At 41.3% G+C, this 539571-nt stretch overlaps 12 protein-coding genes across 44 annotated transcripts; 5 read left to right on the top strand and 7 right to left on the bottom strand.

The window, feature by feature from the left end:
- Positions 1 to 5499: 5499 nt before the first annotated feature.
- Positions 5500 to 10173, bottom strand: LOC117206686 (cytochrome P450 6k1-like). Of its 2 annotated transcripts, none has more exons than XM_033446226.1 (6): positions 10077 to 10173; positions 7997 to 8530; positions 7393 to 7764; positions 6907 to 7091; positions 6505 to 6793; positions 5500 to 5862 (listed from the first exon to the last, which is right to left on the bottom strand). In XM_033446226.1, the coding sequence occupies exons 2-6, from the start codon at positions 8517 to 8519 to the stop codon at positions 5684 to 5686; spliced, it is 1548 nt and encodes a 515-aa protein (XP_033302117.1). In that variant the 5' UTR covers positions 8520 to 8530; positions 10077 to 10173; the 3' UTR covers positions 5500 to 5683. The 2 variants fall into 2 exon arrangements, with proteins under 2 accessions (XP_033302117.1, XP_033302118.1); XM_033446227.1 differs by having other exon boundaries at positions 10090 to 10173.
- A 136768-nt stretch (positions 10174 to 146941) lies between these two features.
- On the top strand, positions 146942 to 301579 carry LOC117206840 (irregular chiasm C-roughest protein-like). Of its 5 annotated transcripts, none has more exons than XM_033446556.1 (13): positions 146942 to 147884; positions 249139 to 249479; positions 270795 to 271027; positions 284493 to 284693; positions 285497 to 285624; positions 287879 to 288030; positions 288968 to 289278; positions 290446 to 290686; positions 291730 to 291873; positions 292470 to 292717; positions 293409 to 293644; positions 294316 to 294445; positions 294741 to 301579. In XM_033446556.1, the coding sequence occupies exons 1-13, from the start codon at positions 147757 to 147759 to the stop codon at positions 294837 to 294839; spliced, it is 2592 nt and encodes an 863-aa protein (XP_033302447.1). In that variant the 5' UTR covers positions 146942 to 147756; the 3' UTR covers positions 294840 to 301579. The 5 variants fall into 5 exon arrangements, with proteins under 5 accessions (XP_033302447.1, XP_033302446.1, XP_033302448.1 ...); XM_033446555.1 differs by having other exon boundaries at positions 291718 to 291873; XM_033446557.1 differs by lacking the exon at positions 146942 to 147884 and adding an exon at positions 236652 to 236719 and having other exon boundaries at positions 291718 to 291873.
- A 3723-nt stretch (positions 301580 to 305302) lies between these two features.
- Positions 305303 to 306604, bottom strand: LOC117206846 (GPI mannosyltransferase 1). The gene has a single exon (XM_033446567.1). The coding sequence runs from the start codon at positions 306574 to 306576 to the stop codon at positions 305425 to 305427; it is 1152 nt and encodes a 383-aa protein (XP_033302458.1). The 5' UTR covers positions 306577 to 306604; the 3' UTR covers positions 305303 to 305424.
- Positions 306605 to 306636: 32 nt separating this feature from the next.
- LOC117206849 lies at positions 306637 to 306866 on the bottom strand. The gene has a single exon (XM_033446570.1). It carries the CDS (start codon positions 306833 to 306835, stop codon positions 306638 to 306640), a length of 198 nt encoding a protein of 65 aa, XP_033302461.1. The 5' UTR covers positions 306836 to 306866; the 3' UTR covers position 306637.
- LOC117206848 (cx9C motif-containing protein 4) lies at positions 306866 to 307778 on the bottom strand. The gene is made up of 4 exons (XM_033446569.1): positions 307689 to 307778; positions 307417 to 307575; positions 307188 to 307324; positions 306866 to 307109 (listed from the first exon to the last, which is right to left on the bottom strand). Exons 2-4 carry the CDS (start codon positions 307472 to 307474, stop codon positions 307092 to 307094), a joined length of 213 nt encoding a protein of 70 aa, XP_033302460.1. The 5' UTR covers positions 307475 to 307575; positions 307689 to 307778; the 3' UTR covers positions 306866 to 307091.
- LOC117206847 (ER membrane protein complex subunit 6) lies at positions 307771 to 309029 on the top strand. Its single transcript, XM_033446568.1, has 5 exons — positions 307771 to 307942; positions 308242 to 308402; positions 308469 to 308561; positions 308668 to 308687; positions 308807 to 309029. Exons 1-5 carry the CDS (start codon positions 307906 to 307908, stop codon positions 308835 to 308837), a joined length of 342 nt encoding a protein of 113 aa, XP_033302459.1. The 5' UTR covers positions 307771 to 307905; the 3' UTR covers positions 308838 to 309029.
- A 203-nt stretch (positions 309030 to 309232) lies between these two features.
- LOC117206842 (excitatory amino acid transporter-like) lies at positions 309233 to 312479 on the bottom strand. Of its 2 annotated transcripts, none has more exons than XM_033446561.1 (10): positions 312273 to 312479; positions 311871 to 312069; positions 311719 to 311809; positions 311441 to 311639; positions 311162 to 311372; positions 310825 to 311103; positions 310475 to 310708; positions 310202 to 310396; positions 309995 to 310129; positions 309233 to 309919 (listed from the first exon to the last, which is right to left on the bottom strand). In XM_033446561.1, the coding sequence occupies exons 2-10, from the start codon at positions 311942 to 311944 to the stop codon at positions 309712 to 309714; spliced, it is 1626 nt and encodes a 541-aa protein (XP_033302452.1). In that variant the 5' UTR covers positions 311945 to 312069; positions 312273 to 312479; the 3' UTR covers positions 309233 to 309711. The 2 variants fall into 2 exon arrangements, with proteins under 2 accessions (XP_033302452.1, XP_033302454.1); XM_033446563.1 differs by lacking the exon at positions 312273 to 312479 and adding an exon at positions 312227 to 312243.
- Positions 312480 to 313525: 1046 nt separating this feature from the next.
- LOC117206841 (transforming growth factor-beta-induced protein ig-h3-like) lies at positions 313526 to 316986 on the top strand. Its single transcript, XM_033446560.1, has 14 exons — positions 313526 to 313677; positions 313874 to 314138; positions 314238 to 314336; positions 314406 to 314470; positions 314547 to 314692; positions 314769 to 314942; positions 315013 to 315313; positions 315381 to 315590; positions 315666 to 315803; positions 315882 to 315997; positions 316069 to 316259; positions 316325 to 316496; positions 316563 to 316685; positions 316809 to 316986. Exons 2-14 carry the CDS (start codon positions 314029 to 314031, stop codon positions 316962 to 316964), a joined length of 2001 nt encoding a protein of 666 aa, XP_033302451.1. The 5' UTR covers positions 313526 to 313677; positions 313874 to 314028; the 3' UTR covers positions 316965 to 316986.
- Positions 316987 to 317102: 116 nt separating this feature from the next.
- On the top strand, positions 317103 to 320148 carry LOC117206844 (5'-nucleotidase domain-containing protein 1). Its single transcript, XM_033446564.1, has 2 exons — positions 317103 to 317453; positions 317523 to 320148. The coding sequence occupies exon 2, from the start codon at positions 318115 to 318117 to the stop codon at positions 319594 to 319596; it is 1482 nt and encodes a 493-aa protein (XP_033302455.1). The 5' UTR covers positions 317103 to 317453; positions 317523 to 318114; the 3' UTR covers positions 319597 to 320148.
- On the bottom strand, positions 320084 to 323001 carry LOC117206845 (acetyl-CoA acetyltransferase, cytosolic). The gene is made up of 8 exons (XM_033446565.1): positions 322866 to 323001; positions 322189 to 322310; positions 321842 to 321954; positions 321382 to 321581; positions 321068 to 321297; positions 320810 to 320998; positions 320584 to 320746; positions 320084 to 320508 (listed from the first exon to the last, which is right to left on the bottom strand). Exons 1-8 carry the CDS (start codon positions 322912 to 322914, stop codon positions 320390 to 320392), a joined length of 1185 nt encoding a protein of 394 aa, XP_033302456.1. The 5' UTR covers positions 322915 to 323001; the 3' UTR covers positions 320084 to 320389.
- Positions 323002 to 323300: 299 nt separating this feature from the next.
- Positions 323301 to 531077, top strand: LOC117206837 (MAP7 domain-containing protein 1-like). 27 transcript variants are annotated; one of them, XM_033446531.1, is made up of 19 exons: positions 458668 to 458822; positions 463059 to 463627; positions 464480 to 464742; positions 506397 to 506465; positions 513855 to 513914; positions 515345 to 515413; positions 515737 to 515926; positions 516591 to 516937; positions 518519 to 518701; positions 520636 to 521070; positions 522525 to 522704; positions 523172 to 523479; positions 523562 to 523775; positions 523841 to 523962; positions 524046 to 524287; positions 524382 to 524505; positions 524611 to 524942; positions 525055 to 525120; positions 528362 to 528500. In XM_033446531.1, the coding sequence occupies exons 2-18, from the start codon at positions 463329 to 463331 to the stop codon at positions 525077 to 525079; spliced, it is 3462 nt and encodes a 1153-aa protein (XP_033302422.1). In that variant the 5' UTR covers positions 458668 to 458822; positions 463059 to 463328; the 3' UTR covers positions 525080 to 525120; positions 528362 to 528500. The 27 variants fall into 27 exon arrangements, with proteins under 27 accessions (XP_033302433.1, XP_033302438.1, XP_033302444.1 ...); XM_033446532.1 differs by lacking the exon at positions 525055 to 525120 and adding an exon at positions 528701 to 531077 and having other exon boundaries at positions 458669 to 458822; positions 520636 to 520791; positions 528362 to 528618; XM_033446526.1 differs by lacking the exon at positions 525055 to 525120 and adding an exon at positions 528701 to 531077 and having other exon boundaries at positions 458669 to 458822; positions 528362 to 528618.
- On the bottom strand, positions 352263 to 354444 carry LOC117206850. The gene is made up of 2 exons (XM_033446571.1): positions 353470 to 354444; positions 352263 to 352497 (listed from the first exon to the last, which is right to left on the bottom strand). The coding sequence occupies exons 1-2, from the start codon at positions 353605 to 353607 to the stop codon at positions 352300 to 352302; spliced, it is 336 nt and encodes a 111-aa protein (XP_033302462.1). The 5' UTR covers positions 353608 to 354444; the 3' UTR covers positions 352263 to 352299.
- Positions 531078 to 539571: the final 8494 nt, after the last annotated feature.

Genomic DNA, 539571 nt, shown 5'->3' with positions numbered 1-539571 from the left:
AGAACGCGCGTAGGTATTTTTGTCGTCCCACCGCACCGAGAGAATAAAAGTTGGTGACATTGGTGGAAATATAAAACTTTTCCTTCACGCGTCTTATGTGTCACTCGACGAATACATGGTTGATACGGTGCATGTAACATGCAGCTTGACGCAAAGAGCGCTCTCCCGTGAATATGAAAGTTTAATGCTTGAAAGATAGGGTCAACTTGGAAATTTAATGACGTTTTATCCGCGGCTATGGCCTGGAATTTTTGTAGCTCGTTACAACGATAGGGAGGATGCTTTTAAAGCGGGGGGAGGGAGGGGCGTCTATGAATTCGCCCTTCCCTCGCGATACACTTATACATATACAATATATCGACATGTCTGAACGCAATTACATCGAACCACTTTCGTGCAATTGATGCTCTAACAAAATTTAATTGCATTTATGGTTATGGCACTAGCCTCTGAAACTACTGTTGAGAAGAGGCAGGCTGACGGGGCAAGGGAGGGAACAAATAAAATATCAATACATTCAAACCGTCCTCGAAAATATAATTGAGTATCATCGAATGTTTTCAAATCTACTGGCACACGTGAGCGCATGCGTGCACGACCAAAAGGTATTTTCTCTTTTCTTTCTCATTTTTTTTTTTTTTTATTTTTCGAAATATGCAGGGAAATTTCATTACGTATATTGCTAAATATTTCCACGAATTGCGCGTCCGTTCCGATTCAGTCGTCACATTAACGCAAATCGAAAATCCCATCCGAGGGATTAATAATGATAATAGCAACGCGCAACGCGGGGAAGAAAATCGGCATAAAATGTCGAAACTCTCACGTCATATATCGCCACAGTTCCTTTTTTTTTTCTTTTTTTGTAACTATCGCAATTTCGACGTGTAAGTTTCAAGATAAACAAGGGACGTACAAGTAATGAGATGCTCACAGGCATGTTGCGTCGAGCACTGACACATTAACGTTTTCCGTCCGCCAACGCGGAACATTAACTTTTCCGGGGGATTTCGAAGCTGCGGTATGCTAGACGTGGCCTTGCTTGCGGCTCATTCGGTGGCAAGAGACAGACGTGACAGAGAAAATACGTGCAAATTTCAGAGAAGGGGAGAGTAACGGAACTCCTGCTGGCAAATTTCGAAAGTTTCATATCTCATATAACCGGGCCCGTCTGTGATTTTGGACAGCTATTTTCCAGTATCTCGCTTATGTAATTAAATTTAAGCTTCGTCATAATGCCGTCAAGCTTTCTCTCTCGCTTAAACCTCCCGTGATATTATTGGATTAAAAATGATACGAAATGTGCAAAAAAGGGGAGAGGAAGAAGGACAAAAAGGAGGTACAGAGGAAACTAAAATATACAGTACGAAGAATACAAAAACGTTAATCCTACAATTCAAGCGCCATTGTGGTACGCAGCTGTCGAGTCTCGTATATACGTTTTAATTTGTCTCGTAACAGCTTGATATTCTGAAATTGAATGTTCCCTGTTGATTTGGTTGAATTGGATAGCACAATTTTCCATGAAAAAGCTTTCTCGATAATTGGATCGACGCATATATGTAAGTAGGTTTACTGTAAATATATGTGGTTTAGTTCCGCGTTTCTGATTGCAACGGAGCGATAAATTGTCCGGCAAATAATGAGATAACAAATTGGGGACGGGGTTTCTTTGAAGTCTCTCCCCCCCGCCCCCTCCCCGATAGACGCGTCGTACTAATTATGTTCCGACGCGCATGCGATATTTGGTCAACTTTCGCGAACGGTTTATTTCATATTGACCGTTGGAGAATGAATAAAAACGGGTAAATAATCGGGTTAAATGGTCAACCTTTAACCAAATCTTTGGCAGGAACGTATATTTTGTATGCTGTTATTTCACAAATATAAATTATAATCTTTGTATGTGCGGCGAAATTGGTAATTCCAGGCGGTTACTTTTTTATCCTGCGCGATTTAAGTAAATTTTATTTAATGTATTTAGCCGTGCAGCGAAACTAATTAAAAATTTACCCGCCCCGTTTATGTTTATTCGCGTTTAATTCCTCCGTAGTTAATAGCTAGAATGGGGAAAAATTGTACTATATTCAAGTCAATAATTGCTCGGAGGGTTTGATTACTTGCTTATGGTTTAGCGGAAAATTGTCGAATCGAATTCAAACGGATCGTGAGATCGTTCGCTTCGAATAAAATCAAACGTTCGAAACATATTCGAATAAATACCCTACCGTTCGATCAAAATTTTATTATTTTCGATGTCGTGTCATTGATAATGGTATCAAGCAACCAGGTGAACCGACGAAGAAAATGTAACCATATATCATTCTCTCGCTCGAATGTATTTCGCTGTTAGGTTCTTTCGAACGTGCACTCGTAATCCCCGTAGCCGCGATTCATAGCTTTTCAACAACGGTCAAAACCTGCAACATCGAGATGCGATTTGTGGCATTCTAACTGACACGATCGCCGTAAAAGTGACATCGATAATGCGCCCGTGAGCGCGTACGAGAAATGCAAATTTGATTAAAGCCACGAACACAAACGTTCTAGCCTGGTCGGCTGGAATCAATGGAACGCAAACTGAAATGGGAAACCGCGAGCAATATTTTTTTTCATCACGCTTACACACGTTTTCGTTGATTATACGCCGTCGGAATCGTAGTTAAGCCGGTTGTTACATTGGATTGATTTTCTGGATTTTACGTTGTTCCCCTATTGTAGTAGCTGTTATCATCGTACCGGCTGCAGTCCGGTGCTCTGGTGCTCTGCATTCACTGGCCAAACGAAACAAAGGGTCGAGGGAAAAGAAAAGAAAGGGATATAATCGTTGGGAGTACGATCGTTAGATAGGGCGTTGGTACAATTTACCATTTACATAAGCAAACTAATTTCAACGAAATTTTATATCGCAGAAGAACATTTGAATTCTAATTGCTTAATGCAGCGAGACGAGCGCGAGTTTGTTAGATTTAACCGTGCCACGTGGGCGTGCGCCTTTCGCAATCTTGCTTCCGTTATTAACACTGGATGTCTTTGAAAATGGACTCGCGATTCGCGGACCTTGAAACAGTCTCGCGGAGGGATTTAAACGTGCCTGGGGTAAATGAAATCGCGCTGGATGTAGTTAAACGGCATTACTCCCTGATATACACCGAATATAATGGAGAACTGCAGACATTAAGGATCCAACAATGTTCTCTTAATTTCTCGGCAAGCTTAATCGTTCGTAGTTATGCATTAAGGGGAGGCCAGCATATGTGTGCGCGTACTGCAGGGTGCGAGGAAGCACGATTTAGGAAGTATTATAGTCACGTGAAACAATTGCGAACGGAAATGCTCTCGGTTTCATCGATCATCCTGCAGACACTTAGTAATTAAGAGCGTGGATAGCTCGTGCCGGTTTTAAGTGCACGTATTCCAATTTCCACTTGCGCTTCCATCGTCTGACAAATAATTTTTCACTGTCTTTTAATTTATTTCCACTTGATTTCTTGTGTTGTTTCGGGCGTGCGATTAATTGCCTCGAAAGCGAGAAAGAAATCGATTCGAGCCAAACTTTCGTTATATATCATTTTAGTTGTGATGGTGCGCCTTAAGCTTCGGTCTTTCAATTTTATAAATCAGTTGCACTTTCATCTTAACTTTTCGAGAAAACTCTCCTTTGTCTTCGGGGATAATTTAAATTGGTAATGGTATTACCATTTAGCGAATAACTCCGAGCATTAAAACATAATATTCTCTTCCAAGAAGGTAGGCTATTAATCCGCGTATGAGAGGATTTATTTTAACAAATACATTGTCATACAGTTTTCGTTGATTATTAAACTTAGATTGAAAAGAAACTGACTAATCGGTTGTTTGGTCGACTAGATGGTTTATACCAGCTACGCACTCCCTACGTAACATTAGACATGTAAATATCTCATGCAAGAGCAGTCAGTATCATTTCACGTGTAAGTCCCGTGATCGCCTCTGGCAGCGAGGTTCCTCGCATAGCGCGCAACAGCTCGTAAGTCTATGAGTTATCGTTTCAAGGAGACCGAGTCTCTGCTGTATCGAGTACCTTTGCATCTAATAAAAGACGAATTAGACTAGAAATTTTTTTTTTTTTTTTTGCCACCGCCTTTTTACAACGTACCGTAATCGTGAATAAATTAGCAATGAATGTACTTTAGGAAACGCCTTTGGAAGAAATCGCAACTTTCTTTCTTAATCGATGCAAATGAATACGTTCATAATTTTAAAATATATCACTGATCGACCATCGATCGCAGGGAAATTACGTAAACATTCGTTGATCCCTGTCAATAAATTATGCGTATCCTCGAATAAACACGTACTCGTCCGTCTGTCTGCACAATTTTAGAAATATTCGCACCGTTTCTTTCGGTTTATCATTGCGGCGTGAAAAATATAACCGACGATATTTTATAATAATATTTACGCGTCGTAATAAGAGCAAACACAATTAGTTTGAAGCCGAACAAACAGAGTTTAAGAAGAGAAGGAAAGCGTTCGCGAGAGTTTAATAAGCTAATCTAGAGGCAACTGCTCCGTAAACGGACATGCGAGAGATAAGGTTCGTCAGGTGGAAGCCGCAAGTCGCTCCGAAGAGCACCACCGTTGGCAATTCTGTGTCTCTTGGCGAGAGATCCCGTAATGACATTCGCCGTCCTTTGCCATCGGATTGTGCCCGCCATTCTTTCTTCCGTCGCTTCTCTCTTGACATTTGTTTCATGGCACTTTATCTATCCGTTATTTTTTTAAGCGCTATTACGTATAATAGCGCAATTTGTGTAATAGCTAGACTCGGCAGTTTCCGTGGTCGCTCGGTTCGACTCGGCCACGCGAGCAACACGCGATCGCCAACCTGCCTGGACCAGTTCGAGATCTTCTAGGTAGGTCTGGTGGGGAAAATAACCGGCCGGATCTCCTCTGTGCGTGTGATTCCACGCTTAAGGCTGTATACGTGTCCGTTACTTTTTTACCACGAAGCTGCCGAAGAAACCGAAGAATGAGGCCCAAGATAAGCAGCAAGATGGTAGTAAGGAGGATGGAGAGCCGTTCTCGGAGATGCCGGGAGGCTTGACCCCGCCAAGAATCTTGCATCTGCTCTGTCCTTTCTTCTTCATCCTTTGGCTCGTTTGCTTTCCATCCTTCTCGGCTGTGCTTTTCTCTTCTGTCCCTATCTAGCTTAATCTACTTTGATCTTCTTCTCCTTTCTCCTGTCTCTCTTCCCCAGCTCATACCACACACACACACACATACACACTCTCTCTCTCCTTTGCTCTACCCTTTCTCAACCTGATGCTGCTCAGGGACTAATTTACCGACTCCAAGTCGGTTCTACCTGCCAGCTTCGCAACGTCCGTATCGTATACGGGCAGGGCTGGCGTGACCTTTTGCGGGACCGGGTTCAAAAATTTTGCGGGCCCTAAACACACATTCAAATTCTACACTTAAATTTTGCAATGAAGAATTATTTATTTACAGATTTATTTACATATTTATATATGTTTTAAGATGAATATTAAATAATAATGCAAGCTAATAATAATATTAAGTAATTTTCCTCGCTTTTTTCGACGCCAAATCTTTGATAATCTCATGAAAATCGATTATTTGCTACTTCATTCTCCGGAACAGTCCTTTCATAACGCGATTCGTAAATCTTTAGCTTCCTTTAACCAGCAGTAGTGGCAGTCTTTCGAATGTTGAGATTGATTCCTCCTAAAGGTGTTGTGGTGAATCCGGTGGGAGTATGGACCGTTGGAATTATGGTTTCTTCACAAGGAAAAACTTCGTGGTCCTTCATTATTTGTACTACTCCAAGTTTGGATTGCATGAGTCCCAATCGCATACCTGAAACGAAGAGTAAAAGAGAGAAATTATCGTGAGTAAAATTAAAAGTGACAGCCAACAGAAAGTTGAAAGATACAAACTGGTACTGGAATGCGTAAATGTTCTACCACATTCGTGAGAGGAAAAATTTTTAATTACGTATAATACGAACGGGTCTTTCGAGTGTTTTGTAACTGTTAATATATTTTTTAACTTTTTAAATTATATTAGTTACAATTTTATATTTATTAGATTATGGGCAATCAGGGCATGCACACAGTGAGATTTAGAACCGCGTAAAGATTGTTGACAAGTGGAATGGAAGATATTTATGACGATATGATTATCTTTTCATAAAAGTAATGTCGCTAAGTGACTACCGCGAGATTGATGAAAGTTGAGATTAAGATTTCCTCTTATAACATTTTATATATCTTAATAAAACTGAGCGCAAATTATTCTGGGACAAAAGCATATACGTCATCCTTAGAAAAATAGATATTCTTTAAAGAAAGAATACTCTTGAAATATATGTCCTTGTAGTACGTATTTCTGCATATATATGTATTTCATTTCGACTCTTTAAATACTACTTTCATACCTTTGCCATTGATAGTTCTAAGGTTAAAGATGTTAGAAAATATTTTGACAAATTTTACTAACCAACGCATGAGTGGGGTCCCTCACCAAAGGGAAAGTAGACGAAATTTTGCCTGGCTCTTTTGGCTTCCTCGGTGAATCGGAGTGGATCGTATTTTTCCGGATTTGGAAAGTATCGCGGATCGTGGTGCGCACCCACATTCGAAATGAATATTGGGGTATCTTTCTCTATCACCAGATCGAAATTAGGCACTTTGTAATCGGCAAGGGTAATTCGATCCAAGAATGTTAGAGGTGGATATTTACGAAGAGTTTCCGAAATAACCATATCGAGATATGGTAACGTCATAACCTGCGAAAAAATTATATTTATCATTGTGTTTAGAATTACGTTTTAACAATCTTCACGCGCTATTTATTTGCCTCTCGCGTGTTTTTAAATTAATATCTTTGTTGTGGCCGTACTATATCGTATGTGATTTTGCCATCAGTTTCCGCCAGAGCATCCTGGAGTTCTGCCCTAAGTGTCTTCTGTATATCTGGGTTCAATGCAAGTTCTTGCAGTGTGTAAGAGATGGTAGTAGAAGATGTTTCGAAACCAGCAATAAAAAATATGCTCGCTTGTGATACTAAATCGTCACCGTCAAATTCTGAGACATGCAAATTAAACTTCATCGCAAAAGTTCTGCAAAACGATCTAGTATATCCAGTACAATTGGAAACTAACTTGAAAGCAAATTAGCAAATATGAATATCTGGGCATAATTTTCAATTTGTAACACGAATACAATTATTTTTGAAGTAGTAGTCACGTTATTTTTCGTCTGTTTCACTGGGAGTTCACGAAATAAGGATAGGAAACAGAACTTGTTATTCGAAATTTTCGATTTTTGACGATTCACAAATAATTTTATCAATAAAAATTAGTAAAATAATCCAGCAAATACAAACTGTAATCCTTCAGATTTTCGTCGTTCTTGTATTTCTCCCTCATCTCGATCAGCAGATCGGTGACATCATTCCTCTTCTGACCCGATTTAATTCGTTCTTCAATCGCATTCCAGAAAACAGATCGGAAGAAGTTATTCGCTTCTTTTCCAAAGAACTTCGGTTTAAGATACTTGACTAACCAAGGGCAGAAGAATATGGTAAGTAAATCTAAGTTACGATAGAAATTAAAATCGAAGACCGCCTTGCCATATTCACGGAACGCTGCTTTTGGATTTTGCAATGAACCAACTTTTAAGCCAAACGCAATGCTACCGATTATATCGGTGGTGAAATTCCCGCACATATCCGTGAACTCGATTACTTTTCCGTTACCTGAAGCAGATATTAGATTTCCTATGATGTGTCTAGCATTGTTGTATTTTTAATCAAGAAACAATAATTGCAAAATTTAAAAAGTCCTCTCGCACCAAGAGGATTGACTTTTAATTTTGTTAAACGTTTCTATTAAGTAAGAATTATTGTTTTAAAAATATATATTGAACTAACAACAGTTTCTCATGGTCAATCTGTGTTATTATGTAAATGCATTAGAAATGCGGTTTACCTTCCAAATGCAACGAATCGAGATACTTTCCAAGATCGTCAGAGACCACCAGCATTAACTCGAACATTTTCTTTATCTTGCCCGTGGTAAACATCGGCGTTAATTTTGACCTAAGAGATTTCCATCCTGGGTTTTTCATCATGAACAGATTTGCGTATCCAAGACGATCATCCTTCTCATCTGCAGTTGCGTATCTATTAGCGAAATAGTTAAAGTCGCTCACTAGGACGTGCTTCACGAGTTCTGGATCGCGAATTAACAGATAAGGTTTGTCGAAGATGTAAAATCCCAAGAAAGGTAAACCTTCTCCGTAATTGTATAGGTTCTTGACAAAGATTGCGGCTGGTATTCTTGACAAAAGACAGTCCATGAAGTTGCCTACGAAGGGCGTAGGTGGCATCTGTTTCACGCCCCGTTTCGTCCAGTAGTTGAAATTCCGAGTCATGTACAAATAAGCGGCAATCATCAGTGACCACACAATCAGGATACCATCCAGACTCCAGTATGGCGTTAACAAGGCCATTTTGAATGTGTCTGACAAGGAAAAATGCTTTCGTTGATCCCGAAAGATAATATTTATCGACAATTTTTTGATTGCGGATTTTTATGCATTTGAGGAAAATGTAAAAGTATAGAAAGTGTAGTAGGAAGATGGTGTAGAATATGGAAAATAATATATTTGGTAAAATGAGCAGCGTATCGCGGAACACGAAGATACAGCGATGTTTACAGAACTTCCAACTCTTCACATATAAATGACTGTTCTGACTGAAACATTTGCAATGACACAATACTTCGCAGTACAATACGTGGAAATACAATCTCTCTCGAGGCTCAGCATCCCTCTTAAGTTGTGGGGAATGTAGGCAGTCTTTCATTCAAATTCGGTGTCCGTTTTTCCCAAAAATCGATGCCATCCCGTGTCCCGAGTGAAACGGGGTACGCATCGCGATATCACAGCGACTATTTGAAGGCTTGGACCTCGGTGACAAGGTTTACGAAACGTCGATTGGGGCATTCATATCGGCAACTAGTTAATGTTGTAAATAATTTCTCTCGGTACGTTTCAAAACTCGACGTCACGTTTTCATCGCAAACCTTGTACTTTGGCCAACCCCTTGTTTGCATCTTGGGGATTGCGACCTCTATGTATAATAAAAAATGCCTAGAATAGGATGCACATAATACACGAATGTCTCAAATAAAACAGTCGTTATGACATTCTATTTAATGATTGTAAAATAAATCATTATTTATGTTTTATTTCATTCATAAAAATACGAAATTTCATACAAATACAAATATCTGGAGGTCTGTTAATATATAATGAATGAAATATGTTATTAGTCTCTGGTTAAAAAAAATTACTAATGTCAGTTCTTTTAAAACTCTAAGAGTTTGTTGACCTATGACAAAACTTATTTAGTCAATTACCAATTTAATAGGAACACTTTTCTGATGTTTTTATAAAGAAGATGAAATATAATAGTAGAATCGGCTTTCTTTTTGGATACAATTGTATATTATTTAATCAACGAGTAATTTGCTGGCACAGAATATTGAATATTCTGGCGTTCCGCGTGGAATGATTCAAAATTAGAGTTTTCATCAAGGAGCGGAGAATATTAGAAAAGGAATAGCATTTAAGAAAACTATATTCTATGCGATGGACGTAGTTTTTTCAAATGGTAGAATAGTTGGAAGATAAATGTAAATCATTTTCTCAAAACGAATCATTTCAGTGAAAGTCTAATGATTGTATCCGTGATTGATCTGTATGATTGTTTGGATTCGATGAAATCTGTCTCCTTTTCCACGAGAATGCCGATTAATGAAAGAAGAAACAGTAAAATTTTAGTGTAATTAACAGAATACTATTCGATTAAAGCTAAGTAAATTATTCAGAAAAGAGGGAAATGATAACAAATTGCAGTATGCATAACATCGAGAATCAGAGTCGCGTCATATTTGAATTTAATTTACAAGATAAAGAACGAAAATTATTTGTAACTGATAGAAGATTAGAAGAAATAGCTTAATTCTGTCGTGTATGTTTTACAGTGAAATATACAGTACGTACCACTATGACTTACTTCAGTCGTCACAAGCACTATAAAATAACAGATATCAAATTCAGATTTACGCAGAATGAGAAAACGTTTCCGAATCTTGCAACGTAAGTTGCTTAAATGAGCTTTGTATCGTCGGCAGCATTATATATATGTCTCATTATGCGAATAACGTAATATTTGCGCGACGATGTGTCAGGGTTTGGAAGGTGGGGTTTGGATTTATGCCTTATAGAAGTTGTGAGGTTGAAGGTGACAGTCTTTCTGATGTTTTTTCACAAGATTTATCGTTGATTTGAGTGCAAAACAAGCGCTTTATATTCCAGATAATAATAATTTCTGCGTTTCTCGAAAGATTTCTACCTGAATGGTATTTTTCCTTCCTATCTATTTTACTATTTAATCAAAAATCTTCTTATTGAAGGAGATGAGCACGCGTTTATACTGTTGTATACACGCGTGACGATGGGAATTTAATTATATAAATAGACCTCGCAGATACGATGTTACGTTTGTGCCGGTGAAAGTTCACGTTCGTTCACGGCGCGCCTTCATCCTGATCAAAGAAAGTGTCGTCCTTTACTTTTCAGCTTTTCTACCCGTTGTTTCTCCACTCTCTTTCGAGTTCTTTTGGCGAGACCGCAAGCGAGTACGCAGAGAAGGTACGAGAAAGCGAAAAGGAACGAAAGAAATAGAAAAGAAAAGAATAGAAAAGGAAGGGAAGAAAGAGAAAGACAAAAACGACGTACTATTCAGGTGGTCGTACGCGTCTCCGTGTTCTGAACTGAATAAGAGCGGCGACGATGAACGGGAACTTCTCTTTAATTCATTAAAACTTTACGCATGACGTTTTAGATATTTATCTCGGCAACCCCTTTTATCCGCTATGACTTCGTGTACTTTGAGTCTGCCTCAGAGGCTCGACTACTACACTTTTATTTCTGCACCGCGGTTTCTCTTTCCTTTTTCTATACCCCTTTTACGGTTATATCTCATCTCTCTTCCCTCCTGCTTCTGTTTTACTCTCAACCTTGCTTTTTCTTTCGTATCCTCTTTTTCCAGTTTATCCATTTTCTATCCTCCATCCCTGTCTTTCCTTCGATCTCCTCTTTATCATTTGTCCCTCCTTCTCTCCTCTCCCACTTTGCAATTTCTTTTTGCGCTATCGCGTTGTTTCTTCTTCGATGCTGGCCGAGCTGCATCGTCGTTTATAGGTTCTCAGGATTCGAGAATGCAGCTGGGTCCTCCAGCTTCTCGTACCGTCGATTCGTCTGTCACTTTCGAACCATCGCGTCTTTTCTCATCGTAAATTTATGGCATTGTAAAAGCGGAACGAAATTTGGCACCAAAGGGAGCGTGAACTTGAAAAAAGAGAAAAAACGAAAAGCACACACATCGACGTTCTGATTGGAAATGTGGTTCCTAACGATGTGATTTTATGTTGCAGGTATGGCTCTCGTTTCTCGAAGACAGAGGATCGAGACGTTACCTCGGGTAAGCAGACAAAATCAATTTTTGAAATTCTTTAAACTGGCAGGCGCGTGCATGTTCGATCGTCCGATTTACATTCAAATTTCCAGCTGATGTTATTGCCGAAGGGAAGGAATTTGTCTTACGATTTTCAGTCCTCTTCCGCCCCCCGTTGTTTCTTTTTCGATCTGTGAACACATTGCACACGGCAAAGCTGCATCGATATTTACAGTTGCCTTGTAGAGAAGAGAGTACGCCTGAAACCACTTCTCGATCGTACTTTCAATCGACAATCCTATGTTGAGATTTCATTGTGATAGTGTAGGTATTGATACAGAAAGCGGAAGAAAAGAGAGCTTTCTTTTGTACGGAACACGCTAGAGACTCAAGATATCTAAATATCCTTTTATACGACTGTACTGGAACTTTTTGTTAATAACAGCTATAATTTAACTGTTTTCAAAATATATATTTTTTCCAATGTATATTTAACCATATATTTCCAAATTATTTATACATTATAATTGCTACAGATACACGACTGTGTATTATAACATTGCGCGTATGAAATCCTTCACGGCTATTATTTCACAATCATTTCCTGCTTTAGGTTCCACTCGAATCTACCAAACAATCGTCTCGTCTGGAAAGAGTTACGCTCTCAATTTTTTTCTCGTCATTTTTTTTTTTTGCCTTAAACCCGAGGCGCACGATATTACCGAACGATATTCGATTCGCTGAAACCAAGCCTTTAAACGAAGGACGAACAAGTTTCTTATTCGTAACCTGCTGTTATGCTCCCGCTGAGGGCTTAGCCGGTTTTGCAGGTTGAAATTGGCTAGCCGTCCGCATTACGGTGTATCATTATGTTGTTTCTTTTGCGGTAATCCGGTTGCCGCTTCGAAATTTGAGCTATGATACGGAATAACCTAGGAGACTCACGAAAATCAATCGATCTGAATAATTATATCTTTGTATCGTCGTAACGTTTCATCTTACGTTGCGGTTCCTCTATTCCCTTACAATAATTACCTATCGTTTTGTGACTCGAACACCTATCGACGTTTTTGATAGTTACCTTAATGTTCGATGGAATTGAATTTCGACCATCGATAACGTAAAAGGCGTTTTATTAGTTGGCCTAATGATCGGTGGCGCAGTTGAATGCACTATCATTTGGCACGATTCTCTTTGCATGCGTGCCGATGCCTCTGCTCGAAAACGTACGTATGACTTTCGCTGATTTTAGAACGATTAGAGCTCCGAGTATTAGATACCAGGACAGCCGATATATGGGACCGTGTTAATAATCATAGTCGGTTTAATAATTACACGTGTTAGGCGACATATATTCTGCGTTAATATCCGGCCATCAATTGAAAATACGATGCGAAATCAATGCTAATCGATTAACGAAACGTACATACATCGTCCGGGAAACGAATATTGTATCTCATGCTGCCAGACTCATGCACCGCGTGTCCCTACGCGAACGCGTACCTTCGTTGGCAATATTATAATTACGCGCTCAATTATTTTTAAGCTAATTACTGCGTCCGTCGCTGAACAATAGCTGGCAATTCTAGTTTATTATCCAGTTATGAATCCGTTTTTGTTGACGAACAATGGATTCGAACAGTTTTCCTCATACGTTTGATACGAATGCCCTTCATCGATGGAACGAAGATAATTATTTAATTTTGGAATATGTCGATACATCGTCGAGTTGAAATCCGTTCGAGTTGAGATCCATTAGATATAGGCATCTTTTTTTTTTTTGACTTGCAAAGCCCAATCAAGCCCAATCAATCAATATTTATTTTGTTGGATTTTTAACCGTCTATAAATTAAATAACGTCGTGTTAGAAATTCGCAAGTACGCAACGCGTAATGTTAAAAAAATATGTACGATTTATAAAAGACGTTTAATGTCAATTTTATTTTACGCAGCGAATACAAAATATGTAACTTTAATTGTAGCTAAAAGAATATCTTTTCCATTTGTAGCCATCTTCAGTGACCAATTTTTCTTTTCATCGCGCTACTTGTATTTCTTGGCTAATGGGCTATGCTTCAACCCTTAAGATGACGCGCTTTAGAACATCAACAAGTCTTGTGTTTGTAAACCGCAATATTCGTTACGACTTTTGCTCATTAACGCGTTTTTATCATTACGAAACAGAATTGAGGGATTTGTACTAATAAAGAGGTAGCTTCAATGTTCAGACTTGATTACGTATTTATAGCACGTCTCGAGAAATTACCTTACTAAAATCATTGGAAAGTAACATTACCTCTTTATTGCAGCAATCCCTTCGATTGTTAGTTTATAGACAGTTAAAATTCAACATTCAATGATATCTATCGAGAGAACGATCGTTAACATCGTGTAAGTTTTATGGAATAACGTATCGTATCGCAATTTGGTACCAGGAGGAATTTTTGATGGTGTACGCGGGTCAGTTCGGAGAATTCGCAACAAGATTCCGCATCGAGTTACAAGGCGCGTGATATAACTTCTCGTGCAGATGGTTACTAAGCATTCTGCGTCGTGTGGCGGTTTTCCGTCTGCCACGAAACGGCACGTATTCAGACTAATCGGCCTAAAAGCATTTCAAGAGTGACTCATCGTCATTGCGAAAGGAAGGGGCAGAAGCGAAAGGGAAAATAAACAGGGAAAAATCACAAAGTTCAAATATGCTAGTTTTTCCAACCATTTGAAAGTAAGCCTCTTGGTGACAGAGATTCGCTCTCGTTGCGCAGTATAAATTCGCCATTTATTGATTCACTCCACGGTTTACCTTCTTTATTTAATTAATCATTTACTTTCTTTTGTCCACGCTCGCCGAGTCATGTGCAGATATGCAGATATAGCATAAAACTTGTTTCATATATAAATCTGTTTCACTGTCTTCTCAGTGTAAAAGATTACACCCTATATATATGGGGTTAGGGCCGTGTAACGAATCTTCATTTGGATTAGCCATCGTTGTTTTACAATATGGATGATATTTACTGGTACAAACATGATTAGTGGCGATTAGATATTCTATATTTTCAACTTCTTTTTTCGCGTAGGATCACCCCCTTTCCGCTTGTACCATCAGTTACCAACCACCCTGTATAAATGGTTTCATTTTAAATGATAAAAGATCGGAAATTATTTACATGTTAGTTGGCTCGCCTCTATAAATTCTAATTCATCCAAGTTTTATTTGTCACGGTGTTTGCAAATACATATACTCGTGATTCTTACTCCACCAGCACATCAATTAGCTTTATTCTTTAAAAAGTCTTCTCGTGGCAATTTAGGTTCGTTCTACCTCCGTAAAGGTGTCCCAGAGGGACGAGCGTAAAGAAAAGCAAACAGAGAGACGTATCCTTTCCCGATTTCCTCGGGTAGTTTCACGATGTTTCGTTGAAACTGAAGAATTCTTCGTAAGAAAGAAAAATAAGAGAGAGACGGATAATTTTCTAACTCTTTCTCTAGAAGCGTAAGAAACATAGGGGATGAAAAGACACGTAACCGTTTCCAAGATCATTCGTTCGGAATTCTTTATCATTTTATTCATATTTTGAACACAAGCCTGTATTTCTCTTTGCATCGTATATTCTTTTCATATTTTCATTCATCGTTCATTTTGATTTCTTCGCTATAAATTTTATAATTTAGTCGACAGTAATGTTAATATTAACGAACGAAACTTTGCCTTGCAATTGTGACTTGTCGCTCTTGAAAAGTATATCGAATCAACTCCATAAAGGTAACTGTAATCGACTACAAATGAGGCGAGAGGCGCTAATAGAAGCTGTCGTCACTTTTTTTTGGCCATTTTCATAATGATTATCATAATGGTGAGAGATGCAACGAAATTCGTTTAGAGAAGAAATTTTTATTTTGCGGAAGTGTTTGTGCAACGAATGGTAACTCGTCGACGATATTTCGCATACCGAATCGCGTAGCAGAAACGTTCTGCGAATATACCGAGCATAGTAGAACGGACGTACATACAGTTATGCGAGTTCGCGTTGTCTCGTAGCAGAACCGGTACCGTTACGCCTTGAAAATGGACTTTTGCAATTTCCTTAAACGTAACGGTGTGAAATTCAGTCTGCCTACCCTTTACCGCGAACCTATTAGCGGGAGAATCGATAGTGTCTCCTCGCGGTGGTGTTTGCATCGTTTTCAATTCCGTTTTCCAATGGTTCGTTCGCACTATCGCGACGTACAGTTGCCGATTCGAACACGAGCAACCGAGCGTTTCTTTGTGTTCTACTTATTCGCCGAAGTAACTTCGAAATTGAGAAATTCAGCAGCGCATCTGCTCGAAACGTCGATTCGTTCAACATTTATATCGTGTCTCGTTAAAATCTATGATATAATAGTCAAAGAGAGGAAGAAAATTCGCGGGGAAATTCTAATCTGTCGGGTAAATCGTAACGCAAAATTTCCTGTTCGCTGATACGTGGATCGTTTTCGTAACTACAGTAAATATGCAGAACTTTACATTAAGATTTACATAATCAGTGTACGTATATTTGCCTGGATTCAATTCACGCTAGACAATTTCGGTGATATTCCACGTAGTCGGGTAGAGGGAGGGGGCGCACTGCGAATCAGCAACGTCGTCAAGAGAGGATGAAAAGGGAGGAGCGGGGGAAAGCAGAATTAATTCTTTGTGGTTGGCACATTTGCTGCGCGGAATTCGCCCGGATTACCAAGACTTCCGTCGGTGGTAAACGAACCCGCAGAGTGGACTGATCTGCCGGAGATCCGTATGCACGTGGCGTTGCATTTCATTAAAGCGAAAGGTGGTCGCGAATGGAAAAAGAAACTCGGGGGGGTGGCCCGCAAGGAAAGAGCGTTGGTCCACGTTGATCCAATTACCTCGCCTTCGTGAAATTCACCGGCCATCCTTGTTAACAAAGGACCGGCACCGTCCACAGAGCATAATAAATTTCAATGTTTTTTCCACATAATTATAATTTGGAAACTTTTTCTATTTCGTTAGAGGCTGTAAATTAATGTGGCGCCAGCCGCCGCTTCTCTCGTCATATCGTGCTCTTACTGAGCTATGGTACCCTCCTTTTCTTACCACCTTTTATTACGCTAGTATACCGAGCTTGATAATTTTATACCGCTGAGTAATAGGGCGTCTTCCGGCGGCAACTTTCGACGAAAACCAACCCTCTGACGAAATTGTGCTTTAACTTTCCTTCTTTTTCATCATCTTGGCCGCCTTTGGTCTCTCCGTCGTTTCGCCTGTTTTACTTTAACCACAAAGCCGAGTCGCTAAGGTCCACGGTACTTTTTTACGTTTCTCGAAGAAACATGGCGATATACGTCGCCTTCTTTACAACGCAACGGTTGGTTTCGCGGAAGCTCGAGATTCCTCGCGAAACGCTGAAAGCATCTGTTTCCCTTTCTGAAAATATCGAGACACACGGTTGGCGCGTGTTTTTGTTTGTTCAATTGCAAGCCAGCACGGGATATCGCACGCTCGCAGGCCAGGGAAACGCAGACAGCGGGATTGCTGGCGTAAAGGGAAAACTAGATTTTCGTGTGTTCCACTGTGAAACATTTAGCTCGGAACCACCTCGCGCTTGTACCAACGGTATTTATTCGAAAACTTAATTATTCTCGCAATTACTTGCGAACTTCCACGTACGGGGGTTGAGCGTGCTTGCTCCACGTAAATTTACATTGTGATGCTGTTTCGAAAGTTCTTCATAGTAACCGAAGATGACGGGAACTTCGCTGTTTCAGCGACGAACGTTATATGAGAAATTATTGTCGAAAGTTCGCGCATTTCGACCTTCTATCAGTTCTTTCTTTCCGTTGCCGTGTGTACTCACGACGATGGTCGTTGCAGTTGCGTTCGAAAGTTCGCGCATTGCCAACTCGAAAGCTACGAGGTTGTAACTTTGCATATTCATAGACTGCGAAAAGGAAACAGAGAAATCTTTAACATAATTGTACCATAAACAGAAATATATACTTAAACTGCAATTTTCCCTCGATTCACTTCAAGTCGTTTAGATCGCTACAATTCACTGCAATTCGCTCGAGCCCAGCTTCGACTCGCCTCTTTCGATCAAGTACAAACCGTCTAGCAAGAACAGAGAGTTGCATATCGATTTTTCCGTACGTATCTCGGTTACGTACACGCAATTCTACTCGCTACCGGAAGATATCGTGCTGGCACCAGAAATATACCGAGATACAGATTTAAATATTCATACGGCCATGAAAAATGGTAGAATACTATTTATTACGGTTCGTATCTAACACATAGTTTGGTGGAGTACATGTATGCACATCTTCCACAGGTCCTTTTCGTCTGAAAGAGTCTTGCTCTTGCGAGTTGCTCTTGTTTCAAACAAAAAGCCCATGGGAAGGGGATGGAACTATTCTCCGAGTTTAAGGAATTTACTTTGAAATCCTTTTGTTCTTGTTGCCGCGACGGAGGCAAGGTCTGCCGTATAAAAGGGACACAAACGGAAAGCTCTGTGGCTTTGAAAAATGGATTCGTTCTGCCTTCGCGCTAACATGGACGTATTTAAAAGCGCCGCGAAATAACAGAGAGAAGACACGACGGCTACTTAGTTGGCGCAAATCGGTTCGAAATTCGTTGTAATTAAGTAACGAGTTAACACGACTGTCGGCACCGACGCGAAAACAAAGTGTTAAATGTTGCTAGCGAGTAACAAACGAAGACCGATGGGAATGAACGTTCTTTCTTTCGTTTCCTTCAAAAAGGCAACAAAACCGGATACGCTCGGTCGAGTGTGTCATTACAGAAGCTAAGCGAAATGCGCCAGTTTGCCTCTGCTACAGTTATACTACAACTGAGAAAAAGACGAGAAACTGTCTAGGGAAGGATAATGTTTTGGCCAGTGGTAATGCGTTACCAGAGACAACAGCACAGACAGGAAAAACGTAAACGCAATATGTTTTCGGGTGCCTTCGGTCAATCTCAGTGATATTGTCGATATTCCAATAAATATTAACGATATCATATTGACAATATATATTGATCCTTTTAGTCGAGAACGAGCATATTGACAGTATAAAGGCACCGTTCGAGAACAGTTTGGGATGTTCCCAGTACGTATACTGTAGAGATTATGGTTGTAGATGGTGGTTTTTGCTGCGTTCGCGATTTTCGTTACATAGCGAAACTCGAAAACTTCCTGGATTCTCCACCCGATTCTAAATTCGAGCCGAGATGAAAGGTCTGCCCAACGATCTCCCCCTTCGAAAAGCGTTCAAAGTTATCCGAAGTCGCGCACCTTTGTTTTCTTCGAAAGCATCGGAGGAATTTGTTAATCCACCGTCGTCCTCTCGCTGTAAGCGATTCTACGCTCGCTTCCTCCTCGGTCGGATACGAAAGAATTTGCAGGAGTGCGAAACAAAAATTACGTAATCGTGGCGGCTCGATCTCGTGGCCACCGGCCACATTAGAGGAGGGCAAAGAACTTTCCGAAGAATGTTCGTTGGCTCACTTGGTGTCTCCTTTGATTATCGATAATGTCCTTTCTTAAAGGAAGGTTCGTATTCTGTCGACCTAATTGGCCGTGGCGAGCAACTATTGTATACGTATTTGATCACAAGATTAGGTACGAAGAGTATATAATATAGAAGAAGAACGCGATAAGTATACTTCAAAATTTTCAAAATATTTCCCCTCTTAATGTTAAATCTCGAGGACCTTAAAAGGAGGACCATTGTTTGTCTTAACAGCTATGTTCGAACGTAACAGGTTCTTTTCGCTTTGAAACTTTTTATATCGATATATTCCTGTTTTATTACAAAGCGCCACTTAAATCAGAAAATCAATAAGAACGTACCTATTGTGTTTTTACCTGTAATCTTCATATGAAATTTGTAAAACCATCAGTGTGTCGTTACTATCGTTTGAATAAAACTTTGGTTACATCTGAACAGGAAGTATAGCAACGCGGTCGAGCGATAAAATTCTCTTGAACTTGGGGATTTCTTATTTTAGAAGATTCTGTTCTCTTCGCTGTCCTTGGCCCTGTCGCTGCGCGTCATCCTTTCGTTTCTCGTCTTTCTCGTTCGTTTCCTCCTCCGTGATTCGCTCTTAAGAGGCTTATTTTCAATACGAGAAACTGGAAACTCACGCATTGGGGAGATTCCGTGATCGCTGCTCTTGTCTCGTCTTTGAATGTCCGTCTCGCTTGCCTCATTTTTCTCCCCCTCTTCGCTCCACCCGCCTTCGTCTTTTGTCTCTTCTTCGAGACCCTCGCTCATCAGTGGCTCGTGATTCCCGTAGTTACTCTCCTTTGTCCTTCGATCTATCCTGCTCTCTTCATCGATATCTAGTTGTTTCAAACTGTCGCTCGTTGACTCGAAACTTCTCGATCGACTTATTTTGATTCCTCTACCGTGATATATCGTCGTTCATCTTGAATTCAAGATGACACGTGTATCCTATGTGATCATTAACTTATTCGTATAACCTGTCTTCCTCTCGTTCGTCTCCTGCAAGTACGTCATACGAGCAGGTCACCGTGTACGGATATAGCTCTCAATTACGAACGATCGGTGTATCGCCGCGTTAACTTTCGCTCGAGCTAAATGCAATTAACCAGGGTTTCCCTTGGATTTCTTCGATTACGTGACCAAGCATACACGTTCGAGCGGATACATTTAAAAGCCGCGTGTCTTTTACTTGTTGCGTCCATGTGAATGCAAACAGGCTACAAATTGATTGCCTAGTAGCGTAATGTAGGTAGCGAGATTCACATTTCGACGTGGAACTCGCTTATCGTCTCAATTTATTCGTTTGTAATACAACGCTGCTTCCATTGATCTCTTACATGCGCCTCTCTTACTATTTTCTTATTTCCATCGCGTCTGTTTCTCGTGTTCTCGTGTTATTCTTACCGAGAAACTTCGCGACATTATGCGTTAGTAAGTCTGTAGCGTGTATCGTTTATCCACGACTCGCGAACAAACCGTTCTACGTCGAAAGTTTCATTCGCTCGTGGTTAGGTTGTATTTTTCCAAGGAGTACGAGGTTTCGTCCGACTGCGAGAAAGCTTTATCTGTTGTATAATTTATAGGTAAGATCGATTGGAGATGATCGGTCGTGAGGAGGATCGGACAGTTTCGAGTCGAGAGAAAATCGCGATAAGGAAGGAAGTTGTGATAGGAATAACGAGCTTTCTTGACCGCGCGTCACGTCTGCGTTAAGGAACAGGAATCGCGATGAACTCTTGTATACGATCGTTCGCGTTATTAATTGTAATGATCGTTCGAATTACGACGGGATACTTATCGGGACGAAGAAAGCAGCAGTCGTTGAAAGTTAGCAAATACCCTGTGAGCAAGCTTTCGTTCCGGATGTTTCTGTCGAATTCCCGATCTTATTTCACGTTTACGACAGGATTGTAAATATTTTTAACAGTCTCTTAAAGACTCGTGAAAATTCGTCGAAGTTTGCAGCTAACGGCGACGTAAAAAGAAACTAAAGCAAAGAAAATCAATACTCGAACGAAAGCTGATGAAATTCCGGATTCTATCCTACTATTATCCTTTATACTCTTTGTTCTTGTTCGAATTAAAGTTCCACGAAAACTGGGATTTAGATGTTCAAACACCAAACGGTATTGCAGTTTTTAAGTTTTATTTATTTTCACGCGGAACCACAACGATACAATAATACTTACATCCGATAAAGTGCAACAATAGTCTTGGATCGTATAACCAACGTAAATCCACTTATTCGTACATCAATGTATCCCAGCCTGCCATAAATCATTCCGACATTCTGTAACATACCATGGCGTGGTCGATTAACGCGGCATTAATGTGGCAATTAGAGCCCGATTCCTATTATTCCAACATGTTATAATTAACGTGTCAAGAGCTGCATATTCGACCGACAACCTTTTCCTTCGAAGACAGCTCGCAACGATGCGACTCATTTTGAATCTCGGTAGGGATAATGACTAATGCGTGTACGGACAACCGAGATAATAGTATTCGCGATGTTATGAACATTTTTAACGCTATGAAGATCGGCGAAGCGACCGCGTGAGCGTTAACTATTGCTGCCCGATGTACGTCTAATATTTATTTATCTATTTTAATATTTCTTGAAAATTGCGTATTTATTATTTGTATCTTTGCTCTTTCAAATGTTCAAATTTTCCTCTTGATTATTCACATGGAAGTAGCGTCAGAGACGAGTCAGTCGTTGTACCGTTAAGGTCGCGAGGAATCTCCAAATGTTGAGAATCCTGAAACCCACGAGGACCATCGAGGCCATGGGGACTCTCGAGGTCATGGAGATTCTAGAAATGTGCAGACCCGTTGAGGTTTCAGGGTTCTTAAATACCTTCGTGGTTCCAAAATTCTCCATAGTGTTTGAGATGTTCAAAACGAGATAATATCGGGTTCCAACAAACATGAAATAATTTGTATCAGATTCCACGAGTCCGGTGAGAACCAAGTTGAGGAGTTAATGCTGATTTTGTATCGTATTCTACAAATTCAGAAGTCTGGCATTTAAAGTCTGAAGTTGTTTGTATCGGTCTACAAGATCTCGGTCATCAAGATCGATCGTTTTACTGATCACAGGCTGTCAAGATCACGATTTGTGATTTGAAAAATCTTTTGTTCGCTAACAGGAGCACTTACCGAGTAACTTATCCGTAGTTTGTGCGACAATGTGAACGAGCCTTCACGATGCTTATAGGAACATGCGATCGCCTTCTCGTATGCGTGTGTACTATTACGTCTAGCGCGAATCTCGCTGCGTTGTTCACGCGATCATTAGGGTACCGGCTGACGTCTTATTACGCTCTTTCTACCATTTCCACTTACCAGTTCTGGCATATTAATGACCTTGGTAGGCGTCATTAAGAAAACACAGGCAGAAGAATAGCGGAGATCTTAATCGAAGGTCGTCTTAAGCGATCGTATAGCACGTCCTGCGTTTAACAGGGATATTTCGCCAATGTTTTACATCGAAGAAAGGAACTGTTATATCAGGTGATCACCGCGGATATCTTGCATCGAACGCTCTCTGTGGGTGGTATACTGATCTTCTCTAACGAGGAGCTTTTATTAAAATGCTAAACATTTTGCTGATCTTCGCATCGAGATATGTAATTACGAGATGTTACACGGTGCTCGAGAGCGTACAATCACTGGACGGGGTGCGGTGTGGCGAACGCGAAGAAAACCGTAAGCGCAATTTGTACCGCGAATAGCAATATATTCTTCGTGTCACAATGTACAAGCGCGCTTCGTTTGTTCTTTTATGTTTCCGACGACGTCGCTTCGTTTCCCCTTAATGACTTGGCGGATGAACACGCGCAGACGATTATTAATAGACGTTGCATGTTCTGTATCTTAAACAAATAGCGCCAATAATTCAATAACACGGCGCGTATCGCCGCGAATGGAAAATCTCCTGCCTTATCGTGCACTACATTTCCGTTTCCAACGATGCCGCTCCCGGTTCCGTTTTACTATTAAAAGCAAGCTAGTTGGGTTCTAACGCGTTCACGGAAACTACGAACGATTTTTGTTTCTATTGGGAGGAGCAGTGTTTTCAATGTTCATGTAGATACACCGGTATGTACGCTGTTATACCTTGACAATTTGAGCCGTTATTCGATACAAACTGCATCGGATATTCTGGAATTTTGCACGGCCGTGCGATATGCATGAGGAACACGATATCCTTGTAATAGTATTTGCTCGAATGAGAATCGCCTATAGCAAGGGAGAAAACTAGCAACGACAACGAATGAACTAAACGCGTCTACGGTTCGCCGAAGCGAGCTCTTTCGCTTCTAATTTGTCTTTCGGTGTTGGCATCTGTCTGGCGACAATGTTGTACGCTCTAAACTGCGTTATACCGATCTTATTAACAATCAGATACATTTTGCATTCCGTGTCACGATCCACCTCACCTTCCCTCTTCCCCGACGCTATTAACGAAACCGTGTAACATTTAAATATATAGCATTTTGCTACGTGCCATGGATACCACGATCGTCGTTCTCTCATCGTTGAATCGCTCTTTCGTTTCGACTCGTTGATATCGTCGTGGTTGAGATACGAACCAGGAAAGGGTATGTTTATTGTATCGGATCTCCTGTGTGTTTGTTTTTCGGTTAACTAAAATGCGATTCGTCGAGTGAACACGATACGTGTACTTTTCAAGGAATTCGGTCGATTTGATCGTTGAAACGCGAAATACAGGATAGAACGCAACGGTGAGGAGGGAAATATTGCAGCACGCTCGGTTATAAACGCGGCAGGCATTACGTAATAATTTTCACGAAATTAGTTAGATTGCAGCAGTTGAAATAAAATTCCACCGTTACCGTTTTCCCCCGTTTTTTTCTTTTTCGATGCGTTTCAACGAGCTTCCCTCGGTTCTTCGTTTGCTACTCGATGGAAACTAATTTCAAGGTATCGCGGGTTACTCCGCGAAATTCCGTGAAATTATGTTTCAAACGGTCCGGGTGAAGTTACACGAGATATTGAGCAAAGAAGAAAAAAAAAAAAAAAGAAAAAGATAAGGGAGAGAAAAAAGGGGGCGGGGAAGGAAAAACAGGAGGGAAAAAAGATAGGGTAAGGTCAGACATTTTCGCATACGTCAGCTCGTTATGAAGGAATATGCTAAAACGTTCGTATTTGTCGAATCGGTTTTTGTTGAATCGGTTTATTTAACGGAGTTTCACGCAATAGCGACTCGTCGCTTCGCAAACACGCTGTCTGTCAAACGACACCGACTCTTTCGCTGAGAATTATCGGGAAAGTAATGTTCTGCTTTTTTTTGCCAGTCGACAGGGCAAATAGAATTGTTTCAAAATTCCTCCTTTATGTGGTCGGTACTATGGTTACTGTTTTTATGCTGTAACGGTGCGTTGTTCATTCGGTTACGACGCTCTTGTTAAACGATATTATGTTGTAATTGAAAACAATTTGGGCACGCTTTTCCCGTGTTCGAAGGGACCGATTTAATGGATTAGCAACTGTATAATTCTTCGAACATATGAGAAAATATATCATTCTCTATGGAGGATGATAGTTTACGATACTCCGTGGTAACATTATCAGCAGTTACATCGTGTCTTCACGCGAATGCAATGCATAGTTGGGTTCAGTTATTTCAGCAAAATCACGTGGTATTACTGGGACCATTAGAAACCGTTTATTCGAAGCCGACATTATTCATGTCTTGAGCGAGGCAATAGTAACGGTTTGGAACAAGCGTTGTTGTCTGTGTCAACGCGGCCTGAACTCGACGACACGCGAAAAAATCGCGACGGAGGTGGAAAAAAGAAAGAGGACGTTAGACGGCAATCCGAAATGTCGATGCGAGACATTGGAATGCAAATTGCAGATAGGTCGAGCGTGGTGGATACAGTGAACGGGATACGTATCGAACCTCGGGACCGATAAAAATTGCAGTCTGACGATCGGAGAAGAGATACCGTGGCAAGGGAGAAAATTTCTCCGACGAAGTTTTCCTCTCGTGTCAGTGATCTTACGTGAAGCATGTTTCACAGGTATAACGACAGCAAAGAGGAAACTGCAGGAACTCGAGGAACTCGTCTGCTCGCTTATCGACTGCCATACATTTTTGAACTCACACGGGAACCCGGTCGACTGTGATCTTCAAATCCTCCTTATATTGACCACGTCTATAAAGCTTTGTCGCTTCAATTTCCCGCATCAACTTCTGCTGGTCGTTTACTGCGAGGAATTTTCCTTTGAAATATTTCGGTCTATCCGTGTTTTAGTTAATCGAGTTAAAAAATTTACAGTCATCGGGCTAATCTGCCGAATCAGACAAAGAGACGAGGACAGGATCAGAGATGGTAACCGACAAATGAGATAGGTCGAGTGGACATAGTTGAGTGAACGAATGTAAACATTGAAATTAAACAGCTTGATTAGCAGAATAATTGCAATAAATTTGAGATTTTGTAAATTCGTTTGACGGGTAGTAAATATGTTATGGCTGTGACCTTGTTGACACGCATATTACAAATTCTTGGCGATCTTTCGTGTTTGTCCACTAACGGCAAGACGTTTTCAAGGATATAAAACGTATCCACTACAAATATACGTGTTTATACACTCGTGAGTCTCTTTCTTACGCATATGCGCGTGCTAGAAGCCCGGAACGAGTTTTACCGTGTCACCAACGAAATTCTCTTGGCAAAAGAGTACGAATACTTTACTAAGATTTTTCCAGAATTCGCTTAAGTTTCGTTTCTTACTACAATAAAGTACACGGTAGAAAATGGGCAACGAAGGAGAAAGTTCGTGTCACGTCGATTATTTTTGATTCGTTTACCCTGGAGCTTGCTCTTTCTCCGTTTACTTTTCTTTTCTATTTTCTTTTTCTTTTTTTTTTGTTACCTCTTGAGAAGCTTAGCATGATTAAGTTTCAAGTTTGGTTGTAAATTACACGCGAACGAACAACGCTCCTTTGATTAAGGAATTCGCCCAAGGGATTTAGCAAGTCGTAAGGAAACAGAGCAAGGAGATGCGAGGGAGCAAACGGAGCGAGAAAATTAATGTAGCCGGCGAAATAACGAAGAAATAAATTAGGATAGCAAGGAATATTGGACGGAGGCAACACGAGCTTGTGATTTTAGGAATAATAAATTTCGATATCTTTACGAGCGAACGTAAATTTAATAGGTAAGAGAGCTGGCCACGTCCCAACTTCATCCTCCGTTTCTTCTTCGCTCCGATTTCTCTATAAATGTGTCTGTCGGACGTTCGCGAAACTACTTTAATTCACCGACTCCCTTACTACGAGATATCCTTACTTACTGAGCCGTTCGTGTCCACGGAAACGTGTCCCGGTGATATCCCATCGTTCTTGCATTACGCGGAATACGCGTTAAAAGGTCTTTAACGACTTGAACCAAAGCCTGTTCCTCGAGTCGTTTCTGCACGTAATCGTATCGCGCGTTCGATCTTTCGTAAACCTCTAACCGGGCAGACCAATTAGTACCAATCCTGTCATTATCGTGTTTCTCAATAATTCGATTTATTCGTTTCAAAATCTTCACGAAATCAGCGACTTCATACTCTGTTAGGATCGTTTTTATTACTTGCCTTCTTTGGACGGTTCTTCGATTTCTCCACGTGTTGGTTGGATTTTTTTAGAGAAAAAAAGAGATACGACGTGCGTGCAGTTTTACGGCAGTCGTTGGGAAGGTTGGGCATCTTGTAGGGAAGATATTTCGAAAGTCGTTAAGGGACCTCGAAAATGATACATAGTCTACGTCTAGACGAGTCGTAGAATTGTGAGTTATATTTCAAAGCACCGTAGGCTGAGCCTTGAAAATGTTAGCTTTGAAAACGAGCTGTCCCTTCGTGCTATCTTCAGACTATTATCAAGACCGTGTGATCTACTTGAAACACGGTATTCTTCAAACGTTGTTCCCTCGGTGGTTTTGCGAGCACGCCACGTCGAACGTTGTATCTTTCTAGTACTGTAGACAAATCGCTAAGAACAGGGTATGGAGATTAATGGCGACTTTCGTTCGCGATGGATCAAACGTAATGCATAAACAACGCCCTTCGCAGGGATTTAACAATTTACAAGCACCGGTTATTACCTCGGTGCAACCGGCGTTTTTCAAAATGGAAAGTCTGCTTGAAATTAACCGGACTATCCCCGCTATTAAACAACAATAATTGCAAAGCACCTGCGTTACCGCGTAAATCAATTTCGTGGATGCTTATGATGCAGAAGTGCAATTGCCTGTGTATAAACGTTTTTATTCATTTCCACGTGGTTAGACTATTTTATTAACGTATAACGCGAAAGGCGGCCCGGCGCAATAATGTTCCAGTACTTTTCCATTTCGCGCGGGTTACGGAACCGCCGACTGAACGTTCACCTACGTTCGTATCTCTTTCTACCATTTGTTGCACGAGAAAGAAAGAGAAATAAGATAAAAAATCAATTCACTTTACCATCTTCCAGAAACATTATGTTTACGGCGGTACTATCACGATATCATTATCAAGGACCCTGATACTCGATCGCTTGGACCTCGTACGTTCTAAGCGTATTTCATCATCGTTGCGCCGTGCTGTTGCACCGTGTACGTACAACGTCCCCGCAATGATCGACTAGAAATTATCCGATGGACGAAGTTATGAACAGACCTAAGGTACACATTAACAGAGCCGGTTGTTTCCTTGGTACGCGACCACAATTTACATTCTTCTTTATCCTGCTGCTCGCCACGTTTACGGATCGCGATCAATCGTACATGCTGTATATTGCGTAAACATACGGAGAGAGTCGAACAGGTAATGGTAGTGGCGGGCAACGGAGAAAGCCGCGGGAAGGAGGCCGTTGCACGTGAGAGGGAACGGGCAAAGGAGGAATAAGGAAGGGTATAAGAGAAAAGGGAAGCTGAAGAGAGGAGAGAAGACAGGTAACAGCAGCATCAACAGCAGCAACAGCAGCATGGAGAAGAAGCTGCAGAAGGGGCGATAGGATGTTGCGCACCTGCTTACCTCGAGGCGGCATGATACTTCTTGTCTAAGCTATTCCTGCTCCCTATGTTCTTCCTTCTTTAGCCTTCTGCAGTCGACACTGTTCCGATCGAGCAGCAACACGCTCTCCTTCGTCGTGATCTGGTTACGCAGGATAGAACCTGGCAGGGTCGTGCGCCCGCTACTCCACCGATGCGTCACGGTGATGTTGTCCTAGGCATTAGCACGATGTTGAACAAACTATAGCGGCTGCGTTCGATGCGCTTTTATAGAAGATTAAAACTGTACGTGGTGGATACCTTGAACGCGTGATGATATCTATCACGATACTGTTTCGATGTTCATCGAACGTAACAACGTGTCGTCGAAGACGAGCTCTGTGACACTTTTTCCCGACGCAGTTTTTACGTTCGGTTGTACGTTCGGTCTTCAAAGGTATTTCGAACGTATTTAGTCATTTGATAAGTAAAGTGGGTTTTATGAGAGTTAAATTTAGCGGGACTCGCGCTAATAAGAGTTTTATAAAACGTGAATGGAAAGTTTAATCCTCCAATTTCCATAGCTCGGATTATGACGGATGCAGGTAAATTTTTGGATATTTCTCTCTCTATTGAAACGAAACAACAGCTTTTAAAGGTTTAAAATACCTCGTTTTGTTGTTTTTATTACGCATGGTAAATTATTTTATCGTATCTTATTATTGTTACGAACAACAATGAAGTTTCACTAAAAAATAAACGAGACAATACAGACAGCAATATGAAATCATAATACTTGACACCCAAAGGCATCTGGACATTTATTGATGCCAGCATTTTCAAAACATAATATAAAAACTCAAATATTGAAAAAACATTGCTAAATTCTATACGAATTTATGATACAGACCTCGTATGATGATCGAGCAACACGAAACGTACTTTTTTGCAAAAAAAACAAACAAAGAGAAATTGAAGAATGGACGAAACTAAAAATCCTGCTGACAGTATTATGAACGAACATATTGATACGGATGTTACTGAACAAAATCTAGTATCGATAAAATTAGTAAAAAATTCGTACATGATTCTAAAATATATGTAGAGTAACTAAATGGTGGAAATTGGAGACTTAAACGTAACAGGACGATCGTAATTGTAAAAAATGAAAAAAAAATATCTGCAATAAAAATCACCGATCGATACAACCCAATACAAAGGAAACAAAAAAGAAACCGCATTACTGATAGGATTACCTAACTCTTCGTCGAAATTTTAGTTTACCAAATTAACGAGACATGCTTCTTTGAGAATCACAGACTTTTTTTGTCGGGCAAGATTGATGTTCCTTTCAACAGAACAATATTTTAACGCGTAAACGTCCACACATGATGATACGAAGATGTAACTGGTCAAACAATATCGACTGTGTGTGAGAGGATAACGACAATTCAGTCGCTACACGGAGTAAAGTTTACTGTACAGGATTCAAGTAAAAAGCGGCTTTGAAAACAGAGTAAATAAAACACGGAACTTGGCAATCATCCGAGCGGTTACGCCGGTGCGTCGTATTGCTTTGGGATGAGTTAATAAGCGGCATTAGGCCGTCCGCTCACGGTATAAATCATTGAATCCCAACAAAATCACAGACTCAGTGGCAGAAGCTTGATAATTTCGCCTGGTATTCGAAAAATTAATCGACTGTCGTAATTATCGACTTTATTTATTTGAGTGGAAAATCTGGTCTGCAAAGTAGTCTGTGCGCGTATACACCAACGTTTCTCTAATTTTTAATCAAATTTCCTTTGGTTTTTCGTGTTGTTTCGCGCAATGTTTTTTGACGACTGACGGCTATTAATAACATAATATTGAAGCTTATTGAAATTTCGCATCTGTTATAAGCGATTACGACGAAACGCGAGAATGCTTCTTGAAAGATTAGAGTTTCCTGTAACTCGACGGATTCTTTGCCAATTTTGCGATCGATTTATGGTTTCCACTATGATTCGAGCCTCGAGCGTCTTAATCGACGAGTGTAAGCGAGTTGTGTTTAACAAAGAAAGCATAATGAGACGGCATTGATGGTCTCTCATGGAATGAGATGGGAAAAAGGCTCATAAAACAAAATGATGGATTGAGCAAATTGCGTTTCAGCTTTAGCTTTTTCGTATTACCTACGTCTGAATTGATAATTCTAATGGCTCCTAAGGTATATACTTTCTTCTTCTTATATTGACAAAATGAATTAAAATTTCATAATAATTCAATTATTTATATAGAAAGCACAGGGATTATATATTTGCAATAGGTTTACATTTAACTATAATGTAATAAGCGCTAAAATGTAATAGGCACTTTTTCAGAAAGTTGCTCGATTCAATCTTGATAAGGAGTTTAATGGACATTGAAGCAAGTCCTTGTACGTTGCAATTACCACGAGTTTACACATAGTTCACCACTGTTCCTCTTAATTATCCTGCAAACGGTCCGAGACAAAGCAACGTTTCAGTGTAGTGACGCGCAGAAAGTACCTTTTTTCAAGCCAGTTGTCATAAACAACCTGTCTTTGTCTGGCGCAGAATTTCTTTCAGTTCTATGACGAGAGATAATGTAGAGCGTCTTCTAACGCGAGAGTCGACTTATTCGTTGTCCGACTTCCGTTCATGGCGCATTAACCCCATTCTTAACTTTCCCCTAGCGAATTCTTCGTTGACGAAACAAACGTCATATTCTTTAATAATATAATCTTCTTCTTAAGGCTACTGTTGTGCGTGAGACGATAGTTTGGATTTTCAACGTGTTTTGTGACACCCAAGACTTTATGAAGAATTTGATCTCTCAATTACATTTAAAATTCTTTATTTGGAAATCTATCTATTTCGAATTAATACAAAAATTAATAGATTTATCGGTACAACTGGATTTCTCATTCTAGCTAATTAAAACAAACAACACTTTCACGTGATTTAGCTCATTCAGCCACAAATTCACAATTACACTCACACTCTCTCATTCGCTTACTCATTCAGTTTTTCGTTTGATTGGCAGGATGATCGTGACCAGGTAGAATTACGAGTTATGTGTAATCGAAGGAACGGGTGACTACGTCAGCATCAAAGGAAGAGACGTAACAAGTTGTAGCTAATGGGTAAGTAATTGAAAGTTTCAAGGCTTTGATTTTTACTATTTATATGAAATTATATTGTCATTCTTCAAGTTAGTAGACACGCACGATTTATCGAAAATAACAGGATCTTCCTTATTATACTATACGTTCTTTTTATTTCTTTTTTCGTACACTAAGGGCAGAATAATATACGCATAAATTACAAACGACACGATAAAAAGATACAGAACAGAGCGTAATTCTATATATAAAAGCGATTGAGAATCTATTTCTCCGATCAACGCAAATATACACGTTTTCATGCATATTTATTTATGCGCTCATAATTGACAACATGACACCATCAAATATTTCCTGGAGTATTCAATATTCACGGTGTGTATTAAAGAAACAACGATGTTTCACGAAAGAAGAAATTCCTCCGTTTTGTCGACCGACTCCCTGGTATTTAACATTCCATCTTCAAAGCAAGTTTGGCGGATTAGCAAACATCTCACGCGTTCACGGTGCCAATTTCGTTGCTAAAAGCGGGCCTTTAGACGCTGGCAATGAATTTTTATCGTCTTAACGCCAGTCATTTGTTCCACCTTGAACGAGAAATGGTAATACTTAATCTCACTAAAAACTCAACCGCAGTCGGTTCACGTAGATTCTTTTCTAGAAAGGATATTTAAATGTATTACCGTGGCACCGCGTCGGCGAGCTCGTGAGAAAATTTCTGAAATTTCTTCTTATTTGCGACCGCGAGAAACGCGAAAGAAAATTATTCACCCCCCTTTATCCATCTTGTCGTGCCCGAGGAAGAAGCTTCTTACGTTATCGTATCAAGCAGCCTATGTTCTTTGTCCTGCAAGAGGATCGTTCAGATGAATCTTAAATAAGATTAGCATGCTTCCTTCCTCTTTGCTCTGTTCTGCCAGACTCCTAAGGATTTCCACGTTGTCGGCGAAATTTCTCTTTCTATTCCAGTTGCCGGCATTTTTCCTTATTTCTGCACTGCTTCTCGTGGTTACGCTCAAAGGACGGATGTTTCTTGACATTAATACTCTTTCGCTCGGTACATCATTAAGGAACAATCGATAAAAGTCCATGATCTTCTCCTTTTCGTGGCAATAAAATCACCGAGAGAGAGAGAGAGAGAGAGAGAGAGAGAGGGAGAGAGCCAGAAACATGAAAAGAGCGGATGGGTAAATGAAAGGACAGCGAACCACGAAGAAAACGTTCGAGATGAATTTTTCAGACCGCAGTAAACGATGTGCTTTCGCGATGTATAATTAGGTTCGCTTGAGAAACTCGTCGAGCGTAGATAGTTACGATATTCCTACACTAGCGTGTAGCGACAGAGGCGAAAAAAGTTGATCAGATTTTTTAGTGACATGCGACAGATCGCGATATTGATTTCCGTAAAAGCCGGAGAGCTCTGGAATTCCTGTTACGAGGATGAAATTTGTACTAGTCACGACGAACCTCTAGGATTTTCACTTTACGGCCTGCTTGGCAGCCGTTTCGTACCCTCTTTATGCCAAGGCCTTTCTTCCAATTTTCTCTCTTTTTCCAATCATCTTTCCTTTCTCTCTTTCGCTTCCTTTTTCTCCACCTTTTCCCATCACCGTTTTCGCTACAAAGAGGGTGGTTGTGCTCATTCACGCCGCGAGTTTGCTTCGCCATTATCTCATCCCCGGCTCCTATTGACCCGACGAAACGCGTATAAAGAGAAACAAACGATAGCCTTCTGGTTTTGCTATATATACATGTGTGTGTGTGTGTTCGTGTCCTGTCTGCCGCTTGTGGTTGACTCGTACGACCTCGGTCACGTCGAGATGAAGAGAGGAGAGCAACCGTAGGCAGAGGAGTAGCCGGTAAACTCGTAAGTCACCCTTCTAATTTCGTTTGCCTCCGGAAGACTCCAACCTGCCATCCCATGCTAGGATGAAGATTTATAGACTGGTTTGAATAGGTAGGTCGGGACGGTCTTTATGAAAGTGCCGGCTGTCGAAAATCTTGTACGCCGTATCGCGAGTCGAGGTGGGATCGATTTTCCTTGGATGTCAGCGCGATGAGAATTTTGTTCAACTACCAAAAGCGGGGGTCCCGTTATCGTCGCTTAACGAGCACCGTTTTAAGTTTGCCGATAATCGGGCTCGTTTAAGTATGCAGGTTAATGGAATTAGTTCGTCGTGGCAGTACAGTAGAGTTTTACATGTCGATAATTGGAAGGATTAATTATGTTTAGCCTGTCGATTTCGCATCGCTCCAAGAGATCCTGCACTATTTGTAGATTTTACTCTTTCGATAACTTCTCTTTTCTTTCTTTCTTCCCCTCTCTTTCCGTCTCTTTCTATCTCGCGAGGAAAGCTCCGTTTCTACAGCACGTCATTAAACATTCCTTTTCTCATATCCATTTTCGATTGAATATTTTACGAGGCCTTTTTAAAGGTGATTCAGAAAATTCCTGATGAAGCTCAGGAAAAAGTTTCTTCGTCCCTTCTCGATCCTCGTTACCGCCATTCTCCATCCCTTCCATGGCACCGGAATTCGTGCTTTGTATCGCGAACGAAGAGGGAGAGGAAGGTTCGTTCGGCGGAAACTCTCTGCTAGCGTTCCCGACGATAATTATTGAATTACCAGCTGTATCAACACCTCGCCGTTCTCGCAACCGCTCATGCATATATATGTATGTTCATATTTATTGGAATTTGAATACCCCGCCGATGATAATGTACATACGTGTTCGATTATGAGTTTACTATTATAACCGCGTTCATACGATGTTGCATTAATCAATGCGACAATGGATACAAAACGCGAGATGTTCCATTCGATTTGCAGCAAAGAGAAACACAGAGAACAAAGAAATGGGAAGAAAGTCAGACAGAGAGGGAGAGACTAAAGTAGACAGTCAAAAAGCAACGTCTCGATTATACAGAAAATTATATTATTTTATTTTTCATTCGAATTCATTTATACGACAGCTACTCGAAATGTTTAATTTCTTCTAATGAAAATATTTTCTGCAGGTCATATTATAGGGGAACGTATACGTATTTCAATGGAAAATACAATACCAATTAAAACTGGATTTTTGTAGTATCTAATAATTCTATAATATCGACTAATTTGATATTAATTTAAAATTAGTATTGCAGATATCTATCGTAATTAAAATATATTGAAACAGAATTCAAAGGTGAATTTGTTTGAAATTTTTAGACTCGATGAAACACACAGTGATTCCAGATTTCTGGTCAATAGATTTGTTCTGACAAATGTTATTATTTCATGTTGCGCGGTATATTCAATTAATTCAGTGAACTTTTATCCCCTTCCTTCGATTCATTTGGAATTTTTCCTAAAAAGAAAATTTTTCCCTTTTATCGATAACGAAGAACAGATTCGTTTCGACAAATGCTATCGATCCACGTCCCACGGTATATTTAATTAATCAAAAGTACAAATACATTCTCTTTCTTTGATTGACTTTTGATTTTTTGTAATGTGGAGTCTTCTCGAAAAAGCAAGCGCGAATCAAACGAACAAAAAATATATTACACGTAATAGAGAAGAAATTCCTTTCCATCCATGGTATATATTCATGATATGATTAATCAAATGGAAATACGATCGATTTTTATTCCCTTTCTTCGGTTCGAATGATTCATTCTGGCTATGCTTCAAAAACATCGTGCATCGACACGTTCTCGAACCGTGTTATTTTTCTCAAGAGACCAACTTGCGCCGCTCGTCGACCGCAAATTATCCATCAGTCGCAGACAGCCCCTGTGAAAATTGATTTATTTCGATAGGGAGCGAGCAGTGATAGAAGATAAAAGTTTACTCGACAGGCGTCAATCTGTTCCGCTGTTTGAATATTTCCGAGGCAATTTATGGCTTCTTTTGCATGTCGGAATTTTTGGGTATCGACTATAAAAGTCGAACCGGAACGTGTTTTAAGAAGCACGTATTAATATTAACGCGATTAAAAACCTGTTTCGAGCGCATAACCGCGTTTCACCGTATCGATTTTACCGAACGATACGATCGATCGTCTCATCGAGAAGCATCGTCTCCATACAAATTAGAGAAACGATTCAAAAATGAATATGCGATTTGAACGAAATTAATGACATCGCGCTCCACGTTCCCTCGTTGCAATTTCTTCTTGAATTTCTACGTACGAATTGGAATTTTATTGGCGTAAAACGCATCGAGAAACTGGTTTTCCAGGTGTTAGGTTTGCGCAACTATCGCACGCTATAATCACGGGGTTCAAAGATTATCGTCCTTTCATTTCCGTCCCTTCGAGCTAATGAGCGATGCCACGGTACAGCTCGAATAGTGGAAAGAACGAAAATATAAAAGAAGAGGATCGTAAGAACACGCCTGGGAATATCCGTCAAACGGGAACAAAAAGCGTACGGATGTTACGTTTGCGTTTATACAAACTTGGCTGAATCATCGATGGTTAGGTTAATTATAATTCATAACCGTCAAGCTGATCATTGGCTTTAGTTATAATTGATACTTGGCAATAATCATTAGGAGAACGAATTATAAGCTGTCCGTGCTTTGGGAGAATACGAAGCGGAATGCTATTATATTGAAAAATCTGCTCGAAAGCAACTGTGTGTAAACTGATCGAGAATCTGGTACGAGTGAAAAATCGTCCGACAACAACCATGAGATCGCGCAAATTTTATGGAACAGTCGGTGCATAGTGTAACCGGTTAGAAACACTTATATTTACCGGAGTTAATCAATTTTCTTCGCTCGCAATTTAGCGATGGGTACTCCAAAGTATTCTCGTTAAGAGTATTAAATTATATATAATAAATGCCTCTTTAAAACGCAAGTCATTAAATCACTGTCAAATTTCCCACTGTCTGACGTGTAATTAATGATATCCGCGTGAAAAGTCTTTAAGTGTGTAATTGATTTATTCGGGAAAGTAGCAGTTGAGATGAATACAAGTCGCTTGTTATACGACACGTTGTACGATTAAAAGACCTGCCTCACGTTTAACAGCATTGCGTTATATTGATGCGCTTAACATGTTGACAAGGATACATCATTGATATTACATTAACTGTTCACACACGTTTTATAGAATGGGACATATTAGCATTTGGTATTGGAGAAATTGCTATTTGTTTATGAGAATGTATTATTTGTTTACTATTACCAATATGTGACTTTATTATTATTTACTGTGTATTATTACTTCTATTGTTACTTATTAGCACTTGCTTTTATCGTTACTTACTGTCTACTCGAAGCTTGTAAAATGATTTTTATGCAAAGATTACTACTGTATCGTAAATTAAAGTCTGTCCGATACACTAATTTTTTCATCTCATTGCGTAAATGAATTTTTAAATGAGTTTTTAATTTCCTAAATCTACCTCGTGGAAATTGTAATTACGTGGCATTTGAAAATTGAAATTTCTTGTTTAAAATAAAACGATAAAGTCTTAGAGTTGTAATGAAAAACTTAAGATTGTCTGGCTCTAAGGCAATATTCTACTTAAGGTAGTTTATGCTGTTAAACGTGGTTTATTTGTAGCATAACTTGAATATCTTTTTATTACCTGATAAAGTAAAAGATAAAATAAAGAGCAGTAAGCTGGCGCGTACACGTGTAACCTAATATCGAATAAAGTAGATTTGGATTTGGCTTTTCAATATAAAAAGCGAATACGTCGATGTGGGTCTGATGGAATTTAAGTGCTATGTTGTTAAATGGACGACAGGCTTAAATCGATTTAACTTTACATCAAGTCCACTTAGACTTCTTGCTTGTCGTTGGGAGTAATTACAGTTTTTCAGGCACGGCGATACGACACGCATTAAGATCGTAATATCAGGTACGAGCTTGCGCTTTGACAGTTCGTTTTATTAATTGATTTTGAGAAAATTTATGGTTTTACAGTCGTCGGATATAATTATACATAATACGGAAGTTATTACACTGATAACGGTTTGACAAAGCAACGTTTCATTCAATGAAAAATAATGAAATAAAACACCGAGCTATCGTATCAACGATTAGGTATAATTACTTTAATATCGTAGGAATTACTGAAACATCCGTTAGAAGAGACACTCAATTTAATTTATTATTATACGACTTGAGAGATCGTGAATTATGAATGAAACGTTGTTCGTTTGTAAAAATCGATACTATTCTTACATTTAAGAGCAGAAAATTTGCCCAAGTGTAGTTAACGCGATATTAAAATAAATACGAATTTCAATGTATATGATTATTAAAAAATTCCCACATGGAAACAATCGTGAAACAAATCCTCGAAATTAACGATAGACAAACCTAAAAACTTTCCATGTTCGTCCAAACAATCTTACTGCTTCCATCATATCTACGCAAGTCCATAAACTTCGTGACAGTCCAACATGCAACAGTCTAACACACAAGGGAAAAGAGCTGATAAAATGTATCATCGGTGATCGATGCGAAACGTTTCGCGGTGTCTCGAGCGACAAGTGCAACGCGAGCGTGAAACGCTGGCGAAAGGAAAGATTTCGAAGCGTGGAGTGCTCTGCTCGGATGGAAAATGGATTTTTCGTGGCACAGGAAATAACACTGCGAATCGATTGACATCTCGACCGAGCGTGCGACGTAGCACATTTACGATACGTAAATGCGTACTTGCGCGGGTGAATCCTAGCGAGGGTAGCAGTCAGAGGGAGAACTAGATCGAGGCCACGAAAGGGAGATAATGAGGAAGGAGGTCGCGTGGTTTGCACAAGCCGCAAAGGATTCGTTGCCACTCTCGTAGAAGCCACCACCTGTCGCGATAGCGAAAGACCGGGTCGTAAAGGCAAACGGACTGAGAGGAAAGGAAGAGTGCGAGGTAGTGTGGCAAGGACAAAGAGAAAGCGACAGAAAGGGTGGAAAACGGTGAACACCGTATAAATGAAATTTCGCCAGGGTATTGGCGAAGTACGAGGTAGAAAGCTCCGCTGACGACTGATTTCTCTCTTTCTGTCTTTTGCCAGGATTCACGAGCTTCAACGTCAAAGGGAGCACCTCGATAACAGTTTCGGATTTTTGCGACATGGGCACGGACCACGAGGACGACTCTTATCGGTGGCAATTTCGATTGAAACATTCGTATAAATAGCGCGCTTGTTGAGAGTAGAGCGGTCGCCAGATGAGGCTGTTTCCTGGTATAAAAGTACAAAGGACATTCGGCGAGACGGCAACCGTGATACAGAGTGGCAGCTTAACGATATGCACGCGATAACGATTATTGTAATGACAATAGGAATGGCGTTGCTCGTGTCACTCGCATTTACCAGTGGCAAGAGTAAAGGAATGACGTCCAGTTCCAGTTGGTTGACTATTAGCTCCGACGTTTAATACAATCTGCACGTTCCTGTTCTAATAGGAATGAACGTTACGATCGCTCTTTGTTAACTGTTTCCTATTAACATCGACTATCAAAAATTGTTTCTCTCTCTTTCTCTCTTTTGTTCGAATTATTTCCGATCTCAGGTACGATCAAGTAAGAGATTTCGCCATCTCGTTTTAGTCTCAACGTAAAACTAAATCGATAACCTTGACCGGAAGAGCGATCGCTAATGCAGTTATCCAAGCTGCGCGTCGATAAAATCCGATCGGATATCCTCACCTCTGACGATCTTCCAGTTAAAACTACTTTCGTGATGATTCTCTTTCCGCTGTTTCCCATGCCTGTATTCGCCACTCAGTGACGTCAGAGGAAAATCGTTGGTAACATGGAAATTACGTTGTATTCTCGTTTCTGGAAACGAGAGGTACCGGACACAATGAAATTGCAGCGCATAGCGTGCATCCTAAATATTTACCCGGCTCTTGCAGTTACATCGTGCAAATATGTCGTTTGCGACTGAGAAAACACGCACGTCTATCGCAGCGACGCGACGGTCTGTCGTCGTAACACTCGAGACAGGCTTGATGGCTCCTCCGAGTGGCTTGCCCGATGCCGAAGGTGCAAATAGCTTGTCTTTTCGACTTCCAACGACGACAGCTTAGCATGGGTAACTGCTTTCAGTTACGGTGGTCACTTGTTCCTCGGTTAGGGACTAATGAGATCGCTGGTGTCGGCTGTCGCGTTAACTTCGCTGCCACGATTGTTAATACCTAGCCTGACATCGTTAACAGAATCGTTGATGAAATTGTTATTAACCGCACGAAAGGGGGTCGTGGAAAAAGTAGCGAACGTTTAAGCAAACTAACGACCGCTTGTTTTCGAACATGAATCGGGCAATAAGTAACGTTGATGTCTTTTGGATCGATATTCCTTCGCTGCTAATAAGCAGGTATTCTTCATGAAAAGTGTACAATAGAATTATAATATAGATCGTGAAATTACACGCACACGGATTTTGATCAGCGAAACAAAAAGGGAAACAAAATCGTGAAATGTCAATCGAAAACTATTTTTTCCTTTTTTAGGAAATTCATGTTTGTCGATATAATAATTACTATAGAGCAGAAAACGATAGATAGTAGGTTCGTACAGCGTAATTCTGTTAGAGAGTTTAAAGTGATAGTTTTAAACATCAATCTGTAAGTAACTTTTGCAACTTGAAATACGCGCCTAGCTGCAGCTTTAATACTTTAATTTATGATCTCATTACATCTACTTCGTCAAGCGTATACGATTCTATTTTCCAAATTCATAAGAAAGATCAATTTTTCCGCTTCGCTGTGAGTATGCCAACATATCGATAATTGGCGGTATTAAAATAGTCGCTGCGTTAATTGGCAATACTCTCGTCTTCGTTAGCTTGGACGCGTCGCGACGTTTTAAATACAACGAAGATTTCTATCGACGAACCACTTAGACTCGGTGCAGACGAACTACTTTTTCACTTTGCTTTCTCGGTGTATACGTTTTTCTTTGTTTATCCAGTTAAGAACGCCGAAGACAGACTTTTTGACGCGACAAAAACGCAGCGTGAAAACGTAGCAAGTTTGTACCAGGTCTAAATGGATATTTTATAAACTATCGTAAAGAGGGAAATACGATAGATCATCCCCGATTATTTTATCATCACCCGCGTTATACGAATATCATCGATATCGGAGCAGTACTCCATTAACGATTAGCCAATTAATTATCAATTAATCTGAATAAGTCTGTTATAAATTAGAGCACCGAATAAATATAACTGATTGATCATTATTCTAATGAGGGTGATTCGATCCGGTTATCGGTTGAAGGTCCGAATTCGAATGTAGGGTGGTTTCCTGATATCTCTTTCCGATAATTTATTCCCATTAAAGCATTAAACCTTACAATTTATAATCTCTCCGAGCAAACTATATCTCGCCGTGCTATTCTTCTATTCGCGTGATAATGGGTCACGAAGTTTGTTCGAATAATGGCCAGACAGAGCCGAGAAAGAGAGAAAGAGAGAAAGAGAGAGAGAGAGAGAGAAAGAGAGAGTTACAGAAACAGAATTCGAATCAAGGAGCAGTTTCGATCGAGGATCGAACTTCGTTGGAGCGTGCATGGTCTTTTACAAAAAATCATCCCTTCGGTCCTTCACGCGTCAGAATTATAAAGTTAGAAGCTCGTCTCCTCAACGAGCTCCCCTTGGAATCGTGCAATCGACAGAGACAATCCTTCGACGTCGACCAGCAGCTGACTTCCCCGATAATATAATGATCCGACTTTGAGCGGCTTAAAGGTTATTTCGAAAACTGTCGGGTCACCTGAATTCGTTCGAACAGTAGGTTTTCTTTGCTGGCTGACCGTCGTCGATCCACTCGAACTTCCCTTAAAGTGCTTGTGTAATGAAAGCCTTTAACACTGGTGGCGTGACACTAGGAAGTTCCCTGCAGGAAATTCGAACGGTTACTTTGAGGGATATCTCCAAGCAGAGCAACTTCAGGGAGCTTAGGTCAACGGCCGAATTAATGTGCAAACTTCAACATAATAGTTGCTCCTCTCGGGGGTCTTAACTATCGGGTGGTTCTCTAAACTCTCTCGGACAAGTTCATTAACTGCTCGCGCACGTTATACCATTCTTTGTTCTTTGATCGTTCGACAATAATTTCTGTCGTTGATCGTCCTCCGTGTAATTTCGCCGGCTGTCGGTCGAATGTCGGCGATCTTCCGATTCCCGCGGAGCGTACATTTTTCATTCGTCGTATTAACGATTCAGCAGCGACCGATCAATTTCCGAGAGTCGTCGAGGATGCAATTATTTCCTTCTCTTCTATCTTGGTCGCGAGCGGCATTTAAAATTGATCGAGATCGGATACGATTCGTCTCGCTGCTTCTTCTCTCGCTTACGGCTCGCTTCTGCGCGTGTCTCTCTGTATCGGAGGAAATTAAAGTGCGCGAACTGATTCCGAAAATTGGCGAACATGGCATAAAGTAGCGAACATTCTGATGCGGTCGGCAGCAACGTAGAAATTCCAGGTGACACCGGTGTTAATTACGCGGCTCGTTGCAAAATAAATTATCGCGTATCGACGTAAAATTCCTGCGGAAAATTCGTGCGATGTTCGCGGAACGCCAGCAAGAACGCGTTCATAATCGTACGTCCTAATTGCGATAACTTTGCCCGATTGTTGATCGACAGCCTATGTTAACGCTCGTTCGTCGTATTAATCGCTCGGACACATACGTATGAATAGCTTTGAATTCGTTCGACCCATCGAGACGAGTTCGATTGGTTGCACTCTGACCGGTCGTGAATTAATAAAGGTCAGAAATAGTGAGCAGAAATTACGGGCGTAATTTTCACGGCAATTATGTAAAACACAGCGGGTTTTGTTAGCCAATGCTCGCGTTTGTAGCTCGGCAGAATAAACCAGGAACGATTCGTTCGCTGGCAAAATCAATTAGGCGCGAACAATGGTCGACGATGCGCGACGATCGTCGTTGCGCATTTGCAAATTGTTTATTATGTATATATCTGAATTATAATGGGCGATCGGTGTATCGATTGGCTCCATTGACAACCTACGAAGACCATTTAAACGCGTCTTTGAGTGGCCAGAAAACAGGAGTTCCATCGGGTAATTCTATCGATACTTGCAATTTATCGAGAATAATTTCCTCCGTTTAGTTTATCAACGTTATATCGAATTCTTTTCATTTGCATGCCTTGTATGAACGATCGCGGTACGATCGAACGAGCGGCATTTTTTGCCTCTTTGCAATCTTCACATACCGAGAGACACCCTATAAATATGGTAACCTCATCTCGAGACTACTCGAAGCGCGTTCGTCCTAATTGAGCGATTCGCTTCACAAGGTTCTCAGTGAAACAGTGCTCTCTATCTGTTTCTTGATAAAGTTCAACGCGCTACTGATACAATTCATATTCAACAAGTCTAATATTCGGTAGTCAAACGATCTCGAATCTGCGAGGACACGACTGTATCGCATAGCAAACAATAGCGCGGATTAAATTAGGTAACTACTCTCTATAGCCGGTGCAATAGGGAGATACCGAATGAAATAATCCCTTGCATCTACGATAGCTTTGTCGAGAGTCAAACAGCCGGCTTTTATCGTGTTCCAACGTCGCATGATTATGTAAATAAAAGTACGCTTCTTCGTTAAAGAATCGAAGTCAGGTTAAAAATAGCCGCATCATTGACTTGTCGAAAATTACACATTGTTTTTCAGCCTTTTATTTTTTCCCTCTTCCACTTTTATTTCGTTTCATGCGTCGAATATAAATAAATATTTTCGTTTGCGCGGTAAATCTGCGTTCGAAAAATCAATGTACATTCGGTGTTTAGTATCACCCGTACTGGACGCGGCATTACCAGTTTTTGGAGGCACAGCCGGCGACTTTTTTTTGTAACGATGCTCGTATAATACCTAATGTATCCAGGCATTCTCACGCAATTTGGTGAAATTTAAAACAGCCATGGCCGTCACTGATTTCCTATTTATTTAAATCGTAGCGAACGATAAAAACAGCCGGCGCTGCTGAAAATAAATTATCAACAATTACGACGACCCTCTATTCACTCAGAACGACCGGTCGTTTCGTATTACGAGCGTGAAAAATAGTCGACGGTTAATGCAAAGGTGGAGAGCGATGAATGGCAGGGTAGATAAGGGGTGAGAGGGGTAAGGGATGGAGGAAGTTCGAGTCTCGTTCGGCCTCGTCGATACTTATTATCGGGCGATTTTCATTTTCAATCGGCGTTCGAATCAACCGAAATGACGCGTTAAACAAGGGTAGCCGAGTTAACGAGTTCTTAATGAAGTTTCGCATCCACGAATAATACAGTTAATCGGGTCGTTCAGCGTGCGTTGTAATTCAATGCGATTGGATATATGCAGGTTCGCGTGCAAATTTCACCGGAATTACAATTTTTTCATGCGTGTCCTCGCGCGCCCCGGCTTTCCATTCGACGTGTGTGCACAGGTTCTCCGTTAACCGTTTAATTTCCCTGTTTTTTGGTTACGGATACCGAGTGGTTTTCGCGGAATTCCATCCATCTCCTCGGTTCGTGTGTTTTCCTGTTGCGTTGTTTTGTTTGCCGAAACAAGCCATACACGCGAGTATTGGCCGCCACGTAGCGATGCGATAGGCTGGTCGAGATGGTGGGAGAAAAATGAAAATTAGTATTCCGACGGCAATGCACTCGAGTGTTAGGGACACGTGGGGTGTCAGCATCGACGCATTCGGCGCGTCGACACGTTTTGTCCTGCAGCCCTGTGTCAGCTCAGTCAATTAACGTGCTCCGTCTTTCTATTTTATTTCCGTTGGTTTTGTTTTGCACCCAGCACACCACGTGCCACTGCCACCACACTATTTCCACCTTCGGTTCTCCGGCTCTTGTCGCAATCGTTCACTCTTGTTCGCGCGCTCGCGCTCGCGCACACGATTCGCACAAGCCCACACTTTGTTTTGATCACGTCACACCGCCAGGACGCACAGACTGTCGGCTTCCCTGGGGATACACGGCGCAGCTTTTAATTGCGCTCCCAATTAGTGCACGCGCCCGATCAAGAAGTACTTCACCTGCTGCCGGGTTGCAACGAAACACGTGTCCAATTATCAACTCCCACGATCCCCCAATCACCGAGGATAGTCTTTAGTTTTGTTCGTTTTAATCCGTAGCGTTTCGTACGCGATTCTTACGCAAAGACATCTCCTCCTTCAGCATTTTAATCGCGCTCCTTCCTTCGGTCGTTCGATGGCATTGCCTCTGGTTTCCCCTTAGACTGCTCTCCGTAATTATCGAGAAAATTTATGTTATATACTCGTCTCTTTCTCTTTGGTTTATTTTGTGGGAATCCCCGGAGTCGCTTAATAAGAAGCTGGTAATTACGTTTTGCAAGGAGAGACTGTTTATCGCTAGTCCAACGTTAACTTCATTAATTATTCTGCTCAAAGGGCAGAGAGACTCTTTTATTTCCGTTCCTCTTAACGGTAGCGACGATCTTCCTTCCCCTGTAGAAAGCATCTTAATATCATTTATTGATGCTGCGCTATAGTAAACGGCAGTGCTGTTTAGCCGAATATTCCTGAAAATATGAAAAGATATTTTTCTTCTTCAACGCAAACTTTTTTACAAGCAACATGCTTCGTTACTTCATGGTCTGTTTACAATGCCCACAAGTCATCCCTGGGATTAAACGGATCGGTCTGAATACCGGGCAAGCTGTAATATTAAATTTTATTCCGCTAACATTCCTTTCGGTTCGTAAATTTTCTTCAGAGACATTGTCATGCATCGTGCAGCGAGTACTCTATGTACAGGCTGCATAATTCCGGCAACCTTTCTACAGGAAAATTCTCTTGTATCGTAATAGGCAATCGATGGGTTCGCAAGAATGCCGTAAATTTGAGTTAGCGTACGTTAATTAATTCTTTGCCTGTTCAAGAGCACGACGCAACGGCCGATCATACATAGTCACGACAGAAATGCATGAATTTTATGTTTTAGTTTTTTTTTTTTTTTTTTTGCAGCCCGATACGATGGAACAGTTTAGCGAATTCTTTCTGCTTAGAACTTCAAGTACCAGGTGCTGTAGCGGCAAATGCATCCCGTAAAATACACGCACCTGTAAACGAACAAGCACTCGACGCACTTAATACGGAGTTAGCCCGAGTTGCATTGTGCAGCGGTGCGTGTCGCGATACAGTAACGTCCACTGTTCGAAATAAAAATATTTTATAGAATTACAGGCTTGTGGACGTTATACATACTCTGCTCGCTGGAGCGCATTATACCGTACTCTTCGACTAACCAGCGAAAATATTTCGCTCGAGAAAATTATCGAGGTAAAGCAAAAAGCTCTCGAGCAATCGTGGATTCTGCGTTTAAAACGAGATATAGAAAGTTTCGTGACTTCTAGTTGCTATATTCCGACGGTCCATTTATAACGCAGATTTCTCGCTGCTATATCGAAAGATATTTCGGGAATCGTCGGGGAACAAATTAATTGCGTTCACGAAATTGACGTGAAACGTGTCGCGTCGCGTTGCACACGACAACGACATCGATGTAGTACTTTATTAAAGCCTTAATCCAATGAGAAGCGGTGTACCAAATTCGCTTACTCGTGCATTATTAAAGGCGTCGGTTTCTACTATAGCCGCTGCATAAACTAACGTTTCCGCTTGATTAAAACTTGCATCGCTTTATATTCATCGTTCTTTGATCAACTATTAAAGACAAACACCGTAGCACAGAAACTTTTTGTCGCGGTTTCCCCCAAGGGATCGAAACTCGCTTCTCTCGCTGCACCGAATTCATTCATCGCTCCTCCATTTACCATCTTTTTGCGACAAGCGTCGAGAACGTGTATTTTCTTTTTTTTTTTTTTATCGGATGCTTCGACTCGAAAGAGTCGCGTTTGAATTCTCGATTCGTTCGACCATATTCTTATATTTTGACTTTTCGTGTCGAACGTTCCTCTCGCATGACTCGCTTGCATTCGATACACTTTCTTGCCTGACACCAACCAATAGAGATAAAAGAGAAAGAAAAACAAAAGGGTCGTTAGGTCGGTTGGCACGACCATACAGGCTACACTAACTAGTCTGCTTATTATCGCGTATGAGACGGGCAACATCGGCCGTAGAACAGTGCTAGCTTCGCAACGAGGGTGGTAGAGTAGAGTGGCGGGTTATAGAACAGTAGGGACGCCAGGATGACATTAACAAATGACTGCATGGCTGAGCTTCTGCCGCCCATTCCCCTTCCGTCACCTCTGCCTGCACACCCAGTAACCCTTCTGACTGGTTCTCTCTTTCCCTCTCTCTCTCTCTCTCTTTCTCTCTCTCTAGGTTCAACCCCTGCGACCAGGCCTCCGCAGCTTAACCGAGGCGGGACCGCGTATTCGCGAAATCTGGGCAAACTTTCGTCATAAATAAAGGGTAAACAACGCCGCCTATCCCCCACCTGAAACCGTGACTCCAGTCTCGTAAGTCACTCTGCCTCGCTCCTTGCATCGGTTCGCCTTTCTAACTTCTTCCTTTCAGCCGCGATACCATTCGACGAACTTTCATGGCACTCCAAAGAGACTCGAAAGGTGGAAGTTCGATGTCGTTTCTAGATATCGTTTAATTGATACGATTTTCACAATACTCCGTTCAGCGTCGTGTACCTTTTTCTCGTCTTTTTACTCCGTAAGTCTCTTAGGTTTATAGGATCGACAAATGTTTTCTATACTTCGCGGCAGTTCGGACGCGGATACCGCGCAGATCGGAATGAATTTTCACTGTACGAGCATCGATGGTATAATATTGCATATTTGTGCAACCTGATTAAAAGTTCTACGTATCTGCGAAGCATGGTAAAAGTGCTTCGATGGCAGAGGGTCAACGTACGATCGTTAAGAACAAATATACGGATCGATGATTTTGCTCCTACGAATTATCTGTTATTTCCTTCCATTTTTTTCTCGAGGATAATGATCATCCTCCGGTATTGTTGTTTCGTAGGAGATTGACGAGAATCCAGAGGCATTTGTCGCGACTACGCGACCGTGCTAGATTTTTCCAGGGGTCCACTTAAGGAACGAAAACAAGGGTCGCTCCTGATGAGTATGACAGATGGGTTAGGGAGTAACAGGAGCACGCCGCGTGAGAATGCTTGGCGAAGTCGTTTAATCGTGGCATCCCCGTTGCTCTGGAAATCCCTCGGAATCATCGGGTTGTAAAGGAATAATGGAAGAAACAAAGAAAAATCGGTACTTGGATACTGGAAGAAAAAAGTATCCGAGAATAGAAGAAGCTTGAACGGTGATGCTTATCTCGTCGCCGTGTCGCGTCGGTCGGGATAATGATTCGATGTTCAACAGGGTTGACGAGACAATTCTCGTTCTAGGAATGGCGGAGAGGACGGTATATATCGTGGAGGACGGTGTAGGTGAATGAAAAAGCACGGGAAACTGTAGCTCGCGCAGGGTGGCGGCCAGAAAAAGCCGACTTTCGAGTCTGTTACGTTGTGTCGCGTCACTTTGGCGGATTAATTCCTGGCCGTCAGACAAATAAACTCGGTCTCAATGCTCCGGGATCTTCCATCTACATTGAGGAGTCTATGCAGATTAATTGAAGTGTAGTAGTCGAGGCAGCGTCGTAATCATGCCGGGCAAAGGGGATGACGAGGATGAATTTGAAGAAAAAGAGGGGCTTGCCGGAGATTAATTGAAACGCTCTTGCCCGAGACGACGTGGCGATCATTGCGGAAACGATGTTACTCCTCTCGTCGAACTCGGCATCTTCTTCTCTCATTGTCGGTGTCCGACTTTGACCGATCACGCGAGTTATTAAGAATATAATTCCCTCGCGATTTAAATAGGAAGCAAGAGACTCGATACTGTCAATTTTCTACTTCGAGCAACCTCCTATTAACCCGAGTGGCTATTGTCTTCTAATTTCGATCGTTGTTTCTTGTTTTATCAGTAGAGTGAAAGATAAAAAAGGTATATAATACTTTGTTTGATCTGGCTGTCGGTCAGAGACTGGAGAGCGTGCTCGAATCAGAAAACGAAAACAGGTGGAAATTGATGTTGCACAATTAAGATCGATTGTTCGATCAGCGTCCACAACGGTACAAACGTAATTTTGTTGTCGACGTTTCTCATCCGCCGTTGACGGTCGATCGCGTTCATTTTCTTGAGTGCTCGAGTTCGTTCGAATCGGTTGAAAACTCGTCCGGGTCGCATTATCGGAGAGCCATGGGCCCGGGATACGACTACAGAAAGACGAGGTAATCTGGAAATGGAAGTCTCGAAATATAATAAATATCTTCACAGTAGAGTATTCCGATCATTTCACGACGATGGAACGTAGAATTATGGCTTGTTCACGTTGTATTCTCGATTGTGGGCGAGAGAAAGTTTTATTAGCTGTATATTACCAACTTTGGGTTCGTTGCTTCGTAGAATTTCATGTTCTCACGATTCACCAACGATCTTAATTAATCCCTGAACTGTAAATCTTTCAGCGATACTCGACCGGGCATTTATAATTTAACACTAGAACCAGTGACCTGTGTACATGTACCTAACTATATTAATACAGCAATGATCATATAATTAAAACAATATGGAGTTAAATAAAGAGTTGTAATACGTGATACGTAACTGTGTCAAAACTAGTGCATATTTGTAGCACTTTTAAAAATGGAAAATCCGTAATCTAAGTCGAGTATGTTATCCTTTTGTCCTCGTTTATACCGCTTAATGTCTAATTCGATAACACGAAAACTAAGATATATTAATAATCGCGGGGACTCGAACTTTCGAAGGATCAACTTTTGCCCCATCCCCTGGAGAGCGACATCGCACCTGCGATCCCTCGAAATTTTTCCCGGGTAATGCTTTTACCGTGTCGAAGGGCCAGAGGGGTTGGAAAACAGGTTGAAGACGCGGATGAGCGGTGTTCGGTTACACGTGCGACGTTTATCGGAGCGGATAGCGGACGCGGAAACGCGTTCCTCACGTTTCAAAAAACGTGCTGCATTTTTTCCGCGCGTCCGTGCTCTAAGCAATTTTTTCGCTATTAATTTCACCGTTCCCTTGGTGGACGCTTGGTATGCGGTTACGAGACGGCTATGAAATCAAGGATGGACGCGGACCAAGAGGAAAGAGAACGTGTTCGTCGCGTTTTGCGGTCCACGCCACTATTGTGCGACTGTCTGGTACTTCTGACAGCAGGCCTTTCAAATTCATAATGCTTTTCCAATAGTCGCCGAATGACATGCCATACGAGTACCTACGGTTTCTCTCCTTACCCTACCTCGTCATTCGTTCGCTTTCCTTTCTGCTATACCAATGACATTTACGGCCCAAGCAAATGCATGCCGCTTTTCGAAAGGGACGACAAATTAGACGGTAATTTGCACCTTTTCCATCCTACTTGCGGTTGAATGCTAGAGAAGCTCGCAGGATTCCCAAATGAATATAGCATATTCCCGGTTGATAGTAGGATTTTCTCTTCTCGAATACTCTGCCCATATATCTATATATATATCGAATCGTTCGCGCCGAAACGACGAGTATTTATATTGAAATACCGTAAATTCCTTTGTTACCTCTCGCAGAGGGTTCAGTATCGAAGTTCAGATTTATTAATTCGTAGCCGCCATCCCCTCTCGCCTTTTTCCACTCTTGCCTGTTTCGCATAAAAATTTCGCCGAGATTTATGAAGCCTGGGTAGGCACAAATTGCCCCCGGGGATCGAGGAATGTTCCTCTGATAGAAGGATCCTCGTTTCGAGGGAAGTCCCTATTTGTGTGGGTCGTAGGTCGAAGCCCTAAGAACGACGATCCTGCGGTGAAAAATGAGGCTTCGTGTGGCCGCTGCTTGCCAGATCACTAGCTCCAACGACCGACCAGCTTTTTCCTTTTCCTTCCTTTCTCTCTCTCGCTCTCTCTCTCTCTCTCGTCCCATTACGATCTTTGTACTTCAGTCGTATCGTCGCGATCGCCACGCCTGTTTATCGATGAAAAGTAACTTCGTCGCAGGGAAATATTTGTCGAGCAAATGCTGACCGAGTCGACGTTGTTTGTTCGAGTCGACGACAAATACAGTTCATAATCGGTTCTTCGCAATGACGCGGTTAATTTCAGTTAAAACAGAAAACACGCGAAACAATTCGTAGGATCGAGTCGTTCGGTTGAGGATTCCATTCTAATGGAACGACTCGTGATCGAAGATAACCACGTACGTACTTCTTATCCTTTCCGCCAATTAAGCTCTCCATCTTGTCGATGAATCTCTCCAGTTATCGGATTGGCTATCGACTAATGCCGCTTTTTGTTTCTTTCCATCCTACAATTTACCATTTATCGGAGGTAATTAATTAACAAGAACCGCGGGAAACGATCGATTCGCGAAGGAAAGATAGATTGTAACAAACGTCGAAAGATGGAGAATCGAGTGGAAAGTTTATGCTTTCGAAAATAATTCTTTAATCCGGTAAAGTTTTTGTCGAGCTTCGACAGCGGTCGAGGAACGAAGGAAAAGTACTGAAAGATTGTGTCATGAGAATAGTGGCGACGATTGTAGGAAAAGTTGCCGGGATTAATGTACGACGAGGAGATGGGTTTATAGCGATATCACTGGCGATTAATTAGCAGAGTGAACCCGACTTGATTCGCAAGGGAAGACCGTGTCCATTTTTCCTTTTTTTCTTCGGCCGCTCTTCGGCTTCGCTTTGCCATCTGTTGCGACTAAGGGTCGATTGGGCGACGTTATACGTACTCAACTTTTTCTGCGATATTGCGATCGATGACACGACTGAAAGGAAAAAGAGGTAAGAGGTGAGTGCAGGTGACAAGAGAGGCAGAGATGGAAAAGGATAAGAGAGAAAGGGAGACAGATAAAGGAAGAAAGAGATGCTTTCACGGCGAAAACAGAAGAGAAATAAGAGCTGAGAAGTAACCGGGTGAATTCAACGTACCATGTGATATCCGATCATACTGATTCAGTGTTTCCATCAGGATGGAACTAGGAAGAAGGTTATCGCGATGATAAAGTTCGCGAGGGGTCAGGAGAATTTCTAGCCACTTGTCCTCCGACCGTTTTACTTCGAGGAAGATGGTGGAAAAAATATTCCGCACGGTGGAACGAAAATTTCGAAAAACGACGCTCCGTGGAAGTCGTTGATTTATGCCGACGGGAATCTTAGAGGAGTAGCAGGTCGGTGCATATGTTCATCCTTAAAATTATGGGATCCTTGGCAAACTACCGGCTTTTTAAAAAGAACCCTTTAATAACCCGGAACGCGAAACGCGTTTTCTCGTCGGTTTTACTTTCAAATTGTACGTACACGATACGTTCCGTGTTAAATGGCGAATTATCAACGCCATGGTAATAACTCGGTGGTTCTAACGAACCATGTATGTCACCGGGAGCAGGAAATCGACAACGGTGTTTCACGATTCAATCAAAGGCTGAACGTTTACCCTCGTGCTCTAATGTGGTGTTCAACTTTGACGCGTTCAATTTCGGAAATCTTGCTGTTTGACTTTGATATCCGCTTTATGTCGGTCATTGATCTTTCGTGAAAACTGTACCACGGTATAACATTTTCCGAGAATCAACTTCGCCCCGACAATCGATGAGCTGTGCGTGTGGCAAGCTACTAGAACAATAGCAAAGAACCACACGATACACACGTGAGGGTGAAACGATTGAAGTGGACGACGCGCAATATAAACGGCAAAGAAAGTTGAACGTTCGTTTCCCGTGCATTGAAAAGGAGGCCACAACCAAGTTCCAGATCGAAAATGAGATTATCTAGACGGAGAAGCGGGTACGGTACTCGCGAGCTCAACAGTTACGTTTACCTGGATAGAAGCGGATCCACTTCTACGCAGCGCGTACGTTCTGGTTAAAACTGATTTTAATTAGAAAGCCTGCGGGGGGCATTTTAGTGCGTTTTTACCTTCCATTTTAAACTGGTTGGCTGGAAAATGCATTTCGCGTCATTAAATGCGCAGCGGCGCCGTCGCTTTCGCTTTTAGCGAAAGCTGCGCGGCATACGAGTAGAAAGCATTTCGTCCCTCGTATCTGGCCAGGCCGCGTATCTGCTTTCTCATTTTTACATTATCGTCTACCAACCTACGCCAACGTTTTTTCTTCGTCATCCGAGCTTCGCACGCTTTTCCACGGACGACGAGGTCAAGCTTGAAGAAAAGGTAGTTTCGTTGTAACACCGTAAATGAATATTTTTCCCGTCGTATCTTTATCGTTTGTTTCCTTTATTCTTTCCTATTTTATTTCTTTGCACTGCCAACGTCTGTGAGAAGAAATAGTAAATAAAAAGCCGATAACGAACCAACATTCGGCCAACGTAATACACGTTCAGTAAGGTAGGATTATCTGACTCGAACGTCTAGCTGCAACGTCTTAATATTCAATTTTGAAGTTTGCACAGAACAACCAAGCTTGTACGTTATGGCACACTATTAAGTCTTTGATATAACGAGCGAACGAGAGAGCATGGTGCGTTTCATGTTCGGCGAGAGGAAATACGAAAAACCTGAAAATTATTCAAACCCTATGATATATAGTTTATTTGGTAGCGAGAAGGTATGAATAAACGACAGAAAGGTTCATTCCCACGCATAAAATAATTACGATAATTATAATTGAAAGCAAAGACATTATTTCAAGAAACGTTCTTCTCTTTGATAAGTGGAAGTTAGGTTTTCAAGACAGATCTCTTAGAAATTGATCGAACTTGGTGAACTGTAAGGAAAATTACTTAACTCGACTAAGATATCTTACCTCGCGTGAAATTTCGCCATTCTCTTTTATTACTGTGTCGTGGAATGAACGGGATCGAATAGGCGATTGGTATATCGGTGATATATCGCATGGTGTATCAATGGTACTCGTTCGTTCTCGAGACCGTCGCTGTTCGACTTTTACTAGTGAATCAGCCGAGAATATAGGTTTTCCTTGATGTCACTCGTCCTCGCTGAATGCTCGTAAAACGAAAGGGTTACATCAGCTTCGACGAAACCACCTATACACCTTCGATATCACCGTAAACTGGTTTTCCACAGGCCGCAGCCCGTGGCGATGTATCGGAATCAAGGTATTACGACGTGCAGCTGCGCCCCTGTCCTTTCATCGTCTCCTGCAAATCTCGCCCGTTCGTTTCTCTTCCTACGTGTTTTTCCCTCTGCGAAAGGAATTCGTAATAACTCGTCGAATAGTTTGGAAAACTGGGTCAACCTTTACGCGGAATCGCGCTGGCGAACTTCGTACAATAGGCGAGCGTAAAACTTACAAGTAAATACCTCGTACAGACGGAACGAGCGTGCTTTTTCTTTCAAGAAAGAATTTAATTTCCGTTCCGGCCACAGGGGTGAAGGTCCGCGTCGATGCATGGATTACGTTTACCTTCGTAATGAAACCGTTATACAAAATGGAAAATAATCGGTAAATTAGAGGGAAATAATATTTAATGGAATGAGACGAGAAACAGAAGGCCAAGACACGATAATTTTGATAACTCAAGCTTGAAAATTCGGTACCTTGTTAATTAATCACATGCTACGAGTATCGTAACATTTTTATTAAGTTCGGTTATAGCGCTCTATTTGAAAAATATCTGTATGAAAAACATCGATCCTCTTGATACAAGATGATAACGATCTCTCGGGAAAAATATTGGTTTTGAGATATTGGTTGTCAGATTTGAAATATTACGTCGCTAGCTTTCTCTGCGTCCAGCTTGTCCTATATTAGTTTTCTTTTTATATTAAAATCCATCCTTTTAACGAAACTAAATCAGATAAAAATCAACAAACTTCTGTTTGTCGTATTTTTCTCCTCTAATATTCATATAGATACTAGTTCCGGTGGAAAACAATTTTTATCCAATAAGGAATGTAACGAGTCGATTAGGGACTCGGCAATTTCGAACGAAATTCGATTCACCGTTAATGGTGAATAACGTTTACCTCTTGAAATATAGTTATAACGAAATCGTTATGGTAGGGTGGCGCGTATCAGCGTCGTTCGACAGAGGGATATCGTGATACTTGAAGCTGTTTCGGCTCGTAAAATCATGTTCGCGTAATTCCTGGAGGCATGTCGCGCTCGTTTGAGGTCAAGCCCTTAAGCTCGCCGCGGCTTAAATCGTTTTACAAGGCGAGAGGGGTGAACTACGTTAAGGAGAGATTGCGAGCGGCAACGAGACCGCTGTGTGCACTCGTTTCGCCAGCAATCTTCCGAGCTTTATCGTTATTATCCATAAACGGTATTAACGAAATTATACGAAAACGTTCGGACGTTTTGAACATTTCCCGTTCTAAGGTAATTTTCTTTTCATCGGGAAACCGAGTGACCGAAAGGGAAAGAAAAATCGTGCTCGATCCAAGTGTCGCTCGATTTAAATCAACACTGAGGCGGAATATTTTTTACGAGTTTTACAAAAGTTCAAAACGGTAGGAAAAGAGAGAAAACAAGTTAAGAAACGGACACTCGCCGAGAAATTTCTACGGTTTATCTTGACCCGTTCTCTGAGTCACATTTAAGGCTGTGCACGATTCGTGTTGAATATTCTTCGTTCTTAGGCCGTGTCGTACTTTCCAGGAACGCGGGAATAAAAGTAGGGCATAACTCACAAGCTGAACACCGCCGCTCCAAAGCGATCGTACTTCTGCTCGAATATCATTGTTTTCAACTACCGGATGATAGTTGCGCCCGACAAATTTCTCCCGTTTTGTTCTCTTCCTTCTCTTTCCGTCGTTCGCAGCGTTCTATCCGCAAAATTGTTCCGTTATAAATGAATTTCCATTGACCGTTGCTGTTTATCAGTCGTGGAACATGGTAGAGCCACGATCGGAGAAGCTTCTCATTTAAAAGTTCCACGCGACCGAGGAATCTCGCAACGAGTCCCATTGTAAACCGAGCGAACGCGACGTCTCGGAAATACCTTCGTTGGAAACGATTCCGTTTGATCGTCGTCGCGCATTTCCTCCAGTTCTTACAAATCGAAGTTGCCTGTCTGTGCAAGACTAAACAAACAAAAGGGGGAGGATGAATTTATTCCGCGTTTAATAATCTTCGTTGTGGATAATATTGGATAATAACGCGTTAGCATTATTACACAGCGAATCGTCTCGACTCGCGTCCATTATAAAGCACGTACGCACCCGGGGCTGGTTGACAAAGAGAGTCGTCGTACAATCAGTCTCTGAAGCGACGTTCCACGCGGATAGCCGGTCGCTTTGTATATACTCATAATTGATTTCTAGTCACGTGCCGGAAAAACACGGTCTCGCGGCCCTTCGACCGATCGCGTATTCTTGCAAAAGCAATTTCATCGCTCTTCCCCTCGAAACGACCATGATTCGCGAATTGCCTTCCGTCCCCCGCTTTATTTATTTTATTGTTCGCCAGCCTTCCGCGTACACAATGATGCTCCGACTGCTAGCCTATTTCCGATCGGCTTTGTACGATGGTCAGTTGCAAATATCATTGACAAATCCGGTTCGCGCGGTGTGGCGCGGCGCCTCACCGTCTCCCAGATCCGAATTCGTTGTGTTTTTTTCACGTATCCGTTCGTTTCGTCTCGTTGTCACGTATAGCCGGAGTCAGAGATATTTTGTTTTTCCTATTTTATTCAAATTCACGGGTTCCCATATGTTTCGTTCCATTTTCTTTTTCTCTTTAAGCATATGTTGATCATTCGTGAATAAATTATCTCTGATTTTTGTACAGACTCCGGATGCAAATATATCTGAGTTCTATTTATAAGCGAGTAGTAGGTCGTTTGAGAAGTTCATGGCGTATTTGACATTTCATATACGTTTCATGAAAATGGAGAAAATACGATAAAAGAAAAAAGGTACTATTAGAGCGGATTCTTTCATGATTATTTAATTACAGTTATTTTATGTTACATGCTATTTTTACGATTTATAATATAACGAGGAACGTGTTTGCGGTATAAAATCCTGAAAATGTCTTACAGTTCTCTTGCATTTGATCGATATCCGGGATATCGATAAGGATCGATCGTTTTCTTCATGTTCTATCGTTTACCGCGATACACATAGGATTTGACATTCCACGCGGTAGCTGTCACATGCTCGCTACACTATCAAGTTCTCTGCTCCTAGTTGAACAGAGAAATATGCGGAATTGATTAACTATTTAATTCCGTTCGCAGAACGTAGTATACTCGTACTATCATCGATTTCGATTTTTATAAAGCTCTTTTTATTACGAGATATTAAACGCTTTAAGGATTTGAAGGATTTCGTTGTGGATTAGCAGTTTCTTGAAAAAGATTCCTGAAACTACCATATAAAAAAGTCACCAAAGAGAAAAAGAAAAATACATACATTATTTAATTATTTAATAAAATATAACAATGTTCTCTCGTATAATCGATATTTCCACTTCGACTCTCATTTAAGAAAAGTAGATGGAATAGATAATGAGAATTCCAACGAAATAATAAATGCTTCCAGTAATTTGAATAATTGACAAGCCTCATTCACGATTCCCTGGAAGGATCGTAATTTCTATTCGACAGTAGAATTTCGAGTACGAATACCGTCGTTAATAAGACGACTTTAATTCAACGGAAGCTTTTCGTCCAGCCCTCTCAATAATTTAATTTGTCCGTATGCAGGCTGGTGTCGTATGCCAGGTAATAATGCAATTTGTTAACCGCGGCAATTTGTTGAGCCCGCAGACAACGGTTAGGGACGCTTGGATAGACCTTTTAGCGAAAGGTATGCACCTTGAACGTTAAGACACCTCCTCCGCAGTCAGCGAAGTGTTCTCGCTCCAGGTATAATACCATTCGTATTTACCTATTCGCCATCGTCCTCGTCGCAGTCAGCATCTTAGGGCCGCAAACGCGTCGACGGTGGCCCGGGCAATAATAAGAAATTGATAGTAAAGGAGGCATAATTCCGAGTATACCGGCACTCGACCTCATGAATTTTTCATGAATTCCAAGGCTGTATATATGCAAATCGGACTATTTTCACGATTCGGAATGCTTTAAACGGTTTAAATATACGACTGGGAATAGAACGTAACACGGTTTGCCTCTCGAGGCCATTAAGTTTTCACTTAACCCTGGCTTTCTTCCCATTATCTTGTGTCACAACGCCACCAAATTACGCGTCCCATTGTCTCGACCTATGGCTTTTTTTCGTTCGACCGTGACCATCATGCAACTTTTCAGATAATTGTGCTACGAAGTATTCTCGGCTACACCTTGAAATAGCTGTACACTGACATTCGTACGTATTAGGATACCTTCTAGTGTATATGTAAGACTCGATATGATTATCGCCAAAGAATCGACGAATCGATGACGATTTTGCATTTATGCAAAGTAACGATGGGAAAATTCATAAAAGCTAACTGTGAGAATTGAATCGTTCGGAAGCCACATTGATCGACTCCATAAATTGTTACAGGGAAGTAATACCGTCACGATTATTGTTATTAGTTTATGTTAAGAATAACTCTTTTAATAGTTTCCTAATTATCTCTAATATTAACCTCGCTCTCTGTCAGTATACCGATATTTATGAACAGTGGTGTACGTTTCATAATATCGTTTCACTCAAGAACGAACGTTCGATCTATAGTTACTCGATTTTGAAGCCAATATGTGTGTTGTATATATGTGTAGCTATATCCGAGAGATCATCGAGCAGCACGTTTGAAATTCGTGTCGGATTGCAGTTTCGTGAGCCTGGTAACGCTAGACGAATTCTGTCAGGATGGAACATCGGCAACAGGATATCCTGCTGCCTATGCTTGGTCTTCCATCATGTCGGAATTTAACGAAAGTTTACGTATCGTGAACAACGAAAAAGACTAGAATCGGTTGGTGTAGTTCACTTTGCGCGCGCCACTACGATGTTAACGGCCCCATAAGGATACGCGTAAACCATGGAACGCGTAGCCGGCTGACGTGCATACACCTTAAACGTTAACGACTTCATAAGGATATAGGAGATGCGAAGAAACTGTCTGCGTTTTATTGGCAGTAAAATCGGCGGGTGAAAAACGAACGAAAGGGAACTTTTAATAAATAGATCGCAGAAACGTAGTTATCGACGTACCCGACAACGAGCTTCTCTTTCCGTCTCGAATATTACAACCGAAAGATAGCGCCGTCTCATAGTCTGCAGCTGACTTCGTAATTTACTGGAGAAGTAATTTGTTTAATTAAAGAACCTCTATAAAAGAGGAAAAACTGTGTGATAAAACTGATGGCGAAAAGAAAGACGAAACTTGTCGAAGGTTGACAAGCTGTATACGAGAAATAATTTAGTCAAGTTGAAGGAGAGGAGAGGGGCGTAATTAGAGTAGAAATCGTAAAGTTCCTTGCGGTTCACGGTACCACGTCGCGTTACGAGTTTGCGAATTTTATTTCTCTCCGAATACCACGCTGCTACGAGACGATCGTGCGCGGCTGAATAGCATGATCAAGCGTGTCCGGTATATTCGGCTCACGTGGTATTGATTAAAGGGCCCTCTTTGAACTCTTTCACCCGGTTCTTCTCTTCTTCGATCCATCGTCAGAATTCTCGAAAACCTTTTTACTACCCGTTCCTTGTGTATTGCGAAATCTGCGGTTTCGAAGGTAACAGTTTGGAAGGCAGCATGCATAGCCGAAACGTAGCATCGGTTATTTGGCCCTGCAAATAGCGGTACAGATTTAAACGTTCCCTCTGACGTAAAATCGTGATCGCGTGCAGTACCTACGTAAGATTACCGTAATTTTCGGATTTTCTGTTCCGTCCAGAGGTTTTCGAGTATTCACCACCTAACAGACGATCCTTCTCGAGAGCATGTTACCTGGAAGAATCGAACCGCAGCTTCTTATCTTCGAATCGCACGAAAAATTCGATGCCCGAGAAATAGACGATGGCTTGAATTAATAAAAAATCCGATCGTTCCCAGCACGCGCCTTGGACGTAATAAAAGATCCGTTGGATAAATAAAACGACCCGGAGAAGAACACGCGGTAACTTCGAGATAGTCTGGTGCAGATCGATCGAAATACTTTAGCGGAGGAACGTTCGCCCGCGGCGAGCCAAACCCCTTCCCACTCTTTCCATACTAACTGGAGGATCCATAAACGCAGCGATCTTCTGAAGGTATTGTGCAAACCGAGAAATCTGGCCGGATAGAGGGTGGGGTTTTAGAAGGGGTGGCCCGGTCGCCGGTTAAAGACGGCACCGATTAGGGTAAGCGATCCCAGAGGATTTCTAAACTACCTTCATCGATACGACCTTCCAATCTTGTTCACAAATTGACATTAAAACTTCTTCGAATGTCGGAACGCGTCTGTTTTCAGAACATCTTGCTATTGTCGCGATATACGACCCGATCCTAATTTTTCATCCCTCATCTCCAACTAGATCGGCTCGTGTACTTTGCGTGGATTAGAACGTCTATCCGATTTTCTGAGATATTTACCCTCCGATTTGCATAGCGATCTGGTCTCGTTCGCCGATTCCATTAAAAAGTCTCCGTTACGTACCTACCGTGTCCACTAGGCGGGAAATTTATCCGGTTATTACTGTTTCGAACATCTTTACGATCGACCATTGCGACTCGTTATACTTTGTTACGATGTTATTCCGCGGAACAACATAGATTAAAGGAACAAAGCTGGTAACAACGAGGTCACCGGGGGTTGTATTTCGCGGGGTATATTTCACAGTATATCGGGTTGAAATATTTGCGGAAGAAAATATGGAAACAAAAATTGTGTTTGCGAGCAACCAGGCGCCTTGTTTCCTATCCGAATCAGCGTAGTGTTTCCTTAGTTTGACGAAACTCACTCGTCGCTCGTGATACGCTTTGCAGCGGAAAGTTCGTTGCGAGAACTGAGCTTGTTATTGGTTATCCACGTAATTCGTTCGTTTAACGATACTTTAAACTCCATATCAACTAACACCGTACGATTCGATGAAAGTTCATCGAGCTGGATTTTTGCGTTGGTTGACGTCGAACGCGAGGAAGGATCCTGGTCTTGCGCGTGCAAAAGGACGCGTGCGGTTGCAAGATGCGGTCCTTTTTTCGGTCTTTGAGTCCGGACATAATTCGCGGCGTGCTTTTCATCTTTTCGAAGAAATCCGTTTCTCGCGGTATGCGAATTTTTCAAAACCGCGTGTCTGTTGCGCGACTATGCACGGGCAAATTACTTTGCCGAATGAAACTTTTATTCGACGTTTCGAAGTTTGTCAGTGATGTATGACTTCGAATTTAGTTTTTTAATTTGGTACTCGCGGCTGTGTATTTGAGTTCGGTTGTTTTCGCTACACGCGTAGAGTTTGGAAATGCTACGTGGCGAATTCTCCCTCGCGTTATAAACGTTATGAGAAATTCTTCTGGAGTTAATAACTTTGTGAGTAACCGCAACTTTGCTCAGGAGCCAAGTTCTTATCACCTGTTTTGGAATAGGGTATTGTAGAGCCACACAGCCATGTTTCCTGTTAATAGAAAATTACCTTATTCGTAGAAGAAATACAACTTACTATTAACTACAGATCATTTGATTTTCAATCGTCGAAAATACAACAGTCTCTGTGAGAAATAAATTAATGCTGGAACTACTAAACCACTCAAAATTCTGGTCACCTTTTTACAGATATTTTATAGGTTTATAATAGGTATTCGAGAGCTTGTTTCCCTCTTCGCGTTATATACTTAATTCATTCGATTTACTTAGATTTCAAATTGATTTTTTGACCACAAATAGTGGGATATCTAGTGGTCGGTAGTTTCAGAAATAAAGCTCTATCGCAATGATAATTTAGAAAACGAAATATTCCACAGATTATAACGACGTTGACAAATAATCTTTCACCTTATACGATATTAAACGCTAAATTAAAATTTAGAAAAAAATCCAAATGGTTGACGTTACACCGCGAAAAATAATCTCGGAGAAAGCTGTTCATGCGAATAATTGAACACAGCGCCTCCGCGCCGTTTGTTTGAAGGACCGCGACATGGACGCTTGAAACACGGCAGAATTTCTCTCCTCGAAATTCAATTTTACCGATGTATTTCCGTAGCTATGGCACGAAACCGTTGGAAGAAGATTCTTTTCTCTCGTACAATCAGCCGCGTACGTGTGCACAAGGCCGTGCTCGTAAGTTGCCGCGCCAAGAACTTTCTCCTTTTTTTTTTCGCTCTTTCCTCCTTCTTTCTCTCGCCCTACCTTCCCTTTATTCCGCGTCTTCTTCTTCTCTCCGTGTATACTTCTTTTTTACCCTTGAGTGCGAGACGTGAAATACGCGATATGCATTGCTTCCTCCAGGAAAAACAGTGGAGCTGCTTTTGTGCGAACCACGACGTCGATAGGCGAGAGTCGACTCCGCAACTCGTGTACGGCGGCAGCCATCTGAAAGCAAAACAAATGTTTTCGCAATCACAGCCTTTGTGACGGGGCGCAAGATTTTTACCCCGACCTCCCCTCATCCCCTGCCGGGAGAAACTGGAGCGCACCGAGAATTCGTTTATTCGATAGAATTGCAAGGAACCAGGCGCCACCGAGCGAAAGAGGTAGTTCAGAGGGTGGAAAAAGGTTAGGAAGGGGTTGAAAAAGGAAACACGCGGTGTAAACGCGTTTTCCCCGGCTACCGGAAAGAAATATCATTCATGAAGACCTTATGAATGGAAACAGCGATTCGTCGCTCTAATAGGATTCCATATCGGATCCGTCTGTAAGCCTTGAATATTTCTTTTCGAGGATCGAGCGTCTTTGACGATGCCGCCGTGCGAGTGAAACGAGGAAAGTCGTAGAACCGCCGGAAACGCCTTTTGTAGGTAGAAAAGCTCGCTGTCAGGGTGAACGACGATATTTATGGAGTGGTACTAATATTTCACGCAGCCCCACTTTCCTCCCTGCGGTGTCATTAATAATAAAATACCTTGCGATTATTTCGCGATATTATTCGCGAACGAGTCGTATAAATAATATATGTATTCGAGGGGAAGTAAGCAACAAAGGACCATGGAAAATATATATGACGGTTAATTTATGAAGCAGAACCCCGCCAACCACTCTCTGTCCACTCATTTTTTCCAATGAGAACGAAAGAATCGTTGATGGATTTTAGAATTTTCTAGCGAGATCTTATTAACGTGTAACCATTTGCCCACCTCTGTCTGTCTGTCTGTCTCTCTCTCTCTCTTTGTGTTCTTGTTGGATGATTTATTTTACATTCTGTTTGGCCGATTCAACTAATTAAAATGAAATTGACCGCATATATCTAATTGTAATCATGGCGGAGGAGAAATTCGGGCTGGCGTTGCAACGTGCCATTGAATAAATCAATATTTCGATATCGTTTTCACACAAAGGAAGCAAACGGTGAAAGGTTTACGATGGCTATTGTAACTGGCATTTGGTAAATGAGGAATAGGCAGCGTTATGTATCCTGTTCGTTTATTATTTCGAAAGAACCTGTGGATAGGAGAATATAATACGAATAACAACGCGGAATCGGCTGTGGAATATTATTTAAATCGAATCGACGATTTAAATCGGCCACCGTGGCGTTACGTAATCCCAATCATTTCGAGTTATTATTAAATTAAGCGTGAAAACGATCCGTAACTTCGCAGCCAACATCATCTTATATCTCTCTTTGCTAACAGGTTGAAAGCGACAACGCTGTGGTAGCGGTATCTCTGAACATTGTTACACGATCGTTGATTGTACACGATTCCGCACTTACTTTTAATTCCTTTCTATGTGGAGAACTCACTTTCCTCGTCAGGATTAATTTTTACACGTCAAACGATTCCACTAGCGAGTCGATCCAATTATATAGCTATTCTATATAATAAAACGTGAATCAAATAGTCTATAATATAAAGTTTCGCAAAAGACGAGTAACGGAGATGCGAGGCGAAGGGGCGAACCGTTCGAAATGCAATCCACGAGCGGTAATTATCTGTAAAGTAAAAATCTATCTTTAATCACGCCGGTTCTGGTGAGTTGTTAATTGCAAGCCAATCGCCGGTATACCTCCCTATGGAAAATATAATTGAAACGTCGAGAGCTCGTACACGATCGAACCTCCGTGTAACAAACAAAAGGTGACCATTTTCGTGCTTCCATTCTCTTTCGTGTATTTCTTTGGACATGGTCAGAAGACAGATAGGAGAGAAGCCGAACGATCGCGTGTTGTATCATTGAAAAACCGTAGATCGTGAAGGATGAATGATGGGAATTGGAAGAAAAGGCGTGACCGTTACACTCCTTCGATGATATTCTTCAGGCGAAACGAAGGAGCGCGTGTACGCGTCCGATATGGAAAATTGTATTGCGCTTTGCACGCGATAACTAAACGTTTAACTTAAATTAATACTAATTTCCAGAGTAAACGCGTTGTCGCGACTGTCGTCGTACGTGATATTGACTGTCGCTATCTGAAATTAAATGTCCACCGACTAATTTCCTAAAGTGAACCCGGTCGAAACGTATACGAAGGGGAGTAAAAGGATTTGATGTCGTGCACCGATGGCAGTGACGGGACGCGAAGAAATGAAACGTTCTGTCCCTCGGAAAGATATCATCTTATTCGAAGACGCGGTACATATCACGTGTCGTTCGATACAACGATGCGTATCGATTTTGACAGCGAAACGACATCGCGCGGAATTGCATATAAGGAAACGATAGCGCGAAATTTCAATTGTAAATAATCAATAGACGATTCTAGAGGAACGGCGCGTTTAAAACCAATCGAAGCAGTCCATAAATTTCGAACTTTGTGTGCATTCATAGCGCATTCATAAATTTCGATATGAATATTTATGTGTATATATATGGTCTTGCAGGATTTTAACAACTGTATGGTAAAACGAGGCAGGTGTTAATTTTGTTCTGGAAGAGCGTCAATTGGAGCGACACAATTTTAATGCAGACGAATACTGTTCATGGTAAACTAGGATATGTGAACCTTCGTGGGTCCTGTACATGCTCTGCTGATCAGAAATATCACAACATGTACTCATTTACATTTTTTAACAAAATTTGTTTTGCTCGATATTCCATGTTATACGGCGTACATAATACAAATGAAACAAAGAAATTTCTAATACAATAACAAGAGAGGATTCGATTCATACTCAGCAGGTATCAGTTAGGTATTCTAACACCCATTGCTGAAATTGGTTTTTAGATGATAGTTTTAAGATTCTTACTATGTTCTTAAGAACATAAATACAGAAGAACATCAAAAGAGTATTTAACCAAAATCGACAATTTACGCAATTCGATCTTCGTGCAATATCGTCCACGCTGGTACAACAAAATACTCCTGAAAACGAACATGATCGGAATTCGATAGACGATTTAGAACAAGGAGTCGGATGTTGTTGACGCGAGTCAGATATCAGTGCTCGGGAAAGCATCAGGTAAAAAGATACCTTCCACGAGAAAGACGGTTAGAGGGACGATAATTAATTTCAGTTTCGGAACCAGGGCTTTCTCGTTTTACTTCCCATTATACTTGGTGGCTTCTCCGCTATATTGTCCTACATAGCCGAACACCGATGATTGAACAGGAGAAGCTACACAAACGAGAAAATCCGTTCATAGGAGAGAATCAGGACGATAAAGGAAAAGAACAGGTCAGAATTCTCGCGAATCGCAAACTCTTTGTTATTATCCTAATAGTCGTTATAATTAAATTTATCGTTCGAATCGGCTTCTGTGTATATACCTGTATACATACGTATAGGGCAATAGCAACGATTACGGTCGTTGATCGCCTTGGCGTTTCCTTTACGCGCTTTCATACCGTTAATCACGTAACGCTACGAATCTCGATTGATTCCTGTTCGGAGTTCCGCGCTGAATCGAGCATCGTCGACGCCACGTCGCCCATTTCGCGTTCAGGAAACATTTTCGTTGGAACCACGCCGGAAATGATCGCGTCCCAGTGCTATTATGGAACCGAGGGTGCGGATCGACCGATCACAGAGAGGGGAGACGGCGTATTAGCGAATACATGCCCGTACACATCATAGTCCTGAATTCGTGTTATGATTGAAACCAGACAGATTCTATGGGCCGAAATTAGAGGAAACTTAAGAATAATAAAACTACGTCGAAGACGTATATTTTCAAGAAAATCGGGTATGAAAATTTGCCGAGTGTACTTGAATTCGTCCTAACTTGGAAGAAGAGAGGTGCAGAGAATCGAGAGAAGATTATTCGATATGCGACGTATGAATTAAATTTTCAATTAATTTTCATTTGTAGAATAATCTCCTGTCGTGTATTTATATCAGCGTAGTTAAGAATTGAACAAATTCACGCATACTTGATAAACCTGCAAGCTCGATTTTCTAGAAAATAATATCTTCCATGTAATTTTATTATCCTCCATGTTATTTTCAACCGTACGATTTTCCTGGCTCCAATTGTGCATATTACGAATATAGGAGCAGGCTGTGTAACGGTAGTCTGGTCGATACGTTTGATTGGATGTTAGAAACAGTTACAAAACACGACCAGCGAAACAAATTTTGTAGAAGATACCTGTTAAATTTTCATCGTTACCGTACCGCACTGAACAACGCTGAAATAAAAGGCAGAATGGCTGAAACGTGTTACGATATTTTGCAGCAAACTTTTCGTCCGATTGCCGTCGTTATTACGATCATTGCCGCTTCTCCCGTTCTTATTTCTCGCTGGGATCCTGTTCAGAGTCTCTTTTATCCAATCTAGCGAAGCGCATCTCGAAAATCCCTTCGCTTATACAGTCGCTCAACGATACTTCGCCCCACTTCTTCTCAGCTTTTCTTATGCTGTGTCTCTTTCTGTCGACGCTGGTCCGATCCCAACGTTGTCGTACTGGAAGCAAGCTTCTTAACAGAGTTTTCGCAAGAATCTCGTAAATGCTGGGTTTCCAAGCTAGACGCGCAGCAACAAGAAAGCACGCACGTCCGAAATGGAGGTGGGGTAACGTGAAGAATGGCGTGTTACGGTGTCCGTAGAGGGATGCTCGAAAGGGTAAATGGACGGGCGCGTTGGAAGCCCCGGCGAAGCGCCAGAACCAGCAGGGATGCTTGAAGAAGAGGAGCTGAGACTAGGGGAAAGACGAAAGACAGGAGAGAGAGAGAGAGAGAGAGAGAGAGTGAGAGGGACAGAGAGGGCGAGGAGGGGTTAGGCAAGAGGATATGGAGGCTTCGTTCGCAAAGGAATGATGTATGATCTATCCGTGCCACGCTCTGCGGTAGCGAGATTTTCAACCCCTTCATCTTCGCAAAAGGCTGTGCCGTAGCCAGCCATCGGACGAATTGATGGTGACGCCGCTCATAAAAATGGCTCTAATGTATCCTCGTCCAAAAATTTATCCGCTTTTGTATTCGATACACTTGTGGGCCATTCTTATTTGTTGGCCAATTCGAGAAATTCGTAACACCGAGAACGATCCGCGTCTTTATCTATCGGGTGGTTTGAGGTAACTCGACCGAAACAGATTTAACTCTGACTAGCCTCTTAATGCTCGCATTTCTCTCGATAAAACTCTCCTTTTTCCGAGTGGGATTTTTTCTTGTTTTTCTCTTCAAAATTATAACTTCGTATCGTATACGCTTATGACGATTCGTTCTCGCTATAAAACATAATTTTTAATTGCTATAACGTAAACGTTGAAATTCAAATCACAGCGGAAAACACGAATCAACATTAGTTTTCGGTAACGATATCGTATTTTTCTGCAACCAGGTTTCACGTTGATTACTAGAATAATTATTAATTGTTTATCGATACGTTAATATAATATGAGAGGAAAAAGGAGACTTTAAAATATATGAATCTACAACCTCAAACTACGATACACAGGAGCTTACTCCGAGAGCTGGAATAAATGAACCGCTAATAAAAGAGCTTATATATCAACTGCAGTTCGCGTGGGAGCGGAACATGCACATTTTGTATGCATTGCAGGGGATAGAGCGTTAAGAGGTTAAACGTGTTGTGCGATTCACGGATTCAAGAAACAAGGAGTTACGCAAGGAACGCGCTATTTATTACCGGTGACGAGCGTTCATTAAGGTTGTACAGCAGAGGTAGTGGGCAGGTGGAAACGTAATTACTCGACAACAATTTCATTTGCCGCGTGAAAGCGGGCCTTCCATAAAATTTGTCCGGATGCTTTCAACCGTGACATTCACCAGTATCGTTTAACGCGGTTCGCATACTTATATTTTCCGCGGCGCTTAATTTGATAACTAATGCCGTGCGGCTTTCGATAAATCGTGCAGCGGTCGGACGTCCGTTTGCACGCGGAGAATTTTGCCGGCTCGCTTGCTCGGCCGTTGTCAACTGGATACACCATTAAAATGTGTAATTGAGCCGGTTATTCTAGATGCATTGCGGTTTTCTAACGAACCAGGTTCGTATCAACTTATTGGTGTGCACCATTCTCCGTGTTTTATCCAGTTATTTTGCATTTGAGAGATTTCATATCGTAACGAACGCCGGCCATGTTCCAATCGACGAGTTTTTAATTGCATATTTTCGCGGAAAGCCCGGCCCCATGCTGCGTTACACGTGTCAACCGTTTGATATCCGCAGATGGATAACGCACACAATCGAGGAATATTCAAATCATAACGAATTCGTTATTTCAACGGCACCGTGGCTTTAATTTCGTATCCTTTCGAAAATTGAACTCGTCTCGCTACGTTTTGCGCCGACCCGCGAATCAGGCTATTTTTAGATGGCAAATGGCTGAATTTGCCCCCGATGGGGCGGTCGCGACCCGAAAAGCCGCGCTTTTTAATTGTTTCGAGTCCCAGTGCCGCCATAAAAGCCGTGCCAGTTAATCATACTTGATTAGTCCGTTTGTGCCGAGATATCTGTCAGTCGATACCGCGTAAACCAGGCCGCCGCTGGCCAGTGCTCCATAAATTCCAAAGGGAATAAACGTGTCAGCATATTATATGGGCGTTCCGCCGGCTGAGAAAGTCGTTTTTAATGTCGACCTCGCGAAACTGACAATTCTTTTTTCCAATTTAATGGACAAATAACGAGTCGTAATGAAGTTCCTGCGTCGAGCTCGCGTGAAAATAATAGCGTCCCTGGCGGGATGCCACGCTATCTCGGAAATTTCCAACCGGTCCTGTGTTTCGACGTATTTTAAAAGTAAAAGTTCCTGCGGTACGTGCTGTTCCAATACGTTCGCGAATAAATATCGCTGACCGTTTTCATAGTTTTCTTTGTCGAACGTAAGGAACATCGTCGAAAAACACGCAACGATATCCCCATTTAAAGATATTCCGCGTCGCGTGCTCGGTTTCTCGACGATCGGCTTCGAATTAACAGCGGCGAAACGAATCAACGATATTCAGAGAAACGAGACCGGTCGGAGTCATCGATTCCGTGACACAAAGCTTCAAGATCGTCGATGCAACAAGAAAGAAGGGGGAGAGAAAAAAGCAGAAAGGAAAGAAAGGCATAGAGAGATAGCTCTGTATAACGAACGCGGGATTTGAATTTTTGCGGCTCGTGGATGAACGATTAACGAGAACGAAAAAGGGGAAGAAAACAGATACCGCGGCAACGTCAGAGGTGAAAGGGTGAAAAGGTGGAGTGGGTTAAAAGGGGCTTCCGGATGTGTACAAAGAGACAGACAGTGGAGTATCGCACAAAGCTCCAAATCTTCAGGCCACCATGAATGAGTCGTCGAAGGGATGAGAAAATGGAATATAACCCTTTGTGCAACACGACATTGGTGTTTCCGTCGGCATGGGATTTGTGCGCTGCATGCAGCTAACATAATACAGGAAGATTGTAGATACAACATACCTGTAGGTCTGTAGGACGTGTGGCGTATATCGTTTGAAGGGTGGCTGGCGAGATAGGGGTGTATTGGGTGGCAAGAGGTGGTCGTGGGAGTCAACAGTGGGTGTCGAACGGAGAGTTAAAGTGATCCCAGGCATAGGACGACCAGGGATAGTACAGAAGTAATGGAATCAGGTGCCGCGTGCCGTGAATGGTATACGTTTGTAGGGGGTTCTCATTTATAGACAATGGTCGTATCAGTCGCAATTCCACCGTCTAATTACCAGAGTAACTACCATGGATGATTAAAAAAAAAAGTTTTATAAACAGTTGCCTGTAGCCGTTGTGCCTAATATCCTTCGCGCTCGAGTTCATTCGATCGTCGATTCCACGATCAGAGCTTCGATTCAGAACCAGTCGACGAGTCAAGATTGATATTCTCGTTGTTTCGAGGACGTCTTTTGTCGCGTTTCATTCGGACCGATGTTTTCATCGCTGTTTATCAGTTTATGTATGCATCGCGAACACGTTTCAGGGTTCTCGTGAATACTGCGATTTTTTCGAAAGATACGTGATGATTACGTGGACCGCGGTATTGTGCAGCTTGAATCCTTCAAACAAGCGGAATTTTCTTCTTTATCTGTTCGGTATGGTTTAATCGCGCAGCTTCAACGGCGATAACCTACTTTCTCGAACGATAACCGATGACGTTTTTTCTTTCAATGACAAAGACTCGCGTTCGATTCGATGACATATCGAAGTCTTGACAACAGGCGAGCTCTTTACGCCGCTATGGCGGTTGAAACGCCGTTATCGCGGTTAGAAGCGTCGCGCCTAGAACGTGAAGCCTACCGTGAAACGCGATCATGCGTTCGCTAAGTGCACTCGTTTGCGCCGCCGCTATTTCAATGACGATCCGACCGCTTGGAAACGTTTTGCAAAACGCGCGATCGAGTCATTGACGTGACGTCGAATACGCTTGCTGTGAAATCACTCGTCCCCGTTTTCTACTGTTACTTATTCGTGGGCGCTATTAAACTCGTTCAGTTTCGATCGAATCGATGGCTGCAAAATTGCTCCGCCGGAAAAATCTATCTCGCACCTCTCACCCTCACTTGCTTTTTCCAATTTAAACCTGATTTCAGGTCGTAAACTAAGCGAGCGTTATACCGTCGAAATAATGAAATTATTCTGGTTAACGGTGGTGGATGTCACCTTATATTACGACGTGCCACTATAATGGCTCACTCTACTGACTCATTCGTTCACCGTTTGAACTGAATGATCCATTTCATTTGTCGTACTTCATACTTTTCTTGTTCTCGCAATGTTTTATAACAGTGTTAACAATATACAGGTAGAATATGTAGTCTTTGTTTTTGATACGCCAGTGTCAGATATCAGTTGTTGTTTTCTGTTAAAATAAACATACCATTATTGGATGCTCTTTTTAACATGTCGATCCGTATCCTAATAATTTTTTAGAATCTTCAAGCTGAAAATGTCGCTACAAAATAGAAAACGAATAGCAATTTGAAAAACACTATCGCGCTATGAGTGTGAAAATTGTGACGTGGGTCTATGTGTCGTACCGTGCTTTAAAATATATCACACTCAATTGTATTGTTAATTATTAAAGTAAATTATTCAAGTTAAAGTATATACACCATATCTTTAAGAAAAATTATAATTCAGTTAATTATACGAAAATTTCATTCCAATGTGCCTGTATAGAGAATATCACTATCCGTCATACATCGCAGTGCTGCTGTATCGTTTACGCGTAATTCCCGTCAAACTCTGCCGTACAGAGAAACAGCCTCGCACAAAATTCAACTGTACCTAAGAGGTTAACAGCGTCGAGATATCGCCTGTCTCGTAAACTCGACTTCGCAATAAGTTTTATGAAACGTCGTCTAAGAAACGATTCATGGCGACAAATTACAACTTTGACTATGCCAACCATCGTACCTTAGGACAAAGCGTACCACGATACGCTATAGTCGCATGATCTCGACGATATGTATCTAAAACGCATTATTGGAAAGTATGTTGTTTTTTTCACGGAGGTTGTCGCGTCTTAGGAACCACAGAAAGAGGCATGAAACATGTAACGCACAGTGAAAAGCAAAATTTTATGGAGTAACGAGGGTTCTTTAAACTTTATGTTACGATTTCTTCGCGTAATCCTTTAGATGGCCGTTTTCTCACGTTCTTAAATCGCCGTGAAAAACTGTTGTATTACGATATTAAAAGCTATAGCTATGTTTATATCGCTGTTTGCTTTACAAAGAGAACAAAATTTACATCGTAGCGCGTATGCCTTTTAGATATTTCGATCGTAAAATATTCAACGATAGAGAAGGCAATAGCAAGAATAAAAAAAAAGCGGGAAAGGAAACAGAGGAAAACCCGCGTATCGCGTTGGATTCGAGGAAAATTCGTCGTTTAACGCGACCCGTTTTATCGATGAATCATTTAATAGAACAGAATTTATCATCTCGTGGGCAAAGGTGTGCGGGAACCGGAAAGCTCCGAATACCCAGATGGGTTTTGTTGGACGGTTTCCTGTCGGAAACCCGAAAGTTTCTGGCTTTAAATTTTAGCTAGCCGTTCCGGGCCAGGCTGAATGTTTCGGATTTGCAGTTTTCCCGTTGCCCCCTGTAACGACGATTCGCGTCACACCGGCAACTTTACAACGGTAAAACTTTATAATATAAAATAATATTTTTTATTAGTGGTGCTGCGTTTTTATTCGCCACGCCAAGCCGTCTGCGCGTTCCCGTCCGCTTCAGTTCTCGCTCGTTCCCCGGCGTGTTCTTCGTTCTATTCTTTTTCTGTCTTTTCTTTCCATCTTTTTTTTCCATACCGCCTCAGTCTCCTCCGGTTTCTCCCTGCTGTGGCTAGTTCTCGAAGCACCGCGAAAGTTTCGAGCCGACCTAGTCGCCATGCCACACCGGGGTCGAAACTGGCGAGCGAGCAGAAGCTCGAACGATCCCACGGTGGTACACGGCCCGCATTATTTAATGAAACGCGAACTATCGGTCTTTGAGTGTGTTTCGAGTTTGAATTTGCATGATGAAGTCAGTCAGCGTGCACAGAGCAGCGCGCCATGCGGCCGCAATTTCCGTGTCATTGACATTATTCCCGGCGAAGACTATAAATACAGGGAGTCGATGCGCGACCTATTCATACAGCCGTAAAACTGAATTTATCGAAACTGTTGGTTAACCCATCCTTCCGCTAAAATCGCCCTGTCGTTCCTTTCCCGAATCTCATCCTTCTTTCATGAGAATCTCCTGAAATATTTTATAGTGGTTAAATTACGTAAAATCTCGTTTGGCAATGTTCTGTCATCCTTTTCAATTCTGCATATCCGGATATTTTCGGTTGTCCGGCTGTCTCTTCTTCTTTTTACGGTAGCACCTGCTTTTCTCGCTGTTGCATCATTTGCTATTCCCGCGTCTCGTCTCTCTGGGGTTGGGACGAGAACCGAAACGTCACCCATAATTCCTCTGTGGCCGCGTATCCTTCGTTTTCCACGAACTCGATCTCATTTTCGACACGACTTTCCTCTTTTAAATGTTTCCTGTTACGCGATCGCCACGCTCATACTGTAAGAGACCGACTTCGTGACTGGCGCGAAGTTTCTTTTCAACTTGTTACCGGTAGCTATACTCCCGTATCGGACTCTTGGCTTTAAATTTTTAAAAAGAGCAGATAAAACCTGCTGACCTTCTTAATACTTTTTCCAAATCATCTCATATTTCCACAGCAACTGACGCGTCGATAAGGTTTCTCCTTTTGGTATACACCCGGTCGAATTTGTTCGTATACCTTCAAAAGGACGACGTACAGTCATAACACGAGAATTATTATCTTATCGGATCGCTGACAAGGGCCCTGTTCCCGTCAACGTCCCGAGACTGGCTGCTTCGATGAAGTAAGGTCGCTTCATCTTGCCCCTGTAATCTGTCCGCTTCCTTTTCAGCCCTCGGGCCTCTGACACCTCGAATTTCCGCTTCTCTCTCCGCTTCTCCCTTTCATACTCTCTCATAACCTCTTTCTTTCTTCCCTCGGACAGATCTAGCTGTTCTCTTCAGCTTCTCGAACAATGTTACTACCCAGTGAATGCGTGACGTTCGCCCATGTCCCATTTCACATTTGATAATCTTAGGATAATCCCGGCTATATCTCGACGCTCGAGGAATTTTCGATTAAGGGTTTTCAGAGTGAGTCGCGTCATTGTTCTCTCGTTGAGTGCTCATTTTTTTTTCTTTTCGAATTCGCCGACGCGTGTGACATCGAAATCAGCGAGAGAGAGAGAGAGAGAGAGAGAAAAGAGAGAGAAAAGAGAACTGAGACGCAATAAACGAAAAAGAAAATCGATGTCACGCGGAAAGCGTAATCAAGAGTTTCCACGCAACGAGTGGGAAATTTCTTTTATTTCTAGTGGACTGTTTGTCGTGTAGATAACGAAACGACCTTCTAGGCCGACTTGATTCTCTCTGATCAAGCGGCGCATCCGCTGCTCTCGGTTTTTCATCTCGTGTCAGGGTAATCTGCCTCGAGGTACAGCCAACTAGAATTCCCGTTCCTCTTCCTTTTTCTTAACGTTTTCTCTGCCACGCCTTAGTGTTCTCCTTTACTCCCCCTTGCTGTAATGTACGTCGAGTTAATTGGATGAGGCGGCCTCATCATGACTGTGTTCAGGCCATTTCTATGGCCGGTCGCCAGGTTAAAGTCGCAGAGACTCGCGATTCTTAAGCACGTTACCGTTCCCCGCTGTGATGGAGCAGTCGAACCTATTAAAAGACTGCGCTCGACATTAGCGAAAAAAGGTAATTAGCTCTAATTTGATGTTTCTGCATTTAATTTTTAACGTCTGGGACCAATTACGAGATGTTCGAATTTACCGTTAACCAATGCGTAAATGTTTGAATAATGCGACGCTCTTCTTGGTTAGCGTCTTATTTTTCTCTTTTCATCATCTCGATATACAGGTAATAAATTCGTAACGACAAGCAAAAGTTCGATGACCATTATCGCGTAATACTTATTTAATAAATTTCTATCGAAGTTATTTGTTCCAGAATTATCGTCAATATCATTCCCTGCTAATGTTTTGAGTGACGTTGACAGAAATAAGATACGTTTCCGATAACGAATTTAACTCTGCCACGATTCTTTTTTGTACCGTAATCTCGTTGCACACCTTTCCCGTTTCGTCGAACGAGATGACTTTTCATATTAAGGGAAAACATTGGAACAAAATTGAAACGTATAGGTATTAATCTTTTCTAGGCAAACTGAATTGTCAACGATCAAAATGAAATTTTATTTGAGCTGTGTCGGAAAATGTTTCAAATATTAGTTAGATATTATTTGGTATCGCTGATTAATGTCTAACCTTTTTTTAGTCTCATTCCCGATGAGGTAGATTTCTACGTTGTAATTTGACAAAATCGCGTATTTCGATAGAAATTAACATCGAAGAATCATCATTCGCTCGCGACAACATTACGTCGTGCTTGCTTCCTGTATCGCTTTACATTTTTACCATAATACTCGGTTGGAAATTATATAAAGCGTACGAGAATATCCTAAAATCGTTTCAAATATTGTACATAAGGAAACCCATAAAGAAAAGCATCTGCTGCACGAGTACAAAACGGTCAATAACCTACAGATCGATCTAATATCGTTTTTAATATCTTTGATTTGAAAATAACAATATACAACGTGTATATCAATTTTATACGTTTTAGATAACTTTTTAGATCGTAGGACTGGGATATTAAAGGGTTAACGATAGAAAGGCGATTGGATCGAAAACGATTGAACGAGTATAGCAGGGTTAATCTGAACCTTCGAGCTTCATAAACGTATCAAGACTTTCAGCTGCTATTGGCTATTGACCAGTTGGCGTTCTTCTTAATGCGACCCTTGTCTCTCTTCGCAGTCCTGTTAACGATTCAGGCTATCTCGACTTCGATCTGGCCGTAAATCGGCCAGTTGGAAACGGTTCGACGGGAAAACGAGCCCGATAGAATTTGCGGACCGGAGCGGAAACGCGCGCGGAATTCTTCCTCGTTCAAAGGCCGTCGAAATTAACCAAGGTTTTATCGGTTCGTAAAACGGAGGAAAGATAAATTCGCTTTTAATGCGGCACGATCGCGATCCTCTCGTTTTAAAATTCCCTTCGGCCGTGGCGGCGCGGGCGTGCCGAATGTGGCCAACCGCGAATTCATTTTCGCGAATCCGTTTACTCCCGGTTAGCACGTTTCGCGGACGATTTTCTTTCGTTAACAAGCTACACTCTGAACTAGTAAAAACTTGCACTCTTCCGCGAATCGTTTCCCATTGGGACTATCCCACCGGGCAATCATCGCGGGACGTCGGAAAGTGTCGTTCGTTGTGTTCTCACGGCCACACACGGATTAAGTTATTCCGACTGGTATAGTAGTAGTTTTACTTCTGCTATACGCTCCAGGGAAACGAATGTTTTATGAGCCTGTTATTATTATTCATCTCGTTGCTGTTAATACGTACTTGCGATTGAGATACAGTGGCTTGTGAAAGTATTTGAATATTTGCACATAAAAGATCTTTTATATATACTATCGTCCATAATCTATTTGGACGGTCTGGCAAACTGTTGAAAATATGTATATGAAATGTATTTCTCGACTAAAACTCTGATCTAATATTGATGTTATTCCAGGGAACTACATATTTGTAGGTAGATAGTAGATCGATAAAAACAATATCTAGTTAATACCAATCGATCTAAATAAAGGAGCGACGATGGAACAGTAAAATATTTTATTTCTTCTTTTTCGTCGTATTATTAATATGTCTATAATAATAAAGGTTCAATATTTGAAAGGCTATTACAAACTGAATTTTATCCGTACTTCACGGCAATTTTGTTTCAATACTATCGACCCGTAATAATTCTATCGTAAGATTATTTACTGCGAAAACTGTGAAAAATAACTTCTCTTATTCTCGTGTAGATAAATATTGAATAATAAGAGATTGAATTACATTTGTTTATTCATATTGCTGAAATAAAAGTACATATAATAAGGTACAATTTCGTTCAGAAATGCTACTGCTAGCTTCACAGACATGTCGATGAAGTTTCGAACAGGCATTTCTATTTACGTGATTATTCGTTGTCGACGAGCATCGGGAACACGTAGCTTCCGTAATTTGTTCCTTTGTTCCTCAGAAAAATTATATTAGCCGCTGGTTGTTCCAATAACAAACTGGCGAGTATCGGTCAAAGAGGGATCGAGAGGGGATTTTATTTAGAGTTTTTTCTCTTTCGATGTCGCTTCTGTTGCCCAGCCGCAATGGAAGCAAACTCGCCTTGTGCATTCTGGCGGTAGGTTGTCACTGTTGTCAACGTGACAACACGCGTCGTTGTTACATCGCTAAAGTATTGGGCGTACGTGTTTACATAGGCAGATCTCGTAAGCGATGGATATCAACCGTCAGGCGGCCGCGCGCAAAATTGCTTCGTGACGTGTTTGTCGTTTCGTTCTGTACTGTGTGCGAGCTGCGGCGAAATCACAAACCATTCGTCGATAGGAAGTGAGCCAACGGGACAGAGGAACGCGCGTACCATGGGAGGCAGGGAATGAAAAGCTGCATGGGGGAAAACGAGCCCACGACCTTCCAGTTCGAAGCACCCGCTCGACCTGACCATCCAATCATCCCTTTATGCCAAGACGTCTCGTTCTTCATGCGTTTTATACGATATCTCTTTACATACATATAGCTTGTGTACGTTTATGGAGTATATAAACGTGCGAGACACTGTTGACCCCATCTCGTTCTTCGATATTTCGGGATGGAGCGGTAAAGCTGTTTGCTAACGTAGTTTGCTGTCGTAGCGATGCCGTCGACTTTACGAAAGGTGCTCTCGTATTGTGTTATATGTTTGCTGGATACGCGTGTGATAACCGTGACGAATATCAAAGAAAGGAGAATTTATCGACGTCTCCTGTATAGCTTAATAATTGTGAATAGAAAGGAAACACGTTGTCCAAGTATGCGGTAGGTTATACGATGGAAAGACGTGCATATACACGTTTATAGTTCGTTAGCCAGTCTTCGGTGACCAGACAGATGCGCTCTTCGTCGTCTATCATCTAGTTGCTATGGTAGTCGAGGAATACATTATCGACGATGCAATCTCCCGGTGGTTAAGACAGATATATTGGGACGAGGGGCGCGTCGATCTATCCATAGATTGAAATCTTCGCTGACGAAAATTGCCGCACGGAAGCTACGTACGATCAGCTTTATTGAAACGTTCGCGTGTTTGGAGACCCGACCTTGCCGATCCCCGCGAGATTGCCGTCGATTAAGTTGTTATCCGCGCCAGGACGTATTTATTAGGTAGGGACTGCGATCTTTTCTACCGATCAGGAAACGATTAAGATGGATCAATGCGTGCAACGAGTTCTGTGTGTCTCGGGAAACGAAATCGCAGATAAAACGAGCTGCAAAGTGTTTAACTAATGAACGCGTACGTTCGTACGTGCTGTATTATCCGTTTACGATCTCGATATCGCCAACGTAGGTCATCAGATTCTACGTTCATTTAACGATATTGCACGTCTCTTCGAATGAAAGTTTATTATTACATTGATGTCGATGCGCGTATTAATTCACCGTGTAACTCACGGAATGAGCATTCACAGCCCATCCATTGAAGCACGTCGCTTAAATAGGCCGGATGTTTCGTTTATTTAAGCGGATGTCCTGCCTTCTCTACGAGCTGCTTCTTCTTTCCTTGCTTTTACTTTTTTCCACCAGTGTACGTTTTATAAATAATATCTTCCTGCGCCTTTGACGTAGTTGCGTAGAATTAACGATGTGGCCGTAGAAGTAGATTGGAAATAATAAATAATTCATTTATTTTCATATGTATACGTTGTGTCATAATATAAAATCATTGTTATTCCGTCTTGTACCCTTTACGTCATAATTAATTACGCAAGCCATTTAAATAATCACGCGTGTATTTTTTTCGTATTAAAAAGCACACGACACAAAAGTAATCCAGACAGATGAGAAATACATAGGAGGGACTGTTTGTTTAATCGCTAGCACGTTTGTCCGCGCATATTATTTTCCTTTCTCCTTTTGCTCCAGCTATTCTTTTATTCTTCTACCTATGCAGCAACAGCTCCAAGGGTACCGTAACGAAGGGGTTAATTGCGCGTTGTACCTTTGTCTAAACGCACATCGTATCCGATCAAACCACCGAACATCAACTACCAAAGAGAGAGAGTCATTATAACCCAACCGCTCCTCTTCTTCTTTAGTACTTTAAATATGAAACATAATTAAACACGACGAAGTAACTTACTAAGGGCGTCCTTTGAATTTTCAATTACATCCTTCGAGGTACCTCGACGCCGGTCGTTTATGACATAAGCGGCGCCGCGAGCGACCGACCAACCCTTTCACCTGGTCTCCGTTGAAAACGCAACATACGTTTTTACGCTCTCGTTTCACCGAATTGCTCATCTTGCGATTCGCTTATTCCGCAGGACAACGAGCTCGTTGTAAGGGTTGGACCGCTACTGACATCGGCGCAACATGGTTTCCGGTTCCGATACGCGGCTTCGTTCGCGATAAACTAAACCCGCGTGACTCGTCTTCTACATGCTACAACCTTACGGTCCCGTTATAATTCATCCCTTATGTCTCGTCATTTCCATTTCATCTAGTGGGCGAAGAAAAAAGAAATGTACGGTGGAAGTCAGAGCAAATTACAGGGACGTAATTGGAGAGAAATACACGTTGCGGGAGGAGAGCGTGTCGATTAATCGAATTAGTAAGAGTAGCTTGTTGTCAAAATACACCACCGCAAATCGTACCCCGACCAGTGTAAACGCGCGCCCGTCGCGTTTATTTTCCAGTTACAGTTCGTATCGGCATTTCTGCTTCAATCAACGCTTCGGATGTTCGATTTTCGCGCGATTGACCGTGCCGTTGTTTCGTGGCAAGATATATCTGTACACGCGGTGGGATCATGGTATGTAGCGATTAATGGGAAAGGAAAGGGAAGTTAAATAGGGTCATAAGATCGCGTGAACTGGAAAATATTTAAGGGACGGGAAGAGCTATAACATTGTTACGAGTTGTCGATATTCGGTTTGAATGGCTGAAAGTTTAACGATCATCGATTGATGTGTTCCCTGTGTCCATCGCGGATTCTCATCGGCACATATTTAAATTATACGTACGATATCAATTTTAATATAGGACGCGAATCAAAAATTACAGCATTCTGCAATCAGAATTTTATAATAATTTATATCAAACATGTAATCGATCTCATAAGCATCCATTGATATACGGTAATCGACATTTTCGATACATTATGATATCTCATTCGATGTCTTGCATATTATATAACAAGAATGAATGAATCTCCCGTATGAATTTCACAGAACGTTGCTTCTTTTCTATGTCAATAAAGAATAACTTCTGTACTTTTTACGTGCATACGTTTGTATAATATACAGTGGCTGACAAAAGTATTCCATCATTGACCATAAGAAACTTTTACGTATTTACTGTATATTTTTTCAAAATTTCATCAACACTGTAAGGAGAAATGGCTATCGTGATCGTACTGGACAAATACGAAACAAATCTGGAAATGTATATAGAAATTACAAATCGGATTAGTAGCAAACGCGTGAAATCAGAGAAATCGATCTGCGATTCGATGTCCTACCGGAAAGAGGCGAGATTATCGGCACTGCACGATTATCAAGGGATCAAGATATCCCTGATTTACATCTTCGAACACATCGACTGTCAACGTGGCCGTAAATCTATCCGTTTGTTATCTCTGTTCAGACACCGAATCAATCCACGGGTTTGTTGTTTTATGCAAGTTCGGTGAAACTTGTCGCGAAGATGCGATTAAAACGGAGCTTGGTGTTAACCTGAATGTTATTAAAGTTACTACACTGTGTCGTTATCGCTTTCCGTGGATCGTATAATCGGACCGATAAGTCGGTCGTTCGAAAATGACAGAAAAGGAGAAAAAGGAAAAGAAAAGAATAAGCGGATCGGAGAAACGTGGCTGTTGCGATAAGTAAATGAAGGAAGCCGCGATCAAATTGACTTAGAGAAATTTCCGATTCTTCTGAAGCAACGACGTTTGAGAGGATTCTAAAGACGCCTCGCGACAGACATCGATTTCCTCTTGGCCACTAGTGGAACGCAATAATTCCGTGTACTTTTCTCGATCCTCTGTCTAAAGCCTCGACGACGAATCAATCGCTTTAGAGTTCATTTCCTCTACGACCCGATCTTTCGCGCTCAATTTCCGAACGCTTGACGCGAGCCACGCGGAAACAGATCAACGCATTCCCATCGTGACTCTTTCAACGACTTCGACGACTGACTATCTTCATTGCATTAGTTAAAACTGCTCGCTTACTTTTATCGCGTAACTATTGGATTGGAAATTAAGTGATTGCGGATTTTGTCATTAGGTGGTATTGACAAAATTCGCAATCACTTAGTTGCCAACCCAATATTTCTATCGCTTATTACCTTTCATTTGTCATAAGCAAATGCGATTTTATCGAGTTCGAGTTGAGGAACCAAACTTTTCTGTAATTCGAAGTATATATGTCTGTATACATGTGTATATGTATATGTATATGTACAGAGATTTTAGGTGGTCAGCTGAGCAATTGAAAAATATAAAGAGAGGGTAGCCTAAGCTGAATCAGCTATCCAAGAGTACTTGGTATCACGGGTTTGGTCGAATAATCCATTATCTAAAATTGTTCGTTTATAATTAATTCATCGACGGAAAGATTGAAATCTATGATCACCATGGCCAATACCGATGTTGTTAAAGTTGCATATCCATTTTCTGATGAAACTAGCTGCAATGCGTACAATGAAAAGCTTCGGATATTATTGATTAGTAGATACGTCCTTCGAAATAATTAAACTATTGCATTTCATGGTTGATGCAACAGTTAAGTACATGTTAGAATTATAGATACGTTTCGATTTTTTTACATTCATAATTTATATTCTACTGGGCATAAATTCGTAATCATTTTGCTCGGTGTACCTATATTGAATGTACTGGTAATTTTATTATTAACTCAAATTATAAATTTATTATTATATAAACTAATCCTGCGAAAATATTCACAGTAATTTATTTTAATTCCTCTTTCAAGACTTCATCAATTTCCGATGAAAAGATGTTCAGAGATAGCAGAATTCTGAGTTGATATTTTTTCAAATTTTTTACTTTTGTAGAACACACAGCAGTTCCAAACTTTTGGACGTCCATGTATGTGTATGTATATTTGCCATTGATTTATTTTGTTTCAATTTGTTGCGTGATATGGAAATACTCAACTTTAATTATCAATATCGTAGAAATCGGAAAATGGATATGGTGTATCGAGTTGTACAAACTGGCTCGTTAAAAAGTTGAGTCCTCTCTTCTCGTAAAACCACCTTTTCGATAATAATTAAGTTTTACACGGGAAAACCCGTTTTTCTTTGGCCACGAGCAGCAAACCGTAAAAACGAGCCACGTTTCTGTTGTGTACCGGGCGTAACGAGGCGCAACGAGATGCAACGGTACAAAGTAACGAGAAAGAGTAACGCTGTCTTCGAGGTGCGCGTAAACTTCCGGTCGCGGAGGTGGCAGTGCATGATCGGTCGCACGACCTGACGAACAGTTTCGTGGCCATTTTTACCCATGAATTTCATTGTGATTTTTATGACTTTTCTGGTCGTGATGAAATCTACTTTCATTATTTTTCATTTCTTCCTGATTGGTTTTCGATTTTTAAATAGAGCTTTCGAATAACGTGACGAATGAGTCAGAGGTTATTACTACTATTTCGGAATAATTTATCTATCCTGTCGAAGAAAACAGTATGAGTCTTTTTCCTATATGTATACACGTAGATCACCTTTTCTTATATATAGTAATTAATTTTTCTATCTCTGATCTATAAAATCTGTCTGATCTAGAAATTGGTCAAAATTTTGTGGTTAAAATTGTGTGGTATCTATAAAAATTTGGCATCAAGGATCAGGAAAATCATCGTCGTGCAAAGTCCAAAGCAGAGCTAACTCACCTGTATAACTTAAGCTTTTGGTTGTCATTCTTTCGTTAACTCGTTAATCTTGTTGAAATTTGCATTAATTGAGGACCGAGTACTAATTTTAAAAAGTACGCAATTAAAAGACGATTTATATTATAGAACGCATAATATGAAATCAACAGAACAACAGAAATTTTAAATATCCCCTTATTAATACGAGGTGGATTTTATCTCGAGCATTTCCTGCAACGAGCAACAACTCTGCAGGAAATATTCCGCATAGACTGAGGATATTCGTGAATCTTCGAGGCAGAATACGCGAGACTAACAACTCGTTATCGTCATCGAGAAATTTATAGGACTTTAAAAAGTTTAATCTTTCCTAAACGGTCGTGTTCGACGTGCTGGTGCGAGAAACGCGTTTCCTCGTAAGTGGTATGGTGTGCGCTCGTATTCCACGGGGAATTATCTGGCAAGTATCTTCGAACGAGCAAAGAACGTTTCATAATAAAACAAGGTCTCTTTGAAAAATTTCACTTCGCCAGACAAGATATTCTAAGGAATTATCAAGGCATTCGTCGCACGAACAATCGTAAAAGTGAAACACCTTGCACTCCTCTTCTGCGAGGTGATGAAATTATGCAAATATCGCGTCTCCGATTCGAAATAGTAGAAAATCTACCATTGAAAGAAAAATATTCTCACTTAACTGTTACATTATCGTCCATAAGGCCTCAGCTATCTTTATTTTGCGGGAAATATACAAAATAAAATTGAAGATTTTCTAATGTAATTTTTGCCATTGTTTCTATCTTACGTGGGTCTTTCATATATAGTAATTAATAACAATTAATAATATAGATATTGAAACAATAAAATATATTTTATAAAGTCTAGACAAAAATGAATTCGATGAAGGTATGAAGTATGACGATTCCAAGCGTGCCTTTAGAAACATATCGATAGATGAAATTGTCCAAAATCAGGAAAGTAGTCGTGGATATGTTACAGGTCATCCGAGAAGTCACATTAAAGGTAGACAGATTAAAGAAATTTGTTGTTAGATCATTTCGAATCGTAAACGGTATTGGTATTTAGCGTGATGAATATAAGTACATAAATATGTATACATGAACAAAATATTTAATAACTTTCGTAAATCTGTAATACATTCTATATTTCGACACGTCTGTAACACAAATTGCTAATCGTTATACTGAGAAATATTCATATTATTATAACAACGATATAAATCTTGTAATCTAATTTCATCCAGTGGCAAGATATTTAGCACGTGTCATCCGAAAGTCTTTCGCAAATGATTAATATCACTTCGGAAATTTTCGAGGCGAATCGCAAACCAAATTCCAAAGTAACATGAAAGAAGATTCACGGGAAAGTGAAAATTGGAGGAGAACTGGAAACGTTGGGAACGGTGAGTCGTCGGAGCGCACGTTTACGCGTTACCGGATCCCTTCAGCCGAGAGTTCACGAAGTGTCGCAACGCAGAAGGGAGGATTTGAATGTTAAGGATGCTCTGGGCGAGATTAGCGAAATCTTGGAGCCAAAGTGTACAACGATTTTCGGCTCTTAGCAGGCGTCGGTAATCTACGGGCAAGTCCGCTAGAAGAGACCGGAAGACTACGAAGAGGAGAAGAGTAGAAGACTCTTTGCGCTCTGGGAAGTCCAACTAAGTTTCAAACTAAGTTAGTAACGTAGATCCTATTAACTAGTAGGGTAATATGGGCCAAGAGTCTTATCGTGAAAATTATCTTCGCCTTATACGATTCTTTTTTAAACTCCACTTCTTAAGCTTTGCTTCTACCCCTTCTTTCTTTCTCTCTTTCTGCCCCCCCCCATCTCTTTCTCTCTGTCTCTTGTCTATTTTTCTTCATTCGTTCTTCTTTTCGGCCGAAGAAACGAAAGTTTCCTTTCCCTGAAAGGCAATCCAGAAATACGTTTTTCTTTGAGCTTCCTTTCGCGCATAAATTGAATAGACGCGATTTATCGCGAGTGACACCTGGTAATTGCGAATAGAAACACGATCTTCGACTTTTTTTCTTTCAGCCACTCTAGAAGCTAGGCAAGATTCTAGAAAGATTGAAAGAGAACCGGTTGAAATTGACTGTAACATCGTCGCCCATAATTTACTTTCCTGACACTTATATTCGAAATTGTACTTCGCCTGTACCGTTCTCTTGATACCTTCTTTTTCATTTTAAAGCTATAAAAGCAATGATTTTATACGCTTTCGGCTTGAACCAAGAACATGGAATAACGTTAAATTCGTTTTCGTGAAAATTGAATAAGCAATTTGTCGCAAGAGACTATGTCTACGTTTACGTTTATCCAGCATATTTCTAGCTCGCCCTTAAACGTACAAAAAATTGGAAAATCCGAGTATGGTAATAGTTATGACGGTGGTGGCGTTCCACGCTAATCTAACGAAGCCCGGCTTCTTTGGTTTCAGGATTAATTAAAGCAGGCTTGTAGCTTCGGTTGCGGGACAGCGGCCGTTCCGCTCGCGTATATTTTATCGATTCTTGGTAATTCGGTCGAAACGTCCGAGGAAAAAGGGAGGAAACGCCAGCGAAAAAAAAAAGACGACTATGTTAGTCCACCGACTCTTTGCGATCCAATGAAACGGGGGCTTTCCAATCTTCGACCAATTAAGGATTCGATTGCCTCGCGGTTTAGCCAGCGAATTCCAGCGATTTCCGTTTCCACGTTTTCGGCTTCTAAAAGACGACGTTAATCGATGGTATACGATAATAGAATATTCTCGGGACGGTGGAACCGCGCTAGACGATCCGATAAATCGGAGTTTCTCGATTAATTCGCTATTCGAATTCGTATTGCCCGAGACCGCTGTACGTGTGTGTCGGTGTGTACGTATCGGACGAGTGTGAGTGCGGCAGTAGTGAAAAGCAAGTTTTTCAGGAACCCCCATGGTCGATGATAAATTCCGTCCGTTCTTCGGCTTCGTACTTTTGTGCACGCTCGGTGCCGGGGTCAGGACGATTCCGGTTGTCAGGTAGGATTCATGGTGACGCAGGTGGCGGACGAAAAAAGTGAATTTTCGGCGTGACATCGGTTATTCCGGTCGTGGCTCCGACGACATAAATCGTAAGCCACCGACTGCCGAGCAATCAATACCAAGTGTCTGGTCGCGTGTATTCCTACGCGCGTCGATATACGTATATATGGCTGTGTTACGCGTACGTACGCCTATGCGCGTGTCACGTTCGTATGTGGATCGCTCGACAATCAGACCTGCAGATCCCCGGAGATAAGACCGGGCAAAATGTAACCGGAGAGTCCATCATCTTCGATATGTTCGAGCTGGATATTCGCGAACCGATCGATGCACGACCTGCTCGCATCAGTCGCCGGAAAGTACAGACGATCTGATCGTAAACAAAGAACAGAATCACCTATGGCGAGCAACGCAATTCGCGCATTCTCGAAAGCAAAACGCTCGTTCGACGTTATTTCTGTACGGTATTCGACGGGTGAAACAGATTTACGACGATCGAAACGTCTGGCGAGCTCATTTCGTAGTCATTCTTCCCCTTTTCATTAGTCTCCTCGAATCGTTTGGAGAAAATCGTCAGAAGTTCTCTCCTTACCCAGGACTTTCTTCTTTCTCTGGCACGCACCATGGGCGCCCAGCGTCTCCGTTTCCCGCCACTCGAGCAGAAACGCTGCCGCGGCACTCGCCACCCTCGCTCGCCGCTCTTTCCAGCCCTTCACCATCCTCTGTACCAGACCTCTCTCCCTCCCGAGACCCTTCACATCCAGCGTCGTCGACGCCGTTACCACGACTAACACCCTCTTTTCCTCTCTTCTATTCCACACCCTCTCTCGGACTTGCCGTCACTACTAGTCATTTCAGGGGCCACCACTCGCGCTATCGAGCACGGCTGAAGCGCGTCTGAAACCTCGCCGACGTCTGCGAGGTTTTTTACGATTGCATCGAGAAAAAGTAGAAAACTCTTGTTCTTTCTCTCTCTCCCTTGATCCACCCTCGCGCTGGTACGCGCCTCGAGCGCGCCGCTAAACGCGACGGTAAACGTCAAGGGCAACCGGTTACGGAGGGGCGTCGAACGAAGTGCAGGCTGTTTTGTAATTGGAAGATTATTAAGCTGCCACGCTTGTCCGACACAATACGAATTCTCTACTTTCTTTCTTTTCGTTCTTTCTCTTCATTTCGGCTGACTTTTTCGCATGATAGCGCAAGATGCGGCGCCACGTTGCATTTCGTTAATTGAAACGCGCGAAGAACGTTATCAATCGGAAAGATGAAGGTGTCCCGGAGCAACGCCAACGGAATAAACTACCACGTTGATTCTGGAAGGCGTACGAGAAAGTCTACTTGGCTCGCTGTTAATTGAGATGAAATCGCGCCGTTTCTCTGACATCTCCACGAACCCAGGCACACTCGCAGCTTCTTACAACTCTACAACCGTGTAATTTCATTCGGCGACTGACGTTTGATACAGGCCATGCCGAAACGAGCAAAGTTTTTTCATTCGTATTGGAGTTCGACCACCTCCGTTTGGTGAACACGCTCGCGCAAACGTTATCAAAACTCGTAGTTTATTCTTGCTGAAAGCACTTCTGGTTAATCCGTTCCATATCCCTAAGCTTTTTCGTTTCGCGACTGGACCACCGACCGAAAGCTCTTCGAATTTTTAATGTGGCTTATTTTACAGAGAGTAAATGCTTTGTAAATCCGCTTTTCGCCAAATCGCCGTTTAAACTGTTCGCTTCGCGTCGTTCCATGAATCCAGTATTTAGAGTCGTACAATTGGATGATAAAATTCTTTTTCTTTCTCTTCCATTCTCTCTCCCCCCCCCCCTCTCACTCTCTCTTTATTTTCTACGTTTTTTAAACGAACTTCTCTATCAAAAAGTTCGCCGGAAAGCCTCCGTCGAGTGTATTTCTTCGATCGACCATCGAATGGCTAGTGCAGCGGGTGTGCGTCTTCATCGACGAGAAAAGAATTCGGACGAAAGAAGGAAATGCTGTAGGTTTTTCAAGATCCTCTCGTCAGCCTCTTCGTCGACCCTTTTACATCCACTCATTTCCGGCATGCTGGTCTTTGCCAGTCGTTTCATGGACGAGAACCTGGTGCTCGAAACCGAACCCTGTATATACAGGGATTCGCGCGATTGCACCGGTACGCGTAAGTCGCTCGCGTCACTACTCTCGTTATTAGCCGAAGGATTTAACGGTCGCATGGAAAAATCGTGGCCCACTCGAAGAAAGATGAAAGGAGAGAAGAACAGACGAGAAGAACACGGAGTAGAGTAGTCCAGTGGATAGACGATGATGGGATAAGGGAAGAGGGACGTTGTCTGTTTCGCGAGGGTCGTTCGAAAGTTCGGGAACCCGCGTAATCCAGCGGGCGTTCGCTGAATGGCGTAATCGGGACTCGTTTGAATTTAAAATGCCCTCCCTGTGAATGTTTTTCCCCTCTTTCCGGAATGCACGCTAAAAGGACCAACGACCTATTTGCCAGTCTTGACGAGGGAAAAGGGAGAGAGAGAGAGAGAGAGAGAAAAGGGGGTGGAGAGAGATGGTTTGGATCGTAGAAACCTGCTGAAGCTTCCGACATTCTCTTCCGCGCCTTCACTCCGGCCAACGTTATCTCTCCTCATCGCTATTAAAGTAACCACCGGTTACAGGCGGCGCGATTTGAATACTAGGATACGTTTAAAAGTTTACGCTCACCGAAGGTAGGTCTCTACCGAAAGCGGGACAAAGGGGATACGCGAGGAGAAAACCCTGTCGCGGGGTGGCCGAAGGGAGGAGAAAAAAGTTATGGGACGAAAACAACGTCGATCGGTTTCGAGGGCCTGCCGGGGCGAGATCGAAGCATCGATATGATTGCAATTTGCATCTAAATTGCGTCCCTTTTTTTCTCTCTGACGTTTTTCGAGGAATACGCTACGAATTTTCCTGCGACCAACTATCTCGCTACACCGAGAGTTCTGCATGTTGGTTAACACGATACGGAACCGGTATATATGTATTCCCATTGCATTTTGTACTTTGAAAGCGAGAAGTGTGTACGCTATTTCCGAGTATATCGATTATAAATAATAGAAAACGTACGCTCGATCCGGAGTCGTGTGTTGAAACATGCTTCGTTGAAAACATACGTCGACAAACGAACGAAAAATTGATGCCACGTCGCGCTAATAAAACGTTCGCCAAAACAATTTCGCTAGATCGTCCAGCGATCGTTTTACGCGTCGAGTACACCTTCTTTATATTCCGCCAACATTCGTCCCCGGAGCGACTTCCCGCGTGGCCGATAAGATTCTTCGTTTTATAACTCGACGAGGAATCGAGAGACCAAACTTAATACTTCCGGCAAACCGATATACGAACCGTTGCGAACTTTCTGTCATCTAGTTGACCTCTCGGACTATCGAACGGGACGCACCGTCGCATGTCTATATTCAGTCGTATTTACGGCTAAACTGCTCGTAAACACGAGGAAGCCGCTCGTAAAGCAGCCAGTTATTCGCGATTTCGATCACTGGATTCTCTACTCTTCGAATCTGCTCGACCATACGCGTGCACGCGAGTTCCGTTTTCTACGTGTCGTTCGAGGATTGGAAGGTTGTTCAGAGACATCTACGTTATAGATCAGGTGCGTTTTATCGCGGCTACATCAGCTGCGTCCGCTTCGCAACTTCGTGGTATTCAATTTGCAACACGCTCGAGTGGAACGCAATCGAGGTTACTTTGCTATGGTAGAAAATGACCGCTGTCGACACACATTGCGAGTAAGTTAGTCGAGCGTTTCTCAGATTATTCGCGATAAGCGTTCGTTTTATTTACTTTAAAGCGTATAAAGTAGAATCGACCTTTGTTTCGATACGTAGACGTTTGTTGGAAACGTATTCGAAACGTATAGAAATACATACGTAATATTATAGTATACATAACAAATATAAGTTAAAGTTACGTAGGTTACTTTATGTTATAAAGGCTAATTTATATCGTAGACAGATTGTAGGAAGAAAGTTCGACCGATATTCCGCGTAATTACATAATTGAGATTCGCTTTAGGAACACTCGAGACAGAATATTACGTAATTTCCATACTAGCTTGTGCATCATGCTATTAAGCATCGCTTTAAAACCGTCGAACGTAAATTCCTCGGGCTCGTTTTTCATAGATCGGCCGTTATACGAGAACGGAGCGTCACCTGAACGGTATAACGTTCCGAGGAGACTCAATACGTTACGTTTCGCATATTATAAACATATCGCGACACGTTTCCTCTTGCTCTCTATTAATATCTCGTCCGTACGATATCTCTTGATAATTTCGCCATAACATCGTCGAATAAACAAACGCATGCTTTTTCAAAGTTTTCGTGAGATCAGCAGGATAAGAAGATCCATTGGTAACGGGTTATGGCTTTCGAAATGAGTAAATCACGAGGAGCCTCCGGTGAAAATAATCGACGCCCGACGATCGGCAGAGAACTTATTCTCGAAACAGCTGTTCTCGCGACGCGAACGACGTTCGTGCTCGTTGCTGGAAAACTCATGGAGTTTCTTCCCTCCCGAAGAAGGAAAAAGACCCGAGGGTGGTGAGAGAGAAACGGAGGTTGGTTAACTCGTCGAGGTCAGCCCCTTTTCCCTATGAAAGACAACCCTTCGATAAATCTACCACGAAAGACCTTTGACTTAACACGGTGTTAGCCGGCTGGAGAGAGGAGAGTGTACAGTCAACGCGAAAATCCAACCCCTGCGGCCCTGTCTAGACGCTTACCCCTCTATTATTGATCCTGCCGCGGCAATGGGATGAAAATCCCATTGACGTAAAGCGTCGAATTTGTGGGAATTTCTAACACGGTGGATAGAATACACAAACCGCGGGATTTCGCGAATTCCGCGGCTTGGACGAACAACCCTCTTTACAATGCCAGATTTTCTACGTTTATACATTTATTCGTTTATTTATCTATTTATCTGTTTGTTTCTTCTCTGTTCTAGCCGGTGGTCAATTTCCTTTGTACGCGAATTCGTCCAACCTGAGACCTCAAAGAACACTTTGTATCCGTACACCCTCCTTGCAGCGCAATCTCGCGATGATCGCCTCGAGCGTCGCTCGGTTTACGAACTTTACCCTGGACGATGAAAGACCCCGACGTGGAGTTAACGAGCAACTTCTTGATGGAATTTTGCGTGTTTTTAAGAAAAGACCAAGGTAAGGGTAGCTCGGGCTAGTTTCTTTTGCCCGTTACGAGGGTTGAATCTAAAAAGGTAGAATCGGAGCCCGAGGTCCCACCTGTTTGATGCGTTCCTTGAAACGACCTGGGCGGGATGGAAACCTACACAGGGACTTGGTTTACGATTATTGTCCGTTTCGAATTGGCGCCATCGGCTCTGCCATTTGTTAGTTACTTTATCGTGCTTTAGTAGCGCTATGTAAGCCTATGCTTCTTTTCTTTTTTTCTTTTTTTTTTTTTTTTGAATACAGGAAGGACGTTCGATCTCTGTATTCTTATCTGATCTTCGTATTTCCCATTTATATTTACAAATTTTTGCGTTATGTTCAATATTCTTTCAAGAAAGAAATAAAAGTAGGATTCACGGAGGAGGCCAATTCGGGATACGTTTACGTATCCGTCATTCGATAAATTCGAAGGTAGCGACGTTTACTACACAACAACCAACCATCCGAGTCGCGGAAGTTACGTCGTCGGAAAGAAAAACGAGAAACTTTTCGGTGTTTGTTCCCGCCGCGCGGTCGGGCGCGAATTCGTTTCAAACTCGGAAGTTTATCGTCGTTTTAACGACGAACCTCTTACTCGAAGATTCCGCGCATGTGTCGCGTATTTAATCCTCGAGGAGCATCGTTGTCGTCGCTCGAATCGCACCGAGGATACATTTCCTTGATATATCATCTCGTGAAACGGAGCAACGTTGTCGGCCATTATCGTTGGCCATTATGGTCGAGCAAGTTGTCAGGGCTAATCGACGCCTCTTCGTAGCCGACGATCGTTTTGTAACGGTGGCGCGTCCGCAACAGAGGCACGGCGAAATCGCGCGTACGCGCGAGAGAGGAGATTTGTTTCGAAAGGTCGGTTGACAGAGCCGCCCCGTTGCCCCGTTGGGAAATGGGATCTCGATTGAATGGAAATGACGTTCGTACCAGACACGTGTATGCCGCGCGGAATGCACGTGAATAGTACTAATCGGTGTCTATAGCAAACGGCCGCGGCTACGTGTTCCCTTCGTGGAGTGTTAATTTCGGAAACAACATTCAGCATGCCCTTACACCTTGTTCTACAGCTACTAAAGCCTGCTTGATAACGATAATGCCGTCGGTTTTCGACAGTAATACGATTTCACTGATAACCCTATATTATACGTTGTATCCTCGTTTGTGATTCCTCCGCTATGGTTCCTGGTCATCGAATTAGAATCACGTTCGAAAACTGCAATTTTCTAATCGCGATACCACGTCACATAAGTGGTATTCTCCTTGAGTATCTAAATTGTTGTTAAATATATGGACGACGCATATATGGAAATTATTTAATTTGTCTAATTTATTGTTATACCATCTCGTTAAAGAATATCATTGCAGTGTCAATTCATCCTGATTCGATGAGAATAGAAATTTCTCTCTCTGCCAGCGATATTTTTTTTTTTTAATTATTTAATTTGTACTTTACAATTTGTCCAGCTGGATATTCGATAAATTTTTCTAGCTTAACTGCCAAATAACATGTGGATGGCTACTCCCAGCGGGATACCATCTTCGAGTTTGTCTATTTTATTTCTTTAGTGAGGTCAGTGGGCTGTTTTCCCTTTAGTCTTCTTCTGTTACCTATATTATCCAATTTAAAAATACAAGTTTTGTTCGTTAAGGTTTTTTTTATTATTATTTAATTTGTACTTTACAATTTGTCCAGCTAGATATTCGGTAAATTTTTCTAGCTTAATTGCCAAATAACATGTGGATGGCTACCCCCAGCGGGATACCATCTTCCAGTTTGTCTATTTTATTTCTTTAGTGAGGTCAGTGGGCTGTTTTCCCTTTAGTCTTCTTCTGCTACCGATATTACCCAATTTAAAGATACAAGTTTTGTTCGTCAAGGTTTTTTTTATTATTTAATTTCTACTTTATAATTTGTCCAGCTAGACGTTTGTTAAATTTTTTTATCTTAATCGTCAAGGTGATGAGAATTAGCGAAAAGTGTGAAACTGGCAAGCATAAATAATGCGTATCTGTAATACTTTAGTAATCCATAAACTTTATCATTAGAATTCGTTCGTGTTTCTTAATTTAAAAAATTGAAAAATAGCGGAAATTTTCAATGATCCTAATTTGATAATCGGAGGCTATACCAAAACAATTTGAATCAAAATGATCTGTTAATAGATCAGCAAATTTTACTTGTCACAATTGCAACATTTTGACTTCAGGAGCATACAAAATGTTCTTCTATAACGTTTAAAGATAACAAGAAATTATATTTTCACACGGAAAATCCTTTCTCTCGTAATAATTTTAAAAAAGATCTACTTGATGATAATACTTGCTGATAGTATAAAGATGTAATTACTATTCTCACTGAGATAGTAATTGGTATATTTGATAGAACTAAATGAAACGCTGGTATTTCTAGTATTAACGACGATTGATTCGCGACCCAGAGATATTTCTTGAAGGAAATTTCTTCTGCTTCTTGAAATCTCTGGTTCATATACTTACAGAATATTATATAACGCTCAGCTAGGAGCTTGGCGCCCTAGTGTACGAAGGACATCCACGGCTCGCTGCACATTCTCGAATGACACTTTGGGGAAACAACCTCGAGACTCCACGTGTTTCTTCATAAATCAGCCCGATAATTCTTTCAACGCTACTTTCCTTCGACCGTCGAATAGCCTTGGTAAAATTCCTGGAATGTCTGAGCCATTGTAATCGAAAGCCTGTGACGCTAAACGGGCAAGCAAAAGTTTCAACCGAGCTCGATACTTTCCGAAGAATCCGAGGTTTCGTCCGGCGATTCGACGAAGCGCAGATCGAAATCGATGTCGATGCAATCGGGGTGCAGAGTTTCCAATTGGCTACTCGATCAATTTCTAAAGCTTCCCTGAAGCCAAGAGGACGTCGTTCAAAAACGTAGCTCGCGCTATTTGAAGACGATAACTTGTCTGTTAAAAAGAAAATCTGATGGAAGTTGTAGGTTCGAGCAACGTTCGGAACAACGTTCGCGGATATTTTTCAACAGGAAGAATTTGCAATTAAAGAAAAGAATTGAAGTAACTCGAGCTATTTGCCAATAAACATCGAAACGAATAAAATTACGTAGAGTTCTTGCTGAATGTGCTCTCGAGATAACGAATACTTAAACATTGCCGTGTAACAGGTACATCGGCCGAAGACTCTTACCCCCCTAAGGTTCGGTTTCTCGGCTTGGCGCATTATCGAGTTGCGGTTAACACGCACAGACAATGTAACGCAGTTAGTAACGTCAATATTAATTTGTGCCGATGTGCAATTTGATTACGGCACCAGGGTGTTCGGTTAACACGCTATAATAGCGGGTTGCATTAATATCCACGCCCAGTCGTAAGATCCCCCTCTTCCCTCAGCTCGCTGACAAACACGAGAACGAGAGCGTGCAACGTAATTTTTAGCTTGGCAGGCCGGGCCCGGTTCACCGTTGCTATTTGCATAATTCTCTTCGCCGCAATACACCACCTTCTTCTGCTAGCAATACACCGGTCCGCGACGATCCTCCAGGTTTGGAAAGAGGTTGTCCATGACAGCGGAAGAAGCGAAAAGTATGACGAAAATTTTTCATCGTTTTAAAGAGGACTTGGCGATGTCAACGGTACAACAACGAAGGGATTGTTCTCGTTGATACTCGAGCTATTCGTTAAAAGTTTTTCGTTGTCGTACTTTCGTGGCCTCGTTTTAATTTCATTTTACCGCTGAGATCGTCGAATGGGAGGTTTGTTCGAACGCGTGCTCAAACGTGTCAAAGTTCGAGAAGCTCGTCGGAAGGTAGAAGTAGTTGGAAAAGTGTACGTTAAAATTCACTTAGCCGCGACTCGCGTTATGCAATTCGCACGATTTCGCCCGACTTCCTCGTCCCGGTTACGTCCTCTTCCGTCTAGTCGCGACCGCTCGTTAAACATTCCTCGCGCGTCCTCGCGTCACGTACTTCGCTTGCTATCTTTGCCGATGCATCCGTGGAACACCTTCCGAGCGAGATTCCTTGTAAAACATCAGCCCAGCCGCTCGTTCGCCACCGTCTTTCCCTTTTATCTAACGGCTCGACTGTGTTTAAATGGATCCCCTTGCTCTCTGGTTTTGCAAAGTGCAGCCGAAGACGTGGCATCGGTAAACAGGGTGATAAGGGATGAGAAAGGCAGCGGGAAAGATCAATCGTTACGAAACAAGTAAAAGTCGCAAAAACAAAAGACATCGTCTTATTTAGTCAGCGGACGAAGATTTCTCGCAATAGCGAAATTTATAAGGTAAGATCCTCGTGATAAATCCGTACTTCTTTATTTTTCTTGATCCCATTTTCGTTCCTCGTTGCTTGGTATCGGTCTTCCTGTCGGTATTTTTTCAAGCACCGCGTGCCAGGATAAATACGGAGAGAATAGTCTACGGCCTTCTACGTACGTGGGTGAACGTAGTAAGAAATTAGGACGCAGCTGTTACGGTGTCACGTTACACTGAAAATCTTTGGCGTTTTCGGTGGGTTCTGATTCTCTGTCCCCTGTCATTCGATTGCCACACAACGAACGATAAACGAAAGATGGAGAAAGGATCGATGGGAAAAATCGGGCCACGCGTTTTCCATACAAGGTTTCCGTTTGTTCGTCCAGTCGGTTCGTTTAATGCCCTTATCTAAATGCTAACTACTTTTAATCTCGACCAGTTTCCACGAAGGGCGAAACTACGAACGCCGGATATTGGCTTCGTACCGGTAACCAATGGTTCTCACGCAACTGCGGTTTCACACGATATTGGAAACGGGCATAAGCCTGTAAAGGAGCCGGTCGTAGCGGCACGGATACGTTCGTATCGGGGAACTCGCTGTTAAACAATGCAAACGGACTGCTTCCAATTGAGCGGAAGCCGCTAGGAAAAATTGATTTATTCAGGATGGACGATTTATCGGCGATGCTGGGCTTCGAGACACGCTCGAATAGAGACACGTTGCTTTCACCAGTGTTATACGTGTTCTTTATATTGGAATGAATTTGTTTGTCCGGCGAAAATTTACGCGGTGTTACGTTCTCGTTACTCATCGCTCTTGGATAATTTACACGGTGTAATTCCTCTTCGATATTCATGAAAAGGAGTTATCCGTCGTTGATCGGCAGGAGAATGCTTTCTAATTATGCGTTCGCGATTTGACGCGATTACAATCGAAGAAATTGATCTTTAGACCAGCAGTCGATGATCGGATGCTACATTTTGAATGCTAAATTATTCAGCAAACCAGTTTAGGAAAAATTGCTTCGAAGATAAATGCAGCAGATTATAAATACATATATCGGTGCATTCCGAAGCAAATTGCCGTTAAAACGACTGACACGATCGCGGTGAATTGTTCGTAGAAATTAAAAAGGCCACGAAATTTGGCAGGTCGCCAAGATTAATTATTGAGAAACATTATCGTCGAGGCGGAAAGAATTCACAGACATTTAACCGGAATATTACGCAGGCTGTTTAATGGCGGAATAATGCAACCTTTTGTTGCCTGGGTTATTATAATGATTGAGGACACGTTAGCTATTTTACCTCTGCTGGTTTTTTAATTGTACGTCGTAATGAAGCATTGGGCGTGACGCGTAATAAAAGCCAGGACAGACGTATCACGTAACACGAGAAAGATACGTAAAAATTTATGAACGACGCGGGAGCAGAGAGTTTGGCGTCTGTGTTTCTCGTGGGATTTCGCGCGCTCCCAACGTAGATTTTCACGTTCCACCGGTCTTATCTGACGATCGTAATTCATTGTGACCGTTCTCGATGATAAGGTTAAGCTAATTAGGGCATTTATCGTTGAGTCCGGGATAATTATGGGGTTCATGCGGTTCATGGGGCGCAGTACGAAAGAAACGGAGGCGTGTTATCTTATCGAGGGTGGATTTGTCGCGAGTTTGTCCGATGTATCTCGGTCACGAGCTTCTTTCGTTTCGCTTGTGGCCTCCATCGAGTTTCCATTAAACGACGCGGCGCCCAATTACGAGCGTCTTCCTGGCTATCGCAACAGAAATAAACGATCGGTGTTTCGTTTGTTCAACGCCGCGCACGCGTGTTGCGTTAATTAATGATACTCTTATTTTTTTTGCCGATCGCCGCTGCAAAGTTTAATTACGGCATTCATAGACTGTCGTAATTAAACTACGCGCGATCAAACATTATACGAGCCTGACCAGCGTCTTCTCCAGCTAGAGATACCTTCGGTAGCCGCGTTATTTGTCATTCTGCAAGTAGAAAATTATCATTTCACGGCTAATAAATCCCGCAGCTTCGAGTATGCCTTGGAGAACGAGTCGATTCCCTCGTATTAATTTTTCAAGCTGACTCAAAGAATTTAACGTGGGTGTTCTCATTAATAGCGAAAAACGCGTACATCAGCCGCGATCGATATTATCAAGCTTCCTATCGATAATATCGGAGCAGCAGTCTTTCTATCGGTACGTTAGGATACCTCGCCGATGATTCTGTGATTTCAATTTGTCGATCGCCCGTCTATCATCCGTAGAACACCCATGGAGAGTCCGAGGCTAGCCAACAGAGAATCGAATAGCCCGTTTCGCGACTCACAGCCATTTATATTCAGCCGACGCCAATGTCGAAAAGAAACAAGTTGGATCGTTGGCGAGATCAGAGCACGCTCGAGGCCATAATTCTCAGCTGCCCCTCGCGACGTTTCCACGTCCGTACGCAGAAATAGAAGTTCGGGTAAGTTCAGGGTCGTAGCCACGGTCTATGCCCAGACCTATCCCTATGCAAAGTTTAAACGATACGCGATACTCGGAGCGTCGGATCGAGCTCACAGTCGCATTTAACTTTCTCTCCCGTGTATATACTCCTTGGCTTAAAGAAACCTACTCACACGCGCCCCACATAGAACACATGTGTTCACACAGACACGACCGGAGTCCATCTTCTGTCTGAAGAACATCGTCACATCCGTCGCATCTGTGCATCACCATTCACTTCTCTTTTTTTCGGGGTCTTTCCTCTTCCCTTGTCTCGCACCCCACCCACTTACCACCACATGACGCCCTTCTCTCGTGCCACGACCCCGTACCCTTAAACGTTCCATCAGCGCGGTCCGTACAGGTCCGTACAAAAGAGACGCTCCCGCCACTCGACATTGAAAGGAGCTACCAATAAAGAAGGAAGGACATGGTTCAGCTAGCCCTTGCTCGCGCCCTCGCGGTGTTAATGCTTTTTATGGACCTTGACGCGCCTAGTCACCTCCCGTTGCACCTGCAATATGCACTCTCAATGGGGAATTCACGGTCCCTCCCTCGCCTCCTCTCTTTTTTTTTTTTCTCTTTTCAAGAACACCCGTCCTCTCTCTATCATCGTACTCCCTTTTGGGGTCTCGATGCGTGCATGCTTCTTTTTCGTTAATATTTACGCGCGTCTCTCGTTGGCTGAATTTTCTCTTTTTCAGATGCCGCGTTCCACCCTCGGTAGTTGGGTTCGTGACGAGTTAATTAGCAGCGGATGCGCATTGAATCCGCAAGGTTCTCGTACCGCTAGATTTATTACGTATTCGACTACTTTAATCGCTTTTTCTGCTGGTCAATACGAATAGATACGTTCTTTTTAAAGCCAATAGAGCGGACTAGACCCTGGATCCTTTCGTGGATAAAGTTCTTGTTCCGTGTATTTCGAACTGTATTGTAAATTGACGTGAATTAAGCGGCGTTAGAACGGCCGAAGGCGGAACGTTTAATGCATTCTTCGTTGATTTATTCGCGTTGATTAGGAATTTCACACCGGCGACTTTATCTAGCAATTACTCTTTGTTACCGAAGCAAATATTTCACTGGCGAAGTTTCAAGCGGCCGCGATAAATAGGGAGCGAAATGAAAAAGCACGAAAGTTTGATGACACGGTTAGCTCGGTGCTACCTTTGAAAGTAAGTTAGCACGAACAGACTATAGAGAAGGCAGAGCGGGGTACGGTGAGGCGGCCAGAAATTTTAACAGGCCGGCAACCCGGTAGACATCCGCTTTCATGAAAATGAATACGCGACGTCCATTCGCTGTGAACGCGAGCGAGCCTTCAGCTTTCAGCCGTATTCGATTTATTTACATTAAACCCGGGCTTGTACATAAATTTGTCCTTTTTGGTTGTCTTTCCTTCTTTTTTCCTCTCTGTCTCTCTTTTTTTATGTTTGTTTTCCTCTCCTTTTTTCGTTTCATTTTTTATTTCGTTAAAACTCTGTGCGCCATAAATGACGCATCGCGTAAACGTCAGTCAAGTGGCGCGTAGACACAAGCCGAAATATAAGCGCGATATCATTTCCCCTTCGACACGGCTGCAATTTAATATTTCAACGATGCAACTAGTAGGCATCTCGTTCCGTGCAAATGAATTCGTCGGCCTCTCGCCGCGATCCGGAACATCGGTTTAAATTTTAACCATCCTCTCTCCCTTCGCGTTTCCCAAAGCTCTCGTGTTTTATTTCGTTCGAGCTGCCAAGCAGAATAGAGATTGGGCGGAGTAAAAAAAGAAAGAAAAAGAACAAATGAGCGAAAAAGGGAATCGGCCGAGGCCGCCTTTGATAGCAATTTTTCGCTTCCATAGTCCTCCATGAGAGCCTTCGTTTCCTGTACAACGCGTACTCCGCACGTTCTAGCTTTTCTACCGGGTAATTCGACTTTTTGATTTCTCTTCGGTCTTGTGCTCGCTGTCCAGGCACAATTTGCCCCGATACCTTTAATTTTCCCTCGGTTGTTATTATTTTGTGAAAGGATTTCGGGTAAGTTAGACCTTTGAAAATATCACCGGACGAAAGGAAAGGCGTCGTAGCGAGAAGCTGTGAGAAAACGTCAACGAAATATTATACCCGCGTGAAAATAACGGCGCAATATCGCAGCCGGCAACTGCTTGATATTTTAACAGAACATCTAGTAGATGTCCGGCCACACGAGAATGAATGCGCAGTCCTGCTGGCAAGTACCGTGGCCATGAAGAGCACGCTGTTTCGTGCCAGTTCATGGCACTTTTTGCACCGACCGTTACCCTCTCCAGGCTTCGTACGATCAACCAAGCCAGCCCGAATTGTCGTAAACGCTGGTTACGCTATTACGTTTATTAGTACTTTTATCGTCGTCGTCGTTACCATTGATAACATTTTTCTGGCTCCCGAGATGAATTATTTCTACTTGCATCTTTTTTCGAACGTATTATGATATTCAGAAAAAATTTATAGATACTAATCGAGGTGTAAAGTTAAGAGAGAATTTAGTTTTTTTTTTTTTTTTTGGAGCGAAGGGGGATCAGTTGATCCATTTACTTTGACGATGGCTTTCAAAAGGTAACGTTCATCGGCTTACTTTCTGTTTTGAAGGACTAAATCCGTGCGAAGTCTGACTCGTTCACTTACAGCAGCTGACGGCTCGGGGTATCCTTTCCCCTTTAAATACTCTAGCATTCATCTGTCTGCGAAAGCAGTGCTCCTCTCTTACTCAGTCACCGTCAACAGCAGTTAGCTCGTGTCAGAAATTCGTCAGATTGACTTAGCCTTCGAACTTTGCCGTAACCCTCGTTATCGTAGGACGCCGTTACTGAAACACACTTTCTTATTGGAACATAAATTACCTTCTCTTATATCCGATGAACCAGTTTTGCACCTCCCGCGTCGATTCAATTGTTCCTAGCCCCTTTTAGCTTTTTTTAGATAACTAAATATCTGCCACTGTTGCAATTATTTATAGCGTTTTTATTTGAGGCGAAAGAATTCAAATAGGAATCTATCTGCCAATCGGAAGAATTTTATTAAAAACGTCCACGTTAATCCATTTTTACGTCGATGAAATTACGTTAATTATTTCATAGTACTTACTTTCATATCGATTAAATTAAATTAATTACTTTATGGGCAGTTCTTTCCATATGAAATTATTTTGCTCGTTCATTATTAATTAAAAGCATCGCATTAAAGTTATTCTTCTCATATGAAATATCAATAATTCGAAAAAGGTAGGATCCTTCCGTTCGTAAAAAAGTAATACGTGTTCAAGGGAATGAAATTAACACTCGCAGAAGGGAAGGACCTCTTTTGATACGGTACGGTTTTAAAAGGGCGCGCGAGAAACGATTGAGCGTCGGCGTCGTCGCGTGGTACCGCGGCAAAGTCGCAGCGTCAACATTTTCTGTGACAGGCTGGCAGAAAAATTTGCCGAGGAAGCTCGTTACTTTCGTTTCCGCGGAGCTCCCCCTTTTGCCTTGCTTCCTTCGCGTTCTTGAATAAGCGAGCCCAAAAATAATTCCAGTTCTCAGTCATTGCGAGGGCAGCGCGCCGAGACCATCGCTATCCATGAAACGTTTCTTGCGAAACGTCGAACGACAACTACAGGAAATGAATCCTCGAGCGTGGCAGTTTCGTGGAGGAACTCTTCAGGAACTCTTTTCCACGGTCGCTGCGCCTCTGCAACGTTTCTGCAGCGCTTCTGCAGCGAGCGAACGATGTCTGGCGTACGCTGATCTTTTCGACTTCTTTTTTCTTTTTTCCTTTCTCTCTCTCTCTCCCTCGTTCTTCTTCCAAAAGGAAGGGAATTCCCCTGGACGAAATTATTGAACCGAAGCACATCTTCTCGATTCGGGTTTTCTTCCCTTCTCGAAGTCACGGATAGTACGTGTCGGTTCGCGATCGAAGCGAACAGACATAGAGAGATGCTAATGGCATCTCGATAAAGCCTCGAATTGTTTTACGAGGACGCGACTGTGACGTTTAAAAGGATTCTTTTACTGTACTATTGTCGCTGTTACCTTCAAACGACGCGTTAGAGGGTAACAGCGATGCTTTAAAAATAATATCGACGAATGAAAGAAAAATGAGACGGGAAAACCGAGAAGGAATAGGAACGAAGAAAAGAGAGAATGCGGTCGTTACGAGCGTAATAATGGAACCGTCAACTACTACTACGTATCAAATGGGCCTGAGCGCAAAATGAATACGAGGAATAGCCGAGGAAATAAAACACTCGAAGGTCGGTGGGAAACGACTTTATCCAGCATTACGTACGCGCAGCATCGGCCTCGCCCGCGCTGTTTATTACATTTTGAATACAAAGCGAAACAAATTGCCGCGGCGCATTCGACGATGTTATCGATTTAGCCGCCGAGTGCCGGACTCGTTCGGCGAGAATGAAATAAAAAGGAAAAAATGAAAAAAAAAAAACGCGCCAGACTTTTCGGCTAGCAGTTCGTTTCATTATACGGCTCGCGGGATTTTTCCACGACTATTAAAGCGCGAGCCATCGAAAACGGCGAAGAATAAAAAGAGGCGGCTCACGCGCGTTTCGTTGTATCGAGTGGCCGAAGAAGAATCGATTTTATCGGCGCGCCGCACCGCGCCGCTTGCTCGCGTCTTCAAGGTTTTATTCGACAAACAAGCTCGATGAACGGTGGCTCGCGCCGCTCTTAAACGAGCCGCGATTAAATCCGTCGGCGTGCAAACATTTGCCTCTCGATCCTCAAGCTCCTCCATCGTTCCACGAGCGCACTCGCAACCACACAGATTTTTAAGCCGATCGAAAAAGATCTTGACGGCGTTTCTAAATAGACGACGGTGACACTGGCCGAAGGATGAAACCGATAAAGCATCATGGATTCGTTGGCTGAATCCGTTGATAAAACCGAAGCGCGCCTTTTTATCGTGTGCTCCATTTGAAACGACATGGGGGATTTTTAGCTTTCTCTGCCTCTCCTTTTCCCTCTGCCTTCCGCTTTCGCCATTCTCCATCAGATCCCTTTTCTTTCACCCTCTCGCTCCTTGCCTGTCCCCTCGAGTCGGCTCAACTCGACTTCACTCTCTGCTCGCCATTCGCCAACTTTCTCGAGGACTTTCTTGCCAAGCCAGAGAGAGAGACAGAGCGAGAGAGAGAGAGAGAGAGAGAGAGAGAGAGAGAGAAACGAGGGAAGAATCGAGAGAAATAGGACGATAAAGGGGTGCAATGGACGCGGAGGATAGGGAAAGGAGCATAGGAGAGCGACGAAGCTGGAAGGCGAAGGGGGAAGAACGAGCAAGGAGAAAGGAAGAAGGAAGAGGGCGCAATTAATCTCGAGGCTGAAGTTTTCTGGTGCAAGTCGGTCAACTAACCGGGCCAGGCAAAAGGGCTCCCTTTGTTTTAGCCAGAAAATAATAAAAAGGGGTAATGGTCCAACAGGGTGAGCCTTGGCTCCGGTACCGAGTACCGGCTCTGTCAGTTGTACGCCATTCACCACCACCACTTGCTCCCCCCATTCTCATCCCTTCCCCCAAGTTCCTCGTCGTCTCGTTTCTTTTTCCTTCTCTGTTCTTCTTTTTCTTCTTCCCTTCGCTTCCTTTGCTTCTTTTTTAATGGCTTCTCTCGTGGCGTAGGTATTACCGACGCGGCCTATTTTATACACTCTGTATATTTATCCGCCTTTTTCGTTCTTCGAAGACGCTGACTGTCGTTGCTCCGAGTTTTATTGTCCCAGCGTTTCGCATTGCAACGCCACGAAAGACGTCGGGTGAATCGGCTCGAAAGGAAAGAGAGGAAGACGCACGGCACGGCATCCCTTGAATACATCTCTGTGAAACAAACAGCGAATACGGGCTGGCTCGTGTTTCTCTTGAATAAGCGCTGAAAGATCCCGTTCGTCGAACGTTCCGCTCTGTGTTCTCTCCTCTACGTTCCCTCGATATTATCGCTCACCCCATTATACCACATAGGTATCGTCTCGTATCCTTTTCGCATACACATCGAACTTTGCAATATCACGTCAACGAAGCGCGATCGTTTAAACTTTTGTATTTATCATTTCATGATTACGATGTCGATGTTGACGGGCTCGTATCAGGATTAATTTATTTCCTACCGTCCCCTCGTTATTAAACGTCGGATCGGCGAAATAACGGGCGATAATTCGAAAATATTTGCGTAATTATCGGTAACGTGGCATTGCGCGCGCGTTACTCGATCGCATTAATCCAGCCACGATAGAAGGCAACCATTGCAACTCGAAACGTCCGAAATCCCGTTCAATATCAATTATGGATTACGAAATCGTACGCCAGCTTTTCACAGTCTCGGCTATATGACCGTCCACCCTCCCCACCCTCTTCACCCTCTCTGCCATCTCCGGTTGCCGCCTCTCACTCGTAGTTTCATATTGCTCGTGTATTCGAAACTAACCAGCGCTGCTGGCCGCAGTATAATTTGCTTAATTCTCGCGGTGCACCGGCAACGAGCTAACTTACGTCTCAGGTGTAACGACCTAACGATAACTCGGTTTCCATCGGAGAACACGTCGTGGCTGGGCAGCTTCGGTGAACTCAACTATTTGATAAGGCTCTCTGTGCGGTTTCGCGACTGGATCGGCACGACCCGTGCACGAGTATTGGTGGAAACGCATTCGCTGTTCACGCGGGACGCAGCACCGCGGAATTATTCATCGAGGTCCGATCAACAATGGGAGAACGGTCGACGTCCTGTGGAGAAGAGGGGGATGCACACATATACAGAACGTGCCTTTCCAGAGGAAAGCAATTTTTAATTGTCCGAGCGCTGGGTCGCTTTTGCGTCACATCGTCGCTCTAATTAACTCGCGACCGCGTTGCCACGGAATAAAATTAACCGTCACAAATTACGCGAAGCCCTAAAGGTAATTTTCGCGAATGTTGCACGCGTCAACCCGAAGGATGAAAGGGAAAGTAACGATGGTCTTTTGTCGTTCGGCGCTGCGATCCCAACGATCCGGCAACGTTGAACTTTTCAGCTAGCCCGTCGTCGCAACGTGAACAGGTTGTCTCGGAAAAAATACTCGGTGTCGCTCTGTCTACCGTTTGTGAAGTGCCCGTTGCTTTAATGATACCGCCGTCGAGGCTGGTTCAGATAGTTCACCGTATCGGAGATTAAGTCGAAAGTTGCCTAACAGGATCCTACAGGATGGGTTGGTTCGATGTTGTTGCTGGACCAGATTTGGCTTCGGTTTATCCGACGATCGGTCTCGACTAATTCACCGAATCTGCCAGCCAATTCCGTACGATCGATTTTCTCTTTCTCTCTCTCTCTCTTTTTCTCTCTCTTTGCTCGGTATCTTTTCACATTTCTGTATTTCGGTATCGATCGATGCTCTATAATAGTTTTCGAGTTTCAAGGTTGTGACGTGTCTCGTTCGTACAATATCTTTAGCAAGCTTTTCCGAATCTCAACAGAAAAAGATTCCAAATTCTCGACGACTTTTAAATCTCATACGTGGCGGCGGATTGGAATTTACGAGATACCGCCGCGACCCATACGGAACGTAATTTCGACGCCGTTTTAAAAAGTATCGATCGAGGTGGAAGAGGGAAATTGAACTGTAGACGAACATCGGGGGGAAGCTATCGCGTTGGTTTTACGGGACTTCCTTCGCATCGCGGAGAAGAGAGGGTGGATCTGTTTAAATGGTATCGCCGTGCTGGAGCCATCAATAGCGAGCAAAAGCAAAAAAAAGAACGATATATAAATATCGTTTTCGCGTAAGCGAGGCTCCTCTCGGTTCGAACCAGTCGCCTTTCATAGAAATTCCGCGGCGATATTGAGAGGCCTGCGTACACTTTATGCCTTAAACTTCGATATAATGCATCTATATTTAATCTTTCTATACCGTGTCAATTACGAAGTTAAATTACTTCATTCGCGTTTCGCGGTGGATTATTTATTTTTTCCTCTTTTCTTTAATCACTTAAACCATTCGTGTGGCGAACATGAGAACGTGGCTCGACGTTTCGACTAAGACGGATTAATTACCGAAGACGCTGTGTAACCAGTCTTTGAGGATGTCGAAGGGAATGGGTCGCCACTGAAAACGAAGAATCACTGGCGTCGAGAGGAAAAAAAGTAGGTGGAATTGGAGCAAGGATTTAAAAAAAAAAAAAGAGAGAAGGTTAGCGATGGAGAGGAAGGCGATGGAAAACGAGAAGTCCAGACTTTGTTCGTAGCATTCAGACTCGTTCTCGGAGCATTGGAATCCTTGCGACTCATCTAAGGAACAACAGCAGACGGGACTGGTTGAATTCGTTTAATTACCCTCATTATTCATTTTAGCTTTGTCCGATTCAAACGAGACTTAGGCCACGCTTCGTCTGCGAAGCATCGTCACGGATGGTAATTACATCGGCCTTCCGGCTTGCAGTTAGATCGCGCGCGATCCGACGATTTTTCCAAACGAACGTTTCCTTCGTTGCTAACTATGTAGAAATAAAACGAGAAGGCCGAATTATGGAATTTCACGTATAAAAATGTCCAATAGTCGAATTAATTTCAGACAGCTAGATATCGAAACGTTATCGTTCAATTCACTGAGACGCGGCTGTGTTGTAAATAAAATACGAGAGCTGCGGTGTTTTTAATATTGGAAATTAAATGTGAAATAATATACTGATTGGTGAACTGATGAAGTGTAGTTGAAATAAATGAAAATAAAATTGGAAAATTAACGGTTTGTAATTTAAGCGTATGGAGATGCAAAGTCACTGACCGATAGAAGTTCATTTACGGGCTCGAACGAGAAGGAAATGTTTCGCTTAAAAATAACATTTCGTTATATTCCGTTATATCATAAATTAATACTCGTCAATCTTTGAGTAAGAAATAAACGACCGACCTTTCGTATAAATTTCCATTACTTTGGAGTAATTCGAAATTTCTAGCATGACCTAGAATCGACTGGAAAGAAATGTCGCGTGTTGTCACAGGTTTTTTCATGCTCCATTTTCGTCGCAAGTCGTACACTTGCAAGTGAGTGCGCGTATTTCGTTCAGATTTTTGAATCGTGGGACGAGCATATTGTCCCATCGTTGTTTTGTCCTTAAACGTTGATACGTTTTCGCGTGACGACCGAATGAGTCAACCATGGATAGAATATCGTCATAAACTACGGGCAAAAATATGGCGTTCGATGAGGAACACTCACCCTCGCTGTGAGTCACGACTTGGTCGCCGCTACACTCGTTAATTCGCCGAAAGATTCGCACACGAAGCACCGATGAAAAGATCGCGAAATAATTACGCCACTACCGATCATTTGAACATGGCGCGGGGTAAAGAAATATCTAGAAAAAAGAACAAGTATAAAGAAAATATATAATATATGAAATATATGAATAAATATATAATCATCATAGATGGTCGTAGAATATTCGTATTAATTTATTTCCGCACATTTTTGTACCTTTTCCCTCGCCTCGGTCGCTGCCTGGTTAGTCGTTAATTAATGGGAACGTTACGATGAGATTCCACGAGCCAAACGATATTAATGCCGAAACGAGCACGAAATTACATTTTGCGGATTTTCAAAAGCTTTCGGTTTGTAAACCAAATTAATATCGTAAGGTAAATACTAGCGGAAACAGCGTTTAAAAGGTATGACGGCTGATTAGCCCGGCACAGGTATTATCAAATCTATTCGATCCGTTCGTTGATACGCACGATATTTTCTATTCCACGCGATTCACCAAACACAATTCCCTATCAACCAAAAACTACCTAATTTTTCGCAAACACCAAAGGAATGGTTAACTTTTCTCTTTGTATTGCGAAATCGTGAAAACAATCGTAAAACGGACGTCGAAAATCCCTGATTCTATCGAGTTTCCGAGCAATTTGTTCTTAACACGAGCTCTGTTCGGCGCGATTGATCGGCCAGCAGGAAGCATTACCGCGATTCGCTCCAAACGATTCGACATCGGTGTCCGTGGTCGATGTCCGAACGGCACGCATCGTCTGTTATGACTCATTACTTTGGCCCGTGTGTACACGTTAATGGGCCGACAGAAGGAGGCGCGCTGCGGACAGCGTACGCGAGACCGGGTGTAATCACTTACGCCTCCGCGTTCGCTAGATGGTGGCTCGTCCGAGACAGGGCCAGTTGGGGTGAGACAGAACGTGGAGGGGTGAGTCAGAGGCGCTCGTGCTGTCACGCACGTGACGTGTTGCGCGATTATCATATAGCGAAACCTCACGTTGGCCGTGTAGTCGCCGACGAGGAAAGTGACACGCGACACATTTCCGAAGGTCGGACGATACAGTGTTTGTCGTTCCGTGTTATAGACAAGTCGAAGAAAGGGTGGTTACGTTAATTGGGTGGCACGTGCACGTGGTTGGTTGAAATTACCTCCCCGTTGTTGAACGTCGAATGTATTACACGCATTTGAGGTTAATTTTGAATTGAAATCGTAACGTGGAATCAATCGATAACGTGATTTTATTAATTAGACAATTAATACTTAATTAATATTGGCCGCGTTAATACGATACGATGAACGATAATTAAAGCTACATTTAGTTATTAATTGCACAGCCTTCAATTCTTCAGCCGTTTACACGAAACCGCACGATATTCGTTAATTACGCTCGTCGAGCAAACTTTATCTTCCTGAACGGCGCGTGTTTGTTGAATCACGCGTGCATACTTTTACCACCCTCTTTTTTCTACAAATATATGTACATTTCTCCCTCTCTCGGCCCTTTTTATATTCTAATTTCACTTATCGACAAACCTTTATTCACGTTGCCAGCGATATGTCCATTCTCGGGGTTCGCCACGCGAGCCAACACAAAGGAAATTACAAGGCTGAGCCTTGAAGATAATATCGAAGCTAAATATTTGAGCAGAAATAGCGCGCGATCGCTTGTTTGTCCTCCATGTTTAAAATAGATTTAAATCGTCACGATTTGAAAACCAGCGAAAATCAAGATTTTACCCTTTGAAGATTCTGTTCTGCTTTCGTTCTCCGACGTATTCGACTTTTTTCCTTTCTGACTCTAACCGCGGTGCGTTCGTACGCCCGCACCGTGTAACTATCGTGTGAGTATTAATAACGCACAGAAGCAGGTAAATTTTGGAATTATTAACCAACGGGATGGAACGCACGTATAAGCGCAAGTATATTTAGCAGTCGTTATATTCGGGTTAACGCGGTAAACGTCGTTAAGCAAAGCTAGTAGCTGCAAGTGTCGTAACTCCGTAGACTGGACCGCGTTGTCAAAGGACATTATCGATCGAATCGATGGCGAATCGATATTCTAGCAGCGTTATCGGTGCCAAAGGAGAGGAGAGCTTCTTTCGTATAGTTCCTCTGGCTCCACTCTACGAAGGGTTGATTCTTCAAAGATCAATTTCGCGGTCCCAAGGACTCATGGTCGAGGATTTATTAACGCTGTAAACTGTGTCCTGGTCCCGTTTACGTGAAATTTAACGGTGGCACGTTCAATCGGTGAATAAAAGCTCTTAAAATACCTTACCCGATAGCCGCGAAAGCGGTTTTGGTGCATCGTGGTACGCGCGAACTATGGCACGCGATGTATCCGGCAGTGAATTATTTTTTCTCTCCTCTCTCCTCTTCCTCGTCCTCCACTTGCCACTGCCGCCACCCCTCCTCCCCCCACCCTTTGCTCAACCATTTCCATTCGCTTCGTTTTCATACCGTTGATCGAATCAATTTGCCATGCGTCGCCTGTGTATTCCGTGTTTATTAAATGGCCTCGTCGAGCATTTGCATGAAAATGTTAAAAAATCCAAATTGGCCGAATTATCTGCGAGCACGATCTGCCCAGGCCGTCGTGGTCCGCCTCGCAATTACTTTGCACTGGTAATGCATTTCCGCTGGCCGCGTGACTCGCCAACGAAAAACGAGGCGTCCGACCAAAAGAACAGAGTAGAAGACAAATAAAATAAAAGAAAAATACGTGTAGAAAAGAATCTGGAAAAAACGAGAAACACAGGCGGTCACGAAAGTATCCGGCTACCTGGGAATTTCACATTATCACTTAAAATGTAATTTTGCACCTTATAGTCTTTGTTCTCCGATCGTTAGACCGTCGCTGTTTAGCGAAACAACAAGTAATTATCAAAAATGGATTTTCATTAATTTTCTCTTCGTCATTCGTGTACAGTTCTTCGTAACAGTAGTTCGTCAGTGTTTTTCCTTTCCTATTATGCGATATGAGTATTCTCCCGTTTAGTCATAAAGCCAGGTTAATCAGAAAATCAACAAAAATGTACTCGTTGTGCGCGTCTCTCCCGTGATTCTCATGTATGTCAAATACGCTATCTGTTCAAGTACTAATACGTTCCTGCAGCGCATATTATTTTCATTTTCTTTTTTTCGTCGAGCCGTTCTTCCGTTCGGGAGTTGCAACTGTCAATGGGCGCGTTTCGATCAATATTCAGGAGGAGTCGTTGCGGTCGTAAATCAGTATCCACTCGGTGCACCGAATCATGTTCGATCTTGAAAATTGGTTAACCGCTGGTCCTGAAAAAGCCAAAAGTCAACCTCCGATAAGTCGCGGGTCGCGCGCGCAATACGTTCAAATCTCAATTTGGACTTTCATATTTTACACGAGAGAATATAAACGGCGCTTAATACGCGTTGGAAATCGCGCACGTTGTCGATCTCCATTGCTTGCTGCTTGCGATAAGATATTTCTAACATACGAGTCTGTTAGGTCCATACGTTCCGCTCGATTATGTGCTCGATAGTAACTGTTGCGCCAAAATGGGCTCGCGAATGGACGATGATTGACTCGTTTCATGGCTGCTGTTACGATCAATTAATATCCTCGCCGTGTATGGTTACGGCGTAACGAATTGATCGTTTAAGATCATCAGGAAGCGAATTTCCAAATTGTTACTCCGTCACCGTTGAGATTTAAGTGCACTGTTTTCGAATATATCTTGAAGTAGTTTCGGAAGCGATAGTAAACTTGCGAGCGAGGGAAAAAATGGTCACGCGTGGCACCGTTCACGGTGGGTGGCTGGCTGGCTTTGAATTCACTCGATGCGAAGCAAACAAGCATTGTATTGTAACGATACACGAATGTTTAAACTGTAGGAAATTAAAACACGTTTGCCGAGTCTTGATTCATTTGTTTTATCGACTCTATTTTGTTTTATTTTTATCTTCTTTCGAGTTCCATCAAGTGTACAAAATTCCTCATGGTTTTTTCATCCTCGGTACTTTTAGTCGGTCGCGTTTCCTATAGCAGATTGCTTTTAATATACGTTTCCAGATTTGGTTTATACTTCGACAACAATAGGACCAATTACTTTCGTAATTTCTATTGATTTTCTGATTTTATGATTAAGGAAGAACGTTTTAATTTTTAAAAGCGAGAAGAATCTGTTATAGCGAAAGATATAGTTAATGAATTTTTGCTGAAGATATCGGTATACGTATTGGGCTGAGTAATATTTTAACGCTAACGGTCTTTTATAATATTTCGAAAATTTTTGACGAGATAAAATGGCGCACTTTAAACTCTAAAATCAAATGTAAAGACAATTTGGTGATATAAGATCGATTAACAACGTAATGAATCTCAAAACTGCTTCTCTGTACAAGAATAGGAAATATAACGTATAATCGTTTTCTTGCTTTGCAGTCTCTATATTATATCGATATAAGAAATATTTGGAAGAATTTGACAATCGCCGCGAGAAAGATGATTACACACGCCGGCCCGTAATGCCTTTAATAATTATCTCGATGATATTTCAATTTCCAACGACAATGTGGTAAAATGGCGAAAGAATTTCACGTGGCTTTTCGGGGATTTGTCGGGGATGTAAGGCGCGCGACTTCAATTTCTTCGTTTCGTCGGCTGGAACAACGTATTCCCGCGGCGTGTATTCACGGCATATTCGAGGAAAATGAAAACGCCCACGCGACATTGGCTACGAACTGACGTATTTCCCCGTGTATTGGGAAATATCCCGGTGATTCTCCTCCTCCCATCCTCCCGTCCATCGTCGTCTCTTCAAAGCCGCGTTTCCAACTAGAAATCATTCGCACCGTCAGCTTGGAGAAGAAATCCGGGAAAGTCAAGTGTCTCGGTTGAAGATTATACTCTTACGTCTGTGTCGCGAGGAAATACGGGAAAAACATCGAAAAACGTCAAACTTGCAGTATGACGCACGCTCTCTGGCAATACTCACATGTCATGTTAACAGTTTGCTGAGACACGAGGCTGTGGATAGGATGCTGTTCGATCTTCTCTGTGGATGCTGCCTAGGCGTCCCTGTGATGGATTGATCCAGCAGGGATAATGGGTGAAGACCTGTCTAAATTTCCAGATTGACAGAATTCGTGTGTTTATAGAACGTGCGTGGTGTAATATTGGATGAACCAGGTGCGTCTGTGATGCGCGTGGAATCAGAATCTGCCACGAGGTTTAGCCAAGCCACGACTGGGATTTTTGTGTCCGAATGTCGATCTCATTTTTCCTTTCAACGGGCGATGCTTTTGGAAAATTCGTATGCATAATTGGAAAGGGAATTGATACGTTAACGACATTCACGATAATTCTTATATATTTTTCTCGGAAAGAATTTCTTAACGATAGAAACACGCTACATAACTGAGATAAAAGGACCCCTAGAAATATTAAAAGCGATCTTTCATTTTATAATGCTTCTTCAAACGATATCAAACTAGCTACAAGAAGAAAAGGCACGATAAAAGGAATTGAATTTAAAGTTTAAGAAAAATAGCATATAATTGGATCGATAAGTCAAGATATGTTAATAATAATACTTCTTCGATATTTTCCTCTAAGACTGAGAAATGTTTTAACAATAAAAATAAAGTTGAGAGTGCCTTAAAGAACGTAGCAGGCCTAAGGACCTATAAATGTTAAGAACGTTCTTTCCTTTTATAATTCTTATTCGAATAGCATGAAAGCACGCGGTGAAGTAACAAGGGAAAAAGAACTAAATTCGAACGATCGGCAATTGTAGTCGTTCCGTTGATAACACTCGCAACGGTCGAGCGTTGTCCCGGCCCGGTTTGACGAGTTTATCAGTGACACGCCTCCGGACATTTCGCCGGAGTTACTAATAGATCCGAAAGCGCAATGCTCCGTCATTTCCATGATTAAGCTGCCGTTGGCGGTGTTCCTCGAACGAGCCTGAACGCGAACCGCGTAATTGCGGTGTTGCGACGAGCGAATGGGTCTGGCGATGCCATTTGGCTCATTATGATCGCTTTTGCGAGATAGTTGCCTTCTCTAGTGGAGCAACGTGTATATTTTCGTGCGAAGATTATCTAATCGATGATGTCTAGCACTTTACGAAAGAATTTATATTAAACTTCTTAATTCGTTATTTTCAATTTTCCTCGATAGCGATTCTTACCCAAACCAATCGTAGAAATTGATAGTCGATCGAACAATTCAGTCAGCGATCGTGACAGTTATCGTATCATGATTGAACGAAACGACTAGTTAATTTTAAAATCGACTCGTCTGCCAGTTGATGGATCCGACGAAGAATTGAACAATCGTTCAAGTAAAACGCCCCAAACGTTTGAATTATATAACTGGACAGATTGTATCGTATTTGACTCTAAATCGAGTCGTACCGATGAAATTTACGTCTGACAATTGTTGAAGCGACATTTAGTGAATGAAAAAAGTAAGTGATCGAGGTCGGAGAATACGATTTCATTTAGACCTCGTAGAAAGTGAAATTCCCATGATTTGTGTATTTAATGAAACGTCAATCTCTGTCTTCTTGACAGACGAACGACATAGACGTGGTGGCTGATGATTTATCGATAGCACACGTTCGACACGATGCTGGCTACATCTTCGACGAGCATCGAATCGAAGCGCGAATTAATCGTCGTCGAAACGGAGTGAAATTTCCAACTCTTCGTTGATTTTCAACCGATGCATTCTGGCGGCTATTGTTTCGTTGCGACTTATTAGCACCGAGTCAGTTGAGAAATGTTCGAGAGCACCGTTTTGCAAGAATCGAAATCCCCTGTCTCTCATTCTCTGTTGCTGCCTCCATTTTCGGCATGAACGAGCACCAGCGTTGCTTATTCCGCGTGTGACCGCGCTGAGGTACGAAAATTTTCCAATCGAACTTTTTCCCGCTCCCCTCTTTTCTTTCTCGTAGAGTGACGGCCAGAAAAACTAACCGACAGACATTGATTGTTCTCGCGCGACCCGAAATTCGATTTCGCGCTCCCTCCGTCTCTACAACCTCTAACCGTACATTGCCGCTGTTAATTGATCCATTTACGATTTGACGTTCGATCGAAGTGGATTTTAAACGACGTTTGCGACGCTGCAAATATTTTCTAGTCGATTCGTATCATAACGACCGTAATCTTCCGCGTGGGCTCGTCTGGTTGTTAACGAAGCTGAAAATAAACGAATTGAACTTCTTCGATATACAAATAGGAATTTGTCGAGACGTTATTTTTTGAATAACGACAAAAACTATAGTTAAAGGATAGGAAGATTATAGAGCAAATAGCAGTTCCTAACAATTTCGATCTTCAGACGTTAAATAATGGAAAGATAATGTTAGACGTTAAGTTAGTAAGTAAAGTAGTTAAATGTTTTATATCATGTTTAGATATTATCGAATTTATTCCCTTGAGATATATCATCAAGACGCTAAAGTTCTCTTTCATGCATACGGAACAGCATCGTGCAACATACAGATATTTCATTTATGCAAATTGTATGACTAATCAAATCAACCTTGTCCATCAGCCAGATTTATCTACCTGATCAATCCCTATTACCTTTGAAGCGACTATTTCTTTACGAGTATATCATAGTAATTTATACGTAACTTATTTTTTATTCCATCTTTTATGGCCCCCCAGAATTTATCCTGTAAATAAGTAAATAAATAAATGAATAATAATAGTAGAGATGTACCGAATAGAGCTTAATAGACGTAACGAATAGCTGACACCTTTTGAGGTTTTGTTATCTCGAAAGATGCACAAGATGACCGAGTAGATTATTCGGTTGTACGTCGAGTGACTTGTTTCGAATTCTCTAGAGACTAGAGGGGTTAGTCTAACCTTATCTTATGTAATTTGCCTTTCCCAAAGGACTTCTTTGGTCAGTTGCTCGAATCGAGTGTATCTTCAGAAATGGAAATACCAAGCGATACGGTTACCTTTGAAGCGTTATGGACGGATTCTATCTTTATCTCAAAAGTGATCCGAATTTTCCAAGCTGTATTTTATATGCACTTGTTGGCAAAAAAAAGTGTTCGAATACTCAACATATTATATTATTAATAACATATTACGTTGACAATTTTTATGAATATACCACGTACATTGTGCAAGACATTGAAATTTCATTAGCGTTAGCAGACTACAGTGGAGAATCAAAATGTATATACAGGTTACAAAGCGTTTATCACAAACATACGATTAACAGAAAGTTACTGTATAGTGTGAATAATTGCCTTAATGGTTGCATTAAATATTGAGATTTATATAGTGGGTAATTAACTGATATTTAAACTAATGTTAAAAACACACTTTATCAATATGTCATACAACTTTTCTTTACGTCCCTTTTAATTAAATTTCGTACATTTCATTTTCAAAGTATCAAATAATTTTTGTAATTATACAAAAGTACCTACCGTTAAAGTGATACCAAGAATAATATTTAAATTAGACTTAATTAATACGCAAGTAAAATGGTATGCAATATTCCAAGTACAGTCACTGTAGCCATATCAAAGTAAGTTTCCACACATGTTCAAATACTTTCACGAACATGTATTTAATCTCGACTGTTTGAACTCTACCACGTTTGATCAATTCTAACGTCTTGTTATAACCTGTATGTAACTTCTAATGTAACTTGAAATATACGAAATCCTTCGGGCCCAATTTATCGTAATATCGATACCTGCATGGGATAGGCAATGATACGCGCAATATGTGCGCGCAAACACCATCTGCATCATTCGCTGACGTATAACTACCGCGTTTACGGCTCGTTATTTCGCACCGTCGTCGTCGTGTCACGTATACTTCACGCGTATTTCGAAAACCAGCCCTCGTGTCACGGCTTTCTCGCGAAACGTAATGCCGCGGCCTGTTTATAGCGTTCGCAGCGTCGACTCGTTTTCCCTAGTCGGCTCTTTTGCTTACTTTTTCAATCTTCGTCGTGTGGAAATACGACCCACGGCTTCTCTTCCTGTGGAACTTGTTCCAGTCGATACCGGTTCATGCGAGTCACTCGACGTCTTAGACTAGTCTGGACAATGTGTCGTTTTCTCTACTTCTAGCTGGTTACCTGTAATCACGCATTATGCCGCGTTCACGTTGATCGGAAGTATCCTGAAACAGTTGATAAGCTGCTTGCGTATTGGTTGTCAATGAAGGAAACATTGTGTTCACGTCTAGAGTAGAAACTAGAGTGCGCAACATAAACTTCGATACACAGTAGAATTCCATGTATATGAATCCATAGGGCATAACTGATCGTATAACTGGAGTTTATGCAATAAGAGTTCGGTGTTCGAAATTATCGAGAACTTTAGTTACATTCATACACTTGGGACGCTCGTACAAACGATTTACACGCTCGTGCTACGTCTAGAACTACAACGTCTTTTCTATATTTCAGTAGCAACGCCGCACGAAACTTTATAGCAGTTTTGCTAAGATAAATAGGGTGCATACTAAAAACCAGTAATTCCAGTGTTAACGAACGCTATTCGCGACCTGTTTGCTAATACCACTTTAGTTTTCCTGAAAGCGCATAACGAGCATCCTCGCACTTCCCTTTCTTTCGAAATAATTGAATTGCGCATCGTTAACCACGTAGCGCTACGTACGGACTACCAGCCTTCGCAATAACATCCATCCAACATAACGCCGCCAAAACTCTATGTCGTAAATCCTACTTTGCCCGTGAACGAAAGACACGAACGAGCCGGTCGATCGACGGCCCGAAATTTCGTCCAGAAACGTTTCGCGCTTTTACGACGTCGAACAGGGTGGTGGAACTCGTTGGCCCGGCTCGTTTACCGTTCACCGGATTACTGGGTCCGTAAACGTTCTCGGGCCGCCGCTTAACGGCGAGATCCTGGCTGTATTTAAGCCCATAGGATATTACTCGGTTCGGTGGAACGCTAATTACGACCACCGTGTTCGTGGTAATTAGAATTTACTTTCTTCCTAAGGGTGCCACGGCTTCGGGTCGCGCAATTCGTACGCTACCTCTCCTCTCTCCCTTTTTCTCTCTCTCTCTCCTTCTGTCTCTTTCTCTGTCGCGCGAATAGTGGCGAGTTTCATGCAAGCTCGTCTCGGAGCACCGCTGGGAACGCGGCATTATTTCGTAGATTAAGCGGTAACGCGAGAAGGCAACGGCGCGGTAACGCGAGCCCCTGAGTTCACGGTGGCGCGGATTTTCGCGACTCAAGGAAAGGAGGGGTCAGCTCGAAAAGATCTTGGAGTTTTTAATTCCGGTATAATTGTCTCTCGGGGTCTGCGGGTTTCGTGGCCAGCCTGGGACGAGTAATCCCCTCGGTGAAACCGGCCGTCTCGATTGTTAAAGTTTCTAGCCGGCCGGATGGTGGGAGAACAAACGAAACTCCGGAAAACGGAATATCGAGTTGAGGAACAGCGTGCTGTCCGTTAATCCCGGCGCAAACGAAAGCGTTTTGCGATAATATTAAATAACTCCGGAGCTTTGTTCGTTGTCGTTGTCGTTTGATCTGGCGACAAACGTTTGCCCTTTGTAACGAAACATGTTTCGGTGTTGGAGGAACGGGCGCGGCTCCAATCCTCTGATTCTGAACGAAATTTCATCGTAGGATTAGTCGTGTTCCTACTTCGTTCTTGCAAAACATTGTATCTTTTTGTATTTTGGCGAAACGAAGCTTAGGAATCGCGAGATCTTTCGAGTTTCCAACTTTCCGCCAATCGACGCGCAGTTCTCGCGCTATCACCGCGACTCTACCGGCTTGCTTTGAAATGCGACGTGGAAATCCTGCGGCTGACCCTATTCTCGCCCGCTTTCCAGGTTACGTCACCTTTCTTGATCGCTTTTTGAATGTTTCCGAGAAGAGAATTCGACCGTGTGGCCTGGCGCCGCGCTGGTTATTTACTATCGTAACTTGGGGAGGAAAAGGTTCGGGGTCGAAAACCCGAAGGAAGACACGGGCGGGAAGACGAGAGCGGGAAGAAAAAACGGGGTGCTGAAAATCGTTAGTTCCGTGGAACGCTACCAACTCTTGGTATTTCAGACGTCGAACGCGTGATTGAAAAGACAAATAATTTAAGATTCGTTCCCGGTTTCTAGGCAAATTCATTGACAACGAGAATCAGTAATATCATCCTCACTATACCAATTTTAGACTATAAAATTCCAGTCTCGGTCTAAACATTTCACACGAGTCAGGAATTTCAAACAAACCACGGAACAATTTACATTCCGTACGAAGTAGAGCCCACGCCAAAATTCCATCCAATCAAACAACGTCTATAGACATTTGTTTATTTTCAAACAGTATTTCAACGTGTTTCACTTGTAAATAAATTTGCAGTTCGTAAAGGGTAGAGTTGGTTTTGTGAAGGAATGTCGATTTTGTTCGTGGCTCGTTCTCCATAGCCGTGGAAGCGCCTCGTCTAGGGGTAAATGGTTAACGGCTGAGGAAGCTTAAAAGGGCATCGGTTTGAACGGGATTCCGTGCAAGCAGCTGATCGACTCGAGCCCCGTAGGGTTGTCGGAGCGTCTGGCCTGGTTATTTTCGGAGTTCTCTCGCCTCGAGGAAAGGAAACGGAGACGGATGGCGCGAGACGGGGATCGCGAGCCGAACGTCTCACGGATTTCCGGACAGCGAAGACCGTTCGCCTGTAACCCGCGACGGAAATAAAAGCAACCGGCGCGGCGAGCAGGGAACCTGGCATACGTGTACGTGATGTCCTTTACGTGAGCCGCAGCTAGAAAAAGCCTCCCTCCACGTACGTACGCGCGCTTCGCATTTATTATCGTTCGAGTCTCGAGGTTTCGACGTTTAGTTTCCCCGAAACGCAAGCGCGTGTCTATTTTCGAACGGGCGAGATTTGCGTTGCTTTCGGGCCAAGTTGGATGAAATTAGGGCTCCCTTGCGATCAGGCAAGGAGATTTCGATGGAAACCAAAGTGAACTCTCTGTGGAAGCTCGAGCATTCGTGCGAGACTAATTTGGGATGAGCGATGTTAGCATCTTATTGTTTATTTATTATCACATTTACGACGGGCTATGCTAATTGGAGTTTTGTGTGAAACGATCACGTTGGCTCGAAATATTTCAAGATTTACTTGAAGAATCTTTCGTGAATGTATCGTTCGTGTTACTCGAGGTATATTACTCGAAGAACACATTTTGAAATTTCATCGATGGAACAACGACTCTTCTAATTATATTAACGAAACGTATCGTTATATTAATAAGGTTTAATAACATGCAGTGAAACCATCTTCAGCACTAATTAGGTACATGTATGTTTAAGATAACTTTCACCAATGCTGTATTTAACACATAGCTACATTACTTCCACGGAATCTACGTTTGCGGTGGATCTTGTAACTTCTAATCCTAGGTATATATGCACGTATCCAGATTTGTGTAAAATCTTCTCGATACAATCACGATATTCGTGTCTTATTACAATATTAACGCAGCTTTAAAAAGTTTTACATGGAACACTATATTTCGTTTCTATATATATATATATATATACATGAAGATTTCTGTAATAATGTTGAAATTATTACAGTTGTTTTGCATATTAAATAATAGAATCCTTTTTAACGTATCCTTAAATTTTCATACTAATGGATCGATTAATTTAATGGCGATAATATAATTAATTACGTTCGTACACGAATCAATTGTTAATAACGTAATAACGCAATAGTAAAAAGCGCCTTAGAAGTGATAAACAAGAAATAATTAAGCAATAAATAACATACAAGTAATAAAACAGGGTATAAAAACGTGAAAAATAAAGCACTGTAAACGAAACAAACTTTATACAACAGCGAAGAGACAAAAACTAAAATAGATAGCGTGGGTTGATATAATACGTCCGGTCTATTTTCTTTCTACCTTCTTCCTTGCGTACTTCCGCTGGATTCGCAGAAAATCTTATAAAAAGCACAGGTTAAAATTTGCTATCGTTTCCAGAGCATTGTACCAGACGATTGTCTCTCGGCGATGTATTGGTTGCTATTCTAATTTCAGTGATTATTACTCATCAGTTAATATCCAGTGATTATTCTGATCGTTACTAATTTATTGGAATGGTTAAATCGCGATAAAAAGTTCTTCTCAGAGAGTTTTATACTTAGCCGACCTTGACTGACGGAATCGAAATAACTTGCACGATGTTTGCTGACTCGTACAGTCGCACACGTTCGACTTCATTTACGTATACCGCGGCTACGTTTATATTCGTATCAATGTCAGTAGGATCATCGATACTATTTCGTATTACAGTGTGATTCGAATTATCGTATTATCGATCGTTTAAAGAAATCCTTTTCGTCAATGTTGCGCCATTTAGGTGTAATCGCGAGGCGAATCTAAGAAAAAAAAGAAAAAAAGGAATGAAAATGGACAGAATGAACGCAACTCTCGTTGAAATGAATCGTCCACGATTTCATCTGTTAAAATTCCACGAATCTTCGATGCTGTGGATCATCGTCAGGCCTTTTGAAATCTCAATTATCGTTTAACGTAATCAACAAACGAGCAACCAATCCGACTGTTTGCAATTGTCGTGATAACGTATCGTGGACCCTGTAATATCGGTGGGCGTTCTCTGGCGTTGGTAACTGGATCGTGTCTCTCTTTTCGTCGCTCTTTCCTCTCCACGTTCTCTTCTCTGTTTCGTTTATCTCTGTTCATCTGAAATCGGTGCGACCCTCCGAAAATCTGCAGGTGACAGGTCGTCCCTGATCGTATCACTCGTAATTAAATGAGTCACGTGCATCCTATGTCCGTGAATATTCGAACGAACGAATATTCGTTCATCAGTGAACTTTGTAACGCGTTCTCTAATTCATCAGAGCGTCGGATAGCCTTATATTAGTTGAGTTAAGCCAGCTACCAGTGACGCAGCTGACCCTTTTGAAATCGCAGCCATGGTATGGCACGAATGATTCGAGAGTAGAGAATAATTGGTTTAATACTATGTTTGTGTCTCGAGGCGTGATGTTTTTGCACGTTTGCGGAAAACGTATCCTCTTAAGATTAAACGAACGATCACCGCGAATCGAGTTAATAGTTTCAACTTGCTCTCGTGAGAATCGCGCGGTCTTTCAAACAACAATTTACCTTAAACATCGCGATGATGTTTATCAAAAAACGAGTACGTAGAATCTGAGCGCGTTTCTTGACGCTTTTCTAGTCGCGTTTCTTTGCGCGTTTCTTTCCATGCACACGCGGCTGGAAATCTTCGGATGATGATTCTTTGGAATCACGTATCGTACGACACGGGGCGAACGTTGGCCCCGCAATTACGATTTGAGAAACGCATTGCAACGCGAAACATTTTATTGCCGTACGTGACAAATCCCGCGGCACGTCGCCTTAACTCCGGTGAACTCATAAAACTCGCGAAATGATTTTATAGCTCGAAGTTTCCGCGACTTACGGCCCGGCGTCTGGTTAAATCGTCGAGGGAAGCACGAGAGAAGGCTCCGTGAAATTGTGCCGTGACCAATGGTAAATAGCTATCGGCCGATCTTGTACGCCGCTTTATACGTTTATCTTTATATCGTCGTGTGTCGGTAACATAAATCGTCGATTTGTTTGTCTACTAAGCGAGGAAAAATATCGCTTGATTATATACAATCGGCGAACAATGCTACGTCGATTAACCTATTTTCGGTGTGGCGAAACACGAATAGGGGAAAAACAGCAAACCGCCCTGCTTTTTTTTTTAAGAATAAAACGAACCGACATATACTAGGAGCGCGATATCGATAATCCTTGACGGATTCGTTGTATTTTTTAAAATTGAAACTGTGTTGCGATTTAAAAGGATTACGATGTAAAAATAATTCGAAAATGGAACGCGCGCTTGCTCTATGTTGAAATTTATCAGCGTCGGAAACCACTTCGTACGCAAGGTAGTGCGAGAGGTATTGGTAAATGGATGCGACAGGTCACTGATCGGAGAGAGAGAGAGAGAGAGAGAGAGAGAGAAAGAGAAAGAGAGAAACTTCTTTTTTAGATAACAAATACATAAAAGGATGAATGCCGCCCAGGCTCCAATTTTAGGATTTCAATTTACTAAATCAATAAATCCACGAAGCTGATTATTCTCTTTGATAAAGTACGTTAATACATCGACAGAGATAACGATTAAAGACAAGAGAATTTTTTTAATTTGCGCATCCAATGATGGTGACGCGTAGTTCAGGCACAGTTCAGTCCGAGGAGTCATTAACAGCACGTAGCACAATATAGTTGTAGCTGATTGTAGTTCTCGTTCCTTGCTCTTTGCACTTGGCAGTGCAAAATTTCTGCTAGACGCGTTAAAACGCCTATCCGTTGGCGAGAGTAACGCGGGGGCGGTATGCCAAGTACACTGGCCAGATGAAAAAAAGACGTGGAAGAGAGTAAACGGAGACGAAGGGGACGAGCAGGGGCAGGAAGGAGGGACAAAGTTTATCGTCCGACAAACGACACGGACTTCGCGCCGACGAAAATATCCCGGAGCAGAGGAATTCGTTACCGCGAGCATCTCGTCGTATCCTACTCTTTTTCTCCTCGGTGTGTGGCGGCCGTTGGTTTCGCGCGGTTTTAAGCGACCCTCCGGCTCTTTGATGCACGCTTTCCGGTACCTTTTTTTTCCGGTCTTGGTTAATTACTCGCGTTCGGTAAAAATACTCGACGCTGGAGGAGATTTAAGGATATATGCACGGCCGATCGTCAGAGTTCGACATTCACCTTGGGTTCGCTACTGTCGTTAACCTTTGCCCCGGCCAGTTCAGCATTGGCGAATTTTATTCATAGATTCGCGGCGAGGAAGATGAAAGATTCATTTTTTTCAAAGGAATTCGCGTGAACGCCGGGCGCTTTCACGAATTCCTAGCCTTCTCGCGTGTTCGTTTAAATTCAGAGCGCCTCGCCCACGTGAAGAGCGAGTCGACGTTGACGAGAACGTTCCAAAGCGGAGACCCAGATTTCAGCGAGGCGTGAAAGCCCAATAAAGCGGTGCCATCCGTCAAAACGGATGTTTACCAGCGCCACGTGTCCGCGAGACGTTTCTCGATCAGGCGTGCACCCGCGCTGCGGAAGATTCGTCAAACGTCTGAGGATGCCTCGGGATTCCTCCGATCGCAGGAATTCTCTATTAACTCGGTGAAGAGCGATAGGAATTCCGCGTTATCGAACGGTTTGTTCATCCTTACGTGAATCAAATACTCGAGTTATTAGCAGTCTTGCGGAGTTCTAAAAAGCGACTGAAATGCGAGGCGCCACCGTGGGTGACACGCGACGAGAATCGCGAGACGCAGAGGAGAAGTGGGAAGCTGGAAGAGGAAAAAATGGATCGCTGGTCGAAAGCCGGTTGTTCATGGAGGAACGAAGACAGTTGGAGAGATAATTTTAGGCCACCCTCCTTTTCCGCGTTTCCCCTCAACTTGCTTTTTTTCCGATCTTCGCATCCGGCTTCAGCCACGAATATTTGTAGAAGTATCGTTGACGCGATCGTCCGATGCTCTCGATGGATATTTTAAGTTGAATGACCTTGAATGGTAGTAAAAAGTAACATATTAAATTCGCCCATACGTTTGTAGGGTTTCTAGAAATTAATTAAATAGTTACATAGATATCTCTCACTATCGTTTACAACTTCTCTTGAACGTTTCGACAGCTTTCGAACTTGTTGGTTGAAAAATGCTGTTCTTTTTAACGCAAACCAATTTCCAAAGCATCTTTGGAATTTCACATCGTCGTGAAAGGTAAGAAGATTTGAAACATTATGGAAGGAAGAAATAAGATAGTAGTCCACCAAAACGAGAATGTTAGAAAGCTTCTCATCCAAGATCCTGGAAAGCCACTTTCGTTAAATTGTCGTCGTATGTGTCGTTGATACGAATGTTGTCGACAATTGTACGACATTCAAACGTCGACATGAAATTTATATCTTATCATTAAAATAAAAGAACGACTCGAAAGATATCGAACGGTGTATAATAGATGGATAAATATTCCATACAGTGCGATAAATATTCCAAGCCATGCGAAATTATGGACCAATCTAACGGTACGAGCGGTAATAAGCAATGACTATAATATTATCTAAAGAAGAAAGTATTCAGCCTAATAGTCGTGGAGAGTCGGTGACATCAGGACCGACGGTCGTAACCTTCCACTTACAGTCCAAGCATCCACTTAAACCGTCCGTCTTATTAAAACGATCTCGAGAAATCCGACACGGTTGCAACAGCTGAAAAACGTTAAAAAGTTAGACCGACTACGCTATCTTTACTGTGCCGATTCAAACTTCCTTATAACTTCAATCGCGTGCCTGCGAGATTTTAACCTACCGCCAGTTCCCAAGAACTCGCGAGTTTCCCTAAAAACTCGAAGGTGGCCAAAGTTTGATTGCTCGGAAACCTTCTTCCACGTTCTACGCTTCCAAGTGTCTCCAGCTTCCTGTGGCACAACCACCCTCGTTCATCCCTCGAAAACGTCATCGAGGTCTATAGCTTTTATTTCACGCGTTTCCTTGCGACAGCCTCCGGTACGTTCTATTCTCGTTCATTGGGGGAAACACGACGACAAGAGACAGATTCCAACAGCCGGCGATGAACTCCCTAAAAGGCGGCGAGGAACGCGTAACGAGCGCGTGCCACGCTGGTATTTACGAGATAGCGGGTGTTCCCGCGTCGATCGTTCCCGGGTTCTTGCGACTATTCTCCTGGAATTTCGGTCTTTTCGAAACAGGAACGCTAAGCGTTTGAAGAATCGGTGAGAATACGCGGTTAAAAAGAAATTACCGGGCAGACTGTATTTTTAAGCAAGAACCTGTTGTTTAGGCGAGTGGCGAGTGGAGACGATTCGAGTTTGGAAAGATGAGAGAGTAAATGTCCTTGTTAAAATTCCATAAAGGCTCGTTGGAGAGATGTTTCGCTTTGTCTATCGTAGTATCACTGTTCCACCTCGGCGACGATTATTGTCGTGTGACGCGTGCTACACTCGTAAAAAGCAGCCGGAGAACGTGGTTATTTAGAACGTCGCGGCGCAAGTATGGCCTCTCGTGATTTATTGTCAACGTAAAATCCAACGCTTCATCCTCTTGCATTTCCCTGATGCTTAGATTCTCTTAGATTCCGACCTTTGTTTTTAACGTACACGTACACAGAAATTCACGTGTAATTTAGACAATCTCACGCGTGTTCTATCGTACGTATCTAAACGAATTGGAAACGCAGCATGTGCGACATTGGAAAAGTAGTCAGAAATTAGATCATAGCAGCTGTATCGCCGATAAAACCAAGCAAAATACACGCAATCTGATTCACAGCCATCAGAAGTTCGCGATGCCGGTCAAAATTGTCTTTCGACTGGACACCTGTTCGGACCGAATCGATTAGAATATTCAAAGAGATTTTCATGGTTATTCGTTACGTGCACCTCGATTGGATCGATTAGGTCCAAAACTGAATGTATCCAAGAGCAATCTCCCGGCTCGCTTTCGGTTGAGTCAACGAGCGATATCCACGTAACAGTACAATTACGATCGTAGACGCGGGCCGTAACTTGTCCGCTTGCCTCCGCTCAATCATTGCCAAGATCTCTGCCGTGTATTCAGCTGGGCATGGGATGAGAGGCAGCGACGTTCCGTGTCGTTGAGCGCGTCGTCCACGTGCACGAGAAGGGACACGCGATTCGCTGCGACGGCTAGGCTGTCCGAATTCGCCGAAGCAATTACTTCGGAGGCGAGAGTTAAGGTAGGCCGCGCACGAAGATGAATTTCACGCGGCTTCTTTCAACAGGTTGTCCTTATACGGGCAAAAACTTGATTGCATCCGAGAATATACAGCGGTTAGCTGGATGGCCTGGATTAGACGAACCGGCGGATGGCCAGCGGATAGAGTAAATCTCGGTGGTGCGGCGAGTCGCGCGACCCGCGAGCAAAAACCTTCCCCTAATTAACGCGAATGAATCACGCAATGCTTGGTCGGCGGCGTTTGATCACGCGTTTCCCACTGGCCACCGCTTCTGGGGGGCTTTTATAGTCGATAGCGTCTAAGGAGTCTCGCAAATGCTTCCGGCGGCGGGCATATCGCCTTGCCACCGCTTGATAAACGGTTCGCTGGCAGAACGAAAGAGACAAAGCGTTTCGTTTATTACGTGTGAGATTGCCTCGACGAACGAAAGACGACCGTGCAACGGATGAGAGTCACTGGCTCTGCAGACCGATTGATTAACGATGCGACTCCTTTCTCAGCACCGTTTCCACCATCCGAAACCAAGAAACAGATTAAAATCGCTAATCGGTTTTGATTCGCGATAAATCGTTCGGGAATCCTTTGTTCACCGCCGATACGCTCGACCTATTCGTTGTCTTACCGCTTGCAGGTTTATTTTCCCCTGGTTGATCGTCGTGCCTCGTTTTACCGTGATTTAGGACGAAGTGGGAGGTTAGATACTTGAATGGCTTGGTCGCGTTCGGCCCCTCGACTCGACGAATCGCTGATCGAGGAAACGATCTATTTCCATTTTCTTGACCGTTTTCTTCGGACAATAGCGGTCTAGTTTAGCTTGGCCGGTAACGATCACGTATCTTTCAGATTTTAGACCCTTCTCCTTACGATTAAACGTAAACGTAAACGAGTCATGGAATTCAACGAGTGACATTTTACGGTTTCTACGCTGATAAAATACGGCAAACGCTCGGTGATTTATGTTTTCTAGCGTAGTTTCCAGCAGGAATATTACTCTTTACTCTGCTTTAGTATCGCGAACTAGATCGAACCGGTGCGCGACTACGAGGGACGCCCGATAGGCCGAGACGTTTACCAAGAGAGAGAGAATCGAGGGGGGTAGTTTGGAAATCACGAACCACGATACCTTGTTTGCGAGCGTTCGGAACGGTCTAGTTACCGGACTCGGATTCGAGCAGTCGTAAAATACCCATGTCCCCGGGGGCGAATAAGATCGATACCGTGATGGCTAATTAAGGAAGAAAGGCAACGGTACGGGTTCAATATTTATACTTGTTTGGTAGTATGAAAGGCCGGAACAGAGACCGAAGTCAGACTGAAAGAAGAGGTGGAAAATATTCTGAGAAGAAGAAAAATTGAATTGCTCCATTAACGTAATTCGCGTGACTATTTTTCTTTCGCTCCGTAATTATTTGTATTTTACTTTCGCCACGGCTTCTCTCTCTCTATATATATTATACGTGGCGTCCCTTTCATCGGCGACCCTAACGAAGTTAATAGCTCTATTTACACGACGCTTGAAGTTATTTCAATACGCATACTGCACGGGCAATCAGGACGCGCGTTTTATACCGCGAAAACTCATTTCATGCATGTACCACGGTTGTAACATTGTTTCGTTTATTAGTGGATCAATGCCACGCGCAATATCGCCAGATTTTACCGTGGCAATCGCGCGACTGCCACGGAAATGCAATTAATTCATCTCTTTCGCCCTTTTGCGTATTGTCGCGAACGTTGTCGCGTTGTTACGATCGGAAGCTCGTTCCTAAATGAACGGTGTTCCAGCTTTCTATCCTCCGTCGTTTTGTTATTATTTTTTTTAATCATTTTTCTCTTTCTCCCTCTTCCTCGCTACCATCCCATTTCTTTTTCACTGCTTCGTTTTGCGTCGTGTTTCTTTTTTCTCGCCTTTTTCACCAGCTACCACCGCTTCAATGGACTTTCGATTCTAATTGAAGCTGGCTTACTCGCGCGAGCCGCGAAACACAGAAATGCTTATAAAATTTCAATTAATCGACACCCGGAGGGCCGAGCGTTGCTATTTCTGGTCGCGCGTACGAAGGCAAAACTTTTCGATTACGTAATAGGATTACCAGCTGCTCCAGTTATCATCGTTGCCGCCGTTTTATCGTCATTACGGACCAACAGCTACTTTCGCCAATAGCCAGATATCTTCCACGGTACCCTCCTTCTAACGAGCTTGCAGAGAGCGCGTAGACAACGATTGTTTCTGTGTTACAGGGACGAGGACCGCGCTGCGTTGTTGGAAACGAAACATTCCACGGAAGACCCGCTACGGCATTTCCTACGAAATCCAACAGAGATCCAATCCTCGTCATGGAAACGTTGCACTTTCAGGTAAGCTCCTCATCATCCTGCAGCGAGACAAGTTTCTGAATTCGCAAATTGCGGCCCGCCCGCAGATCCTCCAACCGAATTCCAGTTTTCGTATTATTTACATTTTACACGTAAATGCCTCCTGTCTCTTCCGAAATGAGAGCTCGAAAATACGCATGGCGCTACTCTATTGCGAGAACTGCTTCTTTCTTTCGCTTCTTTGATACATTTGGAATATGACATTATGAGAATAACCGTGGAGGTCGGATGACACGCGAAAGGATTTTCAACGACAATATTTGGGTAGGTTTTCAGCCACGGTTATCGACAGAAAGACAGACATCAGCTTTTTTATTCGATCTAGATCGTCGAATGACTCGTTACTCTTCGTTCGAGACGTCTCACGCCGAGGCATCTGAACGAGGATTCAGGACAAAGACGAAGAGACGCATGTTGTAGTGTGCAGTTTGTTCGAAAATTGATATCAGGGGATCCGACGCGAATAAAAATTTGTTTATCAAATCTTTTTTAGTATTTTCCCTACTTCCTGCCTCAGTTGAAATATCTTCTTTCCATCGCTCAAAAAAAACCTACCTTAAGAACAAATTCTAATACGTAACGAGGATCGTGCGCTTGCGAAATTCCGATCGTTTTTACACTCTTGCGTTTTTCTCGACACACGTTTAGGATACTTGGCGTAAGTTCGGTTATTAGTTTGATATTGGCGAGTGCGGTGGAAGAATTGATCGATCGACGATATAAAAAAAAAAGTATGATTAATGGTAGAAGCTGGTGACGTATGGGTGATAGGTACTAGGTGGAAGTTAGCGCGCGTGTGGCTTTTTTGAAGGACATAGCTTACCTCGGCTGATCTAAATTACTTTTCGAGGATATATGCACGTACTGTGCTCGAAGCGACGAGTTTACCGCAAGTGCTTAAAACGTCGTCCAGCGAGGTTTAATGCATGCACGGACACGTGTCTTCGTAAAGTACCGAATCAGATCAAAACTGCCGGAATGGTTATTGAGACGCTTTGGTGAGTCAGGATAATGCAACATCACGAGCAAAAGTTCGATCGTGTTGAATCAGGAATATTCGAGGGTTTGATACCGACTGAAAATAGTTTTTGATTTAATACTCACGAACGACTCGTATTAAAGAAATATTTGCCTGAAATTATAAGGCAGAATTATATATCGATGCTTTGCAAAGTAACTAACCTGTATTCCAGCATTTTTAATCTACTTTTTACTATTAAACGACACTAGTCTGCGTTTGACAGATCGTACGTGTATTGTTATTTCACACCTGTCGATTATATTTCAAGAGTGGCCAGTTAACTGAATCTCAAATAGCGATTATTTGTATAAAATATTTGCACTGCGGAACTCAATGGCTAGCCGTTTAAACAGTCCGAACACGTTTAAACAAGATCTTCCCATCGAGCTAGACCATCCTTCGGTTGATCTGACGCGAAACCATCGTCTCGCTTTGTTGAGTTCTTCGTCCATCGTCGATCAAACCTGCGTTATACACACACACGTATATTCTTTTTGCATACGTGAAATGAACGGCAGATGTTACACGGTTTAATAAAATCGCTGAAACGAGGAAAACAGAGATAATTCGGGGCGTTAAAACCATCGACATAAATCTTCTCGAACGATTTTTGCAATTAGCCCAGCCCATACCGTTTGTTAACCGGTTCGGTAAAATACGACGGAACTTTCGGTGAATTATGTCTCTCCAGGTTGGTCCTGACGATCTTTAACTAAAACTTCTCTAAGGCGCTAGAAAAGATGCCGCTTAATTCGCTCTACAAATTAACCTCTCTTGCCTCGGTAAATTCGTAATTAGGACACCGTTACGGCGACGAACTACAGCCAAAAAAGAAAAGAGAGAAAAGGAAAGACGATGACCGTATGTATGTTTCTCGGTCGCGAGACTATGCCGATGATTTTTGGCAGACGACGCGATGCGGCGCGGTTATCCTCGAGATCCTCGATCGATAAATCTTTGAAGAAACGAGAAGGAAAAATGTCTCGTGTTGTCAGACGATCGCGAGGGGATATAAACGGAGGGATCACGAGAGAGTTGGGCGTCGTTTCAGCGCTCTGAATTTCCATTTAAACTCCTAATTAATTTTCATCGCTCATACGGCCTGAGCCAGTGGTATTTATTACATGGTCTCGTGGGCGGAGCGCAAAGGTTGTTTCTCGAAGCTAGGCGGTTTCGTGAATCGTAAATAAAATTCGTCGCGCGATATTATCGCGTAAACGGGCTGGCTGGACCGGCCATTAGTATTCTTTCGGATTACAGAAACGTCCCCTGGTGTGTTTCTCAGCGGCCCCAGGGTATAATACCCCCCTCCCCCCTCTCGGTTAATGGCGAGCAAGCTCAGAGAGATAGATTCTTCGGTTAGCGTCTTAATGAATGCTCGTGCGAGCCTGGTGGATTCGTGGTTCGTCACAGGAAATAGAGGAGGATGAGAAGGAAACAAATAATCGAGCGACAGGAGACGCGCGAGGCGCAGGGGAATCAGCAATGAATATTCAAGCTGATTATTTTGCAGTTATTCATCGGTTAAGTTCGGGAGACGAGACTACCAGCAAGTTAGTTACAGTGGCGCAGTTAAGAAGTTTGTCGTCTCGTGCTCCACCACGGCAAACCGATCCTGGATTTAACCAACCTAGCGGAGCCGCTTAATTTATCGCGATCTAATATCGCGACAACGGGACCCAACGCGGGTACTAGCTTAAGGTTTCACGGTATTTCGTTGTATGTCGATCGACATAGGCTAAGAAGACAATGAGGTCGAACACGCGAAACGAGGTAGAGCGTTCGACTTTCGTCGCGGAACAGGCATCGAGGCAGCCAGGCATATCGGTGCAGTTTCGATGTTAAATTCAGAGGCAAGAGGGACGAGATGCACTCGAGACGTCTCCAAGGTGGAGACTAAAGTTTCTCTTGGCTCCGAGGAGACCCTTCTTCCCTTTGAACTCGCTCACCGGGAGTAAATCATGGATTTAGCGCATGGGCGTAGGAGCCGTCCGATCGTCGACTGGCTAACCGGTTCATCGTATGAGATGGTGCTGCTTGTTCGTTTCTACTTCGGTATCATTGTTTTTCTTCTTTCTTCGCTTCCTTTTCGTCATGTTACGCATTATTTTCTTTTTCGACGCGATTAGCAAACTAATGAATACCAGAGTTTATTCGGATCTCGTGGAAACTTTGGAAAAAGGGAGGGGAGAGAGAGATAATTCCGCGCGCGCTTTTTGCGAAATTCCCGGTGGAAATTTTATTTTCGTACGTTTCGAGAAACTCGCGGCTCGACTGTATGTCGTCTAGGTTCGTTTGGAGAAGTTTGAAGCGGCTAGAATTGAAAAAGTTGCGGCTCGTCTCCGCGGTCGAAGCTACGGGGGATTTTAATAATTCGCGAGGTGACAGAGGGCCAGGTAAAACGGAAAGTGAACGAAAGAACCGTTCCAAATGCGACGAGGCTGGAATAGAAGAAATCAAAAGTTAGCCGGTGCCAACCCTCTTCGCCTTTCCCATCCCCCCGGCGACTGTCACCTCGTATGAAACAAGTAGCGAATCGTCTATGCACAAGTTCGAAAACTACGTGGCGATGAAAGAGTTTACCTTTGGGGATATTCGTTCTAACCCGACGTGTTGCAAAAAAGAAACGGAATGGGAAAAAGCTACGAAAGTAGAGCACACTGGACGGGTTTCGTCGAGTAATTGACGTATCTACTCGCGCGGCTACTACGTTCAAGTTGCTCGATATCGTAGTACGGTGCCTGAAGTATCGCGAAAATTCTGTTGGTCATCGCTGTTATTTACCGGAACAAACAAGAAAGGAGCGGAAAATATAGGATCAATAAAAAAAGAAAAACCATACATATATTATAAAAAGAGGCACGAGAAAGCACGGAGCTTCTGGTGGTAGCATTTTATCTTTTGAAAACACATATACATACATATGTATGCAAGCGCACACGTACAAACGCGTATCTACGTTTCGACTGAGGTATGTACGCGTAACAAGCGACGTAAATCAACGGGAAAATTTGTATCGTGCAGAGTCCAGGATTCGCGGAGATCCCCGGACGAGACAGAGTTGCGGAGAGCATCGACGTTATCCCAGAAGAGGCAAATCGATTCGATCCGAATAGAGGAAACCCGGTCGACTGCGAAAGCTTCCGTTCGCTTTTCGATCGGTGTTCCTTTTTGTTTGAAACTTCCCGCCCGAACCTCCCTCTTTCATCACTGACTCCTCTCTTCCTGCCCGCTGTTCAGCCATCCGCCCCACATCTCCTCTATCTTTCTCTTTATCCAAGAATAGCTCGACTGCCATAATAACCGCGTGGAAAGAATACACGAGAGGAGAGTAATTTCTGCTCTGTGAAGAGTCGCGTCGCGATATATATTCATCCTCTCGGCTCTCTCTGGCTCTCCTTCTCCCATCTCTCTGGACCGCTGGCCCGCTCGACCGGCCCCTACCTCACCCCATTGCGCGTTTGCGCCCCTCTGCCACCTCTTTGCTGGCTGCAGTCCACTGTTTGTCACCGCAGTCTCTCCGGCTAGCATTGTGCTCGCTTTTCCCCTTCTTCGTATTTCCCTTCCCTCTGGCCCGCACCCCGAACTCAGCCCTCTTGCCGCGATCGTTGCCGTCGTTCCTTCGTTCTCTTGTCGTCTGCGTTACGTTTCTCGTTACGACTCTGTCGTTCCTCCCTGATTCCCCGTGTATTTTTGGACGCGGACCCGAAGAAACGGTTCAACGACCCCATTCGTCCCCGAACTGGGACGTGTACGTATGCGCCGACTGACGAGCACCGAGGAAAATCGTGATTGATCGTCGTTTTACCAACCACGTTTTCGCCAGGCTCGCCCTTAACGAGGCCTTGATACGATTCCTTGCTTCTTGCGACCGACTGTCCCGCTTCGACGCTTCTATCGTCGTCGTCGTTCTCAACGCCCGACGAAAAATAATCGCCCGATCTCCACACCTCTACTAATTAGGCGGAAGTCATAGTTATGATCCGAGAAATCCACTGATTGGTGTTCTTCGATCGAGTAGAATCCCGCGTCGATCGAATCGATCATCGATGCAAATAATCTGCTTTCACATTGTTCCTGATATCCTGGCGCTTTAGTTTTGCTTTACTTTTGAAACGCGTTTAAAAGTCGCTCATCTCCGTTGCTTAAGATTGTCCCAAATATCTTCGGTTATCCAAAGTTCCACCCTTCCGCTTTTTAATTTTATTCTTCGACGAAATTCTACGTAAATCCAAATTTTCTTTGGATTCGGTATTTTTAGACTCGGCAGAGGAAATGACGAGAAATAAAGGGTTTCTTTTATTCCATTTTTCTTTGTCAGCCAACCTCTTCTCCGGTATCGTTGAACGTGACGATTTCGACGATTACAGTCGTCGCGGTTACATTCCTCGCGTGTAGACAATTTAACAGTTGAAAAAAAGAAAGGAAAGGAAGAGTAGGGAAATAAAACGTGGCGACATTGCAAAATCACCGCGCCCACAAAACCGTCAGAAGTTAGACAGGCATCATGGAATTACATCTAACTTGGCGAAAAGCTGGGAAAGTCTGCTAGTGGCACTTTTTCCGCGTGCATCGCGATTTCTCCACTAACACACGCAAACCGGACACGTAGCGTGTTTTCTAAATTTTCCTCGCTGCCGAGCTGCTGTCACGTAACCGATAAATAATCCTCGATTCTCTCGTTCGACGATGACTGGCGAGAAAAAGAGCACCGAAACGAATCGTACTTGCTCGTTTCCTCCACGTATTTGCGATTTGCATTCAATAAACGCGCTCGTCGCAAAAATTATCGTTCGTCGCTAACGTTAGCAGTCCCGGGAAACGTGTTTCCCTCGAAATTTTCCATCTCATCGTCGAGTGTCCATGTCTATCATCGCGATACAAGTGGTTTCTCAAATATTTGAGTATGACTCCACTCGAATACCTTTTCCCCTTTGCGATACACGCGTGTATTTTAAAATATATGCGTTTCATCCAACCGAAAGCCATTTTCAAATAAAATTCATGATACCGCGGGAAAGTCGAGCGAAATCAACTTGTACGAGAATGGGTTGCATAATTAAAATCCGTATTTTCAGCTTTGGGCGGAGTCATGCGCCTCGCTATATGAAACGCAAAATTGATATTACGGGTCGTTCGCCCGTCACGATGACGAGTAATTAAATTCCATTAACGTGTATCTAAAGATACGAGCATAAAGTAGAACTTCAGTTTGAATTTTCTAGTCGAAAGTGACGTTTCAGTGATAACGTTGCCTTGTTCTTACAGTATAGCAGTGTTGTAAGCTCAAACATCTTAACATTCGATCTTGCAGTGTGATCCAACCTATCGTATGAGACACCATTGATGCTTGTGAGTGAACTAATACGATGCTATTTATTGGATTGGCAACTAAGTGATTGCGGATTTTGTCATTAGGTGGTAATGACACATTGTTGTCAACCCAATAGATCTAGCAAGAAATACCGTCAGAAAGGTTAGGGTTATTTGAGTCAATGACAAGATGTTATATAAGAACTAATAAAATAAACAATAAAATAACTTTCAGAAATAAGGTAATACATACGTACTATTAAATTATGATAATTACAATTAGTAAATAGATGTTACGTTCTGGTAAAAAAAAACTATGATCTTCTAGCTTGCAATGTATGTATTATTTGTATTGCGCTACAAATAATAAGCTAATTAACCTTTTTTCAAGATGGCTCAGATTTTTCTATTAGAATTCAGCGAATTACAAGATTAATGGCTTTATCCATTTGTTTCTGTTCTGAAATTTGTTTATACTGAAGAATATCTGATACGAATAAACTTGTGTTATTTATTTATTTTTCTACCGATAATAACGTACGAGCAAGATATTGAAATATGAGGTCCCAATTTGAATCGTTAAAGGGTATCCTGCGGAGAGTAAATCGATAAGATTTCACGTTTCAATGTCTCGTCATACGTCCATTCTCCGAGTGAACGTTCCTTCGCGGACGTGGTACCGATCGCGAAACAGCGTGCCGGCCACGTTTATCGATCTAGCATCAGATTAATGCGGAGGGAACAAGTGTAATCTCGTGCATGAAGTCCGCCGCCGCCGTTGGCCTCTGCCTGTCTCTTTTCCGCCGGGGATAGAGGGACGTAATTCCGGGTCTGTACGCGTTCCGGACAAATTGACCCCATAGTTTAATGGCGCGCCGAGTTTCGAGTAGTTGCGCCGCGCCAGATAATGGAGTCCCGGGCTATATTCGAATGATAATATTCGAAAGGCGGCCTCTGCCTTCTATTTCGAACGAGTGGAAATGGGTCGTGGCGGAACCGCTTCGTTGCCGCGCCATCGTCGATGGCGAAACGGACCGTAAATGACTCGTATAATCGGATCCGCCGTTAATTCGTGGTCCTGAAAGCAAGGATAACAAAACGACCTGACCATCGAGGTTGGTACGTACGCCCGCACGTAACCTTCCTCGTTCGATTTTCGAACGTCCCGACCCAGAAGATGGTTGGAGAAAGGAAAAATAGGTCGGTGAATGGTTTTCGTTCGGCTAGGAAATTGAGAGAGGATGAAGGTGGCACAACACATGCCGCTTTTTACGAGGACATTTACGATCGCAGGCGATTCGCGTGTACAGTTTTTTATACGTTCAACGGTACGAAGGATAAAGCATTTAAGAGTGGTGTTTATGGATTCGAATCGAACGATAATTTGCCGTGGTTCGGTTCGTACGCTCGTGATCCGAAGAATCGTTAGATGTTCTCATGTAGTGGATGTTAACGTGTGCACGTGTGCAACGAGCGAAGGAAAAAAGGAGAAAGAAGCAGAAGGCGCAAAAGAGAATACCGGCTAGTCGTTCGTCGAATGTACGATACTTAAATCTCGATAATCACGATCGGTCGGGGAACTTGTATTTCTCGGCTATCGACGGTCCCGATCGTTAAATCCACGTAGGAGGCGAGAGAGAAGGGAAAAAAAAGGAGAGAATAGGGGGAAACAAAATGGTCTTGCTTAATAACGTGCACGTAATGAAAGTAACAGAGGTAGAAGAGTAGCATGCTTGATAAGAAATACCTTTGCGAAGAGTTAAGAACGATAGAGTGAGTGAGTGAGTGAGTGAGAGAGAGAGAGAGAGAGAGAGAGAGAGAGAAAGAGAGAGAGAGTGAGAGAGGATGAAAATACCGAGGGCGGCTGCCGTTTAACCTCGACGAAGAGAACGAGCCGTGTAATCGGACTGTCTACTAATTCAAACTACTTAACACTCGATAGACGTACCCCGTGGAACTTGCGTTGCTAATTACTTCGGAACTTTCGATAACTTTGATTATCCTTTTGAATAATTCCATTAAAATCTCGTAACTAGACCCCTCATAGTTAATGCATACGCGCTGCGTCTCGTGAACGAATCATACGCCGACCATTACGTTCACTTTCATCGAACAAGTTGTTATTAAACTTGAGTGACACCGATGAAACTGCTACACTTCGAACTCAAACCCGTATCTTCTACTTGTTAGACAACTGCTTTAGCCAATTAAACTCTCTTTCTCTCTCTCTCTCTCTCTCTCGAATTGTCGACGAAATTCCTTCGCAACAAACAACGTTCAGTATGTACAACGAGGAGCAAACTTTATTTTGTTGCCTACGAGACGAGGACTCTTCAACGTCTGCCGGTTATGTTTTAACACACCTCACGCAGCTTATCCTAACCGTCCTAATCACCGATTTAGCATCGTTTCCGTCGCATTTGCCGCGTCTCCCCTTTCTGTGTCCTCCTGTTTAATTTAATGGCCAGCAGATAACGATTTAACGTGAGATATTTTAAGCAAATTAGTTTTCGCGGAAACGCACCGTGTCATCTCGCTCGAGGGTTAACAGTCGTGTACTTCGATCGAGCGACGCGGCGTAATGTGTCGCGCGTGCACGCATAGAAAATCAGCGACGACGCGTACTTATGGGAGCACACGGTTCGTTCCTCGTGACTTGGTCCCGCTACGCGTCAAAAGAGTTCTTTGGAATTTCGATAACGGGCACGGATCACGCGACCACCGGCATGCACGCAAGGACGAGGGTGGCGCGAATTTCAGGGGAAACCACGCTCTCGTCCGCATCTCTGGATCTTCTCGTTCGGGAATAACAGTGATCCTCGACAAAAGAGCCACGCTTCTCTCGATATACCTGCCTCGAATTTCTGGCATTACGGTATCAAATTGCAGCCTTCGTACCCGTGGCTTTGATCCCGCGTAATCATTTTTCCCTTCCCGTTTCTTTTTTCACCTCTTTTTTCCTTTTACCCTTCTCCCTGCTTTCTCCTTTTTTTCTCTCTTGTTTCGTGGAGTTATCACAAAGGAGAATCCGGCAATATCAGTGTCCACGGGCGCTTATTAATAGGCGAACATCGAGATAGGGAGAGGAGAAGCAAGCGAGACGAGAAGGAAAAGAGGGTCACTGGCGTGTCCCACTAAAAGAATTCATTAACGCGGAAACCACGCGACGGTGACCGATCAAAGTGTCCGTCGTTCCTTTCAAAAATCGTGGTTTAACTTGTTATCGTACCTCTGTCGTGCCACGTGTACACAGATTCCCCAGAACTATTATTTTTTGCTTCCTTTGACTTGCCCGACTTTCGATTCGATCCTCCCTTTGCCTCTACGAGGTACACTTTCCACCAGGTTACCTACTAATGACTTCAAGATCTGTAACTCTTTCTTGAATTGGTAATTTATTCGCCAACACTCTTTCGAAATAATGTACAGTACCGAGAAGTTGCCGACGACGAACGTAGAAAGAGAATGTTTGATTCGCGACGGGCGTTGATAGAAAAGGGGGCGAGGCCCGTCGCGAGGGGTGGTAAAAGAGCAAGGGAACTGCAAATAGAGTGTGGCAGGGATAATTGCTCTCGTGATGTCATGGCATTTATCAAATCCACTCCCCGAGGCTTGTTCGAACCCCTTCCGACCAACTGCCCCGACCAGAACAAACTCGATGCTTTCCTTCGCCTTTGCCAACTACCCTATCGCAGCCCTTAACGATAAGGCCAATTCTCCCTTCGACGCAGTCGGCCGATCGTTTTCTCTTTCCTCCCTCCATTTTTTTCGCGTTGTTCAGCCGTCAAACTTTCATCCTCGTCGCTTATTCCGCGATTAGCGTCGTTACGTGTCACCAGAAACCGAGATGGCGTCAAACGAGCCATCTGGTCTCGGAAAATTTGTGAAGGCTTAAGAAGACAAACGGCTACTCTGTGTCTTGCTACGTAACGTATGGCTGCGGCCGACGAAAGTGTATAAAGACTCGGTAACGATTTAGATTTAGAAGAGTATTTCTCGAGAAGAGACTGCAGGACGCGTTACATATCAAACAGTCGGAGTCTTTCATGTCCTCGACTATATGCGATCTTCGACGTTCTTTCCCGAGTATGGAAACTAAAATTAGTCAGATCGACGAAGACACGTGTGATTCTCGTGCAGCGAAATAGTTTGGATCGCTTGGAAATTTGGCAAGTTTGAAAGTGTCGTTGGAAGGGGAATGCGCCAACCATGGTCAGACTCGTTTTAACAAGTAGTCACGGTCGACTATCGACACCGGCTTCCTTTCGCTCTGTCGCCCCACTTCCAGGCCAGTTTGTTCGAACCGTTTCACCTGCGATTCATTGGCGTCACGTGCTGCCTTCAATTAAGATACAGAGGAACGTGTTCCCCGCTGATATTAGGATCAGGGATTAAAGAAATCGTGCACGGCTAGGCTGGCTTGATTGGTGGAGCAAACAAATGGTTACTTGTGCAGAGAGATTCGTTTCTAGATCGGATGAAATATCTTCTTTGTTTCGAGGAAACAATTATTAATTGTGAAGGAGATTTTCTTGGATGATTTCCAGCAGAGTGAAAAAGGTTAATCCAGGAAGAGTTAAAACAATTCCAAAATAAAAAATACTGAAAAGTTGTGCTCGCTCCTACTCCGATTCGTAAATATAACTATTTCATCTAATAACGAAAATACGTATACTTTATTTTTAAGATTTTGCCATGGAATGTGACTGTATTACGTTGAAAACCAATCAGACCTACGTAACTTCCATTAGTCAACTTTCCAGTCACGGATGGGACAATGTAAGTTGATAAATCTCGACTACTACTGTTCGTGGATTATATCAAGTACGCATCTTTAATAAATTCACGCGCACATTTTTCTTCTTGTATCACATTTTCTTTCGCTTATTTCAAACAAGCTACGCTCTCGCTGCATTCTCACAATACATTCCACTTATGCCCATCCAAAGCCTCGAATAACCTCATCTTTCCTACCCTAACTCCAAATATGTACTTTCAGTCGTTCTTCTTCTTCCCACTCATCCTGAAACTCACAATCAGTATTTGAAATTCGATACTCGAAACTGATCCGAAATAAACAGTACAAAATTCCCATTTCGACAGTCGTAATATTTTTCAACAGATACATTTTTATACGATCATCGGCACTCGAAAACGATTCGAACGATTGCAATATTCTCGAACAGGGAGAACAGTATTAAGCAGAGCCATTAAAAATGATGCTCAGCCCATTTTTCCCCTCTCATTAACATGAAGTATTCGCGTGATTCGCGCGTTTCCATGATTCTCGGCCGTGCTGATTTCGGATGCTTAATTGAAGTGGACGTAATTGGTTGGAGCGAGAAAGGAAGTTTCCGGTCGCGGAACAATGGAGAACAGTTCCAATACGACCGCATTATCTGACATTTAGTCCCGACGAGTTGCGCATCGCTGCTGTAGCTTCGATCGCTTTCTCGTTATTCTATTGCACGTTTGCGATTGGGCATCTCGCTGGATCTGTCGATTGATAATTAATTTACGGTTACCCCGAAAATACCTGGGGCGTAACTTCTTGATCGGTTACCGTAGAAATCATGTTCGTTGTAAAATGATTTCGCTCGTGAAACAGAATTTCTCTTGATCCACGTACGTTCACCGAAAATTCATATTATCGACTTGTTGTATCGTAATACGTGTCAAAAATCGGCAATTTTTTAATATTTGAAAAAATTAACTTTAAAAACGAGCTACTTATTATCATAGCAGTATCATAATTCGCTCTGAAAATTATGCTGTATATAACAAGAATAACTTTACAACTCGATTACTAAATTTATTGAAAAGATTGAAACGAGACGTATATATGAAAACATATATTTTAGGAAAATCCATTTAAGAAAACAAAATTGTTAAATTGTTCAAATGGTTCTATACAATGGATACGTTGAATCGTTGGTAGTACTTGTAAATTAGGAGTTGTCGCTATAAATGTTGTTTGTTTATGTTCGCTACGTTTCGCGTAGTTATGCAGTAAATGGTCTCGACGATATATGAAAGATTATCTGGATAATGGGATAAATAACAGGACAAAGATTACGAAGTAGTCACTGTAGTAGCACTCGTGAGTGTAGATTATCGCGCAACGTGACAAATACGAATGGCACTCGTAGCGCGTAGCAACGAATTCTCTTGCCATCTGCCATAATTCGAGCCGCACGACTGGTGGAAATGTAATTTTTTTCACTACTGTCTTTATCTCGTCATGCATTATTCAAGAGGCTTGGTCGCGAAAAAATTCGCGAGGCAACAGGTTAACGGAACATACGAAGCTGTAAAAACGACGAAAAAAGAATAATGCATAATCGTGAGGAGAAGGAGGAGGCAAGCGAAGGATCGTTTACAGAGTTTTAAGAAAGGCTCGAGGGGTTAAAAATCCGAGACAAATACATTACCACCGCATCTATAACCGATGAAACGGCCACTCGAGAAACTACACAAAGTCGTTAAAGAAAACTCGCGGACAAAAGTAATAAGCGGTTTTATCGTCTACTCGATGCGAGCGCCGATTGGCTTTTCAACTTTATCGAAACTACTTTCGAGTCGTAATATTAATTTCGACTTATCCGGAGTTCAGCTGGAACGTCTGTGTCGCGCGGAGCGTCTTTGGCGCGAGGAAATGGGAAACGATTAGGAGAAGAGGCGAACGAAACGGTTGTCTCGCGCATAAAAGTCGGGAACAGAACTGAGCGACCCTTTTGAACGCAATAATTCGACAAATTGGTATTTCTTTGAAAGCGCGCCACCGAGCGCGTCGCATCGGGGAATGGTAGGCGAATAAAGGGATGGATAAGACGGCGGTAAGAGGCGAAGGCAAAGGGAAACGCGAAGCGTCTCGAGGCCGACAGAAACGGTAGGCAGAAGGAAGAAGCTCGAAACGTATCCAACGCCACTCGACACAGTTCTCCAGTCGAGAAGAGGGTTGTAGAGGTGGAAACGAGCGACGCTGAGTCGTAACATTGCCGCAAGAGATCGCGGTGAAAATGAAATGGATGAATCGTTGGTGATATATCGTTACGGAAATCGTTTTCCCGGCTGTCGATAATATAACTTTCAATAAAAGCTAGCCCATTGTTCGTGCTCTTGATCGGACGAGAATAGAAGTAAAAAATGAAAAAAAATAAAAAGAAAAAGAACGGAGTGTAAAGATGAAGAAAAAACTGCTATTGTTTCTCGCGAAGATGCTACGATTCGGTAACTTGAACAAAACCGCGTTTATTCGTCGAACAAAGTTTTCCTGACACGCTTTTTACCACTTTTTATATACGTTATTCCTTCTGCTCCTCGTGTCTTTCTCACCACGAGAAAGAAAATAATGGTTTCTCTTTGATAAAATGAAAACTGCTCTCGGCGCGCAACGCCAAGTACGTTGCGTACGTTGCGTGAGTACGATCCGAATCTGTTTTTACAGGATCGCTGCCGCGATGTTTGCTATCGACGCCGGTAAAGGATTACTACCGAGCTGCGAAGCCTCAGCGCCAGGCGGAAATTCGGTTTAATTCCTCCCCGAACACATCTTCGCCCGTTAATTAACTTGCAGCAGTGTAACTTCCATGAAAATGCGGCGCATTAATAAAGCTTATATCAATAGACGATGATAACGAAAGATTCCGAATGGAGATACACGTACGGTCCGCGTACGGTATCATTACACATATTTGAGCACGGTAGAATAATATTGACTAGAGAAAATTGCGAAAATCGCCGATTAATAATTCATCGTACTCGACGAACTGAATGGTCCAAAGTCAAACAGGAAAAACGGAAACGATACGAAAAGGAGAGAAGGAGGGAAAGAAAGTACGATAGGCGAGAGGAATGGTTATTATAGGTGCATTAAGGACAACCACAAGTTGGCTTCTGAATGATCGTCTCTTCGAATACACAGCACCGAGGAAATCTGTGAGAATTATTCAACGTCGAAATGCACGATCAAATTTATGTCGGCCTCGGAATACGCAGCGAAGCGTGATACACGAGAAAATGTAGTTAGGAAATGGCGTGCATGCTACCGAGTGACGACAAAATAGCTCGATTAAGAGCCTATAACCCTACAAGGAAATATATATTTCTCCCCTCTATAGCTTAGCGTTATTGGCTATCATCCCCGTTTCAACCTGAAAAGCTTCGGAAATGCGAAAGCTCCTCTTATCGGGAATAAGAAATCAAACGTATCGTAAAATAAATATATATTCGGCACGAAATAACGATGAATTTCGAGACAGATATAGATCTTTCGCATAGGATCTGGAAAGAAAAAGGGAAGGGACGAAAAAATCCATGACACTGAAAAGGGAGCGATCGTCGTGTTAGGAATCGATAAAAGTCAGTTTCGTTCGCCCTCTGATTTTATTATTTTGGAGAAAAGAGCAGCAGCAGCAGCAGGCTTTCTGTAGTCGAGACCAAGCTCGATTGAATATCCAGTGCGGGGGTTGATATTGCGATCGAACGTGGCCCGTAATCGAGTTCTTTGGTCCCATTCGTTCGGTGACATTACGATGGCTCCGTTGCAGAGCAGATCTCGAATTATCAGAGGCTCGAATTTATAATATTATCGGAAAACACTCCGATTCTCTCGGGAATCCTAGTACCTCTTATCTCGATAATACGTTGGCCAGTACGTTAGGTGTCCAGAAGGACGCCGAAACACACCTACGTAATCACTCCAACTATTGGCAAAGATTAGACACGAATAAAAGCCAATAGCTTGGCATCGGACGAGCCATAAACATACTTTCGTATCTATCCAGAAGACACGGCATGCATCGATTGAATTCACGTGCGACCGAGTCGCGAACGAAATTCCAAGTTGGCCTTCTGCCACAATGGCAATATGTCCGAGCGTTTTTTCGTTCGTCGACTCGTTTCTTGCCGTCCAAGTCCTTAGGCAAATACGGACGAAGTTTATATGGAGGCGCGTGCTGCAAAAATCCTTGTCCCAGAATCACCGTGGCTGACCACGTTTCTCGTTCTTGCCGTCTACCCCTCGAATAGAGCGATTTCGAGGCGTGACCTGGAATTTGTCCGACTTTTGAAATTTACTCCGGTGTACGTCGCGCCAGGAAAGAAAAATTCTTCATGGAATAAGTAGTTTTAAATCTGGCTTACGACTAACGCTCTCCTGTAACATATTGTTCCAGTATAAATTCGCTGTTTTAATAGGCGCGTCGCGATATTTCACCGGCAGTTGCGCCGGAACTACCGGATATACAGGGGATGAACATTACAAATAACGATCCACCGTCGTGACACAGGGGCAACCATTAATTTATGAGACCGCGAATATTCTTGTTAAGGAAGCTGAATAAAAGATGAGCGAAGAAATGCAGCGATACGAATGAAGACGTTCCTTCGTTAGGAAATGTGACGGGTGAACAGAACGAACTTGAGATTCTCGTTTCTTTATTAATTCTTCCTTTATCGTGGAATTCTTCCTTTATCGTAGAGAAATTGTTAGTATCTTAATACGGTAGCTGGTGAATTTAATAGAATCAAATTCTGTTACCGATAAAATCGATGTTAGGTGAATATGTCAAGTCATCGATTTACAAACCCTGCTAAACGGTTCTGTCGTCGCGTTTGTATCGATTGTATTAATCGTCTATGATGATGCTTGTCTGACGGGAGATATCTTGGTGATGCTGGAGTGCCCGGAGCAAAACAGGAAGACGACGCACGGCGCTATCTTTTTAAATCATTGGATCGTAGATGGAGAATCTACCTGGTACAATATCGCGAATCGATCTTAAACGCTTGGACGGCGTGGCAACGATCGTTGAACGTTCCCGTGATGAAATCTCTGCGTGATCTAAAGTGCACCTTCTAATGTATCGAGTCACGTTACACGTTGCATTACAGCGGAACGGGCGCACTCCCGAGGCCCGCAAAATGTTTCTGGCACGATCGGTTTTAATGGCGTCGCTCGGGACCACTTTTACGCTCTGCCTGTCGATTTCCACGGTACGGAGATGAATAGTACGGGGAAGGATGGAACGGAGGGCAAGCAACAAGAAATATCGGAACAGATTTCAAAGAAAACATCGAGAACAAGCAAGAGTGACGAGTGAGCAATAAACAGTTTGAAAATTCAAATCGTACGGAACGTTCGGGCGGATACCATTAAGTCGAAGAAATTCGCTCCAAGTATCTGTAATATTTAAGACTAAGCCGAGCCGAACGAAATACGTAGTATTTTTCCACGAAGGAACAGTAGAAGAAAGCGAGAGTTCTCGGTGAAAGCTGTTAGGCTAACAAGCAGTTGTCACTTTTTATAGACGGAAGCGGAAGCGTTCTTCGCATTTATGACGGAAAATCGTGCAGCCGCGAAGCGATGTTCCTCGTGTTTGTCACCTGACAAATACCGGTCGAATAAAAATTTCCTCGTCGTTGAAGAAAATCGAGGAAGAAGTCTCCTTGTTACGAGAAATCGAATGGGATTAAAAAGAGATTGCGTATTAAATTAATTGCAGTATTAAAGTAACAGAATTTTCGTGGCATTACGTCGTTTCTTGTGACGTGGTCGTTACTTTCGGATAATTACTCGTCGTTTCGCGCGGTTCATCGGTTCTATGTCGCTGAGAGCGATAGGTAGGTGGCTGAATGATTTCTAAGGACTGGCGTGTAGGTGGGTAAAGGGTCGATATTCCCGTTGGTCGAACGCGCGACAATAGCAAACTTCGAGGTCGTCGCCTCGGATCAATCCATTAATACGGCACATTAGAAAATCAATTAAGCCGCAGTCCCGCTTAATCTCGTGTCCGAGGATTTGCCTGGTAACCTCCCAGCCAGGAAAAGGATGGAGGAACTCCACGTCGTCGAGAGCTGACGGTTCTCACCGTTCGGGGCAAAAAGAGAGAGTGGTGTTCCAGAAGAGATCGAGACTTAACCTTACTCTCTCTCTCCCTCTCTCTCTCTCTCTCTCTCTCTCTCTCATCCTCTCTTCCTTTATCCCATACATTTTTACGATCCCGCAGGAGTTCACTGCGCAAGCGTTGTTCGCCTCTTACGAAAATAGAAGAAGTAAATCACTTCGTTGCTCGAGATTTAAAAAGGGAAATTATGCGGTAAAAGAGAAAAAGCCAGGAAATATGAAATTGCGTTTAATTAAAGAAACTATCTAACTACATACGTTTACAAAGATTGTCGCAGATCTGATTTCCTCTAATCATTATGTTGTTGTTTTACGTTCGAAAGCATCCTATTATCGGTATTCTGTCTAACAAGACAGACGCACGACAGACATCGAGTCAGTATCCCTCAATCAATTGATACGGCTGGTAACATTTTAATCGAGAAGACCAGGATCGATAAGGTGCAGTGTCCCGATCGAGTGTATTGACAGTATTCATGAGGGTGAATTTCAATGAAACTGGTTGCTATCGCGAACGCCAGAGTTGCAAGTTCAGATCCCCTGTCGCAGTACGCGGCGCGCCTTCCTCTTCCTTGGCCTCCGATATCTCTGTGTCTGCATCGCAGTACGCAAACTTGGAAGATCCAGGCAAGCTGAGTGCATCATTACGGATTAATATCCTCTCGAGGAAACACGTAACCTAGCACTACCACTTCTCGTTATCACCGTCGGTTACGTCAAACGAAATGTCATTTTACGGTTCCCTCTACCGTCTCATGGTCCTCTGTTGAAGTGGCTACTACTCAAACTAAATTAAACAAGATCGTGGGTTTCTTCTAAATTCTTAACATAAAGTTTTCCGATTAGCCGAGTAACCTTCCAGGCGAACGGCGTTCCTTTTCAAAGTAAAAATACTTCGACTCTTTCTTTCGTTTCGCTCTACATTAGCCGACGTTGATCTATAAATATCCTGGCAAAGTGAAATTTGAATTACAAAAAGAAAACCGTAGAACGGATAACATCTCTATTTGTTCTCGAACGGTGATTTCGAGCCATTCAGTAGAAATCGAAGCATTTCCCGTCAGGCGTTGTCTGTCCTTACCATCGCGTATGAATGTAAAATATTCAACGGCGCGGAGTTGCCGGTTACGAGATGATATTCCCTCTAGACAGCGCGTAACACCGGCGTAACTCTCGTTATCATCGTCGTCGCTGTCGCTGAAGAGCTTCCCACTGGCACGATCCCCGTCATCGTCACCGTCGACGTCGACATCCCTGTCATTCTCCTACCTATACGCGTTTACCTACATTTCTTCCGGAGGACGCATGCCGCAGGATCGAACGGCGCACGCGCGCCGATCCTCCCGTTACAAGCGCACGGCCAAACGATACCGAATGTATTCGAAATTTAATGACGAGCCTCCGTACGAGTCAGACACGTTTTGGTCCGAAGGAAACGGCCAAGTATCCTTGCCGCGAACGTTGACAAATATTTGTCGATGGCAAACGTTTACCCTTCGGCAGAGCGAAACCTAAGCTCTAAAGACATATCGCGCTCAAGGCTGCGCTATTATACGAGCAAACTTCTACCCAGCCTGTTTGACATTCCTCTACGTCCACCGAGCAGACGCTAGGAATTCTCTTGTCCACCGTCTTGTCCAATGCTCGAACAGTACGCCACGAGGCGCGAACGTAGTTCGAACGGGACATCTCGGCTTTCGATACTTTCATCGGTAGTCGTGGCGGTTCATTTAAAAATCCCACGAGCGAATCAGCTGGCTGTTTTTTAACCTTTAAACATTTCAAGAACATGGATCATGGTATACGCTGTATACGGTACAATGGTGTCTGTACGCCATCAGTGGCGTAGACCGTAGTAGAGGTCTCTGCACCCCACGGTCTTCGTTATCCCGTACGTACTTACCGTACATTTCACGGGGATACATTCCCGCAGAAGAGCAGTACGCCTGCGCGAACGCGCCGTGTCTACGTATCTCTCTCGTACCGCGTGTCGCTCCCTTTTCGTACGGATTGTACCCCTTGCCCTCTCTACCCCCACGCGAGAGCAGCCCGCCACGCGACCATTGCCCCCACCAGAAGCGTGAGCGTGTGTCACGCTCCGGGTAGCTCGGTGCGTGCCCATTAGAAGGAGGGGGTAAGGGGCGCGTGTGCCCTACGCGAGGCCAGTGGTGGGGTGCAGTTGCGCGACCAGTGGTGGGGATGCAAGTACGCTCGACGAAGAACTCGCGAGTAGTTTCCTACCAACTCTCGCGCGAGTCGGATGACGGGTTACTTATGTTGAGCTCGTTCCGTTGACGTCGTAGCTCCGAACAAACAATCGTATTCGAGGGAGCACGAAACCACGCTAAAGAAACTTGTTCGCCGATCGGACGCGTCACTTACCGTGTTCTCATCTTTCGTGTTGTGTACCAGTCTTTGGATCTTTGCCTCCGTCCGTCAGTAGAAACGCGTAGTCGACGTCGAGTGCGATTTCGTGTGACCCCCATCGATACGATCTACGGAAGACACGCGAGTGTGAGAAAGTTCCGCGACGCGAATGCCGTGATGCTGCACGGTGGTGGCGAAAGAAGATCGTCGGGGCCGCTCGACACCGTCTCGATCGCTTCCTCCTGACAGTATGAGCCTCGTGCATCGTCCTCGCCGATGAGATAGAGTGGCGTACTCGCTCCTGGGACGATGTCATTGCAGTGATTTACACACACGACACAGTGGAGAGGTTCCGATTCTCGAGGTTTTGTGTGAATGGATCGGGACTACGTCGCGGACAAGTGGCACTGAAGTGAGAAGCGAACAGTGTGTCCGCGACGTCGGATAGTGATTTGCGTACAACCATATAGTGAACCGTGGTAACTCTGTAACACGTGTGACAGTTCCCCGTGAGGGATAGAGCATATCCGGGGTGTCGGGAGGTTGGCTAGCGAAGGAGTTGATTTCGGACGTGGCTGTATCGTGTCTGTCTGTCGTGAGATTACATTCTCTGATGATCTGGTTAAGTCGGTGCCGGTTCAAACGCCGATCGTGTCACGTTATGCAATGTTGATATAGTGCGTTAAACGTTGATTTCCAGTGAACAATGGTCGGATTCCTCGCGGCGTACACCATGGATTTCTCTATTTTCAACGCGGTGCCGACGCGACGCACTACGACCAGGGATAACACGGATCTTGCAAGAAGTAGATCGAGACGACACACGACCGGCAGGTAAGTGCAACATTCTTCTTTAATCGATCAATGCGAATGGTTATCGGCGTTCTCGTTGGTTTGGAGGGTTAAGACTGTTATTGCGGCGCCACGCCAATGTCCCTATATATACTGCTGTGGTATTTTGAACGGGAATTCCTTTCCGGACAAGTAACTCCATTGACAATTCTCCGATACTCGTTCTCGCGGATATTTTGGAGCGCATGTGTGGTCGTAGGGAACATACGGCACACCGTGCAACCGCGTGCTGACATACACGTGATAGCAGAACGGTACTTGAGAAAATCTCACGTCATTCGTAGTCTTTCAGACGATCGAGGAATATAAAAACATATAAAAAGATATCACCCGATCCAGTTACCGCGTTCGTTCGCCGATGGTATATAAAAACGCGAAATACACGAAAAACGCGCGAGAGGTCTTTCACAACAACGATTTCCGGCGGCTGGTACAACGCACGTTCGTGCCGCGCGTGTTAAAACATTCACGCAGGATCGATATTCAACGATTGTCGCGATACGTGACTTAGACTAAGGTATATAGGACCGAGCGTAGAGATTGCGTTTTCGGCGATTCCAGGACAAGGGATAGCGAGACTACGACAGGGAGATAAATGTAAGGCACGCGTCGTTATGGTATCGATTTCTGTGTGGAATAGGCTGGCGCTGCATACAGGGCGCGGGAATTAAATGGCGCGCAAGGGAATTTAATGCCATTAGCCTGCGAAGAAATTTACGCGGTCGATATGAAAACGCGTAGCCCGTTAGATACGCCACGGGCAAGACGTGCTTTAGATTTTCGCCCCGTTGATTAATGGTTGCGTTAATGCTTGGCGTATAATTAACGAGAAGAAGGATTTGTCGAAAACGATCTCGCCAATTTTCTACGTGCTCATCCTCCCACTACTTCGATGTACGAGAAGACGCGTAGTCTCTCAAGGGAATAATCACTTCGCCGTGTTGTCGTCAAATATTTTCAATTTGCCCTATGGAACGGCGAATCGAAATTCCATGGAACGACAAATTTCAATTGATAGATATATATATATATATGTACGAGATATGTCACACCGTGCTCCTAGAGTCTTTAATAAGCGCTGCACGTAGATACGTCAAAAATCCCTGATAAGCTCCTTTGGAATCGTTTTTGAAAAGGAATCAACGAGAAAGCTCGTATCCGGAGCATTTTATTGCTTCAATAACGAACTCACGTCGGTCGTTTCAGTTCCGTAGAAAATCCTGAGTCACCGGATTACTAAAGCAGTTTCACGGCAGCGTGCACGTACAGAGATAGGAGAAGATACGTGGTGCGCGCGATGTGTTTCGTCCGCGTCAAAGCCACCGGGAGTTGGTCAAATTTTAATTTCATTCGTTCTCCACGATATTAAACGACGGCTCGAACGAGGGCATCGTGTAATCTCACCTTAAAGATACAGGATTAGGTCTGGCCGCGTGCGGCGAAAAAGCCGCGGGAGCCTTGAATAATTTCAGAACAAAGGCAACACGAAAGCTGCGGTTGTTCTCGGCTGTTCGCCGCCGCGTCAGTGTACCCTTTTTGCTCCGGGGCCACGAATGTCAATGCGTCCTCTGCGTATCGCATTTGCCTAATGCTTGAAACCCTCATGACCCGGCATCTCGTAATCCGACCGTGTATTTTAATTGGCTCACCGCGGCTACATTTTCGGTGACGCGACACGAAATGACGTCAGAGAAGATGTAACCCTGGTTTTAACTCCTTCGTTGCACGACCCCCAGCTTATTTCATCCTCTTTTTCCGACTCTGTCTCTCCCCGAGTGCTTTTCTTTTTTTGTTCTCTTCAAATTTGCGTACTTACACGCAGTACTCGTATGCGTAGTTGCTTCGCACGATGGCGAAACACGGACGAAGCTCTCTGTAGCGCTCGCGTCTCGCAATCCCATAGTTTCAATTGTATTATAAGAAAAAGGAGTTTTTCGAAACATCGACATTTTTTCCCGCGTAGCTGAATTTCTGCGTGAAATCAACCGAACAAACGAAACGAAAGGAGATAATCCAATTTTCGTTACCGCCAGTTTTATCGACGTATCGCCGTATTAACTTTTGCTTTTCCTTTTTTTGAAGCCGCGTATTGTTCCGGCGGTTCGATGATAAAAAAGAGGCAAATAAATAGGAAATAGATTTTCAGACTGCACCGAGCCACCGGGTTCCCATCCTATGTTCTCCTATGTACACGAGGTCGTTATATCATCTCCTTTTTGTCGATTCACTATTCCCGACCCAAAGAAAGTCTCCGCGTATACACGAGATTGATTAACAAAGTTCTCTTGTACTAGCATCATCCGTACATGGATGAGAAGGATGGATGAATGCAAATAAACTCGTCGTACGAGCGCCAATAACGGATCATACGTATTGATAAGTATATTATCCGCCCATTACCGCTTCGAGAAACATCCATTATATTTTCTGAAAACTTTAGTAAAATAGGACGGTACGGTACCGAGTGGCGTAGCAACCGTAAGGATAATTATTATTCGCTTTTATTTGAGAATAATAAGTCACGTTGCGTAAAAATCAACAGGGCGGTCAATGCTGATGAGCGCGATACCCGCGCTTATCTCTCCGAAAGTATAAATATTTTCATTTTCAATACAGCAGATTGGTTTCACCGCAGCACCTAGTTATTTACAGTCGTGTCGCAGAAAAAATAAAAAATAGCAGGGGGACAGAGACAGAAAGAGAAAGATAGAAAATAGGGGAAAAGCTCGGAGAAACATACGCGCAGGGATAGAACGATACAGAACAGAGGAACGAACGTAATACGCAAGGGGAATGGGATATTACTGGGACATTTTAACGGGCAACAAAGACTCGTCTCTGCTGAAAATTTGAACTTGGATACGACCCTCTCGTTTCGCGAAAACGCGCCCTGCCCCGTATCACCCCCAATACGATTGCAAGGGACGATGACACGCAGTATGCTCGAATCACTGTGCCAAAGCTCGTGCTCTCACGAACAGGAGCAATTTCGAATCGAAAATAATCCATTTATCTCGCTCGACTCGTGGATATTCGGAACTCTCTTGGCCAGAGCCAAATCCTTTCGCAGGCGTCCCTCGGCGAATCAAGTTAGGAAATATAATCATTTAGGAGAAAGAAATAAAGACAGGGAAGGGTGGGGCCAAAGTGGGTAGGATACAAAAACGAAGTTGCTCGTGATAAAACAAGGAAAAGGAAAACGCGCCCGACGTACTCGAGCGTCGAAAGTTTGACCTGGTTTCGCGAAATTATCCCTCCATTTGGCAGCGATGCAGTCAAAGGCTTCCGTTGCGCCGTAAAAGCTTACGAAAAGAAGGGTAGAGGAAGCACGATGCGTCTGGAAGTAGTAGAAGTGGAAGCGGGGTTTACATTTCGTCTGGAACCAAACGAAAGGAATCGTAAAGTAACATATGTCGTCGCAAAGCTAACGTAACGTCGCTAACTTGGCAATTCTTTTATGGTATAGACAAACGGTCCAGCGTCTTCCTACTTCTTACTGGCCAGGCTGTTACTCTATCACCAACGTACAATGCATTGAAAGCTACGAGAAGCAAAATTAAAACGAAACGTTTTATCACGAAACTCTGGTCATCGTGAAAATCATCAACAGCGTAGATACATCATTATTGGTGTTCGATGGACGAATGACGGCATCCTACAATGGAGTATCGAGGATTGGCGATACCCGTGGATACGCAATTTCGAAATCGAAGGGAACTCTGTGTGTTAGCGCGTTATTAACACAGCTCAAATTCGCCTTAACGCGTTGCGTTTCTAACGGCTGCGTATTTCCGCTGTACAGAATTCGAGCTATATAGAACGAAAGGGAGAGAGAAAGACAGAGACATGTTGCATAGTTGCAAAACATTTCATTGGTTAGGCCGAATGAAACGTTGTCGGAATATCTATCGCGGTGGGAACTAGCGCAAATTATGTGCGGATTTGAATGATACCGATGGAAACACCGTTGCGAACAGAAGTTACCGAAAGTTGGAAACCACCACCGCGATCGAGCCGAGTAAGGGAGGTGTTTCATTGGGAACGAGAAGTTGCATCGGCCCGATCGAGCGCACGAAAACCTTCGGTTTGTTATTTTCGGCCAGCGAATTTGTGAAACAATTTTCAACCGGCCAGCGATAAACAGGTTAAACTGTGTTTGTAACTCGAACACGATCTTCCTGCCTGCTAACTTTAATTTCATTCCGCAAATTGTTTCAATTCTGAACATTCGTTAACGGGTATTCTCGATGAGCTTCACCGAATCTCTCCGTTTCTATCGATATATCCCTCTCCTATTCATAACGTCGACGTCCTCAAGAACGTACCGAAGAAGTATCTGCACCTTACTACCGTGTCAGCGTTCACGATATCATCGATTGAGTTTCGTACGCGTCCCGTATCGTGATCCGGTTGCCGGATATTTCGAGCGCGGCGAAGAGTAAAGAAAATCGAGCAGCAACGAATGAGAAGATGGAAAGCGGAAGGATGGATGGAAGAAGAACGCGGAAGTAGATCGACGGGACTATCGAAAACATTGATAAACGAAACATTATGAAGACGGCCACGTTCGAGCGAACATTATATTACAGTAATTCGGTGGAGAGTGCGGCGAGGCGACGAACCGTGAAACGCCAGACAGAGAGAACGAGAAGCAGAGAGAAGCGACGGGTGAGACTGAGAGGGTAAAGATCGGTGGCTATGTTCGGGCCGATTTGTCTGCGTAAATTCACGGCCTCGAAGGAAGTAGACGATGATATAACGTTAGAGAAGCGAAAGGCCGGCGGGGTAGTGAGGCCACGTAACTCTTGGGTTCGCTTTGCCAGGGTTGCCGGTGACCCAGCAACCTCTCTTCTTCTCTGCCTCTTGGCCCAGCCTCTTTCCTCCGTCTTCCGTGGTCGATCGATTCGCTAAAAGTAAATAAAATTCACCCCTTCGATTGCTGGCGTAGCAGGCCGTGTGCGTCGGTGTAAGTGTCAGTGCTAGTTGTAATGCAATAAATCAAGTCGATGGAGAGCCGAAAGTCATCGAACAACCGAGGTGCACCTGATTCTCGGTTTCGCTTCGCGCACCGCTGAACAAAGAGAGGGGCAACATCCGCAGATAGGTTTTTGCCACTATGGTAACCATCGATGATTCTTCTTGTAAAAGCAAATCAAGTAAAAGCACATAAAAACGGATCCTCGGCATGGTCGAGTTGACCCAGCTTGTTAAGGTTCGAGTTTAAAAGATGTTTCGTACCGCGTCACGTTTACTGGCTCTTTGCTACTTTACGATCGAACAGACGTCACTGTTGCGCCGTTTTACTTACAAAGTCGTTTCGATAGTTAGGCCTTAAAGGGCAACGAATTCGTCGATGGCCTAGATGGCTCAATTGGCTCAATCCTTCGTCGGAGAACGAGCCACGTTTATATCTAATAATTCAACTGATTAATTTCTTTTCTTCTGGCGGGGCAGGCTGCTGTGTTTTTCCTTATCTCGGTCTCTCTCTCTCTCTCTCGTTCTGTCTTTCTACTCGATTGTCGAGGAACTTTTCTTCCAATACTACGTTTCCAAGTAACGAATTTACCTAGGTTATTCCACGGTGCAATCCAGTTTGGCGAATTGAGTTTTAAACTTGATTACCGGGCCGACAGATATTCTCCAATATTCATGAAACACTTGTTCAACGAAAACCGCGTTATGAGGCGAATTAATTTCACACACGGTTAAAACACGCGCAGGCCCATCATTTATGGATTAATAATAGTGAACTTATCGTCTATTTGTCAACGTCACGACGCGTTAGAATTTAGCACAATTTTTATAAGAAGCTTTTAATATCCGTGCATTTCGCGGCAGACTGCGCTCGATTTCCGAGCTCGTTGAAACGTCGGATAAAGGGGCAAAAGGAAAAGAAAAGTAACTCGCAAGCCCGCCGGGATGCAGTTCGCGGTACGGGCGAGAAGAGGAACGCTTGTTTCTTCCAATTCCTCTGGTTGTTATTCTTCTGCGACGACAACCCGCACCGCGCCAGGTATCGCGCGCCAGAATACCCGTCGATAAATCAGGCTGCGAACGAAAAGTCGAGTGTCGTCGAGAACATCAACCGACGAGTGCATTTCGCGCTGAGGTGCGACTGAAAAGATGAAACAAGTCACAGACGAAACAACCTGTCGAAATAATATTACGCGAGCACGATCGCAAATCGTGTAGACGTTTATCCATTTATTAGTTTTCCAACGTAACTGTCGGAATTTCTTTTCTTTTTAGAATGAAATTGTTTCTTTAATTATATAGTAATATGTTTTCCTGTAATATTTGTATTCTACATTTTTTTATATAATCGTACTGTAAGTATTAGAAGTTTAGTTGTGCATTTATTTTCATGTGATTACACTTTATAACGATTGGTAGAAGGATAACCCGATATATTAATGTCAGAAATAGTCGAAATTATTAGAGTTCATATATCTCGTCCGTAGATATATTTTCTCAAAGAATCATATACGCTACTTATTTCAACGACTAGAATAAATAAAAACGTATGAATTGCTATCCGTGTGTCACAGGGATTAAGAACCAAGCAATGAAATTGTGCATAAAAATTGCACATACATAAAAGCAACGTTATTGGAGGACATAAATAAAGTAAATTTAAACATCGTTTTGTCTAGATACGAGATATGCATTAGCATAGTGGATACCCTGAAAAATCTACTATGGAATTTAGAGACAAAAAGTATGTTCACGATTTGAAAAAAGAAATTATCAAGGTGTTATAAATATTTTAATTTCTCCATGATATTATACATGGAACAAGAAACGATGTTAAAATGTGAAACCACGAATAAAATATTAAACATTCACTTTAAATGTTAAATAAAAAATTTATAACGTTGAATATCCCGCTTCATAAGCACGATATCAAAAAGCAGAATTCAATAATGTAAATTGATTGAAGAAAAGCTGCGTTAATACACCGTTGGTCTGAACGAGTTAAAACGATTAATGGATTAAAGCGAACGACGAAAGAAGGAATGTCATTTGAAATAACACTTCGTTCTGATAAAATACAAAGATCCACGTCCACCTTGGACTTTTCCATCGTCCTCGCACAGCCGCTTGATCGATATTTGACGAATAGCAAATACATTAAGAATTGACGCGTTAATTTCTACGTATTAATAAAGTTTAAACAATTGGCATGGTTATTCTCGTATGAAACAATATTTTACGAATACATAAGAAACATAAGTCCGCTTCACGTCAGGCGCACGGTTTGCGTAACAGGTGGTTCTTCGTGGAATGAAATAAAATTAATTTTTGGTTCGGGACAGCACGGTATAACCAGTGTACGGCACAGTTCGTCACTGTCGGTGTTAATGGAATTACGGCCGCGAAATGCCAACGATCGAAGGTTGGTTGATTTCTTTTCGAAGGAAAGGGACAGCTTGAAAGGTCGACGAAATTAGTTTCTCACAATACGATAAATTGCAATAAAAGAGCGATGGTGGCGGTTGGAAAAAACGTCAGCCCGAAAATCTATTGAGATCGATAGCTTCAGGGATGCGCGATAAAACCAGTCGTCGTACCTTTTTCCTACTTTGTCGATAATCTTGACTTTAACTCTATATATATTAAGAATTCAATGTATGAATTTTCCATTACTTACCATACGATAAACATTCAAATTCTCCCGATTAGTTTGATAAACGTTGGTCTAACAACCTCTATTCGACTGAAATTCGTCAGTGAAAAGAGAGAAATGCAATGATCCGAAGTGTGACTGTTTGCTTCCAATCCTTACGCAACGTCTCGGTTGAATTTGCATAAATCGAGGAAAATTCAACAACCGGTTCACCGGCTCCCGGAACGAAATGCAAATATCCCCTGGCCTGGTCACGAACTTATAAATCGAGATCTCGAATCCAGACTCTACTGGTAGTGGTGGAGTAAAAGTCATCGAATGCGGCGGGCTAACTTGATTCCGGCACGAAGGGGAAAACTTGCTGGCGAACGGTTTGATTTTCGTCGAGATTCGATTCGCGTCCGGCGGATTCGCGCGGGGCTAAACGACTTACCTGGCGACCCAATGTATGGACGCTGATCGAATGTGTGTACTTTGAACGGGTGCTCGAAAGGAAGGTGTCGAGGAGATGAAAGCGTCAGGATATGGAAAGAGATTCGTTTCGAAAAGAAGAGAAAATTCATGCACGATGAACTGAACGCATGTGGTTTAACGCGCGACCAAACGACCGAGAGATTTGTCGAATAAAGAAATGGCGTAGCATTGGAAATATAGCAAAAGCAACCACTGGATGAAATTAACGTTCATTTGTTTAATAGTTGTGCCAGTTCTTATTAAACGGTACGAGAGCTTGTTCCGCATATCATCGCTTTTCTTCGGTCGTCGTTTTAATACCATATGAGTGTCCTATTTTTTCAGTGATTAACTAGTTGAAACAAGCTTCCGATCGTTAGTTGAGAGTTCAGACCAGTAGAATTTCTTTCGACGATCGACGAAGCACGGAAAAGCTTTCCCGCAGGTAACGATTTTGTCCTAATGATCAACTGGCTTGGTGTTCCAACATGGGATGACAATTACGCGTAATCGATTAATTTGCGAATACTAAATATCCTCGTGGCTCGCGTTATATTCCCATTCCCAGTCGCGCGAACAGCATAGCCGCGTGCTCGTCCATCACTTTGTCCAGCCGCAAATTAATTATCTCGTAAGCATTATTTTAATTAACGCGGCCACCTCGAAAGCCCAGCCCGGCTTTTTTAACCCAACCAACGTTTCCGCTTTTCGTCCAACGCTATCATTCTTCTCATTTTCTTCTCCTTTCTCTCTCTCTCTCTCTCTCTCTCTCTCTCTCTCCCTCCCTCTCTCTTTCTATGTCTTTCGCCTCATTTGTTCATTCTTGATGACTTTTCATGGAAATAAAAATAAACGATATCGCGGAAGAATTAGTACGTTCATTTCTTCCACTTTAAAACGAGATCAATCATGTATAAACGGGAGTCGTCAGACGGACGATGAAACATTTGCTCGACTTTGTCGTCTGCGAGTCTTTTCTCCGGCCGCAAAGGGAATAACTATAATTAAATGAAATCAAATAAAGCGGCTCATACGTTTTGTTGTGTTTGTCCTATACGTTTTCTTTCTTTCTTTTCGCCTTCCTCTCTTTTTCTCCCGGTTTTCCCTCTTGCTTTCCGCTTTACGCAATACAGAACATCACAGAGAGGAAGACGAGCCATACGCGCAGCGTAGTGCTCTGTGACTCGTCGTCGTTAGAAGACGCTAATTGCAAGTTAGGCACGAGGATGCTCCATCTCTGAGAACAACGTCACTTTATCGTCGAAAGAGAAAGGAAAGAAAGGCTGGCGAATCGCAAACGTCCAACGTAGACGACGACTTTGCGACGATTTACTCGTAGCAAAGAAAAAAGGAGATGAAAGGGAAGGTAAAAACGAGGGGAAAAAGAAAACTAGAGTGCGACGGAACGTTTGCGAAGGAAACGTCTACATTTTTAATTTCTATCCGTCGTCGCTCGACGATCGCACACGTGTGTGTTAACCGTAACATGCTTCTATACACGATGAAATATGTTCTATCGTTATTACGTGTCTCTCTCGTTGTTACTTTAATTATCGATATTTAATGTATTAATAATTATCGCGACTCGCGGTAGCGACGCGTAATCAATTACACATGTTAAACGAACATGCTTAATTGAGAATAAGCGAGTAGAACAGAGCGAGAGAAAGAGGGGAAAGAAGAGAGAGAGAGGGGTCTCTTTTCAAGCAGGGTCGTTACACGAATAATTCCATTTAATGCCGTTTCACGTAACTCGAAACGAAGCAGAGACAGGAATAATAGAGCGGAGAACAGGGTGGTTAAAGGTTAAGGCTACCTTCGAAACATAAATAAATGTTTGTATGGATTACTTGCATAAACATACATTTTCTCATCGTATATTCCGGCTGTTTGCATAAATAACGAACCGGGAAATATGGAATGTAAAATAGCTCCGATATAGTTTCCTCTGGCGCGCTAGTTTCCACTCGAGGGATGCAACACTTGAATTAATCGTAAACCAAGAAGGACGCATGGTTTTTGCCTGCGTCTGCTATTCTCGTTTTTATTTGACGCCCCCCGCCCTCTCCCTCTCTCTCCTCACTGCCAGATCGATCACGAAACAACACGTTTATTGAAGCTGCTCCAGCCTAAATGCTGGAGTTTAAGAGTACGCGCAACGTGCGCCGAATCGAGTCGTCGTTGATATCGTAATCGTGACGTGGCTTTCCAACTGGTTGACCGTTGATTACTTGTCTCTCCACGCGTAGCCAAGCTCGTTCACATTCGAATGGAAATCGTACGGTATACCAGTAGAGTTTGCGACGACCAACTGTAAGATAATTTTGTAGTCTATCCGATCTTCGATGGCTGAGAATCATGACCGTTAATCACTAAAATCGCATTCCAGATAATCTTTTGCTAAAAGTAACGTAGATAAACGGATAAGAATAAGACACTTCCTGTTTGTACCGCTTCTCTTCAAACGTTCTGTTTTTATATCTCGTTGACATTTCCCATCGTTGTACATCTATAATCGTGATTAAAAATAGTAAGATAACAGGTTACTGACTAATCGGGATTTTCAATCAGGAAACAAAGGGAACAAAAATTCGCGTCTTTACCAACGAGTCAGATCTCTTGCTTTCTCGGTGATGATCATTTAGATTTAAATGCGCAAGTTACAATTCCCTGTCGACGAATCGAAAATGTTGGTAATTTCATATCGATGAATTAAATTACGCCTGGTCTCATAAGTTGTTTGGAAGTTGAGCAAAGGTTTACGCTAACACAGCTGGATCGTGGTCATTGATAAGGTCGTGAAACCGGGGCGGGTCGAGAAGTTGGAGGAAAATAACGGCGCGGGAAAGTTGCTCAAGGCAGGGTGGCAATTACCGGAAGGTCGGTCAGAAAAACCATCAGCGCCTGGGCTAGCGCGGATTGTTCAAAGTGTGCCGAGGTAAAGTAACTATTCTCATTGCGGTGCGATAAATGGCGATCGTTTAAGCGTCCACTTTTTCCCATCCTTCCGGCCACGGCGATAAATGACCGGGCGTTCCAAGCGTCTTAGCATCGGTTTGCATTTCCGGCCAAGGCTAGCTTAAGATCACAGAACTCGAGCATCGAGAGCGTTCCTTTCGAGGACTCGTCCCTTCCCACGCTTTCGACCCGAGACGCCATTGAATCCTCGGCTAATCCGTGACACTTATTATCCTCCTACCCTTCCTGCTTACGGATAAATCGATCGTGTTGGCATCTCCTGGCAAATATTCGATTAACAAAACACCCTCAATGATCGTCGCGTAAAAGAAAAGAAAACGCTGCAACGAACTGTCTTTCTGTCTCTCTACCATCCTGCTTTCCCTTTCGTTGCTTCATCCCACATCGACGTTCTCCCACTTTCCATTTCGAGGGAATTTTCTACGTCGTGGTCCCAGGGAACGATATATCAAATGAGCACGCCGCTTTCTGAAGTCCGCCTTATCGTGACGGCTCGCGTGCTCAGACGCGTTCGGGTAAATCGATCAATTGCCGTGAATTGGCCCTTTCGTTGTAATATCGCGGCGTTGGTCGTTAATCAGCTGGCAACTGCCACCCACGCGGTGCACCTGGTAATTTTCGAAAGGACGAACAACACGAGACTGAAATGTGTGGAACGAGCTCGTGTGCTACCATTTCCAGTCATTTCGTAAACCGAAATCTGATTATTTTTTTTTTTTCTCCTTTCTTTTCATTTTTAGCCAATGTGACACGTGGTTTCTCGACCTGCTTTTTTCCCACTCTGTGTATATAGAGCCTGAAATCGATTCGTTGGAACAATCCGAGGCGACGCGTGAATCGTTGTTCGTTGTTGTCGCTCGACGAAGCAACCCCTTTCGTTCTCTTTTTTTCTTCTCTCTGTCCTGCCCGCCCTGCTACCGCTCCTCCACCTCCGGCTGCCTCTTTTATCGGTGGCCGTGTCTCGTTTTCAACGGATGTATGTATACCCTTCGATAATTCATTGGCCGTCGATACTACAACAGGTTCCACGCAGCGGTCGCGACAGATCAATACGCTTTTACAATCGCTGCATGGAACAATAATTATTGCTACACGCGCGATAATTCACGACGATGTCCCTCGGTAGCCGTATATCGGTGCGCATCGACGATAGAAAGAGACACAGAGAGGAAGCAAATTATAGAGCGCCGGTGTATAGCACGGTACATTGTATTTTATTAACGTCAACGTATTAACGCGACGATGCCCGGGTTATCGATGCTCGTGACGCTCGAATTTTGCGGCGTAATCTCCAGACGAACTTACCACCGACCCGACGATACATATCTCTATAACTATCGTAACCGTGTTTCGGTGATTCTAGAGTATGCATACTTGCAATTTTCAGCCCCGAATCGCCGACTAAATTTTAATATCGCTAATTGAAAGCGTATTACCGCAAATTTCCAAGGATTTCACGTAAATTGGTTGGATCGTGATGATGGTATAGTATAGACAGCATCTTGGTCGCAGATAATTTTGATTAAAAATTCACAGCGATAGAATATACATCGTAATCCTACATTCGTGGCACAGATGCAGTCAGGGAAATTCTATGATTGAAAATATGACGAACATAAAAAATAACAAGAATACGAATTTCTTTACTTGGCTGGTAATACGAATTTTAAGAGCGACGTGTAGATACGCGTTCATGTCGTGGGCGGTCGATCAAAGTGAAACGTTATCAGCGTTCATTTACTAAGAATCAAAAGTCCCCTCGAGTACTCGATTCGTCGTCAGCGGAGATTCGTTTCTTTAGTCAATAATCGAATCGTCGTTTGCGAATGATAATCGTCTTCGCGTCCTTCCGTTTCGACGAGAGACGAACGAGCAATTTCACAGATAATACCGTACGATAGGAGCAACAGAAGATCCTTCTCCCTAAAGACCATCAGCAAACGGTGATTTATCAGAATGTACGAAAGGATGGTTTGAGGCGTGCATTCGCGTTAGGCACCCATCAGCTTTATCCGTTTTCTCCGTGACGCCTTCTCCCCGTAATCGGCGAACGATTTATTCCGGATTCTCTCTCGATCGCAGCTACACGTTTCACAGCCCGCGTTTCATTCTGGTATAAAGACCCGTATACTCGTATCGATTCGTTTGTATTCAATCAACTCGTTAAGTGGTCTCGTCCGTTGATTCTAAGTCGTTCCAAGAAGATAATTATGAAACTTCAACTAGGCAACCGGTCCTGTTTGCGCAACTCAAATGCCATATCGTGGATAACGTGTTTCGTATAGAAATAATGATTTAATGTACAGAATCATTTGCTAGAAACATTCCTAAATCTTGATAAACTTGCAACAAATAGCAGCATGAAGTAGAATTTTATTGACATTGGTTTTTTAATTCTCGAATGTAGCATAAGCGACAAATCTACCAGTTTTATGACTTTATTTCCCACCGTACTTCTCAGTTCACCGCTTCTTTCTATACTTTTTACGTCTGATACAAGCCAATTTCATTTACAAGATTTTCTATCTAATCGAAGGTTGTCGACTCTGTCGTTTGACAAAACTTCACGTTCTTTTCTATATATTTTATAACGTTCGCAGCATAATATGTTGTTGTAATTTTCTTATTTTAATTATTTACTATATTATATTATTTAATCAATTATTATACGTATGATATACAAGCCTGCACATATTTTTATATTCTGTATTACACATTTTTATATTTTTTATTACATAGTGTTATATTTTGTCCGTAACAACATACATATAACATCGTAGTAATATAATCTTCGTTTCAAGGCTTTGACAAAGCTGTGTTCGCAAACCTGGTGTTTTTACACACGAAAAAAAATTACTCTATTGTGCGAAAATATGAATATCTCATACAGTATAATAATAATAATTAAAATATAATAACTAGACTACAGAACCTTTATGCAAATTCGTATTATCATAATCACACTCGAAGAAACGGAACCAAACCAGGCATTTCCTCCGTTCTCTAAATATTTTAACGAGTATTTTAACTTTAATCTGAATATTTCATATATTATGCGCATCCTGCATATTTTCGCACATTTAAATTTCCCACAAGCGTGTAAATATCCACGGTTTAATAATAACATGACAATTACAAATTCGTTTTTTAATATTTCCTAGAATTTCTAAGAGTCCAAAAAAGAGTATTCACCCGATCGAACATTCATATATTCATGTGTATTGTTACCAGATCTGCATTAATAGAGCGGTTCCAGTTACCATGAAAAATTATCACTGGAAATGTAAAGCGTTCTTCAAAATCCCGATAAACCAATGCTACTCGTCTCTCAGTTGTCTAATAAGTGGAATCACATTAATCATTCCTTTTTAGTTTCCCGCATACTTTTTCTCGGTCGAAGAAAGGTCTCGTCGTGAGGAAATATAACGGGCTGCTATTCCGGCCAGATTGCATCCGACGTCTCGTATTTATGGCGCGGATCGGCAGAAAGTATTGCAGCGTTGCATGCGCGGCCAATATGCATATCGCGTTGAACGTATAATTAACAAGCCCGCGAGAAACGGGATTTCAGTGTGGTAATCGAATTACTTGGTTCTACTTGGAAGAGCGTGGCGGGTACGCGGCCGCCGATAGGCTCTCGGACCACTGTCGTCCGATCGATTTTGCGGCCGCTCGTCGCTGTCGAGTCTAGCCAACCTATTACCCGACGTATCTATGCAGTCTATCATAAAAGAAGGAACAAGTTCGCCAGAAAGTGAGTTCCCCTCCCTTCGAATCAATAATCACGTTCTAACCTTCGTAAAAAAGTGACAAAAAAAAGAAAAAGAAAGAAAGAAAAGCGAGATGGTTTCGTGGTCAGCTATCATCGGTTCTTTTCGTAATGTACGAAACATGTCTCTGGAGTCGAACATAATTATTATGACGGTCATTCGACCATAATCTACGATCGACGATTATTTCAGGCAAAGTTACCAATCCAGTCCAAACCGCGAATTAAACGTACCGGTAATACCTGTTAAGCGTTCTCTGTCGTCCATGTAAATTGACGTTAAGCGACCTTGATCATCCGACATTACTCGCTCGTCGAATCGTTCTTGGATACTTAACAGTTTAATGGACTTCTATCATCTCCTGGGGAAACTTTATTCTAAATGCGAGCAAACGTAACTCGTACGTCTGCTAATGAATATCGCTAGGTCGATTTATATTCCAACGACGTTGATCCGTAAAACGCTTCTACGATATTTAGTTCGTGACAGATAGTACAAATAACTCGTAGGGGAACGAACATCTCATCCTGGTAGCCGTTCGAATCACAAGCAATTCCGAGTACGACGGACGGTCGTTTCGTTCGATTTTCGTTGCGCGATACACGAGTTTGCGGGCGCAGGGCACACGGGCCTCGCGTGCGCTACAATCCAGCGAGAGAAAAAAGAGGCAATGGGAAGGGAAGGGGGAACAGGGCAAAAAAAATCGGAATGGAGGAAGGGATATATATATATATAGAAAGAGAGAGGGGATTGAGAGAAAGATGAATGGCAATAAAACGTATAGGATTCGAATAACAAAGCGGTGGAACCAAATTGATCGTTAAGTGCGTGGACTGCGTGACTCGACTGATCGGTCTGTTCGATGGTCGAACAAGAGGCGCGGCTCTTCATGCCTGCAAACCTCTGGAGATGCTTGATCATAGGGACGAGCCAATTAACAGTGGATTATGCGAATCAAAATTAGCGCGTGCATCAATTTCTGCGTGGCTACCGGGACTGCGATAGCGGAGGGGAGGGACCAGCAGCGTTGTTAATTACACGCCGTTAATTGCATAGATATCCATGATACACGGGCAATCTCGGTTGGAGAAGGCGCGGAGCGTACGATCGTGTGCGAGGAAACGTACACTTAAACGACGATTCGTTGTTCGACCGATTATCTATTCGCTGGTCGGAAAAGGGTTGGAATTCGCAGCACGTCGCCCGTACGCGATATCCTTGGTTTATATTGTGTATTTTAGGTTTGTTTGATCTGCCTGCAAGGCGTTCGCGAATTGGATGACATCGGGACCACAATGTAACTTACGATTACGGTTTTCATCTCGCTGGTATTAACCAGAAGATTTCGCAGACACACTCACGTAAGGTAACGAATGGTTCATCTAACTTGTTACTCCTCGAGATGGAAGCTGCTCCAGTAGAGTGTTCGGTAGAGGGAAGATCCTTTAGTCCTTTAGATCCTTGGGAAGACTACTTCAGAGGAATTTGTAACACGCTGTTTGTCTCGTGAAATAGAAATTTTCAAGCGAAGTCAAAAGTACCAACCGATATCTCGTCAGATTAACCATCGGTATACTTATATTTACCATGCAAGAAATTGCATCAAATATTTCTGCTTGCACGACCGTAGAACCGTGCCAAACGGTTTGAATTCCAAGGCGCGAATGCAACCGATCTTATCGTCGGGCTGTTCTCGTACACGAGAACGATTGTTTCGACCGATAGTGAAGGCAGAGCCGCGGTGTGTGCCGTGTTCGCGGAGAGTTCTCGAGTCTTCCTGCGTGGAGCAAGAAGCGCACGCCTTTTCGTGGGCCAGCGTTGTAGTAGCACGGCCGATAGAAACTGCCGGCTGGGTATACCGCCATCCATCTCGAGTAGAAATAGAGCGGAGGATAGAACGGTGAAACTAAGCGAACGTCAGGTCCGCTGGACATACCCGGAGGATATTCGATAGTCCGATTGTAAAGCTGGTTCGGGACGTGGAACAAATAGAGAGCACGTCTGTGCGTCGTTGGAACTCTCTGCCTAGAGATAGATATATATGTGTGTGTTTCCACACGTTGAACGTGCACGCGAAAGTGGGAGAATTCGGAATGGCGCAGCGCGTACCCAGACCGCGTCTATTGTACTACCATCGATAATTTCCACGAAACCAATTCGAGAATTCTCTCGAGGATCCCACGCGAACTTATCAAGGAACGAAGGAAAAACCGCGAGTCGTTCGGAAGAAATCAGATAATTAGCCGCGTAACGAGCGATGACATTTATTAGCGCGAAACAGTGGATGTTCGGTCTGCTAGCCATATTTAGCTATGCTACGCACATTCCTCTCATCCCGGATAGGCGAAACCAGTTTTTCCAAGGAGATTCGTCTTCGGCCATGGAACACTTAATGAGAACCTTTCCATCCGATATCGATAAGATATTCTCGTATTCGTAATGCGTATGTCTTCGTTCCATTCACGGTGTGCTCGTAATCCTGATTTTCTCTTCTACTAGTCTCGTGGGAAGAGACGAGCGCCAAGCACCGAGAAGAGCTCTATTCTTTCTATAGGTATCCCTTGGTCTTTCGTCCGCAGCTTGTTTCGTTGGCAAAAGTGAAAAGTCGCGCGAAGCTATGAAAGGTAGGAGAATGGGAATACGGGAACGGGAACGCGACGAAACCGAGTATAAAAACGCGAGCTCCATTACGTCCCAGTGGATATATCCGCGTTTGGCCAGCAGAGAGTATCCAGCGCGCTTCGTCATAAAACACTTTAAACGGAAAACATTGTACAGCTTTTCGTCGGTGGGAGTAGCTAACACAACGCAGCTGGCTCGGTTGACCAGTTGAAAATTTATCGGCGAGCGACGCCACTATGCCAGACCACCCTCTTCCTCTTTGCTCTCCTTTCGAGTCAGCTTTATGAGTCGGTGCCAGCACGACGACGACGTGCCTCGTTTCTTCACCAACCGCCACCAACAGATGCATTTTTATCGCTGCTCGTTCGTCTCGCGTAATTCCGTAGAGTTACGAGGAAAAATTGCCACGGCGCGGCGCCAACGTCGATCGAACAAAGTATTTCATACTTCGCGGGAGACATAGACAAAGTTTGAAATAATCGAGAAATTAAACGAGACGTCGTTAATCTTTTTCTCTCTATCCCCGTTTTCGCCTCTTTCTCGAGGTTCCATGTAATCTCGTCGAACGATCGATCCGTCCCTTTTGAAAATTCATCGTGAAATAAAATACGTTGAGCGTGGTCAACGTAAAGGCTCTGTCACGCGCATTTTTATCATACCTCCATCATCCCACGTACATTTTGTCGTCGAACGTTCACAGGCTACCCAAGCGACCGGGCAAGTGGCGCGTGTGTCAGTTGAGTGCATCCTCATTATGGTCACGTTGTGTAATGTGTCGCCGAGAACGTGAAATTTTCACGTCGGAATCCATCCACGTCGTACTACCTACGCTCATTCAGAAACATCGATTCGTTCAGACATTCGTAGTTCCGGAGAACTAACTCGTACATATGATCGATACGAGCGTGAAACGTCTAAAGTTGTACGCGAAATTCGTAAACGAAGATAGTTCTCTCGAACCATCGAATAGAACGTTATTCGAACTTTCGTGGTGTAACCGTTGCCGCTATTTTCCGCATTCAACGCAAATTCGTCGGCGCGTCCTTGCGTTCCTACGTGGTGCGATGCGATCGAACGGATTCGAACGCATTCTTATTATTCATAGCAGTGCACTCGGAGCAGTCACCCGGTGCACGAGCGAACGCGTGAAATTTTCACACCGTTGCTAGCTTCCTCGTTCACTTTAGCCGCGTTCTCCCTTTTTCTCTCTCATATGGTAACACCACCCATATCCGATTCTATTCCGCACGCCGGATATTCCGGGACTAGCAACGCCAGATATCATTCGCCTTATTTTAGCCCATCCACCTACCCGTCATGAATTTCCACGCGAACGATGCCGCACCCTGCCACGTTTCTCTGTCCAACGCATGCCGTTCATTCTCTGCTGCATCCTGTCCTTTTCACGATACCCGGCCGGTCGAAACACGGCCATCTACGCGGCCCGGAATCGGTCAAAGGGAGCGGCGAGTTCCAATCGATCCACACCTTCATTATCCGTCGCGGACGATTCGCCGTCACACGAATGCCGATTGCGTGAAATTTTCATCCCGGTTTTCTCTGTGCTCCCTGTGTACGGCAAATTTTCCATGCTGTAACGAAACGATGATCCATGTGGCATCGCATCGATCTCTTGTCAGCGATGCATCTGTACACTCCCTCTGTCTCTCGAAAGTTTCCCTCTTTGTCTTTCTCTCTCAAAAGTTTCTACCTCTATCTTCGCGTAATGTCGATGAATCGAGCCACTAATCTCTGCGGCAAATACGTTTCATGCTCTGACGTTTCGCACGGAGTCCTCCTGAAACGTTTCTCGCGAAGCAACTCGTTACAAACGCGATCCATTTGCGTCACCGTGCTTTCGAAAGCTTTCCTTGCAATCTCGATCCTGTCATTCGAGAGACACGCTGCAACCCGAGTTTTCAGGAGGAGGAGCATCGCTCGACGGCTCTAGATGATCGAACGCCTCCTCGATCGAGGATAGAACGATCATCGCGACAGTTTCCTCGTTCATTGTATAGTAATGAATTGTCACTTTTACGATATGTCATTGGGCATATATTACAGGTATACAGGAGCAGTTTCGATCTTTCGTCTGTCTTCCTTGTCGCAGTCGACGATGGTGGAACCGAGAGGAGAATCCATTGAGCGATTGTATCTCGGATATTCGAAACTCGAGCAATTCTGATACATCGTAGGAAATGTATCACGTTGTTAGCACATTTTTCCTGTAAATTTCTATAACGTGATATCTAGATATTTTTGATGAAATTTTAGTAATAATTTGACGATAATCGCCACTCCATGATACATGGTCTCGATTTAGTATTCTGTACCACGTATTTAACGAAAATTGATACTTTGGTAACGAAACCTATTATACGTAAATAGATCAGTATACATATAGTCTATATAATAATAATTCATTGACGTCATATACCAGGATAAAGTGTCATTATAAAATAGGTGTAAAATACGTGTAAATAAAAAGATGCAAAAGTTTAATTACGTACGTATGCTTTAAAAAAGTTTGTAGATGGAAATTCTGAAGACATTGGTAGAACCGAAGTAAAGATCTAATATATTGCCAAATAATATATTCACGGCATTACATAAGCGATTCGTTCTCAGTGTCTGAGATAAAAAATGTTGATTTACAATGACAAGGGAGGAACGGAGATTGTGAGAATTTACGCGATCTTACGAGAAGCATAAAGACGAAGAATAATATACCGAACACGTTGACCAGATTTATCGATCATCATCACACAGAACACTCTGTATATCGCAACGAGTTTAAAAGTAATCGGAGCAAAACATTGGCCCGTATAACGTCGTTATTCTAAACCATTCCAAACTACTCTGGATGCCTCTCGATCTCTCCCAGAAGCTCATCGAAACCATCCTATGTCACTGTTAACAAATTCCATTTGTTTCGCTCGTTACTCGAGTCCAGTGTTCTGACAGGCTCATACACTGATAATTGGTTCCCTTGAATAGTCGCGAGATACGAGACCCGTCGATTGTGTCCATTGTACCGCGAAGAGAGCTCGATGCCAATCACCGTTGACCAGCGTGACACGAGGAACGTCGCGTTAGAGAGCCCTTCGAAAAACGCGGGCAACGCGCGAGGATCGTGCGCCTCGAATCGATCAATCGAAGCGTGTCGCAGTGCCAAGACGAGCCGCGCCGCTAACAATGGGTTAAAAACAATTATCGAGCGACGCGGCGGGAACGAGACCAACCTCGCACACCCTATCCTTGTTGATCCCAGCCGGACGATCGTAATTGTCCGTCGTGGCAATTAATAGTCGTCGGACCGAGCCAGTTATGCGGGACGCGAGCAAACGGGCCAAAGGTAAATATAATTACAGTTGTATTATTCCTGTAAAATCGAGTGTACGTATGGCGAGAACGCTAGAGGGTGGTTTAGAATGTAGACGAGAATAGGCGAGAGAGCAGAAACGAGCGGGTCCTCGAAAATTATGAGTCCGCGCGTTTTCCGTAACCACCTTTCCACCACGTCACTTCCCACCCCCCAGAGCTTTACGTTCTTCGTTCGGCCTGTTCCAACGGGCGGTGCATTCATGCGTCGTGCTCGTGCAACTGCAGCACAAAATCTCCCTCTGGCAGATCTCGCCCCTCACAGCCCATGGTCGCCATTGTACTCTACTCCCCGCGAATTTTTCATCACTTCTCTCTACTCTTCTCTCCTTTCCTCTTTTGTTTTTCCTTTCCTTTTTTTCCTTTTTTTTTTTTATTTTTGTACAGGCTCCTTCTTTCATCGTAGACGTTTGTTCGTGTCATTGTGACTAGGTTTAACCCCTTCGAGTGAGTAATTGCAGCGGAGATTTGACATATTGGCCATCGTTTTTATTAGAATCTTCGTGAGAACGACTTTTTGTCGAATGTTAGCGCTCTTATGTACGATAAGATGGTGACACGGATATAAATATTTTATGCAGGAATTGAGTCGTTGAAAGAGACAACCTGTAGGGCTTTGAATGGCAGACGCGAATATCAGGCTGTTTGGAAAGGCGAGGCGAAACGATGGCGTGTTAACGAAGTTTACAACGTAACACGGCAACGTTATCGCGACTCGTTACAAGGGAATTAAAACCGCGAGATAAACGAGTCACCTGCACGTACGCTCCGTAGAATGTATCCGACGCTTTAGTCCGTAACTCAACTCCGTAATTCCGCGTAATTAAAGCTTTCGATTTCGTACGTGTCCCCGATTCAACGGGTTTTCAGCCGAGCATCGATGGAACCACGGATTGAAATCAATCTCGTGTACTTTTCTTCTCGTTTTAACGCGCGATTCGTCGTGGATAGCGATCCACGCTCCCATGAACAGCAGCCACTCGAAACTACCGCACTCTCAGTCTCGTTACTGTATCGCGAAACTTTCACCCACAACCCCCGTTGCTGGCATTGTCCCTGCTACGTCGCTCGAAATTCCTCTGCAGTAATTCGCGATCTAGTTCCGCGAGTCGACCAATTATCAGCGAGGAAAGTTAAACCTCTTTCCTACTGAAACACGCACGAACGTCGAACGAGCGACACACCGCGATCGTAGATAGAAGCGTAAACGAGTATCTTGTAAAAGCAGCGAAGCGACAGTCGTGAAAAACGAATTAAATAGAAAACGTTACTGCTATACGTTTTAGTAAGCCGCGTTCACAGAGTTTTTTATACTTGACTTATTCAAGTATTCGATTCTTCGTACTCGTAACGATTGCCACTTATCGTCTGTAAAGCGAAAAAGGCAACGGTTATATCGATTGTGGGAGTATTACGAATGGTACGTTTTAAAGCGATTTCGACGCAATACCGGAAACTTGTCGGATAGAATGCGTATCGATAACACTCGAATTCGAGAAACTTTTCCAGGTAGCTTACAAAGGGGAACCAGTATTAGAAAAGTTGACCTCCTTGGAATGTATACCACATTTTTTCGACCTCTCTCTATTATGACCTCTCAACCGGAAGCCAAGACATTATTGCTAAAGGCAAGACGAAAAGCGTCCACTTCGAATCGAACGACAAAGGGATTTCTCCGGATGCAGAGACTAACAATAGCAATTTTTTATCGTATTCTCTACCGGTACCCTTCTAATGCTTCACGTCGTATCAATGAAATGGACGATCTCTCTGATTAACGAACCGCGATACATCTGTGAACTTGGACCGCGGAAACTTACTTTCAAAGCCGTGTGTGTACCGCTGACGGCGTGGCAGAACCTAAGGTCGCTTTCCCTTCCATTTCATTCGGGCCGGACGTGACTTTTCACGTCTCAACAATGGTGCAAGCTGTGTTTCCGCAGTAGCACGTGATACGAAAGCGTACGCGGCTCGTTCGTGTTCCGAGAGACGCGGTATGGCGACCAGCACACGTAGCAACGGCCGCTAATTTCCACCCTTCGCCCAAAGAAGTTCGGTAGAAGTTACTTTACTTATGTTTCAGGTCGTGGCACGAGAGCCACGCTTATCGTCATACTTTTTCCCCTTGTCTCCGTCGTTTCGTTTCGTTTCGTTTCTCTTCCGACCGGCGCGGCGCTTGTTTTCTCTCGTTCCGGCGGCCCATTTCCTTCCGTGACGCCGGATGTTGGCACTTGTTGCAGAAATTACGAGTTAATCCGATAATTAGTCGGGCAGGACCTTGCACTTCCGCTTCTGTTTCTCTCGTGGTCTCTGCCTTCGTCGCGCCATTTACGCGATACCTACGTGTCTCAGAATGGCCCAGTTTCCTCTTGGTCTCGCGTCTCCAAACACGCCCGTTCATTTTTCAAACTTTTAACGACGCAATCTCGCGACGAGTCACGGAAACGCGAGCTTCGCCTTCCGCGTTCCTTGGAGAAGCTGTCGTGGATACGCGCGCCTCGAACTCCGAGACTCGTACACGTTCGGAATAATGGTGAATTGTGCGCTCCAACATGCCATAGAACGCGCAATTGAAACGCTATCCTCATTTCTGTACACCGCGGAAAATTCGTTCCGCGGTTTACAAGTTTCGCGGTATTCTACGGATTCGTTAGATCGTGCAGCTTCTTGCATTATGCTCGCAATAACGATAGTATTACTCGGTCGTCGAGTTTCTCGTCTTGTAAGCGAACGAAGCGAACATTACTAGTTTATTGCGCGGAGATGGCAACAGTTCCAAGAATGCGTTGCGCCAAACGGAATTCGAGTGTATGGGATGATGATCTTCTTACATTTCGCATCTTACGAATAAGTATACCGTATGTATCGCGTCATACATAGAATGTCTTTTAGAAACGCGAAGCTTTTATCACTTTTATACAGAAACCTATATATATCGGTTAGACATCTTTTGTTCTTTTCTCAACGAATGCTACGTACATTTCCAAAATCCTAAATCCTTGTTCTTCGGTAGCATTCTGTACGACCAATGTTTCACTATTTCATTTCAGTCCAATTCTAGATGTTTCTTAAACCTCATCAGATCGTGACCTGCGTATCGACAATTCGTTTCGTTACCAACGTTTCCGACGAACAATCGTCTCAATTAACCCCCCTCCCCCGCGCGCATCCGATCGAATCGATTTCGGAAGCTTCGAAGACCAAATAGTTACAGAAGTAGTTTACCTTAATCAAGATCCGCGATTGCCTATTACCGCACAAACGGCGTTCGATATTATTGGCATTATCAGGTAGAAATTGTGACGCGACTCGTGGGGGTCCGCCGCAGGCTTCTTAACGCGATCTCGGATCTCGAGAGATCCCACGACCGCGGTTATCAACGCTGCTTCCACTGTAATTGGATCGTTTCGTCGCAGCCGGAACGCGACCGGATGAACTGGAAAGCTCGTTCGAAAGAACCAAGCTCCCCTACCAGGTTGTTCCGTTTTTAATTACGATCTCGTCGGACGTTAAGGAAGAAACCGACTTGAGGATGATGGGACAAGTTTCTTTCGGTAAACGTTACGGGAATGTCCTGATAATCGACTCGGACTTCGACGTTGGATGAAATAATTAATTTGCACGCTAAATCGTGTAAATCGAGGAATCTTATCGAAATCGTACGACAATAATTGGAGACTCGTTCAGCCTTGCTTCTAACTTTAAGTTACAATAAATATAACGAAACAAGTTATTTCTCTATAATTGTCGTTAATTAGATAATAAACTGTGGAGAAAAACGGGAAAGTTGGGAAAGAGACGGTCGCTTCTCTTCAAGCACGTACTTTAAAACCTCGATTATCGTGTTTCTTATTCGAGTGGATGTTAGAATTCACGGCAACACGGAAGAAATTTTTAACCGTATTCCGATCGTATCCCGTCAAAGTTCATCGACGCGTGGCGGGAATACGAGATCGCGATCGCGATATGTATGCTGTTGAAGGCCAATTAAAATTACAAAGAGAAACTGATGCGCGCTGAATCAGTGGACATTAACGAGTGAGACCTAATTCGGTGGTTCTAAAGCCAGCAAGTTCCATTCGATCAAGCGTATCCTCGTTTTCAGCTAGTTAAACTTGCCAGAATCTGGCGAGCAAAGGGCGTATCAACGGACGTTTCCGATCCAGTTGATCCGCGAATGAGAAGGAAATCAACGCTCGTTCACCACCAAGTATTCCTCTTTTCACGCGCGTAATAGAGCGATCTTTTCTTTTAATTATCGTGGTTCCTTCGGGAGTCGAGAGAAGAATCAACGTAAACTTGGTCAAGTTCCAACCTCGCGAATTTTCTTTCTATCTTGATAGTACTTGCGTGTGAATTGTTACCGATAACGTTAATTAGGTCCTCGTTTCAATTAAAAATTTGCAGATTTTTCAAAGTTATTGCCGTTGTGGAAGATTTTAGTCTGAGAATGGGTCGTTGATGTAGAAGTTTAATATTTTAAATGAATATAGATGACGATGAATAAATCTGAAATTTATTTCTTGAAATAATAAGGAGGAAGGAAGAGATATAATAAGAGAAGATTAAACGTAACGATTAGAAATAAACGAATACTTTGAATGTAGGGATGCTCTATAGATCTTTCTGTTGCTTCTTTCCGCAGCAAAAGACTCTACTTTCTTTACATTTGTCCGCGTTAGCCTACAGTCAAGATCCCAAGTAAGGGAAGATACGCAAAGAATGTTTTATTTGAGCATCCTTTACGTAAAATTATAATCTATGATTTTTCACCCGTGATACGATCCTTGCACGATTCAAATACCCATCAGAGTTCGTCCCTATTCTTAGACTTCAATTAGACAAAATTCTCTTTTAGGCAGCCCGAATAGAGCAAACGGAATATCAGAAGACACATCTACGTCAGTTGGAACTTTTAACTATTCGGTGTAATTGTGGTCATTAAAATTATATCAACAGGGAAGTTTCAATTTTAAATAAAGCTCCTTTAAAACATTCTAAATATACTAAATATTCGCTATCGATTCCCATCCACGAATTTTTAATCATCCGCCATCCATTTGCAAACCATATATAGAACTCCATCGACATTTATCACATTCTACATTCTATAAATACATTCTACGTAATACACATCCTATAGTAACTAAAAATTCAATCGAATTGACCTATCTGTCTCTGATCTATTTGCAAACTATATATAGTAGTTCTACAGGCATTTACCACACTTCACATAAATTAATAATCACGCAAATCAAGTGTGTTTGTTTCTACATTTCGTTCGACCAAAAATAGAACGAATTATTTTTATCACAGCCATAGATGCTCGCTACCTGACGAGGAATAAAATCACGATAAGATATTGCGAGAGAACGAAAGAACGCACTAATTTTTAATGCTCTGCCGAGAGAAAAGAGGAAGGAGAAGACACTTTGGCACGACTTTCTGAAGGGTTGCGACCGTGTCTGGTATGATTTATTCAGACGACCAAGCGTATACGAATAAATAATTCGCGGACTTGCAACGACAACGAGCCAGCGGATAAGAAAGCATCGGAGTTTCATAAACAACAGGCTCAACCGGTCGAGCAAAAACGCTCGTTCCCGGAGTACTTGTATCGATTTCGTTACCGGTAAAACCATAGCCCATTGAACGTCGGATCGAATCGCCAAGATATTAAATTCAATTACGTGTTTATCGGAAAAAAGAGGATGGTCCGTCGACAACGGAGGTTAGATCAAATCCGCGATTCAGCTCGCATCTTCGGTCGCCATATTCGATGCGGTTGCATTATCAACGCAATTTTCGGTGGATTTCGCTGAATCAGGGGAAAATAAGGAAGATTAGAAGCAATTCGACGGGAGCAGAATAAAAATAGAAATAAGGATGCCTGGTTATAGAAGAAAATATTTGGAACAAAACGGTAGGAACCGAATGATCGCGTTCTCGAACGGTTTTGCTCCGTTCCAAGTAATTATTTGCCAATACGTTCCCCAGTGGTTGTTTATATTGGTATTTTATCCCGTTCGTGCCGTTTCTTCGATAATTTGTTCGATACCCTTTTTGTTCGATAATATAACAACGTGGAGTTTCAATAACAATGGGAATAATCCATGAAAATCACGTGAATAAAAGGTAATTACCTAGACGGGGGGATAGGTAATCGAAATAACCAACAACAAATTTGCCCGACGATATCCAATGTACATAAGATAACAAAATTATTCGATTCGTTGGCTGAGCACGAGGGCTAATATTAATGAATTCTGCTCGGCTCGAGAAATAAAAGAATTGCCGACCGATCGGAATCGATGCGGCACGAAATTTATCAAACGATTTGTTCTGGAAATCTAGTTTGTACGGTTCTCTATCCCTGGAAAACGGAGGTACATAGCGAGAGCGCTTAAAAGGAATCAACGAAAATTTGACGTCCCTTCTCTGCGTTTTTGCACTCTGGTAGGATTTATTTCTCGGTGTCGGATTTAACTACAACTAGAAAATCGCTGCGATTTTTTATTCCCGTTTCCGCGCGAACTCGCGACACCGGTTCGTTGCTTTCGATAATAAAAATTTAGTGCAGTTACCGCAAACGCGATCCCCATTGTTACCGGTGCGCGGACATCCGCGCGAAATTGCCTTCGATTCGGTCCACCTCTCGATACAGGCCAGCTCGAAAATGGTGCCTGTGCGACGTGTTTCCCAGTTATATTTTACGCCTGGAAACTAGGCAAAATGCCTCCAATAAGCGTGAATACGCTTACTCTTCGTTTGCATTGCGTCGGGTATTTTAAAAGATAAACGCCCGTTAATCCGTGGATTTAGGAATCAATTTTCGTATATTCATAGTTCAGGATTGGAAAATGCATTCAAATCGGATGTTAATCATTTTTTAATAATTTTCAGCTTTAAACTGTTAAATTTCCAATATCTGAACTACCAATTTCGTAACCCAGTTTATCGTCAAATTTGTCCGATAACTTGTTAACTGCAGCAGATGAGTTAACTCTACGGCCAGGTTGCTAATCTTTTAAACACGGTCATTTTTTATTTGGAAATCTCCTCTACCTTGTTTTATTTTCCTTAAAATGTCGTCATACGTATAACGAATTCACATTTGCAAGGACGAAAATATTGATCTAACTTTTAATTCTCTGATTATAGATATTTCTATTTAACCCTCTCACGTGTCACTATTATTACGTCTTCTTCGCAAAGACATCGGAAAAGACGCGTCTCTACGATTAATAATTCATAAACAAAAATTGTTGTCACAACGCGTGAAACATCAAATCTTTAAACTGGTTAAGAGCCCAGTTGTCTGGTTAGCCGAATACAGACCTGTAACTTGTTCCTCCAATATAAGTCACTTTAAAGTTCCACGTAATCTGTTTCCTATAAAATTTAATCACAAGAAGGGATCATCTGAAAACATCTTAACCTTCTTGAAGTGATCCTAATTTTAATATATTACCTTTTCTCTACAAGTACGCCGGGAGAAGCGTGTTTCTATCATTAATAATTCCCCAAAACATCGAATGTCTCGGTTCGCAGATTAACCAAGCTCAGATTCTTTTCTCTTCGAACACACATCATCGTGAAGCCTTCTCTGTATGATGTGGTTCTTACGAAACTTAGCCACAGGAAGGGATCATCTGAAAACACTTTAACATCCTCGAAACAGCAGGGTCTTGGAACCCTAGCTTCAACCTCGATACACACAATACCTCAAATTCCCTATATCAGTGCTCAAGGCGCAATCAACCGACAAACGAGGGACTCGGGTCCGGCTGTCTGTCAAGCACGGATCGTAATACCTATCTCCGCCTATATCGCACGCTCGATTAGGCTCACAGTCGGCGTACGATAGTAAATACCCTTGTCGACTTGCCATCAGTTTGCGGAGAGAACTTGGCGCGAGCCGAAGCTTCGCGAGCTTCGAGAACGAAGTTTTCCAGCCTCACCGCGAACGCGTTTAAGCGATAGAACCGACAGCGATACCGCGAGCAACTCGGTAAATACGATAATAGACAATGTCGGCGATGTAAGTTGCACCGCTGTCGAGCTATAAATTTCCCAAAGTTACTGCCAGTTAAGAATTTCTATACGGCCAGCTCCGTGCGTCCTGGATACTCTCGGTTCCGGGACCGTCGATCGTTCTCCCAAACGAGCCTCTCAAAAATGTTCGATCGATGGCAAAAATGAAATAAGCCGCAGCACTACGCGCCTGAAAGTCGTCAGTTCTTGCTTCGTTAATGTGTGCCAATAATAAGCTTCATGTGGGACAAGCCTTTTCAATCCCTTTAACGAACCGTCCTTTCCGGTATATAATTTCACGCGAAATTAATACTTTACTCTTAAAGTCGAAGCTCGGCTTCTTGTTTGTGTAGAGATAGTTCCGTGTCAAATATTGAGACTGGATATTTCCAAATTGGGCATTCTCTTGTGCGATGGAATTTAATATTCTTAGAGAAATTGTATACGTCGCCAGTTACAAGTTACCAGCGCTGATAAATTCTCTTGCGTAAGAGGAGCAAGATAATTTTACAAATTATTATAATATATGAAATACCTATCTACGTTAACAAGTCGTACTTCATCGGATCCTAAAAAGGATGTACAGAAAATAGGAAATTGGTAATTTTCAAACGATATGTAAAGAGATCTGATCGTTGAAAAAAGAAGATCGTTCGGAAAACGGATACAGCAAAATCGGACATTTTATACGACACTATTTAATACAGGATAGTAAGTTAGATCGTAGATACTATCGATATAAAATTATGAAATTTTCCACACAGATCTACGATTTCCAACTGCTCACTTTTCAATTGACCTATTCTATTAGTTACTAAATTAGTGTGCAAGAGGGTCTCCATCGATTTTGGACGATCAAGGGGTCGCTAGAAATCCATGCAAAGCATCAAGAATTAGAACGGGGTTTCTACACGCCACTGTTCTCTCCGATCTGTGCGATGAAGCTAATTGTAAGACAGATCGCGTGATAGTCCCGTTCCCGTGGTTTCCGACGTAGTGTAGTGTTCGGGCTGAAAGGAAGGGCGCGTTTGATCGAGCAACGGGGCCGCTCGCAAATCAGTGAGCGTCCGGGTTAAATGTATGCACGAGACCTGGTAAACTCGTTCCATGCTGGTCCTGTGAATACGTGGCACTTGTTAACCGAAGAGGCCATTTCGGCCGTGGCGCAAAACACGCGTGACCGCTTTTGCAGCCGATGGAATTGCGACAGCAAAGATGACCAATCGCGGAGGATAGGTGGAATGGTCGTTGACCTTGAGGTAGTGGAAGAATTTCGGTCGACCTGTAAACGGGTTTCGAAATAATGAAACGTGTCCTCTCCTCTCTCTCTCCCTCTCGTCCTCTTTCACTCGTTTAGTTACTCTCTCCGTTTCACGATCAGTTGGCTGAAGAGGTACGTGTTGCATCGGCGTAGCCACGGTCAAAGTATAGTCGAAGCTTTGTCGAGGCTTTTGCGGCACTTTTTGCGAGCGGAGCTTTTAATTAAGGCGAGATATCGAGCTTTTCCTTTTGCCTACGGGCTGGTCAGCTTGGCTGTTTCGGTGTTCGATAAATCGAGCACAGGGATAGGCGCCATGGTCTTTCCAACTTCCACCGGGAATTTGTTACTTCAGAGACAACGATAAATTTCAACCCGGCAAAAACAGCACGAGCTTCGTAAATCGCAAAACGATTGGAGAGGCGAGAAACTGAAACGTATCTGCATATGTATACTTGGTGTGTAACAGCGTGTACTCTTGGGACACGTTTCTGCAATTTCGTTTTGCGGGTATTATATATAAAAAGAAAAGAAGTGTGTGCCAGTTGATCGATAAGATCGGAAAGCAGTACGGTTTGTATCTCAACGACGAGCATTAACGGGCACAACGTTATCGATAGATCCATTCGGAATATTCCATGTCGCCGTTTTCTTCTTTTTTTTCTTTCCTCGTTTTATTCGTTTCGTTTGTCATCTCATTCTCGCCTTCTCCCTCTCTCTCTCGCTCTCTCTCTCTCTCTCTCTCTCTCTTGCTTTCTCTTCCCCACTCATGGCCTTTGATCGAATCGTTTCGCGGTAAAATTAGCAATGTCCTAGCTTCGTTCTTCTGCTCCTTTTTATTCCATGTCCATCTTTTCAACGAGGTATTCTTTCTCGCTCCGATGGTCCCTTTTTTTCTTCTTGTGCCTTTGTCCGAGTTGGGGACAAAAGGAGAATGTAATTTCTCCAGCTTGCGTTATTTCTACGACCCTCTGGGCACTCGCGTTGAAAAGAGACCACCGATTCTTCTCTCCTCTCTCTTCCACTTTCACCAACCTCGCTCCTTCTCTCCCGCCATTCACCCGCTCGTTTTTCTCGTTTCCTTCTTTTTTCCTCCACCCTTCCTGCCTTCCCTCCCTTTCTCTCCTCTTTCCTTTTTTCGTCTCTTTTTTTTGTTTTAGTCCTTTTCTCTTTGCAGACGGTTGTTGTTCCCGTCGCTATTACCGTGCTCGTCGTTGTCGATGACAAGATTCACGGAATCACCGGCGTCAAACGCTTCATGCCGCGATGGGCGACTTTTATTTCAGCCCGCCGACAGCTTTGGCTTCGTTCTTGCTTGAAAGAAACCCACCCTCGTTTCCACCTGCGTCCTCTCGTCTCTACCTTCTAACTACCTTCGTATTTAACCGAGACTTGAAATTTGTTTTACTTCTCCACCCTCTAATAGCGACGAGACGGAATCTTAAAAAATACGACGAAATGTCTAGTACGTTGGATTTCGCGAAAAATTACTCCCCCGACTATATGTTTCCCTTGTAAACTTTCAACCTTGTTACTCCAGTAAACAGTTCACCTCGTTTTGAGAAAGGAAAGAAAAGATTGAATTTTTCTTTTTTGTGTTTTTTATTCACACTTTTGTGGCAATGTCAAATAAGGATAAGGTATCCGAAGAGCGGGACAAGCCAAGCACAGACGTGTACGAATCGTCTTTCGCAATGAAGAGACGAATGGAATGCGTTGAAAGCTTGAAAATGCGAGGTTCTTGCTTTCTTCGTGACAAATTTTTCTCGATCGTATCAACATTTAAATGTAAGTAGCCTGTTACGTTAAAATCTGTCGAGTTTATAAATTGTTGCATTTGATTTGTTAAGTTAAGTTTCAATATTTTATATTTCAATTATATCGGTTTGTCAATTATATCATATACTGTTATGTATATTAAATGAATATTAAATGTCAGGCAGCGATCAACGAACGATCTTCATCGATATTTTAAAGGATATCATAGACAAATTTTTATCTTCGCATAAATACTTTCGATAAATATGAAATAAAATTTTTGTTCGTCGTATTACTTCGTATTTCACTTCTATCATATTTTTACTGTATCGCTCAATCTCAAAAATCTGTAGCACGCATTTTCAATGATAAATAAATAATTATTATATTAAATTCAGTGTTAACATAGTATGTAAATTATCCGACCAAATGCATACATAAAATACATATCAAATACATTTTTATGTAATAAAAAAAATGCGCGTCTTGTTAAACGTAGTGTACTCTCGAATAAATAATTATACTTTTAATGCCGAAAGTGTTAAAATCGTTTATCGAAAGCAACGATTTTCTGGATACGAACTTTTAGTTTCTTGAATGTAGTTACTTTCATTTCCAGCTAAGTGTTTCATTATCTCAGCGATTGTAGAAATTATGAAACTCTGTGTTCAAGCTTGACCGATCATGCAGGACGTGACTACATGGTGAGCGGACAAACCGTTATACTGAGACTATTTGCGAGATTAATCGAGTTTGGAAACGAGCTAACGGTGATGCAATCATCTTTTTTTTTTTTTTTTTTATCTATACACCTTTCTTAGCTCGAACCGAATATCTTAATATTTCATTGAAAATAAAAGGAACAACGTGGGCCGTGTTGAAAAATGACGGAGAATAGAGTTTGATACCGGTCGTTGCTGTCTCGTCAGGTTCCCTCCACGGCCTTCGTAATATATTTTACTTGGTCTCGTTTTATTTCGTCCCCGTCATCGATCAAGACACTCTCCAAGGCTCGAGGTGGAACGAAAAGCCTCCTGGCGAAAGAGTAAACCTCTTGCACCGAGAAGTAAATCGAGCAGGGAGAATAAATTTCCGCAATTTGCGCGGTATGATCACCGTGCCACGTGATTCATTAATCATCACGAAGCATTCGAATTCGGATTTACCAATAACACCATCCATCTTGACAAATCCTATCTCTCTTAAAACTACTTAATCAGAACGGCTATTGGTACACGTTGGTTACTTTCAAGCAACTGCCATATTTCCCATATAGATCCAAGTTAATTCTCGAAATCATCAGTAATATCATCCATCTTGAGAAATTCTCTTTTCGTAAAGCTTCTTTAATAAAGCGGTTCCCAACACATGTTGACCATTTTCTAAAAACAAGTTCTTCTTTCATCGTCATCTATCACGAGAACATTTTTCTTTTAAATTCTTCAACCTCCTTAACCAAAAGTATTGCCAACACGCTTTGATTATTTCAGAGAAAAAAATGATCATTTCTCTAGGAGCAAAATTTCATTCTTAGATTCATCGATGAAACTATCCGTCTCAACATATTCTTTTCTTCCAAACCTTCTTAATCAAAACGTTCACAATAGGCGTTGGTTGTCCTCAAGAAACAACCACCTTCCTATCTGGATCGAAGTTAATTCTCGAAATCACATCGTTCAAAGGATTTCCACCTTTTTACCAGGACGCTGGTGGACGTCTGGCATCCGGTTCCGAGTCCCCTGTAACCGGCTGCCCGTAATCTTGATGGTCACCGGTCTGATCGACCGCCCGCGGCTAGAACGAAGCTAGAACAGAGGGAAGTCAAAGAGAGGATGATCTTCTAACGAAGGGAATCGATCTTCGGACGACGTGTCCCGTCGATCCTTCGTCAGCCACCCATCCAACGTTTCCTGTTCTCGCGTTTACCCTTCGTGCGGCGTCAGGTCGCTTATAAAAGTGGCGCAGCATCTGCCGGAGGACTTGAGGGACGACTACAGTTCCTACGACCAGCTGTACGCTTTTCCGTCTTTAATAGACGTCGTAAAACATTTTACAACGGCCTTCCTGGGAACCGACTTTTCCACCATACGAAAGCATCATCGCACCGAGCTGTCTGTTTTTTTTCCATCCACGAGGACCACCGACAGCTTCAGAGAAGATACGACAAGGATTATCCCGCTCTATCGATGGAAATATGGCTGTCACGTATGGACGACTCTTTCACGACTCACGTACTTGTAATTCGAAAGGTTACGGTTACGGTATTTGTCAGCTATCGAGATTCAGTTGCAGTACGATCGTAAAGCTTGCTGCGAGATGGTGAAAACCGTTGAAAATATTTCCCAGAGATATAGGGACTAGAGATGTAATCGGTGACCGACAGTGGATTTCACTGGGGGCTGGCGATTTCTATCTCGTTTAACGCTAGAACTACCAAATCCCTCAAAATGGCGAATATCAATTATTACTAAGGGTGTGCACATATAGATTCCGGGCGAATTAGAGCCACAAAGTTAAGGGTAACTACAACATCATGTCATGAATGACAAATTGTGCTTAGTTGGCCAACTTGATACTAAATACGAAATGATAGTAACTAATTTATTACTATACCGTGTTTCGGTGCTAAACCTGTCACAGAGTTCCTTTCAGCGTAGGATATTCCAATACTCTCATTGCCAAGCAATTTACTCAACTTAAGTGCTATTAGAAATGTCTACAGCTTGTTCAGATCATTTGTATACTAAAACTCCAGACCATTGTATTACCTGGTTTGAAAGGAAAGAAATTCAACAGGTTTGATAAAATAGTAGGGAAGTAAATCACTTAATACGGTAGAGCGTATTGTATTGCGTGGAACATGTTAGAAAGAGTATAAGCTTTAATCTCCGTGCTAGAGAAGAGAACGTAAATTATTAACGCGTATATATATAACACCTTAGATTAATAATAAACTTGGTTAATAGAATTCTCAATTTTGCAAAAAAAAAAACCTAAAAAATGTTGAAAATACAGACAGCGTCAATACTTATTCTCATTCAAATGAAATTTATTTGTAGCATAACATTTTCATTAATTACAATCGTCTACGTACAATATACCTACTCGGGTACGTATCAGAGGTCGGTAGTTTTTAGTTTTGCTAACAACTGAACTACTTTCCTTTTTATTCCCGCAATTGAATAGTAGCAACAGAAAGTCGTCACTTCGTTTTCATTCGCCTTCATCCAGCCATGGCGTTGTCCCGCGTAGAAAATAAATGTCATCAGCCGTACTTCTCGTCCGTTTGTAACGTGATTACGCGCAAGGTTCCTCTTAATCCTCCATAGACCGCGGTGCCGTTGATCAAACTGGCCGGACAGTTTTTAATTCGTCGACTCGCCGCGGCCTGTGCGTCGAATACGGCGCACGAACGAAACCAAATTACCGCGTGGGTAATGAACGCGAAATTATGGCAATCCGATGTCGGTAATTCAGCCTCGCAGTCACCGTGTGCGTAGAGAGAGGCCTCTCCGAATCGTGCACGCGTGAAAGACCATCCCCGTAATTGACATGTTCAAAGCGTCCCGACTCGAACGCATAGAAGTCGTCCGATAATTGAAGAAATTACGCCGCGTTTTTTCGCTGTCTCATACCATCGCAATCATCCCCTCTGTTATTACGAACTTAGCTCGCTTAACTGCGAACGATATTTGTTCAGCGGCACGGCGCGACCGTGAGTCGTGACCAATTTGTGCGAACGAATCGATTGGTCGTGCAGGATCGTTGCTCAATGCGGATTAAGAAGCAACGGAAGCGCAAAATTGCCACGAATCGTGGCCAAGATAAGGCCGTGATGGCGTGTCGAGCATTCGTTGAGAATGCCAGGCTCGATCATTGCGGCTTGACCACAACGAACGGGGCAACGCGTTCAGGACGAGGCACTAGATTCCAGAGTTATGCGCTGGCTATTCGAAACGATGGATCGAGCAAGGGGAAAAAGAATCAGGTCGATCGGATTGCTGGAATCGAGGATTCCCTGCTCTGCATCTTTCGACTGCTCTAACGATCCAGTTGCGAATATTGGGTTGGTTGAAACATTCCTTCTTATCGAAAAGAGAACATTCCTGCGCGATACGACTACTGTTGGAATAAACTCGACAATTTCGTAAGCTTAAATTGTAGCTAACGGTTAATATGACGATATTACTCGCTAAATTTAATGTAGATATGTTATGTACGTAGAATTAAATGGTTTGCTAGAAGAAATGGAGAAATTAAAGTAGAGGATGATAAACCAATGCAATTTAAAATTCGTAATCTACGTAAAATAGCGAAATCTTTATAGAAATAAAAGATATTGCATGATTTTTTAAGCGAAAGTGTGCATGTGCATGTATATAGATACCCTTTTTCTTGAAATTAGATAGCTTCAATAAAAGGAAATCCACTTATCGATCGCTTGATATTTAATTATGGAATAAATCGGCAAAGAGGAAGAAAGTAATTACGATATCGTGGACCGATGGTTCTCTAAAATGTACGTTATAAACAACCGCGACGGCTTTTGTTTTAATTAGACGAAATAAAGAATGATAGATAACTGAATGACAGTGGCAATAAAGTGCAGACTGGCGACCGAATGAAATAACGTTGAATAACCATAGGCCAGGGGATGAACTAGGAATTACGCGGTGATTTGAGTGAGTTACATGCTGTATCGGCGCGACCGTATGAAAAATTAGTCCGTGGTCGACATTGAATTTTCAACAGCCGACTGAACTAATCGATCACTCGTTTGTATGACACGCGATACATATCTCAATGTTTATATATATGCATTTTATTAGCTCTCCCGTGAAACTAATTATCAAGGCCACCTTATACAATTGAACTACTGTCATTAGCGAAGTTTTATAAATCACAAGCTATAAATTATCATTATTAATTACTTTCGCATAAAATCAACAAGTTTGATAATAAATAACGTGGAATTTCACAAGTAAATTTTACAAATTATACCGAGTTATCTGATTATCGTATTCGATGAAAAATCATAAATTCGTCGGAAGAGAGGTTCATAATCTACACAGGCTGATGAAAATATTCGAACATTTGTAGAAATTTATTCTGAATATGGTGTTCGTGCTATATCAACCAGTTTATATGAAATATAGTTTATGTGATATAATTATCACATCGATAAAGTTTGAAACAAACCCGAAAATGTATACTTACTGAAATCACAAGATATTTATTGCGAACATACAGTTGACAAAGGTTAGAAAATTATTTAAACAATGAATGAATCATTATAGCAAGAATACTATGTACTAGAATACTATGTTTATACTACGTACTAATTTTCTAATAAGTGTGTGTTTACGATAAACACCTTGTAACTTATATACACATTTCGAGATTGGCTTCAAATTTTACTATAACTATGGCAGTCATACACATATTCATAAAAATTGTTTATAAGTGTTCGAATGCTATACTATATAAGTGTTCACGAATCACTGCACATATTATTGTCACATATTATTGTCACATATTATTGTCACATATTATTGTATAATATTAACATGTTTATGTTAATTACGTTTGCATTAATCGCATTTAAATACATTAATCGCATTTACGTTAATCACATTAATTGACATTGTATTATTAGTGAATAAATCATCATACACGAGAGGCGAGAATATACCATTACAACTACAATCTCCAATTTCGCAGCGAAGATTGGTCGTAGTAGAGCCCGCGCAGTCAAAGTAGAAGTAGAAGTTACTAGGTCAGACAGCGCGCTACAGGAGCTTCCTTCTCACTAATAAAACGTGTATTACGACGTTGAAACGCGGGGTAATATTAAACATGGACCGCCAACGTTGCCCTCGCCAGCAAATACGCTGTCTCTCTCCCGAAACAACTCTTGTAGCCCAACTAGAAAGTTACTTCCCGAACAGGGCAGCGCCTCCGTTTTCGCAGACGTTAAATGTTAATCCGACAAATCCACAGAACTCGTTTGTTTCACCGTGTCGATTCGTCGAAGAAACTTTACCCGCCGAGGCAAGTTAAACATTGCCTCGCTAAGAAAACCTTTGACGAAGGATGAGGATAAAGAAAGAAGGCAGAGGAATAACGCGCTATTCTGCTTCTTCCCGCTTGACCACGAGCGTATAAACCGTGCCACGGTTTCGCGTCCACCTTCACGCTTCCTTGGGCATCGAAGCAAACGAACGCTCTCGTATATCGCGAAGTTCACTAGACTTCGGCCCGTAAAAAGAAGAATCGAATGGTTTCGCTTCGAACTGGTGGAAACTACCCCCGGTTAAAGAGAAGAAAAAAAGGGAAAAGATGGGTGCGCCGAACGATACTCGTGGCGCCATGTGTAGAATCGAATTAACACCGGTTAACGTAGTTACAATTACTATGTCGATCTGACGGTAATTCATTGGAACTAGCCCGGCTGTTGCGGCACGTTTACGAGAATGTCGAATATCGAGAACAGCGTCGAAGACAGACGGTTGTCATGAATGGCGGCGGTAATGACGATAATTCATCGCGTTCTATGTCACGCTTATGAAAAGCTGGAATATCGAGAGAGAGAGAGAGAGAGAGAGAGAGAAAGAGAGAGAGCGTGCTTGTCTAGTCGTCGCGGCTGTGTAACGCGTGGCAGACTTCATGCAGAGAAAGGGATGAGGGAATGAGAATGTAGAGAAGGAGAGGCAGCGGAATAGAAGGGACAGAGAGGAATTGGAACAGGGAGAGAAAGAGAGAGAGAAACGGGGAGCCATCGACTCAGTCCGGCGTAACGAAATATCCAAGTCCCGAGGGCGAAATAAAAGCAAGATCGTTTCCTCGATGGGATACGATCGGAGGAGGAAAAGAAGCGCGGGAACGAACGGAAAAACCGGCATTTGGAAATCGATACTTCCGATGTCGTTCAGAGACCGATGCCTTTGAACCAACTTATTTCCTTCGTTGGTTCTTGCGGTGAAAATTCCCTCCCATTGTACGCTCCCATAATTGGCTACTTCCGTGCGTCGCTGTACCCACTCTGGGTTTGCCAAAAACTCGTCGAATCGAAAAACCAATGAACTTCCTCTTGTCTCAACGCCATCTGTATCTTTCTATGCACAACTCTGCGAAACTTCTCCGCTGATTTCTCCGATCCTTTCCCTCTCTCTCTCTCTCTCTCTCTCTCTCCCTCTGATCCTTTCCCTGACGTTGCTTAGTTTCACTCTTCTTCTATTTCTTAGGATTTTTCCATGAACGATGTTAATTCATTTTTGAAATAATATTTCGAAATACCGTAACAGGAAAGTCAGATGGCATTAAAGCATCGAAAGCCAACAGTGTATTCTCTGCAAACTGTATACACTGGCGGACCGTACAGATTTAAGTGATTGCCATCGGGAGAGTTCCGACAACAACACCCCGATCGATCGTGATCCATCTCTTTTATTGTCATCTCGACCGATCTCTCTCTGAAATGCTCTCGTCTGCTGCCAGAGTCAAACGATACTTAGCTATCGTTGGCGTTGATCCGTTCGTGGGAGACGGCTTCGAAGCGACAGGTGCTGAAATTTTTGACCTTCGGCTTATTCACGTGCCACCTGTTCAAGGTTCGTTTGTTATACGTTTTTCGACCTTGCATGTCCTTGGCGAAGTTGTTCCACTGGTTTTTCGACGTAGCGACAACCTTCTCCGTATCGAACGCTATACATACACACACACGCGCTTTCTACTCTACGAACAGGCCTTCGATACAATTTACCAAGTTTAGGTATCCTGTGATAATAATCATCGACCATCCAACAATAAGTACTTATATGTTATTTTCTTTTTCAACGAGAACCAATTTCATTTTCAATTAAAGAAATTATCTTTGTTGAATCTTTCCAAGCTTATTGACCGAGAACAGTACTCGACCGAGTTTCAATTTCAGCCTCTACACACTGCTCTCATTTCACTCGATTCGCTCGAACACAATACTTCTTCTTTAGTGTATTCTACGAATTCGTGGTCACGTATCGTTTAACGCCTCCTGGATCGTAGATCGCACGGCCGTACGTACGTCCAGTCGTCGTCCGTTACGATCGATACACAGCCCGTCTCTTTATAATACACAACATTCGATTTATGCACTGTTCGCGCTGCTTAGGTATATCGTTCGATAACATTGTCGGTGAATATCTAATTCGGCCGATGTTGTAGCTCGTTCGTTTCCATTGCGTTTCGGCCGCGACGACGCCTCTGTTCGAGCTTTGTATTCGTGGAATATCGCATTTTGACTGTTCGTGCAACACAATTCGTGATAGCAATTATGCAGCCATACAAATACCAATATACGTATACGTATATACGTATATACGTGTAATCGTAGTACAACCGGACAAGAAACGTTTCCTTGTGGAAAAATATACACGTCGAAAATATACAGTGAGGTTTTTCCAATGGAAGGAGGCTTGGTTTTTGAACAAATATTTTGTCTATTTTAAAAATTTGCTCCGTCCAGTTGCCAGTAATTGTAAGTTTCGCTGAATTTCTGTTTCTACTCGTGTTTGTATTTCTAGGCACGGACAACATCATTTTATCTGCTTTCTTGTCCTTGCTACTATCATACTTCTCGTCGATCTGTACTACAAGTTCCTTTTATAGTATTCAATCCGAATAATTTCATGAATAAGAATAAGGCTGTCGCTTCTCGAAATTCATTTAGTTAATGTAAAAACTATCGCGAACAAAATGTTGTCTTTGTAGCGTATAATTTGCATTTTTAATTCTCCGAAAACAAAAGCTTTTGCTATTTTCTCTATTACGGTTCTCTGACATTCTCATTATCTCTAAAATATTCTCTTGATTTCATGAAACTCCATAAACAGAAGTCCGGCAAATCGGATTGGCACACGTGTACCCGGCAAATTTTCGCAGTAGCTTTCCCCGGAAACAAAGCTTCATATGGAGAAGCTTCATTGTACATTTTCTGCGTATTTCTTCGCGAGGAACCACTCCTGAACCAATTATACCGCTAATATTTTATATCTGCAATATTAATTGTACTACGAACATTACGTGGTAGATCGCGTTTCAACATCACCGATAGGCTTTCGCAAAAGATCGGAGGAAAATTCGTGTCCTCGACGATGCTCGACGGTGCTCGCCGCGGCTCGAGTGGTTCGACCTCTCAAGCTGATTTAATGAGGAGAGTGGCTGAGGACAAGAGGCGGTTTTCGGTCGCGTTGCGCTTTCCTCGCAGCTTTTGCTAAAGCGTCTCGACGATGCCGTGGAAAATCAAGAAAATCCAACCAATCCTGGTACGCCGCGACGCTTTGTAATTTCTTCTATTTTTCTTCCTCTTTCCTCCGGCTGATATTCCAGGAAAATATTCGTAGAGTCAGAATGCATGCCAAGGGTAAAAATTCCAAGAGGGTAGGGTGTGTGGGCGATGACAAGATCTGGATGTCTCCAGGACATGACATTCGTCGGTATAACCGAGCGACGCCTACCAACTGGGCTAACGGAATAATCGGGCGTATTTGACAGGTTAATCCAATGGATAATGAGGACAAAAGTTGAGAAAGACTTTCGGTGTCCGTTAAGCTCGACGTTAGACGAATAATTCAGCGTGGCGGCCTGTCGGCTTTCGTTATTGGCATGGCAGTAACCCCGTAATGGATTCTTACTTAATAATGAGGATCGACGCGACGCTTCCACTTCTTTCGGCCGTGTCTGGTTATCAATTCTGTCGAACAACTTCTGCGCGATAAGTTTCCTCTGCATACCCTCTTTGCCGAAGATTCTCGATTTATTTGACAGAGAAAAACACACAGAAGGATAGAGGGAGAGAGAGGGGGAGGGGGAAGGGGTAGAGACGGAGAGCGAACAAAGAAGAGAAAAGAGGTTTCCTAGGGTCGTAGAAGCTAAAGACCTTTTCACTGTTCCTCGTAAAAAAAAAGAAAGAAAGAAAGAGGGGAAAAAAAAGATCGTAGGAGGCGGTGGATAAAGAAGGGTCGCTCGCGTTTTACAGTCGATGAGGGTGCGTGCCGGTGCAGCGTAATTCGGTCTGATAAAATTTATCGCCCGACGGGAGTTTCGTAAAAACAAATCGAAAGAAGGCCGATTAAAAGAGTTATCGGCGCACGTACGAAAGTCCTGTGACGCGACAAAATTTGCGTTTGCGTTTTCACGTTTATTTATCGAAGGAGCGCCAAAGGAAAACTGAAAGAACCGCGTTGCGGTCGGAGAACGCCGGACAATTACCCCGGGAATGTTTTAATTGAAAGGAAATAATCCCGAGCACCGTTTTTGTCCGCGCTCGCTCCCCCGGCAAACGACCTGTTCTCACGCTGCATAGAGACACATGGGATCTCTATTTAGATTGAGACGCCTTGTCCCGTCGCGCGCCTCCGTGTTTAACCGTGCATCCACTGGCGTCGACACCAATGAAGAACGAGAGAGACAGAGCGCATTTACCGGGGTCGCTTTTAATTCGAATGTCGCGGCGTCGGTCGCGCGAGCCTCAAAGCCGCGAGCGGTCCAGAGGTCGTAATGGGTTGCGCGGTACAAGAAAATGCGCAGGATACAAATTGCTTTTGTACTACTATGCGCCCCGGTGAATGAAGAAGAGAGAGAGAGAGAGAGAGAGAAGCTCGTAGTGCAAGGAGGAAGAAGAAGGGACGAACTTAGCCAGTGTCTTCCAAAAAACGCTTTTAATTCGACGTCTCTCGCGAAACGCGTTCGTCGCGGTTCTGTTCATCGTTGGACGTGGTTATTTTTCGTGTTGAACAACGTTTTAACAGGACGGTCTTTACATCGTGGTAAAAAGCTTCGCAGGGAGACTTGAAAGCGGTTGTTCTTCGTGTCCTCTGGAGATTTTCCTCGTCCTACAGAAACAGTGACGAAGAAAGTGGGAGGAAAAGGAGAACGAGAGAAAAGGTCCGCCGTATAATTTCACCCGCGTCTTCTTGTTGCAATTTTTATTCGAGTAATTAAAAAAATTCGGAGCAGAATAAAGGCGAGTCTCTTAACCACGGTGCGGCGCAAGAGCACAGTTTGCCGCGAGTTATTTTATCGCGAAAGCTGGACGACGAGCCTTGGCCAGAGTGTGCAGGAAGAGGGAGAGTACATCATCGTATTTCGTGGCGAACCAACCCTCGAGAATCGATACTCCACGCCGCTTTACGCCTATGTGCTTCGCGATTTCTGCCCGCTGCCAGCGCGTCTGGCCAAAAATACGCTCGTTCACGCGGTTGTTGATCCTGCAGACAGACGCGCGAGGATCGTGTAATCTCGTGTGCGTGCGCCCGGCTGTGGTAAACACGTACGTGTAAGGTTTCCGTTACTTGGAGTCGAGTGGCGCTCGCGCTGTGCAAAAACCAAGCGAGATTTGAGATTTTCTAGAGTCCTTCAACGAAATTACGTTTGAGGGCTAGCAGCTGCCGCGTACGCGCGCGATAATTGAAGAATTCTACGTCCGCCAACTTCTATAGTCTTTTAGTCTTGACGTGAAATTCGCTGGGTCGATGCATTCTACCGATCGCTCGATCGCAGTTTAGCTTCCGTGAAAAACGTTGAAAGCCGACCAGCAGTTTTGTTCGCTTTGTTTTCGTTATTTGATTTCATGCAGATTCGTGTATTCGTTCGTATTTACTCCTGTCAACGATAAAACGTTGTATTATACATTGCGTAAATTGGATCGATAAAAGTCTACAACCGGACTATTTAATTTTTCCTCCTTTTATCAATCTACTTTTAGCAGTTGAAATCTTACGAAAGTTACATGCTCGCCGTGCTTTATGACTGTTAGATCGTAGTGCGTTGCATTTATGACTGATTCTTTCTTTATAGAGTTTGCAACGTTGGTTGTATCACAGTTCATTCGTCACGGCACAGTATTCGTGGTATTTTCATTTATTCGCCTCTTTCTTTCGCTTATTGATTTATATTTGCCATGTGAGCGACTGTATAGCCTAATGAAGTTCACGTCGTTCCTGTATTCGTCGTAGTTTTCATCAAATATTGGTCTTGTCTCGAACACAATAAAATATGCTCGCTTGATTTTCAGGCGCATAGTTATCAGCCGCAAATATCGGCAACTCAAATATTCTACGATTCATTAAAAGTTCCTGAAATTGACATGATGGGTTAGTCAGAAAATGACAAAGCTGCCGATCTCAGTTCGTTATTAACTATATGGTTTTGTAGAGTATTTATATTTGATATTTGCAGCGTATTCATCGCGTGACTCTCTAACTACGCGGAAACAAAAAAAAATGATTCGAGTAAATGTTATTCAGCTCGATAAGAGCAACTCAAATAACAGAAAATTAATTTCCGTTTCCATCAAAAAGAGGAAAGAAAGGTTCTTTCTTTATCTCGCTAGCGGCCGTATTTAAAAAAAGTTTATTGCACTCTAAAAGAATAGCCCTCCTACTCGTTTAATTTAACTCGGCGACGGTGAAATAAGGATATGACATATCTCCAACGCTTCTAAAAATAGTATTATACGTACCTTCTTACTAGACATTTTCAGTGCTGATAATTTTTAGTATCTTTCTTTTATACCATGTCCTTTTATTTCAACAAGTGTGTGCTATGATACAGTCGAGGTTACAAATATAATTTATCGAATCACAGCTCCGATAGAACTTACTAACTTCAAACTTTTCCATCTTCTCGACACACTGTTATTTAACCCATTATGAAGCAATCAATATTTTTTCATAACGTTATAAATACTTCGATCTTCTTTAATTTCATACAAATTGTCAAATCTAAGCGAAAGATGACCAAGAAAATATTAAACGAATCCTTGGAATTCCAAAAGTGGAATTTCACAATGTAAATTAATTGAAAATAAGCTACAAGTGAAATGTATTTACGCAACGTTGGCTCTTCCTGGCTATCTGCAGTAATTTGATAATTGTTTAACATAATCGTTCAATCCATCCTGTATACATTGAACTTAACGAAGATAAAGATACGCGATTTCCTGTTTTTCACCTTTCGAAATTGTGCTTCCACTTTAAGATCTATATTCGCGGAGGAAACGAGCAAGCGACTGCCCGAACCGCTTCTTGTTGCTGGTCGAAACGTGGCCTCCCCCTCCTTGGCATTTCATTTTCCGTTCCGGGAACGGCAGATCTTGAATCAGGATTAAATTGACCCGAATTGGCTGCGCCGTGGCTGCGTCTCGCGTTGGGCGCGATCGACGAGGTTCTTCTTTCTGGCGGGACGACGACTCGGTCGAAGTAGCTGTTCTCGGAGGAAGGAAAAAGGGCCCCGGAGCAAAGCCCCTATAATCCGTTTACGGAAGCGCTGGCGAGAGGATAGGCTGGCCTGGGTGGGGCACCAAGAAGAAAGCTAATAATCGTGCACTTTTCATCCAGCAACTCGCTGCGCTTGCAAAACGTCATCTTTGTCCCTCTTTCCCTCTCTCTTTCTCTTTCACTCTCACTATCTCTTTCTCTGTCCCACACACACATACACACACACTCTCTCTCTACGTTATTCCTCTTCTTCCTCTCGTCTCTTTTGTTCTATTTTGCGCTTACTCTTCTTAGCTCCTTTCCCATTCCTTTCGTTGGCCCGCCTTTATCCTATGGCTGTCTCTTCCGTTAGGGTAACTCTGGTTTATATTTGGAACGCCACTCAGGGCGACAGACCTTTCGTCGGTCCCTTTTAACGCAGAATTGACTTACACCCGCGCATAGTAGACAGAAATTACTGGGAATTATTAAGCGTAAACTGATTCTGCGGGAAATTCGAGTCACGGTGGAAACGGGGGAAAAAGTTGCATCGCAGGGTTGGGAGAAAATTGGGGAAGCGAGGCTAACGAAGATCGGCTTGAACTTCGTTCCGTGTTACCGGGACAGGTAAGTCGATAGTTTCTCAGGCAACGAACGACGGAGTAAAACGGTCGAAGGTAGAAAAAGGTGGAAAATTCAGTCGCGTGGAAGTCGACGGCGACAACCTAGTTAGTATGATTCGTGTTACGAAAGCGCAGGAGGGTTAGCTTCTGATTCGCGAACCGCGATACGCGATCGCATCGATAATACATTTACGACACATCACGCTAGAAAACGAACACACATACACCTGCTGATAAACATTCGATGGATCCGTCGATTGCTGATTATAACAAGGCTCAACGTAGAATATGCAATAATGTGATTAGTCGAGGGTACTACACGTTATTATTCCGATGGTAAATGAAACTGGACTCTCAAGCTTATCGATGACGTGCATGTTTTACAGATTCGACCGTAACTGTTTCTTTTACGTGCGATCGATCGTAAATTTTATAAACAGCTGCCATCCGCAGTTGCATTTGTTGTAGGGAAAAAAGAGAAATTCTACGGTTTTGCTTTTTAGTTCCATTTGTAGAGTTATCGAAAAGTGGGCTATGGTTACGTTTTTAGCGCTAGAAATATCAGAGTGATCAAAATGATCAATTCGTATCTTTCCGTGAAAATTTTACAGATTTACAATCACGCGATCTGAACGATCCCCCCTCCTTTTTTTTTTTTTTTTACTAAAGCACAGAGATGAAAGTTTATTGTTTCCCTCGTATATTCCTAATATTTCATATAGTTAGCCATAAGAATATCAAGTACATCAGATCAAGCATACATCGATGAAGAAGAGAAAATAGTTAAAAATTTACTCTCAATTGATATTCATTATTCTAATTCACATGTATGATCAATTACATTCTAGAAACTGAATATAGTAGATCTCGTAATGCTTCGAAACTTAAGTCGCAGTATTCGTGGTGCTAACGATCTCTGGTTCGAGAATAGCTAAAACAGGCCATTCCCATAATCGATTGTACGCGAATGGAATTCGTAACTGGAGCTTGTGGTAATCAGCTTCTGATAAATAATCGATCGTCGAAATGCGACCGATTCTTTCGTAGCCGTAGGCATAATGGAACACTGCGGAGGGAGTCTCGGATTCGGTTTAACCGGTTGAAAAGCAATTAACAGAGATTGTTCAGCTGCGTTTGCCGTCGCTTTTCATCTAGAATTTCGAATACGGGCCGCAAGGTGGCTGCACGAAAATGGCCAGAAAGTCAATATCGCGGCAACGAGCGGTCGCGTGAAAGATTAATGAAAGTCCCGGAACTTGTCCAGGACATTTGTCCGGCGGGGTTGGTTCGCGTTTCTCCCGGCGTCTCCCGATTCCACGAAGGCCCGGGTCGTTCACGAGCAGGATGAAAAAACAAAATCGAATGGAATCGAATCGGATGGAACCGAGTTAGATGGTGGGACACGAGAACCAAGAAAAGAAGAGAGGATGATACCCGTTAGCGAAACTCTTTCGAAGCGACAAATGAATGAACGTCTGTGGCACGAACCGACGTTGGCCATTGTCTCGTACTAGAACTCGTCTCTCGTCTATCGGTCGACCGTCATTGATTTTTCTCGGCTTTTACGCGAGCTCAGAGCTCACGTAAGACACGCGGCAAATCGACCAGCATCTTGTTCGCCGGCTTTTGTTCGCCCTACTCGGCCGACAGATTCGACTCCTACAATAAATCGCGCACGCTACTTTTTTCGCCTTCGGGGCGAATATATCGACTTATGATACGTGAAACAGGACGCTTTGTTACGCGTAACGAATGGAAGGGAATCTAGCCGAGGCTTTAAATTAAAGTACGGATTTACTGGAAAATCGCGTGGGTCGCGTGTTTCGTTATTTACCAGGGCCGCGCGGCTCGGGATTTATTGTTGTCGTTTTAAAAAGGAAACGGGGGATGCGCGAGGGAGTTGTAAATCCTCGGACAGTGTCGGGCGAACTCCAAGCTCGAGGAATTCCTTTCGAGCACCTGTTTTTTTCCTCATTTCGACTTCTTACCCTCTTTTTTGTATCCTAATCGCGTTTCCTGCTTCGATTTCGCGGCGTTGTCGAGGTAATCGCCAACGAAGCTATGCAACTTGGACGTCGCATTTTTTCGTCAACTCGAAATCTCAACAATCTTGTCGAGGCATCCTTTGTAAATTGCCGTCATGGAAACTACATCCGAGGAAACAGCCAGGGGGTGCGAAATAACAACGGTTCGTCTCGTCCCGTACGTACAATTTTTAATGCTGATTTCGAACACGACTAGCTACTTCGGTCGATGGTCGTTTTGGTCGTCCGTGAAACCGTGTGATCGCGTAATCTCGTGGCTGTGCGTCGTCTTTCGCTTTCAAGCAATAGCACGACGGCACTAGATACGCGTGTCTCGTTTTTGTAATTAAAATTTTTGTCACTACAAGAATGTCGTTCGTGCCGTTCTCTTTTCTTTCAAACATCGTTGCTCTTGTTTTTTCACCATTCTCGCTGAACTTCGTTTCGCTCTTTAACCTGCCGGCGGTAAAAAGGAAACGCGTGTCGCGCGGAAGAAAAGAGGACTGTCCGAAGCGAAATAGCTTCAGGTGGCCGTGGAAGTATTCTGTTTTACTTGTATTAGCAATTTCAACGCGGCTGGCTGACTTTTAGCTAGAAAGGAACCGAGTCAAGGGGATTACCTCGACTCGTTACTTCCGTTCGTCATTTTTTCTTTCCTCATCTTCTCTCCTCTTCTCTTCTCCGCCCCAAGATTTCTCCGTCCGGTGTTTTTCTATTTTTCTTTTTTTTCTTTTTTCTAATTTGAACGCCGCTGTAATATCGCGGCTCACGCGCATATAGAGCGGCGTAAAACCGAGTTTCCCGTAGCAGAAAATCTTTTAAGGAAACTCGAGGCGCGACTGCTAAAATCAGCGGCGGAAAAAGCGTTAAATTAAAGCTCCCAGAACACTCGAGCTACCGCAACATCCGACTTAGTCGCAGTTTACTCTTTCTAATAACAGCTCCCTCTCTCTCCCTCTCCTGCTCTCTTTCATCTCTTTTTTCATCTCTTTCTCATTCTCTTCTATTTCTTCGCTTGGCACTTGGGCCGCTGATAACGCAGCATCTCGCATTGAAAGCGAACAACGAGTAAGGTGAATGAAAGAAACAACCTTGTTACGGAAGTCGTTTGAATCTGACAGTTTGAAGCTGTATAAGCGTTGACTCAGGCGTTCGGGATGCCGTGTACTTACAGAAAATATTGCAGTAACTATGCTATGAAAAGTCTTGTGTTTTACTGGAAAATACAAAGTGGAACAATAGCAAATTGCATACTCTGTAAGTAATGATTTTAATGAAAAATGTTTCAGATAAAAGTTGAATATTTTCGAAAGAAACATAATTCCACGTAATTAGATTCTTCGCAAGTGGATGTGTAAAGGACATAAAATTAACGAACCTGTCCCATTTAATGGAATTATATTTTTTATATACTTTTTATTTCATAAATCAATCTTGCTTTTCAATAACTTTATATCCGCTAATAACAACAACCTTTATTATTCGCAACATTTGCTTTGAAGAAAATTTCCATTAAAAAAGTTGAAAATTGCTTGTTGAAAATACTATGTGACCCGAAATTACGTCAAATTACATTTCCTTCGAAAAGCTTTTATAATAAAATATGCGTCATTAAAATCGCCACTTATAACGTAATTGACATTCTCAGCTTGTACGTACGTTGAGCTCCATTAACAAAATGCTTAAAATTCATCGACATCCTTGGCCAAACTGTATCACCATATTTATAAAACGCCATGAAACTTTATCAGTTACATTTTTCCTTGTTCATTCCCATACGCTTTAAACGCGCATTATTAAAGGACGACGAAACAATGAGAAACGATCTATTCCTCGTTTTTCCCCCATATATATCGTCGAACGAGGAATCACGACGATCTGATTACCCCCGAAACGGGGACAGACATTTCTTGTCGGCGGGTTTTTTTTGCCCAGGCGCCCATTTTCCCGTGACGAGCAGCCAGTATGAAAAATATTTCCAGTATTGCCACGCAGAATTAAATCGACTGCGAGTAATTACGATACCCGTTGTCGCCCGAAAACGGTGGCGCGCAGACAGCTAAAAAGGGGTCGTCTGGTGTGGGTAGTAAGGGAAAGACAGAAAGAGAGAGAAATGGAAAGAGAGAGAAATGGAAAGAGAGAGAAATGGAAAGAGAGAGAAAGAGAAAGAGAGAGAGAGAGAGAGATACATATTATACCGACGATAAGAACATTTTACTTGAGCCGTCGTTATTCCTCCCTCCCTCTTTTTGTTTCCTACCTCCTATACCATTCATTCTCTCTCTCTTTTTTCTTTATTTATCCTTGGCCATTCCAAAGAATAATTTCCTGCGCGAAACTACTCGTCCCCGGCGTCTTTTCCTTTCGCCGTGCTGCAGACCGCCGATCGATATATTCAAAAGGAACGCCGGTACAATGCGTAGATTCACGTGTATCACCGTCACCAGAAGCGAAATTCATTTTCCCGGTGAACCAATTTCTGTGATTACGCCTTCCACCAAAATAGCGGGAAAAAAATGAAAGAAATAAGGAAAAAATCACATCGACTCGTACGAATGCGAGACGGGGCCGTCTCGACCAGTCGTGAATACGTGGAAACGAGCTACGGAATTAAATTTCTTTCTGCCCGGTATATAGTTCCGTTCTTTCTTAAGGTTAATGCCTTGTCGTTGGTTAGCTCTGATACGAAACGACGAAGCGGGAAACGAGAAGGAATTTTCATCCGGTATTACAGCACTTGCTGGTTTAACGTGCCGGTTTCAACCAACTGATCGGACGAAAGCACGCTATTAGCATACGTTCAACGTGTATTTCGTGGAATCACGATTTATTTCATGGTTGTCGGTCGATGATCGTGTAAACACAGGGAAATCGATCGCGGCGACAAGAACGCACCAGGGGTTGCGATTTGTATCGGTGCAGTGGCAGTCGCAGATGGTGTCACACGTCGTTACGATGAAACGCGATTTTTCCCACTGGATATAGTATCTGCATGGTAGACGACACAACCGCGACTAATACCATGCGGTGCACGTGTCTATATTATACGTACTTGTTTCTACGTATGAATACGCGGAACTCGTGTTAGTTTCTCGGAAAACGTGGAACGTAATGGAATACAAAAATTGGCCGAAGGCGATTTTCGCGGGGTTAAGGGTCGCGGTTCGTGATTAAACGCAACGACTCGATCTCACGGCGTAACGATAATTGTTTGGCAAGCTTCCAAACGAAGAGAGCACCGAAGGTAAACGATACGTTGTTACTGCTTTAAATTGCCCAATAAAACTGGCGCTGCAAGTTCGTTAATATTAAGTGAAAAAAGGGTTTGCGAGAAAGAACGCGTAGTCCTGCTTGCCAGGATTTAATATTCCGGCAGAGAAGGTTAGGTCAATTTCTATTTACGAGGATATTTCACGTTTATACTTCGTAATCTACATTTGTATATCGTTATTCTACGAAACTACGTATAATTTGATTTTTTCAGTGAATCGGGACAGACTGTTTTCATTTCGCTGTTCGTTTTATTGGTCTGGAAATGCTTGTGACGAACATGACAAATAACCTTTGTCAGACGAGGATTATCTATTTGTAGTTAGAAAAAAAATTGTATTCGTTCTATTTAATATGACTCATACCCAATAAAGAACTATTTAAACTTTTTCACAATCTCGACGAGTTTCCATATTTTCGTAACCTACTTTTATTAAATTGATAACATAAAAGGGATGTATTTCTTATGTATTGAAACATCAGAAAAGAAACAGCGGAAAGAATCGAATAAAGTACAATATCGGATTTAATCGAACTTATCGTTCGAATCGCAAAGATTTAAGCTACGACGATAACAGACGATGTAAGATCGCCAGCCGAATTTCCAAATAATAAGAAAGGAACGATTGGTAGTTGATAAGAGACAAGCAAACGGAGCGTTCGCGAACGTCTTGGCACTTACACGATCGGAATCTTGTCGACACACTTAATCCGGTATGCTCTTGTCGTCGTTATCCTCCGGGCTAACGTACACCGTCCAGACACGTATATTTGCGATGCTGCTGCATAATCATCTTGCTATATATCAAAGGGGTACGGATGGAGCGGCCGATGCGATGGGTTCAAAGGGACTAGCCGATGCGTTTTCGCGAAAGGTACTCAAAGCCTGGACGCGGAGAACGGTCGTGTACATGATCTCGACATTCCCGGCGCCGTACAGCTGGCTAAATGGAGTGGCGTTAGCGCTAGTACCGCCACGTGGTACGCGTTACTGGTCTACGGAGGGATAAGACGGACGAATACGAGGAGACAGAGGAGGATAAGCGCACGATGATGGAGAGCGAAGACTGCGCTAGGGTAAACGAGTGAAGACCGACCAGGTTGAAGGAGACGCGCGACCCAAAATGCGAGTTAGAAAGAGAAATCGGTTGGAGAAACGGACCGAGGGGGAGAACGAGACAGTGAGAGGTTGGACTCGTTCGAGTGAACATAGCAGCGAGTAGAGCGCTATAATACTCCCTAGAGGAGGTTCGCAGTGTGGGTGGATGATGTAGGCAGGGTGGGTCGAGCACAGTAGGGGCAAAAGGGGTACGGTAGGAACGAAAGGTGGGGTTACCGCTCGATACCACTGCGGCACAGCCAAAGTTGAAGCTATATCGCTACGGCTCTCCTTCTCTTTCTCTGTCAGCTACCCTCTTCGTCCATCTTTTCCATCTCTCTCCCTCTTTCCTTTCCGGTCGTATAACTTTCTCTTTCTCACACGATCTCACCGTCTCCGTCCTACTGTGTATATTTACCTTTCCGTTTCTCTCTCTCTCTCTTTCCGTTCCTATCGTTCGTTCTCCTGCTTGTTTCTCTTTCTCTCGGTTCTCTCGCCTTTCCTCGTACATACGAGGCGCTATAGTAAACGGCCTACAGCCTTTGCCCGGTATCTACCCCCGAAATCTACCCTCCGCTTCCTCCGTCACTCCTCTCGCGCTCAACCGCCCCATCCCTCGGCATCCCTCGAGGGGATCTACCGACTGCGCTCTTTAAACAACGAGACACCTTTCCCTCGACTACGTCTCAATCCTCGCCCGGAAGAGGCCTGATCTGCCTCGTCTTCCGGGTAACTTGCACACACACCCCATCGCATTCGTCGTCTCCGTGTACGACTCCCTTATCCTTCCATCTTTCTCTTCTTCTCAACCTCCTGTTTCATTTTACGCTTCCTCCTGTCACTTTTTCTCGATCACGATCTCGATCCCGTGTCTCGTCACTCGGTCGCATTCGCTTTCACCCTTTATTCCTTTGCGATCTCTACGACCTGGCCTTTCTAGTTCCTCTACCTACGAGGATCGATTTCTGTAATTCCGGAAAAGAGCATCGTCGTGAGATCTGCCTGTCGCACTTTGAACGTTCAGACGACGCGAGAACAACGTTTCTCTCGCTGCTTCCTCTCGCCTGTTCCTTTGTTTTCGCAGCTACGGCAGCGACGCGCGACGATAGCTTCTTTCGAGGATGGATAATTACAGATGAGACGATTCGAGAAGGCTCGAGAGCGCATGGATGATGGTATTCCGCGTTAGTCTCGGGACTTGTGTAATTGCTGAAAGAACATCGTCGGGTGTCGAACGCGAAGAACAGCCATCCGGGTTAAACGAGAACGCAACGTCACTCTCTTACGTTACGACGTCGCAGGGGGTCGTTAACCGCGCTAAACGCGCGCCGAGGCGAGTAAACCGCCACGAAACGCAAACTTTTGATGCGATCGCGGCTAACGTTGGTAAATCATGTTTTAACGCGAAACACTCGAATCACCAGGGAACGAAACCGGGAACGTATATTTACGCGTGACTAGTTCGTTTGCAACGATGGATGCGTGTTTGTCCGGTTGACGGTCGATAATTCGACCGGTACATTTTCATATAAATGAAAGATATTTAGGAGACCAACGATACCCTATAAAATCGAACATATCAATCATCGCCGCGTGACCGTATAACATCAATCCAGAATCTTTTCCAACCGCTTCTCGCTCTTTTAACCATATCTTTCTTTCTCCTTTCTTTTCTCTTTTTCCCCCCTTTCCATACTTTCCCTCGTTCCACCCTACCAAATTTATCGGAAATTTATATTTGCGGAGCGTGAATTATACCCGGCGTCAGGTGCTCGATTTTTCTTCGCCGCGAGGAGCTCGCCCGTACGCTCGTCCTATTTTTCACGTACACGCGTTGCTCCCTGTTCCGAAAATTCTTCCCTACCATCATCGACTGCTTTCCTCCGGCCTCTACACACACTCAGCCCTGCTCCTCGTTCTCGCTCTCCAGGGAGCAACGGAGCCTCGTGTGCGATGCGTCCAAGTCGGCAACGGAATTTTCGCGGTGTACCTTGCGCCACTCGACTCGATCCGCCGGTTTTCAACACATGGAAACCAACAACAGTAAAATTCTACTGATTAAATTCTCCCGATTCTCTAGCCGTTGTAGAACTTTCCTGTATTTAACTTGAAGCTTTAATGGGGTACATTTGCAATATACACGTTACAATGTACGTCGACTCGATCAAATTTCCCCGTGGAATTTATATCGAGTGTCGTAAAAGGAATTTTGCTTTGTTTTTAAATAATGTTTCAGTATAATATACATATATATATCTTTGATCAATAGTTTTTGAATCATTCCAATTACGTGTAATGTATGATATCGATCAAATGACCACCCCTAGCTGCGTGTGGCCAGCACCACAAACGTGCACCCTTTCGATAATATTTTTAATAACATTTTTCATAATATTTTGATATTTTTTCTATATTATTTGTTCAGTTTCCTTGCGAATATTATTCTACAACTACTCAGCTGCCTGCTTGCGTAGACCTTCCCTTTTAAATGTATTCAAAGAAAAAGTCTGAATTCAAGCGAATGAGGGTGTCAATCAATGTCATTTCTTTTTTGCATAATTCGGATGATCTATTCTGATAATAAGAATGGTTCACACTGTGCGAGTGTTATCACAAACCTACCATAACATCAGCAGAAAAAAAAATTACGACGGAACGATAAGCTTACGTTTCTTTCATGACACACTGTATTAGATCATCCCATGAATAATGCGGTCGTTGGTTTTCCTATACCAAATGAAAATAAATTACCTGTTGGAAACTGATCACCGGTGATCTTTCCTGTATCTTCTATCTTATTTAGCTTTTCTATTCCAATTTTATAAAGCTTCGATAGTAACAACTTCCATTGCTTGAAACTTAGCTTCCAAAGAAATCTTATTACTTATTGGCTGACCTAATATTTACAATATTTGCCGGTGTTACGAACTACTATCCCCTCTTGGCGGCTTTCTCCTACTCGATGGCCCCGCGCACATTTTTCTCTGGCAATCTCGTGCACGTTCACCCTCGCTTTTGCTTACTCTCACTCGAATTCTGCTTCGATCACCCTTCCATCCCTTTCACTCTCTTTTGCCCTCTCGCATTCTTTCGCCTTTCTCGTCTCTCGTGGCGGAGCCCCTTCGCTCTTGATAGCAGCGTCAGGAGGTCTGAACCCTCTCGTTTCACGTTTCGCAAACCGTTCCCCGTTTTCTTTGTTCCAACGATTCCTCAACCCTGTGATTTTTTCTTTCTCGACGACCATCGTGTACGTTAGGCGTATGCACTCGCGAATTATACAGCACTGCTCGAAAGTAGCATGGTGGCTAATTTGATTCACGGGCGAGACGCGGGGAACATCATGCATGCAATGAAGCGAATACCAAGATCAAATAGCTCGCAGCGTTTCCCTCGGCGACCGCGTGACTCGGCGCTAAGTTCAAGTAACGTGCACCACACGTTTTCCAAGGGTAGATGCGAAACAGCGCATTAACACCGGCTAATTACCCTTTAGGTGCTCCGTTATTTAAATTCAGCATTAGAAAACGCAATAGCTTCAGGAAGAAATAGGGCTAGTCTGTGTTAAAACGTTCCCTGTTCTATACATACAGCACACACGTAATCAAACAAAAATTCATCAGATCACGTTAAAACATATTATTTCCGTAGAAAGTCTCCGTGAAATTCTACAACCACATGCTGTGAGTCTCATACGGTAAAAGCAAATATTTAATAGAAAATCATATATTACGATAATAAAATATTTTTTAATTAACGCCAAAGTCTAGATAACGAAGAAAACATGACCTACGTCATTTTCATAATCACGAGTACCTTTCAGCAATAGCGTACAACACGCATGAGGTAACAGACTTACAATGAAATAATTAAAAAACAAAATCGATGAACAGCATTACATAATACAATTCAACATCAGTATAATATATCAGTAATAGATCAGTATAATATCAGTAAATGCTCTAATACTTACGACCAGCGGTGTGGGTACGAATGTTAGATATGCATCTCCAGCGATTCCGAAACAATAACCAAAGCGAAACTTGATTCGTTCGGCACAAGCCATTCATCGGTTCGAGGCGAATCCATCCAGATAAAATTCCTCTATTCGGCATTAAAATCAACGTTAATCCATCGCGTGGAATCAACGGGGTTCCGAAATCGAGTGGATCGGATCCACCTAACTCGGTGCTCGATGCAGATTCGAATGGCCGCTCGCGTGGCTATCGGACGATTTATTTCGCACCGCGACAGAATCGTCGGACACGTCGCTGCCAACGGCGTGGACGCTGATTGTTTTTTTTCTTCCTCTTTTTTTTTCTTTTTGGTTGCACAGGCACGGCTGTTTCACTTGCCGGAACAAAGCGGTGGAAACAAAAGCGACTAGCATTTTGCCGGCAAAGGTAAAGGGGTGAAACGGCGGTAGCGGCCAGCGTTGTTTTCTTGCTCGTTATATTTCCAGCCGCTTTATGTGCCAGCTCTCTCGCTATCTGTGTATCCCGGTCTCTCGCTCGCGCGAGTCTGCCCGGCCTCCTCTCCCTTCCACCAGGATGGGAGGGCTCGATAACGATTAATAATTTTTTCATCGCGCTTCACCCGGCCAATGGATCTCAAAGGGAGATAACAGCGAGTCGTAGCGATGCCGGGGAAACCGTCGAAGCAAGGGTGTTACAGCGCGAGTCTGCGGAAAATCTTGCACTGTGTTTTCTCGTACAAACCATCCCAGCATGCCCCCGTTTGTTCAGGTTAAAATGTTTTTTTTCCACTCGATAGATGGTGAATGGCGTTCGCGTTTGCGAAGATTGGATCCACGTATCTAGATTAATTGTTTGACCATTCTACAATAGATGGCGAACACTTTCAGCTGCCTGACGAGTCAGCAAGGAACTATTTTCCTTTCGTAAGAGCGAGGATCGTTGAATTTCATTGGATTAAAATTGACTTGCAGTACTTTTCGTATGTTTTCGTTGATTGGTGGAAACTATTTGATTAAAGCGTGCAAATTGGATCTGAAGTAATTTATAGAAGCAACATTTGCCTCCAGAGACCTATAAAAAGACATAGTAAGAAAGTAGATACTATATGTAATTTTTACGCTGGAAGTCTGAGTATATTTAGAAGAACGCTCTTGATCTGATTTATACTTTATTAGAGCCGATTAAAGAATCTATAGATAAAGAGCTTCTCAAGTAGCAAAATCTGCGAAGTCGACGATTACAGCCGTCAGCTTTCATACGTATTGATCTATACTGGCTTCTAAAAGTAAACTTAATCTCGTAATAGTATTCTATTATACGTTACTATAATGCTTATTTAAAACTTAATACCTAATACTGTAATGTAGTACTTCGTAAAGGATAGAACGGTAGTCTAATCTATCCGTAATTTGGTAATTAGAATGCACATTGTCAAGTACGAGAAAAAATTCGGATACTTTTAAACGATACTGTACATCGTTTATTCAGAGAGATTCCAGGTTTATTTAAACGTATGTAATTACGGATAAGCGAGCCGTGCTAAAGAAGAGATTGCCTAAGTACGTGTCTGATACGTGGAAACTGCACAGCACTTTGAACGAAGCGAGTTACGATACCGACTAATTAATCGCCGCAATTCCGAAAGGAATATATCATTAACGAATCAGTTGGTACAATTTTAAAAAGCTTCCCCGGAAATGCGGACCTGCGAAAGCTCCGGCCGATCAAACTCTCCAAATTATTCAGATCATCGATCTTACCAGAGAATATCGCTGGGAGCGACGCGCCGGATATTTCCGTGAAATTTCTATCGTCGTTTTCTTTCCTCGATTCGTTCGCGCAAAAGATGATGGAACGATCATGTCGCGAAGTAAATCACGGCTGTCTGACGAGAAGTTGGCCAGCCCCGATGATCGATCATAGTCCGGTCGAACGCTTTTCAAATATGCAACCCGACAAATACGAAGTCGCCGTGAAATCAATGGTACAGCACGCGCATCGGTGGCAGACCGCGTTTGTACACGAGCAATTCGCCTTGTTAGCGAACGTTTATCGAAACGTTTGAACCGCGTTTCGGGTTAAGGGTCGAACGCGCGTCACGTGCACCCACGATCGTACGACGTGTTCCATTACGATTGTGCCGACGGTCATCCATCGAATTCGCCAACTTTGTGCACTGCAGCGAGTTTTCTTCGATCTTCGTCACGAACATTCGATACGAACGTCATTAAGGCTTGCACGCACTTCGTGAAGCTGTATAGCAAATAAATAAAGACTCGTCTGGTAATTGCTTCTCAATGCTTTAATTTACAACCGCTTTATGTCATTCCCATTTAGTATAGTCCGTAATCATCCTTTTGGTAGTACGATAGGCGTATCTGGGTTAAGCACCGAGGCCACAAGGACTAGACACCTTTCAAGTGTCTTGACCCTCCCATTTTAGGTCAGCAGGAGTCTTCATTGTTCCTGTTAAAGACCTACTTCAAATTCTTCGAGATGCCAACACTCCTCTCAACCTTACCATAAACTTGTCAAACCTTTAGCAGACATTTTCGAAGAGATTAAAAGATCGCTGGAAATTTTCACTTACACATGCGTATTTCTTGCACGTGTCATTTTTCAGGCTGTAAGAAATCTCTGTTCTTGTATCGTTCGCAAGATTTCCAAGTAACAGCAACGCTCTTCAGCAAGCGTAAACAAGGGTTGGCGATGCGTGGATGTTTCATGGGAGGAGCAACGTGGGAGAAATCGTGAGGGAACGGTGAAGTATCGGCAAATATTTAAATAAGCCGACGAAGACGGATTCTATTTTACTCTCCGTCACGCAGCTTCGTCCCACTCGTCTATTTTCTTGAATATAAGCGACTAGACGCGACACATGTTTATGCAGCGGGGAGCGTCTCTCGAAAGTACCACCGAATGTGGATGGTTTGGGTTAAAAAGAAAACTACAGATGGAGAGCTAAGGCGCATTTGGAATCTTTATGTATGTAAACTACTCGGTACTCGATGATCTGTGGCAGATGTGTGTCTTTGAATCTGCGTTGGATGATTCTTGGTGTAATTTCAAGATGTTAGTTCACACAAGACACAGATGACAATTTATTCGTCGATGCTTCGTTCAATCCATTTTCAATCGAAGGGCGGTTGATCCATTCGAGTGAAATACAAAGTTTTTCTTTTAAGTCCCTTTCTTTCGTGGACTTTCCTTTGGAACCATTTGGAATTTACATAACGTTCATCGATAAGGTGATTTATACCTTTTTTTCAAATATCTTTTAAATCTTCTCATTTTCTAAAAGCTAAAAAATTCCTTTTAGACCGAAATTCAATTTGGAAAAGATTCGTTTTACATTTCCAGCAGCATTCTACAATTCCTATTACAAGATACAAGGCGAAAATTTTCATTCGTATTAAATCAAGGATCACAGAAATCAGCCATTTCTTCCCAAAGAAACACGAATTCGTGACTTTAACCTCGCTGAAACGAAGACCATCGATCGTAAACGTTTCCAAGATTCACGCCATCGTTCAAACGTTTTACGATACCGTCAGAGCAAATCGACTCGACCTGGTGCTAGACCGAACGACTCTTTTTATCATGGAGTCTCACTCACGAAGATCGAACAGTGCTTTAATAATTGCAAAATTAATACTCGTTCACCCCTCAACCTGCGATCGATCGTTTTCCTTCTCGTGCTATCCGGACAAGTTCGATGCCAGACTTTTGATTCACGAATCAAACTATTCGATCAATCAACATCGGCGAGTTATCCATGTTTTCTTCATTTCCATTCGATAGTTTGGATCGATGACTAACTAAATGGCATTCCGTGCGATTTAATAACGTGGAATTCTTGGTAACGTCGAGGAAAGGAAAGGAAAGGACGACGTAACCAGAACGCTGAAAAAGAAAAGCGCGGCAAAAAGGAAATATTGGAGAAGGGGCAGGACGAAATAGCGAATTCTCCGATTTCTCGGTTGAAAGGGCAGATTTCTCTCCGGGCTCTATTCTATTTTTACACGGCGACTCTCCGTAGAACTTTCGATGCATTGTGCATTGTTCAGCAAGTTCGCCGCGGCTCATTTCGACCAAGTTTCCACAGCTTATTGGATTCGCGAGTCGCGCGACACGTTTCCGCCTTGCTTTCCGGTTCGCGTAGCCCGGAGGAATGAAATTCTATCTCCGGAACCAGGATAGAGAAGTAGGACCAAAACGGTGTCCGTTCGCGTAGAACATTTGTTCGCGTTCATCGATTGATGACTCGATGATTAGCCGATGGAAATACGCGAGCGTGGTCCTTTAATTAGCTTCGAAGGATTCTTCGTTACCTGTAGTACCTATATAAGAAAATATTCTGCGAATAAAAAATACTGTAATGTAACGTAATAATATAATACTTTAATAGTAATAATTGTTGAAGTGGTCACCACTTCTAAGAAAACTCTACGTCTGGTCTTTTTAGTTTTCTCAAGCACCGAAGCCATCGACAGCGTATAGACAAAAGACTGGGACTAAGGCAGACCATAAACAGTAAACAGGCGACGTTGGCTTGGGGGTTTTCAGTTATAGGGTAACACTACTAGCCATACTTGTACACTTACGTTACACTTCCGTATTAAGATATATTTTTACCTTACAATTTATCCACGCGTTTCTCTGTTTATACGTCTAATAACCTCGATAATAATAATACAATATTCTAATAACAATAACGCACAACAACGAAACAAACATATTTCCAGGTAAAAAATCCAAAAATATGAAGAAATATTATATCTACGACTGATTAATATAAATTGTAGTTAAAAAAATTTTCTCTCGCTTTCTCTCTCTCTTTAAAGGACAAAACAGCTTCCCCATCAACCTGACGTTTTCTTCGGCCAATCTCGTATTTATCGAACATTCTTCCTCAGCTTTCGCTTGCATCCCTTGACAATACAACGTATAATAGTTCCAGCAAGGTAACTGCAGAATCGCAGATGAAAATCACTAGTGAATATTTCCGCCGGGACCTCCGTTGTATTTGGAGTCTGCAGAAGTCTTTCGCAGCGAAGGATCGTCGATAATTTAGGAGCGCATAATTAATAGCTGAAGGCGGTGCGGCCAGTTGCCAGGTTGGCAGTCTGTCGTACACGGGCCCACGTTGAGAAAATTCGTGGACGGAAAGGAGTTGGGACCACGCGCAGCAGAGGAGAGAAAAGACGGCAAAGATTGCTGCGATTTGCATAATTTATCGAGTACTGGCATTTGGATTACTCGCGGCTATATATTCCGCGAGAAAAAGTAGCAGGACGCCTGGGTGTTGGCCGAGAGGGAGAAGCTCGGCGCCGTGCTGTGAACAATACTTTCTCTTCCTGGTTTGCGAGGACCAGGTCCCCGGTTACAAAAGAAAATAGACCGTGCCCTGCCACCGTTTCCTCCTCCATCCGGTGCTCCGTAGCTTTTTCAAATATTATGAAGTCCGTAACTTGTGAAAAATTCAAAATCCAACCGAGTTTTCCGCTATTATCCCACGGTTTTTCCAGTGCTCTATCTTTGGGAGGACCCAACGTGCACGAGAACGAAAGAAATAGGAGAAGAAAAAGGGGAAATAAGGAGACGGAGAGTGTCTGGAATACGTCTTCGATCCCTCGTCGATGATGGAACGACACACAATCGGTGACTAGAACCGAGAATTGTCGAATTCCGAGCCGAGTGACATCGGCTTTCAAAGTTTGTCACGATGTACGCGCCGAGGGTGCCGAGTGTGTACGTGTCACACGCGACACGGCATCTTGTAACGCGAGTCCTGAATCCGGGTTAAAAGCTGTGTACACCTCTCGCGTGCGAGTTGCACAGTTGGAAAAAAGAGACGACCGCCCGGTGAGAGAGTGGAAGGAAAGGTTTCTAGACAAAGAAGTCGCAAGAAAAACGAAATGTCAGACAGATGGAAGAGGAAAAGATAAGATGCAGGAATTCTGTGACAAAAGAGGGTATACGGTATCTGAATCTTGAGGACTATGCGAGCGCGATGTACGATTGGATCGAGAACGGAACAAAGGGCTTGAAGTTTTTTGAGAATACAACGAGGAGCATCGTCAGGAAACGAAGAAAATCTTGCAGTGGCTCGTGGAAAGGAAACGACGCACGGGATAGAAATTAAAAGAGAGACGGTAAGAAAGAAAGAGACTAGAAAAGCGCGACGCGGAGAAACGACACGATCGGGTAAATAGTGGAAAGCAGAGAATTAATAGAATGGCGAGGGTAAGGAGGAAGGCGGAAGGTTCACGTGAAACACATGGCATCAGTGCCGGGGCGTACTTCTCCCTGGTTTGGCTGGCAAATGTTTCGGGACTCGCGCGGAAAATGTTTACCGACAAGAGGCTGCCTCGCGCGAGTACCTTTCTCTCTCTCTCTCTCTCTCTCTCTCTCTCTCTCCCTCCATCTGTTTTATCCGTCTAGTCATGGTTTAATACTGAGAGACGCGAAACGAGAAAAGTATGGAAACAAAAAAATGCAAAACTGCGAACGATTCGCGGTCGACTCAACTCCGACGGAAGTGTGTTGATATTTCGCTCGTAATGAGCTCGTCGAACTTTTACGTCTAGTTGTGCCTGGTTGCGTTACTCGTATGTCGGTTAGAGACGTATCTACCTACGTGTTTGGAAGGTGGGGATAGTAGAAGGTGAAGGAGGTCGAGGTTGGCAGGCACGTACGTATCGTTCGTACGTATATCCACCTCGCCAGAATCCACGGGATAAGCTCGCGACGACCGAAGCGTTTCCGTGGTTGCGCGAACCGCCGCTGTGAAATTAACAGAATTTCGCTAGACGCTCCTCCAGATCCGCCTCCGACCTTCCTCCTTCCCCTCTCTTCATTAACCCGCCACTGTGTTTCTCTAATTCGTTTTACAGGGTAATGAAAACTACGGCTGGAAATTGCGCGACGTGACGCTTTGTCTTGGTCCCGTGAAAATCGAGCCTCGAACCCAAACTTGCGAACCACTTCATAATTTCGGGGTAACGGTAGTGCATTGATGACAACCAACTACATCGAGCACATCTTTTACCTCGTTTTATCACGCACCGTTTCACCAGTTTGCCGTGTTCCTCGAGACGCAGCTCGTATCGAAACAATAGCGATCCGACGTTATCTAACAGAGACTTCTTGCTCTGCCGATGCGAGGCTGTTTGTAAGGTGTATGGCTTATGGAAATATTTAGACTGGGGTGTCTGTCGGTTAGTTTTGATTCAATGCGTTTGTTTGGTTGCGTAGATGCCCTGAGATTCTCAGATTCTGGAGGCTAGAAGTTGCAGTTTATTTTCTTATGCATCTCGCAACGTTAGGTATTTCGAACTTTCACGTTCGTTAATTATCAGGCACCCGGTGGGTATCTCCGGGGCACCGAGAATCCAGATTTAACTACCCTTTCTTCGTAGTTTCTCTGGCGAAGATACGGCTGTTGTGGAATTCTCCGGGTATTTCCAGAAAAGTGTGCAAAGGGTGCACGGAGTCACCAATGCGACGATTTATTCTTTTCTTCTGGCTCGTGGTGTACGTTTCTCGTTTCGTCGACGCATCCCGCGCGCGCCACCCGTAATTTCTTTCTTTTGTGGCGTAAATGAAATCGCGCGGCGTGACATCCAGTCGAGAAAGGGGACAGACGGGACGTACCTTCGTTCTGTTTAGAATACTGGCACGTTTCTTTTGCCCTCCGACCGTGCTGGGATTTTTACGAGTTAAATTCCGAAGGCTAGCTGCCGATGCTCCCCATCGGGCTACCGGTCCTTTTGTCTCTCCGCGTCGTTAATTATAGTCTGACCACGTACACGGGACGTTCCACTACAGTCGAGGCGCAAGAGTCGGAAGTAAGAACAAAAGAAGGAAAGAACATAGCAAACGAACCGATAAGAAGTACCTACAGTGATTGGTTTTTCTAATTTTGCGATGTTCTGCGAACGAAGTTAAGAAATTGATGTCACCTAGTTTTGAATCACACGATGTTCGATACGTTAAGCTGTATTCACACTGATGTCTGTAAACAGATCATGGTCCGTGTTCATTAGCGGTGTAGATAGTTTCGTGAAGAGCGTTCAGCGAACTTGTCGACGAATAGAGAGAACGTTGCTCTAGAGACCGTATAGTGGATGGAATCGATATAGCGAAATTGTGAAATAGATCAAGGGTTAAAGTTCATATCTCTATATATTTCGAAGACAAGTAATTCGAAATAGTCTGAGGGATCAAGAATTTAGAGCTTCGTTCAAGAAAATCTATCCGTTAATAGAACAATCGATTGTTGAAGCACCGATTGATAGAAAATTTGACAATGGATCTTTTAAGAGAGATTGAAAAGCAAAAATAGAAAACGATAGAAACTGTTTCACTTTTTTCAAAATTATTCTTTCCGTTTGCCTTCAGAGTATTTCGGAAGATGTACAATCGAAAACATCGAATCCTACGTTCTCAGATAATCCAACTAAAAGAGTACTTTGACACGAATATTGATATTTGTGTAAAAGTAGAAACGTCATACTGTATAGCTCATTATTCAGATACCTATCACTTGTGCTGTAAATATCGATTTATATGGATTACCTATACGAAGAAACGGGAAGTTAGGCGAGCAAATAGCGAAAACGAAGAGAGTATCTTCGTTTACGTATCAGCATACACGGTTCACTCGAATTCAGCCAGACATCATTCGCTGCTTGAACTGGAAAAATTCGACTGTTCGATTCGGACGATCGAGCGACCGGCTCAACGTGTCGATATTGGTCGACGCCTTTTCAATTAAATCGGCACCGGTAGCAGGTCCGAAAGCACACCTATCATTGATATCGAGGCGCCTCTAAATCCATGAAAAGGGACAGGGGGACAGGGCGTTAAAGAGAAAAAGGAAAAGCGGAAAGCACACACACATACATGCTTTATATATATACAGTCGGAGACAAGAGTGAGTGAACAAGTAGTGGAAATAGATATCGTTGAAGTTTCGTTAAATAACGCTTGTTTATACAGCATCGCAAATACTAATTTCAATTTTCCTAAATAATCTATCTGCTATAAAGATACGTAATAAATCAAACTTCGGTATACGACACTAGTATAGTTCGATTAAACTTTATCGTTACTTACCTCTACTATCTGTCCACTTATTTCTGTCTCAGACTATACATCCACTTGTATATATATATATATACGTATATACAAGATCCAAATGGAGGAAATAAATCGTTTATCGGCAAAGACACCCATCGCGAGCGAATCTTCACGGTTCAGAAGGATCGGGCCACGTTTCTCCTCGGCCTGCATCCTTTTCTCTTCGATAAAATATATTTAAACCGCGCTTCGTCGAACTGTTCTCTCTTACCCTTTCTCTTTTCTTCATCGGTTCGCTTTTGCCTTGAAAAATATATGTGTATCGCCATTGCTTGAAGAAACACAAGGCAAAAGAAGACACCGATGCAACCTAGGTGTGCAAAGCCGACTGTGGAGGATCGTCTCTTTATACGTACACCGTGCGCTTGAATTTACGATACAAGCGAAGTCAGGGAGATACAGTGACTCGAAATAACACGAAAATCAAGAATAACAAAATTGCTTTGAAAGTACTATTTTTAAGAAAAATCGAACTTAAAAAATTGTCACTCGTTTAGATAGAAGCGGATAATTGACAGGAGGTCATTCTTCGTATGTGCGAAAATAATTGAAATTTTTTCGTTCGATGTCTCGTTTCCTTTTTGTTTTAAGAAAATTCAAAATCGAACACACTCGATGGCTTAATTTTCGAATTCAACTTTCACAATTTTCTCGTTTTGATGTCCAGAATCGATCTCATAGCGTGCCTCCACGTATTTTGTCACATCCCGTATATAAGTTTATGTATGTGTAAGCGTTCCAGGCATCGTTGGTTGCACGGAATTTCTTCGACTCGGTTGGAAATTGAGGGCGAATCGACGCGAAGGCGAGTCGACGTCATACCCCGCCGGAACGGTGCAATAAATATCCATCGGACGGGCCAGGTGTTAAGAAAATGGATCAACTTAGTGTGGCGGATAAAATTGAGTGCAGCCAGCGAGTGCGTTTGATTTATAGCCCGATCCGCGGGATATTACTCACTCGACGCTGACGCGCGTCTTTTGCCTGACCTTACGACGCCAGCCTCGTCTTCTCGTCGCTTCGTTTCCTCTTTTCTTTTCACCTTCTTTCCATTCTTATCGTCTCCTGCTCCTCTTCTTTCTTGCGTTTCACGCGAGGCGATTACCACCGTCAACGCGTCTCGGCAAGGAAATAACGCGCGGTTTCTTTCGTCCATTTCGCTCGAAGGCGGAGGATGTCGCGGAAGATAATTTATCGCGACGAATTCTCGCGACGGTATTGCTCGACGTCGCAACCTTCGGGACAGCGATAACGCGACCCGACACGTTTAGATGCGCGTCGCGTTGAGTCGATCGCGAATAACAAATAATTCAGCCTTAGCGACGAACAGCTGCTCCATGATCGTCGGAACGACTAATCGCACAGAGGGAAACGCGCTCGAGTATGACGTGAGAAATTAGCAAAAAAATGGCGGGTAATTACGGACCTTGGCTTGGAAAAAAGGTACGCGAGCCAGTCACCGAGTGCGCTGGTTATTATTCCAAGGATGGACTCGTGCGACGTGATTAAATCAGAACTCTGGCGCACTGCTTTTGGAAAAACAACGAGATCCGATGTTTAGCTGGCTCCCTTTGAATTCGTCGTTAAATCATGCACCATCCAGCTGCTCGTTCCACGAGGATTAACCACGCCCCTATGACATTTTTTACCTGCAGCGCAGGATGAAAATAACGAAGTTCACGCTGTGAACTCTTCTTTTCAAAATCTGTTACTCCTGCCGAACTGAATAATGAATTTAATTAATCGCGGTTCTTTTGATCAATATTTTTCTATTTCCTTGCTTTAGCACGCTACAAAGAAGCTTCTCGCGAGCTAAACTGATTAATTCTACTCGTGCATTCTTCAACTTTATTGCTTGGATTATTGCGTGATTACCGCCCAACTTTTCAAAATATCGGTTTCATTTTATAACTTTCTTTATCGTACGCACATAGCGTATGATTCGGATTTAGTTCCCTCTGCTACGATAGATGCTGAACGAAAAAAGTTTTTCAAGATAAATAATTATTAGTACAAATAATCGTAGTATGATAATTCCAAGATTATAGGTAAATATTTACAAAATTATTACTTTTCTCTATTTTTCAATTTCTTTTTTTTGCGGCAATCCAGTATAATTTCCGTGCTGAAATATCGGCAACGTAAACTGTTACAAGCAAAGAATATAACAGAAACGTCGTTATACCGACGGACTTAAACAATTTGTCGCAGCGGTTCCTCGAGATGCGCCTAGGAAATCTCGTTGCACAAACTCCTGAAGCTTGCAAATTTGTAGGCGTGTCGGTATCAAAGACGCGGGTTATATGAAGAGGAACGAAAGAGCAGCGTTTAAGCTCGTGGAGCGTGGCAAAGCTCGTGGGATCGTCGAGACAGTGGCGCAAACGGCGTCGCCGGATTACAAATTAAGAAGAACTGTAATCCCAGCCTCGCGTTCACGACCCAGCGCAAACGATCTAAAGTGGACAAGGCGAAAGCTCCGTCGTAAATTTGCGCTGATGTTCGGAAACGCTTTTTCGAGCGACGCTCTTTGATGTTTCGTTTAGTTTAATGATTCGAACGAATTTCCTCATATTATACCTACTCAACATATTTTCTGCTATTAAAATATCATCAGCCATCTCTGAATCTTTTTCCTATCAGAAATTTCCTTATTTCATGCAATAATTCTGCTACTGTACGAACATATTTTCAAGTTGAAAACCTATCTGCTAAATCTTTTGTCATCATTTAAGCTGGACATCTTTTAAGCTGCAAATCCATCTTATTTATCTATCGTCTAACTGTCTGCCTTTCTATAATTGTAATTTATTTTATTCGAATCAATAGCAGCTAAAATATAACGATAGTGTCAACAATATTACTTAAATAACTGAATCAACGCGACATATGCGTCAATGTTGGCAAATGGTTTAAACCGGATTTAAATTTCATTAAAAAAATTCGATATTGGAAATTCGTTAAATTAATATTCTGGCAGTTCAAATCATAACAACGCATTGAAACGGGCAGATTCAAATCGCCGTCTGTTTGCTGTCATTCTTATAATTCTCGCATCACGATGTAGCGCATTAAAACATGACGAACGACTGCGCCCATTTATTACTACGAATAATCAGTCTTTCGAGATGAAATAATAAAAGTACACGGTGTTCCTCGTATAATACGAGCCGGCAGATCGAGAAGGACAATTTCTATCGATCGTGGTTTTGCGTAGTGGCTCGAGTACCCTCTTACCAAGCGGGGGGTGTCAAGTCGCCTGGGGTCGTTCCTGTCTGTCGTGTAAAAACGTCCCTCAGTACACACGTGTGTTTTTGCTCTGTCTGACGTATCCTGACGGTTGCAGACTCGTCACGTGGAACGTGACGTTGTAACAATCACCGTAATCAACCCCTTGGTCGTTCTTCGATAGGGAAACCAGTGGCATCCCAGGATGAGAATTCTTCCGCGTTATCACATACTCCTTCTCTACTCTTCAGCGCATCTCGCGTGAGCGCCGCTCATTCCCCGTTCGTTTCGTTGCCTTTACGACACACGCTTCTGGAATCTTGCGACAAATTTCAGCCCGCTCGACCCTCGCTTTCTCCACTTTCGTTTTCGTTCCGTTACGAATGCCTGGGTTGTGGAAAAAAAAAAAGAAAATGACAAATAGGCCAAACATTGGGTTGGCAACTAAATGATTGCGGATTTTGTCATTACCACCTAATGACAAAATCATTTAGTTGCCAACTCAATAGTAAAGAAATGAAGTTTCTGGAACGGGCGAATGTATTCACGAGGGTGGAAAATCGGGTCTTTGGCCTTTCCAAGAATCGCATTCGCCTGGCAAGTAGTTTGGAATTGTCTTAGTCAGACCTCAAATTATCGAGAATTTCCTGGAGGCTTTGACGACCGACCAAAAGCGTCTGTCCATGGTCGATAGGCGGAGAAATGATAATTTCGAGCATCCCCTCTTCCACCACTATCGTTCCCTTAATCGTGTTCTATAACAGTAGTTCACTTGCAGTCTTCTCGTCGTATTATCGTTCCAGCCCGATAAATGAAGGTATAGATCGATCATCGATTACTACGTTTGTCTCTGCAACGGATAAATCGAAGAAGTCTTGGTACACGTCTCTCGTTCTTTCTTCCGTGCAAAGATATTTTCGTTTAAAGGCGAATCATTAGAAAAAAAAGCATTAGTTTCTTGCCGCAGAGAAAAGTACAGGAGCGCGGGTTCTCGACTCAAAGGATACCCTCTGACCGTTAGAGGGTCGTTCCATGGGACGTGACACTCTAACAATCGCCATAGTGCCTTCATCCCCACCTCCCATCCCAGTGGCGTCCTTTTTCGAAGAGGAAAATTGCGACGTGTCCTAGCGAAAACGTGACACGCCGTCTCGTTCTTCCTTCTACATTCTTCTTGCGATCTTTTCCTCCTCTTACGAGTGCCGGGCACGATCCTTGCTGCGTAACCCCGTCGTTTCTTTATTCCGGCTACGTTGTGTCTCGAGAGGACCGGTTACACTAAATGTTTCTCTCGATATTGACTCAGCCTCGATAACGACGGGCGAGTGTCGTTGCCACGCGAAATTCACTTTGGTCCTGTCTCGACCCGCCTCCACGAAGAGAATGTTCCCGCGAGAATGCTAATAACGGCCACTGCGAGACCAATCGGGAACGCGGCGAACCAGAGGATGGTTTTTCACGGTGGGGCCGTGCCAAGCCCGATAACCTCGAAGCATATTTTACCCATTAGGGGTAGCTGGCACGTTTTAACGTACATCGGTAGACCGTTGCACCAGAAAGAGAAAATTATCTCCCAACGCGAACGTGACGCGTCCCCCGATGTGCACATCTTCTGGTTTCAACCTCCTGATCGTTTAGCCGCCCTTTCTCCTTCCTCCGTTAAAGAAAAGAATGAAAATCAGGCGTTCGTGTCAGATCGCAAAAAGATAGACGAGCGTATTCAACATTTAAGTCACGATCTAATTCAGCCGGTGGCCAAACACCGGCTGGATTTGAGTAATTAAACGCGACTCGGCCGATGTTATACGACGAGGAACCAGGTCGGCTTATCCAAACGGTGGAACATTCCGCGACGACGAACGCGTAGTCTTGTCGCTGCCGTCTCTTCCCAGCCAGCCAACACGAGCCTCGTAAATCTTCGCCGGCTGGATTATTAAATATACTTGGCATGTCTTAAGCGAATGTTATTCCGACCTTGAACCGTTGTCAACGCTCCCCGTGAACAATTCTCGAGGGTGCTTGGCGAGATTCAGGTAATTGAATGTAAGATTTCGGCGGAATACTTTTATGAAAGCAATTAACCCAATTTCGTGGTACACATGAGCGAAAAATGTTATACCTCTATAACTGTATAAAAATTATCTTCGTTATATCTATATACAAATATTTCAATGCATTTAAAAATGCCGAAGCATATTTCAATGATTTGTGGACGACATATTTGAAGAAAGAAATATCTATATATAGGTACATACATATTTACGTGTATGCCGACTATAATGTAGATAATTAATTTTGTACACTATGAAGGTATTTAAAGTGATCAATACATCAAACTATTTAATAGTTGTATCGATATATTGTAGGTTTGCTTTAAAGACGGGTAATCATTATACTTTTTCCATGAAATCATGTGCATGAGTCGTCATGTGCATCATCTATAATCAGAATTACTAATTTTATTTAAAAGAACCCACCTTTTTATGCTATCTAGTGACAATTGCTAGTGTAGTTCAAAAATATTTATACGAGTTTCAGTTGCGAGTAGTTTGATGTCTGATCCTTGAAACTTGATTTTAATTTTATAATTCGTGTACCTGAAGACGTACTCAATTCGAAAGTACGATGAATCTCGATCGATCTTGAATATCTTTGACGACATCCCAGCCTTATTGACATTGTTTCCAAGTATTGTGCTTGTACTCCTGAGGTTCTGAATTCCTAAAACACGAGCGGACCCAAATCTCTATAGATCTTGCCGTGTTCCATACAGGTTGTCCAATCAAACTTGTAACCAGAGGAGAGGAACGCCATAACCGACGTAGAAGGTACTGTTCCATGCCTTAGCACTTCCCGTAACCAAAGCGAGTCCTGCAAGAGTCAGTGGAGACAGTTAATTGTACATTTTCTAGCTCCGCTTTGTAACGCAAGCATAAGCTTTCACCGCAATTGCGTTCGCTTTGCTGCGTTTCGGAAACGGAAGATGCTAGTTACTTAAGCCAAAAGGCCTGTTTGCTACTCGAGCTCACCACGTTCCCAACTACGAATTAATTCCAACGTAATAATCTCAGCAATATCGCCGTCGGAAATTGTTAAAAAGTCTACCTTCATCTTGATCTCAAACATGCCGCGAATAAGCAACCTTAATGGAATCGAAACCATGACAAATCCTCTTCTTCGTCCAGCGCCGGTGTATCTTCGTAGCTTCACCTCTTCCTTTGCATGAATTTGCAATTTTTCCAGCCAGAAACCACTCCGATTCCTCTGAAGCGAACGAGAAAGCAAACAAGCTTCCGTTTCACAGTTTCATCCTGATGCTCCCGAGACCGCGGTGATTTCTCAGAAACGTTATTTCCTACTGCGAAAGTGGAGCGCGACGTGGCTGTTTCTGACGATAAATCGACGCTCAAAGAGCCGCTCAAGAGCCTGAAAACATCCGGTTCGCCGACGTGGCGTCCGCGTCCGACTCGAATCGGCGGTGGCGGCCTCGAAAAACGATTAAAATTCATTGTAGCTGTGAATCGAAATTCCAGCGCGGTTCATGACTTCGATCCGTACAATTAAATGCTCGTCGCATTGCGCGTACTTTTTCACAGCCGTGTGAAAGTCGAGCATGTGCGTGCAATGCCTCCACGTTCTTGCAAAGCTGTGCAATATAAGCGCGATGCTTGCCGAGCTTTAATCGCGAATAAATCGCGTTTCCTCGATGCGCGTCTTCGTTACTGCGAAAATTAAGGTGTTTGTAGGTTAATTTTCATGACTCGGCTCTAACTACTTGGCTTAAGATTTAATTAACGAATATATGACTTAGCGTCTATTTAATTTTGGAAAATTTGGTTGAGAACGATCTGAGATTCTTGCGGAATATAGTAGAATAATATTACATTGCGTAGAGCGAAAGAAATTACAATTTTGATCGACTGCGTTGTACAAATTAAAATCGAGTTGTATAGTAGAAATATTCGGAAATATTAAGGATAGATAACAAGATATACATTTAGATATAGATATCTATAAGTATATCGTACAAATTATTTTTAAATTCCACTAAAATCTTCGTAAGTATGTTAGGAATACGTAGAAATAAATTTTAACGCGAGAAAATTGCTAATTTTATTCAGCGTGATATACAATATCTTAAAAGAGTGGGAAATAAATATACAAAACGTCAAATGGTTGTTGGCATTTCCAGGTAATCTCGTTCCCCTTTCTCAAAATTTAGAAGAGTGGAATACGCGCAATTTACTTATATCCTGAGATTTCAATCACGCGTGAGAACTTTATTCCGTGTGGTTAAACAATTAGCCGGAGAACGAAAAACAAGGAACCAAAGCAATCGTTCGTATCCGTTTCGAGGTAACGGGATTAGTCGTGTTAGATAAGGAAATATTTAACTACGAGAAACACGTAGAACTGCGGAACTCCAGAACTGTTACTATAGAATATTATCTCGAAGACGGACTTAGAGTATTATCTTAAAGCTTTACAAATGGCTGTGAACGTAGACAGCGGCTGTTACAACAGAGAGGAACGCTTCTCTCCTTCGTCGACACGGTTCAATAAAAATGGCAAACCCGCTAACCGGCGCGGCGATACGCGCAGAGCAAAAATCACGCTCGTCACCGGATATCTTTACGGTCTCCATCTGGCCGCGAGGAGCTTTCGCGCGCGTCTTTACGACCGCCGCGAACGATGCTATCCGTTTTCGCCGGTACGCGATATCGCCAGCGTCGGCGCCGCGAATACGATCGCGTGTTACCGGGAGCCGCTTTCTTCGAGACGAAGGAACGAGCTCTCTTCGCTGCTTCACCAGCCAGCCGGTCTTTACTCCAGACGCGTTTTAAAGGCGTGCGAACAACGTGCGAAATGCATCGCGACCAGTGTTCATTCGACGTGTTAATTTTCTTCGTATATCTCCCAGCGACGCTTCGATAACATCGTAAAGGACTTTACGGTGTTGTCGCGGTAAAGGGGTGATGTATCATTCAGCGATTTCTCGGTGATAAAAGTTTCCAGACAAGTTGGAAGTTCGGCGACTTTATGAAAGTCGCTTAAATTATCGGTTTAAACGCTACAACTGTATTATGTAAATGCACATTAACATTGACGGACAAATGAAAATTAAAAATTGTTGCTGATGGAGGGGCAGATAAAGTGAGATTATAAAATCGAAGGGGCTTAGGGGCAAAGCTTACGTATTTCGGAAATTGGCACAGAGATTTGCGAGATATATGTATAATATATGCGAAGAAGGAGATAAGGAATACTGTAAACCTTGTGCGGAATTGTGTGCTATCGATTTAGAATTGTTTCTTCTTTTATAATATACATATTCTAATAAATCGTATATAACCTACAAATTTAGAAAGCGGATATTATGGCATTTATAGAAGTTTATATACACTTGGTTTCAAATATAATTTCGTATCGTTTAGTAATGATTTCATGTAGCTGCAAAAATTGGATATCTGCTGTGAAAATGGAATGCAGAGAACTTAATAAAGAAACGCTTAATTGGAAAATAAGATGTGCACTTATATTTATTGTATGAAACATACATATCGTAAGGAAATTTGCTAGATGAGAATAAAATTTTCTACCTGAGATTCAAGATGTTTCCATAAATAATTGTAGTTATCATCTCATATATGTAATTATTTAAAACTCTGAATACGTCTAAGTTATTTTCTGCCACCGATGAATAATTCAACCAATTGGTACTAATTAGTACTAGATAATTTAAACGCACAGAAATATACAGAATACCCAGGATAAGGTTCTCGTTGTAATCTTCAATGCGTGTAAAAGATCTCTACTTAAGTTCCATTTATTTAATTGCTACTAAAAATATGAAAACTCGGCAATCTAATTACATCTGTCTTGCTAAATGTAATTTACTTTTGTAAAATTACATTCTTCCTTTCTTTTCTATGAAGCTTGTTTCTGTCCGCCACAAGTATGCCAGTCCAGTATAGACTGTTTCTACTGACGGACGTTTGCTAGAAATCGTAAAGCTGCAGTACGGTAGTAATCTGAAAACAGTGAGCATCCATAATCTCGGTTAAGGGGTAGTTATTAAACGCGAGATACAACTCGCGAGTTGCCTTTTCCACCATCCGGATCCCATGAAGCATTGAACGTTGAACCGCGATAGAACGCGAAGCTTTTAATAACAGCGATCATCGAGGAACGGATGTACAAGTGTTGTTTGGAGGAATTTTTAACGAGCAGCGAAACCGGAGTCTGTCGCTGGAAATTTATAGTCTGATCGTTTATTAATACCGAGGAAGATTTCCCCAGGCTGTGATCATTGTTTATGCAAAAGACGGCCACAGAATGTGAGCGCGGCTGCGGCTGTCTTGTTGGTGCACGGAGGCTGCAGGCGTTTCGAGGCCCAATTAACGGCGTGTCATGCGGTCTGCAAACGAGTTTTCGTCGGCGGAGAAGCGTCAAAAGGTGGCCGGCTTGCCCGTTCAACCCTATAACATAGTTACGCGTTAATTGCGAAAACCGCTTGAAACGGGATAAGAATTAACATGCGAGCAGCAGCCGCTATCCTCGCGAATTTGAATCAATGCTGATCGTACCGCGTGTTTCCACTTTACTGTTGATTCTACGGTCCGTTTGGGGAATGTATTTCGTAGGATTTGACGGGGTTGGTTAATTCTCCTTCAAAGGGATAAGTTGAAAATCTATCTTGTACATAGAATGTCCCGGGATTTCACAGCTTTTCGTCAATATTTTCTATGACGTATAATGAAGCAAAAACGTTATACGAACATGCGCCGTTTCAAGCTTTATGAAAAAGTTACAATAAAAAAGAAAAGAAAAACAAAGTGCATAGAGAACATTACTTTGGCCTGCAATATCGTTTCCAATTTCGCGTCATTGGACTTTTATGTATGTATAACTTTCAAAAAGAGATATATTTCGAACGAAAATGACACGAACGATGGACACTTTAAAACGGTTTACCAACAGCTAATAATTACGTTGATTATGCACATATTGTTGTTTCGCAGTATAGTAACTGGACGTCTATTATCGTTCCCTCTGCATTATATACCTTCGTCACAACTTTTTGACGAAGCTTCAAATGACCCACGTTTATACAATTTACTTGACTATACCCATAAAATACATGTACAAAGTTTTGCCATTAAACTTTGGACACTCTATATATATTATAAGGCCTTCCAGCCGAATGCTTGATTATAAAGTAGTTTGTACATCCTCTTGATTGGTTTTCTGCACGTTTGAGGTTTATAAATCGCATCCCGGTATTCCACGTTTTTATTGGAAAAGAATCGCTCCACTTGAGAATCCAATTCACATCGCGTTCCAACGGACCCCGTAATAGACGTATTGTCGATCACGGAAGAAAATCGACGATACGCCGCTTTATGCCCCGCCGCGCCGCGCTGTCGGGAAACTCGAATGAATTAGCTGGATCCAAGCGAGAACCGGAGATATTCAACGAGTTTCCGTAAACCGTTTGAATGTGAATAGCCGGCGATGAACAAGCGAACGAGAGAACAAGCGAACTTCGACTTCGCCGCGGTCTTGTCTCAGTGAAAAATTAATATCTCCCGGGCGCGCGTCATCGTTTAAGCTACAAAACATTAATGGAAGACGTTTCGATGGAATTACGGAATAGAAAGACGGAGAAAGCTATTAAAATGAATTTATTGAAGGCATTTGGCCGACGTTCAGCTTTAAAACCAGTAATTCTGAGTCATTTATGGATGGTTCCGCAGTCGAGACAGTACGGACAGATTCGTCGCTACGGCGAATTATCTTTCGTCGACATACGTATTCGTAGGTGAATGACATTCTACTAGGCTGCCAGGGCATATTGGCAGCGAAACAATTTCTCGCCCCGAGGTCGTTAACCATCCCCACCGAAGCATAGTTTTCACGGCGACCGAGTGAAACCGAAGGCCAACGACGCCGACGATGATAGCGGTAGCGGAGGTTACACGACGAGGATGACGGTCGATCTGAAAGTACTCGCGTCCGCTAAAAGATTCATCGTTGAGAGGGAAATGGCGCGAAAAGAGAAGCGAGACGAGAGACTAGACGAGAATGAAAAAAGGAAGCGTAAGGTCTCGGCGAGATTCAATCGTTCCTTCAGTCTGCAGGCAGCTTAATAGCAGACCGGTCACTCCGGCATCACCAAATACCTATATACGCTTGTGTCTGTGTCAGAAAATGGTGAATTTCATTCAATATAATCTATTCTTCGATTTCTTTAAAATTGATCTGTCGCTTCATATAATCGGCAATTCCATTAATATGGCGCAAGACACACGATAGTAGACAGAGAACGTGTAAGGTTGAATGGCCTCTCCGCTTGCAAGCTATTCATTCTTTTCCAAGTCTTCCGCGTGTTTAATGTTGCATCGATATTCTCCAACGTCGGTTGAAGAATGGAAGCTAGCCCGAGTAACGTCTGCCAGGACGAGAATAAGTATTCCGCGTAACGATCCGGTTCGGGCTAATTCCGACCGCGATAACGAGAATAATGCTCGACAATGAAACTCGAAGTAGAGGCGGCCGTGTCACGGCATAATAATCATTCCAGGAGCAAGCCGTGGCTCAACGTCCACTTTCCCTGACCTGAAAACTTGCACAATTTTTTTATACTCTGGCAGAGAGTGCAGTCATTCTTCCTCGCCATGATGGCTAGACTACCAAATTAGACTATAGACGAGTAATCGTCTCGATTCTCGGAGGGTGCGCTGTTTACTCGCGTTACACGACCACTGGTATCGGCCCCGGATTGTCTAATGGGGTCCGAGACGACGCGGTGCGAGTACGACTATCTGCAATTCTCTTTTCCACCAAGCTTTAGCTACCGCCAACCCCTATGGGACACTCTCTCTTCAGTCGGTGGACAACGCTGCTGTTTTCCAAGCTGGTTAGGTTACTCGCGATAGATTGCGAAAAAGGACAGGTCTCGACATGTGTCTCGTCGTACGAGGGATTACCGGTGTATCGTTCCTGAACCGGGTAGTTTGCGGGGTTCTGCGGTTGTTCCGTGATCTATCGATCAGTGCACCAGCAGTAACGATACGTTTAACGTTAAGAATATTCACAGTTTCTTTAATTCGTCGAATTAGGACGATAGACGAAGACATATCACTTTTTTATCTACAGTGTTATATCATGCAAGACGTTCGAACGTTACATTGATTAATTTCATAAATTGAAGAATAGGCTTACTTTCGCATTATAAATTTAACATTCTACAAACTTATATAGGTCAATATGAGATTAATTCTAACTTGGAAGAGAGCGTGTTCCAAATTTATGATCTCTAATCTGTTCTCCGATATTAGAACACCAGTGATAAATTTGAAGGATTTCTTGATTTTGTCTTTCAGCCTGGATATTTCGCTTGGATACATTCAAGTTCAACGAACCATAGTTCCGTGTAGTTCGCTTAAGCAATCAAGCAAGTTCCGTAGCCGGGCTGCTTACATTCGAATCGACTGTCGTGGGTCATTGTTGACAGAGATACAACTCCGCCGTGGTAATCATCGTAGTTTGCACGAGCATGCAGCTGTGATGACTAGTTGCGCTGCAGTCAACCTCTCGAATCCCACCGAATCGTCTCGAAACGGAGATTTCGTGCGGTTATAGGCGAAATGTGTGGCTAAACGCGTCATCCTGGCGAAATCAAGGGAATTCCGATCGTCGATTGCTCGTCTAGTAACTCGTAATCCACGCTTCAACTGCCAAGTATGCTAATTGATCGAAAAAAAAGCACGTAACAATGGGGGAGAGGGAAAAAGAAAAAGGAACGAACGTAGAATCAAGGAAAATGGAAAACGACGGTGCGTTTCATCTCGAGAAAAGGCGTACAGATAGGCAGCCGCAATGCGTCGAATAATGCACCGATGAGGAAAAAAAATAAGCGAAGAGAAAGGGGAAGAAGAGCGAATGTCACGCTCCACGAACTGCCAGCTCTTTTTACTCGTTGCACGCGAATGCATTCCTGTCAAGCATACCGCACGCGTGTGTATTATGTGTTCGAATAAATTTGAATACGAATGAGAGTACGATGAAAAAGAACAGGGGCGGTCGGGGAGGCAAAGAGAGAAAGCAGGGCGCGGTGGTCAAGGTAGAAAGGGAAGAGAAATGATAAAGAGGAACGGAGAAAGAGCGAAAGATAGCAGGGGTGGAAAAAAAAATACGAGAGGATCGAGTGGTTGTTTCTCTCTAGATCCGGAGAGTCACTATCGCTGCCGAGGGGAAAATTAAAATAAATCGCGGTTCGCTTGGAAATCGACGGTCGAAATCGACAGCTGCCAATTAATCGACCGACTGTATCCTTTCGTTCTCGAGCTGTGTTGCCCGGATTTTATCTTTTAATTGGCGGGGGACATTGGCCTCGGCCGGATTAGCCGTTACTCTCCAGACTTTGAAAGATCAATAAAGCCTGCTGCGCTCGTGGTACACTCGAAACCTCGCTATCTTCCAGCTACGGCAATGCTCGACTTCGTGCAAGATTGCGTCCAGCGTACGTCAATATTTTTCTGTGTCACGAAAACCTGGTGGGTAGAAGGGAGAGAAAGCAAGGGGTTGCAGCGGGAAAAGAGAAAATACCCGAAACCCGGGAATCACCGACATCGTCTCCTCTTTCCATACGAATTTACGCAACAATTCGCTCGTGTTGTTCGTCGTTTCTCGACCGAATGCCACGCGGCGCTTGTCTCTGCTCGTTGACACGAGAACGTCACTTTAGAAATCAGCGTCTGATTCATCCGAATTTTCTCCGTTCGATGGTTATTTTTAATCACGAAGCATTTAATCATTCGACCATTGAAACGTCTTTTCAATCGAAATATTTTATCGTTTGGCATTAAACCGTGGCACATATTTTCTACAAACGGTAGACATCGTTTCAAAAATCGACGTATGATAACGCGCTGATTAAAAACCCGTCCCAGCTCGAGGAGGCTAGTGAACTGTCAAAAGGGGTAATTGCTCGCGGTGGAAAGGACGAAAAATGGTCGCATTTAAATGCCAAAGCGAGGAGTGATAAATTAATCGACGCCGGACAGCGAGTTAATTGTTCCCTTCAGCGGTAACAAATGGGAATGCAGAGGGTATTATCGTTAGGCTGGGAAAAATATCACCGGATAAAACCGTGCAGTCGGCTTATAGAGATATATATTTAATTAGCGGCAACGTGCCGCCTCGATCCGCTGCCAGAGAGAGGGGTTCGTTCCTTTCTTACCGCAGGCCCTTTTGTTTCACCGTTATTCCATATAACACGCACACAACGATATACCACGATACGGGATATCGCCTGAACTACGAGGGTGAAACCACCATATTGTGAACGTGCGTGAAGGGTATACCTGAACACGCTGTTTCCATTTCGTTCGACAAAATAGACCGTCCCCTCTCGCTAACGCGACAATGTACTGTACTACCAATTGGAGACCTCTGCGCTATTCTTCGCGCATAAACGTGCGCTCAGAGATACACTGGGGTGAATTTATGGATTGATATCTTCGTGATAGTCTCGAACGCTACGCCTCTCGAATGTCGCAACCGTGTCAGAAAGTTTATGTTTTCGTGGGTTCCTCCCTATTCTTCCTACTACAAATGGATTGCCGATACTACATCGACTGGGGTTCGTTTTATTGCGAGATGTATAACGTTTTCGTTAATATATTTTCTATAGAGATTCTGATTTATTAGTAAATAGATTTGCGGTCACGCATTTTTCAAAATGTGCTTCATGTTTAAGAAGCGTAGTATCGTAAATATAATATTATAATGACGATTTATTTACGATGAATGGATTGTACAGATGTTGATTAATCGCAATAACTTATTATGGTCTAGACAACGCAATAGTTATTTTGTAACTCTCGTCACAACGGATCCAACACTCTCTCTCTCTCGCGCGCGCGCGCAGACCACACTCTCACGACAACGTTGGCAACACTCTCACTTCTTGATTTGCACTCTCCGACTGCTCAAAATTGTACTGCCTGCCCTTCGATCTTTTTTGTCTTCTCTCGGAGAGGACCCGCACTACGCTCGGGTCACGCCACCATTCGCGCCTATGATCGCGTATGCACCTTCCTTGTGTATGTGAAAAAAAACGGACCGAGGGCGAATCGACGTTTCTGGAACTATACGCTAGTCGCTACATTGTATGCATTTCGCCGGTCCTATACGACGATCTGTCTGCGGCACAGCATTATACTATCCCGAGAAACTCGAACTTAAATATATGATGGACCAAGCGTATGCCCCCTCCCCTTTTTTTTGATATTACAGGAGATACACGGAAAATAATTAGTCGTCTGATCTCGTCTAGATTTCTATACTCGTATCCCTTCTGACTTTACCGAACTTGATTTACTTCGAAGATCAGTCACGATTGATAACTGATTCATAGCTGGCGCGCGTTGCGCTCTCTCCTAATTAAGCCGCAAGCCTTAGCCGCGATTTGCATACATGCATAAGCACGTGCGTGTGCACAGCCTGCATAATCTCCAAGTTCGGAAGATTCTCGACGTGCCTTCGAAGGAACTGCCTATGAAGATGGTGGTACGTGCGTCGCAACAATCTATGTGCATTAATGTGGAATCACGTGTCAGATAGGTGCTTGATATACATATGAGTCGTTCACAGGGCAAAGTGGTCGACTTGTTGGAATTATCCAAATTTTAGTAGCAAAACGCTTGATCGTTTGATGAGTCCTTTATATGATCTTATCGATTTTCTCTATCTTTTGTTTGGTGGAAGCAACCAATTTGACAAATAAGCGATTCGTATGCAATTGCTGACGAAAGTATACGAACAATTGTCGAGTAAATATGACGTCTTAATGATTCTCTTAATCTATTATTATAATCTATTATTGTAAGCCTAAATTTCTAAATGCGTATATAAAACGTACAATATAATATATCGATAAGTATCCAAAAATACTTCCATAAGCCATTGTATAGAGAATGTTTGTGTTAGTATATTAATAGCATTTTATATATAATAGCAAAGAGTAAAATTCGCAAGGCTGGTATAATTGATTGGCTATAAAATTCTGTATGAACCGTTTCGAGAGCACATAGAATTATCCTTAGAGTTAGTACCGTTTCATTATTGAATATTCCATTTCAAGAACAATTCGACAGGAATTGTTTGATAGATCGAGAAAGTTTTATACGTTCTCCTTTGTTACCAACATAGCACTTTTCGTTTTATTTTACATTTAACGAATGAAAATCTATTCGCAACCGAACTCTGACAGCTTCTACGGTTGCAACGTTCGAGATGAACAACAGAACGCTCGGCGCCACGTACGATTTGGCCGGGAAAGGGACTTGTTCCAGACGAAAACGGGAATCCCTGAGGGATCGATGCAAGGAATGCATAGGAGGAGCCGCCAGCACGGGTCACCAACGACACAGGAAGTCGGTGAACGATCGTCGAACAAAATCACGGTGCGCGCAGCGATGCAGAAAACTCCGGGGCTCGTCCGTAGCGAACGCAGACACATTGTGGTCGAGGAAAGATCCGGTCCGTGGAGCTCGTGCGTTATAACTTTTTTGGGACGAGCATCGATGAGAACGAAAAGAACGGTGCCAGTATCCGGGGTCAACATTTTCGAATCCGTGCCAGATTTCCGCGGTCGCGTTAGTCACGTATACAGCGAATTAATCGGGTTACACGAATTCTCGGAACCATACAGCCAGAGTCGATCCAGGAAATCTCCAACCCCCTGTTCCACTTTTGTAGGAGATAAATTATTTGATCGTCGCGACGGGTTTAATGGATCGTCGAAATTTTTCGTCTCGATAAGCCCTGAGCGATTCTCGCTTGTAATTTCCTCGAAGAAGAAGGGCAATCGAAATTTTCGAACGTAATTCCGCGGAGCAACGATCCCAAGGAACGATCATATGTCCGGCTGCCGATGGTATTGCTCGTGGACAAAACGCCGAGGAATTCAGCTCCTTTTCTTGCTGGAATTGAATAAATGAATCAGAACGATAACTGGTCGAGATATTACTTCGTTAGGTGATCGTTGCCTGTATTCGCCAGTTCTTGCAACTGATTTCGCGATGTAAGACTTTGCGGTTGTATGTAACATGTACAAATATTCCGTACAAACGAAGAGGCACTACTATACCGAAATTCGGGTACGCGAAGTTAGAATATCGAAACGTATTGAAATTGCACGTTGTAGAATGTACATAACTATGGAGACGTACGAAACTGATATGATAAAGTATGCTCGGTCAACTGTAGCTAGAGTTGGGAATCGTCAGAGCGGAATCGCTATGTATATCGCGTTTCTCGCAACAAGGGAACGTTGAAACACACGCGGATATCGGGAACGAAAATAAAAATGCATTAGAGACGTATATCTCCCGCTGAAGGAAACATGTTCTTTAAACGGGCGAGTCTGAGGATCGCGGTGGAAGACAAAGCTTGAAAAGGAGAACGCGGTGGATTTCTGAAAAGAATCCATATACCGGTTTTATTCCGGAAAGCCGCAATGAGCTCACGTCCCATCGATTTCTATGGTACACTATACACAAAGACTACTGTTCAGTTTGTACGTAGTCCTTCCTCTTCTGGTGGAACTATTTTCTACCTTGGAATCTCTCCCGACCACGACTCTTCGTCTATTCGCAAGTGTACTGTACGAAACATCGTGCGGACTGATTTCGACCAGTCGATAGAGGTGGTCGAAATTAGAAAATACCGACACGCCTCGAGTGGAAACAATTATTTCGCTCCAAAGTCTCATGAAGTACGTGCAATGACTGAAGAAACATGGCATTGCCGCCACCCGTCTGGACTAAATAGATCTCTTATTGTTTTCTATTTCGCACACGACTCTCTCTTTCTACCTCTCTCCTTCCCTCTCTCTCTCTCTACCTCTTTCTTTTTCTCTCCGCTCTTTATTCGTCTCTTCTGTAACATTCAGAGCGTGCTAAAATATTTACAAATTCCTTAGACGAAACTTCTGAAAGAGAATAGGAAGAAAAGAGAGAAATACGATGCAGATGGTGAAGAGGAGGTGACTTTCGTATATCCTTCGTTGGTCCGTGCATCAAGTTGCTTCTCAGTTGCCAGGGTTAACAGAAACAAAGAGCTTACGAATTTCTTGCGACTATGGCCCTTGTTCAGCTTTGCAAACAAGTCTAACTTGTTTCTCGAACCGCGTGTTATTTGCCGTACGTTTCTTCTGTTTGCGGATAAATATTGAACCGTGTGCCCTATCCGATGACCGGTTGCTAGGACGAAACATGTGACTTCCTTGCCATGAATACAAGCAACCACGTAGGATTTCAATAAACGAGCGGGCAAGCTCCCCGGTGATGTTGAGAAGAGATAGCGTGAACCGGCACGCGGTAGGTTCCCGTGAAATATATCGAAACCCCCTCGTGGGTTTTAATGGCAATCTTAAATATACGACCTTCATGCGAACTTCTCTTTTTCACGTGGTTATGTAACGGAGACCCGGCTAACCCGGCCCCGGTTGGGTTTATTTTAATAGGAGAGCCCTGCAAAGTTGAAACTTTCATCGATAACATTGCCTGTTCCAACGGACGGTTATAAAGTAGTTAAGTCCCGCTCGTGTGATTTATGGACGACACAGCAAATCTCATTTCGCCTCTCCTTTTTTTCTTTCGCTTTTCTTTCTCCTTCTCCCCCCCTTCCCTTTTTCTATCTTTTATTTCCCATTTATTCTTTTTACTTTTGCCTTGCCGTTTTCCTTTCGCTTTTTACTTCCATTCTCGCACACCGATATCAGGCAATACGCACGGGAAAAGTTAGCGAGCAACGCTCCGTTGGGAGCTTAATTTGGTATCGAGGATAGATTATCAATCATTAAACAATTTTCCCTGGCAAGCGCGCGAAATCATAGACGAATACCTCGGCGGAACAGGAACCCATTAATCTTCGACCGGTCGCGCCAAATAAAAACGTTTCGGTGCATTCTTTCCGCGCCGCAGCGGGCTACGCGAGTATCCACGCCAACGTGGCTGTCGTTTATCGCGTTTTCTAATAGAATCTGTGAATACCGGAAGAACTTACGATCTCTATGATGCCACAGGATGGAGAGTCTTCTTTTTGTTTGAAATCTCTGAGTGAAAATTAGTTTTAGTACCACTTGAGGCACAATCAATAGTCAGTTGGTGAATTATTTCGTGTCAGCGTGATAGCACGGTGTAAAACGGTCATCGACTTCGGTTAACCGGAAATACGCGTGGTTATTTCTATTTGGAATAATGGCAAGCTGGCAGCCGATACTTTTAAATAAAAGGTCAATGACATTCGAAACGTCCAGTCCTTAACAAACTATACTTTATAAATTTCAAAACAAATGTATTATATTCGTAAATGTTGGACAATTAAACTCGCATATATAAAAGGAAAGTTTCACCTTACAATGAATATATTATTAAAACTTCAAAGATTCATATAATTGATGCGATAAGTCTGACATTTTATATATTACGATCTATTAACTGCGTTTAATAATATAGAATAATACTTTATTCCTATTTCTTTAAATACATAATTTGAATTTCTAGTCTCTTTACTTCATAATAAATTACTAAGTATTAATTTACCATTAATTATTTAATCCGATTGTTTTAAATACTGTTGTCAAATACAAATGCGCTCTTTATCTCTAATCTTTTTCAAATTTAATATCAGAATATTTGCGAATGATAGTATACGCTTACGTAATGCTTACTGTGCCGGACCGAATTAGCTGCAAGTGGAAAGAAAGATGACTCGAGTTTACAGTAGAAACGGACGGCGCGTTGTCAGACACAGTTAAACGCGGTCGACGGAGGATCGCGCTATTCTTGGAAGTACACGATCGCCGCAACGCGTTCAAGCGCATGTACGTCGTCGCCATAATTCGTTCAACATCTTTTGTCCAATTTTATACGATGTAATTGGAAAGAATGAGGAAAGAAGATCGCGTCCGCGTAATTCGTAAAACGTACACCAAGTGGTATTTAATAATGTTCAATGCAATTGACACTCGAGTAGTCGCGTAATAAGATCTCATTAAAGCGTGTACGACGCTTTCAACTCAAACCGGAAACATTTCACGCTCCGTTTCTTTCGTTTCTTCATCTTTTGCCGGTTCGTTCAAACGGAGATTGCATTCATCCAAACCAATGAGATCATTATTTCTGGGAATCAATCGAATAATTTTCTTTTTTCCGCCTTGAATAAAACGTTTGACAAGAATATGCACGATTTTGCGGTTCAGAGGGTCGCTGCATAAAGACGCGCGGAATACATTTTATCGCGGTCGTTCCTCTTTCGCGACGTTCTCCTTTTTCTTTCATTCGTTAAAGGCGCGCTTCCTTCCTGTTCGTAGGTTTCGTAGTAATTTTCTGGTAACCTTTCGATTCTCAATGTTTCCGCCATGATTTATTCATAACGATGCCAAGCATCACCAAAAGTTACGTGATACGTTAAATATTTGTAAATATTCATTGTAACCGGTTGAGATTTTTGCATGCTTCCTATGTGGGTGTAGCCGTATCACATTTGTTAGTCGACCATTGAGAAAACCAAGTTATCGCCGAACATCAAAGCCACTGCGAGACACGGAAGGCACACGACCACGAGGATCAATTAAATATTCAACGACGTCTACTTCAGTCTCGTGACCCAGTAACGTGATGCCGATATGCAGTGATGCGATACCGTGCAACAGTATATGTAGCTTATTGTGCTTTTTTCTCTTTCCAAATCGAGACAATGATCAGCAAATGTATACGCGGCACGTATTTACCTTCTTTTTTCCACGAATACCGACGCTTCGCTAAGACCAGGCTTATTTTTAATTATCCCGGTTGGCGGAACGAGTGGATAAAGAGAAAGAGAGAGGGGGGGAAAACGCGAAGAGAGATAAAACGGAAGAGGAGGCAGTCGGCGTAAAAAGAAGGGGAGAAACGTCAAGTAGCGAGGGAAAACGGACACCATACGCGGCCCTTCATAATCTTCCAAATATCTACGAATTACGGTTTTTAATTCGGCCGTACCGATTATGTCGACAGATACCGCCGCGTGTCTGCTTGAATTTTTATTCTCGTTCCTGGGAAGGCTTCTTTCCAACATCGTGTGTGACGCGATTCCGTCGTGATCGTACTCCGAAAACAAGTATTATTCATGGCCTGTCTTCCACGAGTTCCCTTGCATCCTTCTTTAGTCACGGAAACAAAGAGAAGACAATGGAAAGCACGCGAAAATTGGAGCAGTGCTCCATCGAAATCGCGGAAATTGTCGCGTTGCTTGCCCGACGCTCTTCGAATTTTCCGACGACAATTTTCGGCATTCAGGTAACGGTTGGAGAAGTCGACTTCTCAAGAAATTTCCCAGAGAAAATTCCCGGTTAGTTAGATATTTTAAACGAGACGGAGCGAATGTATCCCATTCAACCTTTGTAGATTGTAAACAGCATAATAATGACCATTCTTATTAACATCCGGAATGGAACGGGGAATTTGGCGAAAACTTGCCAGGATTCGCGAAGCAGCTCGCGGAAGCAGTCTAATTAGCAATGCTAACGAAAGTTGGCGAAATAACGGAGGCCGAAATCCATATCGAATTAAGTGGTGTTGGATAGGCGAACACGTCATCAGTGCTACGGCACGATACTCGAGACATGGTTGAAATGTCCGAAACGCCACGATATACTCTTCCTTCTTCGTCCTTTCCGCGTTTCTATCATGTTCTTTTCACTATCCTCTTCTTTACCTTCTCTTTCTCGTGCTTCGTTACGAACGAACGCGACGTTAGCTGCCGGAAGGAACAAGAAATTAATAGCAGTGGCTGCTAAGCAAAATTGTGCGCGGTATTACCTTCTTTAAAAGGTGCGCTGATTAAGAGCACCCTCGACCTACTTAACTCTTTTTCCAGAATAAAATAATCGTGAAATTAAACTCGCGATGACTGAAGCTATTTGAAAGTTAAATCCGCGTCGTGATGAGCTAGAAGGGCAATCGTGTAACGTAACTAAATGTTCCTCCTGCTCTTCTTAACCTCTCCCATTTACCTACCTTTTGCCACCTTTCGGACAGTTTCTCTCCCTTTTCTGTCGAGTTTCATTCAAGCGTGCGAAGTGCTTTTTACGATACCGCTAGTCGCGTCTAAGACGGCCATACCAACCGCGAAGTAAAACGCAACGAAAACAAAGTTTCTACGACGTCGTTGAGTGCTCGTACCGCGTTATTGTTCGCATAAATAAATACCATATATATATATGTATATATATATGTATATATAATAGAAGTGCCTAGCCATCTTCGATAATGGAAGTCTATTTATGTCGCGTTTCTTCTACGACCATCCTGTCATAGGGTAATTCTTTCGCTTCGTTGCATCTACATTTTTTGTCCCTTCCTTGCTCTTCGGACGACGTGTTAATCTATTACTGGGTCGGCAAAATTAGCCATACTGTGAAAGCCTCTTCGTCGTTCAATTATTTTCAGTCGAGAAAAAAACGTTCATTCATAATCCATTTAATTTTATCGTGCACGTGTATCCGCTTCGTAATCGATTCAAAGAGAGTAGCTAGGCGTTACGGCCGTCGCAGAAACCAACCATTCCGATTAATTAGCCGCTAAGGCAAATCCTTAACAAGTTTTAACCGAGAAATCCTTTTTAATCACCGCATCGAATATCGTTACTCGGCGGGGATTAGCAGTCGTGACTCGACGAGACGACATTGCGACGCGAACGATGGCGCCGTGGCACCTCGACAAATTGAGAATCTTCGCGAAGCTAGCCAATGAAGCGTGCTCTCGCGAACCACTTGTCCGCGCGAAACGGATTATCGATACTTGGTTTACTTCACTTGCGCGACCTAACGATGTTATTGTACGATCAATCGTTTGTTTGAACAGCGGCGATGCTGACGCGGTTCGAAATCACTCTCTGCTCTGCCCTATCGTTCCGTGATCCTTCGTCCTTCACCTAGTTCGCATGGGCTGCTCGGTTCGTTATCGAGCTCGTTAAATATCTTGGAAAACCGCTGAACTCGCGGATCGATCGAACGCTCGCGACACTCGAGGCGAACGTGTTACCGGAGACAAGTCGATTTGTTCGATGCCGAGAAAATGAAATGGAATGAAGAGAACGATGCGTTAATTTTGCAGGCACCTGCGCTTGATTAAGTAACACCGATCGATTTCGTCTCCTTCCAGGGATATCCTTGGACTGATCATAGCGTATATATAATCACCTTCGACTATTTGCAAAACGGTCCATTAAGTATGGCGTCACGTCTGGAATTTACTCGGATGAAACCGCAGCCACCCCTCGAGCGGTAAGCCCGAACGTTATTCTCTTCGCAGACACTTAAGTCATCCGCAATAAAGAATTTTCTCGTTCCAAGGGTACGCCCTCGTAGTTTGTTTCAACCTTTCATCATTGCGATCCGACGTAAGAAGCTTACGTCGACGAGAGGTGAATTGCTACGCGTATGTACTTCTGTCTTGTAACGTATACAATCGTTGCTAGTAATCGTTGCTATGTTAGCATTCGCGGCGCAAACCATTATGTACGAATTAATTACGATGCGAAGCTCGTAATTAATAGAGAATCAATGGAATTAGTTGGTATTGCAGTGGCCATGATAGCTTCGAGTCGATCGAAATGTCAGTTCGAAAGGACATCGAGTCCGAAGCTGGAACGTTGGTTAATCGGCTTGGCTAAGAGCGTCGACACGCCTCGCTTAGGAAGGGAGAACAATGAGAAACGCTATAGGCGACGACGATCCACGATGGTAACCGGAAAGCTTTACGGGATAACCGATTCATTCCGGCGGTCGTTTTCGAAGTTAAAATAATTTGCGACGTAAATGGAAGCGCACGCCCGCGTGGATCATAATGGAATAACGAAGCGCTGTTCTATGATAATGGAGTGTAAGGTAGTAGAAATGGGTAGCGTAGCCGTCGTAACGAGCGGCACACAGTCGTTTAAGCAGCGAGCAAAATAACGCTGGACGCGCAATAACTTTATTCCGCGCAGAAGTATTTCATATTTCCGCCGGTGGATAAGATGAAGCGCGCGCGGACCCGCCACCGTTGCTCTTCTACCTCTTTTTACAGGGCGCCGCGTTAAATTTTCATCCCGCTAAAAGAATTACTCGCGACGAGACGTTGCTCTGTTTCTACTCATCCTTGCGTTTATTAAAATCACAGAAAGACGGTGTAATTACCCCGAGACAGCTTTCTCCGGCTATACAAAAACGGAAACCGAGACAGATTTTTCGTTTCTTCAATTCTACGTATTTCTACGTTTTACCTTTTCTTCGCTCAATATAATATGCAAGTATATACATACATGCATACCAGTTATATACCTACATATATACGTATGTATGTGAACGTATAGATACGTATTTGGCATACAGTAGTTTCGCATGAATCATTCTGGCGGGCGACGCAACGCGCACCGGTAATAGACAATCCCCATTTTTCCGGGCTTTTTCCCAAATTCGTGGCAGACGCGCGCGACGCGAACAACCTAGAATAGGTTGCGTGCTCGCAGCGGGGGTCAAGCGACGACGAGACGCGTCTGACCGTTTTTTCGGCGAGGAAATTTATACACCCGCCGCGAACCGAGGTGGCAGCGCGCGACTGTAATGAGGAAATATCGTTTCACGATATCGATCCACGCGGCGAAAGGTCAACCCTAGAAGGGGTTGCCGGCTGACAAACCCTCCGTCACAGAGGCGCACACGTACACGGGCCGGCGAGCACACGCGCGGCCATGCGCCCCTGCCACCTATCTACATACTTACACGCCGCGCCGCAGCGTATCATACGCTCCGATACGAGCATTGCGTCTCTTACGGATATTTTGATTCTCGTAATGAGACAGCCTCCTGCGAGTGATTAACACGAAAGCTCGCGGTAACAAGTACTCGATCGAAGGACCGTGTTCTACGTGTCACGTTCTTTTTCTTTCTTCCGTCTCTTTCTCCGCCCCTTCTCTCTTTCGTTGTTCGCGCCAGGCGATGCCACCATTTAAATATGAATTAACCGATCGATCGACAACTACGACGCCACGTATATATACGTACTCGGGTTTCGGCTGGAAGAGAATTTCGCGTATACACCGATCGTGGCGCTATAAAAATTCAAGGGGATAGCCCGACGAATGTCTGGAACGTCGGTAGAGTTTTTCATCGAATATTCGACGAAATCCACGATTATACCGTGATACAAGAGCAAAATACGCGGGGCCGCTAGAAAGTTTGCCACGTTCGACCGTTATCGCGCTATTTTCACGTAGAAATGATCTACTCGTTGAAACTGCAAACCGCTCCATCACCGACACTGTCGTCTTCCATCGTATATGCTATATACGAAAGCTTCTCTCTCTTAAGTATCCGACTATCGTTCCCTCCGCGAAATGATCATTCCATCACGGCGCAAATATTGAATTTACATGGTCGTCTCGTTTCTGCATTGCAGATGTATACGCTCTAGGGATGTGAACCGCGGCCTCGTACATATGTACCATATGCATGTACTAGGACACGTAGAGAGAGAGAGAGAGAGAGAGAGATGGATGCGAATACGAAGATAGATGGTAGGGGGTACTGTAGTGGTGTTTACTGCCTCTTTGCGACCAAGTCTCGCGGTCTCGTTGTATCAACTCGTGTCTAATGAAATCTGACTCACGGAACGAATCCCCCTCCCTTGCCCCCACCTTCTGTCTCGCTACGATTTAATTCCGCCCTCGAGTACCATCGCAAACCGACGACCGTTCTTTAAGCAGCCTTGATTACAACGTTAGCAATATTTATCGTCGTATCGCGTAACTTTCCACCCTTTGACAGCGTCTCAGTAACGGCACTGGTTTACGCGTTCATAATTTACATCCACGTGGTTCGCCATCGTATCTGCCCGAATTACGAAGTTGAAGCAATATTTCGACCGTTTCATTCGCCAACATACTTGTAAACCTTTTGTACTTGCCGTTTCTCGTATCAATCATATCAATTAATTAGCAACAGCGGGAACGAGAGAATTAATCAATTGGATTAATAGGTTGTAGTTTAACGAGGGAAGCTGTTTCGTACGCCTAACGATCCAGCTTGCAGGAATCGAGCCAGATATCTAGGTCACCGACAGGTTCCTTTCCTCTCCGTTGAATATTCGAAAATTGCTGCCGCCTCCTATAATTTGGAATATTAAACTCGGAAAACGAGAAGTCTAGCGACGGCTTGAATAACCTCCATTAGTCAGCCATTCTGCCGCGCGACCGTTCCACTTACAACCATGGGAAATCTTCGTATCGATACCGTTATATCTTTCCACGTATGACGCGTATACGCTCGTACACATGCACGTTCCCTTTTATTTGTTTCCTAAATACTACTGGAAAAACAATGAGAAACATCCTCGTCTAGAGAACAGAGAACGGAGTGACGAAGAGGAAGCGAAAGAGAGTCGACGCTACGTTCTCCTGAACGATCGATATCCGCTTCGCGAGTTCACGATCTTAAATCACCGGGCGCAGCTTGAGCCCGGACAAGCAAGGATTCCCTCATTGTGAGGCAGCCAGCGTACTGTCACGGTGCATAACTTCGATATTATATGTGTCCTGGGTGTGCGCGCGGCTTCCCCAGTCTCCTGTAACTCGGTTCGTCCCGTCGAATCACGACGTCCAAGAAAAGGATACGACGCGACCCGACGGTGGAACGGTTAGCGGTCGAAGGATGTTTTCTGGTGCATAAAGGGAACACGTAACGCGCTTAAGCCCCTCAACATACGCGTGGAATGGAGCACGGAATCCGTCTGTCCATTGTCCCGTGTCCCACGGAATGTCTTGTCAGGTGTCTCCTTCCGAACTCGAGAACCCCCTCTCTCCTTCTCTCTCTTTCTCTGTAGGAAACGATTCCACCAGATAAAATAGGGATCATAGTGTCTCCTAAGCTTAATTCTTCTTACTTCGTGATTCACTTACGATGTAAGTGAGCTCACGTTGAAGATAAAACGGGATATCTTTAACTTGTTTGTCAAATCTTACGCTTAACTTCTTCTTTCGTCGCGAAATTGGAAATTAATAGGAACAGATTAATTTCCGCGAGGTCCTGATGCTTGCGAATGATGCTCTTATGGGAAAGATGAGGTCGATTTGTGTAATTTTCTAACTTTTGTGACATTTCGTGGCCATGAAATAGTCGAAGAAGAGAGACTCGAATACGTAAGTCTTCGGAGAATAAGTGAAAAATCCATCTGTATAGCTTTAATCATTGCGTTAGTTTAATTCAATTAATATTAATCTGCGTAACTAATGTTATCAATATCTTTTAAACATTCAAGGAGATGAAAACAACACATATTCAATCCCAAAATCGAATGAGAAAATTGTGAAAGCTTCGATGAATAGATAGAGAAATATAACTTATCAGGTTTTCACCTGTAGTCTTCAAATATTTTTTATAGAAATAAAACATCAGCTGAGAAGATAAAACATCTAACTATTATGTTCAAAAGATTGACGATCTAAAAATGACAAATTAACTCGTCTTTCCTGGGTAATAGGTTAAAGGACTGTTCAAAGTCAGTATGTGTTTTAAAGGATGGTTTGCTTTTTTACTTGCAAAAGTTTGTAACTCGAGCATCTTGTTCCCTGCGTATTTTCTGTTAGCTTGTGTCGCTTTTTCTAACGGAGTTACCACAACGTCGTGAATAGCGTACGTGACATTTACACAAACCGGCCAGCAGCTTCTTTACGGTGCACCTGTATGTTTCCAAGGGTCACAGGGTAATTGTTGAAAGGCCAACTTAAAGCTGTCGATCGCCGACAAAGCGGTGCCGTACACACGACACACCTAGCTTCGTATCTTCCAATGAACCGTGGTATCGAGTTATAAGCTATACCGACGAGCCATGTTAAAAGCTATCGTTAAAAAGGGAATTCGAGCGAGATTCGGTGTACGATGGATCGTCACTGGAACGACGTTATTAGAATGAGAGTGTTGAAAGAAAGAAAAGTCAATAAAAAGAACGCGATCGTTATATCTGAGGAACGCAAACCTTGCCCTATTTCGATCTGAATTGTCTCTCTTAAATGGGAAGGATAGAAATCTAAAAATTACTAATAAGGCCAATATCATAGACATATGGAATCATCGAGTTCGTAATATGAGTTGCAAACGTTAAAGGAATTATAATGACCGCAAATGGAATTCTACAGTTGGAAGAATTAAATACAGCCGCAATTACAACTTATTCCTTTGGCATGATTTTAATTCGTGACACGATTAGATGTCGATTAAAGTCGAACTCGGATGCATAACGGGGCATTTGCTAATTTTAAACATTAGCTTTAATAAAATAACATTATAATTAAGTTAATACACACGGTTAATAAGTATCAACGTCATGTTATAATTACAACATCCATTTACGTCTATACTACGTGTACGTAGTAAAGTGAATGTCCAGTGAATTATGGGTTATGATAGTGTGCAGCATTTCACGCCCTTCTCCTCTGCTCAGCTTTCCCTGCAGGGTGTAGACGCGTTCCGTGTATAACGTGTATGACGTGTTCCGGTATCATCTGTAATAGAAACAGAGTTATCGAAGGCTAAAACTTTCGATGTTTATGGATTCCGTAAAAATAGTAGTTCGCAGCCGAACTGGTATCGGATCTCACCCACGTTAGTACAACAGTCGTCGCTTAAATAAACAACGAAACCGGGCCGCTGCTTGTGAACCGCGTAACAGCCGCGAGCGTCAAGGTACCGCGCTACTTCCGGTGCGGTTGCAGCGCGCGTTACAGACAGTAGAAAATAGTCGAGCGCGATGTTAATTAAAACGAGATCGAACGGAACCAGGGGAACTCCCTGGAGGAGGCCGGCGAACTCTGCAACGCCTGCGTCCTTTTTACGGAATCGAGGGCTTGGCCAGAAACAGCGGAAACCGCAACAGCTCTCGATACCTCGTGCTCGTTCCGAGCTCTATGACTTTGTCGGTCGTTCGAGATTGTGCCTCGAGTTTTCGCGTACGAAGCTCCTGGTTGTATCGGCATTTCTTGTATACGCATCCACACACACACACACACACACACACACACACACACACACACACAAACTTATATATGTATACACTGTTGCACAGAGACGCGTGTCAATTTGGCATTGTGGTGTCCGTATGCAACGGCGGACCACACACAGCCAATGTTGATTGTTGTGTGAGCACACAATGCGTCCCCGTTGTAACAGTCAGCCGCATCTAGCCCGACCAGACTGCGTACGGGCAGGCTTGACAGTTTTCGTTGCACCATGAATACTGATACGGGCAAACATGGTCCGGGAAAACGGTTACGCGATAATAAATCAATTTTCCGGTGACACGTGCGCCTTGGGAGCCGAATTGGAAAAAACAATCGTGGCGCAACGTGGTAACGCACGAAATGACTGGGACCGTTGTAAGAACATCGAGTTCGAAGGGGACCTTTCGTAAAATCCCTGGTCTGACCTAGTTTTATCCTCTATGTGCTTTTTGCTGCATCAGTCAAAAATCTCCCAGTTAATAGATATTTAATCGGGATCCGTCGAACCGATTATAGATTATCGCTGGAAGGAGGAGCCCGGTAGCTCGATAAAAATGATATATTTCAGCCGGTTCTCGAAGCTGAGGGTTTTTCGCGCGTCAGCTGGTCGTTGGCGAGGAACTCCGTTGCTCGTGGAATCCGCCTGAACGGCTATGCTGCAAAGTTAAGAAAGTACTAATGGCTTCGTTAATGCCGTGCAATCGGTCGGAGAACGGAGCTCGAATTTTCAGCTCTTCACCGCAAAAGCGTAATATCTGCCGGTCTGCTTGTAGATGCGATTTTGTGGTCGTAGATGACGCGTTATTTCGAGTTCGATCAAAAATTAGGCGACACTCGGGGGATTGGCCCAGAAACGTTTGACGACGAATAGAGAAAAAGCGAGAGATCACCAAACGGCACGTTGCGATTGTAACGGGCTGTATGGTCGGGTAAATTTATTCATCGGATTATTCAAATTGAAAGCCGTACACGCCAGAGGTATTGCGGTTTCGTAGTTATCGGCGTTTGGCGTGCCAAGGCTGAAGCGAAACTGAAGGGAAAGGTAGCCGAGGATACATCATCGTGGACGACCAACAATTTCATCCCTTTCGAAGAGGATGATGAGTAGCGCGTAGGCGAAATTAAGAGGATCTGGTGTTCGACCCACGCAAACAGGAACATTTTTCGGATTGTCAGTGGAAATGATTGGACTCTTGTAATAAAAAGCAACGAACGGTGAGAACGAGTGTGGTGTATCTCTTTCATAAATGATATAGTTTAGAAGGGGGAATTGTAGCTTGAATTTATGAAGGCTAAAATAAACAAATGGCCAAGTACTTGTCAACTGAATAATGAAAATGAGCGTGATATATCCTTTGTAGAATATAAACTTTAGCGTGAGATATCGTAGTTTAAGTTCGTAATAATCAATAGATAAGATAAGCAAATTGTCAAACAGTTGTACAATTTTGCAATTTAAAATGTGATATCATAGCTGAAATTCGTAAACAACAGTGGTTAAAATAAGCGAATTATCAAATATGTTTCAATTGCTACGGCTATTTCCGTGCATGACATAGTCGCTATTCGTAGCCACTTACTGTTTTAAATTCGTCCAGATTATAGAGTTCAACAACCTGTCGTAATATTAGATTTCTCATATCTTCCCGCCTATTTCTTTTTTTCGTGACACATTTGGTTAAAATAACGTTAACCCGATTTTATTAGAAAATGATCGTACACTGTATTTAATTTACCTCGTGGCAACCGCTGCGATCGCTAGCCGGGGACCCATAGTTTCAGATGAGTTCCAAAACACTAATATCAGTAGCACACGAAGTTCCCAGATGATCAACCATATTGCCGGTAACTGTGACCAAACATGCCTTAACTTTACCGATCAAACGACAATCGTAGTCGTTAGCTGACGATACTTAAAAACGCAACACAACATGTCGCGTTAACAAATTTCGTCCGGTAACAAACTGATCGACAATAACCGTATTCCATTTAGCTAGCTCAGATCAGATTACTATACAAGATAAAAAAAAAAAAAATAAACGAAAATCGGTTACGATTGATCGTATCATCGTTTATAGAGCTATGAAACGAGAGTAGGTGGAGTCAGGCATCGAAATCGACCGCTTTGTGTGTATCGTTTCCAACAGGCTCTGTCGATCCCCACGAATATCGAACAGCAGTCCGATTGCGAAGCGCGTGTACACATCAATCGGACGTTTCCAGAAACGACGACCCGTGGGACTCGTATCTTTGATTCTGGGTCATGCGATGACAAATTGATCAGAGACGCACTGTCTCTGTTCGACGACTCGAGGACGGCTACGACCGTGTTTCCAGTGACCCGGTCGGGTTTGTGCACGACTTCGATTTTCAGCTGTCAAACGCAGTCGCTGTACCGCGTCGCCTGGCTATACGTCGACGTGGATTTTTCCATGCGGAAAAACGCGTCACCATTATCGAGACACGATGAGATTACACAATTTCCGTAGCGAGAATGTCGTTCTTCGGCGTGTTTCACGATGACTACTTGATTACGAACCTCTAGATGAACCTTTTTACAGGGAAATACGAAGGGAAAAAGGGATGGAAAAGTCGCGCGAGACAGGGTAGACTCGTCAAAATTTCGATGACAATGGGCAAGCAACCACGCGACAAACGAGTGCGTTTGTTCAACGGCGAGCGTCATCCCTGCGGCACGCTGATAATTGCCGCGGCATTCAGGTGTAATTGTTCGGATGAACAGCGGCCAATTAATTATCACGAGGCACCGACCGGGCAGCGCCGTTTTATCGGCGGCGCATGATCTACGAATACATGGTGGTTGGCAGGAATATCTATACTCAGGGACGTGTTAGCGTATGTAATAACCAAGTGGTATATACGTGGCTAGGAAAAGCAAGAGACCCGATCGAACACGTGCCCTGCAATCGCACGAAATTTTAACGCGGGTCAACGATATAAAGTAAAGGGGACGTGCAAACGAATTCCATCTCGATAACAAACGGATAGACGCGTGCCGACGCCACTTGGTTCGCCTCGACGATTTACAGTCATCGACGGATTATATTCCGATAAAATTGAAATCCGTACTTGACTTTTATAAACTCCCTCCATGATGTATCATATTATCTTCGTTACGTGTATCGTCGAAACTTTTAATTACCTTACAGGCGACCGTTGCGTAACAGAGTAACGAATGTGTCTCATTTGTTTAATTCCCTTTATCATTATGCCGCATATTTTCCTTGTTTCTCTTACATCTGGCGGGTACGTGCATCGGGAATTTTCGTTAACTATTCGTCGAAACGCTTGTTTACCGAGCTCGGCGCGATTATGCCAAAATTCCCGAACGTATAATGAACGATCGTATCGAAATTCGGGATCGCGGTGGCTGGTATAATGGTTAAAAATCGTTGATTTGCGAACCATCGTTTCGTAGGTTGGGATATCGATGTAACGGAGCGGGATAAAAAGTACTGATCGCTGGACGATAAATATTCTGAAATTTTTGCCTCCGGTCCGATGATTATTTATCACGCCACAGAGGAGATACACCGTTATCCCTGAATTATGATGTCTGACCGGTTGATGTTCGGTTTAGATTGAAATTAATTAAAAGTATTAAACGTGATTATAACGAATGAACAGGTAATCCGTGATCGAGCTTTGTTTTAACAAGCACTTTCGAATCGTTACTTCGTGCTCCGGTTAGAACGGGTTAGTACCGGTTTGAGGAAAAAAAAATCCCGCCGGCAATTAAAATTTGGAAAATGGAACGAAAAATGTTGCACGTTGATAACATTTTGTGTGACGGTGTTTGACGATAACATTGGAAAGACGAACGTTCGAAATGGTAAAACGTGGTATTTCTAAATTAAATATCAGACAACGGTTAACCGACTGTCAGCCGGAATTCAATTTTTATCAATTTTAATATGAACGAAAAATCGAATGATTCTCTGTTATTGTTGTATTCCGTTAATGGACTGTTTCGTAATTCGCCCACAGGCTGATTCGCGACCGACCGTGACGCGATTATTTTCACTGTGAAAATAGGAGGAAAATATCGCGGAATTTATTAAAATCCCACTTTAACCTCAAACTTTTTTACTTTCCGCGGATTGAAACGTAGACTCGGTTATGAGATCGGTATTTCTCTCGCCTTTCTCCTATTTCCTTCTTATTTCTTTAAAACTCCTCGACAAGACTGCGAGAGGTTTCGTTCGGGTAAGGTGACTGTTTCGTGTGATATTTTCATTTCCCACGGCGCTAGACGGGAATAGGTTGGTAAAACGAGAGAAACATCGGCGAACGCGTTAAAGTGGCGCTTATCGATTCAAGCCGCAAAGCCGCAGCCGATCCAGGCATTTGTCAACGACGACAGGAAACGTGGCCCACATAGGACGCGTCGCGTTACCCGGACACATTTCAAAGTTCCGTGGTGCGTACAGAGTCGAGGCAGCTTGCAGGGGCAAACAGCAACGACGAAACCGAGAGGCACAAGCGCAATTATTATTACGTCCATTAGGCTTGTATTCCATTGAAATGGTTCGACTGGTAACGACCAGGCTGAGGTTATTATCCTATTGAGCTCGTAAGCAGTTGAGCCGCACGATGTCGTACGACCGTCTTACGACATCCTCCCCCTGGTCGAGCAAACGGAACATGGCGCGACAAGAAACGTCCGCCTCCTCCTTGCTAACGTCGTCTAACTCGTTCAACGAGAAACACGAACGCGACGTGTAACGAGCGGGGCCGTTTTCTTAAAGGGTGCGAGCACCACGATTCACTGCCGGAACGAAAGCCACGGAGGAAGTTGGTGTGCCCGGACAGGACGGGATAAGGCGGATGGGGATTGCTTTCGTACTCGAAATATCGTGGTTGACAGTGTCTAAAATTTAAAGGTGTATTTTGGTCTGAATTGTTCGCTGAAGACGGGATATCGCTACGTTAAAAACTCGAGAGCGATCATCTTCTCTTCGTTCCGTCTGAAGAACTCGCACGATGAAGATGCAACGTGGTCCGATTCAAGCGTAAGCCAGACGAATAAAAGTTAATTGAGAGGTCGATGAAACGATTAAACGAACGCTTCGTCGGCTGACTGGCGCGTTTCTCGACGTGACCACGTTGAACGTGTTCGCGTCACTCGATAAGGAACAAGGGGGAACACTTCACCGAGGAGAAATTGTCGCGTAAATTGCAACGCGAGAAACGTGTTCACGTATGTTATTAGAGCGCCGAGGCGAACATGTCCGTGGATATATTCGATTCGAGTGATAGAAGATCGAACATCGTCGATCGGCGTGCTTCTTTGGTCGTTGGAGATAGGAAGTACGTACGTCGCGCGGGGCCGTCCCGACCAAGAATTTCAATATCGATCACCGCTCACGCCGAGTCTCGAATAAAATTGTCGCAGCAACAACGATGAAAGTGGAAGAAAGCGAATTGATCGAGTTTTATTAAAGCGTTTCTCAATCGTTTAACGCGTGCTCATCCTCTCGTCTTCCTTCTCCTCGACAACATGCCACCGTTCCCTTTGTCGTCGTAAAACGGCTACCGTAATAATTGCCAGCAACGGGTATATTTTTTTTTTTTCGTTGCATCGACGAAACGGTATTACCGTCGTAAAAGAAGCGGAAGAGAAAAAAAACAGAGAATAGAGGAGGAAGAAGAAGGATATAGTCTCACCTGGTCATAACAGTGGCATCACGTGTACTAACAGCTATATATGCTCTAAAAACGCAATAATAAATTGCTGTACTGGCTATAGTTTTATCGTTTCATTTACGGCGACGACTTCTTGGTCTCCGCTCTTCTAATCCGATGGGACTATAAAGATAAATAAGGACGGTTCGAAGGTAAACGGGCGGAGCAGCGTACGGCCGTCTGCAAGGTCGTTAAACAATCCTCGGCTAGAGGACTAGGCGGTGCGCGAAAGCGAAGAGAAAGAGACAGAAAGAAAAGGGCGGGGTAGGGAGAAAAGTTAAATAACGAACTTAGACGCTTTTTACTTCTTATCGACAACCAACCCTGGAATATCATTGCGATGCCGTAAGTGCGTTATCGCCGCTCCGCTATTAATTCTACCCTTTATTTTCCCCTCTGATCCGTAATTCGACTATCGACTGTTCTGCCCCCGTTGCTCTGCCGGCGGTCCAAGTCATAATTTACGACAGCTCGTTCTCGCGCAATCAACCGTAAAGTTTAACGTGGTAATGTAGTTCCACGCTTACATAAGGCACCTGGGGTGATTTTTACGCGACGAAGAGGGTTCAGTTATAGTATAGTGCGAGGAAAGTATATTGCGTGGATTAGGAACCGGTTGTAATTATTGGAATCGCTTTATTTCTTTTTTCTCTCTTTTTTTCCATCGTGAAGGGTACTTGGAATAAAATTATTTTCTGCAATTCCTTCGGCATCGAATATTTTTCGGCGTGTTGGAAAAACGTTTTAAACTATTAATGATAGAATCGTGTTTTCTCTAAGGCTTTTATAGACAGAATATAACAAATATTAGAATTGGTCTTACTCGGAAGAAATACATTTATAGCTTTGTTAGTAACTTGTTGCGTTGCAGTTTTATCGTTTATTTAATTACTAACTTGTTGAAATACAATATCGCGTTACGTAAAACGAAGGAGTACAGAATTATTTCGTTTCTGCTTTCAGCACGAGAACAAGAGGCGTAGCAAGATCAACGCCATCTATAATCTGGCTATCGTTGCTACTGACGCTAGGAACGAGGGTAACGTCATCAGCGACGAACATAACGAACGTGTCACCATTGGCCTCGACGGTGAAGCCGATCACGACCACGGAAGTAGTTTATCAGCGATTCGCGATTGAACCGATGGATCAGACCGCCGTGATTGGCAGCCGAGTGACGCTTCCTTGCCGGGTCCTCGACCAGAAGGGACCTATTCAATGGACAAAGGACGACTTCGGTCTTGGCGCCGTCAGAAACCTCACGGGATACGAGCGTTACGCCATGATCGGCAGCGACGAAGAGGGTAAGTGAAATTCACTTAACTAACTCGATCCAATATAAAGATCATAGGAGAAAAATGCAATAAGTCACAATTTTTATGTTTTATAGAAGTAGAATTTAAAAATTCAACATGTTGTCTGTTAATTTTACATTACCAATTTTTCTCATTTTATATGGTTTTAATATTAAATGCAATGTGTATTTGACACTTTTTTAGACATTTGAAAGATACTGATTATCATAAGATTATACCACTGATTTCTTATGAAACTTTGTAGATTTATCAGCTATTTTTAAAAAGTTGTATGTTTGGATTTAAGACATCCCTCTCCAACTATGTAAGTATATGAAAATATTCACTTCTTGCCGGCAAATAGCATCAGAATTAGAAAATCAAAACGAACAAACTTATCATGTATTTTCTCTTTGGTCTTCATATACCTATAGAAATTTCTCTGTTCTATTCTTACCTGTATAGCTAAATCTAAGATTAGAATATTATAGTCTAAGCTATATATTACTAGGCCGATATACATATATGCGTGAAAATAAAGCTTGCATGCGGGAATGAGTGGAGCGAGTTTCACGAGAACGCATGTTTGTAAGTTCCCAATCGATTTGCATAATGATTATGGAGTATACGTGATTGGTTATTTCCTGATAGAGCCAGTACAATTATAAATATAGACACGCCTACGGGCCGAAAAAAATCTACGAATAAGATCGTAATGTAATAACTAAACCGCAAATTTTTATGCATTTATTGGAAAATTTAAAGCTGCGAAAATGCACAGAATGCAAGTAATATCGAAAAATACTATATATAATATAGTATTTATATAATACATACAAATATATATAACGTTAATCAATAGCTATTTAAAGTAAAACACTGGTTAGAATATTTAACGAATGAAACTTGAAAATCAATAGTGTTCGAAAAATACAAATTTATATAGATATCCGGGATCTAATAACAATATTATTATCATGTTGTTAGTCATCCTCTTATTTTTCCATACTACACTATGTATATGCGCGTGAAACCTCGCGAACTTTCGTGACGCATACGAGAATTAATGAGGATTGTAATGATGAGAATTAATGAGAAAATTTTTATACGAAGATGACTTCCCGTCGTTCGGTGAAAATTCGGTAGTCGAGATCTCTCCAATGCATATTCTAATTAAAAAGGACAGTCAAATAGTCTGATATCGAGCAAAGCAATTGGCCAAATGCCCTCTGTATCGCCGCTTGTTTTTAATCCGCTACGACTGACTAGAAAATCCATCCTTTCTTCTTTCGTGCAGTCTGTAAAAAGGAAGGGAACGAAGCGTTCCACTTTTCCGATGTGTTTGTTGCGTTTAAATTACACGATGTCCTTAAGGAGAGGCGGTATCTCCGCAGGCATTCGCGAAATTGCTTTCCCCTTTGTTGCACGTAGGAGACGAGGAAGGAACAGCGATATTGGAAAATGCTTATGTGCACGAACAAATTGAAACTCCGTATTTGCAAACAAGCGGGACAAGAAAACGGCCAAGACGTTGTTCTCCCTGTTTCGCTCTCTCCTTTATTTCTTCGGTCGTACAAGAGGAGGCTCTTTTTCGGTTTAAGCTAAACTTACTTCCGCGAGGCCCACGTATTTAAAGTTTCTCCGAAACTAGGAGATTACCGTTTCGTTTGCCTAATTCTGAATTTCACGGCGTTGCGATAACCCCCCCCCCCTCCTCTCTTCCGAAGTCTAAACTCATTCCGGGGATAAAGCTTCGGCTCAGGATAACGACCCACCCTAGCGAACCGCCCGATGAAATTAACCGCAGATTTCGAGGGGAAAGCCAGAGAAGTGTCGATATAATCGAATCGAATACGCGTCCACAGATATGCCGTACGAAGGATAAAAAATGAAAAAGAAAATAGTTCCCTTTTCATCCATCGTATTCAGCACCGTATTTCGCGATGCAAGGGATCAGTGTGGGAATATATATCCAACTGAATGACCGGTAACAGACGTACGGATGCAAAGGGTAGAACATATTTTCAGGGGTGAGTTAGAAATCGAATGAATCTCGATGGAGGCTTGGTCGCGTTCGACCGACAGCGCCATTTCCTTCGCGCTCGTTTTCCGTTTTTTCCCCGGCGCCGTTGGCCAGCGGCGGCACGCAGCTGCGATACACGACGGGTCAGTTTGCACGGACCAAATTCAATTTCCTGCGGCCTATTGATTTTTTCCTTTTTTTTCTTTTTTTTTTCTTTTTTTAGCTGTTCTTTTTGCCTTTTTCCCGTAGCGTCGTGGAATTGCGAAAAAGAAGGAAGAACGAAAAAAATATGAGCGACTGAGTGAGTAGGAAAGAAAGGTAGAACGAAAGGGGTGAGAAGAAGAGGAAAAGTTGCACGATGCGACGAAATATTTTATGTAGAGCGTGTACACGGGTCGGTTCGGGAGGTCGAATCGTCGTGCGAAATTCATACGGGACGGACGACGAACGACCTGACGTTTCACACAGAATGGAATCGTACGTTCGCCCATCTTGTTTCGTTCATGACTCTTCGCGTAACGTTTTAACTCGATTGTATTTCGATATATACATGGGCGAATCGAACGGTGAAATAAATAAAAAAAAAAAGTATCTATACGTGTATTTCAAAAGAAGAAGCAAGATTGGGTGGTAGAGGATCATAGAATGCAAGACGTGGCCGAAGTGTGGAGAGAAAAATTCAAATGGATTCCCTTCGAACATTATTTGGAATAACAGTATACTCGCGAGGGCAAAGTTCGAAGCGGGAAAGTCGCGGAGAGAGTCGATAACGCGGTGGTATTAATGGGCCGCAAGCGGCAAGTTAAATTGCCTTTTTAACGAGTTCCGAAAAATGTGTGCTCCGCTGACGTAACATTTGCTCGTCCGCGTTCGAGCGTTCATCGTAGCATCGCGTCGTGGCCCGGAGCGAGCGTTGCTCTCGAACGAACGCAGTCAGCCATCAACGAGGCGGGTACGTTGAAGGGTGGTATCGGTCAGGGTTGGAATTAACGACGATTCACCGGCGAAAGTTTTCTTTGGTTCGTTCGAGATCGCTGAATCGGTAAAATTGAAAGGCCCCCGAGGGATCTTTTTCAGGCCGTATCAGGCAATTGGAAATTGGCCGGTTACGCTCATCCAGCAAGGATGGACCGACCGTTTATTCGATTACCTGCCAATTAACCACCGTGCGCGGCCGCAAAGAATTCCTTTGGCAGAACGCGGAACGGCCAATCTAATCGATTCGCAGCCGCAGGCTATTTTGCACGGCGTCGCTCGTGCTGGCCGACAGATTTAGCAATTTCTCCGTGACCGACGTGCGGCTGCGAATGTGTGTCATTGCGCGGCCATCCTACCGATACCGTAATATCATAATACACGGGGAACTATCGTGGCTGCTCGGTCGCGATTTAACGAGCGAACGCGCGCACGCGTCGTTCTGTCGCGTTTTCGTGTTCGTCTCGGCTCGACAGCTAAATTCACGCGACGCTTTTTCCCTCCTCTCGTCCGTATCTAATGCCGCAAAAAGCGAGGCTACAAAAAGCTGCAACGTTTCGAGGTTTATCCAGTGAAAAATTTCCACGTTCCGCCACGATAAAACATCGCTTGCCGTACGGTACACGCGTATCGGCCAGAGCTTTGGCCCTTTTTCCCTCTCCTCGATACCAGTTACGCCATACGCTCTCCTTTGCCTTCTATTTACACGCTGCTACCCATTTCGCGCGGCAAGGATTAGTCCAACAACCGATTCTACGATACACACTCTATGCGCATTTTCTCTCTCTCTCTCTCTCTCTGTATCGATATTATGTAAGCAGTGCTCGCGTACAACTCACCGTATATACGTGTACGCCAAACGCGAGCGAAAGCCAGCAGCGTAGAGCGGAGCGACGTATCAACGGCACGCCATGCAGCCGCCGCCGTGTGCTCTCGTAACAATCACGCCGGCTCGAAACGATAAGATTCGTGGCAGGCGAGAGGCAATTTAAACCAACGCCACCTGATATACAAGGTGTACCAGCTAACTCTATTATCCGAGCTATTCCCTTTACTTTTCGAGTTTCCAGACGATACGAACCTTTGGTTCGCGGAAGTTGCGTGCGTGGCCCCGTTGCACGCCGAACATTTTCGTTGCCATTAAGCTCCGATATCGGGGTCACCGCGCCGTTTTATTTCGCGCGATTTTTATTTTCAACAAAGACAGCGACTCGCGAGTACATCGTACTGTTAGTTTCCTAATTCTGTAGAGTTGCAAGGAAAACGTAGATCTTGTTATGAGAAGCCTTACCCTGCAACTTTCTTATTAGATATACCTATATAAAAATACAAGCGGTCTGCGTTCACCTAGGAAGCACCTTAGAATCATCGGCCATTCAACTTGTCTTAAAAATTCCATCGGACACTCCTACGTTCATGGAAGAAAGAAGATATCCACTCAATGGCTCAATAGCTGTACCCGGAGCGAAAGCACTTTAGCCGATAAGGTCAGCTGGGACACCCTATACTCTTCTCCTTTAGCGAGTTTCGTTGGTAACAAGGGAAACGATGTGTTACTCTCAGTTTCCATAACATTACTGCAACCCTCACAGTGACCATTCGTACGGTAAACGTAGAACGCACACAACACGATCCATATTGGTTCCTGTTGTTTGTCCGACGATCGACAGCGGTCTTTAACTTGGTCGAGTTCTGTTGTCGGAAAGGTAACATCCCAGTACCGTGGCTGCAAAGTTGATAAGAGTCTGTCCCGGCAAAGTTCCCGCCGTTTAACTCCTCTTAATTCCACCGGGATTAATTAATTTAGAAGCGTTTCGTTGCAACGGAGGAAGAATCGTCGGGTTTCGGTTTTACGAATTCCCGATAGGGACACCGTAGCGTCGAATCGACCGTAAATTGTGACGCGTCCTGTTTGTTTCTTCCAGTTAACGCGAGTCTTGATTTTCTTCCCCCAAAGACAGTGTATCTTCCGTATAGAATAGAACCAAGGTATACCTCGGTTTGTGTACAGAGAATTTCGGTTAAATAAGTTCCTTTAAACGTCGGTTCCTCCATTCTTCCGCAAATAGTACGGCACAGTGACCAAAATGTCTTCGGTACTACACAACTCGTAACTTCCCATCAGACTCGAAACACGGGAACAAATATTTTCTCCGCGTCTCGCCTTGCTTGCGATTTGCCTGCGGTAAACAAATCCTCGAGCGCAGAGTATCGAAGCTTGGAAAACTGTCGATACAAGCGGCGACGCTTCCAAAAGTCGATATCGGAAAGTCGAAGGCACAGAGCACGATCCCTGCGGCTCGTCGATTTCGCTGGCTCGGTCGCGAGTTCCGACCAAGTAATCGCAATCAAGCGCGCTTAAAGATGCAAACATCGGTTCGAGAGGGTGGCGGAACTCAGCAGTTCCGGTTCCGGGACCGCACTACTACCGGTCCCTCCTAGATTGTGCCCACGACACGAGTTCGCGAACAATGGAGTTCGAACCTTCCTTACGCTCGAGTTACTCTCAATTTGCGCGGTCCCGTGCAGATTAGTAAACAGCTGCAGTGCTACGGCTGAGCAAAGCGAAGCAAAACGATAACGGAGACACGCGAAGGCGACGAAGTAACTTGCCGGCGAAGTTGAACGAGCTGTCGACAGTGTCGCAGAGCATATCGATGCATCGACGTGGTTGCGAGAGGTCTGGCTGGATGATCGGTGGCGCAGTTTCTGATTCATCCGGTCGATCGCAGCCGGTGTCATGTACGTGTCTCTATTTTTAATCGACGGAGTCGCACATATCCGTTACACGTTGCTTTCTCTGCAAAATCCTCGAAAGAAATAGGTACGCGACGTGTGTTGGCCGGGCTACGCCGAACCCGCGGATAACTTTAAATTAGTTCCGAAACATTTGTCGCGTATACGCTGCACCCGGCTAATGCAGCCCGCTGGAGATCGATAGGGGAGATCGCGGAATGTTGGAAATGGCCGTGTTACGAGGATGAGGGTAGCGCTAATCGCTTGGCAGCCGCGTCAAGCTGCAACCGGTTGCCCCACCGGATGTCCTTCGATCTGTCTCTAAGCGGGGATTAGAAGAGGACAGGGTCGATCGCGGAGAGGATCGGTAACTAAGATCGATATATATCTCCTACAGGATACGTCCGCGGACAGCTCGTTCGGCAAACGAGGCATTATCGTGATCATATCGAGAAGGACGTTGCAGCCATTGCCAGTACCTCCCATTGGCTTATATCTATAGGCGATTAAATTTCTAACAACTTTTTCTTCTTTCTTCTACCGTGTCTTATTTGCCCATTAATCAGACGAGATAGTTTTTATCTCTGAAACATGCCTCGATTTCGTGATCACTCGTCGTAGTTCGTTCGTGCTCTCGTTCACGAACTCGAGAAGAGGACGATGGAGTTCGCGTCTGGCCTCGCGTAGAAATGGATTGCACCACAGTTGCGGTGCGGCAGTCCCGTAACAGGATGCGAAACCGGCACGACCGGCTTCGTCGGTTTCCGCGGAGATTGACGAGAAATCATCGAGGAAGGCCGCCGTTCGTGTACGAAGAACGAAACGCTACGCGGACCTGAATATCATCATCCTTTTCGCCAGCTGTTTCCACCGTAAGACTGTGAAAGGAGCGTAATTTTCTACGGCCACTTAACGTCGCAATGGTTGTTTATTTATTAAGCTAAATCCGCAAAGAGAACAGATCGTCGAACACAGCAGCATAAAATAAAAGCCCTTGAAACGGTGATTTCCTATAAATAAGCGAGTTATTGCTCGTTAATACCTGGTGGAACGCTATGCCAGGACTGATGGTTTCGAGCGTGCTTTTATTCATCCGGCTCGTTATCGATCGGGGCCCAATAAATACGATTAATTAACACCGGTATCTTTACATTTGCCGGGTAACAGAGAAATTTGTGGTCGGAACGAGGCAATCTACGAACGCGATCCCACACGGGCATAAATTCTCTAACTGACGTGTATATTAATTGCCGCGGCTCTATAGCCTTACCAAGGTAATCCAAGGATTTTTCGATCGGCTGGCCAACCGGTCGATTGGAGTATCAATTACCCGCGTCCGCGCAGCTTAGACGGTGGCAGGGCTGCGCGAACGGCAGCAGAAAACGGCAGCAACATCGTCAGCAAGCTCGGTAGGAGCGGTGGTTGCGGGTCGAGCAACCTGCACGACCGGCTCCGCCCGCTTCTGCTGCTGCAACCGACTCGATTAATCGGTCTTACCGGTTTTCACCGAGCGTCTCTCTCATTGCCAGCGGCTCTCTCGACAGGTACCACATCTGCACCGTGTCTTGCCCTTTTAAATTGCCATCTCCCTTTCCTCCACCTCCTTTTCCTGTTCTTTGTCCCTCTGTTGCTGCTACGTGACGAACGAGAAAAACGGCATGGAAAGCTACGGAACAAATACCGTAAAAAGTGCCATAGTGGCCGTGAACTATTACAATGGAAAGAAAAATACGAAGCAGGTGAGACAATGTGACCCGATGCAAATCCTCGGCCATTTATCCAACCGTGCTCGATCTCCTTTTATAGCACCGTGAAATCTACGCTTCGTGTGAATAACAGATTAACTTCTTTGTTCCGAAACCTTTTATTTGTTCAAATGATCTTTCGATTGCGCGTTACTGCGATCACAGCGTGTCACAGGCATAACGACGATCGCTTGATAGAACCAACTCTGTTAAGGAACAGGCGGTTAGTCGAGAACTGTTTTTATCGACCGCACGGTTAACGAATTTTTGTTCCGTTGATTTAGTGGAAAATGGCATAAATTGTTTGAGCAATTCAGAATAGTAACTCCCAATATCGCAAAGGCACAGGTCAAAACATGATTGCTAGGTTCAGATGTGGGACCGAAGAAAAGGGAAATACGTATTGGAAGAAGATTACAATCTGCAGACTACGTGAATGGGCAAGAGAGTCACTAGAACATATGCTGCCTGAATGTAAAGAGCCGAAAGGAAGTTAACAGTAACAGAAATACTAAAGAGAGAGGAAAAAGTAGCGGAATGGATGCATTTAGTGCTGAAAAAAAGGAGAATTAAGGAAGGATAATTCGAAGGAAAGGAAGAAACAGAATTAAACTCTTGGAATTAGATCTCCTTTCTCCCCACACACACACTTACTCGAGTAACAAATGTAAACTCCCCATTTTGAAACTGCAAGGAATCAAATAAACCTAATTACTACTACTAATCTCCATTATTGATTTTTCGAGGGAAACAAGCTTTCGTGAAATGGCGAATATTCGGTGTAAAAGAATATCATCTCTTTTAACACGGTCGAAGTACTACGTATAAAGATACTTCGTTTTTATACTAATATTTAAAAATTGTCTTCAACATGTACATTGCATTTTACGCAGCTCGCGTTAAAAGAATCCTCAACCTTTCATTGAATCACCACCGAGTAGTACCTTCCTCGAATCGCTTCGCATTTTCTCTCTCTCTCTCTCTCTCTCTCTCTCTCTTTCGATCCTCCATATTCGTTAACGACTTGGCCGATACATATCCAATTCCTCGTAACACCTACCAATGTTGTTTATTCTTGGAAAATCCGACGCCACGCTAGAGAATATTTTATACCACGATTTCACAGTAAACTCGGTTTTAAAACTTGCGGTAGCCAGACTGAAAAAAAATTTCGCTACTTCGTTGGTGTGGTGGCCGAGGGGTAGAGCGTGGCGGGCGAAACAAAAGCTCCATTTAAGCGTTTCAACGCAATTTTATGAGCAGTGCCGGTAATGAAACGTAAGAGGGGAAAACAGCAACGGATAAGACTGTCTCGTTTTCGAGATTTCAACGGAACGATGAAGAGGCGGGAGAGGAGTACCGTGCGAACGCGGCCCGATTAATCGTGCTATCTCTCCTGGAAAAATGCCAGTGTGAGGAAGTACGGAGCCGAAAAACAAGAAATTGCGACCGGTAACAATTGGTTCCGCGAATAATAGGTTGCGCGGTTCCGTAATCGCAGATTTGCCGTGATAAAGCGAGACCGGATGTCGGACGGTTATCATGCTCTCTTCATATTGACGCCACTAAAGTTCCTCTTGATTTCACGGCCGTTTCAACCGCGAGATATCACTGAAATCTAGCGTCTCCCTATGCATATGCTAATGTCTGAAAGTCATTCGGCCTGCAGCGACGATGGTGCATTTTTATATACCGGGGTTGGTGTATAAGTCCGTATAAATTCTGACACTTAAATCAGTAGCGATAACCGTAACAGATCGGTATCGCTGCGACCTACGACTGCTCTAATTATCCGTTATCACGTCCGCCATAAATCTGTGGACAATGTCCAACAACGACGAAGCCTGATCTTCAGAAGGCATCCGTTATTAGATACACCGCGGTCGGCAATATTCCAGTAGCGTAGCGCGCGTCCGTGCGATATCTGATTAATATCGCACGCTCCCGAATATGGCACGTGTTTGCTGGTGGCAACAATATTTGGACACCCGATAGGTATCTGCTACAAGCGGCTGGTATAATTGCCGGCAGCCAACACGTGTCACATTCGCGATCGAACATTCTATGAATTGTTCGTCTGGCGAAGAATTCGTTACGGTGGCATTTAAATACGAGCAAATTGTGGTTACTGGAAAAACGAATGGTTTTAAGAGATATTGATGGAAAGGTAATTTAACCTCTTGACGCTGGTATTCGTATTTTGTATACGAGCTACGAATCGTTCATTTTTGTACAATAGCACGAATCAATTATCTAATTTATCTTTCAAGTCATAATTTAAAATTGAGAGTGAAACTGTTTAAAAGTTTATTAACAAATCCCGTAAATATGATACTTGAATCTCTGCTTAGTGATAGCGAGCTAATTGGAATAAAAGTACGTAATACGCAATACGAAAACACGACTTATGAAACATTGAAAATTTATACAGCTTTATGTTCAAGGGAAGCAACATAAATGTGACTGAGATGGAAGGCATGGATTAGTAATACGCATAGTTTTCTGAGTATCGGTTTCCCTCTCTGCTCCTCTGCTTCCATATCCTCGTTAGAGCCACGTGTCAAAACTCGTCATGTTCTCCGTAAGCCTTGCTCTATTAGAAAAATTCTAAATATTATTTCATTTACACTGAGAGAAAAAAAGTTTATCACTCTTCTGTTATGGACACAGTCAGGCATCGTAATATCGAAATTCTTCAAAAATTCCAATCTGAAATACGTTACCAATAAAAGAATTCATTGTGACTTAAAGATGTCCACGGTGAAAGAAGAAATTTCGAAATTCAGCAACCGATATACCGCACGCTTAACGAATCATTCGAACCCTTTGTCGTTAATCACTCGGCTGACAGACAGTACAGAAAAACCCATAGACTAACCATCAGACATAATCATTAGAATTACATAATAGGTTTCATCGTATAAATTAATCTGTTTCGCGTCAACTTAAATTGCCTATAATTCTTCACAACAATCGACTGTAATTAATCCAAAGAGAATAGAAGAAATTAATCGTCGAAATTGTTATCCCAAAATTTGGCTCTATATAAACTTTCTGTCTCACAGTGACTGTCACAAGGTTTCATGATTTTCCTATAAAAAATTCCTCGTTATCTTCTCGTGATCCCACGAGTGATCACGAGTTGCACAAAGCGATCCATGGATGTTCTATTAAACGTCTCGAAATCCGATGCAGCACTATCTGAATTTCCATTACCCTCGAGTAAGTTATCTCCTCGGCATTCTTGGACGGGATTAAAAAACCATCTCCGTGGATCGACGTTCCGGAGGAACGTTTAACCTCGAAGGAGGACCGGATGTCTTTATCTAACATTTACGCTGAGAAGTTCCCGGAAGAAATGGAGCAAAGCCGAGGGAAACCCCTAATCGCTGGCTCCTGCTGCACCGTTTCCAATTCTCGATTTTCAGGGTTCGATGATCAACGATGGTAGTAGGATCGCGTCGAGCAGGCGGGGCCAGTGTTTTCATGTCGTCGATCAGCTACTAGCCCGTACTCCTGGCGATGTGCTCGCGCGTACACCTAGTTGCGTTCCAAGTACAGAGACCTATGCCGACCGTGCTTTCCTGAAATTTACAGACGCGATTAATGTCACGACTGGCTCGTCCGGCGCAGTGGTCACTCGTTTGCTTAAATGCCGTTTGTAGGCCTAACTGTTACTAATTTCCTTGTCGAATTATTGCCTGGCCGCGTATACTCGCTTTTCATGCATAAAACGTTGCTTTGATATGCAGGAGGATTCTTGTCACAGCTTTTGAAATAATGTAATGTCTCTTACATAGTAGGTATTAGATATTTTGTTACGAACTATTGGAAATTCGGTGATACAAATCGTAAGATATTTAAAGAATTAATAGAAAACTTGAAAAGAGTAAAATTTCAATTGCTTCTTGATATAGAATTGACGATGTCAAAGTCGAATGTTATGGCTTATTTTTATATCTTCATCACAATTTACGTATTTGTACTACGATCACATTTATCTGTTACATATATATTTTGTTATATAATTTACACGAAATACTTGAGTTTTATAAAAATAGGTGTTTTAAAACTTTCGAGAAACGTAACTCTATTTATTTGAATCCATCGATGAATAAATTATCTACGTATACTGGAGTGGGTGTAATGGGAGTCCGATTAATCTAAAATTTTTCATTCATATAACAGAAATTCTCCATTTATACTTACCAAAATTTCATTGCGATAAATAGACCACGAATGAATAGGGGATTACGACGTATATACATATATGTATACTTCCGTATATAGGTGGAAATGTAGGTCCATCGAAGTTTAAAATAATCGATGAGAGACAGAATTCATTGGCCATCTATCAATAAATAACTAGTAAAAGCCTAATTCGAATCCCATTTTTCTCCTACAATATTTTAAAATATGATCGTTCTGTTCTATCTTCCTTTTCTCTATTTTGAATTTGAAATATGAAGAATTTGAATTTAATCGTTCGAATTTTTGATAGTTCAGAAATTCAAGTACGTCGTATGGAACGTCTTACAAAATGTAAAGGAAAGTTCAAAAGAATAGCGAGTAGAATAACCGAGACGGTTTTTGCATCTTTTTGCAAGCTTACATCGATCAGAATAAGAGAAATAATGCATGCATTGAAAGTTACATGAGAAAATACGCGATCGACGGTTAGGCCGTGAGTCAGAAGCGGAAAAAGCAGACGGATCGTTCATTGTCAGACGCATTTGCCTCGCCAAGCTAAGAAGGAATATACCTGGCTGATTCTAATGCATGCATTATTTAAAAACCGTTTCGAGTAACGCTTGTAACGCGCAGAAGCGCGATGTCGACATGAATATTTCGTAGAGCACCGTTCCGTACAGCAGAGAATTTTGCACTCTATATAAAATAAAAAACTTCGAACGAAGTTGATGAAAAATTTACGCGCTTCATTCAAAATATATTAATCCATGTAATATACTTTCGGAATTGTTTTCAAGAGGATCCGTACGAAAAATGTTTCGTAGAAGCGCAACAAAACGTACGATCTATTGTTTGTACTTACTTTAACGGTTGCGAATGGACGAGAAATTCGGCATGCGCGTGAAAAACCGGCAGTCAGGTCGCTATTTCGATACACGTTTGAAACTGATATCTTTGCGTTTGAAAATATAGCTTTGTTTTCTATCCAATTTTTATCTTGACAGTGTAAATTACAATTTTCAATAACTATTTTCTCTGTTCGAAAAGTGTTGTTAATCAATATTTGGATGGAAAAAGCAAGCGTATTTATGATGTACAGATGCATGATTTAATTGAAACCAAATATGCGTCATAAATTTATAAAATACATATACGATATTACTAAAATATTCGATAAAAATATACGCGACATCACCGCGCCATTAATCATGCATTTTTCCTTGAAATAAATTCCATAAAAGAAATCTAGAAAACAGTGAGCATCTTTTCGAATTCTCGCGAATTTTCACGTCAAGTGTATACTATTGTAACTGTGGGTTGTCGAACAAGGAACCTTTGAGTGTAGTAAAGCAACAGGACAGGAAACTGCAGAAAGTTAGAACAGCGCAGAAAGTAAATATTTGAGAAAAAACAGAAAACGATGTAGCAACATACTAACAAGGATACTTACACGTTTCCCCGTTGCTGGTTCGATAGATACGAGCTGCGAAATACAGTGTTTCTCAGTTGTTTGCTCGCTTGCGTGCCACCGATCAAATGTGCCGTTTTCTTATCGCTCGTTGTATGACAAGGAGAGTCAGTAGAAATAGCGAGAGTAAGCGAGATCAATCGATTGTAATGCCAAGTACCGGCTCACGCTCTGAAATACCACCAACGAATACGTACTTTCGACGAATACAACGCAAAAGAATAAGGATCGGAATTAATCCAACTTTGTCAGTAGAGAGTTGATGCGGCAGAGCATAAAGAAACTGTGTATATGAAGAGTCGCACATTATACCAGAGAGTACACTTTCCACTTAGAACGAAGATTATGAGGGTTATATCTCCGAAACTTTTAACGCTTATACTCGAGTGAAACTTATTCGGATTAATAATTCATTAATTTCAAATTCCATTTAAAGTTCACGAACAACTCGCACGTGCCTTTGGCTCTCGTGCGAGAAAAACTTGAATGTGTTTCTCGTTCCGCGTATAAAGAGGAGCATAGAAAAATCTTGGTGATGTAAATCGGTAAACTGGCTAATGAAACAGGCTATACACCTGTCGTGATGAGTTATCAACGGCTCGTTGATTTATTCTCGGTTGAAAAGCTTCCTTCTCTCTAGTCACTGTACCTCGTTCGTTCTAGAGTGTCGCAAATTTTCGCTCCAGCTTTAAAATTTTCGATGACGCCCGAATAACGTAGTCGATTAAACAGTGGGAGAAACGATTGCCTTTTAATTTCTGTTGGTCGAATCACGATACGATCGTTAACCGAGGAAATTAGCGGTGATCGATTTCTCATTTGGCACCGATTCGTTCCAGCATTTCACGCGATATCAAATCGGCAAGCCGTGAGTCGTAGGTTCTTTTCCAACGAAGGGGAGGAAGCGAGGAAAATCAAGGTATCGATTCGACGATAGGTCGGAGCTAAGAAATTATCACGGCCGTTTCGAAATTTACGACGCTAGCCTGCCCCTTATAGGTAAGGTCAACTGTGCATTATCGAGATCCGTTTGATTTACCGTAGCAATAAATGCTATGCGTAGCCCTGGCGTGCCGTTAGTATAGACGTTGTTTGCCCAGTTGCGGCACCAAACGGTCGATGATTATGCCAGGCGAACCAGAGCTACGTTCCTGATTAAAGGATTAGTGGGTCTGTGCCAAGAGATTCGTGATTATACATCGTGATGTCGGTGATTCGGTCAGGATCGCCTCGATCGGCGAGAGAACGGATGTCACACATACACACACACACACATACACACGATGATGATGATTCGACGTTTCTCTACGATTTCATCTACGATAAAAGCAACCCAGCACATCAGGGCAAGGACTTAATACCTCCGGCAGTGAACACGTCGACACCGTTTAATGGATATCGCGCCGGTTCGATCGACTCAACCGCTTAGTTCACCTCGAGTAACACGATATCGCGATATAGCCGCGAGAATATTAGCATTTCATAACGGCTAATTGCCGATCGCGGAAGGTGCCACGAAGAAACGGGCCACTTTACGGGGCGTTAAGTAAACACGCTATGCTACAGTTTCTCTTTAATGGTAGTCGTGTAGCACTATCGTAACCCTGTCTGCTCCTGACGTGTGTACGTTTCATTATCGAGTAACGAAAAAATCATCGAAACGTTTCCATTGGTTCTTTCGTTATTTTCTCGAGTATTCGTAGGCGGGCATGTTGCTTTTTTTCTTTTTTCTTTTTAATGGTTCCATTCGTTCCATTTCTTTTTAATGGAACGCACGTGATTCCGCTGACGGTGTAATTATACCAAACGACAAAAAAAGTGCGAAAAAAAGGTGGAAAAAAGAAGCAGCAGGGGAAAAAAGGAAAAAAAAGGCGAGAAATGGCCAGACGGAGGCCGCGGCACGACTGCGTCGCGGTTTCTCTCAGTATGGCGAGATTCAAAACGATAATACCATATAATTCCTGGTGTATGCGATTGTAACGGAAAATTGCGATCCAATTAACCGAAATAATAATGATGGTAATAGCTACGCTGATTGACATACCGCCGCGGCAAATCTGGATTATTCGTTTTCGTATATGTATAAAACGGGACACGGATTAGTAATCTATATATATATATATATGTACATAACCTATGTATACACGCGCGTATCCGCGTTGTCCATTTCGGAGAAAATGCGAGCTATGCAAACCCAGCCATTTTCGACGTTTATTTAAATTTTTCGTCCTCCGATTATTGGACCGGCGCCATCGAAATCTGGCCGGAAAAATCGTCCGATTTTGAATACGAAATTTCCGGATATTGCGGCTCCCCGCGTGCACGTCCTTCGTTTTCTATCGGATAAAAGCGACCTTGGCCTATATCTTCTACCTCGGAACTTCGAAGAATCTCGCTGGAAATTTTCTCCGTTCGTTCTTGGTTCGTGCGAGCCAAGCTCAAAGTCTTTTCAAGGGAGAAACGTGACCCGAAGAGATAGGAGAATAGTGTCCGGTCGTTTTTCGGTTCGTTTTTAAAGCGGTCTTCGCGTTTTAAGCGATCTCGAGCTGAAACCGTTCCTCGTTGAGATCGAAGGGGAGGGAATCGTCTGCGATTGGTTCCTTGAACAAGAGAGCTCGAACCAATTGAGTAATTCTAAGCCAACCGTGGATGGATTCCTTTCCTGTAACCGACTAAGCTTTGTAATTCCTCGGGCGAGTTAATTTTCTCGATTTCCTCTAAACCTCGATGGTAATCGAAGCGTAGTTATATCGAAATGTCGGAACGTTGAAAGGTTCACGAGCTTAATGTCCCTCGTATAAAATTGCTATTTAAAGTCGCTTATGAGCGTGACAATCGATTAACCGGCCGCGTTTCGCTTTAACCGTAATACTAGCTTCTATCTGATAATGGATGTCGTCTATAAAACTGAGGAATAAGCTTGGAAAACATCGGTGACAGCAAGACGAGTGAACTATTAAGACGCGTGGGTTAACCTAAACGTATAACGTAGAAACGTTCCAGCGGATCCAGGCAACGATCTATGCCTTCCAGCTTGACTATACGCAATTAATCATAGTTGTCTGTAGTGGAGTGCTCGTTACCTGTTCCGTATAATTAAAATTAATTATGGCCGTTTGTAATATCACCGACTGCGCCCGCACTAACTAATTGTTAGTGATGCATTGTTTCGCCGCATCCAGTTAGTCGTTAAAGCTCTTCTAGTGCCTTCTCCACGTAAAGGGTTGCGTCTCTCGCTTTCCGCTCATCCGTTTTGCCTCATCCTCGCCTTCCTTCCTCGCTTTGTCCACCTTTGTCCAAACACGTGGTCGGAAATTTCTGGAATTGTATCTCAGAGAGCAAGGATTTCTGACCTGAATTGCTTGTTGTCCGTTCTATGTCGAGCTATATGAATACCGTACTTTTCGTGAATACGTTCAGCTTCTGCTGCAAGCCATTCGCTCACTTTAAGATCTGGCGCAGACGAACGACGGCGACGTCGTTGCAATTCCTGGGTGATTCGTTGCATTTATGTTTCCAATAATGCAAAAGTGCGATTCCGCTGTTAGAAACATTACATGGATCGGATTCGATCGGTAGATTTTACTTTCCTACACTTGTTACATTTATTTTATTTTACCGTGTTTACAAATTCATTTAAGTATTTTCATAAATTCTGAATAGTTGAAATGCATGTACACTTTACTTCTTAAATATCAATTAAATTGAAATAAAAAGGTGGTGTAATATCGGTGCAGAGATAACTGCCGAGAAAAGTTGAAAATTTCACTGCAAATTAACATGTAACGATACTCGTAGTTGTCTTTCTTTCTTTTTCTTTCTTCCACCGACTCTCTTTAGTTAATGACGTTGCATGTTTCGAGAAATTCCTCGCGGACTTTTAGCGAGACTTCCGATCGTGCCAGTGACCGCCAGCTTTGTTTACGCGAAAGTTATGTTCGTCGGGAAGTTCCAGCTGGTTCTTCGAGTCATTGGCCCTCGTCGTCGGTGTCGTCGTCGTCGTTTGCGAGAAACGCGAGCACCTCCGTGCGCGCACCAGCAATTACCAAAGCAGGGCTGCAAGGAGACGTCGCGCCGAGCTGCTTCCACCGAAGTTACCAAAGTTGGCTAAATGAGCTCCAGAGGAGCGCTAATTATTGTCCCTCATAATGCAACGGAATCCCTTCGAGCTGCATTCGCGCGCTAGAAAGGCCAAGAGTTATTTTTGTGTTCCGCTAGACAGAGACACCGTATAAATACAAAAGATCGCACAAAACGATAACGTCATGGCGAATTCTCGCTAGGAGAACCCTTCTACCTTGCTGCAGTTATAGATTCGTATCTATTTGTTTAATATTTCCATATTATCATTTGATGATACAATGCAACGATTTATAACTTTGCTTCATACCATAACTGCGTATTTCAAGACAGAAGATACTGGTTTGAAAATGTACGGGAAAGATTTTAGTTTCTTCCGAAACTATGCATAGCGAGTTCATCGCTCCAGTTAGTTACCGATTCACACATTCTAATTTATTTTGCATCCATATTTTACATCGGTATTTCGTATTTGGTTTCGCACTCGTACAATTAACGATGCGAAAGTTTGCGAAGACTGTCTGTCGCAATAGCAGGAAGAATATGGCAAATTAAGAATCGTACGTGTTGGTCCTTGCAATCCCCTAATCTAAATCTCATTGAAAAAGTTTACGGAAGAAAACAGATAGAAAAAGAATTAATAACACGAGTGTAGGAATTGTATAGAGCAATGAATTAATATAAATAAACGAGAGGAAAATTATGTATGTACATATACATGTATAAATATGAGGAGCCTGTATATAAACATCGAGCCTCCTAAATAATAATTCTTAAAAGTTGTATTAATTTCCTAATCTCCTTTTCTGTAAACGCCTTGATAATTACGAACAAGTATTTACATTGATATTACACGATGATACAATACACGGATACGTAAGAAATGCATATTGTACTTACGATATTGTATATTCGATCGATGCTATTGCTTTATCATGATAGCGTACACAGAACAAACAAATAAACGAATAGAATGCAATAACGGATGAGAATGAAAATTCTATCTGTTCCTCACGGCGTCTAGTCTGCTATACGATAACGCGCGCCTTTATCGTCAACGTGAAACGTTTTCCGTTCAATCTTCCGTGATATTGCAGCGGAACAGTCAGACTCCGCAGCTGAAATCCTTTTTCGTTCGCAATGGCACGCTAATACGCATCTCGTGGTGTTTTCAGCCCTGTGCCGCGCATGAAAGGAACGCAGATGCGATGTTTATTGCCTCGTTGGCTAGTAAGCCCATGCAACCCCTATGAATATTTGCGTTTCGTGCGAGAAACCTTGCGGCCCCGGTTGATCCACTTTCAAACAACTCTTTATGCACTGCTAAAACAGGTCTATAGCCCCGCAAATGGTATGCCGTTTGTAGGATTAGTGTGGCGTAAGTGGTTAGGCGAATACGATACACGTGGCTTCTATTAAAAAAATACGCTGAGACGTGGCTAAATCACTCACGCTATCGTTTGACTTAAAACAGAGAAACGTGTGAACAAAATAAACCGTGTTTTATATAACCGTGTTATTTCTTTGATATCTCATCGCGTTTTTAATAATTTTACAAATAGCGTTAAAGGATAAGAATTAAAGGAATAGCTAAAGCGATGTAGCGACTGAGAAAACGAAAGCTCTTTACAACTATCCTTTCTGCCGATAACGTGGATTTATCTGTTAGAAAATTCTATTTTTCTAGAAAATAATATACGTATTTACATTTGAGAATCAGAATAATCCGTACATCCATTCTTCTGTTTCCCCATAAAGATTGTATTCTAAACAAGTAATTTAAAATTTCAAAAGTCCGATTACAAGTCCGCAAAGACAGCTGCCCGTTCAGCGAAAGAAACTTCTCGTCACTGTGCAGATCGCTGTTCTAAGAACGCCCACTTTTCCTATCCTTTCTTCTCCTGCTTCTTTCGCGTTCTTTTTCTTTTCCCTTGCCTCCTTATTCCTTCCCTTGCTTCATTCCAATATCGCTATTAGATATCACCTTAGTAGATGTATCTAAGTAGACGAAAGCACCGATCGAACAGTACAAAGACAAATCCCTGAAAAAATCTCGCGACGAAGCTCGTACCACTTGAAATCAGCGAGAGACGAACGACTATGGACAAAAGCCGAAAAACGAGAGCGAAAGTTAGGTCCGCAAGGGCGCGATTTATCGCTGGAACGATCAGCCGCTGCGTACAAGTGAGACGATTCCATTTTTCCATTTACTGGTAGCGGCCCACTCGTCACCGCAGCCCGTTGTCCTCCCGAACGTCAACCCCATCTCCGCATCTGGATCCACGTCCATCGGGATCGTCCGGTTGTACGTACCGTTCATTCGTTCGTTTCGGTTTCATTCGTTCGTTCGAGCCGAAGCACAATTGCTTCGTCGTGCATGCCACGAAGAGAAGCGGCTCGTGAAAGTTGCATGAATGGAATGAAAGAAACGCGAGAGGGAATTGGGTGGATAGATGAGACGAAGCTGTGGCACGGCAATAGGGATAAGAGGAGGAGGATGGGGGGGACAGAATGATAGATGTTTAGATGGATAGATGGATGGATGGATAGCGGCTGATAGAAGTGGTAAGAGAGGAGTGAGACGAGGAGGGGGAGGAGGGGGATGCTCGGTGCAAATAAATCACGCGCCAGACGAATTTACTTGATCGCGATCGGTTGTTGCTGGCGGCGATAATCGGTGCCCGAGATACTTTCTCGCGGAAAAGTTCGAACACTTGCGGTCTCGTGGTGTATCCTGGTGATTCAACGATCGAGAACCTGGACCGTCGGACGGGAATGATAGGAAAAGGAAGAAATCAACGAGTGGATGGAACCAGGACGAAAGTGGAGAAGGAAAGAGGACGAAGTAGGTGGAAGGGGAGGAAGGTTGCGGAAGAGAGAAAAATTGGAATTTTGCTGACGCGGCCGGCAACGGGCCGTTCTAATTCGCGTCGATTCGCGCACTGCACAGCAGCCGCGTTGTTTCTGACAGCTTACACGTATATGTGGAGATTTCAAAATAAAACCGTCAGTCGGAGAAATTTCCTACGTACGGGCCGACACGATACGATCGAGCAGACGCTCGTAAACCGTTAGTTTCAATCAACGGGGGTAAATGGTTTTCTATCCGAGCACACCCCCATTCCCGTCACCTCGTCTCACCCTGGTCCACCTCTCCTCCACCGTTTCTCGTTCCTAGTACCCGATGTTGCGATACCGGCCGCGTATAAAGTGAAAATCTCCGGCTGGTTCAATTTGCACGCGGTCCAACCCCGAACTTTTGGAATTCCGCTGGTGGCCTGACACCTGGCCCGGCTAAAAATTCATCGGCCCGAACGTGCTGGTCAGACAGCTCGATCGGAGCTTGTGGACCGAAGAAGTTGGATTTTGAATTGGATTTAAATTTAGATTTCGGGAGATAGAGTTGTTTCGGATTCTATATTTGCACGAGACACGATTTATTCGAAGCGAATGAACGAAAGATACATCAAAGTAGAGACGTAATGCGAGCACCAGCTTAGATGGTTATCTCTCGCGTAGCTTTCATTGAGTTTCAAGTATTATGGATCTGTGGAAAAAGCGTATGCTTGAATTTACGGAATGAAAAGCGAACGTATAGCGAAGCCGAAATATTCCAGTCGCTGAATACGTTTCGAAAATGCCTGCGTAGTTTATCCGAAGTGAGTGAAAGAGATTGTAATATACGGATAAAGAGAATATACGAATAGTGGAAAGAGATGCGTAGCGTGCGACAATTTCTAAACTATAATCATTGAATTGCTTTATACCTTTACCCAAAAATTCTCTCAACGTTAGATAAACCGGCAATGACATGAAAATATGCAACAAAGAAATCAAAATGACATGCATTGTGACAAAATACAACGAGAAAAATGTTCATTAACTTCTACTCGTATGTTTTCTAAAAATTCCTCCGAATCTCTAAAAATTCAGCGGATCTATAAAATTTCCACGAGAAATGAGGATTTACTATTTTCGCGCTATTCTAACAATCCTGGGGTTAGTAACGTATTCTGACATTTTCACATTTCCAAAAAATGTATGAAACAGATTCCTACGCTAATGTACAACAACTGAAAAAGATCGTGTCTGTCTTTGTGTTCCAGGTGATTTCTCGTTACATATTTATCCGGTGGAACTGGAGGACGATGGCACATACCAATGCCAGGCATCGCCCACGAACGACGGCCAGCCAGCATTACGCTCGAGATTCGCCAAGCTGAGCGTGCTGGTTCCGCCTCAGAAACCAAAGATCCTTCAGGGCGACTTTCTTATCACGACCGAGGACCGGGAATTGGTGATCGAGTGCGTCAGCGTGGCTGGCAAACCGCCCGCGGAGGTAAGTCTCTCGTTTCTCTTTTACTTTGAATATCGATTGAACCGGATGGTAAGAAGTGGAAGATTGTACGAGGATTTACGAACACCGACGTAGGTGAGCTGTTTGCTGAGAGAGATAAAAGAGGAACTTGTACGAGTTCAAACGTTTCTATCTCGTTGAGCATCTCGCGAACAGCAAAGGGTATATACACTGTCTAAAAGTATCAGAGAATCCCTATTAATGATTCTGTTGCATCAATCAGACGGCATTAGCGAAAAAATATTCTACAGGTATCATAGATCGATGCGTTATTTGTACGAGACTGTCGTAAAGATTGGTTTTAAGATAATTGTTGCTCCTTACGAGACATTCGACAAGATAGAAACGTTTGAAGCAGATTCCTTGTTACATCGGTCAACAATTTGTAGGTACCGACACATTGTAGTACGAAAATCGATCGTTCTACGATCCTGCATCTCCATGAATTTGATCGAACTAATTATGTCGTGTTATATTTTTGAATATATAACCACGTGAAAATTAATCGTCGAAGAAGGAAGGATTTCTTAATGCTCAATCGTGGTGTCATTGTTGGAGTAAGATCCTGCGCAGAGCGCGAAGAAATTCACATAAACTTCGAGTAAAAACTCTATAAGAACAGCAGAGAGCCAGTTAGTCCTGGCTCGTAAAACGAGTAGGTACTAATTTAAAAGCGGAGAAAAGAGCTGCTCGGCAACGAAAATGCATAAATCTAGGAGCCGCAATAACGCGTTAAACCGCATTACGCCAGACACATAATTACCGGAGCAAAGGCTTTGTCCTTTCCACGGAGCGTATCGTAAAAGGCTCCTTCTCTCCGAGCGCTTGTGCCACGAGTCGAAAAATCTTCGCGAAAGCAACCCGAGGCGAGATTGTTCGGGTTTGTCGACGTTGGTACAACCAGCTAGAGACCGCGATACCTTTTGATGGATGTGTTGGCGTTCGTCTCGCGGCGATGACGGGACAGCGCGCCGAAACGCTTTTAAACCGGCAAGTAGAAGTGACTCGACGATATGGCGGCTTGACCGACTTCGGATCTGCTTCGCGGCTCGAACTACTACGTACGGTTGGATCATGCGAGAAAAAAGAGAAGAAAAAGAGAAAGGGGAACGCAAAAGAGATCTTTAAAGGCGCTGCAGAGGGACTGCGTGCATCGCGTTGGGAGGAGAAAAAACCGGCACGAGGTAAAAAGCGCCGGGGAAAAAGCGACCACCCAGCTTCGATCCGCTCGTCTTTGTCTATTTACTTTGACGGCGGTGTTTTTGAGCTCGTAGGTACGTGTGCACGGTGAAATGGCGAAGCGCGACGCGGCGCCACACTAGGAACACCCTTTCGATTCCACCTAGACGCGATGACGCTCGAATAATGGTATCATTAATCCCTCGGCGAGCTAGCGGTGCACGTACGCTAGCGCCATCGGAGCCAGCTTCGATCGAATTATCGAATTATCGAGCACGCAGGCGAGAAACCTTCGGGAAACACTTTGGACGTTAGAGACCTATTTGCTGATTAAAAATCGAACGTTAGATATCGAGGAATATTAACCTGGAAATCCTAAATCTTCATCTGAGCCTATTTTCTTTTCTTATCTTCGATAACTCTAACACAACGTGGATATCAAGGTGATAGAAAGATATGTACGGTAATGGTCGCTTAAATCTCAGCGAGTTAAGGTGTTATTAATGATATTACTGAGAACAGAAATGTTATTTCTCGCCCTTTGGCGGAATCACCATACAAAGAAGACGACAGCGCCTTCGCGAAAGCAAAGATTCACCAATAGCAACACGCCAATAGCGATAAAAGTCAAAGAAGACTGAGAAATAGACAATTGAAACAGACATCACTTATAGAACGCTTTCGAATTTATTCGGTAGCCACATATTTCAATCGAAGCCAATCTATCATATATTTGTCTTATATTGTTGCGCATGCGAAGCGGCAATAACTTAGTTATAGATAGACAATATAAATATATTGATAATAAAAATACCTCGTATAGGTAGTTAGTTATAACGAAAACTCGTCAAGCTTTCATCCGCGAGCTTATTGAACCCCCGTCGTAATAAAGATCAGGTCGAGGGTGAGAGGGTAGGAATATCGATGATGCGGCGATAATGCGCTGGCCGATTCGCGACACCGCGAACAATTTCGCGGTGGGCCAGCCTCGCCGCTAATTCACCGTTCGTTCGGTCGCGATTGTAGTCACTTTAATACAGAAATCCGCTTTCGATGGCGGTCGAACCGTTCAAGCCGCTGTTCCTTTCGGCCTAGATAAATAACGAGTTGCCGGGATTGTCGTCGACGCGGGGAATCGAGCCGCGGCGCCAACCGGTGAAAAATTAATTAAATTTGTTTCATGGTCGTTCGCAGGTCTGGCGCGGTTTTTAATTAAAATTACGCGAATCCCTTGATTAATGTCGTTACACGGGGATTCGTGATGCGAACGATACTCAAAACGTGCTGGCAAACATTGCCCCTACCCCTCCCCTTGCCCGGAACATCGCCGAATCTGAAAATCCACCGATTTATCCGATTTCGGAAAGTTTCTTTCGGATCGAAGTACCCAAAGTGCGAACGCGATACGCGAGTGCCTCGTTGCGAATCGACCCGTGAACGAGATTCAATTATCACCGACCGCTGTGTGTTATAATCGTTTGCCTGGTCATTCGAAGCCTGGCGCTTCGCCGATTTCGTAAATATTATCGACGCGCGACCCTCGTCCGGCGAGTCGTGTTATTCCATACCTTCGAAATTAACTCGTTGCAAACGAAAGGTTATACCGAAATTTCTAAACTAAAAGGCGGAAACTCATGGTATAGCGATCGGTTACATCATTATACCGGTAACATGTAAATTGAGAAAGCGATTGAACTTGCGGTTCGTGGATCTGTTACACGGCTATGTATATAGTAGGTGTTGTTCGCGTATGGTAGTAGTACCGTTTCCAATAGTGAAATGTTAGCTGGAAAGATAATTTTCTTGTTTTCATTCGTTTCAATAAGAAAGAGTTATTGCGCACGGATTTCCTAATAGATACCTTACCTAGTTTAAATCACAGATTATTCAGTGATTAATTTTCATACAGACGGTTCTGTTCTTTTATAGTAGCGTGTCACGCGATTGAACGTTATTTAGTTTAGTCGAAAAAACAAGGAAAACATGTTGCAACATGGAGGATGGATCGTACAGCGAATGATCCATTGCAGTCGGTCCGGAAACAGTGATTTTATTCACCGTCCCCTCTTCAAAATCGGCTTCACGCCGCGAGGTGAAAAAAATATCATTGCCCAACATACGGTAACACACGTGGAAAGATAGTTATTCTCTGGTTTGCGTTATACAAAAAAAAAAAAAAGGAATAGCCTCTACATATCCGAACTCTCGATTCCATTCTCTTTCTCCGATAACAACAAGCGAAAAGTAAAGCAGAAAAAATCACGATGGAAGGATAAAAGGCAAAGCGAGGGAATTTAATCGACGACAGAGTGATGCATTCCGATCCATTGTAATTCATCAATGACGCGCGGTCCTCGGCGGTACGGCGCGGCGCAGCGTAGAAAATAATCGTGAAAAATCTCTGCAAAAATTCCGACTATTGTTCGACCGCTGAAAGCTTCGCGGTGGTACACAAACGCAGGTGGATTGATCCCTAAGATAATCCGACTCGTTGATGCAGTCTGCTCGTGCTCATTTTTCTTTTCCTTAAAAAAAAAAAAGCATAAAATACTTTTCGTTGTGCATCGGGACAAATTATCTCAAATTTTCCTCTCTGTTAAAGTAGCGTGGAGAAACGCGTCGGAACTGCGACGCCATCATAGCCGTCTGCTCGTCGATGGCGCCGGAACTTGGTGAAACGAGGACTACAATTGTCGCGGTTACCGTTAGAATGGCGTATATCCGATGAATTACGCGTATAATCAAAAATTGCGGGAAAAGCTATTGCGAAGGAGAACGAGAGAAACGAAAAGTGGCATTTATTCTGCCGTGGTTGAACAATCGCGATTACAAATAACGTTTGTTACGACTAACAGCGTCTGTATCGATTACCAGCGAGCCAGAGATATCGCCGATATCCTCCAATGATTTGCCTGCTATCGCTCGAACGGTCTCGTGAATTATTTTTACTTCACCACGTTGTAACGTCTCGTTACGGCAAAGATATCCGCGAAAAAGCAAAACAAAGGAGGAAAGAAATACGACAGGAGGCTGATTTATCAAAATCATGGAGGTAATTAAAAATAACCGGTTTCTAACGAGTCTGAAACGACTCGAGTTATTTAGTCGGAGCAGTCGTTTTACAGATATCTAGAAAGATATAATTTTGTAGGTGCCTTGCAAAATCATCGGCTTGGTATAACCATATCGTGTGTAAATACGATACAATCTCATGTATCGATACAAATTCATTGTATCTGGCTAGTCGTAATAAAATGTAATCTTCGTAAAATGAATCGCAGCAATTATAACCGCAGGTTGTGTACGCGAATAAATGGCACATGTCGAATAGTCTTTGAACTTAAACATTCATAATAAAAAGTTTCGATTCCAATACGAAGCTTTTTGAGTTTCCTCTCTGCAATACCGGATCTTCCGGATCGAGTAACTGATTTAACGGAAAACCCGCTCGTGATTTACCTTTCAACGAAACACCGGCACTCGTGTATTTTTTCAAACCGGATGCAGATTTTTCGATAAACGTTTCATTATGTTAAAGAATTTTAGAGGGGCGGATGTTACGGTTTCGATGTTAAATGCAAAAGTTCCACGAATTTCACCGACCCGATTTCCATGAATTTCTTCTTTTCTTTTTCAATTTCTGTATTACCAAACAAGACAAAAAACTAGTCGATGAACTGTATTTGCTGCGATCGTTCTTGAAGTTAAGCATCGCGCGCCCGTTAATTAGCCGTTAGAGCGAAATATAGGATTAGAACGCGTCCCTATTTGGTCGTTGTATGAATTCATGAATTTTCAGTGGGTGAATAAATCAGCCGGACCCTCTGACCCTCGAGAGCACAGGATTGCCGCTCGTCTTTGTCGTGTAATTCAAAAGTTAATATTAAGCAGCTGCTCTCTCGTATTTTAGCCGTTGCATCGACTCGCCGTGATTCCGGTGCAGTTTCAATTATCGCGAGGCTTCCGTGATTTTTCCATCGACGCCGTTGGCGCTCTCGAACACGGCCGACCAACCCCGATCTTTCTCTTCGTTCCACCCTCTCGCGAAAGGCAGCCGCCTCTTCTCTTTCATTTCCTCGTAACTTCTCTCAGTTCCGTGAATTTCTTTCATATTGTTGCGGAAACTTGCCGCGAGAAGCATCGCCAAGTTTCTCTCGAAACAAAATTTTAATATCGCTGTCGCGTTCTTAATTCTATTATGGCCAGCGGGATGGGGTACAAGATCAAAGGAAAACGTTTTCCGCCGACCTTTCGCCCCTTCTTATTCCCAACCTATGCAAATAGGACGAATTTAAGGAAAGAAAAACATCCCGGTAGCTCCTGCATACATTCATAAGGGACCAAAGGCGGAGGTTTCATTAGAAAGAATCCCAGTCTCGAGAACGAAAGGCCCGATAAAAATTAGCCACCCTTGTTGGAGTTGGACGAGCACGATTCGTTCGACCTCTGGATACGAGCCAATTGCACCCAATGAAATGAACGCGATATTTGTTCGCCGCTATTACTACGAGCGTTTTATGCGTAACGCCACGATGGAAATGTCGGGCTACGTTAGGTGCTTGGGATATTTAGTGGGTTTCGTAGCAGCTAACAATCGTGGTTGGAATATCATAGAATATTTAAAGTGACTTACTGCTTTTACGAACGGCTGTAGCACCTGTAAGAGAAGTAACTCGTGCCTTCTCTCTGAGATATATTGTTGACGAATGAACGAAACGTACTTTGAATACGAAATACGCTATTAGCTGATTTCAAATGACTACGTGTTCCGTACGATCCAAAAATTAAAAAGAAATTCGCCTAGTGTCTTAGTATCATAGAGAACGTTCTTGTCAAAAATCGAAGTCGGAAATCGAATAAAAAGACGAAATTAATAACAAAAGTAGCGACAGATGCAATTGATCAAGCGATGCTGTATTCTTGGCCAGTAATACGTATCAACGTTAAGAGAAAGCTTCTTACTTGCACACATCCATAATCGACGATAAACGTCATTCCATTTAATAAAGAGCAACCACCAGATTATAATAAAATATAAAAAGAAGAAAGGAAGGGAAGAGATTACAGATAACAGACTGACACTCGCACTTTGATAGGAAAGCGCGTGAATTTTTTTCTCTGACTTATCCTCCGTAAAGCGTAATGCATTTTTATAATAAACTTGAAATATCCGGAGAAACGTAGTGCCTGGAATATCGGCTGACGTTCGGCAAACTGTCGCGTAAGTTCAACGTGTACTCGTTGCGCGACACGTTCCAACGCGAAGCCGAGGCTCGTTGACTATACGGACAATTCGTGTACCGTGTTGGGAAAGAAGTTCTTGCTACGGCTTTTACCACGAAGGAAGACTCTCTGAATTTATGGGAGAAACCGTTTCCATTCGCCGTCTGCTAATGTCAAGCGCACACCCACACGCTTGCTTTCCTTTCACGGCTGAAAACAGTTACACGAGACCCGTCGAGACGAGCACCGGCAATTATAACGGTGTAACACGCGTATGTCGCTCGATGACGCCAGGCTAGATAATTAATTTCATTAGGACGGCAAACAGTCGTTTTTGCCGGCCAGCTGGCTGCTTTACGGGTTTGTCGCGCGCGACTCGATTCGTATCTAATGAAACCCGATGAATTTTGTTCGTTCGTTACTACGAATACCTTTTTCGACCAGTCTACGTCTGCTTAATGAGGCTCGACTATACAGCTTTGGAATTTTTTCTTGTCGTATTTTTAGTAGGGTTTTAACTTTAGAGTAAAAATACAGCCAGCTCGAACGATACGATGCGACATACATGGAAGAAAAAATAACTCAGATAAACGTTAGGTCGTCCGAAAAGTTTCTTTCGTTTTATAAGGAAATAATGGATGCACAACATTTGTCCGTTTTATATTATTTTATCGAATTACGTATGATCAAAATTGTTCTATCAGGATAAAGATTACAACGTTCGACATATTAAGTTTCATGTTTGTATAAAGATGCATCGTTTTAAAAGATGTGTCTGTAAAAGAAAAACACTTTTCGGACAACCTAATATCTTCTATACTATACAGTGGCTTGCGAAACTCTTCGAACACTTAACGTGGGAAATTTTTATGAGTGTATTATGTATGTTGTGCAAAACTTTTTTAAGTTTCACGAACCATAATGAGGCATGACTATCATGATTATGATATAAAATGTACATAAAATTAAGGATATCTGTTGCAAAGTTTGAACGAATGTTCAAATACTTTCATGTACCGTTGTATATTCTAATATTCATCCATTCTTTCTTTCTCTATTGTATAATCTTCGTTGTTCGCATCGTATACGTGTTCATAAACTTTTCTTTCACATTCTAATTTCAAGCACGCGCTCCTAACACTTGAAGCCGAGTCACAGACAATGAACAATCGTGCAAAGTTTCTATTATAGGAGGGAGAAAATGTTGACGATTAGTTTCGAAGTCTACACACAACTATGTAGATGTAGGTGTGTCATTAGAGGGGGAGTGTAGAGAACAGGAAAATTCTAGCGACAAGCCGCGAGAGCGCACGCATTTCCATAAAACTCGCGACGTGACGTTCCGACAGCTGGGTCGATCTGTCGGGTGCCCAAAAACAAGCACGCTAGCCGAAAGTTCTAATTCGCCAACTGTTGAAGTAGAAAGCTGCTCGTTAGGAAGAGACGCGAAGCCAATTTATTCGATCAAATTACTCGGCGGGGTGCAATTAAACGCAAAGCCGTCTGAGGCTGGTGGGGACAGAGGATGAAGAGGATCGTCGTTGATGTTTCCAGCTATCCGTCCGATTCGATTTCGTCTCTCGTAATTTGAACGGATATTTCCAGCTTTCCAACGGATCTTGTCGGTTCTATTTATCAATAGAAACAACTTTCGAATTATTCATCAACGTCAGTGTACACCGTCGCGACTTGTACAGAAACTAGGGTCATTTTCGTTCGACTGTCGAACGGCTAGCTAATAATTTCCCGTGGGTATTTGCGAATAAACAACGTCATGAACTAACTAGAAGCCACGTTGAACGGGTCGAGATCGTACGAGCCTTGTTTTTCCTTGTCAACCGTTGCTTTTCTCTGTCGGCTCTATTTAATTACCGTCCACGTTGAATGCCAGAGAAGGTTCGTTCGAATAAAAGGTCGCCGAACAAAAAAGAGTTCTTCTAGGAGACGTTGAATTGATGACGGGATCGCGCTATCTCTCGCTTTGGTTTCCCAATTAACATCGATAAAGGCGTCGTGATAAAGACGAACGACTTGGCTCCGCAGGGATACACGTGACGTTGCTATTTCGATGACTCTCACGGAGGCGAGGTTAGCGACTAATGAATATGATATCGTTCATTGCGAGCTTGTAGCTTTTGTGACAAATTGTCCGAATGAGAGACAGTGTTTCGTAAAGTTTGTAAATTAATTCACACGAATTTCCAGATATAAATTACACAAAGCCGCTCTAATTGTAACCGAAGTCACACGTGTCCATTTCTTTTACAATCTCGGATATACGGTATAGTGCAAACGTTTTCGATTATCCTCTATGAATAATAATAATAATAAGTATAAAGATACATGCTGCTATTTTAAATCTATCGCTAGTTCTGGAATAGAGTTTGAGCTGAAAATGTTATCGGTAATTTGTTAAAAGGATATCGATTTATTCAGAATAGTCGATATTGTAAAACTTTCTTGCCAAATAATGTTTCGATAAACCTATTTTGTACAGTCCGTCGCTCCATTATTCAGCATTTGAAATAATTCACTTACGGTTTTAACTTTTGTTCTCCTTATAGCTTCTAAATTCTTTTATGTATATATTTAGTAACATTTTGACCAGAATTACATGTCTAGAATTAATTGTTTAAAGGATTTCCTAAAAGAAACTGTTATATTTATAACAACGATCTAGCGAGTTCATCTCTTTCTCGTCAAATTATCTCATAAATCTTGTCACTTTTTTTTATCAAAAGTTAGACAAGAAATTGCTTTTCTAAATTCTATCGTCGATATTCATCTAGAAACTAACTACCCTTAAACTTATGTATTTGATTAAAATTTTTTAATAAGCGGAATTTCGTGATACAAATTCCTCTCTTTCAACCTCTGAAACTATTTTTAAATGGCAAGTACTGTACAAATATTCGAAAGTAAAAGCAACTCAACTCTCCGCGGAACCATCCTCCGCGTTCTCTTTTCTGGTTCTTAAGTATTTCTATAAAAGCGTATGAAGTATCCTTTAACGAACCTGCGCGGAAACATTAGACGGAATTAACCGCTTACGTGGATTTATAAAAATATAAGGGCGTTAGGGGAGGCTAGTCTGGAAATAAACGAGCGGAGCCAAGGTTACGGAGGCACGGTTTTACAAAAAGGGAAGATCGCGTTCAGGCTGTCGCGTTCACATCGTTATTTAGGTCGTAAAAAATCGCTGAACGGAAGAATAGGTGAACGGAACGCGGCTGGTTCACGGAGCATTTATTTAGGGTGTGACTGATCCATTAACGCTTATAATCATAATACCAACGTACCCCCAATTCGAAACGCATTGATGAGAAACGGAGGTGTACCACAGAAATCTGGATTCGTGGATTCTGAAAATTTTCTAATTAAAACGAACCAAATGAATTTATCCGCGAACTCGTAATCGTCATTTTCGTCGCAGTCGTCGAGAAAAGTAGCGTTAAACGAGTCTCGGCGGAAATATTAAGAAATCACCGGAGAAATCATCTTGATTGCGCGCTTTCTTTAACAATTTACGTCACAAAATAGGAATAAGAAGCATCCTTTAATTTTTTCCCCGCGACATTTTCTACTGTTATTGTTCGCTCGAGAAGGAAGATTCATCGGATGGGATGGCCAGTGCCACAATCGCCGACGCAGCTGGAATTAAGTCGGCGACCGTTCTCAAAGAAGTCGTACGTAAGGGCGCGAAGAGAAGAACGTATATTTTCCGAGGTGAAGATGCAAGAAAAGTTCGTTGCCAAGAGGTGGAACCTGCTCATCGAATATTCATCGAGCGACGAAAGAAATTTCAAAGACCGTCCATCCAGTGCTGAAGATCTTGCATCATTATTTCTTTTTCCTCTCGTTTTCTTCCATAGCTCGGTTCTTTCCTCATTCTTTCTCCCTGTCCGCGACCCTTCCGTCGTAATTGCGCCACGTTTATTAAAATTATAACGCGCTGTAACAACGCGGCTGGTTCCGTGCTATCGCGCCAGGTATCGTAAATAATATTCGAGCAAAGCGAATCGTAACTCCAAGTGATATGAGAGTACAGGAGCATTGATGCAGCATGCCTAATTATAGACGATACGATCGATTCGCGTCGGTGCAGCTACGGCAGAGCAGTGCTTGCTTCCCGTACGTAGAGGTGCATACGCCAACACGCATCGATACATAGACGCGGTTAGCCGTATATCATCGTATTGCCTAGAGGAATAATAGAAGAGCCGTAGGGAAAGTGTGCATCGATGTTCGTCAAAAAGGCACTAGTGGGATTTTTTTTCGGCGATTCGTACTCTGACGAATACACTTTCATTATCTGGATAGTCGAACAGTGGCTCGATCGTAGAAGTTTCGTGCTAGATTGCATGCAGTTCGTTGTTTCCGCGGTTTCGTTTGAAATCGGCTGGAGCCGACGCGTCGGCCGATTTTCTTCCCGATTTCGTAGCGTTTTAATCGCGCCCCTAGTTAATTACAAATTACTCGCTGGCGGTGATGATGAAAGTTTACCTACGAAGAATTCGTGCAACAGTTTCAGTTTCGTGCAAATGGGTCGCGTAATCGTATTATATTCGCTTCTTTATCTACGATCTGGTGGAAATAACATCACACCAGCATCGTTGATATTACCGCTATATTTAAATTTTATCTGCTGTCAAGTATATTACACTTTGGACAAATTAGGAAAGTAGACCATACTTTTTACTACGTGCAAATTATTAAACACTGAAATGCAATACAGATTATGGCAACTTAACCCTTCCAATATGGAGAATACTTCAAGGCTTTTAAAGAAGGAATAATTTATATTTCTTATATACAGGGAAAAGCTATCTGTTTCCACTCTATTTTTCCTAGAGGCATCAGTTCATTTTTTTTTTCTTCTTATCGGGATATTCATAACTTTTTAACAAAAATAAACGGCTTCTGGTAACAATAATCCAGCGGCGCTTCTTAACGTTGCTAATAGCCAGACTGCGAGAGTTTATTTCCCGAGTATTTATAGAAATATTAAAGGTGCAAAAACGCACAGGTTGCGCATAATATGCAAAAATATATAAAATATTCAAAATACTCGTAGCAAGTAACGTAAATCTCTATCTAACTTCTTTACTTATATCCATCAGAATTTAATGATATTTGCAGTCTACTAATAACTACGCTCTTGATAGGATATTAATCTTCCATTAAAAAATGCAAAAGAAATTTTGTCGTTCGTCTGTACCATAAGAAGTAGTATAACATTATTATCTACATATAACCTCCTATACATAGCGTACATAGCATAACACCAAGAATACTAACTAGAAGATAGAAATCCAGCCACGAAATCCCAGATTAGCGTCGATTACACGAAACTGCGGAGTAGCGTTTCTGATCGGAAATATCGGTATCGGTGTCGAGCCAGGTTGCCCCAGCGGCACGAGATTTCTAATTAGAACCGATTAGATCGATCTCCGCTCGCTGGAATCGCCGCTACGAACTTAGGCATTCCGGGCGTGATATCGGAGAAACGATATCATCGTCGTTTCGCGGAATCGTTCCAACAACGAGATTCGCGCGTGTTTCCAGGAAAACCAGTCGACTAAGGATGAAAGAAAAAAACAAAAGAAAAGTGTCACGGTGCTATGCATATATATATATATATATATATACATCTGGTGGATCGGCTCGGGACAAGAAGGGATTTTCAATCAAGTCGGCTGCAGGCTGAATTAATTCCGAAGAAAATTCGAAAGTTTGGAAAGCGAGAGCCGCAGATGAAGCTCGCGGTTGCCGGAAGCTACGTGCAAGCCGAGGGATCCGAACTACTTGCTGGCCCGTTAGAAACCCGATCAAGAGGATCGATCGTAGCCGAATTATTGAATAAAATATATGACGGAATCCGTTATAATGAAATAACTTCCGATATGCTCGGTCCATCCCGGTTCTCTCTCATCCCCCTTGACTGTGTTCAACCTCGACTTCTGACGCATTCTTCCTCTGTTCGGTCGATAAGCTGCACTCGGAAAATCCGACGGATCTCTTGCTGAAACGAGCCAACTGCTTTTAAATTAATGATCGAGAGCGCGGCAAAGTAGGTGGTAACTGGTATTCGTTAGGGAAGACGAATGAGTTGGCAGTTTGTGGCAGTTTAAAACAACGAACTATCATTTTTCGGGAGAGCACTGTTGCGATTGATATAGGGCACGCTTTAAACTGGCTGAATATTATACAGGGTGATTTTGCAGGCAAAGACAAATCGAAAACGCGGAATAAAATATTTTTCGTATACCCGAGTCTTTGTTTTCGTGGTAGGCAATTGATTCGGAATATTCGTTTGATAACAGTGATAACATATCTCATTGTACGTTTTGATATCAAAGAGCAGACGATGATGCAGGAGATTAAAAAATAAATTTTATTACTTTACAGACTGTTGAAACTATTTCCATTCGGCTGAACGTACAATTCCCTTGAAATATTTGTGAAATTAAATTTCCTTCGTTACAAAGCAATGAAATTAATCATACGCGAATACGCTATACTTGCAACTTACTTTTTCATTTAAAATTACCCTCTTCCCGGTTCCACTCCCAATTGAAAAATACCTTGTATATCGTTGATAAAGTTCTTCGACTTTCGATTAAGTTGAATTTAAGCAGAGATATACACACGAGATAATCACGGTAAAACTGTAAAACGTATTAACGTGTGAATAATTGCGTACCGCTTTAGGTACGAGTGAAATTGGCAAAATCTCTCATGCATTTCTAAGTTCAAGTTCCGTGACGTCACATTGTCTGGAAAACACACTTCGGAAGAACGAATTCTCGAAAAATAAACAATCTGGCAACTCGAACTTTTCAGCTTCCTGTTCCGCGCAGCTGCCTTCTTAGCTCGTTAATCGGATTAGATAGCCAACCTCGATATCAGATTAATAGGTTTCCTATTATTCATTCGCTGTTGCATCTGCCGCCCACCATTCGAGTAGAATTGGCGAAACACTAAAACACTGATCGCCCACATCGAAATTTCATCCCCGATCCAATTAATCGCCGTTTAATTACAGATCACATGGATCGACGGGCTGGGGAACGTGCTGCACAGAGGCATCAAAACGACGAAAGAATTATTCGACGACGGCCCCTTGTACACGGTGAAATCCATCCTGAGGGTAATGCCGCGAAAGGACCACGACAACACGACGTTCACGTGCCAAAGTCAGAACGCGGCCGACCGCACGCCGCAGAATGCGAAACTGCGCGTCGAGGTAAGTGAAAACGAGAGAAAGGGACTGCGGAAAATTGGGCCATCAAACACCATTGAAACGTCGGCTTTGATAGTTTTGGGGCGGCTAGCTTACGCGCACTTTTTTCTGACAATCCATTTTTAAAAAAGAGAAACCAGGTTAACATAGCAGCAGCGCGTGAACCCGGCCAGAAACGCGGTAACGAGCTAAAGAATAATTAATGTCGCGTCCCGAAAACTGGTCTGTGGCGTAATCGCTATCCGACACAGAGAGGATAAGCTCTGGCCCCCTGCTGGCCCGGGTTTCTGCTTTCTTCCTCCGAACAATGGAAGCTCTGCGGTTTTCGTTTCGCCAGGCTACCTACCAGAAGGGAAAGAGAATCAAGTGACGCCGACAAAGAGAAGATCGTTTCGCTACTTTTCGCGACGATGTTAATGATTCACGATGACGAGGTCGTAACTCTCCCTGTGTGTCGCGCGAGCTGCACAGCTTCGGACATGACTGGTATACGGGCTACCAAACGATGATACGTTGCGTGGTTGCAGGTTGCCAGCTACATCATTTACTTACCGACTTGTCAACGCGCGATATTAATTGCCGAGAAATTACGTCCGACGACAGAAAATAAAGTGCAACGGCGGCTTGTGGTATTCGAGAGTGTCACGCGAGCCGACGCGAACCGGAGAGCCGATCGATCGACGCGACGACGATGGTCATGAAAATTTGAGCATCGGCTCGCGTGACATTTCAAGCATCTCTCTTCTCCCCCTCTGAATCGTATTCGACGCGTATCCATATCGAACGCCTCGTATCTCGTGTTTCAGGTACGCTACGCGCCGAAAGTGTCTCTGAGAATCCGGTCGGGCTTGGGCAAGAATGGCCGCATCGTGGAGGGTAGCGAGCTCCGTTTCAAATGTCGCGCCGAGGCGAATCCACCGAATGTCGAGTACAGGTGAGTGGGAAACGCGCGAGTAACGCGACTACCTCGCTGCTTTCATACACCCTTCCTCTACGTATATCCCTCCCATTTGGCAAGAGACGCAAACGATATCCTTCGATGATCGATACCCGCTACAAGAGCGCTCGTCGAATTTGGAGCGTTGTTGCTGCATGTGGCCAGATGTCGATGTAGATGGTTTCATGGTTGCATGTCCGTCGACGATAGGCCGGTACATGATGAGCATAGACGGCCTGGGAATACAAGCGTTCCTTCCTTGATAGATCATGCTACTCCAATTCTAGCACGTTCATTATAAAAAGAACATCGTTGCTTCGAATGTCGAGTGTACTTAGGGATCAAGGGCTTCAACTACGCCATATCATTAAAATAATTGTTATTTCTGAACGACAGATTTCAGGTTTTCTATTATCTGGTTACTGATACATAGGACTTGAATGATATACGTTTTAGCCTCTATTTGAATATTACTTATATATATCATATTTTAATATATATTTTATTATAAATTTCAGAATTTAATATAGTTTCAAACAATCCTTTCATCAAAAACACAATTTCAAATTATTACACGAAACATAGTTTCAATTTGTTCTAGTTTTCAAATAGAATATGGGCGTAATAGCAAGTGGAATATGGAACAGGGTTGTAACAGCATCGTAGAAGCAACAACCATTGGACTTGTCATTCGCTCAAAGTTCCAAGTATATCAATTACCTTTCAACAGAACATCGATATATACTCTATCCGTATAAATTTTCCAATAACGAACCACGAACTATACTAGCGAAATTTTCTCATCCTTTCGTTCCTCTATTAAGGACTAACGGTGTCTCATAATACTCAGAAATGTGCAATGTTCAAGATAGAATTTTAAGATACCAAAGATTAGGCGACACAAATCATTCTACTGTACTATTCGCTAAGTTAGGAAATGCTTAATTCATGGATTTTTAACGATAACAGAAGGAGACGGATGAAAGGGAGAAGCATTGGTTTATCAAAGAACGAAGTGGACCAGCACACACGAAGACAAAAGGAGAATTAGCAAGCAATCGGTCGTGGCTCGTAGAAAGCAAATAATTGATACTCCTTTCAAAGAGAGGACAATGCAAAGTTTAGGACAATGTTGACCGGTCGTACGTTGCGTTACGCGTTGCCTTGTTGTCTGTTTCGCTGTCCTAGCGATCTCTCTATGTGAGCGCATACGAGTGGACGCGAGTTTGTATACGTCGACGTATATCAGTTGTGCCGTTTGTCTAGCGAGTCCGATAAAACACAGATCGCGAAACGAAAGCGAAACCATACTGTCCAATGTGAATAGCTTTACTTTCGTATACGTGCGATTCGGGAATAATCGAGCAGTGGCAGGAAAATAGACGAGAAACTTTTACATGGTTTCATTTAAGGTATAGCCCTTGACGAAACATCGATTTACTCGGGTTCGTGTGAAATCGAAACCGTAAAAGCCAGCTAGAATCTCCGAGCAACTGTTTAAGACGTTTACGGCGGAAGTTTCTACGACGTGTAATTTCGCGAAAATAATAAAAGCCAGGTAAAGAGTCACGCCGAGGGACCCGAGTGCTATTAGCGACGGGACTTGGATGGTGCTAGAACGTGACCTACTACGAAAGGTGCGAGAAAAAGGCATCCTTCCTAGGATACACGAGCCACGAAAGTTTCGTGATCGTTTCATTCAGTTTCTTCGGTTCTTTGCTAACGTATATGAGCACGCGATTCGACCGGTTGAAAGAGACCGCCTCTCCCCCGCTTTTATTGCCATCCGGACCAATCCTCGTCGCTCTTTTCATCGATTGTACCGGCGAACGAGATAAATCTTGCGGCCGAAGAACGGCCGTAAACCACGATCTCTCGACGAAGATCGTTTCTAAAGGACTCGCCACTAATTCGACGGGGGTTATCGTTCTCGCTTTTCCTTCGTCCTTTGTGGTCCGACCGAAAACTCCTATCGATCGAATCTGAAAAATGAACGAGGAGAATCGTGCTCGAGTATTATAGAACGAAAGACGATCGTGGTAAGAAAAACGAATTGTAGAATAGATTGGAGGAGATAGAAGAAGAGGAAGATCGAAAGAAGCAGCGAAGAATTTTCAAAAATGCATAATTATTCCTTGAGACTTTTTCGTCGCGTCGATCGACCGGTAGCAGCAGCTTTTTGCGAAGCTGCCGCCTGCAAATTATACAGCAATTACACGTTCATCAAGGGTCTATCCTTTTTACTCGTTAGGTGGTTCATCAACGAGAAAAAGGTGATCGGCGACTACACCACGGAGATGATCATCCACAACGCAACCCGCGATCTCCACGACGCGATTGTAAAGTGCGAGGTTCACAACGATGTCGGGAAGAGCGAGGACACCGAGACTCTGGATATCACGTGTGAGTATGCAAACGAGGTGAAATGTACATCAAGGCAGAAAGGGAAATAGGAATAATTTTCGAGTCGTATCACGCTGACGATTCCTATGAAGAATTTCGTTTCGTGTATTTGCCCCATACGAAAGAAAGCACGCGTTTAGTATTCGCTGACTCGGCCTCTCTTTATCCCATTCGTTCATCCGGAAGGGTGCTTCGACGTCGTTTCGTCGTGTTATTTAGTCGGGATCCGGTTGGCGGGCATCAGCGAAATTCGGGATAACGCTTGTCAAAAGCCGAGGCCGAGAATAAATTGGACTTCTTAGGAGAAAATTTGCCGTCATATTTTCGGAGGTAGTTCTTCACGGATCGTATTCTCGATTTATGGATCTCCTCTTCACTGTGTGAACATCGCCTCCTTCAAAAGATCAGACCAACCAAATTCGCGTTTCGTGACTTGTTTTGCGTTAAAAGCTTTGTACTGTAAAACACGATACAACGAACGACGCGTGATAGAAGCTAGGTACGATCAGAATTCTCTTGCACAATAATTTATCAAATAACAATATTAATAAATTGAAGAGTTACAAGTTATAAGTTTCCCTTTTACGATTTCATAATTCTTTATTATGTGGAATAATCATATAACTTGTAAAATTAAAAATAATCAAATACCTGTAAAATTTCATTTCTTTCATTACCATTTGTATCGTAATTATCTGTATCGTTATTAACACTGCTAACGGCTTCACGTGTGAAATTGTAACATTTCGCTAATAATATTACTTCAGTCGCACGAGAGATCTTTGACCGTTGCGCGTTTCATTCGGTACATTCGGCCGGTTTGCGAATATTATACGTATATGATATCACAACAGTTTAGAGAAAAGAAATTCTTTTCTTTCGCTCCCTGACATATCAATCTAGAAAAATTGTATGAGGTGAAAATTAAATTTCACAGACGGGCCACAGTTCCGGCACCAGCCAATCTCCGTGGAGACGCAGTACGGCGCGACGGAGATCTTGCAGTGCGACGTCGACGGAAACCCAACACCGGAGATCCGTTGGTACCACGAGGACTCGGAGCGACAGGTCGCTAGCACGCCGAACATCAGCGTGGTGGTGAACCACGAGACAGCCGGACGGTACTTTTGCAAGGCACACGTACCGGGTTTTCCGGAGCTGACGGGCTACGCGAATATCTACATCCGGGCGTCACCGAGCATAGTGTCACAGAGGGTGCAATATGTACCCGACGAGGGCGTTGTCAAAGTAATTTTGCCATTGAGATTCTCCTTTATATCTATAGTTCATATCCACATTCATTTCTTATTTTCTGTTCTTGTTTTCTTCTTTTTTTTTTTTTTTTTTACAATCATGCATAAGTATTCGTCCATCTATCGTAGTCGACTTTTTCAACACATTATGACATGTCATACAATATTTTGCCATTACATAACAGTTATAAAAGGAATATCACTCTTTCCGTGGTAATAGAAGAATAATTTCAGTGCTTTTGATTTCAATTTCATGCACATACGTATAAAATTTGATATAAATTTTATTAATATATATAGAAATTACAAAGCTATTTAGTACAATGTATATTTCGCAGAGATGACAAAAGTATTTAAGCAATGATTTATCCATTGCATTAATTAATTAATTAAACCTCGATATTCAGTGGCCACCTTATGGTCAACGCTTATTTTTATTGAATATAAGTTTGCAATAAGTATCTTGTAATTTTCAAATTTGATAGAAAGATTTTTATAGTAGGTGTTGAAACAATTTCGTGAGCCAGTAAATCCATTTACCTACATGTGTGTACACCGGGTGTGTTAGGTGGACGAATACTTAGGTATGCGATCAACTGTACGTTCCATTATATATAATAAGAAAGAAAGCGTCAAAGCTTCTGTCGATTATTGAAAACAGTTATTTTTCGTTTGGTTTTCGACGTCTCGTAAAGCCGACGAACGCGACGCGGCTCCGATTTATATCAGCCATAACTTGCGCGCTGGGACCAGAAACGAGGCATTTATGGAAAATATGCGAAAACCGCAACCGCATCGCTAGACTCTGTGTCTCCGAAAATCGAACGGCCTCGGAATCTATGTAACAGATGGTTTAGAATAGCGACGCAAAGCGACCGGATATTTTTCGACAGAATTTAGACTAGACGGATGAACATTCATAGGGCGAATACAGCCATCGACTAACCATATTTTCTCTTCTTTTCTTTTTTTTTAACTCGCTTGTTTTCCTCTTTTTTATTCTTCATTTTTACCCATCAATGTACAACGCGCAATGGTCTTAAAAAACGAGACACGCGAAAAAGAGAAGCACACACGGGTATCGGTCGATTCGGCAAGAAGGGAGCAAATGTCTGGCAATTGGAAACGATTTTTATTCGACTATTCCTCGTCGATTTCGCAGGTGAAGTGTACCGCGGTATCTGTGCCAAAAGCGGACTCGGTGGTATGGAGCTTCGCCGGTCGCGAGCTCAATTTCTCGTCGAACAATACGCCGTTCCATGTGCAGGAGGAATACACCGGCGAGAGAGTCGTCAGCACTGTCACGCTGCTCGATCCCATATCCACGTACTTCGGGGATTACAACTGCACGGTCACGAATAGCTTCGGCACGGATTCCGTCATAATCAAGCTGACGGCACACAGTAAGTTCATATCCATTATAAACGACCTACCTTTCTCTTTCTCTCTTTTTTCTACCTTTCTTACTCTTTCTCTTTCTCTCTTACTCGCTCTCTGCATTCTTTCCTCTCGCGATTTCATGCTTTTCTTCCATGTATGCGCGACGCGTCCTCGAAAAACTGCTACGTTTTCGGTCCATAAAAAACGCTGCAAGCGTTCCAGGGACAAGACGAGAAATATATCAATGAGAAAAAATCGAATCTCGTTCGACGACGGAGTCACGCGTTTCGAACGCTTCGAGATCGGCGCGGAATTCTAACCAACCGCATTTCCAAATCCGTCAAATCGCGACCGATGTTCGTCCTACGATGAAATAAAAACATCGGTGACGGAGTATCGAGTGAAACCACAGAGTGTGTGTACGGTCGGTGATTTTGCATTTTTGTGAAACACGCGTCGGTATCTGATACGTTCGATCGTAGCAATGACAAGATGAACCGGCGATTCGTTGGCCAGTCAGACAGGCTGTAGTAAAATACGAGTCGAAGTTTTTTATTTGAACATGTCCGATGGAAACAAAAATAACGAAAACAAATGGCACTCTAAGTCTCAATTTTTGCCGCGATCCTTGTTCATCGTAACTTTCGATCGAACCTAGCCAATTTTTTTCCCCGATAATTCCGACCGATCTTTCACAGATCCGTCCGTTCGACTGCACGGCGTTCGTTCTACTAATTCAGCCGGTTGATTCTGTAAATTTTCATCGATACACGCTCCGGACCACGTCATAAATTCCACGGGATTCAATTAACCGACGCGCGTTCCGCGTGCACTTTGCAAAAATTTAATCCGCATCGTTAAGCAGTCGCGCGCACTCGCGTCCGACAATTTTATACTAGAGTGAACTCGTCGTCGGGCGCAAACACCGATCGTCGCGCAATTTTAAGAGGAAAATTGAAGAGGAAGTGAAAATATAAAAAGGAAAGAGATGAGAACGATATTGTTTCACTCGTTGAGCCAAACAGCCGAGATTTTAACCATTCGTGACGCTTAGCGTTGATTCCAGTCGATTGGCAACTGATTCTCATCATCGGTGGATTGATCGTCTGCGTGATCATGATTGGCGTGATCATTATACTCATTCTACATTGCCGCGACCGCATCAAACAGCCACGACCGAGGACGGCCCAGACTCAAGAGACTGATATGCGTGAGTGAAATATCATGTTCGAACGAATTATAACGTCATTAGTCACGTCCGTTTCCCATTGCTTTTATCGTTTTTCGTGACTCGAGATTTCATCATTTCCAGGCAGTCGCGGGACTGCTTCGAATTCTTCTTGTCTATGAACGAGACACCAACGTTATCGTTCGGCATCTATCGTTAACGATACGGAAAAACGTATACGTATAACCGCGGATGAATGATAGCTCATTGAATGCAAACGAGTCTGATAAGTAGCGAGCTGGTATTCAAACGTACTTGGGTGGAGTCAACGCGCGATATCTAGTGGTCCTTCAGTAGCTTTCTAAAGCGTTTGTTTATGCTTGATCCAGCTTAATTTTTTCTTCCAGCGATTATACGCTTTATAGTTTCGTAACAGAGTTATCCGATATATTTTTCTACTTAATACATCCAAGTACTTATTTTCTCGATCGTAATCGGCATCGACTCCATTTACAGACCGTTTCGTACTCTAATCCTCGATAAATACTCGATGCAATGGACAGTCACGCAGGATATAACTCTCATCTGGAATCTTATTTTTCTCTATGCTGATCTTTTCGAATTTCTTTCGCCGACAGAGGAAACAGATTCGAACGCGGATAGATATCGAGAAAGTGACAGAAGCAGCAACCTGTCGGACGTTAAAGCGGATATACGGGCGGGATCGAGTGTCAGCAACGCGGAGAGCGTGACAGCGCTTGACAGCGAGGGCGAAGGAAGCACGAGAGGTGTGAACGCTTTGGCGCTGGCCGGCCCTGTACCCAATCCCTTGGGTTATCGTTACAGCGCCGATTACACGGAACCTTCGTTCCCGCCGAAGAATAACGTAAGTATAATATAACCAATGCCATACTCGTTCGAACTACCAGTATTCACGTCCGAAAATTTCTCTGCTCGCAATCTCGCGTTTTGCACGAGGAGGATGCCAAGAACCGGAGCCAGAGCGTAATCTAGTTTATTTCACGAAGAAACAGCGAGCTTCTAGAGTGCATATTAAAGCGTAGAATCTCTCCCCTGGGCATGCACTCACGCGAACCGTGTAGATTTAATTTGCAGTTTTTAAGAATTTCCCCACCGAATCCTAATACCCTTTCCAAGCTTTGCTGCGTGGAACATTTGGAATTCGACCACGTCTCAGATCTCCCTTTTACTATGATAATCTGTACCGATCCTAATTTCTGTACACACTGAACGAATTATAATGTCGAGACCTAGAAATGTTCCTGGGTCGCGGAACCCGTGCCAACGTCGACCGTGCACGAACGTCTTACGGGTCGATGCCACGACCTTACGTCGCGAGCGTCGAGAAAATTAATTTTATATTTGGCACGGCCCGCACGTTCCGTCTTTCGTGTTTTCATAAAGCAATAAGAACAAACTTTCTGTATATGGTAATTACCAAGTGTTTTTGATCGTTAGGTATACTCACCCCGTGCTGGAACGAACGGTTTGTAAGAATTACTGGGAAATCATGATATCTGTCGCTAATATTTGCCCTTTTGTTTCGTTTGTTGCAGGACGGTAGTAACAATAATGGTTACGTACCGTACGTAGATTATACCCGCGACTATATGCCGCCCACGACGCAAGGGGTGGGTGCATCACGGGAATCCTTAAGCAGGATACCGTCTGGCGGAATACTAGCCTCAAAGAAGATCGGTCTGAGTTCTGCGAATTTGGGCTCCTCCACTCCGCAAACCACCCCAGCGATCGACCCACGTTTCTCTGCAACGTATGGAAACCCCTACCTCAGGTAAAGTTCTCAGGGACTTGGCTGCCGCCTCTGCCATGCCGGGACGGTATCAATGGAACTCGCGCCCCCTGTGTCATCAAGCCCGCAATCTAGTTCGACGCTCTGGATAATAGAGGAAGCTTTGACCCAGTGTAATTGTGTTTTGGCGCAGTAATCCTACAGAGGCGCGCACGAATTGCATCGAAGACGATGAAATTATAGTCGACGGTAGTTTGGAACGTGATATTCCATGAATCGACGGCGGATGAAAGGAAATCGTTGAAAAGAATAGAGTTCGTAGAGGGATGATCGGACGTGTGGTGTAAAGATGCGGCAGGGTAACAGAAGATGATACGGCCGCTATTTCGAGAACTTGACGTTGGGACAGCGTACGCGTTAACGTTATAATATTTACGACGTATTGATTAACGGATTTACCACGCCGCGTGTGCAATCGTTTCCGGGGATTAATTATATTCCACGTAAATTATGAATCGTCTGTCTTGAATATTTATAACGTCGATTCGAACAGATCCCAGTCACGTTTAATATTAATCGAACAAATCCGCGCTTCGTCGTTCGATCAAACAATTCTCGAACGACCCATACACACTATAATCGCGATATTTTATACGATAATATAGATCACGCAAGAAATTGTTCTGATCGTTCTTTCCTCTGCCAAACAATAGAATGTCAGCCGCGGAGCAACTGAGACACGCGCCACACACGGCTGTGCCGGGAGTAACGCCAGCACCACCGCCCTACACGCAAGCAATGAGAATGAATAGCTTGAATACCTTGAACGGTGCTGGACCGCAGGTTAGTACAATGGCAGTGAATGTGTGTCAAATTCCGAGGCACAGTTACGACATCTCAGGTACATTCCTACGCTCACCTGAACTAGTTCGAGTTTAGATCTTGTTCGAGATAATTGTGCAACCAATTGATTCTAATCGCGCCGATTAAATCAATCTTATTTTTAATGTTACACCGCCCACTCTTATTCAGTGCTATGTGCATTAAGTGCGTTCACCGCAAAGTCCTTATCGATCCAAACGTTACAATTCCTACGAGCTCGATGCTAATTTTCTGTAACTTTTTGATAATCTTCCAGGCACCACTTTCGGCGCACTACATCACGGGCGGCCCAAACGGTGGAGTAGCGACGGTAAAGCGCACCTCGGCGGTAGGGACGTTAGCGACGCACGTATGAGGCCAGGGGGTCTATCCGAACTAGAACCGTCGACGTTCGGACCTAACTAGTACCGCCTTCGAGAACCGTGAAGCCATCGAATGGACTCGGCAGTCGAATACGCTCAGGTCGCACGAAAAGTTTCTCGCAGAAAATTTAGAGCAGAACTACCCTTATCAGAGCCACGATAGCGTCGAATTTGAAGATCGTGATATCGTTCGGCGAGCTTCCACGATCGCACCCGTGCCAGAAGTCGAACGATTGCTCGAAGAAACGAAGTCGAAGGACGAGACGAGGAAATTTCGATTGAAGGGTCGAGCGCAACGAATGGCTGAAAACGGCGAAGCATTGAAGTACATCGAGATAGTGTTACGACAATTACGAAGGGCCAGCCGTGATCATCGACAACTCGTGGAGCAGCGTCATCGGACCGTGCAACCGTTTCCTGCGTCTTCGACGATCGACGAATATCATTTGGATAAGTCGAACGTACAAAGTTTGAGGATTCCACGCGGGCAAAGCGAGGAGAACCGGATTGTCCGTGACATCTCTCGGGACACGATCGAAAGGTTACAAGAAGTTGGAACGAGCGAAGAACCGCAAGAGCTTACCGAGTATCCCGGCGTGAATGTTACGAAGAAACTGTTGGCAAAGAAGAAGACATACGCGAGAGGCATTTACCTACTGGAAACGATGCCCAGGAGGATCCACGAGAGGATGAGCGTGGCGGGCCGGCAGGGTCTACGATACGTTCCTGCTTACGAAGGAATTGACACTACGATTATTCAGTAAATGCGCTACGAGCTGGTGAAACAACGGGCAAACGTGAACGCTTAAGACTGCTTGAGAACATAGAGTCTGGCAAAAAATAGCTCTCGTCAAACTTGTAAGCTATTCGACCGGTATGGGAAGATCGTGAAGGATGCGAGGATAGTTGTAAATTTTGTTGGCCGACTTCGAGAAACGGCAGAAACAAGAATCGAATTAATGGCGAACAACTGTGGTAACGACAATGACCGATCGAGCTTGTCGAGAAGAATTGATTAGCCTTGACTACGCGTGGTACTCCATTTAAGAAGACTGAATCGTGGGATAAGAAGGTTCCTTCATCGACTCGGGAACACAGTGTATTTTTCTCTATCGTCTAATAGAAATAAGATAGTCGACTTTGTACATCGAAGAGACTGGACTAGGATAAACGGGGTTATCGTAAATGTCAAAGAAATACGTGGCTCGACGTGGTTCGATAGAAATCAATTAAAAAAAAGAAAAAAACAAAAGAAGAAGAAGAAGAAAGGGAATGATCATCGAAAATGGGTAGTTGGTGGATTAGCGAGAAACGAAGGACGGTGGTTAGGTTCGTAAATCGAAGGAGCTCTTCGGAACGAGAACAGACCACTCGGTATCGACAATCTTTTATTCGCATACTTATAGATCTCGATAAGTATTTAATGTTCATTCGAAACGTAACGAAAAAAAAAAAGAAGAAACGAGAATCGAATTTCATCGCGGATCATTGTGGTCGTAGTAGCAGTCTCCTAAACGAGGGAAAACGCCACGAGGTGAACAAGAAAATAATGAACATCGAATAATTGTGCTTCGTACGGATAATTCGCGTTTTGAACATGTGATACGTAGACGGATGTCCAGGTAAGAGTGACGTGTTGAATACGAAGAAATCGTTGGATCGCGTCGTCAACACGGACAGGCATAACGTCTCGGCTGCTACTTCGACGTCACGCTGTGTCTCGCTGCCTTTTTTTATTTGTAGGAAAAAATGTTAGGTCTCGCGCAGTATTCGCAAGTAAGCGCACTAGACGAGGAAAAAGGACACTTCGAACGGATCGTGCTGCTTGTCTGACAAGATTGATCGCGATCTCGTGTCTCCTTCCGGCCTGAGGATTTTCAATCGTGAAAATACGCGCGTTTGGAAAGCGATCGAAGCGTTCCACGGGCCGAACTTTGTAAAATAGATAGCTAAAATGATGATTAGATATATACATATATAAATATATCACCTGTTGTCAATACGAACATAGGGCCTATAGTTTGGTGGCGCTACAAAAGCAAAGCTGTATCGGAATAAGCTCGTTTGTGAATGGAACAGCTTCGTGTAAATAATATTATAACGATATTAACTAATAGACGATCAAGCAGAGGAAACAACGTGTTAGATGTAATTGGTCGTGTATCTCGTTTCGGGAGAAAAAAAATGGAGCGCGACTTAAAATGGAAAAAAGAAGAGAAACTGGCCGAGAATTCTTCGTTCGATTACAATCGTTATTAAGTTATCTTCGTTCTTGTCGAAAATGTTTTCTTGTTCGTTTGCAATGCCTGTAGCTCGTCGAACGAGGATCCAGACTTATTAAGTTCTCCTCGACGACGATCTACAGCCTCGAAATAGAGAATCCTCAAGTTCAAAGAAAAACACGGTAAAAAAACGAAACAAACAGATATATCGCTCATTGACGTCGCGATGCTATGCAGCGAGCATAATACCATTGATTACGATAACGAAACAGGGTAGCCTATCAATTACTAAAACGATTTCGAAAGAAAAAGGCTGCACGCTACGGATTGGCCCCATACTCGCGTGGTGCGTCGGTGATTAAAACAGAATTAGAAAAAAAAGGGAAAAGGAGAAAAGGAAATGTAGAGCTCGAGCAAACGTGTCGGTGACGACGATGGGATTCGAACGAACGATGACGGTAATCGTGGCGCATTCAGAGCTAAAAAAGCGAATGAATATACATTTGTATTGTGAAGAAAATATCTTTATATTCAGACGTATGTAACATAATTTCTGTACATAACTGGAATTATTGCTCACCGTATCTCGTAAGATTTAGTTAGTTTTGTAACTGTGAAAGAGAATGAAAAGATAAAACACTATGTGCATATCGGATACTATGCGGACAGTTTCGCGACGGACAGTTCCCCTCGAAAGTTTTCGACCCTGTCGTCGTAGATCGAAAAAGAGAAAGAAAATCAGTATTCGTAATATAAATACTTCCTTCCTATCGAGAACTCATTCTCGATCCCACGATCGACCGCGATCGTGCGCAGTCCGTCGTCACGAAACGATCAGTTCCTCTGTTCGCGCTCGAATCGTTTCGTCGAGAAGAACGCGGTCAGATCGGAACGAAATTACACAGTGTAGTATTATCGTACTCGTAAGTATCTTTCCTCTCGTAATTCGATCGCCGTGTTCTTCTTGTCGCGAAATCGACCAGCCTCGTCGACGGAGTCTCCCATTTCCGGGCCATGGAACTGTCCACCGGAAGTCCAGATTATTGTACATCAATCATTCTGTACAATATTCATCCTGATGTTACTGTTAACTATTTAAAAGAATGAGAGCGTACGTGGGTGAGTGTTAACGAGTGTAAAAGCAAAAAAGGCGAGAATGACTGCGAGAGAAAGAGAAAGAATTTTGAACTTTTCACATTCAACGCGCGCAAACGAAATACTGTGCGCATGCGCGTGTGCCAGAAGGCCCGGGCGCCGTTTCGCGGCACGCGCGCTTGCGCGTACGATCGCACACACGTCACGTGTAAATGTATAAATGCTTGGTGGAATTCCGGATTGTACAGGTTCAGCGGGGTGAAGGAAGAAACAAAAGACACGAAAAACGTACACGGTGGAAACACTCGTTCGATCCGTGGAAACGAATCCGCGTACATTTACAGACGGCACGAGGCCATGTCAGAAAGAGGAAAAGAGAGAGATCTATACATACAGACACATGATTTCTATTATAAAAATGTAGGTTATAACGAAGTATACTGCGGGAAGTAATTACAATCAATGTACTGGATGGTCCAGGGCAATGTTAAAATTAGAAAAGTTTATGTCGTTTGAACCTTAGGAGTTTGCGCCTTCTTGCCGCAGGGCCATCCTATACGTATTAATTGGTTATCTGTCAATTATTAATTAAATTATATCGATTTCTTCGCCTTTAGTCAAAGAAAGGAACGAGAGCCATCGCGAAGTTTCCTCCACGAACGCGGCCGTGCGATTTCACCATGCGAACTGCATGCGCTCGAGATATCGCGCGCGAATCTCTTCCTGCGAAGCTTCTGTTCGCTTATTCCGGTTTAAGGAAGTTCGCGGGTAAGAGCATGATCGATAACTTCGAATAGTTTATTTTTCTATAGTGCAATCATTTCGTTTCGTGCAATTCCCGACGTCGTTGTTTTCATTGAAAGGTTTATTCTCGCGACGCGCAAACTCGCGCCTCTCGAAAGAATTTCGAAACGTTCGCCGCATCTCGATGAGGAAACTTCGCGCTCGGCTCGGTCACGCTGTGTGTTATAAAGCGCGATATTGTTAGGCAATTTATGACGAGTCCTGTGACAAACGGTTAAGCGTTCTCTAACTGAGCGCGAAAATGGAAAAGAGAATGAGTAGAGAAAGGGATGAAGAAAGGGAAAATATTGCCTAATAGGGTGAACGAGGGAAGTTTTTTCAAATTTGTTGATACATTTCATACTTTACGATTAGGGATTATGGCCTATTACTAACTATTTCGCAAACCTTATCCGGCGATCCGATCGTTTTTACTATTTCACGCGACAGAGTTAAACGAATGGCGATTTAATCAGAATTCCCGATTTTGAGGCGTGAACGAGAGGAAACACAAGAACGAAAAAGGCAACGTTTTAATTCAATGAAATGTGCCATACCGTTCGTTGCGTAAATAACTCCTTGACGCTCTCGGGTTTAAAAGCGAGAACACTTGAACGAACAAAGAAACAGAAATACGAAAAAATACTGTCAACCTCCAAACGAGATATGTGAATTACCGTGCATAGAGCTCGATATCGGGGAGCATGTATTTTAAAAACGATCGAGTCGACCGTCCACGCATTTGTGAAATGGAAAGTGACTTTTTAGAAAATGAACACTTTTTCGCGTGCTATCCATAAAAGCTACGTTAAACACGTTGCATCGATTACTGAGTATAAAGAAAAAAAAAAAAAAAAAACGCTATTTCGAATTCGACTGAGCGACATATAGGAGATACGATATATACCCCCATATTTTTCTCGATGTTAAAGCTTTTTTCTCAGAAAGCGTTACGCGGCGTGTAATGCTGCCTGCGAAAAGGAATTCAAGCGAATCGTTGCGAATCTTTAAAAATTAATCGGCGTATCGTTTGTATAATATAGCGGTGAGGATCCGATCGACAGCGATCGTTATCGTACGAGTATCGTAAGGGCGGTAGGAAAGAAGATAAAAGAAGGATGATCGTTCTGAAGCGACGCGAGCACTTCTGATTCAGACCGACCATCCGTTCGATCGAAGACTTGCACTTTGAATTCTCGACGAAACGACGTTTCTTTTGTTTATTGTGTACGATAATCTTCTTGATCGTGTCGTTTGTATGAAATCGAAGGGAGAGTATCGCTAAGTTATCATCCGACAAATCCATTACGTTTTTACAGAAAGAAACTTTTCAACGTACACCGTGTGTAGTAATCTCGACCAATAATTTTTGATACGAACGCGCCAGGAATTTATTCGACTTTTGGTACGTCTCGAACGACAACGCTTGGGAACAACTTAACGAAAACGCACTCTTATCACACTCGTCCCCGGTATGAAAAATCATCTCGTGAAACAATCTCTTCCAGTCAACGTTTCGGTCCACGCGCATCAAAAAACAAACACACCCTCCAACATCGATCCACTTTTACAAATACGATAGACTGTTTTACCGGTACACTAAACAAACGAACAAAACGGGAAAGAAAAGACTGTAAACGACTGCTCGTTGAAACTGCATCGAACGTTAGCGATGCATGATAAATTCGCGTACGAAGAGGTCGGTGCACAAGTCGCGTGACTCGGTTTGGATCAATCTCTCATATAAAATGAGAAAAAGAGAGAGAAAGAAAAGAACACGACAGAATAGCTCGTGGTAATAATTAGGAACGTTCGCGATATCTATCGAAAGATCATGTTACGACAAACACGTTATTACCATTATTTTTCTGTCGTTCGTTACTTTTTTGCTTTTCCTTCCTCCAGTTTTCAAACGGCAGCTTGGCCTTTCTCGGCCTCTGCTAACGATGTCTGAATCACATTCGTTCGAATCGAATTTTCCTTATACATACAATTAAACCGCGCACAATGGAATTTCAATTACATTACGGAGATGCAACGAAGTTCTTGTAACATTAGACAATTGGCTCGACAAAGAAGCTCGACAAAAATTCCGAACATCTCGTAGGAAAATACGTTTCGAGGCGAAGGCTCGCCTAATGCCCGGCCATAATGGTCGATTACGGTAATAATGCGTGTGCTAATTGCGGGGAACGTTCGGCGAAGTACCGATGGAAAAAGAAACGACACTAGGAAACGGTAACGATGTGTAACACACGAGGTGTAACGCGAGGAGTCGCGTGGCGCAAATGCCACACCGAGGCGAAAAGTAAATTAACCGAACGAAAGGTAACTCGATCTAAAAGAAATACACCGAAACTCGAAGGAAACTCTCGTAACGCGATTAAATGCAAGAACTTTTGTTGCGAACCCGTTACATCCCCGACGCTATCGCGCATCGAATTGGCAAACTTCACAAGCCGAAACCTGCGCCACGAATGAAGTTCGCCGAAATACTATTCCGCTGACTATTCATCCCCCGACTCCTCCCTCCGTATTTGATAACGAGTTATTATCGATCCGTTTACTTACGCGCGTTTAGCGTAACTCGGCGTAGTCACCCAACCGCAACCTTTTTTTAACTCGATCGATTTTTCGAACAAACCGACCGTTTCTATTGAAAGTGAACTGATATTTAATTGTTAAAGAATAGAGGGGAAAACGAAATTATATATATATATATATATAATTATATACCTACGCAACATCGCGCACACACGCCTTGCAGCCGATACTCGGTACGTTGATATTTCATCAGCGAATCGGTCAATATCGATGATCCTTTGACGAAACGAACAGAAGTGCACCAAGTGGACTATAGGATAATTCGAACGAAAGGAGGGTGAATAATAAACATGTGTAAATATTTCGAACACTAGAGATTTGACTATGAACAGCGAATCATACTTTTTAGTGTACATTACTTTGTATCATAATAGCCTAACGAAACAATTTAGCTAGACACTTTTTTGAGATCTCCTTATAAAAAACGAAGGGAAGGAAGAAGAGAGTCGCTGTTTCTGGGGTTTTTGTTTAACGATCGATCATCGATCTTACTATCACGCTGCCTGACAGTGAATTGAATCGCCGCGAACGCGATATGAAAATCAACGACCGGCCATCGTGAATTTCGCAGCTTCGTATTTCGCGATCAAGCGCTCTTTTGTGACAACAGGATACGTCACACGCGGATCTAAAATGCACAAACGAATTGCTATCGCCGCTTTAACGGTTGGACGCATCCCTCTCTACGTTCTAACGGAAACCAGGTCGATTTGTCAGAAACGATACACATTTTTCATCCGCATCAGAAAGAAAGATATATATATATATAAAATATAAAAAATATATGCTTCGAAAATCATGAAACTTTGATCCGTATTGGTTCGATCGCAATTCGATCCAAAATTCCTCGCACGTACATACCTGTAGCGCAAAGATTGGGCGCGTAAACGAAACCCACGGGAAAAGACAAAGCATTGTTCGCACAAGATCTTCCGTTAGCGAGAAAGAAATTTTAGTAAAAACAGGGAGAGAAAGAGAGAGAGAGAGAGAGAGAGAGAGAGAGAAAGAGCGCGCATTTTAGAGTGAAAGGGAGCGAGAGAGTTAAATAAAGATTTTCTTTTCTTGAGAATCGAGGAACGTACCGCGAAGAAACTACCGAGTCTTACTCTTCGATATCGACAGTGTGCCAATGAAAAAAACTTTTTATTCCGAGTTTAGCTAACGTCTGTCGCATTTTCTCATTCCCCTTCGATCACTTCGCGAAACATACACACACGCGCGCGCGCACCATATAACCTTAAGGACATGTAAGTACAAAGGAACAAAGAAAAGAAAATAAGAAGAAGCTTAGAAATTTTCAATGTTTTCCGCGTCGCGACAGTCGATAGGTATTAACGCGTGCCCTTACCACTAGTGTACACCTGGCCGATAAAACTGACATTGAAACTTTCATCATTTCCGTTCAGCCCACTCGCTTCCCCTCACTGCCATAAGTACACTCACCCTTTGATCGAACTTCGTGTTTTCTTTTATTTTCATTTTTGTCTCTTCTAATTTCTTTTTCCTTGCCCGGAGGACTAAATTTTACGAGACGGGACACGTTTCTTTTCTTTCTTGCAACGCGAATAAAAGAAAAGAAACGACAAGACCAAAGAAATGTTTATTTTAATGTTGTGTATATTAATTGAGTTTATGTCGTATAAATTTGATGATGCATTTATTCATGCGTTACACCGAGTGCTTTAATTATTCTTTCTCCTCTTTTTTTAATTATTATTGTTAGCATAAGTACATATTCATATATATATATATATATATATATTGAAGTATGTTTTTTTTAGATAAGTATCCATCGTCTATTATCGTAATCATCGTGATCGATCGGCGCAAAAAATTTCGTACTTGTAAGGTGTACATTTTTGTTTACGCGACTTTTATCATCCATCATTATAACGCAACAACGATTTTTATTATTATTATAATTATTTATAGTTAATTGATTTACATACTAATTATTAAGCAGCCAGTGCCGTTTATTTTATACTTCTCGTAGAGTGTAATGTGTATCACTGCTGTTATCATATTTTATTAAATCTTTGCCATATAACAGCCCTCGTAGTCTCACGTTTTCACCCTTCATTCCATGCAAGACGATCCCATTTCTTGTCTGCAATCGCAACTCTCCTCCCAATATCAATACCTTTTTCACCAAACCCTCTTCGAATCTCCGTGCACCACAGCCACGACAAAGTCTATCTCTGGAGCACGTATTCGTGGACTTTTTACGTTTCATCGTATTTGCTTTAATTTTTTAGCAAAGGACTAACCGAAGGCAAGAAGAGAAAAGAGTAAAAGGAATAAAAAAAAAAAAAGAAAAGGAAAGAGGGAAAGAAAAGGAAAGAGGGAAAGAAAAGGGAGGAAATAGATACAACGATAATATCGAAGAAATGAAAGTCTTTCGATGCGTGGAAAAGCAAGAAGGAACGAGTGGTCCGGATGCGCTTAAAAGTTGCATCGTTCCATTGTAAAAATACGCGCGTGTTAACCGCCGAGTACGTGCAATATCGAGTGATTTCACGTTTCTCTACGCACGTCTTAAAGCCGCATACATCGAGACATATTGTTGCTTTGCGACCTTGTAAATGCACTTGAGCACGCATATCCTCTAACGAGCGCCGTCTTTCGTACTCTTTTGCTCCCCTCGTGCAGAAATAAGAGTGAGCGACGCTCGGGCTTTATTCGCCAATCCTCTGGGTATAATAAGGAGTATTTCGCGTCACGCAAACCCGGGGTGTTCTCTTCGTTTTCCTTATTCTCTCAGAGATGTAACTTATTCTTCTGTCTAGAATGGTGACAATTGATTTATCGATATAGCGTAAAACTTTAAAACCGAAGTACGTAACTTCTGGACCTTGCAGCCGGTACACGAAATTTACACCGACTATTTAAAGATTCGTGCGTTTGTTCGAGAATCGCTGCAAGGTTTGGAATTATCACTTCTTCTGTTAACTTCCTTGTATTATCGGTGATTTGTGTCCTAGCCGGTGAGACCGACTTCGGGCAGAAATCAACTGTCTGTTCACGTCAAGGGAAATAAAATAGATTATTTCACATAGCACACAGTTCAATAAACTGTAAACGAAAGCAATGAAAGAAAATAATGCTATTTTTATATGTTGCATCGTCTGCCGTGATGACCTATAGTTATACGAACTATACTTGAGTTACTTTTTTCATTTATGATTCATGTATCCATAGGGTCATTTCGTGTCGCACTTCGGATAATTTCTCTTTACGTTCGATGTTTGTCTCTCAACGTGATCGTAAATATATCGCGTTCGAATATTTACTAAAGAAATGCTATTTCTTTCAGTCTGAATCGTGATTTGATCTATGATATTTTGTTATACTTTGTGTAAATGGAATAATTAGTATCGTTTGAATGATGTCGTTAGAAATTGTGAGAAGCATTCTCGTATAATTTGATGAGCAATATCCCCATAATATTAAATATCATCACATTAGCAGCTTAGAAATAAACGACAGAAATATTTCTAAAAATGATCCAAAGGATGCTCTTGCTCACAATTGATCTAGATTACTACATTAAGATTTACTATTATTGTATTATTATTACTATATCTACATTCCTTTTAAGAATCTACCACTATTACTTTACGAAACCATCTGTAAATAAGTATTTTGTATTCCTGCAAGAATAAAATTACGAATCATTAACCACGTATCTAATATTCCTACCACTGTCATTAAACTCGTGATAGTTTCGGATAGGGATTTGGAGATTTTTCGACTTCAATTTTATTCTCTTTTATTTTCACAAAACTTCATTTCACGTTGCACGGATAACATATATTTTTATTACTAATTAATATTTAACTTCGATAATAATAATGTCTTTTTTTTTAATTTCTAATTAGTACTTATAGTACACGATAATGTCGTTCAAAATTTTAACGTTGACAACGAAAAAAAATAAGCTAGCAATCCAAATATACGTAAAAGTATTCAACCCTTGAAACTCCAATAAATAAGCAGCCAATAACCAAAAGCTTTGGCTGAGAACCCAAACAAAACACAAATATAATGATCTACGTAAGGTTAATCCAAAGCGTGGGAGACACAATGGTAAAAGAGACAAATACCAAAAAAAGTATTGTGATGTTAGTACTGGATTATACGTCACCATCACCATGGCTTGTGTGAACATTGCAAATGGCAGGAGAGACTTGCTTGAATATTTATATGACAATAATAGTAGTAGTATCAGTTGTGGCAAGAAAGTGAACATTTTTTTAATTACGTTAGGTAGCTGATTAGCAGATAAATATTGCATGTAAAAATAAACGGAAAAGTTATGTTTGGGATCTTTGCGTATTATATGATAGATGAGACTTTCATAAAGAAATTTATAACCATAGAAATAATAATTTATAGCTGTCACAAAAATTATTAATGATACGCAACTAAGTACCAGTTTTAACTGATTTTTGGTTGGTATGACATAACTTTTATCACGAAGGGAAAGATACATAGGTATACTAAACACTATAGGGTATAATCTAAAATGAATTGACAAAGCATGAAATAAACCTGCTAGAATGAACTTATCTTGCAGATATAAATACAAAGTTAGCATAATTAAAAGGACTGTCATAGTGTCTGCATTCCCTCTGGTTGAAATTACAATTGTAAAAGGGTTATAAAGCCATGTGAAGGCACACATACGTTGTAATTTTTCATTACAATTTTGTAGAGCCACAATTTTTTTTATTAAAATTGTTACCAAAATATCGATAAAGGAAAATAAGATTTTCCCAAAATTTTCATTTACAAAAATATTAGGTGTTAAAATAAGCGCTAACAATGGTGTATAGCGATATGTGTCTCGTTTAAACGGCGATGATCCTTCTACCATATGTCTCGCAGCATCGGTAAATACCTTATAATCTACATCAGTATATGGAACATTAAATGTTTTATCATGAAAATTTGAGTAAAAAACTAAAGTTATTCTAAAAATAAATGCTAATACACAGTGTGCCTTAAATGACAAAAATTCACTCATTTTTAAGAATTTAAATATTCTTCTTAAATAAACAATTCTTTATAGCAAATAAAGTTTTACTTTATAGTTTTGTATTATTTTTTGCAGCAGCTCTCATCAGGCATGTCTTAAATTCCTTAAACTCATTTTCACAGTCCCCCTTTTGCAAATTAGATTTTGCTAATACACATGCAGCATACTTAGCTCCAGATTCATGGCATTGCGCAATGATAATTGGGTACTTTCTAAATCGTTCTTTTGCTTTTTTTACTGCTTCCATCTTCAACTACGTGTTATTATTTACCACATATTAATATCTATTATATCTGTATTTGCTATTTATTCATACATTACTTGTGTTAAAATGTCAAAACATATTTATGTCCCTTTGTTTTTTGGAATTTGCGGTGTTTGTGTCCATTGATATAATGTCGATAAAATAACAGTTACTGATATCGCAGCATACACTCTAATAGTCGTTAATCTTTTATTGTTTTGCAAGCGTACAATTTGGTACTTCTTATCCATAATGAATTTTATTTCTGAGCTTTTCTCTGCAACAAAACGAAATTACAGTAAATTAGTAAAAATTTCCAAAAATAATTATACATGACAAAATTATTTGTACATACATAATCGACTGTATTATGTTCGTATGGTTTGGAAGTATCTATACCATCACAGACTAACGAAATAGCAGAATGTTTTATACAACACTGTCTTAATTCCTCTATAACGTACTCGCACCGTGATGGTTGATAGACGTTGTCTAAAATTGAATAATTAATCAGCACATGTATAATCATAAATACAATCATAAAAATTAGAAATAGAAAATTAAAGCAAAATTACGATACAAACCATTTAAACACTGCTGTAATTTACATGCAAACTTTTTACATGGATCAGCAGTCGACATGCGAACAAATCAGATATCTTTTTAGATATGCAAACGTTTAACGACGTACATCTTATATAATCTGAAGTTACAACTGGATCGATCGTACTAGTATCACAAAGCTAGTGCAAATAAAGGACATTTCAAAACTAAATTTATTGGTTATAAAATGTATAAATTTAACTATTTAATTAAGAACTCAGGAAAGACTAATAATGGCATATTAAATTTTTACCTTCCGCGTGATAAACTTCCAACAGAATGAACAAAAATGATCTAAATAACCCAACGTCACGCGTAACAAAATCTTGATAGCAGGTAGATGGCACTCTAAGCGTACTTTATTATAGCAGCCGACAAACGAACTTTAATGTACACATATACATAGTCATTAACGAATGTGTTAGGTTAAATTATAAAAATCTTTTGCTAATATCAACAGAAATATAACAATGTTGGGAAAAATTAAAACAAAACAGGAGAAAGGAGGTAAATAACAGAGTATCGATTATTCTAAGGCTATTTCAATATTGAATGCATTTTATTAAATATTTGTAACATCTCTCATAGGTTATATTTTTATTTATTAATATTATATATAAATCCAGAAACGTTAAATTGTATAGGAAATAAATCTTGTAAAATAGCTTTTTAAACAACATTGAAATTTATTTACATTTTATTTTCATCTTGCCATTTATTTTTTTAATTTTTTAAATTATTCAGAAACAATACTACTTTCATATAAAGTAAACTTACTGTCTGGTACTAAATCTTCTTTTTTTCAGAGATTATTGCATATAGTGAGTCAGCTGTTGTAAATAATGCTGCTGTGGTAGAATACTGTAGGATATCAATGGCAGCATTATCAGGAGGCACAGCCGGTTTATTAGGATTAACTGGATTATATGGTTTTGGTTTCTACATTTTTGCTGTATTTGGATTATGGGTAAGAATAATTTTTAAAAATATTATTGTCATGTAATAAACGCTAAATAAAAAATGCTTTTTGTAGGCAATGTTATTGTTAAAAGCTGGAGGTCAATGGAAAAAATATTTTATAAGTAGACGAAATCTTTTAACTAGTGGATTTTTTGGAGGCCTTTTTGTATCCTTTATACATAGTCTTATTAAAGGAAGAAATTGAAATATTAAATACCTATTAAAACGGGCAAGTATTTTCCTTATTACAACTTATTACAATCATACAACAGACATATGTGCTGTTTTGGACGTATCCTTTTATAAACAATTGAATATTCTTATTCAAATACAAGAATAAATGACATATTTACGTAACTCATGGCTATGCATCAAATTTATGTTTTTTATATTTTCCTTAATATATATTAGATTCTTATATGGTATGGTACATGTATACTGATTAAAAGGATGTTTAGATTTAAGGGTTTATATTTTTTAACTAAATATGTCGTTAACTAATTAAATATATCACAAACAATTGCCAGTTGCTGGTCAGAGTAATAATATTGTTGATAAAGCACTATGTGATTTATTGTATATGTATGTACATAGAACACTTTCGAAAATACATTTATTCCGTCTGTTCCACCTGCTTGAATTTGTTCATTATTGTAATATTCCTAATGTGTATAATAATTATAAATGCAGTTATTCTGTATTTATTCTTCTGTTTCTATAATATACATATAATAAATAACATGGTATATAAACAATGTTAACAAAGCATTGTAAAATCCCAAGGATGAATTATCTAATACAATAACAATCTATTGAACACAGTTTTTCAAAACATAGTTAGAATAAAATTCTTTATTCGATTATTAAAATGAATAAATGATAACACATACATAATCTCATAACAAGTTAAACATTTCAGTTCATACATAAAAGCTACGTTTAATCCTTTGTACAATACAATTTTCAATTAATTTTCATCAGTACTTAATATATTGCAATATACCACAAGAAAACAGTTCAGAATGATATTATTTTGTACTTAACATGCTCACATTTTTATTACACTCTGTATAACAATAATAGTTTGACAATATTTTTTTTAATAGTCTTAAAACATTTGTAACTTATCAACAATTTTTATTTGATCAAAAATCCAAAACTTTGTTGGCAGTGAGAAAATAAAGTTTCATTTCTACCAATTCCATTCGATACCGTGGTGATAATTCCTTGGTCGTGCGAGTGAGCAGAGTTTTCTTTTATGTTACCGTACAAGGAGCTAAAGGGAGTGTTCGGAAGAAGATCAATATTCCTCCAAATCAAATCTTTGTTTCGGAACTTTCCTCAGGAGCAGGTACGCTCTCGCGTTGACAACTCTCTGAAATGTCCTCAAGAGGTGTCCCCATTTCAAGACCCTCTAATTTCCTTTCTTGATCCATTTTCTCCAGTTCGTGTTTACTCAAATGATAAACTATTCCAGCTCCATACCCGTCACCCAAAACGTTGATCGAAGTCCTGATTCGATCCCTTCGAATAATAAGATACGTTATTGAATCTGGTTTTCTGTCGCCTGTCGTATATGAATATAAATAATGGACTTACAACATCCAATCAACTGCAAATAATAGAGAAATGTCGTTCGTCGGTAAACCTAAAGCTGTGAGCACTAATAACATCGTAATTAAAGCTGCGCTGGGAATACTTGCTGCCCCTATACTGGCCAAGGTTGCTGTGAGACTATATAGACGAAGGAGAACCATAAGTAAGTAATAGACCTGGGCATATTTCTGTCACATTGATCATACAAACCTGACTGTTATAACTTCACCTATTCCTAACGAGATTCCATTCATTTGGGCGATGAAAATTGCAGCAACCGCCTCATAAAGAGCCGTTCCATCCATGTTCACTGTAGCCCCGACTGAGACTACGAATCGCGTTACACGTGGATCGATTTTATTGTTTTCTTCGAGGCATCGGAAAGTTACAGGCAAAGTTGCAGCGCTAAAGGCATTAAAAAATATATCGTACAGGTTACATAAGCTTATTTACAAACAAAAGAAAGAAGTTATCATCAGGTACCTTGATGCCGTTCCCAAAGCTGTAATCCAAGCTTGCATCATACCCTTGAAGAACACGGCAGGATTCTGTCGAGTTATAAACCAAAATATCGCTGGCATAGTGATTATAGCATGAATCAATAAGCCCACGATGACCGTCACCATGTACAGGCCCAACATCTGAGCAGTTGCCGCCAAATTGTTGATCGACATTATCTTACCAGCTATCAAACACATGATTCCGAACGGAGAGAACCTGCATAATATTAATACTCGAATTTTCTAGATTTTTCTTTATGTCAAATCGCAAATCAGATAAACAGCAAGGCAATCGTAGCAGGCTGGAAATTAAGTCGTATCTCGATCGCTCACCACATCACAATAATGCTGACGAACTTCATGATTATTTCGTTCAGAACCACGAAGAAGTCGACCATCAATTTTCCTCGAGGGCCGATTTGTCCAGCGAGAAGGCCGAACGTAATACAGAACACTATCATTCCCATCACGTTCGTTCCATCCTTGTATATTAATGTTGGCTGGAGAACTTGACTGATTTCATTTGTTCCTATGGCAATCACTTCCGTCGTCACGTAAGTGGTCTGCACCTGCTGGAAGCACGCCTGCACCAAATTTTCCGGCACCATGTTTCTAGAAATGGTATTCGTCGATGACGATTTATGCGATCTGTATCGTGTATATCACGTACCTAACTATGTCGAGAATTGCGTCCAACGTAGACATTTTTGCGATATCCGCCTTAGGCGCGGTTATGGTGGATTTGATTCTAGGATCACCGGGATGGATTATAAGCACCATTGCGATGCCAACTATGGCCGCAAGAATGGTCGTTACGGTGTAATATATCAATGCTCTATATCCCATTCTTCCCGAACCCCTAGGGTCTAATTGCGCCATTCCTACAAAAAAGGATAACTTAGAGAGAGACTAGCTGAATGCAATGATTTATTGGATGTTGTATAATCACCGGAGATAAGCGACGAAACAATGAGTGGCAGAATGAACATCTTCAACAGTCGCATAAGGAGTTCTCCAGGGAAGCTGAGAAGAGTAATGGTTTGCGGCGAAGGACTGGCTAATCGACCAAGAAATCCAAGAACAAGACCCACCAACACTCCAATGATCGTAAGAACCAAGAGTGTGTTCTCTCCGAACCAATCCACTACCTATATTCATGTTCAAATAGAATTCGAATGAAATATAAAAGAAATGTTGAAAGAAGAAAAACATATGAATACAACTAACTAGTTGTAATCTGTCAAGCGGTGTCTTCTTATCGGGGCAAATCTTTTCTTCTTCCACGGTCGTTATTTTCTCGATCTCATCGGAACATGACCTAGAAATTGTTCTAGGTAAAAAATCAAACTGCGAAGAAGGTAGCAGTTCGCAAATCTTACGTTTGTGCTTCTTTAACTTCCGAAGCGCCTCTGAGGACCGCGACGGCTCCAGATATACGTTTTCCAAGAGACATTTTGGTCAATTTGGTAATATATCACTTTTAAGACTTCTTGATTACTCTTCCTCTGTATACGAGGAAGATGACGGAGAACTCGTACTCGTTCATCCCGCGGCTTACCACCGCTCTGGCGTCTATGTCTGTACAAACCAAAGAGATCGTCATTGTATAAATTCCCTTTAACGACTAAAGAACTACACGTTCTCTTATGCGTATATAACACAGAGTCCTTGTGGCTCGTTTATCAATCGATCAAAGTTAAAAAGCGAATATTAAAAAGCATAATGGAAGATCGACACTGCGCTAAAACGTAGAAAAGTAGATTTTCCATAGGAGGCCACACCTGAATCCTTAGTAGCAGATGCACAGTTTCAGAACCACTGCACCAATGCGATGAAATCGTATAACGAGCTAAATGGCATCCGTAACCGTGGATCTTGGCAGGTCTTTTACGCGCAATGGACTACCGAGTGACTACCGTATGATCGAATACCCGGGACCTGGCTGGGTATCGCGTCGTTACGATCTGCCATCACGCAGATAATATGCCCCATCCAGGAAGCTGATTAGAGCTCGTGAGGGGTCAGAGGGTGAACGTCGTAAGAGTGAAGGGAGACAGATCGGAGAGTAACAGAGATAGTCGGCTACAGGAAGAGGGCACTCATCAGAACGGGTCGCACGGCACTGAATAAGCAGAAGGGAGAAAAATGTGTACCACGCGCGTCTGTTTCGCAGAAATAGACCCGTCTCTATTGGATCTACGGCATCGGCTAAATTGTTCTAAATGGAGAACTTGAACAGTTCATCCCTTGACGCACAACCCCTTACGAAGTGATTAAAATGTATTACAATGTTGCATTACCTCTTATGAAACGTTCCGACATTTACTATTGTAGTTGCATGATCTGTTTCTACGTTTTCTCTTTCTTATATGTAAGATGCATTTGAAATAAAATAGGAGCTCTTTGAAAGACGTCGTTGCGTCTTAACAGGTTAATACGTTCTAAGTACAAAAGTACATTCGAGAGAAAAGCGTGGTTGTGGGCGTAAACGCTATGTACCACATATACATGCCACTTGCAAGACTCGTTAATTTTATCGAATTAAAAGCAACATCGTAAATCGTGTTATAATGCTAGACTGAAAAGTAAATTACGATCATATCTACGAAAATGGACGCCGCGTATCAGTTTCCCTTGCTTGATGTTATTTTAACGGGAAATTCGAATCTGTGTTGCCCTGGTTAATTCATGGAATCATGGAAAGTGCATTAACAGTCGTATGCATCGTCATATTATTATGCGATTCTATTTATACATAAACCACATATATCCGTACTGAAATGCAATATGAAATTCGAAATTAATTGGAATCTGATGTATTTCACTGCGATTACTAAATTCGAATTGGAACGTTCATAATGAATTATTTTGAAAGCATGTAGGATATGGGCCAATTTATAGGGCCCCTTTGTATATCCGTTGTAAGGTAACCCAATTTCTCTTGCAATGATGGCTATGAGTGACTATATACAGACTAATAGTTCATAACACTAGCAGTTCATAGAGCAGATGTACAATACAAGAGTAAGTTATCCGTCACCTCGAGGGACTGTTTAATATTTTGCTACACATGCGTAACAAGAAATCGTGAATATAAAAAAACGTGTATTTCGTAGGAGTGAATTTCGCCGTTGAAGATAGTGTCATAAAAAAATTGATAAATATGAATGTCGAAGGCATTTCAAGGTCAGTCGTATCCATCATTTAAAGTTTATATTCTGATAAAATTGCATATCAATGTGCAATACTTTGCTATGCAAGTCTTAACATATGCAAAATTCATCTACCCGATGCAAATGGTTTCTAAAAATTGAGAAATGCAACATGTACTAGATTTCTCAATATCAATTCACGTAGATAACATCGAAATCCATTTTAACAGATATATTTCCCAGATGGGATGGGAGAACATAGCCCTTAAAATACGAAGCATTTCGAACCGAGTCATTCTCAGATGTTCTGTTCGACCAAGCAACTTACGCTTGTGCCGCGAGTCTTTTCATCTTATCGTGCCAATATTTTCATCATAGTGAAAACATGTTCAGTGAAATTATAACAAAAATATTCGTATCATTAATGGTGTTTAATACAGTTTATGCGTATCAAGGAAATTCTTGGTGGAAGGTTGACAATTCGCAAAGACAAGGGTAATACTTGCATAATTGTATATATATATATGTATTTTTTAAAATTTATATTAGTAGTAAATGTTTATGAAACTAGTTTTATATTTCTAATCTCTGTAGACCTAACGTATGCGCCGTAGAAGTAAACGATGACATAAGCTATGCTTATTACACTGAAAGCAAACAGTGGAATCCTCGAAAAATTTGTGGCAAGCCTACGTAAGTATAATTATACTTTTTAGATATGACACATATTTGAATACCTTACTGCTTTCATTCGCTTCGCAGATTCGTAAGATACGAATGCTGCGCAGGATATTATAGAGTTCCTGGATATATTGGATGCACAGGAGGTAATAGATGCAATTGCATATTATCGAGTCTTATATTCGTCTCCAAACTGAATTACATTTTTATTATCCCTTTCAGTAAAACCATTAATAAATCTCATAGAAACAACGCGACGAGTGGGTGCTACGAAATTTGCAAAATTAATCGAAAGTTCGTCCTTTGCGGAAGAAATGATCAGTGGACCACCCTTAACGTTATTCGTACCATCCGATGATGCTTTTGATGTATGTTTAACGAAAATATGTGATGTGTAATCATCTAATATATCATCTAATATGTTTTAATCATTTTCCTTTTCAGCACTACTTAAAAGTAAAAGGTATTCACCAAGAATACGGCGGTAACAGATATGTAAATTTAATCGCGAATCATATAATAGACAGACGCGTATTATCAAATCAATGGCAAGCAAATCTTTTAATTCCATCGCGATTACAAGGAAACGTTTTAAGAATCAACAAATTTTCCAGTGGAGTAAGTAACATGTTGAATCGTAGAAGCTTATATATGCACAATTGTTCAATAAACGCTTCCATCTTCACAGATGGAAACAGTGAATTGTCATCGAATTATTCGCAAGGATCAAGTTGCCACTAATGGAGTTGTGCATGTTATCGACGGAGTTTTGGATCTTGCTTTGGCACAAAATTCGGACATAATCGAGCTCGCTTCTAGGGACGGTAGATTCGAAATATTTACAAAAGCTCTTAAAAATAGCGAGTTAGGAAATAGAATTAGATTCAGTGAAGTACCCTGTACTATTTTTGCACCCACGGATCAAGCTTTTCATCATATTCCTAAAAGACAATTGACCGATATGTTGGAAAATCCGACAGCGTTAAATGGTAATTGAATTGTGCCGAATACATTTATGTAAGTTTTCTCTTCTGTATAATATATTGTTTCGTTTAGCATTAATTGCTCATCATATCGTAACGCATCCTGTATGCGTACCAAATATAATTTCGGAATATCATGCAAGCACGATGCAACGACAAGAACTAAAATTAAATTGCGGTCCGTATGGACCCATCGTAGACAATGCAAATATAAGGAATGAAATGTATCATGGAAAAAATGGATTACTTTACGTTGTTGATCGTGTGTTACTTCCGGATCGAGGTAAATAATTCTTACTTGAATGGCATTTAAGAAGATCTTCTAAGAATCTTTCATTGCGAATATAACATATTGCAGCTAAAACTATCTTGGATGTGATCAAGGAGGAAGGATTATTTAAATTTTTAGAAATAATTAAAACAGCTGAATTGGAAGAAAGTTTGAGACATTTGAAACACTTCACAATGTTTGCTCCCTCTGAGACAGCAATGTATTGTATGTATATTCGATCTTTATTCTTGACAAAACTAGACAAACGTATTTTGTTTCTTAATATAAGATGCTCTTTTATAGCTTTATCAAATCAGAAACTTGTAGAATTGCAAAGAAATCAAAAGAGTGCTCGGAACTTTGTTCTTAATCATATAGTTACGGGAACGTATTTCACCGATGAAATTAGTAGCAATCAAGTAAGTTAAGTGTAAAATTGAATATTTCAATATATTCCTCAATAACTTTTAAAGATTATAATTCATTATAGATCGCTAGAACGCTTGAAATAGGAGTTCCATTACGCTTCCAAGTTTATCGTGGTAATTTTGGAATAGAAAACGCATTAATTATGAAAGCTGATAGAGAATGCAGCAATGGCGTTTTACACATTATAAGTCACATTTTACATCCAGCAGAAGAATCTTTAGATTATATTTTGAGAAAAGAAGGCAATTTCAGGTAATTCTTTTCCTGTACACGAAAATTCCAAGACTCTGAGAAATATAAATGGAAAATTGTTACAGTATTTGGTTAGACGCTATGGAAAGAATTAAAGGCATTCAACCACAAATGTATGACCAATTTAAGCGCGCGAATTCTTCGTGTACATATTTCGTTCCTTCGGATAAAGCATTTAAACAGTTAGGAAATGCCAAACTTCAAAAATTATTAGAAGACAGAAACTATCTAACAAAGGTAATACTATTTTTATGAACAAATTGATTGATTCAATTAAAAATGTTTTTCGTTGTTCACTTTCAGACACTACAAAATCATATCGTGGATAATATGTTACTTGCTGAAAGCTTCATGCCAGATTTACAGTATACCGTCAGAACTAAAGGAAACCCGATAAATATTATGAGAAAAAATAACAGAATTTTGGTAAGGACATAGTTTTTTAGTGATTTAATAAAAATAATAAAATGATAAAATAATAAAAATAATAAAAAAATAAAAATAATAAAAATAATAAAATGCCTTGCAAAATATAATTTTTCCTTCCAGGTAAATGATGCCACTCTTGTAAAGAGCAACATTTTGAATAAAGCTGGAGTTGCACACGAGATAAACTCAGTATTACTACCTGATCAATGTCCTAATGGTCATAGAAGAATACATGATGGACCATTTGTAAGAAAAGCTTGTCTTTACGATAAATAATTAAACCTATCTATATTACTGACTCACGTCACTTATAATTACGATACTATATGTTTACCTACATATGTGTATGTATATAAAGTTCACAAAGTATGTAGTAAGTTATGCACTTATGTACTGCATTATGTATTCGTTTGGAACAATAAATATTGAAATTTAAATGATTTCTCGATTATTTAATCGTTTTTTCGTTAACTGTGTTCAAAAGGCATCGTTCCTTTTGGTTATATTTATAGAGTTGGCTACACTTGTAACACGTATAAATATTTCTTGTAACACATACTCTACTAAATATCTGCCGGCGTATATTATTAGATTGATATTATTATGTTTGTACTTGTATGGCATTATGGCTCCTGATTCAAAAGAAGAACGGTATTTCTATTTTAATACCTTAGCCATTTTATTAAAAGCAGTCCAAAATGAACGTACGACAATAGATCTTCGAAATGAAGCATCAGTTTATGGAATTGTAGAGCACACAGATGCGTGAGTAATTTTCCGTTACATGTTATCATTATTGACCTAGGACTATTTAAATTTTTTGCTTTTTTGCAGTTACATGAATATCGTAATGAGAGATTGCATCTTCACAGACCCTAGGGGAGACTCGTACAGTTACGACATGTTCTTTGTGCAAGCAAGAAATATCCGGTTCGTTCATATTCCACCAAAAGTAAGTAATTTTAAAATATAAGTCCTACTGTAACATTTTAGTTTAATTGTAGTACATGATATTTAATATTTGATAATGATATTGTAAATGAATACGAGTCAACTTTATTTTATTGCAATTGTCGAATGTATATTGTACGTTGTACATTATTTAAAATATGCTCTGTTAAATTCATTAAACTTGTTATTGTATGAAAGTTTTACATAAAATGTCTTACGGGATGAGTATTACAAAAAAATAGGTATCACTTTGTTGTTGCGTTTATGTATATTATTATTGCGTTGTCTAGGTACTTTTGAAGTTATAGGTTGCTTGTATATCAGATAACGGAAAGTTAAAGTATAAATTTAGAATGATTTTATCTTTGTGTAAACATTGTTTCTTTACTAATAAAAATGGATATGTGTCGTGTATGTTGTATGTGTTAAGTGCTTTAGTTGTATATGAACATATACATACAAACAAATAAGAGAAATGATAAAATCTTGGCATCTGCTTTACAAATCATTAGCATCTTATTCACAAGTGCAAAGTATTTTGTGGTATAACACTGGTGACAAATTAAAATTTTTCACACATTTTCGGGCTCATATAAATTTGAAATATTATTCTACAACAGCCTCAATTAGTCCATCAACACAAGTCAACATGAGTGCATTTAAGTTCCTTGATTATGACTGTATTGGATTTGATTTAGACAATACACTTTTGCGTTATAATGTGACAAACATAGTACACTTGACATATGAAACTTTAGCCAATTATTTAGTTACAGAAAAGGGGTACAACTCCAAATATTTGTTAAAGCCATTAGAAGATAAAGATTTAGATTTTATGCAAAAAGGATTATTCTTAGATTTTGAAAGAGGAAATATACTTAGAATAAATGCTGACGGTATAATTCAAAGAGCATGCCATGGAAGTAATCTATTAAGTACTGAAGAAATCAAAAAGATATACCCTGGGCAGAGATGGGAGACTACAGATGCTTTTTGTAATGACATGTTATCCACATGGAACGGTCCTTTATCAATGAAAATGAGAAGTTTGTTAGATTATTTTGATGTTTCTTCGTCTCTAATTTTTGCAAGATTGATAGATACACTTGATGAAGAACAAGGAGGACCTTTGAATGCATATAATGTTTGGCCTAATATGTTGGATGGATTGATTGAAATGTATAACAGAGATCATCTTAAAATGAACAGAGGGTACTTTTTTCCTAGCCTCAGAGAGAATCCTCATAAATATATGCATAAATGTACTGCAAGAACTATAACATGGCTTCAAGAATTAAAAAGACATCGTATTACTTTCCTTATCACTGGATCAAATGTTGATTTTGTTGATTTTAATGCTACTTATGCTCTTGGAGAAGATTGGAAATCTCTATTTGATATTGTAATTTGTTATGCAAAGAAACCTGCTTTTTTCATTGAAAAACGTCCTTTTCTTGATATTGTAAATAATGAAGAAGGTAATAATATCATAGAAAGTAAAGATTTAAAACGAGGTGGTATATATAGTCAAGGTAATTGGGAAGGACTTACTGAATTCCTTAAAAATGTATCTGGAAAACAAAATCCTCGTTATGTATATATTGGTGATAATCTTTTGCAAGATATCTATGTACCAAATTCATATGTACAATGTGATACAGTAGCTGTAATTGAGGAACAAATGTCTGAGGGAATGGTTTATCAAAACTTATCACATCCCCATGAAAAAGTATTAAATTCAACATTTTGGGGCTCTTATTTTTGTTTGAAAGATCCTAACATTAATATGGACTCATTATGGGGACATGTTATAAAAAAATACTCAAAACTTTGCATACCTGATATAGATTTAATAGCTCAACAGCCATTAGAAGAATCTTACTTATGTTTTTATAAAGATGGAAAGAAATATGATGGATATTATCCTGCAGTACCGTTTAGTATATCTACGTTTTAAATTCATAAATTTATCCCCAATTTATTATCCCCCAAACAGAAGTTTTGTAGTTTTATGTTAACTTGCGTGCTATAACATATTAGTACCATATTTATAATATATTCTTAATTCAAGATACGTATTATACCAGCTATCAAGGAACAATTGCAACATTTGCTAGTGCATACAAGGGATGTAGCACGTACTAAACGTACATTTAAATCAAAACATACTGAACAAAAACACCGAGAGGGGCTAGCAGCAGTGGAGAAAATTTTAGAAGATAGAAAAAAGGCAGAGCAGAGATTGAACAAAAATAAAACTAATTAATAACAAATTAATAATTTTATATTTTTATTAACAATTACATTTTCCATTTACGAAAATAACTTCTATATAAACCTATATTGCATAATATAGTGTACAAATTTAGCATAAAAATGATTGTTTTGTACAAATTGTAAGTACAGTTGCCAATAACTGATATATAAGTAAATATAGACAAAGTAAATCTATTTAATTATATTAGTCAACACCTTATTATAATGATACAAAATAAATAGTATTATAAAAGCATGTTCTCAACTTCCTATTATGGCCTTGTATATTTTTTAGAATAATATTAATTAATATTTGTTGTAATAATATATAAACTTTTAATGATTTAATAAATGTGTAATAAAAGAAATATTTCATCATAATAATCCAAGAAGATAATAAAAATATTATGTGACACACCCACATAGTATTTTGTTGCAAAATAATAATGCACAAGTATTAATGAAATGTAATACCTATTTGGATAAAGTATTTGTTATTTTCTTTGAACAGCGATTGCTATTCCCATTCCTCCACCAATACATAAGGCTGCAACACCTTTGTTTCCACCAATTCTTTCTAAGGAATGCAATAGAGTTACTAATACTCTAGCACCTGTAATAGAACATAGATTAACAAGAATACTACAAGTATATAATATTTTCGATTATTATGATTTTGCTGTCATACCAGATGCACCAATAGGATGCCCTAAAGCAATAGCTCCACCGTTTATATTAACTTTGTTTGGATTTAAACCAAGAGTTTTTACACAAGCGATAGCTTGCGCTGCAAAAGCTTCATTTAATTCATATAAATCTACTTCTTCTTTTGTCCACTTTGCTTTTTGTAACTAAAATATTCATCTCTTTCATTACATGAATTTACATATCGTAACTAAACTTTATTTACTAACCACTAACTCAACTGCTGGCACAGGACCTATGCCCATAATTCTTGGTTCCACTCCAACTTCAGCTACTGCAACAATTTTAGCTAATGGGGAAAGTCCTTTTTGTATAGCAGTATCCGCAGACATAAGAACTACTGCTGCTGCTCCATCATTGATGCCAGAAGCATTACCAGCTGTAACTGTACCTTTAGCCTGACAATGTATAATTATTATATAACGAAGTATTTCAATTTACGAAAAAAAATATGTAATTAGTCATACTTCCAGAAATGCAGGTTTTAATTTTTGAAGACTTTCTACAGTTGTTCCAAACTTAGGGTATTCATCTTTATCCACAATAATAGGTTCTTTTCTAGTAGGTACAGTTATAGGAATGATTTCCTTGGAAAAATAGCCTGCAGTAATTGCAGCTTCTACCTTCTGTTGAGATTTAGCTGCATACTCATCCTGTTCTTTTCTACTTACAGTGTAGTCTTTAGAAATATTTTCAGCTGTACATATATATATTCACAAAATTATACAATCGTAATACAATAATTTTTATATGATAGAGATGTATCAATTACAATCTATACCTGTTACTCCCATGTGAATTCCATGAAATGCATCTATCAAGCCATCGATTAATAAAGTGTCTATTAAATTACAATCTCCAAGTTTTACACCTTTTCTAAGGTATAATGCATGGCAAGATTGACTCATACTTTCTTGACCACCAGCTACAACTATTTGATTCTCTCCAGCTTTTATAGATAAGTAACCATTCAAGATTGCTCTGAAAACGTGTTTTTTTGTAAAATTTATTCAGAAGATATTGCAATTGGACATATTGCAACATATGGAATAAGTTAAAAATTATAAGAACTTCATTAAAATACTACTTTTAGTATGACAACATTATATAAAGTAATGATATGCATGATGTAACGTGACTAAGAGAAGATCAAGATTTTTTAAAAAAATTGTGGTCATGAAGTAATAATATGCATGATATTGTACAACTAAATAAGATTTGAATTGCAAAACTGTATTTACTTTAAACCTGAACCACATAGCATATTAATTAGGTAAGCAGGTACAGATATAGGAAGACCAGCTTTCATTGCTGCTTGTCTTGCTGGATTTTGTCCTTGACCTGCAGTCAATACCTGTACAATGAAGTCTTACGTATATTTTAAAATAATTAATTTTATTATGTTTATGTTCAGCTATTAATATATCAAAAAGAATTATATATACATTATCTTATATATTATCACAGGTTTTTTTGTAGATTTAGGAATTAGTATTTGATTAATGTTTGACAAAAAATACTTACATACTGAATAATTTAAAATAATTAATGCATATAAACATCGAAGTTAATTATTAATATAGATTACCTGTCCTAGTATTACTTCAGAAACATCCACAGGTTTAATATGAGCTCTTTCAAGACTCTCTTTAATAACTATACTTCCTAGATCTGATGCTTTCAATGATGATAAAGAACCACAGAACGACCCTAAAAATGATGAAGTATTTTATAAAATAATAAGAAGATCTATATTAATCTATATTGTCTAATCTATTATCTAATTTATATTAATCTAATTGATTAAAGTTCTAATGATTTTATGTTATATGGTAGAGGCAATAAGAATAAAATACAGAAATAAAAGCAATATAAAAGTAGTGATATAGGGATGAAAATAAGCAGAATATGGAAATTAGCAATATCATAATAATATGCTTATGATTTATATACAACTTTTGCATTTTAGATCAATATCATTTAAGAAAAATGATATGAATAATTTTGTCACGAATGTGCAGATGTATGATGTATTTTTAAATGAAAAGATATCTAATTTGTTAGAACATAACTAAAATAGCAAGAAAACAGTAAATGATGTGCTTTTTTAATAAAACACGCTTTTATTACGTATAACAAAAATTATTGCGAATTGAAAATTTTAGTGTATAATGACATTTAAACTGAGTTATTAGTATAATATAGAATAAATGTTATTATTTTCAACCGTTATATCATTCAAACTTGTAAGGAATAAATTTATACCTATAGGTGTTCTGACCGCCGATATTATTACAACGTCGCTATTGCTCATGTTGAAAACTTATTAAAAAATACGTGTAAACCTGCGAAGAACTGAACGAAGACTACCGCCACGATCCAGTATAACGGAAATAAGTTAGAAGAAGTATTATATAGTAATATATGCCAGTAACGGCTTATTGAAAGTGTGTCAATCGAAATGTAGGCACATTTTTAGGTAGATAGTTCCGCGTCTCGATGAATGGTTTTTGATACTTTTAAATCAATATGACGATGAAAATTAGTATTACTGCAATCAAGTTGCAATCAATTATCAGATTAATTATTTTATTATGTTTTACTTCGCTATTTGAACCAGCACTTTATTTGATCTATATCCGAACCTCTACTGCCTTAGATGTGATACGTTCCTGACCAACGTCATCGGCTGACTGACTTCTAATTCGGCGTACAGGTGGCGCTGAACCACCAATCGCGGTGTCGTGGTGGTGCTCGTTTGTTTTTACCCAGCGTGCATTGTGAATAGTGACTGGTGCTAAGATGGCCGACAACAAGGAGGAGATTTCGGAGCTCGTCGAAAAGCGAGGTATTTATTACAGTTGCACGATTTATTTTTTGTGATCACCGTTTAGAATAAAAGCTCGATACACGGCGAACGTGTCGGTGATCTCGGACAGACGATATGATCCGTAGTTGCGATAAAAATCACGCCATCTGCACGCACGGTGTTCAGGAGGAATGATCGCGAAAATCGACGTGAATATACTAACGAATCGGGCCTGTTTCCCGTGTCTCTCACGATATTCACGTTATTCACGGATAGTTAACCTAGGTTACGTTGACAGGAACGTGTGTGTCAACGCGACGTCACGTTCAACCGGAGCCAAACATGCCACTTTTTGACAGGCTACGTGCACATTCGGTTGCACGATACCCTTTGTACAGTGTTCAGTACGTGCGAGCAGACAGAATACCGTGCTCGTTCTCGTGTGTCCGCCTAAGCGCTATGCTTGTTACTCATTAAGGTCATACGCCGACGGCCTTGCAATTCGCACCGTCGTTGAAGTAATCTCACTCGAGATTACCGTTATCTCTTACCGCGAATTTATTGCCGGTTGATTCGTCTATAACACCTACCGATTCTCTAGCGTGCGCGTGTTGTCCATGGGTTAGGTTTTCAATCTCGGTATTTGGGAACATCAGCAACGGGAAGCGAACGTTCCAATGGTTTCGAAGGCGCAACGTGGTTAGATCGTAATCGTCTAGCAATAAATGCACGATGTCACTATAAATTTTTCTTTGACAGAAATATCTCTATGATCGATTGCCGTTACGTGACACTTGATGTATCGCCGACGTTTACATACTGTTTGATTTGCACATTTTCTTGTTTCCAACTTTGATAAGAGTACGATAATTACGCGCACATTGAGATAGTTCTTAGCTTTGTTTTGATATCGGGGAAAATTACTGTGTATAGTAACACGTGGTGTATCTTTCGACAATTTAGCAATCTACTACTCTATATAGAGCAATAACCGTTTTATTCTTAATCTTCGTTTCTTCGGTCTAGTGTATGTTTATCAGACTAGTGCGTGTTTAATATTGTCATTTGTGAATGTATGTATATGTAAATTAGCGAACCAGTCGTTTGCTCGATACGTGATTATTGTTTATCGGCATTCCATTGGCTTCCACCGTATATCGATCGTTGTTTCTCTATTCTTCAATGGGTAATTCTTTCTTTTTTTCGTGGGAACGATACTTTTAAACATAAATCGTATACGGATCATAGAGTAGAACGATCAACCGGCGCGATTAGCCTCGCACAGTGATCAATCGTGATTTCTGCTCGTCTCTGCTACATAATGCGATTAACTGTTACATGCGTCGCGGTATTATGCGGCTAGTCCTGCACCCGTGTGCCTCGGTGCTCGTCGAACCAGTTCCCATGCGTCTTTATTAGAATTTTCTTCTGGACGTCTCTCCTCGGTTGTGCTTTTAATATGGATCAGTTCTAGCGTACATGTTGGCGAAGACCAAGGATATCGGCGAACAATTAATTTCGGCGTAAATTCTAAGATGTGGCGCTCCCAGACCTCGCGTGACTCTGTTCCTCCGTTCCTCCGTTCCTCGCAATATTTTTCCGTTTAATATCCGCTAAATCCATTCGGCTACTTCTTTGTCGTTGTTCGTTCCACTGATATTCCAGAAATATCGCGATGATAACGATCTTATGCAGACTAACGGATCAATATTCTCGCTAAGTATTTTACTCGTGTGCCGTTTCAATTTTCCTAGCGAGTCACGCGTGCTCTGGTTATGTATTTACTGTTGATTTTTTGAAATATGTATTATATGCTTGATGCCATTATTCTTTTGTATTTTTTAAGGTTCTTAACGAGGCCATGTATAATGCAATATTCAAATCGAGATATACTGACAGTTAATCTTAGAGCTTGGAAAGAAAATATTTGAATTCAAATTAAGATTCTATTTGTATATGAAATAATTTTAATTATCCGCTTTACACGTATCTTTATGAAATCTAAAACCCTATCGTTGGATCGTATCGGTCAGCTGACGTTAGATACGTACATAGTCTTGGTGGGAATTTTAACGGGTGTTGTTTATTCAATGCTAGTTTACGAATGCACATGTTTCCGGTTTTATTGGAAACCGAACGTTAGTTACTGTAATAACGTAGGTTTTCCAAATTGTTCTCGGTGTTCATCTGCACGTGATACCAGGTATTCATTTGTGTTCGTATATTGCGTAGGAAGGTCTACGAACCGCGAGCGAATAGTTCGAAAATAAGGTCGTCGGGTTTATGAGTCGGTAGCGTTCTCAATTTTACTAATAGCCTGGTTAATAATCGCCACGTAAATTATCTTTTTCCGGCTCGGAGGAAGATATTAGAATATTTAACTTTATCCATTTTAAAATTTGTCGTGACACAAATATCTTAGTTTTTTAAATCGGAGACTACAGGAGAAGTTCTTATTTTTCATAGGGAACTTTTAAAATTCAGTATATTGTACATTATGTTACCAAAATTGTAACTCTTCAGAATTTTAAAAATGTATCTCACCATAATGTTAATCAGCTATTTTTAAAATATAGTTAACAGCTTGTTTCCATCTCCAATTATGCCGTATTAAAATCTCTACATAGCGTTATTAAGATCAGGAAATGAACAAAAATGTACTCATCGATGTATCCTTTCTTGTAATATTCAATTCATCCACGACCTGCAATAACCTAATCGAGGGAATAGTTAATTAGCGAATAGACCGTCTAAGTTTAAATCACGGTCCAGCGATCTGATTGGTCAAATTTGTTCTTCCTAATTAGCGGTAACGAATGCAGAATTATACACAATTAAATCATAATCCGAAATTACCATCCGACCCCGTTAGCGGTTGCATGAATGTCAGGAGTATTATGTGAGGCACGAGTACTCGTATTATAATATGAACGTGACTTTCCACGCGGTGATGCGGCGTCAATAAACGAAGCCTCGATAGATATTCTTCGCTGATCTGCTCTATTTGCCGTCCCATCCGTGCGCATGGTACGTGCTGGCAATAGCAAAAACAACGCGATATCGAGCGTCTTTTATATTTTCTATTAATATTTGCCTCTATACACATACACATTTAGTACAGTTCGAATGCAAGTCGAATACGCACAGACAGCCTTTGAAATGTCAGCAGATCTCTACGCATTCGTTTCCTCATTTTCCTGTGTCTTTCGATATTTTCTCTAACATAAATAAGCTATGAGCCGGTCACAGGATGCAACAGATGACGGAGGATACTCAAGTAGGTTGCATTTATTTATTCGTGGTGGCGTAGAACCGCGTTCGGTAACGGTACATCATTGTTTTGGCGTGGTCAGAAGCCGCGTTTTCAACGTCAAGCCACGATGTAGTAACCGCTGAAATAACTTTTCTCCCTATTTCAATCCCGTTCTCGGTTCCGTTCAGTTTTTTTTTTAACCCTCCGATTCGTACACATCGTACGCATCCTTAAACGAGCAAATTATCGACTTTCGAGGGCTCGACAGCGTGCGTGCTGCAAATGATGCTCCTCGTCTCGTTCCACTTTAGTGGTTCGAATGGTTGGTACGCGCGAAAGTACGCGCCAGTTACTGTTAAGCAGAATCGCTGATAATCTGTCCTTTCGTTCTGACATGTAAATAGACGCTATTCATTCAGGCTCATTGACGAGCCTTATCTTTGTTCCACCTATGTATTTTCTTCCTTTGATACGCAAGATCAATGTTTTGTTTGAATTTCATGGTTAATTTCGTGACATTCACCGTCTTAGCGTAGATATCGTGTAATATTTAGGACGAACGGGGAACGAAGAGCGCGCGGTGTCCTTGTGTCGTGTAAAGTTTCGATGGTTTGCCACGGCCACGTGGGGGATGGTATAAACAGGAAACGATGCAGAACGTTTTAAATTAGTCGGCATTTGTCCGACACTGAATCGGTAAAGGAAGGGGAGGCTCTAGCTCTGACCGTTTAATAAATCGTCCCATTCTATTGATAAGTACCTAGTCCGGGGAGACGTGGCGCAGTTCCACGCGCGTTCTTCGTGCTTTAGTAGAATCAATATCGTGCCCTCTCTTCGTTGTCCTGTGCGAATGCGATCTCTACGACTTTGTTCTATAACTTACTTTGCCGCGTTCGATCTTCGACGATACCTTCGGGTTTTCCAACGAATACACCGTATGTTATAGTCCTTAGACACACAAGGTATTATTGCACTGATCTAAATCAGCGCTTCGTTCTAGCTGCTCCATACGAGATGACCATACTAATTACGAGTGTAACGCTGCGCTATGTAATATGCACTAATTATTTTAACACCGTTACGTAATCGTTGACCGAACACCGTTTTCGATCAGCATTTCCTGCCTTGCTCTAGACGTTTCTCTGAAGATCTCTCGGTATGGCGAGAGAAAAAAGCGAAACTCGCGAGATAATCACGGTAGTAATTAAGACTGTAATTGTAAGCGTCGATAACGAGTAATAACGAATTCGATTTTTTACGCATCGTTTCGTCATTCTGCCTTATGTTTTAACGTCGCAATCTTTGCTCACGGTTGCGTCGTTATATTAGTCTACGCTAAGTTATGCTAAGTTAATAATTCGCTTTGTATTATAATATTATAGTATTATAATATTTTACTATTTGATAGATACTTCGTGCATTTTTCGTACCTCTAACTTGTTTGTTTCGTGCAATGGACACGTACTTTAGTATCGTCGCGACAAATTCATCCACCACAATGTATACCTCTTTTGTTTCGACGTCGAATCTCGTCGGAGAGTTGCTTCGTCACCGAACGATTTTTATGGAGAAGAACCAATACGTCCTCGTTTACATATAGATAGCTTACCTTTCGAGCAAATGATCTTCTCGATAGTCTTGAGCTTCGTTAATTTAGCAAAATTTACTCTCGCGTTTGCCTTCTACTTAAATGTTTTCGAAATTAATTGGACGTTCTCGAAATAAATTGTCAAGAACGTTTTCACAAGTCGTGTCACGATCCTTCTGTACGTAAGTAAACAGAATACACTACGCTCTTTTCAAATATATGTAGTATTTTGCGGTAAACATAAACACTAAGTTATTCCATAAATTCTTCGCCGCTCTTATGTTTATAAACATGAGTAGTGTTTAGCAACGCTACAAACCGTACTTCTACTGTAAAACTTACATACAGAGTTCCATAATAATAGACCTGGTATAATCAGATAACTGTTAATAACTTATTAATCCATTATTTATTTATATTGACAATTATTTGTAATCTGTGGTTTAATAGACTCAATCGAGGCGCTGCTTACGTAAGTTGATTTTTTTTATCTCGCCTATCATACCAGTTCTTCGAGTATCATCGCGACCGTGGTAAAAATTCAACGTCACGATTCGCTCGATGTGTTCGCGATCGAAGTGTATTCGATATCAATGTGTCTAGCCAGATAAGATGATTATCGATGTCATTTCTACAGAAAGTAGAAAGAACCGCTGACTTCGGTGCATAGAAGAACGAGCAAATTGGCTGTTCGTACGATTTATTACGGCTTAAATTGGCGCATGCGTCACACAGTGTACGTGACTAACCGGAACTTTCCTTCCACGGTAACGCACGTGGATCATGCGGTATGCAGCGTGGATGCGATCTCTTGATGGCCAGGCCCCACGAGAAATCGTCGGAGAAAAGTTCGATGTCTCTCGAGAAACCCATATACTCCACGTTTTCACGTGTTGCGTCTGTTCAACTCGGACTTAATTTTGACGATTTCTGTGTCATCGGCCCACTGTATTCGTTCGTTACTCCTTGGAACGAAATTGTATGATCGCAGAACCGCGGACAGATTTCGCACTCGTTAAATATAAAATAGGAACTATACATATAACGATAAGATGGAGATAATAACAATTTAACTCTATAATGACTGTCGTTTAATTACTGCCCACTTAGGGATTAAAATATGCAGAATTAAATAGGAACTTGTACAAATTTCGTAGCTTCGATGGAAGTTTTGATACGAGTATCTTTTTAACTAGTTAACTCCGTTCGACGTGTATACTCGTCGTGTAAAAAGAAAAAAATTAGCATTTAGTATAAAAACTCAAAGTGTGCTTAAATAAAAAGGTTTGATTATTTGATTATCCTCTTTGGTATATCGGTTATGCTCGGTTATAATGTACTGCTTTTTGTAAATTGAGTTGATTATTTTCCCCAATGCATCGGCTATTTCTCAAATTGTTTTGTGTACTTTATAATTTTTTGGCAATTTTTAAGTTTTTAATAACAATACATTTTTCCAATAATGATTCGTTAATATTTTATCCAATAAAAATGTAATCATTCCTCTTTTTGCTTTACTTTTTTGTTAAATTTTATGATAGGAGCATTTACTCTGCGGTCGACGTGTATACTCGTCATTGCTTGATTTTATTTGCGCACCCCGTAAGGGAGTTTTCAAACTGAACTTCGCAGTTAATACAATAGGTTAAATCGAAAAAAGAAAAAAATATATACATTTAATGTTTTATATTCGTTGAAAAGCAACGAAAATGTATAGAATTGTGTAATAATTTTGAGAAAATAATAATCAGATTAACACGACCAGGATCTCTTAAGCTTTGGTTCTCTCTCAACTCTTCAACGATTTTGTTTCTCAATCATATGTGCTCTTGGAGACCTCACACGTACAGCATATATTCTTGCCATGCGCAGCCAAATTTCCACCATGGGCCCTAGTCTATTCGTGTTTTCTCTGAATCGTGTCGCTCTTGCTATCACTATTCTGGCAGAAACGTCCTCTCTATTCTCAATCATTCGTCATCCACGCGAATTCTTACTTGATGATCTTGAAGCGAAAGGTTCGTAAAAGTTTGTCTTATCATTGCAATATGTATTTTTGTTTGCAGAGGATGATTCAGAAGAACGTTGGGAAATTTACAACGATCTTAACCAAGTTCTGTTTAATCTACGCTTTATCGATTACATGTCTGAGTGTGTACACGATTATCTAGTCGATTAAGCTAGTATCGATTTAAAATGACTGTGAAACTGGTAGTAACTTTGACGTGGAACGTGAAAATAGCGGGAAGTTGAATAAATTCGAGTCATAGGAATAAGCTCAGCTGGAAATCACGGATTTTAAGGATTAATAAATATTTCTAAAAACCTTAGTTTATACGTTGTCCAAATAATGCATCGCAGAGGAAATCATATTTTTTGCCAAAATTCTGCGTGACTGTTATGTTTCGGAAAGTTTGGATATCGCGCGTCACTGAAGCTAGTTCTCGTTACGTAAGTTATATTTAGGGAAAGCTGAATAAGAGTGGCGATTTGAACGTGTTAGCCTACGAACCTCAGGCATGTGATAATTATAGTCTCGCCGGTGGATAGTCAGAATGTGAATAGAAGAAGCATTCGCGTTATATTCGAGCATACTTAACTTCAATGTACAAATATTTTTCTCCGGCAACGTGACGTTTTGTTTAAAATCGATGTATATATATCGTGCACGATATACATATATTTCGTTAGGGCTGGCGATACAAAATTCCTAGGAATCGTAAAACCGACCAGATGTCGCGTGTCGTAGGGACGGGGCCACGATTCTCCAACTTTTAGGTGCTTCCTGCGCGCGTTCTTGACGCATTGCTTGACTCAGTCGTTGGCACGTTGCCTGTTTAGTGTCGTCACACGATGTCCCAGGGCTCGACTGAAAAAAGAAGAGCTGCCTGCATCCGCAGACGGTACGCAACCTTCGTACCTTCTGTATGCATCCTTCCCTCGTCTTCCTATAGCACTCGGCCTAACAGAAATTCCGCCAGTAATGTTCTGTCTTGAATTATCTCAATTGGCTTTTTCCGTAACCTTTCCAATGTTTGGTGCGTATGGGTAACGCTAGAGAGGACCAACGCTTCCTTCGAACAGTGCAGGAGCGATTTAAGAAACTTACAACAATTAATTTACTTTATTAGAAATTCAGGATAATGCATTGGAATATAACGAATAAATTCATCTAAAGTTTCTATTGCGTTGTGTGCTACTCGATCGAGTATTAGATTCTTAGACTTTTGGCGATTTTAATAGCCCATCGAAGAATTATAAATGTTTCTCGTTTATTAGAGAATCGATAGCTGTTCTATGCGTCGTATGATTTCGCTGGAGGCGAAACAATTGTTGAACGGTTCATTGATCCTGGCAGACATTCAGTTACCTCCGTCTCTAGATATATGTATAGGTGTGCGTGTGTTTGACGTGCGAGGGGAAAAGTGAATGAGTAGTAGAACATTAAAGGAATTTGTGGATTAATCTGTTAAACGGATTCCCTCGTCACTGTCGACATTATTACAATTATGGAATCAATACATAGATACCAAAGAAAATCAGTTTTAGTTGAATTTCAGTTCTTTTAAATGTAAATGGAACGTAATTTGTTTAAAACAAATATGAAACGACACAGTAAAAAAATAGGACATCTATAAATAAAGAAATTACAGGCGATAGGAAGGCAATTCTATTTTTAAATAGACTTATTTTATGGCCTTCGTTATCTTCGAGAAAACTGAGCGAAATCGGGCGGCGAGTTAATTCGTCTTCTCCGATTAATAAATTAAAGGTATACGGGAAATATTTATGTTTTCGTGGTTCTTGGAGCAGGGTTGTGTTGGTTGGTCGGACGCCTGGCGTCGCGACGCAACGGCCACGTTGGTACGTTTACTAAGACGGTGAAAGAATCGCGAAGGTGAAGGGGCGGAGTAGAGGTCCGCGAAGCGGTTATGGGGGGGTGGAGGTGGCGAGAAGGCGAAAGAGAGGAAGGGGGAAGCATGGTGCATCGACTCGACATGAGGGAAGGGGGTTGATTCATCGTGGAGGCCGCACTCAGCTTCACGCAGTCGTAGAACGAATCTCGTTCATCGCGATCCTGGACGAGCGGGACGAACCAGTTACGCGTCTTCCACGCGAAAGTCAAGGACGCGAGCCGACGGAATTCCCGCTCTCGCATTCTCGAGACACGCGAGACAATCGAGAAAGTAGTCGTCTGTTGGTACGGCACATGTTCGACGTTATTTTTCCGCGTATGCTACTCGTCCTATTCCGCAAGGAAAGAGGAGACACGGCTTCTTGATCTCTAACCTCGTGCCATTATTTGTTCCTTAAGGAAGAATCGTTTGCAAAGATCTAAGGTTATCGCGATCTACGAGTTCGTGCTATTTCGGAGAGGTATTTGTTCGAGTCGATAATGGAAAACGAAGAAACTGTCGGACGTAGAGTTTCTATGACAATATGTGCCTACACGTTATTCTAGGCAGATGATTCATCGCTTACGTTCAATCCGTCTTTAATATTCAATTTGTCCTAGTTACCTTTTTCGGTCAATCAGTTGCTGTCATCGGGATTTTCGTCTCCTCTTTCCTCTCGACGAGATATTTCGATTAGTTACAATTGTTATATTCGTCGTCACGTTCGATTTTAAACGATGTTTGGTGTGAAACAGTTCATCCAGGCAGACTCGTGAGTGCTCGCAATGGTCGTGGCGATGCTTGCTGACTACGGTCAAACTGATTTAGGTATGTGATACACAACAAACCTTCGTGTAAATGGATTACCGTTTCTTTTTAACTTAACTGTTCTATAACGAGACCTAGTTATCATTTCATACCAATTTCATATCATATCAATTTGCATATTCACGCAGTGTGACACAATTATTTTCTCCAATGACACTAAAAGTAGCAGAGGCATGATTAATGCAACGTAAGTAGCAAACAAACGTTACGTTTCACGTTCCTTGAACGTTTATTATAGGGTAACTTTGTAATGCTGCTATCGATCGTTCGCTAGTTTTTGCAACTGTTCTCTAGCTTCACGTACGTAAAACACACGTACGTTCCTTCTCTCTTTAGAAAATTGCTGAATATAACGCAAAGTTCATGGAAACACGTGCTAGAAAACACGATCGATGTTTTCGAAGAATCTAGCTATTTCCTTGTATAATAATATGTTCACTGTTCGATAGAAAATGGAGGAAAAGGTAGAATAATTATGCGAACGACCGTTATTGTCAGAGCGGAAGTTTTTATGCAAACTGGTCGAGAAACTTTCAGTTTGAATTCGTCGCGGCGAGTTTGCAGTCTCGCAATGTTCAACCGGTCCTATGGATTATTCCGTTAAATTGTACAGAACAGACAACGGTACACGAAACGAGCGTCCTGCCGTTTAATTCACCGCGATGATAAAAATTCCACGAGCTATTTAGCGCTCCGAACCACCGTGACACCAGTGACATTGTTACGAGGTACGAATCAGGCAAAGACCATTTACCGACTAATCGATTTCACGATGAAATTCTTTGTACGTTGCATTGAGAACTGGTTTCACGGTGGAACAAAGGCCATATGTCCGTACTCTGTTGTCTCCTTGATATTATCGTGCTTTTTAAGGCGGCAGCAAGGCGAGATCCTTTGTCGCGTTTCGACGTGGTTCCGACATGGCTTCCGCCGCTTTCACAACCCGGACACGTGCTTCAGCAATTGACCCGAAATTTTTTTTTAACTATAGAAAGCATGAAAATGGTTCGGTAAACGTGGCGAATCGTTTGATGGGATTAACTAAAAACTAGCGTTCCGCTTTAAATGAGTCGAACTAGATGAAATTTCAAAATACAGCTACTTCCTTTTTAGAATCATCCTGTATCTTTTTCATTAGGGATGTGTCTTTATTTTAAGCAATAACGTTTGTTCCAATATACTGTCGATTGTCTTTCTAAATTATTCTATAAACAGAAACAAAATCGCAATAATTGCATCAACACAACTGCGTATTGTTAAATGATCGAAATGATGTAGTTTATACGTCAATATCAGCAAAAGTATTAACCACTGAGTTTCTCTCAAATTAAACACTGATCGTGTAATGTAGTAGCAAAATTAACAAATTTTACTTGCATTTGTAAGTGTTCTGAATATTAAACGAATCATTGTAAATGAAGCTTAACGAAGTGACCGTACAGATTCGCAAATGAATCATCAAGCAAACTATCTTGCATTTTACGTTTGAACGCAAGATCTTGCGAGATAAGTGAATCAGTGGTCTTTGGCTCATTGCCCTATGGTCACAACGACACATCGCACGAATAACTCGTAATCCACCCTAGCGATTATTCAAAGACGTCGCACGTGCCCTGCTCGATGAGTGACGCATGCTGCCGCAAGGCGTGTTCATAAGTCGTGGCCTAGGTCAATAACAGAAGCCGTACTGCACATTTAAAAACCCAAACGTTTCTCTTCCTCCATCCCCGTACATGTTCATCGTTTGCTCAAAGGAACACGTTTCATGTCGTTCGTTTGTGCAAGCACAGAATTGGTCGTATTGTTACGTTTACTTAGCATTGTTCTAACGGCTTTGGATCGAAGCACAGCTGGCGCCTTGTTTTCCTTTCTGTACTTGTACTGGTACTTTGGGAATGTGAAGATTTTTACACATCGGAAGGCTGGTTCCAAATTTGTGCTTTGCATCGTGTTCACCTTTCGAATGTATCAAAAGGCTTCGTGCTCGTGGTATCGTTTCTTGGTACGCTCCGTCATGTTTGACGGGTAAAATCAAATATTTGTTCGTTGATTGTCGCGATTCGTGGTAGCTTTATCTTGAGGCCGGCATCTACCCGTTGCTTACGTGAAACTGCAACGGTGTGTAATTTTATCCTGTCATCATCATTGTGTATTCGTATTATTATATTTTCCTCATGTAGCTTCTAAATAGATACTCGTCTTTAAGGTTAGAGTTTGAACAGATCAGCAGTTCTGTCAATTAAAGAGAAATTATATTCGTCGTTCTCACATGTAAAGTTACTTCACCAATTAACATGAAACGTGCGTGTTTTTGTAACAGAGACAACACTGTCCTTTAAGTCTCGTGCTATTTACACTAACACTAACACTAACACTAACACTAACACTAACGCTAACGCTAACACTAACACTAAACACTAAGTACTAAAGCACCAAAGCACCAAGGTACCAAAGTACTAAAGCACCGAAGCACCAAAGTACTGAAGTCGAAGTCGAAGTCGAATTTGAAGCCGAAGTCGAAGTCGAAGTCGAGGTTGAAGTTGAAGTTGAAGTTGAAGTCGAGGTTGAAGTTGAAGTTGAAGTTGAAGTTGAAGTTGAAGTTGAAGTTGAAGTTGAAGTTGAAGTTGAAGTTGAAGTTGAAGTTGAAGTTGAAGTTGAAGTTGAAGTTGAAGTTGAAGTTGAAGCTGAAGCTGAAGCTGAAGCTGAAAGTACTAAAAAGCTAAAGTACTAAAAAGTACTATAGTACTTTAGTACTTTGTGCTTGGTGCGTGGTGCTTAGTGCTTAGTGCTTGGTGCGTGGTGCTTAGTGCTTAGTGCTTGGTGCTTGGTGCTTGGTGCTTGGTGCTTGGTGCTTGGTGCTTAGTGCTTGGTGCTTGGTGCTTGGTGCTTGGTGCTTGGTGCTTGGTGCTTGGTACTAAGCACTAACACTAACAAAAAAATTTTAGTTGCTCTATAAGCAGCTTGAAGCGTGTTGAGGTTATCCGCTAGAACAACGCGTGAATGAACGTGTAATAGAAATATATTTAAATAAGTATAAGTACAATATACGTTGATCCAGATCCGCACGCTGGCAGCGTTACGATACGACAAACCAAAATCCAGAAAGAGCCAAAGCATTCTACGCGTGCATTGTCGCGCCGCGATTCACGGGGCATTGTTCCTCGTGCTTTTCAGGCTAGGCCAGAAAAGTACAGCTGCCTTTTCCTTTTGTATGCGCCATTCTCGTGATAGTCTAGATTTCGCGAGATCATAGATTACACCGTTGAAATGCTTCGGTAAGTGGAGAGCCTCCGCGGACGTTTCTTCCTTCTAGCTTTATATTACCTTTCTTCAATTTTCTCCTATCTCGGTAATCCTCTCGTGCATTCGTCGTGTTTCTTCCGATAAGCGAAATCCCTTTGAACGCATGTAAATTCTCTACTGTAAATTTGGCTCGGACCTGGCCGAAAGCATGATTTAATCGGCGACTGGGTGTAAGGTTGATGCGAACCATACTTTTTCTTTCTAAATATTCTAAGTGGTAACCAGAACGATACATCACTGTTGTATGTGCTATCGATCCCAGATAAAGTAGTCATTGATAGAATTATCAATGGCTAAAGTATGAATTTTGCATACTGCATAATGTAACGAGAAGCATAGATTCTTTTTCTGTATACAATAGACTCGTTTTGTATTGAATTTTGTCAGTCAGACACGGTACAAAGTACATTTTTGTGCACTTATAATTTAAAATTAAATTCAACAAATGTACTCTTTCATTGTGTTAAAATGTATTGTCCTCTTACGAGAAATGACGAACGAATTAATTTTTAAATTGCTTCCTCGTTGAGACAAACTGGTCTATTTCGTGTTTCTGTAAGAAAACAAAAGATACTCTAGCATTTATAGTTTCTGAAATACATATTTCGATTTTTCTTTTAACAAAATATTTATTATATTATTTAAAATTATATTTATTATATAATTCTTATAATACCAGTAGGTATTTATAACTATGTCGCGGGAGAACTATATTTAAACATATAAATCTTAAAGTTATGGATCCCATGACAAAAATTTGTATAAAACAAGGTAATTCTAATTCAATAAAATACTATCTCTTGTGAATTCAACTTCTGTGTAACAGAATACGTTATTCTCCAAGTCACAAAATTTGACAAGAGCCGCTTTTGTCACGAGCTCCTCAATTACCTTCCTCTGCTTGATAATATGTCCCATTAAAGAATCTCCAGAAATACACCATCTTAAATTTACAAAATTTTTAGGAAAAATTGCGAATTAATCATTTTGACTAATATAACATTACCAATCTTTCACTTCAAGGTAACAGTATATTTCCAATTTGAGTCAAAAGATTATTCAGATAACCCTTTGAATCGCAATAATTGAAGTATTGTCCATGAACTATCCTCAGTTGATACGATCGGTGACTAAAAGTCATCTGATTAATCGAGATCTGATTAATTTCTGCACTCGATTGTCATCTGTCCGTTACTCTAATTGCATTTGCATAACTGGCAACGGGCCGAAACGCGGAAACGATTCTCGCGGTAACGCGTCCCACACGCGAGCTGTGGCGAGCGGATGTTGGCCAGAAGAGAATTATTATTCCGTACTTTGTAATGTGCGCGCGTTCCGCGGCGTAATCAGTGACTTCACGCCGCGTAATTGAATATTAGAAACACGTATCATGAATCATGTGAGTGGCGTTAAATACGTATGTATCTGTGATTGAAAGCAGCCAGACAAACGTATAAAAGGCTACAAATTGTTACAGCGCAATGTCAGTGTCGTATTTTGTCTATAGCTTAGAATCAAATTACATTAGATCGTTTAGAAAAGCGATATTGACAAGTGTTATGTATTTCATGTATCGTGCTTCAAGTCTATTGGAATATTGTCACTTGTAAATATATTTCTTATAACCACGTGTTTTAAGAACGTTGGTAAAAGTGTCAGGTATAGAAAAGCGTATAGTTACGGTTTTTATAGCAAGTAAATATTAATAATTGAAGAATTTTTAAAGAGTAAACTCTCCAATTTCCATAGGGTATAGTTACATTCATTCTGTAGCATAAATAAATTGGTAGTTTATGGATTTTAATTAGAGGTCTCTATTACACGTGTAATTAATATATCCGTGTATTAATCGGTAACTTTTAATTTAATACATCGGTGCACGTATATTAACATATTCATATTTTGATTCGTACGATCTATAGTATGTATATAGTACAAAATAAAGTTCCTGGTAAGTTCGATCGGCTAATCTCGAAAATCAATGGGCGAATTTGGATACGATTTAAGGAGTATTTAAGCTCTAGTATAGTATCCGCACTGTAAAATATTCGGCTACAATGATATTTTTGCACGATATTTTTGAGATTGCCGAAGTCGAAAATGGGAGTCGTTTTACATGGAAATAGGGCATAAAAAATTTCGGTCGACCTATTGATGCGTGATGTTCTCATGGATATGGACAGTATCTTTTTTAGAATTTGGTACTCTTAATCGATTGTACGGCTTACTCTGTCGAATTTTTAAAACCGTTCATTTTTGTAAAAAATGACCCTCCTTCTTGGCTTTGGCGACCTAAGGTATCCCCAAGAAAACACACCCAGACCAAACATTTTGTATTCCACGTACTACAATATATGTACCTTATCCGAGTATTTCTCGAGTAAGGTTCACATGTGTAATTTTTGGAAGGTTTTCGGAAGGAATTGGGAAGTGAAAATCACTACGATATGACCATTGTGGACTAAGCTGAAGCCGAAAGTACGAATAAGATACAGTTTGCAGATATTCGCTCGAGATATCTTCGTTACGATCATGTTTTGTTTATGATCGGGGTCATCGTATAGCGAGGCAATATGATTTCGTTTCCGGGCAATGTTTTCCTCTTTTCGGCGTGCAGCGTGTCAGAAGCTTCGCGATTTCGCTGTATGACAGTCGATGTTGTTTCACGGTCTACAGAACGGTTTACAAAGTCAATAGGAATTCACGAAATTGTCAGACATATTATTAAAGAAGATTATATAAAGTCCCGATCAAAGACTGCTGAATAATAAATATTTGACTTCACAACCATGATCTCTTGTAAAGGTCAGTTATTTTTTTTGTAGCAGTTTCTTTTACGAAGAATGTATTTTTTTCTATGTACGCTATTTGAGTATTTTAATCTCTGTTATACCAGGGAGAAGCTTACATAATTAGATAAGGTTTATATAATAGATCCATACAGAATTTGCTATTTTTCGGACACTTGAAATTTCGTTTACATCTGATACGTTTTGATATTACGTAAACACTGTATAATATTGTGATTTTAATATCGCTACTATGATTATCTTCTTTACTTTCTTTCTTATTGTAGAGCTAAATGCTTTTGATGTTTACTAAAATAATAGGATATATTAACAACATTTTTTAACTCATAATAAAAACAAAAACAAAAATATTTCATACGTGTTCGAAAACTAATTCCTGAAATTTCTTCCATTGTATCACTAGAAAAATTATTTAAATTTCCCATATTGCATAAATAGTTTCAGCTGTAGGAATTGAATTGAATCAACTGCGACTATATACATGGAAGAGACTTGGCACACATATTGAGCAATAGTTATCATACTCTTATGTCACTGTGGTCTCGTACTTTGTGTCTGACTTAGATTCGAATTAGATTAGTTTCCCCTTTTCATTATTATCTACAAATATTACATATTTCGCGTATCGTAGCTAAATCACACTCTAATATTGTCACTTGTAAATCACGTGTCCGCTCTAATCATGTATTTCAACGATATTGCTACAACATTTAGCAAATGCCTGCAAACAATTACTCGAGTTTGCACGTTAATTCCGAGCCGGGTGTAAATCTGCATTCAATTATAGCGAGCTAAGCTAAACTACGCTCGAGAAGCGAGGAAATTTTAGAAACGTGTCCGGTGAAACACACATCGACGTAACAAAATTCCATCGAATCTATTTCTTCACGAAATACGGTATGATCGCTCGTCCTAATGGTTCTCCAACGCGGCGCGCTTTAATTAATTGCAATTGCGTAATCTGGGGTTTCTCTCCGAAAGTTTAAATACCGAGAGAAGGAGTGAAAAAGAGACGGAATATAAATGGCATTAGTCGATCGAGGAATCTCGAACGGGCCGTCGGTTTTTGACGTGTTTTCGATAATAAATCGATTTTACGTAGCCCGATCTCGCGGAGCGTTGCGTGGCTGGTCGGCACTCGCGTTACACGGCTGACCTATTCGCACAGCTATTTGCGTGGAACGCTCAACAAATTGCTGCGCCTCTCTCGTTAGAAGCCGACTAATTTGCCGCGAGTGCCCGCTCCTCGTTCGCGCTCGTATTTTTGCGTTACATCATTCCCCGTTTTGCTCTACGCCTTCGTGACCCGTGGCAAGATGTAACGAGCACGAAACGCTACGAACAAACGAGTATTCGAGGTCTACAAAGTCTCAGGCTGGCCAGAGTCGATAGGTGAATTTACCACGAATGGAAAGAAATATCATATTTATAAAGCAAATAAAATTTTATAAATATCACATTTATACGTACGGTCTTTGACCGTCGAAGTAAGATCATGCAAAAATTTCATTCTTTTAACTGCAACATGAAAATTACCGTTGACTGTTCAAATTGTATCTAAATACGTAGATAATTATGTGCGCAGTTAATATGCTATTACGTCGTGTTACAAAATTATATAGATCCGTTCGTGTGTACTAGACTGCAGTAGGTAGTTTCTTTCATTGTTAGACAAATCTAAATTGATTGCCATATTATCCAATTCACAAGATGAAGATTCCAGATGTTTAACAAATTAATGAAAGGATAAAATATACGATTGTATATGCAGTATATGCGAAGCGCAAATGAATACGAGCTGTAATCAAGTATTGCAAGGAAATGCAAATTATGTAGATGTTTCGCGTCGGTCACGCAACGTACGTGTTTTTCATGTGTATATTCCTTTACTTAATCCTATTACGTAAAATGTCATGTATTTGAGAAGAAAGTTTCTATATTTAAATTGATAATTACTCTTTACAAAAAATATTTCAATCAATAGGAGGAAGATATACTTTTATGTTACTAGCTGCAAACTGATTGTATGAAAAACAAATATTCTCATTTACCTGGCACGAAATGTATTAATATGTATCTACATATAAGTGTACAATATCGCGGTAGTTAATAAAATTTGCCATTATATAGAGTTCGTTCGAGCCTCTCAGTTTTATTAATGTAAAATGATATTCAATGGTATCTTCATATTTTCAAAAAAAGATCGGACATTTTTACTGATGTTAATTCGGTAGCCAGAGGCGGTAATATCGCGTGACGGAGAAAACGGACGGGGAATATCGAGACCAATCATTGATATATCGACTGTAATCGTTTCGACCATAGCTACGCTTGATTCCATCTTCGTAGTGTAATGCGTGTGCGATATTGCCACAAAAAAAAAAAAAAAAAAAAAATAATCGGTATAGATATCGAATCCGGAAATCGAACAAATCGACTCCTCGAGTTTGCATATATTTCTCCGGAGGCTACCCGTATACACGACGAAGCGTAGCGTGAAACTAAACTGAATTGGTACGTTGTACGCTTTTTACGATGATTTGATCGCCGTGTATGGAACGATACGATACACGAAGATCACGGAGATCCGCTTCAAGCCGACGTTCGTAGAAATGCATAAACTTAGCTGGGTAAATCGGCGAGTGCCTATGTATATCATATTAGGCGGATTGTGTCGTTTCTCAGAAAACTTGGCGTAGAAATCGCGGTCACGATCACGTTAGGGTTACCGGTTAGCCTCGTCAGTAATATATAATAGAAAGTTCCGTGTGGTATTATTAATTGGCGTTATTGAGACTGTTTTCGTGCGTTTCTAATGGGATGGTCGAGGCTTTCTAGGCTCCGCGAAAGGCGTTACTCTTTATCAAGCATGGTGATCCGATGTGGTGTTCCGCGATATATGGCTGTTTGATTGGTTGGCTAGTTCGAGTTGTTTATTAAGTCGAATGTTTTATTATTCTTCTAATCTTGATTATTGTGTACGTGTTAATCAAAATATGTTTTGTTTATTTCAGGTAAGCAAATAAAAGCTGATCTTCCAACGACGGTTTCAGTGTAAACTTAGTCTTGCGCGCGGTGAGTTTAATACGTATAATGTATATAATCGTCTCACATAAAAACTGGCCGTGCCTTTTTTCGTATCGGCAAGTCGTAAGTTACGGTAATTCGTATCGGTTGTTGCTTCCATTCTATTCCTCGTAACGAGAGATCCAGTTGCTGAGATTCGCTAATTAAAGTTTCATCTTGGCTGCAAGTTTTTCTGTTTGTTTATACGAGAGCTCATGCCGCGTGAAGAAAATTAATGTAATTATCGCCACGTATGGTGATCCTCGAGGATCGAGTGATTCTTGCAACGAGCAATCCGATGATTCGAGGATAAGGAGATCTTGCACTGTGTTAATATTTCGTACTCGACCGCTTTCGGTCACGGGAATTAAACTTGTATTTTACTCGTTTTACGCGATGTTTACATCCGCTACATTGCGAATCGACCACGATGAAAAACAAATCGTTCTCTTTTTTGCCTCGGTTCTCGATGACAGCGCCTCAATACGGTGTGCTATTAGCACGACGATTAACGCGTTCATCGTTTCGTGACAGAATTCCGTCGCCGTCGTCTAAACGAGTCTCGACAATTTCAACGGTGCAACGAATAAAACGTTACGCGAGATCGGTACGATGCCTCGTTCCCATGCCGAGGACATTTCACAGGGTTTAATTCCAAGCCGACCGAGATAGCTAGATCGAAGCTGATACCGGTGCAAAGAGGGTTAACGAACGCAATTTGCAAGCATCTCGTTGCGGTTTTTCGAGGTTGAAGGATAGGCGTGTTCAGGTGGGACACCTAGACGGCGTGACACTCGCGTACAGGTCGAGGGAGAAGGCTTAATTCCTGAGAAAGTTTCTCACGATAGGAGGTGCGCCACCGATCTTAAGTTCGTATCGGTAATCGCAGAATCCATGCCGGGGAAAACGGTACTGTGCAGCCTGTTATCTCGGCCAATAATTTCTCGCTGTTATATTTGAACAGCTCCCACGTACGGCCGGCTAATCGTACCCTGATTGCGTTTTGGTATCGATCTTTAACACCAAAAGCACGCCAGAATTACCTTCTCCTTGATCAAGCATTGCGCACCAAGTTAGGAAACAAGGAATGAAAATGGACAAATACCAATCGAGTCCATATCTTAAATCAATTTATCCGACTGAACGGCTACGAATATTATTGACTGGTAAATTAGAGTTGTCGAAAGACTCGTAGTATCTTGGAAAAATCGTAAGCAGTTTGTGCACGATATTTCCAAGAATTATTACGTACGAATATAGAATTATCACATATTTTGATTGAAATTTCCTTTGATTATAGTATCTCGCTATTTAGTCGATAACGTTCGATAATATGATAAAAAAGTACGTGTAATATATAGGTTTATAAATGACGATGGATAGTTGTTAGTAAGCTTGTTAGTAAAAACACGTAATAATTGTATGTAGAACGACCTTGTTAAAACGTGTCCGCGCGAATCACGAGCGAGATACACGGCCAGAGTCATATTAAAAGACGCAGCAAGCCGTTTCGGCTACTCATTAGTATCCGTGAACAGAAGAACTTTAATTATTTCCATTATTTCCACGTTGAATAAGTTAGACTCCACCGTGACGTGTTCGTATATATGCACGAGGAGTACAGAAAGGGGAAAAGGAAGGTCAATCGCCGATGGAATTCTTCAATTTCGTGGTAGAGAGGTATTAAACTTCCCGCGGAAACGATGAGCTTCCTTAAGCGTGTCCGACTAATTTTCTGAATCGCACTCCGCTCGAAGATAAGGGGCTCGTTAAATTCCTTTTAATTGCTTGGCAAGCTCGCGCGCGCGGCCCCAATGGCTTTCGTGCTTTTTCTCGACGGAGTGTCTGTGAGCTTAGATTCGTAGAGACAGTGGCAATATTTGGAACAGGATACGTTATCGTTCCTCTATATGGCTTAATTAGCATCGCCACGGACGTTTGTTCTCTTATGCCAGTTCTCTAGCTTATTTTCATTTAATCATACATTGCTATGATTGGAGGTACTCTGCGTGATTAATTAAAGTGTCTCGATAAATAGGCGGTCGCTCGAACGACGTGTTCGATTTATGACCTTCATTTATAGATCACGATTTCCGATAGATCGTCAGTTATAACTGTAATTAACATCGATAAACTGAAACGACACGGTTTCGCTGACGGACACGTTAACTACGTTTTATTCTTGTTGATCTGTTTTTCGAACTGCGTGCATCTGGAGATAATTCTAGAAACAGCTATTTATCAATGCGGTTTCGTATAGTTCCAAATGGTATCGTTCATTGGTCCTGTTCTGTGTTTTTGGTATCCTTTTTATGTTCGGTGGCCTGTCGTGCGTCAGATCAGAGATAAAGATACGTAGTCGGCGATGCTTAAAAATCTCATTGATTCTTAACGGCGACAAGTCGATGCTATCAGATGTTGTTTGGACGTTTCGTATGGTTAAACACGTTCCGATAAATACGCGATTGGTTCGTCGATAATCGACTAGTGCCGGGGTTAAACGACTCGCCCGGTACAATAAGACACCTAATTCTCTAATCGGCGTTCGAGACTCCGAAACCACCCACGTGTACACGAACTTGCCTCGAGGCTTTCTCCTCGGCCGACCCTTGTGCAATCGACATTGCAGATCGAATGCTAACAAACGAGGAAACTTCTGAGAACGGTTTTCTAGATATCGACAGCGGTTCGGCTAGGTCGTTCACCTTGGTGGATTTCCATTGTGCTCCGCGAAATTGCTTATTCGGTAACGTAGATGGAATATGACTAAATGGTATTTGGAACATACGTCGGTGTGTTAATCTGTACACAAATGATTCGACCAACAGTTTCATCACGGTGACAGTAATCTTGCTATGTAGAAACACTAGGCAGAGAAACCACAAAGAATCGCTAGTTTATCGAAGAATGCGGTTTTAGTTGTCTTTTATACGTCTGATGAACAACATCGTTTCTCACTGTGAAGACACGGGAATCGTGTCAAACGAGCACCGGTATTTGTAATGATCGTTGTTGAAGGGTTCTTCACACTTCTCGTTGACCAGAACGAATCCATCAGGCGTCCATCGACGTTTCACGTAATATGGTCGAAGACGCGAGGAAAGGCAGGATGGACGACCTCGCCCACGTTCCATTACCCGATTACATAAACCTGACAGACACAGAACTCCGTAGAATGGCTGGAACGAGCGAGTTACTCAGCCAGCCAATGCCGCGACGTGTGGAGGCCAATGATGTTAAATGCAAAGGCCTACTTAACGTCACTTTAGTCAGCAGGGTGTGACTGCCTTCGCTATCGCCACGATACGATGCTTCAACCTATATACCTCGATGTCAATGAGCGACATGCTAATTTGCCTCGCGTACTGCCGACGTCTTGACTATTTTATTTCGATCAACATCCAACAACTATTTCCATCACATTCCATTCCGATCGATACACAGCAACTTTCGATTTTACCTTCTTTTTTCTTTTCTATCGGTTTTATATCGAGTGTAATCTACGAATGTACGATCTGCGGTGGTAGCATGTGGTAGCAATTAGCATAGAAGGCTTTTGTATGTGTATGTTGCGCGCGTGTGTCTGTTATGTGAAGCATTTTGGAATTTCATTGTATTTAGTACTTGCGGCAGGATGTGACTGTCATGATCCTGTTGCTAAGGATTGGCCTCACTTGTTCAAAAGCGACATTGATCAACTCCATAAATCGAAGTGTATAGAACGACGTTGCAAAGACTGTTTTCCAAATTTACCTTCCAATCAAATGCAATGAATTTGAAAAATGTTTCGTATAATATACGTAATACATCTGTATATATATATATATATCTGTATATAAATATATATATATATATATATATATATTCATAAAAGATTTCACGAATGTCCGAATGCTTTGGTAAACCGCTGTATAAGAGTCGTGGTCGCAATTTTCCAAGTATTGCTCTCACAATACTGGGAAAGGTTAGTTCTGGAACGCTGCTCAAGGACACTGTATGCATGGAAGGTGACGGTATCTCATATTTTCTCGACGATGGTCGTCGTAAGAATTCCAGGAACGATCAAAGAAAATTACTCGACTGTCCGGCATTTCTTGCGTTTGGTCGCTTAACTTAGTGATGGAATTAGCTCATTACCTCCCTGTCCACGTTCTGTACGATTTACCATGCTCGATTCTAGCGTGCTGCTGCAAATCGCTCACCGTTGATGCATATCGCGGTATCGTTAATCATCTAGACACTTGGCAAGCTTGCGTGCGATATTAGAAGAAAAGTAGATTATGGGCTATATATATTGTCCGAGAGAAAAAGAGTCGTGCGAACGAAACGATAGAGGAGAGTCTTTGGCGAACGACTACAGCGCTAATTACTTGTTCAGATTCAATTCCCTTTCGACTCGTTTGTCCAGTTTATGGGTGGTCTTCCGTGAGTTAGACACGGAGCATCGTGCGTCGTATCGTGAGAGTAACTCGACTCTTCTCGAGCACTTGTCCGATTTCGCGAAATGTCGACGCGCATCTTGTCGTTACTTCCTTGAAAGGAACGAAATCTCTTGAAACGTCTCGAAGAAAGTCGTTCCTCAAGTTTCCCTTCTTTCGAGTTATGCATTCTGACCATATCTGGGAAAAAAACGATTCGTGACATAATTCTCCTTCTCTCTCTCTCTTTTCTTTTTATCTCTGGTTAATTTAAACGTACCACTCAGCTTAGGTTATTTATGAAGATTTATTCATTTATAGAAAATTTATATATGCGATGATATACACATACGTACATAATATGCAAAGATATATAAGATATCCGAATTGTTGTAATTAGGAAAATTAAAATTGCAAAAATGCATAGAATGTATACAATGTAAAGGATACATAGAATGTCCGGAATATGGCATCCGTGACGATATTCAGTACATGAAACAAATCTGTAAATTCCATCTCTTTAGCTGTTTCCATAAAAATATCAATCTACGTAAAGACCCAGTGTAATTATGTAATAAATGGCGATTCTTCGGAGGTGACATAATTTTGAATTAAAATTCCGCATACAAAATGCGCACCATTGAAAGTTAATTTAAAATAATCGAGGATTTTTTGTTGTACGATTATGAATCATGGTTATCTTTTTATTTACATTTATTGAAGATATCAGTCGAGTTTCTTTCGGGCGACATATGGTTGCTTGATAACGTATCGGTACGTGGCCGTTTGATACCATACGGTTTGTTCTTAATTTGTTTGCAGCCGATCAGGAAAACTTGCCGAAGTAACATACTAACGAAATGTAGATGGTAATTAGTTCCGTAACATACTAACGAAATCATGGGGACGCGTAATCGAGTGATTGAAACATGCGAAAATTGCCGATGACCCTGAAAATGGAATGCTGCTGGGCGAGTGTGACTCGACAACTGGTGTTTGAGGTCCGTCAGACGTTAAAAGAAATTTTATCCCGATAGCCATTTTTTTTTCAAACCAATGTAAGAAATGTTATTAGATGGTACTAGGCACATTCGTGGATAAATGCGTTGCGGATAATTGATAATTGTAGAAAGTTTCGATAACTTGGCTCGATAGGAATATTATAGAAGATCTTGATCGTAATGATTCAATCAATGACGGCCAGCGAAGCGTTACTTGTATCGACTGATTCGTTCTTCTAAATTAGCGTATAATTGTCAGAAGTTATTTTAAAAGGTTTATTACGGTCAATTGGAATCTATCATTGACTGTAAACGTGCGATTCTAATTAAAACTCTACCAACATGAAGAGTGGCTCTGTGTTGCTTAGTCGCTTATTTAAAACCAATTACAAAGGATGGCTCGATTAGAAGGGGAAGAATGCCAAGCTAACGCGTAACTCGGCAGTAAATGAAATACAAATATATTACTCTCAATCAGCGTAATTAGAAACCATTATTCAGTGAATTGCTAATGAAGGTCACATGTAGCAGAATGAACAGTAAGATCGTATTAACATGGCGCAAATGCCGATGCATAGAACAACGTTATCGGGCAAAGGGTGGGGAAGAGGCAGGCAATGGTAAGACTCTGGCCGCGATGATGACGTGTACGTGATAAAAATGTTTCGACTTACATAAGCACGGAAATCGTGCATTATACTTACGTGGCGAGTTGAGCAGACACAAGACAGGTAAAAGCTCCTCTCGGTTTGTCTGTCCGGTTCACCTTTGCTAGGACGGTCGGTGCTCTTCAAGGTCAAGGTGAAGGCCTCTCGTAACCCGTCGTCTCGGCACTCGGTCTAGGTCGTCGGACCGGATGGACGAACTAGTTGTTTCCCTCTGACTACTATTCGTTCCTTTTTCTAGTAGTGATGTATTAGCTTTACAATTTTATTTTCTTTCTAGTTCAGTTTTACTTATCTTCTTAACAACGTGTGGTAAATCTTTGAACTAAATGTTGAAAATTCGCGTAGAATTTTTTATTTGTTGATTAAGAGTCTCTATCTTCGTCGTATTTATCCTCGCTGTCTTCACGAGGGATTCGTCTATTTTCACGATTAATGTAAATTCTGTGACGATAAAAAAAAAAACATTGTGCGTACTTACATGCGTATAGTTGAGAATATAAATCGATGGCATACAACGTGTCTCTCGTGACTTTCCGATAGCGGTAAATGTTAATAGTTACTGCAGAGGTTTCATTCTGTCCTCTTTTCTATAGACAACGCAGTAAGTGAAAAGTTGAATAAATTGATACGAAATCAGCACGCAATTGACCTAAATTTTCGAAGGCAAAAATCTGCGTATATCTGGAATTGCCTTGTTCAAGCATTACTATCAATTGTATATCCTACTTTCTTTATAACGATGCTTATCAGAAGATCGGTATGCATTGCGAAATTGGTATTCCGTTGAATAGATATTTGCTTTCATTGCAGAAGGCAGATCTGTTTTCCTTCTAAGCTGAATTCCTTCAGTTTGATTTACTATTCAGTCACCAGGTGGAAGCGTTTGGTACGAGGTTCAACTTGTTCTATCCCCTCCTGCTTTTTATTCGACGCGCTCGATCGACCGATAAATCTCTTTGTTACGATTCTCGAGCTACTCGATCGGAGTTCCTCGTGTACCACCTGACGTGTCCACCACGCTGCCTGTCGTGTCTCTTCTTATGGAACCTGGCGACATCGACGTAATAAATATCTCGAATTTCCAGCAGTCATCGACGATACATTTCTCAACGAGGCATTTCTATAAAGTGCTTCAAACAAAACTTCATCTATTTACCTACCTGGCTTTGCAATATATGTTCAAAGCGTGAGTGCTTTACGCTGCTTCAAACTAGCTTAAACTTGGAAACGGTTACGTTTCATTGACTCCAAAGGCTGGATATGATTAAAGGGTTCAAAGCGTTTTCTCGTGGGACGATGGAATTACGTATTAAACACTTAACCGAGTTTAACGGAACAAGTTTCTTGTTGCTGATTCTATTACAACGGAATTGTGGGACATTAATCTTCCTCTTATCGTTAATTTACCTTGTGTTAGCTTCTGCTTCGTTTCGTACCGTATTCTTCCACCGGTGTTTGTTCGACGGCTCGAACTTTTGTACACGTTTCACATCGTCCAAAAGAATATCGTTTACGAGAAACCTCGAAGCAAGATAATCTGTCCGTATTAAAATTTATGTGCTTCGGTAGAATGCGCGATGAGAAAGGCAAATATCGAATTATGTTCTGTATCACGTATCATGAAAAGAACAGCTCTCCTGCATAACCGAGTTAAATATAGTGGAAGCTTACCCGTGCGCGAACCGAGGAAGATCTCAGTTTGTAAAGATAGTCGTGGCGAATTCTTTTACGTACGGAAGCTCGGAATATTCAGCGTCTATCGCGAGAAACCGTAAGTTTCTTGGATGGAGCCAGCCTCACTGGTAACTGCATGGTCAGCTAAACGCTACTTCATTTCAAGGACGTCTGTCGTCTAATTCAATTCCTTTTGCTTATCTATCGTCCTTAACGTTGCTCGATTTCTTTTTTTTTTCTTCGTCTTCATGGCTCGCTGGTGTCGTTCAGCGTTCATTCCACTCAGTGAAAAAGTTTCCCTTGCTTTCCACGGCGCCGAACCCACTGCGCGCATCTAAAAATATGCGGCAGGTATTTAAAGAACGGAAAATCCGATAATCGTTGCCGTTTGACATTCTTCAGTGTCGAAGGAGAATTGGTATTGAACCCGGCGGAATTCGCGACTCGACCGGCAACAAGCGACCGCTCCGTACCACGACCTTTTCAAACTGCATTTCCACGAATAATAAATGGTTATCGCCACTATCGAGTAGCATTCAAGGATTATGAAACGCGGCATTAAGCTATGCGTCGATATATCAGCCGGCGGAGAAAGCGTCGAATTTTTTCGCGTCGACGAGTTCGCGCCGCGTCACCTCTCGCGAGTCGCGAGTTTAATTTATCGTAAAAATAGTTGACGAACGATCTCCCCTTCGCGCGCGCTCTCTCTGTCTCTCCTTCTCTTTCTCTCCGTGTTCGTTCATGTGCCACGAATCGTGCACAAGCGGGCGAGGGTACGTCACGTTTGATCGAGAGGGTTGTGTCGCGCACAGAGCTTACAAGAACGCGCTTACTTAAATGTCCGGGGCCATTCATAGAAATTTATATCGCGAATCGAATACTTTTTTCTCCCCTCCCTTCTTCGCCAACAATGTTTTCTCATCGAATGATGAAAACCGGTTGCACGCGCCAGCCACTAGATCACTGTCGAGCATTAAAGCTATTCTAGAGATTACGAACAATTTAAGCGCGGCATGTTTGCCTTTGTACTTTCACTTCGGGCTCTTTACCGTTACGGCCCGAGGAAAAAATCGATTGGTCGTGGTGCTCTGCGAGCTTGTACGAATCGAAATGATTTTTAACCAGGCTGAACGGTACCACAGCCGATCGTTTTTCTACGAGGAACTCTCGTCTCGTCTGTTTTTGTTCGCAGAGCGATCGCAAAGGGGATATTACGTTAGGTATATTCCGGTTAATGAAACGGGTCAATTAATGGATTTGCTAACACGTCGAACTCTTGGCAACTACAGCGTACATAGCTTAGCGATTAATTATAGCTTCGGTTTCATAATGAACTGGTTGAGCCGTGGTATACACTTGAACGATCGTACGTGGCAGACGAAATCGTGTTCGAGCGAAGCCGATTCCACCAGCTAGAGCGATATCCCGATCGTAACAAATTACAAACATCCCGTGTTCCTTTCGTTTAATGCTCAATGGGCAAATCGTTCAATTTCACGCGATCGCACGATGATACCTTCTTATCGATCATTTATGTAATCTGTGATCATCTGCGAACTCAGTTATCGAGATTCCATTGCGCTTTAGTAGCGGCGCAGAATATAACTGTCTATTCTAAGAATTGTGTGTCCGGCCTGGACCGGATGTTTCGCGAAAACGTATTTCCGTTTCCGCGGCACGCCTTGAACTTGTCCTCGTTGCAACGGAGCCTCGGGGTGCCGTGAAAGTTATTCGTTCGCGTAAAATTCACGGCAAATCGTAGGAAAACAAGACGGGGTTCTGCTTTCATTCTCCTTCGATCGTTACGTGTGTTTAGAATAGTTTGTTTAAAATTCTATCGTCTTCCTTTAGAATTAATCGTTCGATTTCCTTTAATTTAAGCACTAGTTATGTATTCTGTTGCGAAAAATAAATGAATATCCAATGGCTATGTTAAGTGGCTTGATAAGAACAACGAATCATTTTGTATATCACGGAGTCAATTACTATTTCCATAGACTATTTTTCATTATGATATCCACCCATTGTTTATAGATTTATTTCATTAAATATTTGTTTCAGATTTATAAATTGAATTAATCTAGGAATGTTTCGTGCCAATGGCATTTCAAGATTTAAATTTTTCCACAAAAATCATAGATTTCATCACAGAGGAATAATACATAAATAATACGTCCTTAACGCCTTCATCTGCCTTCAATATCTCTTTCGATCTCCATCTTTTGGTTCAACACTTTCCAACACAAGTCGACTTGCCTGTATGTTATGGCAAAGTCTGCCATTTCGAAAACCTATTTATCACTTATGAAATTACAATATTTCGGCGACAAGTTGTCGCTTGTGTAGGCGTCGAAGTGCGTTTCGCGGCTAATTTTTTCAGCAGCGTCAGTCGCTCGTTGAAAGGAATGTAGTCGGTGGGTCAGGTTCTGGAAAGCCCAGACGCGAAAATAGCCAACACGCGGCGAATCGCGCGTTGCTTTTCACCGACTCTCTACACTCTACGTCGTCTTCGAGGTTCGCCATCGTTGCCAACCGAGAACCGCTCTGATTCGAGAGTAATTTCGCGCAATTCGCCGCGTTGTGCTGCAACAAAGTGCACCCACAAGAAATTCACTTGTTTATCTTAACCAACAATTCGAAGTCATCGGCTAAGCTTACGTAAATAGTATAATGAGACTGTTTTAGCTGTTACTTGCGCCCTGGTTTATCCAACGAACGAACGACCCTAGTGCGATCAATTAAGCATTCTTACATAAGACGATTAATATCGATTATCCCCGATTTAAGCCGATAATTGCACGATAAAACGATCGGTGATACTTAAATATCTAATAATATGAAAATTATGGAGAATATCTAGCGTGCGTCGATATTGAATATAATCTCGTGTAAATCTCCCAGAAGCTGGATATAATAATAATAATTGGCTCGATATAATAACAATCTTGAACTGATATTTATTGATCGATCCTATATCGATCCGATAGCTGCAACTGGCTTAATCCTTCAATTTCTATACTTTGTATTTACTCTGTAATTTAAGCAAATTGATATCTTGTGCTGTTTATAGATTATTATCTACTGCGCTGGCTATTTGAATATTTATTTCAATATTCAAAGTACTGTTAGTCGGACTACAAGGTCTGTTTATTTTTAACTTATTATAATTAAAATGTTGATGCATATACAGATTTTTATGATTACGAGCAGCGGAACAGTACTTAAATCGAGATTTGTTTTATTTTCTGAATGTTGTAACAAATAACTTACTATAAATACTTTGTGCATTTACGTATAATATATATGTTTTGTGCATTTTCTCGTACCATATCATAATCTGATTTATAATAATTGTAGGATCGAGCTAAACTGCTATTGGCTCGAAATAAAAGATAAAAAGCCTCAGGAACATGAGATAAATCACGGACAAACGATCGTGATTCGAAACACAGGAGCTTAACGTGACACCGGGTAGCGGGATCGGAAAAACGATTGAACCGGTAGCTGGTTTGTAACGCGACGTAACCGTAATGACGATTTACGAACGATAATTACCTTGTCAAACGACTTCGAAGCGCACGCATTCTCCTCGCGATCAACACGCGAACTCTTATTGTTCGTCACGGTATTCTCTCCGTAGATAGAGCCGTGTCGTTTCGTTGCTTTGTTTTCTCTTTTCTCCCGGTCAAGCATGGCGAGGGAAGTATTTTTAAGAGGGACGATCGGAACAGAACAAGAGCAGATCGGTCCCGCGTTCCTCGACGCGACTAGCCGGAGATATTAGCAGCGCGTTGCGCTCGCGACCCCGCTTGCTTCGATATATTACGCCCGGTAACACGCGTTGCCATCTGCAAATGCGCGCTTACACTCTTTATCCGCAAGTTCCGCGTGTTTTCGTGCTTGACAACTGGCTCGTACCGGCAAATGAGATATCGTGGAAACAGAGTGCGTGCGAACGCCGATGCAGCTCGACTTTGTTGTAGTTTACGTTCCACGTTCGAAATTATGCACGCGCCAGGTATATTTAGTCCCGGTGAACGATCCTCTCGGAATTTTGTTAGATAGCCGTCGTTCGACATCGCGAGACTTTCCACTGACAGAATCAAGCTACCGATCGTCTGTATCGTATCCTGATTCCTCGCTATTTATTCTCAGTTTTGTTTCTATTATACCGTTCGAGATCGCTGGCATAAATGGTTCTATTGCATTAACAGAATGTGATCGGAATTTGAACAGAAGCGAAGGAGTTCTACACGTGTATATGAATATTATCGTCGGTAATAATATCGTCACAGCGTTGTATGTACTGGGATGGAATTTTATCCACGATATTATAGACTTCGTTCGATGATAGCTCCCAAGAGTTAAAATAATCAGTAGAAAACACTATACAAAAACAAGATGTCTATATAAAAATGAAAGTGACGGAGTTCTAGCAACTTCGAGGAACTTCACCTTTCCATGGTAGATTTTTTTTCGAACCGCCATGGAAATAAATAGAACCACGAGCCCCGTAATCGACGCCGGAGCTCTTAACTCGATTAGCCGCCCTTCGTCGGTTTTTCTTCCTTTCCATTACTTATTCCTAGAATTTCTATGCAAACACTTTAGAGAAGCCTGCTTGTATCCAACCACGTATACACACTTTTCATTTATTTTTTCTTCTTCGATCATTTTGTATATACATATCGTAAGAATTCATTCACTTACATACTATTCTCATACGATTGCTTTCCACGCATCTGGTTCTTTTTTTAGTCTGTGCCAACGCGAAGTTTTCGTTGGAAATATCGGTGAACGGCCAGTGGAGTCCTAACGGGAGAGTACGAGGAGCAAACGAACACCGTCCTTTTTTTCTTTTCTTTTTTCTTTTTATCGAAGATATCGACGCAGCACGAAGTCGAAGAAAGGGACACGCGTTCGAGGATTTTGGCATGGGGATAATTACGCCCGGGTCCAGCAGGTGCAATAAATTACCTCGGGCCACGTCCGCGTACCCGTGGAATTCACCGGGACGCCGCGTCTTCTGCTTTATTTATTTTCACCGGACCAGGCCTCCTGGTCCACCGTAAACCCGTAATTTGCTCGTTTAATCCAGCCGTGCCACTATTCGTGTACTCGGCCCAAGTAGAAGCAACCTCGTGCTCAGCTTTTCGTGCACCCTTCTGACTTCGTTTAGAGCTCTGTGCGCCGCCTTTTGTTTCCTGGACGAAATTACCGGTCTATTACTCCTTCTTCTACAATTGCAGCTTCTTCTCTAGGCGCGAGTCGTTTACGATTCTGCATAATACACGTGGATGCATCGACATCGACGATATTCAACTTGTAAATCGTGAAAGGGAAGTCAATTTTTTGATTTCGTACAATTTATCAACTTCGCAAACACGTGTATGTACGTTTTCTGAAAATAAGTGATAGATGCAAGAAATTTTGTGAACGATCGAGTAAAAAATCATTTTTTATTTAATAGAGTGTAAAATACAAATTTAATTTTGTAATCACCGAGAAGGATAGTTATGATTATTGAATTTTTAAATTTAAATTTAAATTTAAGTTTTATTGTTTAATTTTTATTTATTTGTCAGGTTGTGTAGTCCTTAGTTTCTTTATTTCTTTATTTTTCGTAAGTAGAAACAGTATATGCATAAAAGAGAAGTGAATACGCAGGTACACAGAAATTATATTATAATAAAAGTCATAAGTACAACAGTGCACGACACGAGAAGCCACGTCTCCTTTGATACTGACAGCATTACACGGAACGAAGGTGTTTCGAGTAGGTACAAGATAAAACGTACAAAATATGTAAATGCAATTCCGGACACTCAAGGATGTACGTTGGCTGACGTGTTGAAAGAGGTTCGCATTGTTCGAGACGTGTCGCAATCTTGTTCCACGCATTACCGAAGTACTTCGATGTTATCAATCGAATGATACCAACCTGCGCTACCATCACGAGCAGGAAGCATTGCTTCAAACAAGATCGTATCACGAAATCGATGTTCCCTCCTTGTCGTCCAATTCGAAATTTGTATCAATGGCACTTGCTATAAGCTGAGAAAATGGTTACGAAATCGAGAATACTGCACGGAGTTGGAAAGGGGAAAGAGAAATGCGTTTTGCTCGCTTCCCTAACGAAGCGATACAATTTACAGATAATAATTCAAATTAGTTTCCAAAGTTCATAAAATACCCTGTATAACATCTTTATGAAAAGTCGTGGATCAGTCATTTTCACTATCCTGGTAATTTTAGCGTTAATTCTCACTACTCTGCACGTTCCACTCGTTAGTAGTAGATGTAGGATAGTTTAACAATTCCTGGCTGAACTATTTGCCATTGAATTATTTTGTAATTAATAGACGCGATCCTTTTGTTTTATAAAATGCATGCGAGATTTACGTGGATCCAATCTACAGCAAATATTGACCACTTAGACCCATAGTCTTTTTCTTAACCTTGCTCCAGTTCTGTACAGTACATTTTATAGATGCGACACGACCTCCAGATGCGGTTAAAGGGTACGAATAATGTAAAAATGATGCGAGTCGCCTTCGTAACTTGTGTAATCGATAACCGGGGGAATGGAAAGTAATGATACACGGTAGGACAGGGTGTGTGGATCGGCTATATAAAAGGACTCGGAAAGGACGCTGGTGCATTCACCTCGTCTTGCGCCTGTCCAGGGCAGTCAGTCCGTTGCGTTCGCCTGCTTTTATGGTGTTTCGCATCTCCAGATGTCCTTATGGTATCTAGCACTGCTCGTCTCTAGTTTTTATCCTATCCTCCTTTCCTCCCTTTTGATATTTATGTCTGCAAGGCTATTTTATTCGCGGTATCATCGCCATTTTCTTTCTGAAGCATCCCGATTCGATAGCAAACACGCAAAACAAGAGGGAACACCTTACGACCTCGACTCCTTCCCAGACTGCATTCTTGGACCGTCTTTTATCGGGGAACCAGCGTTGCTTCGCGTCGCTTTAAATTAAAGTCTCGCATAGGTGCTTCCGCGAGTTAGTCAGGCGAAATGATTAGATTTCGATGGCACGTCGAATGTAAGAGTAGTAGGGACAAGGGAAAAGAGAAACCGATAGCATTTTTAAGGTCAAGCGAACAGCCTGCGTTATCTCGTCGGTGGTCGTGGGACAAGGATCAAGGCGAAATTCACATAAATCGAGTCTTCCTCGTATCCGTGGTGGAGCTGGTGGTCGTCTCTGATTCGCTGAGAAAGATCCGTCTCGAAACCGCGAGGCTGAACCCATAAATCGATCGATCGACGCGGTAGCAACGTGTTCCGAGGTCTCAGGGGTGTACTTACCAGAACTCTTCACACATACGTACCGTTTAGCTCTGAAAGCAAGACCCGGCCGAGGTTAATATTAACTCTGCACGCCTGATTGTTCACACCTCCTGTCTGTAATTTCTCTTATATCGGATTCCTCTCCGGAGACGTTTATAGCGCGTGTGTATATGTTATTGATAGAACGTTGTCGATAGAAATTACCGATTCGTCAATCGGTAATAAATGTCACGTACGGTCAAAGGGACGATTCGCAGAAGGTTCTCGATGGTAAGGAAGAAAATCGTTTTTCTAGGCTACGCCACGAGGATCTTATTGACGTCAGAAAAATGGCGTCAGCCATGACGTTAAAAGTATAAACCAGGGAGGATAAAGCGCACGAGGCGAAACCTCAAGGTCTTCGTGACGGGCCGCATGGCAGCCGACCAACCCCAACACCATCTTTTGGTTTCCCATACGAACCTGGCTGCGTTCTGCCGTAGAAACGGAGGAAACCAACCACCCACCGATGTGTCTATCGACCACAGACGCCATTTGCCGGCGCCGTGCTCCGTCGCGACACCAAGTTCACTGCGCTCCCCCTTTCGACTGCCAGCCGGACTGTGTGTGTTTCCACGCACGAGCCGCGACACGACCTCCACGCCTGGGTTCATTCTCGAGAAAATCATATATCCGTCCGTTTTCCTTCTGGTTTTCTAACGAATTTCTTTTTCTTCTGGCTCGTTGAAACCATCGCTGCGGCATGTGGTGTTGTAAGAGGCTCGATGCCTCCGATTGGCCCGTCACAACCATCGTTCGAGGTAATGCTTCCTTTTTGCACGTCGCTAATTTTTCGATACTTCTTTCCGTTCGGCGAATCGCATCGTCCGAGACGGGCTTTTCACGCCAGTGCTTTTTTTCGGTTTCCACGCTCTCTTTTTTCTGTCCAGCTACTTTTATTCCGGTCGTTGCCATCGCAACGAAAACGTGGCCACCGAGTCGATATAAAACGATCGTTGTGATATTTGACTTTTTTGGTTCTCGATAAGATTTCGAATGAGAATCTTCTTCGCACGTTGCTTTCTGATTCATTTCGTTTCGCCAGTTTCGTATCGTCGGAGAAGCTTTACACAAACGCTTCGGCTTTTATGCTGTTCTACACTTGTGATGCTATTATTACTCCGCTCGGTCAAAGTCGCGAATCTAGGATAGGTTCTAGGAAAGTCTATGCAGACTGTTGGTCGATGAACTACTTACTTTAGATTATACCGCAGGACATAACCTGTGCTGCGGATGGGACTGTTAATGGAATTCGGTAGGACCTCGAGAATGATTCGGGAACGAGACCTTAGTGAGAATTAGCTGCGTTTTATCGCATTTGCGGCAGACGAAGCCGTACAGTCAACGCCAGAAAACGTTTAGTTAATCGCGTCGTTCGTTCTAATTGCTTGTTCGATCTAATCCCACTTGTGATGCAAAGAACATGGTGCCTTTGGTACATCTTATTGGCGTTATTTATTCTCTGATTCTTCCAATCTTATTATTTTATCTTTATATATTATATTATTTGAGATCCACACGTGGTATAATTTGAATCTAATTTAAATATATTTCACTGCCGAGCTATACTAATGTTAATATCCACGTAGATTCTAGTTTTGTTATTCATGACTTCTCTCTGTACTAAGATTCTACGCGGCTGTGAAATATTCTTCTCATTCCACTTGAAAGACGTAGATGCAAATGTCTTCTGAATAAATAGCTTCTCTCCTTCTCGTGTGATCTTGCTTGTCTGCAACTAACAACTACATCAAAATTTCAAATTCAATGTTACGCTCTTCGATACTCTAGTAATTTTCTTTTTCTGAGCATTGACTTTGAATAATTGATATTCCATTTTTTTCATTATACATAATTTCAACGTTGCTTCTTGTCTGGTGCCGCACAATGTTTTGCGATAGGAGAGTTTTATGCAGTTTCTCAGAGACAGATCGAAGCTCTAGGAAACGAACTCGCATCAGGACAGAACGAAACGATTTCGACGAACGTCGTAAAGCAATGCCACCGGATTTAAATGCGCAGGACATCTGGGACGTCTTTTTGGCTGTGGCTGCGCCGCTTTCTGGTGCCTCGGAAAGAAAAACAACGGCCCAATGGCTGCATAGTCATGGCTCTGAGTCAGCGTTCAACGACTGACGCAGGAACAGTGGCGCGTTGTTGCGCTGCGCGCATCTTCTCGGTCGCAATTCCTCAAAAATTATGTTCTCCGTTATCTCATCCTCGTGTCTATCTTTTTCCAATGTTAATGAACATTTCATAAATAAACATCACGTTGATGTATAACGATGAATAATTCATGTGACACTTTTGTACTTTGTACCTGCGATTAGCGACAAAACAAAAATGAAACTCAGGAGTGTATCGATCGGTTATATCTGCAAATTCGAGGTGACTCACTTTACTCTGTGCTCACAATAATGTGACGCGTGTCATTGAGACATTAAATTGACACACTTCTGAGTATCCGCCAATGGTCAATTACATCGGACGTGGCCGGTTGCATCAGGCGTAATTGGATGAAGACGTACCTTGGAGTCCACGAGTCTCGAGACGCTCGTGTTAAAAGCGTTCTCGAGTTTCTTGCTCCGTTTCTCTGCGAGTCCGAGTCGCACGATGCTTGAAAATACTTCGACAATGACCGTATTCTATTTTTGGTGAGGTAACAGAATTTCTAGAAGATTTATATGGAAATCGTCAAATCGGAAAATTGGAAAGTTGGCACCTAGTCGAAACAGGGCGTGAAATATACGATTATGCGGCATCGACTATACTTCGGTATGTTCGAATTTTCTGGTTTCGATTCGAGTCTGTCTTCGTTTCCATTCCGAACGCGTAGATCGTCCGGAACGGAAGGAAATAAACTACATAGCCCCGAGGACAGAAACACACAGAGTGTAGAGATGGTAGTTGAACGCCGTACCTGAAGAAGCGGAAAGCAGGAGTCACGGTGTAGGAATAAAGACTTTCATTGATTCGCACTGTCATGAATCCTTGCAGTACGGTTTGCGCGGAAGAAAAAGAGTCGCGGTAAAAATAACGACTTCCGTTACGAGGCTGCGAAAGTATTTGGCACGCCAGTGATGTCATGTCCGTCGTCTGAAGGCGCTGCCGCTTTTTCATGTCTAGCATGCTTATTTTTAACCGACTGATGATGGCGCCACTCGTCGACAAACGTGTCTTGGTTAAATACAAATTGTTACTATGTAACGCGCAACATTATTGTTACGTAACGCTACTGCAATTTGCGATAATTTAAAAGAAGGAAAAAAAGAAGAAAAAAGAAACTAATGTTAATTTATTGAGTCACTTGATGAAGTTCCACGTATTTTGGAAGAACTCTTGTATCCTCTAACTTTCAAAGCAAATTTGTTTTAGCGTTCGCGAATATCCGATTCATCGTTCATAAGCGAACTCCGATATCCATATTTCAACAATCCGCTCTTTCGATTGGAACGAAGTCGACTTATTCGATTTCGGTCGATTCGATTCGTTCCTCGGACATTTCATTCACGAATCGTGACTCGGCTCAGCTACCGTTCTCCGTGCGTTAACTCTGATTTATGGTGAAATCTTTATCAGGTAGATATCGGTGCCCACGTGTTTCAACTATGGCTCTTCGAGAACAGACTTTACAAGGTTTCCATGCAGATATTCCCATGTGTCCGCCTACAGTGCGCTGTTCTGTTCATTGTATGCGTCTCGTCGCGTACACTGCAGACTGTAGACTATAGACGATCGATAGATTTCTACGTTCTACGATCTCGTGCTAAACGGGAGAGTCGCCTATGGGACACCTTGTTATGGCGTTTTAACCCGTACACAGGCAAACAATGTCCTTACCGTTTTTTTTTTTAATTATTCTGGACGATTTTGTTCTTGTTTCGTACAAATTATAGTTTTGTATTTTGTATTTAATATTTATCTCATTTGATCTTATTCTTCTCTATATTCTACTTTAATTTGATTCTTAATCCGATCTTCCGGATATTCTAGATACTATGTATTCTTAAATCCTTGCTTTAGTTTAATAATAACGATATTTCACTGACTGAAAAAACAGTACGCAGGACGCAGCGTATTTACGAGTCACAGCTAAGTATATCCATATTTCAAATCTCTCCGGTTTTTCTTCCTCGCGCGCTGTTATTTTCGTCGTTGGTCGGATCCAACCTGCGAACAACCTCTACGTTTCTTCCATTTTGTACTTTCTCCGAAGTGTAGAAAAATTCAGTTTCTCGTCAGTCGCGCCATAAATCATTTTCTCACAAACACAGTTTACAATACACAAACAATTTTGTTTACTTGAGCTCGTGAGAACGAAAGGAAAAATGGAAATGTCGGTAACGCATGACTCACGGAGGAAATGGGACACGACGCGCGATGTTTAAGTTCACGAGACGTTATCTAGCACGAAACGATGCCGAGCAAATCGATCGGACGAGTTCACGAGCGCCACAGTGTCTAGCCCGTGCCCGTTCACGGACACGTAATAACAATTATATCGTGACAACCTAAGAAAGATCGAGGTCACCGGCAGACAGGCTACGATCCTACGAACCGTCGATCGGAATACGATCCGCGTTCGCTCGTGATCGATCGAGAAGATCGTACCCTCCGCTCTAACGTTTACTGCGATTATCGATCGCTGATGATCGTTAATCGACGCGCTATGATCCTCGAAATCCCGACAAACGTGGTCTCCCGATCCTGTAAATCCTAACAGTCCCGTAATTTTGCCATAAACTATTAAACACCGTAATTATTGCCGATCGATGATCGATAGCTGTTTATAGTTACCGACTTTCGATATCTTCCTACTAGTATCTGTTTGTAATCAGATAGAATTTCTAAACGATACATTGCAGTGTACTATGAGTTTGAAAATCAGTAAATATATCTTATTTGCACTTATGGATTTTTTTCGTAATTTTTAATTTCTTTATGTAACGTAGAAATATATACGGCGCACGTGCGTGGACGATCGTTATTGCTCCGTTCCGGTGTTCACAAAAGTATTAGCCGACGACCAAACGACAGCTTACACGCGTTTCATTCAGTCGGAACAATTTCTCAAAGTACACGCTCACGCGTTCAAGTATCGAATTGGTTGTCGTTTCGAAAGCCAGGATAACGATACGGTTCGGTGAAACACGATGAAAGAGAGTCAAAAGTTGTACGACTATCTCACCGTGGCGTGTTTCTATGATAAACCAAGTCCGTAAGCTGCTACGTATCTGGCCGGACTAGATACAAGGTCCTGCCTAACGCGTAATTGTGCGGTTAACGGAGAAGTTCCGACCGGTTTGTAATTAGACCGCTAATGAGTAAGGTTACCACCTTAGCTTTTCGATCGCTTCCTTCCTCTCGCGCAATCTATCGCGATCTGTTCGTCGAACCGCCAAGTGATGCAAGACTCGTCTGTCCTGTTTAAATAATCCGTGGAAACGGGACCTAAGTTGGACACGGTATCATAGTTTTCTTCTTGTCAGAATTTGTTTAGTTTCTAGTTCTCATCTTTTGGTTTTCTATTCTCTTTTGAATATTCTTTGTCGAGAGATGAATCTTCGAAGAGAAGATTTCTTTCTTTCTGTAGTAAAAATCGTTTTACAATCGGTTATCGAGGAAACACTTGTCGAGATCCATAAATTTTCTACTTGACTACGTTGCAAACCGGTAGACGCGAAGGCAAGTCGGTCGTTAAATTATACAGACGCAAGAATTTCCGATAGGAAACAACTGAATGCACTCAGCGTGCTGTCCGCTTTGTATAACAGGCCTCGCAAAATGGCAACGAGATTATGGTTAATTAGCTGACCCCGGGAACGGTTGGGTCATTACAGTCACATATGCAGTCACGTTTCTGGCAATAATCGTTAGAAGAAAGAGAGGAAATACCGTGAACACACCGTATCAGATTAAACAGCGTATAATCTTTGCCGTATTTTTATACTTTGTTCTTCTTTTTACATCGTTTTCTTACGTACGTTATGAAACTTGGTTTTAATCGTTCTCCGCTTAATCGACCAGAATCGCGCAATTTACTGCTTAATGTCTGTCTAATTAAAATAGCGATCGTGCTCGACGGTCTATCACGGATATTATTATCGAGAGGGGTTAAAGTTTTAAACGCGTGTGTAGATCTTTGCGCGAACAAAAATCGCGGCAACGTACGAAGCCATCCGTCGCGTCTGTCTGAATATTTTCGAAAGTGAAGCAGGAAAAAGGTCAGTTCGTGGCTGGTTCTAAGAATCGTGTCGCACCGTGGTCGTTGCTCGTGCCTCTGTTTACCGAGAGTCTGCTTTTACAACCGTTAATTACAATCGTTGTACTCGTATTTCGGTCCGTTCCATTTCACGTCCTTCGTCTATCTTTCTCCTAGCTGTGTCGGCCGTTTTGCATCCATTGTGCTGCGAGTAATTGGTTCCCTAACTTGCAACTATTAGGCCTTGCAGGTATTAGAATGCGCTTCATTCTCTCACGATTAGACAACTTGCTCTAGGTTAGGTAATAGTAACGATAGTCGTTGCAACTTAGGCGCTGATCGAGAAACATTTCTTCTTCCCTCGGTGAACGTTTCTCGGTTGTAAATCGAGCTTTTTGCTAGATCGAAACTTTCGATTATTAAGCTGAAAGAAAAGAAACCTTGTTCATAGTTCAGTTGCTATTGAATTAACGTAGCAACTGAAGGATCTAGCGAATTTAACGCTGTGTAGCTGGTTACTGATAAAGCCAAGGGAGCGATAAAGCGTATTCGAAACAGTATTTGTACGAGTCCCGACAACGACGTGGTAATTTACCCAATTCCATTCTTGGACCAATTCCTTGTGCGTGTTGAAACCTTATCACGATATTACTTGTGCTTAATCGCTATCGGAGTTTTGTTACGAGAATTATACGTCGAACGTTTGCCTTCGTTTGCCTTCACGGGCTACTAGAGAAACGTCAGCTACTAAATCTACAACCGGGTCACTTTGCCAACGTAATACCGGAGTTAAGAGATTTAATCATAGAATGGTAAATGGAGCGTCGAGCTGCATCAGGAATTCCATTCTCTCCACTCTCTAACTTCGCTTAAAATTCAAAATTCTGAAGCCCCTATAAGCATCTACTGTCTCGAAACCTTTCATTCAAAACCTTCGACTTCGAAATATCTTACGTATTTACTAATTGAAAGACGATTAAGGCAAAATATATAGCGCATTCAGTTTATTGTGGCAATCAGCAATTATTAGATTCATTCGCAAATAACCTTTCAGCTTTTTATATTGTAGCTATGATTCTTGCAGCGAATATATCCTATGAACGATCGTGTTAAAGTTAAATGCTTTCGTCCCTCGTTGGGAGGTAAACAAAAGCATGATGAATCAAGGGTGTTCGAGGCACGAACAAGTAGAGAAATAGGATAAACGAAGGGAATGCGAATCTTGCGTAGCATGTGGGGTTCTAATTTTACGTACGGATGGGTCGTCTTTCTCGATTCCACCTAACAACGGCCGCTCTAAAAGCAGTCTTTTGGATAGAGGCGTGACTGCGCGCCACGGTTCAAATATGCTCGTAGGTTCGCGTTTTTTCCACCGTAATATTCGTGGCGCTCTGGTCGACGATCGAGTTGCGCCTCCGAAGTGGAGACTTTCGAACTTCGTTACGAAAGTTTCTTTTACTGTCGGTATAGCAGAGCACTGACGCGTCGGTAATCGTTGCGACAGCCGGCAAACATGCTATAGCGACGTTGCATTTTATCGAATGGGCGCCGTTTCTATTCGGGATCATTTATTTCGACGGGGAAAAGGGATCTTTTTGATCGGACCGACTATTCCCCCGTATTAAGTGTACGAATATCGTAACCCAGATCCAGTAAGACGATTTAACTTTTAATTTAACGTTTCTAATTTTTAGCATTTAAATTTTCTAGCAAATTGGACCATAAAGTATAACCATAAGCGCGTGCAATGTAAATAGAAGACTTTGACATAGCAACCGCTGAATCGTAGATTCTTTTAAAGAAAGAAAATGCTTTTATATCTAATCGCTTTGTCGCGTCAATTTACAAAGAATGCAGCATCATTTTTATCGAGATTAATTTAATTACGAAAACATGTAATGACAACCAGGGAAAGACTAAATTGCGAGATACGATATCAATTAAACGTTTTAATGACTGCAAAGAGTAGTATAATCCCAATGAGATCATCGTTACGATAGTCGGGTAATTACCTCATTGTTGCGATTTGAGGGGGGCAAGCGCATGTCGGACGATTCGAGTTGCGTGTTTCTCCCCTCGAAAAGGCTAATTGCACCCCTGCGGTCATCGGACCACGACACCTTAAACATAGCGGTTTTTCCAGCCGGTTTACGATTGACAAGTGTCCACGAATGATTCAATTAAATTTCTCCCTAGGGGAGGACGCAGTCGATCGATCCGCCGTTCCATTACAAACAAACACGTCGGACATTCTCTTCCTTTTTCGTTACGTCCCGCTGGCTCCGTTACGATTGGCAAACATCGAAAAGAAACAGCGCGTAGAATCGTTTCTTGCGTTTGTTACTTTTCCAATTTTCATCGAGATTAGAACCGTTGGTCGAGGCGGTTGTTGAATTTCAAAAACCCCCACTGTGTTTTAACCGATCTAAAAATAGTCCGTTAGCCATGTAGATCGACTTTTACAATTCGTTTTCTTTTCTGTTTGTTACAGGTGAGTCCATTGTTGTATCGAATTTAACGATTCCTGCGTGATCGATGGTTAAACGATGGATCCAGACTTTCACTGTAATGGGGTATGCATTCAGACGTTCAGGTAAAACCCCGGCGTAAATTCTAAACGCACGTTTTCTTTGGACATTAAGCAAACAACTTAATCGAACAACGTGCAGCTACGCGTGTTATTATCATGGCTGGTGGAAAAAGTAAAAGGGACTGGCGTTGTACGATCGCGCTTTCACCAGGATTCTGATATTTAGAGACGCGTTGGCGCGAGGATACGTACGGTGAAAATAGCCGCTGCGGTATCGGGCGGCCGTTTGACATTTATGCGTTTCGTCCTAATAAGCGTAACGCAATAAATACTCGACGGGATGAAACCCACCAGTGGAAACAAATTGCAATACGCGCGCGCGACTTCTTCTTCATCTTCTTCGTGCCTGCTGGCAGCAGCCGTAGCAGCCGTGCAGAAAGTTATTACGAAAATGACCCGTAACCGTGAAATAATGGTCGTGTCTTTTGTAACGCGAAATCACGAATGTGATTCCTTGTTTCCTACACGTGTACGATCCATGGATTTCGTCTAGGAGAGCGATGGCCGAGAATGAGCGAAATGATTAACTGTCAGATATAATTTTTCCTCGTTTCCATTGGATATATCATGGACGATAATCGTTAGGTCTATTTCTTTTTATCTCGTCAATGTTCGAGTATGCGATCGTGGAAAGCGATCTCGCGCTGTTTTATCTATTTAATTATTTATTTCTCCATTTAAAATATCACGGGCAACAGCAACTAGATCTTTTACGTTCTTTTTTTTTTCTTTTTTTTTTTGTTCTATGTATGTTGAAGAAAACGTGGAAAGCGGTATCCATATCCATTTTATTTATTTATCTATCTCATTTTAAAATACCACGAGAAACGATCGTTACATCTATTACATTTTTTCTACCTCATAATGTTTGAGAATAAATGAGATGATCTCTTTTAATACGAAATATTACGGGTAATAATCATTAATAGATTTTTCCTGCTCTAACGATATAAGAAAATACGTGGAAAGCGGTATTCACCCCGTTTCGATGCGTTGCGCCGAGTTTTCTCTGCGTTAATTGGTGTCAGTAACGAAATTCCTATAACGCGAAACTTTTCCTTTTAATGTTATTCCTCATGACGTGATTGGTATTCATAGTACACTACGCTTTAATATTCATTAATTATAATCTAGCGGTCTATTCGAAACAACCGCACAACCATTAGAATTTTAATATTCGATAATTGATTGCGGACGAACAATCTGTAACTAATCGATCTCTCGCATTAAATTCAGTCGTTTGTGAACATATTGCAGGAAGAAAGCAGTTTCGTTATTATTCATAGCCCTAGAAATTAAGGTCGCGTGGCATTATTTCAGTAAGACGACGTTCTGTGGATCGTTGTTGGAGACGGACGTCCGCGTCGCTTTCTTTTAGCCATTTCGCGGACGATTCATAGAGAAGCGTCGCACTTTTTAGAAACCGCGAAGCATATTTTCGACGTTGCATGAATTTTATGCGTGTCAGAAAAAGCGACTTTCTCTCCCGGCCAGGATAAAAATGTGTTCCGTTCCTTTTTTCTCATGTCATTAATAACAAACCGCAATGGTCCACTCGTTGAACAGAACAAGACGTTAAATCTTCGTCTGCCGTTAATTATCACTGTGCTACGGAGAAACGATTAATACCTACAACCATGGCAACGGTCAATTAACCTTAATTATGTTCGTTAATTGCTACGTTACTCGGACTTGTAGTCTCATTACTTCGGCTGTTTGTTTCTATATTTATTTCCGTGAATATCGATATCAGTCATTTTTTGCGATTCCCGTATCGTCGTTCGAGAACGTTTAGTTTCGCTTTCCTCGATTTCTCCACGAATTTATCCTAAGGTTTTAATTCGAATCGTGGAAGCACGGAAATTATATCGGCTACCGTTACGGGGATTTTGCCATTTTGTAATCGGATGGCTGTTTGTACTACGAGAAAGAGAATTATTTTTCTAACCCGGCGTCCTAGATTCGAGTTTAATCGTCTTCTTTCTCGTATATTTGTGTTCCAGCTTAAACGAACCCGATTGCTATCCAAACGTCGGGTTGAAACGGGTTCTATCTTTCTCCCACTAGTTCGGCTCCCCTATTTCATCGGCGTTAATCCGACTGTAGTAATTTCTGCTCGTTAAAACGGTTGCAAGCTTTGCTCAACGTAGAAAAGATCCTGGCGACGATCTTGAGTAAGAAGAACCACTATTTGCGACAATTTCATCTGAAAGCCTTTAATGAAGTTTGTTGCTCGTTGTCAGATCCTATGTTCAATGTTCGTTTCGTTTAATTAATCTTACGATGCAATTAATGGAAGAATTGGAAATGGTTAGGGATTAAAAGCTTTCACTGTTATTCTGGAAGAATTCGTTTCTCAGACCATTTTATATCCAATTTCATTAAACGTAGAGGTAATTGAAAACGATCAATTCGATACTTTGCACAGAAAGTAATCCACCTCAAAGAAAAAATATTATACAGGACTTTTTTTAATACCCAGTAACACAGCTTTTATACACAGCTGGATTCTTTCTAATTTCAAGCAAACAGTTTTCCGATAGTCGTTGGCAGAATTTTATTATGCACAAAGCACTCGCTGATTTAATTAATTTATGTAGTTATCTACTAGCGCTTATAAACGCTGTAGGGTGTACTCTATTTACTTGTTTTACTGTTACTTTACTTCGTTAACAAAAGTGCAAAACTCGCATGAAAAAATTAAAAATGAAAAGTAGGCGAGATGTATAATTCAAGGATAAAAAGGATAATTAATAAGTGATCTTATTAATCGCATTTCTTTACTTTGTAATACGTACATTCATGATACATTCTCGGTATCATTGAGTTCCTTTAAAAAGCAGTTGCGATAAATCTTTCGTAGTTCAATGTTGTCTGTATATCTTAAACAATCGTTACAATCTTTTATATATTTTTCCTCTTTATCGCCTTTTCATAATTTACATAATATGTAATGCCTAGTTACAGTTCTTATCATTGATAACAATAACATTAATTTCGACTCTTCTGGTATCGATCAGTAACAGAAGAAAGAAAAAGAAGAAACAAAACAGAAGTTGTCATAAAGATATCGATCAAGATCGCACAAACCGTAGGATATATAGAAAATAAACATGTCTGGCCACCGAAACACTTGATTCTTGGTCGAGGACAAACAGCAGCATCGATGTATCGCGATATAAGACGCGCTATAAATTTCGACGAGAACTTATATCGAAGCTAACCGTATCTTTTGCCGCGATAAGTGTGACAAAAGATCGGGCATGCACGCGTACCAAAGTAAGTTTCTCTTCTCGGGGGCTGGTGGATTCGAAGTCCGTAAATCACACAACTCGAGATCGTAATCGATCGATGGAGGTCCGCGCGGATGGAACAAATTGACCCACTTAACGATCGTTTCGTCTCAGTAGTATCGATCGCGAGGAAGTCGTGTAGTGGCTGGTGTTCGAGGAGAGATGCCGTTTTATTGAGACATTACTCGTTTCTCCCGGGTTGCACTTGTTACGTTGAGATGCACTTGCCGTGAAGGATAGAGGGCGCGGTCAAGGAATGTGAAGATTCCTCGTAGAAGCAGAGGCGCGCTTTTGATTAATGGCCCGGCCAGGTAGTTTCTTGACTTTACGCTTCACGTGCCTATGAAATATTTAAGCGCTCTCTTTTCTCCGCTTTTCTTGTAGCTATAATTCTGGATAGACTTGCTTACCATGGATTTCAAAGTTTCTTGCTCTCTATTTTTCTCCCTTGATTCTGGTCACCAATCTGAACGATACGTTTGACATGTACGTCTACTCGAAACGACAGTAACGACGACGCTCTTTGAGTAAACCGTCATAATGAACCCTTCGCGTGTGACGAGTGTCATGAAATCAGGTCAGTCCTTCTGTGTAATCACAGATGAATCGAATATAGGTAGCGGAACGTAGCGATGTGAAACAGAAATCCGTTCGTCCGAATGCCAACTGGCTTTGACGAAACGTACCATAACGATTGATGTATTCCATCCATTCCTGCCTTTCTTCCTTCTTTCCTTTTTTGCGTCTCTTAGACGTCACGTCGGCTCGCAACGTGCACGTTATATTTTTTTTTCTTTATGCAATTCGATTTATTAACAGACAATTTCAAGTTAGACGCAATCGATAATAGACGGTATTCTTGCCCCTATTTCAATCTCCTAATTGCACATGCGCCGTGAAAGCATTCGAGAGATAGGTCACCGTTTCCATACGACACGTACGCGTCTCGTAATAGCGTGGCTCTCCTTTCTCATACTTCGATTCGACCGACTAAATCGTTTTCACTTTGAGGCTGTCCACAATCGACACTTGACTTACCAACTTCTGACAGCAATTCCCTTCAACTTGTCGCATGCATTGGATATCGATAATATCGCGGGTTGTCGATTCTCGCCGAACGTTTGTTAGTTCGTGCAAAGGGAGAAACGTAACGGTACATAAAATAAATTGAAAAACTTGCCTAGAAATTGATTTCACGGACTTTGAACGCTTGTTTGCACACGATGTTGTTTTACAAAACCAATGCTCAAGCGAAAGTTGACGTCGATGGAAAAAAAGCCTATTTACGTGTGTACTTTGGTCTTGATGCATAACATACGTAATTGATCGCTACGATTTCGTATTCTCGTGCGTTCCCAATAGCTTCGAAGTAGCAAGCTGGTGCGTGAAACGCGTTCTCTTTTCGCTCTTATACGCATTCCGCGGAATATATTCCGATGAAATTTTACTTCGTTCGGTTCAGCTAACGCCTGTATAATACCTTCTTTACTGCTTGAACATGACCGCTCGTGTTGTGCTGGGGTCGAATACCGGTTGGTTATGGATTTTTTTCTCTTGACGTATACCTTTTTCCGTGCGTCAAAACGAAACATGACTCGCGATCTACTTAAAATCGATAATATTCCACGGTTCAGTCGACGCCTGGGTCCTCGTTCAACTTACAAACGATAGGTGTCGGTATCTCAGGCACGATCCGAGAAAACATTGTTACGTTGTGGCAACTTTCGAAAGCATCTAATTAGTTATACTTTCAGCAAGCATCGTAACTAGGACAGTGCAATATGGCAAGATTTAGGAGGGTGTACAACTTAGCACGCGCGTCATCGGGAATCTTATTTTATAGAGGATATCCCAGTAATCATGGTACAATCGGAAGAGTAGCGATTTTACGTGAAAAGATAAGTCGAAAATATAGGATAACATTTTTCATACGACGTATTCACTTCCAAGAAATCGGAGTTTGACAATTTGTCAAGTATAGTTGAACGTGGAAAATTTTGGACTTGAATAATTGACGAGGTTATTCTGCATGCGGAAACAAGTGAAAGTTGTTGAATAAAATATTTTCGTAGAACGATTCGTTTTCGATAAAATAAAATTTGAAGATTTATCGTAACTAAACATAATCGGCCTAGTTCTTTTCTACACGAGGCTCTAAGCGGAAAAGATTTATTCTATATTTTCGATTTATATTTTCACGTAAAATCGCCTGTTTGCCGACTGTACTATGATTACTGGGATACCCTGTATATGTCTCTCTATATGACCAGCTGTTGGTCGTATTTCCATCCGGTTGCATCTCACGTATGAAATAAGGTTCATCGAAGTTATTTTGTACGTGGCGATTTTCGAAACTGGGACGGTGTACAGCAACAATAGTGAAGACTTTTAGACTGTTCTAGAGGAGATTCGGTTTCCTCCTTTAATCTGGTTATTTCGACGTTACACGAATTGCCAATCTTTTGGGTGTAATATTATAGGATAGAATAAAAGCTACGTAGTTCGTTTAAATGGAAATGCGTTACTCCAAATAACTAGAGAATTATTATTATGAATATTTTTATTGCATCACCCAAGCACATAGAAGAAAACCTTAATTTCTTTATCTATGTTAAACACAAATTACGTTATATGTACACCTATAGGAATCAAAACCAAGTAAAATTAATTTATATTTAGAAATTTTCAATTTAATTACAGAAGTTTCTGCTTAGGAAACTATTCTGCTAACGCGTTAATATAATATTTCCCCCATCGCATAACATCTACGATCTATCCGATATATTGCTAAAACCGTTCCGAAAAACTTATTTTCCATCTCGCCGTAACGTAACTCATTCAACACTTAACTCCCCTTCGAGAATACCCTCGTAAGGGTGACTCACTACAGTTCGAAACTAAGCTAATCCAATTGCTGCGTAAGATAGCCATTCCGACCAACCGGATCTACAAAATTCCCCTATGCGTCTGACTCATGCACGGCCAGATCTACTTAACGTATTCTAACAGAGCCTCTAAACTTACAGCGCCCTAGTGGGTCATACTTTGTCGTTGGTTTCTTACGAGCTGGTCGAGACTAGGATGTTGCCACCTAACCATAGAGCCATAGTGCTTGTTAACCACTCTACAAACGTCGGAACTTTGTGTCTTTGATATGCAATTAGGTCTGCGGACTAACGAATGATTGTTTTTCGTTTAATCGTTGAATGGTAGTTTGTTGTTGTATACTATCTTTGTTGCTGTATACTTTAGGCTCTCGAAAGATGATAAAACGCAGATTAAACGCACCGTAATCCCCTTTTACGTGCCTAGATCCTGACCTCAGAGTGGTTATCGTGCGCGAGGAACAAACGAACGTTCATCGCGAAGGTCTGAGCCGCCGATCGTTCGGCACGAGCGAGCATTGTTCTCGACCTTGCGTTTCTTTAATCGCGTTTTTCAACAGGCTGCGTGAACATAGCGTCCCTCAGGTGGACGTAGAATATTTTCTTTCAACTGTAGACTCGACACGATCGGTATCAACAGTCCTGTTCGTGTTTTATGTGACCTTAAATCCGATCCTTCCCGTGCCCCAAACGTTTCTATGTGATCGGATCGGGCTTTGGTAACGTTCTACTTTGTAGAGATCGTTTCAAAGAGAAAGTCCCGTCGACCGTTTTATTCTATATGTATAAAATTAGCAGTTATTTTTTTACTCCTTCCCTTCGCCAAGTTTGGAACAATAGGAGTCAGCTAGTAGAAACTAGCGCGTTGTAATGACAATGGGGGGACGGCGGTTAGGCCCGAGAGAAAGATACGGATCGACGGTGTCAATAAAGTCGGATATTATCTTTATGCTTCCCCGTAGTCGTAACAATGCCTCTCGTTCGCGTCGTTAGGCGTATTTCGCGGGTTACTAGGACGTGCCGCGCTCGTAAAGCCGTGCACGATCGGGACTTCCGCCGCGATTAGCCGGATCTTTTCCTTCAATTGCAAAAATTATTCGGTTCGTGGCTCGTTTGCGCAACAAATACGTTTCACAATCCGTGACTGTGTGTGCCAGCCCGTGTTGTTTCGTTCGATGCGCCGGAATCCCGTTTGGCATTCGAAGTACGATTCGACCGCCGAATCGCGAGTTTCCGTAGACGCGCGGAGCCATCTTTATCGCCCTGGACAAGAGGACATCGTTACGTCCCTCGTGCAATCAATTTGCCCGCATAGTCGAATTTTCTTTCAACGTATTCCGATCTGGTCTCGACCAGACAGTTTTCTCTCGAAATGTCTTGGATCTGTCGTTCCGAATGTAGGCCAGATCTGACTAAGAAATCTGCTTACCCTGCTAAGACGATGTTTTTTATATTAGTCATTGCGACCTCCCTGAGGTTTATGTACATGATTTTTAAGACTCTTCTCTCGGTTTACCATCGTGGTATGTTTTTCGATAGAATACTAGCATCTAAACAGGATCGTAACCTAGTTGTGGCTTTTTATAGGTGGCCATCTTTTCTGCATGTAAATATACTACTATTTATCTCTACTATTTAAAATACCCTTTACTTCGTTTATACCGAACGAAACCAAGAATCCAAGATGAAATTAACGAGAAAATCAAGGTTGCTCTAAGTTTATGTTTCGCCATTCTGCAAACGTTTCGCAAATAAACCGTTGTTCCAAGGGTTGCGTTTACCGCAGTTGTCGTTGCATTAAAAAACAAGGAGAAATGTGGTAGTTCGGGGAATAAATTCGGATCGCCCTCTTTCCTCAAGGACGCTGTCGCGGGTAAACAAACGTTCACGCTCGGCGAAGATGCCGGTTCTTCTCTCTGGACGAGGGAACGAATCGGTGACGTAGACGTGGTCGTATCGACCCTTGTTGGTCGGGTGCTGGCTACCGTCACCGTGGCAACCCTCGCCCATTTCCTTTTGCATAGGAGAGACCGTGTACCGCCAAGACGTCGCCCCGTATACGTTTTAGCCACGCAACTAGAACAACGTCTTTCCGACTGGCTTCTCTTCATTAGCGGCTAGAACCATCGGGCGCTCGAGCACACTCGCGATTTTCACCGGGCTTATCGCTACTACTCCACGGTACGTTGAATTTTTCCTCTCGAGGTATTCTTCTATTTTCCCTAGTTCTGTTCCCCCATGCGGAAATGTTGAATTGGAAATCTGACTTTGGAATAGAAAGGTAATTTTCTTAGAGAGGTCGAGATGCCAGACACTTCCTAATAGTCTGGTTCATGGTTGGCTTGAGGTAATGTAGCGAGGTTGGATTGTAGATAGGGTTTTGTTCGGTAAATACAAAGTAAAATAATGAAAAGTGCACTTAAGAATGGGTGGGATAGCAACGTATCGCAGATTAATTCAATATTTTTAAAATTCTCCGTCTGTTATTGATCTTCGAGTGACTTTCGCCCAACTATCTCGATCTTTGAGCGACTCACTTCGGACATTCTCGTTTTCTAATCATAGAATCAATTATCGCATCTTTATGCTGTTAAATGCAGTGCTTGTTTGAAAGTAAACATTATTCGATCCTATTTCGAATCAGAATGATGAAATTTTATTTAATCTTACGTAAATCCGGAACGATAATTGTCGATTGTGTATTAGAGCACGGAGGAAACGCATCGTTACAAGAGTTAAGAATGTCATACATACTATACATATACGTGCAGCCAAATTTCCATGTGACGTAAACACTGCTCGTTATCAATAATCTAGCACAGACACTCTTATTTCTCAATCAGCCGTCACCCGTGTGAATTCTTGATCTCGCAGAAAGCGATAATTTCCCAGGAGAGGGAACCTGCCAAGTAAGATGCAGGGAGATAACGATAATGAAACAGACAATGAGTAATCCGCCACAGTCAGCAGAGCACAGAGAGTGTACTCGTTTCTAGCACACAATCATCGTTGGAGTAAGCGAAGAAGAATGCGTAATTCGAACCTGTTAATGATTAATATCTCGAACGTGTGGTCGAAGGACGGTGGATTATAAATTCTGTAGCACCGCTAACGAAGTACGAATTACTACATTGCTTTTGTAGCAGCTGTTCGATAAAGATTACGATTTAACGGGGTAGCTGAAACGATCGCAATTTGCCAGGATGGACACGGAATCGGCCCGATGATCTCTCTAATTGAGTCTCGAGCTTCACCAGTGACCCGCATAATCGGTCGATGATTATTTATCGTCGAGCCACGAAGGTAGCAGAAAATGTCGACCGTGCCGCGGGCAAAGCATCCATCTACAATCAGATGCGATCCATTATTCACGACATTGTACCGCCATCTATAGTACAGTGTAGCCGAACTTATCGTTCGATGCATATTGCAAGTCTCTCGTTCATTGCCTCACCCTTAGCTGGTTTGTTCGCAAACGTCCATGGGAATGTTTCACTGACGTTTCTGACTGCCTCGTACATTGTTCATGCACGTAAAAATGCTCCCGTGTAATACTCGTTTCAAGAAAACGGAAGATAAGTCACGTCAACCGCGTTAACTTCTTGAGATTACCTTTTCCATTGAAAACGTGGAATAGGAAAGAACACACGAACCAACTTGAGACGTGATTTTATTTCGTTGTATATTTTAAACATACATATGCGGGATTGAGAACATAGGTGTATGGGTGTGATGACTCACGCCACTTCTTTTTAATAAATTTATATCAATTCTGAGATGTTTATCGATGTCTTTACTATATGATGCAATTGCTCGGCCAATCAAGCGTATCAAACTTTTCTCTATAATAAAGGAAAGTTCGGAGGAAAGAGATTAAAGAGTAAAATTTTGCTGTGCTCACTGGTCTAGAATCTACATTTACTGACTCAAAATTTTGATTGCACTTGCCAGATCCATTATAGCAAAGAAGCGATATTTCATCTTCGAAACAGTGCCAAATTAATACAATTTCAAGTTGCTTGTTTCGCGATTTAAATTTGTTGGAAAATAACTGTAAGGAATCTATAAAACAATAAATTTTATTAGATAGAACTACCTTATTATCTTTTCAAAGTTTTCGTTTATTTGTCACAAATAAATTTCATTTATGAATCAAAATTGTCAAGATTATGACCGAGTTTGTTTAAAGAACTTTGCACAGCCTGCGTGTAACCAAATATCCCTATAGTATTAAAGCAACGAAATGTTGCAGCGGAAATGCGCGTGGATTATTATCACCCTTGAAACAGGCAAAAGTGGGTCGTTGTTTCCTCTTCTTTGACGTTCGACGTGATCGAGAATGTAATTTAGAACGATGCTCCTAATTGCTTCCGATTAGGCTGTCTCTGTGAGACACGAGAGCCCAGCCCACGTAGAAAGACGAGACTTAACGCACCACGACATCGGTGTACGGAGTGGAGAGAAACACAGGTGCAGCAGGAAGTCGATAAACCGTCCTGCACCTGTGTGTATTGGGTTCGAACGTGAAATCCGAGTTCGCACGGTCCTTAGCCAGGTCGAGTCAATTTATTTGTCAGTCCTCCTGTGCTTAGCAGGTCGCATGTGTATCGTGTCTCTGTATTGTTAACCGTAATATCGATTTATCCTCGAGCGTCACGCAAGATCCTCGTCAAGGACTGTCGCGGATTCATTTGAAAGTATGATATTAGCCGAAGCTGGTTATCGCGATCAACGATCCAATGACCTGGCAAAAGCGGTTTAACTTAGTCGTAGTGGCAAATGGTGAACAATGTGAACATTAATTAATAACGTGTTTCGTGTGTATTTTGAATGTTATAATTTTCAGCAAAAGAGTTGACATTTGAATTTGTTGATATATGTCCAGTTATTTTTCTGAACTAAGGTATTCTGATTTTAGAAGGTATCCAGTCAGTCATTAGAGTCCTCGTACACTGTATAAGTGGCTATCTTTATTCAAATAATATTATAGTTATTTATTAGCGTACGAAGTACCAATAGTTATTTCATAAAAATATTCAAACAAATAGGAAAAACAAGTTCTTGTGTGGTCTTGCTATTTTTAACTTTAAATTAACTTTAAGTCTAAGTTAATTAAGTTAGTTGTGTTATCTTCTTTTCTTGTAATATAGAATATACTAATTTCATGATGAAATTTGATGGAGTTTAATTTAATTGAAAATTATTGTACAGTATACGAAGACTAGTCGCGAGTGTTTCGTGACTATGTATACTATGTTAGGAATTTTTATTAGGCAGACAAATTACTGTGTGACCGCATCACTTAGACATTCGCTCTACTATATTCCAAAATTCTGGAGCAAATGCCATGTCGCACCTCACAAAGAGGAACTAAATTACCTCTCATCTATCAATCGAATCTTCGATACCCAATATCTACGAGACTTCCAATCACTAGTCATTTGCATAATCTCATTCGCACTTTCACTGACCACACACAGTTTGTATATCTATCGTAAATCATCCGAAAGCGGACTAATGTCAGACCAACTGCATTCGACGACTCTTAAAAATGCATCGTCGCTGACATATACAATTTTGATAAAGTCTACAACTTTGGACTTAGTCCTTATCAGTAACTGGCTCGTTCAAATATTAAATGCTCCGATGACTAATATGTTTTGGCTTTAAATTCACTTCGTTATCTTAAATGAGTATCGTGACTCAAAATCGAGGTAGAGTTGGTCATCCAACGTTCGAATCGTATAAAAACACTTCGATATCGATTCATCCTATATTGAGGGCTTACCAAGCGTCGATTTCATTCTCTGGGAAAACCTACCCGATAAATTTGAATTGGAAAATCGTTGAATCTAACAGGATTCATGGTGATTGAATGGAGAAACGATGTCACGGATACCACCGAGGAAACGGAACGCCTCTGCGCGTGCGAGACGAATGTCAGGAGCGCGAATGACTATCACGCGTTACTTTTAATAGAATGGGACGCGCATCGGCGCGCACGAAACGAGAAATTGACGGCGGCGTGCGCGTACGCCTAGAAAATTTATGGTAATCCTGTGTCAGTTGCTGCCACGTTTCGATTTTTCCACCCTCGTCCTACGTGTACGATATATCCTACTGAATGTTTAATACTGCTTTTCGCTCGGAGCTTCTCTTCTTTTTTTTTTTTTTTATCATCCAACGTCTTTTTTATCGTTGTTGTACGATCGTATTATGACAACACTATTGCCCTATGTATGTATGCGTGGGACATTTACCTTGAATCGTATGTAAAACAGCAAACTCGAGACAAAAGTCGTACGAGTTATTCGTTGAATAGTAGATACGTGTGTGTTTGATCAAGGGCTGGGTGATTCCACTTAAAATAATTTGTATAGCTTTTCGTATATGTTTGACGTGGTTCATGGCTAATTGGCCACTTGTGTAAGACTTTCCTGGACTAACAAGTACACGCGTAACACGCATCCTTCCGTCTGTCTAACAATGACGTACAATTTGCTATGACCCGGTGATGCAGTTGATGGGAAGCCCCCCCACGTGTGAGACCAGCACTGGAATGCAGCTCGAATAGCTGCGTATGTGGTCGCTTGTCAACCTTAATCCGTTTATCAGCATCCAATTTCTCGCGTAAAGAGGAGCGATACATTTTCGAGCGAGGCTACCAGAGATTTTGAATAAAGTGGAACAATTTATATAATCAGGATTTAGATAGTGATCGATGTAATCCACAAAATTTAAAAGTACCCGTGAAATTAATAGTTGAGATGTTAAAACTCAATGGAAAATAGCAAATGATCACGCCTTAAACGTAGCGAAATTTTACAAGCTACAAATTAGAAGTTACTATCTAATAAATTCTCTTGTCTAACAATAACAGGTTTAACAATGAAATAAAGATTTGGGAACGAATTTTATAAATCATACAAATCGATTGATTGTTTACTTTGACATAAAATCGTACATTCGGACGAGGACTGTATCTCCTTTTTGAACTCTTACGAACAATCATAGCTGGTCAAATGTTGCTTGTGCCGATGACCGACACGTATTGACCTAACTTTCTTAATTCGAGGAACTTGCACCGACATCGTGCTATTGTGACTCAAAGTTGACAGAGAATTCATCATTCAACGAAGTCTCAACACCAGACGTTTCTAAAGTAGACGAAAATTTCTCAAGAAGTGAAACGACACATGGCGTGATGGTAGCCAAACGAAAAGAAGCCTGTAGAGACACGTGGCGTTAATTAAGTCGCGGCGAAGGCAATCGAGTCTGAGCCACGACGCACGAAAGTCGAGGAAAGTGGACGAGAATCGCGTGTCGTCGTCGTCGCGCCTCGTCACGTGTTGAAATGCAAACGTGAGGCAAGACTCTCCGTTTCGTACGCTCGAGACATCTCGTCTCGAGATCGAGCCGTGCCCTCTTGTCTCTTTTCGAGGAACTCTGAACGGAGCGTGTCCGAACGCGTGCATCTTGATTTTCTGCGCCGCGTCGGTCAGCTTTCACTGCTCTTGTCTACTTTTCGTATAAAATAATCCATCAATTATATTTCTGTCATGTCTATGTGAACTTTCTGTCATCAATTAACGTAGACGAATAACTTGCAGACGTGTCGGAATTATCGATTCATAACGAATGAATTTTTATATTGTAGTTTCTTTGGAAAGTTCATCGTGAAATTTAGGAAACGTGTATTTGTAGGTATTTGGGAAATTTCATGATCATTTCTCCGAAAAAGCTTGTCATTGTCAGCAATGAATTTCTCGAAGTAGTTTCTACAGGCTTCTCGACTATTCAGCCTCCTGCAATGGAAAAATGTTTTGTAAAGAGCAAAATATGCATAATATGCGATAAATTCTCGATGAACATTGAACACTTTACAAGGTCTTTCTCCCTGTTGGAAAATACTATCGATATGGATCAGTACGAGGATTTTCCCTTTAATTGATGCATTTCATGTCCAACTGAAAGCAGTACATATCCGTCAATCAATGATTTGCTGATTGGCTGGTATGTAGTAGAAGTTGAATGCTCTCTACTGAGCTTTTATTTTCTATTTATTTTATTATATCTATTTCCTGCGCAATGAAATGAAAGTAAAGTTCCATAGATTTTTCCAAGCATTTATGTGTATGTCCTAACACTTATAGCCAACGATATACCTGTGCATAATAAATAATTTTTTTCAATTTTTCTGAACTGTACAATAAATAGGGTATAATAAAATAAACCGACTGTAAAAAACAACACGAACTTTCGAGCAATAAAATAACTATCCAAAGAACAAAACGTAGTTAAACACAAAAGGAGAAGCGGTGTTATTCACTTGGCGAAGCGCGTAATTCGCATCCTTTCACGGGAGTCGCATTGATCTTTAGGCAAGGAGCAGGTATAGGACGAGTCGAAGCGTCACGTCGGTCACGTTTTCTCTCTCCTCTTTCTTTCCTGTCCCTTCCTTTTTCTTTTTCTTTTTCTTTTCTTGTGCAGCCCGTTTACCCTGTGCTGTCTGTAGGCGTTAAACACGAGCCAAAGGATACCGTCGATCGATCGAACCTATCATCTGGGTCAACCTCGCGCCACTCTCCACGTGTACACAGCCCTTTTTATTATCCTCTGCGCTCTCGAACTCGCCGCATCTACACGCTGATATCACAAGCTAACGAACTTACCCGGAGATACGGTGCGCGATTAATCAACGAACTCGAGGAATCTGCTCGATTACCTTGTAATTAGTTACGAGTCGCTGTATCCTGGAATTAAGAACCGAACGTGCTTCCATTCGGTAGGTCCGTTTGATCGGTCAGAGATCTTCTAACGGACGATGATCAAGGATTTTGTAGTGTACGTTGTGTTATGTTCCGTGAGATCCACGGCTAATGGGGAACCAGTGTTTCGCAGGCGCAAGAACACTGCCGGTTGCGGAGTCGTAACGAGACGATACTCCTTGTACTATGGTATAATTACGCGGAGCAACTGTTATCTATGGCTTGTAGTTCGGTGAAAGCCTAAAAGGGGTAGACAACCTCGGTCACGCCTACATCCTGCTCGGAATGTTTGCGGTTTAACGAATTATTTCATTCGACTCCTATGCATCCGGCTAGATAAATTTCTGGGCAAGCGAAGTTAACGAAAATCTCTCATTAAAATAATCGTTAATTTCCTGGAAAGAGGCCAAAGCTTTTAATTTGATGAATTCTACGGATATGTCGAGCTCGAGTCGTTGTCCTTTATTCGATAAAGAATATCGTGTAATACGACATACAGGGTGTCATAGAAGAGAACGTGAAAACGAGCAGAGAAAAAGAGAGAGGGAGATTTTGAATCGATAAAAGCAGAACAGAAGCTAAGGGCGAAGCGCACGAGAGTCGGGGCAATTTAATCAAGGAGATGGAACTAACGAACCCTCTACCTTCTTTCGATCCTTTAATCCTTGCTAAAAGAGAAAGATAATTCTTGTGTGTCTTGGTCAAGAACTGAACAAGGATCTTTCTTGTTCATAAAGTGGTTAAATATGGCCGGACTTGGGTGAAACCGTTGTCGGCATTAAGGTAGATCATATTGGAAGCAATACTCGATCGTTGTTACCTTGTTGTCTCGTTTATCGTTAAACTTTCTTCGAACGACTTGGAGTACACAATAAAATGTATAATTCAGTTCCCCTTAAACGCGTAATCGGCCAGAATATGAGAAAGGAAAGTTGATCGATGTTTTCGATTTAAGTTAAAGACTTTCGTAGATTATTGGCTGGTTATTTATCGAAGCAATTCTCCACCAGCTACCACCGTTCGCGTAGAACAATTTTCCATCCACTTATTCCCGCGGCGATAATCTTCTCACCGGAGGAGAACATTCGCCTCGATCGCGATGGTTCGACTTTCGACGAGAGCAACGAGATACGCCAGCCGCTGACCGGACGAGATGCGATACCGCGGATTAATTCGCCGAGATTAAAGACACACGAGGACGATTGTTCGTGTTTCTCCGTGTATGTGCACCCTCTTTAGATTTCTAAGAAGGAAATACACTGGTGCTCATTGTACACTTCATTTCTTATTGAAACGAGAAACTGTAACGAAGCCGCCAGCAAATCCGGTGAGATTAGCTTCGGAAGAAGAGATTACACGCCGCGTCGAAAATATCGATTATCAGATCGATACCACAACAAACACCATCATCGAGTTTCATCTAACAAGTTCACAGGGAGTTATAGCGAACGTTAACACTATGATGACCGATTGATGATGCTATATGTAGTATCTTGTATCATGTGAGTGTTGGCTATGCGTACGATACATACAGCGACTCATGAAAGTCATTGAACATTTATAGAAATCTCCTTACGGACCTAGCAAAATCCACATTTACTGAACCTTTCACGTGAAAACTATAAAACTTGAGATTAGCTGCTCGTCATAGTGTTAAAGCGACTCGAATTAACTAATACTAGTTAAATAATGTTAACGTAAGGTTAACTAAAATTTACAGAGAGAGAAGTCCCGATCAAATTTCTCGAGTTTCGACGTTATCATAGTTTCTTTGACCTTGCTCCAAGATTTCTGCAGACTCATTTAAATTCCTCCAAGCTTCATTCGTTAATTTGACTCGAAGTGGAGGGAAATGGGAGCAAAGCGCAGCAACGATTCTTCTTCGTGTCTGCTATCAAAAGGATCTTCGTTCGTATCTTTCGCCCCCACATAATGTAAGATGTAGGGGACGGTCGTGCTTGTTCGTGAGTGGAAATTAGAAGAGTGTATTTCGTGTAGCGAAATCTAGCCCCCGTCGTGGATTTTTCACCCTCGAACGTTTGATTCCACGTTGTTGTGTTGCTTATATCCGGCAACCTCCGGTTCTTATCTTCTCCCCAAGATCTTTCAACGGGTTCGAGAGGCTCGACACGCCGTGAAAGATCGTTTTTCCTTGGCCCTGGTTGCTCCACTTTCGCCGACCGTGGTCGATCGTTTAATTTACAGAGAGCCAAGAACTTGCTTCGCGGAAGCTCGGAGGAAGGAGAAAGAGAACAATATATATGAAAATGGGGGGAGAAAAAATAGAAGAGTGAAATAAAGAAGCTGGTGAAGTCTTTTTGGTCATGGGTGTCTTGGTACCTCCTCCACCCGAGATATTTATTACAGCGGAACGAAGTTATTGCCTGTCGAAGCCACGATCCTCGGCAACGATCATAGGAACGAAATTATTTGCGTTCCTTTTGCGCCTTCCGGGAATCAGCGAGGTACGACCCAATTCTCGTTGATACACGTTTCGCCTAGTCGAGTTAGGCTCGTATTGGGCCAGATTCAGCATCTACAAACGAATTTATTAGGAACTTGAGTACAAATGTTATATAGAACCCTGATAGAAAATTCTACGATCGCTAGACTGTGGCTGTTTATGCATCCATAGACGATATAAAACTGCAAAAATACATGGAATGCACGTAATCTGCGAAAGTATAGAAAATATCAAGTTACATTTAACGTGCGAAACAAGCCTCCGATTAGATTCTATTTCTTTAATTGGACTCATAAATGTATAAATTTCTTCTTTACATCGATTTCGTTTTTGGAACAAATGCACTTTTTTCGTCTACCTTGTCGCCACTCTTGTTTATTGGCAGACCGTTGGATTCCATACAGGGGATTTTGTTGCGTACGAGAATCGGTCCGTGGAAATGAATCGATCGTAACGGAATTGGATAACGCGTGGCAGCGTTTCAGTTAACTCCCTTTAATCCCGATTAGCCGAGCAGACACTATGGCTAGCGTGAGTGTGGCGTTGGTAAGTCGTGCCAATTCGGTCGGTTCTTACGATTATCCGAAGATAAGCGAGCCCCCCGTGTTATCGATAAATGTGGGTCGATCAGGCGGGGCCATTGATTTTCCTTCGTTTCCTTTACTTGTTTTTGAATTTCTTCCCGATGATTCACGCGAAAATCTACGACTCGTATGAGTCGATTAGCAACGGAAATTGTTGATTACTGGAACATATCCCCGGCCTGTTAAACCGTTCAGATCGTATCTTTTGCCACGCGTGTATTACGCCGCGAAATTGACTCATTTATCACGTGGAGTAGAGAAAGAAGAACGCGCGCGCGCGCGCTAACGCGACTCAACCATTGCGACTCGCGAAAGAATCGCATCGCAGATTGCGTATCATCGTGTTGCCACTGAAAAACAGTTCGCGTCGCTTTCACCGCGTGCCATCTGCTCGTAACACGAGACCACGTACATACGTACGTCACGGCAGATTTAAACGGTTTTTGTTTTAATTATTTTCGCGTCAACCTTAATTACGAACGGTCTATGGCTTTGTTTACCTTGGAGGCTGCACGGATTGGCGTGTGGACTGGATTCTAATCCGAGTAAACGAAGATTGCTACAGTGTTTCGGAAAGAATCCGAGGTTACGACGTTTTCAAGCTATCCTTATGTTTTATACGATACGTAGTTACACTCCCGTTCATAAATAGTAGGACACCTACCGATTTCGAACAAAATGGGATACAATAGAATTCCGTTTATCTGCGTCTGTTGGAACGAATGTTAGTTTCAATCAATTTAGTTAATACCCGATTAATTGAATTATTGTCGATCGAATCCATTTGTCTGAACGAAAATTATATGTACGAAAAATGATAGATAATTGGGGAAATGATATACTATGAACTCCAATTATATAAAATGTTTGTTCCTCGACAAATTCAGATAAATGGAATTCCACTATAATCAATCCGGGATTGACAGGTTAGAATTATATTATATTCATATCAGACACATAATTCAGAATAGACAGAAAGGGATTTGTCAAAATTACTTGGAAAAATTATAAGAAAATACCTGTTTATCGCATTTCTTTCTAATCCTAACTTACTTTTATAGATATCCTAGTAGGTACTTCTGAACGGGAGTGTACGTATAAAGAAGATCGTGAAATTCGCGTGGAAAGCGGACGCAATTGGAAACGCGGTTATGACACATCCTCGATCACTCGTAGAAATCAAGCGTTCGCGTTATTAAAACGCTCGTGGCTATAAATAATCGGATCGGACGTTAAACGATCGTTGGCTAAGAGAAAGTCATGTGTACGTGACGTAATTTTTGTAGGGTCCCTTTCGGCCGACTCCTCGACGCGGAAGAGAACGTTTTTCTTCTATTAGATTTTTTTTCTTTTCTTGTTTTCTTTTTTTAACGAGCAATCGGGATGATGATGCATGGTCAGTGCCGAGAAGAAGGTCATTTTTGCGCTCCTAGTCTGATGGATTTTTGCGCCAACTGGACGATCGTAAAAAAGATAGTAACTAATCCGAACGGTACACGAAGCTACTTTTGGCTCATGGTCTCGCGGATTACCGTCACGTCTCGGCGTCCCTTTTCTGGACGATCGCGCGTATCGAGCATCACAATGCCGTAATATCATACACGCGAGCTACGAAATAACGGGGACTCGCGTGACGCGTCAATTTAGCGATGATTTAATCCTCCGCGCCAACCAGTTTTCTATGCATTCCGCGCTTCTCGTTTGTCGGCGCGTAGCTGTGCCTTCGAATTATTGACATTTCACTAAGTTTTCTGATAGCAGTCGCTGTGCGAACCTCTCAGTAATCAAACCGATCAGCTTTACTTTTTGCAAACTTCTCAATTTCATTATCTGGATACCTTATTATTATTAAGCATCTCAAAGAAATAGATTATTTCCTTCCATAGGTTTATTTGTTTTCCAAGAGAATAAAATAAACGTACGTAAATCCCAATAGAATTCTTAAAGTATTGTATCGTTCGACACATTTTCTTTACATTCTAATTTATGGAGTTAATCAATATATCTCAACGTATTACACACAATTTTCGCTACTTGATCCGATCTCTTCGAAACGTTAAAAATATTGGATCGTATTGAAACTTTTCACAGCTTCGAACCGACCTTTGAAGCGTTTTATCGAATATTCCTTCGCTGAGATCAAGCATTTTTATTTTATAAAACCATAATTTTATTAGACTCTTCTTAAAAGTTTTCTGTCTAATGATTATCCGAGGTTATCGCAGTTTAATCATCGGCATCGCAGATCATCCGAAAATCACCGAGGGTTGCCGAGGTCATATCGTGTAACTTCATTCGAAGATTTAAGATGCCATTAAGATCTCATTATAGGAGCCTTAAGGTTCTTCAAAGATCTCTCAATCATCATCAAGTTCATAGCAAAATCGTCGTAATAGATTCTCCTACGTGCGAGATGAGCACTTTAATATCCCATTTACAATCAATCATCCATTCGTTTAAAACGACCAGTTCAAAGGTCATCGTGAAAGCTTTTCGAGCGACCAAATCCATCCGTAGAAACGATTCACAACTGACAATTCGCCTGAGCCAAGCAACGTGACAAGATACCGTAATCAAGAACGAAGAGGAAGTTGAAGAAGAAGAAGAAGATCTCTGTCAATCCTTGGCCTGTCGGCAGATCGTGTGTCTGGTTCGATCGCGCCATGTACGAGGGCCGCCGCTATCAGACGAGTCAGACTGCTGGACTTGGCATATTAGTCCCCATAAAAGGGACATCGATCGCTATTTCAGCGACTTCGTATACGAGGCACGCACGCGGAAGATCAAGCCGCAAGAAGCTCCTCCACCGCGTGGGTAACAGTATACGATCGATGGAACTTCGGTTGGTTGTGAAGTATGCAGCGGTTTAACTTCTCGGTCAAAACTTTTTTCTTCTTCTTTCGATTTCTCCGTGGGATCTGGCAAGCAACTTGAATTTTTCAAGTTGTCGCGTCCCACCGCCGCGCCGCAGACACGCGCCCGTCTGCTTGGAATATTCATCGACCCTCGGTCTCAGTTTCAGATTCCACGAGAATTCGGTGCGGTTGCATAACGAAACTTTTTGCAAGCAGCGAGCAAGGACGAGGCACTTAATCGAGCTCGATCGGACTTGATACTGGAAACTCGTAGCGGTAGACCACTTTCCTCGGTGCAGATAACTGCTTCAGCGTCGTAATACGCTTTTAAGCGGGGCATCCAATTAACCATCCAGGTAACAGGATCAAAGGAACACGCCAACGAATCTGACAGAATTTCAGATACGGTTGTGCCATGTTGATTGGCGGGGATTTTATTTCATTAGCTGACCCTCGCTATCTCCGCTGGTTTTCGAAGAGAAGAAACAAATGAAAAACGAACGAAAAAAAGAAAGAAACGAGTTTGTCAGATATTCGTATCCTACTCGTGCTCGATGGTAAAGAAAGATGTTCCCACGAATATGCTTCCTTTGATAATAATTAGAAATATATCTAGCATATATTTCAACACAAGTGGCTACTTCATAAAGTGAACGAAGGCTTGCGAAGACTTCTATGATACAGCACTCGACACCATTATTTAAATCAATGTAACAAGAAGCTAATTCAAAATATACAGTTAGTTGTATAACATGGTAGAATATACCTGACCTAAGTGATCAATGGTTATATACCTACTTTCTTAAGTCATTGTACGTTAAACGGACAAATGTGTCGGCTATCCATATTCCTATAGCGTTCAACGTAGAAAAAAATTACTCGGGATTTCTTGGAATCATAACCTCCTCGATACCTGGTCAGGTAAGGTCCCGACCAATATAATCCTATTATAACGGTTCTATCGTCGAGCATCGAAATTGTTCCCCATTTGAGACTGAAACCATCGTTTCAACCAACGCATTCGTTTCCATATTCCTTCTCCAAAGTTTTGCAGTGTCAAGTCGTTACATGCTTCCGAGAAACGTTCTAACGATCGTCACGTTATGCAGTATAGGTTCGGTGCAGCTTCATGAAACATTCCCTAGCTATAAAAGCGAGCTTGGCGCAAATTGCCAACCGCGGTCGGCCATGTCGTACGCTGGGGATATTCTCGCATCGCGAGCTTCTCACTCGACCGGCTCGCGCGCCTCCTCCCACCTTCCTCTTGTGCGCGTTTACGCTTAGAGAACGCGACGCTCGGTTTATCTTCAGCAAGAAAATCGCGGCCTGCCTCAACAGATCCGATGGATCGATCGAAACAGCACGCCGCGTTGTCATGCTTCGATAAGAAACACAATAAAAACGTGTACCAAGTACAATCTGGCGTTGCTCGAGTTGGCCAACGGTTTATACTGTTCAGGTGAAAGTCCATGTCTGTTTGTCTGTTTTTTTTTTTGGTTATTTACAATTGCTATAAACAATTTGCTACATGAAAGGTAATAAATAAGAAGCAGACATATGGTTATACATGTGTAACTTGAGAAGAAACTATTATTCACGAAGGTATTCGAACATTTGTAGACTGTTTTTTTTTAATGTGTTATATGTGTTATACTAGACGTTTTGAAATTTCATTAGCACTGGTACGAGACCCGACTACTATGATTATATTAGCAACGCGTGAAACAAATCTGAGAATGTATATAGAAATTACAAAGTATTTAGTTCAAGTAAAGTTCCGCACAGATCAGAGAAGTATTTAAATCAATTATCTTGTATTATGTTAATAAACCTCATTATTCAGTGGGGCCATATTTAACACATATTATATCTGTTTAAGATGGCTATTTATACAGTATGATACTTTTTGTTCTCTTTTTTTTTACTAGACATACATATGTTTGCAATATAGGTCTTGTAACTTCTATGTATTATATACATTCAGATTTGTTTTAAACTTTATCGATATAATTATGATATCGATTGAAAAATTAGTAAAATTTTAAAATATTTTATATAACACGCACAATGTACTCATGGAATATTTTATAATATATTTTTATAGTAAGTATTCAAGTATTTCCACAAGTCACTGAATGTTACTGAAAATTCAAGTTCTACTTAAGACATTTATCCACCGATCCTGTTCCTTGGATATGTGTTCTAGAAACGAATTCTATTATAAACTCGTTTTTTCCATTTCTTTTTTATTTGCCGAGTCAGTGAGCTTCCAGTATTTTCAGTGCTGTATCCGCTGCACACGCAGTATAAATATGTATTCACCTGATTGTATGTGCGTATTAAAATGCGCATTAACGATCGCATCTTTGAGATCACTTCCTTTGCTTTCTGCCTGTTGTGTATCGCGATACGCTGTAAACGGTCGTAATTACCGTTTAACTGTAATTCTAGGCACAAGTAATTGCCATTTAGCCGTGCGTAGAATAATGTTATAATCATAATTTTTTACGACTCCGTTAAATCTTTGGAGCGTATACTGTTAAATTGGACAATGGTTACGCGGGGAAATAAAATTACGCGCATTTAGCAATTGGAAAGCCTTAAAATCTTGGAATATTTTTTAAAGAGACGGGTATCCATTTTTGAAACAAAACGTTGAGCTTCTAGCTTTTTCGAGCAATGGGAACCAAGATACACGAGTGCATGGGCTATGAATAAGCTTTTACAACAGAGTACAGAGAGCACAATTGTGCTATTGAAGCAAACGTATCGTGGGTAGTGGACATTTACGCGCAGAAAGTCCATCAGTTATTGGAGCATCTCGATCGATGCAGGAGTCAGGTTCAGTTAGCCAGTGAATTCTTTTTCAAATCTCCGGTCCAACGATCTTTCTCGTCCATTCAATTTCGTTTTTGCCATCCGCACAGACCAAACGTGTATTTCATTTTCCACGTTTCGACCATTCTACCATGGTCACTCATCCGTTCAGCGTCGATTCTCTCTTTGGTCCAGGCTGCGCGACGCAATTAGATTCCGGGAATTATATTCAGGTGCATAGGCACATGAGTATAGGTTAAAATTACGCGGAATGAATTGAAAGCTGATGCTGTGCTTTTCAATCTCGTTCCGAACGAAACGAAAAATCCGTGTGTCTGCCGGGCGAATCGTGCGTCCGCGTGCTCGGCAATTTCCGGCACCCCTCGGCGGGTCTCTCGAACGCGCCGCATCGCGGCGTCATTCAGTTGAACGCTGACCGCCACGCGCGAAGGATCGCGTTACGTTCAGTATCTGTGCGACGTCACGAGTCACTCCCGGCTGTCAGCTCAGCTGTTCGTGCACTTTGACAGCGAGTCACGTCTCGTGTTTTCCCAGCGTGTCCTCGTTCCATCGTAACGATCTGCCATACGATCGTCGATCAAATTCGCTGCGAGAAAGTTTGCGTACGATTGTCGAGCCGATAAATTGCGTCGAATATTCGCCTTTCGAGTGTCTGTTCGCGAGGCACGTGCTCCTTCCGAGGGAATTAAGTATATAATTAAGTAAAGAACGCAGTGCGTTGAATTATTCCCTCAGACGGACGATTAGAGGTTTGTACGCAAACAGAGCTGCTCCGTTTGCGGACAGTCTGTTGGCAAACACGCTCGTCACACAGAGAATACGACATCGAGAAGGCTGTGTCTCCGATCAACGTTCACCTCGAGCACGTACACCGTTGTACGCGTTCGAAATTGCGCGCCTGAAATTACATTCAGAAGGGGACATCGTCGGGACACGTTCCCAGCCTCTTGGTAGCTTCTTAACGAAGCACTCCGCCTTTTAAACGAATTCAACAAGGCCACTCGTCCGCGGTCAATTCGTACCAGTCCGCGTGGACGGATTCGTCCCGCTCGTCTCCTCGCTCCATTAGGGTTGACTGACCGACCGATTCACGAGTTATCGTGCTGGTCCGCGCGCAGTCTAAGATACATTCGCGAAGCGTGTACGATGCGCTCGTTCCGTCGCGACAACGTGATATATCGTCAAGGAAAACAGAGCGCGTGAAAGGGGAAGAGAGCAAGATCGTGGACACAGAAGCGTAACGCCGGTGGCTATACATCGAGGGAAGAGGATTTCGAGGCTGCTACGCGAATCCAGCGCGTAGTCGTCCGCCGAGAATCGTGAGCCCAGACGATCCGCAGTTAACGATCAACAAAAGTACTGGCCGGTAATTAGAGGTGGATTAATTGGACCGCGAAGCAGCTCGCGTCGGACGCGATGAAAGAGAAGAGGAACGTTGCGAGGAAGAGAGGATCGCTAGAATAAGCGCGCTGTGTTGCTTTCTCGCTTCAGGGATTCTCGTCTGCGACGAATTCCACCTCGTCTCTACGTGTAAATATTTACCGCATTGTCAGTGAACTCATTGGAACTGAAACACTTCTTCGTGTAATACGGATCTGTAAATTGGAACTTGTTCGCGAACAGGTTGTCCTTGTTCAGATTGCAGTTGCAACTTCCAATTATAGTAACTGCTCACTAGTGTGTTTATGATACAGTTGTCAACCTGTGTCATCGTTTTTTCAACTTTTACAAGTTATTAGCCATCGTCTTTTTTTTTATACAAATCTTCACATTTATCGAAAGGACTACTTCCGAGCTTAATTACGATAAGTGAAACTGGGAAGATCGGAAGATCGATAGATCGAAAAAGGGTGGTCGATCGATTGATCACGAGCGCGAGTGAATCGGCGGCGGTCAGCGTGTCGGGGATCGGGTCGGAGGATGCGCCGTCGCGCGACAACGCGATTTTCGGCGATCGTGGCGATAGGATGTTGACAGCCCGTTCTGGGCCTTTTGGGCTCGGCGTACCGCGAACCCTGGGGCCCGCGGAGGGGAGTGATCATCTCTTCCTACTACCTGAAAGGGCACTGATCATGGATAGCACCCACTTGAGACAGGACCTGGCTGGTCTGGACTTCAACTTGCACCTGAACCTGCTCCACACTGCGCCTCGCGGCAACGTCTGGCTATGTGAGTCTCGCTACTTTGTACTAGGTCACTGTCTAGGGTTGATAGAACGCGCGCGCGCAATAGACTCTTTTTATATCCTATGAAAACCAGAGGGGCAGAGATTCCGGTTCCATGGAACTGGTCTTTGATGTAGTTTCTCTTGTTTGTTTCGATGATTTGACGGTGTTGCTACAAACACGCGTTCGTGGTTGAAATGTAGACAAATTGCAGGATTCGTATGGTGTGTATAGCAAGTATGTTTGATTAAATGGCTTCGTTCCGTCGATGATTCGGCATTCTAAATACAAAAGTAGGATCTTTTGTTTTTCCTCGCTCGTTCACCTGGTTCGTTTGTTAGAACGACTTTTACGATCGAGACGGAGCGAAATGTTTAACGCGTAATCAAGGTGCATTTGTTCGGATTACGTGTTTTTCGTCTGAATGGAGAACACGTTCGAGGTTACAAGAAATGCTGTTTTATTGGAACAAGTATTCTTTGAATCGCGTGCTCAACGCGGCTTCTGTGTGTTTCTAGCTGTTCGTTTTAGTCGTTTAGCGTTTTCTTTTTGAATGCAGTGAAAATAAACCATAGAGAATTTTTATACACACGCAATCATTCAAATATATATACTATTCATAGATCTTCATAGCAACCGCATTGTGTAATGTTTTTTGCAAATCTCTCGTGTTCGGCTTTGTGCTTTCATAAAACGTACCAATTAATTTCTGAACGTAACCTAGAAATTGTAATGATCGGTGATTACCCGTAAAGTTTTTACTCCTGCATCAAAGGATCATTAAATTGCATCCACCCTAGAACATAATTCTCGGTTCAGCTTCTTGGCATAAACTTACCAGCCAACTGTCACGAGTAAGAAAAGCTTTTCAGATCGATTCCTTTTTCGCTTAATGAAAGTAACGCAGCAATCCAAGGATATTTCATTATTATGATGAAGGCTCTGGTTAATGCCAGATGTCAATGCGAGATGCATTCTGAATATTTTTGCTTCTCCTTTAACATTAGTATTACCGACCACTCTAATGTAAGACTTGTATCAAAGAAATCAAAGTGAACGGTACATGAAGATTATATAATCATATGTATTATAAAAAATCATTTAAATTCCCAAAAATATATCATTGTAAATCTATGAAATTTCTATGAAAGGCTATAAATTGCTTTATCCACGTATTTTATAAAAAAATCATTCAAGTTCCCAAAAATGCATCGCCATAAAATTATAATGTTTCCATAAAACTTCATAAATTGGTCATTTTGTCTGCCCCAATAATTTTCATATTGAAGTTACGTCGTTCTTCCTAACGATAAACTCTATTATTCAACATCCAATTTCAAGCTCTATTATTACAATTTATTACAAAAATGCATTTTTTTAAATATCGTCGATTTATCACACAATACATATTCGTAAAATTTCCGTTGCCACGTTCGTAAAATTTCACCATTTTATAAAAACATCGGATGATGCGATGACAATCGTGCGTGTCTATCGATGAAAACGTTACGCCGTTCGTAATTTTCGTTACACGGTGTTCTGTCAGTTTTTAATTTTTGTCAGGTCGTTTCGGTGGAGCCAGCAAAACAAGCAGCATAGAGCACGGAATTGTACTCGAAAATGGAAAACCCTTGCCTCTGTGCTGCCGAGGGCTCGGAAAACAAGGGTGCGCGTTATTGGTCCATAAAAGTAGCTGTCGTACGAACACGTCTCGTGTTTCACGTTTCGTGATGTCTTAAACCTGCTCTTCGGTCGACTTTCTACCACACATATATTTTACAGGATCTTACGTAATCTTTTAATTATGTTACTGTCAGAACAATTTACCTTTGTATCCTTTAAAAAAATGTATCAAGTTCGAGTAATTTTGCGCTGGAAATTTTTAATGCGTGTTTTAATATGTTGCACTTGAATGGTCAGAATTAATATAATGCGATGAACTTAAATAGGAATATATGAATTTCTTTGCAACCAAGTCAAACAACTCCATTTCTGCATGTTTCTTTATTTCATTATCCGAATACACGATGAAAGATTGATTATTCTGAAAACAAATAATTTATCACCACGTGTTTATATATTGTAAGAGGAGGACACGACCAGCTGCAAATTTCAAACTAACTCGAGGGAAATAATTCTTGAAATTCACCGATATGTCGCATCTGATACAAACAGTAATTTTGCCAAATGCGCTTACGCATTGTAACTAAAATGAACTCATCCCGGTTGAATCCATTTATCCAAGAGTGAAATTTTATTATATAAACGAATCGCAGCTATATCAAATTTTTGTCTCCTCATAATTTCAGACAAATGAAATTCTGCGGTAATTACAACGAAAAATCTAAAGCCCGTGAATTTCGATTACAGTTAAGTAGACGAAACTACTCCCCACTTAGACCACGGTAACATCCTAAATGTACTCGTAAAAAATCAACATCCTCGTATATCTCATCGTGCTCGTCGTTAGAACGGTATCATTAATATTCATCGTTGACCTCGTGCTGGCCATTATAGTTTTCGTTCCGACATTTGTTCGTGATGTTATTGTCCGCGCCTGTCAAGATTGATAATTACTTTTACCATAAACGTGTTCCCTTTTTTTTCCCCAACGTGATGGTCGAACTCCAGGGCTTCATGGCGCCGTCAACTAGCATTTTCTCGTTGGACTTCTCGCAATACAGTTAGGTCACTTATCGTACCAGGACAATCTGGCTGTTTTTAATAGCTTGCATCGTAACGTCGCATAGGTAGAGCTGCTATCCCAACCGTGGTCTAGAAACTTGCAGTCTTATTTAATGGGACTACAGCCAGTAATTTCTGTTTACGTCGCTGTCCCCTTTCGAATGCAACGTTGTGTTCTTAATAACGCGAGGCATTCGCACAACGCTCCTAACCTAGCTTTTTGCTAATTATCGTTAACACTATTACGTTTGCCTCGATACGTATCGGCAGCTAAACTAACAAGGAAGCAAGCGTACAACTTTCGAGTACTGTTATAACTCGGATTTTGCATCATATTTTGCGCGTTACGAACACGCGAGTTTTTTAATCATGCCCCACCGTTTTTCAAACCAACGACACGCGACCGATTTACAATGGGACATCGAGAAATCGCATGGAACACCATTGCGAAAACTGGCTTGGTACAATCACGTGTAATTTTCTACATTCCATTGAAATACCCTGAAATTCGCCGACCGAATGCGAAAAATTGTTCGAACGTATTCGCTTGTTTTCAGCCCGTCTAACTGAAATTAATTGTGATATTTTGAAACTGTTGAATGTGGTCGATGGACGTTCATGGGCCAGTCTGAAAGTCAGTTTGATTACGGATAATATTGCTGTGCAACGTTCTTTTCCTTACGTAACGCGAGAAAGGTGGAAACGAGCTGGCGACTTTTTCCCCTTTTTTCCTCCGATTGTAAATGAACCGTTCAGCTGTGACGCGATAGAAGCACACCTTTCAAAAAGAACGAGAATTCCTTCAGGAATTCTAGTCGAACAGACTCGAGCATAATTGCTGTACGAAAATTCCAAACGCTCGTTCGATCTTATCTTTGGCTACGTGTTTTCTTAAACTTGCACCTTTATTTTCCAAAGTATTTAGAACGGAGTTCTAGTCAAGTATTCAAACACTTCCATATCTTTGACAAAATGCAGTGTAGCCAAAATATGTATAGATGGATCTGCAATGATTTTATCCGTTACTATAATTATAATTAGCAGCGATGAAATTAATTTCCAATAGCTAATATACAATGACAGAATTGGTGTACATAGCTAAAGATTGTTAAATTATGTTGTTCTTTAAAATCCTCTTCGTTCTCAGGTTGCTTAATTGCAAAACTATGAGTCAGACAAACTGACACAAGCCCGCTAACGCTATTTCAAACAGTGATATCTATCAGTAATTACATCAACGATATACACAAATGTACAGACGTACATCAACGTAATCGTAAAGAAGGAAGTACATACCGCTACCATTTTTTGATAGATAATTTCTATTTATAACCTGCTAGTACCATAAGAAGGTGACAAATACTACATCTAGTTACTAATATGTACATTTTGATAAAATTTATATTCCGTCGTTGCATATTTATTAAAGTGTCTATAGATCTATGGAGACTACGAAAATTTGTAGAAATTTGAATGTTCGCCAACAACATGTTTAAAAGAAGATAGTATACCTAGGCAGATATATTGTTTCTGACTCGTCAAATATCATAATAATTACTATACTGTGCGCATTTTTTCCATCTTTTAATTTTCTCTGATGGTACTCTATAGTTGGTTCTCTACTACCAATAGTGTGTCACGTGTTTCAACAATTTTCAATAGTCGTAGTTTAAATAGAAATTTAAGAATCTAGTTTGCATATTCCTCGTGCAAACGAATGAAGTTATCCGCGCAATTCCATCGAACTAGGTATAGACCTTGAATCGACCGATGCGTAATCCTAATAATGAAAACGTTATTACGTTGTCGTTGCAGGATTGTCGAGATCTCGTTCACCGTTGGTCGAGCAACGTAGGAACGCGATAATGATTAACAAAGGCTCGTTATTAGGCTAGTTATTAGGCTCGTTATTAGCCTCGCTGTAACTCTACGCGAAACGAAGTTAGCGGAGACACGAGAGCACAAAGATTACAACTAAAACGTGGAGATAGTGTTTTCCATAGTTCGGGTGCGGTTATGCTGTCGTAATCGCGTCTTTCAACGAGTAGTAGTCGACTTTGCGCTTATCCCAGATGTTTCAGGCGTTCGTTTCTCATTGTTCTCGATAAAGATCGCTGCTTCTGTCTATTCAATTTCGAATGCTTGTTTCGTGTTTGGAGGGTAGAATCTTTTGATCATCTTGATTTAAAGCCAAGAATAGAGTTCAAGTTGGCGTTTCGTGTTAGGGTTCGCGATTATCGGTTCACGTTATGTTTTCCAAGATCTTAACAAGCGTTTAGCGTGATTTGTTTCTTGCGAGATATTTTCTACCATCGATGTTAATTACTATTCTAACATGATTTTTAATTTTTTAAGTCCTGGATTGTATTATTATTGTATATTCTCATCGTTTCTAAACGAATTCTAATTCCGGTAAATTATTTAAAATCTAGAGGACAATGTTAATAGAAAGTGTACTAGTATATAATTTATTTAATCATTTAGAAGCCAGTTGACTATTTAATAATATAATCTCTTAGTTGATTATTTAACAATGTAATCTCTTAGTAGCTGTCCAAGTCACGTTTAACAAAATCATCAGGAAATGGAAGTTCGGTCTGCTAAGTAAGTTGCAGGACATTTCTGTGTAAAATAATTATTTGTTTGTAAAGGTTTATTTTTAATCGTGGCAAAAGTACAAAAGTTAAATGATCGCATTTATCATTTTACCAATAAGCAAGCGACGAGATTATTACCAGTGCCAGTCTGCGTTATCTTCGTTAGTTATTTCAACCGCGCTTGCTTCTATCGTCTGCGACGTAATTCTCTGTTCATATTAATAAAATTCCTGGAAGTTCCTGACTTCTAAATTCAAAATCTTTCAATGTTTTAATTTCATATATTTTATCTCGAAAAAATCAGAGCACACTGATGCGATCGCAAGACCATCCTTTTTCAAGTTCAATTAACGCAGTGCACCGCTGTGAATTTTCACCACAAACTTTGCCCCAGGCGCAAATATAGGCTAATGTCTGCAAAGTCTGATTAAGCCAGGGTTTTACTACTTACATAGTAGCGTGATTTCTCACGTGGAACTTCGTCCAGGAGGTTAATCTGGAATAGAATACGGATATCTCAGTGCCTCGTTTACTTGTGCACATTGTATCCATTAATTCAGTCGTCGAGCACTGCTCGCTGAACCGATAAATTGTCGCACGGTTTCTCGAAGAGTTTGTTCGATTCGCCGCGCGATTATTATCGGTCTTCTTGCAGTTCGTGTTATCACGATGCCACGCCTTTATTCACTGTGTGCAAACAGCTTCACTTGTTCGATATCGAGAATTGGAATACGCTCGACGAAGGCAGAAATGAAGTGGGAAAATAGAAAGACTTTCTCATTTATTAGATAGAATCGCATTAATTATTTTTAATCCGCGCTCGACGATCGGTTTAATTAAAGATTCGACCTTAAGTCGGGCCTTGGGATCGCAGAGCACAATTTACCAGGCTTGCTGCACCTACGTAGGATATCTTTAGTAGAAAATTTCCGTGTCCTTTGTCGTTTATCCCGGTTGATTGATCGCATGCCGATCGTTCGTTAATCCAATTACTCGCACGGTAATTAAGCAGTTACGTAGGACTGTCGATTATCGTGTATGGTCTTGCGTACGCTGCAATCGACTATTGACACTGTGAGCCAATAGTTCAACGATTCTTTTTTATATCGCAGGATGAAGCCAGATTCTATTCGCGATAGAATCTGTGATACATTAGGTACAAGTACGGCGATCGTATATTAAAGCTTTCAGAAGGTATAGCCATTTATGTATTGTATTATAATTGCACCCATAATTGCACCTGGTTTATAGAAGAAGACGTAGATTTTTAATCGTGGACTGGAAAAATTATTTCCAAATTAACTTTCTCGTTGTGATACATTAGGAATAAATATTTTTGATATATAGATCAAAGATGTATTCTGTTTTTAATTAACGATGGAGTAACGAATAGAGTAGAATTAAATAAGACACCCTTTGTATCGAGGATTTTAATTCTTTAATATTCTCCTTATAATCTTTAATTAAAGCTATATAGTATTATGTCCCCATCACTTTTTGCTCATTATCGTATTAGGAATAATTAATGAAGTAATTGTTAATATATCATATGTTAATTGTATATTATATTATAACATAGTCGAGAGAAACAAAAAGGAACAATTGACACATACCCTTGTTTTCCAATGTAGTATTTTTTTTTTATCGAGTTTTATACATTTCATTTGTATAGTATCAAATTTTCGTAGTTATACGGAAGTTCTATGGAATGATAACAAAATTAAATATACTCGCACCTAATCATTTAATATATAAATACTACGTGTGTGTTAATACTTTTTATAGCTCCTGTAGTACTCTCTTTAATCCCCGCAAATGGCTCCCATTACATGATTCGGTACTCGCCTATTTCATGACCCCACTATGTCGTTTGCAGTCACATCTGGAAGTTTTAGAATAGTCGACGAGTTTATTACACCGTTAGTTAATTGGATTAATGTCGTAAGTGATACGTTATTGTCGTGGGCGAGTAATACGAAGAAAGAACACGAAAGGCTCGACCTTGGATGGCACTTTTCAACGGCTAATTTTCACGCCAGAACGCTCGATATAGTCTCTGGTGACACCGAATAATCCTTGTCACCTTTGTCAAACTCCAGATCGATATCGCACCGCGCTGTGATACCTTTCGATGCATGATTGATTATAGAATGTCTTCGCTAGCAGTGGAGCGAAACGTGGAGCACGATATTTCGTGTGACTCGGTTCCGTTTCTGCACGAATGATAAAGCAAAATTGCAGACTGACCCAGATATTTGTATCTCTCAAAACAATTAGGAGATCGTTGGCTAAAGTTATTCCTGGTATCCAATCCGATAAGAACTTCAATGAGTTAAAGCATCGGTTGATTAAAAATATTTCCAAGGATCTACAAAAAATCAGGCTGTCGAAGCGATTTAACAATTTGGGATAATCGGATTATTCGGTTGTTTAATATTATCGTTTATTGTTGTCGGTATTATTAGTTTGTTTAATATTACACGATGATTGACGTTTCCCTTATTGAGGATGATTTATGCTTCTGGACTAACTCGTGTCTTGGTCTTGAAACCAGTATTTTAGTACCTCCCTGTCATAAATATGCATATCATAAATATATATAGATATACTAATGACTGGTGTCTAAATTACCCTTCATATTCCACGTTATGTATCAATATTCTTTAATAAGTTACAAACTAATTAAACGAAACATGTATTCGTTTCCGGCAAAACTGGTTCTAATTTACCTCCAAAAACATCAGAGTAAATATGTTTGCATTAGTATAAAATGACAAAAAGAAACTTTCTGCACAACATAAAACGACGTTCAGCCTCGAAAGAATTAGAAATATAGTCGTATTTAAAGTAAAATTCTTTAATATTCTTTTAATATTATAACAGCGATGTGAAGCACTAATTGCATTGTTAAGCGCTTGAACAATTTATTCTTCGCCGAAATAATCGACAGCCGCTGCAACGAGCAAAGCATACAGAATGTATTCTGCAATCAACATGTTAAATCAGAACATAATGATCACGGTAATCCCAACTTGTTTATAATATTTAACTTCTTATTAGCTCTCTAACTTCTTCAATGTTTCATAATATAAGTCAATATGTACTTAGAGCAGATAGTAACTGATCTTTTTTCTTTTGTTTCAGGTGAGTATCCTTTCGAACAATTTAACGACACTTTATCACGGCATCTGGAAAGCTGCACGTGAGTATCTGGCTCACTCGTTGCGCATCAGTTTCCAGCGAGGAAAAAGAGAAGAGAAGACAAGCCTTCGTCAAATTTCTTAACTATCATTAAACATGATGAAGCGCGGCACTCGAACGAATTCCTTCGTATATATCGACCGGTTCTTTTAGCAATTAACGCGCGTAAGGGTCAAACCGATAACAATGTGAATCGAATTCCGTGACTAACGATGTTAATGAACGTATCCAGCGGTTTAGCCACGCCCTTATTGACGAATCGATGCTTCTGAAACCGAATCGAAGCGTCGATCTCACGAGCCGGAAACGCGCGTGTGCCATAATGACGGGCCACGTGATCGATGAATTCGTTTTCCTATCCTTGAACACTTATCTCGTTATACAATCGCGCGTTACGTGTGTACGAATCTTTGTCGAAATTAACAAGGCGTGGTACCGAAATGATAGATTCGCCAGGAATTCCACGGAGGAACTGGTAAACCTCTTAATCGATTGAAATATTCGATCGCGATTTGCGATTACGTTACACTGAATGGTCATTGGGATATTGCAGAACATAGAGGAAAATCGTGGAACTATATATCAACTATATATTTTTCTTCTTTCTTTCCTTTTTTTTTTTTTACCGTAATGTGGATTAGATATTATGAAAAAGAAAGAAAGACGAATCAAATTGACAATCGCCAATTAATCTGAAGAATTGATCTATGAATAATCTCTTCTTTCGTGATCTTACGTTTTAAAATTGCTCAAATACAATTCGACACGTGGAACATCGTCAATATAGCATACCACCGAGTTGACACTTTATCATAATGGAATTCTGATTAGGTATATCATGACACGACTGATGTTTGGGTAGAGCAGTAACAACACTGAATTGCTAAGTCGCTGGTTCGTGTTTCACGAAGTGGTATTTGTCGAAGGAAGGAGGTTCGCGAGCTGTACGTAGGAATGTAGGAGGTTTGCGTGAATGGATATTGATAAACAGCGTTCGTCGGTAGTTTAACGAACTTAGTAAAGAGCTTCGTTGTTAATATACATATCGCATAGAGTTGTAAATTAGATACAGGACTTGAAGACCGCTTCAGTTACTTGTGTCTCAAACGATCCCATTAAGTTAGTGCATACGATATGTTGCTTCTCCGAAATTGGAATTTTACAGACTAGTGATAACCATTAAATTTTATCTTGCATTACCACACTAAGGAGCAACTCCATTCCAAGGATTTTTTAATGTGCTGATAATGTGCTAATAATTCTGCTGTTTAATATCCTACAAAGTATTTATACGAATTTAGCATTTTGTTGTTTGATGGACATTTGTAACAGATGATCTTTGTGCCAATCAGACATACGATAGAACGTAATAGTAATAGACTTTTAATATAACGAAGGCAAATAAGTGTAATATACGTAATTATGTTTCCGAATAATCTTATGTGTCTGACTAAAAATGAACATTAATATTATCAACAACACTTGCATGTGTCTAGTACGTGCACTGATATCAGCCACTTTGACCGGTTTAATAATCTTAGTATTGAAGATAATTATCAGAAATACGAAAATTCTGAGCAATTTAATATATGTAATGAAAATTTTACTTAAAGAAAGAAATATCTCATTCGCATCGATCTAACACACCCCCTTCGATAAATTATCTTACAAATCCGTGGATAATAAACAGTTTGCACACAGGATTTTCTCAGATCGTATAATATAATTCTGTCGGTAGATTCATACGCGATCACATTCCTGTCGTTCGACACGACGGTTGAACGTCAATAACGGCAGAACGTCCCTCGAGTCCTTCCGGTCGAGCTGTCGATCTAATGAAATTCTCGATAGCTCGACCTCTTTTAGGCGTCGATCACCGCGGTTTATTCAACAGGATTGATAAATATCCCCGCGAGAATCGAGTATTGTCGACGAAAAATACCGGTGAATAGAACCGACCAGTCTCTTCTACTCGTGAATTCTTCGCGAGTCAACCGGCGAAGCTTTTTCTCGTTTTTTCTCGACGATCGGATCGATGTTGGAACTGCGAATAGTCAGACAGAGGTCTAGTCGTCGTATTCCCTCGTAGCCTCGATGACATTTTCTATTCGATGTTAATGGCGTAATAGCTTCTCGAAGCGTGATCAAGAGGAGCGGTATCGATACAGAGACCGCCATTGTATCGCGTTATCAATCGACTACGATCGCCGTGTTCGGAGGCGATCCACGAGCTCGAAGTGTGCTATGATAGTTATCATAGATCTTCAAAGGAGTAATTTATTCGGTTATTGGAACGAATAATTTAATGAGCTTAGCAGAGTATCAGGGCTATATCGACGAACGAGATCGATATTAATTACAATTTGGTGACATGGTTCTGTCTGTTGATGAACAAGTGTTAATGGCGGCTGTTGAGAAGTTCGAGGATTTCGAGTGCTCTCACGGAGACGTCGATTGAGTTAGATGTGCAGCAATTGGGGTCGACTTAGCTTGAGTTCGAGTCTACAAAATTCCGCTGCGAATGGAGCCAATTCTCTCGATAGATTCTGACAAATTATTTTTGAACGAAAGTTATCGGAGCTTTACAGCATCTAAAATTGAAAGAAATTTTGTAGAATACGATAGAACTTCGTTTATATGAACCTGTTGAGTGATAAGCAGTTCATAAAACTAATTGGCAATTATATTTAATTATCTGCAAATATTAGTTATAAAGTAAACTATTTTCTACGATAAAAATGCCATTATCTTACCCAACAAAATTTTACTACTTAACAAGAATTTAGAAACTGTTTTTACTATTTCTTAAATAATAATTAATCTGCATAGTCGATATCTTGTTAGGTACTTTTAAAACTCAGTCTATTATTTATATTCAAAAAGAAAGAAAGGATTTAACGTGGTAAATCATTTTATCAATTTCCAATTTAGAACAATTTCCCGAGAAATTTACTTTGAGAAGAGTTCACTGATCGCTTCTTCTTACTATCATTCTTCATTCATATAATGAATTCATTTGTATAAATCGATTCACTCGATTGGTTCATTTAATGGGACATTGATAAAGACTTTGTTTCAATAAATGAAGTTGGTATAAACAAAGTTCTATTTATAAATTCTAAATGAAAACACGAAAGAGCTAAATCAGATGCTACGAACAAGAGATCGTTTCAACGACGAGACATTTTTATTCCGCAATTATTGCAAATAAAAACCAAAGACTCGCTAACTCTCGTAACAAGCCGAAACTCTCGAATCGTATCGTACTCGAGGAACGTTCACAAAAGATGCACTCGAGAATCTCGCAATAAGGTCATTGAAGCCACCAACCATCCTATATTTTTTACTCTCCAGATATCTATCCAGGAATCTCGAACAAATTGTATTGAGCAAGAAGATTAAATATTTATACAGACAAGGATCATCGCGAAAAGTTTAACTTTATCGCTTGGAGCTCTTTCGGGTCTCCTTGACTCTCTCTCCCTCCCTCCCTCTCTCTCTCTCTTTCTCTACGAGATTTTCGAAAGATCATCGAGTAATTTCTCGGTTAATTTCGGCCTTGGTTTAATACCCAATCGTTTCCAAGCGGTTTGCCAAATTATGTGATGCGTGCACAATGTGTAATCTGATTTATAGATCAGAAATTGGGCTAGGCGACCTGGCACGCCGGATCAATACCTTTTCTCGTTGTTTTCGTTGGTAGGATTCTCTCGAAAATCAGGGAATTTCTTGCGATTTCACAAAATAAGACAATATAATGTTTGTCTGTGCTCTGCTTCAATATTATAGAATGTAATAGATTGCTGAAACCCCGATGTTTACGTTGTACATATCTCGAAAATCGCAGTATAAGTAGGATGAGGGAGATTCCGTGACTGAAAATAGGACGAAGATGAAGAAATTACTTTGGAGACTTGATTCTTAGGAAAATAGAGTTTGAACATATTTAGGCAAGAATTTGCCCGACGTACGTGTATTCGACAAATATTTAAACCCTATTTCATGAAAACCGTGGCTCTCTACGTTATGGATTTATTCTCGCACGTAGACTAACTTCCCATTCTACTGGGAATTCAGGAGTTATATAGAATGGGAAAGGATGTACATAAGTAGCAGAAGTGAAGATTTCCAACAGACTTTTACACCTTCTCTAGTCGCTTATCGCCTGAACGCCATGAACTTTCTGAAAATATATCGAATCAGTTTTAACCACAGTCTAGTCGATACTCAACTAGACTTTTTATTTGAATGGTGATTTTTTTTATTCGACGATAGTCTTAAAAGCTAAAACCCGCGACTCTACTTTCAATTTTCTCCGTCATACTTCACATTCACATTTATATTCTTCCTACAAGAAAATCGTTTTATATTATTTTACTTTCTAGTAAGTTTCGTATAACGCACGTGATATATTTATAGAAAATTGTTATGATAAGCGTTCAATGACACTCGTGACTCAACGTATGTAAACATCAGTATTTACTGCTGCAGATGCCTTTATTGAAATTAATTTTATTAAAAATATCATTTTACAATAGAATGCAAGATCGCTGATCAATTCTCTGCCATTCTGTTACTCACACCGGACGATGAGAGTCTCGATGACTCGTCCCAGAGATCGTAGCGTATTGATACAGTCGACGAGACTCTCTTGAGAACAATGTACACCGACGCTAAATGACGAGGAACTTAGGCGAACGTTTCGAGACTTCGAGACTGGTTGGCGCAATAGGTAGGATGGGAGTGATGAAGTGGAAACGGTTCGTACGTAGACAGACGTGGTCGTTGGACGTTTATTCCGTTTGGCGCCGCGAAAAATTCTGATTCCGAATGCTGCTCGTAATGTGCACCACTCTATAGCTATTCTTTGTTGCGAATCCTCGATGCATTTACAATGAGCGACGAACGAGGTGACTCACTCACTGTTCGGTATAATAACGACGCCAATAAACTGTTCGCAACTTCTGACTTTGATCTTGAATTGGCTTTAGGAATTTCGAGATTGTTGTACGTGATTTATAGTACTAGGAAGATCGAAATGAGAGACAATTCTAGTTTGAACTACATTCTCTTCGATTTAATTTCGTATTCGGTATTAGGAAATTGACAGATTGCGGATATCGATGGGAGATTTATGTTTTTGTATGGATAGAACTGAAGGGATAGGACACAAGCAGAGATTCGTTCTTTAATTTACAATTTCCAAAATGTTTTTATAATAGAATCAAAAAGTTAATTTTGAAATGAGGCGAGGTTGTAAAAAGCGACGACTAATGTATCAATGATTAGAAATAAATATAAGTACTTGCTACTCTTTTCCATTGCAAGCTTGAATCAATAAATATTACCTCTGATACGAGTTAATATTATAACGAGTATTAAAATTTGTTTTACGTGTATATCATCGTGCATTTCTGCATTTTCGTGCTTTTCAATTTCCAATAAATATTCATACTCTAGCAAACCAAGAAAAAACCACAAAAAGTTAATGTAAGTTTATTTTATTAAGAACAGAGAATTATTTCAGTTCCACGAATATTTTTTTTTTATTCCATTCAGTCTGTCCGTTTGTCTTCGTTAATACCTCGCTCCATTTAGTTCTTTTTCTACAATCAATGACAATCAACAGAGTTGACAAGCAATTTTGTCTTAGACCACCTTTGAAGCTTCTCAAGAATTGATTTAATTTCTCGAGTATCCTCGTTGAACGATAAAGTACAAGGCAGGTGCAGCACAAAATGATCCCAGCTTCATCATTCATACCTTTGTTCTTTAAACGAGGCTCCAAAAGAGCGAGGTAAACTCTAAGCCCTTTTCAGCTTCTATTTTCACTACTTCTTATTCGATTTCTCAGACGTCCACTCTTCCTCGATTCTTCCACTGAAACTCTATAGATCTATCGTTTTCCTGTCGTAGCTCGACGGAAATCAAGTGGTTTCCTTCCGTTCCTTGTTATTCGCGTCATGGAAAGTTCGGGGCATGAAACTCAGTCGTAAATTCAAGAAAGAAAGCACAGAATTCTTCTATTAGACCTTTCTCCCGCTTGCAATAAATTATAGGACAATGAATGCTAAAGAAAGAATTTCCTCAAATACGTACACAGCATAAATTGTTTATCCTCGCTATGATTCCTGAATATTTTGTCGAAACTTTGCGCTTTCGTTTCAGTCAAAGAAAGACTTAATTTTCTAGGAAAATTTTTGGCATAAAATTAAAACGGGAAATCGCACTTTCTTGTTTCCCTAAACTCGACTGTTACCGAGCAAACGTGGATCTTTTCTTGTCTGATGCGCTTCTCAGTGCTTGATCCTCAGAGCATAATTATTTTAGAAAAATGACCCGAAGAGTGTAGAAACGTTAAGATTGTCCAACGGTGCATCTATTCGATCGTTATCATTTAATTCGGACCGAAAAGACACTCGATAAATCTCGTCATTACGAAAGTCACTCGGCAGCCTGCCAGGACGTTGTGCTGGCTTCTCTTCCTGCTCACGAAGACCGTATACGCCCAGCAATCTCAAAGTTCCCGCGAATCCAGCTAATGCGTGATTAACCTTGATCTTCCGGGTCGACTTGTAACTACCGACAATTATTTTGCCGATGATATTCTTACCGGCACTAATTTCATCGACATTGTTTATTCACCGACAGTGCCTTTGTCGACGTTGTTTTCACTGAACCGAATGAGAGTCAACGAAAACACTGCCAGTGATGTCAACGTGTCGGTGAATAAACAATGTCGACGAGGCTAAAGACGGTCAAACTTTGTGGATGAAAACATTGTCGGTGAAACGATTGTCGGCGATTCCAAACCAAATTGGTTCTTCCAATTCTCCGTACAACTATCGATTTTTCTATCATTGTCTATGACAGACGCACACACGCGTATACGCATTCTCTTTTCACGTTCAAAGTCTCCCTCGACCTTCTCGCGAAACATCATAGAATCCTCTTTTTCTAGGAGAAACCCGTCGAAGATGGCATAGCATCGCATCGTAGGAAGCATTTCTGACCTGGACGCGTGGAACACTGTTTCTTTCGGGCTCCTGCGCGCTCTTAAGAACGAGTTTCGCCGCGTTCCTCGCTTTTTCTCGATCCCGCTTCTTCTGTCCGCGTTAACGACTTACGCGGAATTCACGGTGAATCCAGGTGGCGCAATTTCGCGCCATGGATTCACCGATCAAGGAATTTCCCTCGTCGCGATTGCTTCAAATGCCCTTTCATTCTTTGTTTAGTTGAAATTGTCCGAGAATCTTCACTGTCTTAGCCGTCTTTTAATGGTCTCCCGGTTTCTCGAATCGCTCGCGATCCTTGGAAGTTCGATCTGCGCTCCTCTCGGATGCTTCCAACGATTCTGCACTCGATCCGCACGATTTTCCTGAAGGAATCTGAAGGAATGTCTTTTTGTAAATTTCTGTTGCTTGTGTCGTTTGTAGATTTTGTGACAGTCTTTTGTGATGCTACAAGAGCTTGGTATTAGACGCTGGAAGTTTTTAATTAGCAAAAAATCCGAGCATTGGATTATTTTTTTTTTTTTAATCGTTAGATTAGGTATTGTAACTGTTTTTATAGATTTATGATGGTACGTTATTTTTTTATAGTATCATAAATAATTATGGACCTGATCTTATATCCATATGACGTCGTCTATCATTTTTACGAATCGTTTAAAAATTCCTTTCGCATGGTATGTTTTTTGGGATCTAAGGAACGTTTTATATTTTCTCGTTTCCCAAAATTTATGATACGCTTATATATAAATAAATATCTTATCGGGATGGATTAAAGACAAGAAAGCGCCTTAATCTTTTACGATTATTCGTTGTTACGAATTTTTAAATTTCTACTTAAGTTTTTCAACTGAATAATCCTCAGCATAAAATAATTGAAATTCAAAGAAAATTTCGTTGCGTATCCAGTCCACCTTTGTCCAGTTATAATTCCTATAACGAGCGTGACTCGATGTTACATCCAAAGCAAGAGATTAAATTTCTTCATGGTAAACACAAGCTAGAAAAGAAACAAATACTTTTTCAACGTTGCGAAGCTAACTCACGGATCGCTTCAATTCTACGTCCAACGAAATATCATAAAAAAAGATCCTCGTCCACGAGAGTAAGAAAAAAGGAAGAAGAAAAAGGAAGAAAGGAAGGAAGGCTGGTCTTCTTTCCCCTATAACGGTACAAAAGTCCACTGGGTTCATGGAACTCGTGAAAAAACATTCAAACGTTAATTCGCAGTTGCCCAAGTCACTACCGGCCGCTGGATACTTGGTGCTCTCTGATAGTCGAATATTTTCGCATTTTCAGTGGTCGCCAGCCCGGACTAAATTTTTCACAAAAGCGAATGAGTATATTACAACGTAGAAAACGAACCGTTCTCGAATTTGGCTCGCGTAATACGTTTCGTGTGGTTGGAAATTACATTGTGAGGGTCCAACCTGCCTGGCTTTTTTTTCTCATTCGCCTAAATTGCTGTAATAGGATAGGTCGAGTATCTTTAGTTGGTGTGCGTGCGTCCTGCTCTCTTTCAATTCCTGTACACGCTCACGTACGTATGTACGTTGTACCATTGTGAAATACGATGCTTGGACGCGTGTGAGTGTCTCGAATCGATAGTACTTTGTGCAATACACCGTGAGTAAAGCTAGAAGCGTATCAGGTTACTAGAGAATCGACGAGGAACAACTCCAGTGACACATTGAGTATCTTAATCGTTTAACGCCAGTCGCACGTGGTTTAATTGATGGACTAAATTCTCCAACTGATCCTGACGTTCAAGATGTTCGGAGAATATAAAGACAAAACGAAGACGTTTATTCTGTTTTCTCTTGAAAGGTGAATCTCGCGTCACCCCTTGGTGTTCATCGACGCGCTGAAAATCCTCCTTCAGCGATTCCCCTCCTACATGAAAATAGGAAACCTCTTTTTAACGAGGCTTTGCGGTCGTTTACGCAGCCTCTGTTTATTCAGTTATTTTCCAACCACGACTTTTCGAATCGATTATTTCTATACGTTGTGTATTTAACTCAGAATATTTTCCGCTTTTTATCATTGTTCTCGTTGAGATCAATTTTTCTGTTTGGTCAGTCGATATAGTAAATGGATAGCAAACAGCGATACTATAATTTATTTAACGCGTTCGCTGTACATTGAGCATCACATTCACGCATACTTATGTAGGTAAGATTAATTTACAATAAAGTTATCGCAATTGTAGTCGGTAAAATGAATAAAGTATGATCTTCGTGCTTAATTAAAAAGAAAGGAAAAAAACGATAAATATCAGTTGTTGTTTAAAGTAAAAATCTATTTCATTATTAAACGCATTATACAAAAGTAGAGAAAGAGAACACGAACTGCGATAATGTACCAACATGTTGGAATATTCAGTGTATATTTCGGATAGGCAATGAAATTATTTCAAAAAGCATCGTGAAGTAAAAAAGTAAAAACATTGTGGAATATATGGGTTAATTGTTTAATACGTTTGTGTATTCATTGATTTTGGATTATGGTACTGCTTACCGTAATACACAACGTTTCGTAAGATTGCATCAGAATACCGAAGAGAGAAGTTTGGAGAAAGGAATCTTGTTGTAGGGTCGGCTGACGGGTAAATTACGTTAAACGGTTCGTTATACCTGTTAACATAGTAAATGTAATATCTGGATGTCGAATTAGCCGAAAACAGTCAAAGATCAAGTCTGATATACGAACGTTAATTGGACCGTAACAACGAGCCTTTTCGATACAGCCGATAATTAAGCTCGCGCGTGAAACGTTCCATTTCCATCGACAGCTGCGATTGAATCGCGAGCTGTCGCAACATTTGTTAACAAAAACCAGCCTTTTCGCGTATTTGCACCTCTTTTTTAGCGTATGTAACCATGAAAACACCGCTATACTCACTCCCACTCCAGTATGATTTCTCGTTTCAACGATACTTCCAGCGACCTTTCGCTATTCTAACTGGATAGGTACCCTGCCGTGTCGTATTAACTGCCGTGTCGTATGAACTTCACAGATTCTCTGTGAACGATTCACCTAGCTTTGATTAGTTTATTAGAATAACAGCTTTGCGTAATCCACTCGGGCGAAACGTGGATCGTATCGTTCGTTATATAACTGTTAGTGAAAAACAAACGTGCAGACACGGTATCCTCGATGTTCGTGCGTAATTTCGTTTTTCTGCGCGAAAGCAGTCCGTCCGGCGACGATAATTCGTCAAGGATCGATCGTGAACGCAGTTGGGAGGATAAAAACGACGGTCGGTCGAATGGTGAATCGAGAACCGGTTTGCAAACGGACCAGCACGTGCCGGATGACGAAGCGTAGTCGTCTCTCTCCGGGAAACCTTCCCAATTTATTCCAACTTCTCGTTTAGTCGTCGAACACACGATACGCTAGAGTCGATGCACGCACGTGATCTTACTTGGCAGTGAATGTATTTGTCCGTCTGGTCTGTATGTCTGGGTCAGACGGAGTCTATATTGTTGGTCGCGCAAGGTGAATCGATGAGACGAGAGACGAAGAAAGAGCTTCCTTCTCCGTTTTCTTCATCTTGGAACTCTGTTGTTCGAGCTGCGGGGGCGAGATGGTACGCCCACGTTGTTACACGACTCCTTCGTCTCCTTACGTCGTATATTATGCGCTTTCGTACCGGCTTTATCGCTGCGTTTGCATCCCAACGAAGATTAAAAACGTGGTAGAAATTGCTGAAGTAAATCGAGATGAAAGAGACTCGGACTGTCGAGTCTGCGAGTAATAATTGCGTGGGGAAAAGGAAATATGGTTGCTTCTGGACGTACTTTAATTTACCGAGAACTGTACTATCTTTTACCGGGAGGTATTAGGTAAAATATTCTTTCTCGTCGAAGTTATCGACGCTATACTTTTTAGCGACATTGATTCGTGTTCTTCGGTGCGCGATGTCGGTAAGTCGGTAAGGAAGCTCTCTTTAATATTCTGTGATAGTGGCGACATTACCCTATGTAGGAGTAACTCTGCAACTATTCACAGTGGGTAACTGGTCTGTACGAAGTAACAGCAGTAGGTAAAGCAGAGTTCCTCAATATGTATTACCAACGGTCACAAAGTTGCTCGTCGAAATGAATTGTTATTGTTCGAGGTATAAGTATGTAGTTCGCCACCTTGTCCTATCACTATCGTTTCTCCTTACTCTGTGCGCGTACACACAGGCGATACAGTTACCTATCTCGTTGAATCACTAGAAGCATTTTTTATTATATCCAACCATCAACACGAAAACATCGAACTTAGAGAACCTCTCGTCTCTTACGAATGCATCGAGAATATGCATCGATGACCTCGATTCGATTCTGCTGCCTTGCGCAATAGCATCTCTATTTCATTATGCATAATCCACATCAACGAGCTAATTAACTGCAATTAGCGAACGTCTCTGTTATCCGTACGCTTCCTGACCTCGAATTTCTGGAAGACCCCCATTTTCCTCCCTACAGCGACCATTCTCTCTCTCTCTCTCTCTCTCTCTCTCTCTTATTTCTTTTGTTTATTTTCTCCCTATATTTTCCATATCTGTATTTCTCGTTCCTGTCTTTTCTCAATTTCTCCCGCGTTCTCCGCGACAGCAACGTTTCCGCTCTGCGGAACCGGCGTATTTCAAGAAAATTAACAGGCAGGCGCGTTTTTCAGCCCGCGTCGATCTCGTTAGCGACTCGACCGGGTATCGTGGGGATATTAATGGTATTAAAATTGTGCACGTAACCGCGATTCGTTATTCATTCCCGCGACCGCCGCTCCTTTGTCGATGAGACGTTTCCCAGCCAGTTCCTGCCTGGTCCCGCATTGTACTCGCGAGTTCCTCTCTTATTGTCCCGCGAAACTGTGTCTCTCCTTAAGGCCCATGACGTAGAAAAAGTTCTACAGCCACTTGGACGTACCAGAAAACACATCGTTCTCGTCCTACCAAGGGATTTGCCAGTCTATCCGCAAGTTGCGTGCCTCCGAGCGTGTTTACAGCATCGAGTCTCTATATCGGGGAATTGAAATACGCGCGAATTTAATTTCGCTTCCGCTCATTATCCGATCTCGTAAATTTTCCTGATTTACCACGCCACAGCTTATCGATGTTTCAAGGCGTTTCCAATCAATATATCGCTACACTTGATATGTACAATTACAAACGTATCTAGGCATTTGTGATTTTTATTATAAATCGCGTAAGAAAGCGCGAAGCTACGAATATTCAGTAAAATCGTCTGGTTTCCGTCATTCTGAGTTCTAAGAAGGGAAAACGAAAATTCTCGAAGATGCCACGAACGGAGCCACTCGAAAGCCAAACCGATCGATTTCACCTTTTATTGATTTCTTAATTTAACGATGCAAATACAAGATTGCCGATCAATTGTCGACAAACAAACGATTCACTTTGATAAGTTTACTTGTTGCAAAGAGACGATACAAATGGTTGTTAAATCTTAGGATAAATCTCAACAAGTATCACCACTCCTCTGCACTTTCTCATTTCTTCGCATCTATAAAATCGATCTGTGTACTTTGAACGCTTCCACTATTGTGTGCCGAGGAATATATTTATCCATATACATACACTGGTTATACTCTCAAGCATGTACAAGTATATTTTTCGATCTTTCTACGTGTTGCTCTACTCTGTCGAAAAACGTAAAATATTCCTGACATACTTATCGAAGTCTCTGCTACGTTATACACCATATACCGTACGCTATACGCTACACGCAGTTTAGCTCAACTGTTTTAACTGTAGGAAAAATAAAGATTCGCGCGAAGCTTCTTTGCTTACAGAGGATTAAATTTCCTATATCTTTGCTAATTCTGCTGCGCGTAAAACAACGATCGCCCGAGCAACGAAGCCAGCCAACTTTGCAGAATGGTAGCGCACGTGTGGAAAATTCATTCTCCGACAAGTATCCCTGTTTAGGCTCGCGTTCAAACACGCGTTCTGCTTCTCTGAGAAAAAATCCAGTAGAATAATATACCACCAAAGCAGTTTTGTTGGCGGCTTTTCCGACTGTCGGAGCGGAGAGGCGCACGCACCGCACCTCGGTTGACCCATATTCCGCGCAAAGCCTCGCTGCTTTCGAGCACCATCACCTGGCTCCGAGCTCTACGTCACGTGGCGCAGCGGCCTCATATTCGCGCGGTGGAGCGGGCAAAGGTGGAGCGTAACGGGAAACGGAGAGCTTGCGTCGACCCGCTCGATTGTTCACCACTGGTGCATGGCAACCCGCGTATGCAAAGAGAGCGGTCGCGAAAGGGCAAATGGAAAAAATCGCGGAGCGGTTCCCGACATCAAAGTGGCTTTTCAATGCCGTTCCTGTCGCGTCGACCCGCTGAAGTTACGCAGCTTTAGCCTCTCGCAGGCGTAAATGCCAACCTAGCTGCGTAAATTACAGGCAGATCGATCCAACGAGGATCGTTTATTTTTCCTTGAATAGTCTGCACGAGCTTTGCCGATCTTAAGTTTTTACTGTTCTTGTTCTATGGTTACGCGGGGGCGTTTATTAAGTTTCAGAGGCAAGGAGATTTTAGAAATGCAAATATTTAAAGAGCGAACATTTCTTCACTAGCTATGATTAGATTTCTTTTTATTTATTTGTTTATTTAACTCGTACTTTACAATTTGTCCAGCCGGACACTTGGTAAATTTTTCTAACTTTCTGATTAGGTGGAAATCTTTTAATTTCTTTATGCATTTGACTCGGTAAAAATACTTGACACGGTTAAATTGTTCTATGTAGCGTCGTAATAAGAAGTTCTAGCGGCAAGGAGATTTTTAGAGATGCATATATTTGAAGAGCGAGTTGTAGCTAGCAAGGTATAATTAGGCCTCTTCTTTTTATTTATTTATTTAATTTGTATTTTACAATTTGTCCAGCCGGACACTTGGTAACTTTTTCTAACTTTCTGATTAGGTGGAAATCTTTTAATTTCTTTATGCATTTGACTCGGTAGTTCGTATATCATATTGTCGTTAAATTGTTTTACGTAGCGTAATAATTATTTATTTATCGACGAGATCGAAATGTAGAAACTTTTGATATTGTAGCAGGTTGTGTGATCAAGTAACAACGAAAGGGAAGACGTTGAAGAGAAGAAGTAGCCCGGAGTATTGTCACACTGAATGAAACTTAGTTAAAATCTATCAAAAGTACGATCCGAAGTTTAAAAAACTTTTGTTCCTGTGATACATTTGAATTCACAAAGCGTGTACAGATCGTGTATATTACAAACATTCCTGCAAACTTCAATTTCCTCCTCGAAATTGACGAACAGAAAAATATTCTGATTATTACATCTTAAGAGAATAATAACAATAAATAAAAATATTACAAATAATGACGTACCTATGTCTCTTTCGACCACGTATGGCACATGTACGACCATGATACCGAAAGAGTTCGAAGCGTTTCCCAGACGTATAAATGCATTTGATAGAAACAAGATTCCAATAGATCGATCCAACGAGCAAATCGTTTAATCATGTCTGTGTATTCGTCGTGAATTTCACCGTTCTGCTTTAAATTGGTTAGGCGTGGGTGCTTGGTATAAAAGTTTTCGAGAAAATAAACGCGTTTGAAAAAGATCTTACACGGATTAGGAGTTACGTATATAAACGTGGTCTTTTTTCCGTAGCTGGCTCTTTGGTGTTGGTTTTACGGCGGTACAATTTGCTCATTACTGTGTCGTAAAGGAAATTGCAGGCTCGCTGAGCTTTCAAGGAGAGAAGGTCGGGAGAAAAAAAGGCGGGTACGCTTCGGCCTGCTGTCCACCTTCTCAGAAGTTGGTAACGCGATAGTAGGCTGTCGAAGTCGTAAGAACGATCGTCGTAATCCAATGCGCGCTCCGAGACATTTAAACCGCAGCGATTCTGTTCCAGTGGAACTGTTTTCTTGTTCTTTTTCACCGATACCACTCATCGTCCATACTCACCAGCTGTCAGTTTTCTCTCTCGCTCTTTCTCGCTTCTTTCTGATTCCCTTCGATCGCAGATAAAGTTATTAATTGTATCTGGCTTGTCCGATCCTGACCTTCCTTTGAAACCGATCGTATATCGGTTACAACGTAGTTAATGGATCCGTTTCGTCGCCTTGTTCTGGTCTTGTAAAATGTGAATCCCACTCGTTGACGGTTCAATCACAATGACAATGTCGATTGCTCTAAGAAGCAGCGACGAGTCGGCATTCGAAGCTGGTTGTAGTTAGAATGAAAATTCTGACTCGTAAAACGATTCTACTCGATGAATACTCGAGGCGACGAAGCTAATCACGCTGGATAGACGTTAGAATTCTTTGTGCCTGAGCAATCGTTCTAAATGATTGCCACCCACGTTGCAATCTAACTTTACCTTCTGCATTCTTATCTATTTAACGCACGAGATAGCACGGTTCTTTCTTTTCTGATATTCCTCTTAAACTGTTAATGTCACGTCTAATCTATGTGTTAATACACGTAATACCAAGTATTTGCATTGTAAAAGATCCGTAATTCTTTGTTCCTGTAATTGGTTACCATTATTCTATGTTCCTAATGTACTTGTGTTGGTTCCAAGCGATCGCGCGAATGTTTGTCATAGCGTTTTTACCTGCTACAAATGTCCAAGGTTAAGCTCACGTTTGTCAAACAATCGCCGAACAGCAACCTGTTGTTATACATTTTAAACAAAACGCGAAACAACGTTTGCCTTTCCCCCCAAGTAAGAAATTTGTGAATAATTATATTTGTCAATGAAAATCGTGCTACTTGTCAGTTCGTTGGTGATGGAAAATGATCTTTGCGCTATCTTTGACGTTAAATGTCGACAAAAATCAACTGTCAGACGTAGAATTCTCGTTCACCGTTGAGAATATTCCGAAACGCCTAGAACGTCAAGGAAGAAAATGATTCTGGTCGCGTGGTACGACGAACCATTGCAGTCAGACGGTTCGATGGATTCCAAATATAAATTTCATCCCAATTTCGTCGGGCAACCTTTCATAGTGGCTAGAGAAAATAAGATCGATTATGCGTACATGCGGGAAAAATGATATTATGGAAGGTCGTGTCGCGATCAAACTTTCCTACAGATTCGATACTACCGCGACTTCTGATTTCTTCTTGTTGCGTCGATCAACGCGGAACTGCGGCTGAATCGGTGATTTTCCACGAAATTGATTTCTGTCGGGTCGTCACGTGCCGAATTAACGAGAATGTGTTGGGGAATCGCGCGAATATGTCGGTGAATTCGAAACTTTTTTCGCATTTTTCCTCGATTTATCCTTTGAGGTGCAGTTACAAGTTTTTGGTGGCAGAGGTGAAACTTCGTTTAATCCTAAAACTATAGCAGAATGCTACACTGTATTCTTCACCCATTTTTGTTTCGGAAGACTTTCAAAAAGACTTGTTTCATACTATTTTTTAAGAAGTGGATTTATTTGAACTATTATTATTTATTGTTATTGTTATTATGTTATTTAAACTACTCAGAAGTGACGTCGATTAACCTGATGAATGAAAAAATTGAAAAATAGCAACGTGACACGAAATTTGAAATAAAAATGGCACGCGTATTTGTAAGTAAAAAGGATAATTATTTTAGGAAGCTTCTTTTTCAATTTATGGAAGTCAATGATTTATACTGGAGAAATTTCTTAGTGCACACGGTATTAACAGGATTGTGTACAGGCGTAATATTACAGAATTAATGATAGCAGCAGGAAAATTTTCTGAAGTTTATTACGATCAACTGTTGCACATGTAATTCCGCAGAAATTAACCTACGTAGTTATTTGTATTTGCACGAACGCCTCTTGGTTACCTTACAATTTAGTTAATATTCGAAGATCCGCGAAATTCCGGCGAGTGTTTACCTCGCAAATCGTAGTTTGTCTCGAAAACTGTGCTTGCTTATAATTTGTATTCCAAAATCCACCCTCATGTAACCACCCGCCAGTGGCAAACTTTCGCCACGAAATCCCGCTCTAACGTAAAGCAATTTCAACCTTTGTCACCTCGCGTAGTTAATTTTCGCGACAACGAGGCACATGCTTGCACGCTGTTGCAAAGTACAAAGAGTGAGCAGCGATAAAATACAACTAATTTCCCTTTCTTGGTTGTTGATCGACATTATGATCGTTGTTAATGTTAGATTATCGGAGAAGTTCGTAATATTTTTATTACGTATAGTATAAATCGCGAATTTTTATGCACTCGTTGGAAAATTAAAGGCGCAAAAATGAATAAAAGGAATGCACATAATATGCAAACAATATAGTAAATGTCCAAAATGTGATAGTTTTTAGGAGATAAAATAATTCTTCGTCGAAGTTCCATTTTTTAAACTAATATTTACAAAAATACAAAGTAACACAAATATTCGCGATACAATTGTATATTTCTGTCAAGTAATGAAATTTTCGAGAAAACGCTGCTTTCGCTAAAAAAAAAACTCCGAAATCGATTAATAAAATAAATTTCTTTCTTTCAATGGGATAACACATATTGCGTTTGATATTATGTCTATGAGAAGTAGGCAAGAAACCTTGAATCTTAGCTGGAATGTTCGATTCTATTCATCTCGTTTTTCACATATAAAATAGTTTCACAAACGTATTATTATTTAAATTATCCAGACGCCAAACTAGTCAATTCTACTTTATAACGATTATCGATTGTATCGGTATTTCCTGTTCGATCGTTGATCGGCCACAAGTTATCGAAAGTCCCGTTAGAAGCTTCAGTTCGAAGCTCGATTGGTGTTCGGTTGAAGGAATTTTAACGAATTTTTTCCTCGAAGAACGTAGCTTTGTGTGAAGACGAAAAACTCCTCATTTTGTTGACCTACATTTTGACCAGCGACATTTCGATACTTTGGGCATCATTAGGCGTCCGTTAACGGACTGTAAGGTCCTTCGTTGGTTCTTTAGGGAATTCTGATGCTGAGGTAAATTTCAATGTCTTTAGATACAGGTATAGTCGAGTAAAGGTCGCAGAATTGTAGAGCAAAGATCGCATTAAAGTTCTATTAATTTTGAAAATGAGGAGAGTTTTCGAATTTGATAATTATCTCTAATAATCGTTGGTTTATAGTTTCTCCTCGATAGAAGTCATATTATTCTATCTCTTCACTGTTGAGTCTATACAGGTATGTCGAAAAATATAAATTATTTAACTCGTAGCGACACCTGTACGATTACGATGTGTCTTCTACTCTAAAATCTACGAAGTTACGATATCAACCAATAGATAAATAACTATGTATAAGTTTAAGTAAGATCATTTCTCCTTTAAGTTTTATACCATCTAGAAACATTTTCAAATATAGGGAAAGACGCACGTTTTATTTTAATTAATTTAGTTTAACCATTATATAACAAAAATTAAGTCAGTATTCAAAAAGATGAACTTTTTCGAAGAAAATATCGTTACTTCTGCCATATAAACTGAAAGGCATAATTGAATCGCACCGTAAATCATCCAGTCCGGTCACGTAGTCGAGATCCAGCGCAAAACGAATCAGAAACCAACGTTTTACGTATCTCGTAGATCGAAAACCCGTCGATATAAATTCGTCCATGAAAATAACCTTGCCAGTGGAAAGCGTGGTCAGGGATACGAGTCAAAAAGCAGGGAGCTTCGAGTCGATCAACTCGTTTTTGTCTCTCGTGAGACAAGACACTACCTTTGTAAGACGTTTTCGCCTTTTTTCCTTTTCTTGATATGCTAGAAAGTCGTAAGAAAAATGTGGAAGCATTCGTTCAAAGATTCCAATTATCTCGTGATCATAATTTCTATATTTAGGAATTCTCTATGCTTTCACGTGCCGTTTCATTTCTCTTAATCTTCGCACATCGAGTTTCGTATCTTGTATAGATCATTGTTTATGTGCAATAACACGAATCATTTATCTTACTTGCCCCCCTTTTATTTTGTTTCTTTCTTTTTTATCTATCAGTCATTTAATTTATACCGACAGAGAAAGAGTCACCGTTCTGTCAATTATAAAATATATCGAAGTTCGGATCTGTAAAATTCCTTTGCCCGTGGTGATGGACGACAACGGGCTAAATATCAAGTACAGCGTGTTTACACGCAAAAAAGACAGCGATAAACCCAGCTAAGATTGATTCGTTTTTACCAACTTTTAATTCAATGGCCATTTTCCTGGTAAAAACAGATTCAATTAACCGGTTAATCGAAGCAAAGACTTGTTTACCTCGTAGCAATATTAATTTCTGATAAAGCAAAACACGTGGAACTTGACATTTACAAGAAACTGTTCGCAACGTGGTATTGGAATATTCATTGAAATTTCTCTAATTACCGCCCCAAGAAAGGCTTTTAGTTGGCACGTTTGTAAATGAAGGCGTTGTTCAGAGAATTCCGACTTCAGCATCGATTGTAAGACACGGTCGTTCGCTGGAAACGTTGATGGAGTGGACGTCTCGTGAATTACACGGAAATCGACGCGGTTGATTACGTCGAGGAAACGGGGCGAGTCTGATGGGAACTCGGCTGTATATATCTTAAGCATGCGTGATATCGCGACGCGACGAAGCAAATTGAGCGTGACGATCATGGAATGTGTAAAGCTTCGTCACGTCTAAATAAAAAAGGACACGTCAGAATATAAGAATTGATGCAAATCTGATTAATCGCTGTACGTGTTCTTTGTTCCTTGAAAGCAGTACGTAACTTTTACGCAGAATCACGAAAGGATTCAAATATTTGCAAACGTTTTTTTTATAAATATATTGTGTGTGGTATATGTGACGTTTAGAAATTTCATTGTCGAACCTTTAATTATTGGCAAAGCGTGAAATTACAAGACAGTTACTATAAGTATATATTTCGCAGAGATCACAAAAGTGCTTAAGTACTCAATTACCCATTACGTTAATAAACCCCAGAATATTCAGTAGGAAACTACAACTGAGTTCAATAACAAAGTCAATTATCGCACTGTCTCCCGTATATATTTGCGTTCTGGTACGGAAACTCTCAACTCTTCGACTCTCTACTCTTTTCAAATGCAATTACAATTTTCAATAATCGTTCTGTGGACACCCAGCTATTGTAATGCCGTAAATAAATGGTTTTCATTGAAAACTTATCTACGTGGCCATTCGTCAAATATATAGCTATTATGTGACTTATATAGGTATCTACAATAATTCGATACTTTGAGAAGATCCGATTACTTCGAACTCCAAAATTACTCCGAACAAACTTATAAATATAGTTAAAGCTGTAATATACTTAAATTCTTTTCGTACAATTCTATTTTGAAAATATAGACGACATAAAAATGTTCAAGAAACGAGGATTCGGAGCGATGCAGCGACGCGTTCAACGAAGAAAACTGTTAAGTGAAAAACTGAAAAATTGAAGAATTGATTAAAAAAAGAAATAGATGGAAATGGGTACTAAGATGCATAGTTGCCAGCGTAAAGGTTCGAAATATCGAGAACGTCGATTGAAACGTCCGGAGATGGAAGACGAAGACGTCGAGAAAACCTTAAAACGCCTGCAGCTACTTAGAAACGGCTCCGCTGGTTACGGAGTTTAACGCAATTAGGCGGATCCCGTGCATCGCCGCAACGGCTTCCGATTTCTTTTTTGACCTTCTACTCGAGATACACGGAAGGGAACCACGATCGGATCGTGGCCGCCTTGCTTCCCCGAAAGTTCACCCACTTCCTCGCCTCGATATGTTATCTGGTTTGTGTAGGATGCTAGTAAACGGAAGAATGAGAAGGAAACTACTTTGAAATTTATGTTTTTTATGTTCCAAGTTTTTATATCGTTTTAGATGAAAAGGCGTTGTGATATTAAAGAGAGTGATAGTAAAGAAGGAATATTTATTCTATAAATTATCTATTTGGAACTTTATAAGAGATTTAATTTAATTTAATATCGTAATACGATGTTGTTGCGTAATTAATAAGTAATTAATGTTGAAAATACAAATGTAGAAGTTGTTGGATATTTACGGTATTACAAAGTACAAAAGTTTTACGTATTATACTATAGGAAAGAGATAGAAATAGCATTTTCCGTAGAACGATTAATCGAATAGAATTTTTAAATATTATTTCGTGATTTTGTTATATTATCTTTTTTCGTTATTGCACCATTGCTTTGTTAAGAAATAACCCTCTTCCACCTGTTTTTGATTCTTCTGTTAGAATAACAAGCACCGATTGATGTTAATTTCTGTTCTTATGTGAAGGAGAATCCGAATACGGAGGTTTAACTAAAAATTAGTAGAAACGAGTATTAGACAGTTTTTCTTTAAACGAGACGGTATTTTACGCTCGAAAAACTTTTCGTTTGTGCAGGGAATAATGAAGATGGCGGAACTTGGTCCCTAGGTTGTTCACCGTGTAACAGAGCAGCGTGTCGCGACACAGTTTTCTTCAGAAACTTTGAAAGTTTACCTTCCCTATCAAAAAACTTTCGCCGTTCTCGACTAAATGTCCTTACGTTAAATTTTCGCCGTAATATTGGTAGAATTCGGTGAACGCGGAAAGTACAACATTTAACCGTTTCGTGCTCGCCGACTCGGAACAAAAATATCGGAGGAAACGTTTGGGAAACGAGCAGCCGAAAAGAGTAGAGGAAATAATACACATCGAATTCGCAGTTTTCGCGTGGTGGAAACATCTGACGGATTACTGGTTGCACGGCCAGCCGGTTCCTCGAGTACTCGAACAATGAGAACTCCGGAAATACAGCGAATAGCTCGGTGACTGTTAAAACTCGGCCTGCTCCGTTTCGCGGTACGTTTTTCATGCAGAAAGTTCGGTCTAATATCGTATCTATTCGCGATTTCATTGAAGCCGTACGGATATATCAAGAGTATACATTTTTTGTCGACCTCTTTCTGTTTTTGTTTCATAATTTTTCGGCCGAAAAAGAGAAAAGACAGAGCACAATTAGGAACGTATCGATGGATCGATAGAACAAACTGAATTTAATATCCAACGAATATACATACAGTAGCTAATGAAAATTGTTGGACGCTCGTGGAAAACTTTTTTGTTACCAATATAATTACGTATGTTATAGAAGACAGTTTGAAATTTCATTAATACAGTAATGAGATCCGATTATCATGATTATGTTGGTAAAGTTTAAAAGAAATTTGGAAATGTACATAGATGTTACGACATGTTTAGCGTACTTCTATATGTCACAGAGATGATGATGGCATTCGGGCGGTCAATTACTAGATACGTGCAAAACATATTATAGTAAGCTACAATATTTAACGAGATCATCTTTAACGCTAATTGTATCTGTAAGATCGCTATTTCTCTAGTGTATTAATTTTTTACCAAGCGTATGTTTGTAATAAATGTCCTTTATAAAAGCGTAATTTTTATATACATTTTTGCATTGGTTTCAAACTTTACCAACGTAGGCACGGTAGTCTCATTTGATTATAGTGCTAATGAAATTCACAAAGTTTCGTGTAGTTTCTCAGAAGCCAAACTGGTCAGCTCCACTTTCTAGTTTCCACTCTCAGTTTCGTTATCTGTATACGTGATTAATAATTTATTTCCATAAGTTCATTTCTTGCAAGAAGCTGACATAAATAGGTGTAAATTTCGTAGAAGTTCTTTAGCAATTGTAACGTTCAATACACTTCTGTTTACTGTGCAATTTATGGAATCGATCAACATGACTTCTGGGCGGCTCATACACTCATACAAATTTTCTACAGTAATTGGCCTTTTACCCTAGTAACTCGTTAGTTGTAAATAATTTTTCCGCGAAATATAATAACACAAATGTTTTTGGTGCATAACGAGGAGCAACATGCAATTACATATATTAGTATTTAGCAATTACATATATTAGTATTTTCCTCGCGTAAATACCATTTCGAAATTCCATCGCTTGCGGTCGATCAAATATGTCCAACGTGACGCGAAAGTGATGTTGGTTCGAGTAATCGTGTTCTGTCTGTGCGCTGTTAGCCGGCATACTTTTCGCGTTTTCAGTGCATCGAATGTATGATCACAACTGGTAAAATACAGTAATCTGTATAATGTTTAATAACAGTTAAGCCACGCTTTGCTCTGCTATTGCATTTTACGTGGTCTGCCGAAACCGTTGAAACTGACACTAGTCTCGCTTTCAATAAGCGTTATTGATTACACGTGAGTTTTCATTGCGACAAACTCACGGAGTACATTTTTATTATACATGACAAAGTGTAGTATTTTATGTTCCTTCCTTGAAAATAATTCTATTTGTTCAGATGCATATGCAGCGGTACTGTATTGCGAATGTGGGTCGATCTGTCGCGTGTGTGTTAATTGAAAGATATTTGCTCTGCTCTTCAAAACGAATCACGAAATAATAAGAGTGCCATCATAATATTTACAATAAACGAATGCAACAGGAAGCATGAAAAACAATGGAAATATACCCGTTTTTAATTATTTCGTTATATGATCTTAAACGTGAGTTTGTATAGGTGAATTCTAATTAATTGGGATAGCAATATAATGTATCTATAATACGATACAATGCAGTACAATATAAGCTGATAATTTGTGTTTCTCATTTAACATTGAAGTTCTCATATTTAAACGTTTGTACTAGGTAACTTTACTTATCCCAACTTTAAGTTAATCCGTGGGCTTGAAACAGATTATACTTAAATACGTACATAAGTCATACATAAGCCAAACTGTTTAACTCCATCCAGGTTAATCACACGCCTTCTAAGAAATTAAACGTCGATCGCACATTCTAGTATTGGAATTAAAAAAATTTAGAAAACGAAATGGAATCATTTGTATTCTAAATTTTAATATATGCTGCAACGAACTTATGCTACAATGAGCAAGCTTTTAGGATCAATTACTTCCTTCTAACATATCCTACAGTACCCTTTTACCTTCTCTGCAGAAATGTGGGTAAGAATCTTTTATTTCTCAAAATCAACCTGTTTTACCTCAGCTGTACAATAGCGTACTCGTATCTACGGTATTTCTAGAAACGGGAAAGCACACACCTAAAGTTGAGTGCAATATTTGTGTCGACAAAATCGACAATACGTAACTATGGTACAATACGATATTTGTGTAAATAAAAACGGAGAGAAATCTTCACGTTTCAAATGCTAAGAAAAAAAAGGAGATTCTTTATTTATTGTAGCATAAACTAATTTGTAGTGTGAATTAATTACTTTTGAACGTAATACAGGGTGGCAAAGAACATTTCACGCCTGCAAGGTGGTCAACAATCGAGAAACCGGCGCTGAAAGCAGTTACGTAACAGCGTCGAGTCGCAAAGCGGCATCGATCCGAAATTAATCAGAACCGCGAGGTCGAGTCGCGTTAAAATCTCGAAAGCTCGCTTGGCGTGCGCTTTTAAATTACCAGCCGCGCCGCGGCGAGAGTTAACGGTCTACCTGGCGTACGTCAGCCACCGAAAAAGCCTGCATAATACGCACTCGACGGCAACCCCGTCGCGTTTCTCCCGTTAACGAACCTTTTACGCGCCGCGCGTATCCGCGACCAACGCAGCGCGTCGCCGCGACGGAATTTCTGTCCCTGCGATTGGACATTTCGTGGGGAAGACGTCGAAGGGTGACTGACAAGATTATCCCTCTGCCGAAAGTAAAAGTTCGCGTTTCTGACTCTGATCGCTACTAGACGGGGTTCGTTTTAATGGAGCTGTAGCAATTTCAGGGTCGCTGAATCGAATGTTTGGTTTATTTGAATTAATCAGAGGCGAGGAGGATGAACGAGAGATTGAAACGGATGGTCGGGATGAGTGACGGGAAATCTTGTATAAATTAGTTTAGCGCGGAGTTCATGGATACGTTGCTTAATTTTCATTTGTTACGGAAGATTTACAGTGCAAAGATGGGAGTATGGAAATTAGAAATTTTTTTGTGTAAATAAGTTTAGCATAGGATTTAGAGGTATATCGATCTTTGTTATGGAAAATTAATATTGCAAAGGTAGGAGTATGGAAATTTGGATTCACTTTTACGTAGGATATAAAATTTTTGTTTGCTTTGTCTCTTACTTTGAAAAATTCTCACTAAGTGAGGATTGAAGTGTAGGAATTTGAAATCTTTCAGCGTGAATGAGTTCGGTATAGGATTTAAGGTGTCCATGGTTCGGATAACCAAAGATAGTACGCGATTGATGAAGATTCGGTTTTGATCATCTGCTTTCCAAATGATCCCTTGGTTTTTTTAAAAATAATAACAGGGTGCTACATCATCTAGCTTTGTTGATGGATGACAACTAAAATTAATGTATCCTATGATCGTTTAAGATCAATATGCTTTTACTTGGGGGAAAAAACGTAAATCAGATAGAAATTATGAAAACTTGAAACTGCAAAATGATAAGCGAAAAAAATGGGGCTTCTCTATTTGGCGCCGCGAGAAACTTACTGAATGATATGACTGATGTTACTGATATGGCTTGTGATTTCTCGTGATACTTACGACTCCAGAGTAATAAAAGGATTATTATCGCAATATTCTCTGCCCTGCTATATTGCATAATATATATAAAAAATCTAGCTTATGACCTCCTGCTGTTACAGAGTTGATCGAGTAGAAATCTAATTGCGACCTTACCAAGTTTCCGCTCGACCTGTTGGTTCGTGGTTATTACGATTTAACTGACCTACGGAATCCGCGCAAGCTTTTCTACGAGAAGGGAAAGAAGCAGAGGGAGAAGGAGAACGGAAATTTGCATAGTTACTCAATTTCCTTCGCAGCTATTACCCGAGATTGTCACTCAACGTTAACTTAATCCGATTCCGGGTATTCAGCCCCCGCTGGAGATAGATCTATTTCGAAAGAGTCGTGCGTTCAATTCTTCCGATATACACAAATAGTCTGGTGGATTAACATGCAATCATCGCGCTCCATGACGAGCTAAACTATTCTTCTGGCGTTTGTGTCTGACTAACGTATTCGCATACTACTGACGCATATGTTGCATGCGTCAATCGAATTGTTTATGTAATGCTGTTATAACTATTGCATTTTGCTTTTTAAACATTTCCGTTTACAAACCTTAGGGCGCATCTTATTTTTAACGAAACTTCGGTATTTGGTGTATATTGTCAATTTTAAATTACACAAATTTTAATTAACCTATTCTATCATAAGTGATATTTTTTAATGATTTTATTATGCACTTGATTTTATCCTATTTTGAAGTTCAGAATTTTGAAAGGGTGTGCAGATTTCGATAAAATGGCAGAACTGTAGACAGCGCATTGAAACAAACATTACTACATAAAGCAAAGGCATCTCTGATGGAGAAAAAATAAAAAATGGAATTCTATGCGTTGATAGTCGCGTTTTAATATCGGCGAATGTTTTAATCGACGATTCTTGAATGAAAGACTACAGTTTCTTGTTATTTCTGGGCTGTTAGAAGAGTTTTAAATGCGAGACGCGTTTTTTCCCAGAAACTTCAACCTCACTTTCATCGAGATTCTCTGTTCCTATCGTCTGTTTCTGATCGCTTGAATTAGTTACGTGAATTTTCGTCATTGTTATTAGAAACGTGGAATTTTTTCGTGTGAACCGCGGGCTACTAACTAGCGTAGAGACAAGAATTGCAGAGAACTCGAGTATCTGAGATGCAAGATCGTTATGCCATAGTCGTGAGAAACCGACAGCTGCGAACTCGATATCCTTCGAATTGGCAAACTCCTTCTCATCCGCGACGTTTTTTTTCAACGACACGCTTGCGTTGATGCATCGCTGCTCGGGCAAATGGATCAGAATGTGTAGTCTATTCTTATAGTTTTCATACACTTTGACTAATCACAGTTCAGAATTTCAAATTATCTTTCATCGTAATAAAGATTTAGCGGAAAATACGCAATCTTAAAAGAAATTTTAATAAACTGTAATTTTTGAACGAATAATCTGGCTAATTTATCTATGTAGTCTTTTTCTATTTATATTATACATAAGCTGAAATACAAAAATTTAAACAAACTTACTTTTTCCTTGGAATCTCGCCGTGAAGTTACTGACCGTGCTCATTCTACGTGGATCAGCGAGCTCGCGCGTCTGATCAGCACGGGTCGTTTTCACTTTGTCGCGTTCCGAACTCGTGAGGACGACATTCTTTATTTGGAGAGCTGTATTCACGTTTTCCACCGATTCCAGAACTGGTTCCTCGACTTTTACCGCTACTGTATCGATATTTATATATTCCATTAAAAAGATATCGTACTATTAAATAAACTTCTTCAGCGATGAAAGTCCAGGACAGCGAAATTGCGATGGTAGAACGCGATTAATCGAGAATCTCGCCAAGTTTGCACTTTTCTGTCGTCATTTTCGTTGACTTACCACAGCTTGACTCGTACGGTATGTAAATGACAATCACGTTGACGTTAGAATCAGAGAATCCGCATACGACTGCATGGCCCGTTCGGCAGAGAAGTCTCTTGGCAAACAAAAGGCTTCCAGGCTCGCATACCGGTCCAGTAATTCTTACGAGCCATTACTGTCACGTTTATACATAATGAGCAGCGTGTAACTGCTCTCGTAGCATTATTCGGCGGTTTGTGAAACGTTTCTACAGCGGTCGTTGTATGCTCTATGTTGCATTCGCGATACCGTCATTTGTTCTACGCTGTTTTCGTTGTCGAGATTCTACGTTTTCAATTTCTACTCGAGGACATGCAAAGTGGGTTTCAGCTTTCGTAATTTACAACGCGGTTGTTTAGCAACATTTACAACAGTTAGAAATAAATTAGGATTAAATGAGAATTATAATACTGCGGGGGCTGCCTGTACCGGAAACGCGTTGTGATCAATCAGCGGAATGGAAGAATCTTTTTAACGTTACCTAGAAGCGGAATGAACAAATTGAAAACGGAATACCTAATTCGGTTATAAACAGGATGGTCCTTTCGGTAGTCCTTGTATTGCATGAATATTAATAAAAATCTACATCGTCGAGGAAATCACTTGACATAAATCTGCGTTTTATTTTCTATAGATTCAACATAAGGTAGATCGATGTACGTACCATGCTTTGCCTGCTATTTTATTTGATTTTCTTTTCTGAAAATTATCGTTGGAAATTCTTAATTCAATAAAGGACGAAAGTAAAGAGAATCTTCTTAATACATTGACCATAATTCAATCATCAAATAAAATCAATGCAATCATAATAAACAAATAAACAAATAATATTATAAAATGAGAGGTACGTTACTATTCCACAATTAATAATTTTACTACAAAGATTGGAACGTTCCGTGGTACTCAGGTTCGAACATATAGACGCCACGAGATGCTCAACGTGCTGAACGATTTTTTTTCGATATTGGGAAGTAAAATGATGACGGAGATCGATGCGCAGAGAACTAGAGCAAAAAGAAGCGTCTCGCAACAGCCGTAAAAGAGAATTGTTGATCGGTGATAGTGACGGGAAGGCGCTTCGACTTTCAGTTATGTAAAACGTTTCACCGGTGTGCCGTCTAAACGCGGTAACAGACAGTTTCGAGATCGCATGCTCGATGCGTGACGGGTTAGAGATCTATCGAATTATCTGTAGTTGAATAATCGTACGTTCCTAACTAGACTCCTGTTCTACGTTTTTTCCTGTTCATTGTACTATTCTGCAGGTTTATATTTATTAATTTCTTGTTAAATGCGATAATGATGTACGAATATGAATAGAAAATATTGAATACGAATATATATAACTGAAAATGATACATCGAGATGCTTTCTTATCGAATAAAATATTATTGATACGAAATAACCGACTGTTATCCGTTCTTTTAATTTGATCGAATCTTTCTATTCGATTTATATATATTAAATTTATTTATTTATATATAATTCCGAGGATTAACTAATTCTATAATAATTAACTATTGTAGTATATTATTTCTATGTTAATTCTGTAATAACTAAATAAGTAAATAACTAAAGTAATTGTCCGTGTTGCACGTGGATATTTATTAAAAGAACGGTTTTTGATCGTCGGAGAGCCGTTGGTGCAGCGTTTAAAAATTCACCGGGTTTTACTGGACCAACAATAGGAAGAGATTAATCTTAACCAAGAGTTAAAGCGTTCTAGCTAAAGCTCTTTTGAACCGAGTAAAATGCGGGGAAATTCTGTTTGTCGGCTGGTTGATATAAAAATTGACTACCGTTATAGAATCACAAAAATGAAAAAAAATACGCGATCAAAGGATAATTCCGCAATCCTCGATGCACGGGTAAGCGCATTAGTCACTCTAGTTCAAAGGAATCGACGTTGCAATCGTATTGGTCCATTTGAATTAATGAATCGCTTCTATTCGAATTAATCGCAAGAACCGTTCCGTTGTAACTGGTCTTGTATCGAAACGATGTTAATTCTTCGCCTATCAAAGCAACTATTGTATATGACGATTGCAGTTACAAATGACAGCTGCTCATTAATCAGAATGACTGCTCTATTCATACGATCACTATCTAAGATCGTGATGCGACGTTCTACGTACAGACTCGAGTACAATTGCCTACGCAATTCGAGAATCGATTCACCCAAATGCTACCTGCGCCGGCACCCGAAGTCTCGTGTCACTATCGCGACAACGCGACGCCACCATAGACGTCGTGCAGTTCGGTTTTAATAGGCTGTTGCACAAGAGGCTGACTCGCGAAAAAAGCCGAGGATTACGCAAACGACAGACCGGGATCGACAATTTTCGTCCTTCGATGCGAACGAGTGCTGCTTTGAAAGGTGAAATTCAACCGCGCCAAGCCCCGCGTCGGGAAACGTTCCCTACGTTTCATGCATTTGTAACTGGCACGCGCGGAATAATTAACGGCGTCCATGCGCCACGCAACGATCCGCCCGGACAAATTGGGGCTGATTGCACTTTCACGTGAATCAACGAGTTTTACGCGTCTGCGGTCGTTGGTCGAATTTGTAGCGAGATACAGGGAGAGAAAGGATCGTTGGATATATTTATAGTTACATGAACGTCAATCGTATCGTCTCCATTGTTCAAAACACGCTGAGTCCATTTTTATTGATTTTCCAGTTTTAATATTACTTGGCAACTGAAAGGGAATATTTTAATATCCTTATAAGGAGATGGCAAGAACTGCGACATCTCGAACGAGTTGGCTGTGTGTGTATTCGATGCTTTCGGTTTATGATAAAACAATCCCAAGAGGATTTGAGTGCACGGCCTTTTGTATTCGAGAAACTAATAAGTTTCTTTTATATCTTATTTTGTAAATTCTTTTATAATATTAATGTTCTGTTGCTGCTAATATTAAATTTTTACAATTTTTTTTTTTTTTTTGGTAAATCTCAGATTATTTTTATTTATCATAGTACTCCTGCATATTATACATACCAAGAACATAATTTCTCGATTAGTTTCTCGAAAACAAAGGGCCATGCACGCACATCTTTTTACGACTGGTTTACCATCGATCTGAAACATCGAATTCACATACAGCCAACTCGTTCGAGATTTCGCAGTTGTTGCCATCTTCTTGTTAGTTGGGCAGAAGATCTTTTAGATGAATCGAAAGACACAAAGATCTTAGAAACAGCTGACGAATCTACGAAGTTTCGTAACAAACCAATAGCATATAGTTATGGCAATATTTTTAGCATTAAGGTATACCATTTAGAAGCTTTATGAAGAAATTAGGAACTCATTCAATCTCGTAATCACGGAATTCTTAACTCTCGTAACTTTCCATTTTACGTTGCCGTTACTAAAAGCATATCTACGGGAACTTACCACGTGAAATGAAATTGTTATGGCGAACAACCTAAGTACGAAAGCCTTTCTGGAACAACGAAGGCCAACTAAACCGTTCTCTTTCAAGATATTCGTCTCGATTCGCATTCTTGCGAATCTTAGGGCGGGGGGCCATTTGCACGCGATCGTCTCGCAACAACAACAGAACGAAAACAGTCGCGGATTAGAATTTTAAATGGCGTAATATCGGCGATCCGTGAAAACGGCGATTAAGGATGCGGGGAAGTTGGTAGGCAGCCTCCGGGTTGAAACTTCCTAATGGCTCTTTTACGAACTTGCCGATAGATCTCGCGAAGTTCACACTTAAAACGGCCCCAGTGGCGTCCTCCTATTTTTCGTCGGCTTCCCCGGTAATTACCTTGATGGCCTTTTGTCACGGTTCCAGAGAATTTCCACAGGACCATTAGCATCTCTCACGAGACGAATTTCACGAGATAAATAAAAGTAGACGAAGTATGCCGGTCATCGATCAGTGAAAACGATTTGTTTTAGTTAGTCGATCTCTTCGCGTTATTCATACGCTCCTTTTTTCGTTTTCATCTAAACAGACGTAGAAACTAGATAATGTATTCCATCTTCGTGACTTAAACGTATTAAGTTACGGGTATCCACTGTCTTTTACTCACGGAGAATTTTAAATTGTCCAATAATCTCGGAGTTTCTAAATCTGTTTCCTATAATATGTCTACTTATTATGTCTTTTCCCGTGATGTTCAGATGTGTTAAGTAGACCGTAAACGTTTATGTATTCGTGGGAGATAGAAAAGTGTAAAAATATACGGATATAGTAAAAGTTAGTTATAATATCTACTTCGTAGAACGAGTATATTTAATGTTAATTTTTTTTTACTTCACATTCATAAGAATATGATGTTGCCTAGACATTTGCAGTCTAGCGATAGATGTAGTTGGACGACCAGCATGTTAAGAGATTTTTGCAAGTAGAAATCGGTTCCAAGAATAGGATATTAGGATGCATAGTAACAAGCTGCCAATTGACTATACAATGACACGCAGCAAGAATGTATTCTGCTTGTGAAATCTTTAAGTGTACATACATTATGATTGGAATAGAAAGAGTGAGGTATGAGTCATTAAACAGTTGTTCGAGAGTTATGATATAATCACGGACTACTCAGAATTATTGAAAGGCGTCGTAGCAATAAGGAAATAACGTATGTTTATCTACTTATGAGAGTGCACGATTATTGTTGCCTAATCCAGTGACTCTATATAGCGTATTTGCGAAGAAAGAATTTTTTCTTGGTGAAACCGGTTCCAATCGACAAGAATTAATCAGAAATCGATAATAATCCGATGCTGAGAGGTCGAGGATAAAAGGAACGCCGACTGAACGTTTTCTCGACCGCGTGGATAGTCGGCCACAAAGGCCGGATGCCATCGGCGGTGCACGCAGGTGGGCACAGTTCTAATGCCAGAGACGCTTTGCATTGCACGTGGCATTGCAAGGCCAACCGGCCACAAGAAATCGTCGTCAGGAATATGGGGGCCTGGCGACCAGTTCGAGGCGTAGAAAACGCCGCCGCGATGCGAACAGATATGTTTCGTTTCGAGAAAAATCGGTTGCGTAATCACGCGATATCATCGCAAAATCATCGGCTACCTCCATCAACCAACCAGTTTCCATACGAGCAGTATGTAGCCGTGTTCAGTCGAGACAGATTACTGTAACGGAGCGAAACGGAGACGTTCAGTTCGCGACGATGCCACATAAAATCGTCTGATGTAAGTGGCATGATTTCACACCGGAGCACTTCACCAAAGATTATATTTCTGATAATTGAAGAGTAAGTGAGAATAACGATTAAGTAGAGTGTCGTAAAAAGTAAAATTTTTAGTATTTGGGGTTTCGTGAACTTCTTCTCGTTGTACAAAATTCAAGGTTTAATATGTTCCTTTCTTACAATATGAATGCCGCTTCATCGATATTTAAATTTTAAGAGGTACGAGATTTAATGTTCTGCGATTATTGTTTTTATCTTAAGAGAAAGTTATAATATGCACGGTCTTGATTAGTTCAGTTGTTTGAGGATCGTAGAATTTGCATTGGCAGGTTGTGATTTATGCTTTCTAGAATGAGAATTTATAATCGTTTTAAGAATATTAACTGATCATAAACTTTCCATGACTGTTCATAAATGCTCCATTATTGGAAAGATATGACATTGATCGGTTTTTTATTACATTACAGTCTAATAGCTTTCCCTACTTCTAATATACGATATAATAAAATCTCAATTTTTATTTCAGAAGGATTACGACTGTTTTCCCTCGGAATACTTTAATTGTTTTTCTTTCGCACGAGAAACCCGAGTTGTAGCGCAACATGTGATAAAGGTTTTATTGTATGCGGGAAATGTAGTTCATAGATTAAATAGTGACCCAGATGTAATTGAACTTAATCCGGAGATACCAAGATATGAGGAAACACGATATTAAATGGTAACTGAGATTTATTGGTGAAGAGAGAATTATTGAAAATCAGAAGAAGAAAAAAGAAAAAAAAAAGGAACATTTAATACTGGAACTAAAACCTTTTGAAATGAGTGTCATATTTTTTGTGTTTGTAATTACTAGAAACATGCAGGTACTTTTAACGAAGTAAAATATTGACTGTTATTGAAAAATAAGCTAAAGTAAAAGAAAGTGTGTCGTTCGAATAATTATAAGCGATTTTTTGAAACCTGTAAAATTGCAGTTTCGATTTGAGATGGATTGTCACCGTTTTCCTGTTGAAACCTTCAATTTTCATCAAATATCATTGTTTCTAAAATATAGTGGGTGGTATCCGCGTTCGTTATTTCTTTTCCGTCTCATCTGGTAGAAAGTCTGATAAAAAACGTGTCGTCTGTTCCGTGCTCGATTTCCTCCGTGTGTTTTCCTTCCTTGCTTTCCAGGACGCTCTCGGCAAACCATTCGGCAAAGATTTCTACGTCACCGGAAAATCGCCCGCAGGTTTTGCCGGCTGAATGAAAAACGAGGTCAGCTTCTCGAAGCATTGCCTTTTCAATCCTCAAAGAGTTCGTTGCCGAGTTTCTTAGCTTCTCGCCCCTGTATGGATGCTCGCGAGCGCGACTGCATTTTCCCCGAGTTCTTCCATTCCAGGCGATACCACTTTTTTTTCACGTTCCCCGTCATGACTTTCATGGTCATTAACATCGAAGAAGGAGAGACTCGTTGCTAAAGTTTCTGGAGAAGACCCGTCTGTTTGTTTCATTGTGTGTGCAAGCTCCTAGCCGATTGTTTTTCATCTCTGATTTTGATCTAAATCATGACGAAGCACAAAATCACGAATCGAGTTGGAAAGACATAATTGTCCTTAATGCAACGACTAGGCGGCGGTATAATTTTTTAGTATATCATCAAATTTGTTTTCTTCATCTGTGTACAAAATAACTGGACATTTTGTTCTTCTTTATAGTGAAATGTAATGAAAAATACAAATGTGATTTTTTTATGGTACATCATTTAGAGTCATACGATAGTTGGATGAAATAGCATCAAATTATTGAAATTTACCAGTCGCTTTTTCCAATCCACTATTAATAATGGCAAAAAATATAATCATGTAGACATTATAATAATAGTACTACTCATATGCTTTTTCTTCAAGCTTCTTGTCGAAGTTTTGCTCGAGCTAGAATTAAACATAACTAACTGCATAACGCTAAATAACCATGTACCAAAATAAAAAGTATAATTATAGAAGAAAGACAGAAAAAATTAACAGCACCAAGAATCATTACTCCTATCATTATTCTTAAAAGTGTTACAATATACCATACCCTATACCACACGATCGTAAAGTTAATTACCGCGTTCGCAACGCGTGACGTTTGCCTTGCGTGACGCATGATCCTCACGAAAACACATCTTCGACGCAGCATCGCGGACCACTATGGAACCAGACTCGGAGCCGTGAACCAGATTCTCCGAGTCAGTTATTTACAGTTGTTCCCTAGTTCATGGATGATTTCAGATTTCCACGCATCGACGCTCACGCCTCGCGATAATTCGTCGAAGAAACCCTCGTCATGGCGATTCCGTTTGGCGGAGATTATCACTCGGTGATCTTCTCAGCGGGGAAAATAATTAGCCCGGAAATTGCTTGGCAAATTTCTCGGGGTTAGAAGATATATAATAGAATAATCGATGTTCGTGAAACCACCGTGCCGGACGTTCACCATGATTCTCGGCTTATAAATTGCATTTCTACCCTACCAACGGGGTGAAGGAGGGGAAAAGGCCATTCTACAGGGGGGGGAAAAAATGTGTTGCCGCTTCCGTTCTCGTTTGCGGGCTCATCGATGAGCCGAGAGCAATTGGACTTGGTTATGGGCGATTCGCGCATTACGGATGATTTACGATATTCACGGACCGATGCGTTGCTTGTGTGGGACGAAATTATCGAGAGATAACTAGTTGGATGTTACAGTGCGATCCTAGGACCCGTCCATTGTGACGGGACGCGGAGGCTATGCTTTATGAAAACGCGCTTAATTGCCTGTTAATCGCGATACTGCACGATGGAAATGTCAGTGATCGTGAGTAATTATAGAGCAGGGTTTAGTTTATTTTTCGCTTATTTTGTTGGAGTGCATTGGGTCAAGAAGGTTAGCAGAAGATGGAGATTTAGCGTGACAGGGAAGAGGCGTTGTTGAGGCGGCATGGAAGAATGAATAAACATTGTAAACGTTATAGGACTCGTTGCACATAGTAGTTAGCACGGCTTTCGATGGAAGCTTTCTCCTCGTTTGCATTGAACTGGGGTTTATATTGAAAGAATCTCTTTGGGTTGTCAATAGTTATCAGCGAGGTGTTAACGAATATTGTTATTGAAACGACAATGTATCGATTCGGTAACCAGGCCATTTCTTTATGCAGGTATTTTTATAGCTACGGGACTAATAATTGAAACAGTTGTATCAAATTCAGTTAGACTTCCTCACACGTGTCAATATGGTATCGTTTATTTGTGACGGAAACGGCACGTCGAGGAACGGAGAATCTTCAAGTAAAAAAATTATTACGTGCGGAAGGTATAAACGCTAGAAAGTTCCTTCTTTCATTTTGTATTAAGTAAGGAATCCACTGTCATCGTTAAAGACTTCGATCCCATCTGACCTATCCTCTCAACGTTAATTTATACCTGAGAAGCTCGTAAGTCGCTTCTTCGGAACGTAGCGATTACCAAACCAAATTAACGATCGCTACGGCGTCGATTTCTCGTTGCAAATTATCCGTGCACCACAGATATGCACCATAGATATTCTATCTATTCCTATTAAACAGTCTTGCATTCACCGAAGTCTCTTAAATCGAGCGTTACACTTTTCCCCAACAGTTTACAAGCTTCTTTACGACTTTCGATCAACGTGGTGTTTAACCAAGCGAAGAGATACAGCGGGTTCAAAGGATTCACCGAGAGTGAACCAACCATTTACTTCTAGAAAATCGACGATGCTTTCAGTATCGCGAATGAATAGGTAACTTCTGAAGCAGAAGAAAAACAACCACATTTTTAACATTGGAACTATCGGAGTGGACGAAATGACCACCAGTTCGTGATCTTTCATAGAAATTTTATAAATTTACAATGTGTAATAAAATGATACTGGTGTAGCACTGGCGAACATAGCAGAATGCGTAACATATGCGATGAAAAATTGGGAAATTCAGTCTGAAAGTTTGTATAAATCTTAATCGCCAGGAAGAAAGCTATCGAAATAGGCAAAAGGTCCAATTTGCAACTTTTCATGAAAATCGTAGATTTGCAATAGTGTATTTTTAAAAATCTGAACGAACCTTGTATAATTTTTTTATTGCATTACGCGTTTTATTCCAAATAATTTTCATGTTTATTTCTCCAATATAAGTTTCATACTCGTCGTTAGTTCTAGCGTTAAGACTGTCATTTGCAACGAAAAGGAAAACGTTAGCCGATGCCTGATCGTCTTCCTTTTGTTCCGTGTTCAGGACACGAAAATGTCTTGGAAGCCAAACGTCTCGTTATTCTTATCTCGGAAATGACAAACGTGGCGTAATCAAGAAACGCCAGAATGCTTGAGAAACGTCGCAGCAATTTGAATATCGTGGCGAGGCTCGTCCACGTCATCTCTTTTTATCTAGTCGCGAGGTTAGCCGTGAATAATGAGCCCCGTGATCGACGTGGATCGATGGAATATTCATTGACGCGCCGCGTTTCGTCTATTTTTAATGCGAGAATGCCACGTCGACGTATTTCAATGTTACTTGCGCCGCGAACATGGCTGACCAGTAACGGAAGCAATTCTACTGATCCCAGTAAGTGACGTAGCGAAAGTAAGACGTTTAATTTTTTTGCTAGGAATTTCTGATCGCCGGATTGCTGACTTTTCCGCACTTGTATGAAAACTTAGAGGTATAAAAATGCACAGAATGTATGTAACAAACAAAAGCGTATAAAATATCCGAAGTAGAATACTTGTTAGAATTTTTGATAGATAAAACGCAGCCTCATTTGAGCTCTGTTTCTTTACTTGTGTCTATAGAAACTTCAGATTGATCTTAATCTTCGCAAATACAAGTATGACATGATTTATTCCCAACAGAAATATTACGACTGATTATTAGATAAAGAAACTGCTATATCCAAGCGATTAGAAATTCAGACAACGTGTTAATTCGTCTTCTCGAAGAACAAGTTAATTTATTACCGACTGTTATCGCTCATTATTGATTTATAATTTCTCTCTATGCGTGTGATAAATACGAGATATCTAGTCAAGAATGATGAAATACGAATCGCCAAGTATCTTGCCTCGTTATCTATCCATAATATGTCGAGCGTCTGAAACTATAAACCGTTAAGTGGCATTCGGAACACTTGAAATGCAACAAAATAATCGATAACAGCAGAAACGAGGTAACGAAGACAGCGTTGGCAAAAAACGGACGACCATGTTTACTGGATCGGAACTCGAACCTAGGGCACTTGGCACTCACCGAGCAATTTCTCCTTCCAGAATTTCTAACTCTAATTCCACCGCTAAACTGGCTGTCTACCAGCGTAACTAAAAGTTACTTAGGACAAAGAACGACGCAGAAAGCGTAATATTGTTTCTCCTAATACTGTCTTTCAACAATGGCGCCTGGTGGATAACAACGTGTAAACAGAAGTAATCTATTTAAAGAAACCGAGTAGTTATACAACCACGGCTCGTAATTGTTCGTACATACATCGTATGTGCTGTTCGAGCGTGGTGTACGAGAAAATGGAAACATCGATTCCCACTCCTTTGAAACAGACAGTCGGCACGCTGTCCAAGGTGCACGCAGAGCTCACAACTGTCCGTCGTCGAATCAGACCGACACAGAGAGGTGGGAGAGACTCGTAGAAGGAGCAAGAAAGACTTGCGACGAGTAAGGAGGGACCTGTGGCTTCTCGAGCAAGTCAGTCACACGGTCGAGCATGTTCCACAGGGACGTCTTGTTACCGCGATCGTGATTCCATTTGAAAATCGACACTCTCTCGCCTACGATTCTCGATCGATACCACAAAACTCTTCTGCCGTTCGTTTAAACCTTTGTGATCGAATACAAAGTGGTACCGTATGATACGGTACACAAGTGCATATATCTATATATAGTTACATATAAAAGTGGAAACGATTCTTACGTGTATCACTGGTATCGGGAAATTTGAAATCGTTTCACGAATCGCAATCACGTGGTTACCTACTGTTTTTAGTGTACATACGTGAACACGTGTATTACGTGGCTCGAAGGAACACATCAAAGTGGTTGGTTGCGACGAGTCGCGGCGCTCGTCGATGTTTTCCCGGGTGAAAAGTGCGAAGTTTCTAAATCGATCTAGGAGAAAGGTACTTTCTAATCGTGACGAGGATGGTGTCGGTTTTCCGAGGGGACACAGGCCGTGGACAGCCGGATCGATAGCGTGCGTCGAGCCTCGTATGCAGCACCGCGAACCTACGCCCGCACGCGACCTTTAGCGCGAGCCATCAGCCGCTAAACAGCCGATTAAATTTACATGGTGACGTAACGTGCCGTCGCTGCTGTTGGTCGTCGGCGATGGCCTATGAAGAAGCCAGTTACGGGCATCACGGCGAAAAGAGGCGGCTCTGTTACGTGACGATCGCGTTCTCGCTCGACGACTCACTGTTAACGATCGTGTGACTCTTCCTTCCCACACTTCTGCTTATTTACGTTGACTTTCCGTTTCATCTGGAAATAAATAGAATCATCAACAACCTAGAGCGTGGTCCACACGCGGTGACATTAAAGTATCGATCGTTTGATCGGAGGAGATCGGGTCGCTTCGCTTCGTCGAAGCGCACTAAGCATCTCGAAGCGCGCGAAATTTAATCCATCGACACGGAATATTCGAGGAATTGGTGTTGTTATTTCTTTTTAAATAATTCGTACGAGGATCAACGAATATTAGCGACGACATGTCAGTGTTAATGAAACGTCGATGATATGGGAGCTGACGACATGAACAGAGAGATTCCGAGCAGTACCCTTGCGACTCTCAGGGGGATCCTAGTGAGTTCGTTGTCAAGGGAGAACCTGGGACCGCATGATCTGCCTGTGCAGGAAAATGGAAGGCATCGACCGTACAGGAAGGTGCACTTTCGTGAAGGTACATTTAGAAGTTGCTTCCTGCGAAGCGGTAACCGATGATCATTTAAATATAAACGGAGGAAGCGGCGCGCCCATCGCTCTGTCAGAGACCCAGCAACGTTATTGCTCGATTATCGAACGCTTCCAAAGGGGATTATTGGACGACTTGTTCGAGATTAGTGGCATTCGAGATAGGAATTGTGGATATTCTGGGACCTTGGACGATCTGTATTTGGTCTAATTTAATGCAGAACGTTGGCGTGTTTTACATTAATTTAAAATAATTTACATTGGTATCGATTTGCTAGAATTTCCTCTATCTACTGGTATAGATAAGGTTCGTCGATATCGAGTTGCTTCATTAGGTTGGATAAATTAAAATAATGGGATAGTAGTAACATCGAAGGAAAGTTTAAAACGATTCTGCAACGTTTTAATCGTTTGGTAGTAAAAATGAAGAGTCGAATGCTCGATAAAGTTTTATACGTTTCTATATCGCCTAATTTGCCATAGCGATTTCTACAATCTTGTTGAAGCGTGTCTGGGTGTCGAGTTGCACGAGTCGCAAATACGTGTACATTAACCCATAGCGTCATCGAGCCTTCGACTTCTGAGATTGGTCATCGTTGAATTCGTTATTCCATTCACGCTGTCGTTGTCGTCCTTATGAATCGAGGATGCCGATCGAACTTTCCAGCTTAAGAGACGCAAACGCGAGGCGTGGTTTATTGCGTAAATTCGACGTTCGAACGACGTGCTTCTGCTTCTTCTTTAAAAGCGGCTCGAATGAAATATTCACGAGATTCTCGTTACCGGATTGCTTTAGTTTCCCGATTGGAGGCAGGACAGCAAAACGAACTCGCCCTTTTTCCCCTCCAAAAAGAGACTATTGTACACGTTAAGTCGGATTTACCTCGTTCCAACGATCTTAGCTCAGGACACGCCTACGACTGCTATTTCTTTGGCTGTCATTAATGGGATCGAATGACGTTTCTGTGATTAAATCGATTTAGATAGAACAGAACAGTATTTTAATTAATATCGAAGGCTCTCCGCTATCTTCTCGAGTTAATTACAGCAAGTTTCGTAATTTGTTCGTTCTTCTTTGCCGGTCGTTATTTTCCTTGGATGTTATTTATTTCGACGCTTCGACGAAAGACGATTCGGTTAAGTTCTGCGCGTGACGAGTCGGCTCGCTCGACTTTTCTCGTTAAACTCTAATGAAAGGCTTCCAACACGGGTAACGTTAGCCTGGCATTGTTTGCCCTTACGTAGAGACGTCGCTTCCTTTCCAGATTCGACGTAATTGCCGCACGCGGCTGCCGTCAACCGACAGAACTCATCGTCAGGCCCGTGACTAATAGATCTGCTGATGTCACACGCTAAAAAGTACGTCTCCGCGCTTGACGCCCCTGGAAACGCGTTTGATAAACGACTGCCACTCCTGTCCGCTCCATTCTCCTCTTTTTTTCCCCTTCCTTGTCCTCCGTTGCTTTAATGGTCGACGATATTTTCTCGTAGACTCTATTCGTTTGGCTCATCGATACTCGAGTATCGTAAGATTTTCGCGTTGCTTTTGAATCGCGGGGACATCGGATAGCGTGATATTTCACTGTTCAGGCAACGCTTTTGTAGCCTGTTTTCGAAAGTTTTTACGCTGTTCGATTGCTTTCAGCGGATGTGGTTACATATCCTTCTGTATCGACGAATCGTATCGAGGTTCGATTACGCGTGGGAATTGGAATCTTTCTTTTTTCTCCCATTTCCTTTTGAAAAAGTTTTATCGAGTTTACAACGCAGGCGAAAGGTTGAGGCTATGGGGTTACCTGTTTCGATTATCGTTCTTTTGGAAAGTCGAGAAAGAACGAAAGGGGAAAGCGTAAAAATATCGTTGTAAATGGCGTGTACTGACGTGAACGCCCTCGTGCGCGTGACCTTTCCCTTCTTTTCTCTCGGATTTAACGTGAAAGGTTAATTGAAATTAGCCAGCTTCCACTTCCCTTTAAAATTCCATTCTCGCGGCATTGTTGGATTTATCCTCTCAGTCATAACAATGTTTTGTCGCTATTCGGGGTCAGCGTTCCAACCGGAACGATAACAGGAAATGAAAATTTCCAGTTGCTTTGCATTCCGCGTCATTCCCCCGCAAGGGGTGTAAAATGCATTAAGGAAAGAGGCGATGAAAGAGGGACGAATGTCGCGGGGAAATCTGATCGGTGAAGGTAGCCCGATGCAGTTGCGTAAATCCGAAGCGATGGGATTATTAATCGAACCGTGAATTGATTTATCCGGTGATTAACGATTACTATCTTGCACGATGTGTGACATAGTGAGGCGCGAAAAATAACACTTGATCGTTATCATTTTTCAATCGTCGATTGACGCTCTGCTGGGCTGTTTTTCTATGTATAAAAATATTGCCACAGATCAGCTTTTCGTGAATGAATTTATAAAAACGTGGTACTTTATTCAATCTTTCTTTTTGTTAAATGCAGCTGTTGAATTTAAAGTTTAAATACTTAACAAAACAGAATCGAAACAATCACGATATCAATTTCTTAAAATAATTATATAGAACCTTTATGATGGTTCCATCATATATGTACATTTGTAATGAATTGAAGTTTGTAAAATCATTGTCTTACTTAATCGAAAAATAATGCCACTCTCCTTTCCAATCAATGCATTTTCGTTGGTGCAGAACCTATTACTCCATAGAAAAAGAAGGATAAAAGTGGCGTATTCGTATATCAATTCCGACTGACCTCTAGCACTTAGAGCGTTTAAAGCTTTATTCGTCCGCTTCCATTAAAGAAAATATTATTTCTGTATTTTTCATCACGTACATCGTTCAACATCTTAACCTCTGAATTATGGTTACAAACATCGTTTTCCTCCATTCTGTTCCATTATTATTCAAACGATAAACGGTGGATGTACTCTAGAATAGAATTTACGGGCGCTCTGCAACAGCTGGTTTACGCAGTGGTGCATACAGTCGGACTGGTAATAAAACGCGGAGCATGCGTGCGCGTGTCGCGAGCTACTCTGTCTCGAGGAACGTTTTAATAATCGATATCGATATTTCTTTTCTGTTGCAGGTGAGTACTTTACCGTAAAACAGTGGCCATATACGAGTACCTGGGAAATTGCGGTACGTAGAGAGGAACCGAGAAGACGAGAATACCTGACTTGACTCGTAGTAGAAACTCGATCGAAGGGATAAGTGAGCCGTGATAAATGAATTCATTAGATTCACGCCGCGTCATCGCGTTTAATATTAAACACTACCCGTGAAATCGGGCTAATTGCAAAAGCTTGGCCAAGGGAAATTGGAAACGAATGCATTAACGTTTCTCCGCTCTTCCATTTTTATCGTGTCTCCTATCCTGTTGCTAATAAAATTCGAACGTCGAAAGATTCTCTGTTACGAAACAATTGTGGACAACTTGTGTAAGATCTATTTTACTTCGAGTTGATATGTATGAATAATGAGTAACTTAAATCGAGTAAAGTGAACCAAATTATAGAATGAAATTTAGAACACGTGTTTGTGTTCTTACAAGGTTGTTTTCGCGTATCGTTTGTCATCTGTTTATTATTACAGGATTATATCAAACAAGCGTTTTAGTTTTGATTATAATGCATACCATGGTAGATTGTACAAATTTTGTCCATTAGTTCGTATGTTTATCAAGTTGCGATATACCATACTGAGTAGTGTTAGAATTTGTTGTTGGCCAAAGCTTCAAGACAGTTGAGTTTCAGTGTACTTCTCAGGGTACAGTCATTTAGCTAACATATTATATAACAATCTACCGATATACTTGTTTGCATGCATAATAATTTTCTTTCTTACTTGTGATATTTGAGATCTTCTTCTTATCATATTGTTAATCACGAACTATGTATATTGCATCGTTGTTCTGTAAAATAGTGTAGCCTAAAGTCTTTGATTCAATTCTTTCTGATATTTCTGCGCTATTTCTAAAATTTAATACCATAAATTCATACTGATTAAAGTATTCATATACAGAATATAAATTTGGATTTTAATACGAATAATCAGTATACTTTTTTTCCTTTATTCAAGCTACCAATTGAATTTGAATAACCTTGGCGAATCGCCTTAGAATCTATTGTCAAAATAATTGCATAATCAGAATTTATTATCACATATATCTCAATAAATTTTGAACTATTAGTTCAAATTCAACTTTTCCAAGCCGTTGATCTACAAATACGAATAATCCTTTACTATCTGTTATAATTAACTGCAACATCATAAGCCTCTATCGGGCCATAAATATATTGCCATAATTACACCTCGCTTACGTTAACGAGATCGGAGAAGCTTCGATTAGGAAAATTTTATATTCGCTACGAAGGAATGGTAAATTTACCGTACATTCTTGGACCTCCCTCCCACACTTCGAGTAATAACGTGTTCGTGCGAAATTGCCCCACGGGATGCAGGCGCATCCCACATTCTCGTTATATTTCATATGCACTTTGTCAAGCGCGCGAAGGCTCGAGATGAGACGAGAGGATCTCGCGAGCATGAAGAAGCCCTCTCCCTTGACACTTTATCCCGAGCTCCGTGTGCGGCAAAGGGGAACGGGCCGTGACGAGCAATTAATTTCGTGCTCGTCGAACATTCGACGCTGTCTCTCGCGGAATTTCCTTCTGTTCTACGCGAGCCTTGCTCGATAACTTTGTGACGGAGGCCTCATTAACAGGTAGCCTAAATCACGGCGAAGATGCTGCTGTTCTTTCTCGTTACGAACCGGCCGAGAGTCTTAGAAATATGGTACAGAGTAGAAATTTTAATTGGTAGCGGAAAAATAAATAGTTACTACCCAATTAAATGAACTGTCGTCGAGTGAATCTATTTATCTGAATGTGATCTACCACATTGATTATAAAACCATGCTGAGATTTTTTATTCTTATACACGTACGAGGCATAAGATACGGTACGATAAAATCTCCTTAGAGCAGTTAAACTTATAAACGACTTTGTTAGAATTTCATTTTCTTGTATATTGAGTTCCTGTTGTAAGACAAGATTGAAGTAGTTTTCTAGCGCGTGTTGTCTTTTTCTGTTGAATATAATCTTCTGGGGATGAGAAGGATGAATCGTTTTTTAACACGATTTACAGATACGATATAGTTTGTTTCTTATCATATTATCATACGAAAATGAAAAATTCTTTAATGATTTTATAGCTATAACGCGGAATAAATGAAGAATCGTATGTTGGGAAAATCAGTGAGCTTTCGTTATGTCAATTAAATACTTAAAGCAACCTTCAGCCGAACGCAATTTGTCATTGTACGCTCCTTTGATAAAATAACGCGCAAAAGAGCGTTATCAAAGTGCAAAGTGAAGGATAAAAAGTGAAAACTAGGAATGTAACACATGGCCACGAATTTGGCAACGTTTAATTTCCGATAAGAACAGTTCACCGACTCATCAATCGTTTGTAGTGGTGCACGTAATGCCGGCTTCATATTTTACGCGATACAATTTACGACGGTCGCTGTTGTAAATAATCGCGCTGCATTAAAATACCTTGTCGCTGAGTCAGCATTCGCGACGTTGTCGTATTCGTGGTTACGCCTGGCCAACCTTTTCGTTGTCTTTCTGCCGTACTTCCGTTCTCTGCATGGAATTATGTGTTGCACATTTTTCCCCCGATATATCCTTCGAGTGGATCTTGCAATGGAATTAAACGATCTGTCGACATCCGAAACGTAGCAACACGAGCATGGTCGATTAATATCACTCGTGGGAACGACGTTCTTTGAAATCTATCGTCGAACATCATGGAAACTCTCGTCGACCGTACACGATCGAAAGTATTGTTCGACTGATTGACACCGCCGGATGTTACGATTGGCACGATGATTGACGCCTATCCACGAGACGAGTTCCTATCGTGATAGCGATCAAGAAACGCGCAGTGGTCATTCCTAACGATTCTTATTCTCTACGTTAAAGTGTCTGAGCGTTACATTAGGTGATACATTCTCACCGATATCGTTATGTTTATACTTTCCATAATATTATTCTATTCCTTAGGATTTTTCTATTTTTCTTATTACATGTATTTCTATTCTATCGTCGAGTTCATGAAAAATTCTGCACACGATTCTATGAACCGTTCTATCAATGATTCTATCGGCGATTCTACCGACGATTGGTTCGCGAAGATGATAGAGCGCGCATCTTTTACGGGCGATTTGACCGCGAAAGTAATTTCCCCGGCGGAAATTTATCAAGAATCTAATGTCGATGAATTATTCATCGGTCGCCTCGATTGCGTCTACCATCCGTGAGACTGTTCTTACGAGCGCCACGACGGTCTTCAATGGCAGGATCCGTGTGCTACATGTAGCGCTCCATCGACGTAATATCCTCTTATGTTTCTCATAAACTGTTGCAATTTGCGCGTTCTAACACCATTGACGTCTCTCGTGTCGGTTAGTAAGATTACATACTGCTAAACGTAACTTTAAGAGAAGATTCTACTGGTAATGTTTATCGGCCATTTATTGCTCGTACGATCCGCAAATTCACTCATGTGTAAGATTGCTGGCTTACGAAAGTACTTGAACACTTGCCATAAAAAACTTTTACGTTCGTATTGTATATGTTATGTGAAATACTCTGCAATTTTATTAGCGTTGTAACGATACACGAATGTAATGGTTACATAGGTAAAATTTGAAATCAATCTGAAAATGTATAATACACAAAAATTACCAGATACGTAAACATATATTTATTGAAAAATTAATATACAAACAGTACGTCTTACATCTTACGACACATTTTAAATATATAGGTAGTACACCACTCGACATTGAGGCTGATTGATACAATGCATAATGGACTATGTAAATACTTTTGTGATCTCTGAAAAATATATACACACTCGTATAAAAGTCATGTACAAATGCTTTCGCAGATCTATGTACTAATAGAATCAAGTTCGTGAGAGAATGATACGGATATCTTTCATCGACAGTTCGCCACACGTGTCGATCCGTAAATTCATTCATTTGTATGTATCATTCGTACGCATTGTACAAGCAATGACAAATTGCTCGGAGCTCTCTATCAGTATTCTGTATCGCCTGCCTCAATGAACCCCGTGGCACGTGGCTGTTTCCACGGCTGATAAGATCACGAATCATCTATTCAGTTGATCAAGCTGGCGTGCGCTCTTAATTCGCACTATCAACCGATTGCTCTTAATGAACCGGCTGATTTCTCGACAGGCAACGAAAACGAACGTCAATTCCCATGATCGCTTCCCAATAATACCAGCGTTATTCTTATCAGCAGGTATTGAAGCCGCGCGAAAATCCAAAGCGCAGAGTTCCGTGCACAAGCGGCAGTCAGTGTAAGTTCATCTTGTTGAATGGGAAACGGGGAATGATCGGATAGGTTCGTTTATGCATCTTAATCCGGGCATTGTTGGCACGATTAGAATTCGTGAATCGCAAACGAGGACACAATATCTCGCGAGACCTTCCCCGGTGAATCGAAATCCGCGGCATAAACGGATCAGGAAGATTATCCTGGATCGTCGTCTGGCTAGGGTCGGCCTTTCATTCGTGCTTTCTCGTCGAATTCACGCGCGAGCATCGTCTCATTCTCTCTACGAATCTGCGCTGCGTGTTGAGTCGTCGAGACGAATCTAGTTAGTTCTGCTACTTTTTTTTTATTTTATTTTTTATCGTTCGATCGTCCAACGGGACTCGGGGCACAGGTGAAAGTTGCGCTAACAAAAGAAAGAATTCGGTTTCTTCTTGGAAACGATGTCGGACAGCATTCTATCTCGGAGGTAGTGGTAATTGAAAAGTTTACGGGATGTCGCGGTTCGCAGCTGGACGCGGAAAGAACTTGCAACTGTGGAATTCACGGTATCCTTGTTCCGTTGTGTCGAGTTCGCTGTTTTAATTATGTATTTACTTACTCGCTCGTTCATCAACAAGTATAAGCACTTTGGTATCGTATACACAGCCAGTAAAATATTTAGAATTACGTTTCTGGTTGTATCTGTTTATATTAAATTCCCTATTAACGTGGTGTTAGTCGAGGGCTATGTGGGGAAAGTATGCTAGTCGACTGCTTGATTTTTGCGCCACTTGATGGCTAGAAAGATGGTATTTTAATACGAAATGATTGAAAAGAGTAATAATCTGGTCGAGGCATACTGTGTTCTTCTGAACGTAGACTATTGATACAGTCATTCTATTGGACTGTTAAAACGATCATTTTTGGAAATTCTCACTTATCGAAAATATTTTGTATCTCATTGTAAACTTCCACAATGAAGTATTAATTTCGACGTTGGTTGTTTTCTGAATCTAGACAATCGCGACTTCATAGAGGACGAGACTCGTGTATTCGGCGACGAATCCAAAGAGAAGCCCACTGGCTGAGAAAACTTAGGACTCGCATCGATTCATCTTTACGGATCGCGTGTTTGGCAAAGTTTGCCACCTCCGGAACAAAGGCGCCACTCCCGGAATAAGAAAAGTAATCACCGCTGTAACCAGTCCGTGAAACTTTTCCTCCAATGCAGGAATCGATGGCCGACCGAATTTTTCTCCTATCTAAAAACCACGTCCGTATTATGAACGTTCTGTGTTACAAGTACATTGTCATAGTAATCTTTGTTCCGGCGAGTTTCAAACTTTTGAGCTTGTCATTTTTCTCCGTGTCGAGTCCTCGCTTACACAGACTGAAAAATAGCAGGATTCGTATTTTCCTAAATCGTTGGGCAAACGCGATCTACCAATTTAGTTATTTTATGTATATCAATTATTCATGGATGTCAAACATATAACAGACAAAATAGTTGCTAAAAATAAATGAAAGAAACGAGGAAAATCCTATTTAGAATTCAGAAATTGACTCGTTATTCTTATAATACTGTAATAAAGATTGTCTTGAAGATAATCATTGACGATAATCTTTCGTATTAATTTAGATAGCGTTCAATTTGTATTGGAAATTTCCAACGATTGTTCCTACTATATTCGGCAGAATAAGTAGATTCGGACAGTGTCTGAGCCGGCACTACTGTTATTGGCTTTAATCGTGATATTATACTGTGATATAGCTAGTTTAATTGAAATATAATGAAATCTTCTTTGTTTAGTTTTTATGTAGATACTATCTACAAATTTTTGCGATTGTTTTGAGATTATGTCTATATATATTACTATCAATATTCTATGAATATCAAATATATAATACTATAATGATTAAAGTATATTGTACGAGAATTTTTTAACAAGAATCCACTATATTCACCTGATTTGGTTCTCTGTAATTACTTTCCTAAGTCTCCAAATTCCAATCAAAGAATTCGTAATAAAGACACTACAACTATAGAAATCTATTCACTTATTAGTTAATCATTTTCAGCTTTATATTTACATTGAACAAACACGCGTCGAATAAAATGAATTATCAATTACTAATGAATGAATTTACTTAAATGAAAATATCGAGAATCTTATTACTTTTCAAACAAGCTATGTACACTTTCGTTAATGCGAACCAATAGTACACTTGTTTGGATTTCGCGAACAAAACTTCGGTCGGAATATTTAACATTCAGCGGAGAATAAAAAAAAAAAGAAAGAAAAACGGGTAAGCCAATTCTTTTGAAGACGGGCCAAATTCTAGAGCGTGTCGGCGGCTTGTTCGCGACCGTGTTTTAATACTATCGGAAAACACGGCTAAGGGATGTCGGATGGTAATAAAATTTTTCCCTCGGTCGGTGCAGTTCGTGTCCCTTTTTTCGATTCACCGCATATAGTCGCGGGATTTTGTTGGTACGGTTCCAAGTGGGCTGCGAAAAAAGTCGTCGGGCGACCGGTAGATTTAGCTCGGTTCCAACGTCGGCTTCTTCCTCACGACTTCATCGTCTCTGTACCCCGAGCAAGATGTATCTACACTACAACGATAATTTCTCGGTTATTAAAGCGTAGAAACCGGAACTAATTCTCTTGGAATTGCTGGAACGTCCATCGAGCGCGTTTCACCGGCAGAAGCATCGTCGTTCCTTCCGCAAGACAGATTCTCTCTTATGTCTCTAAAAACGAAGAAAGATTAGCTCGTTGGATGCTTTGCATAAGTTCTCCACATCACATTCGATCGCGCGTTAACGAGTTCCCGCGCAACTGAACTTCTCCATTTGGAACACGAAGGAGATAGATCACCGATGCTCATTAACGAGCGTTTATTAGTCGGTAAAAAATGTCGAAAGCGGAGCACAGGAAGAAACGTGACACGAGTTCCTCTGTAATTTCTTTCTCCGCTCGCTACGTGTAGAAAGCGGTTCCCGTGTGTATAATTCTCGGAGCATCGTGAGTTACCGAGAGGGAAAAAAATTCCGTACGGATTTTAATTAATCAACGGAAACGAGGAAGAAAGGAGGAAGGATAATAGAAAGAAGGGAAAAAATAGAAGGAAGGAAAGGTAAGACTTTCGACGATGCAATTATCGTCTCGACGCAGGGGGCCGGGTATATCGAAGCGTGACATCGGAGTGCATCGAAGCGCTCCTTGGCTCGGGTAAATCCCATGAAGAAACGAGGAGAAAGAAGCTTCCCTCTGTGCTCGATAACTCTCGATAACTGGTCGTGGCCCGGTCCGTAGAATCGGCCACTGTAGCGAGGAACAAAGGAGCTGCGACGTCGACATTATCTCGATCAAATAAAAATGCCCGAGTCTTTCGATACACTTGACATAAATCTCGCGAACGATAAAGCGGTACTGCGGTAACGAGCAATACGTCCGATCGTTAATGCCAGCGCCGTGTTTGAAACTAGAAATATCCCGGTCGTGGGGAACTCCGGCCATTTCGCGGAACCATTTTCCGCCGAGCTTTCCGACCGCCTTTGTGGTCGTTCGCTTTCGAACCTCTTCGCTACCTTTTTGCGTTCGATTAAAACGAACCGAGAGAAAGAACCATGTTCTGGATCGCGGTCTATCGTGGTATATGTATTGACGAGGGTAAAATGATTTTTAAATGGAACAGGATTTCCGAGGTCTGCTGGGTATACAATGGGCAAAAAGTGTGCTGTGTAACTCGCTCCGAATGCCGGGAACGTTTTATGCCTTAAATAACGAGCCACGTCGAATCCTTCGATTTTTCATCTAAACCGCTTTAAATCTAAATTTCGAGAAACTCCTGGTCAGAAGGCGAGTGATCCACGAGGGTGAGCTCGGAATAAATTACAGCGCAAGTCGTCCAGTAATTTTGACCCGGAACAGGTCGTGTTCCCCCGTGTGCACGAATGAGAAGTTCCTTTCACGTTCGAGTCTCGGCGATCGATAATCGATGATCTATTCCGACTGTGACGTACACGATTGCACTACCAGGATAGATTGAACCAGCAATATCACGGAATATGGTGGAATCGATCGAGAGGGAAGATCGGACTAGACTGACGCAGAGACCTTCGACTTCGAGACGGATCTGATAGCGAATTGAACTCCGCTTTTACCTGAAATTCGTTTATCGAGTTCGTAGGGTGCAGCCGCGTGCTTTCTATGCCGACCAGAGATACATACGGCTACACCGTCAATTTCATCAGTGCGCTTCATGGATTTGTGAAACGCTTCGCTATCGCGTGGATACCCACTACGTTCGAAAATCTTTTTTTTTTGCGCCAGACAGACGAAATTCCACGGGTGAAATAAAGGGGAAACTTGAAAAGGTTGCTCTTTGTTTAATATTCGTTTCGCGCGTGTCGTCTAATCCTATTTAACACTCGTGAACAAAGCAGCTGCTGCGTCCGTCGTTTATGGAATCCACTGTAGAATAATACGAATATCTGTACAGTGTAATAGCAGCACTTTAGCTGCAAAAATTTCTAAGCACTCGCGAGAGATTTAACGATGTACACGATGGCTCTGCTGCTAGCCTTCCAAATAATTTTTATGCTTAGATGTTAAATCTTAAGCGTTTGTATAAACTTTTTTTGGTAGGAGGAAAATTGTCATAAATCATCGATTTCGATGAATTTCATTAGAGACAAATTGTCTGCGACTAAGCGAGTAAACAATAGTAATTACAACGTGTAGTCTTTTCGCACATGTGTTTTTCCTCTTGTCTCTCGATACCATCGAAAGCAACAATCCAACAAATTTTTCTAATGTATCAGAAACATGGATGGATCGTTTCAACGTGTCAGCAAATCTCCTTACGATTCTCTTTGGAGAAAAAGCGATCTTTCATGCCGGACGAAACGCTAAGTCACTAACGACGTTTTCTCTTCCCGTATCTTAGGATCGTGGCGGTGAAATCTCAGTAGAGGGAATTGTGTATCGCAGCAGGGCAACGAATCCTCTGTTATTTACGTAGGTAGCGGAGACGAGTCACGGCAGAGTCACGTACCAGGAGGTTTCAATTTTCTCTAGGACTTTTTCCTACCGGCAACGTCAGATGAGAAAAACGCGACTCATCTTCGAAATATCATGCTGGCCGATGTCCAAGAGCCACGTCCATTTTCAGAGTGCATTTCTTCGGTGTAATCAGAACGCCGTAGTCGATCAATCGAACTGAACCGGGCCAATAGGCCCGTTGAGATAATGGGAGACCAAGTCGTGCGTATGAAACTACGTTAAGACATAGAATGCTTGATATTTTGGACATATCTATAGTTTTTGTTCTGCATTGCCTGTTAGAGTTGATAATCGTCTACGTACAACAAACTCTACGTTTTGAACTACGTTAACACTTTGCCACTGATATACACTGAGATAAATAGGTGTTTAAGTAAGCTTCGACTATTCACTGTTATAATACGATATCAGGTTCAAAATAATAAAACAGTATACATTATTCATATTTGGTGATCCTTGTTAAAGAATTGAAGCTTTATTTAGCGTTGAAATTAAGCTTCGTTATCAATACAATCTGTCTTTGTTCAACTGGAACCATAATCTGTTGCACGAGTGTACTTGACATTATAATGCAATGGGTTAAAATTAGATTGGAGTTTGGTTTAATCGTCAAGTCTAATAGCATCGAGGGTCTGTTATACAGAATATTGCACGTAATTGTTCCATATCTCTTAATTGTTTCACCCCTTTCTTCTTAGTACAACTAATTAGGAAAAGAATTTAGTCGATTTTCCTCCTGCACGATGCAGTACTCAGGAGAGTTTAATTTACAGCACCCTTTGGTGCCTGCTGTTTTATCTTCCTAAATCTTATGATACAAAGAAACGAACAACCATTTTGAATGTTGGAATGTCTGTTTGTTGTCTGTTTGCATAATACTCGCAAACATGTTCTGTAAAACATGTACATCCCTTGGAAAGACAGTATTGTAGATATACAAAATTATTTTTGTAGCTTTCGAGAACTGCTGGTAACTTTGTTAGATACAATATTCGCGAGAATATCGTAAAGTAGTCGTAAAATGTTTACTAATAACTTGCGAGTTTATGCTGATCGTGAACACACATATTTGATGGTGAGGGATGATCGTCTTTTTACAACAATAACACGTAGAGTAGGTTAACGAGCAATGATTCTCAGTAATCACTTGCATTTGTTATTTTCACCCGGCTCTAAATTTGCTCACGCTTGATCCTTCGAGTTAGAAAAATAGATTTAATCGATAGTATCGTGCGATATCCATTGACCAGTGCCACGATCCAAAAGTCGTTACCAACGAGTGTTATGTACCGATAAGAATGTCAGCGTGTCGCGTCACATTTGTCGTCTCAAAGAAAGAAAGATCTCTCCGATGTGGTTTATGAAAGGAGATCGATCTCGATGCGCCTAAATACGAGGCTCGCAGATTCATCCAACTCTCGTCAGAGTCACACATCGACGAACGAGTTCCTGAGGGATAGACTGCCATTGAGAAGGAACACGTCCGATCCGATTCGTCTCGTAGGCAAAAGGTACCATTGAAGCCGAACATTGGCGCAACAGTCGTATCTTTAGGAAAGGTAAAAAGCAGTCGACAGATTGTTACACGTAACCGGTGACAACTATAGCCGCCCTGGTTCCAATGAAATTAATGGGAACGAATTCAGTAGAATAAGGATCACAAAAGAGTCTATACTGGGAGCAAAGAATAGGCGTCAAGAGTCTATAGAACATCGGACGAACTTATCGATCTCGGTTTCCTTTTTCGTCGCTGAAACGACAACGATTTATTTACAATTTATCCTGTCACTTTATTCCCAAGTGGGAATAACGCGAGAGTGTGAAATCGGCGCGGTGGAATTCGAGCATAAATCGAAGGCAAGTCTATAGGTAGAGAAAGTATCGATACGAAGATAACGCGGTCGTTTTAGCGCGTGAACCTTAATTAGGGGGATTAGAGTAGCAGAGCAGGCAGTTCGAAGGAAATGGGAAATCGATGGCCCGGAAAGTGTGCGTTCAGTGTACGGGATATGGAGTGCTGGAAGTTACGCTTGGATCCTTTGCTACTATTGTATAGAGAGAGAGAGACAGAGAGTTTAAATAGCGGCGTTAAATCAGATTATTCCCGAAGCAAGGGTGAAACACGAGGAGTTTGATCGTTGAGGATCTTGGAGAATCCAGATCCTCAATCTGTGAATCGCAACCTCTAAGAAGATCGTAATATCCTTTCTAGAAAGGCCACTGCGCTCACGTTAAGAATGTCGGGAATACTAAATTATATTCATTAAGATAATTCTATACTAAGCTAGAATGGTGTTTCGAAATATCCATTATTAAATTCTCTTTACCTTGTTCAGAAAGGTTTTTGTTTTATGTAGAACGCTGTAAAAGGAAATCGCACAACTCATCGTCAGAAAAGTTCGATTCGGTAGCGTAAAGAAATCGCGATCTGAGAGAAACGTTTGGAGAGAGCAATCTGTAAACGAACACGGTGGGAACGTGTTGGGAAGGAAAACACCGTTCAATGACGCCGCCTCTCGATTTTTCATCGAGCATCCCGTTCTTTCCCACTTTCGATTAGTACACAACGAAGGCGTCCGATTGAGACTTCGTCGCGTCCCTTTACCCCAATGACGCCTGTGCTAGAGACCCGAAATTAATCCTCGATAATTAACCTGGTACAACTGCGAGGTTCGAGCACGAGCTGCTTTGCTCTCAAGCGCCTACCACTCGATGAGATTTCCGGGGAATTGAAAAGTTCTTCAAGAGTACTGTTCTAGTCGACGAAAAAAAACAAAAAAAAGAACCGAGGCGAAGTTTGGAAGAATATCACGACTATCGACGCTCTTTATGCTAGTGCTTGGAGAAGCAAACAGAAGCTCTTTAACCATTCGTGAAATCTTCCGATCAGATTTCTGCAATTTATGATGGCAAATACCTTTACTGAGAATATATGTGGGATTTGTGTATTTACATAATAAACGGAACGCGAAAAGAAGCGTAATGAGGGTAGTTAATATAATTTTTTCAAAACTAAGAAGACTAAAGTATCTCTTAAATTTAAAGATTATTACATTTGATACTTTATGCACCAACGAACATATACAATGAAAATTAAAAAATGCATGCAATTCATACAGTTCGTAATATGCATCAGATGCCATTATTAATAACAATAGATTTTCTATGGTTTTTAAACAAAAGTAATTAAGAGCAATTGTAATTATATTTACAATTACAATGATATACGCCAACTCTACCGATTTGTTGTACGTCGTTATGATTCGTACAAGAGTCTCGCATTAAACTTATTCTATTTTTCAATGATTCACATAAAATTCTCTAGCTTTTCCATTATACTTTTAATTAGACTTTTATTCAAGACTTACTTTTATTTGAGATTTCACACGGGTACACATTTACGCATATCCTCGCCAAATCTCTGTATGCATCTTTCGACAAATGAAATGTTTGTTTCGCTATCTATCGACATGCTAAGTTAAATATTTTCTCGTGTGCTCGTGGATACATTTAGAAAATAAAGTTCAAAGTGCATCATTAAAGGTTCTTATCACGTGCCGACGGAAAGCATATTTTCTAGGTAAAACGCGGCACGTTTGCGAACAAATATTTAATCGAAAGGGAACGGAATTACTTAGATATAATCTCTTGCGAATGTTCGTTTGATTAAAATCACGCGAAGTAACACGTGCCATGGAATTTTTTGAATTCTATCCAAGGAAAGAAATTGGTGAATGGTTTCGCTGGATATTTCTCGAGTAGAGTACATGGCGTCGTCTCACATTGGACTCCTATTACTCTGGTTTCTCGAAATGGACGACGTCGGGAGCCTATCCAGCTAGATACGTCTGGAATTTCGGCAGACCCATACGCGGATTCCAGTCATGTCACTCACGAGAGCAATGTGGATGAGTGGAAGAGACGTGCCGAGGGATCGACGAACGTTTGTCCCCGTTCAGACGCGATTTCGCAACCGGTTGGATGCAAAACCACTAAGAATTCGTTCTCGTTCTGCATTCGCTACGAGTTATCTTTATAACATGCACATGCCGGTCCTCGTTAAACGCCACATTTGAATTTTTACCATCAAGGAAAGAAAAATTCCAAAGGTGTCTCTCGTCCAAGAGAAAATTTGATTTTTGTTCGTCGAGGTTTTCGAATATGAATTTTATTCGTCCGTCGATTGATTCCAGTTTGCTGTTTGTATAAAACGCAGGCTTACGAAAATATTCGAACACACGAGGACACCTTTTATGAACACTATCGGTGGTACATGAAACGTCTTGAAATTTCGTTAGCGCTGTTACGACGTACGATTGCCATGAGTATCTCGATAGATTTTGAAACGAATTCGTACGAATATATATAGAAATATAAAGAAACTACAAGATATTTAGTATACACGTATAAAAGTATTTAAATAATCAATTATCCGTTATACAAATAAGCCTCAAATTTCAGTAGGACCATACTTAACATTTGTTGTATGCTTGAGTTAGAATAGTTGAGAATATTTTGATTCTTCATAGATCATGTTGCTCTTGTATCTCATACATGTGATTCTGTTACAAATTCTTGCATCGTTATCTTGTATGAATACGAAATCGTGGTCGATTAATCGTTTCCTTAATAATGTAAATCAATCGTCGTGTTTTATATATGGAACCAGAAAGTACCTTGATATCTATGAACGAGAGTACATAACGTTTTATATAAGAATACAGTTTATCAATATCGAAGTATCAGGAAGTACGTAGACCGGTTAGATACGAGGGGAAAAGTTACGATAGTTGGAATGGTTCGGCCGAGACCCGATGGAAAAAGCAGGCTTGTTATCGAAACGCGGCGGCGGCGAGCGAGCGAAGTGAAAATTTGCCTCTGTCGAAATGCATCATATCCGACCGCGTTGTTATTGGAATAGCCCACTCCTGTTTCATCATTCCCACGAGCAATCCTTTTTACCTGCGCAACGAGAGAATCTCGCGCGTGTAACTACAGCACGAACATAAAAAGTGATAAAAACCCAAGAGGACTACGAAAAGAAGGAAGAAAAGATAAAAAAAAGAAATCTGTTGCTTGTGTTAAACCGAAAGAGCAAATCGTCTTCTATACTCGTCTCTTTGTTGTGCTATCCTTGACGCTTATAGCGACCAGAGAATAAGCGAGATTCACAAGAAAAGGAAAAAGATAATACCTCCATCCGGCATCGAATCCGCCTCGCATCTGCCCGTAATCTGTCAAGGGAGTCGAGAGGATTCTACGTCGTCTTCAAGGTTATCGATCCTCGAGAACTTCGCTGGAAGAGAATGGCCGTACGAAGAGAGTATCGCTGCGTAAAGACTGTTTCTCTCCTTTTCGGGATGAGGTTCGCGCGACCCTTCCAAATTCCTCTCTTTCTCCACCAGTTTCAAGGTCACCCTGTACTTCACCCTCTTGGAGAGTTGCTCTTAAGAAGCAGGTGTTGAAGTTAGGGGATGTCTGTCAGAGGATGAAGAAGGTTCGTCGAAGAGCGGAGATCGATCGACGATCCTTCGACAAAGTAATTTCGGTTTAGTGCGACGAACTGAAACAAAACGGAGCTGCCCTACGAGTGTCCCTTTAATAGTCAAGGTCAGCTGTGCTAGAACTACCGCGATACAACAACATTCGGCTGCGGAGTCATGTAACAGCGACGCGATATGTTTGGAGGGGAAATGTGCGATCTTATCGGGCGAATAGATGTGAAATTGTAATAAATCAGTGCTATGGCGATGATAACGTTCGAGAAAAGAGACGAAGAGAAGACTGTTAAGGAAAGGAGGACGAGAGAGGTAGACAGGTAACGTAGACGAAGATGAGCGAAAAAATTAGCCGGCATGACTCCGGAGGTGGTGGCAGGCACAGGTTGCACAACACGCAGTCGATGGGCGGAAGAGAGACGAAAGAAAGATCGAGCGAAGAAAAGAGAAGGAGTAGCCGGAGGTGGAGGGTTGACCATTTCGGGAGTGTCGGAGGTGGCGGCGCACGGCTGATCGATGCAACAGCAGCGCCGCTACGTGCAAAAGGGTAGGAGGCGTAGCGTAGTCGAAGAGAAAGGGCAGAGGGTAGCGTTCGTCGACGGTAGAGAGCCTCCCTTCTACCGTATGTCGGCCTCCTCCGTATCCCTCCGGTTCCCTCCCTCGGACCGTTGCACGCGTACTAACCGATCAGCGCGCGTTGGGCTTCGCTGTTGGACTCCGTGCATCCCCCTCCAAGTCTTCCACCACCGCGAATTTTCAGATAGGGGTTGCTTCGACGCGACGCGACACGACGCGACGCGCGCCCTCTCTCTTCCTCCATTCTCCAACTATCCCTTTCTCGTTTCTACATCCTCTACCTCTGTCCTCTCTCTTTGTCGCTCTCGTACTCCCTCCCTCGCGGGCTCAGTTCTCGCCTGAAGACCGTGCGGTGTACAGGTGATCCGGCTTGTGCGTATTCAACCCTCTCTACGCTTGAGTTTGTCCGCCTGCTGATCGAGATGACGTGCTGCCGCGTTGCCACGAGGAGGACGCACGCTCTGTCCTGCCGTGTCGTCGACGAGGTGCGCTTCCTTCTCCTTTTTCTATTCCTCTGCAGATCCTTCTCGAGGGCACGCGTTCCTTCGTCCGCGTTGTTCCGGTTGTGTGTCGTGTGGTCGGCCTTCGAGTGAACATCGAGCAAATAGCCAAATCCTGACAGGTTGCCAGTTTTTTTGCACGCGAATCTTCTTCCTAGTGTTCATTCCTGCTTGTTTCGCTGGTTCTTCGATGCACGGCATTGTTTCTATTGTACCAGGAATTACAATACGAAGATCGTGCAGGCGTAAGATCCTGTGCGCGAAGTGACTCGATATTTTTCCTCTGTGAGCCTGCTGTCTGGACGTCAGGTCTCCTTTGATGTTTCGATCGCAGGGACGGGACGATGAATCCGTTCGAGATTGTGCAGGACGTAATAATTCCTCTGAGATGAGTTTTCGATCACGTGGGTGGATGGTCGGCGGCGATACGGGCCTGTGTCTCGATGATTGCGCTAGCCTTTGAGAGTCCGGAAAGTATCTCGTTACTAACGTGACGGTCTAGTTATTGCAGCCTTTTCTTTTAATCTCGTTCCTTCAAGGAAGGTCCTTTCATCGTTTAAGGTAATTAGAAGTTCATTCGATAAAAGCACTCGCTCAAAGTACCTCTTTGGATATTCAGACTACGAAACATGTAGTAAATTTGCATTAAAAACGAATCACACGATTTTTGGATCACGTGGTCACAATATGATGCTCGCTATATTCCAACTTTCCCGTCGCGTTTATCGTGCCGTGACGAATCATCCGCACACCTAGTGATTATCGAGATACTTGGTCCAGTATCATCTTTGTCGTTCTTCTCAATTAATAGGTTAAAGGCGTTTATTTCCAGAGGCGCGCAATTAACGTGATTAATACTCTGGCGAATTATACATTCGCGTATCCCGGGACAGAATGATTTATCCTTGGCGTACGTAAGCACCGGTATTAAGCAGCTAGGTGATTCTCACGGTGCTCTCTAAATAATAGGGAGCGCTAAATTGGTTCTTGGTCTTGCGGGATCTAGCTACGGTGGAATTCACGACTTCACCAGCGTTTCGCTTTTTTCGCAACTTGTGCAACTTATCCCACCCACGTGTCTTTAAATTGGCTTAACCGCGAAGCTTGTTCCCGTTTGGAATCTCGTGCATCCTTTTCAAATTTAATATCTTTAAACTAGTCGCTCGACGGAACGTTAGATTTTTTTTATTCAATGTAGCGGAACGATCCGTGGGCGAGAAAAAACAATGAAGCTTACAAGATAACCGATGAAACGTCTGGAAAACTGGAATACCGGTTACACGCGTCACGCGTCAAAAGAACGGAACCATTGTGCTCCATTTCTAAGGCCTGACGGAAGCTCGATGATTCGTTCGCCAGCTGGCAAGGCCGGCTCGCCGTCGACGAGTCTGTTTTTAGCCGAACACGTGAATTAGCTATCCTCGACCGAGCAAACGATCGGTCGGTTGCTTTTCAACTTCTTTCTACGTTTAACTCGTATCGATCTATTCCCTGTCTAATCCTCTCAGCACTTTGTGTCCGTATATTCCTGTCGACGTTTCAATTTATCCTGGGCGCTTCTGCCGCCTGACCACGTGTCGAAATTGTCCTCTTGAACCGATGAACTTCCGCAGAAACGTCAAAGACAATTTTCTCATTAATCTGACACAGCCTGAGAACATTCGACGTTTGCGGTTGGATTCTCTTCCTCCGACTATATCTTCGTGTAGCAGTCGTCGCGGTTGGCAACGGTGACGGCGCCATCGATGTCACAGACACGCTATAATCCACGAAAATTAGGAGAGTGTCCGGTAGATCGTGAAGGTCACTGGTCCAAGCACTCTCGTGGACGAACGTGCCAGATTCAAACGATTTTACGATAAATCTTTCGTTATACGCCCTCGTTAACGCGTTCGCATTGAAACGCCACAATCCGATGGTTTGACGCACGAGCGAGCATACCAATCACATTTAACGGAATACGCGATCGCGAAATTTTTCCAATCGAACGCGACGTGTTATTCCAGCGTTCGCATGCTGCAATCGCGTTCTCTGCTCGGATCATAATTAATCCAGCTGGATTCGACGCGCGGACGAAAAGCACACAATCGCGGGGGTTTGCGTGGAACCTCGCGCGCTTTTATCGAGTGGTTTTCCGCGCAAAAGAGTTTTCGAAATACCCTTGAGCGATCGTCATTGAACCGACCTTTCTATACAGGCTTCGATTATAGAGAGCTTGCTATAGAGTACAGAAGACGAAAGGTATACAAAGCAGTCGAAAACAACGATCAGAGACGCGTACATTGTCCGATGGAAGGTGGGGTTAAATCGACGATTGTCTCGAGAATTTCCGGGCAAATGGTACCGCGACAGAAACAACGGCCATCATCGTGGCTGTATTCGGCACGCGGACGTTTATCGGGCAACGGATAACGCTCCGATTGTCGTAACGCGTCCCAGCTGCACGTCTACGATTTTATCGTACCTCCCATATTCCCATCGGTAAATAATTCTTCGTAATTCTTTCGAATCGATCGCGTTCTTGCTCGGGAAAAATCATTTTCCCCGCTGTTCTTCGTCGATATTGTTCCGGAACTATCGTGTTTTTTTTTTTTTTTTATCGTCGTACGATTTTTTTCAACCGAATAATTAGCGTAGTTAGCGAAGCGTGAAGAACTCGCACGATGACAGTAAACTATGTCAGTAATAAGATTCTATTAAAGTTAGAATGAAATATTAATTTTACGAGGCTCGTTAGTGAGTTATTAGTGTTCTTCTAGAGAAACGCTGTATAGCTTTTCTCGGAAGTAGGAAACTGTATCATTACCAAGTTTTATTAGCTGTCCTGGGATTTTTACATGTCAGTCTCGACCTTAGTTTAGCAAATAAAGAAAATCGTAACGTATTAAGAAAGTGTTCGACGTACAACTGAAACAAGAAATTACGTATGGCAGATTCTTCGAGTTTTTTAAAAATTAGAAATATTTTTGACGTCAGAAAAAACGTTGCAGGATTCGTGTCAGAATGGAATATTTAATATTGCACGAGGATCGTTATCGGATTATCAAAACTCTTCTAGGCTTATAATATATGATTTTATCAGAAAATAGAATTTAAACAGCAAGAGCGCTTTTTCTAGCAAAACCAATACCGTTTTTCCATCATCAAACGCTTTCCCCTTTTCATAATATTTGTATTGGACGTTCGAGCGTTCTTTCGAATACCGGCGCTTCAATCAGCTTTGTTTGCGTTGACACAACCACTATCACCAGTAGCGAACACCAAATACCGCAAACATTACAGTAGCAGTTGTACAGTTACGAAGTCTTGACGTCTGAAGAAAGGCAATCGAATCACCATTGACCAATATTTTCACGATGGCGTTGAATTAATAGCGGAAGGTTATAGCGAACGCTGGGCGTAATGCAAACGAGTCGATGCACTTTCGTGCAGGATGGCAGGCCGCCTGCTCTGTTTCAGCTTTCACGATATGCCGTTTTCCGTGCTGTCGTGGTCGAAAGTCGCCAGTAAATTTTCCAACGGTTGGCAGTTGGCCAGACATTTTTATTACGGCATACGCCTCACGGAATGTTTCCTGGTCTTCGTCGCTAACTAACGCCATTTCCTGGACGTATCGTTTCCACCCTTAGCGTTGCTAGCCGCTCCTTACGCCGATAGCGCACGCTCGTCCCGTGCTTTATGGAACGACCCAAACTTCTCGATCAGTTTCTCCCTCTAGCTCATTCCACCCTTATATTCTCGTAAACGCGTTTACATCGAAGTTACGTGTGGCCGCTGCGGCGGTACACGTCGGCTACGAGGGATTTGTAGGCCTCGCTCGTGAGCGTGCAAATCGGTCTACGTGTAAAGTTTTTATCCAGAACTATCTTCGTGCACGTTGTTCGCGATGGTGCTCCGCCGTTCCACCCTGCGCGAGGACGAGCTTCCTCCTCGACCGTTGTAACCGCAGCGTTTAATTATTTCAAGCTGGCTGCTCCTTGGAGATAATGTTTCTTGATTTTACCAAAGTACACGGTGAAATTCGAGCTGTATTTCTCTTACTACATACATATGAAATGCAGGGGTTGGATAGCGTGCATCTGCCGTGGGAATTTTAAATTTCAAGATAAGCCTGTCAGGATGGTAACTGGTCGCTCGAGCATAAGATCCCCGTAGTCGACCACGCATACATATTTCCTTCCTCTGCGTTTATTTCGTTTAATTTAAACGTTGAAACAATAGCTGTAGACGGGGGTCGGGTAACGATGTAGTATCGAGCGATTTTTGCGACGGTGGAACCGCGGGCTACGGGTTCCCTAGAAGCAGACGACGAGGATGTCGACGTTGGAAGCACGTGGCCAGGATTGGTGAAACGTATCCGACGAATACGCCAAGCACCGAGTTGAACGTGCGAGTTCGAGTGCGTTCGAACTTGGTGAACGAGGGAACAGAGGAGGAAGTTAAAGAAGAAGAAGGGTGGTCCGTAAGGGCCACGGCCATGGGGGAGGCAGTATGTTCTCCGAGCTGTGCAGGGAGACTTTGCGGAAGGCAGCCGTGTGCTACAGTTCTGGTCGTGCAGGAAGTTCATCACCATCACCACCAACGTCTCCGCCGCCATCTCCCGCCAAAGAAGCAAAGACTACTGCCAACGTTGACCTGGCAAATGTCCGTGACGCCTGCCACGAAGCCAGAGATTCAGGGACCAGCGGAAGAAGATCACCGCAGCAGCCGTCGTCGTCAGCAACGTGCACTACGGAGTTCCGTGACTTCACAGGAAGGAGATCGTCCACCGCTTCAGGCGACTCCAGGGAGTACGTTTACAACCGTCGCGAAATGCTTGCCTCTCTGGTATACGATCGCACGTCGCGTTGCTTTTGATCTCGGCTCGTTTCATATTCTTATCTGTTTGTACAGATTGAATGACATGATAATCTAAAGAGGGATGAAGTCAAATGTCAAATGTTTATAAAGCACGTAAGCTTAAATGTCAATTGTCCGTGAATCAAGAAAATATGCAAAGGTATGCACAATTTGTTTGAGAAGTAAAGGAATTGCGAATATATTACGTCGAATATTGATCATATTTGTAAAAATTGTTCGTTTTATTCATCGTTAACGGTTAACCAATCATCGCCTTAATCTTTAATTTTATATGGTACTCTAAAAATTGTATATGGTATATAAAATACGCTAATTAATATATTCGTGTCATCTTGTTAAACGATCTCAGAACGAACACTAACCAATAATCGAAGGGATATAAATTTCATTCCTTCTCAAACAGACCGTGCGTATACATCTAAGTAGAATATCACAGTGCATAAAGTGGATATAAAATAGTGCCGAACCAGACACAGTCCAAATCTACTTATTCCCTATTCCATCCGCAATGACGCAGTTCCTCAATGCGGACGATAATCTTTACGCTTATTGAAATCTTTCCATAAAAATTCAATGTTTTTCAAGCCAATCAAAGAATATCGTCGAGATCGAGCCACGTGGGGAATCGTACCGGAAATTCGATCGTTCCTACGAGGCCCGGGGGTTCGCGATTTCCGCGCGGCTAATTTAAGTTCCCGTCGAGATCGAAAGTTCGTTAACGATCGAATTGGCCGTCTGGCGAATGAAAGCGCGTAAACGTATTCCCGTCACGGAATCCCCAGGAAGCGTTCAACGGTGTCCGGCGATTTCGGGAAAAGATTGGGCTGCCCTGAAGCGAAGGACGGGAAGCGAGGTTCGGTTACGGCAGACACGAGGGACGGACGATCAGTGTCCCCAGAAAAGGGACGACAGTGGGAAGACAACAGGGGATCAAGCGGAGGATACGAGTATGGCCGACCAGACTCGAGACTCGGTAGACAATCCCCTGGATCTCCAGGATCGTCGCCCGAACCAGAGGACAACTCCTCAACTTCTGGCGACGAAGGTATTGTTTCTCTTTGTCGTTGATGTTTCCTTGCTAGCGTGCCATAGCACGTGCTACAAATAGAGCATTTATTTTTATGGAGAATAGATCGATATGAGAATAGTAGAAAAGCGTCTATGTTGGATTTTTGATTGTTTATACATCCTCGTTCACAAGTATTAAGACGCCTGCTGGTTTCGTACAGAACCCGATAACTGAACCAAATTGTTATAATTAATCAGCTAATATTTCGTATTTCGAATTTGTAGAATTTCGTATTCTGTAAAAAATATAAGGCGTAAAATTGTGAAGGTTATTTGCAACAATTTCAGATGAGAATAATCAATTAACAATCATACGTTGGTGTTATCGTAACTTCCTGGTCTAAAATAGCCGAAAATATCTCAGATGAACTAAACAACCCGAACTTTATATCTGACATATGGAATCAGTCAGTGAATAAGGATATATAAAACTCGATAGAACATCTAATTACTATATTAATATAAATATATGTCGGAGATGAAAGAACACCGGAGTCTGTAATTGAACAATTGTAGTTATTCAATCCGATTGTAATTGTTCGAGAGTTGTGATAATGAGCTTGGGCTCGAGGCGACAGTCAGTCGCCGAACGTAGCCGCGGTCACGGGATGAACGCTTTGCCTAGCAAAGGTATGGAGTAATTCTATAGCTCTCCTTAAAGGAAATATTCGTGGCGACACGCGAAAGTAAACATTCCAACGGTTTCTGTCCCGTGGCTCGCCACACGCAGACCCTATTCTTCGAGTAAGATGATTGCCAGATGTCGATGCGTCTCCGCAGTACATGTTCGGCTAGCCCGAAGGCCCGTTATAAATCTTAAGGTTTAGTTAACTAAAGTCCTTCAAACAGACAAACAGTCTTTGTCCCAACTACGGGAAGATAGGGGAGACATATTTTTCAACGAGCGGCGTCTCCCACTAGCAACTTTCCCTCGAAGGCGGCTAGCATCTTTTTCTAACCACCGATATGGAGATTGACCAATTAGCAGCAACGTCAATTTCCCTTACTTTCTGAACGAAGGCTTTTCTCGACGAATCCGATGATCTCGTATCCTTAGACACACCCCATTATAGTTTTCCTCTGTGGTATCATCGGGACGGGAAAGGCATTCTCGTTGGCGATCTCACTGATGAAAGGAGTAACCCTTTACGACCAGTGAATATCACGCATCCGACTTAGATTTTGTGAGTACGTTCATCTATCATCCCGTCGACCGCGGATTCGTTATTGAACCTAGGATCATGGTCATTAGTTTCTCGAGTGCCTAACTACCACGGTTACTTGTCCGGCTCTATAATAATCGTATTTGCACTAGTCAATGTCTTCTCTATTGCATAACGACAACGTGTAACCCAAACGAAGATTCGTTTCACGCCCCTAACCCTAATTCTAATGTCCGCTCCGACATATATATATATTTACAAATCGAATAGTATAAATATCAAAATTGACTAAGACAATGGTCGAAGGATACGGCGTTTAATTAATTATCAAACTAAACAGATGACACTTGACACTGATGGCACTGATTGATCGAACGATTAAATCTAAATTCGTAAAATCTAATTCTTAAAATCGTGACCTACGACGCTAATTTTCAATCCACCATTTACGGAATGAAAATTGGGATGTATCTGAAATTATTTATAAAGCGATGTTACGTAAGTGGTACATGGTCTACAGTCTGAACAATGTGTGTTTATAAAATTTAGCCAGCATAATTGATAGGATCGTTAATGGCTTTAAGCAAAAACGAAAGTAGTTATGTGGGACAACTTGTCCGTCGTATTCGTCGTCGATACACGATAATTAACGGAGGAAATCGAGTTTGCCAAGCCAGTGGCCATCGTGATAGCTCCATCCAGGCAAATTAGCAGCGCAAGGACACGCGAATTGAGTTTTCGAAGTTTGTCCGGAACATATTCGCCATTTTTCTAGATATTTTTCCAAAGCTCGTTTGCAGTGGATGATAAATATTAGCAAACTTCGATTGGTAAAAAAAAAAAAGTTAAAGGAAATCACAGCATCCGCGAGAGTTCTCTCAGCTTCGTTTATCTTGTTCGTGTATTCGTCGCGGCACGAGTACTCGCACTTTAAAAAACTTGACTATCGCACGTTCAGAGAGCAAATATTCACTAAGTTTACGTACGTTCGCAGTCTTTTTTGAATTCTCGAAATAGTAGGCGGGCACGTGAACAATTCACCAGCCTTTTTACTGCGCTAACGCGATTTTCGTTTCCCAGAACTAACTTTCCACGAGGGTTGTATGGAAGCTTTTATGGCATCAAGCAAACGCTTTCAATGCGATTAAATGTTGAAAGGCGCGTGAGGTATTTAAATTTCTAAATTCCCAACTTTAAAAAATTTCAAATATTTTAATATGCAGAACATTAAATAATTAGATTTCCCTAGTTTCTAAATGTCACAATTTTCTAGTATTTAAATATTCCAACGTTAAGAATATTTGATTTTCCAGATTTTTAAATAAATCAAATATTGAAAGTTTTCAATTTTAAATGTCTTACGATTGGACTCGAATAAGAAGCTTTCCACTTATCGTATCGTCTAATCACAGATATACTCTTCATATGACATCGTTAAATGTATCACTGAGCAACTTTAGCGATCTCTTTAAATCATCTGTCTCCGATCTAACGATCCTTCAAACCCAAAGGTAGATTACGAACAATTAACTCACAGTCAGCTCGACTTCTTGTCGTCTGCGGTATCTCTGTGAGAAATTCGTTTGTGAAAGAAGAGCGCGATTTACCGCTACGGCAAACCAGCCGGAAGTTCCTTTCCCGCGACGCTTTCTTTGTCAGACTTCAAACGACTTTCCGCCTTTTTATCGAGCTACTCGTCGACGATCTTCTTTGCCGCGAAAATTTGTCCCGTTCCGGAAAGCGAAGGCGAAGAATTTCGTTCGATAAAATTCAGCTGATTGTGAGATACTCGGTGACTGACCCGCACAAAACAAATGAATCCCATTATCGAGTCTCTTTCATTTGTACTTTGCGTACTCTGCCATGAATGTTTATACGAACGTGTTCAGTAAGCAAACTTACATTGGCGTCTTAAATAATTTTTCGTATTTTCATTTTTCTGGGAACGAACGAAAGTTAAAGGCACACTTTCGCAAATTTCACTTCGTTTAATGCTTTGAAGTTTCCAGTGAAACTCGATGCTTTCCTTCATATGATTTTGCATACACTGCATTACGTTCGCGATGGATTCAATGCTGTATGGTAACAAATATTCGTATAATCTTTCTCTGTTTTATAAAATTTAACATAAGTACAGTATCGGTCAGAAGCATTTCGACATCTATCCGTTACATATATTGGAAACCTCTAAGAAATTTTAGTTCATTTTGTATAATATAGAGAAAGAAGAAGTAACAACAAAATATATATATATGCGAGGAGTATTCATAATAATTTATACTGAATATATACAGTGGTATAATAATTCTCCCCGAAGAATTACTCGTATCGATTATTCAGGATCACATTAATCAAGCAGATAAAAACTAAATTACTATATATCAAGTGTCTTTATGACAAATAATATGCCTGCTCACACGCTATTTAAAAAAAGAAAAAGAAACAATTCCAGAGTAAAATCGGCACGATACGTATAACCTAAAAATACCTATCGACTCGAATCTACATCGCATTGGTTGTCAGCAACCGTGTTAAAAGTAGATATACCAAAGCGTTAGGAAATGCCAGGCCGTAAAATAACAGATCGCGGAATACCCTTTCGCTCGTTTCTTCGAAACTTTTCCCTCGACTAACTAAATCTAAAACAATTTCTCGCTGTTCGTTCAATGCGTCGGCGCAACTAATCAACTCTGGAGTCGTATCTGTATCGCAAACGTTCACGTAATCCCGAAACAAATCACTTTTGATGTGACGTTCTATTCGATCAGGTCGGATAGGACAGGAATTGGGCCGCGATTCAACTTCTCGCCGTTTGAGAGTCGAAATTTTGCCACGCCGTCCGATATTTGTTTGGCCCAATTCGCTTTCTTTCTTTCTTTCTTTCTTTCTTTCTTTTTTTTTTTTTTGCCGAACGCTTGGCGAGTCTCGCCAGTAGCAATGCATAATAACGAATGAAACACGATGTTTCGATGTCTTCCGTTTTAATTCGAGCTGACGCAACTTCTTTTCGTTTCTGAACGAGACTGTTGGCTCGTTGCATCGAACGATTTCGATTCTGGCCGTCGAGAAAGCTCGCGAATATATGCGATGCGCTGGTCGACAATGCCTTCGAGCGCAAGAGACGAGCTGTCTAGAATTCACCGAGATATTCGAGAGTACGAGGAGCTCCGCGTCGACAAACAATTTTTTATCAACGCCCGGCGTGTTCTCCTATCGATTTTGGCTCGTAATCTCGACAAGGATTATGCGGAAGTGAGCGATACCCGTGTGGTGAGGGAAATCAATAATATCGTTGGACGATGATGCGCCAAAGGTAGAACGATAACGCTCCGTAATTGTCCTGTACTAGTTCATACTTGTGAAGACTGTCCATTAAATGTACAGGAATGTTTACGATCACCGAAGCGTTACAAAAAGAAATCTCAGATCTAATGAACTTATATCATTCAACAGGGAAGTGACAAATATTTGACCAATGGAAACTTTGAAGTAAATCTGCTTGGTATTATATCAAATCGAGTTTTTTCGAAAACTTATTCCACTGTATTTATATTATATTTCCTGCAAAACTTTATACTTGAAGTCGAATTACTTCATAACTGTATCACCATATTGTTCATGGTGCGCAACAATATCCGAGCCCTTGTTCGCTCTTCGCAGTCTTCCGACAACTCTGACGCATAATCTCCGACGGATTACGGAGGAAACATCGAAGATAAACGCGAATCTGAAATCGGAATTGGTACGGAACCGCGACAAAACCGTTTCGACGATCGATGCTCGCCTTTGATCGGCGTAATTGTTTCGAAAGCAAGTAGTAACGAAACGTAGAAGCTGAAGCTTGTTGATGGAATAGGATGTTCTCTCGTGTCTCGCTTGAACGTCGTTACACGCTGGGATATCGCGTACTTACGCAGGGAAATAGAGAGAGGCAAATAGAAGATATGGACAAGGAGGAAGTGAGAGAAAGGGGTTACAGAAGCCTGTGAATTATGGGCGTTAGCAGGTCGGCTTGATAATGCGGTCTCGCAATGCGGTACAGTCGTTTTCTACGATTTGCGTTGTTTAACGAACTTGCGTTCCGCCTGCTTCCCTTCATCGATCGAAGATTCATCATAATCCTACAACGAGAAAGTACGTTAGAACGTTAATGCTCCTCCAACGTGGCAACGTCCACGAGAAGCCTCTTCAACTTGGAGATCTTGTTTGCGATCGCGGCGAACCAGTTCCGGACTTACGTCGAGCTCTTGCTCTATCTTTGGTATGTAAATGCAGATTACGCATCTGATGAATATTTATGGGATATATGTCGGCGATTCACGTGCAAGTGGTTTTTTCTTACGGTGTACTCCCTCGGAGTTGAAGAGTTTGTAAATACATAGTTGAATAGTCTAAGGGTGTAGCCTAAGGGGTGGTTGGATGTTGTTCGTGGGAGTTTTCGTTCCTCCGTCGAAGTAGTAATTTCAGCGTCGTGCTTTTGTGTCGATGATAACATGCACAATCGGTGGTAATTGATTAAAAGGTAAATTTTAATTACGTTGCAACGCCACGAAATTAATATCGATCGCGGCAGGTTCGTGGTCATAGAAACTAGCCGATTAAAATTATAATATCCCCGATTTTCCTGGCTCAGCTACGCCGCTTTCCCTCATTTTGCCCAAACAATTTCCAGCATCCGATTCCGGCTCTTTATTCTCAGTTTACCGTTGTCGAAGTTTCGTTGCCGTTAGAATTTAGGATCTGTGGGTATCGCGTGGAGGAGGAAACTTTCCGCACTTTCATAGACTTGTCGAGAATTCTATCGAAGTTTCCATGTCACGAAAGGGATTGCGATGAATTGTTTGGTCGCAGCACGTGGAAACGTTCCCCGCGGAAGCTGCCGGAAACGTGTTTGCGCGTTGTCTTCCGTGCCGTGTTTACGTAAGTTCAGACCGCTCGGCTCTTCTTCGAAACGGATTGTCGCGAAAAACGTGAAAGAAAAAAGGAATATTATACGGAAAAGTAGAACACCCGATAAACGCAGAGGATACCCTTGCTCGCTCGTTTGCACGAGGATCATCATCTATATTTCTCTCGTGATTTTCTTCGCGAGGATCATCATCTCTATTTCTCTCGTGATTTTCTTCGCGAGGATCATCATCTCTATTTCTCTCCGGTGATTTTCTCCCTCGCTTTTCGAAAGGAGAATAAGTCCATAGAAAATCACAACGCGCTTCATCCTGGCAAACACGTCAACATCGATATCCGTGGCGGCGTTATCGATACTGGTTTTTAATTGCATCCCACTCGTGTAATCCTAGATTAATTGCCCTAATCACGTGCGATGAGCTTGAGCGAAGCACACGAGGCAAACGGAAATTTCAGTATCATATAATATATCGTAGCTTTACGATCCTGCTACTAGAAGGAAACTTTTTTTGCTATTTTCTGAGGAATTAAGATATGAAATATTCTTCTATCTGTATAAAATAAATACGAAAGATATCATTTTAATAAACAAATAATATATATAATAACTTTTAACAATTATCATCAAGGCAAATCGTTTCGTCGTGGTAAATTTTTGTTGTTATTTTAAAAATGAATAAAGTCAAATGGAATCAAGTGTCTTATTATTGTTTAATATCAGATAAAAAATTGAAATGTCATCGTAGGAAATTTCAACCGTGTTAGCCTTTAAGGTATAACAGGGTGGTTAAATCGGACGTTCATTCTCTGTTATACAAAAACAATAGTTACTCTTCTTGGCACTCGTATCGTCCCTTTTCGACGTGGCTATGCTGCTGACTAGCTGTGGTACGAATATATATTGTTCGTACATAGCAAGATGGTTAATGGAAGAAATGTAGGTCTGATTGATTTATGATGCAATAGGACAACCTTCCGTGACATATTCCTAAAAATAGGGTACTCGTATTTTTCGTTGCTGACCGAGATGCAAGTCTCTTATCTACATCTACAGATCAGAGAAAGAGCGAACAAAGTATCGTCTGATCGAGCAAAAGTTTCTACTTTTGTTCGACAGAAGTTGAAGCCAAAAAGTGGAAGGCACAAAGATCTGCGCGATATTTTCGACTGTCGATTGACCGATTGTAGTATGAGACTTCTATTCTCACAGTTAATAATCAACGCTATATAATACACTATATAAGATCATAATTACTCGAATAACATCAATGGATAATTCCATTTAGAACACATACAATTTCTCACCAATAATACCGGAAGTAGTGTTCCAGTAAAGCCTGCATGTGTTAACAGTAGCAAAGAACCCTACTTAGCTCTTATTTTATTGACTAGAAGTTACGTATGGTATGAAACATATATTAGACGCTATTTTTGCTTAGTTAAACAGTACGTATCTTATCGCTGCACCGTCTCAAAATGGCTGATAATCAGAATGATACTCGAGACTCTACGTAATTCAGTTGATGGGCCGTATCGATGATCGAAACAAATGTCAGGTCCCTCGAGAAGGACGAAAGTAGCAATTTCTCGGGGATCATTTGAAGGGTGGTTTCAGTGATGGGACGTAATAAGTCGGTAGTCGGTGTCGATAGGAATCGCTGACTTCGGTCTGGCTCCTTCGAGCCGGGCAAGTCCTCACGATTGAAGAGGGAAGCCTTTTCTTCCTCTGCCGCGCGATACTACAGCAGCCGAAAGTGCCGAAGTTACCTCGCGGCTTGCCAACTTGGAACACTTTAGACCCTCTTCACCGCTTTGCTTTCGTATACGCGATTTCTCTCTAACCCTTTTGCTCGACTCGTGCTCCATCTCGCGCATTTCTTCCCTCAGAGTCGAGGCAATTTCGCAAGGACCGTACTCTTGCTCGGAATAACGAACAAGAAAATACCTACGTATACGTAAGCTTCCGGCGAAATTCTGTCGCGCCTTATCTGTCTCCGCGATAAATTTCCGCGCCAACTCCGAAAATGATTTGTGGCTCGTATATAATTCATGTAAGAAGTTATGCATATATATGGGCTGTCGTGTATCTGGCGGAACAGTCAGGTATAGCGTGACTGTACGTGAAGAAATGTAAAATGCAATTTTTTCGTTCATCCTCAGGACGATATTTCTCGACTAGATAAGATATTGAATTAAAAAATTTGCCGAATTCGATTACATGTTCGAGCTCTATTTTCTCAAAAACGGAAGTCTTAAACAAACAAGAATTTTACCGTGTATTTTTCTATCTTTTCTCACACGTAGAATAATCTTCGATCAATTGTTATCGAATTATACGTGCACGTGTGTTCAACGAGTTTTCAAACTCGATTTTCTCAAACACAGAGTCTTGTCCGAAGAAACTTTATCCCATATTTCTGATTCATGTTTTCGGTAAAACCATCTCGCCTCTAAACCAAACACCGGAAGTACGCTCTTAATTTCTTAATGCTTGTACATACCTGAATCTTCTATTCACTTGTTGTCTGTTGAATTGTTTTTTGATTCCTGTCTTTTCTTTGTTTCGTTGCAGGTGAGTATTCCACAATATGGATAAGGAGGCCCGTTTAATTCTGAAAAACGAAGAATCCAGCCAACGAGTGCACATAAGTATAACAGAGGTTGAGAAAAAGTAAATTAGAAGTACGTCGAACGTTGGAGAAATTCCATTTACGTGGCTAATCACGAGCCAAGGGTGGCTCTTACGTTTTTCGTCGAGACCACTTTGCGTTTTCGCTTTTTTCCTGCTTTTCTACCACCACTATTGTACCAAATTAAAAGACCTAGGCTTTCTCGTGCCGAAGCCAATTCGTAGCAGGCTTCTCGAGCCTTATTCGAAAACGCGGAGACACGGCCTCGTCTGTAGGCTATCCGCGCTTTCCTCGGCATTTTTCATGAAAATAGAATCCATTGTTCGCGCGGTGATCGTCCGTGGACGAATAGCTTCGTTCTGGTAATTGGAGCAGACCTGGCACGGAGTACCAATTAAACTTATATCTAGCGATGTCTTTGTTGTCGCCGGTTGAATGCGGTCGCGTGCCTAAATTCCTAGCTAAATGAGTTTGCCGGCCATTGATTCGGTAACGATGTCGCGGTGAAAATTCCCTCGCTCGTATTTCGATAAACGACGAAATCGTGGTAGCTTGATCGGATCAAGGAAGAATATTATCCTGTTAACCGAAGAAGACGAGATAACTCGTCGTTCGTATCGTGTTCGTCTTTTCGGGAATGAATTTATTCTGATCGGACATTTTTTTTATGGAATTTTATTAGTATTATTAAATTTCCTTCTATAAAAATATATATAGGAGAGAATTCTATACGATATGTATAGAAGAAAGAAATTAGGCTTGTAACTTGCCAATTGTAAATTGATATTTATACTTCGTAAATTTTTGTGTAAAAGAATGTTGGGAAAGATAAATGGACAACGGAGCGAGATATAGGAAATAGTGGTAACAAATGAAATACTTAAAAACACAAAAAGGAGTCTTAAAAATCAAAGAAATCGTGGTTTTCTCGTAAATCAAATCTAGCTTTAATTACTTCCATTCGATTGCCAATTTCTTAGACATAGGAATAAATGATATCGTATTTACATTTACATGGACTGAAGCCATTCTGAAGCCAACTGAAATTGATTTGTCTCGACGAATTTTTAATTTCGTAATCATAAAAGTTTCTAATTAAGGGGCGAACGGTTTATCGTATTATGTGATATAATACACCTTGTTATTTCAAGATAGATAAAAATTAAGATTTATAACGATACCGACGGAGGCGAAATGGAATTTTTTTCCAGTTATAAAATGTCTATCTTTCCTTGGACGAAAACTTATTGGCTTTATCGCGGAGAAAGTGTCACTTTCGTAGCTGTTAAGCGAGGCGTGGAATTTTCATTACGCTCTCTATACTTGGTAGTTTCGCGTTTCATTCGCCAAGATTTTCCCGGCGAATTCTCCTCGTTACGTAGTCTTTATATAACCGGCGTTTCTCCACGCGGCACGCGCGATAAATACATTCTTAATCAGCGTTTCGTAAACACCGTGCTGAGAGTGAAGTTCTCGTCTCGGAATAACAGGCTCATCGGACTCGTTTCGAATGCTAATTAACCGTAGCAAATTCTAACGAACGATCCGTTTTATAAACCGAGTTAAGAACATGGCTCTAAAGACGTCGCACGAACTTACCTACGAGGAAGCAGATCGCTTCCTTGTTTCCCCTCGTTTCTATCATCGAGTTCGCTTCTTGCTTCGACGGCAGATTTGATAGAAATGGAAGTACGGCGAAACGATGCTGTAGATTGATCATCGCGAGATTATTATAAAGTTATCTCGATGGAGGATCATCTTCGAACATTTCTCTGTATATCGTAGCGAATCGCAGAATGTCCTTCCAATATCGCAGTAGCAAATACAGGTACAAATACAGTATAAATACAGGAGGATTTCAAAGTTATCTCTATTACGAGGTTATTCTGTTACAATCAATTCTTCGTATTCTTTGTCCTCGTTTGTTCTTTTTTCGTCGCTATTATGCAGTGACTACAAAAGGTATTGACACACCAATGTATTTATTATAGCATTTACATGCCAATAAATTAATTCAAGTTACATTAAATTTCGTATTATTTAACAGCAACGTTTACTCGACCACAAAAATTTGATGCTATGAGAATGAAATGCCAGGTTTAATAAAAGTAAAAACGCTTGATTGGAAAATAAGGATATATGCAAATACTTTTTGTAACTATTGCACATCTGTCTGTCTGCTGTCTACACTTTTTGCGTAATTGGATTTTAGTGCGTTTCTTTCACGATTTTCTATACATGTATGGTCACATCTGGAGATTGTAGGTAATCAAATTGAATCAGTTTCCGTTCTAAATCCTGGTAAACACTAATTGCAAATATATGCACGGATTTCACAAAATACGAGCACATGGTGTAGCAGGAAGGTGAACCGAGTGGTTTCTCTCATGGCTGCTTTCTGATCGATCGATGGAGGATGCATTTCGTTGATAGTTTCTTTTGCTCGGTTGGTTGCATTTACGTTACGTTATCGCTTTTTCCTTTCTTTTCGCACTCGTTCTCGCAGTCGAAGTCGTTTAAAAATTGCACCACGTGAAAAGCTTTTACCATAATTATTGCATTGTCCGACAAGGTTTATTGTTAATTCTGTCGTAGCCACGACCAATGGTTTTCGTTCTCCGTCATGCACTCTTTATTATTTTCCCTGTTACATGTTTCATTGTTCTAATACTCTCAAGTAGGAAGGTTCTCTCCACCGAAACAAAATAATTACGCAACGTTTCTGAAAGCGTTTATTAAGCCGTTTTCATTTACAAAGATCTTGTGTTCTAAATACGTTTGCCTTTTATTTCCTTTCAGACTTCTCGCGTTTCATAAAAAACAAAGACATCAAATTCTTTCAAACTCGGTGTTGTATGTATACGTAACACTGTACACTCGTAAGTTATTGATTATCTGAACAATAAATGTATTTATTTTCGGTAAAAGTACTTCCAATACGATAATACGTTGACTTTATAAAACCGCTCGAAAAGATATGTTTCTATTGATAATAAATAAAATAATTTTTATACAGAGTATAGGGAGAGAATACAGTAAGTCACATGCTTTATGTTTTAGGGAAAGACAATGTTTAAATTCAGCACGTTGTTCATCGATCTCGTCTTCCCAGAATTGTCTCCCTATTTGGTTTTCAGACTAAAAGTATCGCGTTTTTTCACCCTCTTCATGGTTTTACAAATATTTTATAAATACGTATCGACGTTAAAATATTGGAAATATTAAAATATTGTTTCTTAATAGTTATACCTCTATTTGATTTATAAAATTTCGTTAATCTATCAGTTACATTGAAAGACCTACATCTTCGAGCTCAACAGGTTCTTTCCATTTTCTACACCTTTTTCATCGCAAAGTAACAGAATCAGAAGTTATCAAAAATCAATGAAAGGATCAGTATTTTCCTTTCCTATTTTATCAAACCAGTCGTTTTCGGAATAAAGGTGTTTTTCGCACTTTCCTTTCACTCGTTAATTTTAAATTATCGATATAGTCAACAAAGTTATTCCACGGTGTTTTAATTAAATTCGACTAGGGACACGAGGGTGCATGTGTTTCTCGATACGTGCCTAACATTTCTCGTGAATCGCGTTCACGGAGGCTCTCGTGGCTCCCTCGAGGCAGTCCCGACGACGACGACGACGAGAGTGCTCGTTGCGCTGACATGGTGGAAACGCAATGAAAATGCTCGAAAGTTAAGAAACGCAGACATCAACGATGTCCTACGTGAGAACGCGCCGTTGACCGACAGACTGTGCAAGAAGAGGGTCTGAATTGAGTGGCGAACATGTTGTTTGACGAAGAATGGTCTGGCAAAGAGGCAAATGCGGAAAATATTTGGAGCATCCGAGTAACGTCGTAGTAGAGGGTTGGAGATGATCCATGAGATTCATTTGGTACAGAGGAACTCTCTTTATGAATGGAACGCTTCATTTTTTATTAACGCTAGAGTTATTAAATCCATAAAAATGGTAGGATACAGATTTTCTGTTCTTGCAATTAGTACACTAAAAACATGCAAGTGCTTTCGACAAAAATAACGTTGACATTTATTGAAACAGAAATGCAATTACATCTGTATATATCTACTTATTTACGTGTGTACAGTGCACAGCAGTGAGCATATGAATAGAGAAATACTCGAAAATTCAGGCAATTGTATTATGAAAAATTGCATTGTTATTGTTTGGAGAAAAAATTCTTTTAATAAAATAGCAGGAAATCTTTATATGACATCGAACTTCGTTAATAATTATTAAATACTCAATTGAATAAAAATTTGAAAGCAACTCTATATTTACAATGTTTCAAAGTACACGGAATATATTTTTAAATGCTTTTACAAAGAAAAATAGGCCTGAAAATTTTCACAATGCGATTAATTGAATTTACAAGCGAGCATTTGTCTATTTGTACATTCACCACTGTACATATTACAAATAGGTAATTGTACTGTTAAGGCTGTTTGTGAAGGAGGAAATACGGTACTTTCTCGACTATTTGTTTCTTTAATTTACGCATTTGTCTCTGAATGGTATACAGTTTGGCGTTGTTAATTACTGATCCTAGCAACGAAGTTTCCGTGTATTTATTACCGGCAACTTTGTCCTGGTTAGAGCGTCGTAAGCTCGCAGAACTAAGTTGTAAACCGCCACAGCTTTTTATTTATATCGCGTTATGTTTAAACTGACAGGCCAATGTACGATCGCGTGAGGGGCTGTTAATAAATTTTCAACGACGTCAAACTGCCATTATGGAATACATAAAATGCACGGGGGCTGACTAATGGAAAAGATGTCTACAGGCAATTAACGTATTTCCACAGGGATTTAGCTGATCCATTTAATGGTCGAGTAAGACTCGTTTTATGCCAAATTGTAGCAATCCTGTAAACGAGATCGTCGAAAAAAAAAAAAAAAAACGGTGTCAGCCGTAAATTTCGTGCGAGATCCGTTTCTTAAAGATAATTCTAATGAGGAATTAAGGCGAAACGATACACGCGTAAATTCTCGAAGCAACTGCCTCGAGATGGCTATCTATCACTCGAGCTAGCACAATGTGTTCCGTGTAATAATTACCAGAGATTTTTTTCTAGTCTGAGGTTATCAATCATTTACGCAATACAACAGACACGGTAACGAACCAAGTGTGCTATTAGCAATGAAAAAATTCCGACATACGCCAAGCTGATGCATAACTCTTTTACTCACTTACCGATTCGCTGAACACTTCGAATCACGGACTACCAGCGATCATATATATAATATAATCATAATAAATAATTCATTCTTTACATTTTTAATTCTTTAGTTGGCTACGCTCCGTTTCACAAGTATTAGGGCACCTACTAATTTCGTACGAAACGTAAAAATCAGCCTAAAACATTAAAATTTTATGTTCTTGCAAGATTAAGATCCACTATACATAGAAAGTAAGAATTTGTTTAAACTGTTTGGAAGAATTACACTGGTATAGTAAATTTGTAATATTTATGTGCTAACTTGAACAGATTTCTAATGTAGGTATTGAGAAAATTGAAGATGGATTAGATAGGAGGCTGGAAAAAGTTTGCTCAAAATCTGAATCTGTACTGTAAATCCGTAGCATGAATGGAGGCAATTAACAAGAAATACGATGATGATGCGAATGTCAAAATTGATCAAACTGATGGGGAAAAGATGGACAAAAAGAAAATTAATTTCGTTAACGTTTCAAGTGAAATAATAGCTTTTAAAGGTTTTATCAATTTCCTAATAATTTTTCGAGTGTACTTAAATTCTCATAAGTATACTAATATTTATGCATGTAGCTACTACAACTGGAAATGTGACATAACCGCCCACTTGAACATGAATGTTTAAAGTTTAACAAATTGGTTCGAATCAGATCTTTGTGGACGAAGTTGCCTTAGTTTCTTGTATCTACTGTAATTTCGTGGTCAGACACCGTCGATTATGGAAAGTGGGCTGTCGTTAATTCAGATGTACTGGGCGAGCATAGAAAATGACTCGTTTAATCTCGTCTCCTTTTTTCCCAGGAACTCGACATTATTCTTGCTCGCGATCTCACCGAGAATGCGAAAAATACACCTTCGTGGAAAAAAGGAGCCTCATTAAACGTTTCTTTGTCTGCAATTACATGCTTTACTAAAATGCGATGGAACGAACGTTCCATCAGCCTTTGTTTTCTGATTTTCGGAGCAATACGCGAATAACGTAGGTTTGCCATGCAGCAACTCCTGCGAACTATTTCAAACATAGGTACAATTATTTCATTGAATTTAAAACACTGTTGATGGTAAAATGAATAACTGATTGTTCGTTTGAGAGGAAAAGTGGGTAGACTAGTTGGAGATAGTCAACGTTGAATATGTTGATTTTTTTTGTTTAACTGTGAAGGTAGCAATTTTCAACACGAATGAAGGAAAAATGCTACGTAATTAATGTTCTCTGGAAACGAGCGTGGGAGAATTTCCTTGAGTGCCTGTTGGTTATTTACGGTCTCTCTTCCTATTTTTTCGGTTTCCACAATGCCATCTTACTCGAGGTGAATGAATTTCTATGCTGGAAATTTCAACTGCGTTATTTAACAGCTAGTCGCACTATAAGTCGATTGGTTTTTTACGATCACTTGTAGAATTTTCGAATCTTGTTTGTAATTTCTTCTTTCAAAAAAATATCCTGTATCAATCGTAAATAGTATTTGAGATATTTCATAATAATCTGGTATAAGCAAGATATTATTACTGGCTGGCTTTCGAAAGTTAATTTCGATTTCACATGAATCTTCGAGTTTTCATTTCGAGGGATCATATGACTATCAGAATATTCGAGTGTTTGTGATCTTCGAGTGCAATCGATGGCGCGTTTGCGTTATTTTGAACCAGTGCATGGAAGAAGGCAATAACAGGACGAGACTCCGTCCGAAGCATTCGCGATATTGCACCAGGAAGATAGCCCTGGCGTATGTGGAACTTGTAATGAAATTCTATTGGTTAGTAACTCCGACCACAGTCTCCGTATCCTTTGCTCCCTCTTTCTGTTTAACATGCGTGGACACACGTGCACGCAACGTGTACATGTCGATGCCAGGACACGAGCGTGTCGCTTGGTAACATGACTTAACTTGGTGCGACGCGTTGTTCGTCCTTGGATCAAAAGGATATTGACCTTTGTCAGGTGGCAGAAAGAATGACATTTTCAAATTAGGTAGAAAGCTTCAGATTAGATGGAAATTTTCATATTGGATAAAAAGTTTCATATTAAACAGAAATTTTCATATTAGGAATATTAGAAGTATTAGGAATAGGGATTTTAAGAATATCGAATTGTCTAACTGTAAAAAGAAATTATATCACAGGAATTTTTATCGTCGCATTTTGAGTAGCATTTGAAAACATAGGAATTGAAATAGTTTTGACGCCAAAATAAAATTATGACTAAATGTATTAAAACAATTGTAAGTTGTACAGTGCAACACAAGACAGCTCGACAGCCATTATTCATTAAATAACCCTTTCACGTATCTTCCACGTAATATATACTGACATCCGCACATTCTTTCTTTCGTCGTATTACAATCTCAGTCACTTTAAGCAAACTATTCTCAGGACATATTTAGTCACATCCGCCCTAAACCTTGCATGGGTATTGCTGGTCATGGTGTTTATCTACGTTTTATTTTCTTATTTCCTTACTCTTCTTTTACACCTTAATCTCAAGTATAAATGCAATCGTTCAAAATTTTCTTCTTCGTTCTTGTAATATATCTTTAAAAATTTGTATTCTTATTAAAGATCAAAGTATATATCAGTATTAATAAAAATACTTAGTTTCTTCAAAATTTGATGGTTTAAAGGGAACAAGATGCTCTCAAATATTTACATGATCGTAGGATTATTCTCTTATTTTTCCACGATTAATTTTGATAATAGGCATAGTCGCAAATGATGATACGCGTGGAAACATAGTTTGGTCCTTTTAACACAGTCGACGTCCACAAATCTCTTCCACCAGTCCATTAGCTTTTTCTTGCCAGCTAGCTTTTTTTCCGGACTTTTCCGTCCGAGCTTGAATTTCAGTTACCTCTGCGCCTTTCCATTGGTCTGACGAGTTAAGACCACTTCTACTGATACGGGCTAACGCGATGAAAGAAACTACTCGGACGGAAACTCGACCTCGAGGTGTTGTCATTGAAAATAAGGTTATCGAATTCTATTGAAAATGGCGTAGAATTTTCAACCCTACATCGCATTCACAAAATTCGAGCAATCGATCATTTTTCCTGCCAGATGAATCGTCGTAAACCGATTCATCGAATCGGCATTCACAATAACATTTGATATTTCTTCGTGGCAATAATCTCGCTGACGCATGACGGAAGCAATCGATTGTTGTACGATGATCGTGGATGATGAAGAGCGCGGTTGTTAGTATCGACGCTCGTTGGCTCCTCTCCCTTTCGTAAACGATTCATGGCCACGGACCCGAAGCAAAAACGGTGATTGTGCTGCGGGATATTGCGATCCAATCATACGTAAAATCAGCCGTGTTACTCGACCGATACTTTTCCATCCCAATGGTATTTTCCTGTTGCGGCTGACCCTTTCGTATCGACGACGCCCAAAGCGATATTCGATGCTTGTGTCAGGGATCTCGTGAAAGTTTGCGCCATTGGCTTCCTCTTTTTCTGAGATTTTTATCGGGACAAGTGACGCGGTGCTTGCAGTGATTGGCCGTAATTTATATGTAGATCGTGTGTACAGCCACCGTGCCAGCCCCAATTCTAACGAATTTTCCTCGGATACTGTGATCTGCATATTTACAAGCCGCTTCCGCCCTTGTTTCCTCCTCATATTGTCTTTTCTCTCCCTCGCTTATCTCCTTCTTGTTTTGTCATGGAAAATACAAAGTGCAGTTTTTCATAGAATAATGACGGAAGTTGCTCGCAACTTTCTTGATCTGATCAGGCGGAAACTATGGCAAAGATACGTACACGAAACATAAGTCATTCTCTTTTTCTTCTCTTATTATGTACACATTGTATTATATATTATATTATATTATATATATCGTCTCTCCTCTGCCTCGCTTATTTACTGCTTTTTTTTGTCATGGAAAAAGCGAAACTCAGTTTTTCATAAAATAATGACGCAACTCCCTCGTAAGTCTCGATCTGATCAGACGAAAGCTATGGCAAGAATACGTTCATAAAATACAAGTCACTCTATTTCTCTTGTCTGCTGTTCAGATTTTTCAGTATTCCAGTATTCCAGTATTTTTCATGCCACTCGAGGAATTTTTCTTCTCGCTGAGGCCATAAATAAAGAAAACGCTGCCCTAGCGTAGCAGAAAATTCACAAAGCTACGGTCTAGTTCCAGCAGAGAATTTCTGGGGAGAATTGTTGCAACTTCTAAAACCTCTATTGCCAGAACGTTCTGTCATTTACTTAATAATGTGACTAAGTTAATAATTCCACACTTCCAGAAATATACTATAAATCTTTTGTAAACCTACAAGATATCTATGAAAAATCATAAATCGTTTATTTTAATCTAAAATCCATATATTCTGGCTATTCTACCAATATATCCTGATGATTCTTGACAAATTAATCTTGGCAATCAGAGTGCGAATATAGATTGAGACCAAAATTTCCAATTCCATACCAACTATCCGATGTAGAAACGGTTTCTCGTAGAGATACCGTTCTGTTCTCTTCGTCAATGGATGATACCATTAATCAGCTGTATGAGAACAGCAGGTGGAATATAGCAGATGGACTTGGCTGGTGCGGTAGATCGTCCGACGCCTGGCCACATGATGCTAATGACCCGACAAATTTTCCAATTGTTCCCTATCATCGAAAGGATCTCATCCCTGGTGGCGTTTGATAAACGACCTTGATCACAATGGGTCAAAGCTTCCCCCGCGGAAACAATCCGACAACGGTGTCTGTCCGATTTTTCACCGGTTCTCATGGAATTTCTCTCTTTTCGGATAAAGAGAAGGAACGTTTGACCAATTTATAGATCGGACAATGGGGAGTTTATCAGTCTTCATGGTCCTTGCGCGTCTCGTCTTATTATGCGATAATTACTGTACTCTTCTTTAGAACGATATTGTGGCAGACTATTTTTCTTTGAAGATATCTGTAAAGGGATGCTTGAAATGAAAGTATTTCTTTGCTTTTCCTTTTCGGATTGGAGAGATGTATATCTGTGATGAGAATGCCTCAGCATAGTTGTTATATTTGAAGAAAGTTAGGAATTTCAAAGTTGAAAAGATTGGAAGAAGTTCATGGATTGTCATTTAACATTAAATTTAATTTTAAGCTGCGAAATAAACGAATATACGTGTAATTGGCGTACTTGGTTAAAGAAATTCTCAAGCAAATACAAGATGGATATAATTTCAAATTAATCGTAATCTATATTACGTATTGAATCTTTATTAAAAATGAAAGATGCCTTACGACTTCTAAGCAAAAATGCATCGCAATGTACTGGAGGAATGTACATATATTTTCTATGAGATACATATTTCAGTATAAAATATCGTAGACTGAATGCATAAAAATCAACGGCTGATATAATCGACTAAACTGAAAACAATCTATATACATCTTCATACTTCAAGTGCGCATAAATATCGTTTGCAACGTGTATTTCTATATCAACGTAGCTATCATTAGAGATTGCTTATAGACACGCGCGTGGAATATCAAGTTTTGATTTACATCAGGAGTTTGAGGTTGAACACGTGCCTTTGGAGAGGGACTATACAGGACAGAAACAATTGGCCCCGCAATTAGGAGGTACAAAGGGCTTCAAGCGAAGGAGAACACGACGATGAACAATGCGTTTGGGCTGCAGCTCGTGACAGCTTCTTTGAACGTTGCGCAGGCGCCACGGCGTTAATCTGGCTCGTGTTACACAAACGGTAATCCGATAAATTGCAACAGACTCGTCGATTGAACACTACACTAAGTCGTAAAGATCATACAAAAGTTTCCTCTGCACGTTTTTCCTTCGAGCTCGTTGGTCGATTTTAATCTACTGACCTAATTTCACGGCCTGTCTGAAGCGTTTTGTCTCGGGAGCCGGGACCGCAAGAGAAAAAGGAGCCTCTTACGATAGCTTCTTACTAATTGAAATCCACGACAAAAGAAGACAGAATGAGACTGGCGAGGTGAAGAAGCTTCGCGGGCAAAGGGGTGGCGGGTCAGTTCTTTGTGGAACAAGACTCAAGTAATGGACGGTCTCATTGAGAATCGTCCTGTTCTTTTTGCTTCCTTTCTTTCTCCGGAGACTCCTTTGATTTGGAAACGAGGAGCAGCCTGTTTTCTTCGTAAATGAAAATCGAAAGTAATAATCAAGCTCTTTAACGTGGAAAATTCACCGAGCTTCGTAAAACGTTACGATTCTCGTTGATCCTCTTTGCCGATCGTAGCAAACGGCCGATAAGAAGATAGCAGTCTCGCTGTTGAAGGTACGTGGCGCGATTCACACACGTCGATGAAAACTTTCAACTTCGTATTCTACGAGTTAGTGTGTTTCACTCTCTATGCTCGTCGAGCGTTGGTTTTCGAGCGTAGATGGCAGGGACAATCGCGTTTTATCCCCGTCTAAAGCTCCGTTTCTTTGTCTACTTCCGCGCCCTCGAGAACTTTCAACCCGTTTAAGGTAAATCCGTGAATATTGCTGCTACGCGTGGCGGGCAGAAACAGAAGAGTTACTCTTTTCTTCTTTTTTTTTTTTCTTTCTTTTTCACGTCTGAAATTTGGAACGCCGGGTATACCTAGCTATCTGTGCGCGCGTAGTTGACGCGCGAGTGAATAGGTGTTTGTATTTGCGATTCGACAGGAACGCGCGAAATAGGTGGATCCGTCACGCTGATACGTTTCGAGATTCGAAACTCGTTGGCAAGGTATAAGCCCTCCTTTGTCTCGAAATATGAAACGATACGCGCACCGTTTTCCCGTTCGTTCATTTTTCTCTCCTTCTCTATCATTCCTAAACCCTTTCTCGCTCTCCTTGTTCACAGTTTCATTTCGTAACGAACAACTCTTCTGACGATGGAATGGAAACTGTATGTGTGGCGCACGATTCGTGGAATTTTCATCGCCGCTCCATCGGTCGTGAAAAATCCATTCGCCTTAACTTTTGTCTCTTGCAATTAAATTTCATATTTTTCTACGCTCTTTGTTCTCTTTTTCTTCGCACTTCGTTTATTGTTTGCCCGTACGCGGTTATTTTCATGCGTTTTGTACCAACGAAACGATTACCGGAGAGTAATTTAGAAAAAGAAAAGAGAATCGTCGTTTCTTGCAACGTTTCAACCTCTCTGAATATTCGAGCTGGAATGTTCGTGGCGTGGACTTGCGATGCAAATAAGCTGCTGGATCAAACATCCGTCGACAGTAGTCCGAAATGAAATTACTCGGTCGCTTCTCGAAGGACAATGCGTTTAGTCGCGTGACACACAGGTGGCCAGAAGATTAAATCGAATCAGAGCACGAAACTGACGTGCATTTAATTAGGTCGTAATCACGTTCCACGCTGGGCTGCGTGGTTCACGCGTTCTGCGAAATGATCTCAGTCGTTTCTTCGGACGTCTTCATTTAATTGAATAAATTAGCAACAACCTAGAAAACCGTTTTGTATGCCGTGTCCACTTCCAGGACTTTCCTCTAACGTGTCCGAGAAAGCGTTGAGAACGTCTACAAGCCCGTTAAATATTTACTCCTCTGTACTTTTTCCGACGTTTACGCTCTGTTGGGGGTTCATGCGAGATTTTATGCTCGTCACCTAGACGTTTGTAGTTTCCGAGGCAATAAACTTTGTTCCTGGATGACGTATAAAGTGTGATATATCTGAACGAATAAGGCTTCTTATTTTCTTGGTTGTCGATTTATCAGAGATTGACTCTAGAACTGTCGACCTAAATTTAAAACTTTTCGTATGACCATCTGATATGATATGATCTGGCGTGACAAAGATCTCAGAAACTAAATCGACATTTTCACTTTTTCTAACTTTTTTAATTCTATTCCTTTGATAAACAATTAGAATAATAAACGCGCTATTTTTGTAAGTTCATTTTTCCTAACGAAGTAACATCAGCGTAAACAAATTCTGAGCCAAATTGAAAAAGGTAATATTTATAATATCTTGACTTTCCTCTATTTCCCAGTTTATGCTTTCTGAACTTATATTATATACTTATATAATTAAAAGAAAAGAGATCTTATTCATGATATCTTATTTAAAAAAAAAACTATTCAAAGTCTTAAAAATGCGACATTGTAATTGTACAATATCATTAATTGATCATTCTGACTACCGTTGTTTCTAATGAAAACGCTCACGTGTGACGTATCATGGAAAGAAAATTATCCCATTGTGGCTGATTTGAATCGAGGCTTAAACTTTCTCTTTAGCTTTAAGTATAATTAAACATAACGAAGATGAATTTGCCTTCACTTTCCTCGAACTGTTAATCGGTAAAACCGAAGATCTCGTCTGCATAACGCATCATGAAACGTAGCGTACTTTCATCGTGATATCCAGATAATCTCGTTTGTATTCACAGTTTTATAAGGAACGCAACATGAGTAAGCAGAACAAAATGGAGGCGAATTAAGTCGTCATGGTGATACGATCAAGATCAAACCATCCACAACTCCGGAGAACAAAGTTCCAACTGTTCTTATTTAAGTTTCACAAGCCAGGATGGCGTGTGCGAAGAAAATCACTCGCGGAGGCAGCCTGTTTTTTCTTTCTTCCATGGAACTTGCAAAAAAACTTTAATCGCATGTCCCGTTGCATCGGGAAAATTTAAAATTACAATCGGTGCGCGAGGAATCGGTTGAGCGCAAGTAACCAGCGAGACGACGCCGAAAAAGTTGCATCTCGCAAGACGAGAATCTTGCTGTTCTTGCCAGCAGCCGCAATTTATTATCGTGCGCTACGCGCGATGCTTCCTCGGCATATATAAATGTCATGACAGCCGTGACGAGTCATCTTCCTTCGTTTTAGGTTCCGCTTTACGAGTCGCCGAGAGACGGCAAAGATCGCGTGCCGCATTGTGGCAATTAAAGAAAGACGAGCTGGCCGTAGGAACCGTAGTTGTCATTACGAACTCCTATGCATTGATCGTAACATGAAAGTCGTTGCTTGATCAGATGGCAAGCTGGATGCTGAAAGAAGCTTCAATTAAGGAAATCGAGACGAATCGCTGATACATAATTGAACTGAATTTTTCAATCTTCGTACCAAAGATCGAGGTAAAAGATACAGTGGTGTGTGCCAAGTGTTTCGTGTATACGGTAATATTATAAAGTGAAATTAAACCAGAACGAACTGCAGGTTTTTTTAAATTGCACTTTGTATATTTTGTATATTATAATCGGTGCGTTCACTCATACATTACAAGAATGATTAAAAAGTGCAAAAGGAACACAATTTGTGTCTTAAGTGGCTTGAAGAAAAAAATGAACAATTGTTTTAGGAGCAATAGAAAATTATGCAAACATTTGTCATAGCATATAGATAGTCGATGGATACGTAAAAACAATTTAATAGACCTCGAACTGTAATAACATTTAAATTAATAATTCCAAGAGTATCTTAACCTGTTTTTTCGGAGAATAAAAAATACATAAAAAATTATGAGATAAAATTTAGAAAATGATACATTTATACAAAAACACATAAAATTAATTAATTAGTACATACTATACCAGACTGTGAACCACTTAATTTCATCTCGCAACATTCTTCCCTATAATCGTTTTAAAGATATCGCCAGACCAACTTAAGTGCGACACTCTATGTCCTACAATTAAATTCAACTACAGTGGTATTAAGCGCTGTGCATTACGGTGCCTTGCACCACATCACGCCGCGTTTACCTGACTATGATAAAAGGGAGGTTTAATCAGAGCCGGGTCTATCATTTGAACGCACGCGAACACGAATGTTCGATCGGACAGCGATACTTCTTTTTGGTCGTTGATTACGATATTCTTTGCTCTCATTGCCTCTCCAAGAAACCCGATAATAACCGACTCATTTTATTGCTGTCTCGATGGTCAGCGAGCCGTTCAATTAATGCGGTCCGACAGAAGGACTGTTGTAAGTGTCATCCTTATTTTTCGCGATAATAGCGTCACCGAGCTCGCTTTGCGGTTACACTCTCGCCTGTTTTCGCGCGTTAATGACGATCGTGGTCATCCGATTCTTTTTCAGTGTCTGTCTTCTTGAAAAAATTCTGTTCGCAGAAGCCGCCCAGTCGTCGATCACAAAACGACAACACGGGTTGAATCTCGGATTAATTACTCGACGAACAGGCTCTCATCGATCAACTGCGATACACTCTCTGCCTGTTGATTACTGTTGCGACGCATATTCATTGGTTAACAGGAGACGTCATTGGTCGTCTTTGATTAGCGACGTACGCGAAGTTGTCATAGGAATGTTGGATAGCTTTGCCAAGAGTGTCTGCCTCTTTTTTCCTTTTTTCTTTCTTTTTTTTTTCGAAATCCAGGTCAGATTTTCTCCGTAGAGTAGGATTCTGTCTGACGCGATCATAAAATTGCTACTAGCGTCGTGTAACGCGATTTGCAAGATAACAATGAAAAAGAAACGCTTCTCGAGGAAATAATATCAAATTTACGAATGGAGAACACACAAATTCTGAAGCTGAAGGAGATTCATCCGGCAAAGGAAGTCTGTAATGGAAAGAAAAACCATAAAGCGATGTCGGTGGAACTGCCTTTCCGCTTTACGTTATTCTATAGATTTAATAAAGAAAATTTTATGCTTCTATTACTTAAAAATAAAGTAAAATATACATTGTTTTCTACTATATTAAGACAAACTTTTTATTTCATTCTAACTTTTCGCGCTCTGGATTTCGTACAACAGGAAACATATATCTCGCGTTCGAAAAGTCTCTTACGTGACAAACGTTGGTTTTTTCCAGGTACGCGATGAATTATCGTTGCTTCCAAAGCAATCATTTTTAAAGATTAATATCCAGTGTTAAATCTTCTCTGTTTTCCCCATAGAAACTCGATCGACCAAGTTCGTCGATAATTCAATTTAAAAAGGGAAAAAAGAAGAGTTTGGTCGTTCGTGTGCACGTGCCGTAGATTTAAGTATTGTGACTTAAGCGGATTTTCACAAAGAGAGTACGTCCTCGATAATTAAACCGGACGCCTAGGGCGTAGAAGGGCAAGTAGTCGCCGCTTTCTTCCCCTATCTCGATTTCGAAGGTTAATTAACTCCCTGCGCGTCTGATAAACCAACTAATGCTCGTATAGATTTAAGTTGGCGTCGTGATCTGAACTTTGCTTAAGAATCACCGTATTGCTTCCTTCTCCCCATCTTTTTTTCTTCTTTTTAACATTCAACAGCTCTGCTATTACGAAATTAATTTAACTAATCGATGACCACCCATATTTAAATATGCTGATTATTTAAAATTACTATAATCATCTACACGGCTAGTATCTGATTAGCAGTTTAAAGGTAGCAGCATTATTGGCGAGGTAAGAATTACACCAGTAAAAATACTCGATGCGATAAGTCGATATTAAATTGCAAATGGTTGCGTGTTACAGAATATTGCCGCGTAACGTTCATGCCTTTGTGGGACGAGAAAAAAATATTGCTTTGAGGAAAAAATGTTACCGCAAGTTAGCCGTTGGCCGAATCGATTAATTTTCGCTGACTACAAACTCGATAGAATTCTCTAGTGCTTTGCCGTCGCTTGTCAATACTTCTTCATCCTCCGAAATATAGGACACGTGTTTAATTGAAATCAATCTCGTTCGCGATAAAGTCGAATGTTCTCGAATGGAAAGAGAGCTCTCTTCCACGACCAATATAATTGTTGCTCAAAGCGCGTGATCGTTCAATGAATCATCTGTCTCTGAGGGGAGTACAGTTTTGTTGATCGGAAAACGTGTTTTTATTGATTCGTTAAAAAAAGCTGCAGAGGACACTTGTTGATAATAAACGCCATGAGTACGGTCTGTCTCGATTTCAACCCTTGAAACCGATGAAGGATAATTCATTTTACTCTCTGTTCCATACTTGAATTTTAAGATCAGTTTCTCAATAATGTTCATAAATGGACTGTGCATATTTCTGCATTTCTAAAGAATTTAAAAGTACATGCAGAAATGTATAGGATGTCGTAGTGATATTATTAGACAGAAAATAATTTCTTATGCACGAATTAATCTTAATCGGAAAGATGTGAAAGTCTGCCAAGTACACGTGTAAGCACTGTATGCTTTTCTTTATACAAGAATAGTTTTATTCAGTAAGATAATAATAACGTCAGAAAGCAGGTAGTATTGTTTATTTTAACATTGTTTTCATATTAATAAATATCAATCCGAACTGAGACCGAGGTTCGTCAACTAAAATACACGTGTAATCGAAAAATTTTCTATTTTATTTTTGATTTTTTTTTTTAATTAAAGCTTCACGTGCAATTCTACGCTTTCAATTTATTTGTACGTGAAAAACTTCTCTCAAGTCCACTGTACCAGGATTGGGACGAACAGAATATTCAAAGCGAAATTTATAAAATTTAATAAACGAAGCACATCTCTATTTAGATTTCTTCAGTTATACCTATAAAAAGAAACAATTTACATAGACTCTATCCCACTGTATTCATAAACATAAAACGTTTCAACTAAAGATAAAGTACAGACAGCCTCGTCGATGATGTTTGAAATACGAACCAAATTCTGTTCTCCAGGTTCGATGGAAAGGATTTAGTTAGGAATTAATCATCGATCACGAGTACTACGAGTCACTTCGAAGCATTGGAAAAGTGTGTATCTTGGCTAGATAGAATGGCGCATTTACGAGGGCTGCGAGTTTAGTTAACACCCTAGTAAGCGTATTAGCCTATGTTTGCCAACTAGTTAACTGGTTGGTATTTGCTTGGCCATCCCTGAAACGTATTCGAGGCGTAGGTCGTGGACGAGCGCGGTCAAAGCAGACGTCACGTCGGAATAATCACGACACTCCGTAACGACGAGCAAATGGACTCGCCCCCCTTCACCACCCTTTACAATCCGGAAATGAAACGACGAAGAATTAACTAGTCGCTGCAACGTGTTCATATTCGTGGTACTGTTCGTGTTATTGGATTCATATTGAACCCTTGTACGTTATCTGTGAATATTGACTATGGACGATGATCTACCTACACGATAGACTTACAATCAATGATTCGATAATTTTGTTGCGGATTTCAAATCAGCAGAAATGTTTGAAATTAACAGTATTTTAACAGCACTAGTAAAACTATACCTATAGTATGTTTCGCAGAAGTGGGAATTTTGATGTTTCTCCAAACTGGAATTTTCCAAAGGGGCAATTTTGAGAAACATATTTTCATATTTTCTTAAATTCATTAAAAATGTATTTGTCTTATAAACATTCAGAATACTCGTGCGCATAAGATATATCAAATCATTTTATTCTTACATTTTTACCACTATTTCTATGCAAATTAATTCAAGATTACAGTGTAAAAGTATGTATAGAATGTCAATGCAAGATACTCACAAGCATCATCAGAATTTTGGCCACATTTAAGTCATTCTAACGAAAGCGCTTCTTTAAAGTACTTTCGCTAATTGCGACCTTAATTTCTACCATTCTGACATTAAAATCTGAACTCGGCATCGACTTGTACTACATCTGCAACAGTTTTTCTCACATTCCGTCTATGCGTCTTCTTGGACAAATAATCGCAACTAATTGGAAGGCACGCTAGGTTCGATGTTCACGGAGAGAGACAGAGAGAGACAGGACGAAGAGAACGCGACGATTGCATTCGTTGGCCTCAATAAATTTTCTCGTGGCGCGCGATAGCGTGCATGCGACACTTGCATTAACGGGCCACCGCTGCGGAACACATTGCGACATTCGATAGTTCGCCGTGGCCGTGGCTTTGTAAATTCGAACCGCGCGAATGCAGATTCGACGAGGCAAGATCACCTCGGGTACACCGTAAGAGATCCTTTTGTCTACGACAGGAATTTATGGAGCGCGAGCCGTTGTCGTACCACGAGAATTACGAGCTTGCTGCTCGACCAGGATCACCAAGGATCGGCTTTAACTGACATTTATGGGCTTCGTGAAGCACTTCGTTGCCTCTTCTCTAGATTATATTAAAACAATTTTCTTTTTAATTCTTTTTTAGATTCTTTCAATTTGAAATTGAAAGTATTTCCATGCTATTAGTGTTGGAACACATAAATATACAGTGAAAATTAAAGTGGGATTTGTTACAATCGAGGACGTTCCTTGACCGCGGACACAGTGAAAGTGATTCACAAAGGAATAGTTCATTTATTATAAAGCAGTTATTGAGAGTTTATTGTAAAAGGTGTATCAACTTGTCTACGTAAAAGTTATAGTTTTTTGGTGATCGCTTCTTAAAAAAAATTAAGTGTTTTATATACTGTATTTATTTATTACTGTATTTCTTCTTTGCTCATTCGCACGTTTATTTCTATTGTCCAAATATTTCTTTCTCTGCTATTTACGAGTTCTCTCTCAAACAACTATTTATCGATAAATTCTGTTCAACAATGAAGTTCTTCAAATAGATTTTGCTTCGTTTAAGTAAGCGCCAGAATAAATGACAGTGTGACTATGTTACGTACAATGTGCGAAATTATACATTCTTGGTAAGATTCATGTTTTTTCTTAATCTTCCTTCATATGCGAAACTCAGCGTTAACTCGTTAAAGACCGAAAACTTTGTAAGTCAAGAGATAAAACTTCGTATTTCATTTGATCGTGCTTTATCGAAATCCATCAATTACGGTAGTAGACAAATTGTAATTTTAAAGTTGCTAAGTAATTTATTTGTGTGTATAGTTGTAGCTTTTGTATTAAATATATATTTCATCATGTTTCTGGCAGTCATCTGCTCTACAAGATATATTATATTTATCGCTTTCATCGAATACAATTCCATCTTATAAAATTATAGCATTCAACCGCTTAGAGGTAAACTTTGTGCGCTACTGTATATCAACTGTCAAACGCGCTACGAACATTTTTAACAGTTTAATATAATTTCGCGATTTCCAGTCACTGTAAAAGAATTGGAATTTGTTGCATCTCCTGATTCGTAAAAATTCGAGAGACGTTGATTGCGTGAGACACGAAAAAGAAAAAAAAAGAGTCAAATACCTAAATGTTGACTTGAAGCTCTTGGCAGCAGATACGCGTAGTTCAATTCGCGCACGGAAGCGAAAACGAACAAGGGGCAAAGGAAAGTTTTAATTTCACCAAATTATTTCAGTGTCGTTAAACATCCTCGTAGCGGGATATTAATTCCGGAAGGTAGAACGTCAGAAGCGCCGTTCGTGTGCTTCGCGCAAAAGCGAACTGGAGCAACGCGAAGTGACTATTATTTGCTATTCGCGGCACGAGGCAGTAAATCAGAAGATTATTTAGCACCGCCAAAATGCTTCGCAGGGGTGTTCATGCGGAGACCGGAAGTTGAAACGAACGTGCTCGTTATACGAGTGGCTTCGTGTATCGTGTTTATTCCTCTGAGTGTTCTCTTATATTACTCTGTGATCTTTCTACCGTGTTTTACGCCGAGCCATGCCACTCTACTCGTTGTTTTCTTTATGCGTTCACACGTGAAAGTGATATCAATTTCCTCAGTGGATTCGATTCGATTTTTGACGTGTTCATACCAACCGGTACATCTCTTTTTAAAGTGACACGATGCATCCTCGACTACAAACCCAACGCTTTTATCACCATCGGGCCGTTTAACAGCTATAAAACTGTTTTTTCTTTTTCAAGGACCAGTTTCATTCCTATCGCGTTATTCTCGTCGAAAACGCTTTATTGCCGAAACCATTTCGATCGACATTATTTGTCCAATATCGTTTCGTTATTCGTTATATTCTTACTAAAACAATCAGCCGGTTTCGATCGATAATGATTATCCAAATTGAATAAACACAAATTGCACATGAACGACCCTTTCAAAAAGCTGACTCGTGTATCGTGCTGTTGCCGTATTATTCATTGCAGTAAATGAATCTACCTATACTAGACGCCGACATTAATTTCCATTCTTCGAAAACGCATCCAGACGAAAGGAAATTCTAACCCTTTTCATCGTGCACATGGACGTAATGAACGGTTGACAAAACGTGATGCCACATTCGAGGAAAGTTTCATCCACCCACAGTGTGGCATTTGAATGAGGATTTTGGGCAAAAATCACAATTCACCATGTTCGCACGTTTGCAGGCAACGTTCGCACGTTCACAGCCCACGTTCGCCTCGTTCGCAGCCCACGTTCTCACGTACCACAGTGTAGCATTTGAATGAGGATTTGGGACAAAGATAAAAAAGAAATGCATATAATCTGAATGTGTACATTTTCCTGAAACTAAATAATCAGAGGATCCGAGGTGGGTAGAAGTCTGTTTATCAAATCTTTGTTGGTATTTTTCCTATTTTTTTGGCTCAGTTGAAACAACTTGAATATTTGTTTCTTTGTCTAACTACACACGATGTCGTTTGAGTAAATCTCTCCATTTTTGCATAAGTGTTATGCAGAAATAATTTATACTTCCATTCTGTTCTGTCAGATATTGTGCTGACATTTAGTAAAGAACAGAGCTTTTGTGTAACTTTTAAACTTTTCTCGGAACAAATGTGATCAGAAATGCACTCTTGATGCAAGTTGCGATTACGAGTGGATTTCACTGAAAGAAATAAAGAACGCGCAGTGTACCAGTTTGTAGCGGAAAAGGATTATGTAGCAATGTAATACAATATCTTTCTGACGCAGAACAATCAAAATTGCAGGATGGTTTGAACCTTCCTTTTTAAATCGCACTTTAAAAAGAGATAGAAATTTTTAAATTGCCAATTAAAGTTATACATATCTTTACTATAATTCTCCATATTTTTAAAGTGTAATAGACACTAATTAAGAAGAACTAACAAACAAGAATGTATAACGAATGAACGAGCAATTTTCGAATGATTAGATTTTCATGTGCAAACGATGTTTACTAGTCCTCTGTCGACTTTTTGGGGAATTACTCTTTTATCTTTTATATTATTTACATACAAACTGATAATATCATCGAATAATAAGATCAAAATTGAACAGTGGATTATTTCGATTTTTGTCCACTGCATGCCACCCGGTTATCCTTCTGACGAGGATACTCTCCTTAGAGACAACCATTCGCGCGACTTGAGCCACACCGACGAGTAATGGCGGCTTGTTCGCTCGCACGAGTAATAATCTCCTTCATCCATCCATTGAAATTACTGCCGAGCCTTCGTTGGAATTACGAGCTCTCAGTTTTCATTATCGTGCCACGGCGATCCACGATAGTGACGTTTTAATAGCTTGGATCTCCGTACGGTGGATGGGAGATCGACCGAAGAACGATTTCTCAAAGGATACGGAGACGAAGAAAGGGGCGACGAGCGCTTAGACGAGAAACTCAGCTAAAGAGCCGAGTTCGATAAAACGATTTTTTCTTTAAAGTCTCCCTGCTTCGTTCGACGTCGATTTCCATTTGTCTAGAGATTCAGTGGAGTCTCGCTTATCCGGCTTGTATGGAACCGAACACCTCTAACTAGTTGCTACAATATGTATCTTTTATCATTTACCGGTTAATGAAAAAAATGGACACATGTATGTTCATTGTTTTATATATATGTCGGAGGAGAGTCAGGAATAGGGTTGTGGGCGTTTGATAAATCTGCACTGGACTTAGCCATCGTTATGGTATAACCAAGATACGGTTTATTAACACGAGTATGAATACTACAGACTTGACAATCAACCGCGGCGATTAGGCACTCGCGACACTAGTGATAATGGTCTTAGGTTCGATAACGAATCCACGGTCAACGGGATGATAGATATATTATACTTGCTCACAAAATCTAACTCAAACGTGTAATACTCACAGATCGTAAGGCGCTACCCTCTTCGTCGATGAGATCGCAAGAAAGAATGACTTTTCGTCCCAATGATGCCACAGAGGAAAACTATGATGGGGTGTGTCTAAGGACACGAGATCATCGGATTCGTCGAGTATAGCCCTCGTTCAGAAAGTGAGGGAATTTGGGACGAAGACTGCCTGTCCGTTTGAAGAACCTTAATTAACAAAAACATAGGTTTTATAGCGGGTCCTCAGGCTAGCTGAACTTGTGCTGTGTAAGTGCATCAACATCTGGTACTCATTTTGTCCGAAAGAACCGTTGGAATGTTTTACTGTCAAGTACCTCTATAAGCAACTAAAGGACAAACTAAAAAAATTGTATTGGCTCACAGGCCGACGCTCCAAACTAAACATACAGAATAATTACAGAATTTATTACCCTCTACAAGACCGTAATAAAACCTGTCTAGACCTACGGAATCCAACTATGGGGAACAGCAAGTAACTCCAACATTGAAATACTTCAACGCTTCCAATCGAAAACGCTAAGATCCTTAATTGATGCACCTTGGTATGTTACCAACGAAACAATACATCGCCACCTCAAGATACCCACAGTCAAAGAGGAAATAGCAAAATATAGCGACAGATATAGCAAAAGAGTCAACAAACACCGAAACCCCCTAATCACTGGACTACTTGATACGTCGGACCAGATCCGCAGGCTGAAGAGACACTACCCGCTAGACCTAAACGATAGATTCAATTAGTTACTTAAATTAAGTAATATTTACTTATTTATAATACTTACTTACAAATTATACTTATCTATAATAAGTATTAACTTATTATAAATAATTAGTCATGTTACTGCGCCACGCCAGAAAAATTACTGAAAATTCTCAACGCGAGAATTGATTGTAAATTTTAATAAACATAAAAAAAGTGTGAAAAAAATTAACTTTCCCCTGTCTTCCCGTAGTAAACAATAAACTTTAGAAACGATTCAGTAAAGAGATGTTTGTTCGGTCGGAAGGACCTTAGGTAGCAAATTACTGAGATTTATGATGGGTCCTTAAGACTATTGAGGGTACGCAGTAAGGATGAGCGGGCATCTGGTTCCCCTCTTACCTGCGGTGCGTGGCCTGGTCCAGGTAGAGTGTCGCCCGACGTAACAATTGGTGTATTAGTACTGGTCAGAAGTTTGGATCCATTTTTCTATCTATAATAAATCTCCTGCTTCTCTTATTAATTTCGAAATAAGCGCTCTGAGATACCAATGGTAATTTTCTTTACTTCAATACCTACTTCGTTGAAAAGTTTTCTGAAGGAATAGAATTCTAAATCAACGTTTTCTTTAAATTTCCAAGTTTGATAACGATGATCGATAGGTAAAAGATATACTTTATATATAAGTTTACATATGTGTGTGTATATGAACTAGAAAAACTGCATTTATGCGTCAATAATATTTCTGGTCAACCCTAATCCAAACCAAGATCGCAATCGGTTAAAGCCGAGCCGGATAACCGAATGTCTACTGTGTTGCGATCTGTAAATCAAGAAACTCGTCTAAATTTTTAAACTTCATCGGCTGCTGTAAAGTTCCTCGTAGTATCTTGTTGGTAATATTTAACGCGTCGAGAGTCGAGTCATTATCGTGGCCTAGCCCAGTTCCAATTTACGCCGGCATCATTTACGCCCTCGCGTAATAGCTGCAACGCCTTAATTCCCCCGCAGACGTGCCAGCAAATATTTTTGATAGCTCCCAGTAGGAAATCCATGGTTGCACAGTCGAACGAGTGCATTCAAGTTCCAGAAACTTGGCTGCTATCTGTACGTTCGTTTCGACGATGTATTAAGCGCCGGGATAACAAAGTTCTCCGTGCTATTGCAGCAGCACTTAGAACGCTTAACTTATGATTTTACTCAGATATCCTGAGTTTCTTGTTTACGATGTTTTTAAAGGAAACAGCATTTCTCTTCTGCTTGGAATTTAAATCAAACGTATATTGACCAAAGTTTAGTCTATCGTTAATTTAATATTTCAGTGGAAAGACTTAAAATTGGATGTATCAATTAAATTGTATTATTGTTTTTTATTAATTTAGTATTCCAACTGTTCGAGGGAGATAATAACAACATTTCTAAAATTCTTAGAATACAAAAATTATCCTCCATCGTACTTCTGCAAGAATAATACGCATATTTAGGTTAAACGGTCACTTAGCTGTTACCCTAGTGTTGATGAAAATTCCAGCAGTTTATTCAACGAATTAACATAATAACACGAGCAATTGGCACGATCATTAGCGAGGGAATTGTCGAGAAGCAAAATTGGCATCATCAAAGGGATTCATAGCAAATAGACGAATGCCCCGATTATACACGAATGTTTTCATATATCCACCCTGAACACTATCTAGATATGCGATACGTGGGGAATTATAATCAGGACGAATTGTATTATTAATCTGTCCTGGGAAACTAGTTGGTAGTTGGTCCTTTCCAAGTACAAATTTATTTATGGACCATCACTCAGGATAATATTTCGTTAAATTCTCCGTCAATTTCCGGTGAATCGATTTATCCCTCGACGAAATGATCAATCTTCTTCGTCGTTCACGACGCAGGCGACTTCCGCACCACTGACTTGGCGAACTTCCCCGGATAATGGCGGAGAAGAACTGGCCAAGGATAGAAATGTCGAAGTTCGCCGTCGTGTTCGACCGCGGAGCTCACCTGCATGCAGATCCTATATGTGGAAACGATATAGCGCGGTGATAAAATCAGGGGTTACTTTTGAATATTGAAACATTAGTCGGAGACATTTTTGGAGAGCTTAAGGATCTCTGCGAGAATTGTTTCTTGCTGTTCCTTTTAAAACCACGCATCCTAATCTTCGATAACTACAAGTTAATCGAGAGACTCGTAACAAAATGTGTCGTCGTCAAGTTTCTCCACGTTTTTGATTTTAGGTTCTAGCTGTCGAAAGCAAAACTCATAACATAGTAGAATCGATATGATTGATTTTGATTTATTGTCCAAGGAAACTGAACTGGTTTTGCTAAAACAGCCTATGTCACGAGACCCGTAACTTCATGATTTAATAAAATGCAATTCTTCTACGATATAAGTAAAAATACACTTATAGCAATTGTATCGTACAGTCAATATCTTATTAAGGAGGATTGACATCTTCTATTAAACAACAGAACTTAAAGATACTAAAATCTTCTATTATTTTCTTGGAAAAGTACAAGCATGAACAAAGTCCAAGGTTGTTTCTATTACGAGCCCTTCAATTTTTGCTAATACAATTATTGGCAACTGTTTTTCAGTAAGAAGTGAAAAGTATTTAATTCCATATAGATTCAATGAAAGATTGTAAGAATATTAATTCGCAGATAGTTTTTGCAGTCCAAAATTCAAGTTGCTTCTACGTAAAATGTACTCTGTACTCGACACGGCTATACCGACCGGTTGTCTCTTAAAATTCTAATTTGTAACCACATTATATCGTTTCCACCTGCTCTCCATTTGTATACGAAAGGGTTGTTCAACTAACGTGGTTCATTTTCGATAAACTAACCTATTTCTGTATGGTCGGCGTTCATCGATGAACATCGTATCTTTGGTAACTAAATTTCAATGGACAAGAACGAGGCTTTCCCGTTTCATAGAAATTTTATAAAGGATGGTGGTTTCGCCATGATGGCTACTTCGACATGGCCATGGCCGGAACGGAAATTAATTAATGTTTAATGTTCGCTGAATCGCCTAACAAACTATTAACTTGCAGGAGCGTGGCACAAAATCGCATAATTAACTTTTAGCGACAAAATCCTTGGCGATTACACGGAGTTTATGCAGTGTGCGACGCTACGCGGAGAAGCTCGTTTCACAAACGATCGAGATCGATTGAATCGAACAACTCGTATCCATGGTAGCTCGATCAATTGACCGCTTTCTGATTTCGCTGTACGTACAACACACCCTTGGACGATGTGCAAAATGTTGAACGCGTCAGCGGATCGTTTTCGCCAGCAATATACACGCGTGAACGAGTACGAAACCCCGAATCGATTGCCAGAGAAATGACCCGCGAAGTGTAACCTGTTCAACGAAATTACGTTATTATACGCTACAAACCTTGAAACCACCGGCTTCGACAGCTATCTTCTAGTCAGAGGCTTGTATTTAACACTTTAAGAAGATATAGTGGTTGTAGTATCTTTTTTAAAGAGAACTTTATGGCGAGGAGAATAGTACGGATTCTTTTGCATGGTACAACCAGATTTGGAATTTTTATGTACTTATTTTGATATATGGCACAGAGAATGCATGTAATATGCAAGAATATACTACATATGTATAAGATTTTTAAAATATTGTACGTCCCTCAAAGAAAATGCACTCGAGGCATGAAAGCAAGAGACATACTCTGTATGTTTCCCTTCTATGCACTTTGTTGTATATATATGTAGATATAGATAATAAATTTATACATATGTTTGCTTATCTTGGTTAATAAGGAAAATAACTCGTGCTTTATTTTGGAAAATTACATTGAAGAAGGTAAGCTTTACTAGGATGTAGTCAATCAGACCTGCGTATTCCTTTCAATGTGCCCTCCTCTTGTGCGATGCACAATTACTGATATTTAACGAGTGAGAAATCTCTATTCAAATTCCACTTCTTCAAGTGTATAATGTATAAAACTATGAATTTGCATAAACACCGGCGATCTAAATAGAATGTACAAGTGCCTTCTATAACACGAGCAAAATGTTTAGCAAATAGAAATTGGCAGAGTACTTGGAAATGCTTTGCGACGATTACCGATCGAGAGCAACGGCGTTCACAATGGAAGAACGCAGCGGGGAAAGTGACGAGTGAAAACTGTTACATCGTTGGGTAATCGTTTCATCAGCTTACAATATACGTACGTACAATATATAAAAACGAAACTAGCGCGCAGGTTGCGTAAAAACGTTCCCGACGATATTTACATGGCTAATTTCACATGGTGGAAAAATAATTGGAACGTGGCTCGCGGTCTGTCTGCCGGAAAGCTGAATTTCTCCGTTGAAAGTGTTTATTAGCAGCTTGGAGAGAGAGAGGGGATTAATGAAGACACAGTTAATAAGCTTGTTAGCAACGTGGGCGAAAGACGCAGGCATCGTGATAGTTAGCCTTATATGCAGAGTCAATGGATGCTCCGGCATAAAGGCAGCCATTCTCTACGTTGTCTCTCTCTCTCTCTCTCTCTCTCTCTCTCTCTTTCACGAGTAACTTTGATGAATAGTTAACCACGAGTGGTCGACGCAAACACAGCACTTGACGACATTTAGAGACATGCGACCTAACAGGGTGAAAAGGAAACCGAATATCAGCGGAGAATTTGTAATAAACTTTACTCCGTAAGATAGTTTCTGGTGGAATTTTCGTCTGAAAAATTATAAATTGGACAGTCTGTTTCTTCATCTTAAAAAGCAACAATTGAACACCTTTTTTTTCTTTTTTTTTTTTATTTATTTGTTGAAATTACAATCAATTCTCGCGTTGAGAAAATTGAACACCTGATGGGAAAAATAGAAGTTCTGACGACGAAAGAAAAGAATTCTAATATGGAATAGTTGAAAGATGAACAACCTGATAGATTCGAAGATAGATAGAAGATAGTCTTTTGAAAATAGGTGACAAAACCACAAGATTTTGTAAAAAAACGAATAATATTAGTTTCATTGTTACGTTAACTTGATTAATATAACTAACGTTATTAATATTTTTTGTAATGTTCAAGTGATTGATTACATCAGTCGAGCCTTTATATATGTTGGAGATGAAAGGACATCGGGGCTTCCCTTTTGGAATGTTGGGAAAGACCCTAATTAAAATTAAGTAATAAAACTAAGAAATAGTTTTAATGTTCTAATCCGATTTTATGACGATGGGCTTGGGCTCGAAGTGACATAGCGGGTCACTGAACGGTCACGGAAGGGACGTGTACCTGACAGAGGTATAGAATAATTATATAGCTCTCCTTAAAAACAAAAAGAGGTGGGGAGAAGAATATATAAGGGAAGTTCCACTTGGACTGCAGATCAGTTCATTCAGATAAGTTTTACTGGTACGTGGAGTCATACGTGTATCACAACTCATTCGTCATCCTTCTCATTACATGTGGCATTTTATCTGTGTGAACGAATATCAGCAACCGCGATGGTAAATTTGAGTGGAGATTCATCACAAAATTCCAACCTTAACCCGACGTCAGAAGTTGGATTAGGATTTGTGGCAACAACGCAACAGCTCGTGACCATTTTGCGCGAGTTAACGCAGTCGAGAGAGCAAAAATCGAGTGTGGAACTTAAAGAATTACCGCTACCGCGTTTCAACCCAGAAATCGCGGGTGCCGACCCGGCTGCATGGTGTGCAATTGTCGGTCTACTCCTGGAGAGAAGGTCTGTACAAAACGGTGATTTATTCACCACTATGAGTCGTGCCCTAGAAGGCACTGCAGCACACTGGCTTACACGAATGCCGGGCCGGGGAGGCCTTACTTGGTCCAGATTTAAGAAACTTTTTCTTGCTCATTTTGGTGGCAAAGAGACGGCAACCTCAACACTGATAAAAATGTTTGATGAACCACCATTAGAAGACGAAAGCACGGGAGCTTTCGGCATTCGTCTTCGTTCTTTCCTGCAATCGCAGTGGAAAGATTTAACTATGGCTGAAGTAATCAACGCCTGCGTCCTTTTTCGATTGACTTCACATGACCAACGGGTTGAACAAATAGCGCTTACGAGTGAAATCAAGACCGCAGACCAATTCCTAACTGAAATGAATGCTCTCTCCTATGCGAAAAAGAGGCAGGAGCCTTCATCGGAGAATCCACCGGCGGACCCTGAAATTAAACGAAGCAGCTCATCAGACCGCCGGGTTAGGGACTACCAATGTGAGAACCTCGGACATGAAGTGACCAAGTGCCGCAGTAAGATAGAATTGGAGCCGAAAGACACACAAAGATCAGAGGAGAACCAAGTGGCCACATCGTCGAAGGTGTCATGCTTCAGGTGTAACGAGGAAGAACATATTTCGCCTAATTGCCTGTATTTGTGGAAAAGAAACTATAATTCCCATAATAATCGTCGAGTTACGTTCTGCGTGGTGGAACCCCCGACTAGTAAATTAAGCCATCTGGGTGAGTCGTTCCCATCTTACTTCGATTCTGGAGCCGAATGCTCGTTAATTAAAGAATCCGCAGTCTCTAAATTTTCCGGCAAAAGAAAGACTGATCTAGTAGTAATGCGAGGAGTAGGAAATACTTGTGTTAATAGTACGTCTCAGATTTTGTCCACTGTATGTATTAACGGTTTTACATTGGAGATAACTTTCCACGTCCTTGCCGATAGTTACTTAAAATATGATATCATGATCGATCGCGAAATTTTAAGCCAAGGTTTTGACGTAAATATTACACAAAATAGCCTCGTTATTGCCAAAGCAAAGATAGTTAATGCCTGTAGTAAAACCGCGGAAGACGAGATCAATATTAATGATGTTGACACTGATGTAATTGATAACGATAAAAGTCGATTAATCTCTATACTCGAAAATTTCAAAAATTCTTTCATTACGGGTTTCCCACGTGCTCGCGTAAGTACGGGCCAGTTAGAAAGGCGTAGTAGCTCACCGTTCACGAGCCCTATGTTACTCGCGAAGAAAAAGGATGGCTCGGATAGATTGTGTGTCGATTTTCGAGAGCTAAATAAAAATACGGTCGCGGATCGGTATCCCTTACCCCTTATTGCTGATCAAATCGCGAGATTGCAAAACGCGAGATACTTTATTAGCCTGAACATGGCCAGCGGGTTTCACCAGATTCCCATTCATCCTAATTCGACAGAGTATACAGCGTTCGTTACCCCCGATGGTCAATACGAATACATAACGATGCCGTTTGGGTTGAAAAATGCACCATCTATTTTTCAGAGGGTCATTCTAAATGCCTTAGGCGACCTTGCTTATTTGTACGCTGTTGTTTACTTGGATGACGTCCTAATTATCGCCGTAGAAAGATTGGATACCGTATTAAATACCCTCGTAAACGCCGGATTTCCTTTTAATTTTTCAAAATGTTCTTTTCTAAACACATCGGTACTCTATTTGGGATATGTAATTCAGAATGGAGAAGTTCGTCCCAAACCGGGTAAAATACAAGCCTTGAGTTCGTTACCTGCACCAACGACCGTCACACAGCTTAGGCAGTTCATAGGTTTAGCTTTGTACTTCCGGAAATTCGTTCCTAAATTTTCACAGGTAATGAAACCCCTGTACGCGCTTACTTCCGGTAATAAAAATATAACTTGGACGAATAGGCATGAAAAAATAAGGCAAAAGGCAATTTCCGTCCTGACCGACGCGCCGTTGTTAATGATATTTGACCCGAACTATCCGATAGAACTTCATACTGACGCTAGTTCGGATGGATATGGGGCTATTTTAATGCACAAAATTGAAGGTAAAAATAGGGTAATAGAATATTACAGTAAAAGAACTAGCCCTGCGGAATCTAGGTATCATTCCTATGAACTAGAGACGTTAGCAGTTGTAAACGCCGTCAAGTATTTCCATCACTATCTACACGGACGAGAATTTCTTATTGTCACTGATTGTAATTCCTTGAAAGCATCCAGTAATAAGGTATATTTAAATGACAGGGTTTACAGGTGGTGGGCTTACCTACAAACTTTTACCTTTGACATTATGTATCGGGAAAGCAAACGAATGGCCCACGTAGACTTCTTTTCGCGGAACCCCGTAAAATACAAAGAAAAGACAGAAATCTCTGCTTGCCCATTGTCCCAAGAGGTTTTAGGTGGTCCGTTATTAACCATGTGCACCAGTCCATTATGCACTTAGGTTGGGATAAAACGCTTGAGAAACTGTATGAGTATTACTGGTTCGAAGGAATGACGAAGTATGTTCGTAAATTCGTAGAGAACTGTCATGCTTGTCAAGTTTCGAAGGCAAGTTCAGGTAAAATACAAGCTGAATTACATCTTATACCTAAGATCAGCATACCTTGGCATACAGTTCACATGGACATAACTGACAAACTAAGCGGTAAAAGTGATTCGAAAGAATATGTCATTGTTTTAGTCGACGCATTCACTAAATTCGTATATCTGCAACATACTCGTAAAATAGATTCCCTTAGTACCATTAAAGCACTTAAGTGCGCTATACTTTTATTCGGAAATCCTTGCCGGATAATAGCGGATTAGGGGAAATGCTTTACGGGTAAAGGATTCCAAGATTTCTGTAAAGGTAAACTCATTGAACTCCACTTAATCTCAACCGGTGCGAGTAGGGCCAACGGACAGGTAGAACGTATTATGGGTACGCTTAAAAATATGTTTACGATAGTAGAAACGACCGAGGGGTCATGGCAGTGAAGTGACATAGCTGGTCACTAAACTGTCACGGGATGCGTGTACCTGACAGAGGTACGGAATAATTATATAACTCTCCTTAAAAGCAAAGAGAGATGGGGAGAAGAATATATAAGGGCAGTTCCACTTGGACTGCAGATCAATTCATTCAGATAAGTTTTACTTGTACGTGGAGTCATACGTGTATCACAACTCATTCGTCATCCCATTGACCGTGGATTCGTTATCGAACCTGAATTCGTTGTCATCAACATCTCGACCATTCGATCACATGCGCAAAATTTCAACCTTAACCCGACATATATATTACAGTCGTTGTAATTGTTAATTTACGTTAATGCACTTATTAATAAAAAATCAGGCTTGCATGTACCTTAATCGATACAAACCGCCTATCGCACTTTAATTGCGCTAAAAATCGAATCGTCATATTGAACGATGTAACAATAGTCGGTCAATTAAAACGAATAATTTTGTTACAGCTGGAGCCGCTTCTGAGGAAACTAACCAAAGGTCCAGTTCTGCACACAATCGCCACTCTCTCACGAAGGGTAAGCAATCAAAAATTGACAAATCGCCACGATATATTAGAATCATGGCACGACTGTATCCAATCGATCAACATCGTTGCGATGCTATATCGCTTCTCTCCTTTTTCTTGTTATCTCGTTCGCACACGTTTCCACAAATGTTACGAGAATTTTATACACTTCATGCATGGATCGTTCATACTTATATATACGTGTACGTGTTAGTTAGGAAAGGCCATTTAGGATTTCGTATCGCATGTCGGTGGAAAAGTATCATTACGTTTTCCTTTTATCGCGGAAGCTTCTGGCAAATATTCCTGTTGCAACGCTGCTATCGCACAACAGCCACGGATGGTCTTTCTCGTTGATCAGTGGCTGTAAATTCGTGAATAGGAGCCGTTCGTTGCAAATAAACTGGTACGAAGGTCGTCGTTGTTATTTTCTATTAAAAACCGACAGTAAAGCAAAGCTTTGACGAGGTATTCGGTTGAGTGATCGTTAGAAATATAATAATGTTTCCTCCTGAATTATCCAGCTAAGAAATCGGGTCGTCTTTCAAGATAATTCTCAGTTTTCACCATCCTCGAATCGAAACGTATCTGGTGAATATGCGATTCAAATACGACCGAAAGAAAAATACATAGAAAGTTCGACAGAAATAAATAGAAAAAACGATGTCGTGTTCTATTGTGGAAAATGAAAAGCGACATACCACGAGACACCCTCGTGGAGTCGAATAAAAAATCGTTCCGCGTATCGATCTATAAATGTGGAATCCACATCGTGGATCCGTGCGCTTCTGGTCAACGCCAGATAACAAACGCAATATCTGCACACACTGTGAAACGACAAATGGATTTAATAACGTTTTAATCCTATCGACTGATCTTCGCCGCAAATCTCAGCTCGCGCTCGAAAAGCCAGAAGTTTAATCAACTGTGACAGAAGCGTCCATGAAATTGATAATAACGTGTGCATTTGTTTGGAAGAATACCGAAATATCAGTGACCGTACGCAGGTCTGAAAAATTCGTTCCACCGGCGAGCCTTGAGAGATTTGTTCCAAATGTTTACTCGCCCGAACTTTCGATTCGACGACAGATCGCGACAAAAGCGTTTCTAATCAAAAACGTCCGCAAAGTGGAAACACACGTGTAAATAGAGCCACTCTGCGTGTTAAATACTGCAAAGAGATTAACGATCCATGGCAGCAAACTTAGGTAATTGATCGTTATACGTGTACTGGGTGTTTCCTGGCGAATAATAAATTTCGTTAGCGTGTTCAGAATGTTATTCCAAGTAAAAATGTTACATGCATCATTGGCTGATTCGAGTTCGTTCTTGAGATATGGAAGATGTATTAATATTATATATCAGCCGTAATAATCAGCCATAATTTACATGTATTGTTAAGTAGTCCTGTTTCCATTCACAGCGTCCATCGAATATCAACAATGCTAATTATCCAACTGCTGATGTGTATCATGTTTTTCATTTCATGCACGCTTGATTCGATACGCCTGGTAGAAAAAGATTAATCCTTATACAGGCAACCAAGATACTATTGTTATCCAACGAGTACATAAATAAATTTGAACTTTAATATACAATATCCAAATTTCAAACTTGTATATAAATTTCTATTTAATAATATCTGAGAACAAGAGTCCGGAGCGATTTCGTAATATTTTCACTGGAACGTAACAAATTCTTAAAAGCAATATAGAAATGGATACCCGTGAGTACTCGGTTGCTCGTAGTAGAATTAAATGCAATTTCGTAGAATTGCAAATAAATAATTAAACGAAGCTTAAGTCCAGACCTGAATAAATGGAACCATGGTTATGTAACATTTTTTACTTAAAATAATATTCTGGACATGCTGCCAAAGTTTGTCGGTTCCGGCGTGGAGCCAACCTGTATGCGTTTTATCGTACATAATACAAATTTTATCCTCTGGCTGTTCGTACATTGTATACCCGCGATATTTCCACGGAGATGCGATAAAGGGGTGGTAGATGAGGGGGTGGGGAAAATTAAAGGATTTTGTTTTGCTGATAACGTTATTAGAGGTGTGCTCGCGGAATATTCAGCCAGGTGTTAAACGCGAGGACAATTATCAGTGCTTGAGGTCAGAAACAGAAACGAAGTCGCACGGAATCGTTGCACACGCGAGGCTCGTTCGCTCGTTAAATATTAGTAGAACACTCTGGTGGCGCTAGGATGAGAAAGCAGGACAATTTCGATCGTCACCAGCAGACTCCCGGCGAGCCTCCATTAAAATGGAATACGAGCCACTCGACGCATTGCATTTAAACGTGTGCACATGTGTGCCGACCGGGTGAAACTGAATTCAACAAATTCACGGGTGCTCGGCGAATAGAAGCTACTTTAACATAGCTCAAGGCCGTTGCTACCGGGTTCGCATCCGCAAGCGTGTGTTTCTCGCGTTTTCTCATTCGTGCGATTCATTCCATTTTTAAAATCGTTGAATTTCCAATCGTTGGCCATTGTCAAGAAAGAAAATTAAATGTTTAAAATTTGCAATTACTACTAGTCGATGAGATATCGTTGAATTCGATTGAAATAATAAACGAACAGCGTTCAGTGGCACGAGATATTAAAAGCAGGATGATTCTTGACGCAATGACATTAAAAACGAAAATGACGAATCTCGAGCGCCGGATCGGCCGGTGATAATTGGCCATGTAAATTAATTCTATTGCTTTAGATTTATCCAATTGTAATAACTATTTTCTAGTACTGTTCTGATACTGTATTGTAACAATTTATCATTATTTACGCGTAATTTATTTGTGACGTATAATTACCTTATTCAATGATCCGTAATTATATATTACATAATTAGCTTATACATATACACGTAGACTACGAATAAAATTTCAATTTTATTCAAAAGAGGGCGAAATTAATTAATACGCGTAATAAATCACCGATCATTGGCTTGTATTCGTGAAAAGAAGCGGATACTTCTTGGTATTGTGTATATATTACTCGAGAAGTAGCTTGAGCATTATACCGATGCGACAGAAGAGAGGAATAGCTGAAGGAGCAAGGATAGAAGAAAAGGTGGTTGAAGTGGAGAGGCAGTCGACTCGAGTAGTGCCACGAGCACAGGAAAATAGTAAGAACGATGCGCTAAGGTAGATGGGTAGAACAGATTCCTATTGTTTTCCGACCCACTTCCTAACGTTGGAAGATTAACAGAGTCCCTTGCCTGTATCTACTGACAGATTTTTCAACGTACAGCCTGCGAGATACTTTCGCGACCTTGCCAGTGCGGAAATAGGAACATATTGACCTAAAGAACCGCATTTCAACGAGTTATAGCTTGATATGACCGAATTATCGTTTTCAACATCTTCGATGGATCATTTTTATACACTGCGTTTATTTATCAATCAATGGATTATGGATTTACTATTGAAACAATTCCGGATTTCGAAATGGACACGACTAGAAATTTCGATGCATACATTTCTTCGATATCATTTTGATATGATATCTATTTGCCTCAAATTGGTTTCCTCTTTGAATAAAAACTTCGAATCCAAGGACCATTGTAACTGGAAATAATTTGCGTGAAAGTATTCCGGAATATTACCCAAAGAGAGGCGTCTAAAGAGAGGGAAAGAGGGGGATTGGGAAAAGGCTTTTGTGTGCACGTATGCATTTTCCACCTTCTGAAGATCCAAGATAACACCCGCTACGTTGTTTCATGCAGCGTTACGTTGCATTGTAACGTAGCGATTCAGCGAAGCGCATTCCTATTGACAACAACAATAGACTAGTGTATACGGGTGTTCAATTGGCGATGCGTTCTTTGTCATTTCTTTTTCCACGGAAGAAAATAGCGTGTCTTTCTGTCGCTCGGTTAAAGAACACGCGTACCTTTTTATTTGCACTCTCTGAAATTGCTTCTTCACGAAGGTAGTCAAAAAAGAAAAAAAAAAAAAAGAAAAAGAAAAGAAACTAAATAGTCGCAACTTATATAGTTTATTTAAGGGGACTGCATCGATTATAGCCAGGATTATTTGTCGACCTATTTTCGCATAAGCTCGTACTTTGTAAAGATTCATCCGTTTAATTGTTAGCAAACGATTAGGGGTTTTAATTTTTCATCGAGACGAGCATAGAATTGAGAAAAGATCGGAGAAGTTCGCCGTCTTATCGAACTTTCAACGAACTTAAAATCGTTGATAAAGTAACGAAACGGTCGGCTGGACGAAGACAAAATCGGTTCTCGATCGAGTAATAAGTTTGCAATCATAGATTGCGGGCTAGTATCCATAGAAAGATTGATAGCTTCCGGTGAAGCTCTAAATCTGCAATGAAACGTTCCCGTAGAGATAAGGGAAATGCTTTTAGAAATGGCTGGGAACTATTGCGGATTTCAGAGCTTTCGGTCCACAATTGGGTTTCTTCAGAGCGAAATTTCAATTCCAACGCGGCCTACGGAACCCGATGAAAAGGCTGGATTTCCATTGTTTTCCGACTCACTTCCAGGCGACGGAAGATTAACAGAGCCGACGTGTGTATATCCACCGCCGAGGGCCTCTCGACGTTTTTCGACCGTTTTCGCGGAAAGCGGAACCCATTGTGACTCGAGACCGCTGTAATTTAAAATCATCGTCGAAAGTTTTTTCCCTCGCAACTTTTTTCCCCTCTTTTTTTCCTCTTCATCTTTCCTCCTTTTTCCCCTCTTTCGCATAATCACTCTGATTTATATACTCGAATATCCAACGAGTTCCTCGAATTTCTAATAGGGACTCGATGCAAATGTTATTGATTCTGGTAACGCGCAATCGATACTTCCCATGAAAAGTAGAGCATTGATATTAATTACGTGTCGTACTTAGAGTGCAGTCTTTCAATATGCCATCTTTTTCTTTCTTTTTTTCGTAATCCGTTGACACGAATTCCATCGACAACCCTCTCCTTTTTCGAGACCGCATCCGACAGAACTTTATATCCGTAACATTATCAGTAACGTCGAAACGCTTTCACCCTGTTTCCCCTTTTGGCTTTCCAGGCGTACGTTCCCCGCCTCTTTCTATCGCTCTACCGGTAACTCCTCCTGTTCATGCAATGTCTCACTCCCTCTCGCTCGATTCCGCATCCGCATTGCTAATGAAACGTCCAATTACCATCAACGGCTTCCACGAAGCGGTCCACCAAGCTACACATTCTCTCTCTCTCTCTCTCTCTCTCTCTCTATCCCTTCCCTTTCGCTCTCACGCCTTTTCCTCTTTTCTGACATTTGCAATCAGCAGCCGGAAACAACATCGGCAGGTAGCAGCAGTTTCCCTCTACCTGACGTTCGATGGAAACGAATCAAACTACCTCTTGCGAGCTTCCCGGTCATCTTTTTCCCTCCCCTTTCGCATTCCTTTTTTTAAGCAGCGCGAGGTCGCAGAAAATAAGCTACGCGAACTGCAATTAATCAGAATACATCAGGGGCTCTGTGCAATCAATAATCGAATGTAATTCCATTTTACGAGGAGCTGCAACGTCGTGCGCCTATCCTTTTCCAGCTCTTCTCGATCATTCGTTCTTTCCATTGCATCGCGTCGATATGCAATCGGCTATTATCATCGCAACAGTTGAAAAGAATGGAGTCTACCAGAGCAATAAACAGCCAGTCTTGATAATACGAATCGTTGGAAAGGTGGGGACGGAATGCGGAGGATTTAAACAACTTCCAATGATATAATTGACCACGTGATAACGCGAGCTCTTCCATTTCCATTCGCCACTCTCTGTAGACGGTTATCGAGCTGCGATCGTTTAACCAAAGAACACGGCTCTCGTATGCCTTTTTGTAATAATGCGCTGGTCGCCCATTCATCGCCGCTATACGTTTTGCAATTATCAATTATAGTCGACGGCTGCCGCGTTTTTTCCTCACGGCATTTGCAATCAGCCGGCGGAAGAATCGACGTTGGGTGAAACACCCCTCTTTCTCTCTATCTCTTTCTCACTTCATCGAATGCAAATCGTCACCAGATGTCGAAAATAAGCGAGCAGGTTTATAATTAACGATCCTCGCAACAACAAATCTGTGACCGAGCATCATTAGAGAAGATTTAATTTCTCGTTTTTCACAATTTAAATTCTCGTTTTCAAAGGTCGATGCGCAAGCTTTGAACAGGTTTCCATCATGAAAATTCTCTCGCTGATCCCATCTGTTCCGATGTCGTTATTCTTCATGAACGATAAAAAAAACTTTGGGAAATATTTATGAGATTTTACGTTCTTTTTAATTACGAATATCAGACGTACAAATGTTCGTTCCTTTTCTCTATCCCATTCTTTTTTATCTTTTTTTGTTTTCACCTTATCCATACCATTCATCCCTCTGATTCTAGAATATATATATATATTTTTTTTATGAAAGAAGATTAAATCTGAATTTGGAATTATGTACTTTCGCATGGCATGAAGCAGAGTAGAGTTCGTCTCTTCGGTGCGCCAGCTTTAGGGATTTTCTTGAATTAAACCTGCGCGCTCCGAATTTTTTAAGCCTTAATCTTGATTTAGTTTCAACCGAGGACAGAATTATTAATATTTCGAGAAAATTATCATACAATTGGAGAGATAATTCACGCGTATCAATGACGATTCTTCCGTATTTTTCTCAAATTTAAGAAATTTCTCGAGGATATGAAAATACGATTCGATCAGAAAGGACCTAAAGTGGAACACCGGGATTAAATTAATTTTCGTATATTTAGAAGGAAACGAATAAACTGGTAATTTTGATGCTTTTATATTTGAAGGAAATTTGAAGCTACAAAAATGCGCGGATTACACATAATATCAAAAAATATATAAAATATGCAAAGTATAATATCTGGGTCCTCTAGCACAATAATTTGCCAATTCTGTATTAACGAATTGACAAATTTACAAATTTGATCCTACAAACTTCTCTGTTAGAATTGTACAATTTTGTATCGATTAGGATAGTCTGACGATTTGTTACTTGTTTGCGAAACTTCGAAGAAAATTTATTAACATTGGTAATAATTTCGACTCGTGGCTCGTCATATTTCACTAATGACATTAGTTGAATTGTGCAACTGAGTGTTGTTGTAGTAAGTAAAACGATACTTTATCTAGATTCTATTTCTATAATTGTATTAATAAAAATATGGATTTGCGTATAAAGATATTCACAGACTAGAGATAAATTAAACTAAACTGAATTAAACTGATATGTCTTGAAATATTTTTAACTGATCGGTGTGAAGCAATGCCCAGCAGTATTCTCTAGTAGATGTAACAAACGCGGCAATCAAGGACGCGTTTCGATGGGAATTATAGGGATGGGATAGTCTATTTAAACAAAGAATCCTATAGGAACGAACTTCGAATTTATCTTCCGCAGAACAAACGATGCACTGGTTCGCCCAAATCGGAGGTGACGAAGCCTCTCCCGATTCGTCAGGTAATAATCAGCTTGGTAAATAACGGAGTGTGCTTTGCCAAATTCGACGCTACGTTTGCGCTGAATTTAATGCGTCGCGTAACGAGTGCGTACCTATTAATAGTAATCCCTCGTGGAAATTGGAAATGACCGCATTCATCAGCTGCGAGTTTTCTCAGGCACGCGTGTGACCAACTTTCTTCGAGCGAGTTTCTCTTTATTAATAGTTTGATGTGACATTGACGGAAATTGAGAGAACTAACAAAAACGATTAAGTCGATGGAACATATAATACATCCATAAGAATCATAAAACTTACCGACTTTCTCATTGTATTGAACTTTTCAGGTAATTTGCAGAGAGATTTAAAAAGTCTTGAGAGATAATACATTTTTATGGAATTAATATTTTATTGAATTACGCATGTGTAACTTGTTTCCTTCGATGACTCTTTGTAATAGTATCCAGCTTAATTTTTTGAAAAAAACTATTCCTGCTTTTTAGTTAGGAGTCAAAGTAATTTTTGCAAATTTTGGAGACCTGCAAATGTTCAGCTTTTCATTATTACTAAACATTCTATGAACGATTCCTTTCTCGAATTTGGAACAATGTTTATCCTAAGCTTGGCATTTAATTATTTATCAAAAACTTGTAATGAATCTCATTCGATGTAATCTAACATAAAGTCACCTTCTACGCCCAGTGTTTTCAGACAGGCAGAAAGAAAGAATTCCATTCATAACTTCATTCTGTATAGAAACTTAAGAACACGGTTTCGCGACGTAAACTCATAACGATAAATCGAATGTTTCCATCCCGAGGTGCGAAACACGCTTTTTACTGCACCCTGTTTTTAATAATCCTATTATCCGGGCGAAAGAAACACGTTGGTATCACAGAAAATGGACGAGTTACGTCGGTGAAGCTGGAATACCGCACGAAGAGAGACAGGGAATCTAATAAAGAATTTATTTCATGCGGCCTTGTCACTTCTTTGCCAACTGATAAAACAGCTGCTCGCCGTGGGAAAGGAATATTCGCGTTTACTCGTGGAAATTGATTATCTTCGTAGTGGTAATCGAATCTGTGCGAGAAAATATACCCATGGAGACCACAATTTCTGACCTTTTTCTCTCCTAATTGTATTTCTTTAATTTCGTTCGGTTCACGACGGAACTTGGACCGAACACGTTTAACACGCGTTCTATCGGAATGAGATGAAAATTCGCATACCGAAACTATCATACGCTAGACATCACGTCGACTGCATGAAGCATGTTTGTTTGAATCGTGTCATTTTGAAGAGTGTCAACCGCTTTAAAGGCATGCATTTGTAGCTGCAGTGTACCCGCAGAACTGTATGCTTGCAGTGCGTCGTGATTACGCGTGTTTTGCTCGTAATACCCGAATCTCACGTGCGTACGCACATGTTCTCGATTTCTTCTCGACAGATGTGAAGCGCCGGCAAAGTCTCTACGACGAGGACTCCCTCGATGGCGATCATCCTAGCGAGAACGAAGGTATCACGTTTTCAAGGGCAGTGTCGAGACTTTTCGTTTTTCACATTTTTCCCTCGGTTGTTTAAACATCGAATGGGCACCAAAACGTTGGCATTTTTCGCGTTGTCTAATTGTAATAATCAATCTTTTGTCTCGTGGCGTACGCTCGACTGTAAATAACTGGAAATAGTTTCATTAAAATTGATTTCGGAGTTTAAATGGGCAATGTGTACTACGCTTTTATTATCGAGAACTGTCTGGGAAACGAGTAAACGTCGACGTGTTTCAAGCAGAACGCGAAGCTCGTACGACAAGAAGTAATCGGTCTTCGCGGTTGTTCTCAGGACGGGAGTCGACGGGAAGTGCGAAAGACGTGGACAGGGCGAAGCTCGTCCGTGAGAGACAAAACGAAGAGCGGCAGCGGAAGTTGGAAGAGCTGAGACAGCAAGCTCTCGCCGCGCAACGTTTCCGGGAGCAACGGGAAGAGGAACGCCGAAGGCGCATCGACGAGCTCAAATCGCGTGACAACGACAGGTTTGTCTTTTCTCCCTTTCTTTTCTCCTTTTTCTTCTTTCTTTCATTTCATTTGCTCAAAAGTAATTCACTAATATTCACTAATAGGTTTACTGATACGTAAAAATTCGTAATTCTTCAGTTGCGTCGTTTTTTATCTTTTTATATTCGCACTTTTTCTTTCTCTTTTTTTTTTTTTTGTAGTAAAAGGTACAAGTCAGAGTGAACTTACGCTCGAATGGGAAAAGGATGAGAGTTTAAGCCGGCTTTGCGTTTGAAATTGGGTTATTTAATACGATCCAGTTGCGAACGATAGAGCGCATGCCTTGAGGGTAGTTTTTTTTAATCTATGACACGCGAATTTAAACCGACACGGAACCACATTGATGTGTTTAAACGCGCTCTTTACGAGATTACGTGCTCTCTACGAAGTTATAAGTTGACCTGGTTAATATGATGCCGGGCTAAACTGTTTCGCCGCCGCAGAGAAGCCCGGGAAATTACCACGACACCTGCATAAAGTTCACCCGCGGCAAAATCACTTTTCCATCCCGTCTAAAAAAAGAATAACAGCCTATTACGTGTACGCGAAGACGTACTTTCTCGTTCGTAGCTCGTCGTACCTTGAGAACCTCTAGTTCGAAATCTGCTTTCTGTAGAAATATTCGTTTTATATTTATTTTAGACGAAACCAAGTCGGAGAGAGAAAGCGGGCGATATGCGAGGCGGAAAGAGAAAGAAGAGAGGCGATCCTCCGAAAGAATCAAGAGAGAGAAGCTCGTATAGAGGCGAAGAAGAAGAACGAGAGGTCGCACATCGTGTTTGCGTTCGGAAGTTCTACACCGAGGATGTTGGAGCCAGCTGATACCGGTGGCTCCACTTTCTGGGGAACGCGTCGCGCAACCTCTACCACCAATGTAATGATGTTCTCGGCTGCACAGCCGTTGACAAGGAGATCCTCAGAGAGAGAGCTCGATGGTAGCAAGAAGAGAGCCACGTCAGCTGGTGGACTTGACCGGAAACCCGGCGAAGGTTAGTGGGAATTTCTTAACCGAATACAGATACGAGGATGTTATTGATATTTGCGGATACATGTATTTAATTTAATACGACAGACGTCGGTGATGATATTTGTGACATCAAACTTCTATATTCGTAATAGTGTTTGTTACGATAATTTTCTGCCTATTCGTGTCATCCATGTCGATGTTATTTTGATTGGTATCTGGTAGTTGAGCGATGGAAGCACGTAGAAATTGTTCGACGTCTGTCGTTAACATCGTCAGTTATGGATAGTAACGAAAAGATAAAGAATCGCGAGAATTCGTGTAAAGAAAATTCGTTAGCGAATATCGTGTCGTTGGTGTAATAACTATTCTTTCTTCGTGTTGGCACTCAAAAATCGTCGAGCTGCCGATGGTTGAGACGTACAGCGAAGGCCGCTTCTTTTTCACTGCGTTCTTTCTACACAGCGCTTCTAGTGCTATATGTAGTTGCGCAATCGATGCGCCGTAACGCGTAACGCATGGATGCACTACGTTCCAGAAAGATTACGCAGAAGGCGAACGAGACATTTTTATACGTACTTGCGTGCGTGGCTTGTGCGCTACTCTTTTCAGTTAAAGATTATTTACTAATCATTTACGAAGCCGGGTTAAAATCGTGGCGCCTCATCCTAGCGATAAATCGAGCTTCCTTCGACGAATAAATATTTTTACGATGATGTTTGATTACCAAACACTACACATCAACCACCAACACACGACTTTATTCAACTGTACACGATATCTCCATGTTGATGATTAAAAAAGAAAAAAGGAAATTACGAAGCATGAGAGATCGATTCTCTAATGTTGATAGATAAAATGATTCGTGATCGTATTCGTAATGTGTTTTACATTCTCTGTAATTTTTTCAGGTTTTTCGTTTAAATTTCTACAGTTCGTATTGTATGTTTTTCGCAGCCAATTCCACCGGTTTTTAATTTCGCTGCGTTTCCCGACGAATGCAATTTGATTTCAGCGATAAACGAGATGATGTTATTGATTTCTTCCTCTCTTATTCTTTTTTGTTTCTTTTTTTTGCTATATATCATGTTCTTTTGCCAACATAATATCGCTTCATGTACACACACGAGAAGCACCTCATCTTCGACGCGCTGACTTCTCTGTAATCCGTACACGTTATTACGAAATACAAGTGTCAAGAGTACATAGACAGAGAGACAGATAGTTGTTCGTAGCAAGAATATATGCCTGAGTAAATGTAATTTCACTAGAGTTGTAACATTGACCGGAGAGAGATAGATTTCCTTTCGTTCGGTAATTAAGATCCTATTGCATCCGCTCTATTTATCTCTGTACTTACTGGTGGTGGCTCTGTCAGGCAAAGTGTAATTTTAAAGTATCTGTGAATCGCACTTATATCTAACTCATGCTAATTCCCCCCACCCTAAGTTTGTTAATCTGTCGAACAACCCCACCCTTGCCCACCCCTGAGAGAATTAAAAAAAAAGAGAAATTGAAAAAAAAGGAATAAGAACAAAAAAGAAGAAACGAAGAGAATACGATTGGAAAGTACCTAATGTTGCAGCGCTGAATGGTTTGTTTGCAGATATGAGAATGTCCTCGTCCATGTACGAGGTGTTCAATTGGAATTCTAGCCCTGATCCTCCCTTAACCCCCGCCAAACATAAGAGAGCCAGCCTCTCTCTGCCTCCTACAACTGACATCTTTGCCATCGATGATAAGTCTGATAGCGACACTAGGCGTCCGATGATTCAGCGGGCTGCCAGTGGTGAGTCCTGAAGTCGAAAGAAAGAAAAAAGTCTGCAACGGGGAGATTGTTCTGTTATCCCAGAATGAGCTATCAATATAACGTATCCTTGTCTCTCTTTCATTAGCACATCGGAATATATTCTCTTGCAAGCATGTCACTTTCGTTTAACGCCATAAAGATATCTGTACAGACCTGTGAAGTCGTGCAACACCGATGATGTAATACTAATTCTATTTTTAGATTGCGAAAACTTATGCATTTATGGGAAATTTAAAGGTGCTAGAATACATAGATATATAATATGCAAACATATACATCAAATATCAAGAGCAAAGTCCTCGCTCTATTCAGATCTCATTTCTTTAATTGTGTTCACTACAGACGTAGATTCGCATAAATATTCGCAATCTATCTATTAGATAGTTGTCATATATATTTCTGGTAACATCGTACTTGGATATCTTGATTTTTATGTAAATTCAGATTAACGAGGATCGGTGTTGAACGACGTATATCATTAATTAGTCATATATGCATCCTAACGCTATTCAGAATTCTATACTAACAATTACTAACATTTACATACGTTTAGATGGGTTATTTACTAACGAATTTAGAGTAAGAATTTAGTGTTATATTAGAATACTAATTTTGATATTGCTCTTTCTCTCGTTAATAGCATTACTTTATTCAGTGGCAGTTTTACGAAATGGAAATAAGTATCGAGAAGCTGAGGTGCCTCAATAGTCAAATACGAACTTCAAACGAGACACGCTATCGTTTAATTGTACTTTCCTAACATTTGCCTACTTATTATAAGAGGCAAGCATTATACACTCATATCATTCATAAACTTATTACATCCCTACATACTGTACTTAAATTGAATTTCTATTTAGTCTTCGATCGAGATAAATATTTCTTTTTACGAATTTTTCAATCATTTGAATAGAAAAACATTTTTTGACGATATCAAACGGTCGATTCGATTTTACGAGATTCTTTAAAACGCTTACTTTTTTCGCAACAGCTTCTTTCATTTTTTCACTCGATATATGAACATACGAACACGTTGATGCGTTAATTTGAATGCTATAACACGAGACACTTTCTGTATATATAGCTTTCTGCATGCGTTGAGATTTTTACCGTCTTACCGGATTTTTACCGGATATCGTTTGCATGTACCACCTTTCCGTTTTACACCGCTTCCGTAACGTCGTTCGTACACGTTCCCAGTTTCTCATTGTCCTCTAATTACCGTAATATCTTTCTGCCATAATGTATATATCACTTTATCCATGACAACACCGTTGTTCAACATTCCGTTCCTGGTAACGTTATCGAATGACGTCCAAGCTGTATTATGCACAAAAGTTCTTTCTATCTGCTTCGTACATACACGAACACTTACACGCACACGCACATACATACACAGGAAACAGCATGAAGAATATTGACCAGTAGAGAATATTAGTAGTCGAAAACGGAATGCCAAATGCATATCACTTACACATACTTATACACAGGCTCACGAAAGTATTCATATACTTGTAGACAACTTTCATGAATATAAGTATGTATGATGTGTATTATATGAAATATTTTGAAATTTCATTAACACTGCGATGAGACACAACTATCATGATTATTTTAGCAAATAATGACAATCGTGTCTCGTTGAAATGTGAATGAGATTTCAAAATGTTTCGTATAACACATACAATATGGATAGAGAAGTTTTCAAGAGCCAGTGTATGTACGTATATCATCCACACATATGCACACACCTACCCTACATGTACACTCGATCCATGCAAAATGGAACGAATTTTCTTATGTTTGCGATGTTCAGAGGATGTACGCGCGCCTTGTACACGTTACGACTGTATAGTGCGCAGTTTCCGGTGGTCGCTTCTCGCGCTTCGCTTCTAAGGGAAACTCCATTGCAGGTGAAGAAAGCGACGGAACACCGGGAACCCCTAGCTCGGTTTATCTGCGGGTGAACAGGAGGCGTACCGATCTGATGCCAACGATACCATCGCCGCGTGATGGACCGCCATCATCAGGGCGTAGTTCGAGCGCTAAGGCCTTCGCACGTTCGCCAGGTAGGACTTACTCCATGTCCAGGCTGGACCAACTGGCGCAGCCTAGGAAACGTCCGACAGAACTTAGCACACTGACGGAACAGCAAAGCCAGCCTCTGAGCGCTTCTAGCATGAGTCGCAGCATGTCACATTTAGCTGCGTCCGGAGGCAAGAGCCTCAAACGCTCAGATAACTCTCGTAGCATGGGTACATTGCCAGGCGCGGTTCCAATGCCGAGACCAACCAGAGCCGAGAGACTTCGTCGCAAAGCCCGCGAGCATCAGAACCAACAGCAGCAAGGTAAGATCGTTCTTGTGCACTCAACTCTCGGTGACATTCTGCTCTTAAATATCATATTCATTTTATCGACATATCGTCATTCACATAGAGATTCATAGACAAACTATGTAAATATGACCAATAACATCATTCTATATTGTACATGTATATCCCTATGGGCATTATCACGCTGACAGTATTATTTACTGACAATAACTAGACAGATCTTCAGATTTATAGATTATAATAATTTTCATCAACCGATGTTTTACGATTGAGAATTCGTTTTTTTCCCTTTTTCTTTTTTTTTCTTTTTTTTTTTTTTTTTACATCCCCGAATGAATCTATTTTCAGATATTTGTCACTATCTATGCTCGCACTCTATATAACTGCCGTTCTATATAACTTGAGTTGGGTGCACATGTGCATGCGTACGAATACAGTGAGGAGCTATTGTAAATCAATAAGACAGAAAATCCTTGTATACCTCGGTTACTTTTCGTGCAACTTCGTGAGACGACGGGTAGAAACTAATGCTTAACTGCTTGCATATCGAACAGAGACTAACAAACGATCTTTAAAGCGCCTAACGCTTCAAATTTTTCTTTAACCATCGATTTTGTGTTACTTTATATCATTTTAACAACGATATATATCCGACTGCATGGAATTCTTTTTGTGTTAATTATTGTACAAACTGAATTGATTAACAAAACGCTCCTGCTAAGGAAACGAACTCAGATCTTACCGGCTTTTCGGTACCAAGGGTGAAGGTACGCTCTAACGTTTTCCGGTAAGCCACACTTTTTTTTTTCTTATATGTGTATATATATATATATATATCTTATCACGTACACACACGTTTTACGCACAATACTAGACTGTGTACAGACGAACCGCAATCGTATTTAGTGTGCAATACATTTATATCGCTCCACTTTCGTTCTTTGATTCTTTTCTTTCTTGCTGTTTTTACGAGGTCTCATAATTTCCCCTCGTTTCTTTTTATTTCTAATTTATTTATTTCGGCCTCTTTTTCTCAGTTACTCTCGATGTACATATACATTTCACATACGACACGATCAATAATATTTTTGGTGGCGGTGCTTGTTTTCTATTTAATTTCGCTACTTGTACCTCTTAATATATTTAAGTCTATTCTAATATATACAAATCAACGAAAAGACTGATAAGAATAGAACGGAATGGAAAAAGGAAACAGAAAATACGATTTGTTTGTCGAAATATACAAATACTCGTCAGCATTGTGCATCGGCGCGATCTGACGCGATAATCTAACGAAAGAAAATAGAAAAAGTAGAAAGAATAAAAGTTCGGTTCTCTCTGAAATGCCGCGGCAACGCGATGCTGCCGTGCATTTCACGGCGTTTGTTTGTTTAATGTTTAACGTGCAACGAACACAATGCATAAAATACGTAAATCAAGAGATGTTCACCTTGGGTGGGTACGCGTAGGCATCCGCAGCGGGGAGGTGACACCGAACAGCCCATCACGACCGCACAGCTCCATGAGTCAGCAAAGCGCCAGCAGTGTGGGCAGCAGTAACGTCAATCTGCGTCCTCGTACAGCTGCCCCGCGTCGACCGCGACCTGCTTCTATTGCCGGTACCGGTGTTTCGGTCACAGAACGACACAGTGAGCATGCCTTTTTTTGAATACTTTCTTGTTATTAAAAAAAAAAGGAAAAAAAAATCTTGTACACGAAGGGATCAAGCGGGCACCGCTCGAGTGTTCATTTCGCACGAAAACGTGCGGATCCATTCGACGCGACGAGAATCCTTTTTGCCCTGCAGTATTTGGACCCGAACTTCTGTTTGCTAAACACTTTGTTCGAAAAACAGTTTGTTTTTTCAATTTGAATTGTCGTTCCAAACGAACGTTGATTTTCTCGATTTTTCTATGCAGTGTTTCTTTTTTTTTTCTTTTTTTTCATTAATTACGGTTTCAGTTTCTGTATATGGCTTACATGTTATTTATCTATTTAATTTGTTTTTTATCCTTTTTCTTTCAATACATGAGTCGAGATTGCACATTCAAATACCGCGTGTACGTAGACACAACGTGACTCGTGTCGTGAGTTTCAAGTTTGTAATAATATGTAGATCTAGTGAGCGAACCGAAATCGACGAAGGATTCGAAACCGCCACTGCCAAAGGTCCATAGCACTCCAAAGAAATCATCTACACCGAAAGCGACGGAGATCAAGAAGCCGACAGAGAAACTGGTGAAGAGCGCGAAGGCTTCACCGCGAATAACCCCGAAAGTGACACCGCTGCAAAGCCCTGGAGCCGAGAATGCTCCGCTGATTCGTGGTAGTACCGGAGAGATAATAAAAAGCGAAGTGAAAGAGGATACAAAATTAGACGATAAATACGAAGAGAAGAAAGACCAAGGCACTGAGAAAACACAAGTAATTAATTTTCTCCATTAAGGAAATGCAGGCTATGCACACATAAAAATGATCGATATATGTTATGTGTTCTTAATTGCAGCAGGAAATAAGCGCCGCGGAGCAGGGTAACGAAGAAATGAAAAAGTCGGTTGTTATCGAACAATCCAATTCTATATCGAAGCAAACGAAGGACGAAACTAATTTGAATCAAGAGAATCAATCGACTGTGCGGTCTCAAGAAACACCCAAAGCTGCGAAGAAGGAAGCCGAGGCGAAATCCGAGAATAACGTGGAGGAACAGGTCGATATGTCAGGTAAGCTGGACTTTGGATATTGAAATATGGATTAGAAGATTAATAAATAAATGGCCCCTTTTTAGCATCGATGATAGCAAAGATCCGGATCACTACGGAAGAGGAAGCCAAGGCAGCTATAGCTGAACGTAGAAGATTAGCTCGAGAACAGGCTGAACGAGAAGCCGAGCTTGAACGCCAACGACAGGTGCGGTTTTAAAGAGATTTTTCGCATAAAAGAGTGGATTATTCGCGAAAAGAAGAGACTTCATAGAGAGATCCTTTTTACAGGAGGAAGAAGCCCGTTTAGAGGCCGAGAGATTGCGCGCCGAGGAAGAAGAACAACGTCGTTTAGAGGAAGAAACGCTTCGTTTGGCTAATGAAGCTCGTGAAGCCGAGGAGCAGAGACTGAGACTGGCGATTGAGGAAGCAAAACGTCGCGAGGAAGAGGATAGGAGAAGAAGAGAAGAGGAGGCTCGTCAGAAACAAGAGAAAGAAGAGGCTGAGCGGAAAGCGAGGGAAGAAGCGGAAAGGTCAGTTGATTTCTTTCAGATGACGTGATTTTATTCGATCAACATTCTCTGTGGTCAAGCGTTTAATGACCACTATGTAATGTTTTTGTTACAGACAGCGGATCGAAATGGCAGAACGCCTTAAGAGGGAAGAGGAAGAGAGACTTGCTAGACGTAAACGTGTCGAGGCGATCATGCTTAGAACTCGGGGCAAGAACCAGAATAATACACCTACGAAAGTAAGATTACACATTTATCGTTCATTGAATAATGTTTATGTGATTGTTAATTAAACTCTTGTTCCTGAAAGAAATATTTACGATCGTGTATCGTGCTTTGTATAGGGTGAAGGTGGTGATGGCGATAAGTTGAAAGAAGATAGTCCTAACGATGAAAATAAAACGGCACCAGGTAGCAAAGTCGAAGATGTTATGACAGCCAGTCTGATATCCGAAGCGACTCAACAATTCATTAGCGGAGAGCAACGAGCTCATCATACAGAAAACAATACTACTACGGACATTGTGCATAACGGCACGCATAGTAATGGCATTAATGAAAGTAAAATTGTGTTGGATAATAATCAGGGTAATGTGGAAGGAGAACTGAATGGTCATCATACAAATCACGGAAACGGTATCAACAGTCAATCAATTACACTGGATAATGCCACCGTGTAAGTATATCAAATTCAAAGTTACAGATTTGTAACAAACATTTCTATTAACCTAAGAGTTACATCCTGATACTTACCTGACCGACATTAAAACAAAAACAAAAAATCCAAGATATAACTGGATTTCGCATCGATAACAAAAACTGAAAGATAACATCGAAGAGCATCTCAAAGAATTGTAAGTTCATTTGGTTTTTAGATCATTCGACAATAATGTTATTACGAATGCCCATGCAAGGCTTATATCAGACTAGTGTTATTTAACATTGCTAAAACTATCCTTACACATGTATACATCCACGCATTAGTTATTTTCATAACATTTTATGAGAATATTTATTTCGTCCCCTTCCCCCCCCCCCCCCCCCCCTGTTTCGGCGCGCATTCGTCGTATAGAATGAGAAATATTTTTTCAAAAGAAAAACAATCCTTTTAATCGAAAAAGAATGAATAGCGAACATTTTAGAGTATTATTTCTATCAAATGCATATTTTATCTAAAGTTTCGTGCGAATACAATATATAAATATGAAATACACGCGATGTTACGTCATATATTTACTAAACTCGAATGTAGTTTCATTCGAAGTGATGATGCAAAATTATGGCTAATATAATGTAATATGTAATATGATACAATTATTGCACAATATTAGCCATTGTATACGTAAAAATATCGACTGACTCTTAGTGCCGTTCATAAATATGTATAAACGTATTCGGCGTATAAAATATAACTGAAAAAAAAGAGTTAAAATGTATGTTGCAATTATGAAAAAAGAAAAAAGATGGAAATATAAATCTGAATCGGAGCGTGCATTACATGTTACATTATAGTGTCACAAACATAAATGCTAATATGTGAAAAATGCAGATTCTTAATCATTATAAAACTAGATGTACAGTACTTTTAAATCTTGATTTAACGCAAATATACATATAATACTTTGTATATTGAATGATTCAGGGTAACGCTCTAGTCATTTATACAATAAAAGTTATTTATAGATTCATGACGAATTAATAGACACGCACATACAATATGAACTATAAATAACAATTTCTGAAGTATCTAGTAAGTAGTCAATCTGTTTCGAAATTATTGCTTATAATGTCGCCTTCTATCTATTTTTATTATCACTTAATCCTCCGTCGTTATTACTACAGTTTTAATATCATTTGTTGCTACAGTTTTATATCATAATTTTTGGTTTTTACAAGTAGAAAATGAAATGCTGAATGAAATGGCTAGAGTGTGAACATTTTTTTCTAAACAAATATATAATAGAATGAAAAAATGTGCCACATTAAATATACACATGATAAACATAATGTATGATTTTATGACCAGCATTAAAACAAAGAAAAAATTAAATATAATAAAGCACCGATGCTTAATTGCTCTACAGAAGAAGAATTAAAAAAGATGTTGAAAGATTATAATCCTGTACGTTTATTATGCATACATATAAAAGCACGCGGTGTGTTTAGAATTAATCGTTAATATATGTATATAATGAATTTTGTTGTTTGAGATGTTTTTTGTGGTGTTCGTGCGATAATGGAAAAATTAAGTTTGAAAATATATCTACGCTATATGTACACTATACATAGTTATTTCAATAAGAAAATTTATTGCGCTTTCCTATAATACACATTGGAAGGAATTGCTTATAAAATAACATTTAGCTCGATAAAAATTGCTTCATGATAAACCACCAGTATGATGGAAACGATTTTACATATATTGTACATTGCAAAAGTAGTCAGAGCAATGGTTGACAGATATGAAAAACAGATTTATGACAATTATTCAGTGCTATTGAAAATTCATCTAATCGCATGATTATACCAATAACTAATAATGAATTATATAGAAGATTATAATATCATCGGTAACTCGAGAGGTATGAGGAATGTATATTGTATTGTCTATTATACTTATATATATTTTATAATTTATATTTAATCGTGTAATAGTTAAAAATATACTATTTTTAGGTAGACGTCTAAAAGAATAATGAAAGGTTTAAACTATATTGTGCGTCGATTCTTTTAGTAATGCGTTAATGGCATAAAACATGTAATGTTATACGAAGCATGGAAACGTTAAGCAACTAACAGAGCTATAGCGTTAAATACTAACTAATCAATAATAAATTCAGTGTACATAATGTAAAGAAAGATAAATAGCATAAATTTAATGACTCATCTAAAAATTTTGTTTGTAATTTTATCATACAAGTTCATCAAAGATACACTGTTTAGTATGTTACTATGTTTGTATTCAATTTTGTAGCTATATACAGTCTGTCATCTTTGGTGAACTATTACTTTATCTTACCTCCAATTAGTTACCATTCAAGCTCGACGTGTGTGCCTTAAGTACAATGTTTATATCAACATTTCTTCTTACCGATTCTATTACCACTAATGCATGTTGTGATTTAATTGTATCAATATGATGTGGCTTCTACTTTTCTTTGCTCTACTTTGTACCTGTTCTTTATGTTTGCGTTGTATATCATCCAGCAGTACGTGTCAACTTACTGTCTACTTTTGCTATGTACTATCGACCTTTACACATTTCTGAAATTATTCTTTTGTTGTACGAAAATATATATTTCACACAATCCATTCCACAATTCCTACAGGAAGTTACCTATATCGAAACAGGGCATGAATATTTTCGAACTTATTCTACCTATGAATAAGAGAAATCGAAAATAGGGAACTACACAGGTCAAAACAATCGTTATCGATCCGATCTGTGAAACCTGCTGTATGGTAGTATCATATATTTATACATTACATAATGTACATACCTAATTTTATTGGGTATGGCTAAAGGGAAATTCTTTTGTATGTTAATTGTGTTTTCCATGTACACTTTACGTTACGCCATAGAATTTTATATAAGTTCACAAGCATATATAAAATGCTTTTTATAGCTGCTTTACAGTATTAAGGTAGCCAGGAAAATAGTGCTGATGCAAGATAAAATGTTACCATCGACCAAGTCGATTATAAAATATGTTCCCAGGATAAGTGTTTGTTTCCGAATAATTTTTTATACTTATGGTTTGATATAAGACGAATGACTTGAAGAAATTCAGCAAACAGCATATAGTTGTTAATTTTTTATTTTCCTCGTTTATTCGTTTTCTAGACATATTAGATACTTTGAACATAGCTTTTAAATTAAGAGATTAAAAACATAGTTACTAATAAATAATCGTATGTGTATTGTACATACTAATTCTAGTAAAATAGCGTTCAATGCGAGTTGTCTATAATTGGCTTAACCAATTTAGAGATTGTAATTTCAAATTAGAAATTACAATGCGCTGATGCAGTAGTAACCTAGTGTTAATTGCCTATTATTTAGTATTTGTATGTTTCCTTTCGCTGATTTTATAGCAAACAAAACAACGTGACCAACAACCTGTTAGACCTAACGGAATTCGACTCTCTCAGTAATAGCAGTAGTGGTCCAATACTCCAACTGACATCCAATCTGGCCAATGAAGACACCCTCAACTCGAACCTAAATCCAGCAGCTATACCTTTCACTCCAATGGCTAACACATACATGCCTACCGCTGCTAATGCCAATGTAAATCCGTTCCAGGATTCTTTTATGAACAACAAGCCACAAGATAATAGTCAAGTACCAGGTATGTGTGCGTATTACTAGCGCGATATTAAAGATATATCATGTACGATGTGAATGTAATTATCACTGTTCTTGATCTGCAGATCTTTTATCATAATGCGCGTATTAAACATTCTGGTGAACGGATGAAGAACGATTGGATTCGAAAATATACCGTGTTGCTTTGCAGCGAGTAATAGGTATAATACTCGAGATGATGTCATTTATGAGATAATGTAAATATGCGCTATCGATGTGTAGAAATGGAGACCTAAGTAGAGAAAACGGGGGCACTACGTCAAAAAGAAAAAAAAGACTACTTTGTCCTTAAACGTCACGAGAAATGTAAAATAATATATAATGTTAATTAATAATATTATGTAACAGCAAATAGGCACTCAGTCCATTATAGTATGCTATAGATATAAATCTAATCTTTTAGAAGACCTTAAAGGGAATAAGGCCTGTTTATAACATATTGATTTAAAATACGCGTATATATTTTATTGTATTAAATTTCATTAAATTAATTTCACACGTAATTTTCACCCATACCGTAACATGTCACGTTCAGAATGTTCTAAATCCTGACAATTTTTAATGGAACGAGATTTTATCGAATTTGAGAAACACGAATTAATCGGTACAATGAAATCTTTATGCGTAAACGAACGTGTAAAACGGCTTGACAAATATTGCACAAGATGGTGAATTGGTTGAAATATTTTACGAAACTTATATCTGCCAAAATGACGTAGGAGGTAAGCTCCAATGATTATCCTTACATAAGAGATAGTATAATATTACCTTATAGAATTTGAATATAGAAAACGAGTATATATATATACATATATATAGTCATATCTAGTAAGATCTTCTGCAGATATGATGTAAAAAAAAACACATTTCTTCCATACTACATTTTGGGGCGTGCGCTCACTAGTCAAGCAATTTTACTGTTTTTATCATATTCTTCTCTTTTCCTTAATTACTATCCCTTTTCTTTTTTTGTTTTTTTTTTTTTAGAAAACTCATCTAATATTGGTACTCTAGGTATCCACTAGATTTCATTACTATTACGTTTTCGTGAATTTAACATAAATTTTCTAGCTGTGATGTGACGACAATGACGAAGACGACGATTGCTTTGTGAAATAGCCACTGCATACGTTTATGAAATAAGAAACTGTCAACTATGTTACTTTATTTATAAATGATATTTTGCTAGTTGTGGTAGGAGACGAAATGCAAATCTACGATTAAACGTTTCAGTCAAAAATAAGACATTAACATAATTATTAATGGAAATCCTAGCGAAGATCTCGGGAAATATTTTGTAGCAATTGAAGTGAACAAAATTTAAAGGTCGCGTTGTGTTAATCATTATATACAGTAGTGGCTATTCATTTTAGTGGTATCATACTAGTATACAGATAGAAAATGATAATTTTAAAGCCTGATGTTATTGAGCAAACATTGTAATTGGTGTCTAAGACATGAGTTATTTGTTACTATTGTGGCATACTATTATAAAATCAATACGATTAGCATGCTTTGTGTTTAACACTTGCGCAATCGCAGGTGCATAATAGTGTCTTATACACATGGTTGTTTATACAAAGGTTAATAAAGTATAAATCTGATTAACCTAGTTTTCAAATAGTAGAAATGAAGAAGAAAAGAGAGAGAGAGAAGTCATCGACATGCCTGAAAGGATTATCACCGATCTATACAAACTCTGTATACCGTTTGTTGTCTCTTTTATTTTGTAATCTTTTTATGTTTGTGCTACGTACAATATTAGAAGTTCTCTTGAATTCTTTCCGCATATGTTCTATTGCGATTGATTTAAAGGAATTTCGCGCTGCATGCTTGCTATCAGTACTTTTTCCTCGAAATTGTTTAATTTAAGGACTTTGAGCACATATATTTATGTAATACCGCAGTGTGTTGTATCCCAAAATAATTTCTATTGTGCAAACAGAACCCTAAGAATCGATATTTTAACGACACAACAAACAAACAAAAATCTGTATTTTTATTGACAAAGATTGAAGCACACTGCTGTACAGAAGCATACGATCCTAAGACATTTTTAATTGCCTAAGCTTCGTAAGCGCGTAGTTACGATACCGTGAGGGAACTCAAATCAGTTTTACGTATCATAGCTCGATGCTCCACGTGGACTATTTTTAACCATAAAACTATCGTCGTTGCTTTCCGTGACAGAACTATGCAATGACTATATTATCGAGTTTATTTATTCAAACTATTTTATTCGGTCTAACTAAAACTATTCTATAAGAACACGTAATAATAATAACTATAATAATAATAACAATAATAATAATCCCAATACATACGAACAAATGTTTCTAAACATACAAATACTGAGAATGCTAAAGATCATCAGTCATGTCTAAAAATACTTCGTATTGTATAAATGCTTGTATGTAATAAATACTTAATATTGAAAATAAATGAAATATTATTTAATAAACCTCCTAAACTTTCTTCCTTACGATCGCGTTAACATTACAATGCATATTGTAAAGTCACGATAATATTATAGCGACTATTCTGTTGCAGATTCACGCAAGCATCCCTTAAAGTCGTTTCTCGACTTTAAGCCGGCGTGGAATATGTTGAAAGTTATACAAGTGTATCTTTTTATTTATTATTGTAGAAACACGTACCACATCTATTTTCATTTTAAAGCGTAACAACTAACATAGCCACAAGGTAATGCCCGTTGAAAGCAACAGAGTATGAAATATGGAGCACATACCTAGATGCGGTTCGTCTCTAGGGTGTCACTCTCGTAAAAAGTAATGCTCCTGTCTAGGAAAACTTTGTCTGCTTTATCCAACCGTAGTATCTTTGACGAACACTCGTTTTCACGCAACCGAATCGTATCTGTAGGAGTATGATTCCATCTTTCATCGAAAGTCGCTAACTCTAACCTCCCAACATATTTCCTTTCTATTATTCACATCTGTTTCCAAAGCATTGTGCGCTCGCCGCATCTTTCGAGTTTTCTGTTGCCTTTCGATCTTTCATATTTCCTTACTAGTCTCCTCGAACATCGAAATATCAAGAACAATCTCTACGGTAAAGCGCAATTTATCTCGTTCCGCTCGAATTTTGAAAATCGTTCAGAGCTCTGTTGCCTCGCGCGGTACTCAAACATTAGCACAGGGAACAATTTTTGTTTCAGTTAAAAATATTTCTCTCTATCCCTATGATTGTTTAAGAGACGATGCCATAGGTTTTCACATAATTTTCCATACTTCAGAGATAAGTAAAGTTTGATACATATAGAGACATTTTTCCCTTTTTTGTATGACGATACATTTCAATGTGAGTTGTGTTCAAAAGGAATGAAATCGCTTGTGAGCCTCGTAATCCAGTGTTGCGTCTGGTGTAAATTAATTAATGAAACAACGTAATATCGCGAGTGTTCTTTCTCTTTGCCACGTTATTACGACCGAAATAGCGAAAAGGATCGTCGCTGTAAAATGAGGATTTCAGATACGCGCATGTTTTCCAACGGGCGCATAATTCCGGAAAATTAAACCGCAGCGCGAGATTACACCGAAAACTTTCCGACTCCTTCGCAGCGTAATTTTTGGCCGACGATTTCGTTTCCCTGTTCCGTGCCATCCTTAACGCGACTAGCCTGGTAGCGTTTAGCGAAACTTGATTCTTTACAAACCATCCTTTTTCACGGAGTGAACGCACGTTTCTTACATGAAACATAGTATCCAAAGTTTAATTAGCAGCTAAACTAAATTCAACCGGTTCTTAATCTATCTTCGTTATCGAAACAAACTTAGAAGTATCAGACAGCATTACGATGTTATCAGAACGATTAAAGTAGAGCCGCGGAACATAGTAATTCATCGTTTAGGAAATCCATGGCGGTAATTCTGTAATGAATTTCCCGCAACTTTTGCGAAACGTGAATCGACCAAATGAGAAAGGACCGGTCGCGAATATTACAATATACATTACAATTTATGAAGAGAACGACTACATTCAAAGTAGCGTTTTACACGAGGGATTACGGTCTATATTTATCTTGGCGAGACCTTTAGTCGAGGTATCATGCTCACACCATTTGAGGAATATTTATGACGAATATTTCGCGAATAACGACCTTAATGGTTAATTTAAAGTCCTTAAAACGTATTAGAATATGTTCTCGTAAGCATCCGTATGATTAGTTGAAATCGTCTGGTCGTATATTTAGAATGGAAGGCGTTTTCGCGCTTTACCGAGTCTCAATAATTGTCTAGCAAACGACAGTTAATATTCTTCTCCCTAATTTATCTCGGAAACCCGGATCGTTCCGTTTTGGAGAAGGGCAGAGCGGTATTCCGGTAGAAGCTTTCGCAGTCAGGGCTGTAATCCAGCAGTCTTGGGCTCGCACATTCACGTGGCAGCAAGGGGTGGTACGGGTGTAATTTGCGGCTTGTAATACCGTGCCCGTCGTTTGTAACCAGTTCGGGATACGCAAGTACGGTTAAGGGGAGGAGAAGGAAAACGAAAAGGGAGATAGAAGGAGGAAACCAACGTAACCGCATCGTCTCATCGAGGGGATGTTTTCCACATCTGAAATGGACGAAACTTCCCCACGCTCATTTCCTTGCCATCAGAAAATACATTTGTCTACTTCGCCGTGCTCCGTTACTCTTTCTCGACATCGCGTTCCGTATCGGTTGAATACATGTTTCAATTGCTCTGTACTTGTTTTCGCGGTAAACTTCCATTTATATCGGATCATACGCTAAAAGGGAGGGGGAAGAAAAAAGAGAAATGGTGTCAGGCGAGGGAATTCTGTCGACTCTGTCCCCGGGTGCAATCTCTATGTAAATATTTTTATCAAGCCGTTGCTCCCAATTTCGGTAAAGATAAAGAATAAATAAGAAAAATAGGAGATGGAAGGGCGGGGGAAAACGCGAGACCGAAACGGCGAAAGATTCAAATGAAATTCCGTATTTCGTTTTACGAGCATGCTCGATTTAGCGGGTGGTTCAATGGTGGAAAGCCCGAACAGGGTTGAAAAGGATGCAACCTGCGAAGGGATGCATTCATTTTGCACGGGTCATAAGACCTTCTTGCGATGCTAGAGAGGGTTCGGCACTCTTCTGCCGAGGTTACTGCACTTCAGGGACGACTTATCCTCCTCATCGACCACCAGGAATTCTCGCGTAACATTTTCTAAGGAATTCTCGGGGAAACGTACAATTTCAGAAAAGTTTCGTGGATAAAACGTCGGTCGTTGTACCTTATGTTTGTCGATTTATGTCTTAAATGTCACTGTAAATTTCTTATATACAACGGCTCAGGAACTAGTCGCCTCGCGTGCAGGTAATTTCTCGATATCATCAATAATTTCATCAATTTCATCTTCTACCTCGACATTTCGAAAGAATCACGAAACGTAAAATTGTCGTTTAATAAATATTCGTTATAAAAACGATCGATGTTGAACGATGAGTATTTCCCTGAATATCGATGGTCGATAATAAAAGCTGATTTTACGTTTTCCAAGAAAGTAGAACGAACAAATTAATGGCAATTGGATGCCATATTTTCAATATTTATAACTGAAGAAGTGGCACAGAAATATCCTGGGACGATCCCAATTTTCTCTTCAAGATACGATAAGATAAATAACGTGCATAAAAATGTATAAAAAAGAGGTATGGAGATAGCGACAAACGAAGCAGCCAAAAGCAAAGGCACCAAAGAACTTTTTCCTATTACGCGTGGATTCATTCGTTTAATTATCTTCCGGGCGGCATTGCAGTTGGCAAAACATTAATTGTTCGGTTGATTGAAATGTCTAACGAACCCTTTCGAACTTCTTGCTTTACGAACGCGTCTAAACTTTTTTAATGGATCCGCATTTCATTTTTCTCGACTTTATCCTTCCTTCCATTTTCATCAAGGTAATAACCAGTCACAATGCTACCTCTTCTTCGTCAAACCTTCGGGGCTCTCAATGTCTCTTAAACACGAATGGATAGTCCAGTCGTTTATCGATCGCTGGTTGAATCGGCGACAAAACAAGCGGTCATGCCGATTTAATTTGCTCTCGGAGAAATATTTTAATCCTTGAATTGTACGGATAAATTAATTGATCGCCACTTCCGGGTCACGAATCACGCTCCATTTCCAACATTTACGCGTCTCCAGCAGTTAGGTTCCATAGGTTCCATCGATTGTCTCGATTTGACGGATTTCCGGATAATCCGGATAACACGATCGTACCCGCGCAGAATCGGCAGAACTTAGTTGTATTGGATGGAAGCCAATCCGGGCTACTGGCGATTGACAATTGGCGGTGTGGGAATGATTTCCGATGAGCGGACCAGAGAGAACGATGGCCGATCGAAGGCGGGTCGAGGACAGAAGAGAACAATGACGCGGAACAGCACCGATATTAAAGGGGAAATATGATGAAAAGCGCCCTGGATTTACCTCCTGCGAACTAGACGGTTTTTTGTTCGTCGCTACTTTATGTAGAAAGAAGTCAAATAAAACTACTTGTAGGATGCGCAATCAAAAGAATGGTCCCGCAAAACGATACCGCACCACCGATGCTCTGTTGAAAAACGTTTGTACCAGAAACAGTTGTATCCGATTTAGGAAATTAACCAGGACAGGATCCACGAGAAAATGAAATGCTCGATCAACTATCCGTTAAGATAACATTAACGAATGCAAAACGGAAACACGAATACTATGAATACCGAAGGCACCCTTTAACCGTGATGCTTTTCGAATAACAGAAGAGATAACGCGTTTGCGCCTGAGCCAATCCGCCGTACCACCAGCTGACAATTGGCGGCGTGGCAATGATTTCCGATGAGCAGAGAAATGCAAGCGAGAGAGGGAAAAGGCGGGGTGACGAGGAAATTCGAAAGGGGGGAAACTGAGCAGAAGGAGAAAGAGAGGAGACAAAGACACACGAATATACGTACGAAAGAGAATGAGAAAGGGACGAATATATTTCGTTCGGCATTTGCGGTTAGCCGCGCACGGATTGCACCCGATTTCCCTCTTTCTACCCAATAATTTTACAAACGGCCATTCAACCTTCGTTTGTCTCACTTTCCACGTTTTCCAACCCTCCTCCCTTCGTTCGCTCTCTCTGTTCGGGCGTGATGTTGGCGCGCGCGATTCGCAGTCGTTCGGGGGTGAGAAAAATTCTGTGAAAAGAGGCTGGAAATTTTTTTTACGCTCACAGGTTTGTAACGCGTCGCATCCGCGCCGATATCATCGGTGTGTGGTTAAAATCGGAGATAAAAGCGACGCTGATGGTTTGTAAAAGATTTTTCGTACAACATACAGCGCAAGGTAAACCAGCACGCCGGGATTAATCAAGCGTTATTCGCAGAGCGTCGGCCCGTTTCCCTCGATAAAACTGAAATATACGCGAACATCAGCTACGAATTATCTTGCCTGTTTACAGTGCGCGTTTCAATTAATCCTGCAACATTTGCCCACCTTTCGTCGGAGAAAGAGAGGAGAAATTGCATCTATCCTACGTGAATGATTAACTTGTATTTCCATTTGAAATAAGATACCGTACAACGGTAGAGGAATAATTAATTTTTTAATGAATTCTTAATCCGTTACGTCCGAAAGAATAAACTAAAGCGAAATGTAAAATACATATTGGAGGAGTTATTAAGATTTCATAGAAAGAGCGAGTCACAGACAGCTTGTTTCTAAATTACATTTTCCAGCGTTTTCATCGCGACCGACGCGCCATAGAAAGATTTAAAATAAGATCGCTCGGTATGATAAATCCAGATTTCGGTTTCTATCGGCTACTCACACCGCAATATACGTAGCCGATGAAAGATTCAACTAGAAAATATGTTGAAACGTCGATGTTATTCTCAACTATAAAAGTTTGCGAGACCGAGACTCGAATTCAAGAAATAACAAGACGTCGATTGGAGAAATGGCCGTAAATTCAAATGCACGCTGTTCAAACCTAGCCCTAGAGGCAGTGGAAATAAATTCAAACAAAGTGGCGAACCTGAAGTGCGCAGGGCGGGAGAACCAAACGAAGGTTCGTCGGAACTTTCTCGAAGGGAAAGTTAGTTTCTCACGATTAGACTTTCACCCCCTTCCCGGTATCACTACTTTCGTTTCCGCTACCTCTAAACCGCCTCGAGGATCGAGATAGAGAAGCTTAACCTGGCCGAATGAAATTTTAATTTTTGATAAGACGCTCCATTACTGAAGCCACCCTTCCATCCCTTCTGCTTTTTCTCTATCTCCTTCTCGACTATCTCATCTTCTACTCTTCGATTTCTTTCTCGCCTAGCAGGGATAATGCCGGTTTAGAGATATTAAATATCACCGAAACACACAAGGGTCGAAGTAAAGAAGATACCATTGGCAGAGTAGAAACGCAGAAACGTAGAAGCTTCCTGAATGCTCGAGGAGTGACTGGCGAGTAAGGAACGTCGAGCCTCGTAGTTATGCAAAAAGAAATGTGCATCCACGGACGGATAAATGGGTTCGTAAGGCACGAATGTGCCGCGAAGTTATGCAAAGTTTACGTAGGGAATTAATTGCCAAAGCTATGCCAAGATAAAGAGCATTTAATTAAAGGAATAATCAATAATCCTTGGGGCGACTAGAGCTTTTAATGAACAAACTTCTTGAAGTGTGCTCCGAGGAAGTACAAGTTTGAAGGTTTGTACGATATTTTTAGAAATTAATAGTTTAACCCTGGCTCGTAGTTTAGTTGGCTAAACTGAGCATGATAAACCGAACGAGACAAATTCATTGATCTTTAAAGCGTTTCTTCATCCCCTTGGATATAGCTGCTTCTAAAGCAATAAAGCAAACGGGCATCGATACCTCAGACGTATTCGACGATAACCAACATTTCTAATATCGTTCGTTTCGGATGAATGACAATGAATCTCGCGCGTGTGCCTAATTCTTTTTAGCGCCTTTCAACTGAAAATTCTAATCAGTACTGAACTATCAGTTGGTGGTTGTCACTACAGAAACGATTGCGATTTCACGATGATGCTGGTAGGAAATTGAGGTACAACTAGAGGTAGAGCCACGAGAAGTTGCCTGCTAAACTGATAACGGAAGAGACAAGGAGTATCATACCGAGGAAGAAAGAGACGAAGTAAGAAAAAGAGAGAAGTAGCGAGAAGGAGGATGAGAAATAAGGACCAGCGAGTTTTCCATAGTTGGTGCAGATGCATGTATGCTGAACGTACGAAAGCAAAATACAACGGAGGCAAAGTGACGTAGAGGAGTGGTGACGGCAGAAAACGTGGTAGGGGGATGCGTTATGTCATGTGTGAAATTACAATCACCCACCCCTAATGCGTTTGCCTTGACTCACTCCATTCTGTTCAGGTACAATGGTGTGAGCATGCACGTACATCCGCATGTTACGACTATTTCTATAAGCACATGCTATTATTACACACACATAGTAAAGCGTTTGTGTATATACGAGTTACACGGTCACGTTGTTTGGCATTCCGGGTATAGCTCTTTATACCGGTACGCGAGATAATGAACACAGTGTCTGCAGGAAAGTGTGCACCATATGATGCGAAGGTCCGGTGCATCGGCCCTGAAGAACCTTTGGTAAACTTTGACGTGTAAACTAGTAGCTAGGACGCGACCCCGATCAGACTGCTCGATTATACGAGCGAGCTCGAAAATATAATCGTTTAATGTTCGTGCATGCTTTCGAGCCGGCCAGGTGAACCTGGTAAATTGATACACCGGATGATACAATGGTTGTTAATTCCCTGTCAGATACAACGGCACATTAATTAATTACGTATATGCAACTTTAATGTATTCTGTTTGTCAGTTTGTGTAGAATAATTGGTCGTATTTAACATTTACAAAGTTCTTAGGTATTTTAAACAACCGCTCACTGATGCGCTACAATTTCTTGTCGACAAATAATATATATAACACGTATTAGAAATTGTGAAGTATCGGTTGGAAAATTAACGGGAGTATAATTTAAATCTGACCACATTAGATTGCGTATTTGTGTTAACGAATGAACGAAAATTATCATTGATCAGGATTACTGTGCTTAATATTGTGTTCGGACGAACGGATGCCTGATGCGGAATATGAGTCAAGAGTTGTCAGCACGAATGAGATTAATAAATATTAGAGGAACAGAGATACTCGAGGGATGCGCGTGATTTAAAGAGGTTCATGCCGCTGAGTGTTTTAATAAATAAACGGCCGCCGAAGTAGTAGCACACAAAATTACTTGGGAAATAGTACTTTTTTTCACGAGTCGACGGGTAATCGTTCCTGGCCGACCTACCGCTCGGGATAATTAACACGTCTGGGATCCTCGAATATTTGTAAATGTCACAGGCAGAGCCAGTCATACATAAAGCACAAAGTAGAAAACCATATGAGACTATTTCAAAATTTAACGTATGTTTTATGAAATGTTTTTGCTTTAACGTTGAATGATGGAAAGTAGTTTTTAACGATCCACCCAAATGAATGGCTTACGGATATCACCTAAGAGCGTAACATGTGTACATATTAGATTCATAATATACTTAAATATATTCAGACTCTGTATTTGAAAGCCAGAGTAACTGAATTCATTTTTTTCAAAATTTATTATTGCACCCTTCCTTTACCTCTTTCATTCTCTCATTTCCTTTGTTCACTCTCGCTCTTCTCTTTTTCTTCTCTCTCCCTTTATGTCATTCTATTAATTAATATACTAATGGTTATACGATTTTTATAAAATTTGTATTTATGGTATATGCATTGTGTTAAATTCGTCCTTATTTCTCTTAATTATAAATTCCTATATATCCAATAAAAATCTTTTTCCCATTTTATCATAATCATTCTCATCAAATAATAACAAAATCCTCAAAAACCTCTAGCTATTTCTTCAATACCAAATATATTTCTTTTT

This window comes from Bombus bifarius, unplaced genomic scaffold, assembly GCF_011952205.1.
Source record: "Bombus bifarius isolate JDL3187 unplaced genomic scaffold, Bbif_JDL3187 scf7180000008008, whole genome shotgun sequence".
NCBI classification, from domain to species: Eukaryota; Metazoa; Arthropoda; class Insecta; order Hymenoptera; family Apidae; genus Bombus; species Bombus bifarius.
This window is presented reverse-complemented; position numbering and strand designations above follow the sequence as displayed.

Coding starts and splice junctions, on each gene's coding strand:
- LOC117206847 (XM_033446568.1), top strand. CDS start 307,906: ATGTTGGGAAAAATTAAAACAAAACAGGAGAAAGGAG. Junction 307,943..308,241: donor AACAAAACAGGAGAAAGGAG/GTAAATAACAGA, acceptor TCTTTTTTTCAG/AGATTATTGCATATAGTGAG. Junction 308,688..308,806: donor ACATATGTGCTGTTTTGGAC/GTATCCTTTTAT, acceptor AATATATATTAG/ATTCTTATATGGTATGGTAC.
- LOC117206841 (XM_033446560.1), top strand. CDS start 314,029: ATGTTCAGTGAAATTATAACAAAAATATTCGTATCATTAATGGTGTTT. Junction 314,139..314,237: donor GACAATTCGCAAAGACAAGG/GTAATACTTGCA, acceptor TAATCTCTGTAG/ACCTAACGTATGCGCCGTAG. Junction 315,591..315,665: donor TGTGTTACTTCCGGATCGAG/GTAAATAATTCT, acceptor AACATATTGCAG/CTAAAACTATCTTGGATGTG.
- LOC117206849 (XM_033446570.1), bottom strand. CDS start 306,835: ATGGAAGCAGTAAAAAAAGCAAAAGAACGATTTAGAAAGTACCCAATT.
- LOC117206842 (XM_033446561.1), bottom strand. CDS start 311,944: ATGTCTCTTGGAAAACGTATATCTGGAGCCGTCGCGGTCCTCAGAGGC. Junction 311,640..311,718: donor CGCTTGACAGATTACAACTA/GTTAGTTGTATT, acceptor ACATGAATATAG/GTAGTGGATTGGTTCGGAGA. Junction 310,130..310,201: donor GGTGAAGTTATAACAGTCAG/GTTTGTATGATC, acceptor TCGTCTATATAG/TCTCACAGCAACCTTGGCCA.
- LOC117206850 (XM_033446571.1), bottom strand. CDS start 353,607: ATGCTTGACCGGGAGAAAAGAGAAAACAAAGCAACGAAACGACACGGC. Junction 352,498..353,469: donor CTTCGAAGTCGTTTGACAAG/GTAATTATCGTT, acceptor ACTTTGTTGCAG/CACAACGCGGCGAATTGCGC.
- LOC117206840 (XM_033446555.1), top strand. CDS start 147,757: ATGGTCGGATTCCTCGCGGCGTACACCATGGATTTCTCTATTTTCAAC. Junction 285,625..287,878: donor CCACCGAATGTCGAGTACAG/GTGAGTGGGAAA, acceptor TTTACTCGTTAG/GTGGTTCATCAACGAGAAAA. Junction 290,687..291,717: donor AATCAAGCTGACGGCACACA/GTAAGTTCATAT, acceptor CGTGACGCTTAG/CGTTGATTCCAGTCGATTGG.
- LOC117206844 (XM_033446564.1), top strand. CDS start 318,115: ATGATAAAATCTTGGCATCTGCTTTACAAATCATTAGCATCTTATTCA.
- LOC117206848 (XM_033446569.1), bottom strand. CDS start 307,474: ATGTCGACTGCTGATCCATGTAAAAAGTTTGCATGTAAATTACAGCAG. Junction 307,325..307,416: donor ATTACAGCAGTGTTTAAATG/GTTTGTATCGTA, acceptor ATTCAATTTTAG/ACAACGTCTATCAACCATCA.
- LOC117206686 (XM_033446226.1), bottom strand. CDS start 8,519: ATGGCCTTGTTAACGCCATACTGGAGTCTGGATGGTATCCTGATTGTG. Junction 7,765..7,996: donor CGATTCGTTGCATTTGGAAG/GTAAACCGCATT, acceptor TATCTGCTTCAG/GTAACGGAAAAGTAATCGAG. Junction 5,863..6,504: donor GGGACCCCACTCATGCGTTG/GTTAGTAAAATT, acceptor TCTTCGTTTCAG/GTATGCGATTGGGACTCATG.
- LOC117206845 (XM_033446565.1), bottom strand. CDS start 322,914: ATGAGCAATAGCGACGTTGTAATAATATCGGCGGTCAGAACACCTATA. Junction 321,955..322,188: donor CTGAAGTAATACTAGGACAG/GTAATCTATATT, acceptor TTCATTGTACAG/GTATTGACTGCAGGTCAAGG. Junction 321,582..321,841: donor CTATGTGGTTCAGGTTTAAA/GTAAATACAGTT, acceptor ACACGTTTTCAG/AGCAATCTTGAATGGTTACT.
- LOC117206846 (XM_033446567.1), bottom strand. CDS start 306,576: ATGAGTGAATTTTTGTCATTTAAGGCACACTGTGTATTAGCATTTATT.
- LOC117206837 (XM_033446526.1), top strand. CDS start 463,329: ATGTTCTCCGAGCTGTGCAGGGAGACTTTGCGGAAGGCAGCCGTGTGC. Junction 515,414..515,736: donor TCATCCTAGCGAGAACGAAG/GTATCACGTTTT, acceptor GGTTGTTCTCAG/GACGGGAGTCGACGGGAAGT. Junction 523,776..523,840: donor GGAACAGGTCGATATGTCAG/GTAAGCTGGACT, acceptor GCCCCTTTTTAG/CATCGATGATAGCAAAGATC.